The 487,587-nt window shown below is 38.4% G+C and overlaps 27 protein-coding genes and 2 long non-coding RNA genes across 43 annotated transcripts in view; 13 read left to right on the top strand and 16 right to left on the bottom strand.

The window, feature by feature from the left end:
- Positions 1–313: 313 nt before the first annotated feature.
- Positions 314–1,216, bottom strand: LOC132785905 (uncharacterized). Its single transcript, XM_060792218.1, has one exon. The coding sequence runs from the start codon at positions 1,086–1,088 to the stop codon at positions 624–626; it is 465 nt and encodes a 154-aa protein (XP_060648201.1). The 5' UTR covers positions 1,089–1,216; the 3' UTR covers positions 314–623.
- A 4,105-nt stretch (positions 1,217–5,321) lies between these two features.
- LOC132786475 (protein tipE) lies at positions 5,322–44,427 on the bottom strand. The gene is made up of 3 exons (XM_060793013.1): positions 44,041–44,427; positions 39,603–41,324; positions 5,322–8,916 (listed from the first exon to the last, which is right to left on the bottom strand). Exons 2-3 carry the CDS (start codon positions 40,370–40,372, stop codon positions 8,847–8,849), a joined length of 840 nt encoding a protein of 279 aa, XP_060648996.1. The 5' UTR covers positions 40,373–41,324; positions 44,041–44,427; the 3' UTR covers positions 5,322–8,846.
- A 1,424-nt stretch (positions 44,428–45,851) lies between these two features.
- Positions 45,852–56,187, top strand: LOC132787080 (uncharacterized). Its single transcript, XM_060793971.1, has 3 exons — positions 45,852–45,930; positions 55,235–55,699; positions 55,765–56,187. The coding sequence occupies exons 2-3, from the start codon at positions 55,241–55,243 to the stop codon at positions 55,984–55,986; spliced, it is 681 nt and encodes a 226-aa protein (XP_060649954.1). The 5' UTR covers positions 45,852–45,930; positions 55,235–55,240; the 3' UTR covers positions 55,987–56,187.
- Positions 56,188–57,847: 1,660 nt separating this feature from the next.
- On the top strand, positions 57,848–63,008 carry LOC132787079 (uncharacterized). The gene is made up of 3 exons (XM_060793970.1): positions 57,848–57,919; positions 62,160–62,624; positions 62,691–63,008. The coding sequence occupies exons 2-3, from the start codon at positions 62,166–62,168 to the stop codon at positions 62,952–62,954; spliced, it is 723 nt and encodes a 240-aa protein (XP_060649953.1). The 5' UTR covers positions 57,848–57,919; positions 62,160–62,165; the 3' UTR covers positions 62,955–63,008.
- On the bottom strand, positions 58,288–61,719 carry LOC132787082 (uncharacterized). 4 transcript variants are annotated; one of them, XR_009632502.1, is made up of 6 exons: positions 61,662–61,719; positions 60,088–60,128; positions 59,739–59,870; positions 59,545–59,679; positions 58,536–58,759; positions 58,288–58,472 (listed from the first exon to the last, which is right to left on the bottom strand). It is a non-coding gene; the product is annotated as an uncharacterized LOC132787082 (long non-coding RNA). The 4 variants fall into 4 exon arrangements; XR_009632501.1 differs by lacking the exon at positions 61,662–61,719 and adding an exon at positions 60,652–60,967; XR_009632503.1 differs by lacking the exon at positions 61,662–61,719 and adding an exon at positions 60,652–60,967 and having other exon boundaries at positions 58,288–58,467.
- Positions 63,009–71,176: 8,168 nt separating the features above from the next.
- On the top strand, positions 71,177–72,251 carry LOC132787081 (uncharacterized). Its single transcript, XM_060793972.1, has one exon. It carries the CDS (start codon positions 71,812–71,814, stop codon positions 72,100–72,102), a length of 291 nt encoding a protein of 96 aa, XP_060649955.1. The 5' UTR covers positions 71,177–71,811; the 3' UTR covers positions 72,103–72,251.
- On the top strand, positions 72,132–228,931 carry LOC132787074 (zinc finger protein 395). 4 transcript variants are annotated; one of them, XM_060793962.1, is made up of 9 exons: positions 72,137–72,991; positions 147,716–147,894; positions 164,838–164,959; positions 165,591–165,820; positions 189,086–189,148; positions 198,904–198,975; positions 219,382–219,473; positions 225,032–225,238; positions 225,304–228,931. In XM_060793962.1, exons 1-9 carry the CDS (start codon positions 72,440–72,442, stop codon positions 226,247–226,249), a joined length of 2,463 nt encoding a protein of 820 aa, XP_060649945.1. In that variant the 5' UTR covers positions 72,137–72,439; the 3' UTR covers positions 226,250–228,931. The 4 variants fall into 4 exon arrangements, with proteins under 4 accessions (XP_060649948.1, XP_060649945.1, XP_060649946.1 ...); XM_060793963.1 differs by lacking the exon at positions 189,086–189,148 and having other exon boundaries at positions 72,138–72,991; XM_060793964.1 differs by lacking the exons at positions 189,086–189,148; positions 198,904–198,975 and having other exon boundaries at positions 72,139–72,991.
- On the top strand, positions 96,679–97,474 carry LOC132786450 (uncharacterized). The gene is made up of 3 exons (XR_009632445.1): positions 96,679–96,794; positions 96,853–96,983; positions 97,050–97,474. It is a non-coding gene; the product is annotated as an uncharacterized LOC132786450 (long non-coding RNA).
- On the bottom strand, positions 221,900–224,476 carry LOC132787076 (histone-arginine methyltransferase CARMER). The gene is made up of 4 exons (XM_060793966.1): positions 223,718–224,476; positions 222,757–223,650; positions 222,279–222,692; positions 221,900–222,213 (listed from the first exon to the last, which is right to left on the bottom strand). The coding sequence occupies exons 1-4, from the start codon at positions 223,971–223,973 to the stop codon at positions 222,125–222,127; spliced, it is 1,653 nt and encodes a 550-aa protein (XP_060649949.1). The 5' UTR covers positions 223,974–224,476; the 3' UTR covers positions 221,900–222,124.
- Positions 228,932–236,324: 7,393 nt separating the features above from the next.
- LOC132786439 (NAD-dependent protein deacetylase Sirt2) lies at positions 236,325–238,043 on the top strand. Of its 2 annotated transcripts, none has more exons than XM_060792970.1 (4): positions 236,325–236,578; positions 236,665–236,718; positions 236,801–236,897; positions 236,960–238,043. In XM_060792970.1, exons 1-4 carry the CDS (start codon positions 236,333–236,335, stop codon positions 237,799–237,801), a joined length of 1,239 nt encoding a protein of 412 aa, XP_060648953.1. In that variant the 5' UTR covers positions 236,325–236,332; the 3' UTR covers positions 237,802–238,043. The 2 variants fall into 2 exon arrangements, with proteins under 2 accessions (XP_060648953.1, XP_060648952.1); XM_060792969.1 differs by having other exon boundaries at positions 236,327–236,558; positions 236,624–236,718.
- Positions 238,044–246,981: 8,938 nt separating this feature from the next.
- Positions 246,982–251,598, top strand: LOC132785175 (uncharacterized). Its single transcript, XM_060791167.1, has 10 exons — positions 246,982–247,033; positions 247,091–247,311; positions 247,361–247,514; positions 248,119–248,423; positions 250,023–250,155; positions 250,218–250,398; positions 250,455–250,682; positions 250,746–251,118; positions 251,175–251,306; positions 251,362–251,598. The coding sequence occupies exons 1-10, from the start codon at positions 246,982–246,984 to the stop codon at positions 251,596–251,598; spliced, it is 2,016 nt and encodes a 671-aa protein (XP_060647150.1).
- A 12,275-nt stretch (positions 251,599–263,873) lies between these two features.
- On the top strand, positions 263,874–269,581 carry LOC132785174 (phospholipid-transporting ATPase ABCA3-like). Its single transcript, XM_060791166.1, has 2 exons — positions 263,874–265,922; positions 265,982–269,581. The coding sequence occupies exons 1-2, from the start codon at positions 263,933–263,935 to the stop codon at positions 269,530–269,532; spliced, it is 5,541 nt and encodes a 1,846-aa protein (XP_060647149.1). The 5' UTR covers positions 263,874–263,932; the 3' UTR covers positions 269,533–269,581.
- A 1,792-nt stretch (positions 269,582–271,373) lies between these two features.
- Positions 271,374–271,719, top strand: LOC132786395 (metallothionein-3). Its single transcript, XM_060792911.1, has 2 exons — positions 271,374–271,468; positions 271,538–271,719. Exons 1-2 carry the CDS (start codon positions 271,444–271,446, stop codon positions 271,648–271,650), a joined length of 138 nt encoding a protein of 45 aa, XP_060648894.1. The 5' UTR covers positions 271,374–271,443; the 3' UTR covers positions 271,651–271,719.
- Positions 271,720–288,229: 16,510 nt separating this feature from the next.
- LOC132785173 (fibrinogen-like protein 1) lies at positions 288,230–288,986 on the bottom strand. Its single transcript, XM_060791165.1, has 2 exons — positions 288,394–288,986; positions 288,230–288,320 (listed from the first exon to the last, which is right to left on the bottom strand). The coding sequence occupies exons 1-2, from the start codon at positions 288,984–288,986 to the stop codon at positions 288,230–288,232; spliced, it is 684 nt and encodes a 227-aa protein (XP_060647148.1).
- Positions 288,987–293,219: 4,233 nt separating this feature from the next.
- On the bottom strand, positions 293,220–409,604 carry LOC132787072 (uncharacterized). Of its 7 annotated transcripts, XM_060793961.1 has the most exons (20): positions 375,380–375,674; positions 362,073–362,589; positions 332,133–332,255; positions 325,189–325,359; positions 324,958–325,105; positions 323,702–323,829; positions 321,378–322,044; positions 320,455–320,558; positions 315,460–315,810; positions 303,677–303,732; positions 303,377–303,561; positions 303,075–303,317; positions 301,077–301,282; positions 300,796–301,013; positions 299,698–300,124; positions 298,038–298,102; positions 297,054–297,276; positions 296,312–296,439; positions 296,117–296,227; positions 293,220–296,029 (listed from the first exon to the last, which is right to left on the bottom strand). In XM_060793961.1, the coding sequence occupies exons 2-20, from the start codon at positions 362,320–362,322 to the stop codon at positions 295,772–295,774; spliced, it is 4,062 nt and encodes a 1,353-aa protein (XP_060649944.1). In that variant the 5' UTR covers positions 362,323–362,589; positions 375,380–375,674; the 3' UTR covers positions 293,220–295,771. The 7 variants fall into 7 exon arrangements, with proteins under 7 accessions (XP_060649944.1, XP_060649940.1, XP_060649938.1 ...); XM_060793957.1 differs by lacking the exons at positions 315,460–315,810; positions 362,073–362,589; positions 375,380–375,674 and adding exons at positions 393,699–393,799; positions 408,664–409,604; XM_060793955.1 differs by lacking the exon at positions 315,460–315,810 and having other exon boundaries at positions 375,380–375,696.
- LOC132787077 (trimethyllysine dioxygenase, mitochondrial) lies at positions 328,017–329,341 on the bottom strand. The gene is made up of 2 exons (XM_060793967.1): positions 329,098–329,341; positions 328,017–329,031 (listed from the first exon to the last, which is right to left on the bottom strand). Exons 1-2 carry the CDS (start codon positions 329,303–329,305, stop codon positions 328,121–328,123), a joined length of 1,119 nt encoding a protein of 372 aa, XP_060649950.1. The 5' UTR covers positions 329,306–329,341; the 3' UTR covers positions 328,017–328,120.
- Positions 330,004–331,228, top strand: LOC132787078 (eukaryotic translation initiation factor 3 subunit G-2). Its single transcript, XM_060793969.1, has one exon. The coding sequence runs from the start codon at positions 330,131–330,133 to the stop codon at positions 330,911–330,913; it is 783 nt and encodes a 260-aa protein (XP_060649952.1). The 5' UTR covers positions 330,004–330,130; the 3' UTR covers positions 330,914–331,228.
- On the top strand, positions 332,326–334,053 carry LOC132785043 (serine/threonine-protein phosphatase 2A regulatory subunit B'' subunit gamma-like). Its single transcript, XM_060791006.1, has 3 exons — positions 332,326–333,377; positions 333,433–333,650; positions 333,727–334,053. The coding sequence occupies exons 1-3, from the start codon at positions 332,367–332,369 to the stop codon at positions 333,815–333,817; spliced, it is 1,320 nt and encodes a 439-aa protein (XP_060646989.1). The 5' UTR covers positions 332,326–332,366; the 3' UTR covers positions 333,818–334,053.
- A 19,631-nt stretch (positions 409,605–429,235) lies between the features above and the next one.
- On the bottom strand, positions 429,236–431,294 carry LOC132787031 (mitochondrial dicarboxylate carrier). Its single transcript, XM_060793886.1, has 2 exons — positions 430,768–431,294; positions 429,236–429,799 (listed from the first exon to the last, which is right to left on the bottom strand). Exons 1-2 carry the CDS (start codon positions 431,172–431,174, stop codon positions 429,352–429,354), a joined length of 855 nt encoding a protein of 284 aa, XP_060649869.1. The 5' UTR covers positions 431,175–431,294; the 3' UTR covers positions 429,236–429,351.
- Positions 431,295–431,610: 316 nt separating this feature from the next.
- Positions 431,611–432,222, bottom strand: LOC132785456 (uncharacterized). The gene is made up of 3 exons (XM_060791565.1): positions 432,061–432,222; positions 431,806–432,008; positions 431,611–431,736 (listed from the first exon to the last, which is right to left on the bottom strand). Exons 1-3 carry the CDS (start codon positions 432,140–432,142, stop codon positions 431,698–431,700), a joined length of 324 nt encoding a protein of 107 aa, XP_060647548.1. The 5' UTR covers positions 432,143–432,222; the 3' UTR covers positions 431,611–431,697.
- A 432-nt stretch (positions 432,223–432,654) lies between these two features.
- LOC132785457 (metallothionein-2) lies at positions 432,655–433,180 on the bottom strand. The gene is made up of 2 exons (XM_060791566.1): positions 433,056–433,180; positions 432,655–432,990 (listed from the first exon to the last, which is right to left on the bottom strand). Exons 1-2 carry the CDS (start codon positions 433,078–433,080, stop codon positions 432,881–432,883), a joined length of 135 nt encoding a protein of 44 aa, XP_060647549.1. The 5' UTR covers positions 433,081–433,180; the 3' UTR covers positions 432,655–432,880.
- A 790-nt stretch (positions 433,181–433,970) lies between these two features.
- On the bottom strand, positions 433,971–439,350 carry LOC132786221 (sialin). 2 transcript variants are annotated; one of them, XM_060792686.1, is made up of 6 exons: positions 439,113–439,350; positions 436,399–436,521; positions 435,736–436,039; positions 435,134–435,674; positions 434,789–435,065; positions 433,971–434,718 (listed from the first exon to the last, which is right to left on the bottom strand). In XM_060792686.1, exons 2-6 carry the CDS (start codon positions 436,461–436,463, stop codon positions 434,391–434,393), a joined length of 1,515 nt encoding a protein of 504 aa, XP_060648669.1. In that variant the 5' UTR covers positions 436,464–436,521; positions 439,113–439,350; the 3' UTR covers positions 433,971–434,390. The 2 variants fall into 2 exon arrangements, with proteins under 2 accessions (XP_060648669.1, XP_060648668.1); XM_060792685.1 differs by having other exon boundaries at positions 439,183–439,350.
- A 21,852-nt stretch (positions 439,351–461,202) lies between these two features.
- On the bottom strand, positions 461,203–461,567 carry LOC132787049 (metallothionein-2-like). Its single transcript, XM_060793920.1, has 2 exons — positions 461,473–461,567; positions 461,203–461,413 (listed from the first exon to the last, which is right to left on the bottom strand). The coding sequence occupies exons 1-2, from the start codon at positions 461,495–461,497 to the stop codon at positions 461,304–461,306; spliced, it is 135 nt and encodes a 44-aa protein (XP_060649903.1). The 5' UTR covers positions 461,498–461,567; the 3' UTR covers positions 461,203–461,303.
- A 914-nt stretch (positions 461,568–462,481) lies between these two features.
- Positions 462,482–463,057, bottom strand: LOC132786222 (metallothionein-2-like). The gene is made up of 2 exons (XM_060792687.1): positions 462,961–463,057; positions 462,482–462,895 (listed from the first exon to the last, which is right to left on the bottom strand). Exons 1-2 carry the CDS (start codon positions 462,983–462,985, stop codon positions 462,795–462,797), a joined length of 126 nt encoding a protein of 41 aa, XP_060648670.1. The 5' UTR covers positions 462,986–463,057; the 3' UTR covers positions 462,482–462,794.
- Positions 463,058–463,307: 250 nt separating this feature from the next.
- On the top strand, positions 463,308–463,657 carry LOC132786987 (metallothionein-4-like). The gene is made up of 2 exons (XM_060793804.1): positions 463,308–463,431; positions 463,490–463,657. The coding sequence occupies exons 1-2, from the start codon at positions 463,407–463,409 to the stop codon at positions 463,597–463,599; spliced, it is 135 nt and encodes a 44-aa protein (XP_060649787.1). The 5' UTR covers positions 463,308–463,406; the 3' UTR covers positions 463,600–463,657.
- A 627-nt stretch (positions 463,658–464,284) lies between these two features.
- LOC132784043 (metallothionein-2-like) lies at positions 464,285–464,660 on the bottom strand. The gene is made up of 2 exons (XM_060789415.1): positions 464,549–464,660; positions 464,285–464,483 (listed from the first exon to the last, which is right to left on the bottom strand). Exons 1-2 carry the CDS (start codon positions 464,571–464,573, stop codon positions 464,383–464,385), a joined length of 126 nt encoding a protein of 41 aa, XP_060645398.1. The 5' UTR covers positions 464,574–464,660; the 3' UTR covers positions 464,285–464,382.
- A 238-nt stretch (positions 464,661–464,898) lies between these two features.
- On the top strand, positions 464,899–465,300 carry LOC132784041 (metallothionein-4). The gene is made up of 2 exons (XM_060789414.1): positions 464,899–465,003; positions 465,061–465,300. The coding sequence occupies exons 1-2, from the start codon at positions 464,979–464,981 to the stop codon at positions 465,168–465,170; spliced, it is 135 nt and encodes a 44-aa protein (XP_060645397.1). The 5' UTR covers positions 464,899–464,978; the 3' UTR covers positions 465,171–465,300.
- LOC132784040 (signal transducer and transcription activator) lies at positions 465,285–482,902 on the bottom strand. The gene is given in 11 exon segments (XM_060789413.1): positions 465,285–466,451; positions 467,096–467,493; positions 468,589–468,919; positions 469,537–469,675; positions 469,806–470,006; positions 470,085–470,115; positions 470,117–470,358; positions 470,414–470,899; positions 470,974–472,007; positions 472,374–472,863; positions 482,374–482,902. Coding segments are annotated over 8 exon segments (2,541 nt in total). The 5' UTR covers positions 472,508–472,863; positions 482,374–482,902; the 3' UTR covers positions 465,285–466,451; positions 467,096–467,493; positions 468,589–468,645.
- Positions 482,903–483,950: 1,048 nt separating this feature from the next.
- Positions 483,951–487,587, bottom strand: part of LOC132784489 (mitochondrial coenzyme A transporter SLC25A42) — a 6,215-nt gene continuing 2,578 nt past the window's right edge. The window contains 6 exon segments of the mRNA XM_060790139.1: positions 483,951–484,704; positions 484,775–484,961; positions 485,399–485,453; positions 485,455–485,665; positions 485,736–486,039; positions 487,329–487,563. Of these exon segments, the coding sequence (XP_060646122.1) occupies positions 484,551–484,704; positions 484,775–484,961; positions 485,399–485,453; positions 485,455–485,665; positions 485,736–486,039; positions 487,329–487,557 (1,140 nt within the window). The 5' untranslated portion in view covers positions 487,558–487,563 and the 3' untranslated portion in view covers positions 483,951–484,550.

The raw sequence follows: 487,587 nt of genomic DNA, 5'->3' as shown, positions 1-487,587 counted from the left end.
GGATCAGCGACAATCGATCGTGTTATCGATCGGTACTATCGGTGCACAGTCGCGCCATCTATGTCTCATTTCCAAATTCTACTTTACACATTTTCGTTTCGTTTTCGTTCGTTGGCCTGACGTCAGTTGGTCAAATTGAATGTAATGGACGGGACAAAGCATTTGATTTATTAGTTTTGTCATTAAACAAATTGTCGAACAATGACATGTTCAATGTATGTAGACTCTCGCATGCATTGTATCAACTCATACCCTTTTATTGTAGCTACCAGCACTTATTTATGTAGATTGATATTTATTTGTGATAAACACAGCCATTGACGCAAGTTTGAATAAACATTTTCATTACCAAAATGTACACGAGTCCCCAAGGACATCAACAGGCTGTGCTTCAGTGCGTTGTCCGTTGTCGGTTGTTTGGTTGCAAATGCAATCACTTTGCTTCAATTGGTTTTCAACCCAGATCCTGCACCCTGTAAAATTTATTGCCATGGCTCGATATGACAACTGCAGCGACTGATTGTTTTTTTTGTATAAAACATGGCCAAATGTCAATTGGCGACAATAAATCAATCGAAATGATAGAAAAAATTGTCGAAAATTCGAAATAAATAAAACAATATTTAGTTGAAATCCGTAATATATTCGCTGTGAATGGATCGCAACCCGTCTGGCGGAATTTCAAAAAGTTTTTCGCATTTGCAGTCTTTCAGTTCCCAATAATTGTCTTCCGTTTTAAAGGGTAACCTGCAGACTGTGCGCTTATTTGTCATTATGAGTGATGTTTGAAAGTTCTCGCGCATATTCTGAAAGAGATCAACTTTCTTTTTACGTCGTCGCATCTGGTCCTCGAGAAATCGTCGAAATGTTTGATCCATATCGTCGTAGTATTTTTTCTTGTCCTGCGCCATTTCAACGAGAATCGCATTCACATTGTCCATTGTTATGTGCAAATCCTCCACGTTTCGTTGACTGGTCCAAATGGCGACGCATCGTTCGCATAGACCGAACACAAAGTTTGCAACTATTTTCGGGCACATTTCGCACTTCATTGTTGGATAAAATTTGTCACTGCCGCTTGACAACATGCTCTCTTCTCTCGTTCTCTCGTTCTCTCTGTTGAATTTTCGGCGTGATATGACAGAAAATACAGTCAACAACTTTGTCAACAGCTGTGTTTGTGTATGTGTGTGTCAATGTGTTTATGTGTGCACGTATCAATGTGATTGACAAGAGTTTCCACGTGGAAGTTTTCTGTGCGTTCAGCATCAAAACTTCAACTCTAATTCTTTGCTGAATTTCGGGTTTTCTCTAATTTGAAAAGTAAAGTAGTCAAAAACAAATTTGTTTAATTTATAGAGGATGCATAATTTTTGCTAATTGAAATTTTGTGTGAAGTTATACTTAACATACGAGCTTACTTATTTCTATTATCATTTATTATTTTATTTAATAAACACTTAAATCTGTTCAGTCACATTTGCCTTTAGAATTATTTTTATAGAACCTTAAGAAGAATATCTTTTAATTTGCTAAACGATTCCAGCACAGAGTTGTCTAGCTTAGAGTTATCGAGCTGTCAAAATCTGATAGATAATTAACTGACAAACTACTTAGTAAATGTAACGAACTTTTAAAAAATATATATAGTCAAAGTTTATAAACATATGGGCAATACAAAATAGCTTTACGTATTAACCCCTTTTTTTTAAAACCTTGACCACTTCGGCTGACAAATTAAAATGAATTTACTATTTTGTAATGAAAAGTTTTTTTTAGTTATATGCTTCGTATTTAAATGATTTAAATGCAATTAACAGCATCTAAGACATTCAACAAAAGAACTAAATATAGATAATGAAATATGAAAAAGAAAAAACTCGTTTTTATTAATTATTACAACAGAATTCAAAATAGTTATACATATGTCAGAATATCTCTAATAATAAAATGATTGAAAAGAAATAAATAAATACTAATACATTTAAATTAAAACATAATTCTATAATATTGCGTTTATCTGCTCTTGATAACTCATTTATTTCCTCAAAAAAGTGTTTATATAAAACTGAAAATAGTAATCAAATCTGTCATGCTATGTTAGAAAAACTGTCATAATAAAGTGATAGACATTAAGCTTTGGCCTGTAGCTATACGAATGAATGTAATTAAATAAACACAGAATTGAATTTCAATCATATTTCTAAAACATTTTTTTGTCTGCGCTTGCTAACTCATTTAATTCTTTTTGTTTTTTTTTTGGTTGCAACCGTTTTAATCACACACGCGCTCTACATTATGAGGTCATTAAAATAAATAGAAATCTCATATTGATTGACATTCATAATAATTAATTATGCATGTCAAAGTGTACGCAGCTGCAACAAGTAATTAACTAGCTCAAATATTTGCACTCACAACTATTTATATTATCTTTCCATTCCACAATGTGAAATGCAATGAGGTAATTTCGCATTAACATAATAATATAATTTATGCAGAATTTAATGGTAAATGAAATTTGAATTTGAATAGCATTTTTTTGGAGCAAAAAAATAGAAGAGTCTCAGTTGGCTTTAAGTATTAGCCATTTTGGTCTTGAGAATCAATTTTATTATTAAAGCCTTGGCTACTTTGGCATGCCAAACTGTGTATGTGTGTGTGTGTGTGTGTGTGTGGGGCTCTTTGCGTTTCCAACAAAATTCGTTTAATTTCTTAAATTGAAATTATGGTAATTTCCTGTAGTCATGCAAACCTTTAGCGCCGCATTTCGTGTGTCTGATCAGAGGGACGAGGCGAGGCGAGGCGAGAAAGCAGCAGCAGAAAAAACATAGAGAAGGAGCGTGTTTGTATGTATGTATTGGATGGCAGCTAACCAAGAGTCAAGTTCATAAATTTAAAGCGAAATAAGCGAGAAGTGCTGAAGAGAAGTGGCGTTCGTTGGCCACGTTTTTGGGGTATAGTTTTCTTAGCTCCTCCTTCACTCGAGTTTGACAGCCGATGAATGGTTTGTGGTGGAGACTCTTGGGTTTGGGGTTGGGGGCAACGTCATTGAAGTGCCGCCGTTTTCAAGGCTGACTCAAGCACAAAAAACTAATCGATATTAACTGGCTAACCAATTCATTTGGAGCGGGGAGCGGGGAGAAGGAAGGTGGCATCAGCTGGTGTGTCATTTTATTTACAATGGAATTATTCAACTGTTGATTTATGATTTACATGCGCAATTAAAGCGCGCACAACACCCAAAGCCGACAAAAATGACACATTATTGTGCTCAATTGACGTGTATCTCTGGCCCCCACAAATAATCGTGGGAATTGTGCCACACACATACACACACTCACACAGAGGCTGCTGTGAGAACAAACACCAAAATGCCAAACACCAAAATGCCAAACGCCGCCAATGGCAATAGCATTGGCAACTTGTTAAGCTTGTTGTTCTCTCAATTGCGCCCTTTAGTGGCGTTTCACTCGAATCAGCTCACCTTGCCTCCATCTCCATCCCTTTCTCCCTCTTCCCCTTCCCCTTCCCCAGTGCCCCTCTGGATACCCGTTTGCCATTTGCATGGCTTGGCCGGAAAAGCGTTTGGACAAGTGGGTTGGGCTTCGGTTTTTCGTATACCTGTTGAGATGTGTAGCCAGAGCCACCTTCCACCTGGGGGGCAGTTTTCGATTTGTACAAGCAGCAGGTAGCTTCGCAGTCATGTTGAGCATGATTTGCACGATTACTGGCTCTGACTCTTCCAAAACAAAAAAAGGGAACGTTGTTCTCAGTATTACTCGGCAATCAAAAAAAGAGGAAAGGCAAAACACAAAAGCTGGAACAAGAGATGAGTGTTTGCAACAGCTCAGAAATGTTTATTAAACCGCAAAATTGCAGCAACGCAAAATGCAAAAAATGCTCGGAAAATTTCAGTCCGAGTTTCAAGTTGCAGTTAAGTTAATTGTGGGCAAAACTGGAATGCCAATTACACAAGTATTGAAGAGTTATTTAAGCGTTAGATTTGAGCTTTAATTTATTAAGTATACGCATAGTAATAATGATTCAGTTTGAGCAGCAGATGTAATTTTAACAATTTAAATTTAAACTGTAATCCCCGGCGGATATTTTGCTTTATTATGAAGTGCGTTTGGTCATAAATCGGGATACTGATTTCAATCTTTGGACACACACGCTGTGAGCCTGATAAAATTAGGGTCTTTGGCTAATCGAAGTAGTTAAAATTTTGGTTCATAGTTATGGCATATTTGGGCCAAATTCCGAAAACATCCTGAGCTTCCTCAACTGCCGCACTAACCATAACCGCACTATCTACTGAAGCAAACTTGCTTTTCGATTTGAATTGGAGGGGGAAGAGACATGCCAAAGTAAACAACTTTGGCGTTTTGGGAGCACAAAAACCTCAGCTATCACTTGTACACGAAAAGGGGGGCGAGGAGTATACATGGCCCATAAACTAGTTTGGTTTGAAGGGGGCAGGTGGCAAGCTGCGTGTGTGTGCCTCGCATTGCAGCTCAACTGTAAACATCATCATTGACGCTGGCAGCCTGAATGGCGAGGAGAAGAACCGGAACTGACTGGGATGACTGCCTACTACTCGTACATACGAGTATATCTCTAGTGGATGAGGATGGGAGGTCGACTGTGTCTATTTCCATGCGTTGCCTTCTGATGGCAGCAGCAGCAACACACACACACACACACACTCACACACATCGCCGATGGATGCCTTTGATTTCATTTCACTTCATTTCATTTTGTTGTCGAGGGAGCGCAAAACCCGCGACTGTGTCGCTCCTTTGTGGCAAAACTCATATATGGGTTGCCATCCTCAACATCAGCATCTAACGGAATCAACGGCCCGGAATTGCGGATGACGATGATGTTGCTGCCGCTGTTTCTGTTGCTGGTGTGTTACTTAAGTGTACTCCATTTTGTTACATAGAAAATTCATAGGATTTCTGTAATTCACTTCGTGGTATAGCTGCTAATGCCATTGTTGTTACTACATAACACATATAACATATATCTATCTACTCACGCTTGATTTTATTTGCTTTTCGCCTGTACATAACGAATGACACTGGCTGAAAGACGACACAACACAAAGCCAATAATCCCTCCCGCCCGATATGAAATGCAGCCATCAACTGTGTTCTGCATCACAAAATTACGATTTTCTCTGGCCATAATTAATCTTCTTAGCCGCATTGTGTTTGCCCCAAAATTAGGGTCACTGAAGAGGGTTTCCTTTGGTCTACTCTGAAATATTCCCATTCAATAAAAATGAAACTCTTTCAATGCATTTTTTTTCTGTCAATAATATTTCTCGTTTATTTTTCAATATGCGCCTAGTTCTATTATTATTTTTTATGTATTTCGATTATTTCTCTCATCAATTATATATAAATAAATTTTTTATTGTTCATTGTGTTTTTTTTTTGTGTTTTTTTTCCATTGTTGTTGTTTATTCATTTCATCATCTTTGTGTTTGTTTTGTTTCTTCTTTTGTTTGTTGTTGAATTTATTTTTATACGCTTCAATGTATTCTTATTTTTTATGTATTTTTTTTTTAGTTTGTGGTCTTGCCGTATTCAAATTGCTTGTAAACTAAATTCCTATCAAATTTGTTATTAAACCATAGTCTCATCAAAGCCAATTTGGTAAAAAAAAGTGTGTGTGCAATTGTGTATCAATTTGTTACTATTATTTAGTTATTTATACTTCGATTTTTGTTGTTGCATATGTACGAGTACTAAATGTATGTATAGTATGTTTCGTATGCATCTTTATGTATTTATGTAACAACGAAATAATTAACGAGCATGTTCAACATGAAGCGTGAGTATAAAATGGATATTATGTTGTATGTATTTTCATTTCATTATTTTTGTTTTTTGTAATTCAACTGCTGCTGAGGCATAATTTTATTAACTATGCGCTGCTTTCTTAGTACACAATGTTTATTTGCTTATATTTTTTGCCTTTCCGTTTCCGCATGATTTTTGTTCGATAAGCTTAACTATCAAAAATTATATATATTCGGCTCAACTTATTTACAGTATTTTTTGTCCATTTTGCTTTTAGATTTGCTTTCAGTATTATTGTTTGTCTCTTAACTATGAACATTTTGATATTATCATTATATCATATAGCGTGTTTTTCTGCTTTCCGTTTATTATATTTATTTATATTTTTATTATTTCACCAGCTTAACATTCACATACGTATATCTACAATTAATATAAAAACTATGCAATTGCCAAATGCCAACCGTTATCCTGTTCTGCGCCAATCTAAACACTAAATGTTAACATTCAATATCCCATCATTCAATTACCATTATCGTCATTGTCCTCATCTAGTACAGGGCGCAGAAGTTCTATGAGCGGTAGTATGTGAAATGCCTATTAAAATAAAATACGAAAAAACTACAAAGCAATCGAAAATGATAATTCAAATCGTTTTGCTAAAACATATTTTGTTCTAAGTATTCTTTTATTTGCTTGTTATTTTAGTTTTTTTTTTTTTTTAGAAATTATATTGTCAAGCACATCCGTTTCTTTGAGGCAAACATTTTGCCCAGTTTTCCTGTTATATTCAAAAAATAAATCATAAAATATATAAGAAAAAATTTCAGTGTGTGCGAAGCAATTGCGAAATTGAGAATTTAAATGCTGCTTGAGTCCCAATGACATTTGCTGAAAGGGGGGATTCCAATTTGTCAACATGAATGAGAAGAGCTTTCTGAAAGCACATTGAAGCTTCAAGTAAGATTAAACGCATTATATGGATGCGACATTAATCCCATTGAATCCTTTAGAATTTGTAATTCGATAAATATCAAATAATCATCGAGAGAATAAAAACGGAATGCATAAAATTAGCTTGGTTTTTTTTTTTTTTTGTTGTTGGTTTAGATAATTTATCATTTACTCATTATAATTAATATTGAAGCGAGAGACTGTGAATTGAATTGCTTTTGGTTTGATTGATTTAATTCAAATATGTAAGTTTTAAAATTTTTGTTGTTCAACAATGCAACAATTATAATACAATTATACATAAGTATTATTAATGTGATCACAGTCAAAAACAATAATTAACTATGTCTGAAAACATTTAACTATACATACATACATATTATTATGTGTTTAAGTTTTCTGTTTTATATATACAAAAGGTTTATTTGCCGATTAAAGACTGCTTGCTTGCTTGATTGAACAAAATTGGTATGGAGCATAAACAATATATCTTAGGCTTACAATTAAAATTAATTATGCTTTTTGCCATTCATTATTTAATTTAAATAATCATTTATTTAGCAAATTCATTACATCTTCATTTTTGGGGGCACTTTGTGAGGGCTCATTAGCTCTGGACTTCGATTGAAGCTGAGACTATGGCTATTGTTAGAGTCTATATACTCAGCTAGTTGACGTCCTGAAATGTCCAAATCAAAAATTCAAAACTCCCTACTGACTGTGAGTGTGTGTGTGTGTGGGTGTGGATGCATTTTAATTGTATGCAACAGCAGAAATAAACGAAGCGTGAAAATGTAATTGGAAATCAAATGTGAAATTACGAAATGAAAAACAGTTGATTGGATTATGAGAAAATTTGGTTTGCTATTTTGTTTTTGTTTTTCCTTTTTTTTTAGTTTTTCTAAATTTAGCTAAAGGTTTGCATTCATTTTGGTTTTGTGTGTGAGTGTTTTTTCTGTTTTTGTTTTTGTTTTTTATATTACGAACGCATTACAAACTTATTCATAAACTATGCAAAATTGTACATCTAATGTTAAATTTTTTTGTTTTCTCATTATTTTTGTTATTTATTCTTTTCAGCAGTACAAAAATTATTCATTGCATTTATTATTACTCACAAATATTGTTGTTGGTTTTGGTTGTTTGTTGTTTGTTCTTTGTGTTTTTTTGTTTCGTTTTGTTGTGTTTGTCGTTTGTCATATTTGTCATTTAAATTTACATAACTAAATTTACATATTCGATACACATTGCAAACACATTTCTCTCATTATATAATATACACGTACTACATATTAAATTTGTTGCAGATACAAACACAATTCTTATGCTCTTCTCCTTCCTTCCCCAATTCATCGCGGTTATACGAAAATATGCGATGTTGCATTGCCATATATAATCATATATATTTATATATATATATATATTGAATACCCTAATACTTACAACTAGTTTCCATTTGTTTTCGGTTTTTGTTTTCTGTTTTTGTGTTGCTTTTTGTTGAAGCAATTTGGAGGCCGCCAATTTGCCGGCCAGGTTTAAAAATCATTTACGCTAAAAAGTAACTAAATGTAATCAATCTTAGGAATTATTCAGTTGGATCAATTATTATTATTATTTTTTGTTTTCTTTTTCTCTTTTCTTTCATTCATTTTGTTGCTTCACTTCCATTGTATATGTTTTGTGTAGGTGTATGTGTGTGTCTGTGTGTTTGTGTTTGTGTAGTAGTGTTAGTGTATGTGTTAATTGGTAGTTTCTGTTTAAAACTTCTCAGTGTTGCGTCCAGTGCGTAGTTATCGACGACCTTGGCCTTGGCCCTGGGATTGTTCGCTTGTTTTTTTTTTTTTTTTTTTGTTATTTTTGGGCGCCTGAGGAGTTGTTGTTTGGCCTCCATTGTAGCCAAAAGTTGTTTGGGTTTTAAGGTTTTTGTTTCAGAATTCAGTTTGCTAGACTTGATTGACACTATGATGGAAGAACAAATAGATTATCCGTAGTTAGTTCCGCAGTGGTGATTAGCTTCTGCTAGAAATCGCTACTCGTCGATGGATTCCCTAAATTGCTCTCCACAGTGTCATCTTTGTGTCAGAGCGGCGGCTTATAGACTTCAATAGCAGGCGTGAGCATGTCCACGCGCGTTGATATCGAAGTGTCACTGCAAATGAAAGACAACCAAAACGATGTACATTAATTAAACTGCAAGAGAAATGCAATAAATATGAAAAAATGCAAATAAGTGTCACAAATTAATTTTGTAGTTTTTTAATATAACAATTATTTATGCTGCATAAGTGATTGATAAAGTGTTATCAGATAATTTAAACACGGAGAAGATAAACCAATTAATATAAACATACAGCATACTTTTCAGCGCTGCATGAAGTTTCACACGTTTTTGTGTTTTACGTTTTTATGTAATATTCTTAATGATCTCTTGGGGAAGGAATATAAAGATAAGTGTCACAAATTAATCTTTTTTTCTATAAATGTAGCTATAAAAAATGATTGATAAAGTGCAATCAGACAATTTAAACTGGAGGAAGATAAACCAATCAATTAAAAAGAAAATCATAGCATACTTTTGAGCGCTACAAGAATACTTTCCACATTTTGTGTTTTATGCCATTATTTAATATGTTTTATGATCTTATGGGAATTAAATATAAACCTCACAAATTAATGTTTTTGTTTTTCTAAATATGTCAATCAAAAATGATTGATAAAGTGTAAGCAGACAATTTAAACGAAAGGAAGATAAACCAATTAATATAAAAACATAGCATACTTTTCAGCGTTGAGTGAATTTTTCCTTCTCTTTGTGTTTTATACCTGAAAGTATGCTTCACTTTCGTGAATTTTTACGAACTTGGAATTACTTTTGCTTCCTCCAATTAAAATACCTTTTGAATTGAGCAATTCAATCGAATTCAATCGAAATATTATTTTTCATCTATTTTGCATTCCATTCATACATTTTACCTACAACTCAACTCAACTCCAACAAGAAATAAAAACCAGAAAATGAAAACTGAGAGCGTTTTTTTGTTTTGTGTGTAACAGCAATTCATGGACGAACTCGGCACAAATGTTCCCGGAAATCTCATTGAGTTCGTGAATCGTGAATCGGCCACAGAGTGCTGAGCGGAAATGATTGAATTATGCTAAAAGTTTGTCGAAACAAAATTTCAATAACTTTGTTTTCAATCGCAAAGTTCGGCGGCGTGTGGAAAGTTGTGAAACACATCAAAGACTGTCGACTGTTTAATATTATGCCATTGAGTGCGGCAGCTAAAAGTGCATAAAATGGAAATGGAAAGCAGTCGAACAAGTCGAACCAAAAAAACTGGAAAAAAAACCTCAAGTTTATCGTGCCAGCTGCAGCCAAGTTGAAAGATGTGATGAAAAGAGAACAGATCTGAACAGGCATAAGGATATTGTCGGGGTCAAAGGGATTTGCGGCAGAGCATCAACTTAAATAAACTTTGACTGGCTGGAAAATCGGTGCGCTTTCCACAGACATGTGCTACAAATTCATAGCATACGAAATGGTGCAGCGCATGCTGATGATAGGAGTGGGGAGGGAGGGAGTACGGGGAGGGGCAACGAATGTTGTGAATGAGAAATGAGCAGTCCAGCAGTAGTGGTAAACCAAAGAAGCCTCGACAAATGGACAAATGTTGAGCATGCAGCGAATGCAGCAAAGCAATGTGGAACAGCCACTGGCTGTCTGTCCTCCTAACAAAAAAAAAAACAACACAAGCGACGCTGCAATGCGCCAAGCATACGAATATCAAACCCAATCGTAGCAGCAGCAGAAGCAGCAGCTCATGAGCTTCATTTCATTTCGTTTTATTCATTTTCAGTTCAATTGTTATATTTATTTATTGTATTTTCTTTCTTGCGTTCTTTGCTCTCATTGTTCGCCCCAAAACTCTCTCGCTCTGAGTCTTCTTGCCGCGGCACCCACAATGGCGGCGAAGTCCTTTTGTTTGCTTGGATTTGGTTTCGCTTTTGTAAATGAAATGGAATTAAATGAAATGTACAATTTATTGTATTTAGGGGATTTCGAATCGCAATACGCTGCTGCTGCTACACAAGAAACAAAACCAGAAGCAGCATGAGCAGCAGCAGAACCAAAAACCCAAAATCGCATTTCCGCTTCCTATTTCAATGTAATATATACTTGTGTATGTGTATGTTTATGTTTGTGTAGCAAACACACACAAAAGCTGTGGCGCGCACAAGTTGTTCGGTTTATTGGCATTTTATTTTAGTTGTATTTATATTTATTCCATTCTCTATTCACTACAGTATCTGTTCGATGGCAATTCGCTGCATTAGCAGCGCATATTGAATTAAGTAGACATCTCGTTTTATATGCCGGAAGTTATTGTCGACTCTTTTCTCTCTCTTGTCCCCTTCTTGATGTAATATAAACTTGGCTAAGTGCACTTAGCTAAGCCTATAACCCAACGTAAACTAGCAACATTATACATGCAGATTTTTTTTAAGAGAGAAGAAAAAAACGAGTAGCTCGTAATATGCGAATATTAATAGTAATTATTTAACGTCAAAGTACGCCCAACTCAGCAGGGAAGAAAAAAAAAAAACTGAAAACGAATGAGTCAAACAGCGCCGCAATTAACACTTGAATTGCTTGTACGGACGGACACGCTATCCATCCACCTGGAGTGGGTGAAAAGTGGGTGGCTTGGGTTGGTCAAGTGGCAAAAGGTGTTTTAGCTGGAAGTCATGAAAGTGGAGGTAGCACAGCCGCAGGCAAAACAGTTCAGTCGAGTGTTGAAGTGTTTGCAGTCAAGTGTAGTTAAGCTGACAGTAGGAACAGCACAAGTACAAAAAACAACACACAACGTGCTAATGAATAAAAAGCAATTCAGAAATGTGCAATTGTTGCCAATTGTGTTGTTGAAACTAAGCGCAAATTAAAAATGTTCAAAAGGTTGCACACAAACACACATACACACACAAAAAAACATCCTTTTAATGAAACATTTTTTGCTTTTAATTTGCCGCTTTACATTTTGCATCATGATATATGAGCGTGCTCTTAAATAAACTGACAATGCAACTGGCTGAATTAAAAAACAAAAACAGAAAAAAAAAACAACAACAACAAAAATTGTGCTGCATGCGCATTTTTCGTGCTTCATTTGCAAAGAATTTATCGTCAAGTATTTAACGAATTGGAAAAATGCATACAGCTAGCGAAAAGCTGCATAAAAAGCGGAGCAAAAATAATTAAAATTCAGCCACGGGCTGAAGTCCATGCTGACGTGGAGTTTTCTTCTTTTTTTTTGTTGTGCTCTGCTTTTAAATTAATTTTCAAAGGCTTTAATGAATTTTCTCGTCTAAAGTTGAGACTGACAGCCGTAAGACTAGTAATGCCGCATTCAGTATTAAATCAAAGTAAAACTTTACTTTAAGGACTTTTTGAGCATGGGAAGGCTTAAAGTTTTTAGAGTTTTTTTTGTTTATGGTCGGCAGCCTTAAAGTGTCAGTATTTGTGTTTACTATCACCAGCATGATTTGGATTAATTTTCCGAGTTGTTTTTAGGTTCGTTCGCCACCGCACGATTTGCAACACTTTGCCTGACCCTAAACGAACTAATGTTTGTTGGTATATCTCTTTGGATTCACGCGCCTGGAATTCTCGGGTCGGACAAACAGTTTGTGTGTGGTATTCGTTGCTGCAGCAGCAGCAGCAGCATTTGCTTTCAACTTTAGGGACTTTTGGTTAAATGAAAATTTAATGTGCCAGTTCCGGTGAGGCCCCGACAGCAATACAGACCGAAAAACGGACAGAAACAGGACGGGACAGACCGTCCGATGGTAACGTTGGCAGACCAAAGAACCGAGCTTTTACGGGTCTGGGCAGTTATTTTTTTTTGTGTTGAACTCGACACTCACAGCATCGTCGCGTTTTGTAATTTAATTTACACGAAACATTCAGTGGCGCAGTATAACTGTCGCATTTTCAAATTAAATACATAGAGAAGTTTTGTGCCACGCGCGCCCAGTTTCCCAGTTTCTCCCTCTCTGCATATACCTGTTTTGACCTGGTTTCATCGAGGGTCTGGGTCGAGGACGGAGCTCTGGGTGCGACATTCTGCCTATGGCAATTTCATGCTTTCAGATGACAGTTCTTGTTATTGTCATTTGTAATCAGGTTGTTGTGTCTGCGGACGGACAAGTTAAGTTCATAAACTTGCTAATTTAACAGTGAAACCATTTGCATGTTTATAAAGCAAACAGCGCAATTGGTTGGCCTATCCCAGCGATCCCGGCAATCCAAGTAACAATCCAGCAACAATTCTCGGCGCTCGATTAATGCCGCATAAAGTTCGGCAAACAAGATGCCCTTAAGATGCTTAAAACTTTCAACAGGCGAACGTGCAAAGTTTTCTTAATCATTTATTACCTTTTTCTTGGCGCAGATAAATTACGAAATTAGTTAATGAACTTTTTGCATAATACGCAAAAGCAAAGGTCGAGGTCAATGCAGCAAAAATTTAAACAGCATTCAAATATTTTGTGCAGGTATTTTTGAAAAATGTTTGTGACACATTTTTATTTTTTGATGTTATAAAAATCGAATATTTGTGTTTTTTTTTGTTAGGATGGTGGATGGTTGGGAGTCTGCCACGCCCAGGGGCAATAGCACATAACATTGTTGGCCATATGGCAGCACTTTAAATGCAAATGAAAGTTCTGCTCTCGGCGCTTAGCTCTCGGCTCCGGTGATGTAGATTGTGAATGGTGACGGTGCGTCGAGGTCGCTTACATTTTGCAAAGTGTTTTCTGTTGTCGTTCTGTGGGTGTATCTCAGTGTGAGTGTGTCTGTCGGGGGTGTATGTGTGTGTGTGTGTGCCTGGGGATCGCTGATGTTGCCTGAATTTGCATAAAGCTCTAATCTAGCATGCATATTCGGTTAGGCTTTTTGGCCGCACTTTTGTCTCATGCGACCATGCGGTTGGGCTTTTGTGTGTCAAGGCGTCGCAGCAACTGCACCAGATACTTGTTGAACACAACCTTGCAACTTGAGCAACCCTCCCGGACAGCAAGACAGCAACACAGCTGCACACAGCGCATAGCACAGCTCACAGCTTGTCGAGTTTGCCTTGAAAATTTTCAATGACAGCTGCTCAAAAAGGTCGCGTTGTGCTGACATTTCACACTGTGCATAAGAATGCGACTACTACTGTGACTGCAACAATTACGCTCACTGTAACTGTGACTGTAACTATTACATTCATTGTAATCGTGACTATGACTTTAACTGTTACTTCGTCTGCAACTGTTACTGTAGTCGTAACTGTGATTGTAGGTGTTATACTTACTCCAAACGTGACTGTTACTTTCTCACTCTAGCTCTAACTGTAACTGTTACTCTGTCTGTAACTGTTACTCCTATTGTAAATGTAACAGAAGGTGTTACACTTAGTGAAATTGTGACTTTAACTGTTACTTCGTATGTAACTGTTACTATTGTCGTAACTGTGATTGTAGGTGTTACACTTACTCAAAACGTGACTGTTATTATATCACTCTTTTTCACTCCAGCTCTAAATTTAACTGTTACTCTATCTGTAACTGTTACTTCTATTGTAAATGTAACTATAGGTGTTACACTTAGTGAAATTGTGACTTTAACTGTTACTTCGTATGTAACTGTTACTGTTGTCGTAACTGTGATTGTAGGTGTTAGTTACACTTACTCAAAACGTGACTGTTACTTTCTCACTCTAGCTCTAACATTAACTGTTACTCTGTCTGTAACTGTTACTCCTATTTTAAATGTAACTATAGGTGTTGCACTTAGTGAAATTGTGACTGTAACTGCTACTCTGTCTGTAACTGGTATAAGAATTTTGATTGCAAGCGTTAGACTTGTTGAAAACACGCCTGTCACTTTCTCACTCTAGGTGACTGTAACTGTTACTTAAATTGTGACTGTAACTGTTACTCAGCCAGTAACTGTTAACCTTTTTGTAACTGTGATTGTACGTGTTACACATACTGAAATTGTGACTGTAACTGTGACTCCGTATGTAACTGTTATTCAGTCAGTAACTGTTACTTTTATTCAACATGTTACTTGGTCAGTAACTGTTACTTTTATTGTATATGTCATATTACACTAACTAAAAACGTGACTGTTACTTTTATCGTGACTGTAATCTTTACTCTGACTGTAACTGTGATAATAATTGACGTAGTAGCTGTGAATGTGGCTCCAATCAATGGAGAAATTTAAAATTTTCAACATTCTGCTGCTGTCTAAACTAGTTGGGCGTTAACTTTGTTCTACTGCTACTGCTGTTGTTGTTGTTCTTGTTGTTGTTGTTGAGGGCGTTGCCAATCCAATTGCCAACTTGCATTCAAGTCAAACAAAGCGTTCGACCCGCCTCGGACAAGTTAACGTCAACAAAACGTCGCTCGATACTAAGTAGCACTGGCCAAACACAAACAATACCAACATCCATCTCGCTCTGACTCGTTTGTTGTGCTTTTCCTAAAGGGAATACTTTTTGTTTTTGTTTTTATTTTTTTGTATTTTTTTTATTGAAATTTTGGCAAATGTAGTGAAAAGTTCTTTGGTATTTGTTTTGGCCACTCAAGTGAGAGTTGGCCACGAGTATATGCGGGAGAGCGAGAAAGGACAAACAAATCGAAGACGCGGTTGCCTGGCGGCCATTAATCAAACCGAAGCCAAGCTACGTGATTGTTGGTCCCAATGCAACACGCCTCATAAATAACTCGATGCGCATTTTCCGTAAAAAAAATAAAATGATGGGATTTTTGTGTGCAAATAAATATGTAATATACATTTTTTATTTTCGAAATATGGCGCAAAGCATGTCGATCAAGCAAAAAGCATTGAGGAAAGATTTCAACCAAACACTCAGATATTTAGTTTCCGTTCATTAATTTCCGCTCACAACTCAATCAACACGTCTTTTTCCACCTTTTTTTTTGGTTGTGTGTCGACAATTTTGCGCATATTTCAAGCTTTATACTTTGGCTTTTCTGTTACTTTTTTTTTGCGAGTTGAAAATCAGAAGCGAAATCGAATGTCAGCTGCTAGCCGGAAGTTTTTCGGTTGTGGGGGGGAGGAGAGTCAGCTCATGTTCAATTCGATTTCCATTTTGCTGACCGTGTTTGCGGTTCATGGCAAATTTCATTTTGGCCGTGTTTGTTAAAAGGTCGCACGGTCGCATGATTTATTTGCCACTGCATTGATTTTCAGCTTGGCGCTTGGGCATTTTGAGTTTTCGGCTTTTGCAGCTACTTGTGTAATGAAATCACGCTGTGGCACTTTACTCTTTTGCCTGCCTGCCTCTGTCTCTTGTCTGCTTTAAATTGCCTGTCTTAGTTGCGTTCGTTGTGCGTGTGTGTGTGCTGGCAACGTGACGTATACGTAATGTGATTATAAATGTGTTGATTACAATCGGATTAATAATTTTAATTGGGTTTTGGCCATTGTTTGCAACAGCCCGACGCTTGCCAATAAATTTATTATTATTTTCGGAAGTTAATGCTTCGAACACCTGTGGAGCCAGCTTGTCTAAAACTAAAGTGCAAATGCAATATTTGCTCGTTTACTCATGTTTGGCTCTGGCATCGCTGCGTTTGAGCTGCAAATAAATAACAAGCATTTCACAAAATCGTTTACACTTCACGACTCGAGCTTTGGCTTTGGTTTTGGGTTAGAAAAACATATCCCCAGATTGGAGTTGAGCGACGGACTCTCGAAAGGAAGCGTTGGTTTCATTTTTCGCCGCTCCCTGGGTGCATTTTTACGAGTTGCTGCACTGCAGTTTAACAAAATAAATGGAAATAAGTGAAGCCATTGAAGCCAAGTTGCTGTTGTTGTGGTTATTTCATTTTTTTCCTCTGTTGTTCTGCTGCTGCCACGTGTTTGCCTCGGCATATAAGCCAAAAAGTTCCCTGGCTCGCACTTTTGACGAGCAAAAGCGAGAGAGAATGAACAACAACAACAACAATAATAAGAACAGCAAGTAAATGGCTTGCAATGGCAGCAGCCATAACAATGGCCAAGTTAAAAGGCTGTCAGAGAGCCAAGTCATTTTGCCTCCACTTTGCAGCTTCACTTTCCACTTTCCACTTCACAGCCTCCGGTCTCCCCTCTAATTCCCCATTTTGTGGGATTGCTTTTTTCCACGTAAATTGCATGTAATCCGCGCAACAGCAAAGACCAAAGCCACTGCGACCGCAAAGTCACTAATTGCACATTTTTATCTCAATTATTGCAGCTTACTCCTTTCCATCTTCGGCTTGGCCCTTCATTTTCTTCTTACTCCACTTGGAGATTATGTGCGTGTGTGTGTGTGTGTGTGTGTGTGTGTGTGTGTGTGTGTGTGTGTGTGTGTGTGTGTGTGTGTGTGTGCTTGTTATTACTCGAGAGAATGGGAAATATTGTGGTAAATGATTAAAATCTCTAACTGCTTTTAATTTGACTTTGATAAACACACATTGATCCACTGGCTGGATAGTGAGAGTTTAATAAGGTATTAAAGAAGCTTTGTCAATTGTCAATTTAAATGTACTTTATCATAACACAAGCATTACTTTAATCCGGCTCTCAAATTTGAAAAACATATATTTTAGTGCTGCATTTTAATAGGCATTAAATTGTCAAATATATTCCACATTTTTGTAGATCATTTATATTACAAACTTTCACTTGCATGGCAAAACTATCTTACAGCACACTTTTGCTATTATTCTCTATTTATTTTAAGCATTTAAATTGAAACAACTTAGGAACTTTTAAGCACATTGTGATTCGCTTAACTGCAACGTTTTCAAATGCTCAACTTGTACTCTTGAGTAGGCAGTTCTATTGCAAACTTATGCATTAATTAACTTTTAGTTGCACATGCAGATGCAAAGTTTGTGTTTCTAACAAAAATTCTGCAGAAATTTGTTATTCGGTTGGTTTTTTTTTATTCTAGCAGTTTGAAAATTGTTGTGCAGCCATTATCGTTAATCCTGAGAGCTTGTCTGGCATTGTCTGGCAACGCCAGAAAATGAGAGCAAACAGTGTTGGAAAAGCTTTTGCTTGCCAACGCGAAGTGCTGCCAATTATCCCAAAAAATAGAGTCAACAAACTGCGTCAGCAGATTGCTTGCGCCAAAAAGTATGCAAAGTTGAGCACGAACAAACACACACACACACACACACATACACTCAAAGTTATAGTCAGATTCATGCAGAGGCGGAACGACAGCGACGGCAGCGTCAATGTTGTCAATGAGCTGAAGTGAGTTACTTGTAATTACCACAAAATTCAATATATATATACCCCTAGTTGTGTGTGTGGCAGGCAGACAGCAGAGATTGTGTGGCAGCTGCCATTGCCACTGCCACTGCTGTAGACAAACATCATTTGGCAGACTCGTCTGTCGTTTACTTAACGACCGACAGTCGACTCTGCGTCAGAGTCTTTGGCAAAAAAGATGCAAAGACCGCACACAGACCTCACGCACAGCTGGCAACAGCAAAAGCAACAGCAAAAGCAACAGCAAACCGCTAGCTACCTATCTCTGTATACACACCCCGCACACACTCGAACACTCAAACATTCAACACTCAACACCCACACTGTCTCATCGAAATGGCAGCTGTAAAAAATCACAGCATCAGCATAAAAGTGCTTAAAAGCAGCCGCCGTGTCCTGGCATGCCTTTTTGCCATCTCTTTTACGCTTCACTTTGTTCCGAAATATATTCCTGAATCTTTCTGCTGCCATCTAAAACATGCTACGTAAATGCTGCTGCTTCTGCTGCTGTCTGATTCCTATCTTGATGCTTGGTGCTTTAAAAAGGAGCAACTTTTTGCTGCTGTTTTTAGTTTCCAGAGAAAAATGGTTTTAATCCAATTATTGAGTAGAACAAACAATTAACCACAAAACTGATACCGATTACATATTTACTCGCACTTCCACAAAATCCACAAAATCTTCAGTCTCTTCTTCGTTGTGCTCAATGCCAATTTTTAATCTGATTCTAAGGCTCTGTTACTCTCCCTGCAGCTGCGTCAAGTAAAAGTTGCCGCCAATGCGGTAACTTAATTCAATTTTGCCTTTTAATCCAATCAGCAAATTAAAGAATAATTGGAAGATGAGGCCAAATCGGAGCCAGGCAACGTTATGTGCAGATAATATAACCATTTGCATTTTAATTGGGATTTATTAATTAAAAACTTTGCAACTTTTCGAATAGAAAGAAAACAAAGTGAATTGTTTGAATGTCGGACCCTCATCAGAGCACACAAAAAAGCGTTACAGAAAGGTCCAAACTTATAAAGTATTTAAGCTGAAATAATCATATTTAATAATCTTGGACTTACACATTGACATTCAAGCGACCTTGCGTAGTATATGATATGTATATACTATAGTAATCATGATTGGTAATCGCTTGGAAAGCGTGTAGCGATTTATGAATGCATTCATGAATGCAATTTACGAGTGCGAGTGAAACTATCCACTTAATCCATTTAACAATCGAGTGTGCGTGACACAATAAAAGTAACGCGACGATATAAATCGACAATATTGCGCATAAATGTGTTTAAAATTACGCATTGCTCATACGCAGCGTATGACAATATTTCCGCTTGATGGCGTTTTATATGCATGCGAGATACAACAGCAACAGCAGAAAGAATAGAATCGAAACGAGGCGAAGCGAGGCGGAGGAGAAGCTGCTGCTGCCTTTGCTTCGAGCTCACTTAGTATTCAGCTCATAGACAGTGGAACAGTCGCGTTGGCTAATGGCGAATGGCATAGAAAAGGATACGGGACAAAGTCAATGGGCAGCATGGCAGATGGGTGATTGCTTTTGGAATGGGGGTTGGCAGGCACATTGGCCTACGCCTGGCCAAATGCAATGCTATTGATTTTTCATTTTCATTTTCAGTTTCAGTTTTATTGCCTGCCAAAGTCACAACAACAGCAACAGCAACAACAACAGCGACAGCAACAACAAAAAGCGGCAACGACCCAACTAAATGCCAAATGAAAATTAGCCAAAGCACGCATTGGACTTTTGTTTTCTCTCTCTCTCTTTCGCTCTGTTCTCGTTTTTGGCTTTATTTTTGCTGTTTTATTATTATTCGCTTTAATGCCTATTTTTGTCGATTGTCGTCGACTGTCGACTGGCCAACGCACAGTTGACTCTGACTCTGACTCTGACTTGGCCATGGCCATGCCGTGCAAACGTGAACGATGAGCCAACACACACACATACATATATATATAAACACATACACACACATACACAAAACAACGTGTCTGTGGGCCAGCTGGAATATTCAAAGGACAACGGCGACTCGCTTGCAAACATAAAATTTCAAGTCAAGCAATAAAAACGGCTGCCAGGCTTCGTTGTGTATGTGTCTGTGTGTGTGTGTCGCGACTTTTTGTGAGTGGGTTGCCAAACAAAAGCACTGGCAACAACAACAACAATAACAATGGAGAGAGCGCACAGGCAACAGCAACAGCCAAAAGTAAAAGCAAAAGCAAAGCCAAGCAAAACAAAATTAGTTTCATAAGTTTTTTATGAGTTCATCGCTTTTTTATGTGTGTGTGTGTGTAGTTGTGTATATGTATGTGTGTGTATATGAGTATGTGATTGTATTTGCGGGTGTCCTTAAACACCCACTGTCGTCCCACAGCCCTGCTGACTGACTAACCAAGGGTCGAACGTCGAGGCAGTCGCGTGGGCGACGCCTTTAGCCCCCGCTTCTCCCCTCTTTCTGTCACTCTTTGGCTCACCCACAGCTGCTGTGCTGGCACTTCCGCAGCTACAACACAAACACAAACACACACACACATACACACACTCTTATACAGTTTTGCACTATGGGCCAGGCAAATAATTCACAAATGAAATATATACAGGGCGCAGGAAGCCAAGTAAAATACATATATTGCAAGTAAATTTCTTTTGTTGCCTGGCTAGACGTTTAGTCCTGCACTGTGCGTGTATTTCTTCCTGTCTATGTGTGTGTGTGTGTGGGCAAGAGCGAGAGAGAGACAGCATCAAAGGCAACGACACAGAGTAGAGAGAGAGAGAGAGAGCGCCACCGAGTGCTGGCGACAATTTGTTAAATTGTTATTGTTATTTCTATGTTAAATGCTCCACTGCCCACACAATGAGCACCCCTTCGTCCCGCTCCGCCCCGCCCGCTCTCTCTTTGGGCTCCCCCGCTTGTGACTAGCGAACCCAACTCATACTAGAAAAGTTTCATTTTTTTGTGTTGTGTCGGTTCGCTCCTCGCCGCTGGCTGCACGAAGCGTCGATCTGCATAAATTATGTGAAATTTATAAGGACAACAAAAGGGACAAGCGGCAATAACAACGGCCACAGACGGCAGCTAGCAAAACTTATTACGAAAGGCAAATATTGTACAACAATTTTATTATAATGTCGAGCTTTTCATTTTTCTTTTTTTTTTGCTTTGCCGGTCGAAACAACTAAAGAAACATCCAAACAAAGCATTGATATTTAATTTAAAAAAATTGAAGAACTTTTATGCTAGAAATAAATATAAAAACTAATGGTGGAAAAGTGATAGAGAATAAACTTAGATTGAAGATTGCAAATGAGCAAAGCACAATGAAAAATAAAAAGTGAAAGAAACGGCGATTGCTATATCGGAGAGTGACAACTGAAATTAACAAATTGAATTGAAAATTGCAAAACAAGTTTCTTAACTAATGAAATTGAAAATGAAAAAAAATAGTTCAGAAAAAGGGGAAGAAATTTGATTGCTATCTCTAAACTTAAGTATCTATAAGGTAAATGAAATTAACAAATTTAATTTCAAAGAGAAACAGAAGTTTCTAAACTATTAAAACTAAAAAGAAACAAAAAAAAAATTGAAAAAGAAGTGAAAGAAATTTGATAGCCAAGAAAACTCGAATCTATAAGGTAACTGAAACAAAAAATTGAAATGAAAATAGTTAAGGAAGTTTCTTCTTTAATGCAATTGAAAATAAACAGCAAAAAAAAAAAAAAAATGATTAGTTATAAGAAAATTATTTGCTAGCATGGTTTCAAAGGTAAAGCAACTTAAATTAACAAATTGAAATGCAAATTGCAAAAGCAATATCGAATAATTAATGGAATTTCTAAAATTGAAAAGTGTCAACTGTCAACTGTGTCAATGCTATATACGAGTAGAAAATTTAACATTAAAAGAGAGAAAAGATGTCTTTGAATAGCAATGGAAAAGGTGCAAGTGAAGTGAGAAAGAAAATTCATTATTTTTGCCAGCAAAAGACAATTAAATAACTCAGCTGCAGGCGAAAGCAAAGCAAATAAGTTCAATACAAAACCGAAACTCAATTAATAATTGACTTTAAAGTGTTACATCAATTGTGCCTCACCAAAACAACAATAATAATAACTCAATGAATCACAGCTTTGTTTGACTAATTAAAGGTAAAAATAAAGGTGCACAAGGTGAGGCGTGTCCTGGCTTGGGGTTTGGGGCTGCCAACACACACTCACATAAAAATACACATATGAGTATATGAAAAATTCACGTCACATTCGAAGCAGGGCAGGCATATGAGGGTGTCACACGATTCAGTATGGTCCTTGCATGTGACCATAACGAATTCAGTTCAACTTCAAGTGAAAGTGGCCAGCCATGACGGTTGTGTGTTTGTTACCTGCGTCCAACGATTCATTAGGACAACAACAAAGAAGTGAGTGGAAGTGGACAGGAGGGGGCTTGGATTATAGGCCACAACAATGTGAGTAAACGAGGCAAACCAAATCGTGTGAAGCTTTACGATTTACTGGCCTAAGTAGCTAGCAAACGAAGTCAGAGCGAGCGAGAGAGTGAACAAGTGACCAAGTGACCAGACCGGACCGGACCGGGCCAAACCGAACTGGGGCCAAACAACTGCCCACATTGTTCCTGAAATTGGCGTCGAGGCTTTTGCTGTCGATGTGCCTAACAAATTGATTTTCTCACACCTCCCACTCACACTCACACACTCAGAGGGCGACAAGTTGATGTTCGATGTTTGAGCACATTTCATTCGCCTTTCAGTTGATTTCGCTTTTGGCAGTGGCTACTCAAGTACAAGTAATAATATTATCAGAAAGCAAAGTTGTATTTAGTTTTTATTTCGGTTGAAGTTCCGAATCTTTGATGCTTCAAAGCAGGTGTCAATTATATAATCTCTCTCTCTCTTTTCTCTGCTGATGCTTTGACAAGGCAAAGCAACAAATTAATCCACTAGTGATTGACAGCAAAAGGGGGGGGAGACCAAAAGTACACAAAGAAGCTTTATGCTTGATTTCACTTCAAGTTGATTTTCTCTTGGTAATTTAAGCTGAAATTCTTGAATTTACTGACGCTCCAAAAATATATACATATGTGTGTTGGCATAAAATACGCATCTTTATGATGTGCCTTCAACACTTGTGCAATGTGTCGTATGTGTAATTTAATTTACGTTCATTTTTATGTGAAAGGGTATTAAATCGATGAATGTCGAAGGGGGAGGCAGCATTATTGTTGCTAGCCAGCTCCATAAAGTGCAAAGAAACATGAATTCGACACGTCGCTTCGAGGCATTTAATTATTGATTCATATTTATAAGGACGACTGGGTTGACGAAGGATCGAAATGGGAGTGAGGGCGGCGGCGATGTCACATCACTTCGATTCGAAGCTTTTCACTGTTCATCATCTTTTTTGGGGTCGCTTGCTGTCTCTCAGTGTCCGGCCTGCTAATAAATTATGAACCATTCACCAGGGACAGAAGAACTGACCAAATGCATTGCCAAAGCTACTTAGCGGCTTAGCAAGTGGGAAAGTGGAGACTCAACAAGATAGAGAGAGAGAGAGAGCGAGAATCTGCTGACAAATGCGAATTGTGAATTCATGCGGCTTTGACACGTGTCCAGCGGATGGAGGTGACGGATTCAAGATGTGAAATTGAAAAAAGAAGAGCTGCTAAAACAATTTAGAATGGCGAAGGATGAAGTGCAGTCTGTCGTGAGATGAAATTCAGTTTGTGCCTAATTGAGATGTAATCCATTTTGTGCTGCAGTCGCTGCTGATGCTGAGTTATACTATATTTAATCACTCAGTCACTCACTACTCGACTCGATTTCATTAAGCTGTATTCACTTCAATTAATTGTCTGTATGAAGAGATTAAAAGTTCAACACATTCGCATTCCCGTTCCCCAGTTCCCAGTTTCAATTGCCTTCATTTGATTACGCTCAATTTGTATTGACTGTGTGTGTGTGTGTGTGGGTTTTTTTTATCGTCCTTGTCATGGGCAACTCGATGACGCTTCAATTATAATTCAATGAGAAGACAACATAATCGATGTGTGGTTTGCGCATTCATGAATTCATCAATTGTCAAGGCTGTAAGCTAACTGAACTGTAATCATATGGCGCTTGTCTGTTGAGTTACATCATTACTATGGATTACGTTTAATGAGATTTCAATTTACATAATTCTCAATAATTAGGTTTGCTTCTTGGATTTGGAAATCCAATTTGTTAATTTATGTTTGTTGTGTTCGAAAAGAAATTTGACTCTGTTTGAGTTCATTGCACTGCGTATACACAATATTAAGTATACGCAGACGGTCAACACTTTTATGCTAAATTATGCACAAGTTTATGCATACAAGCCATTGAAGTGTGAAACCACATACAATTTTAATTAAAATTCCCCTATTTAAATGATACTTTAATGCGCATTTAAAACAATGCGTTTTGAGTATGATTGCAATGCGTTTGGCAAACAACACAAAGCAAGGCCAAACAAAAAAAAAACATATTAGAGTTGTTAAAAATGGAATTAAAAGCAGTTACGTGACGGGGTTGAACTTTTGTGCGCCACAATTTAATAGGCAATTTGTAGTCATCGTAATCTCAAATGAGGGCAAAAGACAAGGGCAGCCACAAGAATCACGCGCGTGCACACGTCCGGCCCAAAGACAATGAAATTATTTTACACATTGACTGCGGCGCCGAGAGGCGATAAAGCGCTGTGAAAGCCAAATGCTAAATGCAACTGGGTCGAAATATTAGGAGGCAAATGCCTCGATTTAATGGCCAATAAATCGATTTGTTGCCTGCGCCACCCAGCACGCTTCTCTCTTGCCACAATTTGCTGCTTGCCGCTTGCCACTTGCCACTTGCCACTTGCCACTTTCCACTCTTTGCCACTTCTCTTCTATCAACAGGCAGTGCAGTGGTGTTAAGCCAAAGTCGGGATGTGGATGTGGGCAAGTGAAGCTGGAGTTTTGGGCTTATCGGCACGCATGCACGCCAGCTGGCGGCAATTTGGATACGCAGATAAAGCATTTATTGGCCACATAAAACGGGTGAAATTACTTTCCTTCCAAAAATATCCTCTGTTGCCCATTCAACAGCATTCGCTTTTTGTGTCGCCATGTTCCTTTGCCTGTTCTCTATAGTCTCTTGTCTCCTGTCCCTTGTCCCAACTCCCAGCTGACCGCTGTTCATCTCGGCTTTGTAATTTCCTATTGTTGTCTTTCGCTCATTGAACTCGGCACAAAATCAATTTTGTGCACAGAGGCATTTTACTCAACAAATATATATATATATGGTATATTTTCACTATTTTACCCCCAAAAATGAAATGAATGGCAACAAATTAGACAAATTGCTCAAAAACGAAAAAAAAAAACATTTGTCATAATCTTTGAAAGGATATTTCGTTGCCAAACGGCAATCTTTGTCACTAAAAGACTGTCCTACTTCCAAAAATGTTTTTCCTGTTCTCTCACAGAAAAGCTTTTACCACCGTTTTTCCATTTCCCTTTGCAAACGTACCTGAAATGAAAACAGAGAAAACAATTTAGTTAGATTTGAAGTGTATTTTTGCTTGTTTATTTGCTTCTACTTAGAGCTTGTATTTATTTTAAATGCATGTTTAAGCAGAAGATGATTCGTAAGCAACTTTAGTTCTCTTTCTCCCTCTGAAGTTGCCATTTCCATTTATTTTTTTTAGTAAATTGTTTGCTTAAATTGTACGTCAAAAATAAAACCTTTGAAATGCTTATTAATTGGCCCTAATGTTTGGCTTATACATTAAGTGCTGTAACAGAAAGGTATTGCGCAGGCTGAAAGCCTAAATATGTATTTTTATCCTAGTCCTTGTCAGTGGCCATCCATTTTGATTGTCCTTTACAATTTGTCATTTCAGTCAACTTCAAAAGCGCTCGGCGGAAACTTTTGTGTTGTAAAAAGCGAAGAAAAAAAGTTAAATTAAATAAATTACAAAATGCTTTGCCAGCGACAAAAATTCTTTGGTAGAAAGCAAAAAGAGAAAAGAAAAAAAAAACGTGGAAAAACAAAACAAAAGAGAAAAAGGTAAAAAGACCGGCGCAAAAATAAACAAAAGTTCAGGCAGCCAGCCAGACGAGAACGAGACGCGCTGCAAATGTTTAACAAGGATTCGGTGGCAAATTAAAAGCCACCAACGTTGCCTCCATAAATCATGCGGCATGCCAAGAGGCAGGTGCTGCAGATGCAAGAGGGAGGTCGGGAAAAAGGCACAAGAGCGCCAAGCATGAGCACAAGCTCGCGAGCAGAGGCACTCACAGAGCCTAGACAAAAGGCGTAATGCTGCGCCGAGCTGCGATGATATTTAAGAAATTACTAAATACCCTTTAGCAGCCATCCTCAACGAGAGAGCTTGCGCCATGAAGATGCTTTGAAAGCTATGGGCTCATTTTAAGTGAGTGTAAATTAAAGGTATAAGCTCATTTTAAATGAACCTAGATGGAAATTATAAGCTCATCTTAATCATGATTAGACTAAGCTTACTAACTGTTTATTGTATTGGTATTAAACTCATGGTTAGCTAATTAAATTAACTATTTTAAGCTTAAGTTGACTCTTTTTAGATAATAAGATATGAAGCTATTTTGTATATATTAATATGCAACGTATTTTATACAAGGCACATCTTATTCTCTCATAATTTTAAACGCATTCTTACTAAAATAAAAAACAAAAAGTATTTTTTTCTTGCTTTCTCAAAAACTAACAAAATTCTTTTTGATTTCATAAATTTTGTACTTAAGTAACTAATTAAACTAACTAATTAATTGGAATCATTTTATAAAAACTTTTACTGAAAGTGCACAACTTTTTTTTTGAGTATTTTAAGTATAGCTTAATCTGTGATTACTAAAAGAGTTAAAGTTTTTTTTTTGTATCTTTCAATAAGTTCTCTAAAGAAAAGTTAAAAGTACTTTTATATATTATTTAGGTATACTTTTTTTAACAGTATTTTTTACATTCTTATTTGTTCATTTAAATTAAGGAGTGCATACATTAATCATTAAAGCTTCACAAAATGAACATGATTTAAATTAATAACTATTTAAAATAGTTCTAAATTATCATTATTATGTTATTTTGCATTTGGATAACTTGTATAGGGTATTTGAGTAGATAGTCTCATTGGCTGACTGTTCCCTTTTTGCACAATATTTTTTTTCTTCCGCTACCGATTTTAATTTGATTCATATTTGCTAAGCTGAAAGCACAAAGAAGTGGAAGTGGAAGTTGAACTACTGGGATGAACTCGGCACGCTGACAATTTCAGGCTATTCGCAAGTTTGCTTTTTCAAGTGTGCTTCAGATGGTGTTGTTAGCTGTTGTTGTTGTTGTTGTAGTTGTTGTTGTTCTTGTTAGTGTTAGTGTTGTAGATTTTTGAGTTTCCGGCGCGTTGCACTTGAAGATGGAGAGAGTGAGATAGCGAGAGAGCAAGGGATGACCAAACCGCCGCAGACAAACAATTTAAATTGTGAGGGAGGCCAACACGGAAAAAAAGAAGAAAAAACCGGGCCATGGAATTGCGTTGAAAGGTCCCGAATGCCCCATTTGGAGTGCCGTGCGAAAAAGGCCAGCAAAACACACAAACAGCAACAACAACAACAACAACAACAACAGCACGAAGAACGACAACAAGGCCAACAACAATGGCAAATAAAAATATGTGACACAAACAGCGGCAACGACAACGACAACGACAACGCCAACAACGACAACGTTCCGGAAAACAAACGGAAATTGTGAAATATACAAATGTTGTGCCTTCTATAGGTGAACTACATGAAAAATGCCCCATCCATTTTGTTGTTATCCCCTCCTCTGCTGCTGTCCCTCTTCTCCCTGTAGAAAACAAGACAAGACAAAACAAAAGAATACGAACAACAAAAGCGGCTTATATAATTGTAGAGTTTTAATAAAAATATATAGAGCACGACTCGAAACAATCGTAACATGTCACTTGCAATAAAATGAAACAAAAAAAAAACACGTTAGAAAACTAGAGTCAAGTATACCCGACTGTAAGATACCCGCTACCCAATTCCAATAAAACCGTATCATACAAATATACTAAAAATATACCTCAAACATACTAAAATGCACGGAAGAATATATTTGGGCCCAAAATTAAGATTGCTGTCGAAAAATTAATGCTCTATCTCTTATAGTCTCTGAGATGCAGTGTTTGATATGGACAGACAGACAGACAGACAGACGGATATACATCGGATATGACTCTTTTTGCCCGTAACATACATTTCCTGTTAAGTTATAAAACCCTTCTACCCTATTTGTAGCGGGTATAAAAACAAAATCACAATAGAGAGAGAAAGAGAAAAAAATGTGTATAAAACACAATTGGAAAATGCCGAAATAATTCTCGAACCAAGCTTGTCAAAATGAAAACATATATCGTATCAATCGCATGTTGTTCAATTGAAAGTGTGAAAATCTGCCAACAATTTAGTTGAAATACCCCACTTAACCCAAAATCCAATTCAATTGGTTGATTTAATTGAAAAATTGGAAACTTATTATAGCTGGCCAAATGGGGTTAGAAGGTTGTACTTCTTTTTTGGTAATTAAATTGAAAAATCTGTTGTGGACTTGTAATTACCAGGGGCAACCGCAAGTGCTGTCAGAAATCATTGCAAAAATATTGAAAAATGGTAAAGTGCAAGACAACTTGGCAAATGGCCAAGAAAATGGTGCTGCTGCCAGCAGCAGATGTTTTGGCCAAAAAGGAATTGTAATTACGAAATTAAAACTGCGACAGCTGCATGATGGACTGTCTAAAATAAATGAATGGATGAGTATACTCATGAGGTTGTGTCTGTGTGTGTGTGTGTGTGTGTGTGTGTGTGTGTTGTGGCATAGACGAATTGACAGGCTGTAGGCTATACTGATCAGCCTTGGGCGGTGGAGAGTGGATCTACAATACGAAAGAGAGAGAGCTTGCTGCCATAATGCACTTGAGCTGGTACTGAGCTCCTGTTGGCAATATGGCTCAGTGTCTCTATGTGTGTGTGTGTGTGTGCTGTGTGGCAGTGACGGATGCGGATGCTGGCATTGGCAACAGCAAACGTGTCCTGACCGAGGCCGCACCACAGGCATCAAGCACCAAGTGGATAGGCTGTGTGGCAAGGCAAAGCAAGGCGGGGCGAGGCAAGGCGTGGCAAGGAGAAGGAGAAGGGAGGCAGCAGGTGGCTGCCTGATGGCAGATTCTTGGTCTCTTATTGAAATTTGTTGCATTATGCTTGTGGGTTGGGATGGCCATGTTCAGGATGCTTTGCAAATGTCCTTGCACGACGCTGACTGCACTTGATTGTCAACAAAATTGTTTTGCAGTAAGCTTCTCCTTCTGCTTCGTCTTGTTAGTTGTTTTATTTTTTCTTCGTTACTGTTGTTGTTGTTGTGCTTTTCCCCCCTCATTTTTTTTATTTTTTGGGTTGTGCCACTTCATTTTGAAGTGACTGCAGCTGCTGCTGTTGATGCTGCTGTTGCTGCTGCTGCTGGCAGGCAAAAGAACATGCGGCAGTAATTAAATTTGTGCAACTAGAAAAGCATCGTGTGCTCTTTCCGCTCTTAAAGATTTGAGGCAAGGCACTTGCTTGAAATTCAATTTTTCCAAATTAGACACAAGCAATGTCACATTGTGCTCCTTATATGAAGTCTCGCACACACGCACACGCACTGTTAGAGTCAGCCACACACACACACATACATGCGAAAACACTTGAAGACGGCCATAAAGATAAATGTTTTATGTACGTGAATTGCTTTGAATAAAAGCTCTGTTTGTGCCTGCTTTATATGCACAAAGAAGCAAACAAACAAACAAACAAACCCACACACACACACACACACACACACACACACTCAGAACGTTCACAGTCTCTGCTGTCGTTGCCTATCTCTCTTTTTGGCGAGAGATGGCATTTTGCGCTGGCATTGCCCGCATTACTCATACGCCCCATGGCGCACGCGTTTTGCTGTTGCGCTTCATTTAAGCAAATTCACGTGCACATTTAAGCTTAATTGTTTTTAGAATTAAGCCTCCCCCATTCCCCACCAAACAACGAAGACACACACACAAACACGAACAGGTAGAAACGAAACGTGCTTTTGGCTAAGTAAAATGCTGTTAATTTGCAACATTTGAAACAGAAATTTAAATGCAATTTATGCACATATGCGCAAAGCATAATTCTTAGCAAATTTTATACAGCATTTTCTTTCTTTCTCCACCTCTGCCCATTTCATATTCTCAGGCTCAGTTAAGTGTTCATAGTTTGGAAAATGCCTCAAAACTCTTCGTTAGTTTAAGCTCAACTGTTGAGTTCGTTTTGGTTATTCATGAGGGTTTATTAATCTTGAAAATGTTCGGGATTATATTTAACATTTTTGCTAAAGATAACTAACATCATTTCCTTTGTGTATTTTCCTTTATTTATAGCCAGTTTTCTTGTTCTCATGTTGGCTTAGATTTCAGCTTATTAGTTTCTGATAGGAAAAAACCTTTTTCGTATACCCAGCGCCTAATCCAATCTAATTTTTCTTCTCTCTCTCTCTCTTTCTCTCTCTGGTCATAATTCGCATATGCATAAGTCTGTGCTCATATGCTCTCGGTATATTCAACCAAACGTGTGACCATTAAACCGACCCCATGGTTATGCTGTTGCCTTTGGAATTACATGAATCTCTCTCTCTTGCTCTCATGTGTGTGTGTGTGTGTGTTTGTTTGTATTCCTTTAATTTATTATGGGATGCTTCCACTTGACGCTGCCACAAACCCAAAAGCGCTAAAAGTATAAACCGTCTGGCCTCGCCATAAATTTGCTTTAATAACATACTCAAATTTAGATAATATCCATGCATGCAATATATATGTATATGTAAGTTCATATATAGTACTCTCTACATACACATATTTTTCAGCATTTGTGTTATGTCTGATTACCAAGGCGAGGCACGGGCCAAAAAAACACACGGCCAAGCAAGTGAAGCACGCTCAACGTTCAACGTTCAACGCTCGAATCTCAATGGAATTGCAATGTCTGATGTCTTGGCAGCCTTTTGTTGAGTTATGTATTTTACTAAATTGTCTGGGGCGACACATTTTAGAGCCGTTTTCTTCAAATGCCACTTGCCACCTCTCAAAATATGCTGTCTAAGCATTTCTTTAAGTGTTAAGGGAATTGCCAGCAAACAAAAGATCTAGCTAACTTTATGCACGCACATTTATGCAATTGATATTTAATGTTTTTTTTATGAATTAATCGTGTAAAGCGAATTTTAAGTTCGTGACATTTTTATTAACAAAGTTTGTGAATTGAAGTTTCATTTTTTCTATGGAAATATTTATATTTTTAAATTCTTTATTGAGAATCTTATTTAATTTTTTTGACTAATTCTTTTCATATTTCAAGTTCTTTTATACTTTTATAGATTCACCAAATCAAGCGATTCGTATGACATTATATATAGTATATACTTTGTTAACAAAGTTGTTAATGAAAAAGGAATTATCTAAGCAAACATTAATTTTAAAAATTCTTATAGTTCCTCAAGTCATTTCTATCTAATTTAATTCCTTTGACCAACTCAATATATATTTAATGTTTTTTTTTTTCAATTAATCAACTAATATGACATTTTGTAGATATTGCATTAATTCAATTGTAATTTAATGTTTAATTTTGTTTATAGATATTTTTAATTTATTTAAATTTCTCATAGCAATGTTTCACATTTTTTGAACTCATTTCAATTTACCTCAATTCATTTGATTTATACTTTTATTTTTACATTATATCAATATTTCCCTTTCGACATTTTAATAGAGTTTTCGTATTGAAAACTCATTATGAATGTTGAATTATATGCAATTCATTTATCGGCTCATCTTTATTGTTTTATGAGGGTAAACAAATTCATTACGCAGCTGAAAGTTGTTTTTTACTTCCAACTTTGATGGGCATGAATCTCTGTCATAGCAATTACGATTACGATGGCCGCCTTCAGGGTCCACACAAGTACATTACTTATTGTCCTTTTCGAGTACATCTCAACTAGTGTGTGTGTCTGTGTGTGTGCGTTATTAATGTTATGTCTGGCTAAATGTGACTGCGTCTCCGACTCCGAGTGCTGAATGGCGAATAGCGAACGGCGACAGCTGACTGACTTAGCGGACTTTTTCCTGCCAACTCGAAGGATTTTGTGGGGATTTACTTGAATGAAGTCGAACGGCGTCAAGGCAAATATTCGCTTTCGCTTTCGCTTTTGCCTGCCTGACTGTCTGCCTGCTTACTTGCTTTCAACGCCAGCCTGCAGCATGATTTTTGTTTTGAATGTCGACTTACGCCAAAGTAAGATCTCTGCCTCCGCCTTTCTCTCCCCGAGGGGACGAATGGCAAATGATTTGGAATTTCTATGCCGATTGCATTTGGCGAAAAAGGAAAACGAAAATTTATTGAACGGCATTCATATGCTGCGCATTATTAATATCGATTAGGGGGCGTGACTGTGATGAGAACTAGACGCTGTCCTTCGCCGCCCACCCACGATTGAGATACGACACACATACACGCACACACACTCACACACACACGCACACATAGCAAGTAGTATCGTGTATGTGGTACATTTTTCTTCATGCTGCTGATAAAAATAACAATAGCGGGCACACATCTTATGCCAGTTTTTGCTCTGGTTTCACCAAAAAAACCCAAAAAAAAATAAAAGAGATAAAAGCGTGCCGCATTTTTTATGCTCCCATTGTTTCCGGCAAACTAACATGTTTGTATTTGTATGTGTGTGTGTGTGTGTGAGTAAACAAGAAGTACGTGAGACAAACGCAAAATGTTTCTCTATACTAAGCATAGTTTGAAATGCAGCTGTAGCTTTGGCAAACTGCACTATACTAAGTGACATTTCAGCAACGGATAATCAAGCAAAAGATTAGATTGCAAACAGTCTCTCTCTCTCATTCTCTGTCGACGTTTTGACGTGACACAAACGAGTCTTTACTCCACAACAACAAACGAAAACCCAATTATAATCCAGCATCGCTTAAGCCCACATTTTGCAGCAATTACTTAAGCCAAACAAAATTGACAATGGAAGAATAACATTGCCCAAGCGATTGCAGCTCTTTTTTGTGCTGAAAATGAATATTTACTTAGTGAAAGAGAAAGGAATTTCTGTGAGTCAATTTATTCATCCATTCTAATATGTAAAATACAATTATGGTTTTATCAAGCTTAGTTCTGTCTACTAGAATATTGATACCAGTGCGTACACTTAATTTTTATTTGTAAGGAAATTACGTATACGCATCCAAAGCAAAATAAATCCAAAAATAAAATTTGAATAAAAAATATATATTTACTAATTTTAAGATAAAATAATAATATTTCCTAACCAAATAATAAAATAAATGCCATGTTCATTTTTAGAAAATTACGTATACGTATGGAACAAATGATAAATAATCTGTATAAAGAATTCGAATGAAATTATAAAATAACATGAAAATATTTGTGAAAATATTGAAATTTAACACTTATTTTCTTCAATCACATCTAAAAATAACATATATATCGTTTTATATTGCCTAAATTTCGTATACGCGATAGTTAAAAAAAGAAATCAATCTGCAAGTATTTAAAATATATAATATCTTAAAAATTTAAACCAAATAACATTAGAATATGTTTACAATACAATTGTCTGCTTGAACTAAATTTACTACAAATATTTTGCTTATATTGAAAAAATTACGTATACGCACAAACTTAAAAATGTCAAAAATTATGTATGAAATAACCCAATAATTAAATTTAAATAAAATATAATTACATATTTTCAAATACAAAATTTCAATATCCATTTCGATTTAATTTAAAACCAATATTCTGCTTGCATTGACAATATTACGCATACGTATAAAATGAAATGTCGAATTGAGGTACATAAATGAATATATATGAAATATTGCAATAAATAAAATAAGATAACATAAAAAGTTATATCTATATTTTTAAACCATTTTACAATCAATGTGCTATCTATACTATATATTACTTATACGCATAAAAGATTCAACTGTGTTCAATTAAAGACAACATGAACATGAAATATTACTGTAAATAAAATCGAATAGCACAAAATTCAATAACTTTTTTTTAACCAAATAAATAACCAAATAATATAATAATTAATATTCTATTTAAGCTATAAAAAATTACGTATACGCTTGAAAAACAGAATTGAATTTATGACAAATAAATAAATTCAAATTCAAACAACACTAAAAATATGTGCAAATATAATGAAATACAGCACATATTTTATCCCAGCACATTTACAATCAATATGCTGTTTAAATTGTCTCAATTGAAACATAAAAAGTTACTGGTATGGATAATATTTATTAATACAATTTTGCAATAAGCACCGAGCAACGTTCGTGTCAATTTGCAAGAAATATAGACAAAGTGTTGGGAAATTTATTGAACTGGGGCCCAAAGCATAAGAAGTGCTAGAAGACGAAGAAGAAGAAGCTATTAAAAGTATGAAAGACGTGACTTCAACGCATACACGTTCACATTCACACATTGCATTTTGGATTCTTCATAAGGCAAGGCGAAAATTGATTTTTATTTTCTGTATTTTTTTTGTTTGAAGACGCGTTGCATAGCGAGAAGTGGCACACACACACGGCACGGCAAATACGCGGCAAGCAACACAGCAACCACAGCAGCAGTAGAAGCAGCAGCAGCAGTTTGGCCTGGGCTAAGTAGGCCACTTTCGCCAAGGAGCAGCTCTTCACCCATTTCTGCAACAGCTGCACTTGAAGACGCTTCTCTTGCCGCTTTGTTAAGAGTTTGAAGCAGCAGCAACAGCAATTGCAGCAACAGCAGCAACGAAGCAGAGGCCGAGAGGCTGCCTCATTGGCTGATTGACTTGACTTGACTCGAGATTCGAGACCGAGATTGAGATTGAGATGGAGATTCAGTGTGTGGCAAGCGTGTTGAAGCATGCAACGTGAAATTAGCAGGAAACGTCTAATCGATAGTTAAATGCGAATATGGCATGCTGCCAGCTCAAAGGACTGTGCACACACATGATATGCTGCAAATCCTTTTTGGGCAAAAAGTAACTCGAATTATTTTCCCTCGCTCACCTCGTTCTTTTATATTCATTTTATTTTTAAACAAAAGAAACGACTGTGCGACAAAAAGGTAAGCTGATTATGTAACGTACACTCGTCTCTGTGTCTGTGTGTGTGTTGGTGTGCGTGTGCACAGATAGCATTAACAAACGGCACAAGCTGACGCCATTTTGTTTTGCAACTTTTCAACAGCTCTTTTTCAACTGTTTTTATTAGTGATTTCCGTTGAAAACAAGCTAAATTATGCGTCCTTTTTGTGTGTGTCTGTGTGTGTTTGTGTGTTTCTCATCCTTTTTTTTTTTTTGGTTTTGTTTTCGCTCTGTGTTTGTTTGTTTTTGTTGTTGGTTTCTACACCTGACATAAAGTTTACTTTAACATTGTCATGGCGCTCATTTGCAACGCTGCTAGCTGAGAAATTTAAGAGATTACTTCAAATAGAAAACACTTCAAGCAAATTTAATAGATAATAAATTACATATATGAATTGATTTAAGATTAAACTGACTTATAAATAAATTGTGGACATTGGTCAAACAAAGTTATTTCTTTTATGATAAGTGCAATTTAAATTATGGCTTTGAGCATAATTTGTAGACATTAGTCAAACAATGCTTTATTTGCATTTGTCTTTATTTTAGTGCAATTTAAATTATGACTTTGACCATAAATTTATAGCTTAGTTAATCAGATAGCATTTAAAGAATATTCGTTAATGTTTAATTTCAATTATCTTTCTTTTAATTTGAATCCAATTTAAAGTATGACTTTGAGCATAAATTTATAGCTTAGTCAATCAATAAGCATTTAAAGTATATTTTCTTGCAAGCCTTTATTAAATATCCATAACAAATCAACCACAAAGAAGCATTGTAAGCTAAACCCAACTAGGCCATAATGCTTGGCTACATTTGAGTAACTGATTGAGTGACAGGCATTGTTCATTATTGTTGTGCATAATCGTGTTTGCCACACACACACACACTAAGGCGGCAAAATCTCCGTTTCACTTGCAGATTGCATATCACACTGAGCTGGGCCACTCGTACTAATTGCTGAGACACGTGCCTGAGTCGAGAGAGTGAGAGAGATAGAGAGAGAGAGAGAGTGAAATGCCTAAAACTGGACACACAAAAGGGAGCATTGATTGCATTCGACTCGAGACTTGGACGTGGCCCTTGTTTTTCGGGGCATGTGCAACCCCGAGTTTGGGGTGGCAGCCACGTCAGAAACAATTGAATAATGCAAATGCACGTGGCAAAAGGCAAAAAGGGCTATTCATTATATTCGATTGAGTGCTGAAGTCGCAATTGAAAATGCAAAACCAAAAAACACCAAATCAGAATGCACACACACGGCAAATAATCCACCAAAAAAAAAAAAAACAATACAAAACGAACGCAACACAGACAAAAGCCACAGTCACATCATCGGCATGTGCATACGAGGAGCACACAAAGGGACGATAATTGAGAATCAATGGCAATGCCATTGCACAGTGGATCCGTCAGAGGCCAAAAATCAAAAAATGTGATGGCATATTATTTAAACAAAATATAAATAAATTATCTCTTAAATGTCTAAACTTCTCTTTGGCATACCGGATTTTACTCAAAATCTAACGGTACTTTCTAAAAATAGCTTCGCAATCGCTAATTTTGGCAACGCAGCAGCGCTCAGGAAGTTATTTCTCTAGTTCAAATCGCCCTTTAAAGAGATCACACGTTAGCTGGAGTGCTCTGAATTGAATTATTTAACATGAATTTTAAAATTGAAGCTATTTACCTTAAATAGAGATATTATAAGTTAACTTTCCTGTCAAAGTTTTTTCGTAAAAATAATTTGATCGAGTATGCCATTTTTGTGTATTTTGTGAGAGTCTACTTTATGTTTAGTTAAACTTTTAGTTGTGTTCCAAGAAAACCCAGAACTTGGTTTGTATGTCATTGTGTTTGTATTACTTTTAAGGTGTGAAATGTTTTAAAATTAACTGCCGAAACTTGCCGATGTGTGTTTACTAGTAAAAAGATCAAAGCAGTTAAAAGTGAGTCCTTGCCTATTGTGCTGTTGCTTTGTCTTCGTCTTTCATGGTTTATGTTTTTGCAAAACTATTAATTTCTAAATTCTATTTTAATTTTGTTTATTTTTGCCTTTTGAATCATATTTGATTTTATTAGGTACTTGGGAAAAGTGTGTGTTTCCACGTCTCTATATTTTTAATATGGCGTGCGCAGGTAATGGAACCAACGCAGAAAAAATTGTTTGATAATATGTATAAATATGAAAATATCTTCCATTCTTCCTTAATATATTACTTTTATGTATAAAAAAAATAAAATCTTCATAAATTACATTAAACAAATATGATTTTTTAATTTTGTATCGATTGTTCCTATAGAAGCTATAGGATATAGCCGTTCGATATGTCCAATTTTTGTTGTTATATGTTTAGACAAATTTTCTATATATTTGTTATAAATTTCAGCACGCTATGGCCATTATTAGTATTTTTGGCCGCTCTTTCATACAAGCGGATCCACTGTGCATTGGTGGCTTTTGTAGTGCTTTTTGTTTTTTTTTCCTTTTTGCTTTGTTCCTGCATTAAGCTCACATGATAAATGTAATTGTTATTGTCTCACTTCGATGTCGGAGCGTCAAAGCCCGACGACCACACAAAATGTGACTACGAAATACGCGAGCGCACATACCAAATATCAAACTGAACCGAAAAACTCAATCGAAAGTTCGCTTGTCAACAGCTCAACAAATCAATCATACGCAACGTGGTGCGTGCTATGTACGTGCCTCGTTTGCCGGCTGGCTAATGCGTTTCGTTTTGTTGGGCGGGGTGTTAATGTATGTGTGTGTTTATGTGTGTGTGTGTGTGTGTGCACGCATGTGACACCTAGACGTATAAATAATATATACCACTTATAACTCAAAAAAGAATACTACTAATGTTACTTTGCGGCTGTCATTATTAAATTATTCGAATCTTCTATCAACACATAAAAGAAAAGACGAAAACAAATATAATGGACACTAAATTATATGGCAATCGACAAATTGTGGCAGGTGGCATGTGGCAGCTGTCCTGAGCAGCAGATATAGTAGAACAAAACAGAGAACAGAGCGCAAGTTGTTGTGAAAGTTTTCGTGAAACTTCATTAATTTAAATGAGCTTGCAATTTGAAGTCAACTGAAACTAAATCCGACGATGCATGCAAATTAACTTGGGCTCGACAAGTTCGGACATGTTTAATGCCAAGATGCTGAATTAATGCCAAAGTGGACTTGGCCAAAATAAGTTTATTGCTTAAGTGCTAATTATTATGAGCCAAGCTATAAGGAAACTAATACCAGATGTTGTTTGAAGGGGAAATCTTTGAACGATATTTTCTAGATATATTCTATTGTAGCTCAAAATTTTAGTGATATATTTTTTGAGTTTTCTTAATATGAGAAATGAATTACAATAGACAAAACAATTTTCCAATTTTAAATTTAAAATGTTTAATTATTGTTCACTTGTAAATTTTTTTATCCTAAAGTTTTATTTATATTTAGATTTGTCATTGTAAAATAAACAATAAAATATAGTGAGAGGTATTCAATGTTTACTTTTTTATATATGCACTTTTTAACTATTTATTTTATTGATCATTTTAGGGTTTTTAAGAAATATTTAAATTATAAAAAAAAGTATTATAAAGAATTATTTCTAACTTTATTTTATAAGTATTTTATAACTTTAATATTCCTAAAAAAAATCTAAAATGCAATGAAAAATGAACAATCTTCTGGGTAGTTAACTCAAGTATTTAATTCAACTGTCTGAATGCTTATTTAAAATCCAAAAAGCATTTTGAAATTTGTTCTGCATTCTTAGTGTAAAGTTCTTGTGCTAAATGTTAAATTACTTTCATTGGCATTGCTTGAGTTCTAAAATCTGAGTTACATTTAAACGGTTGTTCAGCTATGTCAGCTATTAAATAAATAGTTAAAAGGAAATTAACTGAATTGTTGGTCTTTTATTTAAAGTCCTAAATAAATTTCCAGTTTTCTGCTTTAGAATATTCTATTCCAAAGAGTTAGTTTAAGTTTGAATTTATTTATAAAGAATATAACCATATATTTTTTTTTAAGTTTCATTCATTACCCTAGTTTTCAAATTTTTTTTTTCTTTTCACATAAATGTGACTATATCATTAAGCATTGATTCATTAGGTTCTCATACTTTCAATGATAACATTTTGACAGTACAACTCACCTGAGATTTTCGATGCGCGGCCTACGGCACTGGGGACGATTGCGTCGATGGCTGCGATCCTTTTTGCAGCGGCAGTCGCAGTGCATGATGCACAGGGCGATGGATGAGATGACCGTTATCACAAATGGCACCACAAAAAAATGTATGATCATGGACACCTGATCGTCGTGATTGTAGGACGTTAGGACGACGGTCTTATTTTTACGTGAATAGAAACACGGATAGATGGCGCCCTCGACGCCATAATAGTTATTGAAATTTTTGCACGTCACTGTGGGCGGATAGCCGCAACCTTTGATGTTGACGAGCAGCGTTGCCTCATTGGATTGCTCCCAATCGGCGGTATAATTGCTATAATCGGTCATATTCTCGGGTATCGTTATGTTCTGTTCGATAAACGTCACATAGATGTGGACACAACGATATAGATCTGAGGTGCAGCCCTCGCGGCACGAGCTCCACGAACAGTTGAAGATACCGACGAGATCTTCGCGACGCGTCGTTGTGCACAGCGTGGGATGCTCGACGAAATCGTGACTCAGCGTCGAGATGGCCGGATCGACGTAGAGCGGCACCAGGAATAGCAGCGATGCGCCGGCGGTCACCGAGAAGAAGGCGAGTGTTGAGGTGCCATAGAAACGCGCACGTTCCCGCCACGAACGAAAGCGCCGATTGCCATTTTTCTTTTTTGGAGCCAGTTCTCGGATTTTACGTAACCGTAGCTCTTGTTGTTGCTGCTCGAGTAGTAATTCCGAACTGCCACTCCTCATATTATTGTCGGTGCACACAGGGCGCTGATGTTGCTGCTGATTGTTGCTGCTGCTGCTGCTGCTGTTGTCGTTGCTGCCGTTGCTGCTGCTATTGTGGTTGTTGCTGTTACTGTTCTCGTTGCTGTTGTTGTTGTTGACGTCGGCGTCGCAGCAGCAGCTGCAGCGACGTCACCACCCGCAACAGCCAAAGCCTGCGGCTCGGCCTGAGAGCTGCTGCTCCTTGGGCTAGACGCAGCCGTTGCACTCGTCAAAGCAGCACAAAAGTCTGAGAGTGTGAGTGTGAGTGAGTGCGCGAAAATGCGCGAGCAAAGGAGCGAGAGAGAGTGCGAGAGTGTGAGAGAGAGAGAGTGGGCTGGACGACGCCAACGTCAACGTCGACGTTGCGTTGCTGCCTACCGCAACATCCAAGCGCAGCACGAGGACTTTTTTTTTGTTATACTTTGTTGCTCGATGATTGAGGTTATGTACACACGCGTCGACGCAGAAGAAGACCGGACAAAAACAGCTGTTTTCGGCCAGCCAATGCTCACAGCACTCGCTGCCGTTGTTGTTGTGAGAGCCGAAGAGAGCGCGCGAGTTGAGTCGACGACGACAGGCGAACAAGCGAGCGAGTGAGTGAGCGAGAGGGGGAGTTGCATAGACTGAGAGAGTGACAGTTGTAGCGAGAGCAATAGATTGAGAGACTGACGGAGTGAGAGAGAGAGAGAGAGGGAGAGAGAGACAGCGAGAGTCAGTCAGATGGCGAGAGGAAGACGCTCGCCAGCGTCTTCATTTGTTCCTGAATGACGACGATTTCGTTTTCGGTTTTGTGTTTCTACTCAGCTTTAACTGCAACTAGAATATTATTTAATAATTGCATATCAACACTTTTACACGTTGTTTTCGTTTATTTATTTTTAATTGCTTCTCGTTGTTATTGTTGTAGTGGTTGCTGTTGCTGCTTCTTTTGTCACTAAAACGACAACAACAACAAAAACTTGAGCAATGATGATGGCAGCAATTACCAAAGTGCGGCTTGCGTGGGCGCCGCAATTTACAGCTGTTGATGTAGGTTAGTTTGACAAAAGAGGGAGCGAGAGCGAGTGCGAGTGCGAGAGAGAGAGTGCCGAAAACCGAACTGAGGCGAGCAGCGAGTAAATAAGAGCGAGCTCAGCTGACTGCGATGCCGATGCCGCTGCCAGCGTCGACTGCAACTGCGACTGCGACTTTCTTTAGTGTGTCGCCCTAGTGACTGTGTAATCTTTTTTTCTGTTTTTTTTTCTTCCTTTCTGTGGGTGGAATTATTTATGCTACACATTTTGTGCGGCATGCTCTATGCTGTTGTAGTTGTTGTTGTTGTTATTGTTGCCTGCCTTTTTGCCAAGGCATTTTATTATTTTTCAATTTATTTGCATTTTCCTAGACTCACTCAAAAAAAAAAAAAAAGAAATACAAAAAAAAACTAGCAAGATATGCATGATTTATTACAGCGACGCACTGATGCTGCGACTCCCCAAATCTGTTCAATGTCTGCCCGTCACCCGAAGCTGCTCTAGGTCACACTTTCACACTGGCCAGAGCGCGTATTTTATTTTCTTTTGTCAGAAATAACATCAAATGGCAATTAAGTTTAATACAAAAGATTGATTTTAAATTAACAATGTCTTCGAATGATTGGCATTCAATCAAATATTTAACTGTGCTACAAATTAAATATTAAATATATAAATAAACTATATATATCATCAAATAAATATATCATCAAAAATTCTTTGCATTCAATCAAATAAATAAACTGCATTACAAATTATTTATTTAAATTATATGCACGTAATAAATATATACGAGTCTAAAAAGGAAATTCTGCAAATGGTTTGTTTTAAATTTAAAAAATGGGTTTTTTTATTGTAATTATAGTTTAGAACATAATAACATACCACAAAAATATAGTTACTGTAATTTGCCTTCAGAATATTAAAAAGTATAAATAAATAAATATTACACTGCAGCCAAAGTTAAAAAAAAATATATAAAAATAATTGAACTAAATAATAATTTAAATTTACTCAAGTAAAACAAAATCCAATTATATATTTGTATAACATAATTATTGAACTAATTAAGTAATAAAGTAAAATTGAAATATTATTAATTAAAGTGAAAATTAAATAACATAATAATAATAGAATATGACTTAAATAATTAACAAATAATATATTAAATAAATAATTATTATTTAGTCACTTACAAAACTTTTTAATAATAAATTCCTAAAATAAATCTATAATATTTTTACATATATAAAATATTATATATTACAATATTTTTATTAATAACATATAAAATAATTTTCATTGTACATAAATAATATGGTAGTATTAAAAAAAATATTTTACTGAGAAAATTTGATTAAATTATAATATTATTACAATTACAATTTGTCTTATATTGAGATACAAAAATTAATTTATTACAATTTATTATTTGAAGCAAAGGAAAAATTATTTATATTGTATTTGTAAGCTTAAAAAATTCAAAAATTATATTACTGATTAAAAATTTAAATAACAAAACTTAAAAAAATTAATATTAAATTAAATTTATTAAAATTAATGAAAATTGTATTTGTTTTATTCTCTGTTATATTATTTTTCTTTAAAATCTCTTGCAAGTACTATTTAAATATATTAATGCTTTTAATAATATTAGTTTTCCCGCTGAAAAATACAGCTTTGAGTCACTGTAGCTGTATGCTAATGGGCTGCTTGCTGTTGCTACGTTTGTTGCTAGTCTTGTTGTTGTAGATGTTGTTGTTGTTAATGTTTGTTGTTGCAAGTACGCTATGTTGTAGTTGTAGGAGCAATTTTATATTTTCGCTGAGCTGCTATGCTTTCATATTCCAAGTATTCTAAGGCTGGTGCTGCTGTCCATGTCCACATGACACCCATTATTCACCTCTATATTCTATTTGAGCATTTGTTGTTGTTACTGTTGTTGCTATCGTTGTTGTTATTGTTATTGTAACTTCGCGTGACTCTAAACGCTGGTCACTTGGAACATTAGCAAGACACACACACACACACACCTGCACACTCCTGCACACCTACACAGTGTGTTTTTGTTTTTGGCATAGCGGGAGTTGAACGCAGTTCAGAATTTTTAGAACACACACACACACACACACAGTCACTGAGAGCACACCTACAAAACATGCACGTGTCTGCCTGTGTGTGTGTGAGTGTTTGTGTGTATTTGGATGATTTCATTCATATAGCATTCATTTTTGCAGTGTGCGTTTTTTGTCCCTCCCCGCCTCCCACACTGCTCTGACTGGCCACACGGCGTATGAGTAATGTCATGACAGCAACAGCAGCAGCAGCAGCAGAGTCCTTGCAAATGGCAATAATTTAATGAGCGACAGACAGTTGCAAGGAATTTGGTAAGCAACCAGCGTCTAACGCCTTCAGCAACAAATCAAGCATACGCACTGTGTACCAAAAAGTTATCTATAATTGTTTTCATTTTCATTTTTGTTTTTTTTGTGTGTTAGGTAGAAAGTCGATACATATATATGTATGTCGCTGCTCGCCGCCTACGCCACGCCTATTAAGCACTACTCCACGAAAAGGAAAAAGCCACACAACAACAAAAAGAAAAAATGAAGCACTCAGCACAAGTATCTAACTAACTTTTGACAGTTGAAATGGCACTGCCCCGCACATCGTTGCTGCCAGTTGTCAGTTGCCAGTTGTTGTTCTTGTTGTTGTTGTTGTCGTTGCTCTTAAAGTAGTTGTTGCTGTTGTTGTTGTTGTTGTTATCGCTTCAGTGTCGCACTTTCACTTCGCTTTTTTTTTTCGTTTGCACAATGTACCGCCGATTACAGCACAAATTTGCCACAGAACGGGAATCTGCTGCCTTTTGGCTTGGCTTTTTACAGGCAAAACACATACACGCGCACACAGACACGGACACCGACACGGACACGGACACTGACACTGACACAGACACAACACACACAACACACACTGGATCGAGACGAGAAGCGCGCACGCTGGGCCCTGACGTGCCTCTCGGAGTGTTTGTCCAAAACTGACATGACGACCCGACGACTCCGCCACAGGACGCGCCACCAACTTGTGCGTTGCGTGTGTGTCCCTCTGCGTGAGTATGTGTGTGTGCGTGAGTTTGTGTGTGGGGGGTGGCGTCGACTTTGCGAACGTCGACTGCAACTGCGCTGGCAACGTTGACGCCAACGTCAACAGCAAAACGTTCGCTCTGCTTTTCTTTTTTTCGAGCATTCGAAAGGATTCTCGCAGTTGCGCATTCATCGCTCTCATTGAGAGAGACGAATTCATGAACGAGTTGCTCGCTGCTTGCCATCAGTGTTGAGCACTTATGAACAGCATTAAACTATTTATAAAAACAAAACAATCAAATAAATCGAATTGAAGAAAGTCATTAACAAAAAACAAAATGAATATTTAAATGAAATTTTCAAATTTTAACATTAACTTTAACTCTTTAACTCTTAATTCAATTTAAGAAATTGTTAGAGTTGTATTAAAAATAATTAATGAAGATAAATATAATTCCAATATTTTAGGATGATTTTATAATAATAACATGCAAATAATAATTAAGTTTACTCAACTAAAGAATATATTGAAAAGAAACAAACAAAAGTCAACAAATATCAAACAATAAATTGCTACTCGCATTTGCTTTACTGTAACGACAATATTGCCAATAGTGATTATTGTTTGGGAAAAGGTTTATCAAAATAAAGTAATAAATAAATAAGCTAAGCTAAGCTTATATATGTTTAAAAAATAAAATAATTTCTACGTAAATATCTTGTGTACCGCTTTTTTAATCATCTTGAAAAACACATTAAAACAAAAATGAAATAGTAATGGGTATTTCATTTGAAATTATGAAATAATTAAGCAAAATTTATGAAGTTAAACTAACAGAGCTGTGAAATTTATCAACAAATGGTACATTAAATTAAATGGTACATTAAATTAACGTTCTAAAAAAGTTTTGCTCTACAAAAACGATTCCAAGATTCTAGGAATTTCCTATCGCAACATATAAAATAATTAATCATTAATTGTTGCATTAGAAATTAAGCTTTTAAATGAATTTAAATATTTGAATTTGAACTTAAAACGTCAAGCATTGTTTACCGCTTGCAAGCAGCACAGCAATTTAGCTTAGCGGAGACAACAACCACCAGTGTTGCTCAATGTCCAAATACTGAGTAACCGCAATTAGGGAAATAATAAAATGACCTGCACTTTGAACCACCAAATTTCATGGCACAAAGTTTAAAATTTATATTTTTAAGCTCAATTGAAAGTATAAATATTTATTATGAACTCTATTAAAAAAATAAATATTTATCGAATATGCGCATTTAACAATGTAATGGTGTAATTTAATTGATCGATATTAATTCCGTCGCTGATCGCAAAGAATCGCAAAGAATGGCATAAAATCGACAAAGCTTAGGAACTCAAGCACACACCTTAACACAACTAAAACAAATTTGTTCTGTGAAAGTCATGTTTTAGTCGGTAAGTAAAGTTCCATTTATCATTTATTTATTGTGACTCATTAAAATGTGGGCTTTATATACAATAAAACAATTTATAATTAATGTGTGAGCTATAACATTGTGTCTGTATCCGATGAAAAAAAAAAAACGTTCCAGTATATATATATATATATATATATAGAGTATATGAGTACATGTTTGCAACTATTGATTTTGGGTTCGCATAAAAAAGTTATTAGTAAAGTAAATGAGCCCAAAATTTTTGTGTTTATTCTTTGAATATTTATTAACAAAATCTTATACAAAATATAACTAAAAAAACTCAATTAGTTTTACTAATAACTTTTTTATGCAAAGTCAATAGTTGCAAACATGTACTCAGACTTGCACGCCACTGTATATACATAAGTTATATTTCGCCAATTTCTGGTTGCTGGGATGAGTTGGTTGATACTATCCTCCAGTGTCTCGCCAGATCCACGTTGCCGGGGTAAGTTGTTGGAGTCTATGAAGACTATGTTGGGAAGATTTTTCTCTTCCAATGTGCTTGCCTTCTGACAGAAATAATGATCAGACTTATAATATTTTTTGGAGCAAATGGCCGGAGAAATTATATATTTAAGACTTTGCTTGAGTATATATAATATAAAGCTAACAACTGAAAGAACTATAAACTACAAGTAAAGTTAAGCATGCAGTGGAAAATTACTGGCCACAAATCTATCAATACTCTCTCAGCAAAATGTGTCCCACACACGTGCGGTCAGCATACGACCGTTGATTGGTTGTAGATGTATGCTTCAGCCATTTTGTCAATGATGTCATTTTGTATTTATATTGTGGGCCCGAGAATTTTGTAAAAAACCATTTTTTTCCTTTGGCTAATGTTGGAAATTTTTTTTTTTTTTATTAAAATAATAACGAAATGATAACAAAGATAGGTGCACTGATACCTAACTGGGCAACTTAAACAAATCAGAAATTATGAACAGAAAATGAATTATGTCAGCAGCACATAATAAATATAAAGTAAATAAAGATTGTATACTCGTAAAATGAACCTACTGATATACGGATATACGAGAAATGTATGTATAGTATCGCTGTTAATTATTATGTCAAGACCCGAGCCAGCAGGTCTTGAGGATGATATCGTTTTAGTCTTCTCCTGACTGTAGTGCGATGACTTGGCGTTAGGCGCTTAGCCAGGCTGTTAGGGTGACCTCCAAGCCTCTCTGTATATTTTAGTGCAATTGCCTGTATTCTATCGCCAATTTTTGGTACTTTGAGGTCGCGCTCGATGTCCGCTGTTCTCATGTACCATGGAGCTCCTGAGATCCGCCTCAGCGTCTTGGCTTGAAGTATTCGTATTTTGTTGAGGTGCATTTTAGCTGTGATACCATACCCCTGTATTGCATAGAACAGGTTCGGAGCTAAAATGCACTTGAAAATTCGAACTTTGTTGTCCAGTGAAAGCTTGTTTTTAGCGGAGAGTAGCCAGGACATACGATTTAGTTTGGTTTTATAAGAGTGCAGCAGAGACTTGACATGGCTTTCGAAATTGAGTCTTCTGTCTAGAATGACTCCTAGGTATTTGTGTGATGCTGAGTGAGTTTACACTCTACCATTAAACATCACACACGGGCATTTGCGCACTCGATTTGCGAAGGTCAAGTTTCCGTATTTATCTGCATTGATGCACACGTTCCAATTCCTAGCCCATTCCTGAAATGCATCTAGATATTCTTGGAGGCCTATTTTTGCAAGGTCTATGGAGCTGTTTTTGGTGAGCACCGCGGTATCGTCAGCATAGGTTGCAATCAGTGTATCCTTTCGTGCAAGTGCTGTGATTGACGAGTGGGTTGCCATGTCAGCAGAGAATAGTGTGTACAATGTGGGGCCAAGCACACTACCTTGTGGAACACCCGCTTCTATAGACTTGTTCGACTTATATCCATCGGTTATCACATGAAAAGAGCGTCCTTCTAAGAAGCTCCTTATTAGCAAGAAAAGCTGATGTGTTAGCAATTTCTTTGCTTTGTGAAGAAGTCCGGGATGCCATACTCTGTAAAAAGCTTGCTGGATATCCAAGATAGCAGCCACCGCGTACTCTCTCTCCTCCAAGGCCTCCAGCGCAAAGTTGACAACTCTATGGAGTTGCTCTGGGGTGCCATGCTGTCTGCGAAAACCAAACTGGAACTTGGGAATCGCAAGGGTGACAACCTCGACACTCATCATTATGTTCAGAATCAGTCTTTCCATTATTTTTCCTAAAGAAGGAAGAAGACCTATAGGCCTGTAAGAATCCACATTTGATAGTTGCTTTCCTGGTTTGAGTATCATAATGATGCTCGCCGACTTCCAAGCTCTCGGAAAGTATGTATCCCAAACGCAGGATGTTGTTAAAGATGAGGACCAAGAATATCAAAGCTTGATCTGGAAGTATTCTGATGGTCCTTCACTTTTAATTTTGAAATTAAATGTTTAACTTCGTCCAGCGTGACAGGATCTGCGGGCAAGTCCATTTGAAACAGAGTTTCAAGTGACTCCGCAATCATTCGGCGATGGCTCTCTGGCGCAAAGTCATGTGGCCTAAAACGTTGCTCTAAATTGTTGGCAAACACTTCTGCTTTGCCACGGCTAGTGCGGCACCAGTCTTCAGCAGGGTCTCTAAAAGCAGACTTTGTCGTGGGCAGCGTCTTGTACCTTTTAGTTATTTTTCACAGGAAGTTAGTGGAAGCATCCGTCCCTAAGTTATCGAGCAAGTTGCCAATTTGCATTTGTTTCCTGCGAGCCAGCACTTTGCGAAGACGATTGGCCAATCTATTGTGAATCTGCTGGATTCGAGCATCACCAGTTCTGGCGTACTCTCTTCGGACTTTGCGCTTAATTTGGAGGAGTTCGATGATGGCAGGAGGAAGCTGAAGCTGCCGTTGTTCACTCGCATCTTGTAGGTTTCTAGGAGCAGCTCTTGTTGCAGCTTGTCTTAGTTGGTTCATGAAAATATTGATGGCGTTGTCAATATCCTCCTCCTCTTTCCATGTAGATGTCCAATTCCTCCTCCAAGTGCGCCTTGAACATACTCATGTCGGCACCACGAGAGAGTATTCGATCGCGTAGTGGCTTCCTTGACGGAGTAGCGTGCACTTCATCCAGTATAGGAGTGTGATCCGAAGAAAGTTCGTAGAGCGTTCTGACATGGATCCTATTGCTGTTGATGCCATTGGTAACAAAAAAAATCTATTGCTGATGGTGTAATTTGTGCGTTGTAGGAATAGTAAGTGGGCTCACCCGATGCCACAATCTGGTATTGGCTTTTCGCAACTACTTCTTGCAACAGTTCCTTTAATTCCTTTGATGACTACCCTGTACGGCTTATCCTCCTTGAGTTGATGGTACCAGTACTGACAATTAAGAGTGTTTAAATGCTTAACCGTCTTTCGGAAAGCATCAGAGTTGATAGTGTATATTCTTGACACACCGAACTTAGAGGTACGAATACTGTAGTTATCGACACCAAAGCACGAGTCCAAGGCCATTTCCAAATCTACGGGGTTGTTAACGTTAGGCACACAAATAGCAGGAGGCTTAGCGATCGTTTTCTGGGTATGTTCATACTCATTGACATCTACAGGTGTTTCTGGTTCGTCGTCCAAGCCAATTTCTGGTGAGTCCATCTGCATAACATGGCTAGCTTCTTCGTCCAGAGCTGCAAAACGGTTATTGCTTAGTGCCGCTGCCTTGGAGGTGGATGCGGAATAGTCAATTTTCTCACTTGGACTTTTCGCGACCTTCAGCTTAGCTTTAGTTATAGTTTTGGGTGGGCTTGCAGAAACTTTAAGTTTCTTGCTTATATGCTGCTCACGGGATTGAAACGAGCATTTTTTCTTCCGAGCCATTGTTGAGAAGAAGTCCCTCAACGATGTGTTAGCGGTCGATGTAGCCAAAGCCGTGGAAACATTGGGTCCCACTGTAGAAGCCACAGTATAAGTAGAAGCAGATATCGAACTGCTTTTAGATACAGATATTGTGCAGGTAACGCAGGTTGATAAACTTGCCGATTTGCTATGGTAATCAGCGTAAACTTGGTTGCGTAAAGATCGACGGCTTACGCCGTCTTGCGGAGATCTGCTTAGCGCGATTTTGTTATTCGATATCAAGATTTTTATATCCATTGGCTTTCTACCCATAACTTTGTGGCGGCAGGAAATGTATGCAACAGTCAGAAGGAGGCATCTCTGACCCCGGGGCAAAATACTTGAGCATCTTCTTGATCAGCGTCAACAGCCGAGACGATCTAACCATGTCCGTCTGTCCGTCTGAGACTATAAGAGATAGAGATATATATTTTTTTTGATAGCACTTGGTACATACAATAATAACAAAATTGATAAGCAATATGGACTTAATGGTGCCAAATGAGAGAACCTATGTCTGGCGATTTATGTATATATTGTAAAAACAAAAAAAAAGTTAAAAAAAATTGTTGTATTATTAGAGCAATACTTTTGTATTAAAAAATTTGCCTAGTTACTAGGGGTCTAGAAGGTCCTCATGGAGGGCCTAGATAACATTAAAAATACCTCCAGACTGAGGAAGCTGCTGTCCAAGCAGGCTTCCAGTCCCAGTCTGCTCAAGCCGGGCGATGGAGTGTGGACGGAGAGCTGCGCTGAAACTCTTCAAGCACTGCTCTCAGCTCATTTCCCCGGGACGTATTGCAACAGAAAACAATGACTGGCAGCTCTTTCCCAGTCTCCCAGTTATGAGACCCACTGCCGGTCTAATCACTACAAATAAAATTATTTGGTCTATCGGCGTGCCTCGGATGGTGTCATATCCTCACTTCTTGGAGGACCTCTAAAGTCATTTTCCTGCCGGCGGGCAAATGCAATCAGCCTAAGCTCTTTGCTGCTTAACACTCTGGAGAAACTACTTGATATGCACATCAGGAGCAATTCATTGCATCTGTTTGCCCCAATCCACCATGCTTATACGAAGGGCAAGTCTATCGAGACGGCTCTTCATGCTCTTGTAGCTTCCATTAAAATAGAAGACCATTTCAAAGAATATGGGGCTTTTCTTGATATTTCAGGCGTCTTCAATAATGTCACTACTGGCGCTATTATGAAGGGCCTTACCTCAGTGAACACGGCTCCAGCGATCCACAGATGGATCAACCGCCTTCTTAGCAACAGAAACTTAATTTGCGGGAAGTTAAGGCATGGGCTGTTGCAGCTTTGAATGAGAGACTGCAGGCTAATGCTAGGCATTTTAACTGGTCACTGACTGTCGGCTGTCCATGCTGTAAAGCTGGGTATCACGAACAATGATCAGTGCAGGAAATGCAACGAGTCCGAAGTTAGGAAACACTTGAGCATCTTCTCTGTAGATGCCCAGCGTTATCCTGACTGCGGCTTAAATACCTCAATTCGCCGTGCCACAACGATTTTCGTGACATTTCACGGCTACAACCTAGGATGCTGCTGGCTTTTCCCAAAAATGCAAAGATACGCTACACCGGTACAACTACGGACCTCTACTGGTCTATGCTTTGCCCCGAATAGGGGCAGACGGTCCTACCTATACCTACCTATACTAGTGGTCGTAGTAGCTTTGGCTGACAATCTGGTATATTTGGGACTCTATGGTATATTTTGAATGTAGCTCTATACCAATATACAAAATATTTCATTAAACATTTAAGAATTTTTTTTAAAAGTAATGCCACACAGTTTTGTTTTTATTCGCCATTTAACAGTATTACCAGTGATTAGCGTAGACATGAACCTTATTTGGTCTCTTTTGAACTCTATTGGTTCAAATATCCCTTACAAAAATCCTCTGTTTGGTTGGCATATAATTCAACATTTAAAAATTGTTCTTTAATTTCTGCGGCTATTAATTTTCTGTTCTGTTGGTCGTGTTCTTATTCTGCTTTGTGTGTTTGTTAATTTTTAAAATTTTTCATTATTTGTGCTTAAGTAGTCTGCAAATTGTTTAAGTTGGAAATCTGAATTCATTCCAAATAAAGTTAATTTTGTGTTAATTTAAATAGTAATTTACCAAAATGTTATGGATCTTCACACAAAATTAATGTTTCATTAATGTTTTTTTAGACAAAATACTGACAAAATAATCGGAGTTTTCGAAAGCACTGAAAGAAGGATTCTTTGGCATATTGAAGCGAATTTAATGTGAAGATTGAGTAAAATTATTTCCTCTGAAACTTCTGATAAAGTTACCTTATTTCCTCTTATAAGCCAGAATATTTTGTGTACCACAATTTTGTTAGTCCGCATACAAATTTGGTTGCTCTACTAAACACATTTTCAGACGCGTTTAATTTCAATCCAATAAGAATTGAAATCAGCTTAAATCCAACAAAATAGTCCGTTTCTACGGAACCTATAGTAGTGGAATAGATCTTATTAATTGATTTAAACTTGAAAAGAATTTATACTCACGTAGACACATTTTTAAAGTTCATCGGTGAAGTCATTTGGGAAAGGATTCTTCTTATTATGCGGATTTTAAAAAAATATTCGAACAGTCCAGGATGGTAGTACTAATATACAGCTGTTGATAACAAATAAGAAAAATGATTTTAAGAATAAAATTTGTAATTTTAGTTAATAAGTATTGTTTTGGATTTCTAAAATGTTTTTAAGCAAATATGTAGATTTTAGCACTTTAGAAAAACAATTGCTTATTAGTTGAACAACGAATTTACAGAAAACAATTTCTATAGTAATAATAGTTTTGGGATTTATTCTAAAAAATTGCAAAGTCAAAATGCGATCACTTACAGTGTAAATTTTTCATCTTGTTTTCGACAGTCCCATATTGACTGAAAGAAAATTAATATATTAATGAATGATATGCTATATAACAAGTAATAAAGCTACATAAATATTTGAAATATTTTTATAGAACTAAAATCAAATATATCACAGAGTGCAGAATATGACAGACTTCCAGCCAAAGCAGCTAAGCATCTAACTCTGATCTGCGTGCAAATTTTACAAGAGTTATAAAAAAAGTGATATTTCTATCTCTTATTGTCTTTAAGATAAAGGTATTCATATGGACAGACAGACCGACGGACTTGGCTAGATCGTCTTGGTTGTTGATGCTGACCAAGAATATATTTACTTTATTGGGTCGGAGATGCCTCCTTCTGCTTGTTAATTACATTTCCTGCCGAGTATAAAAAGTAAATGTCTGAGGAACAGTTTTTTTATGTTGAGGAAGATTGGAAAAACAGATTGTCTATCTGAATGTCGGTTTCTTGAACCATATGTCAACTTTTTACTGTGCCTGTTAAAAAGAAATTATTTGATTTATTTATTTTTATTTTTAGACGTACCTTTTTATTGCTATTATTGAAGGAGAATATAAATACCGTATGTGTTTCTGATATAAAAGTATATTTCTGCAGGAAACTGTACTCATCTCCTTTGACTCCACATCAATATATTTAGTATTTCCAAATTAGCAAATTTTATTCCCATTTAAGCTCTGTTCGCTGTGCTTTGTTGAAATTAAAATCAGCAATGACATGAATGCTATAATCTCTTATTCAAGCAATGACTAACCGCAGTTTCATAAATAATATATAAATATGTATATAAAGTACATACAGTGACCACTCGTTTAATTGGAGAATATAAATAAATTTGACAATAATTATCTTTAAAAACAAGTAAGAAATCTACAGTCGGTATTATCTTATTAATACCTAAATAAACTGACTTGACAAAGTTAGAAAATTGTGTGATCTAAATAAACGTTTTTAAATGTTTATTGATTAAAATAACAGTTTTTAAAAAATCGAAATTATAATTTTAACTTTTTATTATTATCAGTTCAACGAATGCTCACTGTAAATATGTGTTAAACTGAGCTTATAGTTATTATCAGCAACAGAGAAGAATTGCTCAGAGAATGCTGATAATATACATGCAAGTATATATTCCTTGAGAGCGCAAGTCGTGGATCTCATAGAATGTCAGAGAACCGAAAGTCGTTTATATTTTAATATATTATTATTACTGCATTAATATAGCAAAATTATCAAATGAGTAAAAACTTACTATTGAATATCAACGTTATTGCATTATTCCAAATAAAGTTAATTTTGTGTTAATTTAAATAGTAATTTACCAAAATGTTATGGATCTTCACACAAAATTAATGTTTCATTAATGTTTTTAGACAAAATACTGACAAAATAATCGGAGTTTTCGAAAGCACTGAAAGAAGGATTCTTTGGCATATTGAAGCGAATTTAATGTGAAGATTGAGTAAAATTATTTCCTCTGAAACTTCTGATAAAGTTACCTTATTTCCTCTTATAAGCCAGAATATTTTGTGTACCACAATTTTGTTAGTCCGCATACAAATTTGGTTGCTCTACTAAACACATTTTCAGACGCGTTTAATTTCAATCCAATAAGAATTGAAATCAGCTTAAATCCAACAAAATAGTCCGTTTCTACGGAACCTATAGTAGTGGAATAGATCTTATTAATTGATTTAAACTTGAAAAGAATTTATACTCACGTAGACACATTTTTAAAGTTCAACGTTATTGCATTAATATAGCAAAATTACCTAGCGAGAAAAAAATTTAGTACTAAAAACCGACATCCATTTAGAATCAACTTAGTATTGCAAACCGACATCTAATAAGGAAAAACTTAGTATTAAAAATTGACTTCCAACAAGAAGGATTACAAATATACATCTAATAAGAAACAACAAAATTGAAAATCAACATCTAAAAATTTTTTTTATTTTGCTTACCATCGTTAACTTTCCATTGCACTCGTGTGAAAAATATAGTGCAAATAATTTGTAATTATTCTCCCAATTACCCCAACATTACTTTCTGCACTGACAACCAACTGCAAATGCTTATTGATAAAAAGTGTATTGGCGTAGAATTCGTTAATAGCCTTATCAATACTTACATGACAACGGCTTATCAAAACTTAAGTGACAAATAAAATGCAATCACACTTAACAACAAGCAACCACACTCAACAATATACCAAAAATGTGTAAGTCAAGAAACTTTAAATAGACTTACTGGGTTGCTTTGGCGGACAAATATACGGTATATTTTGCGTGTTGTAATAAATTGAAATAGCAATTAACTATATATACCATACTATATTATGTTGGTATATTTTAAAAATAATAGCGCAATATTTTGCTTTTATTCAAAATGGGTAGCGGGTATCCCACATTCGAGCACACCCGACTGTAGCTTTCTTACTTGTTTCTTATAATCTTGGCATACCTTATTTAATTTTTCACAGATTAAAATGAAGCTGGTAATATTATTTTTGACATTGATCTGGCAAATCCGTATGGTTACCCAAGGCATTGAAAACTGTGGATGTCATTTGATCAGCAACCAAAATGAGCGCACAGCTGACTGCTCAAACCGCTTCGAAATAAACTATGACTGCCTCTCGCATTTTAAACCAACTGAACTGATATTACAAAATAATGGTTTAACGGAGATACCACCACAATTGTTTCAGTATAACTTCAATAATGTTCAGCAACTTGATCTTTCTTACAATGCGATTAAGAATTTGCCTGACAATTCGATCCACTTTCTTGAAGACTTAAAGACCTTTAACGTGAGCTGCAATTCTTTGAAGAATCCATTGGAATTGTTGCCGATAAGAAACGACGTCGAAATCTTTATTGCCAACAATGTGTTCAAGTGCAATTGCGAAGAGCCGAAACTATTTGAACTTAATGAACGTATAAAAGTAAGTAGAGAATATAAGTACATATTTTTGTTTTTAAGTTTAATTCATGTCAATTAATTTTGCAGAAGCAAAAGAAGCAAAAAACAACTTTGTATTGCCTTCGTGATGATCTAAATGAAACACAGAAGAGTATTCCTCTGACCGCAAAATGTAACAATCCCGAGGAGCCCCAAAAACATTGGAAGCAAAAAGCCATTCAAATGGGCATTGTAGTTATTATATGCGTTGCTATATTAATTTTTGCACAGATAATTCAAGATGTGTGGTATGCTTGTCATGAAACTTAAAAAAATCAAAAATGTCTGTCAAACTGAGCAGCTGATCGTGTGATTAGTTTACGCCTGCTCAGTGCATATTTAATCCTATAAAGTATATATCATCATTTTCATAATTATGTTTTCTCATATTTAATGAACAAAACCGAATTTGGTTAAAATCATGTTATATAAAATATATTCCAATACTTTTTCCGAAGAAATAAAAATCAAAATCTGGTCTTAAAATACCAGACGACAAAACAGAATTTTTATCAATTTTAGCAATTTTTTTTTAACATGCATATTCATGCGGTTGGCAAAACTTAGTATAGAAAACCGACATAAAAAAAAACCTAGTATAGAAAATCGACATCTAATACATTTTTTTTATTTAACTTACACAATTACCCCAACATTACATTCTGTACTGACCACCAAAAAAAATGCATTGACTTAGAATTCGTTAATAGCCTTATCAATACTTACATAAGAACGGCTTATCAAAACTTAAGCGACAAATAAAATGCAATCACACTGGCAAGTATTTCCTGTTAAGTTTCAGATAAAGTTTGTTTCCAATTTTTTGCACATCCGCCCCCAAAAATTAACATAAATCGAAAAACTATCGTAATTTTACATATAATATAAATAATAATAAAAATAGTATTTAAGATTCCTGAGAATTTGGAAGCAACCATACAAAATTGGTCGAAATTATTAAATAAATACTTTTGTATGGGAAAATTTGCCTGCTTACTATGTTTCTTTGTTGCTTTGGCTGACAGTATATATATGGTATATTTAGCATTATAGGTATATTTTGAATATATTACTATATAAATATAGCAAATGTAGCCATTGATATATACATTTTTTTTATTATTTTGTGGTATATAAATTTGGTATATTTCAAGAATAATACCGCACTGTTTTGCCTTTATTCAAAATGGTTAGCGGGTATTTCACAGTCGAGCACTCTCGACTGTAATTTTCGTTTCTTTTACTTGTTTTCTATTAAACAATAAGCTAATAAATCTTTAAATAAATATTTTAAAATCGTATTTTTAATATGTAATTTACATTTTCCTTTTTGTAATTAAGATTAAATTAGGCGCTTTATTTAGTTGTCATTTGTTTACTCAATTTTATTTTAAACAAAGCTATCTTTAAGTGGTGTTATCTTTGCTAATTCGACGATGTTATAATAATAACATGCAAATAATAATTAAGTTTACTCAACTAAAGAATATATTGAAAAGAAGCAAACAAAAGTCAACAAATATCAAACAATAAATTTCTACTCGCATTTCCTTTACTGTAACGACAATATTGCCTATAGTGATCATTGTTTGGGAAAAGGATTATCAAAATAAATGTAAAAAATGTGATGTGAAATTTATCAACAACGACAACTACAACTGGATTATGATACATTAAATTGTTTTTTTATTAACGTTCTAAAAAAGTCTTGCTCCACAAAAATGTTTCTAAGATTCTAGGAATTTCCTATCGCAACATATAAAATTAATTAATCATTAATTGTTGCATTAAAAATTAAGCTTTTAAATGAGTTTAAATAGTTGAATAAGAACATAAAACGTCGTGCGTTGTTTACCGCTTGCAAGCAGCACAGCAACTTAGCTTAGCGGGGACAACAACCAGCAGTGTTGCCTAATGTCCAAAAACTGAATCACTGCAACTAGGGAAATTTCTTGAGGTCAAGAAAGTACAATGAAATGACCTGCACTTTGAACCATCAAATTTCGTGGTACAAAGTTTAAAATTTATATTTTAATGAACTCTTTAAAAGTATGAATATATATCGAAATGCATTGCCAATAACTTTGTGTAATTTATCGATATTGATCAGTCCGTCGCTAGCAGTGGATAATGCAACTCATTTGAAGAACCGTACTTAAAAATAATTAAAACTATTTTTTCTGCGAAAGTACTGTTTTAATCGGTAGGTAATGTTCCACAATAAAAAAATTTGTGATGAATGTGCGAGCTATAACCGATAAAACTGATCAAAAAAAAGACGAGAAAATATGAAACAAGTAGGTCGGTAATGCTATGGTGCACTTACATATGTATGTAAAATTACAGAAAAACTGAACAAACGTGGTTTTTGCATGTTTTCTATTTCTATGTTCCATTTAATAAAAATAATGTGCGAGGGAGGGGTCGACTGTTCAACTGTGGACCTTGAAATTCGCATGTCTTAATACATGGACATACATACATATACATATGTATATGTATATTCTCCCCTCTACTCAATCCACCACAGAAAAAGAGAGTTTCGATTGAAGTTCATAGAATGCTATTTTTTTAAATTTGTTTTTGGGTTTACAATATTTACAAATGTGCAAATTGCTTATCAATTTAAATGGTAGCGAATTATCCACGCAAACTGCTGCCATTCATATTGTCAGTGACGTCATTTTGTATTACATTGTAGGCCCGTAACTTTTGTAACAAACCATCTTTTTTTTCGGTTAAAGTGAGGGCCTAAACTGAAAAGATATGAAGAGATTTAGTTATCCGATATAGAGATTTTTAAATCATACTACACATACACATGCATACAATAAAACCCCGCCCATCGAAACGAAACGCCTTAGCCAGCGATCGAAGCACGTACGCCATAGAGCAAAGGTATTATAACTTTGTGCCGGCAGGAAATGTATGTAACAGGTTGAAGGAGGCATCTCCGATCCTTTAAAATATATATATTCGTGATCAGCGTCGACAGCCGAGGTGATGTAGCCATGTCCGACTGTCCATCTGTCCGTATGAACACCTACAAATATAGATCATAGAGACTATAAGAGATAGAGATAGAATTGTTTTCGATAGCACTTCATATTTTGGTACACAGATCAAGTTTTTTTTTTTAAATTTTTACCACGCTCACTTCCGCCCCTGCAAATTAACAAAAATCAAATAACAACCGTAAGAGTCTCGAACTTAGGTTAATACAATAATATCTATAATATACCAATATACCAAATATATCATTAAACATTTAAGAATTTATATTAAGAATAATGCCGCACTATTTTGCTTTAAAAAAAGTGTCACAGTTGAGCACACTCGGCTGTAGCTTTCTTACTTGTGATTCCATCACTGAAACATATTCGCCATTCAACACTATTATGAGTGATTAGCGTAGACATGAACCTTTTTTTTTTTGAGCTCTATTGGATGAATTATCCCATACAAAAATTCTCTTTTTGGTTGGCATATAATTTAACATTTAAAAAGTGTTCTTTAATTTCTGTTCTATTGACCGTGTTCTAATTCTGTTAATTTTAAAAATTTTTATTATCTGTGCTTTCTTCTTCATTCACTTCATTTAAAATAAAGTTAATTTTGTATTAATTTAAATAGTAATTTACCAAAATGTTATGGATCTTCATACAAAATTAATGTTTCAATTATGTTTTTAAACAAAATACTGACAAATCAATCTGAGTTTTCAAAAGCATTGAAAAAAGGATTCTTTGGCCTATTGAAGCGAATTTAATGGTAAGATTGAGTGGAATTATTTCCTCTGACACCTCTAATAAAGCTAACGTCGCGTACCTTATTTTCTCTTATAAGACAGAATATTTTGTGTACCACAATTTTCTTAGTCCGCATTTTCAGACGCGTTTAATTTCAATCCAATAAGAATTGAAAGCAGCTCAAATCCAACAAAATAGTGCGTTTCTACGGAACCTATAGTAGTGGAATAGATCTTATTAATTGATTTAAACTTGAAAAGAATTTATACTCACGTAGATACATTTTTAAAGTTCATCGGTGAAGTCATTTGTGAAAGGATTCTTCTTAATATGCGAATTTTAAAAAATATACGAACAGTCCAGGATGGTAGAACTAAAGGTAACACATGTATGTACTATATACAGCTGTTGATAACAAATAAATGATTTTAAGAATACAATTTGTAATTTTAATTAATAAGTATTATTTTTGATTTTTAAAATGTCTTTAAGTAAATATGTAGATTTTTAGAAAAACAATTGCTTATTAGTTGAACAACGAATTTACAGAAAACAATTTCTATAGTACTAATCTTTTTGGGATTCATTCTAAAAATTGCAAAGCCAAAATGCGATCACTTACAGTGTAAATTCTTCATCTTGTTTTCGACAGTCCCATATTAACTGAAAGAAAATTAATATATTAATGATACGAGTATGCTATACAACAAGTAATAAAGCTACATAAATATTTGAAATATTTTTATAGAACTAAAATCAAAATATATCACAGAGTGCAGAATATAACAGATTTCCAGCCAAAGCAGCTAAGCAGCTAACTCTGATCTGCGTGCAAATTTTACAAGAGTTGTAAAAAAAAGTGATATTTCTATTTCTTATTGTCTTTAAGATAAAGGTATTCATACGGACAGGCAGACCGACGGACATGGCTAGATCGTCTTGGTTGTTGATGCTGACCAAGAATATATTTACTTTATTGGGTCGGAGATGCCTCCTTCTGCTTGTTAATTACATTTCCTGCCGAGTATAAAAAGTAAATGTCTGAGGAACAGTTTTTTTATGTTGAGGAAGATTGGAAAAACAGATTGTCTATCTGAATGTCGGTTTCTTGAACCATATGTCAACTTTTTACTGTGCCTGTTAAAAAGAAATTATTTGATTTATTTATTTTTATTTTTAGACGTACCTTTTTATTGCTATTATTGAAGGAGAATATAAATACCGTATGTGTTTCTGATATAAAAGTATATTTCTGCAGGAAACTGTACTCATCTCCTTCGACCCCACGACAATATATTTAGTATTTCCAAATTAGCAAATTTTATTCCCATTTAAGCTCTGTTCGCTGTGCTTTGTTGAAATTAAAATAAGCAATGACATGAATGCTATAATCTCTTATGCAAGCAATGACTAAGCGCAGTTTCATAAATAATATATAAATATGTATATAAAGTACATACAGTGACCACTCGTTTAATTGGAGAATATAAACAAATTTGACAATAAATTTCTTTAAGTCGGTATTACCTTATACATACTTAAATACATCAAAACCTATATATGATATACATATATGTACATACATACATGTATATATCGACATGCTGCAATTAAAATACGCGGTTTATATCGACGCAATTAAAAACTGACTTCACAAAGTTAGAAAATTGTGTGATCTAAATAAACGTTATTAAAAGTTTATTGATTAAAATAACAGTTTTTATTATTATCAGTTCAACGAATGCTCACTGTAAATATGTGTTAAACTGAGCTTATAGTTATTATCAGCAACAGAGAAGAATTGCTCAGAGAATGCTGATAATATATATGCAAGTATATATTCCTTGAGAGCGCAAGTCATGGATTTCATAGAATGTCAGAGAACCGAAAGTCGTTTATTTTTTAATATATTGCATTATTACTGCATTAATATAGCAAAATTATCAAATGAGTAAAAACTTACTATTGAATATCAACGTTATTGCATTAATATAGCAAAATTACCTAGCGAGAAAAAAATTTAGTACTAAAAACCGACATCCATTTAGAATCAACTTAGTATTGCAAACCGACATCTAATAAGGAAAAACTTAGTATTAAAAATTGACTTCCAACAAGAAGGATTACAAATATACATCTAATAAGAAACAACAAAATTGAAAATCAACATCTAAAAATTTTTTTTATTTTGCTTACCATCGTTAACTTTCCATTGCACTCGTGTGAAAAATATAGTGCAAATAATTTGTAATTATTCTCCCAATTACCCCAACATTACTTTCTGCACTGACAACCAACTGCAAATGCTTATTGATAAAAAGTGTATTGGCGTAGAATTCGTTAATAGCCTTATCAATACTTACATGACAACGGCTTATCAAAACTTAAGTGACAAATAAAATGCAACCACACTCAACAATATACCAAAAATGTGTAAGTCAAGAAACTTTAAATAGACTTACTGGGTTGCTTTGGCGGACAAATATACGGTATATTTTGCGTGTTGTAATAAATTGAAATAGCAATTAACTATATATACCATACTATATTATGTTGGTATATTTTAAAAATAATAGCGCAATATTTTGCTTTTATTCAAAATGGGTAGCGGGTATCCCACATTCGAGCACACCCGACTGTAGCTTTCTTACTTGTTTCTTATAATCTTGGCATACCTTATTTAATTTTTCACAGATTAAAATGAAGCTGGTAATATTATTTTTGACATTGATCTGGCAAATCCGTATGGTTACCCAAGGCATTGAAAACTGTGGATGTCATTTGATCAGCAACCAAAATGAGCGCACAGCTGACTGCTCAAACCGCTTCGAAATAAACTATGACTGCCTCTCGCATTTTAAACCAACTGAACTGACATTGAAAAATAATGGTTTAACGGAGATACCACCACAATTGTTTCAGTATAACTTCAATAATGTTCAGCAACTTGATCTTTCTTACAATGCGATTAAGAATTTGCCTGACAATTCGATCCACTTTCTTGAAGACTTAAAGACCTTTAACGTGAGCTGCAATTCTTTGAAGAATCCATTGGAATTGTTGCCGATAAGAAACGACGTCGAAATCTTTATTGCCAACAATGTGTTCAAGTGCAATTGCGAAGAGCCGAAACTATTTGAACTTAATGAACGTATAAAAGTAAGTAGAGAATATAAGTACATATTTTTGTTTTTTAAGTTTAATTCATGTCAATTAATTTTGCAGAAGCAAAAGAAGCAAAAAACAACTTTGTATTGCCTTCGTGATGATCTAAATGAAACACAGAAGAGTATTCCTCTGACCGCAAAATGTAACAATCCCGAGGAGCCCCAAAAGCATTGGAAGCAAAAAGCGATTCAAATGGGCAAAGTAGTTATTATATGCTTTGCTATATTAATTTTTGCACAGATAATTCAAGATTTGTGGTATGCATGTCGTGAAACTCAAAAAACCAAAAATGACACTCAAACTGAGCAGCTGATCGTGTGAATTGTTTACGCCCGCTCAGTGCATTTAAATTAGGGGCTGTCCATATATTACGTAATCACTTAGGGGATGGGAGGGGGTCAAGGAAATGATTATGTTTGATTACATGGGGAGGGAGGGGGTCTTGGACAATGATTACGTAATCATTTTATAAAAATTTTGTTGTTAAAAGTATTTATTCAAAAATTGGTTTAGCGCCGATTACTCTGTCGATAAGTACCGAATGTAATTATTCATATAAATGTAGCTGTGAGCTTCGATTGGAAATCAAGGAAACCCCTTCACCATGTGGCTGGACGGCGAAAGGGAGAATGCCTAGTAATTCAGTCATATGAAGGATGTGAAGACCTCGAATGGCTTGACGAGGACTATGTAGACGACGAAGTCGAAGATGATACCTGCGGATATAAAAAGATTTTGACAAGCCAACTTCCAATAATAAAAAATATTAAAGATTGGCTGGAATCTCCTTTTGAAAATACAGATTAAAAGAACAATTTTTCATATTTTTCTTTTTTTGTGATTACGTAATCATTGTTAGGGGAATGACTTTTGTTTACCAGGGGGGGGGTCAAAAATCGCAGAAAACGTGGACAGCCCCTTATAGTATTTAATAGTTTATCTGCAAAGCCAATCGACAGCTTTAATCTTATGAAGTATATACATATCTCAGCTTTCAAAATTATGTGTTCTCATATTATATTTAATGAACAAAACTGAATTAGGTGTAAAATTACATTATATAAAATATATTCTCATACTTTTTCTAAATAAATAAAACCCGAAATCTGGTCTTAAACAGAATTTTTTTTTTATGAATTTTAGGGATTTTCCTAACATACATATTCATGACAAATTTTCATAAAAATATGCATATAATTTTCAGCTCTTATTCAAATACATATAACATTAAAGCTTCAACATTTGGTATATTTCAAGAATAATATCGCACTTTTATTCAAAATGGTTAGCGGGTATCTCACAGTCGAGCACACGCAACAGTAATTTTCTTACTTGTTTTCTATTAATCAAGAAGCTAAAAATCTTTTAATAAATATTTTAAAATCGTATTTTTTAAATATAATTTACATTTTCCTTATAGTAATAAAGATTAAATTAGGCGCTTTATTTACTCAATTGTTTTATTTGTTTACTCAATTTTATTTAAATTAAAGCTGCCTTTGAAAGCTGTCTTTGGTGTTATCTTTGCTAATTCGGATCTTTTGTACACAAAACGTTTTGTTTGTTAAGTACATGTTTTATTATAATCTTGGCATAACCTATTTGATTTTCCACACATTAAAATGAGGCTGGTACAATTATTACAAATATGCATATAATTATCAGCTCCTTTAAAAATATTTGTAACAATTAAAACTTCTACATTGAATAATAGGAGAACAAGACAAAACTTTTCCTTCTTTTCTCAGCGGGTTTCAAGCTATAAGCATTAATTGAAAACATATGCAGCTTGGAGTTGTCGTAAAAAAAAGTGTTGCATACTTTTGGGCTTTCAATATAAAGCTCTTACTTGCAATATTGAGCCACCCTAATGCTGAGCCAAAGAGCTTTTTACAAATAAGCTGCGCGAAAGCGTTTTGTGTGAAAAGCGCAGCATTTTTATGCGCATCAAAGCTCTCGCCATTGCTAGGGGAGGGGCCATAAAACGCTGCCCCACTTTCAGAATATATTTATGTGGCACACACACACAGATGCACACATGCACATAAGCGTCGCAGGAAAGTGGGTCAAGTAACTCGCTGCTGCCCTTGGCACGGTGAATTTGTCCTTGATGCCTGCCACCGGATTCAGATTGAATCATTGGCATTGGCTACAGATACACACACACATACACACATATACACACACATTCCCAATTACATTTAAGCTATGTATCTGCGCTCTTTTAACGGTCCATCAATTTGATAAGCAATTTTGCATAAAATTGATAAGCAATAAACATTTTCACAGCTCAAGTTGCTCTGCAATTTTCATCAAGTTGAATTAATGTATACATATGCTACCTATGTATGTACATACATACATACATACATACATACGTATTATGTGTACATAAATTTGTGCTGAAAATGCTGAATGTAGGTCAACATATTTTTTCGTTGCTGCCTCAGGTTGCGTCGTGCCCCATTTATGTTAATATCAAAGCTGCAAGTTACCCCATTAAACGCATTTTATTTACAAATAACATGCATACTTTTATTAAGCATATAACCTATAAATAGGAATTTATAAGTCGATTTTATATACATTTTTTATTTAATTCAGGTATTAGCATAAAAGCATAAATTAAGAATTGGTTTCATTCTGCCCAAAGTTGTGCGACAATATGTTAAATCCAGCTGGTTTTTTTTTATTATTTTTAAATGACATAAAAATATAATTTTAAAAAAACAATTATTTATAAATTTATATAAAAGAAATAATAGAATATTTTTTGGTTTGTTTTATATGAGCACACATTGAATAATACATTTTCAGTATGTATGTTATCTCCTTTAAACAATCATCTAGATTTTAATACCCGCTAGTATATTGTGTATGGTATATTTGTAATGTAGTAGTATATTAGTATACAAAAGATAGCTTTCGATACATTTCAAAATCTCTAGCGGAGGATTTGGTATAATTTGGTATATTTTAAGTATAATAACAACATTTTTTCTTTCATTCAAAACGCATTATATATTTTAAGTGTTTTAGATTACCAAGATACCAAATATAGCTTTTGTTTACATTAAAAATGAGTAGAATGTATCTCAGAGTCGATCACATTAGACTGTAGTTTTCTTACTTGTTACTAGAAAATATTATTATGTAAAATCAAAATATAATTCTGACGTAAAGAATGCAATTATGGATTTAATTTATTCAAGATCATAATAATTCTTAATTCTTATCTGTTTCAACTGTTTATTTTCTCTAATTCTAGATGCCTTCTTGTTCGACTTGTTTAGGCAATTAGAGCCAGTTGAAAGTTCACAATGTCAACAATTATAATAATAACAAATTTAGTTGTCTCCCTGCTGACAGCTGGATGCAGCTCTTTTCTTTTTTTTTTCTTTCTTATCATGATTGGAGTGGGGGCAAACGGGGGTTGCTGCAGCAAACCATTTCGCTATTTGCTTGTCAAACGTTTTCAAAACAATGGAAATGTTTGTACGTCTTCTTCTTTGCTAGCTGGCTGGCTGCATTGTGTCTGCTTTCCACGAAAATTTATGACCAAATGTCAACAGTGCCACGCACAAAGAGCATGTTTCGATGTGTGGCAACTTGCAACTGGTAACTGGGAGCGGCAATTGAATTGCTGCATGCCGCATGCCGCATTCGTTGATCGGTGAAATTAGTTTGTTAGCCATGTCAAGTTTTTCTTTCAGCCAGGTGCCCATTTGACCCCCTCCCCAAGCTCACGCTTCCTAAGCGGGGAGGCAAAGAAAACCGGTTGTCAAAATGCTGGACATGACATAAATTTGTATCTGCAACGTGGCAACTTGCAGCTTGATGTCTTGTAATGCCAACGCTCATCTTTCGTCTAGAATTTATGCTTCCTGGCGCTGACATGTGCACATCAATCAGCTAGAGAGAGGGAGAGAGGGAGATAGGGGAGACCAAAAGGAAGAGAGAGAGAGCGGTAGAGACGACCCTGAGCGATTCCCCATTTGGTTAACTTGATTTTCATTATGATTTCAGTTTTGCCTCCAACACAAAACGCAAACAATGGCAAGCGCCCAGGTAAACATCACCTCAACATTCTACATTCAACATTCAACATTCTAATGAGCCAGCACGCAACTTGCAACTGTTTTCAACCTTGCCTCCCCTTCGTGTCCCCAACGTTGGAGTGACCAGCGATCCATGCGACGCTTGCCACTGACAACCTTGATGGACAACTGAGCACACAGTTGCCTGCCACAAGCCGTGTCCATGGACAACTCGACATGCGCCTCACACTGTTGCCTCTTGACCGAAAGATACATTTGTATCTTCGTATCGATAGATACATTAATCGATATATCTATATCTATATCTATATCTATATCTATATCTATATCTATATCTATATCTATATCTATATCTATATCTATATCTATATCTATATCTATATCTATATCTATATCTATATCTATATCTATATCTATATCTATATCTATATCTATATCTATATCTATATCTATATCTATATCTATATCTATATCTATATCTATATCTATATCTATATCTATATCTATATCTATATCTATATCTATATCTATATCTATATCTATATCTATATCTATATCTATATCTATATCTATATCTATATCTATATCTATATCTATATCTATATCTATATCTATATCTATATCTATATCTATATCTATATCTATATCTATATCTATATCTATATCTATATCTATATCTATATCTATATCTATATCTATATCTATATCTATATCTATATCTATATCTATATCTATATCTATATCTATATCTATATCTATATCTATATCTATATCTATATCTATATCTATATCTATATCTATATCTATATCTATATCTATATCTATATCTATATCTATATCTATATCTATATCTATATCTATATCTATATCTATATCTATATCTATATCTATATCTATATCTATATCTATATCTATATCTATATCTATATCTATATCTATATCTATATCTATATCTATATCTATATCTATATCTATATCTATATCTATATCTATATCTATATCTATATCTATATCTATATCTATATCTATATCTATATCTATATCTATATCTATATCTATATCTATATCTATATCTATATCTATATCTATATCTATATCTATATCTATATCTATATCTACATCTATTATATTATTATTGTGCTTATCAATTGACCATATTGAACAAGTCAGGCTCAATGAGCTCTTTGTTGGTAATGGCGATAATGGAAAGTTGGCAACCCGTTGTTATCCATCAGAATAAGCAGAAAGAAAAAACCAAATTGAATGGAAATGTAATGACATACCCAAGCATACACACTTGCATACATTTGTACATACTTTGTTACGTACATGTATTCATACTTATGTATTTTGAAAATCCGGTTTCGAACTGAATCGAATCAAAATCACTCACACTCACATAACGTGAATACAAAAAGCGAGAAAAAATAAAAGCAGCGCCCTACCAAACAGCAGCAGCAGCAGCAGCTACAACGAAGACAACAGCAGATAAAAATAAAATTACAACAACAGCAAACAAAATACAGTTTTACCCAAAAAGAAATCAAGAAATCCGGTTTCCATTTCATCAAAATGCAATAAAATTACAAATTTATCTGGCAAGTGTCGCAAGACGATGCCTAGTTACATACAGTAATATTACACATACGACGATATGCCACAGGACACACAGTCCACACAGTCACTGTGGCACTATTAATAATTATGTATGTGAAAAACTTTGCTAACCACCCACTGCATGGACCCACTTGGCTCATTCCAATCAGACTGTGTGTGTATTGAGGCCGCTGTTAGCTAACAGTAGTTCCCGTTCTAATTGTCAATGCTCGCTCTCTTACAATGTTAAGCTATGCTCTCACAAATGCACACACACGCACACTCGCACACGCATAGACTGTGGAACATAGAAACTCTCTTTGTTAGAGTGAGTTAGCAGCACAATGATTCGCTCTCTCAGCTGGTTGACCTATTTTCCAGTTTAGTAATATGTCAATGTGTGTATGTGAGTGTGTGTGTGTCGCTTTGTGTGCTTGGTGCGCTTGCTGTTGCTGTCTTGCTCCATCTAACGCTTTGTTTTGGTTTTGCTTTTTGTGTTTCTTTTCGTTTCGTTTTGGTTTTGTAACTCGAAGATTGCATTCGAAGGCAATGGAGCACCGGCAATCGCTGCGCTGCTGACGTCGCAGTCGCTGTCGTTGTTGTTATTGCTGCTTGGGTTTTTCGTAACTGCGTATTTGTTGTAATGCCAGCAACGCTCTGTTGAATACAATTGGTGCTTTGTTGTTAGTGTTGTTGTTGTTGTTGTTGTGCCTACATATTTTGCGCTTAGGAATTTTCACTCAAGAAAATGATTAATTGAATTTGTCAGATAACGCATCTTTGCAGTTGGTCGCCCATTTGCCACAATGATCAAAACTGTTCATAATCAGCTTGGATTAAAGAAAATAAATAAATATTAAAGCATATCTAAGAGATTCAATTACCAATACAAATAGAGATTAAAATATAATATGTGTGTGAGCATAACCTCCCCCTATGATCCCCAGAACTACTACGCAACGCATTTTGGGCGTCTATCGCAAATGGCGTTCTCAAAAATTCTGCTGGCATGAAATCCACCCCAAACACACATACACAACAACAACAACATCACAAATCTATGCGCCTTTATATATGTGGGTATGTGTATGCATGTATTTGTGTGTACCTATGCTGGCTGATGGATATCGAGAGTGCGTAAGCCCAAAAAAACAACAACAAAAAATACGCCAGTCTCATCACTTGCTTCTCCTCCTCCTCCTCCGATGCCATCCATCGTCGCTGCGCTATGCCTACAGAGGTCATTCCAAAGGCAACAACAATGCCAATAACAGCTACATACAGTCAACATAAAGCAAAACCAACAACAGCAAAGGCCCCCAAAAAATCTGAAATACATACGCACAACATAAATACCAACAACAACAACAGCGGTAGCAACAACAGCAGCAGAGGCAGCAACGTCAACAGCAACATAGAATTCATGCCGATGTAAACAAAAGCAGCTGTTATTGGTTGAGCGAGAGAGGGAGAGAGAGCGAGCGAAACCAAGAGAGTAAGATCAGACTCTCCCCCACCCAGGCACACTCAGTCACTCATACATACAGCAGAGTGCGCTCTTTAACTGTTAAATTTGTGACGTTGACAGAAAACCGGCCGGCGCTTTTACAGTAAATGCCCTGCAAGCAACAAATCAATAACATTGCTCAGTCGATTTCAGCAACCAGTGGAAAATAAGAATAAAATGTTAAGTTTTACATTTATAAATGTAGCTTATAGATACCATAATAAGCGAGGAAATTGATTGAATAAATAACTCAATTTATTTAGATTACAAAACTACAAATTGATGGCAACTTAATTTTAGTGCAACCATAGTTAGAGTATTGAAGTGTCGTTGAATGTATTGGAATTGCGACTCATTTATTATGTGGATGAAGTTCTCTGTATTGGCTCTGCGCTCAACAGCTGTTTTCGCAACATTGTTGCTGTGCTGCCAACAACAGCTGTTATTGTGTTGTTGCCAGCGTCTCGCTCTCTCTCTCTCTTTCGCTCACGGTCTGTTGTTGATATGGCACACAGATGGACGCACACAGAGGCACAGTTATGCGGCGCTCTGTTGACGTTGTGAAAAATGTTGACAAGTGTTTAACTTTTTGTTAACTGCGTAGTTTTTTTTGGGTTGGGGTTGGTAGAGCAGAGCGACGGAGACAGCGACAGCGACATCGATGTCTACGTCGACATTTGCTGTTATGCTGGCAAACAGACGATGGCGTCATAGACTCACAGTCACAAAGAGTATGAATGTGTGTGTGTGCTTTATGTACTGTATATGTGACTGTTATATTGTGATAAGCGAGACTGCGTAGCTACAAATTGGCGATAATTACGCGCTGATGCGGAGGCGGGGGTTGAGAGCAGGGAGTGTCAAATTTAATTAAGCTACATATTGTTGTATGTGAATGTATTATATACTATGTATGTGTGTTGTATATATTTATGTTTATTCACTGTTAAAAACTAACATTTTGTCTGTTAAGTTAATTTGAGGCCTACGTACATGCATACAAGCATACAAATGCATTTTGTACTGCAAAGATTTCAAGAGCATGCTGTGTTGCTCAAGTATTTTACGTATTATGCTGTGGAAAACTCACACACACAGCAGCATAGTTTTCCAACAGCAGGTACGCACAACAAGCATATCTATGCATGTTTTGGATGGGTGTGTGTGTGAGTGTGTGAAAGCATAATATAAAACAAACGCAAGCAGCACAGCAACAGCAACAGAGAGAGCGCAGTCTAAAGAGCAAGCGAACGAGCGAGCGAGAGAGCGACATGAACAGCGAGCATGAGAGAGTCTATGTGTATGTGTGAGTGTGTGTGTGTGTGTATGTTGCTCGTTGCTGCGCCGCCAATGTAACTCGTTGCCGCTCGTTTAGTCTTTGATAGCCAACTCTCGTGTACAGACCGATAAGCGCTTTATTTGCGAGTCGCCAACGTCGTCGTCGTCAACGTAGACGCCAAATAAACCAAAATACAATAAAACAAATATACATATGTATTGGAACAATCAACAAATGCAATTTCAAATGTGAAAATATCAACTGACTGTTGGTTAATAATACAACAACAGCAACACAAAGTATTGGGTAATTCCCAACAACAACAAAACAAACAACAACAAACAACAAGCAAAATAAAAAAGTTCGTGCAGCATCAAAAAAGCGGCAGCAGATTGCATCCATTTTGCTCTCTGACGCTTTGCAAGTGTATGTGAGTGTGTGTTTGTGTGTGTGTGCGTTTCTCAGAGAGAAAGAAAGAAAAACTTTGTCGAGGAAAAAGTGAAACGACCGGCAGCGAAAGCAGCGTGAAAGCAAACCAAGCAATAAATAGAATACGAAAAAAACACACAAATCAAACTACATTTCAAATTTTGTTGTTTTCGAATTGAAAAACATATCGGTTGCATGTGGCAACAACAACAGCAAAGAGACTGTTTTGGTTTTTTTGTTGTTCATTTCTTTGCGCATTGATTTCGTCGTGGCCAACAAGAGCCAGAGGAAGCAGCCACAAATTGGATTATGCTTAGGCCCAAAGGCAATAACAACACATCAACAACCACAACAACAACGGCAACAAAGCATGTGAAGCTGCCCCAAACGTTCGATGATGCTGCCACCTTGCATCATCAACATCAACATCAACATCAACTACAACAACATCGCCTTGCAACCGTCCAAGCCTTGCAACTGCGTCTCGATTACAATCAGCATTTGAATCAACGTGTCACGCTTTGTCTGGAGCTTTATCACAAGAACATTATCAAAAAACTCAGCGAGCTCAACAAAATCAATGTCTACAAATTGAGTTAAACAACAAAAAAAAAAGAAGTAGAAATCGAAAACTGTCGTCAATCAAAACCAAAACTGTGTGCAACAAGTTGTCAAAAGTGCAAGCAACAAAAATAAAAAGCTCAAAGTGCAAAATAAAATAAAAGTGTAATAAAAAGTGCAATAAAAAAGCAAATCAAATGAAAAATGAAAAGTGCTAAAAATGCTGGTGCCAAGGCAAATTAAAAAGAAAACTCTGTAGTCGAAGAACAGTGCGGAATAAAAAAACAACAATTTACCCCTAAAAAAGAAAAGCGTTCACGCAACAACAACAACAACCTTCCCCTTTTTTCCAGTAAAAAAAACAAACAACATAAAAATGTCAACCAGCCGCCGTTTGGCCAAACGCTCAATAATTGGCACCAAAGTCTGTGCTCCGGGTCCGGACGGACTTTGGTATTCGGGTGTCATACAGGACGTTAAGACGCCCACACTAATGTCCGCCGATCCGATGCCGCCGCCCACATTCTTGGCGCCCGGCGATGCGCAATTGAATGCGGATACGCGTTACATAGTTCGATTCGATTTCAAAACGCAAACGTTGCCCGCTAACGTTAATGCTTCTTCTTCCGTCGTCGTCGCCGGTTCCGAGTCGGTTATTGTCGAGACGCGTCGCGCCGCCGCCGCCGCAGCCGCTGCTGCCAGCGTTCACATCAGTCCGGCTCAGGCATTGCGTCGCAATGCAATGACAAAGGAGTTCCGTGAATCCGATCTGATTGGACCCGGTTTTCGTTCCATAATGAGCATTCAATTGCAGCCGGGACAACGCATCTTTATCACCTACAATGGACGCGAGCAGAGCGGCGATGTGGTCCAGCATGATGTCAACAAGGATGAGGTCGTTGTCAAGATCACCACAATTGGCAATGAGGTGAGTTTCGAAATATATATCTGTAGTAAATGTTGCTTGAAATATCGGTTTATTAGCTATTAGCTTTTTTGCTATTACGCCTCCTCGCTCTTACCTTTTGAGGTGGGTGATAATAATAGAGATAATCGGTGTGTCAGTTACGTCAAACATAGAAAGTATTAAGGAAATAATCCCATTTAGTAAATGTAAAATGTCATCAGCTAAGTTGTGTTAAAGTTGCAGCCTCTTAGCTCTTACCATGTGTGCTGTACGTTAATTTCATTTGCCAGTCAATTATTACAAATAACTTTATGTATAAATATATGTAAATAGGTAGAATTGGAATTTGTAAAATAAGCAGCCTCCTATATCTTACCGATCCATTATCATGTTAAAATTGCAGCCTTCTAGGTTCTACCATTTTAGTTTTAGATTGATAGCGCAGTTTTAGATTGGTAGTTTAGTCAATCAGGCTTAACAACTTTATAGATATAGATTAAAGTAGTTATTCTCTGAAGATCTGTGTTGTATATAACTTTCAGCCTTCTAGCACTTACCTTATCAGTTTAGTCTGTCAGTCAACTAATACTACTTTAAATATATATGAATTAAAACAGCTAGAGGAGGATTTTTAAATGTCATTAACTATGTGATTTAAAAACTTTGGAGCCTCCTAGCTCTTACCATTTGACCTTTAGGTCTTATCGTTTAAGTTTTGTATAATAGTTTAGTCAGTCAATCCGACTAAATAACTTGATATACAGATGGAAGATGAAAAGGAATTTAAAAATTTGTGTTTCATACAAAATTTACAGCCTCCTAGCTATTACCATTTGAACTATGCGTTCACAAATTACCGCCTAGGTCATATCGTTTGAGTTTTACATTGATATTCAATCTGAATAACTTTATATATAGAATAAAGTAGTTATAATAGTAATCTTTTTTATATTTGTTTTATAAAAACTTGCAGCCTCCTAGCTCTTACCGTTTCAGTTGACTCAATAAGCTCAAACCACTTCATATATGTAAATATGAATTTAAATAGTTGTAGAAAGAATATAAAATTGTCATTAGTTATTTTATTAAAAATATTGCAACCTCCTAGCTCTTACCTTATATAAATTTCTAGTCGTTTTAGGCATAACCCACTATTAGTCTCATTATTTGTCAGTTTTGCATGTGCTTTCAACACAAAAAGATGTATGAACAAAAAAAAAATTATAAGAGATTGCGATGCAGTGCATATAAAATAAAATCAAAGCTTTGACTTGCCCCCATTTGTGGCGGTGGGTGGGTGGTTGGCTTTTTTGGTTTCAGTTTGTGTCCACCCACGACACGACAAATGTGCAGCTGGCGGCGTTTTGCTCAAAACTGTGCCAAGGTCAGCCTCAGCCCCAGCCCCAGCCCCAATCGCAATCGCAGTCGCAGCCTCAGAGTTGTATGCTGCTGCACATAAAACTACATGCAATACATATGTAGCTATGTTATATATCTATGTGTGTGTATCTGTGTGGGGTTGAGCATACATTATGTGCATATGCTTTTTGTGCAGTGCACTGCAATTGCATTGCATTGCTTGGTCACTGGCAAAATTGCTTTTGAGGGTCGCATTTCGCGCTTTTCAGAGTCACGTAACTGGGTTAACTCGGGTGTGCTGTTTGTGTGTGTGCTGTTGGCCTTCTTCTGCTGCCGTTGCTACTTCTTGAGCTGCCAAATGCCCTGGATGGCCTAAATACAAAAAGCCAACACAATAACTATAATGCGAAGAGCAACGACGACATCTTAAGCTGCAGCCAAACATAAAATTTAATGAATTTTATGCTCACACATTTGACCTGATTTCAGTGTCCTCCATGGTCATTCGGCTGTGATTTATGCATCGAGATCAACGTTGACCGATTTGATTCAATATTTAATAATAAATGTATAATATTATAAATATTTCAAAGAAAATCATCGTCAGCTGTGGATTTATAAATAATGCAACCTCGGCTTTATGAATCATTTGCAGATCAAAATAACACCAACTTCATGACGCTTGTTCTCGAACACACAATTATTTGATTTTAGAAATAATCGTGTGTTATTTTGTGAACATTCCTGAGACTCAATTGAGTCGATCATCATCGATGAAAAGTCCAAAATAGAAATTTTGTGCTATATTTGGTGGGTTGCTAACCCACTGGTTGCATTTTTGTGGTGTGTGTGTGTGTTTTCAACTCATCATTGCTCACGTTTTTCTAGTACGTGTGTGTGTGTGTGTAATAATGCTTTTTTGTGGCGTCTCCAGGCCACAGCCCCAAAAATACAATTACGTCACTCCAAGAGCGACCCGCACGATTTCTATGCCAGAGTGAAGCATCATTCATGGGGGGGTTCAACTTTTATAAGTAGAATTGCTCGATTTCGAAGCCCCGATCTACGATGTTCCGATGCTTTGATGCTTCGATGCTTCGTTGTTGATGGCAATGACGATGCCGCGACGATGTCGTAATAGAAATGTTGTTTAGCATTAAATTCGTGCAAGAATTCGATAGACAAATAACAGAAAAAAATAAGCAATGTTCAGGGTTAAATAAACACTCAACATACGTGGAAACGTATTTGTATCTTCCTCGCTCTCGCTCTCTTTCTCCGTCTCTGTCTCTTCTCTGTCTCTCTTTTTGTAGATACACATAACAAGTTCGTACGTTCAATTTAAATTTCTCACAATTCTAATGCTTGATAGCTAATTATATAGATTATTTTGCCAGACTGGCGCTCATGAACATAGGAATTGTTTTCGCTTAATTGCGTCATAAGTCAGCCAGGAGAAACATATATAAAAATAGCTACGGCTTGTAGTTGGATGTCATTGATAGTTAGATAAGCGTACGTACGCTCGCCTGCATGCTACAGATACAAATGTATCTACAGCCGGCCCCTGACTGAGACCGGCAACAAACAGCCTCAAACTGCGTTTTCGAATTCACCTTTTGCGCTCTCTCTTTATCTGTCGCCACATCTTTCTCTCTCTCTGTCTCTCTCTCAGTTTCGTTTATCTCATTTACTTCCTACACTTGTGATGTTTTTGTTTTTCTTTTAGCTGTTATTATTGTTTTGCAGCCCGCAGCTTTGCAACTAATAATCGCTAAATACTCGTACGTTTTGCAATTGTTGCTGCACTGCACTGCACTCTGGGGCGTGTGCTAACAACGAGCTACACAAATGCATAGCGACAGCTACAGCTACAGATACAGATACATCTACAGATATAGATGTAGATGTAGCTACAGATACCCAGTCTCAATGCCAACTCAGCTGCGCGTATCTGTTCCGTGTGGCTTGTCAATATATCTCAGTTAGTGCTTACATGGGTGTGTGCCTCAACGAGTGTGTGCGTATGTGTGTGTGTGTGTGTGTTGGGACTCAATGTATCCAACAGATGCGCAACGCTCCGAGCGGACACACACTATAGTTGTTGTTTTTTTTCTATGCTGTATTTGAAAAATATATTTCTCAACTATTTGTTTGACCCTGAGTTCAGCTATTTGAAAGCATAGAACGACGCACAACAAAAACAATAAACAATCGTTACATGAATTTTACAAACTTTTGTGCAGCATAAAGTGGAAACTTTGTATCTTTAAAAAGTATTTAATAGATTTGTATTTTTACAAAGTAGAAATGCGTTTTAGTTTAATAGATTTATATTTCTTTAAGCAAGATATACTTTTAAGTTAATGCGATTGTCACTAGATCGTTTCATTTTAAACAATTTAAAATTTAGTAATGTTTTTTCTACTCTATTTTCTACAAAATGTTATACTTTTTTTTTACTTTTTTCTACTTTATTTTATACTCAGTTCACTTTGAAAACTTGCGTTAATAGTACAATCAATATGTCTTAAAATGTTGAATACTGAACACTGAACACTGAACACTGAATGCTCAATGTCAGTTTCATTTGAGCCCTTACAAGTCGCTTATGACCTCATCAAGCGCTAGTCAATAATTTACACAAAACACACCCAAAAAAAGCGGAGAAAAAAGCAGAAAAAAAAAACTGAAAACAAAACAACGAAATGTGACCTGATGTGCAGAGAGTCAAAAAGCTAAATCGAAGCTTTATGTTTATTTTGTAGCTATAGCTATATAGCGATTGCCGCTCATCGTAAGTCAATCAACAATTGGTTTCGTAATCGTAATACAAACTTCCACGATGAACTCAACGAGAGCGAGAGAGAGAGAGAGAGAAGGGGAGAATCAGCAGCAAAGAAAAGACAAAAAAAAATATATAGAAAAGCTGTATCTGTATCTGAGTAAATGTATCTGTATCTATGCTTGTCCTCGCATGTGATGCTCACGTGTGTTTTATGTTTTGTGTGTGTGTGTTTTTTTTTTGGCTGCCAGTTCGAGCCAGTTTCATATTTTATACAATGATCCATTGTTGTTTAGCTTGTTGTAAAAATGTGGAAAACGCAGTCGACAACAACAACAAAATATGTACGATATTTTGAATTTGAATTTGAATTCGACTTGAGCAACAGCCTTTTGTTTATGGCGAGTAAACACACACACAAACACACACATACACTTATACACTCCCCAACTAGTTTGGCCGGCTCTCTATGAGTGTAGTTGTGTGTGTGTGTGTGTGTGACGGAAACGTGAGGCAATTTATTCTAAGGTTATTTGTGAACGAGAAACTTGTTGCTCGCATTTTCATTTCAATTACGATGACGTATACGCCGCGTCAGCCGCCTAATTACCAGCCAATGAATCAGTTTGCCCTCAGCCCAGGAGTCGTATATAATTTGCCAGCCTAATATAATTAAAGGGCAACGCACAACAAACACAATACGAGTAGAGTATACTAAGCTCAACTGTCTGGGCAAATGTCAGGCGCCATTTATCAAGTTTTATTTTTGTATTTCTTCCTTTTTTCTTTTCCTCTTACTTTATAAGTGCGTTAACTGCGGTTACTTTAACTGGACTCCCTCGAGATTTTTGATGTTGTTTTGTTTGCTCACACTTCCGCAGTCTCGTTGTGTATTTAAAAGTACATTTATTTTAATGACATTGAAACACACGCAACTTGCTCTCTGACATAGTTTCTCATGTGTGTCTTCGTTTACCAAGAAACTGTCAATTTTTGGTATGATTCGCTTTCAATTCTTACTTTACTTTCATTCGTCATTTGTCTTACAATTAGTTTCTGTATTTCTCTCTCTCTTTCTTTCGACCCATTTTGGTCGTAAATTAAAAGTATTTAGGAGAGAATATAAAGTGCAGTCGCGCACTTTGAGCGCGTTTTAAAATTAATGGAGCAACGCATTTCATTTCATTTTGTGTATTTCTGTACGAGTATTTTTTCATCAGTCGAAAAGCATTGCACGAACAAAAAAATATATATATATAAACTGTTGACCATGTCATTGGCAATGGCACTGACAACGCTCTGACTTCACTGTCAGCTGACAGAAACGCTGCAAAAAAATAAACAGTTTATATGTTGACCCAAAAGAAAGTGAAAAATGCTTTTAACTGTAGTTTAACAAGTTCTGTGAGGTTGGTAAAGGTTGCCAGAGCTGTTTGTCAGCTGCAGGCACAGCCAACTCTCAACTCTCAAGCTCAAGGAAATTGTATTTATATTTATAAATTGCAAACCAAGTGAAAGGGCGCTCCAAGGATTTGAGTCTTTTGGAAAGTAGGAAATCCTTTCACTTTTCCCTTAAAACTTGATAATTTAATAATCGTTAAGCTACATTTGAAAATATGTTAAAAGCTTCAATTTATCAATATATGTTTGGTATTTATCTGTGTACGATTTATCAGTCATTCAATTCAAGCGGCGCTTTGACGTTGATCAAAAACCATTTCAAATTGACCCACATACCAAGGTGCCACACACACACACACTCGTACACACACACTTCTCTCTTTTGTCAGGTGTGCATTTGTGGTGTTGTTGCTTTTAAGGCCGCTATAAAGCGGCAAAAGCCAAACCATTAAAGCCCGCTACAACCAAAAATCCCCCCCCTTCAAAAAGCTGCCTGCAGTTTTTTGTTTTTTTTTACATTTTGTATTTTTTGAAAGTCGTTTAGATTTTGGTTTTTCGACTATTTCAGTTTTTTGTGTGTTGTTTTTTTTTGGGCTCACCTTCAGTTTCAGTTTTATTTTTTTTGGACTCCCTTTTGGCTTTAGAATAAAGCCACGTCTCACCTCTCCCTTAACACACACACACACACAGATTGTTAACAAAACAAGTTTGCTTTTTGAGGAAGCGACTGATGTTGTCTTTGTTTCTTTCGTTTTTTTTGCTAAAGAACAACATGAGATCCACTGTTGTACATTACAAAATGAGTCATTTGTCACTTTTGCTGGCCATAACTGGGCATTTGGGTCGACAGAAAGAAATGATATCTATACAAAACGATATTTGAACTGGCAACATTCTTCAGACTTTTCGTCACACGATGACATCTGTAAATGGAGACAAGTTCAACAAACAATTAAGCGGGCCGCAAAATGTCGTTCAACCTGAGGCAGTGATAAAGTGAAATATATTATATGTATGTATGTACATAGAAAGAAAAGGTCAAAAATTGAAAAAGAATTTCCAGTCACATCAAATAAAATAAAATGCCAAATACCATACGATACTTTCTGTTTGCATTCGCTGAGCGCAGTTTGTTCAATTATTTATGATACCAAGTACTGATACTTCACTGTCTCTAATTTATCGTTTCCAATTAGAGCACGCGGTTTTTTGTTGAGAAGGAGGAGGCAGCATTTTGCTCAAGTCGAAGTCGGAGACGCTCCTCTACCTGCTGCTGCTGGATTGGGCCACAAGGTTGATTAGTCATTAGAGTGCAGCAAAATGTGGACGACCCAAAACCCGACCCAGAGTCGACCCCGAATCGACCTGGACATAAACAAGGGTTCACTGCAGAGTTCAAGTGACCTGCCAGCCTGTCATTTTTTCTCTCGGTTTTGGTTGTTCGACAAAAAAATAACTAAAAACAAAAAAAACGAAGACGACAACGACGAGTGGAAAAAAGGCAAACAGCACGCAGGCCGAACAAAAAAATCAGCCAAAAAATGTTTGCCGCTATCATAAAACCATAGCAATGCAGCAGGCGAAACAAGCGAATCCCCGAGACCCCGAGTCAGGTCGTTAGCCAGGCCAAACAGCAGGCAGTCCAACACACACTCTACACACACACACACACACACACACAAACACACACACTCTACACACACACACACACACTTTCAGTGAGTTGTAGTTATATCCCGAGACAGGATTGCCAAACGCTTAAGCGAGGCATGGCAATGGAAATGGAAATGGGAAACTGAATCGGGAACAGCAAATGAGACGGGAACGAACACGTTTCGGGTTGCCATTTGGTATTGGTTTTTCTTTTATTTATGAAGTAGGGATCGCTGCCGAGACATTTTCACACAAAGTGCGCGGCAAATGCCTCATAAACGCGCAGATTGAATAGATTATTGGCAGCAGGCGTAACTGCTGACGAAGCATGTGGCCAACATCAGAAGAGATAATTCAAAGGTGCGTTGCATAAAATTGCAAGGAAAACAAAAATATAAAAATATATATTTCCTTTATAAGAATTCGCGAAAAAAGGACAACTTAAAAGAGTCCAAATTTAGTTTAAGTACTTCCAATTAAAATACTTAAAAACTTAAACGCAAAGCTTGGTTGAAGTACTTTTAATTAAAATACTTTATTAGAATAATTGAATCTAAAACAATACAAATTAATTTAAAGAAAAGAAATGTAAGGAATATAATAAATGATTAGAAAATAAAGTACATAAAAAATCACATTATAAATGAAAAAATTCAAAGCACTTTTTTTTAATTATTGGGTATTTCTTTTCGAAATCAATGCAAAAATGTCCAAAGGGGAAATTCTACGAATCGGGGGAATTCCCTAAAGTATTGACAACTTTTTGTGATTTAAGCTTTTTGTTTTCCCTATCAATTAAAGTCGCTGATTCAGTATTGCTTACTGTGTTTATTACCTGTATTAAAATTAATGTTGTTTACATGTTAAATTCAAACAAATTATAATGCATAATTATAAATACTTGGCAATTTAATGTTTGAATATTTATTTCCTTTTTACAAATACCTTACGGAGTGAAAATAATTATTATATACATTTTATTATATTAGTTGACATTCCTTTCCGGAAGTCTCTTTGAAAAGCATTTGCGGCTTTTTGTTGTTGTTGCTGTTGTTGTTGTGGGGGAAACAGTTAAAATACCTTAAAAACCACTTGATAAAGAGACCAACAAGTCTCAATCAAATTTAACGCTCCAACTCACGCTGTTTTGTTGTGTGCGTCTTTTTCTTTTATCATCTGCGCAGTTTTTTTTTATTTTACGCTCAAACAAAAATGTAGGTTAAATAGTTTTTTTTCTCTTCTTTTTTCTGTGTTGGCCTTTGTTCGGCTTTTTTGCGTATAAAATTATGACTTAATTTAAAAGTGAAAGCGTTGCTTGAGCTTGATGCGTAGCTAAAACGTTATTAGGTAATGCTCGAGTTTCTACGACGCAAAGCTTTAAGCGACTTCAAAAGCTTTAAGGAACTTTGCTGCGCAATATGGAGAGAGAGTGAGTGAGGGAGAAGGAGTACAAAGTACAGTGTAATCTGAAATGCAGGACAAAGTTAGTTTGCTACCCACTCTCCACCGAAAAAAAGAGACACAGTCTCTATCAAAGTAATCAAGTTGCCAAGCGAACGCACACAAACGCAAAACACACGCATACGCTCTCAGTTACAGGCGAAGAGCAAGAGATGGGGAAGGGGGGAGATGACAGTGCTGGGTCGTGTGCGTGCCACAGAACGTAAACAAAAACACGAATGTAAAGAAGAAGCGGAAAGTGCGAGATAAACAGAAAACAGCTGTACACACCATGAAAGCGAGCCCAAGCAAAGAGCGTGTGTGCGACAGAGATGCCAAATTGCCGACAGAGATGCCGTACGCAATGTGGAGGCGAGAGCAGCGCAGCTGCTGTTGTTGTTGTTGTCTCCCGCAGAAACCCGTTTGAGTAACGAAGAAGAGGACAAAAAAAATATATAAAATAAACGGAGCCACAGCGACAGTTACGCACTTTACGCACGCTCTGAGCTGATTGTCAGCTTGTTTGCTGCCTCTGTGTGTGTGCGTATGTGTGAGTGTGTCTTGATATTTTTGCCTTTGCCTTTGAAGAAAAACCGGCTCGCTCTCTTGCTCTTGCTCTCTCACTCGCTTGGTGCCTGGAGTTTGGGTTTTGTGTGGCGGAAATACGCAGCAGCGTTGACCGCCCGCTGACACACACACACACAAACACACACGGAGACACACGCACACACTTGAGTAGACGTATTTAACAAAGAAGAAGCCACGCATGAAAATTGCTTTTCATGTTGGCAGCGCACAGCGAAAAATCGTATAGAAAAAAAGAGAGAGTGAGAGAGAAGATATCAACGTCAGCAACGTCGCGACGCGGCAACGTCATCGACATTGTTATTTGTGCTTTGTTGGGGCAACCCTGGCAGCATAATCAAACACCCCCACAACTCTACTTCTCGCTGTCTCTGTCGCTGTCTCTGTCTCCCTCCACCCTTGATTTGCTGCCCCACCCTTAACTTGATTTTGCTCCACTGTTGTTTTCATCTTCTGCTGCTGCTTCTTCTTCTTCTATACAATTTTTGTGTTCTTTTTTTTGTTCATAATGTTGCGGCCATTGTCACTTTGGGGCAGCGGCGTCTGGGGCAACCAAAAATAACTGTTTCCGGTATTTGGGTCACATGAAATTTAATCAAATTAAAATGTTCGACAGCAGCAGCAGAGGCAAAAAAAAGGGGCCAAAGTTGGTGGAAAGAGGGCACAACAATTGTTTGATGTGCAGTTGTGCGTGTGTGTGTGTGTGTGTGTGTGTGTGGCAGGCAAATGCATTGCAACAGTTGCTGCTGCCCCGAGGCAACCAATTTGATTATAATTTGAAGTGGATGTGAAACTGCAACAGTTTTGCTGCTGCTGCAAGCTGCAAGCTGCTGTTGATTTCAACAGATTTGTGTGGAGCAGTTGACAGTGGCAACTTACTCCACAAGCGTTGCTGCTCCCCCAAGGGGAATCAACAACAGCAGCAGCAACAGCAGCAGCTCAAGTATCCGACACATATCAAATCGTGAAATCCCCAACGACGCAGTGCGATTGTAAATCTCGTATGCTTATCGTATATGGCTTATCACAGCTGCTGCTTCGAATTTGTTCGAGAGCGAACTCCAACTCAACTCAACTCAAAACTCAAAATCACTTGCGAGTGGAAAGCGATTTCACTGCACACACACACACACACATACTCTGCACAAATGTGCGCGATAATTGAATAAGCTGCTGCAGCGATAACTTTATGATAATGTCTTGATTATGCTCTCCACACTTCACTCTCCGCTTTGCCAGATTAGCTTCTTTCATCAACATTGTTGTTTATCAATAACTCAATTGATTGTGTTGCGCAAAAAGTCTGATTTGAGTGAAAACCGTGGCAAGGCAAAAGAAAATTCCAAAGATTAGCTTGAAAATATGCGTGGAATTAAGTGCATCTGGACTTGAAAGAAGAACCGCTTTTGAAGCTCAGCATAAGCTCCAATATATTGGTAATTTTATGGATATGTGTTAGCACCGAATGTGCGGAAAATATATTAATAAATTTATGGATTTGTAGCGGAAAGCATCTTTTTATTGCTATTCAATTTTCAGAGAAATTAAATTCAACAATAGCCACGAATTTCATTTTTATATCAAATATTATGTCAATGAAAATATCGTTTATTGAACTAAATTGCTTTTCCAAATACAATCAATATGTTTAATCTTTTTATTTGAAGTATTTAAAATAAAATAGAAAATTTCAAAGCCATAAAATTGTCGTTAAGATACATTTGTCATTCGTATGTATATAAAAACAGTTGATAAAATATATATATTATTGAAAATTAAATCTTTAAGCTTAAATCGGAATTCTTAATAAATAAAATATTCGTTTGTCTAGCAAAATTTGTAAACGTCCAAAATTAGTTCATATTACATTCTCGTATTCTTAAAAATTTGACAATTTGAACATAAAATCTACATTTTAAAATAAGTTAATCCAAATAACATTTTATTTATAGCCTTAAAATCAAATTAATAAATATGTTTTATAATCAAATTTGTTTGACACAAGAAAAATTTCATATATACTTTTTTACATTTTTTAAGATCAATAAAATATGTATGACAACAAGTAAAAATTTAGTTTTGTTTTATTTTAAATATATTTTCAACTTAATTATTTTTAAACTTCAATTAACACTTAATGTGTTTTTATAAGAGATCTGCTTTAAGAAGGAATGATAATTTTATTTTTTTGATTTTAAATATTTAAATTAGCAACCTTACAATCATGTATTCAAGACAGTTGTTGAAAATAACATGTTACTCCAATCAAAGAGTTTTTCCAAATGTTTTCCAAGTCGAACGCGAACTTTTCGATAAATTCCTTTGGCAGTTTGGAAAATGTTTGAAGATACTTTTTATCTAATGTAAACACACACACACGAATACACACTCGCACACACACTTTCTCCTGCTGTGGATGCTGCGCGCCCTAGAAATTACTATGAAAGCGTATTTCTATCAATGTGTCCATTAGTTTTGCCGGCCGGGTCGAAAGCCCTAAAAAAAAGACGACGCCGAAAGCAGAAAAGATACTTCTGCGATATCGAGATGATGGTGTGAGCGAGATACAACTAGTATTACTACTAAAAACAAAATGGCAGTCGCCCAAGCTGTTCATTGAAAATAATCAAGAAAAAGAAGCAGCGCCACAAGCAGAAATTGAGGGGGTGGAGGGCGAAAAACTACGACGCAATATGGCCGCCATTTTGTTTTGTGTGTGTGCGTATTTGTTTCATGTTGTTGTTGTTGTTGTTTCGTGCCCCGTTATGTTGAGTTTGTTCGCGCTTTTGGCGTCTATATATTTCGATTTTTGTTTTGTTTATTTCGCTTTTCTCAGCTTTTTTTTCTGAGTTTCGTATCAATTTCGAGCTTCCTTGGCGCGTTTTTTTCGCTGCCACTGTTGCTTCTTCTTCTTCTCCTTGCGTAGGCGGCGACGTCATCACGCATTTTTACGCATCGCCCTCTCTCCTTCTCTCTCTCTCTGTCTATTTTCGTTTTTATTTACATTTCGAAAGCGCTACAAAAAAAAGAACGACCAAGAAAAAAACGCTTTCAAGACTGTGTGAAACGCTTTCGATGCCAATCATGCGTAAATTACGCGATTAAATTAAGTTTTACGGCGCAGCATGCAAAAAACAAAAAAAAAGCAGCCGCTTCATCTCATTCTCAGTCTCATTCTCAGTCTCAGTCTTAGCTTTAGATTTAGCTTTGCAAGTTTTGCCACCTTCCGCAGTTTTTTTTTCTTGCGCCCTTTTTGCCATATTTCTTTGGAGGGGCTCCAGTGGGCGTGTCGGCTTTTGTGGGCGTTGGCGCTGCTTCCGTTTTAATGGCATCTGGTACGCAATCTTGTGTTGTGTTGCGTTGTGTTCTATTTTGTCGTCATCGCACGCTGCGTATACGTAATGTGAGTAAGTTGAGTTCGTCTGGCCGTTTGTCTTTCCAACTCTGTCTGTCGACGTTTTGTTTGTTTGTTTGCTTACGTAGCATTATTTCCTTTAAGGCATTCAGCATTTATCAGGCGACTCCGCTGTGTGTGTGTGTGTGTTGGCTAAGCCGCCTTTTTACACATTTACCCGGAAAGAAAAACCTTTTCAATTTTATTTGACTCATTTTCGTATTCGCTTTTCATGCCACATTTCTTGCTCTCTCAGTGTAGTCTCATATTTATGGCTTCCCACTTATTTGCTCGCTTTGCCGGCCTTCTCATCCCCTCTTCCCGCTTCCCTCTTCCCATTCCCTCTTCACACTTTAGCCTAGCTCTCGCGCCCAGCTCATTGCCAAACAGCTGTGGGTTTCATTAGCAGCCTGGCCATTATCACATTGCTCCCAAAAAGAGGCGTGGGCGTAAAACTGCCGCTGCTGGAGTATTGGGCGTGTTTTTTTCTCTCTCTCTCTCTTGTTGTTGTTGTTGTTGGCAGCAGCATGTGGGCGTCTTTGTACGACGTCATAATGTAAATATAGCATATAGCATACTACACACTCTCTTAGCGTTCATTCATTCATTCATTCCGTTGTCCTCACGCAGCTTCTTCTCTGAGTTGATGACGTAGAAAACGAAAAAGTGTTTATCCAACAAATTTTAGGGAAATCAATGCAAAAATTCTTGAAATTCCTTTGCGTACGTGTTTTCAAATTCAATTTTACTTATATATCTATGTATTTTTTTTTTGCTCTAAGTTATGTTTGTTGTCTGAGTTGAACTTTGGCAAACAATTTTTGTAGTGCGCAGCGAACGCAATGAAATTGCTTAACATTTTCATTGGCATTTTGCTTGACATTTTTGTCGATTACAATGAACGCTCGTAAAATTTTATCGCCACTAATAAAATTTAATTGAAACAGGAAACTCTCGCATAAATTTCACCAGCTCAAAGAGAGTGAGAGAGAGAAGGAGGTTGAGTGTCGCTTTGCTAGAAGATTTTCAATGCAATGAAAAGAAATCCTTGACAGGGGTTGCGACCCACAAAAAGAGGGATGAAGAGTTTAGGAGTAGTTTATGCGCATCGGAAATGCAATTGGATATGGTCAATATATCGAACTACTTACGGCGACGTTCTTAAGTTGCTAAATGCGTATTCGCATTGATTACTTAGAGGTTTAAAGACCCTCATCAGCATCATTATGTGATGTGGAGGTTGCGCCTGCGTCGTCATTCTCTAGAATAGCGTATTAATCACACCGTCGTGTCCCCTCAGGAGGGGGTTTGATCTTGTCACAACGATGCGTCACTTTTCCATATAATATTATGCAAAATAATCTTGAAATTCAACGAGAGAGAGAATAACCCAAAAAGAGAGAGAGAAACGTTGTCTCCCGGCGTTTTTTTGTGTGTGTATTTTTGTTGTTGTTGTGTGTTGTTTATACGCCCATTTGGGTTATTCAACTTTCGGGAACGAACGCGAGTCGAGTCGAGTCGAGCCGTTGATCCCGTTTGACTCTTCCAAAACTGTTTGGGTTGTATTCGGTTTTTTTTTTCTCTTCTTTTCTCTCGCTCTCCCGCTTTTTTGTTGTATACTTTTTCCTCAAGTGCGGCTGTGTGTGTGTGTTTTTTTATTTTTATTTGAACAGGGTAACAAACGCATTTAAATATTTTCGCTTTGCTTGCGGCTCAATTTCAGCAATTGCAATCCACTTGTCAATCTTTTAGCTTTTGTCCAGTTATTATGTAAGAATTTATTTTTGAGTGAATCAGTCGGGGGAGTAGGCCAATAAATACAAATAAATTTCTGCTCACTCTTGATTCGAATTGTGCTTGATCTTCGAAGCAAAGTTGTCAACAATTATTGTTCTTCTTTTGTATTTTGTTTTATTCTTTGCCGCTGTGCAACGTATAATTTAAGAAGAATTTCTGTTATTTTCGAAGCGCGTATCTCTTTTTTAATCAAAGCATGGGGTTTGCTTTGCCGGCATTTCAGTCTGTCTGTTTTTTTATGCTCTCGGCTTTGCTTCCTTCTCCCTCTCCCTTCTCTCTCTCTGTGTGTGTCTGGAGGTGTTGAAATTTCAGTGCACGGCATTGAGGGTTCATTGTCTCGCTCTCCAATAACAACATTCTTGTAGTCTCGTCTCGTCTCGCCGCAACAGCAGCAGCAACAGCAGCAGCTGGTGCAACAGGTGATCCTTTGCCTTTGCCTTTGCCCAGAGAGTTGTCTACCTTTTTTTTTGTCTTCTTCGTGTTTTTTTGCGCCGGCTGAAGGTCAACAAACTTGGTGGTGCCACACAGGGAAAGAGCAACAGAGAGGGAGAGGCAAACGAACTTTAGTCTAACTCGAAAAATTCATGTGTGTATTTGTGTGTGTATTTTATTCCTTTTGTGGCGTCGTCGTCGTGCAGCGAAGCCTGAAAAAACGGTAATTTGAATCCAATCTTTTTGGGGATTCTCTTTTGCCGTGCTGTCGATGGAGATGGAGGTGGAGGAAAATGCCGACAATCAAAACAGAAACCATACGAATACCCAAAAAAACGAAATTCACTCGAAAATTAACCATAAAATGAGACAAGATAGAATAGTTTTCTGTTTGGTTTTGTGGCCACCGACATTTAGATACTCTAAAGTTGAAGATGCAGATCTTAGACGAAGAGCTTACGTTACTAAGTTAATAAGTTATGCCTATGAAAGGTTCTAAGAACCCGTAATAAAACCTCAACTTCAATGCGTGTCAGACTTAATTTATTTATGAAAGAGCGTAGGGAGAACGCAGGTGGGGAGAGACGCGTTTGATTTCGTCATGAGTCCAAAATAAATGCCGTTGCCAGCCACTTGAGAGTCGGTCAAGTCAACCCAGCAACAACAAAAAACGAAGACGAAACAACAACGAAAAAGCCAAAAACCAAACCCAAAACAAATCCGAACCCGAGTCCAAATATGAGACAACGTTCGGGGCAAGTTTATTGACCATCGTCATGACGAAATTTATGCCAATGGTAATTACCAGTAGGCCCAAACAATTTGTTGTGTCGTGTTTGTTTTTTCGGCTGGGAAGAAGCTGAGCTCCCTCCAAAAAAAAAACCTTTTGCTAACTATCATTACCAACAATGGAACTTTGCACATTCTCCTCTCTTCTTCTTTTTCTTCTCTGTCTATTAGGTTTCTATTTATTTAGTTTTGCGTGCGCGTTTCTTTAATTGGTTACGTGACCATCGGCGTAGCTTTCACCCAAATATTGGAGCCCTTCAAATCAATTGATATGCCATCGCTTCGAGGCCTAATCAAGTCAAATTGAGCATATATTCACATACAAAATGATTATCTTTTTTCTGTTTTATTCTGAACACTTTCGCTGGCACAGACTTTAAGCAGAGGATCCAGTTGACCCATTTTGCAGTTGACTTGTCTGCTGTGTCCTGACTGTGAATCTGACTCTGAGTCTGCCAATTGCAAATGGCGTCAAATTTGCTTCCTGCTTTTGCGCTGGCAACGTGAAAATAGGTCAAACAGCATTTTTTTTTTTCGTTCACTGACTTTATTTATTTTGTTGTTGTCGTTGTTGTTGTCGTTGTGTATGCGCTGGAATCATATTTGAAACCTGCAACCGGGCAACGTTGCGCATAAGTTTGTTATGACTAAAGCTTTTGCCTCCGTGTGTGCCACAAATGCAAATGTTGAATTGAAAACAAAACAAAACAAAACCAAACAACAAGCAGACTGTAAGCATGGGAGCCAACCCATCGGAATCAACATCGAAATAACAACAACAGCAACGAATGATGACACACATTTATGTTGTAGCGCCCACCAAAAAAAAAAACTAAAAAAAAAACAGAAATACAAAAATTCAGTTGACATAGAAACCAAAAAGTCGAAGTTTTAATGCTCTAAGGGAATTTGCGAAGAAATATATTCAAGAGAGCATAAACTAAGGCTGTAAATTAGAGTAGAACATTTATTATAATTTCGATAAGGAGATAAAAGTATTAAAAATAAGTAAGAAACTATTTCAAAATATATTAATATGGCTATTGTTTATAGATAGTTTAGAGGGAGCATAAACTTAAGCTAAACATTTATTACAATTTTGTTAAGTGCATTGAAAAAAAGTATTACAAATAAGTAAGAAACAAATACAAAATATATCTAAATGAATATAGTATAAATATGCCTGCAAATTTGAGTCGATTATCATTATATTTTCTACCTATATTCTTATAAAAGATTCTAATGAAAAGTACTAAAAAAAATATGATTTAAAATTCAAATCAAAAATAAAGTCAAAGTAAAAACTTTAGTTGCGAGTTGAAGTAAAACTCTTATTGTATTTGCTGATTATATCAATTTAGGATTAAAAATAATACAGTTCACAATTGAACTCTAAACGAATTTTTGTAAAAATATTATATATTATTAAATATATGCATTGAATTTAAATGAAATATTTTTATTATATTCTTTGAATTTATTTTCAAATTAGTAACTTACAACAATAATTAGAAATTAAGCTCTGAGTGTAAATGGAATATTTTTATAACATTTTGTAGCAAATTATGAATAATATTAAACAAAATATAATTTACAATTGTATTTACTTATTTTGCAAACTTTTTTTTAGGTGTGCCACATTACTGAGTCAGGTGGTTGCAAACACATTTATTTTCATAAAAATTAGGGCATAATTGCAACAGATTACAGCCATTAATACTTATCTTATAAAGTCGACAACTTGTTGTAAATTTGTTGTGACTGCAGCAGAATAACTTTTAGTTTTAAATATGTAGATTAATTACTTCAATTAAGTTTAACACCTGATCATTAAAATAGTTGGCTCCGTCGTGTTGATAGCTTTGTTGTATGTGTGCTATTTTTTGATGCATGAATATATACATATATCTAAATATATATTCACATATAAGTTTTATATAAAAATATTTCGTAGCCGCCATGGGGGCCAAACTTTGAGTGTTGCCGGCATTTGGCGTTGCGGTTTGGCTTTTACTTCTCTTTCTGTTGTTGTTGTTGTTTTCTTTCAACTCGTAAGAGGCGCCGCTAGCTGATGTGGCTGCTGCTGCTGTTGCTGTTGGTGGTGCTGCAAAGTGTGTCACTCGCAGTGTTTTGCTCATATTTGAATGCAGCCCGAAAAAAAAGAGTATAAGATAAAATAAAATAAAGTAGCAGCAGCCACACAACAACAACAACAACGCCAAGTGTAAAATGTGTGCCAACCGCCTGCATGCCGCATGCCCCCGTCCCGCATTTACACTCTTTCCCCCCCTCAATGCTTGGGAGTCATTGAGTCTCAGTCGGCGTAAACAAATTTAGCGCGTCGCCTTGTCACAGAAATTAAATTCAAAGCAAGTCAAAGCAACAACAATAAGCATTAGCAATGCCAATTGCCTTGTTGCTGTTGTTGTTTCTGTTGGTGTTGCTTGTTAAATTTTTCATAGCAAAATTTATTTGGTGTCACTGTTACAATGTTGCGTGTCATGTTACGAAGTTTGAGCGGCAGCAGCAACAAAATACTCTAAATTATTGCACGTTAATAATTCGGGGGGCACAAAATGCGTAAACAACAAAACCAACAACAACAACAACAACGAGAGAAAAAATTATTACAAACGCCCCCATAAAAACCTTGCCCCAGACTCTCGCATTTGATATGCGATTATGGAAATTGTTTTAGTCATTTATTTCGAGCATTTGCTCGTTTAGATCATGGATAAAGTGCTAAGCACAAACAACTTTTAATCACACTTATTAATTACGCACATTTTCGATTTTAATTAACAACTTGAGCTAATCAACTTTTTTATTTTTGTAGTTGAAAAATGGAATTGAAAATATAAAATGGAAATATAAAAAATGAATACAATAATGCATTAATGTTGAGTGTTGTTTTGTAAGAATTTCTTTCTAAACACATTTTCGATTTTAGTGAACATCTTTCATTGTTAAAAATGGAATTAAAAATATAAAATATATATAAATTATTGACTTGGAAATGTTGCATTTCTATAAGCATTTTATTCTTCGTACATTTTCGATTTTAGTTAACAACTTGAGCTAATCACCTTTTTTATTTTTGGTAGTTAAAAAATGTAATTGAAAATATAAAATGAAAATATAGAAATGACCAGAAAAAGTTGTTTCTTTGATGCATTAATATCGAGTGTTGTTTTTTAAGTATTTCTTTCTAGGCACATTTTCGATTTTAGTTAAAAACGTGAGCTAATAAACTTAATTGTTTTTAAAGTTGAAAAATAGTCTTGAAAATATAAAACGTGTATAATATAAAAAAGAATAATTCAAGTTGCCGTTTTGATGCATTAATATTGAGTGTTGTTTTCTAAGTTTTTCTTTAATTTTTGTTTGTATTTATTTTCATAGTTGAAAAGTAAACTTAAAAATATAATATATATATAATAATATAATATAGAATTGTCTTGAAACAGATGTCTCTTTGATGCATTAATATTGAGTATTGTTTTCTAAGCATATTTCGATTTTAGTTTATGATCTTTTTATTTTCATAGTTAAAAATGGAATGGAAAATATTAAAGCTATATCAATTATTGACTTGGAAATGTTGCATTTCTGTAAGCATTTCATTCTACGATTTAAATTAACAAATTAAGCTCATGAACTCTTTTATTTTCATAGTTAAGCAGACTTGAAAATATAATATGTATATAATATAATGTAGAACAATATTGACTTGAAAAATGTTGCCTCTTTGATGCATTAATTTTGTGGATTGTCTGCTAAGCATTTCACTGAACATCATAAATTATTTGCAATTTAATTGCTTACATCAGACGGGATTTTTGATTGAAATTTATGGCCTGTGTGTTTTGTCCTCAGACTCAATCTTATTTTCATTTTCAACATTTTCATTTCAATTTTTCATACTCGTCGCAGTAGGCAAAAAAAAACAAATGTTGGTCAATGGCACAAAGAATTTTCATCGCTGTCGGGCCATGAGTTTAAATTTGGCATAGATAGATAGATAGCGATTGCTCTCAGGCAAAAGATTCTTTTTATAATGCTGTGTTTACATGCTCTGTTTACGCACAAGAAAACGCACCAAAAAACAAAAATTGTCATAATTAAAAATGCTTTGACAAGAGCATCATTGATTTGTGGCCGAATCAAGTAAATACCGCAGAAGAGATAGAGATTTCATCTCAAAAGTATTTGCAGTCGATCGATAGTTTTGTTTACATTTCATTTTCATTACGTATTTATAGCAGAAGAAACAACCGCAGCAGCCAAAACAATTCTGTGAGTTTTTCCTATTTATTTCGTAATGGGCAATTGATTTTCTTCCTATTTACATTTTTGTGTGTTGTAAAACTGTTGTTTGGTTCTTATCATTTGAGTAAATATTTATGCGAACGCTAATTGAAAGGCGGACAAAAGATACTTATTTGCATGCAGCAAATGCCAAAGAAAGAGAAAGAGAGAGAGAGAGAGAGAGTGAGATGCAGCACAGAGAGTTAGAGATAATGTTTTCTAGTAGCTGGCTGCATTGATAAACTTTATACGAGTTGCTGCTGTTGCTGCTGCTGCCACAAAGCACAAAGAGTGGCCTAATTAGTGTCAAGTGTTGCCCCAGCGACGACAGCAACAACAACAATAAACTTCAATGAAAATGACAACATCGCAGTTGCCATACAAAAGAGGGAAGTCAATTAGAAAGATACAAAGCGCAGAGCACAAGCTCAGCTCTTAGCTCTCAGCTGCAGTTTTCAAACTCGGGCCTAGCGTTTTTTTTTTGGGTTCAGGTTCGGAGTCTGCGCTTAAATTGCAACATGACGACGACGACGACAACAAAAATATAGTATTGCATGCACTGAACAGTAGCTAAAAAACACAAGTATCTACAAGTACACACAATAACAACGACTGGGCGCTGGCAAAAAAAGCGAAATACAAATCGAGACGACGACGCTGTTGCTTTTGTGTCGCTGCTTTTGCTGCTAGTCGAACTGAATCATGACCCAATAACCCAATTTTCCAAATGTCACCCATCTCGCTTGCGCGCACACACGCTTCGCTAGCTTGCTGCTTGCCTCGCCTGGCGACCGCAATGACAGCGGCAAACTGCAAGTGGCCCCGGCAAACGTGGGCAAAATGTAGCGCATAGATACAAAACAACAGCAGCAACAGCAACAGCAACAGCGGCAGCAAACTACACTTATGTGTATTGAGCTGGCATTGAGCTAAGGCTGAGCGGCAGCTGCCCCATTTGGTGGCACGTCGCTGACGGTGACGATGGTGACTGTGCAACAGTGAACAGTGAACAGTTGCTTTTTTCATTTATTTACTTTGTTTTTCTTCTGTTATTTTATTTTATTTGTGCTGCAAATCGCCATTTGCAATGCATTCATTTTCATCAGCTACTGATGCAACGGAAGACAAAAGCAAACTGGCAAATAAATAAGCATTATTTTTAGTTTAGATTTTCAATCTCTCTCTTTCTATTTTGTCATTGCATATACACATATATATGAGATGCATTTTCAAGTGCGTGATTGCCAAGTGTTGAGTCTTTATCTATTTATTTACATTTACATTTACATTTCGATTCTATTTCTATTGCATGCTTCCTACAATTCAAAAACCTGACAAAAGCGAGCATTATTCAATCAGTATGCGTTATCGTAAATAAATAATTAAATATTTTCGAAACGAAATAAATGAATGCAAATAACTCTGTCATTTAGTCAGCCATTCACTTACTAACTTACTTACTCACGACCTGTTTTTGTGGGTCGCAGCATATCAAATATTTATTAGTCAAGTTGCTCTCGGGCTGTTGAACTGTCACTCTGTCACAATCCGAAGTGCAATGACACCCGAAATTTGCCCCGTAAATATTTTCACACAGTTTTATGAACCCTGATTTCAATCTGTATTTGTTGTGTTCTAAATTGGGATCTAAACAAGGGACTAAAGCCAGTAAACAGCCTTTTAACTATCTCTTGAAAAGATAAGCATACTTAAGCAGTAAATAAATCAGCTGTGGAAAAACATTTATTTTTCTAACACTGCGTATACAAGATATATTAACAAACATTACGTATACGCACTGTTGGCTTTAATTATTCGATTGAATTTCGATGCGTAGTCAAATGCTGATCAGCGCTTTTACTTGTGCATTAAAGCTTTGCGCTATTATGAACTGAATTTATGACGTAGATAAAATAAAATGCTTAAAGGCACGCCTTGAATTTTAATGCATTGCCTTGGAATATTGTCTGATTTAGGCGCTACAAGTTTTGTGTATGCTGTTGTTGTTTTTTGGACAAAAGCTAAAGGTAAACGTGAAGTGCCATACACAAAACTTGTCTATAAATAAATTTCAGTAACAACAGCAGCAGCAGCAGCAACGGACACAACGAACAACGAACAACGAGCAATCACAACAACAATGTGTATTTTTAGGCGATTGCATGTTGCCATCACGTGATGGCAGTGAGCTCGAAAATTATGTTTCGTTTATGTTGATTTTATGTCTTAATAAATTGATTATTAAAGCAGTGGTAAAAGTAGTTAATTTAAGCAAAACAATGCGGCAGAAGCGTCAATTTGTTAATGGCAAACAGTTTATGGCGTTGAGAAACAAAAGGAATAAATTGTAGTTTAATGATAATCATAAAAAACAATTAAAAAGAAATCTTAACATTAATGTAACTAAATTCTTTTCTTTATTTTAGTAATCTATATAATTCTTCACCTTTAGTTTGCGTTAACGGGAGCACTAAGAATTCTTTTTTAGCCGGTTTGGGCACCAACAACAAAAAAAATATGAAAAGAAATAAAATAGTTCGTTTGGTCAGAGTGTGTGTAGGTGACTGTCTGTGCGAGTGTGTGTGTGTGAGTGTGTGTGCTGTGTAAATAAACAAATTCAAGGTTGATTACCAACAACAGAGTCTCCCCCTCTCTTACCCCCTCTCCACTCACCGCTCCTCAGTCACTATCGTCCATCAAGTCAGCTCTGAATCGCTATCACCTTCAATGTTTTGAGCGCCTCGCAAGTTTTTTTTTTCTGCTTCCATTTTTTCTAATTTCGGTGACATATGAAAAGCAACAATACGAAAAAAAAGCTGGAAACTAAAATTCTCGTGGGTTGCTGCCGTTAGCTGTAAAGGGCCGAGAACGTAGTAAAAATATTTTTAGCATACGCTCTTCATGTTGTTGTTGTTTTTTTTTTATTGTTGTTCGGTAGTTTGCTTTTATTATTTATTTGTTGGCGAGAATACACACATATTTTTTTTGTCCGTGTGTTGTGTGTGAGTGTGTGCTGTGGGTTTGTTAATTTCATAAATTAAGCTGCCACATTTGCAGCTGTATTTGTATTTCTATGTACAACTAAATTCAAATATATATACAATATGCTATGTACTAGACAATTGCGTGTAAAGTTATTGTTGTATGTTGGCAAGTATGTAATAATCAATGCTGAAAAAAAATGTTGCCCATTTTTTAGGCAGCGCACATATGTAAACAATATGCTGTATGTTGAGGCAAATTTTTCATATTTTATTTCAATTTATTTATCAAGTGCCCACCATTTCCTGCTCCCTCTCCACCACCGCCACCGCCATTTGCCCCCCTCTTCACTGCGTGCGTTTCATCTACAAACTTTTATCAGACCGCTGTAATTTCAAATTTATGCTCGTGTTCGGTATTTTTTTTTCTGTACGCTTCTTCGTCAGTTGTTGTTGTGTTTTTTTTTTTCAAGGTGAATTTGATTAAACAAGTTGGCATGCTAAGCACAATTGATCGACGCTTCAAATGCCCTGTATAGTAAAATGAATAAGCAGTTAATAGACAAAGAAAACTTGCATTGTAGATGTACAACACTCTTTATAGGGTATTATAAACATTTTCGTTTATGGTTGTAATTTATTTGAATTTGTTTATTTGTCGCTGTAAATCAGTTGCAGCAACAACGAACGAACGAGCACAAAAGAACTTGTCATTTTTTAAAAATAAATTTATTTCTCCCCTCCCCCACTCCCCTTGTCAATGAGTATTCCGGTTTGGCAATAGAACATGTAACCGAAAAAAATATAGAAAAATTTATAGAGAGGGTATTTGTTAAGCGACTTTTTGCTTCGCTTACAAACACGAATTCGGAAATTTAAATATCAAATTAACTGTACAAGGTAAACTGGATTAAAAATAAAAGTCTGAAAAAAAAAAACTGATATCTGAAAATTACAGCAAAAGTTCTTTGACGGATGACACAACCGATATTTAGCTGGCAAAGCACTTTTTAAAAGCGATTTTAATAATAAAATAAGCTGCTTAAAATTACATAAAATATTTAATGAATATTACGCGAAATTTAATAAGTCTGTTCTTTAATATTTTTACTGCAAATATTGATTGTCATATTTCCCATTTGTTTCTAATTTCAGGTAAGCAAAAAATGTTTCATAATTGACGGACATCGTGTGCAGTTTTGTGCCATTAGCAAAATCAAGAGAAGTTAACCGAGAGATAAAATGCGAAAATAAACTGCAAATTGCATATTTGCGGGCGTCGGCGAGTAAGATAGCAAAAATCTATTTGCATATTTTCCACATTTATTGAATAAAAGCCAAAAATAACTGACATTTCATTTAAACACGACAGTCGAAAAGCGACAGCTTTGTTTTGTGTCTAGCATTTTGCTGTTGGCATTTGTAAACAAACAGCAAACAGCAGGCGTTGAGATTGCATAAAAGTTGTGTTATGCCAATGCATAGAGTGCATTCTCTCGCTCTCTCTTTCTCGCTATCTCTGGAATTGCTATACTAAATAATATAATAAAAAATAATAATATAAAAAAATAGTATTAATAACACGTTAAATTAACAAGCAATGCCGGCATTTGGTTTTTATGTAACAGCTTCAAACGTAGTAGAGAAAATTGTAAACAAGACTTGCCCGATTCGAGCTGTAATATATTTTTATAAATTTATTTTTATTTTTATACCTATTTGTGGTCAAGAAAGTTGGCTGATTTAAGCTTATAGTATACTATATTTTTGTAATTATTTGCGTTGAATTGTAGAACAGAAAAAGATCAGCAAAGTTGGTTGATTTCACCCTTAATATATGCTTTATATTCTACAACTATTTATTTTGAATAACAGTAGAGAAAATGTTCAACCAATTTAACTGATTTGAGCCGGAATATGTTCTTATATTATACTTTATTTTCATTTAAAATTTTTGTTGAATTGTAGTAGAGAAAAAGATCAGCAAACTTTGTTGATTTCAGCAATAATATATTCTTCAATTTTCTATATTATTTGTGCTCAATTGTAGTACAGAATTTGTTCAGTAAACTTGGCTGATTTGAGCTATAATACAAAACAATACAATATACAAAATTTTTATTTACTATTTCTCAACAAACTTGTCTGATTTGAGCCATAATATATTCCTATATTAAACTTCATTTTCAAACGTGTTTCGCAAGGTAAACGTTGCACTTGCGGGTGTGGCTGCAACTGTAACAAATTGTCCAATTGATAACAGACAGAGTTTTTCTAATAACCCATTAAGACGACCTTGCAACAAAAGCAGACGACCGTCAGCTTGAGGCCTTCGATTGGTCGCTCAGACTGTCTCTTCGCATGTATTATGCATGCCCATATACTTACTTACAGTTATCAGTCTCGGGGCTTTTGTCAATGCAACAATGCGCCCTCATGGAATGCCAAATGCAACCTTGGCCCCAGAACACACGACAATGTACATGAAGGCGTGCCAAATGGCATAAATGGACTGGCATTGCCAATGTCGATAAAACAAACCGAAAAAAAGACTGAAACGAAAAACGAATAAAAACATTGTTTTCTTTTCTACCCCCCCAAAATAAAAATGCACAAACAGAGAGAAAGAGCGAAACTGCAAAATCAATTTTCGAGTATTTGCTTGATTATGGTATAATAATTAAAAGCCATCGACTTCAATTATCGCCCACGCAATCTTAGTGATTGGCATTGCCATTGACAACATTATTGGCCTTAGTATTTGCGTTTTTTTTTTTTTTTTGTTGTGTTCAACGCTTTTTCCGATGTCTTTGCTTTGGACGTATTTAGGCATAGCTCAAGGATCTGTCAAAGCCATTTGCCGTCCCGCATCAAACACACACACACACAGCTCAACGAGGCAACGAGTGCCGCAAGGTTTGCACTTTGGCTTTTGCTTTTTTACCCATGGCGCTAATCCGTTAGCCATTGTCAGCACAAATTCCTTTTAATGCCATTTTCACACACACACACATAGATCTACTTACTCAGAGTTTTCCTTGCCAGCTTAGAGGCTCTGACAGTGGCTCTCGACTGTGGTTTCCACTGTGGTTGTGGTTGATGGCGATGGTGGTGGTGGCATCGCTATTTGCCCCGGGGCCATCAGTCCGCCTGCCAAACGGCCGTCTAATTGTAAGTGGCATTGTCATTTCACTGCAGGCCGCGTTACACTCAACTAACTGATAGGGGCGATGAAGAGACTGAGCAATAGAGAGTGAGAGAGAGGGGGAGGCGAGGCGAGAATTGCGCGGGAGGCAGAGCGTGCACTAATCTCTGAGCTGCAAAAATTCCAGCTATTTTAAGGTATTTCCTATAGCTATGCAATTTAGTAGTTGTTGCTGCATAGTTGCGCAATCATTATTCTATATACCCTACACAAATTGCTAGCCGCAAGTGGGGTATATGCATTTGTAATAGTATTATACTATGTGATGAGCGAATTGAGAGTGTAGGAATAGAAATTTTTTTAATTCAATACTGCATACAGCATCAGCCTCCTAGCTTATACCATTTGGAATGTGAGTTGAGCCGCAGTTTGTAGAAATGCTTACTTCTTGCAATATGAAGTTATACTAGCTACAAGCTTTCATAGAAAATAATAAAAATATATATCACATTGAAATAATTAGTTAAGGAATTTGAAAAATAAACTATTTTGGTTAAAAATGTCAGCCTCCTAGCTTATACCTTCTGAACTGTTCTATTGACTAGCAACTTTGTCCGCGTTGAAGCTTAGGGAAATGTATTTTATTCCATGATAAAATTACACAAACTACAAATTTTCATGATAAGTAATAAAAATATATGAATATAATATTCCTAGTGAAAGACTTTAAAAAAAAGCCAATTTAGTGAAAAGTGTCAGCCTCTTAGCTTCTACCGTTTGAGCTGTGCGTTGATTTACAACATATCATATTTTTTACCATATTCTTTTTTTATTTTGATAATGTAGAAATTTAGAAAAATTCGTGCTTATTTCACAACCAAGTTCTACAACTGTGTAAAAAATGTCAACCTCTTAGCTATTACCTTTTAAACCTCAACAGTTCAGTCGGTAAGTCAGTCCTTCAGTCAAGTCAAAGAACTTTAAATATAAACATTAAAATTAACTATATAAAGAACACAGTCTTTTGCTATTATTGCACTCAAAGTCTTGTTAAATTGAAGAACTTATTTACAGGGTATTTTGCAGTTTATTTAACTTGCATCTCCCTTACTTTGTTATTCAGTTCCCTCAATTAGCAACTCGCAGCATTTCGTTCGTTCGACTGCCCGTTCCAATTGCAGTTCGCATTTCGGTTCCATTTGGAATTTCAGTTCCAATTCCAGTTCCAATTGTAGTTCCAATTCCAACATGCTTGCATGCCTAACCTTGCACAAATATTGCAAATTGACCTTTACATAAATAAACGCTCCCTCATCGTCATCAGCGTCACAATGTGGAAATTCATGCAGTTTCGCTCTCTCTCTCTCTTTCTGTCTCTCTTTGTTGTTATGTTCAGAGATTGTTATTGCCATTTTTATTGTTTTTTATTTATAATTTAACGCTTTTATTTTGCATACGTGCCTCTATGTTTTCGACTTAGTTCATTGTTATTTTAATGCTTATTGTCGCTTTTGCGCTTTACAACGTTTTATTTCACTATTTTGTTCTTCTTTTGTTGTGCTGTCAACTTGTTTATGCAACGTTTATTTCTATTTCGAAGCTTTTTGTAATTATTCCAATTTCGCTAAGCTTTAAAAATACAATTGACGGTGCATGTGAAGTATGTTGTGTAATTAGTGTTTTCGTATTGGGAAATCTTGTTTGTTGTTACTTCAAATGTACGATATGAATTCAAATGAGCCATCAAAAAAATGCTTTTTGAAAATCAGTAAAATAGTGCATTAGGCAATTGACAGCTCTGCAATTAAAGATATGCCAGTTTAAGTTGAGCGTGATTGACTTGAAGGTACTCTCGGCAGACAATTAAAATGCTGCATTCCATTTGTATATTAAACAAACATAAATTGAAGCAATTACATTGAAATGAATTTGATTTTCAATTACTCTTCTGGATACTTCGGCAAACACAGGGTAAAACTATAATGAAGTTCAAGAAAATCTACTTATCATGTTGCTGTAAACTCTAAAATCAGAGCAGTTAAAGGCTATTAATAAATAGTTATAAGCTTTTCAGTTTAACAATCTTTTTAAGTTAATTATCAAATTTGAACTTTCACACAAAATTGGGTGCCAAAAATAGTAGTAAAAAGTGAATCAATCTGGCAAATCATTAACTAAGCTTAACAAGTTTGGTAAATTGTTGCGCTGTTGCTGTCAACACACAACAAGCAACCTATGCAACATGCCACACACACACACACTCACACAATGTTGACAGAAATTAGTGTCAGCGTAGCCAATTTTAATGGCATTTTAATGGGTTTCGCCTGGAGCAGCGAACAATGACAGATGATGGAGAGACAGACAGACAGTCAAACGAAACCAAACCAAACCAAACCAAACCGAAGCGACTGTCCTGGCTAGAGTGAAATTCATATTGCGGCAAGCGCGATGTTAAATGCCAAATATGTAATTTGCATTTAATTTGACATATCAAATGCGACGTCGCCAGAGAGAATTCAACAATTGTGCCAATTATGGTTAATGTTGGTCAGCGACAATTTGCAGGTGGATTGCATATTGGCTCAGTTAATTGCATTCCTCAACTTCTGCTTGCGCCTTAATTAATCATTGAAACTTTCGGTTTATTTAAAAATTGGTTTCGCATTTTTCTGTCAGCTTTTTCTTTCTTGTGCTTTTCGTTATGTTATGACATGACATCAACTTTGGTGCATCCGCCTAGCTTTTGTGGCCCCTCACTTCGCGCTGCGCGCATTATGTCAGGTGCAGTTTGTGGCAGGACTGAGCGTGAGTTGCTTCCGCTTAGTGAACCGTACAAAGCCCGTTGCGCTCTCCCCAACCAGTTACCGGATACCATTTCTTTGGCCTGCTTCGTTTGAAAATGTATTAAATTTCAAAAGAGTTGCTTTTTTTTTTTGTTTGTTGCTTATCCGCCGTATACAACAAAACACTACAAAGCATGCCGCTCGCTAATCAATAGCATCAGCATAGCTGTGGCGGTCAAGAATCTATATAACCGAGAGAGAGAGATTATAAGTGTGTGTGTGTGTGTCTTGTGTGGTGCATGCAACTGCTGCCTTTTGTGTATCACTTTACTCTGTGTGTATCCATGACAAAGCGAGAGCTGTCAATGCAATGCGAGTAGCTAATTACAACCATGCCACAATGTAGAAAATATTTAGCATTTTCTCTAATTGAATTTATACAACTCGAAAGCAGTTGCAGCTGCAGTTAATTTGCATTTCTTTGTACACAAAATGTTGCCTTTAAATGCTTAATTATGATGACTTCAAAAAAAAAAGAAAAACATCGTGGTGCCGGCATTTAAAGTGTCATAATCGTAAATGACTTAAAGTGTCAAAAAAAAGCGAAACAGAAAACAAAAAAATTGCTTAACACCGAAAAGAGGGGGAAAAATGTCTTTTTAGCACGTCGTTTGGCGAACATTTCCCATTTGCATTTTCATTTTAACTGCAATCGGGTAGCATTAAAGGCATGTTGTAAGCAACAATAAAAGCACAACAACTGAATTGCGTGTAAACTTGCAACAACAACAACTACAACCACTGCGAATTGTACTTGTTTTATTGCATTTGCACAACACCAATTCTCCTTCAGTTGGCAAAATTTCTCTATGACCCGCGGGCGGGATCGACATTTTTTTTCCTCCTCTAAAAAGCACTTTGGCGTAATTATGAAACTTTTTTTTTTGTTTCGTTGAATATTTTAATTGGGATTTTTATTGATTTTACGCACGTGATGAACGGACTTTAAAGATACAATCTTGCTTAAATCGCGGTTTATTATGGATATGGCCAAAGCTAAGCTAAGGTAACGGTAACTGTCGAGTAAACGCAGCTGCCACAAAAAAAAATACAAGTAAGGAAGCTCGACTGTAAGAGACCCGCTACACATTGCGAATGCAAGAGAAACAGTGCAGTATTAATTCTAAAATTTACAAAATTAGAATATCTAGAATATATTAAAATTATACTGGATGGTATATTTGGTATATTGATATAGTATTTCTTTCATACCCACAAAACAGTGCAGTATTAATTTGAAAATGAAAAATACCAAATCAATATGCCATACAAATACTAAAAATATACCAAAGGCAATATTTGGTATATTGATATAGTACTTTATTCATACCCGCTATCTATTGTAAATATAAGCAAAACAGTGCGGTATTTATTTGATAATATACCAAATTAATGTACCTTAAAAATACTAAAAATATACCAAAAGTTATATTTGCTATATTCATATTGAACTCCATTCATATCCGCTACCTATTGTAAATAAAAGCAAAACATTGCGGTATTAATTTTAAAATATACCAAATTAATGTACCTTAAAAATACTACAAATATACTAACATTTATATTTGGTATATTCATATTGAACTCCATTCATACCCGCTATCTATTCTAAATATAAGCAAAACAGTGCGGTATTTATTTGAAAATATACCAAATTAATGTACCTTAAAATACTAAAATTATACCCAAAGCTATATTTGGTATAAACAAATTGTACTCGATTCATACCCGCTACCTGTTGTGAATAAAAGCAAAACAGTGCGCTATTAATTTCAAAATATACCAAATTAATATACCTAAAAAGAACTAAAAATATACCAATGATTATATATGGTATATTTATATAGTTCTTCATACAAAATCTCCTTCTGCCTGGAGGCACAAACTTATAATACCCTTTTACTCTATAAGTAGCGGATATAAAAAAACCGATCGCAATCCTCTATTGCGAAGCGAAGCATTTTCAAGACAATGGTCATAAGGCACACACGGAAAAACTGGCAAAATGCTAATGGGAAAACGTGATCTTCGCTATTGCTCATTATTTCAAATACAATTCGACTGCGTGTGCTCTTAAGGTTCCCCTTCAACATACATACATATAAGTTGTGCCTTATACATATCTTTCCTATGCTGTTTCTTTTTATTTTTTTTTTTTGGGTTGCGATGAAAATGTCGCTGATAAATTCCATGGCAGCTCAAGGCGCGTGATATGCATATTTGGATAACGTTCCATAGACGGAAATGCTAAACAGATGTGTGTGTGTGTGTGCCACGCCTATTTTCCCGATAGTTGTGCAACAAGTTGTACAAAGTATTTCCCAATTATCTTGGCCTTTTTTGTGTGTTTATTTATTTAATTAAATTTCAATTGACGTTTTTAATTTACTTTGATTGCAATTAATAAATTAATTTTATTTCGACTGAAGCACTTTACACGATATGTTTGTATTTGTAATTAATGGCCAATTTATACGTATTTGATTTTTATTGTACAACTCTCGTAAATATCAATAACAATTTATGTATGCGTTTATTTATTTATGACTTTCTTTCATTTCATACGCTGATTGATAGATTTGTGTACTCTGTTTTTTTTTTTCATATGTATTCTTTACAATATTAAATTAAAGTGCAATCGAGTATTATTTATTCAATTGATAAATGGCCTTCATTAATGTGTTAAATATTTATGCAATGGCCAATGAAATTGAATTACATTTCAAAATTTTAAAATGTCTGAATCATTTTTTTTTTCGCGGGGGTTTCATAAGAAGTGGCCCATTAATTTAATGCTCTTCGATAATAATAAATTTCGAGATTTATATGTGCGCGAGGCGAGTCTAACGGTAAACGTGAGTCAAAAGCCACAACCGGTTAAGGTTAAGATCTTTTTTTCGGGATGAATCGTTGAATCGATGCAGAAAGTATGCAAACAAAAAAACGAAAAAAAGGAAAAGAATGAAGGGCAACCTTCACCTCGAGCGCTTAGCGCACTTGTTGGTGACCCAAAAAGTACAATAAAAATGTCGTAATTGGCGGAGAAACTCCAGAATGCAATGGAACGTCGAAATTCGAAAGTTATTACGCTTAATTTGTGGGTCAAATGGCAACTTGGTTGTCGGGCTTTTCCCTTTCGCAGCGGAGACGCCACTCTGATTTGAAAGTAAAGATATAAGCGAGAGTCTCTCTCTTTCTGACTCACTCTTTCCGTCTCTGTCGTTATATTCTCTCTCTCGCATATGAGCAATGCAACGAACGGCCTTAATTTATATGATTAGCAGCTGTGAGCAGTGTGCAGGGTATGCAGATAAGCCCGTTGATTCATGGTCTACCCATAAACGGTATGCAACGAAATGAAATTTTTTTTTTTTGAGCAAGTGGGTCAGAGGTATGGACAACAACGTTGAACAATGCAAATTTCGATCTTTCGTATTACAATAATAACAACAACAACACCAACAACATCAACAAGCAACTCCTTTTACAGTCTTACAACTCAAACGAAGCAATGTCTAAATTTCCAAATACGCAAAAATACCAAAACAGCGCATCGTCCGGCTATTTGAATAATTGAAGCTGCCAACACGCGGCGCTGAAACATCAAGTCGAAAGAGTTGTCATGGCAAAAAGGGAAATTTTCTGTTGCAGTTGCAGTTGCAGCTGTGGCAGCAGTAACCATGACAGCCGCCAATGGACCAATTTTATCTGACAGATATCTGGCTAACAAAAGCGCAACGCAGCGCAGAGAGTCCAAAAACTAACAAACAACATTTCGTATGCGTAATGCATTGTGTGTGTACAATTTTTGAATGATGTGAATACAAAAAGCGAGAATGCATTCATTCGCATTCACATTCACATTCACATCGTGCTGGCCAGGTGTCAGGTTTGGTTAAGGTCCGAGGTTCGAGTTCCGAGGCTAATTGAGTAATTTCTGCCATTGCAATGTCCTCAAAGGCGAGTTAATTAAATGCAATAGTGAAGAATTTTTAATTAAATTGTCAGCCCTTGGGCCGAACTGTTGTTCATATGGTATATACATATATATGTATGATTGAGCTGTGCTCTCGATTATGCTCTGATTATGACACGTAAAATGCATTTAACGTGAGTATGAACTAAGCCGAAAAGTAAATGCAGAAAGTTAACTCGTTTTGACGGCTTTGATCCAATTTAAACGCCTGCTTATTTATTTAATGTGCAGAGACCTCCCGGGGGGGTTATCAAATGGCAAATGAATTGCACCCCGCAGCACAGAGGCCAGTTAACACGGCCAATTTATTTAAGAGCCATCCATTAATATACGCTTCACGTTTAGATAAGCGCAAAAATGAATGCTTTTTTCCCAATAGTCGATTGTCGATAGCTGGCCCCCCCATCATGAATCAATCGCGTTGCACATTTATCGCTGATCAGCTGCAACAAATTGCTGCTTCACTATCGCATCTTTTAGTTTAGTATAAGTGCCATAAATTTGCAGCTAGAGTGCACACGGAATTTTTCGGCTATGGCTCGCAATTGATGAAGTTGCTGCTGTTTGGCCGGCACATGACATAATTGTCAAAGCATTGCAATGACTCAGCAGATGGCTTCGGGTCTGATTTATGGAAAGAGGAGGCAACAGAAAAAAATTCCTGATTCAATTTTGTTTGCGCCTTTGTGTCCCCACACGTGCCGTTGCTGCTGCCATAGTGACTGACTCCCGCTTTCTTTGCCGCGTTCCTCGCTCCATCATCGTACGCACTATTAACAACGCGAATCTGCAGGCGGCACATAAATCAGTACGACAGCTACTGGGCTTTTCATTTTGGGGCCAAGCCCAGGCACAAACACATTTATGCAGCTGCTGCTGCAGCTGAGCAGACAGAGCTGAAAACTGGTTTGACGGCGTGCCAATTTCGTTTGCCTCAGTCCTCGGGCTGGCTGGCTGACTGGCTGGCTGCATCCTGTCGGACTCTGAACAGCACACACACACACACGCACACTTCATTTGGCCACTCAAAAAGGGCAGTCAATATATGTTATATATGTGTGTGCAACTGGTATGCGAGCCAATAAAGTGCACAAAACACACGCATCGCAATGATTCAAGATTCCTGCTTTCATTGAAAGCGAGTCCCAACAGGATACTGCTGACGACTTCTTTCGTTTCTTATTAAATAGTTTTTTCTGTTTGTTGATTTGTTTTGATGTACATTGCTCATACGCCCTGTTGCGTTCGCTCTACTTTTTCACTGCTTCATATTCGTATCACAACATGAAGCACAACATAAAAATTGAAAGTTTCGCACGTTCAAGTGTTTGACGTGCAATTACGTGACAAGATAAGCGCATCAAATCGACGTCAGCTCAGCTACAAAAAAAATAATAATAAAAATACTTCACAAATATTGGACACGTAACTAAGAAAAATATAGAATACTCAGAAAGCAAAGTGCAACTGTCAAGGCGTAAATAATATGGTAAATAAATGTCGCAGTGTGATTTCAGTGACGTTGAGCTACAAATGTCGAAAAGTGAAAATTATTGAATATAAATAATTTAGTATACAGAAAACAAGTTGTTGAAAATACAAGCCATAGATTTTGAACAATGTATTTGAGATTAAATTGTTAAATTAATCCTGTTTGAAGATTATTATTATTATTAATTCATACATTATAAATAAATTTATACAAGCTCTAGCTGCTTATGTTTTGGTTTGTTTGAGAATTAAAATGACTAAATATGTAGGAATTACTTTTGCAATATTAATAATAATAAAATGTCATATTATGTATTTCATTTATTTGATTTAATTTCCCTTTCTTTTGCGTTCGCAACTCTTTACAACGTGGAATACTTTTGCACTAATCTTTGATGCTACCAACAGCAAAATTCTTTGTATTAATGTGCTAAACTCATTATTTGCCAGAGCACAGAGAATTTCTATTCAGTAACGATCTCTTTGAGATGCACGCTCTACATTCTATTTATCAAGTCAAAAGGCTGCTAACTAACTAACGCCCCCGCCTGACATTTAAAGCAGCTAAAGTCAGTGTTGACATTTCGCTAGCCAAGTTAATAAACGTTTGCTGCGGCAATTTTGAGGTTAACGGCAAAAGTGCAAATTTAATTATGCTACTACTATCAACGAAGTGCAGCTGTTAATTGCATTGCCAGGCAAAAAAAGAGAGGAGAGGCAAAGGGGAGAGTGCGCTGAGGTAGACTAATAATAAAACCGCAAGCGATTTAAAGCCGCAGCCTTTGTTGGCGCCAGGGACAACCAAGCGACCAACCGAACCAGCCATCGAGCTGGCCAACAACTCAGTTGGTTCGCTGGGTGCAAACATAAGCTTAAACCTTGTCGGCGTCGGAGTGTTTGTAATTAATTGCCATCATAATAATGCAAGAGAAGAAAAGCAAAAAAAAATAACAAAAACGCACACATAGAGAGAACTGCGTCAATGGCCAGTTTATTTTATAGAGTGGAGGAGGAGGTAGAGGGGATTAGGGGTGGATTACCATGCGTTTTGCATTTGAGGTTTCACTTGTTGCCTTGTTGGTTTTGGTTTTCATTTAATTACTCAAACTGCTCATATGCAAATAGTTTGCACAAACTGCCAACTGCCAGACACAAACATTTTCATAATTAAAAACTTTTCGAGAACCGCGCGCTCGCGCATATTTGTTGATATTTTTTGTTTTTTTAATATATTTTTAACCAGTTGTGTGTTGCGTGCAACGCGGCTCAAATTGAAAGTATGCCCAAAGTTTTTTGCGCAAAAAAAAATTGTTTAACTTGATTGTTAGCAACATTTGTTTCATGGTCAGTTCTTTTTTTTTCGCTGCTGCTGCTGCTGCAGCATTATGATTGTGTTCTCATTTTGTTGCCGCTGTTGCTGTGGTTGCCACATTAATTTGCATAATAAACGTAGTCAGATATCTATGTAAACATAATTTACAGTTGTATAATACAGACATTACTCTCATGTTACAAACAATGCAGTGCAGTGCACGGCGCTTGGCAAACATTGTATTAATTAACTCTTTGTATTATATTCTTCTCATTCACATTCTCCTCCTCCTTCTCTTATATTTGCAGGTAAGCTGGAAAATCTAATATCCTGACGCAAATCAATTTACACACTGAAAATCTGCCCCGAAAATCCTTTAAAGTGCATTATGCATAATTTACGCAGTAAGTTGATGCATTTCCATTGTGAGTATGTGTGTGTGTGTGTGTGTGGTAACTATGCAAGTTTACATTGTTTTTCAATTTTCAACTCATATTCAGTTTCCTACAAATGTTGTTGTTTTTAATTACAAGAAGCACCAAGAGTTTTCCATTGCTCTGTGATACGGTACTTTACCGTTTTATAGTTCTAGGAAAAGTGTAATTTACAAAACAAAAATACCAAATAGAAAAAGTTAGAATGTTACAGCCGAGTCTTCTCGACTTTGGGATACCCGCCAAACATTTTCAATTAATCAAAACATTGCGATATTATTCTTAAAATATACCAAATTAACATACTACAAAAATACCAAAATATACCAAAGGCTGTATTTGGTATATTAATAGACTATTTAATTCCAAATATGTCACAGAGTGCAAAATATACAAAAGGCTTTATTTGGTATGTTGATATACTATTAAATTCTTAATATACCAAAGAGTATACAATATACCAAAGCCTATATTTTGTTTGTTGATGCATTAGTAAATTTAAAATATAGTTAAAAATATACCAAATTTGGTATATTAATATACTATTAAATTCGAAAGATACCATAGAGTACAAAATATACAAAAGTCTATATTCAGTATATTTATATATCATTCAATTCACAATATACCATAAAGTACCAAATATACCAGACTGTCTTTATTGATCTTTATTTCCACTAGGCACACAGCTATAAATACCTTTCGCCCTAAGGGCTAGCGGGTATGAAAAATGTATTGTATAGGGAAACAAAAAGTCGACACGCATAAAGTTGCATAATTTCATGCGCATAGAGCAAATAATCACAATCACAAACACAATTCGCATACGCCCTGTTGGCCAGACGCTCACGCTCTCTTTATCGCTTGACATTTCAATTTCTCACATATTTTACTACTATTAATATTATTTTTATGACGTTTCATTGTTTTTTGTGTGTGTGTATCGCTGCGCTGCACAAAATTTGCGTGACATTTCTCAATAATTTCGCTTGATATCGCACACACTCGCACACACAGAAACCACACTCAGAGCGTCTGTCTCATTACGTGTTCGAGTTCGAGTTGGGGTTTAAAAGTGTCATACATAGATTTCCGCATATTTTTTCGCTGGCGAGCATTGCATTCTTATTCGGCGTATTTTTATGGTAATTTATTTGAACTCAACTCAACTGAACAACAAGTTCTCATATATGTATGCATGCTTTTAGTGTTTTTGGTGTGTGTGTGTGTTTCCCCCTCATTTTTATCCCGGCACTTGCCACAAAATCGAAAAACGGTACTTCTCAGCGGCTGTGGCAAACTGTAACTGCAACTGCAACTGCTGCAACCACAACGACAACAAAACCACAGACTTAATGACTCTGCCCCTTTGCTGGGCAAGGGCTTGGCTTACCCTTTTTTGTTTTTGGGTTGGCAGCGGGTAACGCACTTTCCAAGCACTCATCCAGAACGAGGGAACCGAGCACCGAGAACTTGGTGGTGGTGTTTGTGTTGCCAGGAAAAACTGCAGCAGAGAAAAACCTGTAACAAAACATCATAATTCAGGTATATTTATTGTGCTTCAGACTTCCGGTTAATATGTTCTGGAATTTTTCACTAATTTACATATGAGTGCTGCCGAGTTGCACACTCTGGCATTTTGGCACCCTCATTTACAGCCTTGTTTCTCACTTTGCTAGGAAAGTAGAAAAAATTACTGCGAATGCTAAGCAAGAAAATGTTCTCTCTAAAACCAGGGAAAACAATTTAAGCTTTAACATAAATCTCCCAATTGAATTGCAGTGCATTAATCAATTTCCCCAAATTTGATTTTCATATAAAATGCATTTTAATTAACACTTATGCGAGAGTGCATCGATGTCTATAATTCGTTGAACATTCACATTTTACGACTTCCGCGATGAGGCAACGAACTTGAAACATTAAGCAAAGAAGCAGCATAATACCCCTTGAAAAATTTTATGTTGATTATGCGCCTTGATTTATTTTTGTTTCTTTTTTGTTTGACTTTCACTTGCACGAAAAAATCATAGAAATTGTTCAAATTATACTTACAAATGAGTTAGTTAGGCGCCTTGATATCGTTTTTGTGTTTTGATTGCCCTTTGGCAAGTTGTCGGCTCAAGAGCCAAGTTAAATTAAGCTAAATAAGTTGACATGAAAACAATAAAGCGGCTTAAAAGTATCAAAATGTGGAGAAGACGAAACAACAACATCAACAACAACGAAAAAATCAGCAAACCAAAAATGAAAGTCGCAAGTTCACTTTCAATTTTTTCTGCGCCTAGTTGAGTGGCTGTTGTTGCTGCTGTGGTTGATGTTGCTGTTGTTGTTGTGCAATTGCCGGCGCCACGAGGCCAACTACAAAATGTGCTGTAATCATTATTGAAAATGGAATGGCAAGCGGGGGCGGCATAGCAACTGCGGCGTTAGCGGCACATAATTCAATCAAAAAAACCGAAATAAAATTTACCGCATATTTTGCAAGCGGCGTTTTTGGTAGTAAAAGTTGAAAATGCACTTGCTGGCGCTGCGGCTTCGCTTTTCATTATACCGAGCGGCATTTTAGTTGTGCAGGAATTACTCAATATCAAACACAACATAGCGAATTGCAAGTCCATTCACTTGTGTGTGTTTGCGGTACTCATATCTCTCGTGCGAATTAAGTATACGCCGCGTTGTCATTGAGAATATTTGCGTTTTTTTTGTATTGTGGCATCGTCGTATTTTTAGCTACACACGCACAGTACGAGATACGTGTGCGAATGTAATGTGGAATTATTTTTGCATAAAGTACTTGCCACAGATATTCTGATATTGCTATTATTAATTTTCAGTTTTATTTCTCATTTTTTTTTTTGAGCCGCCCAACTGGTTTGCTGTAATTCATTTGTAACGTTTGCAACGTGTTTGGTTGGTAACCCGAAAACCAGTTCAGCAATAATTTTTTTTTTTTTTTTGTCGTTGCCATCGATGGCCCAAAGGCCTCGTTGTCTTTTAGCCGCTTAAATGCTAAGCAGATTGATTTCGTCGTTGCCGTTGTCGTTGCCGTTGCCTTTACTGTTTACTGTTTTTCTGCCATTTGCATTGCAGTTATGAAAAGCCGTATGTTAATTTTTGTTTGCGGTGCTGTGAAAATTGAATGTGTAGCCTCTATCAATTGATTCGGCCTGTTGTTCGGTTTAATTACCCCGAAGAGAGATTTGCATAAGTCCCCATTGGTTATTAGATTATAATTTAATTAGATATTCATAACAATACCATAAGTCAGCTAGCTGAATGAACCAGAATAAGCCAGCTTTACTTATCAGCCCAACACACACACATTCGGACACACACAGACACTCATGGTCATGTTAATTAATTGATTATTTTCGAAAACGTGAAAATTTTTGGGCATCAACATTAAATGCTTTTGAGGGGTTGGGGGCTGGGAGATATTTTGTCAACGAGGCCAGAGGCATGTATCTCTCTGTGTATCTCTGATTTAATCCAAGGATATTAAATGCATTCGTGCATTAATGCAACAATATTAAACTGTGACCACTCAGCACATATTTACACACAGTGTTTTCATTATTATTATTATTTTTTGCAAGCGCAAAATGAAACTCTCAGCCGTGAATTGTTTGTCCGCGATTTTTATCGCCAGTTGCATGAATTACAATTTTATTTTAATGCCAATGTTTACACTCACGCACATACGAAAAAAATGCAATATTATAGTACACACAGTTTGCATTTTCTGTTGCACACTTAGTTGATAAAAGGGGTCGCAAAAAAGACAACAAAATAAAGCTTTTCGCTGTCGTCTCTCTTTTATTCAATTTGTTGATTGAGCAGCAGATTTACAGCATCAGTTTTTTATGCAGATTCCGCGTTTAAATCAAAATAAAAAATATCATAAAAATATATATTGAATATCCTTGATAGTTATTTAATACATAAACTCGATTGATTTTAGTTGAATAAGTTTTACAGCAAATTTATTGTATGATAGTTGCAGCGTCAATGTAAATATTGCAATTATTTCATTTGAATGAATTTTCGGATATTTTCTTGCGGAAATTGATTGGCCCAGACTTCAGTCAGTCTTCGACACTGTCCGTTCGTCCTTTTAATTTCCTTTTTGGGGGTGGGATGGGGGGTGGAAAATCATGAAAATTGCATACCTTGATGTCGACGCCTTCAACACAGTTGAGCAACAGATTGTGGTCAATTTGCTGCCATAATGTGTGTTCAATGTGGCTAAAATCACAATAATTGACATGGCTCAGGATACTCTGACATGTGTGAGTGTGTGTGTGAGTGTGCAACATACAAACTGCAAGTGGCATTTAATTCAATTTTATTTAAATTGCATGGAAAATTGGCAAACGCTTCCACTCGCTCTGCTCTCTCTCTCTCTGTTTCTCTCTCGTGTTTGTTAAAATCATATTTTTGCCTCGCAATGCTCAAGCCAATGTATAAAGTGTAATTTCATTCCATAAATTTCCACTTAATTAGCGGGGTGAAGCAAGAAGGGTGTGTGTGTGTATGGAAGGCGGGCACAAAAAGTCCTTGTAATTCTCTTCCTGGTTGCTGGTCAGCAAATTACGCTTAAATTTCCGCTGCACATTTTTCAAGGCGATTGCGTACACGCTTTTCAACTTCCACTTAGTCAGTAATTTATGTTAATTTACGCAATTTTGCCGTGTGGCATATGGGCTGCAATGTTGAGCGTTGTTGCCTCGCTTGCAACATTGTTTTCATTGTTGTTGTTGTCGTTTATTTTGTGGGTGGCAACACCACACAAACACAAACCGGACGCAACACAACACAGCGGGGCAGCCAAGCTGACGTGCAACATCGCTTTTCTGACTTGAGTAATTGTTGCGACGAGGATTTTGATCGAATTATATATATGAAAGTGCAACTGGCAGCTAATCGAGGAAAATTTTTGTTTTGTATTGTGAAAAACTTATGTGGAGGCCAATGGCATCCACAAATCCAAATCCAAATTGAAATCCAAATCGCAATTCGGACAGCTCGACAAAATTTATATCACACACCTTGGACTACTTTGAGAGAGGCGAGTATGAAACGAGTTTGATCAAGCAACTGCGTTGCACACGCACTTGCCAAGTCGCGAGACGCATTTCGATGTCTCTCCCCCGCCATCGCCACCGTCACCGCCACCGCTTTTGCCACCACCACCGCCAGCGTGACGATGTCAACACGCAGCTCGTTTCGATGCCGGCCGGCCAAAAGCGAAAAATTGCATTAAAAATCGAAAAGACAACGACGAGAGAGAAAAAAACAACCTTAACTTGTTCAAAGTGGCACAAGCAACGGTACACACACACACTTGCACACACACACCGACACACACATGTGCATATGTGCAACAACATTTCTATCACTCGCACTTAATTCATTTTGATTTCTGTGCAAAGTGGAAATTTATTTGCATAAATTAAAATAAAAAAAAATAAGAAGAAAAAAAGCGTTTTTTTTATGAGTGTGTGTGTGAGTGCACATAAAACTATGCATGAGTATGTGAATAATCGTATTCGTATTCATGACAAGTTGCTTGTCGGCCGCTTTGGCCCGTTATGTTGCCACACAGCACAGAGCAGAGAAGGGGAAGAGTAGGAGGAGGAGGAGGAGAAGGCGGGAGAGAGACCCCGACTAGACTGTTGCATAAATAGGAAATTTATTTATTGATTACGCTGTCTGAATTTGTATAAATCACTTAGCAACAAATGCGTTTTATATATGCATCTATTATTATTTTTATTTTTATGGCCTCTCGAAATGTTTGTCGAAAATTTGTGTATAGAATACTTTCGGTTATTGGTCGAAATTATTTCAAATGAGAAAATGTTAAGAACGAACGCAAATAAACTATAAAATAATCAACAAAAAATATATCGCTCTAATTGAGAGAACAAGTGTAGCAAATAGAATACAAGTTACCCTACAAAAAAAGTAGAATCAAATTAATTTGTTCAAGAACTAAATTTGCATAGCTTTCAAACTTGCTCTAATTAATGAGCAATCCTTATCAAATTTGGTGCTTCTTCTATTTTTAAGTGCTTCTCATGTATCAAAGTCAACTTCTCGATTGCTACTGGTTTTTATTGTTGTTCAATTTGAAGGCTGAATCAGATGTTTAAGCAAATTAAGTATACGCAGTGGACGACAGATAGAACTTAACACTAATTGGTTGTTTGGCAAATCGTTGTTGTTGTTATTATTGTTGTTTAGATTTTCAATAATAAATGTGCTTTGGTCTTAAACCGCAATCGTAAATTAAACTCAATATGCAGCACAATGTCAGCGATTTTGAGTTATGTGGCGACTTCCTGAATGCGATACACAAACACACAAACACACAAACAACAATGCGAATGGCCTTGGCAAATAGAGGTGGAAGAAAAACACGAACACGAGGGAAGAGATCGACTTCAGCGACAATAATGCTACAACAAAACATAGAAAAAAAAAAAAACAGACACAAACACAACACAGAATATAGCGAGAAGACTAATTGTTAACACAAATAGCATTTTGCACATTGTTAGCAGGCAAAGAGGCATGCAACTAATCATTAGAAGAGCTTGTTTGCAATTTGTTGTTGTTCGCTGCGACTCAATGTCAATTTTAATTAATTATTATAGAAACACACAAAACTCCAAAGAGGAGAGAAAGAGAGAGAGAGAAATAAAGTTGCACGCAGCGAAGCGTTGCAGCATTGTAGTTTAGTGTTTTTACATTTTTTTTTTCTATATCTCACTTGAAATGAAAACTCAATTCAACCCAACCCAACCCCATTCATTGCTGCCCACTTTTGAACTTCACAGCATAGAAAATTATAATTCAGCTAACGATATCAACGCTCAATAGAGCAGCGGCAACAGCATCAACATCATCATCATCAGCAGTAGTCGCATTATTAATGATTTTCATAGAAGCAACTACAATAAGAATGCTGCAACTGCATTGATATGCAGCTAAAGTTGTTTCGGCCCACACACACATACACACAATAATACGCATATGCTTGATTTCAATTGTTAGCTGTTGCTGTTGCTGCCACGCCCCCCTTGTTGCTGTTGTTGCAGTTGTTGTTACGCTGACGTCCGGATTGTGTATCTACTTACTTCTATGCACAACATTGTGTAAATAGTTCTCCAACTGTGCGTGTGTGTGTGTGTGTGTGGAAAATGAGCATGGAAAATATGATATTAGAGTTATCAACTTGTTAGCACAGCCAACGCAACAGGAACTCAACAATGATGTCGATAATAACAGTAAACGCATAATAGGCGAATACGAAATAGAAATACTTACGAAACAAAAAATAAACACAGCAACAACTTACTTTATTTGTGAATTTAATCAAGCTCTAAATGGAATTATTTAGAGATCATGTTAAGTAGGTTGCTTTATAGAAATTTAGAGAGTGTAGACTACTTAAGTAAGTTTAAGATAAATGGAATAATTTAGACATCATATTAAATATCATATATTACTATATAAAAATTGTATATAAATTATAGATAGCAAATAAGGAGCAAGTTGAGTCGTTAGAAACTGAATACAAAGTTATTTAAACTACTTATTTATTTAATTGAAAGGGCAACAATTTATAACAGCAATATTCTATTAGAATAAATTAGAGATTGATTTGAGAATAGAAAATACATACATCAAGTGGAGGCAAGAAATTATTGCAATTATTAAAAGTCTCCGTTTTCGAGCAATAACTAAGGCAATAAGAAAGTAAAATATTACATGTAAATTTCGCCAGACTAATAAAGAGAAATGCTAAATAAGGAACATGGTTTAAAATTCAAGGATATTTACCCCATCGTATCGATAAGTCGGTAAGCTTGTAAAGGGAGTAAGCTTTGAATTTTGCTTAGAGGCATGCAAAGTGAGTACAGGTTTAGTTCTAAGCGGAATAGAAAACACAAAAGCTGCCATTGTTTTTGATTTGGAAGAAAAAAAGTGGAGCTTGCTTGCATTTTGGTTGCTGAACATTCTCATGCGGATTACACACACACACACTCACACATATATAGACAGCACATATTGTATATTCACATAGAACAGAGAGAACTTGTAGTTGTTGCTCTTATGAGCAGCATAATAATTGGTAGCTAGCTAGCTGTCTGTCCAACTGTCTGTCTGTCTGTCTGTTCAGCTGCACAATTGTAGTGTATAGTGGCAACCAGTTCAGTTCAGAGTTTGCTGCTCTGCCAACGCGGCAATAAAATGATGCACAAAAGATAACAGAAATTACTTGGTACTCATACTCGATTCTCTCGTCGCGTCTCGTCTCGTCTCGTCTCTCTCGGTACTTGTATGGTTACGTTGGCCTAAAAACCTAACCGTGAAAAACACATTTAGATTTGCTTTGCTTGTTCTTCTACCTGTAGCTAGTTACAGTCCAAGCATTGTTGTTGCTCCACCTCTTTCTTCAGTTTGCTGCACTTTGAAATCATTTTGCGAATAAAAAATAAAAAAAACCAAAGCGTTGAAAATTTCACTGGAAATTACATTAACTGTCTGTCCATGTCAGTGATGTTCGTAATTCTTTGGGAAATGCAGGCGCAATCAAACAACTCGAATCTGTTGTGAAATTCTATTTTACTCGTATCGAAGCGCATTGAAACAAATGCCAGAGAAAGTACGACAATCATTAGCAGGTACTTTGGATGGCACTAGACTTTATACGATGGCTTCACTGTAACTATTTACCAACTTTGGCTTTGGTTCTTGATGTTGTCTGCTGGCATTTTCCGCCTTGCATTGCAGACACGCCTCAACTCAACTCTGAGCCTCACCTCATCTGGTCTTGTTGTATTTGGTCAAGTCTTGCAGTTTCACTGCTTTGGCTGCTGCTGCTGCTTGCTGCTGCCTCTTCGATCAGAGGTTAAACGTTGCGTTTGCTCTCTCGCTGTTGCAGCAACAACGAAACCGCGATGATGATAATAATGATGATGTTGTTGTCCGGGCTCGATCGAGGCAGCAGGCTAACCTATATTTTAGGTCATAAGATGTTGTTGTTGTTGCTGGACAGCATTTGAATGGCGTTGTGAAAAACATTATTAACCGATTTTATTGCGTTTTTCTTGCCTTTTCGTTGCTCGACTCGCTGTGTCGTTCGGCAACATTTTAAGGCGGTTAACTAGCCATTAAGGGGCGTTTCTAATGGCACAAACTGACTGCTGGCAAAGCGAGGGGTCTGCACTCTCTGTATCTATCTGTTGTAGCTAGTAAAACTCCTTTGGGCTTCGTTGATTCGTGCCACATACTTAAAGATGATGATGAAGAAGAGAGAAGAACCATTTTACTGTCATTTTAGCTGCTGGCTAAGTACAAATTTTACTTGCTTGGCATTTTCTACTTGCCTCCTTTGGTAGTTGCTGCTGCTTTGGCTGCTTTGGCTGCTTGTGGGCAGTGCCAAGTCGTAAAATCATAAAACAAATTAATCGACTTCGACTATCTGTGTGTGTGTGTGAGTGTGCTTCTTTTGGCTTGTTTGCTGACCCGGTCAGTCAATGAGGCTGGGAAGCATTTTTATTTTTGTTTTTTTTGTGTGTGTTTGTGACTTGTCATTTGTCCTTGTCATAAAACTTTTGTTTCACAGTTTCCGCTTAGCCAATTGCCAATTGGCAATTTGACATGCATTTAAGCCTAGTTTTGAATGCAGCTCAACGATCAACAGTCGATCGTATTCATTTTTTTTTGTCGCCATTTCAAATTCTGGTTTATTTAATGACTCTTTGTGCAATTGTTTTCGTGAGCGGATTTTCAAAATTGACTTCAGTAAACGCTTTGGCTTGGCTTTTGGTTTCATTTCGTTTTGGGGCTCGAGTTTGATTTGATTTTGCTTGTTTTTTTTTTTTTTACTGTTTGGCTGTTTTGCAGCTCAAGGTTAAGCGGCTTTGCGCTGCGTATATATAAATTTGTTATTGCAAGAAATAAAAACCGAAACTGCACTCATTCCCCGTCGTCATCGTTTGTTGTATGGTACAATTTCAATGAGTGGCAAATAATTGCGGCTTGTGTTCGTAATTTGTTACTGTTGCCAGCCTGCTTTTGCTTTAGCTTTGGCTTTGGCTTTTGCTGCCTGCCTGCCTGCCTGGCTGTGGTTATTAAAGTGGCTGATTGGATATGAGTTTCAAATGTGGGTTGAGGCAAATTGCAAGGCAAGACTGACTGACTACAAAAAAAAAAGACTGAAATAAGCAAAGCGAAAATTGCATGGCGAGGCCCACAAGTCGTATGCGCAATATAAGAAGTTGTTTGCTCTATTTTTATTTTTTTTTATTTGTATTGATCGATCGATCGTTCGATAGATCGATATTGATGCAGTGCACACAGCTCGACATTGAGTGTTGAGAGAGTGTCCGAAAATTACAACAGGACAAGTTTAATTTTAGTTTTTTTCGTGTTTCATTTTTATGAAGTCAGCAGCCTCATTTAAAGTTTTAATTTGTTTTGTTTGTTTGTTGGCTCGATGTAATCTGTGTGCCGCATTTACGGCTTGAGTCATTAGAAGTCAAGTGACCTATTTTCCATTCAAGTCGTAAATTTACAGCTTTATTTTACGGAACGCGGTTGCTGTTGCTGCTGCTGCTGCTGACGTTGATAAATCGCAGTTTGACAAGCACTTTTGCGGTCACTTTGATTTCAAACAAAGTCAAGAACACACAAAGATGCTGCACTTAAGATTGGCAATTTACGCATTTTATTTGATTACTGACTGCATTTCTCTCTTTGGCCTTCGGTGACCTTTCGCTGCTGCTGTTGTTACCAAGCCATGGCGAAATTTAATGGCAATTAACTTGATTCACTTTGTTTACAACTTGTCGTCGCCGCCGCAATTTTCTTTACTTTTATCGCTCAAAGCATGAGGTAATAATTTACGAAATTGACAAGTGAATCACTGCAACTTGCCCGTCGACTAAGCACAAAATTAACGCGTAATTAGTTGCTCCTTTTAAAACAAATGCAGCGTCGTCATAAAAGAGAAGGAGAGAGAGAAAGAAGCGGAGAGTGTGTGGCAAGAGGAAGTGTCGCCACTCGACTTGTTGCTTTCTTTGTCTTGTCCAGCAGCAGGCGTTGATTAATGAGCTGCCGTTGCCGCTGCTGTTGCTGCATTTGACTTTGATATGTGTCGCTGTCGCCTGCCACACGAAAAATGCAGCTTACGTGGCGACTTTCTGATATGTATACTAAGTAGCTTACAGGTTGTTGTATTTTTATGCCAGTTACCCGATGGGTAGAAGGGTCTTAAGTGCTGACAATTTGGTATATGTATATTGTACTATATGGTATATTTTGTATTGAATGGTATTTTTTTAACTATTAGGTATATTTTAAATGTCGAAGTATAATAGCTTATACAAATGCTACACGAAATATTGCCATAGGTATATTTTAGTATTTATTTATTTTATACTCGATGGTATATTTTTAACATTATCGTATATTTTCAATGTCGTAGTTTAACGATATACCAAGTATGGTCTTACGTATATTTCAGTATTTTCCGCACATTTTTGTGGTATATTTTGAGAATAATACCAAACAAATACAGTATATTTTGTATTCTATGGTATATTTAAAACGTTAATGTATATTTTTAATAGTATAGCGATATACCAAGTATGGTTTTACGTATATTTTAGTACATTCATCGCACACTTATTTGGTATATTGTGAAAATAATACCGTATTGCTAAATATGGTATATATTGTCCTTAATGGAATACTTAAAACTTCATTGTATATTTTGAATAGTATAACGATATACCAAATATGACTTTAGGTACATAATATTATTTTCAACGCATATTTATTTGGTATATTTTGAGATTAATACTGCTATACCAAATATTGTCTTATGTGTAGTTCAGTATTTTTTTCGATATGTAGATGTGGCATATTTTAAGAATAATACCACAAAGCCAATTATGACCTTAGGTATATTTTAATATTCTTTCGGTACTTTTGGCTTTCATTTAAAATTCTTAGTGGGTATATTACAGTCAAGCACCCGCAACTGAAGCTTTCTTAGTTTTTTTTCGTGTTTTTGAGATCAACAAGTAGCTGATTAGAGAGCTGAGCTGAACTGCATGCTGGTCACCAAATATATGGGCATGCCACGCGGCACTCGAAATAATAATACGGGTTAGCCCACAAAGGTTAAACAGACATTAGAAGCTAGTCTGCTCGATGTAATTGGAACTCTGTTTTTTGGTTTTTCGGGTAGCAACTTTATAAATATTGAACAGAGTTAACCTTATTTGGCCATTAGCAATTTGAGCTCCACCTGCTTGTTGGCCCCAAATGTGGCTTTGACTGCTGCCTGCTTACTGGCTGGCTGCTTCAACTTAAATTGCTTGTGACTAATTTACACAATGAAAGGTCATTGTTTCCACTTCAATTAGCCTTTTACTCACCAGCCAATTTTGTTACTGTTGTTGTTGTCGTTGTTGTGACCAAATTGGAGTGCCGCCTGTCGTTTTGATGAACTGAACACGACTCTGTCAAAAACCACAAACGAAAAACAAAAACACTTAAAACAAAAATCTTGAGTGCAGCGACAAAATGCGATTTTTTTGTGTGTGTTGCACAAAATGCCAAATTGTCTGGCTCGAATCGCACCAAATTTGGTGTGGAGTGCAAAATGCAGTCACTGATTGTGTTTTTTGCCATCTTAATAGTTTTATGGCTAGCAGCCGGCCGGCGTTGCACAAAATTGGCAAAACCAGAGCCAGCTTGTTGCATGCAACAAAGTTGAGCGAAGCGAACAACAAACAATTGTTGCACTCGAGTTGCATAGTCGCGAAATGCGAATGCGAAATGGGGAATGACTTCAGAATGTCACAGTGTTGTGCAAATTAAACAGTTTTATTATGACAGGCAACAAACACACACACACACACACACACACACACACACACACAAGTGCAGCGCACTTTAGACAGCAGCAACAACAACAACAACAATAAAGTAAACGAAAGTCATAAAATTAAATTTAATCCGCTTGCAAGTTACTGGCCTGACTTTTACCGAGGCTGACTTGAACTCCCCTTTGTGCCACACCCACTTGGCTACCCCTCTTCCCCTCTCTCTTCCTCTCTGAGGCCCCCCAGGGCGTTGCAACGTTGGCTGTTCATCCCGTGTAAAACTTACATGTAATCCGCTTGTTGTATTGCCAACATGCATATTGCCAACTCATTTGAGCAAATGACCAGGCCAAGACACAACGTCCAGATCGCGATAAACACATACAAACACACACACACTCACATAACAGATGGCATTCAACTTTTTTAATAAATTGTTGGCAATGCGTTGCCTTTCTTCTTATTCCTGACTCTTCTGTAGCTGTTTATCGGCTTGTCGTCTGCTTAAAGTGTTAAAATATTTTTTGTGTTTCTTTTGTTTTTGTTTGCGAAAAAATATTCTTAAGCAGCTACTTGAGCAGCTTTGTTGTTGCTGCTGTTGCTGCTGCCGTGGCTTTTTATTTTCAGCGCATAATTAATTTCACATGCACGTTAATTCCGAATCGGGCGCAACTTCAAGTGCCCCGCACACCACTTGAAAATGAGTCAATTCTTTGGGCAATCATCATCATTAAATACCTTCGAATTCATCTCAAATTAAATGATACATTTTATCGTGTGAATTGTGAGCGGAGTGTGAGCTGAAGAGTTTGTGAGAGTATCGACATTGACAGTGCTTTTGAGATACATTTGAGTTGAGGCAAAGATAATTGAATGTTGTATATTTAAAGATATTTATTTCAGTTATGGCATCAAATAAATAATACGAAATGTCGTAAATAAGACAGCTTACAATTTGTATATTTAAAAGGCTTGTTTTTGTATAAACATTTGTCAAAAATTTTAGAAATAAATTTGCAATAAGAACATAATGTAAAATGCTTCTCAATTTCTTTACAATATTTGTATATTGAAAAGAAAATATCACAGTACACAAATATGTTTTAAATTGAGTTCCTGGGATTACTAAAGTGTTAACATTTGGAACATGCTTAAGATACACTTCGAATAGTTGAGTATGAAATGAATTACAAATGCTGCATACAAGAATATCTTATCATTTTTATTTGTTCAAGCATTTCTCATTTGATAGAAAAGCAAAATGTTTTTAATAAAGTTCCTTAGAGTATTTTTAAAATACATTTTTGTTGAGTAAGAAGTCTAGAATGAATTTTGTATATTTTAAAATGTTTTACCAGCATCAATCTAAGACAAAATTACTCTTGAAGGAATATTGTAATTAAAAAATATATTCTTATTATTTATTCATTACTCATTTGATAGCACAAAAAATATGGTTTAAATGTAGTTCTTAAAATGCAGTTCAAAGATGGCAAAGATAAAAATATTACATGAAATTTAATGAATTCATTTGAAAGCAAAAAAAGTTCTTATTATATTTTTATTTGAGAGGACAAAAAAATGTTTTAAATACAATTCGTAGAATGCAGTCAATATAAATTGCCATCGAAATACACATAGATTTTTTAATTAAAATCACGAAATCGAGTGCGAAAGTGCCATGAAAAGGGTCAACATCAAAAAAAAAGTTCTTCCTTTTGATATTAAATAGAAATAATATTCATAGTATACGGAGTAATATCCGAATGTTCTGTGTATGTGTGTGTTTGTGTCTGCTCGTGTAAATATAAATACATATTTATAACTTTATTACATTCATTTCGGATTTCATTATTAAAATGCAAATTCCAAGAGCTCTCGACCAGCTACGAAAAAAAAGCAGTTCATGTGTGTGTACATAATGAATACAGACAGATCACGTCTGTATATTTATGTTTTTGTTGTTGGTGTTGTTGTTGTTGTTTCTTTGAGGTGGATGAAGGGTATTACATACAAGAAAGACGGCGTGGCTGGCAGTCATTTAGTCATTCAGTCATTTCAAACAGTGCCTACCACTTGTAGGCCTTCATGGCTAATTAAGTCGCTTAAATTGACGCCGAAGAAGGTTAACGTGTGGGTGTTGGCATTTATGAGGCAACATATCACACACACACACATACACTGTTATATATGTACAACTCTGTGTTGCAGCTGCAGCTCGCCAGAAATATGTAAATTTTCGTATTTGGTTAATAGTTGTCATAAATGAAACACCCCCACACACACAAAATGCTAAATCTAGCAAGGTGTGAGTTGTGTTTGTTGCCAAGGCAAACACACACACACAAGTGGGAGTTGCCTGCATCAAATGCATTTCAATGATGTAAGAATGTTAACCTAAACTAATTTGTGTGGTCACAAAATGTCACACTCGTTGATTTTATTTAATGAGCTCATCGAAATCAAGTTGGCTAATTTTAAAAGTGTGCCGAGAAGAGATTCCCGATAAAATAACAATTTATAATAATCAATTGTAAATGTGAATGCTAACTAGCACTTGTATCTGTTTTTTTATCTACAAAATATTCCACAGTTAAAGTGATTGTTGGGTTTGGGGAGGTATACAATTTGATTCCCATGCTTGCAGTTTACGCTACAATAAAATTGACTAAATTCGAGCATAAAAAATGAAGCAATTAAGCAAATTGGAAAATTGCATGTTGCAAACAATGTTCCACAAACACACACACACACACACACGGGACTAATACAACAACAACAGCAACAAAAAAAAAAGATAGTCATCTACAAAGGCGCAAACACAATGTCGAACGTTGATGATGCGCCGCAGCTCATCGTCATCATCGTCGTTGCATAGTGTAAATTAAAATACCGTTAAAACAAATTTACGTGTGTATTAATAAAACACCAAGCGACCAGTTTTTCGTTATTGATTGGCCACTGGTTTTGCTTTGTTTTGTTTTGTTTTTCGTTTTTGAGTTAGATACACACTCCAAAAAGATACACGCAATCTTTGAGATACACTCGCTTAAATGTCACCCGGCGAAACAAAACAAAAGAGAAGAAAAGATTGTGTCATACTACGCTCCTGTTACCCATGTCAAGGCAACCCAAAAAAACGAAAATAAAGTTCAGTCAAAAATTTATGTGGCAAGCTTCAAAAAGCGGACAAAAACGGTAAACGGCCGCGCCTGCGCCTTTGCAAATTTTTGTATCTCTTTTTTTTTGGTGTTCTGAGAGTCTCAGACGCAGACTTCAACTTTGGGAGTGGCGCCCAATTTGACTTATCCGGAACCGGCCAACGGGCTTTGCTCTGGGGAGGCTAAGCGAAGCGTTTTGTAAGCAGTTTTGTTTGGTAGAATACAGTAAGGTTTTGCGTTTGGGTTTCCAGCTGACAGGCAAATGAATGACCGACTGGCTGTCTGATGAAGTTAAATGCTCGGTTGAAAAGACCTTGGACTATGATTTCCAAACGCGATTCTGTTCTCTTTATTACATAATTTAACTGTGTAAATATGTATGTGTGTGTGTGTTGGGGCCAAAGTCGAAGGCGAATAGATTGTTAATTGAATTTGGAATTGGAAAAAAACGAAACTGAAACCGTAAAAGAAGCTTTTTGCATTGCATCGAGTACGGTCTAATAAATCAATTATGTGTGCTTATTACAGCACGAAAATTATTGTAATTGAATTGTGATTTGAAAGTACTTTGTATTATTTTCAACATTTCAATAGCATAGAAGACAGACTTGGACTGAAATATATCAAGATATCTGCTGCTTTAAATGGGGATTAAGTCGATTGAATGAAAGCTAATATTCATGAAATTCAAGCTTCAACAGCTGCTGCCTTAACATGTAAAGTTGCAACAGTCTATAGCTAAATTTTTTTTTCTTTCGTTTCTTTTTCAAATACAAAAGCTGACAGCTAACAACTAGAAAATGTCTATACAAATTTTCTTTTTGGCTAGTTTTCATTTCGTTTGGCCTTTTTTGGGTGCGTGAGCTGCATAAACAGGGTCTTGTGTGTGTGTGTCTGTGTTGCTTTTGTGGTTGGTTTGGTTTGGTTTTTGGTTTGGTTTTTTTGGTATTATATTGCCCCACCTTTTGGGTTTAAGGCAGACGCTTAACGCTTCGTCAATTTGTTTTCTTCTTTTTTTTCAGTATTTCGTTGGTTGTTGTCGCCGTTTGTTGTATTGTTGCATTTTGGGTAGGCTTTTCACAATAGTGACCTCATTTTCATTTTTTTTGTTGTCCCCCAACAAATTAGTGTAGAATTTCAGTTAATTAATGTGGAGTGTGTGGAATGTGTGTGTGTGACCATCTGTGGTTAGAGGAGCAAAATTTAAATACAATTCATAAAGAAGCCGACAAGTTGGACAAGTTGTAATAAACGACAAATAAATGCGAGACATGATGAGGGAACGATGTTCTCTGTCAAGTTTTCTGTTTGTGTTTTTTTTTGCCATTGCCTGATTTCTAAACCAATTAACATGACTTACAAATGTCACGTTGGCATTTTATTTTTGTGTTGTTTTAACTTTGAAAATGCCACACACACATAAACGATGGGCGTGGCAGAAGGGGGGGTGGGGAGAAAGAAGAACTGGGGCAGTGTAAGTGGCATTTGTTAATTTGAAACATTTGCTGACCGCTGGCCAAACACTTCCTGGTTGCTTTGACATTTGTTGACCACACACACACACACACCGCCCCCTCCTCCTCCCCGTTTTGGTCTCTTACTCTTTCACGTTACGCTATCGCAGTGCAAAGATCAAATTGTAAAGCAACCGGCAACTGCTGCTGCAGAGGCGCAACTGTCAACTGGTAGACGTAATTAATTGCCAGAGCAACAGCAACTACAACACGGAGCAAAGCAAAGTTGACCATGGCCACATCTTTGACTGCTGCAACACACAGACACACACTTGCCCCAAAGAGCAGCGAATGGAGACGACGACGACGATGCGATACGATGCCCGCAGTTTCGTTGGACACTTTATGTGCCAGATGTGCTCGTAAAGATTTCCTCATTGTTGAACGTGTGCATAAAAGCATTTTTAGCATTTTACCTAGCCAAGCAGCAGCAGCGCTCTCTGCATACGCCTTTTTGCCACGCCCCGCCCCGACGCCGTAATGTAAACAATTTCGAAAATAAAATCTATGGAAATGTGTGTCACTTGTCGCTCGACAGCGACGTTGCCATAGGGAAAAATCTTTTGAAATGTGTCTGCAATAATGAAGCAAGAGAAAAAAGTCAGCTCTATAACTTTAGAGGAATGCCTTTTGCGGGTTTTGAAGCAATTAGCCAAGACTTTTTGGTGGCTTACAATGTAAGCATGTTATTTACAATTAATTACAGCTGAACAATCTATTGTTACTAACTGCGCATTTAGATGATAATGAGATGCAGTGACAATGAGCAATTAAATCGCATATAATAATAATGAGCTAATCAGCTAAAGATTGACAATGTGCTTATTATATAAATATGCATAGAAATGCTATGCGAAAATGTAAAAAAAAAAAAGAAAAGGCAAACATAAGTGCACGCAGCTGTGCGAAATACTATGAAACAAAAAAATAAAATATATATAAATTGAGATTAATGTCAAACAATTGCAACTGCAACTGCAACTCGATTCAAGCCAAAGCCAATACAAAAATGAGGACGTGACAAAGTTGTGATTGGCGTTGTGACACGTGTGTCGCTGATAGTTGAAGCGAGTGAACAATGCAAATAGAAAATCGCAATTCGCAAATGCAGATATGAGCTGGCTTCGAGTTAATCAGGCCAAAAGTAGCAAATACAGCCAACAGCCAGCAGCAACCAACGAGCAGCAACAGCAACCAGCACGTGAGCACTGATAACAAAACGGAAGTGTTTCTCTCACTTGCTGGTAGTAGTTGCATTTGTAGTTTATATATACTATATAGTATATATATATGGTTGGCTGACACTTGCCAGCACTTATGCACGTCGACGATAAGAGAGGCAACAACATTACGAAACTTTTTCCTTTTGGAATGATAAGAGGCAAAAAAAATAACAGAAACAGCTGGCTGCCAATGAGTGCAAGGTGTGCAATGTTGTTGCTGTCTGTGTTTATCTATATTCAGGTGCAAGTGATGCAATTGCCCGATTACAAAACCAATGCCAACTACAACGACAACGACGACAATGGCAAAAAGGAAATGATTAAACAACAATTCAAAGTGCAGCACAAATATTCAACGCAATACTATTGTTAACAGCTCTCTCTCTCCCTCTCTCTGTATATCTTTTTCTCCCCCCCGCTGACTCCAATTTTGTATTTTCGAATTAAAATAAAATGCACTTGGAATGCCTTAAACAGTTCTCCTCGCTCTCCCAGCTATATTTAATGCGTCCCAAGGCAAATGACCCCATTTATATTTTATCAAAAGGCAAACCTAGAACGCTGAACTCGAAGAGAATTCTGTGTAAACCGGCGTTAGTTTTGAATAAATTTGGAGTTGGAAAATGAATGACCCGGCTATCTTTCTAGCGTGTTATCCCTTCAAAACTCCACTTCATTTGCCTTTAATTAGCTGCGTTGAGGGACAGAGAGAGAGAGAGGGAGAGAAAACCGGCCTGCGTCTCTAAAATTGGGTCGCTGCTTCACGCTGCACCTGAGCGCATACAACAAAAAAAGAACTCAAACTCGGAAAGATATTAGACAAAGACAAATAAATAAAGTGCCAGAAAAATGTTTGTGTCGGCCAGAAGAAAACACAGATAGAAAAACTATTATGAGGCCACACGAGTGCCAGGTAAAAAGGTGTTGAAAATATACATTTTGTGCTAGCTAGGGCAAAGGTCAATAGCATAGGAAGAAAAATGTGAAACGAATTTAAACAAATTAAATAAATATTGCCACACAAGCAAGCTCTTTGGCTTTATTGATTGATCTTGGCCAAGACAAATACAGATAATAGTGATGAAGTTGGATAAAAAAGAAATGCACACAAAAGAAAATAATTGATCAAAATGATAACAAGACAAAAACGTGAAAGAAACAAAGAATGCAGAATTAAAAACAAAAGAAAATAATAGAAGAAGATAAAGAAGATTACAAACAACAAAAATAACAATAAATTGTCAAAGCTGCGCAATAAATTAACAGTAAAGAATGTGGCGAGAAATGCAAGGTAAAATATTTCAGAATGAAAGAGAAATTAATAGCTTAACTGAGGGAGACAATAATAAACAAAAAATGCAATAATTTAAATAAATGTAATCATGAAAGAGAAATTAATGGATGAGCAAAAGAAACTGCAAAAATTGGCAAATAAAAAATAAGGGAAATATTTTAAAGAAAACATTTTTCGGGAAGGGAATAAATAATAAAAATAAATTGAATTTTTAAAAGAAAACTGTTTATTAGAAAATAAAAAATAAACCAATTTCTTAAGAAAAAGTGTGTATTGAATACAAAAAATATATTAAATTTATTAAAAGTAAAAAATAAAGAAAATAGTTTAAGGAAAATTAATGTAATTTACCATTAAAGAAAAGCTTATCATCATTTTGAAAATTAAAAAAAATAAGATTTTATAAAAAATGGTTGTTTAGTTAGCCAATTAAAAAAATTAAAATAAACTTGAATGATCATCTTATGGAATCAACTGCAAAATATTGGCAAATAAAGAGAATGAAAAATTATTTAATATTCAAAAAAGAAATGTTTATTCAATAAAGTAAATATGTGTAGCATGAAAGAGAAGCTAATCGATTATCATTATAAACAGCAAATTGTTAGCAAATAAAAAATAATAAATAAAGAGAATATTTTATGGAAAACTGTTTATTCAATATGGTAGATAAAATAATTGTAATTTGGCATGAACGAGAAAATTTCCATAATAAATATGGGAAATACAATAATTATACTTAAAGAAAGCACTTTAAGCAAACTGTTTGCTATGCCAGCAATAAATTAAAAATCATTAACAGTGGGCTATTAAAATTGATATTTGTTTTGAATTATTTGTTGTGGCTTGTAGCACGAATTTGTTTGCTACTCGTCGTCGCATGTTAGTTAAAGCTACAGCTACAGCTTCAGCTTCAGATACATTTTTCTATTTATGCATTGAAACACTCCCTGCTTGCTGGTGGTAGACGGAAGGCCATTACCTTTGTGGTTGGTGGTTTGTTTAAGCCAAACGCTAACATCACAGGCAAATACAACATTTTACCACATTTTAAGAAGCCAGAAGAGAGAAGAGGAGAGGAAAGAGAGGCAAGACGAAGGCAGGCATTGAATTCACTTGTGGTTTCATATTTATTTTGTTTTCTCAATTTGGATACAAACATTTCCGTATTAGAGCGCCTCGCTGGCCACGTCAAATGCAAAAGCAAAAGGCAGCCTTCGTCATTATTTGCTATGTTATTGTTGCTGTTATTGTTGTTATTGTTAATCTTGTTAATGTTTTTGACAACTTTTGTTGTGGCCATTTCCTCGTCGACCACTTCATGTGGTTAAGTCAATTGTGAGCTTTTGGCGAGGTGTCTACATATGCATATCTCAATTATAAGTCGTCTGTTTTGCATTCCATTCGTTGCTGTGTGGATGCCCCACCGCGTTGCAAGTTGCAACTTGTAAGTTGCAAGTTTGTTGTTAGTTGTTTTGCCGCCGCTTGTTGATAAATGCGGAATTTGTTGCTTGCGGTTGTCGTCTGCGGCTTTTGCTTGCGATCGTTGCCATGAGATTTGGCCAAAGCCAAGCAACTGCAACATCAACAACAACAACAGTTGCAACTGCAACAGCAACAGCTACGGCAATTGCAATCAAAACAGGTGCGCTTGCGCCTGCAACACAAATAACAAGATGCAAGTTTTGTGAACTTTTAACTTTTAATTCCCCTCCTCCTTTCCCCCTCCTTCTCTGTCTATCGCTGCCAACTGGCTTTTGCAGAAAAATTTAAATTCATTCACCTGTGGAAATTTATATATATTTTCAGCCTCTGCTTTTGTTTGTTTTCCAGTTAGTGCTGTGTTGTTTTTTATTGGCTACTGTTTTGTTGTTGCGTTACTTTCACTTTTTTTCTCTCTCTCTCTCTCTCTCTCTCTCTCTCTGCTGCAGTTAAATCAAAGCAACGGTTTCTTCTATCCACTTAAGCTCTCGCTGCTGCTCCACAAGTGGCACCATTTATTCCTGCCACCGCTGTTTGCATTTGTTTAAAGTGGCAGCAACAGCGGCTTTTGCTTTATGCAACAACTTAAAACATATCAACTGTCTTTGTGTTGTCATTGCTGTTGTTGTTGTTTTGCTCTCAATGGGCTCAAAAGAAAGAAAGAAGTTGGCTACAACGATTTGTGGCTTACAGGTGTTGGCAATAACAACAAAACTTAAACAACAAAAAAAAAACTTGCTCCATCTGTTTGCTACACAAAACAACACAAAACGAACAAAAAAACAATAATAAACAAAACTGGAAAATGAGGAAAACTCGACGGTAATTTATGGCACACGCCTTGCAACAAAAACACATTACAAAAGTGCAATTGGCTTTTGCATTATTGTATTCCACTTTTTTCTTTTCGTTTCGTTTTGTTTATAAGTTAAATATAGTCACATTGTGTTATTTTAAACAATTAACTAAACGTATACAATTTATTTCTGTCTTTGCAGGTGCGTATTTTAACCATGGCTTTAAAAGTGCAAAAGAATTGTTGAACTGAGGTGAAGTACATTTTCCACATACTTTTAATTAAATATAAAATGGAAAGAAACTGCCATCGATGAAGAAGGAGAGAGAGACTTTGTCGGATCTCTGTTTGGCATTAGATAACAAAACAGTTTAACGGCGAGCTGAAAGTAAAATTGTTGAAGAGATTCCTTAATTAAAGTTAAGTTGCCAATATGCCTGCTTCAAGTTATTTCACTTCTCTTCAATCCTTCTCCTCCTCCTTCTTCGCTCCCCGCTTCTCAAACCAGGCGTATCATGGCAAAATGGGGAAATTATTTGAAAAGTTTTTGCACTGGCGGCGTCTAAGCAATTTCAGCGAGTGCAAAAATACTTTGAAATGGCGGCAGCAACAATAGCAACAACAAACAGCAACAGCAACGATAACAACAAATGCCAATCATTGTTTGCGTAGCGCATCAGCAGCTGTTTGTCAGTCAGTCAGTCAAACACAACACAACGCGCTTCACACACGCAACAATTGCCGACCGTCGCGTCGCATCCATGAGATACTTTTATTTTTTATTTTCAACTTACTGAAGCATAGCTCACACACACACCAACACACACTTTTGCTGTTGAAAGTGTGAACTGAGTGTGAAGCTGAGACTAATGCTAAGCTCGACTTCAAGTCAAGTCTCAGACTGTCTAACAAATGTCTTTGTTGTTGCTGATTCGTTTGCTTATGATTGCCGCCTTGCATGCGAAACTTGTTTGCTGCCGGAATTTGTTTATGATTTTATTTTAGTTTTTTTTTGGTTTTTAATGACTGATTTTTAACGCATACAAATGTCGCGCTCCCTTGCCAAAAGCTATGCGAACTAAATATAAACCAAGTTTTATTTTAACCTCATACAAATGTTTCGTTTTTCATTCCAAAAATAAACAAAATTTAATGCAGTTTTCATGAAGTTAAGAAGTTCAATTCAGACCTCAAATTGCGCGATTTTTACCAGATTACATTAAATTGAAATGGAGTTTGAATAGTTTAGGTTTTCTTTCCTTTTTCTTAGATTAAAAAGAAATTTAAATGCACTTTAAATAGTTTAATTTTTTCAAATGTCTTGTTCCCTTTCTCTAATTTAGTGAATTTTTACTAGATAAAATTGAACTGAAATGCAGCTTCAATAGTTTAAGTTTGCGTCTAAAAATGTATCTCTCCTTTTTTAGATTAATATGAAACTTAAATGCAGTTTTAATAGTTTAATATTTACAAATCATATATTTCTTTTCTTATTAAGATATTTTTACTAGATTAAATCAAACTGCAATGCAGCTTGAATTGTTTAGTTTTGTATCTATAAATTGTATCTTTCTCTTAGCAAAATAATCCAATTTTTACTAGACTGAAATGCAGTTTTAATGGTTGTCAAATTCGGTCATTTTTATTACATTAAAATGTATTTTAAACACAGCTTCAATAGTTTTGTTTAGCCACATAAAAATATATTGCTTGCTTCCCCAAATTGTGCCAAAATAATTTATTTTAAGTGCAATTTGAATAGTTTGTTTTAGTTTCATATCAATATCGCGTTTATTTCCTAAATAAATAAAATTCCTAAATGCAATATTAAATTTAGCCTAAATGCAGTTGCACAAAATTGTGTTTTGCTCGATTAAATTTAATTCAAATGCAGTTTAAATAGTTTATTTTAATCGCATGCAAATGTTTGGATCGCTTCCCAAAATTATCCGAATTAAATTCAACTTAAATGTAGTTTAAATAGTTTCAGTAAAAGTTTTTTTTTTTGGGTAATAAAAAATTAACCCTGAATAACTTAAAAATCACTTGAAAAGCAATTCAAATCAACGAGATCAATCAAACTTTATCCATTAAGTGCGTAGTTCAAGATGCCTCACAGTTTAGTCCAATGTTATTGTTTCATAATGGTAGACGAAAAGTTTCTTAAACGATATATATATATGGAAAGAGCGAGATAGAGAGAGAGAGAGAGAGAGAGAGAGAGATAGACTGTCTCGTTCTCGGTATCTAAGCAATAAATTTATCTATTTTGTTTTTCAGCTTCAGTTCAGTTGAACTCAGTTCAGTTGTCGTCGCTCGTTTTGAACAAGTTTACTCTATGCAACTTAACTCAAAGTTGTTCCATTGACTTTGGCTTGTGGACTTTTGGGCAACTTGTTTTCAGTTAAATATACGCACAGTATTTTTGTCGAGTTTATTTTGTTTTGCTCGGTCTTTTTTTGCTTTGCTCGTTTTACGTTTTACGCTTATTTTTTTTTTCTTTTAGTTCTTTGTGTGCGTTTTATGCTAATTTCGAGGCGTGCAAAAATTCGCACTTTCCAACTCGTTTGGTATGCGAATATATTTTGAGAAAAGGCAAAACAAACAGCAGTCAAAGAAACGACGTTGATTTTTTTATAAACCCGACGACGACGACGACGACGAATGGCGTTAAAAAGCGAATAGCCAAAAAAATATTATGAATTAGGGTCAACGTGGTGCGAGTTTTCACTTTCAGCCAGCTGCCTTGGACTCTCGATGTGGGTCAGTCAGTCAGTCAGAAAAGTCTGAACTGGACTCCGGACTCCGCTGGAATGCTGAAATGCTGAACACCAATCAGAAATCAGTGATAAATCTGAGTGACCCGCTTTTCAACCGCCTCTAATTGCTGGACAAACTGAAAACTGAAGTTAAGTTCTCACAATTGAACCTAGACCACGAAGTTTGAAGTCTCGCCACACCTGCAACAATTGGCGGTCATGAGTCAGCAATAGCAGCAGTAAAAGCAACAGCTGCCTGGGCAAGTCTTGAGTTTCCGGGTTAATGCAAATTTAGCATTATCCAATGCAACTGCAAATCGTGTCTGGCCAAATGTCAAAAGTGTAGCCACATAATTAGAATTGTATTTCATTTTTTTTTTTTTTTTTTGTCATATTCAAGTGCCAAACAAGACTCTTTTTTAGTTGTTTATCAGTGATCTGCATATAAGAGATAATAATGGACGGTTTTTTTGTTATCATTTTGATGGCTAATTCGAAAATCATTAAGTTTTATGGCTCCATTCCAATGAAAGCAACGCCCCATGCAGAGTTGGGTTTAACTTAAAAAAGAAAAACTGAAAAAAAGCAAATGAAAATTCGCGTGCGCCGCACGTCAAACGCGGAAATTATGGCCACTAATCGCGACCAAAGCTTGGCATCAAGCATTTGGCCGCAGGATAATGCGAGCTGCTGCTGTTGTTGTTGCTGTTGTTGTTGTTGTTGCCTCTGTTGGGGCTCCGACTCGCTTCTAATTTGCCGTTTCCTGTGCCTGTCGCACGTAATTATACGGCTAAACTCCACACTGTAGCTGACCGCCCAGCTCTCTCTTCGCCCCCCTTTTCGTTTTCGTTTTGCTAGTTGGCAATATGAAAATGCAGTTGGCCAATTTTGAAATGCTCTGAAACGCTGACAAGCGCATTTGGCTGACTGCCTGATTGACGGATTGACTGTCAGAGGGGGGAACTGTCGAGACTGGCTGGCTGCGTGTTGGCTGCGAATAAAACGACTGCAGTTACAGTTAACGGCATCTAATAGATACTTTGCCACCTCAGCTTTCTGTGTTGTGTTGTGTTGTGTGTGGAGGTAAAGTGAAAAAAAGTAATTCAGCTTTATATGTGCACAATATAATCTTCTTCAATTTGGATTGTACTTTTTTTTCATTTTTGTGTGGCATACGCTTATTATTTATCATAACGTTTTATTTGCGAGAACTCAATCAGCGTTTTATGGTGTCGTATAAGTTTCGTCACCCGCGGCGTATACGCAATAAAACTTAACAGCCTGCAACTTGAAAGCTCAACTGCTTGTTAGTACAAATTATTTAATTAGTTTATGTGGCTAAATTAGTGTAACGCTTAAGAAAATTTACTTAGTTTATGTGGCAGTTAATTAGTGATTTTTTTTCTTGTACTTTTCTGCCCTTTCTTGTTCGATGTACTTTCTAATGAAAACGCATTGAACTTTCGCCCGCAGAGCAAACAAAACGAATCATTAGTTGGTAACAAGCAAAAGGCGCACTTGAAATTCGGCCGAAAATTTGTTGTTAGCCATTAATTTAAATCGGCCAGGCCAATCGCTTAATTAAAATCTTTATTGCTGAGCTGAGCTGAGCTGAAGTTGAAGTTGAAGTTGAGACTGTGGCTGAGGCTAAGCAAACGGCACCTGCAGAGGACGCAACATCAGCATAGAAAGGCAACAAAGCGCACAAAATGCTTATCATAGTGTGAGTGCAACATGCTTGCAACAACACATTAAACACACACACACACATATATGTGTATGTGTGGCAGACATGTAACCCGGCCAAACTGATTTCAAAAGCGCCCCGGGCCAGTGGAGCTGCCTCCTTCTCCTCCTCCTCCTTCTCCTCCTTCGCTCTTCGCTGTGTTTTCGAGTCACATTGTGAAATCTGCCGAGGCGATGCCCCTCACTTCAGTTGAGTTCACTTCGCTTCGCTTCACGCTGAAGTCGAAGTGCGGAGAGTGAAGAGAGAGAGAGGAGAACCACCCGCAAATCTTTCGCCTGTTTTACGCCCTCCTTCTCTACCTGTGTGTGTAAAATACTTGAGCTACAAATTGAGCGCAAACGCATAATTAATTTCAGTGGCAGCAGCAGCGAAAAAAAAGAAAAGAAGGCATGAAGCAAAAACAAAAAAAACGACATGAAAAATGAGAAAAAATTAAGTTTATGTTTTGTAATCCACAAGTGCGGGAGCTCGCTGGCTGGGCAGGTGCCGCTTGTGGCACAGACGCTTCACTCGCTCACATCTAACGGTAATTATTTAAGTAGCAGCTCAGCTTGCCCCCTCCGGCAAATTGGCTACCAAAAAAAATTACTCCAAAGTCTGGCCAAGCAACAGTTGGCAACACTTGTGTGTGAGATAATTTTCAAAAGAAATTAATAAATATTCAAACGAGTCTTTGATGAGCCACCATAAAAAAAAACGCGAACCTCTTAATAATCAGTGTGTTAATTAATAATAAAAGAAAATAAAAACGTCATAAGGGCTTTTGTGGTGATTTTGAATGGTAGTGAAATTAAAAAATTAATTAATTAGTTGAAATTGCAGAAGTCAAAATAATGATTCATTTGGAATATGTATTATTTCCAAGTTTATAAAGTTTATATATAGTATATAAAATTTTGATCCATTTAAAGTTTTAATTTCCAAGAATATACAATAAGTTAATTTATTATTTATTAAAATAAGGAATTTATTATTAGCAAAAAATAAGTGAAGCTGGCATTTAAATATTAAATAAGTCAGAAAGCTACTTTCAAGTGTGCTCGACTGTGAAAAATCCGTTACCCATTGAGAATATACTCAAAATAGTGCGGCATTTGGTATAAATATACCAAATTATTATACCACAAAATACTAAAAAATAATCTTGGATATATTTGGTAAATCGTTATAGTACTACAATACATTCAAAATATACCATTGAGTGCAAAATATACCAGATTGTCAATACTAAATATTTTCAGAAGAAAAAGTTTTTAATTTTATTTTCATTATATTTTCAACATTACTCTAAAGTAAAGTATTTTCGGATTCTTTATTTCCATATGCATTCGAAATATGTCTTCAACCTTTATTGAATTTATTTTTACAATAATTATTTAATATTTTTATAATATATTCAATATTTTTTGCTTCATTTTATCTGTCTGAATTTTAAATATTTTTTCGTTTAATACTTTCTTCATTTTCACAACATAAAAGCAAATAAAGTATTTATAGTAATTGTAAAGCATCTTGAACATTTTAAATATTTTACCCAAATTTAATTTAATTTATTTCTACAACTTTTATTTCGTTGTATCTTTGGCTGCTTGCATAACCAAGCAACGCACCTTGAAAACTAAAAAAAAAATATCTGTGAGCATTTTCCATTAGGTCATTTGCATTTCTTGAGCACTTCTCACGCTTCCAAGACGAAAGTCAACTTTCCCAAAAAAAAACACACAGAAGAAGAAGAAAAAACGAATAGTATAAAGAAGAAGAAGAAAAAATGTTGTGGCGGGAAAAACAGAAACGCAAAGTTTAATTTCTAAGCGCTACGCACGTAACACAAATAACAGTTAATTTTGTTAGGTTTTGTGGGATTGTGGAGCCAACAACAACAACAGCGAGCAGCATCAGCATTAGCATCAGCAGCAGCTTTAACATTGAGATGGCTGAGCGTTAGCGTTCAGCACCAGCATAAACATAACTGTAATTGCCCGGCAGCATAATTGCGGCGTAATTGCAGCCAAAGAGTCAGAGCGCGCGGATAAAGCGGAAAATGAAAGTGCAGCAAATAGAAAAGCAACGCTATAAAAATGGTTTTTTAAAACTGAAACTCATTTCAAGAGGGAGGGAAGAGAAGAGAGAGAGAGAGAGGGGGAACCATTGTGAGCTACAACAATTAGACAGGGCTTTTGGATGGCGTCAACAATTACGAATGAACGATTGAGATTGCTGAGATTTTTGTTCGGATTTTGGATTTTTGGGGGCGCGTTACAATTTTCAAATTAAATTTGTCTTTAATTTAGAAAGCCAGACAAGGTGAGCAAAACAATGAAATTGATTTTAAGTTTTCAGTGTGTGTGCAAAGCGCGTGATCGCCAAAAAAAAAAATAAAATAAAATCTGTAAAGCCGCAGACAAACTCAAAGCAAGCGCAGCCACTGAGTGAAAGTAAAAAATAAAACCGAATGTAAAAAGTGAAATAAACCAACGACTACTTGGCTTTCATGGGTATTATGAAACGCAAGTCAGTCAACCGGCTGGACAGGCACAAGCAGCGAGGTGGGCGAATGTTGTTCGTAGCTATTGCTGTTGTTGAAGAGGGGGTGAAGCAAGCTAAAGCATTTGCTTTATACCAGTGGCAAGTCATGCAAACATTGCGCCGGCGCCGCCATCGTCATTGGCATTTGGCAAAGGGGCAAAGACAGACAGACAGACTGTAGATACAAAGACTGGGAAAGACGGACAGGTGCGCACAACTTTCAACAGCCAGCGGCAAACAAAATCTCAGCAAGTCGATGATGTTGTTCGCACATTTGCTACGCATTTACTATACGTGCCACACCGTGTGGCATAGACTGGGTCAAGCAAGCAAACAAATACTGAAGTTTCGAGTTATTTTAATCAGCGAACAACAGCTTTGATATTACAAACCACCCACATTTCGGGTTGCCTTTCTTTTTCCCTTTGCCATGTCACTGCAATCTGTTTTTATACCCGATACTCATAGAGCAGAAGGGTATTATAGTTTTGTGCCTACAGTAAGCAGACGAAATAAAGCATCACTAATTTCATAAAGTAGACTCTATAATGTCTATCGATATACCAAATGCAGCATTCGGTATACTTCAGTATTTTACTGGTATCTTAATTTCTAATATTTTAACAGTAATAGTCTATCAATATACCAAATGTAACATTCGGCATATTTAAGTATTTTTCTGGTATATCAATTTCATATTTTTTAATAATTATAAGAAATTCTGTATATGTTAGCATTTTTCGGAATATGAATTCAGTATATTTTAATAATAATAGTATATTGATATACCAAATTTGGCATTTGACATATTTCAGCGCTTTCCTGGTATATTAATCTATATTTTTTAAATAAGTATAAGAAATTAATATACCAAATGCATTCTTTGGTATATTTTAGTATTTATTCGGTATATAAATTTGTTATATTTTAATAGTTAAAATATATCGATATGCATAATGCAGTGTTCAGCATATTTTAGTATTTTTCCGAATTATTTTAATATACCACACTTAGATTTCAGTTTATTTGTAGTATTTTTTCGGTATATTATCTTGAGCACATTTCTGCAATTCGAAATATTGAGGTATTTCGAATTATTTCAATATTCCAAAAATAGATTTAGTTATACTTTTAGCATTTATTTTAAGTATAATACCGCACTCTTTTGCTCTTACTAAAAAGGGGTAACGCATAGCTCATAGTCGAGCATACTCAACTCATGCTTTCTTTCTTGTTAGCTGCCATAAAAGTTGCATCATGCCACACGTAAACAAAACTGAATTTGTCTGCAGCTTCCCACTCCAGGTCAGCAGCTGTCGTTGTAGTTGTCTTGCGTTGCGAAAGCAGAGCTAATCGCCGCACCACTGTGCAAAACATGTGCTGCAGCTCGAAGTGGAAGTCGAACGATCTTTCGTCCGCCCCATCGATCCGATCGTTCCAGTTTCTCAGTCTCCCCCCCTGGTTCTTCTTATATAATGACCCAGAAAATACAAAACACTGCGCGAATGAAAAACAGTTGCTTTAATGACTTTTTAAAACTTCATTAGGCGCATAAGTCAAACAAAAGGCGAAGCGATAAAAGCGTTCTCTCTTTGTATCATAAAAAAAAAATAAAGATCTTTGCCTTCTCCCCCGCCCTTGAGCATCAGCCGCTTGTCACGCAGCTTTTGAATGTTTCGCATTATGCTGCAAATGGGTTAAGTGGCTTTCAATTTAGATACAACAACAACAAAAAGAAGAGAAAAATGCGTAAAGCATTTAATTCCATTTCATGCAATGCGACTTGACTGAATGATGAAGTGAATCATTAGGCGACCCATCGACATCGACATGTGCCACGCCCAGCCGCAAGAAAAACACTTCCGCATAAATTGACTCACGCTTCGTTTCTTCTTCTTTGCCATACATACTTACTATACTCAAATATATAATACAAGTATTTATCCAGATAAGTGCAATACGCTTTACAAAAGCACAAAGACAATTTGTCATAAATTTGAACTCGAATTCAGAAATCGCTAACAAATCGTAAGGTGCTTGCAACGAGTCATTCCACATAGATCGCATCACAGACATGAGACATGAACGTTGTTGTGTAGATGGCAGATGGCTGACACGTGAATGAGGAAATCAGCATAAGCTGGCTGAAAGTATAACGAGAGTGAACTGTGGGATACCCTGTAAAAATGAAAGAAGTATTTGTTGAAGTATATAAAAGATTGATCCTTTATAGATATTTTTTTAGTTGAACAAAAGTAAATTCAAAGATTACAATTCTTGATTGAACTATAATTAAAAACAAAATAGGTATTAGTTCAAGTATATAAGAGATTGATTCTTTATAGATACTTTTTTAATTGAACAAAAGAAAATTCAAAGATTATAACTCTTGATTGAAAATAAAATTACTCTGTAAAAAATAATAGGTAATTAGTTCAAGTATATAAAAGATTGATTCTTTATAGACAATTTTTCAATTGAACAAAAGTAAATTCAATGATTTTAATTTTCGATTTTGTTATTTCTTTATTTTACTTCAACTTATTTTTAGTTTTACATCAAAATACATTTCAGAATATTGTTTCATATGTGCGTTTACTTATTATCAAGTAAACTTTGAGTCACAGTCTTGCTATATTTATTACAATTTATTTCCATTTTAAGACTTTGGTTTCTAATTATTTATTCTGTGATACAACTTAGTTGTTACTGATCACATGTTAAATTTATTCTGTATTCTTTATTACAACTATGTTAATTTGTTTTTATTTCTTCATAAAAACGTATTTAAATATATTCTTTCAAATGTAAATTTGTATAATACAACTTTGAATTACATTTTTGCTATATTGGTTTAAAAATTTATATCCAGTTTGTCACTTTGTTTTTATTGTTTTCTGTAATAAAACTTACTGCTCAATTTTGAGCTTTATTCTTTAAGTACTTAAATACAAATCTGTGTAGGTAAAGTTATTTCTTTATTCCAATTTAAATACTCCCAAAATTAACAATCTTTCATTTTACTTCCGCCAGTGTAACTACCCAAATGATTGACATATAGGGTATAACACAACAAACGACAAATATTACGTAAAACCCGATTATCATTTACTTAGCATTGGAGAGCAAACAATGAGCACAACAACAACAACAACAACAACAGCAAAAACAACAAAGTCGCACTTTCAGTTTTTGAAAACGCGTCAAATGACGCCTAAAAATTTATTATCGTCAACGTTGCAAAGTTCAAAGCTGACTCAGTGTGCAGCCAATTGTTGTTGCTGTTGTTGTTGTTGTGTGAAGCATAATATATTGTTGTTGAAATATATATGTAATGCACACCCTCGCCCCTCTCTGCAAACCCCTTTTGGAGCATGCGTTATCGTGACAGTTTTGTTTGGCTTAAACATGCGCCATATTTTACCAAATTGGCAGCGAGCGCGTGTCAGAATTCAAGGCGTTAAGCGGCTTGTGTGTGTTTTTTTTTTTTTTTTTTTTTTTTTTTTTTTTTGTTTTTCTTACAATGGCAGTCACAGTCATTGACTTGATCCATAGACAATTAACTTGAAATTGTTTGTTTGCCGCACGTGGGCAAAGTTTTTGGGGCACCCAAAAAAAAAAATGTGTTTTCTTGTGCGCGTATTCTTGCAACAGCTAAGCAGCAAATGCAACACGAACCAGGAGAGAGATCATTGCATAAGCAAAAAGTCATCTGGCAGCTGCCTCTTGGCCATTTGAAAGGCAACGAGAGTTGCGAAAATTTGTTGTTGTTGCTGGGCTCGGCTAGCAAATTAGGCATGCAACATGCAACATATCGAGTTGCAGCCACAAGATGCTTAACTTTAGATAGCCCTAACTCCAAAAAAAATTGATAGATTGACACACAGGCATTAGTTAATCGATTGAAATGGATCGAGAAATCAATATGCGAACAGTGTAAGAAACGAAAAATAAAATAAGAAATACTTCATGCATAATCATGTACATCTCATTTGCGCATCGAGTGTTTTTAGTATTCATCTCAGGTTTTTGTTGAACGTGGCACACGTTCGACGCATTTCGAAAAGTCGAATGGAATCGCAGTGAAGTGACACGCGTCGATGGCGATCGCAATCGCGATCATTGGGGGCATTATTATGATCAATAACATAATGAAGTTTAGCGTCAAGTGACAAGTAACAAATTTTGCGCATGCGCCAATGCAATTTATCGTCGTCGTTGGTTGCTGGTTGCTCGTTATTTACGCCACATAATTGCTGCGACTTTTTGCCTTGTAAAAATATATATATCTGTTTGTTTTTTATTTAGCTTTTTTTTTGTGGTCTATAACCATCAACATCAACGCGTTGGCCTTTTTTCGAAACGAGCCCACGGCCACAGAATGCGGTTTTTGGGCAACCTTATCGCATTCGTTGTTGTTGTTGCTGTTGTTGTGGACAACGCTTTATCAGCCAGCGGTATTCCCAGACTGCATTTGCCGCCTGCTGTTGTTGTTGTTGTTGTTGTTGGTCTGGGCGTGTACTCACACGCACACACGCATACATAAGTCAGCGTCCCTTCGTAATCGTGTGAATAGCCGCTTGGCCTGATAAGCTCGTATCTCACCGCAAAAACTTGGCTGCTTATCAGCAGCAACAACAGCAGCAACTACAACAACAACGTCTGCAGCATATCAGCAACCAGACTCAAGCAAACACTGCAAAACCTTCGACCAAAAACATAAACATTTCAATTTGAATTTGTATTTCAGAAACATGTCTAATCACTGACGAAAACCACATTTTGTCACATTTCACATGGCCCAAAGATAGCAATTATTATTTTTCTGGGTTTTTGGGGGATTATGTTTACTTAAAGTCTGCTGATTACATTTGTGGCTGGCAGCTTTTCATTTTTCTAGTTTTGTGGGCAGCTCAGCTTTAAATAATAATGATAAGCGTTAAGCTAATCTAGGTAATTGAATTTACACACAAATTGTTAAATATGTATAAATCTCATTTTCTTATAAATATTTGAGTACTTTCTAACCTTAGGATAGAAGGGTATTATGACTTGTTCGACTTTATTTTTACAACGTTTGTTACATGCATATACAATGAATAATATACTAAATATAGATTTCAGTATATTTAAGTGATGTATTATCATTTTCTTTAAAATATACCGAATTTATATACCGAACATGTATATTGTATTATTTTATTTTCCTTAAAATATATATAAATTTACATACCAAATACATTTACATATAAATATGGTATATTTTAAAGAAAATAATAATACAATTCAGTATAATTCAGTACAAATATACTTTTCAGTACAATTTTGTACTCTTTCGGCATATTAATTCAGTATATTTAAAAGAAAATACCACACTATTTTGCTTTCATACTTGTTTAATTTTGGTTAAGTTACTTTGAGCTAAATATAACTGTTTTTATGCTGTCATAATTTAACTTTAAGCCATACCTTAAACTATTCACATTAACAAATATGGTAAAACAAATCAAAGTGTTAAATTTATAGCTGTCTTTGCAGCCTCCCGTTGATTTTATGCAACACACTTTTGCAAGACATTTTCAACTTTAATGTTTACAAGTTTATTTCTTTAAAATACCTAAAAAAAATATGAGTGGGAATTTTCTGAACAAAACTCAGCCTTGTCTTATATCGTAAGCCATATTGTGTCAAAATTGCAGCCTCCCAGCTCTTACCGTTTGAGCTACGTGCTGCTATTTCTTTGAGCCAGTCAGTCAGTCAGGGCAAACAACTTTTGGCCAGGCTAAGTCCAAGTTTCGTTGGCAGTTTGGCTAATCATAAACTGGCCTTTTGGGAGCCAGTCATTAAATGTGACTGCAATGTTTGTTACATTCTAAGTCACTGTGGGGAGCAAGGCGAAGCGAACGTACTGAGGGTCTATGATTCCATCAGCTGGAATTAGCTGTGTCATAAACACATCATAAATATGCTTGGATTAAGACTTAATGCTAAAAAGTCTCCTCAGTTGGTGCTAAAAATCCCCAGCATGAGCTCAGATCAAAGGTGAGCTAAGCAAACAGCAGCCACAAAAAAAAGGAAAAAAAACAGAAACATAAACACTAAACGGATGGCATTTGTTTCGTCATCATTCCTCTAGCTCAACGTCATCATGAGCAGCAGCAGCAGCAGCAGCCGCAGCAGCGTCATAAACAACAAAAATATTTCTCTTAAGTCAAAGTTAATTGCTCTTAAATCAAAGTGAACAACAACGCGATCGGCGGTTAGCGGCCTTTTGTCTGTTCCGCTGGCCTGGCTTTTAACTCTGGCTTTAGCCGGTGCCAAACAACACCAACAACCACAACAACAACAACAACGACAAAGCGCGTTAAAGTCAGAGTCAGAGTCTTCAGACAACAGGTAAACACATTATATAAAATGAGTGAGTTGAGTGCAGCTACCTGCGTTTGGCATTTTGATGCAGCAGCAGCAGCAGCAAATACTTTTTTTTTTTTGTTTTTGACTTACGTAAAGTGGCTCGAGTGACTTTTTAGCCATAGTTGAGTTGCACTCAAAGAGCGAGAGAACTTCAGACTCGCGACGACGCAGTGAGAGTGCGAAAAAAAACAGACGAACTGGGGAATGAGAGTGCAGCTAGTACAGATACAGCGACAGCAACGACGCGCTGTCGGTATATGGATACCATAAACAAAAACAGCGGCATGCGAAAGGCGAGCACAAAGCATAGAAACAAAAACAAACGTCACAAGTAACACACGACGAACCGGAAAAATCGCACGAAAACACACGAAGAGCGCAAACGCCGCATACACAGAGAGAGTGTGAACGAGAGCGCAAGAGAGAGAGAGCCACGAAGAGAGCGCAAGCCGAACTCAATACGACGACAAAAGCCGAGTCGCGACAAACGAACAATATTTTTTTGCCGAATGCCGCAGCGCAGCGCAGACCCGGCAAACTGACACAGCGAGCCGCAACACAGAATCATTCTTGAATGCGCGCGCGAACGTTTCGCACCAGCCAAGAGCCCCCTTAAAACAAAAAAAAATAACAGACCAGCTAAGACAAAAAAAAAACAGCATAATCATATACCAACAACAGAGTAGTGAGAAGAAAAAAAAAACAGTCAACAGAGAAAACTTCAAAACACAACAACAACGAAGTGTCGCGAGCCGAGTTGCTTCCTTTAGCGAAGGCCAACTAATTATTTTTGAAAGCGTGCGAAACTTGAAACCAGCCCAAAAAAAAAAAAAAAATAAAATAAAGCAGCAAAAAAGTGCAAGTGAATTTTTCAGTGTAAGCCCCCCAAAGTGAAAAGTGTAAGCGCGCGCGAGAGTCTCGCATAGTAACCAAAAAAAAGCAACAAAAAAATAAAGAAGAAAAAAATTAACAAGCATAATACAAGAAATGAAATAAATAAATAAAGAGACGACGCAGCCGAGTGAGTTTCTCGCATATATAATTAAGAACGAGGCCTAGTAGCCCCAATTCCAAAAGCAGACGAGACATTGGCAAATAAAAATATACAAAAAATAATGTAAAAAAAAAACAAACGTAGCGCAAAACAACAAAATTCTCAAATATTTAAATAATTATAAATAAACTCACGACGACGGGCGACGACGTCAACGAATTCTTTGAGCAAAGCAAAAGCAAAAGCAAAGCAAGCGTGTGCGAGTATCTGTATCTTTATGTTACGTACGCCAGTACGCATTGAATTGTATCTGTAAGATACGCGCCCCGCTGACGCATTTGCCGCTGTTGCTGTCTCCGTCTCTGTCTCCGTTGACGTCGCCTAGCCGGCCGGCGTTTTGTGCCCAATTAACGCAACAACAAATCCGGCTAAAAAGTGCTCCGTTATTTTTTTGCGTGTGTGTGTGTTCTATTGGCATTCAAAACTCGTTGCAATATAAACAACAATTGAGGCATAGAAATTCGAAATGCAAAATTAATTAGTTACGAAAGTCAATTATATCTAATCTAACCGATAGGATTGTGCGTGAACGAGTGTATCTAATAAATATACATATATATAGATATATTCATTTTTATATTTACACTAAAAGATACGACGAAAAATAGTATAGTATATTAAAATATATATTTCTAATATTTATAGCCAACACTCCCGGTCCGTTTTTGCACTGCAGGTGCAATAGCCAAAAGGCTAAGTTTAAAAATACAAAAAAGAAAATAAAATATATATATGTATGCATATGTACACACAAAGAAAAATTAATTTGAATGAATATAAAATAGAAATAAAATTGTGCAAATAACTAAATACAGATGTTTGGCATAATAGTTGTCATAATCAATTGCTAAAGTGTTTTTGTTTGCCAACTACAACAACAGCAGAGAGAGAGAGAATTGTGTAAAAATTTCACATTTTTAGTTTTTGAAGGTTGCCGCAACAAATCAAAAAAGGTGATTACATAAATATACAATACTATATATACTATATAGTTCTATTATAATACGATGTGAAAATGTGAAAGGCACTGAAAACAAAGTACGAACACACACAGTACTCACTCACATTATGTACTTTTATTCTCGGTGTCAAAGAACACGCGCAGAAAACTTGAACGAATTTCGGTTTCGGTTTTTTTTTTTTGGGTTTTGGGCGTGCCCTGTAACCGAGTGACCCCATTAGCTCAGGCATCGTTTTTGGCCAACAAATTTCAAGGTCATCGCACAATCTGCTAACAATATGTTGAACTATTAAAACTATCCACAACTATCAACGAATATAATATATACTTTGCATGAATCAGCAAACTTGCTCGATTAATATATTAGATAAATTAACTGTGTTGTTTCACATTTCTCGGAAAATGAAATTACTACGAAACAACTAACTTTTCTAGTACATAATATATTATATTCATATTGCGAGTAGTTGTAATTATCATTTGCGTGTTTTGCCATTTTTTCTAGGAAAATACCTAGATAACTCACGAAATTGACCTACAAGAAATTTGGGATTTTTTTCTCGTGTTAATCAATTGACAAACAGCTTGTAAACAATTGAAATTGTAGTTTGAACGCCGACAATTAAAGCAAATGATTCACAATTTGCGACGAGCACAAAACAGAGATAAGCGATTTTTCTTAGTAGAGCGATAAACAATTATTGCTATGTGAATTAATGTTTTTAAATTGAATGAATTAATTAACAATTTATTTTTGTATTTTTGCTGCTTGCAGGAACCCATCGAGCTGAAGAAGCGTTTGGAGGAAGTGCGTCTGCTGGAGTCACGTCGCTCCGCTCGTTTAGCCGATCAGGATCGCGACACGGACTTTGCACGATTGGCCGACATGGGTGGCGATCGTCGCCGAACCACACACAGTATTGAGGTGCCATTGACGCTGCCGCCGTCGCACAAGTGAGTCAAATTACAACTTATTCTAACTTTATACGGACTGAAAATATATGCAACAGGCAAAGGACCCCAAAAAATATATATTTCTGATCAAAAACATTTAGATCTCAGACACTTTTGGCTCATTGAATAATAATTCATTTTATTTGGTATACAAATATACTACTTTATTAAAATATACCATATACACCAGATTGCTTAAACATTCAAGTCTCGGATACTTTTACTACACGACATACAAATTGCGACTAGATTGCGATTATAATTTTTATTTGGTATAAAAATGATACCATATACACCAGATTGCTCAGAGCTCACTCTCAGATACTATTTCTACACAACATACAAATTGCGAATTTAGTGATTAGAATTTGTATTTGGTATACAAATATACTACTTTATTGAAATATACCATGGGGTACAATATATACCAGATTGCTTAAACATTTAGAACTCAGATACTTTTGCTAAATAAAATACAAATTATGACTTTTGTGACTAAAAATTGTATTTGGTATAATAATATATTATTTCATTAAAATATACCAAAGGGTACAATATATACCAGATTATCAAAAATTATCATATTATATTTTTTTTTTGGTATATTTCAATATAATAGTATATTAATATACCAAATGTAACTTTTAATATATTTTAGTATTTTTTTGATAAATTGCATTTTAAGCATTTTTTAATATTACCGCTCTTTTTTATTGAAAACGGGCTAGCGAGTATTTCCATTTTTTTTTTGGTATATTTCAATGAAATAGTATATTGATATACCAAATGCAACTTTCGGTATATTTTAGTAATCATTTTTTAATATTACCGCATTTTTATTGAAAAAGGACTCGCGAGTATTTCAAAGCCGAGCACACTCACAAGCTTTTAGTAGTTGGCAAAGTTTAGCTTTGAAAGTAACAAGAATTATGTGTTTCATTGTGCAGGGTATGCTTTTGGCTATTCTATTTATGGTTTTTGTTTTGTTTTTGAGTTTTTTCGTCATTTGGTGAGCGCGTCGTTTGCATAAATATGCAACGATGGCGTCCATGGAGTCTAGGCTATATCAATAATTCATAAGCGGCGACAAATTAGCGGAACAAACCGACAAGTCACGGACAGATACAATATGTGTTCTCTCACTCTCTCTCACTCTCTGTGATACTTGTTTTGTCTTCTCGCTCTCGTATGTGTCGCAGTTAATTCGACGTCGGGGTTTGGTTGAAGCTTATCTATCTATGAAGCCCGCACAGCCCGGCTGACTAGACACCGCCCGGCTATTTAGCATAGACACCGAACACTGAACACTGAACAGCGACGTCGATGCAATTACTATACACACTTATATAAAATGGCTAGTGTATTAGACTTTCCCTCCTCCCGCCATTCACAGACAGACGACGTCGTCGAAAATACTCCGTCTGATTGCAAAATAATTCGTATTTTCAATTACTGACCGCTCAGACGTCGCGACGACGGCGACGACGACAAAACGCATTTGATTAGAACTTTAAATAGTCGGGCGATATCAGTGCAAGTTTAAGTTAGAACAACAAACTAAAAAATCAACACAAAAAAAAACTAAAATTGTCTGTCCATAAATTTAATTTTAGCTACACTCGAAGTGTAAATTATCTAGATTGCTTTCGGTATTAGTTGGCAGGGTATTCCCAGTTCGTTGTTAACACTCGGTTGATCGGCTTGTGGACTATATCATTTCAATTTCAATTGATAAGCTTCGCGCGCCGCATGGCAAACTATTAGTCAAGTGCGCAAAAGCAACAACAACAATAACAACAACAACAACAACGAGAATAGCGACAGCACAACAAGTGTGCCGGGCAAAAAGCAAAATACAATAATAAATACAAAAAAAAAACCAATAACAAAAACAAGGAAAACAAAATGCCGGCCACGTTCTCAATTGATAATAAAAGTAATAACAATAATAATCAAAATACAAAAAATAAAAAAGCGCAACAAAAATAAAGAAAAAGAAAGCGAGATGAAGAGAAAATGTGGCTCGTCATGCTCAGGAGGAGAGAAGAGGAAGAAGGCTACTCAATTGCGTCGTAATCGAAAAAAACTAAAAAAAAAACTAACAAAAAGAGAGCAAAATGAAAACTGTAACAACAATAAGAAGAACAATAACAATCGGCAAAAAAATAGAGAGAAAAAACAAACTGCAGCGGCATTTGGTCGTTGACAATGTTCTGTAATAAAATTCAAATAAAATTCAATTGAGTTCAACGCGAGTTCTGCGCCAGTTTAATTTAATTACTTACATACATACAGCAGCACCCAGCAAACATTGTGAGGGGAGGCAATGAAGAGGGGGGAAGGGAAAAGACAACGCTCACTTTTTGCCGGCCGCATTTATCTTATAAGCACTCGACGTCGAGTCCAGTTGATATGATTGTTCTTGTTGTTGTTGTTGCTTCATTCAATTCGAACTCGAATGCGGAAGTGTTTATTTCGCGCACAGATACGCAAATACAGCCCACTGTACATATGTGTGTATGTGTGTGTTCTATGGGTTCTATCTGTCGTCGCCATTTTGTCGTCGTCGTCGTTGTCTTCCATGGCATGCGGTGTTTTGATATGCGCAGCTCCCTCTCTCTCTCTCTCTGTGTATCTCGCTCTCTATCTTATGTGTGTACACGTGTAATGATAACAACACCTTCAAACACACACATACTCACATACATAGAAACCAGCTCACCTTGCACACACACACACATACACACAATCAAGCGAATGCCTCGCGTGTTCCAACACGTAATGCGACGTAATATTCTTCGCTCTCTTCCCTCCTCACCCCCCCTCGATCATCTGCCCGCTAATCTAAAATGTGATTTTCTCGCTTACGTATTGCCAGCTGTTATTGTTGTTATTGTTGAATGTAGTGTTTTTAAGCTTTTTATATTTTTATTAATTTACATAGTTTTGTTGTCGTAAACAAAAATGATCGTTGGAAACGAATTCGTATCGCTATTGATAATTGAATTTGTAAACAAAATCAACTGCTATTAAATAATATTTGCTTTTGATTCACTCGAGCGCACACGTGTAAGATATAAACTACGAACTATGGTACATAGATATTTGTTCAGTTGCAATCTATAAACAAAATAAAGTATGTGATATATATATATATCGTATATAGATATAGATAAACACAGCCAGTTATCAAGTCAGTATTGCGGGGGCACTTCAGCTAATCACACTTCAATTACGCGCCACACAATCCAAATGACGTCGTTACATTGAAAACATCTTTAGCACAACAACAACAACAATCTATTGCTATCCGAAGCTTAATAGACTCCTCGACATAGCTGACAGCAGCTCTCTGGCTGTTCGCTTTATTCCTTTCCCTCGCTCTTAATTCAAGGTTTTCTCACTTCCCCATTACAAAGAACAAAACGTTGCAACTGCACAACAACACAAAAAATTAAATTAAATCCCATGAATAACACAAAAAAAATTAAAAAAAAAATACGAGGCAAAAGAGAAAGAATTAAATGCGGAAAAAACTGGTAATAAATATAATAAGCGCGTAATTATCGCGTAAATGTCAATTTACGCTGCGAACGCGTTGCGTCAGTTGCTAATTTTCAACGCTAGACTGAATAGACCGGCCGGTCTCCAGATCCGAGAGACACTCCTCTCTCCCCTCTTCAACCCAGCTGTATATCGCATCACAACACATCGCGAGGCACACGGTTAGGCAGCAACTCCTGGGTCTCTGGTTGCTGGTTGCTGCTGCTGGTTGTTGGTTGCTGGTTGCTGGTTGCTTAATGAAAGCGTGTAAGCGCCAATTGGCCAGGCATGTTGTTTGTTGCTGTAATTGCCATGATTAACAATAACAACAACAACGTTGTCGACGACTTGCTTTTTGTGCAATTGTTGCTCACTCTTGTTGTTCTTTATTGCAAAAACAAACAAACAATATGGCATAAAAATTGCAGCGCACAAAAGCGAGAAAAAAATACAATTTACAAAACGAGTTTACCGTTGCAATATATAATAATAATAATAACAACAACAATGACGCATCAAAAAAAATACAAAAAACTTACATGCACTTTGACAAAAAGCTCTTTAAAGCTTCAATTTTGTGATGCGAACTTGGAAATTTTCGCGTTTTGATCAAGCGATCAATTAAAACTGGGCAAATTGCCAGGCAATGTTGATTGTAATTTTTAATTGTTAATGAGTCAAATAAGAATGTTGAAATTATTTAAATGCATCGCTGGCAAGGAAAATAATATAGTTTCTATCGTTTTATTTTCGCATTGATAAAGTCATTATTTTTAGCCTCAAAGTTTTTAAATGTTAATGAGTGAAATAGAAATGCTGTAATTTCACAAGTTTTCTAATTTAAAATTTCTTAATTTCATTTGCACATTTAAAACAATTTATTAAATGTCACTTTCAGCTAGTGTCATTTTTAACAACAACAATTTTTAATGATTAATAAGTCAAAAAGGAATATTGAAATATTTAAATGCAACGTTAGCAAGGAATAGGAATTTAATTTAATAATAATCATTTCTATATTTGTTTTCTGAAAAGCTATTTTATTAAATGGCATTTTCAGCTGGTGTCATTTTAAGCAGCAAAACTACGTTTTTTAATTGTTAATGAGTCAAATAAGAATTCTCAAGTTGTTGAAATGCAACGCTAGAAAGAAAAAGAATACAATTTTTATATTTTATTTAAATTTTTATATTTTATGTAAATCTTATTATTAAATGTCATTTTAAGCTAGTGTCATTTTCCAGTTGTTATACTAAGTTTTGCTGAGCTTTTTGGAGTGCACACTTGAGAGGCATGTGAAAAGCGCTTGTGAAAAAATACAGAAATGCATAAACAACAGCATCGTGACGTCAACTAAAACAACGACGACGACAGCAACAAAATAATAATGCAAAAAAAAAGAGTAAATAAAAAACAAAAGCAGAGACAAATTCAGACGCTGGCAGCGGCAATTAGCCGAGTCTTGAAAAATATTTGCCGTTGTTTTTGCCGCCAAGAATACGTACGAAAGTGTGTGTGTATGTGTGTGTGTGTGTGCACAAATATTATGCGGAGCGAGTGTTTGTGTTGCCCTCAAAAATAAAGAAGAAATAAGTACAACAAAAATACTTAATTTCAGTACAATAAAAAGTCAAGTCGAGCGCAGAAGTGGGTCAAAATTATTATTGAAGCAGAACAAAAACAAAGCAAGCGAGCTACAGCAACAACAACAGCAACAACAACAACAGCAACGAGCAGACAACGATAATGGCAAATGCAATGCTGAAAAAAAAAAACAAACTACAAAAAGTGGGGGGGAAAAAATATAAATTTATAATCATTTTCTAAGCAATGCTTCGGCCCCTCGACGGCAAATTATTGAAATGGATTCGCATTCGCAGCCCAGAGAGATACTCGTTAGATAGTTTCAAATGGTCTCCTACCCCCTCCTTCCCCTCTCTTTGGCATAAATACGATTGCATATTGTGCGAGAGTGCCCAATGTTCCGTTCCGATCCGTTCGTCGTTCCCTTTGCCGTACCCAACAATGAACGTAAAACGTAAACACAATTTTCCGATGTTCTGCACGAATAGTTTGTTTGATCGTAAAATTTTATTTTTGCATTCAAATCGCGGCGCAACAAATAAAAACTCGCCAAATGCCATTTGCAAGTTAAGCTCCTTCTACTTTTTCGCTTCGTCGCGGCTTTTTCGTAGTCGGCCTTTTTTTCCACCAACATTTAGCGGCGTCCACAGGGAGTCGCCTTCAATGAGTTTCGTGCTAGGTTTTCCCAAAAAAAAATACCAAAACGTTTAGCAGGGTCATATATATAGTTATACCTGTTAGCCATAGGTTAGAAGGGTATTACATGTCCATGTCGGCACCATAAAGTATACGTATTTTTTATCAGCATCAACAGCTGAGACGATATGGCCATGTTGGTATATTAATATACCATTACTTTACATTTTAGTATTTTTTATATATTTCATAAATATACCAAATGTAAAGTTCGACACATTTCAGTATTTGTTGACATAGTATATTAATATACCAAATATACATCTCGGTATATTTCAGTATTTTTTGATATATACTATTATAAATTATGTATTTCGGTATACCTCAATATTTGTTAATATATTATGTCAATATACTAATTATACATTTCGGTATATTTCAGTATTTTTTTCTATATAGTTATCAACATACCAAATATGCATTTCAGTATATATCACGATTTTATTATATCAATATACCGAATACACATTTCGGTATTTGTTTGGTATATTAATTCGGTATATTTTAATACCGCACTCTTTGAATTGTATTAAGGTATCTCATAGTCAAGCACACTCAACTGTAGCTTTCGTACTTGTTTTTTCCACATTCAGGTGCTCAATTGCAGGCAAAAGGTAACAAGCCGTGAAATGGATTTGCATAGCTGCAAAATGTGCAACGCAAAAAATAAAACGCATTAATTAAATGTCATAACATTTAGCTAATAAAAAGTGCGTTGCAATTGATTTATTACACATCAAAAGTAATTAAATTAATTTGTCAAAACAACTCAAAGGCTTTTTTGCTTTTTTTATATATACTATATTACGTATACGCATAAATTGCATTAATTGCAGTGCAATCAATCTGAAAGCTCACAATATGTACTTGCTCCATCAATCAGTTTAGAAGCTTCCCATATTTTGCAACTGTGTTGTGTGCACTTTAATACATTTTTCTACCGGACATTTCTATTAACGCTCCCCAAGGGAAGTTGGCCCGACTAAAAGCCCCCAACGTTATGTTCGTATAATAAGTGCTTTTGCAGTTCTCACTACTCGATGGCCGTCCCCTTTTGGCTATATTTAAAAGTGCATTTGGTGTAGCCAACAACTCTTGGCCGGCATTATTTATGCACGAATACCAATATGCATTAATAAGCCCGCAGCGTCTATGTCGAAATATATATGAGGAGCTGTATGTTATGTTCGATGGGAAACAAGCACAAATGTGGCGCATAAGTTTGCAGCTAGTAAAGTTTTTCCAGTGCATTTTGTCAGTTCATAGTTTTCCGACGATCGAGAGAGTTGAAATAGGCCACAATTGAGCTAAAGTTTTTCTTCGATCGTCGGCAATAAAACTTAATGTGCACACTTATGAGTTGTGGCCGCAGGGCGCAAACAGAGGAAAAAAGATCGATGGGCGTGGCAGTGGTGGCAACACGCAACACACAAACGAAAAGAACGCAAATTCTAAGAACGGAAAATGCGCAAAAATTAGATTGAATTGTATTCATGAGGCATGAGGCAGCGGGACGCATAATTGCAGTTGCAGCAAGCGACTCGAAGTCGAAGTCGGACAGTGTCTTGTCTGGACTGAATCTGGCTGGCGGACTGGCAATTTGATTGAGTCGTTTTCAATTGTAATGGCAAACGCTGCGGGTGTTGGAACTCTGACGTGCGACTGACTGACTGACTGACTGCCTAAATGAGCGACTGCCTTGGCCGAATGTCTGCCAAACAAAAGTCATTTGCCAAACGCAAAATAGAGAAAAACAGAAAAGCACAAAAACGAAGAAAAAGGAGGAAAAACCGCACGCTATAATTTGCCAGCTACAAAGTTACAGTTACACATTTCTAGCCTTTGGCCAGTGCCTAAGTAAGGGGAGGGGAAAATCCGAAGTCGAAGCTGAAGCTGAAGCTAAACAACCTACAAGTTACAAGCTAGAAAACTGATTTGGCTTATTTTGTGACTATTGCGGTCGGTTGGGAAATTGCAATGCTTTCTTTGCTTTGCTTAGCTTTCCTGTTGTGTTGTTGTTGTGTTGAGACTGTTGTCAATTAAAGTTCAAGCCTGGTCGAAAAGTTCTGTTAATGCCTTTGGGCATTGTCATTGTGCGACGACGACCTACAATAGCAACAACCAGCAACAGCAACAGCAACAACAATGGCAGCAGCAGCAGCAACAATGAGAGGCATTTACATGAAATTGTTGTATCACGTTTAATTTGGCAATTTGAATGCAAATACGTTTGCAGCTTTTGCTTCGCGTTCTTCGCCGCTCGTGTTTCAGCGAGACTCTAATGAAGGGATTTTCATCCCAGCCTTGAGCTCCAAGTGGCCAAGAAAGAAAATCTTTTGCGTTCTTCCACCATTAAATCAAAATTTGCAGCTTAACTTGATGTAATCAAAGCTATGAACTGTGTTTTAGTTGGGCCAGTGGAACAAACACACACACTAGCTGAATGCCTGGACACTCTTTCTATATAATTAAAGTGCCGAGCGCGTCGTTTTTTCCTTTTTTTTCTTGCTGTCTCTTAGTTGTTTGCTGGGCTGTTGCGATTTGTTAATTGAATTAAATGTTGGCCGCTGCAGCGGGTCATCAAAATGCAGCTGGCAACATCGCCCCTACGGGCTACGAATTCTATAGTTTCTTGTCTGTCTCTTTCTATGTCTGCCTCTCTCTGTCTCTTTGTCTGCGCAACCCATTTAGCCAAAGTGTGCGGCAGCTCTCCAGGCTTAACTGTAAAAGCAAACGCACGTACGCGACCGACTACGGGTCTCAATGCAACGCAACGCAACGCAGCTCAGCGCAACTCTTGGCCAATACTACGAGTGGGCCAAGCACATTGCAACTAAACTGAAACTGATGGCAATTCAATTGCGAGAGTTGAAAAGTTTTAAAGTCATAAATATTGAATAGAGCATTTTAGTTTTGCAGCCTACAGTTATTATGACATTATTCGAAAACAATAATAAATCACTGACTTAAATCGATTGGGAAACTAAAAGCTTACGGCACAAAATATTGAGAAATGCTTTGGGATATGCCCTTGATTCGTAAGATTTCCCTGAAATAAGATTCTTTATATATATTGCAAAGAAAAATTCCCAGCAATTTTCATTTCAAGTATCTATTATGAGGGCTTTGTAATTATTTTTTCACCACCAAAATCATATGTGGATTTCACTTAAATTAAGCTCGTTAAGTGAAAAGGACTAAACAAAAATTTTCGTTGGGTTTCTTGTAATATGAAACGCGTTTACTCATATTTTATTTTTCAATACAATAATTGATGTAATGCAAATGTTGACAGCATTATTTTGTATTATTCTTTTTGTATTATTATTTTTTTTTTTATAACTTTTTTTGTATCACAGCCATGAGAATCTTTGTGTTTGCCTAATCAGAACACCTTTAAAATTTCGGCTTTCCAAGTCCATTTAATTCTTTAGTTTATGATTCTTTGAGAATATAGCTTTATTTTCGAGCTGCAAGCCTGTGTAGTTTAATTATCAATTCAATCAATTCAATTCTGTGTAGTGTTAATTATGAATTGTATGGATTCGTCACTTAAATAAGAAGTTTCAGAAAAATAAAAAACAAATTATAACAAAAGAGAAAAACGAAATAATAAAAATAGATTGTACATTCTTATTAATTTATAGATCATTCTATTGGCAGTATGAATAGTACAATACATATATATAGCTGATGTGTTTGCTTATTATTCAATGCACTTTGTTCCACTGTGCTCAGCCAGCGTGTAATTCCCATGGTCTTGGACTTGGTCGTGGTCGTGGACTTGGGTTGCATTGGCCGACCAAGTACCGCTAAATTGTTGCAGCCAATTGCAGCAACAGCGGCAACATGAGCAACGGCAACAGCAACAACAGCAACAACAACAGCAACGCTTCCTGACGCTTGCTGCGCTGCATGCTAAGCAGCTGGAGGCGTTGGCAATGCCGCTGACACATGAGTGACAACAACAGCAACAACACCAACAAAAGCAGCAACAACAACTAGTAGAAACATATGCTGCCCACATGCGAACAGTACCTGAGGCAGGTGTGTCTGTCCGTCTGTCTGTCTGTCTGTCCGTCTGTCTATCTCTTTCTCTGTCTGTTCTAACTCGTTGTCTGGCGACAACTGCCAAGGCTTGTTACGCCCTTTTTGGCGCTGTCACACGCTTATTGGCGCTGTCAGTGATGGACTCGGTGAGTGGGCCAACAAATCCTTAGTTTTTCACGCAGATGTTAACTGATTTTTCAAATTGAATTTCTCGTGATTTATCAATTGGCCACCCAAAAAAAAAACAACACAACAGAGAGACAATAGAAAGTGGCAGCCAAAAACGAAGTCTAGGTACAGTCAACACAGGAGTCGCCTTCCTCTTTATATACATATATATATCTGCCTCTTTGTGTTGCTGCTGCTGCTGATGGCAAGGTGCAGTTGCCTCTGGGGAAAGAGCCCAACGTCGCCTGTCACTCGCAAATAGTCCGCGCATTTCTAATGGAGAGAAGACACACAGAGAGAGTCAGCAGAATGTTGCTGCCTCTGTCCAGGGCTAGGCTCAAGTTCAAGTTGTTTGCCTGCTCCTGTTCGTTGCCCTTGAGGCAAGCTCCTCCACAGAAAATAAGAATCGACTGTGCCTCAAATTAATACGATTTTTATTCATGACTGCTGGGCAGGGACTTGGGACCTGGGACCTGGGGGCGCCCATGGGTCGATTGGCAATCTGCTGTTGTTGCCACTGCCACTGCCACGGCTACTGTTGGTTGCTGCCACTGCCACCAGGTTGCGAGTGGCAATTGCAAAACATTGCCATTGGCTTCCGTTGCCGGAATGTGGTGACAATGCCTCTCGTCGTTTTTTTTTTTTCGTTTGCCGATGTCGCGATGTTGTTTTAAACAATTGCAATTCTTATGCCCATCGTTGTTGCTGTCGTCGTTTTGCTATTTTTGTTGCTGTTGCTGTTGCTGTCGCTGCCACCGATGTCTTTAGCCGCTGTCGCAATGTTAGTAATTTGTGCAAATGAGCCTCTAAATGGCATAGACGAAGCGAAAGCTCTAGACGTGAGCCACAAAAAAAAACAGCAGCAGCAGCAGCAGCGAAAAAATGGACAAAATTTAAAAGCCAAAGGAATGAAAAACAGTTAAGCGTCGTTTTTTTTTTGTGTTTCTGCAACTCAATTGCCTTAGAAAATCTATTTCTACATTTTATGTTAATTGACAATTAGCACAAGAGTGCAAAAAGTGTAAAATTTAATAGTGTAAACAAAGTTTTAAATTCATTAATATGGATTAGATATATTTTAAGGCATGTTGTTAAAAAAAATTCATTTAAAAAATAAAGGCATTAAATTATTGAATTAAATTGAGATATATTTAAAAGCAGGCTGTTAAAAATAGTATAGAAAAAATAATAATTTGAATATAAAGCACACAAATTATTATTATTAATGCAAAAGGGAACATATCACAATTTAAAAGTATAAACAAAGCAATAAAATGGATAATAAAGTTTAAATATATATGTGAAAGCAATTTAATATTGTACACAACACATTAAATTCATTAAAAAAGATAAGATCAAAAGAATATATTATTATTATTGATGAAATTGTGAGTATAGCAAAATTGTATAGTATAAACAAAGCATTAAAAGTAATGAATAAAGTTAAGTTGTATTTAAAAGCAAGCCATAGAAAATTATATATTTAAATAATAATATTGCAACTTAATACTTTACTAATATGAGGCAATAAAGTATTATTTTAGATCCACATTAATTAATACAAATCGCTACAATTTTCATATTTTTGGCGGTTTCAAGTGCTGTACGCCAAAAATGGGGCCAAATTGGGGCGAAATAGTTTTCATACGTAATCAGAACGAAAAGCACGTGCTCCACATTTTCGTTGGCTGATAATGGCGAAACGAATTTGAAGAGTGAGAACGAGGGAGAATGAGGAAGAAGGAACGAAACTACGCATCAAAAAAATACGAATGAATAGAGAAACTAGTATTTACTACTACAGTCTACTATTACTAATACAACTGTTGCTCAGCGTTTTGTTATCTATGTTTCAGACAAGCCAAAAAAAAAACGAAACTGAAAAAAATATGACAAAAATGGCAGCAGCCAAAGTTAACGCAAAAAAAAAAACCAACCAAAAACATAATAATGCAAAAGTAAACAACAAATTGTGGCGTGATAAAAAAAAGAGCGCGCGGCAGACGAGAAAAAAAAGGAAGAGAAGAATAAATAAAGCGAAAACAAAGTTAACAAAAAGTAAATATAAGCAAAAAGCACGCATGTGCCATTGAGTTAAGTTTTGCTCTTTATCTCTCCTTCGCCTTTGCCTTCGCCATCGCTTCAACTTCTTCCTTCTCCCTCTCACGCATGCACGCACTGCGAACGGAGTCACGACACACATTTTACAGTTACGCATCACACACACTCGCTCACAAATTAGCAACAACAACAAGAAGAGTTTTGTTGTTTACCCTGCCTCGTTTTCATACATGCGAAATTTCCGCCTTCTGGCCAAGTTTGTCTGCGTGGCTCACCTGCCAACGAAGGCCGCAGTCAAATTTCAATATTTGTTTACCTTTTTTTTTTTGTTTTCTTCGCCCCTTCCCCTCTCTGAGTTATTGTTGCTGTGGTCACACAGACAGTCCCTGAACTGAGAGGGGGAGCTGGAGACGGAGACGGAGCTGGACTGGCATTTATTTGCTTTATTCGATTTTATTGCTGTTTTCATTTCATATAAGAAATGTGTGTCAGCGACGCACAAAATAAAGAAAGAAACTCACAAATTAACAACAACAACACGAACAGCATGAATTCATAAAGAGGTCGCCTTTTATTTTTGTAAGAAGCGCGCCCCAAAAAAAAGCAAAACAACCAAATCAAATCAAATTCAGCCATGCGAAATTTTTTTTTGGAAATTACGCATAGGCCGAAAGATTTGAATTAGCACAAGCAACAATAACAGGTTTGCCCTGAAACAAAACAAGCGAAAATAACAAAAAAATTACTCATAAGTACTAACGCATGTTTTTGGCCCGAAACTATCGACGTCACAAACTTTTTGGCGCGTTGGCAAAAATATCAGGAAAAAAAATAGAAAACAAAATTGCTTTAGTAATTTAATCGCTTTTATTACTAAATAAAATTAGAGTTAACCAAAATTAAAAGTAGTTTATTTACGAAATTCATTCTTAGCATTAAAATCATATATACATTTATTTTATTTTATTTTATTAATTTTCACGGTCAAATGCATATATTAAGTATACGCTAGAAAAGTGCCTTGTTCATGGCTTGTTTGTGCTTCCACTTGTTGTTATTTCACAATGACTTTACTGCTTCTTATCGTACAAACTGATAAACACTTGTGCCACAAAAAGAGAAAAAGCCTCAATGAAATTCACCTGCCATTGAGGCGAACAAAATAAGAAATAACATTCGCTTTTTTTCTACACACATTATCTAGATTTTTTTGCACCTTGCACGCGGTTCGTCTAATCAAAGCGCTGACTTTGTTTTTGACACACGATAAGCTATAGTCTCTGGATACTTCAGTTCGTTTGGACTTGAAAGCTGCGCAATATTCTTTGGGGCAATGAACCCACCAAAAAAACAGTAAAAAATAAAGGAAGCCAATCAATCATTGCGCCTAACTAAATATAAAAATTAAATTTATTTCGGGAATCAAGTTTTCAGTTCGTGCAAAAAGCTCACTTTTACTTTTTTTCTCGATTTTATTGTGTAGCTTCTTGTTGCAAAAAGTTTTTTGGTGAAAGTCGCTCAAATCACAATCAAAAGTAACAACAAAATTTCGTTGTGCTATTGTTTAATGTCTGGTCTTTGGTCTCTTGTCTCTGGTCCTTGTCTCGGTCTCTCAAACACAACAATTACCCGGTCCAATTTTGCGAGCACGTGTCTAATTCAATAAACTCATTTTGCAGCGGACTTTAATTGTATTTCAGTTGTTATTTTGTTGTTGTTATTTTCTTTTGCACAAACCACAAATCAAAGCAAAACGAATGCAGCTCAATTCAAAGCAACAACTTGCAACGTGAGCTATAAATTGCAGTTGCAACTAATTTTTATGCGGCATGCAAACGAATAGAAAAAAGAGAGACCCAACAACTTCCCTCCCCTCTCATCTTTTCCCTTCCCCCTCTCCCCTCTTACCACTTGGTTAGGCATATCATATCGCATCTCTGGAGCGCGCATATTTCCGACAGCCGCCGCTGCACATTGCAATGTAATTTTGCTTTCAACACCTTTTTTTTTCTGTTGTGTTGTTGTTGTTGTTGCTCATTGTATGCCGCATGCAGCATGCAACGTTTTGGCTGCTAGCATCGCCCGCTGATTGCAACCAGCGGCGTGGGCAAATAATTGCCAACAAAACAGCGAACGTCGGGCCAAAGTTGCCAGTTGCTGCGGCTCATCGCCCAGCTAAAACAACAACAACAACAACGACAACAACAACCGTGGCTGTTGCACATTACAAACACAACCAAGTGAAAATCACTGCGCATTTCCCAGGCTCAAACTCGAGTTTTGGCCCCGAAATCGGCGCGAATATATCGCATTTCAATCACGCGCCAGAGCAGCGCCAACAATTCCCCTCTTGAGTTTTCTGTTTTCTGTGTGTGTGTTGTCCGATCTACGCCTGCCGCAATTTACGTGCGGCCACGCAGCGAGCGAAAGAGACAGAGATATACATACACTCTCTGAGACAGCGGCCACCAATTTTCCAACAGCAACAGCAACAGCAACAGCAACAGCAACTGCAACTGCAGCTTGCAGTTTATTAAAGTTGCTGCGCAATCGAGCGGAAAGCAACGAACGGCCTGTTTATTGTTGTTGTTGTTGTTGTTGCCGCTGCTGAACCTAACGGTACCGATTGTGCGCACAAAATGGCCACATCGTGATGGCTAAAATATCCCCTGTCCACAGTGAACAACATTGCTGCAGACCGGCCGGCAAAAATCAAGCGTTTGCTGACCAACAGCTCACATCTAGACAGAGAGAGAGAGAGAGAGAGAGACTAATGCAGAGATTTCAAAAGTCGATTTATGCGCAAATTTACTTTTATGCGATTAGCAACGAGCGGCGCAAATTTATCGTCAAGTTTAGTCAATTTAATTGGGGCGCAGAAAGTTAGCAAATGAAGCAGAAGGTGCCAAATGGATAAAAGCCAACATCAACAACATCAGAGAGTTGCAACAGGCAACAGCAACAGCAACAACAGCAACTGGCAACAACAACAGAAGACTGCAAATACTGTATGCCTTTGGGTCTCTATGCATTAGACAAAAGGCTGAAAACCAAACCTGGTAGCTGGGCAATAAAATTTTATGGCAGCTGTTCTCAGAAGGAGTTGCATTCACTTGAGCGAACGCTCGTTGTGCCTGGCGGCCTCTGATGTTGCACAATGGACCCAAAATGGTTGCAGAAGGGTTTCCAGCAGCAGCAGCCGGAGAAGCTGAATGCATTTTCACGTTTCTTTTGGGCTTAAATGTAGTAGAAGTGCTGATGGCAGCAGCGATAACCGAATAGCAACAAAAGACACAAATGGTCTATAAAGCAGGCAGAGACTATTGTCAAAAAATCGTTGTTGTTGTTGTTGTTGTTCGATTTGCCAAAGCTTAAATTAATTAAGAATCGAATCTTAAATAGAGCTTCAGCTTTAGCTTCGTTTCGTTTGCATTTGAAGTAGGCAATGCAACTGGTTGTGAATGGAAACTTGAAGTAGCTAAGCCGCTTAGCTGCCAATCATCAATAATTGCACACTGCAGTTGGCAATGCGTCAAACACACACAACTCAAAAAAGTCCTTCGTAGTGTGTTCCCTTTCAGATAATGCAACAACAATGGAGCTGCCATATCATTTTCAGCACACAACCAAATATTAATCCGAGCACGCAACTGGCAAAAGGCTTCTTGGCCAGGGCTATAACAAAGACGTCGTCGCGACGTCTCAATTGTTGGCTCAGTTATGTGTAAATGCCATGGCAGCAAAAAAAAAAAGGAAATAAACGAAAAGAAGTGGAGAAAAAAAGCTGAAGGAGCTTTCCACTCAACTTGATTACGAGTATTTCGAAATCAGTTTTGCCGTTTGAAAATGTTTTGAATTTATGACACGCCGCGTCAGAGTCGCGTCTTTATTATCCTGCTCCTGCTCCTCCCCTTGCTCCTGCTCCTTCTTGGCATTGCATTGCACACTGGAACTGCATTCTTTTAGCTTTTCGCCTTTGTCCAAGTTATTCGAGCGTAAAAATGATGTTCATAAAGCTAACGCCAAAGGATATATCTGAATTGGCTGAGCCATTGTTGAATGCTTCTTCGCTCTTGGATATATCTCCAAGGTTGCTGCAAGGTGAACTTAAAGCTTGAAACATTTGCCGCTTAAATAACTGTATATATATCTAATGTGTTTATAAAACAATAACAAAGCATAAATTAATTTTGCAAAAGGTCAGTAAAATTTGCAAAACAAAATTCACCATAATATATTTAGTTGTTTGATGCTATCGCGTAGCTGCCAATTAATGACGAATGAGCAGAAATCGACAACAACAATAGCAACAACAATAACAATGCAGGGGCATTCAAAATCGCTGGCCACAAAATTAGTTAAATGGAAAAATAGTTTTGTTGTTGCATTGAAATGCCTCACGGGGCGATTATCGTAAAAAGACCTCGTCACATTGTTGTTGTTGCTGTTGTTGTTGTTGTTGTGCAAATTACATCGACAACAGCAACATTGTGTGTGGCGGCGGCTGCTTTTGATGTGCTTCGGGTTTAGGCTTTTTGCGAGGGCGTCTAATTAAAGCCGAGCCTCACAACAACAACAACTGGGCCAATGCTGGAAGCTAGAATTCTTTGAATTTGAATTGCCTCAGAGAAAACAAAACAACAAATGTGGCTCTTTATCTGCGAGATGCGATGCAATAAGTAACCGACAAATTGCCAAACAAATTAGGTTCTATTTACGTATCAAAACACAGTCTACGTATGACACTGACCGACAACTTGAACAGATTAATTGAGTTTATTTGCCATCATTATGTTTTGTGCTTAACTAACGCATCGTTTTAATCTTTTTTATTCTTACAGCTCACGAAAGCGTCCGCCAAGCGACACTTACGACTGCAGCAGCGATGATTGCAAAGTGGACGTCATGAATGAATGTAATGCAGCATTAATTTTAATGAATCTACACAACTCGCCGAATACGGGTAAGTTTTGCATTGTGTTTAATAAAAAAAAACCATTCTTAAATAATAATTGAACCCAGAACAACAAATTTTGAAATCAAGATCAATGATTCAAAATAGTTTTGTTATTTAAAGAATGAAAAAATATCAACATTTTTAATCTCGAAAAGAAGATTGAGTATCGATAAGCAATTTAACGAGTTTTTCATTTTGAAATTCATAGTTCAATATCGAATCCCTTTATAAAACATTTTAGAATCGTTTTTTCGTGCTTCAAGAAATTTTCATTCCTGAGCTTTAGTTTCAAGAATTTGTTTTAAGATCGAAGAATTCTTAATCTCGAGATCAAAATTCTACAACAAGTCCAGATTTTAATTGATTGAGAGTCAAGAATGAAATTGAAGCTAAATTTTTAATCTTTTAACGATGATTGAAAATGGAAATCTCGTTTCTCAAATTTGTCAATCTAGAGATAATTGTTGAGGATCAATTATGGCATGAATTCTTTATGTATCAAGCATTTTTTTAAGAACACAAAGTTTTCAAACTTAAAAGTTTAATTCTTTTCCTTTCAACCTTCTTCACTCCGTTTTTATTTTTATTTATGTATAACATAATTAAATTTTTTTTATTAATTCTTATACATTTGCAGTGTCGGACAAATGGTTTGGCTCCAGCCCGGGCAGCAGCTCGTCGGCCTCTTGGAGCTCCGGTTCGGCATCGCCGCCATTGAGCGATGATGGCAGTGCACTGCATGGTCACATTATATTGTCGCCGCACGATGCGGCCATTGCATCGGCAAATGCACGCATACGCACAACATCGGTGTCCACATCGGATGAGGGCATTGTCACCGACTTCAAGGAGGAGCGCAAGAAGAAGGTAGGTCACATGAACATACACATACACATACGAACGATAAGATCAAAAGGAATGCGGTCAGACGACCAGGCGGACAAACAGAGCGCAACGAGCTCAACGAACAAAATGTTGCAGTCGATTTTAATTGCAACATTGTAAATAGAATTTAATTGCTATAATTATATGTATATACGGTATTTATGTAAAATGTCAGAGAAGCATAAATTTCTTGGCACAGGCGATGTGTGTACATCATGGCGTATGCATAATTTGCTTCGCCTATTGAGTCATTACTCATACGCAATGTGGACAGCAGGAAACAAGCTTCTGCTTGCCAAGAACATCAATCAAAGGGCAACTCGTTAACTACACAGACACACACACACACACACACACACTAAGCACTAAACACGCTTTGCAAAATTTCAATAAGCAAAACTTTTGCTGCCGTTTAACGTATCTTTTTCTGTGTTTGTGGGAGGAGGGGAAAAAGTTAGAAGTTGATTTTTTTGTTACCCCTTCGAACTATATACTTAAAACTGAAAAGCGCAGTAAAGAAGCTTACGCAACTTTTTCAGCTCTGCCTCTGCAATTTGTTTGCCAGCAATCTCTCTCTATATACCCAACTATTTAGATATCTTGTTTTTTTTTTGTGTGCTGTTTTTTGTTTGCCAGCTTGTGCGTCACTTTGTCAGCTCGTCTTTCAGGTTGTGTTGTGAGCTGTTGTTGCTTTTAAGGGCTCTCAGCACAACACAGCACACACTCGCACACACAAGGCCACATCAACATCGGACACGATACGTATCAAAAGTGAACAACGACAACATCGACAACAGCAGCAGCAGCATTTGTCGAGCATTTGTTAACCTTGAATATGTGATTAGATTTTATTTACATTATGGCAACACCATCGTCACCGTCATTCTTCCGCCCCCGCACTTCACTCCACTCTACTCCACGTGCTTGGCATGTTGTAAAAAAAAGGGTCGGTGTTTGAGTCGAGTCGAGAATAGAGAATGATAATGCAAAGAGGTGATAAAGTTGCTTTGACAGCAGGTTAAAGGTTTACAAATGATGAATCAGACGCGTATTAACTGATTAACAAATATTTAAGCAACGCTTAGCCAACTGACTGTCTTGCAAATTCTTTGGTAGTTACGTGTGGCAAGTTTTTGATTTCCCTATGGCTAGACTTTCACTTTGCGTTGTGTCCGGCTGATTACCTGTTGCACAACACAGCAACTGAAAGTTTTGCCCAAAATTGTCATGTTTCCGGTTTGTCTGTGGCCGATTGCATTTGAATTTCTCGACTCTCTGACTCTCTTGACAGTCAGGCACACGCCCAGCAAACAGCAACCAGCAACAGCTGGAGGCACAGACAATGCACAAGCACAAACACACTCAAATTGATTTGCGGACACCCTCTCCCCAAAAAAATAAAAATTGGGGGCTGTGGCGGTCATTTTGAAAGACATTTGCAACATTTCCGCATAATCTTGTGAATGTGGCATGTGGCAAACAAAAAACAGACAAACCGATAAGTGCTTACGCTAGACGGATGGACAGATAGATAGATTGATAGATAAATGGGAGCTGTGGCGAAAATGATCTCAGCGCTGGCATTGAGCGACGCAAAGCGTTGCAAAAGCGTTGCCTGCAATGAATGCAATTAATGTCTAATTGTGTGCAATTATTGTTATGCGCTGCTCCGTTGTGTTCTCTGTGTGTGTTTGCAGCGAGGCAAGGGAAGGCAAGCGAAGAGCGCAATAAGGAATGAGCAATTTAACAAAATGTGGACACGTGGCGCATACGTAACGCGCGCGCATTACTCATACGCACTGTTTAACGCAATGCGGCAGCAACTGCCTTTGAGCGGCCGCAAAGTGCGCGGCACAACATGGCGCATGATTAACCTTCATTACTCAACCAAGCGGCCGAGCGTTGAAAATTACTCATACGCCATGATGGCTTTTGTTTTGTGTGTTCATTTGTGGTAAAAACGATTTTAAATGCAGATTTATGTGCATTCAACGCAGCAGTGACAACTGCTGCCACACAGCAAAGCACAGCACAGTCCACAGTCACAGTCAAAGCCGTTTGCCGGAGGTGTGAAGAGAAGGGAGATGGGAGAGAAGGGAAGTCAAGAGCGTGAGCGTGAGCCACGGACTTTTGCCTTTTAATCAAGGCTGCGATTGCAAGGCTGGCGCGGCAAACCACTCAACTGCCAACTGGCAACCGCAGTGGATTGTTAAAGTGTTGCTCGTAAATTGCCCTGCTGCACACTTGTGCATTACAACGACAACGACGACGATACAAAGAGAGAGAACAGGCAAGGCAAAGGCAAAGCTACACACAACAGCATGTCGAGGGCGATTAGAAGTTTCACTGATTGAAGGCTTTGTGTGAACAAAAATTGTCTTAAAGTGTTTTTAAATTCCTCAAATTTGTAATTCATTTACAGCTTATATAGTTAGTTTGTTTACTTTAATTTAATTCATTGCTGAACACTTTTAAATTAAAGAAAGTGTCTCAAAGTATATGTAGATTATTTTTCAAATCCAAGAAATTGTTTTATGTGCTATTTGTACTTCATTTTCATGCAATCTTAATTTGTGTTTTATTTAAAGCTTATCAATTTAAATTTACATTTTTCAGTTGAAAAATTGTTTCTTTGTGTGTCTTTAATTTGCATTTCATTTAAAGCCTGTCAATAGTTGAGCATAGAGTTTTATTTGGACTCATTGCTGAGCACTTTGAAACAAAGTATGTTTCAGTTTTGTCAGTTTTGTGGATCCGGCTAATTGCATGTTCTATTGCGTTTTTCGTTTTTGTGGCAGCGCAGTTCAGTTCTCTCTGCAGCAAGCAGAGTTCTTTTATTTTAGTTTTCTAACTAATTTGTTTTATAACAGCGACAGCAGCAGCAGCAGCAGCTAGCTGAACAAAAGCAAACACAAAATTATAGTGCAAAATAAGGCAGACAGCGCGGCGTGTGCAAAGCACTGACATTGGTGCACAGCGAAATTCCGCGAGGGGTGGGCTTAGTCTAATGGCAGGGTAATGGCAGAAAAAGCAAAGCAAATGAAAGGAAAGAAAAGGGAATGCAATTGCGGTTTAGCTTTTTGCAAATGCTGACAGTTCTAAGCAAAAGCAGCAGCAGCAGCAGCAGCGCGCAACAATAACAAACATCATCAGCGATTGCGACTGCGACTGCGACGAGTAAAAAGCCAAATGCAGTCGTCGCATCGTTGCCAGCCAACATGGCGCGGCACACGTGTCGCTATAGACACTGTCTCTGTGTGCTATGTGTGTGTGTGTGCGTATGTGTCAGCTTACATTTGTGTACGTGCGTTGGCAGCTTAGCTGCAATTTTGCCTCTCTTTTATTTTCGACAAAATGCGCTGGCAAATGGCAAATGCCAGCTGCTTTTGCTTTTCTCCTTTTGCCAAAAGGTAACGAACAGAAGTTGGCTACTTATGATAGATGGAAGTAAGCAGAAATGTCAGTCAAAGGCAGACAAAAGTAACTTACAACTTATAAAAATTTATTCAATTACATTTTTTGTTGTTATTCTGTACTTCTTTGCAGGGTATTTTCGCGTGCAGCTTCAATTATTTTTGCTGCAGCTGCAGACAAACCTTTAGTTCGCTTTTGTTTGTTTGTTTTTGACAAAGTTTTTCTGTTGCATTTTCTAAATAAGCTTAAATTTATATTTATGATGTTGTTTTGTTCTGTATGTGGTGCCGCTGTGAGAGTATCTTTAACCGCCTAATGGATAGATGGATTTTGTGCAGCATGCTTCGTTGCTCATATTTGGCTTTACTGTGTGTGCATTTTATTTTTAAATCCCGTAAGAGAACTGAAAATAAGCGCAAAAATTTAATTAAAAATTGTACAATTCAATTGCGAGTGTGTGTGCAGCAACCTTGAAACAACATTCACTTGACAAACACAAACACAAACACATCGAGTACAGAGATTGGCAAACAGCTTCGCTGCGATGCCTTTGGCACTTGATTCATAAGCCAACGTCGTATTAATTTCACTCATATGGCAAACTAACCTTGAATTCTGATTAGGAAGCAATTTCAATTTATCTATCAGTCATTTATTTTGCTTTGTGCTCTGTCGGAGATATATATATATATAATGTATTTTTATTGAGTTATTCAACTTGTGGTGTTATTATTAAAAAGTTAATTGTGTGGCTAAAAAGCAATTTAGCCGCCCTTCGCCTTCGCACAGTCGCGATCTCCTGGTGCCAGGTGCAATTTTTAAAGCATTAGAGAGCGTGCGCTTGCTAGCAAAAAAAAAGTACTTGTAAAATGTTGTGGTTCAAGTGTCGTCAGCGTTGGCAACGGGGCGTATGAGTAATGATCGAGCAAACAGCTGAGCACAAATGATTATCTGACTGACAGTCAGTCAGCCAAGCTGTCTGCCTACGCGTTGTGCTGCGCTGCACTTAAATATATAAATTCTGCTATATCTGACACGATTATAATATATTTATTTTGCAAGATTTATATTTCCGTCTTGCTCTCACTCTTTTGATGTTTTGGGAAATTGAATTGAGCAACTCGGAAGCAGTAGTTCTTCTTCCTCGTTTTGTGGAGCCACACACATACACAAAGTGCAAAGTCATGCATATAAAAGTAAAGTTTAGTGGTAGTGTTTGTTTAGCTCGAAATTTATGTGTTTTAAAATTGAGCGTAAAGCTGTCAAATGCATTGAAAGCCAACGCCAAAGCCAAAGCCAAAACCAAAGTCTCAACGGAAACGCACAACAAAATACAAACGAATATGTGTGAATGCGTTGTAAAGTTAAAGGCGAAATACTTGCAGCAGCAGCAGCAAACAATTCGTCTGCGTCACAAGCAGGAGTGGCAGCCACAACACAAGCAACAGCAACAACAACAACAACAACGGCTACAAAAAGCAAAAGTCAGTGAAGCACATCCACTTGCATTGTGGGTGTAGTTGTTGTTGCTGTACGTTTGGGAGAAACGAACTCATAAATTTATCATAATTGCAAAAGGCAGAAAAATGTGACTGAAATGTGTAAGAGCAACAATGGCAACAGCAACAACAACAACAACAGCCGCAGCAACACAAAACTGCAAATGCGATGCAAATGAAAAAGTCGTAAAGCAAAAATGCAATAAAAATAATTTGCCATAACAAGACGGGCAGCGGAAAAAAACATTCCTCTGGTTTCCCAACATAACAATAAAAAAACATAAAATAAAATTGTAAAAATTGTTTAAATATTACCGTTTGCAAATTGCACAATTCTCATTTAAATGCATCATATTGACATAACTGAGAAACTGAATTGGAAAATGCGGCTAGCGCTAAAGCCAACACACAACAATTTTCTGTGCCAAGTGCAAACGGCAAACAACAAACGGCAAATGGCAAAATTTTCATGTTCAAGGTGACAAAATATTGAACAGACACTTGAGCCAAAATGAGCCAAAACGTTTTTGTGCTCGTTTCGGCATTTCTATGTTAATGTCTTCTCTAATTTGTGTAGAAGTTATTCAAGAAATAATTTTGTGTGCTGCTGCACTCGTGTCTACTATATGATATTTTTCTTTAAATCTATATTGTATATTGAACGTAGTACAATATCGATATACCAAATATATATTTTAGAATTTTTTTGATATATCTGTTGAATAGATTTCATGAATTATACCGCACTGTTTGTTTTAATTTTCAATATAGCAAAAAATCAATATACCAAATGTAGCATTCGGCATATTTCAGTATTTTTTGGTATATTTATTTGGTATATTTCAAGAATTATACCGCACTGTTTAACTTTTATTTTTAATGTAGCACAATGTCTATATATGAATATAGTCTTTGGTATATTTTAGTATTTTTTCGATATATTTACTTGGTATATTTCATGAATTATACCATACCGTTAGCTTTTAATTTCAATGTAGCAAAAAATCAACATACCAAATATAGTTTTCGGTATAATTCAGTATTTATTGGTATATTTATTTGGTACATTTAAAGAACTATACCGCACTGTTTTACTTTTATTTTTAATGTAGCACAATGTCTATATACGAATGTAGCCTTTGGTATATGTTAGTATTTTTTCGGTATTATACCGATATCTCACTGTCGAGCATACTCGACTTTAGCGTTGCTAGTTAGATGCGGTTTCAACTTGTTTGGATATATGTATAACATATTTTTGTATTTGTGCGATCTATTGCAAGCAGAGCACAATGAGTTGCTTTCCTGGTCTATTGCTTACTTATTTACCGATAACTGCAGCCAAGAAAATTTGCAATCCATTCGCTGCTGCCAGCAGCTGCCAGTCATCGTTGCCTTTGGCAATCAGCCCACCTGACACACTTTGCCTCAAAACCGAGCCGTGCCCCTTCCCCCTCCCCCCTCTCGTCACAAGTCACAATTCACAATTTTATTGTGGCTTTCTTTAATGTTTTTGATTTTATTTTTGGGCAAACAGCAGTTGCCATCGGTCCGTCCCATTTGTGCAACATGCAAATTACAAAAAGTCACTCAAATTGCAATAAATTTGAATAGACTGCGGCAGCGGCAGCAGCAGCAGCAGCCGATCTCACTCTGTCTCTCGGTCGACATTGCAGCGACTTTATACTTAGCCACAGGCCAGTCCAATGTCGTTCGCTCTGAATTGAAAAATGTTTGCGAAACATTTTATTTTATTTTCTATTTTTTGGCTGTTTGGTTGCGGCTGTTGCCAACTATGCCACGAGCCGGCTCTGACACACATTTTTGCCACAAACTTGCAAAAGTTGCAAATGTGGCAAAATGTTGCAAGCTGCATTTCGATTTCGTTTCGTTTCGCATTTGCATTTTGCATTGAAACGAAAAGTTTTCCTGCTGTTGTTAAACTTTACAATATGTCTCCCTTAGATGAAGAGTGGAGCCTCAATTTCAAAATGGTAGTAGTTGAAGTTGCAGTTACAGTTAAATCGCAAAAACACACAAAAGCGAACGCACACACAACTGTACCCGGCGAATTGGCCCAGTTTCACTTTTTCCACAAACAAAATGGCGGCCAACTGCAACTGTTGTGTCGTGGCTGTACTTTTTCGTGCCAGTGTATGCGGGCGCGCTGCCAATGCAACTGTGTCACACTTTTGTAGGTTATATAGCACACACACACACGCACACACACACACACACGCGCACACACACACAGATGAGCACACTGTTGCAGGCTTTTTAGTTGCGCCGGCCGGCCGGCAAAACGAATGTTGCGCAATGAAATGCATTTCCCCCATTCTAACACACACACACTCATACACTCGCAGTTGCACTTGAGCTCTGCTCTCTCTCTCTCTCTCGCTCGCTCAGCTCTCACTCTCTCTTTGCTGCCGCTGACGTCGCCATCTTTGCGGCCATGCGCAAAAGCTCACTTCCGTTTCAACTCGCCGCATTTAGTTTCTTTGGGTTTTATTTTTTTTCGCGAGGGGGCAGCTGCGACGTCAAAGGAATTACGGCACGTGTTTGCACACAGATGCACACACAGCGCAATCTGTGTGTGTGCAATTTGTCGCTGCCAACGTTCAACATTCAGCGTTCAGCGCTGACGTCGTCAAGGGAAAATTACAGTGTAATTTTATTGTGCGAATCACCATTTTTGTATTTGCTGTTTTTGTTGCTTTTTTTTGCTTGCATTTTGGCTGATTGTTCCACAGACATTCTCAATAATCATGCTCGTAAAGTGAATGGATGCATTGGCAATAGAATCGTATGTGCGAGCCGAAAGTGGTTTTAAAGTGGTTCTGAAACTGTTTTTGCCGGCTTTCGAGACATTTAAAAAGACTGGGGCATAAATCAAGTTTAATTAATAACAAGTTTATTAAAAGGAAAATGAATTTAACATTCGCTTGTTGATAAATCAATGCTAATAGCGACACATGTATTTTCTCGCAGCTGATTAAATTTAAAATAAAAACATGTAGACACATATGTTCTCTATATATGTTATATATATATATAGATTGCAGCAAACATTTGTGTTTGCAAAAGTTGGAAATGTTTTTGCGGTCGATTCACTTTTCATGGCTAATTAATTTTCGTATTGCGCAAAATTAATTAATACTAATGCGAATGCCATGAATATGCAAAGCAAACATTTAATCGTGTACGTGTTTCTCCCCATCTCTCTCTCTGTATGAGTATAAGTAGCTTTATGCACATCAAAATTTATTGTTGGCGTCGGCGCAGCGCGCCATAATTAAAAGCCAAACAAGCTGCGTAGACTGGCAACAGCCAGAGCCAGGTGATTTCATTAGCAACTTAGTTTCGGGCTTTTGGGGGGCTTTCGACTCTTGCCAGGCGAATGCCTGTTAATTATACGCTATGAGTTCAGTTTTATTTCCAATTAAACCGCAGAGAGTGAGAGAGAGAGTGAGAGGGCAACGGTTCGTATGCGCGATATACAATATAATGATTATGATGATGATGATAAGCGATTGCAGCGTTTCACTTTAAAACAATGAAATAGATACGCGTCACTTACATCACTCAAAATGCAATTGGGTTTGCCAAACAAATAGTTTTGTGTTTTTCGCAATTGCATCGCGGCAGATAAACAAACAGAGACAAACACACACATACACAAAATGAAGGGCGACACGTGTCATGGAAAACTTTTGTCTCTCGAAATGCGCAACAAGCGTAGGCAGCGAAACTGCAAACTGCAAGCTGCAAAATGCAAACTGCAATTGCAAACGTCGTCATCGTCGTTGACATTTGCATTTTGTAACCGTGGCTCTGAAGAGCAGTGGGTGGGTGGGCACTCGCTTGGCTTTAATTAAAGCAGAGCACATCGCATCGCATCGCATCGCATTGCACATCGGCGCATCGGCACGCCTCCAAAGCTTGACTTTGTGTCCAAAGCACGATGCCATTACTATACAGCGCTCGCTGTGTGTGGGCGAGGGAAGCAACAAAAGTGCACTACAGCTACAACAGAAAAAAAGCAAATTCAAATGCCGGCAAAGTCAAGGCATGGGGTAAGAATGAGGGCGCGCGAATGGAAATCATGGCCATAAGCTTGTTCAAGTTAATAATAAACTAATGCAAATGCAAATGCCGCTGCACAGGTGCAAGATGAATGCAAACATTTAATTGCTTTGGCCTTGATCTACTCTCCATAAAAGCAGCGCTGCTCATAAATTTTGTGCAAGCAATTAATCTCAACAGTATTACAACTAGAGAGAAAAAAAAAGGCCAAAGAGTTCCCCTTTTCCCAGATTTGCTTAAATTAATTATATATCGTTTAGGTTGGCAAACAAAGTATTTGTTCGCCGCTCGCTAAAACCAATTAATTTCCCACCTAAGCGAAAAACATGACAACGATATTTGGTGGCTAAAGAAATTATGAAATGTCAGCGGGCGTGTCAAATCAGCTTCCTTCTCCCCCGGTGTTAACAAACAGCAAAGATAAAACAAGAAACAAAAAAAACAAGTAATGAGTGTTGCACATGACGTCAGCAGCAACAAATTAAAATAAATGTTATACACATACATTATATTATATATAGTATAAGTATGATGAGCTCTCTTGGCAAGGGTCTTTGCCGGGTAGCAGCAAAAAAGCAAAACAAAGCGAATGATTAAAATCGCTGCCAAAGCAACAGCAGCAAAAAGTAAGATACACACACACACACACACACAGACACACATTAGTTGGCAGTGCATAGAGAGAAAAAACAGAAAACAACACACAGAATTTGCAGATGTATTCAAGGTCAGGCAGCAAAGTCAGCGCTAGCTTTCGACGTCGTCTCCCACACACACGTCACCGCCACGGAGCAAAAATCAATATGGCAACACTTTTAAGGGTTGCGGCGAATTTGGCACACACACACACACACATACATACAGCAACCCTTTCCCATCCAAGCATTTTCTATGCTCAGTGGTTCAGTGGGTCGCATGCAACGCTTTGTGCCACAGTAACAGGCGGCAACAACAACAACAACAACGACAACAACTGCTGCAACTTCGGTTTTCCCGCGCATTTTACTCTGCTCTGCTTTGCTCTCTGTTCTCTGCGCATGCCCCAACAATCCCTCTCACTCACTTTCGTGCTAACTCTCTCTCTCATTCCCTTCCCTAGCCTTGAGCGAGCTGCAACCAGTGCGTTTTTAAATTGAGCCTGGATTTAATTATAGCTGAACTTTGAGGCTTTTTCGCCTTTGGCTTTTGGATATGGCTTTTTCGGTTTTCGGTTTTGGTTTTTGGCTTTGTCGCTTCTTTCTGTGTGTGTGTGGACAAGCTCTTCATTAAGCCCGGCCAATTACAGACACTTGGCCACTTGGCCAAAGCTGAGGCAAAGCAACGTCAACGTCAGCAACTGCACAACATTTCTTTTGCCCTTTCCTTTTTTGCCTTTTTTTTGTGGGCGTTTCGCATTAAGAAATCGATATTACTTCAAGGTTGCGCCCCACGATGATGTTGCTGTTACCCTCCTTGAAAAAGAAAAAGTTGACAGCTGTCAATTGTGTGTTGGAAATTCGTAAATGTCGCGTTTAGCCCTCGAGACCTTTTTGGGAATTGCGTGTGCAATGCGACGTATGCGTAATATTTTTATTGCGTATACCACATGATTTATTGATTACGCTCCACGTACAATTAATACATGTTAATTAAATGCTATTAATTAATTCGTTTGCCATTCGCCAATGACATCTCATTTAAAGACCACTTTTCACTTTGTCTCTCTCTCTTTGCAGGTGAGTAAATCTCTCTCGATTCGTAATGCGTTTAATTGGCCGCAAAACGCAAGCCAATGTGAGTAGTGTGAGTGAGTATGACGCAGTTTTTATGTCATTTATCACAATTCGCAAGCATTGTGTACAAACCATTTCCGTGTGGGCTTAAAAACCTTGAAAAATCTACGATCCGACACTTAGCATACGCTTATAATGTACACACACTCATGTCTCTATGCGATATGCAAATGTGAATGCAATTGAAGTTGGAAACAAAGTGCGAAGAAATGTGGCAAGTGTCTCTGGGTTTTTTTTTTTATTTTATTTATTTATAAAGATAAAGAACATAATACAACGCACACACTTTGGCTCACCTTTCTACCTGTTTGCATTGAATTGAAAATAACAACAGCAAAAACAGAAACTCATCCGAGAAACAATATGATGATTATGTTGAGTACCAGTTTTAATTATCATAATGATACTTATATTTGTCTAGACAGCAATCATTTACATTCATTTCACTTCGCTTTGACCTTCTTTTTTTGGAGTCTCCTTTTCGTTGCTGTGGCAACCAACAAAATTTGAAGTAGAGTGAAGAGTAGAGAGAAAAATTCAAACAGTTTTTAAGCATCACTCGAAAGTTGAGCATTGATATTGTATAATTAACTGAACAAGAAAATAATGAGTTATGATCCATTTTTGTTTGGTTTGATCATGTGCAGACATTTTATTAACATTTAACTCCATCATTACTGTTTACTTTACCGCACCTTTTGCTCAAATGATTAATGGTTATCTCATGTTCAGGGGAGGAAATAGAGTAGCAACATTTCAGATAGATAGATATTTATTTTTGCTGTCGCTGCGGGATTTCAATTCATAAATTACAATTTGCCCAAAAATTTCAGTGCAATTGCATAAATCAATACGATAATATTGAAAGCCCCCCAAAAGAGAAAAGTAAAAGCAGCGAACTGATTCCGTTTCTGATTCCGGTTTACCGAATATATATTTTCTGCATTGACAGAAGCTTTTTGGCCAATTAATTGCGCAGCATAAATCACAATTTTTGTGTAGTTGCTTTGCGTTGCAAACGTTGCAAATACAAATTGTGTGGCAAAGGAAGTTGCAATAAAAATCACGTGATGTAAAAGGGCATTCTACGAGTTTTGCGCTTATCAATGAATGCGTCACCCAATCGCCACAATTTCGTCATAAAATATCATAGAGTTCCCGGAATCAGAAACAATTAGTCATATGAGAACGAAACGAAAATACAGACCGCAGCAATTTGTTGTTTGTCTGACCTGGCGGAGACGCTTAAAAAAGAAATCGCCACACAGAAAAATGTTGTTTATTTGGCTCGCAATATAATAATTTGCCAATTTTCCTGACATTTTCATTATTTTGATTCGCCAAAAAAAAAAAAATCAAATAAATTCACCGCTAATAAGTCACAGATACTTTGGCCGACCCGCACAGTCACAGCAACATTTATAGCAACGGATATAGCTACAGAAAGAGAGAGAGATACGTTTTTATAGTCGCACTCACAAACACACACCTACTACAAGCAAAAACCGCTGGCCACTTGGCCTTGGAATAGGTTGATTGCATTCTAGCGGTCAATGCCGTCGCCGGCGTCGCAGTCGCCGTCGCAGTCACCGTCGCAGTCGCAGTTGTCGTCAGCGTTTGCTGTTGACGAAGGTGGCGACGGCAGCGACTAATAACAAACGAAAATTGAAAACGATCGCACTTTCTCGCTCTCACTCGCTCGCTTCCTCTCCAATCAATCTCACTCGCTCGCAAGATGAATTTGCACTGGCGAATTCACACTCTTTTCATTCCCGAATCTTGCATTAGTTTTCGATCACCTGCGATCGGGAATGGGCATATTAAATCTACTCTCTATACTCCCTCCAACCTCCCGGTATTTTTTTTATTTATTGTTTGTTTTTGCAATGACAAAATACAACAAACAAGTTGCTGTCGCCGAGACTCATACATTTAAACAAAAAACCAAGCAGCAGCAACTATTTATAAAATGCGCTTTCAGCTACCGCGCCAAATGTATCTCTACCTCCCTGTATATGTATATGTATCTCTATCTGTAGATGTGGCTGTATCTGTATCTGTCGTCGCTCGTATTTGTTATTACCCGTGCGCGACTTGCAATGCCGGAAAGCAATAACAACAACAGCAACGAAAGCAATGAAACGTCGTCAACTCTTCTGTATAACTTGTGACGCTGGCTGCCAATGACGACAGTTCTTGTTCTACTATATATACTATAAGTATCTTTCGGATACTCGTTTCACTTGCAAATTTGCACTGCTGAAATTTGAATCGCATTTGCATAGCAAGTGTCCGGTTAAACAGCGACAACAGACAACGAACATCGACATCGACATCGGCTTTGCCACAGTTTTCCTTTCCTTCCCTTTGTGAATATCCTTTTTGGCTGGCCAACAAACCGATTGTGTATTATGCGAAGGTTTCCCTCTGCCACTGACATAAATAATTCAATATTTTTTCGTTATTTGCTTTTTTGGTTTTAGAATTTTTGCGATGTTCTGCTGTGTGTATCCAGGCGAGAGTGCATTCAACCGATCTGATCCAAAGCGAACGGTTCATTCGGTTCATTCGCATTTAAATATATGGTTTCTCAGCGTTCATTCGCTTTTGGCAATTATTTGCATTTCGAAATAATACAAATAACTACGCAAAAGTGTTCGTATTTATTTACGTTCTTTGTATTATTAACCTTCTTGCCTTTACTTATAAAAATAACTACTTATTTCTGTTTTTTTTTTTTATGGGTTTTGTATTTTTATTCCATTTTCTATTGCCGCAGTTTTTATGCTGCATTCGCTTGTGCTTGGTTTATTTGTTTAGCTTTATGCATTGTTTATATTTCCGGTTTTTTTTTGTTGTTGCCACGAGCGTCATCAGCATATTTTGAGAATCGTTTAACATATAAGCATCTAATGGATTAGCAATCCAAGTTGATAACTTGCCATTGAAACCACTTAACTGAAACCGTTTACTGTTCATCCCAAATATGAGTCAGCTACAGCTTTAACTTTAACTTATTCACATATGTTATGTATGTATCAGATAAAGCGCCTCGTCTGCTATAGATCACGTCATCGGCTTAGACAATTCTATATGAAAGTTGCCTTTTTTTGTTGCCGGCTGGTCATTAATTATGTTCAACTGCAACTCGTTGTGATTTCACTTTGATTTCTATAATAATAAAAGGCCAAAAACGAAATAATTGTGGGGAAATTTGTGTATCTAACCTTGACGCCTTCGACAATCGGTCAACATCGAAATCAAATCGCAGCGCACTTCTTTTTTTTTGCCAAATCACCTTCTGGTTCTATGGCCTTGTATAATGTGCAACCAACAATAAAAAAAATCATTCACTTGAATTGTGTTGTGTTGGCACACTTAAGTTTCGGGCACAAAATTATCGGGCACTTAGCGCAAGAGTTGGAGTCCGTGTTGGGGAGTCCAACCTGTTCTCTTTGGCCATTTCCTGCTCTGCATGTGGGCGGAACTTGTGCTGACTTTTGGCTTATTAATTTTTCGTTCACATGATGAATGACTGCAGCAGTTATAAATATAACCAACAGCACACAACACAACACAGCAATCATCATAATGAAATAAGCTGAGCATAACAAATGCGTCGAAATATTTTGCGACAGGTTGCAGCCAGCAACAAAAATATTGTTCACAAAAAAAATTATATAAAAGCACAACGCGAAAACATCGAAAAAAAACTCAAGTCAGTCAATATGCATGGCCTTGAAGATTTCACCGCAACAGCAACAGCAACAGCAAAACAATAAAAAAATATACACACAAATTCACACAATGCGCCGCCGAGTTTGAAAGCAAATCACAAACAAACAAAAAAAAATGAAGAGAGAAAAAAAAATAATAACAATAATGAAACTAATTTGCCAAAAAAAAAGTAAAAAACAAAATAGAAAAATTAGAATGCAAAAAAAATAGAAATAAAAAAAATATTGACTGCTTACGAGTATTATTATATGATTATGGCAGTTGAAATGATTAGCTGGCAATTTGCATAATGCCAAAGTCACAACAAAGTGCACAAGATAAGCGCATTGATTGTTTGCTTTGTGTGATCATAATGTATTTAATTTGTCAATATGCCGTTTGAGAACATTTTAAGCTGCACTTTCGATTGCCCAAAAATTAACTGTTGTTAACAACTTATAAATGTTGATTAATTAATTACTATTTTTTGTTCATATGCAATGTGAACAAGTTGCTAGACTTTGGCTGGTCGCAGTGAGGCCAATTGATTAATAGTTGCCAAAAGGTTAATAGGATTACATGCGGGCTAACTTGAAGTGTTGTTGTCGAGGTTGTCCAGGTGTTGTTGCTGCTGTTGCTGTGACTGTTGCTGACGTTGCTGCTGCTGCTGCTGTTGCTGGCTGCACGCTAGATGTCGTGCCAAGTTGAATTTTTTATGACATTTCATTTGTTATTCAATCTTTTTGACAACTCAGCGGCCAGCGATTGTCCATACAATACACACAGCAAACTGTTGGCTGGTCTCTTGTGGCTGCTGTTGCTGCTGCAAGTGGACGTGCAACTGACAGCTTTTGCTGCTCATTAAATACAATATTATTATTATTATTATTATGCTGCTTATGCATATTAAATTGCAGCATAATATTGTTGCAATATCTGTTTTGTTGTGTGCGTAATGCGTTCTCGTTTACCATTTTGCTAACATCATTATCTATCTCAGCAACACAGCAAATTCTACCTTTTAGCTGTTGTTACACGAGTCTCTAGCTAGCATTTTGCATCATTATCGTTGTTTTTACCTAGTCACACACTCGCTCTCACTCTCTCTCTCCCTCTTACTCTTTAGCTATCTCTGTTTAATGTCCATTTGGCTTTTGTTAAAACTTTGCACTGCATTTTGCCAACGTTTCATAAACTGCACAAATACAACGGGAATTTCCATTGCTTCGTAATTGCTATTATAGACATTGTTATACCCCGTTGGCTAGTTGACTGACTGAGTGACTGACTGACTGTTGTTTTATAACAACAACAGCAACAACAACAATAAAAGTGGCAAGCTTCATCATCATTACACGGAACTTTTTAGCGTTTGCTTTGGCGTCAAGCTGTCTGAGCCGAACGTTGAGTGGCTTTCCACTCGCATGTATCATGTTCACATTCATTTTTGCGCACTTGCATTTCGAGCAACAGCAACTACAACTACTACAAACAATAGCCAACAACTCCAACTGACACCACATTGCATGTGTTGTGTTATGTTGTGTGTTTTATGTAGATGTATATTCACAGTTGAAATGCATGTCGATTCTATACCATGTGCCATAATTACGTTAACGATTTTCGTTACTCGCTTTAACAACTTTTTTTTTTGCAAACTGAACTCATAAATTCTATGCCTATCTCGCTCGCTCAGTTTCTCCATCTCTATTTGTATGAACATTATTATTTTATGATCCGAAACCAGCTGAAGAGTTTGCCCCTTCAAAATCTATCAGAGCTCAGCTAAGCACATTTCCTTTAATTAATGCAACTTTCATGTTGCAATGTGCTCATAAATCAGTTTAATAAGCACACAAAATAATTGCCAAGTGACAGTTATGTTATGTGTTTCCATATGTGTGTGTGTGGGAGTGTCCATATGCAGCGGCAATTTGCACGTCAAAAGTGAAAATTATAAAGTAAATCATAAATGCACTTTGTGTCTAGTAGTTGAGTATGAGATATAAAAATAAATGTGGTTCAAGATTGTAAAAAAATTCAATAAAAAAGCTACAGTATAGTATGCAAGTAATATACCAACCAAATACTAAAAGATATACCAAAATAATGTACTAACTAACTACTGAACGATAAACCAAAATAATATACTGAATAAAATACTAAAAGATACTTAAAGCTACATTTTATATTTCTATATACTATTACTTTCAAAATATACCATAAGTTGACATGCGATTATGAAATTCACTTTAATTTAATAGCTAACTATTATTCACATAGTTGGCAACGTTTTTAGTTCCCACTTCAACTTAAAGAGCATTTTAAATTCGTAGTGCAATCAATTCTCTTTGCGGTTTAACTTGTTTGCTTGACACTTGCCATGCGACTTGCATATAAACGCGACTTGATAATTGCGCTTTATGTTTGATTATTGACAGAGCTGGGAAAGTTGCAGGTGAAACGACACAAAGGGATTTTTTTATAGCCTACTATATAACTAGTTGAGTGGAGTCCATCTGCCGGCTCATTAGCACTATTTCAACAGGATATCAGACATAAGTTTTATGCCCTCAACTCTAACGAACCCAATTTCCGCCAAGTACTTGACCAGCTAACTGACGTAGTAGTAGACTAAACTGTCTGAGAGGGGGAAAAACACAGCCGGCTGGTAATTTCACAGAGAAAAGAGCTGAAGAGAAAAGTACGTTGAGTTGTGTTTTTTTTGGTCGGTCGCTGCACTCGGCTTATCGCATGGCCCAAAGGCTCGAGAGCGCGTCAATTTGAAACACGAGCTGGTCGAGCTAAATTGCTGGCAGAAATCGTAATCGTCGACTTGCAAATCAAAATTGCAATAAACGAAAAAAACATAGAAGAAGAAATGATAAAAGGGAATACGAAGCCAGTAAACTCTTGACCAACATTTGAAGCTGGCAGCTGGCAGGCAGCAAAATATTTTTGTGAAATTGTGTGATCCTATTAAATAGAAATGTTTAAGGTAAGTGAGAGAGTTGAGAGAGAGCTGCAATTACGAGTGTGTATAAGTGCGTTCTTATGCTCTGAACTTGTATTAAAAAGTTTTGCTCAAAGCTAAGCAAAGTGTCGCACAAACGGAAATGGATACCCAGAGCGAAAACGATCCTTTTGAAAAAAAAGAAATAAAAAGAACTATGTGTGTACTTAATGTGAATATGGGAGTGTGCCAAGAGTGTTTACCGTGTGTGTGTGTGTGTTTGCTGACGTTGCAAAAGGGCACTAAGCTAAAAGAACAGAAAATAAAAAGGACACAGGAGAAGCACTCTCTCTCTCTTTCTCTCAGTCGACAAACGGCGTTTATTTCTATACAGACAGCTCAACAAAGTCGCTCCGCAGGCAGCTCAAATCGAGAGCCAAAGCTAAAGCTAAATCCATTGGCAAAAGAGCCTAGTGCAACGCCAAAACGCCCACCAACAGTGCCTGGGCGTTACCCAGAAAGGACATTTTTGTCAAAGCAGCCGCCAGCCGGCAGGTGCTTAAATTAGAAAGGGAGCTGGAGCAATAAAAAAAGGAGCCCACAAGGAAGCAAAAGGAAAAACCCTTGCTGCTGATGCTGCTGCTGCTGCGTGGGCGTCATGGCGAGATGGAGATAAAAATATCAAGAGGGGCAACAACAAGAGCAAAAATAAATGATGGCATTGGTAGTGAAAATCAACTGAGCAGAGCGAACGCTGAAAATAGCCAAAGAGGACACTGTGGGCGACGAACAAACCAAATGGCCTGGAAACGTGGGGAAGTTCACTTCGATGGCAGTAGAAATCGCAGTCTGAAGTCGCTTTGGAGTAGCAACTTTAGACTGAAATCTATTTGAAATATAAATCTCAGAATGAAGTCTTATTTAAATACACAGAACACTCGATCTCATTTTAGGATTAAACTTTCTTTATGTATAAGAAATCTTTATCTGCAATCTTCTTGAAGTCTCATTTCAATAGCTTACTCCAGAATTTATTTAATGCAGAAAATTCAAATAAAAGTCGCCTTGAAGTAGAGACGATAGGTAAACAATTTAAGCCTAAATTTCATTTGTGTAATAGAAAACTCCGACTATGATTTCTTTAACAACCTATGACTAAAATTTGTAGAAGAAATCTCAGTCAAAAATTTCTTTAGAGTAGAATGCTCATTAGGTCATTTCGAAGTAACAACCTATAACTAGAATGTGTAGTAGAAATCTCAGTCTAAAACTTTGCGTGAATAAAAAAAAAATTAAAAACTTCAATCCAAGTCCTAAAACTACAGCTGTGTTGCCGCCTGTGCAACTGATATTGCACTCGTCAAACAATTGTAACGAGCCCTGACATTGATGTTGCTGTTGAGCGCGGATATCGCTGCTGGAATCAGCAGCAACAGCAACAGCAGCCGATGCAGCATATCTCATTTGTTATGTGTCATGATTATGCAATATTCGTGCCACAATTATCGCTAGCATTTGCATAAATGGACGACACACAGCGACGACAGCTGAATGAGTAGCAAATTTTCCAAGCAAAAACGAAACGCGGCCGACGCCGCCGCCGCCAATAAAAAAGAAAAATGTCGAAGAAAATGCAAGAAAAATAAACAAAACGGCAAATGGCAAACGAATGATGGTCAATGGAGGAGGAAGTTGAGAGCATTTGCCAAAGGCAAAACAAACAAAAGTGGACGAGACAAACGAATGAACCGAGCGAGAGAGTTACGAGCCAACAGGAAGCTGAGCTCCAGGGTGCCCCCCATCTTTGAGAGTCTTCTCGAGTCTCGAGGCAAATGGATGGGGATGGGAATTGGAATTGGCACTGGCCAAAAACGTTGCGCATGCGCCGCAGTCGCAGTGACAGACGACGCATAAAGGGACAGCGGCTGATACTGATTTAGAGTGGACAACTGGACAACTGGAAAGCAGCAGCAGCAGCAGGAAAGAAGTCCGAGATGGGGCAGACTGTGGACCATTGAGAACCGGTCGGTTTGACGTCTGCTAGCTGCTGGCTGTTGGCTGCTCGGCTGCTGCTGCTGCTGCCGGCTGCACTGACAGCTGTTGATTGATGAATCCTACAGTAATGCCCCCGAGTGGCATCGTCGTCGTCGTCGGCTGCTGCCTGGGGAGAGACTTGCTTGGGTACGCTGTCAACTGGCATCACACAAAACAAAAAAAAAACAAAAAAGAGAAGAAAAAATAAACCATGCAATGTGGCGAAAATGTTTGTGCTGTGATCGTTAAGTAAACTCATCTCTCGACTCTCTTCTTTGATGATGACGCAAGCCGTGCTTTGGAAGTCCAGTCTTCGCCTGCTGCTGCAGCAGGTTGGCGAGTTTATGGCTGCGCTTTGGCAATAAACACTTCTAATTGTAATTAATGAGGCGATTGTTTAGTTTTTATGTGTTGATTTTTCTGATTTACGGGCCGACGGCAACCCTTGCAGACACAATCCCCAACAACTCGCTTGCTCTCTGTGTTCCACTAAGCAAATGGAGCATTGAACTGAGCCGAGAAAGAAAAAAAAAACATGTGAGGCTCCACTTTCTATTCTAAGTTTTTGCCAGCAACATGTTGTTGTCATTTGCTGTTGCAGTTGCAGTTGCTTTGGCTGCTCTGTTGCTCTTGCTGCTTTTGCTGTTCCTGGCCTATTCCTTTTTGCCGTATTTTTTTAGTTTTTGCCTTTGCCCAGCTAAAGCAGATTGAAAGGTAAGACAAAGTTTTCGAGCCACAAAACGAAATGGCCAAGAAGTCGACTCGACTCGAGTTGAGTCCAAGTCCAAGTCTGATTTCGATTGCAGTGTCGAGTCCAGTGCCGTCCTTAGGCCACGTTCTCTGTATGTGTGTTGACTTGTTGCTGTGCATTGAACTTGATTGCCATTTCTGCAGTTGCTGTTGCCCTTACTTCATGTGCCCCATGTTGCAACAACAACAACAACAACAACAGCAACAACTACGACTTGACTCTGTGTCTCAGTTTGTGTCTACTCTGCTTTACTCTCTGGTCTCTGGTCTATGCTATCGTCGCAAATTTATCTTAAATGCTGCGTTTAGTTTTCTGTTTTTTTTTTTTGCCTTTTCCACTCGCTTTTCACCCCAGCAGCTTCTCTGCTTCGCTCCTTTGCTGTGTACTTTTGCCAATTGGCAAACACTTTTCGGGCTCTACAGAAATTAATGGCTCCAGGGCGCGCCTAATGATCCAGTTGAAGTCCCAAAACGTTGACTTCAGCTTCAACTTCAAATGAAAATGTGAGGCTCTGGCGGCGTTTTATTTGCTCTAACCATGCTATAGACCAAAAAACAAGAAAAAACTCAAACTCCCAACAACAGCGCAAATAATTGCAATGCTGACACGCCAGTGTTGCTGTTGTTGCTTTTAGTGTTGCTGTTGCTGTTGCCAGTGTTGCTGTTACTGTTGACATGGCGCTTTGCATGTTTAATGCTCATGTGTTGAGCTCATAAATTGAGCGTTACAAAAAAAGGTCAAGCGTTGAACATGCTTCCAAATTGTTAACAGAAGCTTAATAATTGTGTCTAGCATTTTGTATGAAGGCAGGCACAAAACGCGCTGCATACAAAACTGCAAACTAAAACGAGACAATTTGTCTATGCAATGCAGCAAAGCAGCAACCAATATTAATTAACAATTTTCTAAAAGTAATAGTTAGGCAAAGGCAAAGTTTTTTTTAACAAATTCAATCCGAAAACAATTCAACACAGAGTATTTTTCCTTTAAAGTCACTTTGCTTAGGGCTTTTGTCAAAAATCAGTCTTTGATTGTGATCAGCATATAAAATAAACAAACAATTGCTCTGTGTCGAGTGTTTGCTGCTGCCTTCTTGTTGTCTTGACTCTTTTTTGTCAACATTAACATACGTAAGTGTCAGTGTCAGTTGCATGTTGCTACCGTGAGCAGCAGCAGCAGCAACCACAACAACAACAGCAACAACGATCGCATGTGTCTTGTGAGTCGAAAGTCGAGCTACCGTTGAGGCCAATTCGAAAGCCAGGCTGAAAGCGATTGCAACGTTTTTTTGTTTTTGTTTTTTGGGGCCAAGAGTGCAATTGATTTATCGTGACAATGGGCGCGAGTCTCTCTCTCTCTCTCTCTCTCCCTCTTTCGCTCTTTCGCTCTTTCACTCTTTGTGTCTCTGCTATCGATGTGTAAATTTAAATTTCGTGTCTCATAAACTGGACAATGGGGCACAAGGAGCAAGCGAAGCAATCGCTTGTCAGTGGCCAATTGTAAATGGAACCAAAGTTGGAACATGAAAATAATTGATTGCCCATACGACCAGCGACTGTCAGCAACATGTTGCAACCACAGCAGAAGCAGCAACAGTTAAGCAGCAGCAGCAACAGCAGCAGCATAAAGTGAATGCCCTCAGTGACGTCACGAGTGTGCCGCGAATCAAGTTTCTCGCCTCGCTGCTGCAATTATCAGCCAAGTCCAGAGAGCAAGAGAGAGAGAGAGAGAGAGAGAGAGCGTCGGGAATGGCGAGCAAAATACAAAATCCAGAAGAAATCTGAATAGCAAAACAAAATGCATGATATCAAAACAAAGCGAAGCGGGCAACAGCATAAAGCAAATGAAGAAGAAAATAACATAAACATCGCCACAAACCAACAAAACAAAAAAAAAGAGAAATACAGCAAGCAAACCCGAGTGGAACGAACTCTGCTGCACTCTGAGCAACAGCAACAACAACAGCAGCAGCAACATCAGCAATTGCAGCAGCAGCAACAACTGTGGGAAAGGCAATGTGCCGGGTGTTGAAGTGGAACGTAAAGCGAATGGGCAGCAATGATGATGATAATAATGATGTTGCTCATCATCGTCATGATGTTGGTGATGTTGATGATAGTGTGTGGTGCAGCAGCAGCAGCAGAAGGAGGACGATGACTAAATGCAACAAGCAGCAGCGACTTTGGACTTGCAATTCGCGTTCGCTCTCTTTCACTCCAGTAAATCCAGTTGATGAGCAAGTCCATGGCAAGTGGCAGCAACAGCAGCAACAGCAACAACATCATTGCTGGCATTATCAACAACAACATCACTAAATGAGTATGTGTGTATGTGTGTGTGCGTGTGGAAGTGGCACAAAAAGCAGCTGGCAAGAGGCTTGGCCATCGCCGAGTGCTTCGGCACTCGCAAAAGTTGATGTTGCTGTTGCTGTTGCTGTTGTTGCTGCTGCCGCCTATTGTTGTTGCTGGCGCACAAACATGTTGCTCACTGGCTCCGCGACATGATTCTGAGGCGCAGATATAAAACCTAAAAAACAAAATAAAAATAAAGGAGAACACAACCACGATGAGGCGACCACGACAACATGGAGACAGCGACTTCGACTGAGAATGAGAATGAAGATGAGGATGAGGATGAGCTTGGCGAAAACAAAAACAATGTTGGGCTAGGTTCTGTTTTTGGATTTACCAGAACCAGAACAACGGCTACGGCAACCATTATTATCATCTGGTTTTGGGTTTTAGTTTTGGTTTTAGTCAGAGTCAAATCTCAGCTCAACAATTTGCGGTTGCAACCGCAGCAACAACGCAACTTTGCTTAATAAATAATGTATTCAAATTATATAAGATTTTTATATGTGGTGCAAAGAATACTTTACTTCTTTCTTTGATGCAATTTCTTAATTTTATATTTAATATAAATAATATTTCCTACAGTCTTTGTTCAAATTTATATTATCTCAATTACTTTACATAATCAACTTGACTTGAGCTAATGCCTTTTATCTTCTTTTCATTGCAGGTGAGTTGTAAACAGATGTTTCTTAGCATAAAGCCAAAGTTGCGAAAAGTCGCTGGTCGGTTGGTAAGTTGGCAGCTTAGTGAATGAGAGAAAAGCATGAAAAATCCCTTACAAGGGAGCTGCTTATTATTTGCTACGATTTGTTGTTGAGCATCGCAAACAGAAAGAATTAAACTTTGCTTTTAGCAAGACAGGAAACAGTGCCAAGCTGCGCTGTGAATTTGCCAGCTGTTGTTGCAGCCACGATCAAAGCAGCAGGCGGCCGACACAGTTGCAACAACAACAACAACAGCGTAGACGATGACAACAACATGACTGTGAGTGGTGAACAAGAACAAAGGCGACTTTTAGAAACCGCGTTACGCATTTTTAATTACCAACTTCGATTGCAGGCGGCCAACAAAGAGCAGCAACAAAAGAAACAGCAGCAGCAACAGCAAAAAACCTTGCGAGGCAATTAAAAAATTAAGCAAAAATTTTGCAATGACTTCAAGTGGAAAATGTTGCTGCTGCTTGTTGTTGTTTTTGTTGTTCCTGCCTCTGTCAATGGGTGTGGCATTGGACTGGGGCGGCAAAGTCTTTGGGGTTTTTTTTGTATTTTCATTATATTTTGAGTCAATGCAAAAGCGTTTTTGCAATGTCAACGATGCGACAACGATGCGGTGGCAATGCATTTCCTGCCAACAACAATAATAGCAACAATAATGAAAAAAAGTAACAACAAAACAAAAACAAAAGCCGAGCCGAGCCCCAACGAACTGCGCTGTAATTTATGCGCCTCTTGAACGCGCTTGCCAATTTCTTGTTCTGGCTTTTTGCTTCATTCCGAGAAGCAGTCAGCCACCCTCCTCCTCCTCCACACTCTTCTCTAGCCTCTTCCTCTATTCTCCTACGCCTTGGCTGCATCATCATCATCATCGTCATCATCATAATCCATGCATCCGCATGAACGTGCACCCCCGCCGAACATTGAAGATTTCTTTATTACTTGGGCACGTTCGTTGACGTTGCTGCTGCTGTTGCTTGTTTCGCTTTGGGGTCGAGGCCGGTCATTAATATCCACGCATGAAGTTCAGCGCAACGACCCCTTGTGCACACCCCGCTCCCCGTTTGGTTCCTCGCATCAACACACCCCTTGCAAAACTACGCCCACTGTTTTTGTTGGCAATTCGAATCAGCTGTATGCATAATATTTGCTGATTCAGTTGAGGATCCGCTTCGTCACTTCGTCACTCTGGCCACTTGTCCAGGTCAGTGCTGTGGTGCTGCTCTCCTTCTCTCTCTCTTTCTTCCTCCTCTCTCACTCTCTCTCTCTCTTTCGCTTTGTCATACGTGAACTGCTTTGGCAAGCAAAACTTTGTCAGAGGCTGCAAATGCTTCTGTCGCCGCACGACTTATCGATGATAATGATGTTGTTGGTTCTGTTGCCGTTGCTGTTGCTGCTGCTCTTGTTGCTGTTTGTGCTGCGACAACAATCACGAATGCAGCGTGATAATGATGTGGCCCAAATGCTGATAATGATGTTTGTTGTTGATCACAACACAACACAATACACAATGGGCTCAGTCCACAATACGTACACATGTTGCGAGGGCAGTTATTGAAGTTTTCCACCAATATCTCGCTTAACTGCGACGCCACTAAGCGAAAGTAGTTTAAGAATAGCAACAACATTTACTTTTTATGATTTTTCTACTATTTTCCTAGTGTTACTTTTATTGGTAACTATTATTGAATAAAAATATGCAACTAAGTGCATTTAAGTAGCTACTTTAAAGTGGCCATTAAGTGCACATAACTTAAAACGCAGCTGCTGCAAAGCGAGTTGTACGTTTTTATAGTTTTATCGAAAACTTAGCTGCCACCCTCGCTTAACTTAAGTGCCTTTGTGTCGAGGCAGCTTCAATGCTCCCGCTGGAGCACAAAGCTGCCATTCTCCATGTCCAGGTCAGGTGCCCGGTGCCGTAAAGAAGCTGCTGTTATTGCAATTGCTGTTGTTATTTTGGTTGTCTTGGGGCAGGCCGGCCGGCCGGCATTATATCTCATTACAGAGATCAGCATAAACAAGCGCTGAGCATGCTGCAGCAATAACAACGACGACTACGACGACAACAACGACAACGAAGCAAGCAAACGATCAAGCGATACACACAAAGAGCTAGAAAGAGCTAGAGAGAGACAGAGAGAGAGAGAGAGCGCGTGGCATGTTGCATACTCTCGAGGCAGTTGAACTCTGTTTGAAGGTGGACATGACGAACCCAGTCCCTAGCTCGAGTTAAAGTTCCAGCACTCTCGAGCCGTGTCCAAGCGAATAAAATTGAATTAGTTGTTGTTGTTGTTGTGGCAGGTCAGTGCCGTAGCTTTGTAGCTACGATGATGCGTCATCATAATCATGTTCGTTCCACACACACACACACTCACACATTCGCATCGTGGATCGACGATGGGTTGATTCCCAACTGAACGTGAAACTGATCGATGCGCCTCGTTCAGTTGTTCAGGCGTTTTAATGATGCGTCAGAATATTGTTTACGCATCATTTTACATGTCGGCAAATGAGGACAGCACAAGGCACAAGGGAGAAAGAGACAGACAGAGAGAGAGAGAGAGCCCCCAAGCAACACACATAGAAAATCCAGTTGTATCTGTTGGATGCATGTATCTTAAGGCCACTGGCCAAAGTTGCTTTACTATGAAATTATGAAATATTCTCTGGCCATTTCCTCTTAATCGTGATGTGTACATTAAAGCACGAATTTGCCAGAGGTTACGACTCTTTAGTCTCTCTCTCTCTCTAGACTTTGTATCAGTATGTATCTCTATAGCTTTTGAGTGTGTGCAAGTTGAAGACTTTTTTGTGCATTTGATTTGCGCTTGATTCATTCAATTTGTCTAGTCGAATTTGTGCTCTTACCATATATAAATCGAGTTTATGTTTCGACCATACTTATGTGCAAAAAGCCTTTTTAAGCATTTAGCATGCCAAATTGGACTTCAATTTTTTTGTTGCTTGTATCTTTTATGTTTTAATTTATGCAGTTCGTAATGAATTCATGTCGCATATTGCCCACACACTCACACACACATTCATGTTGCTTTCGTTTCTAGTCCTGGCTTCTCCTCGCCGGTTGTATCTGCTAAAATATTTACACATGCTCACAATTTATAGTATTGGCTGTCTGCCCTGTCCCCTCAAAAAAAAGAAAAAAAAAGAATAAAAACGAAAAACAAAATTCGCCATAGTGCAACACACAGAGAGATGCAGAAATAAATTTCAATAGAGTTTTTATGCAGAAATTGTCCAACCCATCGGCACATGACACACGCCATCTAAAAAGAAAAAAACACAAATAGCTGAATATAGTAGTTGGCAGGGTTGCCATGGCGCCTGGATAAACATGAAACCTTTTGCTATTGCACTTTGTTTTTAGCTTGTTTACATTTCTTTAGTTTCGGTTCAGTTGGCTGTTTTGCTTATTCGGCTTTTATGCTTAAGCTTATGGCCAGCTCTAGCTCTAGCTCCTTTCTATTCACTCTATGCTTGGCTTCGGGGGCGATTCGCTTCGCTGTGTGTGTGTGTGTGAGTTGTCGCAAAACTTTTATGTCCTGCCCCCGTTTGCAGCTGGCTGTTGCTCCGTATTGGGGGGCAAAGTCAAGTGCAGAGCGAAGAGGTGGAAAGGTGGAAAGGCATCTGCTGCTGTTTGGGGGCGACATGCAACGGCCTTTGGTTAGGTGTATTGCTGCTATTCCTTCTGCTGCACACACCGGCTTTGAGTTCAACGACACACAGGATAAGCAACAACAATGGCAGCAGCAGCAGCAGCAGCTAGCAAGCAAGGCCTACCACAACAACAAGCGAACGAACCGGCATAAACATTGCCAGCAACAACAAAATGTAAACGTTGCAAAAAGGCGGCGAGCAAAGGCAAAAACGAAGCTCAAATCGAAAACAAAGCCATGGCTAACAACAAGAGCAACAACAGGCAACAGCAACAGCAGGCGACCAGCAGCAGGAGCAATGCAGCCAACGAAGAACGAAGGTGCGAGCAGGTGGAGCAACAGCACAACTCTAGTTGCAAGTGGAGGCAGGAGGCAGGAGACAGAGGGCAACATCTGCTAGGGGCTTACTTGTGGCAGGCAGCACGTACAACGTACAGCGTACAACGCCGCCTGCACTTCAGGTTCAAGTCAGTGCAACACAATCGACAAAACCCAAAGCTGAAACCTGCCTGCCTGCTACCTTCTGCTTGCTCCTGCATATTCTTTCCCCTTCGTTCGTTCGTTTCGTTTCGTCTCAATTTTTGTTTGATTTGGGATTAACACACAGTGCATCAAGATGAAGCCCAGCACGCACGCTCGAGCACGAGTCGTGTTTGCAACGCATCTCCGCCTCCTCCACAACAACAAAAAAAAGAGTGGAAGAAAAGGAAGAAAAAGTATCGCCATGCACGCTGCAGGCGAATTGTTGTTGCTGCTGCTGTCCTGGCATATGTTCGAGTTTTCGCATAGATTCATTTCATTTCAGTTAGATGTCGAGTGTGCTCGCTAATTGCGAGTCCTTTTTGCTGACACAACTATTTATATTAGATTTGGCATGCGGTCCTTTGACGAAACTCTCTACAAACTCTACAAATATTTTTGTTATTAAAAATGTTGCTGGCACCTAGCGACGAAATGCTTTGTGTGCAAATGCAATTTCAGGTCAGCAATTGTCAAGGAATTGTAGTAGAGAGAAAATCTAGGTATAAATAAATAATATATATTGACTCGGTCATTAGCTCGCTGTTGAAGACGTGGCATTTGCCATGTGCTTTGCATTTGCCTAACAAAACCATTACAAAAGGTTACGGAGGGAGCTTGCAACGGAGGGAGGGAGGTAGGGAGGAAGGAGGAGGCAACAGTAGAGTAGGCAGTTGGCAAGCAACAGCATAAACCGGAAATCCTTTCGAACTCGCATATGGCACGCAAAAAGCAAAGGCAAAGTTGGGTGGCTCTAGTTGGTTGCCCGTTGTTGTTGTTGTTGTTGTTTCTGGTTGCTGGTTGTTGCTGTTGTCGGTGGTGCCATGGAAAATTGCCGCTTTTAATATTAGCTTTTATTTGCAATTGTTGTTGTTGGTGGCTTTGTAATAATGCCGTGCGCATGTAATAGGAGCCAGGTGCCAGTGCGCTGAGACGCCTCCATGATATTTATATTCCCCCCCCTTTTGCTGCAATCATTTTTTTGCCCCTCTCTTATTTTTCTGCTTTTTGTTGCCTTTCCGCCCACTTTGGCGCTGTGGTTGTCATCTGCCACAATTTTGTAGGCTGTTATTAACCGACATCGCTCGATACGGCTTTTCAAATTTTAATGGCATGACATAAAGCAATGTACAGTCGATTTTCTGTTTTTTACATTTGTAAAAGCGAGTGCAAGTATTGTATTTCCCTGCAGGTCGATTGTGTGCACACTCATATTGTATATTTAATAATATAGTTGAAGGCGGCCCCTAAAAAGCAAACAAACAATATGTTGAAAGTATTTCCGCTAATGCATTTTTATTTCATTGTGCAATGCAATAACTTTTGTGAGTCAACTCTTTTTGAGTAATCAAAAACATCCTTTTTAATCACACACTGAACTTGCTTATCTGATATTGAACTCACTCTCTTTAGAATTATTGCCCTTCTGAATATATTTCACAACGATAATCTACACTTAGATATCAATCATATCGAAAGAGTGTCATAAAAACCTCAACAGACTTATTGGCAGCAAAGTTAAAGTTGGTAAACACAAAAAGAAATAACAATTCTATACTGTATTTACTTTATACAGATAGAATCGCTTAAGTATATTTTATGATGCAAATTGTATGGGGGCTACTTCGTATCTTATCACAGCGATATGGGCATAAAATAGATGTTTTTATTTTATAAAGCAAAGCGACGACGAGCACTTGACAAAACAATTTCACATACGCTACGCTTAGTGTATGCAAGTGTGTGTATCTGTGAGTGTGTGTGTGTGTGAAGAGTGTAAGTGAGTTCATTGTCATCAAGGTCGACGTGATTGTAACTGCGTCTGTGCGTTGCCAGCAAAGTGTTAAAAATATACAAAAAATACAAAAAAAAGAAACGTGAACAAATAAACTTGATTATAGATTGATATTTGGAAGTGCAGCGCTGTTGGCCTTGGGCCTAGGCCATGTGTGTGCTGACTGATAAGACAGCACAGCCACGAGTTCTATTTTTTGTTAGTTTCGATCGTGGGATCAGACAAAGTCAGACAGTCTATATATATATAGAGTACATAGAGTATATACAGTACTATATTTTATTGCTCATGAGTTTGTGTGTCAGCAAATTACACGCAATTTGCGAGTGCATTGAACTCAGTCTCTCTGTGAGAGAGCTGCTGCAGATTGCATTATAGAGTTAACATGCTAATTACATTTAGTTTAATTAAATTATAAACGCCAGAGGAAAAACAACTGAAAACGAGTTGTTATCGTTGATATCATTTTGTTTTGCCATTGTTGTTGCTGTTGTTGTCGCTAAAGTCAACGCACTAACAGCCAAGGAAATGAAATTGAAGAGCGGCTGCGAGTGCGCTACAAATTGAATTGAAACAGCAACAAGAGGCAGTCAGAATAACAATCAAACAAACAACAACAACAAAAATGTGCTGCGATCAATGTTCAGCAGTCTCCTCTCTTTCTTCTCTCTCTCTCTCTCTCTCTGTCTCTACTCCAAAAACTGATCTATGAGCAATCGCTGTACAAAGTTTCATTACAATTGTAAAATAAAACTGCAATTAAATTAAGTTTCGAGTTCTCGAGCTTAAAGTCCAAGTATCTTATTTACAACTCGCAGCGTTAGTCACGTTTTGTTTTTTATTTCGTAAATCAAATCGAATAAATGTTGTATGACAATTAGCAAGGCAAATGGAATTGAAATCAGTGGCAAAAGGAAGAATTTTCCTGTCGTTGAGGTCGAGTTCAGTTGAGAGCGAACCTCAAACCGTTAGCCCAGAATTGACCTTCAATGTCTAGACGGATTTGACAATTTTACATACCTAAATACATACATCAAACAATACACACACACTGACACACACATACACAGACACCGACACAGACAGACATAAATATCGTGAACAACTGCGAGTTTATTCAACTCTCGCTGTTGTAAAGCTGTGAACTGCAGAAGGCGGCACAGAACTCTCTGTGAGTGGGCAACTCAAACCCTTGGCCAATCGCCAGGACATTGGCACAGTCAACGCACCGATTGGCAAAATGGCGCACACACAAAAAAGAGACGGCAACAGTATTAGAAAGAGAGAGAGAGAGAGAGACGAAGCGTGAAAGCAGTAAATGAAATTTACAGGCTTAAAGTTTTGTGTTTCATTTTATGTTTAGGCAGCAATTAGTGTTGGCCAAGATAAGCGAATGGCACAAAGTTCCTTATAACCCCAAGGTGCTAAAAACGCAGTTACAGTGGGACAAAAGTGGCTTAAAATTCAGTTCGAAATAAATTAAGGTGCTTCTTAGAAGCATGAATCAATTCAAAGTCGAAAATTCAATTCAATTAGGCAACGCTTTTCATTTGAGAATCCTTGACAATCGACAGACTTTCTCTCTCTCTCTTCTAATGTTTGTCTATCTACCTATTTGCTTTTTTTTATGATTAACCATTTAACTTTTTGCTCGCTCGCTCTCTCGATGCGTGCCAACGACACAATAAAATGCCAAAAGGCAGCCGAAAAAACGAGAAAACGAAAAAGTCCAAAGCAGCAGCAAAGTATCCTTGAAACGGGGCAATCGCACGCATTGCCAAAAAGGCAGACACGACGCCACAACGCCAACGCGTAGCTCGTAGCTCGCCTGCCTCAAAGCCATAAAATCCCCACGACGATGACAACAACAACAGCGAGAATAATAAACGCAGAGCAAAAGTAAAAAACAAACAAAACGCAAAAAAAAAGCGAACAGAAACAAAAACAAAAGTTGAGGCAACTTAAAGCAGCAACATTGGAATGGGCAGCAAAGAGAAGTGCGTGAGCCTCTCGAGCAATGACTTCTTATGCTGAGATGCTGCTGTCGTTGTCGTTGCTCTCCTGGCCCAAAATGAGTATCTGTTTCAGGCCGAGAGCTAAACTGAACCGAACTGAACCAAAAGAAGAAGAAGAAGAAGAAGAAGCAAGAGCAGTGTCAATGGCATTCAAGCTGTGCGCAAAGCCGACAGCCCAAAAGGTTATTGGACCAACATCATCATCATTGCGCGTCGTGCCATATTTTTAGCCTACTTTGCGGCGCGGGATGCAAGGCTGCTCAATGGGTTTGCGACTTTTAAGCTGTGTGTATGTGTGTGTGTTTGTGCGTCGACTGTGCGCAAGTATATTTAGAGGTCAATTATCTCAGCACACGCCTCATCCATCCATCACAGTCTGACGGCATCACGCTGCTTCGCCCACAAGTATGCAATGCTTTTTTTTTGGTCGGTTGGTCGGTGTATGCGTGGGCGTAATGATGACTAATTTCACGAGCTGCAATCGATGTCAGTTTTGCGGCGCACAAACATTCTTTAATAGCAACAACAACAACAACAACTACAAAGCGAAGAAGAGAGAGCATCACTTTAATCAGTTGCCGAACGAAGACGCGCAGCCTTTGCAGTCATTCAACTTTTGATTAATTGCACGTACATGACAAATTGCCGGCTGCTGTTGTTGCTCTTGCTCTTGCTGCTGTTGTTGCTCTTGCTGTTGCTGCTGCACACGCTCGCACCTCCCCGCATAATTGTCCGGCTCTTTGTTGTTGCTGTTTTCATTTTTAATTTGTTCCAAGCGACGTTTTTGCTAATTAACCAAATTTATTGTCGACTCATGACTTTGACTTTGCAATCCTCTCTTTCTCTCCATCTCTCGGACTGCGTTTTATTCGCTCTCTTAGTCATGGATTAATATCATTAAAAACAGTCAAGTCAATTAAAGGTTTTTCCAAGAATTGTAAAACTACCGAAAAAAGGCAGCCTCGACATGCAAGCTGCAATGTCGAATAGACCCGTTTAGCGTCGGCCTTCCAGGGTGTATTTTTTCTGTAATTTTTGTTTTGTAATTGCTTACAATTAACGTGGCAATTAGACGTGAATGCAAAACAAGTCTTTGCGAAGAAATCATGTCAATGCCTGGCATTTGTTGTAAATGAGCTGCGACATGAAATGCCAAAAAGGAACCTATGCGAAAAGAAGTCGCGCACTCTGCTAGACTGCCAAGCACTTCGTAGTAATTACAGACTGCAGCCCAAAACACACAGAGCACAAAACAAATAGAATGTCGTGTAATCTTTTAGTTGAATCAGCGAGCATATGTGACCCGGTTACAGGGTATTAAAAGCGAATGAAAACAGAGCAGCAAGCGAGCGATACGAATCGTTGAATGTGCTGTGTGCTGTGTGTGTAATGCATATTTATAGGCGCAATTCGCAATTGGTTTGTGCACGTCAGCTTGTCGGCAAACTATTTGACCCCGACATGGTAAACTTGGAAATGGGCACACGAGGCTATCTCCCAGACTAGCGACGATGACATGCAAACACAAACACAAACACAGACCGCAAGTGCAGGGCTCAATTCGATTTGAATTCGGGTTTTGTGCCAGGCGCGAATAATGTCAAAGCGAACTCCCAACTCTCAATTGCCAATGCCAGTGTTCAATATATATCTCTCAGCTAATCGAATTCGATCGATCGATTGTCGTTCGCTTACAAATTTAATGTAAAGTTAAATGTTGCACACACTTAATTTTCGAAACTTTTTTTTCTCTGTCTGTGTCTTTACAGGTGAGTGCTTGCCACACCGCATTGCCACACTGCTCCACAACCACATCCCGACTTTGCCAAATGCCCAATGCTGTAAGTAAACTTATTGAAGACAACTTGCAGCAAACTCCTCAAACGCAAAGCGTTGCCTTGTCTGGAGCAGCAATTGAGTTGAAATCAAAATTGCAAATAACATTTTAAAGCCAGGCAACATTTAACGCCAAAGGCAGCACCAGCTGAAAGTCGAAAACCTTTTGCTTCAAGTGGGCGTGCCACAATCAACGCCCGCCCCCTAATAGCAGCAACACAGCAACAGCAACTTGCCATAACAAAGTTAGCCATAAAAATCCGTTGCTCGACTAACAAAAAATCACCCATTGAGCAAAAAGGCAATTTGATTTCGATGTTTTTTCCTCTTTTATTTTGTTTTGTGCTATTTTTTTGTTTTCTATTTGGGGCTTTTTGGTAGTTTTGCTCAGGTTGCTCATACGCCACGTCTGCCAGGGTCCAGGCTTTTAGAGTATGCCTGCCTGGTGATTACGAAGTTATTCAAATGAAATGTTTGCGCTGTCCATTACATCATCGGCTCTCTCGACTACTGCATTTTTCTTTGTTTTTCTTCTATCTTGTATTTGTGTTGATTGCGCACAGTAAAAAAAAATGCGGAAATTTCGTTTGCCGAAAACTGGAAAATTTATGAAAATTATTGTGGCAACGAGTCGGTTTTTTTTTGTTTGCCTTCTTTTTCCATCCACTTTCGCTTGTCGATGGCAACGATAGCTGGAATTTGCTTCAAGCAGCTGCTCCACATCCCAGTGTCTATTATTATTTTATTTTTTCTTTTTGTGCTATGATATCCTGCAGCCAAAGTTATTTGCATTTTGTCTGATTTGAAGTTTTTCAAATAACAATTGTCATTTCATCAATGCAAATGTTGTGCGCCAGCGTCACCAACTCAAATTGAATGCCATTTTAATTCGACTTCTTACCAAGTTGTCACAATTGAAAAGTGATTTCAAAGTACAGTAGATAAAAGCTTTTAGCGTAATGAAGCTTTCAATTGTGAATTCACCTTGTGAAATAATTAATCCTATTTTGGCAGCTTTAATCAGCTTTATAATTTGCTTGATTAAACGTCTTCTATGCCACTTTAAGATCCTATTAAATGTGCAGCTATAAATAATGGTTTAGCGAAACAAATAACTTCAGTTTTGGACGCCCCATAGTTACGAAATTATCGTCCCGTATCGTATTACGATTTATGATTTGGTAAGCAGCTGGAAAAACCGCAAAAGCAAAAAAAAAGGGAATTAATTAGGAAATGCTGTGTATTAAATTACAAAAGAAAGCAATAACAAGAGAGAAAAGCAAACCAGCGGGTAGCAAATTAAACAATGGAAGGCAGCTGGACTTAAGACCCCAAAGAAAAGTCCTGGCCAAGTAAATGTAAAGGATTATTAAAATGATTTAAGCTCTTACTTTGGGGTCGATGCATTCATTCATTCAGCAACAGTAGGTCTTTGGAATTGCCCTGATTCAAGAAAATCGCCAAAAATTTAGAGCATTGTTCTCTCTCTCACTCTCTTTCTGTTTCACTTGAACTCTTTTTGCGGGCCAAAGTTGTCAGTTACCCGCCCATTTAGCTGCTTGCCTTATTGTCTCGAGTCAATAATTGAGATGAGGTCTGAGGGTGGCAGCGACCAAAACAAAAAAAAAAACAAAGAAGCAAAATTCTAATTAAAAATCTTCCGGTATTTGGCATTTTATCTAAACAAGAAGATGCCGCACAGTCACTGAGTAGGACTCCAGATGGAAATGGAGATGGAGATGAAGCTGAAGCCAAGCGAAAGCAAAGTAACGACATGGGAAGGAAAAAAACAAATAATGAAAAACCAGGACCAGGAAAATGGGCGACACTTTCGCTAGAGAAGCAGCAGAGTCTTGATGTTGCCGCTTCTTCTGCTATTGCTGTGTGGCTGGCTGCTTGCATAAAAATAATGAAAAAGCTGCAAATTGGGTCAGCAAGAGTAGAAATTAAAAAGCCAAGGAGGAAAGCAAAGGAGACAACTTTAAGCATGGCCCTGTTATCATTTGCAATTAAACGCGTCGACACTTGGCCGGCAAAAAGTTTTTGTAAAAGAGCCGCCCCGAAAAAAAAAACAACAACGAAAATGTGGAACGCCAAAGAGCTGGGAAAACACAGAGCTAAAATGTGTAGAGTGAAAAGTTTAACAGGGCAGCAAGGGCAAAAAAAAACCTAATTCTATAGCAAATTGGTTGGTTTAGAAGCAGCTGTTTGAAGCTATCTAGATAGCAAAACTGTTGTAACTAAGTGAGTGAGTGAGTGTGCTACGATGCTTGGGGTCTGGCGGCTTATCGCATCAGAATTTCAAGTGCCGTGGAATTTAAGAAATTGAATATTTAAATCCCAGCGTAAATCCAAAGAAGCGCCAAATTGCAAAAAGGGTTCGGAGCCTGGAGCCACATGAAATATGCAAGCAGAGTAAACAACAAGCAGGCAAAAATAAGAAAAAACAGCAGAAATAGAAAAGCGAAATGAAAATTATCTATATATATAATGCGAACCGAAGCGAAGCTGTTGCGAAATTTGTTTTTCCAAAAATGAAATTGCTTTCAAATTTTTGCCACAATTTTTTCTCTCTCTCTCTTCTTTACTTCACTTGCGGTGTCTCTTGTTTTCTTCTTTTTTTATTTCTGTTACGTGCGTGTGGATTGGAATTGAATTTCAAATTGTATTGGTATTGCTTTCAGAGTTGAATTGCGATTGCGAGTGTGAAATTGTTGAAGTCATAACGATATGGTTTATGGTTTACTGTTTTCTTTTGCCTCTTCATATATGGATTCACTTTTTATGCAACTTGCAAGTTTCCAATTGACTTTCTAAGACTATTTGCATGCAGTTGAAATATTTACAATTCGAAAAAGTAAAGTTTGCCTAGAACTAAAGCAGAAGTCATAGAAAAGTTCACTAACTAATCGAACACTGTTATCGATGGACAGTGTTGATCTGATTAATTTGTCCTCGAATAACTTTGTATATAACTTGGCTAATACATTTCAATATGAGCCGAACAGCAGTGTTTGAAAGTTTGAAGCTCGGCCCTTTTTTTAAGCACTTTGAAAATGTCTAATTTGCTGGCCATAAGCGGCTTATAGTCGCTCCTTTGACGGCACATCAAATAGCATTTCAAATACAGCATCGACAGTGCAGTTTTAAAGCCGTAGAGTGGTTTTGCCACTGTGTCTGTGTGTGTGTGTGTGTGTGTATTGGCAGGTAGGTTCTTAGGTGCGCAATAAACCGCTTTCAACTCCACTCCGCCCTTCTCTCTTCCCTTACCTCTAGGTAATCCCCCGCCAGCATCGAGCCCTTACCAATATTTGCTGTCCAATAACGATTCCGTATGAAATGACAGAACGTAACTCGAGCGAATGTTGGCAACATTTTGTCGCACGCTCCTCTCGAAAAATGCTGCCCCAAACTTGATGCATGTTGAATGCCACGCCATGCCATTCCATTCCCCATAAAGCTCTGGGCCCACAAGTTGATTATTTTTTGACCATTTTTCTACATTTTTTTTTTTAGTTTATTTTTCGTGTACGCTGAGTTTTGGGAATTATTATGTGGCCATTTTTGGTACGTTACGTTACTTTGCGTTACGTTGTGTCGTCGTGTCAAGAAGACACGTGTCCCCAGTCCCCAAAGTCTGGGTACGCCTCGTACATCAACGTTTCTTGTCTGGCAGTTTATGCGTTTGCCTTTAGAGAGCCAAATTGAAATGTGTCCCAAGGGCTGAGTTCCAACCTCACTCCCTCCCTGGCCGTCTATGCGCTACTTTAATAGTCGAACCCCACTCAAGATGTCCTTCAAATTTGTAAAGAGTTTAAAGCATTTAAGGTTTAGGTCCCTTCCTGTATGCTATGCACAAGAGAAGAAATGTAATTTAAATTCAAAATCATTTTGCTTGTAGTCGTATTATCAATGCCCCAAAAAGTATGCTACAATAATGGCTTATCGAAAGAGTGGGAAACGTATTTTGTCAGCTGGGCTTAAATCATAAGACTCTTAGACTATGCTCTGTGTGTGTGTAAGTGTGTGTGAGTGTGTGGCACATTATGTACTTGCCACACCACTTACAGACTTACTGCACACATGCACACACATAATCGTATGCATGTGTGGGGCCCTCTCTCTATATATATAGTTGACTTGACGCTTGACCTGGTTTACTTTTGATTGTACAATGTGCGAAAAGAGGAAGCGCTCCCTACGCTGCGCTGCACTGCGCTCCCTCTCTGTCTCTCTCTCGCTCTCTCTATCTCTCTCTCTCTCTCGCTGATAAGTAAACATAACTTTCCAATGTACAGTTACTGCAATATGTATGCGCTAGGCCTTGATGCATTCACTCGCTGCTGCTGTTGCTGCTGCTGCCAGTGTTTTTGGTACAGCCTCGCCACAGTTTGTGGCAAGGTCGTCCCAGGCGCCAGAGCCTTGTGCTATATCAGCAATGTGCAACAAACGACGACACAAAAAAGAGAAGCGAACAAAATAAAATACAAAAATTGGCAAGCAGCATGCATACACTACGAGTATTTCGTCAATTGGTTAGCCAAAGTGACCTAGTTACTTTGCTGCCCCGGCTTCTTTTTTGCCTTTTTACTTTGCATTGCATTGCATTCTGGGTCAACATGCGGGTCAGGCACGAGCAACACAATAGCAACGACAACAACAACGACAAAAACGACAACAACAGCCCCTATAAAAGTAGCCCCCAGTCAGAGCTTAATTGAAATAGATGAGCTGCCATCAAGCTGTCCTCTCTCGTACACACACACAGAAATAATAATATAGCAGATAGCATTTACTTTCTGGGGGGCTGAACAGTTCTCTATAGTTCTGTCACTTAACTATAGCTGCCAAAGAAGTGTCTTCTCTCCTTCTTCTCCTTAGCCAAGGTCACAACTGTCACAATTTCATATTTGATTCTAAGCCAATTACTTTGCTAGCTGCCCAGTTGGGTCTTTAAAGCATCATCAAAACCGCAACCCAACTTTGGGCACATTGATTAACCCACGAGCACAGTGGGCATAACAACAGGACGACCCATTCAAGCTCCATTTGGCAATTACCGCAGCAATAAAAGTCAATGGCAAATGCAAAGCTACTTGGCATACATATATATTCTATATATATACTTCAGCTATACTATGATTTTATTATCGCTGCCGCCCCCGCAAAAATTTACGTGTGTCAAATAATAATTTGAGCTTGCTTATCTTGCGTTGCGGGTGGGCACACCAAAAAACCCTTTTTTAGTTGCCAAAAAGTGTTGACAAAATTTACATTTCACAATTTACGCAAATTTTTATGTCATAATTGGATTTCCAGGCATTGTGTTTTTGTTGCAAGACTCTTCGTTGTCGTTGGAGATGTGACAATGGCGTTGATAATCAGGCCTGTTTTTTTGGCCTGACTCTGACTCTGTTGTGGAGCTTGGTCCATTAACTTGCGGTGAAAAGAGGGTTGCTTTAGTACGTTGGCCAAAAGGATGCCAACGTCGTCGTTGTCGTTTGCTTGCCACGTTTGCCTGCTTGTAATTCGAGCCTTTTCACTGATAAGCCATTTTATGTGAATGAGGCAAGTGAACGAGTGTGTGTGGCAAGAAGAAGATGATGATGGGGGGTGGAGATGTTGTGGTAAATTGAGTCCTACCGGATATTGTTGTCGCTTGGCACAGTCAACGACTCGTCTGTGCTGGACAGCACACAAGAGAAAAGACACACACACACAGAAAGAAGACGGAGTGACATCGACTTTGACTGCTATAATTTGCAGTTGATCAGCAACTCCTCAGTTTTCATATGCTGTCAAGGAAATCAAGCCAATTAAGAGCTGAAATTGAAATGAAATAATACTCCTTCCTTCTTTCGCTTACTTATCAAATAATTAATCCAACGACAATGAAAATCTCTCATCGACTCTGACAGCTTAAGTTTCCTTCCCAGTGCATTTGTGAAAATAATAATGTTATTTAAATGTAATTTATTGAGTGTGCCATTTTATTGTCATGTCGCTTGTCTTGTGACTTGTCAAATTTGCGAAAATTTATATTACAGAAAATTGAAAGCATGACGCAGCTTTGGTTTATTACGTACAGAGTTTCCTTTGAGTTGCAATTTATGTGTCGGCGCACGTTGCAAAAGTGTTGCCTACTTTTAGGCAGCGTCAACAAATTCGTTATGCTTCCTCTTCTCGTTCATACACTCAGTCGCTTTCTCGCTCTGGCGGCCATAAACAATTGTGCATGCAATTTGAAGCTTTGAGCTGGCACACAATTTTCATTTCAAATGTGTTTTCGGTAACAACTTGCAGCACTCACGAACTTTTCACATAAATTTTGTATATATGAATGCGAAACTTGCCCCGCGTGTATGTGTGTGCGTGTGTGTGTGTGTGGTGTATGTTGTGCGGGCAACCCTTAAGCTGAATTTCCAGCAAATTTTTGTCATGTCAACTCAGTCAGTTTTGTGCTTTTGTCTGTCCAGTGCGCTCTTGTTGTATTCATACACATGTGAATATGTGAATATGTTTGCAAATCGACGCCATTTTCATTGTCTTGCTTTCGCATACCCAAGCGCACACACATGCACACACACACACGTACAGCTGTTACTGTTAAAATCAACAACATGAATGAACACTGTGACGAACACCACGAGGTTCTACTCGTCTAAGCCTACTCTGTCTAGCTAACTTGCCGGCTCAGTTCAGGGCTGGGGTGGGTCTTTGGCTTCGACTGGGTAGTAAGTCATCATAAATTAAAGTGTAGACAGAGTGTAATACTAGGGGAGAGGGACAGTACTCATCTCGCATTATCTCAAACGCTCGCACATTCAGTGCCCAATTAGAATTAAAAGTTTAACACATTATTGTTTTCTTCTCCATGATATACAGTAATTTAATAAACATACTTCATTTTGTTTATAAAAATTATCTCTAGTTAACAATAGTGCTTGATTTATTGAGCCTTTATTTATCGTTACGTTAGTTTGTTTTACTTAAACGGTTGTCTTCATGACTTAATAATACGAAAGATAGAGAACCAACACGGAACACACGGAATTGAGAACCTCACAATCACAACCCCAATCAACTATAATATAGACACGGCTATGCCGTACTTACGCACTTTCCATCGATGTTAGCAGGCCTGATAACTGATGAATCCGTCGTAGCATATATGCTTGTTGATGTTAGCTGTTAAAGATGATAAAGGGTTATGGTTATCAGGCTTTCAAATCCCTATGAACCCCATGTTGGCTGTACAAAAAGTCGAAAAAATGAGTTAGTCGATTTTTGACAAGTACTAATACAAATTCAATTTAATTATTCAATTTAGCAAACCATGTTGGCACTCTTAGTGCATTTTGCGAACGAAAACAATCCAATGCAGATGGTGCCGGCGTGTTTTTTTTGTGGAGCCGTAGATCTCTCGCCGGAAGATCTACGCTCCTTTGAACGTCTCTAGTATCGCCTTCGCTTAGCCGCTATCGAATACCGTTTGATAATCTGCAGCGAAGATTCGCTGCCGCAAGATTATCGCCTTATTCCCACTCTAGCCGGTTGTTTGCAGCGAGGTTCGCTGCCTTCACCAATTCTCCCTTAGGCTTGCAGGTTAGGGTGAATATCCGCGTGCGCTTCACTAGTGGCACCTGTTCAACAGGTGGGGGGGGAAGGCGAGGACCGCAATGTGCAACACCTATTACACTCTATGGAGGGTCTAGCGTGTGCAATTGCCAGCGGTATGACCAATAAGCTGCATAAAATAACATTTTACCGCAAGGTCTAATCAGATTGACACTACTTACCAATCAGTGGCAAAGAGAAAATTTAGCAATTCTAAATTCTCTAAAAGAGCCGGCCAATCCAAGTTGGGACAAAAGAAAATCTCGAATGCCCAAAAGTGTTGGCATTCCTTTCTCGGTTGCAGTATTATTTTATATTTATTTTTGCAATTTTTCTTTGCAAACTTTTGGTCTGATGTATTAATGTTCTCAGTGAAAAAAAGTGCATAAGTGAAGATGGCTGCCCTTAGTGAGTGCTCAAAGCATCTCTGTGTGGATCAATGCAATACTTACTCCCCGTTCGATAGACTCAACAGTTGAGCTATGCTAAGTGGAGTTGCCAACTTAATTAAGGCTTTGGCGCATCAGCTGATGCTTTGATTTGTGACAATCAGATGTTTATTTGCAACTTTGCAACTTTAATTTGCAACTTTAATTTAGACAACTACCTCACAACAGCAGATTTTAATCGAGAGTTCAATCGAAGACGTAAAATCTGAAAGAAGGTAGTTACTCTTTGAATTCCCACAAGTCTTTAGCATGAAATTGACCAATTTCCTTGCCCTCTAAATTTTCTAATAGGTATAAGGCCTGTCCAATTTTTCGCTTTACTCGTGCCTTAAGGCCGACTGGTGCAAGCTTAGCGTTGAAATTGTTTGCCATATTGCTCAGTGCCCAGTTACGCTTAATTACTGTCTGGCCAACTTCAAAGGTTCGTTGTTTAGTACGAAAGTTATACGATCTCTGATTCTTTTCATATGCCTTTTTCAGATATTTGTGAATATCAGCACGGATTTTAGAAAATTTGTCAGCACGATCGAATCGAGCAGTTCCTTCACTTAAGAGATTCAAATTTTTAAGTACTGTGTAGTCTTTACCATGCGTCATCATATGTTGTCCAAATACAACATAGTACGGTGACGCGCCTATCGATTGATGTATGTTATTGCGTAGAGCACAATTGATACTGCTAACATATATATCCCATTCTCGCTGGTCAGAACGAATAAATGATCTTAACGCCGCATTAATGGATCTATTGACTCTTTCAGCTGCATTACTTTGAGGGAATATGCTCCAGTGAACATGTGTTTGATACCATACGAAGACAAAAATGCAGCGAATTCTCGGCTTTTAAACTGAGTGCCGTTGTCGCTGATTATGAACTCTGGTGTGCCAAAACAGTTAAATACAGTGTTGCGCAAGTGATCAATGATTATTAAAGTCGAAAATTTCTTAACTGGTATAAGAAATGTGAATTTTGAAAGATGATCTAGGATGATAAAATTCCAATATTACCAAGTTTTGAGCGTGGAAACGGACCTATGAAATCTATGTAGAGTCTTTGAAATACTCGCTCACTAATTGTTTGAATACCCATTGGCGGCTTTAGATTTTGTGTCGGGTATTTTGAGGTTTGACATATTTTGCATTTGCTAATAAAGTCTCGCACTTCCACTACCATTCGTGGCCAATAAAAATGCCTACGAATGCGTTCTAGACACTTCGCTGTGCCGCAATGTGCTGACGTTGGGGTACAATGAGCTGAAACTATCACCGAATTTCTGAGAGATGTAGGGACGTACAGTTTCCAGCCATCGCCAATATCTTCGCTGACGTCGGAAGGCAATACTGCTCTGTAATATAAATATCCGTCTATGATTTTGAAATCCGGAAGATTGGATTTGCTCATCTTCTCTTTTAACTCGACATAATCACTTTCGAGAAATGCATCCGAGTTTAAATCTATCTCTGGTAGTATTTCGAGCTCAACAACATCTACATTTTCTTCGAATGCTCTGGAAAGAGTGTCAGCGACTACATTTTGACTGCCCTTTCGATGTTCGATCTGAAAATCCATTCCTTGTAGCTTTAACGCCCACCGAGCAAGTCTGCCATGAAGGTCTGTTTGATTCATCAACCATTTCAGACTTGCATGATCGGTTATAACTTTGAATGATTGGCCTTCTATATACATACGGAATCGCTTAATGGCTAATACAACTGCCAAGCATTCTAATTCCGTTGTAGAATAATTTCGTTGTGCTTTGTTCAACTTTTTCGACATATATGCAATGGGTAGTTCGTTGCCTTCTGCATCAAGTTGAGCTAATACGGCGCCGATGCCATATGTTGAAGCGTCACATTGCACTATGAATGGCAACTCATAGTTGGGATGACGCAAAAACGGAGCAGCACATAGTCTATGTTTTATTGCTTCGAACGCATGTTGGGCCTCTTCATTCCATTCAAATTTCTTTCCTTTTAGCAGCTCTGTTAGTTCAAAGATGACCGTTGAGTACTGGGGAATAAAACGCTGGTACCAACCAGTCATGCCCAGGAATCGTCTCAGTTGGCGTCTGGACTGTGGCACCGGAAATTCGGAAACGGCTTGCACTTTCATTGGATTTACTCGAAGTGTGCCTTCTCCTACTACATGGCCTAAGTAATCTACTTCTCGTATTCCAAACTGACTTTTGGTAACATTTATTGTTAGTCCCGCTTTTCGTAATCTATTTGCCACTTCGGTCAGATGCAGTAAGTGGTCTTCAAAGTTAGAGGACATGACCAATAGATCATCTAGGTATACGAATACGTGTTCCTTCATGTCATAGGGAATTACTTGATCCATAAGACGACACATTGTATGAGGTGAGTTACACAAGCCAAATGGCATCCGAGTAAACTGATACAAGGGTCTATTTGGTACCGTAAAAGCAGTTTTTGGTCGCGCTTCTTTGTCTAGAGAAATTTGCCAAAAGGCATCTTTTAAATCGATTTTGGAAATGCACTTAACAGATGGCAATCGACTTAGAAGACCTTCTAAGCTAGGCATGGGATATGCGTCCTTCTTCGTCACTGCATTTAGCTTTCGAGAATCAAGACATAGACGATCTTTGCCAGGTTTAACAATCAAAACCACAGGCGAGGACCATGCAGAGTTCGAAGCTTCTTCTATTACTCCTAAACGTAACATGCGGTCAATCTCGGCACAAAGTCGCTTTTCTTTAGCTGGAGATATGGGATAGTATCTTTGTTTAATGGGAGTACTATCTCCTGTGTCTATAGAATGTTCAAGAAGTGTTGTTTTTCCTAAGCCGTCCCTTTCGCATGACGGAAAAAAATCAACAACTGCTTGTAATCTGCGTTTTTGCATTACTGTAAGAGACAATTTGGGTATCGTTTCATTTTCAATTTCAGATTCAGTTACTGCATTAACATAACTAACAGAAATTCCAAATTTATTCCAAAAGTCAATTCCGCAAATAACATCTTGCGTGATGGCGCTAACAATTAGGAACTCAAACGATTGCTTTGTCGAATTATATTCGATTGGAAGATTAATGGTACCAGCGACCTTTTGAGGTTGTCCATCAGCAGTTTTAACAAATCCTTTGGATTTAAGATAGTTAATATTATTTTCAAGAATGTACTTTGCTAAGTTTCCTCCGATCACGCTTTTATTTGCTCCGCTATCGAGCAAGGCCAAACAACGCTGATCGAGAATGTTGAGGTAAGTAAAGGGTCGTATATCGTTGTCTTTATTTACGATAGCTGATATCCTATAAGAATTTAGTACACGCTTTTTCGACCAAAATGTATGCATACGATGAGCAGCACGCGATTTTGGAGATGTGTGTATTTTTCTTAATCGCAAATGATAAGGTATAAAATGTCGATGAATTTGTAAGTCAGGTAAGTTATTCGATATAGCAGGTGGTTGAGAATACTCTAGAGAATTTGGTTCTATTTTAATTGCGGATATCCGCTTTTGGTGGTAAGCGAATACCCTTCTGCGAGTTTTCCTGTTTGGTTTTACATTTTGTACAGTTTGGTTTATATGTGTCAAGTTTTCCACATCCATAACAAAATATGCGACGTGATTTCAGGCAATCCTGGTAACGATGACCAATTTCATCGCAATTCCAGCATTTGAAATTATCAGAATACTTCATAGCATTTACATCTGCTGATTCTGAGTTTTCATCTTCAGAGCCTAACTCCAGGTCTTTTTCTAAAGCAATCTCATGAATAACTCGGTTGGGGTTATTCGATCGATTTTGATGTTTAGGCAGTTGGGAGTAGAATTCTTCATGTTTGTGACATTCTCTACGAAGGATAGCTAAATTTGAAATTGGAACATGTAACAGTTCATGTCGAAGATCTGGTTTCAAATTCTGTTTAACATAAGAGACCAATTCGGTATCGGATAGACGAGAATTAAGCGTATCTGCTATGTTCAACATAGCATCCAAATATTCATCGAAAGGTTCATTAAACTTTTGTTTCCTGCGCCGTAAGCTATCTTTTATGTCTTCATCGGTTCTTTGATTTTGGTATCTTTCGCATAAACGAGAACAAAGATTATACCAATTCCTATGATGAGAGCTACGATGAAATCTCAATAGAAGGTTAACGCTGGACCTGAGAATAGTAAGTGAGCAAACTGATACAACGTATCAAAGTTTCCGCTCAAACAACGAGAGGTCAAGCAATTTATTCGATATATAAAGTCGTCGATTGGTATATCAGTTGGTGTACCACTGAACTTAAGATGCCAATTAACAATGGTACTAGAAATTCGGTCAGGCCGATCGAGACTACCAGATATATTTCCTGATTGCCCCAATCCTTCGTTATTCTGATCTGGAATTTCGTTATCCCATTCCAATTGCGGTTCCTCGGAACGAACTATTGGCGGTTGGGCGGCAATATTTAAGTTTCTGAAGGCTAATTCAACCTGATCAGCGATAGTAGCGACTAGTTCAGCTCGAAAGTTATCGAGTGAAGAAGTGATAAGTCCTTGAACTCGTTGTTCAGACACAGCTGGAACGGGTGTGGTTGTACTTCCTGTTGATGCTCGGGGTAAGCGACTTTCTCGCGCAGCATTTTGATGCTGCCTGGAAGTAGGTACATTTTGTTCTAAGCTTGCCCTGTGTTGCCAAGAAGGAGATTGTGCGGCATTTCTCATGAGATTCTCTCTCTGATTAGCTCTTGTTTTTGGTCGATCTCGTGGTTTAGTACCAGCGGCTCCCGAGGCTTCGCGTGAAACTGGGGGTGCTGCAACTGTATGAAGCATGCTTAACCCTTCAGATTGTTCTGAGCCAAAAATATCTCCTATCCTGCACGGCTTTTGCAAGTTGGACAAGTTTCGCTAGTATTGAGCCAATTGGATATACATTCGGAGTGAAAGTTATGACTACAAGGGGTTTTTACTAATTCAAATTCAGACGATTTTAAATCATTGCAAATTTTGCAAAGAATTAGTGAACTAGCTGATGCGAGGTTTTCGTCGCTGCGAGTAACCGGCATGATGAATTAAAATATGAATGTGAACTAGTACGGTATTCGATATTGACAAGGTAATTGACAAAAATAAGTTTACGATATGCGATAATATAGTGTTCAAGTTTTAAGTTTTTAAGTTTGGGACTTACCCTTCAATGCGATTTTAAGACAATGCGAAGTGTGTACTGAGAGTCTGAATCTACTTTGATTAGTAACGTATTTGATGAGTGTTTGTGATTGAAAGAGGAACAGATCGATATTAACCAATACTGAACAATTCTCGATTTCAATACCACAACACAATATTGTGTACTGGGCCTAACAATGATTCGGTAGAGAATCGAAATTCATCAATTCTACAAAAATTTCCTTAATCACATTATTGGCCAGAAAATTGCATTTAACAGGTTTAATTCATTGATAACACTATCAATTAATGAATCCGCTATGTATGTTCTTTTCGCCTGGTCTGCTTCCGACGTTCTCATCAGTAAACAGCCAATCCAGAAGGCAGAAAATTCATACATCTATGTTTTCAATAAAAAGAATGAATAGTTTGATGAGGAAATGTTTATTTTGGGGCACATTTTCCATAGGCCTCACGAGTTGGGCGCCATTTAATTATGTGACGAACACCACGAGGTTCTACTCGTCTAAGCCTACTCTGTCTAGCTAACTTGCCGGCTCAGTTCAGGGCTGGGGTGGGTCTTTGGCTTCGACTGGGTAGTAAGTCATCATAAATTAAAGTGTAGACAGAGTGTAATACTAGGGGAGAGGGACAGTACTCATCTCGCATTATCTCAAACGCTCGCACATTCAGTGCCCAATTAGAATTAAAAGTTTAACACATTATTGTTTTCTTCTCCATGATATACAGTAATTTAATAAACATACTTCATTTTGTTTATAAAAATTATCTCTAGTTAACAATAGTGCTTGATTTATTGAGCCTTTATTTATCGTTACGTTAGTTTGTTTTACTTAAACGGTTGTCTTCATGACTTAATAATACGAAAGATAGAGAACCAACACGGAACACACGGAATTGAGAACCTCACAATCACAACCCCAATCAACTATAATATAGACACGGCTATGCCGTACTTACGCACTTTCCATCGATGTTAGCAGGCCTGATAACTGATGAATCCGTCGTAGCATATATGCTTGTTGATGTTAGCTGTTAAAGATGATAAAGGGTTATGGTTATCAGGCTTTCAAATCCTATGAACCCCATGTTGGCTGTACAAAAGTCGAAAAATGAGTTAGTCGATTTTTGACAAGTACTAATACAAATTCAATTTAATTATTCAATTTAGCAAACCATGTTGGCACTCTTAGTGCATTTTGCGAACGAAAACAATCCAATGCAGATGGTGCCGGCGTGTTTTTTTTGTGGAGCCGTAGATCTCGCCGGAAGATCTACGCTCCTTTGAACGTCTCTAGTATCGCCTTCGCTTAGCCGCTATCGAATACCGTTTGATAATCTGCAGCGAAGATTCGCTGCCGCAAGATTATCGCCTTATTCCCACTCTAGCCGGTTGTTTGCAGCGAGGTTCGCTGCCTTCACCAATTCTCCCTTAGGCTTGCAGGTTAGGGTGAATATCCGCGTGCGCTTCACTAGTGGCACCTGTTCAACAGGTGGGGGGGGAAGGCGAGGACCGCAATGTGCAACACCTATTACACTCTATGGAGGGTCTAGCGTGTGCAATTGCCAGCGGTATGACCAATAAGCTGCATAAAATAACATTTTTACCGCAAGGTCTAATCAGATTGACACTACTTACCAATCAGTGGCAAAGAGAAAATTTAGCAATTCTAAATTCTCTAAAAGAGCCGGCCAATCAAGTTGGGACAAAGAAAATCTCGAATGCCCAAAAGTGTTGGCATTCCTTTCTCGGTTGCAGTATTATTTTATATTTATTTTTGCAATTTTTCTTTGCAAACTTTTGGTCTGATGTATTAATGTTCTCAGTGAAAAAAAAGTGCATAAGTGAAGATGGCTGCCCTTAGTGAGTGCTCAAAGCATCTCTGTGTGGATCAATGCAATACTTACTCCCCGTTCGATAGACTCAACAGTTGAGCTATGCTAAGTGGAGTTGCCAACTTAATTAAGGCTTTGGCGCATCAGCTGATGCTTTGATTTGTGACAATCAGATGTTTATTTGCAACTTTGCAACTTTAATTTGCAACTTTAATTTAGACAACTACCTCACAACACTCAACTCAGCTTCCATGTCGTTTTCGCGACATGCTCAATCATGTTAGCTACCCGTCTCACTCTTTCCTACATTCTTTTCCTCTCCTTCTCGCTCTTTTTCACTCCTGGCAACGCAACTTTCCTCGTTGACGTTCAGAAATGACAATTTCGCGTGCGATTGTCACATCAGTTATGTATGCATATGATATCTACATACACATATGCATGATCTCTCAACTTGTGTGTGTGTGTGTGTGTGTGTGTGCTTGTGTGTAGACACACACATTTCTGTCAGTTTGTCACTGTCGCCAGCGTCGCGTGTTTATTTATACGCAATCAAATTAAGTTTGAAGCGAATTTCCAGACGAGGGCGACAAATTGAGGTAATCATGTTTTATACTCATGTGTGAGCTCAGCTGAAAATCAAATAATCATACACACACACACACCCCTAAAGTACACACACATAGAGGGCGAACAAACTATTTAAGCAACAACATTTTGAAACCGCATTGAGGCAAAACCCAAAAGCATTTTAGCTGGCGGCAATTATGTTACCTGTAAAACCAACCAAAGGCCTCAAAGCTCCCAAAAATTGTTGTTGAAAGCGTCAACCAATTGCCTCCCCCCTTTCCCATCAATCCCTCTCTCTACTGTCAGCCCTTTATGTTGCTGCTGCTGCTGTTTGGGTCTGTTATCATTTGATGTGACCCAATTTGCTTGGTCTGGGGTTTGCCTGCTGGGGTTGCGATAACGCTTTCGCCTGCTCCCATTTTGAACCGCATGCAAATAAGCCAGGCTACCAAAAATGTGGCTCAATCAATTGCATTTTCAGTTTGAATCTAATATCTTAATATCTAGAAGCGAGCGAGAGATACGCTCTCTATTTGTATCTATATGTAAATCAAAGCTGGGGGGGAGGCGTTGCCTGGGGCATTTTTCGGTTGTCTCGGTAATGCAAATGACGAGCAAACACAACACAACACAGAACACAGAATACAGAACACAACACATAAGAAGTGTATTCCCCAGTTTTTCCCCCTGGAGTGAAGATTGCCATGAGGCGCTTAAGCAGCTTTAATGGTGCGCATAAAATTGCCAGCTGGCCCGAGGATAATAAGGACAACGATTTGCGTTGCCTACTTTTGTGCGCTGCCTTTGACTTTTATGTCGTCAGCGCGCTGTGAAATATACGAGTATAAACGTCGCCGTGAGTGCAATTCGAATGTTGCTCCCAAAAAAAAAATTAAGCCTTATTAGAGGAACAGAGTTTGCAAGAGTGTTTGTCTAAGCTTTTTACTTATTTTATTTGCGTTGTGGGGGAAGGAACGGAATTCCTCAGCGAATATGAATGCCATTGCAACCTGATGCTGAGTTGCTTTCTGCCACATTCACTTACACTCACTCACACTCACTTACTCTTGCATGAAGTGTGCTATTTATAGACTGTTATTCAGCCCGATTCTATGTAAAAGTCAATAATTTATGCTACATTCGCTTTTGGGCAAAACTTGGCAGTTAATACGCTTCCATTGACCCAATTTCAACGTCGTCGTCGTCGTCGACTGCTGCTGCTGCAAATCAAAACAAACACACTTCCAGTGAGTCTCTCTTCTTAACCTGATTTCGTTGCTCTCGTTCTCTTATAGCCTATTTACATCGCTCTTTGGCCAAATGCGCGCGCAGTTGTTCGCTTTGTCTCTCTGGCACTGTTATTAGCCCGGCCGCTCTTTTTGGCCCAGTTATTTTTGCAAAGTTAACAGCCGCCGTTAACGCTTCTGCTGCTGCTGACGCTTTTCATGTGACAGGGACAGGGACAGGGACACGGGAAACGTCCAACCCCCCAAAAGTGAAATACATAAATATATAGCATGGCTATATACAGTTGACCCAATTCCGTGTTTGTCCTTTCCACAGCTGTTCTGGTTTCTGCTTTTTCGATTCTCCTCCGCTTCTGTTTCTGTTTCTGCTTCTGCTTCTGGCATTTTGGGTTTTTCGTTGCTGTTTTTTTTTAGGGTATGGGGTTGTTTATGTTTGCGGCCCCCTTCCAAAAAAAGAAAATGGAAAGCGAAATACCGAAAGCAGAGAAAACTTGTTATTTATACAAGGCACGTAAATGCGACTACATACATATTTATATATGAGAAAGAGAAGAGGAAAAAGAGGGGGGAGGAGGCAGCGCTGTCAAGTGAAATGTTCATTGAATGTGAAGGCAATAGGAAATTATAAAAGCTGATAACGCAATTCACCGACAAGTGTATTAATTTCAAGCAAATAAATTGTAATTGTGTGCGTGAGCTTTTAAAGCTGTCAGTGCAATTCTTAAAGCTCAACTTACATGCACAGCGTGCATGTGAAAGCTCCGTTTAGAAGCATGAAAAACATATTTATGTTGGCAATTAAAGTTAGATGCAAGATTAAGTCAGTTCACGCACAACACAACAAAAGTTAAAGTTAAAGTCGAGGAGTACAGTTTGGCCTTATTTTTCGAGGGAAAATCGAACAGCGAAACTGAAACTGAAACTGAAAACATAAAGCAGGCGAAACTGAAACTGATGTAGTTTGCTGCTGGCAGCATAACGATGCCACTCAGCCCAGCGGTGATCCATAAAGCACACACACACACACAAACACACACACACACACACACACACGGCATGTGAAACAAAAAGCATTTGCTGGATACAGGCAAGCGAAGTTCGAGCCGAAGGCAAACCGGGAATGCCACGTCAATTTCCTCCACTCTCATTCTCTTTTGCCTTCTTCTTTCTCTCTCTCTCTCTCTCCCTCGCATCTCTGCTATCTCTGTTGCTCTGCTCTCTAACAAGATTTGTGTTATTCCTGCCATTTCCGCATACTCGTTTTACCTATTTATGCGCTCTGTTCAGGCTCCGTCAAATCAGGACACAGTGCGGTAGGAACAACGTTTGCTCTTTGTGTTCGATGGACAGGGGGAGGCAGGGATGAATGGTTGAGTCGATAAAAGCGGAGTGAGGGGGTTGAAATGCCCAACTTCAGTTCGGCAGAGTTTTGCTTTCTTTCATTAGTAGTCAAGCGATTGCCCCGCCCACTGTAACTCATTAGACATGGCAACATAATTAACGCACACACAGCACAGCACACAGCACAGTGTCTAATATCATTTAGTGTGCTGGATTTATGCAACTCGGCAGGTGGCATGCGGCAGGTGGCCAGCAGCTAAGCGTATTGTTAGGTTGACCAAGAAAAAAAAAACACTACGGCAATTGATAAGCTAAAACGATTTCCAACTTGCTGCTGTTGGCGCATTAATTAAAAATAATTGAAGCCAAAATGCTGCCACACACACGTTGCGTATACGCAACGTCGTCTTGATGAATTCCGAATTTAATCAAATTTTCGCTGCGCACATTTAGTTAACTGAAATGAATGCTTGGCGTTCACATCATATTAAAGTCGCAGGCGGCATTAATATGCCAAACGCAAACTGCCAACTGCCAAAAATTCCCTCAAACTTGAATGCAAACATCTGCCACAAATGGCAACAAATGTTTTATATTATAGTATATATGTACATATGTGTGTGTGTGTGTGGGGTATATATGCGAGTATTTATGAGCAGGATATGCGCCATATCCTGCGCTCTGTTCGCTGGCCACAAACGAATTATGGCGCCCACTAATTGCACTGAGTTAAAACGAAAAATGTGTAGTAGACCTGCTGGCAGGCCCCAGGCAGTTAATGTAACACACACACTCACACACACACACTCGCACACTCTCACACTCATCCACACACTCACACTTGCACACACAACCACGTGCGTTAACAATTTACGCCGCTTATGTAGACCAAGTTATTTATGTTTATGATTACGTTGCGGTTGGCAGCTTTCGCTTTCGCTTTCCTGCTTTTCCCTCTTCACACACCCCCCGCCCCACCCTCTTTTCTCCCCTCAGAACTAGAGAGCAAACATTTCTAAAATTGGCCATACGTCATTAAGTTCTTTAAGCTGAGTGCTTTTCCTTTTTGGGGGCGAAGTCTACGAAATACTCAACAAATAAAGCTAGAGAACTTGACCTGCTTTCCAGAACAAACAAGATTAGAAATAATGCGCATACGACGCGTTTGCCACACAAAATAACAATGCGGCAAGTAGTCGATTTAAATTTGCAAATTTTTTTTGGTAAACAAATCATTAATCAGTTGCCAATTAAATGACGAACTGCTGCATGCAACGCGTTGCAAGGACACAACTTGGCAAGGACGCGCAATAGTTAAACAAACAAAAAAGCGAAAAAAAGAGAGAAGAAAGACAACAAACCAGTTGCCCCAAAAACTGGGTCAACAGTGCTGTCGACGTCGACGTTGTCGCCTAACCTTCAACATAAAGCGCAGCATAATTGCAGGCGCTAAAGGCCGCTAAAAATTGCAGAGCGCTCTCCTGTCTCCCTCGCTCTTCCGCTCTCTCTCTCTCTCTCTCTCTCTCGCATCGAGAAGCGTGTCAAGGCGAAGAGCGTGGCATGTGGCATGGGTGTTGCATGCTGGTAGTTTGTGGTATTGCAAGGTGACCCAGTAAATAGGCTGGCAATACTTTTTCTTCTTCTATCGCATTTTTTTTTGTTGTTGTAGTGTGTTGCACAAAGACAAGGCAACGACGACGTCGACAGCGACGTCGGCGGCCTCTGTTATCAGTTGCAGCCGAGCTGAGTGCAGAGCCGGGAAACCGGAGCTCACTCGGCTTCGCTCGTTTTGCCACACACAACCGAATCCTGGCCAGCCAAGCATCGCAGCCAGGCAGCCAGGCATCGAGGCAGCCAGTTGCATTGTCCGCACCACCAACACAGTCGCATTTGGCACCGGCCCGGCACCGGTTCGTTCACTGGTCGCAACGAGATGCACGCAACCGCGCTCAACTATTACGTGGAACGCAGCGACTACGAGTCGTTTGGCGGCGGTGCCAGCGAAAGTGAAGCCAGCCCGGGCTGTCTATCATCCGCATCCGTATCCGCATCCTCATCACGCAGCGGCACGCCTCCTCCTGACCCACCGCCTCCTACTTTGGCACATCGCAAAGTACGCGCATTAAATCTTTGAAATCCCTTCATCATTTTCTTGGCACATTACAAAACTAATCCATTAATGATTCTTCTTCTCTTTGCTTGCAGTCGAAAAAATTCCGCTGTATCTGGAAGGGATGCGGCACCGTGGAGCTCACACAATTGAAAATTGAACGACACGTGAGGGACACACATTTGGGGTAAGTTCTGCAATAACAATACACAACAATAAAGTGATGAGAGAGTGAGGGGGAAGAGCTCTGTGTGTCCTTTAAAATGCTCTGACATCGGTCAGAGCGCAACTACAACAATGAGCAGCAAGTGGCAGGGCCTTGACTTAGTGCAACAAAGCAACAACAGTTGCTGCAACAAAACAACAGTAATACCCTCTTAATACATAGCAAGAGCACGTCACAATTGTTTCCACAGTGGGGCAAACTTATGTTTCTTTGGATAGATATAAAGTTAATAGATCCCTTGAGTGGTGTTAAAGTTGAACTTGCAAGAAATTCTCTTATTAAAGAAGCAGTTTTTTTAGTTCTTTTTAAAAACTTGGGTACAAAAAACAGTTTAGTTTAAAGTAAAAGAACTTTAAATAAAACAAGTTTAACGAATACAACATAATAAGAACCAAATTCATGATATGCTTAAGTATTTAGCATACTTCGCTTTGAAGACTTGTTGACACAAGCAAATTTAGTTTAAAGTTCAAGAACTTTCAATATTTATGACAACCAATAAAGAAAGTTCAGCAAATACAACATTTATGAGAGCATTATACTATTTACTCTGTACAAAGTGCTTAAAAGTATTTCAAATTCCGTGCTCGTTAGAAAAGTTTGTAAACTTTGCTACAAAAGTTTTGCTGGCATTACTTTGTCATTCAGCCCACTGTGCAGTCGGATTCGAGCAGTTTGAAAGTGGAACACTTGTACATAAGTCGATATGTGTGTACATAGAAACCAGGTCACACACACACTCGCACACAACCACATACAGACGCACCCTCACAGTCAGCGCAGCACACCTGCATTTTTAATACGAAGGGGCGCGAAAGGCGCTGGGGGCGTGGCAAACTCGAGCGCAACTTGTGCGCGGGCAGCGACTGCGCTGCAAGTTTTTTGATTTTGATTCTGGCTTTTTGAGGCCAAGGTCCAAACTGTGGGTCGCAGCATTAAGCATTTGACATTTGCGAATGTTGAATGTTGTTTCCTATGTGTTTGTTTTTTGCACACGATGGGGAAGGCGAAGGCGGCGGCAGGAAACGAGCGATGCGATGGGTTGATGACAGCTACAAATCCAACACAGAGAAAACTATGAGAAAAAGACAAAGTTGTTTAGTTTTTGAACTTGTTTTCAAATTGTTCATATTCATTTTTGTTTTTTTTTTTGTTGTTTTCTTTTTGCATATGTAGATGCATATGATGGGTATGTTGTAGTCGTATGTATAGAGGATTATAGTTGATACTTTGTAAATGTGTTGGTGGTGTTGTTGTTGTTGTTGATGGTGTTGTTATTGTTGTGGTTGTTGTTTGGTGTTGTTGTCGTTGGCAAAAACTATGCTAAAAAGTACAATGCACACACACTTATATATGGAAGTGTATAGATATATTTATGCTTGTATAATTATATATTACTATATATATATATATATGTATATATTATACTATATATGTGTATACGTATATTTATAGTACTTAATATGTCAACTATGCGCTTGGCAGGCTGGTAGCGACGTAGGATCTCTATTGTGGTTTCAAGATATGCCAGGACAGAAACAAAGATAAATTTAAAATTTAATTGAAATGCGGACAAATAATAAGAGAACAGAACAGTACAGAGTTGGAAAATTGCAATTTTATAATCTCTCAGCACGACTATGATGCACACATATATGTAGTAGTATATATATGCATATAAATAATTGTAAACTTATCAACTAATTTCTATGAGCAATTCGTTATAATTTCCACAAAACAAAAACTAAGCATAACCATTTGAATATTTGACTTCTACACAAAACATTTGTGTCGAGAATTGAAACTAGGTTCTACATTTTCGTTGAGGTACATGAAATAATTGAAATACAATTCATATTATTATACTTAACATAATATACATATATAGTTGTAGTTGTAGGTAGATACATGGGGGCAAATTGAATATTATTAAATTTCTCTGTGTTTGGGGTGGATGATAATTGTTGCTGGATTTGTTCAAAAGCTTTTGCAAACTGCAATTGGCATTAACTAATATGTAATAATAAACTTCCTGAAGCTGCAGTGTTTGCTCTCTACATTGATTATTATTATTATTATTATTAATATGATACTCGTATTACATAATAACATACATACGTTAAAAACACTAAATGCTATCTTGGGGGCTTGGGAAGTGGGGCTAAAATTAGCTTATCGAATATATATGCTGCTGTTCTAAACAACTACATACACATTATTAGTCTGCCTTTGTTGATTGTTGATGATCTATGCGATTTCTCATTGATTACTCTTCTTCTGCTTCTGCTTTCTTTCGACATTTACTTCTCTTCATTTATTCTCATTGCTAATGGCTAAATGGTTAATGGTTAATGGTGTTTCATCTCTTACAACATATTTCAAAGAACCTGGAACTTGGGGGAACAACTGCTTGCAAAATAAATAAATTACAATATAAATTAAACATAAAAACAAAAGCATCTAAAATTCGGAATATCAAAACAAAAATTGAGACCCCATAAAATAATAAATACAATCTGCGATCTACTAAATTAGTTTGCAATCCAGGCATTAGCTAACAAGTTGTAGAAATTGTTGTCATCATCAGCAGCTGCAGCAGTAGCAAGTTGTTCCTAGTGCGGATGCATTAGACCATGGGTGATGTCCATGCCAGCATCTCCCATTCCATTAACAGACAGACTGCCATTCAGCATGCTAGTTGCTACACAAGAAAGAGAGAAATTCACTTAGTAACAGATCATATTGAGTACCTTATAGTTTACCTACAATTACGATTGCCCTGCGTGGTGTCCATCGTAGTCCAATACTGCTCCGATGGGCTCTGAGTATTAGTCCCCGGCGGCGCTTGCACCGGCGCCCCCGTGTACCGAAAATACGGATTCTTCAAGTCCAAAGTATTGCTCGACGATATCAACGTGCCCTCGATGTGCAGATCAATGGTCACATCATACGATTGCCGACGATTGGCCTCCAACAGCACACGACCCGTCAACGTTTGGCCCTGCTTAATGAAGATGGGCATGGGCAGCAGACAACGCACTTGATACCAATGCGTCAAGGGTGCAATGGGCGAGGTGGACAACCAGACGTGTTGACTGCTGCCGCTGAACTCAACATCGAACCAGAAAGCGAGTCCATGGCAGATTCCAGTCTGCATTATGTGAAACTCAAGCGGGATATCTAATAGAAGAAATTATTTTGTTAATACAAATCATAAATCCTTTCGCTTGCTTTCTTTTCGTACCAATTACGTGCAAATCATCCTCCTTGTCGTTGAGAAAATCACACACATGTCGCACCGACTTTGCCATGCAGATGCGCATATCAAAAGTGTCCACAATGGGCTGACGGAAATACTCCTTCATGCCCTCCTTGTGCAGTGTGGTCAGATCGACGCCATGAAACGCCGATTGATACCAAAAGTTCGCCTTATTGTACTGCTCCAAGTACAGCGATTCATCCGAGAACGGTGCAATGTGCAAATCACCATGCGTTGGATACATTTTGCCATGTGGCTTCAACCATTTACGCGCATGCAAATACGTTTCGAGCATACGCTCATTGTACAGCATATAACCCATGGGCTCAGAGATGATCACATCCACCTTCTCGGGCAATTCAATCTCCTCAATCTTGCCCGGGATCACTGAGATCTTGTGCTGCACATTATTCGATTCCACCAGCTGCTGAGCATATTGCGCCATATTCGATGCCTCAATGGCATATACTTTGGCAGCGCCAGCTTGCACAGCAAAGAAGGATAAGATCCCCGAGCCGGCGCCCACATCGAGCACAACCTTATCCTGGAAATCAACCGAGTTGCCAAGTATGGCACGTTGATACGTTGAGGTGCGCACATAATCCTGCATCATGTTCTGCTGTTGACTCAGATAGCCATAGAATTGAAAGTATTGCGAGGCCGAAGACTCTTCAGTTCGTTGCGAAAACACAGACTTGGGGCGCAGGTGCTTCACATTCTCGACGACTTTGCGAAAGAGCAGCTGATCCTGATCACTGCTGAAGCGCAACACCAAATTCTCGGCATCCAGCGAAATGGCGTAACAACGTTTGCCGAGTTGTGCGGCATCCGTGTCCGCTGATATCATGTATTCCTTTAGCACACGTCCCAGATCATTATCTAAAAAGAGACAGAAAGAGAGGTAAGAGTCAGGCAGGCAGTGTGCGGAAGAGAAGGGAGATATTACCTAGCATGATGCGCAGCAAAACGCCTTGGGAATCGTAGCTGCAGCTGAGCGTACAGCTGCTCTTGTATATGTTGTTGAACTCCAGCTTCTGCTCATCGGAAATGGCGCTGATTACGACGCCCGTAAATTGGCAGTTGCTCAGCGGACAAAGCGCCGCAGCGACGCTGTTCGTGGCAGCGACAGCGACGTTGGCAGCGGCAGCACATTTATTGTTCTGCTCGGCGGCGGCAGCGACTACGGCGCTGCTTGTGGACATTTTGCTTTTTTTTTTTGCTTTTATTTATTAGTGAGTTAAGGTTATTTTATTATTTTTATTTGGAGGGGGAAGTAATCACAATATTTTCGCGTTATAATTGACAATTGTAGACCGTGAGAAATGCACGCGGACGCCACACACACACACAGACACAACACATAAACGCACGCACACACACACACGCACACAGCAAGGGAGACAACACACACAGACGCTATAGAAGCGAGACTTGCGACGCGCAAATTTTTTTTTCTCTTTCCGAAAAAATTTTCCACAGCAAATTCGTTTGGTTTTGGTTTGGCAAGCGGGCAAGAGTACAGTGCACAGCACGTCGTTATGTTATGCGTTGTTAGTTGTAATGAAATCGACGTGCGTTTTGTGTCGCTTGTTTCGCGAAAATCGATTGATTTTTGTTGATTTCGTATTGATTTGACACAGAACGTGCGTGTTTTTTTTTGCAAACGTTGCTACAACCCTGCAGCTGTGTGGTTAGCGTTGTGGCGTGAATGGCAGCTGCGGTGTTGCCGTACGACAAGCGCGAGTGGCAACGCTGACGGCGCGCACAGCTGGCAACGCCAAGCAAGCGATATATTGTGAATGCACAGTCACGATGAGTAGTGGACATAACGTATGCAATGCATCAAAGTAAAAATATATTTAATACGATTAATAATAAAGTTAATCAAATATAGAAAATTTAATATATTTTTTTTTAAATTTTTTTGGAGTGTTTATTAGATTGACTGTGAATCATTTGCACAAGTTGGTGCATTTGAAATTGCACTGCATGGACACCCTGTGCTGCACTTGGCGCGTGAAATAAACATTAAAACAAAAATATAAGCAATAAAATATAAAAAATTAAAAGCTAACAATATTTTTGGGAGTGAAACATAATTAAGTTATAAATATAAGTTAGTTGAGGGAATTACTAATACGATTGAATCACTAGAATATTTGAAAATTAAATGCATAGTCACCCTGTGCTGCAAGTGGCGCGCAAAACAAACAAAAAGAATGCAGTGAATTAATCGATGGCATTATTTTTGGGCTTGCAGCAAAAAGGCCAGACGCTCTGGCGACTCAGATTCCTGCAGTGAAAATGAGCACGAAGAGGAGTTCTACTACGACGAAGACGACGACGACGATGAGTCGACGATCAAAACGCCTAGTCCTGCGTCACCGCCCACGCTCAGCCACCGGGACATGGCGCGTCCGCCGCACGAGGATCCCGAATACCAAAGACAGATCGTTGGCAATTTCAAGTGAGTAACAAAAGTGAACACTTTATTATATTTACTATACTAACTAAATATGCTTTGTAATACAGACAAGGACGCGCTATGAATAACTATCACCACCTAACGCATCAGCAATCACAGCTACATCACAGCAACAGCGGCAGCAGCGGTGCTCATCACATCACCAGCACACAGCAGCAACAGTTGCAGAATAACAACACTAGCTGCATACCGACATCGCCGCTGGCGCATCACAATTACACTTGGTCATCGGCGGCTGCGATCACAGTGAGCGCTCCATCGGCGACATCCCACCACAGTAGCAGCAGCAGCAGCAGCAGCAGCAACAACAACAGCCACAGCCACCATAACCATCATCATCACCACAATTCGACGACACTCAATAAACACGCACGCTCATCATCGTCGCGTCCGTCCCACTCGACTGCGCCATATCCATCGCCGACATACGTCCATCACCATCACAATCACAATCACAGCTACAACAGTCACAGCAGCAACAGCAGCAGTGGCAGCGGCAACAGCAGTCCGGTCATACATAGCAATAGCAGTGCCAACAACATGTTGCAGCAATTGTCGCAACAGAATGTCACAGTGACGGCGCATCACACCAGCAATGGCCACACACAACAGCAGCAACAGCAGCAGCAGCAACACCACCTGTCTAGCGTGACAATCACGCCGAATTACCATCCGCCGCAGCAGCAGCAACAACAGCAACATCATCATCAGCAGCAGCAGCAACAACAACAGCATTTGCGCGGCCAGCAACAGACAACTGCCAGCAACAATCATGTTGCCAATTCCGGCCAACAACAGCAACAACAACACATGTCACTGCAACACGTTGCAGTGCAACAAACGGTGAGCGCTGCCAAGCACACGCCCAATTCACCAAATCGTCGCACGCGTGGCGAGAACAAGAAATGCCGCAAGGTCTATGGCATGGAGAAGCGAGAGCAATGGTGCACTCAATGCCGATGGAAGAAGGCTTGCAGTCGTTTTGGCGACTGAAAGCGACAGAAATCGTCGGCAGAGGCGGCAGCCCAAGCGTCGACGACACTGCGACAAGGCGACATCGCAAAGGCAGGAGCAACAGCAACAGCAGCAACACCATCAGCAGCAACATCAACAACAGCAGCAGCATCCACAACAGCAACAGCAACAACAGCAACATCTTCATCGACATCGACACCAGCAACAGCTGCTAAAATGACAACAACTGTGGTAAGATTGGCTGCCGAAGTGGCTGCTGGCAAACAGTTGCCAGCATCGCTGACTATCAAAACCAATCGACGCTATGGCGTCCACCACATACAACAACAACAACAGCAACAGCAACAACCACACAAGTACAACGGCAGCAATTGCAATGCCAACAGCAACAATCACACTAACAATATCAATAGATTTACGCGCATCAAAAGTGTTGCTACCTCGGTGATTGTATCGCCCATTGGAGCAGCAACCAACAGTAGCAGCAGCAACAGGCCAACGCCCACCCCCTCGCCCACCGCCAACAGCAGCAGCAGTAGCAGCAACGAAGATGGAGGAGCAGGAGGAGGAGGAGGAGGAGGTGCTAGCGACAACAGCAATGTTGCTGCAATTGCTGCCGCTGCCGCCTATGAGCAAGAACAGGTTGCTGCTGCCAAAGGGTTGCTGGCTTGGAGTCGAGCTGCAGCTGCAGGTCAGCAACAACAGCAGCAGCAACAGCAGCAACTGTTGCTGCAGTAACAACGTTTAAATATAGTGAATGTTGTTGCTGTGCAATCAGTTTGCTTCTGTTGTTATTGTCGTAAAGTGTTGTTGACAAAACAAAAAAACAAAACAAAAATGAAATGAAAATGAAAAATGGTCTCTTCTTATTTACTCTGCATTGAATTGTGCAAAAGCAAAAAAGCAAAAACAAAACAAAAACCTTAAACGTAATGGTATCTCTTTGTTGTTGTGCTGGTGTTGCCAACTGCCGTGCAAATGTTGCTAACATTTGCGCTGGGCAACATTTGCAATATACAATAATAATAATTACAAATAATAATAATTATAATTATAAACAGAAATAATTCATAATTATTATGCATAAATATACATATATATACATACAATACAATACAATACATATTTATTTTAAAACCTGACTTTGTTATTTCTTATGTTAAAACTAAACAACAAAAAACAAATTCGTGGCAAACATTTTTCAGCTGCAATTCGTTTGGCCAGCAATTTTATATACATAGAGAAAAACAACAAAAAAAAGGAAAGAAAATGAAAATGAAACGCATATAAAGATATGTTGGAAGTATAGAGATAAAAAAAAAGAAAACAAAAAACAATGAAAAAGAAAACAAAACAAATCTTAAACAAATATACATCTGATTTTTTTTAGTTTGTAAGAATCTAGTAAATTTTTTCTTAGTATTAGTGCAATTTTTGTTCTTCTTCTTGCTCTAAAAAACAACAAAACAAAAAACGAACTCAACAAAAAGCAAAAACAAATCAAAATATTCAACAAATAACCAATACGTATATATAAATATATATATTCAAAGCATATTAATCAAGCATCAACTTCAAAGATAAACAAAAAGCGAAAAAACTATTCATCTCTAAAAAAAAGAAAAGAAAAATAGTGAAATTACTTGTGTATAAATGAAAAGCAGAAAAACAGAAAAACAGTTAAACCAATTTTACATATACATGTGTATTCTTATGTATATGTGTGTGTGTAAGATCGCTAAGAATTAAGTATTAAGCAAGAGTTCATGAATACAAAAAACTGCAATACATAAACGAGTACTCATAAAAAACAAAACTTAAAATAATGATGAACACAAGGAAAATCGCTGATTAAATATTATAGATGATAAACTTAAGAGAACACCACGCCCCCCATACATACATACACACATATATACATACTACATATATATTTATATATATATTTGCCGACCATCTATAGAACAATTATCCCCCCAAAAACCCAGCCCAAAACAAAAAAACACACACAAAAGCTAATGTAATATATATACCATATAAAGCAAACCTTTAATCTTAAATGTAGTAAAATTTAAAAAACAAAACAAGAAATAAGAAACGAAATGCAATAGGCATAGGTAAAAAACACAGATAAACAGATAAAGATACAGATACAGAGACAGTCAGATACAGAAACAAAAAAAGAATACAACTGAAGACAGAATGAGAAATAAAATATTATCAAAATTGAAAATTGCAAAATCTTTGGAGCCAAGAAGAATAAATTATTTTTTGAAAGAAATGTTCAAATTTTATTTCGTTGTTAAGCTGGATTATTTGCAAACCACAAAAACAAAAAGAAACAAGTCTATTAATTAATTTGTAATGTACCTACGACTAAAAAATCTAATATTTAGGACTTTAAAAACTGTTCGCGTTGTGCGACTATTGTGAATTGTTCAAATTACGGTATCAACAATGAAGATGATGATGATGATGATGACGTCACAAACAACCCGAAACGAGGTTGAAGTGAAAAAGAGAGAGAGAGAGAAAACGAAAGAAAATGAAAGGAGAGGAAATATGAAAAGTGGAAATCGAGAAAAGAAAATACACAAGGAATTCTTAACCAAATTGGAAGTACAAACTACAATCTAGAATATGTATAAACTATAAACAAACAAAAAAAAAAAAAAAAAAAACAAAAAAAAAACTGAAAAACAAATATGATATATGAATATACATATATTTTTCGAATTAAGCGCAGAAGCCAGCCTACAGGCTCAGTTGAAGATGAAGTTGAAGATGAAGGAGAATGACAATGAGAAAAGAGAATGCGAATGCAATGAAAGAACAGACAGAACAGATGATAACTTGAGCTTAAAAGAAAGAGAGAAAGAAAGAAAGAAAGAGCAGCAGCAGCTTTAAAAACAAAATGAGAAAAATCATGATTTGAGATGAAAATGAGAATTTTTGATTGAAACCCCATACAAAAAATAATGATGATGAAGAAAGGAAAAAGTGAAAAATTGATAAATCATAATAATTGATTAACGATGATGATGATAACACGTAGGCGCGTAAATTTCTTTGAAATTGTTTGCCGTGATTTGAATGAAATTCATAATGGTGGCCATTGTTTATTTTGGAATGCGACAAAGTTTAACAATTTCTTTAAGCAAGCAACATTTTTACAATTGTATTTCGTTTTTATTAAGCTTAAGTTTAAAAGAACAACAACGTTTCTAACACACACACACACTCGACACGAACATGAATGAATTGCAAATGAAATATTGAATAAAACGCATACGACATGTTGTCCCAATTCTAATTCTCTTTGCAACTCACACACACACAGACACTCTAACACACAAACACAGACACACACACTCTCGATCTTTTTCGTTGCGTTCTGGAAATTATTTAAATATAAGTGATATTTTTAAAAACAAACAGAAAATTTTATCCATTATTGTATAACTTACTTCTAATGCATAAAAAACATACATACAAACATACATATATCATATACTACTATTTTATGTTTATGATTATGATTATGATTATATATGATTACGATGAGAACGCAAGAAATGCAAATTCTATCAAAAGGATCCTCAAAACAAAAACAAAAACAAAAACAAACAAAATATGTTGTCCAGAGCGTTGATCAAATTTGATCACCCAAAACAAATGGCACAATTGTTGTTCGACAAAAACAAAAACAAAACAAACAAACCGAAAACAAAACAAAACAAATGACAAGCAACAACAAAAACAACAACAACAACAACAAGAAAATAAATGTTAAAATGAAAAATGATTATTGTGCAAAACAAAGATGTAAAAGAGTATGTAATTTAACATTATATCGGGGGCTCGATATCATTACTTACTTAATGAACGAAAGCAAAAGCAACCTTCATGCAAAATGACCACAAAATCACAACAACAACAACAACAGTAAAAAGAAAAAAAAAACCAAAACAAGAAACAAACACCCGTTTTATTAAAAATATACAATTGTTATTTATAATTAAAAAACCAAACAACAAACGACTTTGTTTTTATTTGCGTTCTTCTTTTATATTGTTTTTATTTCAGTTCGATTTCAGTTCAAAATTTTTCCATTTCGATTTCTGTTTTCCATGTCGTAAAATTTACAACGGTTTCCTGAATGCTCTCCCGAAAACAACTCGTGAAAATATCTATCGAAGAACTTCTCTCTAAGTGACACGGTTTCCCCCTTTGGATCGTACATAGATCTAGCTATTGATCCCGATTATATATCGAAACTAATTCCTAAGTCTATAGAACAACTTTTGAGACCTTGTACAAACTCGAGTAGACATTTTTATCGTTCTCTTTATAGTTTTTCTACCTCTTTTGTTTTCACTTTTATTTCAGATGAATGAAATTGATGATGATGATAATATTGATATATGTATGTGTATATGTAATCAATCATATATAGAGTATTTGCCAATGTGTATGTGTATACTTATAAGCAAGAAAATATTACAAAAAAATAAATGAGGAAAATATTGATAGCAAAAAACCACAAGAAAATATCTAGATTGATACTTGATGATGTTTCTTCTGATATTTACTGTATTTGTCGTTATTGATGTGTTGACGTTATTAAAACTTAACATTAAATTAAGAGAACAGATCGAGATCGAGATCGTGATCGTGATCGAGTTGAAGATCAAGAAGTATTGTATGGAGTATTTACAATTAGAAATCTCTCATCTGGCAGCTGTTGATGAACTCAACAGTTGCTGGAACAGCGCGGTATGTTGCATCCACTAAAACGATAAATAAGTAATACATTTATATATGTATATCACTTATTATATATATATATAGTACATATATGTATGTGTGTATGAAGGCGATCTTAAATTGAATTGAATTGAATTGCATTGGTGTTGTTATCTTTAAGTAATAAACGCATAAGTATATACTATATACTATATACTATATATATAGTTGTCTATATACGATTCTGCGACCTGGACATATACGTATGCCTATGTATGTATGTATGTGTGTGCGGGTGGTTCAATTTTTCCAAATTGGTAAAGCGAAATTAGTTATTAAACAATATATATGAAAAAAAACAAAGAGAAAATTGCATTGAAAATAAGGCTGATTTATTTGACTTGTTCGTTTTTTTACTCGTATATAAAGATACTTATTATAGTGAGAGATGAGCACCACCCACCCACACACACCACACACACACACACACACACTCTAACACTAACACACACATTCACTTAAACACACACTTAGACACTCTCTGTCATATCAAGTATCAAGATTAATCCAGGTCCAGATCAATTTATAAAAACAAAAGCAAAAATGAAACAAAATTTAAAATTAAGTGCAAATTTTTACAAACAAAAAAATGCTCGCACATTGATTGCATTCAATTGATTAGTTGATTAGTTTAGTTAAGTTTAGTTTAGTTTTAGTTTTAGTTTAGTGTATCCAAGCGAAAAAGACTTGCGCATTATTATTATATTATAAATTGGCTGCATTCATTATCACGATCACCTTCCCAGAGAATTGTATTTATAAACGGGCAAAACAAATACGAAATACACAAAATATGGCTCAAAACTGCCAAAGAAGCATTCAATAAAAATGAAAAAGTATTGCCCATAAGATCAGAGAACAACAGCATCAAAGCTCATCCATTAGTTAAAAAGAAAAATAAAGATCTCTTCGAATCAGTAAATAAATAAGACAAAGAAAAAAGACGCGTACTTATACTATTGAAGAAGCAATAAGCTGTTTATACAATCACACACACACACACACACACATAGTATGTACTTTTGTATGTATACATCATATGTACATCATTACATACATACATTGCATCACAAGTGCTACACAGACGCACACATTCTTATAAACTGACTGAAAACTTGAAAAAAAGGAAAACAAAAATCAGACGTAACAAAAAATATTAAGAAATTCTCGAATTGAAGAAGGCCAGAGATCATTTTGAAAACAAACAAGAGAAGCCTCTCTTCGAGATTTGAGCGGGTCTTAATTATATTATAATTAAGTGAGACACGTAATGGATAATTTCAATAATAGTTTTTAAATAAGTTTTTCTACCCAAGAGTTGTTGTAACTTTTTTACGATTTAAATTTTATGCTAATTGGCAAATGCATTTTTTGTAAAACTGAAAATTGAAACTGAAACTGATACTGAAAAAAAAAAAAAAAAAAAATGAAACACAAATAACAAAGAGAGAAAAAGAAAAACTCAATTCAATGAGCGCGCAAAAAGAGTAAAATGACTTTTTTGGCATTGGCATTATCATCATTTTAATCTATAGGATATTTATAGATTGCACTAATCTAAGTTGCAAAAAAGCAAAAAACGAAAAAAAAAAAATCAACCACAAAATGTCTTCAAAATTGGCTAAAAGATAATACCTTACTTTCAAAAGACTTTTCGCTCGGGCAGTCGAATTTGGCGCTAAGAACTCCCGGCAAAAAAACCAAAATGAGAACATTTAATTATATTATTTGCACATTGCGATAAAAAATTAACAAAGAAATTAACATTGTACTGAGCGTGCGTCAAAAATCATATATACGAAGCGAATGTTTATATATTATATATAACTTGTGTATATACAAAAGAAAATATATGAATAACATTTACAATGATGATCATTTGATTAAGTTTACAAACAATACTAAAACGTGCTACTTAAAATGTTTTTTAATGGTATTAACACTTAACATTTCTCAATTTGTTATCACTTCTACTATATACTATATATATACTATATATAAATCGGAGCTTCTTATAGTAGCCCATCTATGAGCACAGATTCTTTAATCTAGAGACTATCGTACTTTCATTGGCCCGCGTCCTCAATTCAAATGCACCTGAAATTCATTCATTCGCCGCATTTATTCACACACTCACACACACACACATACACATTGTAGTAGTGCATAATACAAAATAATAATAATACTTATAAACATAATCGTTGTTGTGTCTTCATCCAAAAGTCCTTAAGGATCATAATAATTTTAAGCAGCCGATGGTGAAAAAAAAAACAAAATATGAAAATGGCAAAGAAAAACGTGAATAATTTTGTTATGTTTATGGCTCATTAAGTACATGATGTTTTTGTTTATCTTAATATTTAGTATGTTGAACAAATAATAAACGATTAACTAAGATATTATATATACGCATTCTGTTAACGAAACCAATCTGATTTCCGCTTTGATAAACTAAAAACTAACTACATAACTATCTAACTAGTTGAACTGGTTGTCATGATAAACACAAAAATAAATAGGATTGTAATTGTCAAGAAAGCAAACGAAATCGAAAACATATATCTATACATAAATAATATGAAATAACAAATAAAATGAACACCACATTACAAGGTACAAATAAGGCACACAGTGTGACCAGCCCCTCAAAAGAAAAAACAAAACTTAAGATACGATTAAGCCCGGGCTGGGGTCTGACCTTTAATAGGCCAGAGGAGCAGGTGAAAAATCAGACATAAACACACAGACACACACAAACACACACACAGTAAATTGCAAAACATACTTATAAAGTTGAATTTAGCATAAATAAGTTTTTGCATAACGAAAAATAAGAAAGTAAATTAAACCGTTTAACCCAAGCAAACTTAAATGTCGTGTAAATTCATGTTAAATAGATACAAAACAAAAAAGCATACATAATTACATGCATATATAAGAATATATATATATATGAAATATACAGTAAATATATATACATACTTTACATATATATACGTACATACAATTATGAAAACCATATACATATACATACCCTATAAAAAGACGAGAATTACGATCTTCGACACAGTGCAGCAAGAACTTAACTTAACGGCATCTCTTAATATTGATAGATATACATACTACATAACATACTAGTGATTGAATGTGACATGCTTAAATTACAGATACTAGCTAACTACACAGATACGGATACATTTACATATTCAGATACAGATACAGATACCGAGAAGAATAATATTTACATATACATGCAGTTATTTGTGAACCCCAAAAAACTACAGTAAAAACATTTGCAAATTTTAAAGAGCAGTCAAAATGTTTAGAACAAATCGTGAAATATAAGATAAAAAAAGGAAAAACATTTTACGTGAGAATCGAGTACCTACAAAGCAAGGAAACAAAATAATGTAAACATGATAAAGAAAAATAAAAAAAAACTTAAAAAAAGAGAAAATAAATGAACAAGTTAAGAAAATACAGAAGAGAAAATTATATACATTCTATATATTTTTTGCAAAGCAAACTTGTAAAAAAAAAGGAAAAACTAACTAGAGCCAGAAACAAAGAAAACGATAACGATAAATTTAAAGAGTAAATGCAAAAATTTTAATGGAACAGACTATAGCCACATTTTTTAATTGAATATCAGTATCCATCTGAGAGAAGGCAAAACTAAAATAAAACAGAAAAATAAGAGAAAAAAAGTAAGAAAACCAAAGACAAAAACTACAGAAAATAAACAAGAAATATTTGCATATAAATACGAGAAAATCTTTTTATATGTACATATACATACATACAGAAGACATAAGTATATATTTTGCGTCTTTATATACAGCAAACCACATATGTATTTATATATTTACACTCAACGCAACTCGAAATCGAAATCGAAACTCGGAACTCGAAAATCACAACACAACAAAAAACACAACTTACTCTCGTACTAAATTGTACAGGCATACAGGATACTTAATGCTTAATGCTGTAACAGAATTACCTGTCCACAAAAATCAACTTCAACTTCAACTAACAACAACAGATACAGAATAATTGTATATTGTATTGTTCTTTGGTTCGCTTTTTTGCTTCATACAACTTTGATTTGATGATAAGTTTCATACTTAAAAAAACCAAAAACGAAATATGAAAACAAAAGTAACAACCATAATTGTGTGTATTAGATTCATATTCGATGACTTTACGAATATTCATTCCATACCCTAAACTTAAATGTGCAACTTTTTGTGCTAGCTATACAAAATGTACTTACACTAAACAAACAATGTATGTACCATCTCTCTACATAAATGTATGAATGTATTCAATCCATAATCACACTAATCGAAAAAAAAAACCAAACCAAACGAAACGACAAAAAAGGATAATTCTCATTCTCACACACTTTCGCACACAATCCATGTACATGTGACTACATCCGTCAAAACTTCTCATAAATGACATGATCATCATGATAATGCATACTAAAGTATTTTAAGCAGAAGAAACCGACATACCGACGAGAATATATTATATACTTCTTCGAAATCATTTAAATGTTAAATGTATATGTTAATTTTAAACAATAAACCAAGATTACAAAAACAGAATGTGAAGAATTTGAAAAGAGATAAAAAAAAACAAAATGAAAAACTAAACAAAAAACAATGCTAATTTAAAACAACTATCAAATAAGCAAACGAAATGGAAATTCTACAATATAATAAAAATAAAACAAGAGCAGAATGATACTCTGAATATCAAAAAAATGTGTTTATTTTTCATAAAAATAAATAATTCGTTTGAATTAGTTGCATACAGCAGCAATTTGAATTTAACAGCTTTCCCTCCAGAAGCATGTGAAGCATATAGCGTGTTATAGCAGCCAGCTTTGTCCACGCAACAAGATGACGATGTGGCAACGCTAATCGCGTGCCCATTCGCTGTTTCGATATTTTCGAGCTGACTTACCAATTTTTCCTTCAGCTTCATGCATAATAAGAATGCCGTTACTCGAATTTGCACATTTCCAAACCAATACTATTCCTTTAAAAATGTCGGATTAGTGATAGAAATCCACTCGATTGCAGCGAAAATAAATGTTTTAGACCACCGACTATATATTTTGAATACCACAGGGAACGCAAACTGTTTAAAATGATGCGCACTTTTTCACTCGCGATTTGTAAATATTGTGCAGTCTTTGAAAAGTGTGACCAAGCTGCAATTTGTGAAGTTCCTGTGTGTTTTGGTATATGCCATCTCGGTGAAATTAGTATTTTTTAGTAAATGTCGCTTGTGGTCGCACTCCGTCAAATAAGACACACATTTCACAGAGAAATATCAAACAGAAAACAAAAAATAACACAACCATATACATTTTGCGTGCAAACTGTTAATAACATTTCGACAACAATGAGTGAGAAAAAGGAGAGCGATAAAAATTACAACGAAAAGAAACAGGATGAGACAACAACATCATCGAATTCTGATGACAGCGACAACAACGAAGAAGGTTTAATAAAACACATTGAAGTAAATAGTTGATCTAGTAGTCAAAAATGTTTGTTTTTTTTCTAGATAAAAGTACAATGGATGTTATTCGTCGTTTTTTTTCACAGACTTTAAACTTGGGTTCGAGCACATCACCAGACGACGAAGTTGCTGTCGATAAAGTGAGTTCAAGGAAAAGAAACCTGTTGACAGATGAATCTTGGATTTGCCAAGTTAACTAAATCTTAAATCCTTGTTTTGAAGGTAATGCCGGAGTTGACATTCGAGGGCCTAATAAGGCATTGGCGCGAGCACGGCTTCAAGAACATCGTGACCATGGTGGGTGCTGGTATATCTACCTGTAAGTTGCCCTAAAACTATATAGTATATAAATATGTATATTAATAATAAACAATTGTGCAGCTGCTGGCATCCCGGACTTTCGTTCCCCGGGCACCGGTTTGTACAACAACCTGAAGAAGTACAAGTTGCCGGATCCAACAGCTATTTTTGATGTGGACTATTTCCAGAAGAATCCGACTCCATTCTTTGCCCTGGCTAAGGAACTTTATCCGGGCTCTTTTGAGCCGACTCCGGCACATTATTTTGTGCGTCTGTTGCACGAAAAGGGCTTGTTGCAACGTCACTATACGCAAAACATCGATACATTGGATCGCCTGGCCGGTCTACCCGATGACAAGATCATCGAGGCCCATGGTAGCTTCTATACCAATCACTGCTTGAAGTGCAAGCGGGAATATGATATGGCCTGGATGAAGGATCAGATCTTCTCCGATAAATTGCCACGTTGCGAGTGTAAGGGCTTGGTCAAGCCGGACATTGTGTTCTTTGGAGAGAATTTGCCGTCCTCTTTCTACACCAGTCCCGATGAGGACTTCAAGGATTGCGATCTGCTCATCATTATGGGCACTTCACTGGAGGTGATGCCGTTTGCTTCGCTCATCCAGCGCGCCGGACCGCGCTGTGTGCGGTTGTTGATCAATCGCGATGCTGTGGGACGCTCGAGCTTTGCCCCCTGGATGGATCCTGCCGAGAAGCGATCGCTGTTGTATGGCAAGGCCAAGAATGTACGCGATGTGGCGTACTTGGGTGATTGCGATGCTGGCGTCTTGGCCTTGGCCGAAGCCTTGGGCTGGGACAAAGAGTTGCAGCAGCTCATCGATGCTGGACAGCAACTCCCGGATGATGAGGAGGATGAGGAGAAGGAGAAAGAGGCTGCTTCACCAACGAGTTCGAAGCAATAGATGACTGGGTATACTACTATAAAAGATAAGCGTGGGTTTTAACAGGGGATAGATTTAAATTAGGCAAATGTTATGCGTGCAATATGGAATGAATTTTTTGAACGATTACATGACTATTGTAGGATAATGAATGCGTGGATGAGTAAAGATATGTATATTTACTACACATATATATATTTTAATATTCATATATATATGTACATATATATAGATGTTTATAAATGTTTTATCTTGACCGTTAAGCAGCTGTTTCAATTCCACCACAAAAAAATAGATTAGTGGTTTTTTCGGGTCGCTAAAACTTTCACAGACAACAACAATCAGCTATCAACTATCTGCTATCAGTTGTGGATTGGACCACTTTACGACCTGGTTGTATCAAGTTAATGACACACAATCTGTCCGGCATGGCAACATCCACACACACTCGCATGTGTTTGTACATACTTAGATGCACGCTGTTTCCGCAATCCCGGACTCCGGTGTTGACGCCTGCGACTGCATTGAATTGGCCACATAGAAAATACGTATCCGTAACTCGTAACTGAGTTTCAAACTTAAACGAACGATGCAGCCACTCGTGTGCACTAATTAAAACCAAGCAGAGCTACAGAATAATCGAGTGAGAGCAGCCACAGATACTAAATCAGTCGGGAGTAATGGTAACATGTCAACTTTTACCTTCCTCCTCCCCCTTCCCCTTCCCGCTCATCGTGTCTTCCTTCCTGGCCAAATGGGCAAATGCATTAAGTAATCAGATGCAGGCAGCATCTCTACAGCAAATGACAACGGAAAACACATCGGAAATGTTGAGTGCAGCAATTTGTTGCAGGTTCGCAAGTTGCTGCTGCTGTTGCAAGTTGATTTTGCAGTTCGCCACATCTTAGAAATGCCAGGTAATTAAACTAATGGACTTTCTTGAACGGCTTTCGAAGTCATGCCAAACTGATTGATAAGATCAGCAGCCATTATCGATATACATATATGTCGAGTGTGACTGTTGCAACTATCTGCTTGCTACATAAGCGCGCCAATTGACCCGAATGACTTAACTTGGCCCAAAGTGCTGTGAACTTGAATAACGCCAGCTACTCAATACAATTTCGGAAACACCATTAAATGCATGCCACACACGCAAACAGTTGTTCTTGTTGTTTTGGGCCAATGCACAGTGGGACGATAACTGATTTAGTTGTGGACAAATTAGGAAGGTTGAAAAGCGATAGAAATATTTTGTATATAGGTAAATAGTCCACATAAAAAATTAGCTCATATTATATTTTTTTTTATTTTAATAGTCAACGTAAATAATTATCTTATTATATAATAATTTTTTTTATGTTCAAAAAAATTTTATGCAATTTTTGTACAATTTTATATAGAGTCATACAGAAGACAAATTAAGTATACGTTAAGAGATCACTTAATTCTCATTAATTCGAAAGAAGTAAAAACAAAATACTTTTATTTGTTTTATATATCCATTAAATTTAAAAAGAATAAATTTTTGAATGAAAAAATACAATTTAATTAAAAAAAAGTTAATAGAACATGTTAACAAATTAAATAATTTTGTTTTGGAAAAGTAATAGAATACATAAAAAGCAATTAAGTCATAAAATGTAAACTATCTAAATAAATGTTACATAATTGTAAATTTTTATATATTTTAAAAATAAGAGAGAGAGCGATTTTAAAATAAGTAAAAGTTCATCCATTGCACACATAAATACCACTTAAAATTAAAATATTTCAGTTACTACATATAATATTTCAGTTTATGATTAATTTATTTTAATAATATACTTTTGATCATAGTAAATCTTAGTTTTGAATTCTACTCGTATTCTATTGAATGTGCCCCACTTGTTCAGTGCATCAAATTTGATTGCGAATGTGTTAAATTGCTTTAGCTCAATTGCAATGGGACTTGCGGCAATTGAATTGAATATTGCCCCACTGTGCAATATTAGTTAGTGTGCGTGTGTGTGCCATAAACATGCTTCATATTTGTAATCAAACTTTGCACCCGCCTCTCGCCTTGCGCCTTGTGGCACTCATAACTACAAGTCAGTTCATCAATAAGGCACTACAAAGGGTCGCAGGGGGGAAGGAATAGGGAAGGGGGAGGTGGGAGGTGGGTGGTGATGGGCCGCTTTGTTGCTGCTTCTGCTGCTGCTCGATGTCATCAGCGACAGCTGTGCGCGCATTTTGATATTGAATTCTTGACATGATTGCGCGGCCACAGCTTGTCGTGGTGCCATTTAAATGAACATATCGTAGTTATACACTCGCCGAATCATTTTAAAATCGGTACCCTCTCCTCCCCTTTCACACACCACAAACACAATAACTCATGCATGTTAGATGAGCCAATAAACTACAATATATCCACTGATAGATTGAGAGACGAGTAACGAATGCAAAAGATTGTTGTTATTGCAAAATAGGCGGTAAAATGTTGTCATCGTTGCGTAAACGAAATCTTTATGAATATTTTATTATTGCTTTAATAAAAAAAAAACACACACACTCAAAGAAGAGAAGAAAACAACTCACAAGCGATGCAGACAGAAAGAGGGAGAGAAAATGCTGTTCTAAAAAGCAATTTGTGCCAATAAATACATATACGAGTGACTGTGTGTATGTGTGTGCGTGTGACCGTTTAGCACTGCACATGTGTTGATGTTTCATCTTGGGTGTTTGGTATTTTGGTCTTGGCCATAATATCAACAGCAGCGAGCAACAACAACATAATCGTCATAATCATTTTATGCGCATGTTTTGTAGCATACTTTTGTGGTCATAAATTTTTATTTACGTCGCCGGCAAATGCTGCGAGTCGTCTCGGTCTTGCTCTGTGCGGGGAGAGAGGGGATCTAGAGGGGGGCGGAGTGGGTTGCTCATATAGAGAAATTAAAGTGCGATAAGCTTGGTTTATTTTCATGCCTCGTGTTTTACAAGCACCTTAAAATGTCCTTGCATAACCAAGCGACAATTTTAGTGATGTGTGTTCGTCTGTCTCTCTTTTTTTTCTCTCGTTCTCAGCATTGATAATGATGGGTTGCACACACACACACACACACACAGACACACATAACGTATAAACAATAAAAGCGTGTTTGCGGGCGTGTTTGGGGCCAACAGCCACACTGCCAAATTGGCGGTTTTGTTGGCTACAAATGAGCAGTGCGGCTTATGCGGTGGCCTAAAATAAATTTTGCAGCCTGCGGCTATTTGATGAACAATTGAAAAATGTGCATTGAAATAGAGATATGAAATAAAACAATTAAAAGATCAGCAGCAACAAGGTTTTAGGCAACATTTCGCCCCTTCTACCACTTCATGCCCCTCTTTTTTCCACCCTCATTCGAAATGCAGTGAATTGTTGTTTCGATGGCGAGGGGCAAAAAACGAGCGTTAATTAACTGAGCGCTGTAGTGAAGTGTAACGAATTGGAAAACCAAATAATTCGCATTGATTTTGTTCGTTTCAATCACGTTTGACACACGCACACATACACACATACACACATAGATACCCACAGCGACCGCATGTGCATTGATTTGCTGCGGAAAATCTGTGACAGAGATGGAAAACTGCACACAACAACTGAAAGCTCAGTGAAATGGCATTGGCATCGGACTCAACGCAACGCAACGCAACTCAACTCAATTCGACTCGGCCGTCATCGATGTTGTCCATTGATTGGCAAAGCCAATCCTATATGAATAAATGAAAGCCTGTTTTGTGTGTTCCGCCAGATAAAAAGAGAGCTGTACAAATAGATGGACAACTGAGAGCTAAGCTGAGGTGAGGCAATGCTGTTTGATTCCCAGGTGGTGGCAAGGTGCCAGGTGAAAAGGGGCATGCAATTGCGTGCATTTAATTGTTGTTGCATGGAATGAACCACAGCGCATAGAACAAAAGGATTTACGCTTTTTTACGCTGCAAAAGAAAATACGCCAAATTAAAAACGGACAAATACAAATACAACAATAGTTGTTGCAAATAGTTTTGGTAATTGAAAAATATTCTAAACTCTTGATGGCAATGAAATTTAAATCTATCTCTCCCGATTCGATTAATAAAAGCAAATAAAAACCAAATAAAAATATGCGCACAAAGTGAATGAACACACAAAAAAAAATTTAAATAAATAGTTATGTGAGTTGCATATTATATTTATGAGGTGAAGCGGTCATCAACGCAAAAAAAAAAATGTGATTTGTAAAAACAATTATCAATATTTAATTCGTTGGCGGTTTTGTGAATGCAATGTAATTGTTAATAATATATAAAAATGCGGTTTAGACTGATAATACACACACACACACACATGGAAAAACCACCGCACATATGTGTGTGTGTGTGTTTGGTTTTTAAACTGCGCAAAAAGTATCTGCTGTCTAACTATTTATTCAAATGTTACATGCGTTACAACATTTCCTCGCTCCCTCCCTGCTCCCAAACCAATTTGATGTTTTAAATATTTAGTAGAGCATCGGAAATTGTTGAACTCGGTTTTTCCGTTTACTTTTTTTTTCATATTACATGTTCGATAGTTTTTAGTTTTTCGCTTGCTTTTCCGTTCTTCCGTGTTTGCTGATTTTTTGCACGTGTCACTGATAAGTCAGCAAGCGGCATTTAATGCTGCCCGTGGACAACATTAAAATTAACAGCATTTAATTAAAGAAATAATTTAGCAGCGGAAAACGAGGTGCACATAAAAATCTTGCAACAATTTGCTGCAGCATTACGTTCAGGATGTTCGCTTTGGCTTCTTTACCTTATCGCCTTCTCGACATTGGTAATTTTCGGCCAAAAAGGCAGGTAAAAGGGGGTAACAAAGGGCGGGGGGGACATTACAAATGCCTGCTGCCTCCTGTTAGCACGGAGCTTGGAGTATTTTGTATTGCATTTTCGATTTGCACTTTACACGCTTTCATTACACTTCGTTTCCGGCGCAGAACACTTGACCGCACTCCGGACTTTGGGCCGTCGAGCATTGTTACCATTGCAACTGTTTCTTTCAGTAGTTGTTGTTGTTGCTGTTGTTGTTGTTGCTGCTGTTCAGTTGAATTGCACACTTGAACGAGAGAGGCGATTATCAAGAAAATCCACAGTGCAACATTTGTTAAGTGTAAATGTCGGACGAAGACTTTCTGTGTCATAATCATCAAGAGCGAGCTGATGTTCAATTTCAACAGCATTTCTTCTTCTTCTTCTCATTTTTTTTTTGACAGTCACAAGCTGCGTTGACGCTTTAAGCTGCAATTTCGTTAAAAACAAAATTTCCAATCGATTTCGCTGGTTTATCGCCAACTTTGTTTCTGGCTAGCTGCCACATTTTGTTGCACCACTATTGTGCAGCAAGTTGCACAGTGGTTTAAATCAAAATCAAAGAAGTTTAAAAAAAAACAAGTTACAAGAATAAACTTCAATATTTTATTATAGGAAATTGTTGTATTTATTTGCCAAAACCACTGTGCTTATGTCTCTGTGTGTGTGTTTGTGGCATATGCTGTTGCAAGAACTTACGGAAATGAAATGTGTTTCTATTTTAGTTTTATTTCAGTGTGTGTGTGTGTGCATTTACACGCTCGAGTGTTTGCGCCCAACCCACAAATACTTTACGAGTGCACCGAAAAAAAACAAGCCAAGAGAAAAAGAAATAAAAGCTGAAATACAAATACTTGTACAAATACAAATATACAACAAATACAAATACAAATACCCGTAATACTCAAGTCTATTTACAAATCATGGCAAAAAATGCAATTTGCAATGCCGAAAAAAGGCAAAAGTAAATATAAAACATTCGCAGCTGCCGTTGCCATTGCTGTTGCCATTGCTGTTGCAGTTGCTGTTGCAGTTGCAGTTACAGTTTCCCCGGACAGTCAAGCAAACATGACGTTCGGCTTCAGTTAGCAAATATTTGCGCATATTACGTATACGCCCCGCTGATGCAGAGCAATTGCTTCATTTTGTTCCCACTTCCTCTTCCCTCTTCTCTCTTCTCTGTGTGTGTGTGTTCACAGCCAGCCAATCTGCATAATTGTGCGAGAAATATTACGCTCGGCCTTGCAATTTATTTTGTTACACACTCGCCTCGCAAATGCGCAGAGAAAATTCATGTTGTCCTTTCAAGGACACAAACACTACTACATACTGTGGTAAAATTTTGATGTGCCAGCTAATTAGCATGTAAATACTGTCGCATTTCTATGCATTGCTTTGTGGCAACTACTCTGCTCTTTTGCATTACGCTTTTGCTTTTCCATTCAACATCTGTCGCTTTGGATAAACCTTTCGCTGAATGTGATGGATTGCAATTGTTTTGAGTGCTTGTGAAATGAAGTGTTAGCTACACACACGCATTAATTAAATTGATACTAGAAACATATACTTACATCTACATACATCTATATATTTATTACTTGCTCGAAATGAAATTCAATCTGACACACATCAACTCCTCACTCCTCCTCTCCTCTCACTCATTCAATATAACGATATAATTCGATTCGTTGCCCGAAATGAAACCAATGCAAATTTTTGGCAACCGCATGTTTCTATTTATTATAATTTTCTATTTCATTGCAAATGGATTTGGCAGTCTCTGCGGCATTAAAGCGCATCATATTTTGGGCATTTAAAGTTTTGCTCTCTCAAGTGCAGTGTTCCGCATGAGGCAACAGTTTTCATTAACTTGCAACTGCATTTAATGTGGCACTCAAATTGGCCCCAAGACGAAGTCCAGCATCAGAGTCTGGCTTCTTTGCGGTGCTTTTGTTTGCGTGTCTGAGCTATGTAAATTGCCAAAGACACGCACAAAACTTTAGTTCTATTTGCAACAAACATATTTATGGATAAACGAGCCCCGCTCATAGCTAATTTGAGGCCAAGTTAGGAAGCTGTTGGGCAGCAAACTCGCCGAGTTTGGCACTTGACTGTTTAATTGCCTGGCCCCATGATATTTTTACTGGCAGCATAATGGTTTAGTGAAGGGACATGGAGGGGCAGGGAGTGGGGGCAGGGCTGTTGCATGCCCCATGAAATCAACGTCTGTGCTGTGCATCCACAAAATGGTGAGTGCTGCTCAACCAACTAAACTGCAGCCGTAAAGCTCTTCTTTTGTAGGTGCCTCGCATTCAATCTCTCTCTCTATCTCTCTTTCTCTCTTTATCTGTATTTTTTTTGCTGTACTCTGTGCAAATCCCTTAATCTGTCTCGGCAATACTGCCAGTTCTGTGGTTAAATACACACTCACACACATGTGCACTAACTTACACACACACACATACACACAGAGAGGGAGACATTTAGTGAGCAATTGAATTGTTTCAATTGCTACTTGGTCCGGTGTCTCAGTTACGGCTGTCGACCCACAGAATGTTCTGCTTGTTTATCCGCATTCTTAATGAAAGTCAATGCGTTAACTGGTTTTGTGCGCTATGCTGTCCTGCCGTATCCTGACTGCCTGCCGTATGCCGTGTCCTGCTCATTTGCTCTTCTCGTTGTTGTTGTCACTGTTGTTGTTGTTGTTGTTGTTGCAGCATTTGTGGTCGGATTAGGGTTGTTTGTTTGGTTAGTTAATTGGCAAAGCACACACTCGGCTCAGCTCGGCTCGGCAAGTAAATCTGTTGCATTGCAGCTTTGCAGTTTGTCCTTTTAACTGCAACTACTTAGATCAAAGTGACACATTTGTTTGATTGCCTAAGAAAATTTGCGTTTAAAGCATATGAATTCAACTCTTTTTTAATCTAGTTTCTGTCAGTAAGAGCATTTAAAGCTTTAAAGAAGTACGAGTATAAAGAATGGGCAAGCTGAAAATAAATATCAATTGCATTTCAATTGGTTTTATATAATGAAAAACAATAAAATCATTAAATGTAATCAAGTTTCTACAAGCTTTAATGCACAAGGTAAAAAGTAGCATAGTATATTTAAGAAGCTTTACAAGAGTTTGCAAGATGTTTAAAATTGAGTGGTTAAATATTTCATTAAATTTAATCAACTGTCTAGTAACAAGAGCTTTAAAAGCTTTAATGCACAATATATAAATTCGCACAGTATCCTTTAGAAGCCATATGTAGACAAGATCTTTAAGGTTTTGTTAAAAAAAATTGAATGGTTAAGATAAACGAATATGCTTTTAGATTCGTTTTTAATATAGTTTTCAAAACACAATAACTAAAATGTTACAGTATCTTTATGATGCTTTTGGCTTTAAAAAGCTTTGAAGTTGTATAAAAAAAATACATTTTAAGGCTAAAATTATATGCATCTAGGTTATATTAGTTGAAGTTGAATTGAAAAATAAATTATTCAGGCTAAATTTATATACATCGTGGTTACACTTCAATGAAACTTTAATGTTATCTTTAATCAGATTTCTGTTATCAAATAAAAAAGTAAATATGAATAATAAATCTGTAAGAAAAATGCATTTAACTTTATAAATTAGTTTAAAATTGATCAAAACTGAATTTTCATTAAATTTCAATACCAAAGGTTAACAGTAATTCATCCAAAGCTCTGCGTTTAATATGCTTTCTACACTATGCTGTGTATTGTCATTCAGTTGGTATCTTTGTTGTTAACTTAATCTAATACTCGAATGCCACACTTGGCCAATTTCTTGGGGCTATCGGGCATATTCGTCCAATTTATGTAAATATGAAACTATCAGTTATCCATTCGACCTATTTATGTAAATATGTATGCAAACTTGTATGTATTATTATTATTATTAAGCCTGCTTACATGCAGTGGACAAACAATTCAGTGTGTGTGCCATGTGTGACGAACTTCCCTTTGGCCAGCTCTTGGATAATGTTGTGTATATTATACAATGATGATGATGCGTTGACTTGATGCCCTCCTTCCTCCCTCCTTCTTGGAATCCTTTTGCGTATTTATTTGCATTGTTTTGTTGGCTTGAAGGCCTAACTAAACAATATTGATATGAGCTGCGCAATGTGTGTGTATCTTTAATTAAGCTAATGCCAATGCAAACATGGCCTAAGGTAACTAAACAGCAGCAGGAGCAGTTTAGCCCTTGTGACTCTCATTAAATTCAATTTGCCAGCCAATTTATGGTCAGCAATTTGGCAAACACATGTTCAGCTATAAAAGACTTGGTACTCTTTCGCTGTTGGCCTAAAGCAGTTCAACATGTTGCTGACGCTGCAACTAACGCATTTGAGCAAACTCGTTCACATCATAGGTAAGCGGGGATTACAATTATATTTTGAGGTATTCTGAAGGTGATAAATTGGGACAGTTGGACAATACTTTGCAACACTTTCCTCTGTGTTGATCGTGCATAATGTGAGCCAAGAAGCGTCGCCACTTCAACTGGAATATCTCGATGCATTGCAAGCCTCTTTACATAATCTTAGTCGACCACTGAAGCTGCAGTGGATCAATGTGGCCAAGTTACCCGTTGGCCAGGATACCCTTGAGGGGCAAATACTTCGCACTGTCAACGCGAGCGTTACTGAAGTGAGTTGAAGTCCATTTGAAGCTAATCCTAATCAGTTGTTGGTTGTAGGGTTTTATTACGGTCTTGCCAGAGACGCGGCAATTTCTGCACGCTCGCTATTTTGCCACACGCAATGCGAATGTGCGACTTAAGGATAAAATGTATCTGTTTCTGTGCGAGCATGAAAATCCCAAGGATTTGCTAAGCTCAGAACTATTGCAATGTGAGTACAAGTGTCTTAGTTTTAATGTGAATTTGTGGACAGTGCTTTAAAGTGTCACTAATACAAAACTATCGATTGCGATTTACTAAACCTTTTTTTTATAAAACAACATCCCTTTCAACTTTACTCTTTACTTTTCGTGTTTAGCAGTTTGAGCAATTGTTTAGCAGAGTTTCGTTCTTTATTTATGTTTTTCTGACATTAGTTGGCAATAAAATGCGGACTTGAACGTGGCTCCCTTGGGTGGTCGACTGACAGAACAAGTCAAACTCAAAAAAACTTCAAGTTTCACACTCGAAGTTGCCACACACAAACGTGGCAAAAAGAGCTGCGGGGCGCCTCAGTTGATCAGTTTTGTTTGTTGGCTTTAAAACTTCGGCCACTGCCCAATAATTTCCACGCTCGACGGCATCTTGTTCAATTGTAAAGTTTTTCTTGTTTTTTTTCTCTTCTTGTTTTTGCTGCTTTTGCTGCTGACTGTTATTGTTATTGGCTGGGACTTAATTTGGTTGCTGGTTGTCTTTTGCCATTGTCTTTTGTCTTTGCCTTGGCTGGCTGCAACAATGAACCAATTGTTGTACTTGTGTCATGCCTGCCGACTTAGTCTACCCACACCATCTGCTGGTGCGGCCACAACAACAAACCCAGACAAATAGAGACGACGTAGAGGAATCTAGAGGAGAGGCAGAAGCAGCTTTACCACACCGCGACATCAATTTCGAGCTGTGGACACAAAAGTTTGTCGGTGCCAGTGGAAATTTGGATGGCATACTCTTGGACGCATTCTTGCCGAACGAAACTTTTGCCAACCGAGTCGAACTTTATCCCAACAAGCTGCTCAATCTGGAGAGGCGCTCGCTTCGCTTGGGCTCCATTACTTATGTGCCATACACAGTTACTAATTATGTGGTAAGTAATTGCCGGTTAAGTTTATATTTATCGTTATTCCTGCCTGCTGCCTGCCTGCTTGCTGCTCGTGTTTGTTTTCCTCCTCTCTTACTGCTGCTGCTGCTGTTGTTTGTTGTTCGAGTTGTCGGCACGCCCAAAGCACACACAAATGTCGGAGATTTGCACGCTGGCATTAAGCAAAGCCAATTGGTCGTTCCCCCAGCTCACCACTCTTCCCCACACTCTCTCCATCTGCACACTGTCCCAAACACATACACACACACACACACAATGCTGTGTTCTCGTCGCATTTGAACACTGTGCCAAGTGGTCATGAATAAATGGCCAGCGGTTGCTTTTCCCCCAATTGTCTCTGCTGCTGCTTCTCGTTCTGTTCTGTCTCTGATCTGAGCGGGTGGCTCACAATTTGTGGACTGATGGTGGTCGCCCCCTTGCTGTGTGTCCAGACTTACGAGTGTTTGCTGTTATTGTTGTGGACAACGATTTGGGTAACTAAACAGCATGTAGTCCTATTTTATTCGCCTTTCGCAAGCGTGTCATAATTCAGTTAAGCATATTGTTATATGCGCTGTGTGGGGCGAAAATTCCTAATTGATGTCTATTCAATACTCTGCAAATAAAAGGTAATTCTTCTCTCTATTATTGTGCTAAATTGTTGATGTTAATAATGTATTACGAATTAATGAAAATCAATTTATGTTAATTACTTTTTTAATCTTCAGCAGCACAAAAAACAACAATATTTCTAGTAATTATATTTACAAAATATGTTATATTTGCCTTGATGGAATTTCGTTACTTTTTCTTACATTTTTTTATTAATCATATTAATTTTATTTTAATTGTTTAATGCAAAATATTTGAACAATACAAACAAATCACTTTAAACCTTTCTACTTAAACAGATTAATCAAAATTAAATAAAAGCAAAGTTACGAACACAATACAATAGTTTTTTACAGAAAAAATGTGTTTACAAAAAATCTCATCATATTGAATTCATTTAACCATTTTCCATGCTTCACTCAAAATCTAGTCCATTTACAATAGCACTTTGGACACTGTGCAGTGCACACCACATGGCCGAAAACACACACGAAACAAAAACAATTTGAACAAAAAATTCTTTGTTGTCACTTGGTGGAAGTTTTGTTCGCACTCAATTGTTTGCCTTAAGGACATTCGCACATTTGTAAACACACTTATGCCAATAACACCAACAACAATACAACACATACCAACACACTCACACACACACACATACACATTCACATAGATAGCCGCAAGCGTGTACATGTGGTTTTGTTTATGGCTCGGCTTTAGCACAACATTGATTTAAATTACGTGTTTCCATTTAATTGGCGCCGAGTGTCGACGTTGTCCAAGTGTTTGAGTGTGTTGGTGTGGTAGTGTATGTGTTGGTGGGGGCGTGGCTTATAGTGTGCCAACCATTACGAGGCCATTTAGTAAATTAGAACAGACACTCGAATGACCAACAATGGACGCCAATTAGACGCTGCCGCCCAAAACTTAATAAACTCACTCACTCGTGTGTTATGTTCTCTGCTCAACTTCTCTGCTTCTCTCTCTCTCCCTCAGGCAGCTGGCGACGGAAACGAGGATCCAATTAACTCGCATAAGGCAAATCGCTCGATTGCCTTCGACGGAGCCGAGGCGAATATTATGAAGACCTTTTGTAAGGTGCACAATTGTCACTTGCGTGTCGAGGCCTGTAAGTTTGCAGCTTACTTAATGCTGATTTAGGTACTACAAGTTACTACTACTGCTTCATAGATGGCGCTGATAACTGGGGCAGCATCTATGAGAATGAGAGTGCCGATGGCATGTTGGGCGATATTTACAAACAGCGCGTCGAATTGGCCATTGGCTGCATTTACAATTGGTACGATGGCATCACAGAGACCTCACATCCCATTGCAAGATCTGCTGTAACTATTCTAGGGCCAGCGCCAGTGTGAGTAGGAAATAGCTAACTTAATGCAAAACGATCTTTTAGAGCTCTTTCCTTAGTCCCTTGCCTGCTTGGTGCACTGATATTCTGCCTTTTAATGGCTCTAGTTGGTTGCTGCTGGTTTCTACAATCTTTGCCTGCAGCTTGGTTTTGTATGTGCTGAGATATTCAAACTATTTTTTTGGTTACAACAAAGTGCAGCAAGCTTTTATGCATGTACAGAATCTGCAAAAGTCAATACTGGATATATTTGCACTCTTCATACAACAGCCATCGGCGCCCTTGACGTTAGTTGGATTTAAGTATATTAAAGTATATAAAAACTATAATTTATTTTAATGCTTGTGCAGCTTTGATCGCTTTGCCACACGCTTCTTTTTGGCAACTTTGCTGTGTGCCACAATCACGTTGGAGAACATTTACAGTGGACAATTAAAGTCCTTGCTCACAGTGCCTTTTCATGGCGATCCTGTGGACACGATTGAAAAGTGGTCGCAAACCAAATGGAAATGGGCAGCACCCTCGATTATTTGGGTGCACACAGTGGAGCAATCGGATCTACTCATTGATCAAATACTCGCAAGTATCTTTGAAGTCAGAGATTATAGTTTCATGTATAATGCCAGCTTTTATCCGAATTATGGATTGGGTGTGGAACGCATGAGTTCAGGCAGCTTTAACTTTGGCAATTATGTAACGTTGGCAGCTCTAGAAGATCGCATTGTAAGCTAAGGAATATGGATTGAAGTTGAGTATGAAATTAGTTAATTATTTTGTAGGTGCTGCGTGATGATCTTTATTTTGATTGGACGCGAGCTGTTTCTATACGCGGCTGGACTTTGATGGAGCAGCTGAATAAACACATACGCACCTGTCAGGAAACAGGACTCTATATGCACTGGGAACTCGAGGTAATAGCACTTCTACAACAAAACCAAACAATATGCTAAAGACTTTCGTGCGCAGTTCGTGGCCAAGTATCTGGACAAAAAAATTGTGCAGATGCTGTACAATCTGGTGAATGGCTTTGTCTCGAAGAAGGCACCGAAGCCACTCGTTGTAGATGACATTTCCGGTGCACTGTTTGTGCTGGCCTTTGGCTTCAGCATTGCCGGCGTTGCACTGTTCCTCGAGCTGCTATACAACAAGCGATGGCAATGCATGCAACTACAACGAGAACGAAAACGACGAGGACGCAACTAATTTGCGGTTTACAGGTGGAAGCTGGTCACTGATTGTTTGCCTGGCGGCATAACACGTGTCGCACGTACATCAAATCGCACGCACGCCAACTCTGATGCCAATGCCAAAGCCGCACCATGTTGCAGCGGCAGCAACAGCAACAGCAGTTGGTGCTGCAATTTAGCCACGTTTTCACATCCCTCGAAGCAGGCCAAACAATTTTGATAGCCGGCTGCTGCTGTTTCTGCTGTTCCAGCTGCTGCTGCTGGTCTATTTGGTCGCTAACTGTCTGGCCAAAGAGTTTCGACCACTTCACAGATAAGTGGACAGCCAGTCATTTTCAGTGCAGTGCCATAGGGGAGCCGTAGAGTGAGGGCGGATGGGGGGACAAGGGGGAGACGATAGACGGATGCGGGTGCTCGGAAAATCCGCAGGCAAGCGTAATCGGGTTGCTTATGCTGTTTCAGTGCGCCAGTTTTGCGGATATGCAAACTGAAAATGACTTTTGACTTAGACTTAGCTACCTGGTAATTGGAAAACCGTTTAGAGAGCCAGACACGCACACACACACACCTCGTATATGTAGTTGCCACATAGCACTATGGAAAACATATTTCTTGTTGTGGAGAATTTAGGAATGAAAGTAATTAGATTTCTATTAAGCGATTTAGGAGCAAATAAGTATTATGAAAAGAATATTTTGTAAGTGTAGTAGATTTCTATTGAATTTCACATAAATATATTTATGATATTGCTTCTATTTAAAGAATATAGATGTGTTTTAGGTGTCCATTAGTTCAAAGAAATTTTCTCTTTAATAAAAAAGGAAGTAACAATATGTTTTTAATCTTACATCAATTAATTTGAAAGTTATATTATATGATTTATACTATATTATTATACATTACTGACATCATACACATGTATGTTGAAGGACTTAATAAATTGGACTTTTTGCCCACCGTACTTGGGCTTGACTTCAATTTTGTTGGATTGCAACGTTGAAGCTGCCTTACTGGCAATTAAGCACCTTTTAATGATGCACTTAATTACCGCTAGGGAAATTATTCATTATCACTAATTTGTAGCGGTTTTGGATAGCACTTACATGAAGTCAAGTCAAGCCAAGTCGAGTCAAGTCGGGGCACAGGTCTGCGGTACAACCATTTACCAGTTGCTTCGAAACATCGCTTGCAATCAAAGTGAATTTCATAAGTCTTCAACTGAAGGATGTATAAGCGTCTCATCATTTGGCGTCGCTCGTTAGCGTACAGGTCAGGTAGATGACAGCCAACAACGCTGACAACAACTGCGAAATGTTGCTAGCAAAATGAGCACAACTAAGCTTATACCCTGTAAATAGTTGCCTAAGAAAATGGCCTCTACAATTTGGTAAACTATTTAATATATGGAAATATATATTTAAAAGCTAGCCAACAAACAAAACTTGGATGTAATATGTATAACTTAATTAAATAAATATGTAGGGAAGTTTTTAATTAAAATTGTATATATTTAACTATGAACTTGCTTATAGAAATTCTGTTAGGATTTAATAATCACAATGAATTAAGTAAATATGATTTTGGTCTACCTATTAATCTCTTTTTAAATATTAATAATACATACAACATTCATTTTCGAATGTTCACATTTTAGAACTGCAGTTACAGGGTAGCATTGTAGTTACAGGGTATTTTGAGTTGGCAAACATGGCGGCTGAGTTATTTCCGCTGCTGACCCAAGCTTCTGCATATTTCCGTTTTGTGTTTCGAATTTTTAAGTGAGTAACTCAACTGCGCTTAACTTTGCAGCCGCCGTGTTTGTTGTGTTGTTTTTATTGCTCTGCTCTGGTTGTCGTTGCTCTGGTTGCTGTTGCTGCTGATTTGCGTCTGCTAATGCAGCTGTTTGTTTCCGTTTGTTAGCATTTACTTGTTTGCCATCGTTTGTTGCAAGAGTTTTGCCTGCTGTTGCTTTTGTGGCACGGCAACCGAGCAACAGCAGTTTATACCTTTAGTTTTTTTGGCCACAACTCTTGAGCAAAATGTTTGACAGTTTGACTGTTTTGCAGTTGCAGTCTATCTACCATTTTTGTTGACAACAATATGCAATTCTGTGTCGTTGCTGTTGCTGTTGCTGCTTTGGCAGTCAAAGTGCCCGTTGGAGTGTCAACGAAATTTGTGACCAGACTGCGAGATTTGTGGCCCGTCGACCGTCCATTTAGCATTGTGCATTCATGGAGGCGTAATGCTCAGATATCTTTGTGAGACGACTGCTTAATATACTCACACATCGACTAGTTCATAGTTGTCTGAGTGTTTGCAGTTAATTAAATCGCCTGGCCAGGTGCAATCAGCGAACGTTGAACGCTCTGGATTTCACGTTAATTTATGACACGGCCAACAGGCGATAATTGAAATTATATAAAGGATGGTTGCAACAGCGTTCGCAGCAAATGAAATAAATCTGTGCGCGACTTTCTTGGCGCTCCGGCAAAATTTACGCTCACCGATAATGCCGGGACAGCCGCTTGCCGCCGTTGAGTGTGACAGAGTGTGGCACGTGCAACTGCAACAGCAACGGCAGCCAGACGACAGCACCGATAAAATATGAGCACCGCTGCGAAGGTTTTCCTCCCTCCGATTGCAAGTGGATTTGCTGCCTCACTTAAGGTTTTAAATTGAATTAGCCAAACAAGCCGAGTCCGAGTCTGAGTCTGGCGTCTTCTTCTTTTTGTGCCCGCCGTCTGACAAAGTGCAAATCTTATGAATTTTTAATGGCAAGCATCTTTGAAATGATTCGTCCAGTTCCCTCTTCAGTGCTGCTTTGCATGCCATTCGCATCGATCCAATTAGATGCTGTACGTACTTTTGCCAGCATAATTGCTTCCCTCGCAGTGCCTCGTCATGCCTTCCCTTGCAATCCCTTCTTCTCCCTCTCTCAGTCTCAGTCTCGGTCTTTAAGGTTGCCTACAACAACCTTTGGCCAACACTGGGCTCATTATCAACGTCAATGCCGACGCCTTCGTCGCGACAGTGTTTCTTGTTTCGTTCGTTCGCTTTTTTTTTTTTGTAACGCTCTTGCAAATTTATTGCTCATAATTATTTTATTTTACAGTCTGCTGAAGTTCTCAGGCAACGACCTAACCGAGACGACGCGTCATTCTCATCGTCGTCACCATCGCCTTTGCTTGATGTTGTTTAAGACCAAACAACGAAGAAAGCTAATTCAAAGCAGTTTTTATTAATTTGTGACTGACTGAATAAACTATCAAGACACGACACTAATGTTAGCTACCTTATTGTAGAGTAAATTTCTCTAATGAGGGAAAGTAAAATATAGTTTAAAAAAGATTTTAAATTTTAAAGGAATATAGCTGAAAAAGCAGGGAAATAATAGATAGCATATGAACTAATTTTATTTTCAGTAACTTAAGTAAATTAATATTTAAAAAAGAAAGTCGAGTAAGCTCAAATGTGAGATACCCGTGGGTATTATTATGTATAAATAAATCAAATTAATATACCAAGAATACTGAATTGTGCGGAAAGCGATATATGGTGTATCGATATAGTATTACATTCAAAATATACTATAATAAAATACCAGATTGGTAATCAAAGCTTTCTTTTTGCTTTATGGAATTTGTTCTTCAATAACTTCTACAACTTGTATAAAAATCTTACAAAGAGTAATCACCAATTTAAAAGACAATAATAAACATCTTTTGTGTAAGTTTATATCCTAAACTATTTTACTCCTTATAAATGTCGCATTTATCCATTAGAGCAACTACGAAAGCTTATTTAAGTTCGCTTTGCAACACATGCTTATTTAAAATATGCTGCGAGTGTGTTTCGTGACAATATAAAATTGTTGCACCTACTTATTGTGCATTTAACAAGTAACTTTGATGCAGTGTAATGCTACTTAAAAAGCATAACGCAAATGCATTGCATTTGCCAAAGCCTCTGACATAGTTTTCACCCTTCAATCCCACCTAGATTGCAAGAGCATGTGTTAAAAAAAAACAAAAATATAAAAAATAGAGTCAACAATCAACTCGGAGAATATAACAACAAGGGGAGAGAGAGAGGTGTCTTTGCATTAGCATAATAAAGCAGGTGGAAAGGGGATTGCACGACTAAAGGAAAAATGCTTTAAGTTTGCACAAGACAAACAAAGTTGTCTAGACTTGATTGCAGCAAAGAGTAAACAGCGATTTTATATAACAGATTTTTTGTTCAATATTTTTACAAGTGAGATATTAAGTTGTGAACAAGGACGCCCGTTTAATCCTTGCTGTAAGAGAGAGTACAGGGTATAAAAAGCAAACGCGGAAGAGTGCTGAACTGGCCAAGTTTTTAGCAGCTTTGGCTGAATCTACAAGCTTGCCACAAACAATAACAAAGCTTCCACTGAAGCGGCAGCGGCTCAAAGCGGCAAATAGGCGAGGGAACAATTAAGCGTGTGAGTGTGTGAGGAAGGGGAGGATGAAGGGAGGGTGAGAGGATGAGTGAGGTGCATGCGTATTTGGGTAAATTGTTTTGCACTTAGCTAAAAGTTGGTCTCAAAATAAACAGAGTGCAAAAAACAGTTTTCTATGTTATCTCTCGTGTTGTTTCACTTAGTTGAGCTTCATCACGGATTTTTGGTTTTTCCGGCTGCTGCTGTTTTTTGGATTTTATGGGATTGTCAGTGCATCAAATCGAGGGCAGCCATTAATCAAAAAGCGTAGCAAACTGGTAGCTGGTATTAAACTGTCGTCAGGCAACAAATATTTATAGGCATGCCATAGACACTCTTATAATTGAGGAATTACAATTTGAATGGGCCACTGTGTGTATGTCGGAGTAGTAGTAGACTGCTTGTTGAGGCTAGGCTATAGTCTTAGGCCTTTAGACGGCAGTTCAATCGAGTCGGCTAAGCTAGTCGAGTGACAGCAGCCGCAGACAAAACTCACAACATGCAAAACACAGAGCAAAAAAAAAAGCATAGAAAACAAAAGTAAAGCAAAAAAAAATGAAGAAAATGCTAGAAAGAAACGCCTGTGGCAATAAAGCGAATGTAAATGGGCTCAGCATTGACTATCGAGGCGACTGGCAGAAGACAAATTGCGCTTTGGTTGCTACTCGCATGGCAAGACCAGAGAGAAAGCAGTAACAAAATGAAACAGATCCTTCTATATATATTTTTTTGCTTTGCTTGCTACTACAAAGAGTTGAGCTATGGCAAAAGCAACTGGGCTGAGATGAGCATAAAGTCCTGCCTTTGCATGCGACTGACATTTCACATTCAAATGCTGTGACAAAAGCAAAATCCAAAGGATAAAGAAAAACGAAAGCAAAAAAACAAATCGAGCTTATATCAAGTGCTGAATTATGTATACACTTTCATCTGCAATGTTTTCAATGCTGATGACTGTAAATTTTATGCATTTTCTTGTTAGCAAAACTAATCGAATAACTGCAGTTATACTTGTTAGTTTTGTGGCAAAACTAATCACAAGTCGTTGTGACTCTTGCTCGCTCGACTTGGCAGCAATATTGAATATGGATTGCAAGTAAAGACAAGCAGACACCACAGATGGCAACTACGACGAATCAGGCTGGAAAGTCGACTCGCATCGCCACTTCTCTGATGGCATATAAATTTTGCGGTCTGTGGCCATAAATCAGCGTTTGGCTGTCAGACACTTTGCTGCTGTAAATCGCAGTCGCAGTCGCAGTGGAAGTCGTAGTCGCAGTCGAAGTCGAAGACTCTGCTCAAGGTTGCTTTTTAACTGGTCATTAATTACAAATTATGTGCTACTGCTTGCTGCTCCTCCTATGCTCCCCCTTCAGCTGTCTTGTGAGTGTCGCCTGAACAAATTAATGTTGATGTCGACGACGACGACGACGACATGCCATCGACATCGACATCGACATCGCCATAGTAGGCCGACCCCATCATCATCTCTCTCCATCTCCATCTTTCTCTCTAGCTGGAGTGTGGCTTCATTAGGCGACGTTGGACAAGTGGCCAGGAGGCGGCTGCTTTACTTACAGCGCGCCGCGCAAAAGACGCATTAATAATTAATAAAACTGTAGAAAAATGCGCAACGAAAGTCCCAGGAGGCAAGGCTCAGGTTGTGTTAAATGACTTGCCACTTGCCAGTTGCCAGTTGCCAGTTGCAAGTTGCCAAAGGATCTGGCTATCAACTCAACCGCTTGGCTCTGACAAGTTTTGCGTATGCAAATATTTGGCCTCATCATCATCATCATCCACATCCGCATCCTCGTTCTCGTTCTCGTCCTCCACACTCTGCCGCAACGCACTTACGTATTCCGTTTCAAATTCAGAAAAGTCATTAAATAATTTTCCACACTTGCACTTAACGCTGACTGAGAGTCTGTGTGGGGCCCGACTCATAAACAGATATCATGTTTGTAAGTGTTGGAGTGTGAGGCAGCAATTTGATATATAAACAAAATGCTGTAGTGTTTTTCGCACACACACATACACACATACACAGAAGAGCAACTAAAAGACGAGTATATAAATTTCTCACACTCTCTCTCTCGTATGAAATATGTAAATTTACTCGTAACTATTTGCATCCACACTCCAGTCCAAGCGGGAAGGCAAAAGGAAACTATAAACTACAAACTACAGACGCAGGCAATGAAATGTTAAATTTGCGTGCGGCCTGCGTGGCGTATGCGTAATGCGCTAAGCTTTTAACTTCATGTTGGTTAGAACTTAATTGATTTCCAGCTCATTTCAATGGCATTTTCAATTTGTGGCTGTCGTGAAATAAGCGTGCAAGTATTTGCACAACATAGGCGTGAATAATGCGTAAATGAGTCTAATGCAAAAGCCAAGTTCGCAGCCAAGTGGACAAGACAGCCAACACACAACAGACAACAACAAGCAACTTGAGCTGGGTATCAGAATGATGAGGATTGTCTGCGGGGGCGGCGAGAGTCGACAACATTTCCGGCTGGATTGTGGCTTATTTGATTTTCATTAGGCATAACTCAATTTGAAACAAATAAAATGCGCTCAGCCGCAGATGAGCTACTTACTACAACAAACAGCAATGGCAATGAGAATACTGAGAACAGGGAGCTGAGCAGAGTTCTCAACACAGCTTACAGTCATGACGAATGAAACGAACGGAAACGGAGTTGTGGTGGAAGATGTTGAGAAGGGCAATCTCCAAGCTAAGCAAGTTACAGACCACCAAGTGCAGATGATGAAGCTAAACTACGAGGCGCACGAACAATGAAGAGTTCCGCGCGCCGAGGGCGGAAGGAGAAGAAACGGCAGCCAGCACTCGGAATTGGGAAAATCAAGTAAAAGGCAACCTTTTGATTTCATTTCCTGTTAATATTGCCCGGGCCACAGCCACAGCCAGACTTCAGCTTCGGCTTTAGCTCCAACTCGAGCCAGTCAAAACCGGAATGGCAAGCATAAGCAACTTTGGCAGGCGATTAAGGTGATGCTGAGAAATGCCGCAGGAATTTCAATGCACTGCAGTTCAGAGACGAGCCTGCTCAACCAGAAGGGGGGGGAGGGGAGGGGAGAGGGAGCAGAAGTGGAATGGAGTGGGAAGACCGTGCTGATACCCCAGGGGAGATCATTATATCGTCAGTTTGCCTATGCGTCCGTTGCTGCTATTGCCCTTTGCCTGAGGGCTGAGGGAAAAAGGTAAAACTTTGCTGCCTTGCGACTTCTTAGCCTTCTGTGGCTGATGAACTATTTATGAGCACGCATGCAGGGGCAACTCTTGCTCTATATATGTGTGTGTAAAGGTGTGTGCGTGTATGGATGAAGTGTGTTCATGCAAATCCTTATACTTAATTGAGACAGGCGACCAAATTACTTTGGTCAGCTAGGACAGTTCATGCTTTTAGAAAATATATTTAAATATACTCATTAATAATTACTTAACTCAATAAAAGTAAATATAATATAAATAAAACACCCTCACAATTCATTGGATAAAAATAAAAAAAATATTTCCCAAATTAATAAGTTGTTAACATGTATTGTATTGATATTAAGTATACGGTTAATTTTCGGAAGCTGTATAAATACTAAATAATATTAAAATTCTATTAGTTTTATTAAGACATAATTACATAAACAATTAAATGCAACATTTTATTACATTGGGAGATGTATACTAAATATTAGGTATACGCCTCAGTTAGCATAAATAATAACTGAACATAATTTATATTAATTAATATATAAATAATGAGCAATGATATGATATTGCCTATTTACAAATAATTCATTTTAAATTTAATAGATTTTAATTAACTAAATTGTTGAGTTCTTTTACTCTAATAAAAAATCCAATATTTACACACTTTTTAGGTTAGCGCTAGTTAATAGTTAATATTTAATAATCAATCATTTATATGATATTAGCTTTATTTACAAATTTTTTTAAACGCAGCTTTTAAATGTTCTTAAACACGTATACTTAATATTAAGTATACGCCCCATATATTATTTTGTTTAGTATTTAATTTTCCTTGGCCACTTTTGTCGGTTGTGCGTAACACGCACACACACATATTCAATCGCACTCACACCCGCAATGCATCCCGTCACTCTTATTAAATATATTGAGAATTGTTTATAAACTTTTGCGCTCATTGAGTCCCTGCAAATCCAATGGGAATCATAGGTCTCTGCTGTTTAGTTTTGTGAGCAGTTTTCTTCTTCTTCTTCGTTTTGCTTGCTCCTTCCTCCTTCCCTTATTACAGTTGTGGATGTATTTTTTTGTTGGTTCACGAACCGTTTCTCATTTCCTCATACCAGAAGCGAGCGCTTTGCCACAAGCCCCCAGACAACTTTTGTTTGGAATTCACTTGAGTTTTTCTTTTACCTATTCAGCCACGTTTAGTCTCGAGCTCAGAGTTCACTTCAATTCAATTCAGAGCAGAGTTCAGTTTTCAATTTCATTATATTTGCCCATGCTGGTTATGCTTATTGTTATTCCTCAGCTTTCTCCTTCAACTTTATGTTATGTGAAGGCACCTCTCATTGTTGTAGCTGAGGTTTTTGTGGCTGAGATTCGTATTCGAGTTGGAGTACAAGTACTATCTGATATTATCAGTAAATATCATTCGTTTAACATGGAATTTTGAAAGTTGTTTCATGGCTGCCAAAAAGTTTGTGTTGTCTGCGTTTTTAATTAGTAACTGCTCTGGATGAAATATCTTAAAGATACATCTGTTAAGTGCCTCAATTAAATCAAAACTAAATGCCGCCTTTCAACGTTACATGCCATTTATAAAACAAAGTACCCCAACCACACAGCTCCGCCTCACAATCATTCGCCCATGCAACCAGCTACACACACACAAACACACACACACATACACGCACGGAGAAGAAGACTTGTACCCGCAAAACCATAAAACAAAAGCTCGAACAAAAGCTAATTAAGTTTATGTCACCGGAAATTTGTTTCACCTCAAAAACCTCGAATTGTGTTGAGTTCGGAGCAGAGATAAAATGCACGTGGCCCCTCCACTTGGGTGTCACACAGACAGGGAGAGAGACAACTGAATAGTGCGAGGAGAAGGAGTAGAGGAAGAGGAAGCAGGAAAACTCTCTGAAAAACTTTTCTACTCACACTTGTACACACTCATTGGCAATTAATCTGCTTCCCCCGAAAGCAAAGACAAAAGGTAATGCGGTGCGGGTTCTGCTTCAACTTCAATGTGTGCAATTGTATATGCGAGTGTGTGGGAGTGTATGTATGTGTGTGTGTGTCTGTTGCAATTTGGCTTGCATTTGAGCAAAATTTGTTTGCCATTGTAGGCGACAATTTAATTTTCATGAGCCGCGTTGCGAATGACACTCAAAGTTGATAGAGACCGAAAGAGAGCTAAAGTTGTGACTGAAGAGATAGAGGGTGAAGAGGAGGGGCAACAAGAAGAGTGTTAATGAATTGATTGGCTTAATTTGCAGCTGCTCAAGTTCAATGGGCATAACTTATTCCGAGTGTCAACAAGAATTATTAGTTAGATGCCGTGGCGAGTTTCTCGCCGCCTGCCAGCTCGCCTGCCTTCATTGATTAACGGCACCTTGGGGCAGTTGTGGCACGGAGTAGTGGACTAGTGCTGTAAGCTTTATGGTATATTTTTATGGCCTTGCAACTTTCGGCAAAGTGCAGTGCACGCGTTCCTCGCTTATGGGCCATATAACGAATGCCAGCGAACTTTTTGTAAAGCCATCCAGCCTGCCACCTTTCATTTGCCCAATTACAGCTGTCAGCAGAGCCTCGGCACAGGTAGATGGCCCACTGAAGTGGGCGTGGCATACACAAGGGCGGCGGCGACAAGCACACACTTGTCAACGCTCTATTGACGACGGATCCGTATCCGGTGACTGCTGTCAGCTCTCAAGTGTGTACTTATGACATTTTCTTTTCTTTTTTCTCTCTCTCTCACCCGCACCCGCATCCGCATCCGCATTTCAGCTGCTTCAGTTTCATCGCCTTTTTTTTTTGGGGTCATAGTCGTTTTGTAGCAACTTTGGCAAGTTTTCTTGTGACACTCACACAGCGTGTTGGCACCTTGGCGGTTGTCGAATGCGGTGGTGGTTGTCGCCGGCTGTCAACAACTCAAAACGCTTCCGTGCAATCGCTTTTTACAGCTTCCGAACAATTTGATTTGATTCCATTAAAAAAGTTGCTCTAGTGATTTCCTGTTTGCCAGTCTCCGTGTGTTCCTGTGTGTGTGTGTGTGTGTGCGTGTGTTTGTGTGTGTGGGTATCAAATGTTAAGCTGCAGCTGCAATCTGTGCCACGCCCCCTCACATGCGCGAAGCTCCAAATAATTGTGACATTGGCAGCGTCGTCAAGTGTTGCATACTTTTATGCGCCATCGTCATTCAGCTGCGCTTCCGTCTCCGTCTCCATCTCTCCGTCTCCCTCTTTTTTCACTATGCATGTCATTTGCTGACACATTGACAAACTTTTTCGGATAAGCGTGTGTGTGTGTGTGTGGATTGCTGATGTATTAGTTGAACGCCATATTAAACGTCAGCGCGTAATGAAAACTTATAACTTTTGATGTGATGCAATTTCAATTGATGGCACTCGATGACAACACCAATTGCCGGCTTAATACAGACAAATGTGCAGCAGCAGAGAGAGAGAGTGAGAGAGAGGAAAAGCTGTTCTGACAATGGCATATAATCATGATGGGATTCGAGCGATGGCTCGATTATCATCAGTCATGAAATGTTATAAAGAAGGGCAAGTCTATGCATAAGTCGTTAAAAATGCAGACAAGTTGTTGAACTGCCAGTTGATCTGTGTCTTTCTGTCATGATTCGACCTTTAAGGAAATGTTCGCAGACACAGCTGCTGGCACTTGGCAAAACAATAGTTACTCTTGGAATGCTGCTGCTGCTGCTGCTGCGGGGTGTTCGAGAGAAGAGACATTTATGCAAATCGGACTATCGAGAAATTGAGTTAACAACAAGAATTTTTGTGGACCAGCAAGTGAAATCCTTAAGGGTTTTTTTCTGACTGTGCAATTCAAATGTGACAGCATTGCATTTAACAACAATGCTGTAAAACAATGCTTGAATGTAAACGACTAACAGTTATCATAACAAGATGCATTGACACTCGAAAGCTATTCTATATACCCTATATTCGAGTAGTAACAAGTGCAGGGCATGCAAATCTCTTGCAGCAGTTGTGTGACAATTTTTGAGAAGCATATGAAAAGTTTGCGTTTAGCTTTTGTTTGGCTCCCATGTTGCCGCATAAAATTTATGATGAATTTTCCCCTCGACGCATATTGCAGAACATTTTTGGGACCGTTACATTGCCTATGCGTGCATGTGTGTCCACATGCGAATGTGTCTGTCTGTCTCTGTGTGTGTGTGTGTGAGGGATTATGTACCTTCCTCTCACTCTCCTCTCACTTCTCTGGGATTTTGCTGGCATGAACTGCAACCACAGCTCAGCAGGGCAGCAGCTGTTTCATTGCGATGTCGCTCAACATTTTCCTATTTTTCGGTTTATGCGTGAAGTTCCCTGATGCTTGTCTTTTGTCCTTTGTCGTCGTTGTTGTTGCTGCTGTCGTTGTTATTGTCGCCTCGGTCGGTTGTTTGACCACATGACGGCCTCATTCTCAATGCCTCACTTGCAACTTGCCTCAGACCACTTCCTCTTTCTGATGAAATGTTAAATTGAAATTGTTTTGAGTGTTCGTTGAAAGCTCAGTCAATCACAATTTTTGTTTATGCCATAAATAACTTCAATTGACATTCGAAATAACTTTGTTCGTTTACCTTTTTTTTGAGTGCTAATAATTTGAAGAAATAAATATAAAATGCATTATGCTAAATGGGATCCTGAGGCCGTGTTGCGCGAACAAAATAAATCTTTTAATAGAACGCGCAAATTCGCTTTGGCCTTTTGGAAAACGTTGAACATACAAAAGTCGTATAAATTGCATTATGTCAAGATCTTTCTGATTTCGCTGGTTTTCCTTCCCATTCTCGTTTTGCTGCGTGGCTTGACTATACCGAAGGTGGAGAACAAAGTGCTGCATGATCCCGTGGACATCGATAGTCTGGAGAAAATGCACGAGACGCTGGCCCAATTGCAGCACAATTCAAGTGAGTTGTTGATCATGAAATTGTATTATACGCCCAGGTGCAAACCATGTGACAACATCATTGCCACGACTGTGGAGAAGTTGAAGTTGGATGGTTACGATCATGTTGCCGATGACAACGAAATGGAGTTGCGCATGCAGCAGACAAATTACCTGGCGGGTGTTAAATTTCTGGGAATGGAAATGAACATCACCGAGATGCCCATTGTCCTTGATTATGAGTTGCGTTTTCCCCCTGTGCTGCGAACTTCGCCGGATCCCAAGAATCCACTGCTCTGGGGCACCGATAACATATATTCACAGGCTTACAATCCTAGTGGTGAGGAGCACAGATCAAATTACACAGGCGTTCCTCCTGGCTACTTTGAAGAAGGTTTCGTGCAACTCCAGCATGCGATTGCTATGTCATTCCTCGAGCTAAAGTCGGGCCATAAAGATCTCACCAATATGGTTATACCACAAATACAAATGGTCAGCTTTCCGAGGCGAAGACATGTGCGTGACGAGTACCTCACGCATCTGAAGATACTGCTGCCCCTCACCATACTTTTCACCTACGCATTTCCCAGCATTTCCATCGTCAAGGCGATTACGGATGAGAACGAACGCGGCATAATGAAAATGATGCGCATCGAGGAGCTGAATTGGTGTGCTTGGTTCTCGATCATATTTTTATCGCAGGTGACTGCAAGTCTAATTATACTGTTAATTTTATCACCTTCCTATGGTTCTCATGCCATCTTTGAGTACAGCAATTGGGTAGCTGTGTTCTTCTTCCTCGTCTGCTATGTTTTCGCCAATTGCAGTTTTATACTCATGATCTCGGTGGTCGTTGTGCGCAAGAGCAAGAATGCGAGATATGCGCTAATGATGCGACTGATTACAATTGCTCCTTATACATTTATGTTAGTCTTTAGTCATAAGTTGCCCATGAGCTACAGCCTGTTGGCCTGTTTATCGCATGACACTGGACTCGCAATTGGTTTGAATATCATTTTAGAGTTTGAGAGTAGCGGCGAAGGATTCGCTTGGAAGAACTTTCGTAAACCGCATTTTGCTGGCGATACTTTGTGCTGTTCGCATGTCTGTGGCATGTTGCTGCTGGACTCGGTCATTTATATGTTAATCCTCGTTTATCAACACTATAAAAATCCACCGGAGTTATATGTGATGCAAGTGGACAAGCAAACTGTGGCAAAGAAATGGTATTACCCATTAAAAGCTTTATATGAACACCTCAAGAGGCAAAAGGAGAAGGGTCCGTTGCTTAGCAGATTTCTCTGGTTTCTCGTTGTGCATCTCACTGTGCATGAGGATGATCTGTATGAAAATAAAGATGCAGCCAGTGTCGAGCACATTGGCGATAAACGTAACCAAACTGTGCGTCCCAGCAATATGGTGGATGTTGGCACAATGACAACGCGACGACTTAATCCAGCTTCCACCTCGGATAAGGACCTGAAACTGAACTTTAGATCAACAGGCTCAACCAGAATTCAACGAGAAGCTGCCCATAAACGCAGAGTTGCCAATGAGCCACCGGACAGCTCATCGAGCTTTGAGAGCATTAAAGGACAGCCAGAGCGTCTGCATGCCTGGAGTTCGGTGGATGAAAGTTCATTCAGCAGCGTTGAACCTGAATCGTTGCACTCTTTTAATTTTCGGCGGCATGAAAAAACCAGACGAGAACCCGAAAGCGATTGTTAATGAGGAGTTGTTCGATAGCAACAAAGGCATTCAGGTGTTGCAGGTAACAAAAAACTGTTGGCGATACGGATTACTTAAATGACATCACGATGATCATACATCCGAATGAAATAACCGTGATACTCAATCAGAAATGCGATCACAATAATATGCTGCTCAGTCACATCATCACAGGGGATGTGAAAATGTCTTCGGGTCGCGTCATCATCGATGGCAACGACGTACAGAACTATAAGGGAACGGATACCTTGTGCACTATCTTGCGAACGGATAGCATTGTCTTCAGTCAGTTGACTACGATCGAGAATCTTTACTTCTATATGCATTTGCGTGGCATGCGCAACTATCGTCAGATTGTGCGTGAGACACGCAAATATATTTCACTGCTTAAAATGGACATTGATGAGGCGGAATGTTTGGCCGATAATATGAGTTTTGGCCAAGCGCGTTGCTTGAGTGTTTGCTGCACTTTGTGCGGCGGTAATCATGCTGTCATTATTGAGGATCCGTCGCAGGGTTTGACTAGTCAATGGAAATATCGCATGTGGGATTTACTTAAACATGCGGGACTCTCACGGGTGCTTATTGTGAATACTTCGTATTGTGATGAAGCTGAGTATCTGGGCGATCGCATTGCTGTTGTCTATTGTGGTCTCTTGCAGTGCTATGATCGTAATTTGAGTCTGCATGAAAAGTTCTGCAACAATTACAGTTTACTTGGCGATGTTTTGTCGGGCACCAAAGCACAGGATTATGAATTTATGACGTTGTTGCGGCAGTATTTTCCCAGCAATGCTGTGATCAAAAATTTACCCAGTTCGGGTAAATTGGATGTTACATTGCCCATGGGAAATGATCTTCGACTGGCCGATCTTCTCGATGACTTGCATCAAAGGAGCACTACCATGGGCTTAGGACGTTTGTGGGTGAAGGTGCAAACGTTGCGCGATGTCTTTATGAAGGACTTTTCGGATATCTCCGATCAGATTGATGTGGAGGTCATGAATGAGGAGCTGCAACGCTGCTTTCACAGTAAAGTCACCGAGGAGGATGAGTTCAAACGCACTTGTCTGCAATTTGGGGCCTTTATACACAAGAAGATTATACAATTGACACGTTTCTATTGGCTACCCATTACTATAATCGTGCTGCTTTCCGCTTGTGTCTTTTTCAACTGGCAAAGCTCGCACTTTTCGCATCTGCCGCGTGTAAATATTACGCTGACGACTTATCCAGAGACTGTGGTGCTGATGAAGCGTACGGATTTGAGCGAAGAGATGGTCACATATTCCATAACCAAAGGCTATGAGAAGCATCATCGTCGTCTCAGCGATCGTGATCAGCACGAGGATCATGTGTTCACCTATTTGGTGGGTAGGCGAGAATTGAAACCTTATTTGATCTTCTTGCAAATGATATCCATATTGCGTGTGGCCACATTTTATGTGGTTGCTGCCGACGTCAGTCCCGATTCGATATTGTGTTTCTGGAACAACAAATTGGTGCATGCGGCTCCGATTTCTTTGAATATGATGCACAATGCCTTGGCTATACATTTGATTGGACCGCGATCGGAAATACGACTGGCCAATCATCCCATCACGTTTTCCAACAAACTAATACTCGAGCAGTATAACATACACTCGGGGATGGTGTTGGGTTTGGGCAACCTGATCATCTTGGTGTTGTGTGCGAGTATTGCTTTGATGGTGGTGCCTCTGATATCGGAATTCACTACAGGAAATCGGCGTGTCATATACTTGAGTGGCAACAATATGACCATGTATTGGGTGTCGCATATGCTGGCTGATATGTTTGTCTTTACAGTCGTAATTATCTATCTCGTTGTGCTGCTAGTAGTGCACGATATCGTGGTTAATGCAGATAAGCGGAATTATGACGATGGTCTCTTTGTGTTCAACATGTTCCTGGTGCTGTTTCTCTTTGGCATGGCTGTATTGCCCTTTGTCTATCTAATTGCGGCGCTCTTTGCGCGTATCTTCTTTGGATTCATGGTAACGTTGTTTATTCTGGGTGGCAGCAGTGTGCTGATCATGCTGGTCATCCAATTGACTGAGCTGCGTGGCTCCGAGTTTATCTACACGTTCTTCTTTTGGTCATCTACGATGAATATGTATCGTGGGCTGCGCAAACTGCATGTGAATCGCGCTCTGCGAAGAGCTTGCGAACAGTTGGGCGGCTGCAAATTCGAGGCTGCGTGTTGCCATCTGGCTGGCTATGCGGACTATGAATACCCGGGCATCATGACGGAGCTGGTGTTGCTTGTGTTGCAGCTGTTTGCTTATGGCTATCTGTTGGTCGTCATTACGAAGCATCCGTTTATTGTCGAGGATTGGATTTGGCGTATACGACAGCGTTATAAGCGAACTGCGCGAAGTTTCAGGAAGACAATAAATTTATCCTTCCATGATGTTTGGGATGAGCATGAAAAAGTTGATCAATTGAATTCGTATGAGATGATGAAATTACCTTTGGTGTTCAAAGATGTCAGCAAACGTGTGGGCAATCAAAATAGACTGAATAATGTTTCCTTTATGGTCCAGCCACGTGAAGTTTTTGGCATTGTAGGCATGCGACATTCGGGAAAATCGGACATCATTTCAATGACTGTGGGTGCCGAGAGCATCACGAGTGGCGACATCTATGTGGCAGGCATCAGTGTGCGTCAGCGGCCGAAGGAGACGTATACACATCTCGGCTATTGTCCCGGTGGCAATGCTTTACTTGGTTACATGTCTGTCCGGGAAATATTACGTTTCTATTGCCTCTTGAATGGGAGGAAAGTGGAGTTGGTGCCACAGATCATTGACAATCTGTGCGATGCCTTGAATCTCAATATGTATATGCACACACGCATCGATCGTTTGGGTTTCTCCCAAAGACGAAAGCTGACTGTGGGCATCTCTGTGTTGTCCAGCACAAATACCGTGATGATGGAGGAGCCAACGCGCGGCATGGGACAGTGGAGCAAGGTGGCCACGTGGCAGCTGATACGCATTTTGAAGCACATTGGTCGCACGGTTGTTATGGCCACCGAGGACTTTGATGAGGCCATCGAACTGTGCGATACAATCGCATATCTGGCCAATGGGTCGCTGCGCAGCATTGGCACCGTGGATCAATTGACGAGCCTTCATTCGCGTGGCTGTCTCGTGGAAATGAAGGTGATCAAAGTGATTTATACGCGCCATCGTAGCGTTGATCCCTATGTCAGTCTCTTGGGTTCAAGTTACTTCGAGGAGAATAGCAGCCACAGCGAAGATGAGGCGGAACGGCGGCGACGTGGCAATTACAGCTTCTCCAGCAACGAGAATGATTCGTGGCACACTAAGGCAATGAGGCATCAGGATGCTGCCAGTTTCATGGAGGCGGAGCTGCCGATGGCCGAGTTGCGTGGCAGTTACGATCAGCATCGAGTCTACTATATTCCCTTTGAAGCCATACCATTGTCGAGCGTGTTCAGAGCCATGGCAGCGGTTCAAGTGGAGCTGGATGTGTACAGCTATCGCATCACCTGCACTTCGCTCTCCGAGATATACGAGTCGAGCTCAAGGCAACATGTGCGGCATTTTGATAGAAAGTAAACTTCTTTATACTGATTTGAATTTAATTAAAATTTATGAAATATTGCGATATTTTCAGCATCGACTCATTTTCTTTTGCCATTTAACATTTGAGTAGATAGTAGTTAGGAGATACATAAAACTAATTCGAGTTTGGATCTGCGAGTTTATGTTTTTTAGCCACCTTTCAGATTAATCAGAAAGTAAAGCCTTAAAGTGAAGAATGCTTGGTGCAATTAGGTTTTGTTATTAAGAATCATTTTATTAATAAGCCTGGAATTATTGATAGTCAATTTTAGCAATCCAAAACATCTGTTGTATACGAAAAATTTAAATCATCCCTATAAATATCAACATGTTCAATAATTTCTTCTTTATTTCTATAAAATATTATCTAAGACTTAGTAAGTTTAACTCAGTATAAAAAGAGTTACGTCGTTTTCTTTGCAAACTCAACGAATCGCTATAAAAATTACAATAGCTCAATAATCTAAAAGCATAACCCTCGCATCACTGTGAAATTAATTAATAACAAATAACAATATTGCTTTAAGTGTAGCCACTCATTAAATTAGCTAGTTGCAACTTTTAAGTACTTCAATAAATGTTCTTTAATGGCCGAGCAGTTGTCCAATATACATTTAAATTGAATTCGCAGTGCTCCCATTTTGATAAGATGCCTTTCAAAATGTTTGTTGCGCATTTCGCATTTCGCAATTAGCCGCCACGCAACGAAACAAAATGGCCAAGCAAATTGTCAAAGAGCAACTGAAATTGTTTACAAACCAATTACAAGCAAAAAGCGCCAGACAATGGCAACAGATTTGAGATTTCCAACTGGATGACCTTTACTCCTTCCACTCCCCCTCTCCACTGTATATTTGGGGCGCCCTGCAGCTGTGACGGTGGCAGCTGCGAAAGCAAAAGCAAAATTAAGCTTAGCGCCAAAAATTGCGTTATCTTAATGAGTTTAAACGTTAATCAGGCTATGGCAGGGTTAGCTCTCTGACAGCGGCGGTACATGCAGCGACTGGATCAACAACAACAACAACGAAACGGAAGTGAAGCTGCCGCAGCGGAAATGGTGCAAAGTTTGTGGGCAACTGTGTCACAGGTCGGTCGGTTGGTCGGGTCGCTAACTTTTCATACTACTACAACATTTTGAACTAGCCCCAAAAATAGCGAAATAGGAAAATGGCTAAAATGGCCGCGGCAACGAGTTGAGCACAGCTCGGCGGAAGCTCGAGTCCGAGCGGCACGGATACATATTAAATTAATAATTTGACCTCATCCAGCTGAAGAGCAGAGCGACGGGGGAGTCGCTGTGTGGTCCACACTCAAGGCATAAGCGAAATTACAAAGCATCCGCTCGGAAAGATTTTTGTTTGCTGATTGCGGCAAGGACAATGCCATAGCCTCTGACCATGTTGCACTAATGTTTCGCCATCGTCGTCGTCGTCGTCGTCTGGCGAGATAAACAATTAAAAACTTTCGCAATTTGCGGTAATTTTACTTCAACTCGTTCCTTTCCTTCTCCCTTTTTTTCGGGAGCAACTACTTACTAAGCTACGTACTGGGCGTATACGTAATATTTTTTTGGGGGGCAGCTGCAATTATGATTATGTCGTAATGAGTAGAAGTAAACTGACAAAAGTCAGTTCAATTGAGTCAACTTACTGCTTACAGCTATGTTATCTAATCAGCCATATCGCTACTGTTGACCGATTGAGTAAAGCGAACGTTGTTTGTTGATTTTGCACGCGGTTTTGCTTTTCGTACGCTTGCACTGTTCTTGATTCTTGAGTGCAAAATGCTGAGTGCAAAATGCTGCTATAAATATGTGCTGCCAACTGCAGCAAAAGTATTCGAAACAAAACCCAGCAAGTAATTCGTTCTGTGAGACACTTTAAAACTTATTAAATTCAATACAAAATGGTTTGCAAAGGTTGCGGCAGTAGTAAGTGAATATTATTTTAAATTTCTCATTTAATATGCAACTTAATGCGTTGTTATTTTCACTTTACAGCCTGCAAGTGCACGGACACCAAGTGCGGTGACAACTGCTCCTGCAGTCAGGATTGCAAGTGCGTATGCAAAACAGGCAGCAAGGATAAATGTTGCACAACCAAGGCGAAGTAAACAAAAAACAATAAAATGTTTAATTCCAACAGTGACTTAATAAAGCGTGGCGAAAAATGTGCTCTTTAATTTGGCTGTCAGCGAGTTTATGAAATTCGGTTTGATATTAGTCTAATTACATTTTCATTCAGCATTTCGCAATGACAGTCCACAACAAGCGGCATTGAAATGTGTCACATTGTTGCTCTCTGCTCTGGCTCTGGCTCTGTTTTTGTTTTTGGTGTCGTGCATTTTATGCGGTCTCATTTGGCGCATGAAAACAACATGCAACAATGCAATGTGCCACAACATAATTGTGACACTTGTAAGTGTGCGAAAATAATTTAGCAGACAAGAATCATGCACGGGTTTTTGCTTGTTTTTGTTGCTGTAGCCGCATTAAGTATACGCAGCATTGGCCACAGCATTGTCAAAGTGTGAGTGTGTGTGTAGCCATTAGAGCGTAAGTGCTTAAACAATTAATTAGCGCTGCTTCAGCTAAACATTTATGCAGGAAACAATGAGGAGAACAGTCAGCATAGCCAGACAAAAACACGCCATAACAAAATGTGAAGTGGCTGCCTGTTTAAAACTTCGCCCTCGCTGCAAGCCAAGTATAGACTCCCGGACTCATTATGAGCAGCCAAGCTCGTTTAGCCATAACAAAGAAGCATGAAAACAAAAAAAAATATAAGTATATTTATATAAATGGACAGAGAACTGTCTGTGGAGTTGGCTAGAGAGTTTCTCTTAAAATTTGGTGAAAATATTTCTAATTAAGTTGCAGTCGCAACACTCCCCTTGCTTGTGTTGTATAAGTACAAGTAGTGCACTTGTTTATAAGTAGAGTGCTTTAGTTTTAGTTCTTCACACTGTCATTAAGCTTGTAGTGTGTTTGTTGAGCTGATAACACTGTGATTCCTAATCAATTAAGACTGATGGCTTGTAGGCTTGAGACAAGTTGACTCAAGTCGAGTCGAGTTGAGTTGAGTTGTTTATCTTGTTGACCAACTCGCCGCACTGACCAAACAAAGCAGCCGCAAATATTTGCAACACTCTCTAGCCAAGTTTACCGCTCAACACTAGCAGTTAGTTCGCAACACTTTTTAGGTTCCCCCTCGCTTACACTTCACTCTTCACAGTTTAATGAGCAACGCCCTAACTTTGCTTTTGTTGTTTTTGTTGTAGTCTGGTTTATTGTTGTGGCACAGCTTTATTTTCTTACTGATGCTGTTGACTGTTCGCTCCCGCTCCCGCTCCCGCTCTCATCGTTGTTGTTGTTGTTGTTGTCTGTGGCACTCGTAACTTTGCCGCAAAATTGCTTGTTTCCGTTTCCGCATTCTCGCTTCTCGACGGCCCTCGACCGACGCCCACACTGATAGATGCCATTATGACCTACACTTGAGCAGAAGATTTTCTTGCTGCTTTGCCGGCTTGCCGGCTGCCAGAGCAAAAGTGGCCACTGCCACAGCCAACAACAATTAAAGCCAATTATGCTCAAATGTAATTGCTTTAAGCAGATTTCTTTTGCGGCCTTTTCGCCTCGGCAAACTTGGCCTCTTGACTTTTCCCTAAACTGTTTTGCCTTTGTTGTTTTTTAGGACACGCACTTTATTTAAGCGTCGAAGTATTTTATCTTTGCTCTGTTCTCGTCTGTTTTGTTTTTTTGCTTTTGGGTAACATTTAAATCAACTAAATGCGATGCTTAAACGCAATTTGCAATGAGATCGTTTAAATAAATTGTCACAGTTCAGTTTAATTAAAAAGTTGCAAGTTGACTACAAATGTTGAATGTTGTGTGGCCATTAAGGGAATTCTATAGTTACATGTTCATATGTGTGTGTGTGTGCCTTAAAAAACAATTAACGCAGCTGCATTGTAAATATATCTATATATAACATATATATGTGTATGCGACTATATATGTTTATATCTCTGTGCAGTTGGGCAAGTTCAACAATTTCATTTTGGATAAACGACAACAAAAAAAATGCTCACACAAAAGTTCCAGTTCCATTTTGCGAGTGAACAATAAAATTTATCGTTGTAGTTGCAATTGTTGTGCTTAGCATGTGTCCCTGTATATGTGTGTGTGTATATGTGTGGGTGTGCGTGTGTGTTGGTGTCTGTGTGTCACCCACAATGTCGACCAGGGCTTTTATTGTTGAGCCACATAATTAATTGTCGTAGTTTTTGGGTGTTAAATAATTAGAAAACAAGTTTGCAAGCCATTAATCACATTGAAGGGATTTCAACGCCTAACTCCCCCCACCGCCCGTCTGACCCCCTCCCTCGCACTCTTGCCACACGATGCGGAAAAAAATAAACAGACAAGGGGAGAGAAAGAAAATTTGCCGCCGCGGCCATGGCAAAAGTGGACTTTTATAAACTATTACAACTTTGCCCAGAACTGCAACAATTTCAATGCGGAGTTTTCTCTTTTGATTATGTGTTAAGCTCTCGATTGACTCCAGTAATTATAGCAACAAATATTAACTTGCAATTAATAGTATTGGTAATTATAGTGTAGGTAATTATTAATGTGTTTACATATTAACTTATAAGCAAATGTGTACATAATAATTATTAAACTATAAATATGTTTGCTAGTTTAATCCTTCTAATTTCACATAGAATTATATGATGCCGATGTTAATTACTTTTCCTTTGCATATCGTATGAAACAAAAGACACTTCGACGAAAATTATTTAATAAATTGAAGTACTTTTTTTAAATATCATATACATGTATATCTACTTTTATTCTTTAAATTATGAATAATTATTTATCTAATTAAGTATTTTTTTGTTCAGATATTATAGTTAATATAAAAATACACATAAAATACACTCTTAACATAAATTAATGTTCGGTTAGCTTTTTAATTTCTATTAAATATATTTTTCGCTATCATATTCCTTATCATTTGGAATGAAATTCAAAGGATGCTGACTATTCTTTTCAGACTGACTAAATCTTGTTTAAATTTTTCATTTACCTACATTTATTATTATTTTGTTAATTTATACTTAATATACTTTTCACTGTCTTATTCTCTGAACTAGAAATAGAGAATTTTGTTGCTGCTGATTAATTTTTGGCCCTTTTTCTTTTAATCCAAGTACACAACAGATTGCGCAGCAAACTAATGTTTTGTGGCCAGACAACACACAGCAAACAAACATATCAACACCTTCGAGTTGGCCACAAATTGACACAGTCTGTTGGCCAAATGGAATGCGTTAAGCAGACAGAAAACAGACCCCAAAACATGGCCCATGTCTAGCTGTAAGTTGTTCCAAATCACAGCATAATCTTGTAATTTACATAAAATATATACGAGGAATGAGTCCACATAGGGTCTAAGGTTGAGGGCAGGCAAAAGGTTACCCACACACACACATACACACAGAAAACAAACACACCCACACAGTCACATCCTTTTGGCTAAGTGTTGTCCCAAGCTGTGTGTTGTGTCTATTTCGTTGGCTAGTGCTGGCATAATTTGCCTCACTCAAACACCATTATGTCGTAAATTGCTCTTGAATCCTAGATCATTTATGAAATTTGTCTCACAATTTTTGCTGTTGTTGTTTGAGTTGATATGCGTTGCGTGTGTTAAGCTTAATAACAGTTTTTATGACTTCGACTTGACCAGTTGAAAAATACTCGTAAGCATCATTAGAGTTTTGCCCCTTTTTTTTAATTATGTGGACAACTTTAAAGTGAAGTGTGGGTGTGTGTGTGTGTGTGTCTCTGTGGAATTTCTGGCCCGTTATTTGCATGGTAATTCGCTTAAAAATGCTGCTAATGAAACGTCAATTATGTGCGCCTGTTAGGGGCATGGCACGTGACCGACTTGTCAACGCAAGTGGCATATCCAATTTAACCCTCAAATGACTGCCATTATGACAGGACTCGCGGCAGCAACAGCAACAGCAGCAACAGCAACATTGTTGAGGGCAGCTCTCGTCGCTTTTCGCCACTGAGTTATTAGTAAATCGTGATTGGCATAAATCAATGCAGTCCAATAGACAAAAGGGGGCAGGTAAATGGATGGATGGCTAGATGCACCTGCCCGAGACATACTTTTAGTTGACCCCCATCCCCGTCCACCTCCTGATTGCTTCTTTTGCAGTGAAATTTATGACCGACAATGTCCGTGTGGTCCATCTTCAGTTGAGCAATAGAAGCAGCTGCGTTCCTCATTTGACATTGTTAGCTTTGGAAATGGGGGAAATGCATAACTTAAGCACGCTTACATCTAGATAGATGTCGTTTATGTGGCATTTATGCTGAAAATGAAAGCATATTGATTTGCCTTCGAGCATTTACATAATTCAAACGATTTTTCGGTGGGAAAAGCCGCTTTGCCGCAATGCAGACAGAGTGAAGACACTTTGATTTACATACCATTAAGGGCAAGTGCTGCAGAATTTTGATTCGAATTTTCGATCGTTATGCTAAGCGAATGAATATAAGTAGATAAATTCCAAAAACAGGAGCTCGGAGAGGTAGGGTAATGATGATGATGATGCTCAGCTTAGCACCTGTTAATCGACTAGCTATAAAAATGGCATATCAATTGCATTGAACTTATTGTTATAGTACACGCTTGCAATTGTACTTTGGTTTCATTTTAGCACCTCACTTGATTGTATTGCACAAAGGATTTAATTAGTTTTTCTTTCATTTGCCCGGCGCGCTGTGTAATTGCTTTTCACACTTGGCAGTTTGAAAGAGCTTTTGCACATCGCAAAATAGCTCATACAAAATGGCTATGTGGAAAGTGGCAAGTTGGAAACGAGAGTGTAGTCTGTGTCCGTATCCATGTCCATGGCTGCTACTCTAATGAAATACTTGTGTCGTGCGCCTGTCCACATTATTAACAGCTTCCGAACTTTTGAATTTACGAATTAAAAGCAAGCGCACAGAAAAAAAAAACGCAAAAAAAACTGCAACGGGTTAGATACAGCAGCAACACTAAAACATACACAAAGAGCAGCAGCAAAGAAACGAAATGAAGCTGGTGAGAGTAAAAAATGTGAAAAGTGTGCTAATTTTCATTGAGCGAAACGAAAGCTGCATAGATATAGCACACACATACACACACATACACAAGGATGGCGAGGCGAGCGCATAAAACGTGTTTAATTCAAATCATGGCACAAAAGAAAATGATGTCTCTTCTGGCCATGGCCAGAAAAGTAACTGCTTTAGCGCAACGTCGAATGTATGAATACATTCGTTCACATTCAGCGTTATACTTTGTGCAGCAAACTTTGTTTATTTATTTGCATTTGCATTTGTTTTTCATTCGTTTTTTTTTGTATGTCAAAGCACAGCCCGCATCGCCTGCTGGAGTTTTTTAGAATGTTGGCATTGTTGTCCTGGTAACATGCCCGTAAAGTCAATTTACTTCTATGCGCTTTCGTTGTACGAGATTTTACTATGCACTTTTCGAGACTGCAATATTTTTTATTGACAGTACAATTTATTTCAATTCATTTGCATACGTTTGTGTACTTTGTTGAAGTTCATAATACTATGGCAAACAGGATTATGGGTAACAAAATTAGATTAGTTTGTAAATCATTGGAATTAAGCGAAAATTAAAGCTTAAATGGAATTAATCATTGGCTTCTCATGTGTAATAATAATAATAGCAGAAATTGCATTTAAGCCTAAAAGTAGACAATGAAATTACATGAATGGAGCAAAGTGTGGCGCCATCTAGCGGTAGGGTGTGCCGCTGCTCTATTGAGAATTTAGTTTAAAGCAATTTAAAGGGGTTATTTATATTTGATATTAAGAATATATATAGAAATATTTATACATTTTTCTATGTGAAAGAATTAACGAAGTTTTCTTTAAATAAAGCTCTTTAATTGAGGCTTACCGAGTGTAGCATACCTAGTGATTGCAAAAGAATAATATTCCGCAATTGAAAATGATTACTTCGCATATATGTGAAGCATTGATAGATATGAATAACAATGTAGCATAATATACCATTTCCCCGATGGCAAGTCAGACAGTTTTCTTTTGCGTTTTTTTCATGTATAGTATTTTCTTTTTGTGTGCTGCATTATACGTTTGTGTTGGCTTTTTGCTTTGTTGTGCGAAGCTTTTAAGAGTTAATAAATCCTTTTAACTTATTCCATATTTCAATGGGATTGCTGTAGTTGCAGCTGCCGGCTGCCGCCACTCGCTGCCATTCGCTTGAACTGAGAAAATAGCTGCCAACCATGTGAATATCCTGTGTGTGTGTGTGTGTGTGTGTTGGCATCGCGCATCGCAATCGCAGTCGCCCACAAAAAGGTCGAAGACGACGACGGCAACGACGACGCCGACAACGGGAAGCCAGCTGAATGAAGGCAATTCCATTTATTGAACAGCATTATTCAAATATGCTCGGCCTGTTCCTGTTTCTGTTCCTGGTCCCAGTCCCGGTCCCGGTCCCGGTCCCGAAGCGCAGCCCTTGTCTGATAAACGGAAATATTATTAAGTTGTATTGTGCATTTGATTTGTTGTGCAATGAAATTTGTTGAGCATTTGTCGGTCCGATTACGAGTTCTTTAACGACTTACAAAACATTTCAGTATCATTCATTTTAGTTAGTTTTTCAGTTTATTACGTGACTCGGCCATTAACAAATTCTATTTATTTCAATTCACATCGCTAAGTACACGTTACCTACGTCTAGTTTAGGATCATATATTAACTGGCCTTTGTCATTGTCATTTCATTTTTTTGGGGGCCTAAAATACTCGAATGCGATATTCGCTCGAACTTTAGATTTGTTTGTGGCAGTTCGCATTTATATTCGTAAGCATTTCGGCGTGTGGCCTTTTAACAATTCATTTTTTATGAAGCTCGCAGCTGACTTAGTTGAGTAAGCCCACAGTTCGCAATAAGCTGAAGACCCCAATTCCAGCTTCGTCTTCGTCTCCTTTTGTTACTTTTCCCTTCCATCCGGTGCCATGTATTTTTATTATTTATTATCCGTTTTAAATCCCAGCTAAAGATCATTATACACATCAGTGCGTCCGATTGTGAGAATCGCAGTTACTCTGATTTCTGATTTCTTGTTTTCGACGTTTGTGCCTCCCACAAACACATACACACACACACACACAGAGCTAAAGTAGAAGCTGAGTTGCCTCCCTCGCCATCTCCATCTTCATCTTCATTCTCGAAACTGGAAGCGAAGAGCACAAGGATTGTGCCAGGACGTCTGAGCAGCGGCATTTTGCCGGCATGGAAAACGATTTAACTGAAAATTGAGGTTGAACTTAATCATAAATCAATGCTAATGATGCTAAAATGCTAGAAAATTTCACAGGCATGCCATTTCGAGTGGATATCACTTTGGCGGCAGCGTCGAGGATTTGCAGTGCTGGCATTTGCCAAAAGCCAAACGCTGCCCTTTGACCCCGCCAAACACTGTCTCCTCTTCGCTTCCCACTCTTTGCTTTACTTCCAGCTGTCTGCTGTCATTTATTACAATAGCTTTGACTTTTGTTAGTATGTTGTCGTTGTTTGGCGCTCTTCCTGCCGCCGCCAAACTTGACTCAAGTTGACTATTGGATTTTTCCATGATTTTGACTGGCTTAAATCTCTGGCCATCAGTCGAAAGTAGGCGGACATTTGGTGTTGTGATAATATGCCTATTTATATAATTTTAATGCCAAAGTATTTGCTATGAAATTAAAGACTATTTGAGTAGCAACTCTTTGCTTAAGCATAAATTGTGCAATAATATTCCAATCTCGAAGCTAATGAAAATGTCTATTAAATGACCATCATATGAAACTGCTGCATAAATTGTTCTAATTAATAATATTGCACAATTGTAATCATTTTGGCCAATTAAAGTGCTGAGCTGTGTAGCACTTTAAATACGTATTTGAATTTAATATAGCTTTATCTCTTATGTTTTGTTAAAGCTTTTAAAGTGCTTTGCCATCAATGGAAGTTATTTATAAATATTTCAATGGCATTCCATGCAAATTAAGTGTACATAATCGAGGTTGAAGTTAACATTAGCCATGTCTGGGAATTGTGCGTCGATGTTGTAAAAATTGAAATAAATGTGTGAAGGGACGCAAGAGAAGAACAAGTATACGACTAGGTGTCGATGTGTATTTTTATACCCGATACTCATAGGGCAGACGGGTATTCTAACTTTGTATCTCCAGTGTAATTTAGAAGCTAGAGTCGCGATTCTTCATTCATCTGGTATATTTTAAACGAAATGGTATATTTTTAACATATGTAGAATAGTGTATCGATATACCAAATATAGTCTTCGGAATATAAAACTATTTTTTGACATATAATTTTGATATATTTCTAGATTAGTACCGCCCGGATGGGTATATTTCACATTTCAGTATTTTTGGTATATAATTTCGGCATATTTAAGTATTATTTGGTATACCAATTCGGTATATTTGTATAATAACATTGCACATTTTTGCTCTTATTGAAAATGGGTAGCGAGTATCTCAAAGTCGAGCACCTTCGACTATAGCTTTCTGTTTTGTTAGTTGTGTATGTATGTGTGTAGCTATAGCATAAGTTATGCATTGCTGCTGGGCAGCTGCTTATGAGCCTCAGCAGAGCGAAGAAGATTTAGCAATAGAAAATTGAGTTAGCCAACAACAACAGCCACAAAATAACAACAACCACAACAATGGCAGTAACAAAATCAACAACAGCCAAAGAAATGTTTAAGAATGCCAAGGTGAGAGGCGTCGAATTTGTGGAAATTGCCTTTTTACGAGCATATTAGCATGTGAGTGTGTGTGTGTAAGTGTGGGTGTGTGCTTACCGTATTTGCATTTGCACTCATGTGTGTGTGTGTGTTGGCCACAGCATTGGCGTCTGTCTTCTGGCTAATGTGTCCCCAATGAATGCTCGCGGTGCCAAGGACCAAGGTACGACCCTCGAATGGTCGTCGACGTGTGTGTTTGTGTGTTTGTGTGTGCTGCTCTGTGCCGCAGATAAATCAATTTACTTTCATTTTATTTGTGTGCATAAATTTGTGCGTGTGTGTGTGTGTGCGGGTAAATAAGTAATAAACAAAGTGACGCCGACGTCGCGACGACGCTTTCAACAAAGGCGTTTGAAATGATTTCATAAAACGCGTGCCGCCCATAACTCTCACTCTCTCTCTTTCCCTCCTTCTCTCACTCTCCGATTCGCTGACACTGTCTCGCTCACACCTACACGTTGTATTTTTTTTAAAGCTTGATGAGTCAGAGCCCAGCAGATTTCATGAAAATTTCAATTTACACTCACGCCCGCAGCAATTCTACAAATTATATACACACACCCACACAAATATATTTAAATATATATATGTGTATGCAGTATTTTTCTGGTTTTGTTTGGTAATTTGCATACGAGAAGAGTATTTGCACATAATTATTCAATTTACGAGTATTGAAACACACACAGTCACAGCTCTGGCAGCAGTTGGCTGAATGCTTTTGTTTCATTTTTACATGTCAGCCCAGATTTAGCTGACGATTTGTTGTGTTGTGTGCTGGCAGCTGCTCCCCCCTTCCCCACATGGCCCTGAAAAGTAGGCAATGCTTTTGTGCCACCTGCATGTCTGCCACTGAATAATGACAAGAGCTAACAAAACATTTTCCAATTCATTGAATTTTACAGTTGCCACCGCCGTTATCCCTGCTGTCGTTGCTGTTGCTCTTGCTGTTGATTTAGCTTTGCGTTCTGTTTTGATGCCCCGTTGCTGTTGCTGTTACTGTTGCTGCCGCTGCTCTTTGAAGCCTTGGCCTCAATTGGATAAGAATGCCAAGCGCCTCCTCACACATGGGTTCGCACAGTCACGTGCGAGTTTTTTTTTGCTGCTGCTGCTCCTCTGTGTGCCCGTCAGCAAATGTCTATACACGATTTGTCAAATTGTCAAAAAAATTGTTTGTTGCCGAATGCCAACACAGTGTTGGTGTTGGCCATATGCCGTAGACCTCGATTGCCGACTTGTTGGGGCGTAAAAATGAAATTAGATTGACATGTGATATATGCACATATATCAGAGATTTCTTGTTCGCCACTTACGACTTACTACTTTAACCGTAGTCGCAGTCTGAGCCTGAGCAGCTGCCACTTCAAATCTACGGCAGTCTGTCAGAGCGTATCACCTCGGGGATTGCTCCATTTGCGGCATCGGCATCGGCATCGGCGGCAGCCTCTCAATATCAAAATCTTGACATCTTTGCCGATTTCTAAGCAACGCAAATGTAACAAAACAGCAGCACAAAAACGTATAAATAACAAAGCACTAAAGTGATAAGTGTGCTAAAACATGAAAAACAATTTACAATCGACATGTAAATACTCGTAAGCCCAAAATAAGCAACCGTAAGAACAGGAGAAGGAGCAGCTCTTCAAGCGGCTCACATGACAACTGTTGTTGTTCAATGGAATTTCTAAAGTGCCTTAAATCAAAAAAATAAGTAACAAAAGGCCTGTAGTTAAAGTTTTGCCTCCACTAATTGAGCGTTGTCAAGACAATCAATCGTCCAGGCAACGGTCGCCGCGTAATAAGGTGCTTCAGTTTCAGCTCAGACCACAACACGTTTTCGCACTCAAAATGTTTATGCGCCTTATTTTGCAAAAGACATAAAATATTTAAACGCATCATCATGCACTTTGTCAACACTTTCGCGACACTTTCAGCCATGCAGCTTTGACATTTTTCTCGCATAAATTTGACCTTTAAACACAGTTTTTGTACACACCCTCTATTCATAGGGTAATAGGGCATTATAACATTGTGCCACTACGAATGTATGTAACAGCTAGAAGGAGTCATCCCCGACCCTATAAAGATACGATATAGCTATGTATGTCTGTCTGTCTGCTCACTACCGCCCTTGAAAATCGAATAAAATCGAATTGGAATAGAACAAGTTAGTATATTTTGTACTAAATGGTATATTTTGAATGTAATAGAACATCGATATACCGAAATTAGTATATTTATTTTGTAGAACAAGTTGGTATATTTTGCACTCTATGGTATATTTTGAATGTGATAGTACATCAATATACCAAACTTAGCCTTCGGTATATTTTAGTTTTTTTCAGTGTATTGTTCTGGTGGAACAAGTTGGCATATTTTGTACTTTATGGTATACTTTGAATGTAATAGTATAATATCTATGTACCAATATTAGCATTAGTTATATTTTATTATTTTTCAGTATATTAATTTATTAGGAAAAGTTAGCATATTTTGTAATATATGGCATATACCAAAATGAACATTCGGTATATTTCAGTATTTTTCTGTCTGTTAATTTGGTATATTTTACAAATAATACTCCACTGACTTTTTTCCATTAGCCAGTATCTCTGAATCGAGCACACTCGACTGTAGCTTTCTTACTTTGTTTTTCATTTTTTTGGTACATCAATCTCCCTCACCCCTTGAATGATGAAATTCCATCAGCAAAGTGCGGTTTGACAAGGTCAGAGAGTGTCTCTCATGCTGAGTTTGCTATTGTTTATGGACGTTCAGCTGTATTTTGGTGTCGTGATTGTTCTCTCAGCTGCTGTCGCGACTACAACTTAAACTGCAAGTTGCAACAACATGGCAAGTTCCATTTTTCTTCATTTGAACAAGGCAACAGCAACTCAGCTGACTGCCTTCCGGCCATGATATATCTCGCAGAGCCGAAAAAATGTTGCACTTGCTACCTTTTGCTGTAGCTTATAAATATTTTAAGTGCTTGCATTTTAGTGCACGTGTGCCGCATTATCATCACGAAAATTTCACGCTGCTCTGACTCTTGGCTTCCCAGATTCTTTTGGCTCTGATTTCTTTTCGTGCAGTTCACATGACAGCTATTAAAACGACAGCAGGAGGCAGGATGCACATGCAAGAAATGTTGCTGATAAACGGAGCATGCATTTTCCTTTGAGCATCGAGTGAAACATAATCGGTTGCCTAAGTTATTGAAACGCATAATTTATGGCGAAATATGAATACCATCAACTTGTACTTGAGCTTCTGTGCTTATGGCCTTAATTTGAAACCTAATTAAAATATATATTACACAACAAGAGCGCGCCGCGCAGTTAAAGCATCATCATCAAACGCAGCATATTGCTGTGCACACAAATTCACACATAAGTTTTCTTTATGGTTTAAGTAATTTAAAGGCAACAAGCACACACACTTAGACACACACACACAGACATATGCGTACTCTTTAACATAGATACGTGTGGAATATTAACTAACGCATACACGTACAAACTAAATGAAATTCATGGCATATGTGCGTGCGTACTGAGCGTATGTGTGCGTATGCTGGTCTAAGAGTGTGTGGGTGTGTGTGTGTGTGTGAGTGGTGTAAAGTGGCTTGCGTTGCATAGTGATAGTGTTTGGATGATGGTCGCCGTTACAGCCACAAGCCTTAAAATAGCCTTTTTTCATTCTTTTTCGCGCTCACTCTCGCTCGCTCGCTCACACTCTCTTCTGTTTCGCTCTCCTGTTCAAAAATTTTTGAGCCACTGCACTGTGGAGTAAAATATAAAATTTAGGATATCTTACAGATGTAGTTTCTTCAACTTCGATCGAAAAATGAAATAGATCTCTAGAGCTTTTAAAACACGAGAAAAAATATATAAAAATAATTAAATTTGAAAATATATTTTTATTGACATGGAATCTATATTAATATTAATGCAATGTATTATGTATTATTATCTTACCAGCTTATAAAATACGAATATGTTACCTTAGACTTCTGGATAATGTTTGATGTAAACAACCTCTATAAAAAATTATACATTGAATTAAAATATTGACGAAATTCGACAAGGTGTAATCAACAATTTTTAGATTCGAAATTGTCAGTTCCTTAATATAGAATATTTTTTATTATTAATGCAATTTTAATGAATTTTTTATATAATATTTATTTGATTTATAAAAAACCAAAAGCGAAACAACATTTATATTTTGTACTACAATTTATATTAATATTAAGATACAAAAAATTAAACTTAGCTTAAAGGTTATTAAACAAATTTCATAAAATGCTACAACATATCATGAGCTGAAAAAAATAGTTTGCAAAATGCTGTTCATTTTAAAGTTATACTCTTAAAAAAATGGCCATAGTGCGCTGCAGGCCAAATGAGATTTAAAGTACATGCACACACACGCACACACACACAGTACTCGTATAGTATATAGGTACTATAATTCTAGCAAAGTTTTGGTGCACTTTGTGGGCTATACTTGGCCTTATTTTTGGTTGGTGGGGAATCCGGCTCCGTCTCCGGTCTGGCTCTTTAGCATATTCCCTTAGCATATTTTTATTTGTAGCATTTATAAGTGAATAAATGCGCGCATTTAAATGCCACTTCTTTCGCACTCACATGATTCGGAAGTCATCGTCCAGCCGTGCAGCCTGTCTACACACGCACACAGTCAAACACACAGGACTCTGGCACAATGTGGAGTTTGCTTGGGCCCAGCAAACAGACCACGAGTTCTATGTGTGTGTTGGGTCTCCAGCCTCATTACGTATGCAGTGGAAATTTTTTCTGCTCAGCATTTTATGCACGTCGTGCCAATTTATAAATCATTTTTGTTTGTCTGTTTGCATTTGTTTGTGTTCAACGTGGCCGGTTTTACGTGGCGTATACGTAATGTCCTTTCGCTCTCTCGCTCGTTGCTGCTTTAGAGGCTCACATATGTCTGCCTAACTGCCTGGATGGCTGGCTGGATGGCAGGCTGGCTGGTGTTTCACTCCACTTCGTGTCTCTAGCGCGTAATATGATTTATTTTAATCATTATGCTAAATGATTTTTTTGTGCTCTCATTTTTCATTTCTCGACTCTTTTGCATCGAGTAACAAAATAATTTTGCTCTCTCCTGCATATTTAAATATGTACGACTTGATTATATCTATAGCATACGGCATCAACATTTCGACCATTTATAATATAAATTTCATAAACACATCAGCAGATTTTATGTTCACCAAAAAAAAAGAAAGAAACGAGAAACATAAAGCAGCCACAATTCATTTATCTGATAACAACTTTTGGCAATCACTCTCGTGTCGTACGTCAAATTCGGTTAGCTAAAAGCATTTGCTTGTCTCTCTTATAGATTTGCATGTACTCGATTGCAGTTGTTCAATTCGAATGTTCCATAGAGATTTTTTTTCGAAATGCCAGCCAGCACCTTAAACTTTCTGTCAGCAAATGACCCGCATATGCTGAGGCATACGGACAAAACAGACGTTAACAGCACTATTCAAGGACACACACTCACACACACAAATAACATTTGTGAGCAGATTTCAATCTTGTCTTAATATTGGCCGGCCAGATTGCCGGCTGTCTTGGTCAGTGGGTCGGATGAAAATGTTGCCAGTCGACAGTCGACAGTCGGGCAATGTACCGCAAGTGAGCTTGTTGTCCGCTTGTTGCGCCTTGAATTATTTATTAGGCATGTGTTCATGTTTCTGCACTAGGTGTCATCTTGTTGCTGTTGCTGTTGCTGTTGCTCTCCGTCCGACATGGCCACTCATTTTTCGCATTTTTCTCATTTCACTGCCCCCGCCCGCACATTCTTGTGTCATTGCTTCGCACTCTGGTTTTCGACCCGCTGGGCAAACAATGTGCGACAAAGTGCTTGCATATTTTATGAGCTCTCAAATGATGCACATAACATGCGCAAAATCATTTGAGACACATCTTTTACTCCCTCACTTCGATTCTCTCTCTCTGCTTAAAATTAACTTAAAATTATTCTTCTTGTGCACTCACTCAATTAATTGCGCCCTAGATTTACATAATATGATTGACAGCCAAACTGCTTCTTCCTTCAGTTCGATTCGACATTAATTTAATATGCCTGCACTTCTGATAGTTCGAATACTTTGTGCCTTGCTTTTGGGGCACGAGTTTTGGTGCCTTGTGCCATTTGCCATTGCATCGATATCTCGAGAAATTCCCAAAAGTTACTCGCAAAAATGTGCAAAATTTGCACTCGAGAAGATTTCATATCTCTCTGGATGTTTGGCTTCTCTCGCTCTCTGCACCTCCAAAAATCAGTGAGATGGGGGAGGTGGAGGGGGAGGAATAGTGATGCAGCTGCAGCGGCTTCTGCTTGGCACTGGAATGCAATCAATTTGCAAATTTTCGCTACTTTGCCGCGTTTGCAAATGTTCAAGTATTTGGCTCCTTAGCATTTTTCCGTTGCTGTTACCGGTTATTCGGATTCCCGTTTTCCCATCAACGAGTACGAGTATTTTGTGTTATTTCTACACTTGAGCGCATCGAACGCTGCCAGTCTGTCTCCCCCCTTCGTTCGCCCCCGTCATCCCTCCGACTATCTGTCTTTGGGTCCAGAGTACTGCCTGCCTTTGGCTTGGCTTCGCCTTGGCTTTGTTCTTCTTCGTCTTCGACTTCGTCTTCTTCTTCTGCTGGCTAGCCCCCATTGGGCTATGCAAATGATGCATGGCTGCCTCTTGGCTCCTAGCTGCTAGATCCAGCCGCTTCTCTCTCTCTCTCCTTGCTCCCCTCACCCCTCGTATTGCTTTGTTTGTTGCACTCGCCTGGGCCGACAAAGTCTTGTTTCGGCCCAAGCCCAAAAAAAAGGTGCTGAGTTTGGCAAATGGCGTTGTAATATTCGTTGCAAAATTGAATTGCACAACGCAATCGCATCGCATTGCATCGCACACTTTAAATAAGCCGGAGCCAAGTTATCAGCAATAGCCCATTGTTCATTGGCCAACAGTTGCATCTCTAATGAATAGTCGTAGGCATGCCTGCGTGTTCTCCATCGCACTCCATCTTCAGTCTGATGTTTTTTTCGTGGCCAACTATCTATCTATCTTTAAATACCCTTTTCCCAATGAAAGCTGAGGAATATTAAGTGGGGTTTAACCATAAAAACTGTTAGCAGACGTTTGTAGTATAAAGCAGAAGTTTATTGTAAAAAATTTCAACAATTCTTTTGCTAAAAATTGCTAAAAAAAAGTGGCTAAACATAAGAACGCAATTTAACTTTTACTTCCTTAAAGGATAACAAAATTCTGTATAAAATATAAGTTTTTGCAATATTTATGATCAACCATATGAAAATAGTGACATTTTTAGGCTTGCCTCTCTATGAATTCTTGTTCAGCATAATTAGCCAACTACATTTTTCAAAGTCCTATCTTCTATGTAAATGATTACAAAAAAATATGTAAAAGTATGTTTTTAACATTGTTGTTTTAATTAATTAAAAGTTTAGATACAATTCAAAAAACTGTAGAATTTATAAAACGATAGCAATTAAGTTTTCAGGATACTGAAAAATAGACTAAAATATCATTATTGCTTTCTTGATAAACCATTGATAGTTGAGTTAAAAATACACTATTGTACAATTACAGAATTTTAAAATAATTCGTTAATTGAATTCTATTTTGATATTATTGCTGCTTTAGTTAATCGTTGCTAAGTTAGTTAAAAATAATCTATTGTGATATTTGTTGAAAATCTCAAATCAAATTTCAGATTGGAATTTCGAACTTATCTTTACTTGCTGGTCTAATCTCTGGGGCGTATAAGCATCTTAGCTTCTTTAATTGGCTGACTCTTGAACCAATTCAGATCGGGTCCATATAAAGCATTTAAGTTACTGTAGAAAAAAACATAAAAGAAAATAATTAGTTATCTATATCAATATCAAAATATCAATTTACAATACATACCTATTATAACATTTGGAATACCACCAGCCACTCTTGTAGAGATCTGCACAATTGTGAGTTGAAGCATCGTTGTCGCGATCGAATGTTGAGAACTTCATTTTTTCACCGCTTCGCAACGCTTCCCAAACATTGCCACTGAATCCACCCAACTGCAAGGCGTAACCATGCTCCTCATCAGAAAGTTTAAAGTCGTCATATCGAGCATGTCTTACACCGCCTTTTACATCAACCAAATGTATAAAAAGTTCGTAGCGACGCCATTTCGTCAGAAGGTGAATTTTCTCCAAGCCAAGGAAAAAATCACTTTCGAATGAACCGAAGCCATCACGGTATGAGTTCCAATCCCTGTTGAAATTCTCATCTCCACCGACTCGCTGTTGAATAACTATCCAACCAGATCCGGCAAACTGACTATCGCACAAAACATCAAAGGCATCCATGCCAGAAACCTTTATTTGATGAACTCCAGAATACTCGGCAAATGGAATACAACTAGCGGGAATATTATCGTTCGACTTCGCCTTTAGTGCTTCAAGTTCTGCTTCACATGATTGTTGATGTATTTCCGCTTGTGCTAACTTAACTTCACTCATTTTTAGATTCAACTCATTTCCTTGTTGATATTTTATAATATTTTGCAGCTTCTCTGTGTATTCTAGAATCTTTTCATCGCTATCAACACAACTTGAATTGAGTTGATTTACTTGAAATTGACAAATTTCTAAATTACTCGATTTATCGGCCAATTCATCTTTACATTTATCATAATTTTCTAAAAGTTTGAAATTTTCAATTAATCTTTCAATAGTTTGCTTGTGAAAATCAATTTGTGACTGCGACTTCAAATTTTCAGCTAATCTGCTTTCAGTTTGGAAATTAATCTGCGCTTGCAATTGCTTTATCAATGCCTCATTCATTTCCTGCTTTTCGCGCAAGTCTTTTATGATTGAGTCTCTATCATCACTTTGTTGTATTTCTTCTATCTCTTGCGGGAGCGTTTGAAGAGTCTAGTAATGATAAAGAATATTCACTTTTAGCACTCACTTTACATCACTTGAAATGCTGACTCTTACCTCGAGGTAAGTTGTGAAATTTGCATGTACTACAAGTATGAAAAGTTGTATTATTATTATTTGCCTCATTTTGATTTTAGCAACTGCTAAGAATCGAGTACAAAACAGAACTAAATGGCCAGCTTGAATTGATGCTCTCTTTAATAGGCGCGTATTACAAATACATTGAAACCCATGAGTGATAAGGCACTATGACTTCATCCATAGAGTCCCAATCTCGGAATTTTTGGCATTTGTGAGATTTCATTCAATTAAATACGCACGCTAATCGCTTGTGACGCAATTAAAATGATTAAAATTGTATTAATGTTTTGGATTTTACTAAAATTATAGACAGAATATAAGACTATGACTTAACCGCAATTCCGACTTACTTTATATAGTCAATGACATCTGTGCTCTAATTTATTGTTTGATTTTTGTTTGATTTAACAATAAAGAAAGACACGTGAATTATTCAGGCTTATGACTGATAAGAAGAATTAAGAATTAAGAATTAAGAATTAAGAATTAAGAATTAAGAATTAAGAATTAAGAATTAAGAATTAAGAATTAAGAATTAAGAATTAAGAATTAAGAATTAAGAATTAAGAATTAAGAATTAAGAATTACCCGACTCATGGCAAAGTAGATTTCATGGTATAAAGTACAGTGCGATGTAAAATGATGGACTACATTTGAGTTAAATGAATATTACTATTTCTGATAATGCAGACCATAGCTGAAATTTTTCTCATCTGTCGCTTTACTTTATCAGTTAAATAAGTTATAAATTTGTGATTTACTCTTCTTTATGAAATATGTAAATAAGTTACGAACGAGGTGCTTTTAAGTCGTACACTTTTAACTACAGATTTTTTGCTTTTCCTTGGCGTCCCGTATTTTTTCATTTTTGGTTTTTATCGGCTTTGCCTTCGTTTTTTTTTTTCGCTACCATGTGTAAAATCGACAAATAATGGATGCCGATGTCTTGGCGTGTTCGCAATGCGCATTTGAATATCAATTGAATTGAATTCTTTGTGCTGCAGCGCATATTCTGCAGTGTGCCAATGTGGTTGCAAGGCAATATAGATTCCCTCAGTGTTATGCAAAGGAATTCGTAATGGCTAAGAATCCCCTTCGCACTTCTTTTCTCTCTCTAATGTTGCCAATGTCATGTGCTGGCAACATTCGAACATAGTGTAAAAAAAAGCGTTGCATACTTTTAGGTGCTGGCAATTAATACGAAGAAATTCCGCAACTTCTATTCTGTATTTGAGAGGGTAATAGTTGAATGAATGAAGCTGATTCAAATACCTGGCACGAATATTGCCAATTATTGCCTTAACTCAGCACACACTCTTCTCCCCTCCTCTTCGTGAAGTATGTGTGTGTATGTTTAAGTGGCTGGCATTTTATTTTGTATATTTGAAATAAATTATTCTGCTCACTCATCAGCATTTTGCGCTGTTATAAACACGTTTTTAATTAAAATTGCAAAAACAGGCAAAACGTAGACCCGATAATAAAAGGAAAAACACAAGCCGACTGCCGCTCTTCACATATATATCTGAGTGTGTGTGTGGTGGAGGGGGTAGAAAAAAAAGAAAAATGTGATGGCAGCAACTTCAATTAACAGAAAATAAAAGGCAATTCCAAGCAGAACAAAGCACTGAGCAGCAGCAGCAGCAGAGAGAACAGAAACCAAACAAAGCAAGCAGAGAGACAGACAAAGTTGCCATTGCCGTTGCCTTGGAACAAGAGCAGAGGGGAGTTGGGAAGTATTCGGGGGCAATAAGCACATGCAGAGAAGCGCAACAGTTTTAGTGATAAAATGGCAAACACGTAATCATGGCAGACAGAGAAATGTGCGTGCGACAACACACACACACACGGCCTTGTCGAGCTGCGACCTAAGCATCATCATACGAGCAAATAACAGTCACAGCAGCCACAGCAACCAAGCACACATACACACGCACACACACACACTGACAATGTTGCGAGTGGCATAAAGCGAACATCGAGGCAATAATAAACTGATAGCAAAAATAAAATACGAATGCGAATGCGAATACGGCTCGCATTCATTGCGATTCATTAATTTGACATTCACGTACCGCATGGGGCAACATGAAGCGCGTGGCGCACTCACACACACACACACTCGTACATATACGCACAATAGGCATGACAAATGCTTTGCCACTTAGTGGCAGCTTGTTGCCAAAAAACGTTCACCTCAAAAATTTGTTTACAATTTTAACAGCATTTGTTTGTCAATCGAATAATTTGCTCATCACAACAGACACAATGCTCGAATTTTCAACATCAAATGAAAACACACATACACACATACACACATACACACAAAGCAGCATATATCATTATGTGTGTGTGTGAGAGACTTTTGTTCATATGTGTTGGTAACACTTTAGCCCCTCACGTGCCAAATGAATTGGCTGCTTGTCAAGTTCTCGCTCGCTCGCTCGCTGTGCTTTTGCTTGTGCTTTCTGCCATCGGAATTGTCCTCACGTCTAGACATAATTTCTTCAATCATTTATTACCTAATTAAGTGGAAGTATAAATGCCAAGCTCAGCCACCCAGTGTTCGGATGGGCGTGGCTCGCAGGCGCTATTCAGGGTCGCTACTCTGGCTACTGTTCTTCTTCTGGGCCATCGCCTTTTGTGTATGTGAATTAACTGGCAGCATTCCAATGATTGACCTTCCCTTCAAGCCCTGGCCCACATCAGAGTCGAAGTGTGCAAGTATTTGTGGTTTTACGTACGTATGTGTGTGTGTGTGTTGTTTTCTGTGGCTCCTCGAGTGGAAGCCACTTGAATTTAAGGCTTGCCTTGAGCCATAGCAACTCGCACTCGCCTTTGTCTTCGCTTCATCTTTTGTTCGTCGTCGTCTTCGCTTCGTCGACATCTTCTGCGGGGCATTGTGTGCATTTTTTTTTTGTTCACTTCTTTCTCTTTGCCATTTGTTTGCGGCATCTGCCGCATCTTTTTGCTTTTCCGTGCACAAAGTGATGCTCCACTACATACATATAGTATATATTTTCTGTTCTTTTTGCTATTTTCGTTGTGTTTTTCGGCAACGCTTCCCTTTGTTGGGCCATTGTTGTGCGGCTCAATTGTGTCACACGGCTTTGATCGCTGCGCTGCTCTCTGAGGGTCAATAATGAAGTACACACAGCGAACTAATAGTGGCAGCAGATGCTCCACTTTAAGCTATCCATCTATATAGAGAGGGCGAAGTTTATCTCTCCTTATTGACATTCAAATTAAAATAGTTTTTCATACTTACGTTTTCTTCAAGTTGGAATTAATAGTCAGCATTTTATTTTATGTTTCATAGTTTTTATTATTTTTCTGTTTGTATTTATTTTTGTTGCAGTTGTTGTTGCTTTTACAATGTTTCATTATAAATATGCCACGCGATTCACTTCTCTTCATGGACTAACGTAAAGCCCTTGACATAGTCATGTACATACAAACAAACTATTCGTATTTGTATTTGTTTCTATTCCTTACTTAAGTATCATATTTCTGTTTTTTTTTTATGTTTTTCATCATTTGTATTCTATACGCTATATTCTGCTCCTTTTTTCTATTAGTTAGCCGACTTGAATTCCTCAACTTAACATACTGCAAACTTACGGGTTTAATTATTCCTCATGCATATTTTAACTTTTCATTTCTCATTTTTCATTAACATAGATTTGTGCTACATTTTCTCTTAATGCAGCTAACTTTTCTTGGTTTTCATTTTCACTTAACAGTATTGATCTAGTTGTTGTTTTTTGTTTTTGGTTTTTTCTTTCATTTAAACGGTACTTTACATTGTAGCTACGCCTCGTGTGCTGTGCTAACCTGAGAGCACAATGACAAAGTAAACGGGATGTAAACAATAATGATATTATTATTATTAATCGTATTATATATATATATATTTGTAATATTAAAGCTGATAGATATACATACAGATATCAGATATGCTAATCCGATTAGTTATTGACATAGTTGTGTAAGTGGAAAGTGTAGCCTGTAACCTCTTTTGAATTAATTGTGTTCTTGCTGGTTGTCAAGAAGAGATTGCAGCTACTCACTTATGCGATTCTGTCTGACAACGGCTTTAATTTGCTTTTAAATTCGTCTAATATTAAGTAGCTACAAGCTGGCATAAGCTGGTTCTCATGGGGAACTATTTTTTCTTATTTTCATTTTTTCTTTCGAGTGCATTGCCGAATGCTTGAACATATTTACGAGTAAGTAATTCGATTTAAGTATATATTTTATTTTTGTATATTTGGTTTAGGGTATATTTATATATTTAATTTTATATATTTTGTTTGCGCTGTGTTTGTTTTTTGTATTCGCTACAAATAGTGTCAACAGTGGTATAATGTTTGCAAGAGAATCGAATCCAATTTCTTTGCATATTAATTTTCGACTAAGTTGTATTCTCTAACTGAAGCATAGGCTAGGGTGCACCAATAGCATTATGTAACATATGTATATATATATATATAGGTATATAGGTATACGAGTATATATATATATGTTGTTTAGGTATATCAAGTTAGCATGTATAAATATGAATATATAACACATATCGTCAATGTATATGCATTAAGGAAGACATTTTTTCATGATTGTGACCATTTTGTTTTATTCAGCGCATTTTACACATTTCTCTCTCTCTTTCTCTTTCATGTTCTCTCGATTTTTCAATTTTGGAATGCACGAGTTCGTGTTGCCTTTTGTCAAATGGTCAAGCTTAGGCTTAGTGTGTGTTAGTGTGTGTGTATGTATGTTTTTTGGGAGTGACTGTGTCTAAAACACTCAATTTATATTCATTGATTTTTGCATTTGACCTAGAATTATGTACATAATCTAATTGTTTTTCTTTTCTGGTTTTTACATACTTTTGCTTTACTTTAGTTTAAGGCGCAACTCAAGTTGGGTTCAATGTACAATAACTATTTGTTTGTTTTGTTGTTGTTGCTGTTTGGGTAATTTAATATTTGTATTCATAGTTCATCATCGTAGATTTCTTGTGTGTGTATATCGTTGTTGTGTATATATATTTAAATTGCATGTACATATGTATATAGAGGTATGTACAAAGGGTCAGTTTATACGATTCTCTGTGTATATTTAGGTGTTCATTTTGATATGTACTGTTAGTATCTTATTAAATCAACCATTTACTCAATTTATTTACAGCTTGAAAACGTAATTGCAACTCAATTTGCGTGATTTGTGAAACCTTCTCAAAGAAACACAAATTGAACTTAGGAAAATAAAATTCAATATAGAACTGTTAATGAAACCTTAATTCTCTTGGCGCCTCATAAAACAATAAAAAGCGTGTGATGGATTTACAATTCAATTAAAAAGAGAATAAATAAATAATTTGATAGCAATAAATAAAAAGAGAAGTTAGTAAATATGTTCTAGTATTTTTCTTTTGTATACTTTTATCGTATAAAACACTAGCTACGTGTATGCTTCTTCTCCATATACATATGTCAGAATATATGTATGTAGATGTAAACCTTAAATTGATACCAAGTCTCGCTCTATGTACACACATCTCTTTCAATTATTATCAATATAAATATAGTTACTTTTATCGCTAGTTCTCTATCGTTAAGTTTCCGTTTAACATTATATATTATATGTAGATATTTTCATTCAATTATTATTAAGATAATTATTATTTAGACAGCAGTTTTTTAAGTTTTGGTTTGGATTTCGTTTTCGTTTTCGGTTTCGGTTTGACTATGTAAAGTTTTATTCGTAATTGTGGTGTGTACATCAATTACACGATGTGTCTATCCAAAAACATAAGAGCACATTCTTCAAGTTAACAACAAAGCGCCCGAATGTTTTCTTTTCGTTTTTTGCTAACACGAAGCTAGCCCCTAAAAGTATACAACATATTTTGCTAATTATGTATGTAGATTCCTAACACTAGAAACTCACATTTAATGCTGCTGAATAGGTTTTAGTTTTCGTTTTCGTTTTGGTTTTTCTCTTTTTTGTTTTGTAGCTACATACACATCTAGATATCGCACATACACACACATCATTCGCCTCTTAAGTATACGTATAATTAAGTAAGTGTATCGTTATCGTATTGAGTGAGAGCACCGCCGAAATGAAAATTCCCACCCAGTTGACCCTCCCCTAAGGATGTTTGCCCCGTTCCCCGCCCCTTGCTGCTTGCTTACAAATTACATACTACATACATACTCATACTTTCAGTTAGTAAATTGGATAGAGTTGCCTTAGCTTCGGCTGCTGCTGCTGTGTCATGTTGCGAGCACATTGCTCATACGCAGCGTGCCCCGGACGGTGACTGCCAGCGAGAGCAGCAGGAGGGAGAGCAACCGACTGGCTGCCGTCTGTTGGCCATGGCCATGACCACTGCGAGCTGCGCTCGTGCTTTCCGGCCACACGACATCGACTTCAGACATTTTGAAAATGCTCAGCAGTCGGTGGGATTGCAGCTCATTGTGCTCGTGGTTGATCTGCTGACTGATGGTCCTCAGTATCGCGGTGCATTCGTCCTGCACACGATACAGGAAATAATAACAATAATATTGAGCTCTTGCTGTGTGCTCTCAGTGATGAACTTAATAAAACTAAATACAAACCTTTTCGCGACGCAGCAGCTCAATGTCCTTTAGCTTGCCATCGTGTGGCAGACGGGCGGCAATGATGATATTCTCCTCCGTCATGTTGAATAGCGTCAATGTGCATTGTGTCTGTGAAATGGGCAATTGACAGCGTATTGCAATTAATATTTGAGTAAGACAGAGCTCTGCGTCTCTGGATTCCACGCTTCTCACCTGATTATTGATGTAGGTTGTCACGTATTGTTGCAAGGCGCGAACCGCATCCTGTACCCCAAGGTTGGTGTGTGGACGCAGCAGGGCCTCATCGGCAGCGCTGTAACCGAGCAGCAGGAACACGCCACCTGCCAAAGCACAAGCACAAATAGTATGCCATAAATCTCAGAAATATACATACTATATATATGATTTACACTCGACCCAACTGAGACTGCAAAATGAAACGCAACGCAACGTGGGACGTAGACAAAAAGAAGGCACGTAAGAGCAGCTTTTGTGAATCTGACTCAAAGAAGCGACAAAGTGCAACTGGAATGTGAGTGTGGGGGGGGGGAGCATACATAAGAATAACATCATCAGCTGCTGCTGCTCTCGATGAAAAGCTCTTTAAAATACTGTCAGCTACATGCAAAATAATATTGTATATGTGTGTAGCTGGCGAGTAGCCTCACTTGATGGCTGAGCTGTAACTGCAAAATGGAGCAAGCTTGCCAGGCAACGCTTCGTCATTGCCTGTCGCCGGCGATAATCGTAAAGTGCTCAACAGAAAACAGACTTCACAGACTTCAGACTGTGAAGTACAATGCACAGAAAGAGAGAGAGAGAGAGCAATGAAATTTATACATAAGTATAATGGAAGTGACGACGCATCAAACGGATGGAAAAACTGCATTTGGATGAGCTGGGACCGAGACATAGAGAGAGAGAGAGAGAGAGGAGGGGAGAGCAAGCAACTAACCTGGCAGAATGTATTCCCCGGGCGGTGGCTTCATGCAGATGAAACGTCCCGAATAGCAAAGGCAGCGGCCGCGGAACGCTTGATAAGCTGGCGAGGCGTGACTGTAGAAGGCGAGGGCGGTGCGACACGGCGCAAAGGGGACGCAGAGGGCGTGACAGGTGAGTGTTAGCGAGTCGCCGCAGCTGCACAGTTCGCTGCACTCGGCATCGTCCAAGGAGTAGATCTGAAAGTATGCGAAGGTTGAAGATGTTGTTGTTTCTGTTGTTGTTGATGATGCCTTTTAGCTTAATTTTTGTGGGCATTATGTTACGCATACGCCCTGTTGGTAGCGCTTACAATTCACAGCGCTAATTGCATTGCACTTGCTGCAAATTATTGCTGGCAGCACGTAGCACGTAGCAAGCAGCAAGCAGCAACAAGCTGCAAGTGAAAAGAAAAGTGGCCAAAGTGCATTGTTGCTGCTGCTGCTTTCTGTTTTTCGCTTATGTTTTTCATTTTATATTTATTTTTTGGTTTTATATTCCATGTTGTTCGCGTAGTGTTTCGCTTGCCATTTTCATAGTGCTGTTGTTAAATGTGGTAATATCTTTTCGTTTGGGCACGTGCCGACACGTAAGCCAAGCACAAACACACAAACACACACACACACATACACACTGTTGCACTCACACACACACACACACATACACGTTCTCGTTCTCGTGATTTTGCAACTTAAAGTTGTCCGTTTGTTTTGCCTGCATTCGCTCGCTGTGCGCACTTTTAGTTATGTAAATGTGTTTTAATAGCACTTTTTGAACTTCGCTCGTGAACAACAACAACAAAATACAAAACAAATTTTAAATAAATCTCGCTCGCGGGCAAAACTTGTGACCCCCTTTTTGCCAAGCAAATGAAAGCATTTTAATTGCCACAAAACTGTTGACGATTTGCAACCATTACATAAATGTTAATATAAAAAAGAGAAATCATAGTTTAACTTACCCGCTTGCTGCTGCCCTCGCGTATTAGTTGATCACTTTGATGGGGACGTTGAACGACGCAATTTCCTAGAAGAGGGAGAAAAAAAGGAGTATCTATTAGCACATAATTTAATTCCTCATTTATACAAGGCTGACACAGATGTTAAATACGCCAAAAGCCGTCTAATAACTAAGGCTTTTTTGTGCTGACAGCAAAAAGAATGTGTGACAATTTATAAACATTTCACATGCCAGCAAAAATACCCCACACATTAGTCCCCAGTTTGTCCTTTTTTCCCAGCACGTGTGTTGACGAGTTGGCTTAAGTGTATTTGGCTCTAAAGTGTGTTAATTGTTGGCCCGTAAGGCACATGCTTGGAGTGCTGGCCAAAAACAATAGAGCTCTAACGAACCAAAGTCTTTTAACTATCGCCTAGGGGCATAAATATGTCTATGTTGGCAAATGAATTACGAAAAACTTTGCCAATAAATCACGTTCACACATCTTTTGCAAATCTTATTTACATTTTTAATTAATAAACAAAGTTTTTGGCTTCAACGGGTCACTTGTTTGCATTAAATAAATAAATAATTGAACACAACTCGTGTTGTTGTGTGTGTGTTTTAGGCAAAAACCAAATCATTTATATTGCAAAATACTTAAACGAAGGCACCCCCCAAAAACACACACACACACATGAGTAAATCAATAATAGATGAGACATGCAAACTGCTAAACTCGACTCGTTCGCTTTATAACTATAACAACAAACAACAGTTCAGACCGCACGCGACTGTCCCAATGGTCCAAAATAATTACAGCTTAAATTTGTATATACATATATGCTATACAAATATATATATATATATACTATACTATATATGAGCATGTGGCAATGTTTGTTCAAGTCCATTGACAGACGACGTGTGGCAAACAAACAAACTCATTTGCATTTTTAATGATATTTCAAAATAGTTTTGCTCTCTGTGAAATGCACAATAATCGTTTTGTCGGAAGTATTTAATGAATGAGAAAAATATGAAAATATTTATTATTTTAAAGTCAGTTGCCCAAAAAGATGCCCTGAGTGCTGAGTGAGTTGACTGAGTGGGCTGAACGAAGGCTCTCCACAACGATTAATTGCCACATCAGCCAAAAAACAAACTCATTTCCGGTTGATGGTCACTTACACACACACACCTACGCAGGTCATGCATACGGAATGCTGCATTTTAAATGTGGAGGAATGAGGCACAAATATGTACAATGCATGTGACGTTGAGTTGTTGTTTCAATTAGCCGCAGAACCACATCAACCACATCAATTATGTTGAAAATTTTGCAAAACGGAAACGAGCTGACAGCCTTCTGATATATCCTTAGTCCCTTGACAGAAACACTCATTCATTCACTTACTCACTCACTCACTCACTCACACATCAGCTAATTGTGATAAAATGGAAAAGTTTTCGAATGACAAGCGCATTAAGCTAATCATCGGAAAAGTGACCCACAACGTGAAAAGGTTTCCCGAACTCAAAAATGTAACCGGAATGTTGACCGGAAGTGCGGGCAAGCTTCAGGCCTGTTATCGCAATCACAGCCACTCAGCGGCCACTCAGAACCATTTCCCGTTCTCGTTCCCGTTCCCATTCTTTTCCGAACAGATGCATTTACTTACTTGGCGGCTGCGTTGTTGTTGTGGTTGCCATTGTTGTGGTCGTTGTGGTTGTCGGCTCTGTGATGCTGATGCGGTGCACAAATTCTGTTGTTTCCATTTGGTCAACAAAAATTACGGGATCATCGAAATCGACGCCCTGCCGTCCAAGGCCAGCATTTTGTCCATTTCCATTTCCATTGCCATTTTTCTTGCCCTGCCGCTGCCGATGGTCACCTTTGCCATTGCCATTTCCATTTCCACTTCCATTGCCAATCCCATTTCCCCCCTTGCCACTTGTGCCATGTATATTGTCGTGTTCATTGCCGCCGCCACGATAATCGTCATTTCCGCCATTTCCGCTTGCATCGTTTCCGCTGTGTAACGGCACCGAATCGGGCGGATCGAGATAATTGTGTTCCACCGATGCTGGCTCTGATTTCTCCTTTGCCTGTTTCGGTTATCATGAGTTTCGTTTCGTTCGTGTTCCGATTGTTTGGTTGCGTTGCGTGGTTTTTTCAATTTTATACAGCAGTTATTCATTTTTATTTATTTATTTGCAGAGTGTGTTTTTTTTTTTGTTGTTGGTTGTTGTTGGTTGTTGTTTTTGCGGTTTTTGCGGTGCATTGTTGCAGGGATGTGGCAATGATTGTTGTTAGTAATGGTTGATACATGAAAAGAAGATGTTAAAGGTATTTTTTTTCCTTTTTATCAATACGTATGCACGGAATATTTCTCTCTGTATTGTATTTAATCTTGCTGGTGCAACAAAAAGCGCAGCAACTGTAGCCACAGCAGAGGAGCACAAATAAGGAAAAAAAAACAAGCACGAATTGATTGCTTTGTCGGTTTGAATTCATAGTCGGACATTGGGTCATATTGTGCGCTTGGCTTTTCAACTCTCTGCTCAGCCACTGATTGAGTGCTGATTGGAAAACAGACAGATTGAAGGATAAATGGATGGATGTGTGTGTGCTCGCTCGTAACAGCAGCAGCAGCAGCAGCAGATGCTGGCGGGGGTAACATTCAAAGCAATGTTTACTGCAACAGCAACTGCAACTGCTGCCCAATCGGATTCACAATTAGTTTGGCCTAATGGTCAGGCTCTGCTCTGCTACTTACCTTGAAGATATGCGTTGCTGGTTTCCTTGGCGTTTGCTTTGGCTGCAAACTGGTTGTGGTCGTTGTTGTTGTTGGCGGCGGTGGCGGTGGTGGTGGCGGTGCCCGAGTCGTAGTTGTTGTTGTCGTAGTTGTGGTCGTCGTCGTCGTTGTCGTTGTTGTTGTTGTGAGGAAACCCAACTCGGCCAAACGCTTCATATGAAAGTCCTTTTGCGCTTCAACTACAAGAGAGGCATTTATTTGCAATTATGTGTGACGATGCAGTTCGTCTACAACCAACTCACCAACGCAGGGATTCATCCAGAGCAGGCGACGCCAGCCAACACATTGATAGGCGTGCTGGGGATCTGTGCCCTGGCAGGCGCAGGTGGTGCGCAGCATGGTCCCCAGTATGCCAATCATTGCGGTGCGACAACCGCTGGGACGGCCGGCACACTTCTTCGTCACACTGTCCACGGCACAGGCTTGCTCGTAGTACTCCAGCTTCAGTCTGTGAGAAAAAAAGAGAGCAGAACGAACACATACATATATAAAGTAAGAGCATGAAGAAATGTGTGTTAACATGTGTTGCTCCCCTTCCCTCCAGAGTTGCTTGTCAGTTAGTTGCAGTTATCGTCATTGTTGTAGTCTGTGAATAAACGTCTCGTTACCTGCAGTCAGAGTCTGAGTCTGAGATTGATGCCATGCAATTTGTGCTGGAATTACTCGAGCTACTGCCTGATATTCTACTGCATTTTATGGTACTGCAGATGCTTTCTTCTACCGCAAAGCGGCAACAAAATTTACGGCATCAGGTTTACGACTCTCTCTCACTGTGGAAAGTGCGTGTGTCTGTTGTGTAAAGTCTACGCTGCGTATACGTAATATGCAGTTGTCTTCAATGTATGACAAATATGTGTTATGTTAACTTCTGTAATTAGGCTGCTGTGTTGTTAAGTGAAGTTCTGAATTTAGTATTTTGCGGTTGCTGCATAATTTCGGCTTAACTATATAACTATAATGCGAAAGCAGTCAATAATTGCATAATTTGTCGCAAGCCTTTGGCTAATTATATAGTATATAGTTTAATGATACAGCAATCTTATATAAAACGATGCTTGGACAATGAAGCTGTCTTGGACCACAAATGCCCCTCGAATGTTATGCAAATTGCGTTGCAGTTGCAGTTGCAGTTGAAGTGTTTCGTGACGTGGCACGTGGCCGTGGTGAAGGAAGCCAAACTAAGCCAAAGCCAAGTAATAAAACAATTTCTACCCCAACTGCTGTGCTGCAACAATGCAACGTTACACGTGCTCGCATGTAATACACGTCGTATGCGTAATAAGTCAACATAAGCACTCTAAGAAGGCTGCAGTTGACTTCTCTCCCTGTCTTTCGCTCTCCCTGGCATAGAAAATGAGCGTCATTAGTGCAATTTAGTTGTTTACTAAGGCAAGTGAGATTCACTTAAAAGGCAATTAATTTTGCCAGCCACAGGCAGAGCTCCACCACGTACTCTGCGGTTGTTCAGCCGTAACATGACAACAAACACAACAAACCTCCCTCCCTCCACACACACCCCTCTTTTAACCACCCTCACATACTTGCAAAGCCTTGCGTTGCATCGTATTTATCACTTAACTTTGTGTTTGACACATTCGCGGCCTGGCTTCAAGTTTGGCTACCCAACTGAAGTGCCGAAAGTGCAGTTTCATCCTTGCCAGGAAGCCAGAAAGCCAGGATGCCAGCATGCTGTGGCATGTGTCGTCGTCATCGTCATCGTTGTTGTTGTCGTGTCGTATTTAATGAAGAGCCTGGCACAAGCACAAAGTGGTAATTTAACGCCCTGTTTGACGCTAACGCGGATTTTGGTCTGATAACCAAAAACGAAAAATGCCGAAAACAACTTGAGACATGAAGCACAGTGTCTGTAGTCTGTGGTCGGTGAAGGCATCATCAACACGCTGCTTAATGAGTTTGTCGACAAAATCAGTGCAGAGCCATCAAAAGTTGCGGCTGCTGTGACTAAATGCAGGTAATTCAATCTACTACATACGAGTACAAGAAATTCAATTTTATTTAATTGAATTGTAGCCACCAGCCAAAAATCACTTCACATGGACTCGCAGATTAAAGCGAACTGCGGATTTACATGCGTTTCGCATATTTCCGTTTCCGTTTAGCGAGCATTTGAATTATGGACACGAGACCGTGAACGAACGAGATTCGTGCAACATGGAGGAGTTGCAACTATAACAATTTGACCCTAGCACACACACGCATACACTTGCACACACACTCACCTGCACTCGCGATCCTCTTTGCAGTTGTCGGCAACCACATGGCACGCCGGTGGCGGATGGTAGTAAATGCCATTCGAGCTGGCTGGATTATTGTTATCGGGCGGTCGCTGTGCGCACACGGGATGCAGTTTTTCCTGTGCAATCATGCACATGTCGTGCCGATTGCCGTTCTGTTGCTGTTGGCTCGGACTGTTGTTGTAGTTGTTGTAGCTGTTGTTATTGCCATTGCTGTTTGTGGTTTTTCTGCCGAACAATGAACAATAAGATTATAGAGAAAGGGAAGGGGAACTTCTGCCACTTACTTGCATAGACAAAAGGCAATGTCCAGGCTCAAGTCCTCGTGCGGTCCTTTGTAGAAGGACTGCAATGATGTCATGCACGCATTGCGATTGCAACGATGCAGCTCGCAATGCATCAGCATTGGCTGCAGCGACGATGAGCAGGCTGGATCCTCTCGGCAGGTATCCAACGCTGTATGGCAGGTACTCTGCGCAGTGTTTGAATGAATTTGCATTGCATTGTGTTGTGTTGTAGTGTGTTGTACAATTGGGATAACAAAAAGTAGAAATATTCACAGCATTCACAGCTGAGCCACAACTTACCTGAAAGTGTTGCTTGATTATTTCCGTTGAGAGGTCAACTTCCACATCCTGACCACCTGCAGCATCAGACGTGCCCAAGTGAGCATTCAAGTTAAAGTTGCAATTTTTGGCCAAAGTATTCGCCAGAGACACACGCACACACACACAATTTGTAGCCGCAAAATGTTGATTGTACGAAAAAACGTTTAAAGACTTCCATTAGTTATCAATTTATGGCAAACTGAATACTTTGTTTAAATACAATAATTTATTTTACCAAAATGCACTTCAAATCAAATGCTACTCAAACTGCTGCCACCAACATGAATGAATTCTCTTTAGTTTTTTTTTTTTGCATTTTGAATTATTGCAAACTAATTAAAATGTTTTATTCATTTGTTTGCCAATTGCTTGGAAAACATTGGCATTTATTTGGCGGTATGTTATTAATTAATATTTTTGCTTTTTGTCGCATTCTGTTTGAATGTTGAATGACATATTATTATTATTCATTATTGCATTAATTACTAACTAATTAAGATATTAACGTGCATATTTGATGCGATTACTTTTCATATCAAGTGTGTGTGTGTGTTTATCACAACATTTATGATTCGCTGGCCGTTATTTAGAGCTCATTTAATTCGCTGGCTAGATGGTAAATAATCCTAATTACAAATGATTATCGACAGCAGCATAGAGAGTGAAAAGGAAGTGTGTTTCGCATCATGTTGGGTGGCAGAGCAGCTGGTGCCATTTTATCGATTGCATTTTAATTAACCAACTTGTCGTTGGCTCTTCTACTCATTTTCATTTAAAGACCCAAACCCACCAAAGAGCGACCCTCGAGCTCAAAATTTGGAGCGGTGTCCCACACAAAACCCGACGCAGATCCGCCCATAAATTATCGAAAGAATCGAATAATGTGAACCGAAATAAATAAATAACGAAATTAAAAGCAAATACATCTATATATATATTATGTATATACGTATATATTTTCCAAATTCGTTGCCAACAAACTTGATGGGGGCTTTCAAATGGGGTAATCAATTTGTACTTTCAACTTTCAAATGGAGAGAGAGAGGGGAAAAAAGATGGAGGAAGGAGAGCGCAGACTGTTTTATATATATTTATAATATTTTTACGATTATTAAGTGAGCAGCAGGGGGCTGACTACTGGTGCAGCGGGGGGCTGCGGAGCGGGGAGTTTCTGATCAAACACAACTAATTACTAGAGTTATACGCATTATTCATTAATATTTTCAATAGTTTTGTCGGCCTTCAAGACTACGACCTACGACGTTAGATGATGATTATTATTATTATAAAAATATTATTACTTATTATTTTTGTTGTTAAGGGGAGGCGATTACTAGCGAATCGAGTAATTGTTTTCAGTGTGAGTGTGTGTGTTTGTGAAATGTTTCTGTTTGCCTGAGGTAGAAATGGAGTCAATGGAAATGTTGTTTCATTTGAATGAGCTCTGACTGTATTTGTTGTTGTTTATTCTGGCTACTAAATACAATTAACTGTTTTGTCTTTCGTGTACTTTCGTGTGGAATCGAAATAAACACAAACCGAAAACTGTCAATGCACGCAAAGCCAAAGAGGACGAAAAGGAAACGAAAATAAAAATCGAAGAAGCACAAATCAAATCTGAGCAGCTGCGTTGCAAAAAAAAATATGAAAACCAAATGAAAAATCAATTTTGATTTTTGTTTCGATTCGAATTTCTGATTCCAAAATATCCAAAAAAGAAATGAGTATACGAGTTTTGGTTTTTGGGTTATTGATTGGCAAATTGTTTGCTTGTCTTATTGAAGATGAAATTGTTGAAATCTTTCTGTATTGAGATATTTAATTGATTTGCATGAATTTATGAATTTATGTTTTTCTTTGTTCGTCGTGTTGTATTTGTTTGTTATTTTAGTTGAACACGCAAACGAATGGTTGTAAAAAATTTGCATTTGTAACAAAATTGATTGTTGAGTTTGAAAAAAGAAATGTTTGTAACGCATGTTGTTGTTGTACTTAGTAGTTGAATTAGTTGTGATTGTAACTGTAACTGTTATTGTAATTGTAATTGTAATTGTTATTGTTATTGTTCTGGTTTCAAAAAACGGGTGCATCGAAAAATTTTTTATAAAAAATGTGCATGAATTAAATGTAACAAAAATTATTTTGTCAGCTTTAAGTTTTTTTTTATGTATATTTTAATGAATTTTGTTTTAAGTTTGATTTCAGTTGATCTCATTTAAGTCAAGAAAATGTACAATGTATTTATATTAACAATTTATACACCTCTTTAGATATATTTAGTTTATTTTTGTTATTTTATAAGCAAAAAGACAAAACAAAATTCATTGTAAGAAATTCTCTTAACGAAGTTTGAAGCAATCGTATTAAATTTGATTTGGTTTTTGATTTTGTTGAATAATTTTTAGAAAATTTCCAAAACATTTTCGTAAAAAAAAACAAGTGGCAAGCTACGTACGGAAAAAATTGAACTAAAAATGTATGTAAACTTGTAATTGATTTTGATAATATTGAAATATATATATTGTGACGAACACCACGAGGTTCTACTCGTCTAAGCCTACTCTGTCTAGCTAACTTGCCGGCTCAGTTCAGGGCTGGGGTGGGTCTTTGGCTTCGACTGGGTAGTAAGTCATCATAAATTAAAGTGTAGACAGAGTGTAATACTAGGGGAGAGGGACAGTACTCATCTCGCATTATCTCAGACGCTCGCACATTCAGTGCCCAATCAAAATTAAAAGTTTAACGCCTCATTGTTTTCTTCTCCATAATATTCAGTATTTTAATACACATACTTCATTTTGTTTATAAAAATTATCTCTAATTAACAATAGTGCTTGATTTATCGAGCTATTATTTATCGTTACGTTAATCTGTTTTGTTTAAATATTTGTCTTCATGACTTAATAATACGAAAAATATACCAACACGGAACACACGGAATTGAAAGCCTCACAATCACAACCCCAATCAACTATAAATACAGTCACGGCTATGCCGTACTTACGCACTTTCCATCGAAGTTAGCAGGCCTGATAACCGATGAATCCGTCGTAGCATATATGATTGTTGATGATAGCTGTTAAAGATGATAAAAGGTTATGGTTATCAGGCTATCAATCCCTATGTACCCATGTTGGCTGTGTGAAAAGTCGAAAAAATGAGTTAGTTGATCTGACAAGTACTATTTACAAATTCAATTTAATTTTTCAAGTATTCAAACCATGTTGGCACTTTTAGTGCATTTTACGAACGAAAACAATCCAATGCAGATGGTGCTGGCGGGTTTTGTGTGGAGCCGTAGATCTCTCGCCGGAAGATCTACGCTCCTTTGAACGTCTCTAGTATCGCCTTCGCTTAGCCGCTATCGAATACCGTTTGATAATCTGCAGCGAAGATTCGCTGCCGCAAGATTATCGCCTTATTCCCACTCTAGCCGGTTGTTTGCAGCGAGGTTCGCCGCCTTCACCCAAAACTCCCTTAGGCTTGCAGGTTAGGGTGAATATCCGCGTGCGCTTCACTAGTTGCACTTGTTCAACAAAAGGGGGGGGAGACGAGGATCGCAATGTGCAACACCTATTCCACTCTAAGGAGGGTCTAGCGGGTGCAATTGCCAGAGGTATGGCCAATAAGCTGCATAAAATAGCATTTTACTGCAAGGTCTAATCAGATGGACACTACTTACCAATCAGTGGCAAAGAGAAAATTTAGCAATTCTAAATTCTCTATTAGAGCCGGCCAATCCAAGTTGGCGACAAAAGAAAACCTTGGATGCCAAAATTGTTGGCTTTCCTTTCTTGGTTGCAGTATTATTTTAAATTTATTTTTGCAATTTTTCTTTGCAAATTTTTGGTCTGATGTAATAATGCTCTCAGTGAAAAAAGTGCATAAGTGAAGATGGCTGCCCTTAGTGAGTACTCAAAGCATCTCTGTGTGGATCAAGGCGATACTTACTACCCGTTCGATAAACTCAACAGTTGAACTATGCTAAGTGGAGTTGCCAACTTAATTAAGGCTTTGGCGCATCAGCTGATGCTTTGATTTGTGACAATCAGATGTTTATTTTTTTTTTTTTTTGCAACTTTAATTTAGACAACTACCTCACAACAGCAGATTTTAATCGAGAGTTCAATCGAAGACGTAAAATCTGAAAGAAGGTAGTTACTCTTTGAATTCCACAAGTCTTTAGCATGAAATTGACCAATTTCCTTGCCCTCTAAATTTTCTAATAGGTATAAGGCCTGTCCAATTTTTCGCTTTACTCGTGCCTTAAGGCCGACTGGTGCAAGCTTAGCGTTGAAATTGTTTGCCATATTGCTCAGTGCCCAGTTACGCTTAATTACTGTCTGGCCAACTTCAAAGGTTCGTTCTTTAGTACGAAAGTTATACGATCTCTGATTCTTTTCATATGCCTTTTTCAGATATTTGTGAATATCAGCACGGATTTTAGAAAATTTGTCAGCACGATCGAGTCGAGCAGTTCCTTCACTTAAGAGATTCAAATTTTTAAGTACTGTGTAGTCTTTACCATGCGTCATCATATGTTGTCCAAATACAACATAGTACGGTGACGCGCCTATCGATTGATGTATGTTATTGCGTAGAGCACAATTGATACTGCTAACATATATATCCCATTCTCGCTGGTCTGATCGAATAAATGATCTTAACGCCGCATTAATGGATCTATTGACTCTTTCAGCTGCATTACTTTGAGGGGAATATGCTCCAGTGAACATGTGTTTGATACCATACGAAGACAAAAATGCAGCGAATTCTCGGCTTTTAAACTGAGTGCCGTTGTCGCTGATTATGAACTCTGGTGTGCCAAAACAGTTAAATACAGTGTTGCGCAAGTGATCAATGATTATTAAAGTCGAAAATTTCTTAACTGGTATAAGAAATGTGAATTTTGAAAGATGATCCAGGATGATAAAAATTCCAATATTACCAAGTTTTGAGCGTGGAAACGGACCTATGAAATCTATGTAGAGTCTTTGAAATACTCGCTCACTAATTGTTTGAATACCCATTGGCGGCTTTAGATTTTGTGTCGGGTATTTTGAGGTTTGACATATTTCGCATTTGCTAATAAAGTCTCGCACTTCCACTACCATTCGTGGCCAATAAAAATGCCTACGAATGCGTTCTAGACACTTCGCTGTGCCGCAATGTGCTGACGTTGGGGTACAATGAGCTGAAACTATCACCGAATTTCTGAGAGATGTAGGGACGTACAGTTTCCAGCCATCGCCAATATCTTCGCTGACGTCGGAAGGCAATACTGCTCTGTAATATAAATATCCGTCTATGATTTTGAAATCCGGAAGATTGGATTTGCTCATCTTCTCTTTTAACTCGACATAATCACTTTCGAGAAATGCATCCGAGTTTAAATCTATCTCTGGTAGTATTTCGAGCTCAACAACATCTACATTTTCTTCGAATGCTCTGGAAAGAGTGTCAGCGACTACATTTTGACTGCCCTTTCGATGTTCGATCTGAAAATCCATTCCTTGTAGCTTTAACGCCCACCGAGCAAGTCTGCCATGAAGGTCTGTTTGATTCATCAACCATTTCAGACTTGCATGATCGGTTATAACTTTGAATGATTGGCCTTCTATATACATACGGAATCGCTTAATGGCTAATACAACTGCCAAGCATTCTAATTCCGTTGTAGAATAATTTCGTTGTGCTTTGTTCAACTTTTTCGACATATATGCAATGGGTAGTTCGTTGCCTTCTGCATCAAGTTGAGCTAATACGGCGCCGATGCCATATGTTGAAGCGTCACATTGCACTATGAATGGCAACTCATAGTTGGGATGACGCAAAAACGGAGCAGCACATAGTCTATGTTTTATTGCTTCGAACGCATGTTGGGCCTCTTCATTCCATTCAAATTTCTTTCCTTTTAGCAGCTCTGTTAGTTCAAAGATGACCGTTGAGTACTGGGGAATAAAACGCTGGTACCAACCAGTCATGCCCAGGAATCGTCTCAGTTGGCGTCTGGACTGTGGCACCGGAAATTCGGAAACGGCTTGCACTTTCATTGGATTTACTCGAAGTGTGCCTTCTCCTACTACATGGCCTAAGTAATCTACTTCTCGTATTCCAAACTGACTTTTGGTAACATTTATTGTTAGTCCCGCTTTTCGTAATCTATTTGCCACTTCGGTCAGATGCAGTAAGTGGTCTTCAAAGTTAGAGGACATGACCAATAGATCATCTAGGTAAACGAATACGTGTTCCTTCATGTCATAGGGAATTACTTGATCCATAAGACGACACATTGTATGAGGTGAGTTACACAAGCCAAATGGCATCCGAGTAAACTGATACAAGGGTCTATTTGGTACCGTAAAAGCAGTTTTGGTCGCGCTTCTTTGTCTAGAGAAATTTGCCAAAAGGCATCTTTTAAATCGATTTTGGAAATGCACTTAACAGATGGCAATCGACTTAGAAGACCTTCTAAGCTAGGCATGGGATATGCGTCCTTCTTCGTCACTGCATTTAGCTTTCGAGAATCAAGACATAGACGATCTTTGCCAGGTTTAACAATCAAAACCACAGGCGAGGACCATGCAGAGTTCGAAGCTTCTTCTATTACTCCTAAACGTAACATGCGGTCAATCTCGGCACAAAGTCGCTTTTCTTTAGCTGGAGATATGGGATAGTATCTTTGTTTAATGGGAGTACTATCTCCTGTGTCTATAGAATGTTCAAGAAGTGTTGTTTTTCCTAAGCCGTCCCTTTCGCATGACGGAAAAAATCAACAACTGCTTGTAATCTGCGTTTTGCATTACTGTAAGAGACAATTTGGGTATCGTTTCATTTTCAATTTCAGATTCAGTTACTGCATTAACATAACTAACAGAAATTCCAAATTTATTCCAAAAGTCAATTCCGCAAATAACATCTTGCGTGATGGCGCTAACAATTAGGAACTCAAACGATTGCTTTGTCGAATTATATTCGATTGGAAGATTAATGGTACCAGCGACCTTTTGAGGTTGTCCATCAGCAGTTTTAACAAATCCTTTGGATTTAAGATAGTTAATATTATTTTCAAGAATGTACTTTGCTAAGTTTCCTCCGATCACGCTTTTATTTGCTCCGCTATCGAGCAAGGCCAAACAACGCTGATCGAGAATGTTGAGGTAAGTAAAGGGTCGTATATCGTTGTCTTTATTTACGATAGCTGATATCCTATAAGAATTTAGTACACGCTTTTTCGACCAAAATGTATGCATACGATGAGCAGCACGCGATTTCGGAGATGTGTGTATTTTTCTTAATCGCAAATGATAAGGTATAAAATGTCGATGAATTTGTAAGTCAGGTAAGTTATTCGATATAGCAGGTGGTTGAGAATACTCTAGAGAATTTGGTTCTATTTTTAATTGCGGATATCCGCTTTTGGTGGTAAGCGAATACCCTTCTGCGAGTTTTCCTGTTTGGTTTTACATTTTGTACAATTTGGTTTATATGTGTCAAGTTTTCCACAGCCATAACAAAATATACGACGTGATTTCAGGCAATCCTGGTAACGATGACCAATTTCATCGCAATTCCAGCATTTGAAATTATCAGAGTACTTCATAGCATTTACATCTGCTGATTCTGAGTCTTCATCTTCCGAGCCTGACTCAGGTCTTTTTCTAAAGCAATCTCATGAATAACTCGGTTGGGGTTATTCGATCGATTTTGATGTTTAGGCAGTTGTGAGTAGAATTCTTCATGTTTGTGACATTCTCTACGAAGGATAGCTAAATTTGAAATTGGGACATGTAATAGTTCATGTCGAAGATCTGGTTTCAAATTATGTTTAACATAAGAGACCAATTCGGTATCGGATAGACGAGAATTAAGCGTATCTGCTATGTTTAACATCGCATCCAGATATTCATCAAAAGGTTCATTAAACTTTTGTTTCCTGCGTCTTAAGCTATCTTTTATGTCTTCATCGGTTCTTTGATTTTGGTATCTTTCGCATAAACGAGAACAAAGATTATACCAATTCCTATGATGAGAGCTACGATGAAACCTCCAATAGAATGTTAACGCTGGACCTGAGAATAGTAAGTGCGCAAACTGATACAACGTATTAAAGTTTCCGCTCAAACAACGAGAGGTCAAGCAATTTATTCGATATATAAAGTCATCGATTGGTATATCAGTTGGTGTACCACTGAACTTAAGATGCCAATTAACAATGGTACTGGAAATTCGGTCAGGCCGATCGAGACTACCAGATATATTTCCTGATTGCCCCAATCCTTCGTTATTCTGATCTGGAATTTCGTTATCCCATTCCAATTGCGGTTCCTCGGAACGAACTATTGGCGGTTGGGCGGCAATATTTAAGTTTCTGAAGGCTAATTCAACCTGATCAGCGATAGTAGCGACTAGTTCAGCTCGAAAGTTATCGAGTGAAGAAGTGATAAGTCCTTGAACTCGTTGTTCAGACACAGCTGGAACGGGTGTGGTTGTACTTCCTGTTGATGCTCGGGGTAAGCGACTTTCTCGCGCAGCATTTTGATGCTGCCTGGAAGTAGGTACATTTTGTTCTAAGCTTGCCCTGTGTTGCCAAGAAGGAGATTGTGCGGCATTTCTCATGAGATTCTCTCTCTGATTAGCTCTTGTTTTGGTCGATCTCGTGGTTTAGTACCAGCGGCTCCCGAGGCTTCGCGTGAAACTGGGGGTGCTGCAACTGTATGAAGCATGCTTAACCCTTCAGATTGTTCTGAGCCAAAAATATCTCCTATCCTGCACGGCTTTTTGCAAGTTGGACAAGTTTCGCTAGTATTGAGCCAATTGGATATACATTCGGAGTGAAAGTTATGACTACAAGGGGTTTTTACTAATTCAAATTCAGACGATTTTAAATCATTGCAAATTTTGCAAAGAATTAGTGAACTAGCTGATGCGAGGTTTTCGTCGCTGCGAGTAACCGGCATAATGAATTAAAATATGAATGTGAACTAGTACGGTATTCGATATTGACAAGGTAATTGACAAAAATAAGTTTACGATATGCGATAATATAGTGTTCAAGTTTTAAGTTTTAAGTTTGGGACTTACCCTTCAATGCGATTTTAAGACAATGCGAAGTGTGTACTGAGAGTCTGAATCTACTTTGATTAGTAACGTATTTGATGAGTGTTTGTGATTGAAAGAGGAACAGATCGATATTAACCAATACTGAACAATTCTCGATTTCAATACCACAACACAATATTGTGTACTGGGCCTAACAATGATTCGGTAGAGAATCGAAATTCATCCAATTCTACAAAAAAATTTCCTTAATCACATTATTGGCCAGAAAATTGCATTTAACAGGTTTAATTCATTGATAACACTATCAATTAATGAATCCGCTATGTATGTTCTTTTCGCCTGGTCTGCTTCCGACGTTCTCATCAGTAAACAGCCAATCCAGAAGGCAGAAAATTCATACATCTATGTTTTCAATAAAAAGAATGAATAGTTTGATGAGGAAATGTTTATTTTGGGGCACATTTTCCATAGGCCTCACGAGTTGGGCGCCATTTAATTATGTGACGAACACCACGAGGTTCTACTCGTCTAAGCCTACTCTGTCTAGCTAACTTGCCGGCTCAGTTCAGGGCTGGGGTGGGTCTTTGGCTTCGACTGGGTAGTAAGTCATCATAAATTAAAGTGTAGACAGAGTGTAATACTAGGGGAGAGGGACAGTACTCATCTCGCATTATCTCAGACGCTCGCACATTCAGTGCCCAATCAAAATTAAAAGTTTAACGCCTCATTGTTTTCTTCTCCATAATATTCAGTATTTTAATACACATACTTCATTTTGTTTATAAAAATTATCTCTAATTAACAATAGTGCTTGATTTATCGAGCTATTATTTATCGTTACGTTAATCTGTTTTGTTTAAATATTTGTCTTCATGACTTAATAATACGAAAAATATACCAACACGGAACACACGGAATTGAAAGCCTCACAATCACAACCCCAATCAACTATAAATACAGTCACGGCTATGCCGTACTTACGCACTTTCCATCGAAGTTAGCAGGCCTGATAACCGATGAATCCGTCGTAGCATATATGATTGTTGATGATAGCTGTTAAAGATGATAAAAGGTTATGGTTATCAGGCTATCAATCCCTATGTACCCATGTTGGCTGTGTGAAAAGTCGAAAAAATGAGTTAGTTGATCTGACAAGTACTATTTACAAATTCAATTTAATTTTTCAAGTATTCAAACCATGTTGGCACTTTTAGTGCATTTTACGAACGAAAACAATCCAATGCAGATGGTGCTGGCGGGTTTTGTGTGGAGCCGTAGATCTCGCCGGAAGATCTACGCTCCTTTGAACGTCTCTAGTATCGCCTTCGCTTAGCCGCTATCGAATACCGTTTGATAATCTGCAGCGAAGATTCGCTGCCGCAAGATTATCGCCTTATTCCCACTCTAGCCGGTTGTTTGCAGCGAGGTTCGCCGCCTTCACCCAAAACTCCCTTAGGCTTGCAGGTTAGGGTGAATATCCGCGTGCGCTTCACTAGTTGCACTTGTTCAACAAAAGGGGGGGGAGACGAGGATCGCAATGTGCAACACCTATTCCACTCTAAGGAGGGTCTAGCGGGTGCAATTGCCAGAGGTATGGCCAATAAGCTGCATAAAATAGCATTTTTACTGCAAGGTCTAATCAGATGGACACTACTTACCAATCAGTGGCAAAGAGAAAATTTAGCAATTCTAAATTCTCTATTAGAGCCGGCCAATCCAAGTTGGCGACAAAAGAAAACCTTGGATGCCAAAATTGTTGGCTTTCCTTTCTTGGTTGCAGTATTATTTTAAATTTATTTTTGCAATTTTTCTTTGCAAATTTTTGGTCTGATGTAATAATGCTCTCAGTGAAAAAAAAGTGCATAAGTGAAGATGGCTGCCCTTAGTGAGTACTCAAAGCATCTCTGTGTGGATCAAGGCGATACTTACTACCCGTTCGATAAACTCAACAGTTGAACTATGCTAAGTGGAGTTGCCAACTTAATTAAGGCTTTGGCGCATCAGCTGATGCTTTGATTTGTGACAATCAGATGTTTATTTTTTTTTTTTTTTTGCAACTTTAATTTAGACAACTACCTCACAATATATATAAGTATATAAAAGTTTTGTATGTATATATATACGAGTATATAGGCAGTTTTCTTGTTACTGTTTGTTGATATTTATATAAAAGTTGAGCAAATGCCAAAAATTATGCACAAAGCCAAGACGAGCTCCGAGCACGTCAGTTTCATTATTTTTGTTTTTGTTGTTTGGGTTTTTGTTTTGAATAACAAAAAAAGATTGAGAACAGTAAAAATTTGTTACTTAAAAGATTACCTGCAACGGGGTGTGTTAGTTACAGGGGACGACACAACACGCGTAAAAAACGTCAAAAAATATATATATGAATAATTAAAAGAAATCAAATTTCGCTTATTAAGAGTAATTACAATATTCTTCTACCTGTCGGATGACAAACACAAAAAAAGAACGAACGAACGAACGAACGTATGCAATACAACAAACCGTTATTTTGGCCTATGAATTATTGTGTTTTGTTTCTTTTTTTGTTTGTGGGAATTATCATTGACTGCTGCTTCTGGTATTTTGATCATTATTGTTTTCTGTTTTAGGTTTATGCCTAGATTTTTGTTTGTTGGTTGGTTGGTGGTCATTTTATTTATTGATTACGTTCATGCTAATACATGTACACATACTTTGGTAGTAAACACCGGCATTTCCGTTTCCGTTGCCATTGCCATTGCCATTGACGTTTCCATTGCCATTGCCATTGCCGTTGGCGTAGCCGTAGCCCGTATCAACGATATCGAATGGCGACTCATTTCCGGCGCCCCCGGCTGCCGCCGCCGCTGCCGCCATGTGGCGCTGATGGAAGCCGCTTATATTGAACGGGTAGCTGAGCACACCGTGCAGCGAGTTGGACACCGAGCCCGGATAATTATAGCTGTTCGCCCCGCCGCCCGTTGCTATCAATGGCGTATCAATAAGCGCCAAATTATCATCGAAGATTCTCTGATGCAATTTCTCGTCCATGCCCAATATTCTTACTGCAATTTGTAATAAGTATAGCAAGAAGAGGAGAGAGATGGTAGAAGTGTTGTTGTAGTTGTAGTACAATTGGCTTTTACTTTTTACGAGTAGTTGTTCATATTTTGTTGTAGTAGTAGTAGTAGTAGTTATTGTTGTTGTTGTTGTAGTAGTAGTTGTAGTTTTTTTTAGTTGTTGTAGAAGCTACACAGCAGTGAATTGGAACACAGCAACGTTTTTTTTTTTTGGGCATCCAATCGAATTAGCATAATTTTCAATATAACATAGATATGTATTTTTTTTTTGCTTTTTTTTGTAAATTTTCTTGGCGTTTCTTTTCTTTATTAAATTAAAAAAAAATATATAGTTATAGTTATATGTGTGTTTTTGTCCATTTAATTGCATGGACTTGATAAACAACTGAAATAAGTTTTGATTTAAACAAAGTGTTGAGAAGAAAATGAAATAAAAGTAGTTGAAATTTTTACATGGACAGTTGAGGAAAATTGTGTGTGCGACGAGAAGAACATTTTCTGTGCGTTTATCTAGTAGAAAAGTGTGTGAAGCAAACATTCATTTACATAGTTACATATATACACAACGAAATTATATAATTGTGAAGCGCAAAGCAATGCTTAAATTTTATTTAATACTTAAATGCGAGTGTTTGAAGCCAGTGTCATTGGGGTATTAATGGCATTGGCTTAGAGACGATTTGCAGCTCGATATTGCCAATTGCTTATTGTGCTTCTGTGTGTGTGTTTGTGTGTCTGTGGCTCGTCACGGATCAATTGGCATTGCGGGGAAGCTGTTTCCGTCGCTATCAATGTCATTGACAGGGCCACAACACTCACCCAGCCAGCCAGCCAGCCACACGCCCCAGAGAATGTGCGTAGGTAAATGTGTGTGTGTGTGAGTGTGTAACTGTGTGTGTGCGCCTTTCAAATGTCATGCGCTGTTAGAGCGTTCAAATGCTAAACGTTTCAATGGAGACGTTTTGCAACCACAGCAGCATTTGCTTATCTCGCAGGGCGCACGCCAAAAGCGCGCTTCATTTGAGTCCTGCTGCCTTTGCCTTTTGCCTGGCTTCCGGGGGAATGCTCAAAGGATGCCAGGACCCCAATGTGCTTAAGCTATTGTGGAGGGGGCGGTCAATGTGGGACGTTAAATGGCAAGGACTTGAGCCAAGAAGAAGGCAACGATGAAGACTTGTGCTTAGCACTGTCAGTGTCTTTGCGATTCGTATTTATGTTTGTCGCTTATTTTGTCGAGCGCAAATATTTGCGCAACAAACTGCTTTCGAGGAAAAAAGGGAATCAGCTGGAAATGAGATTAGCGCAGTTTGTTAAGTGTTATCGCCCATGTAAGCAGTTGTCGTCAAGTAGATGTGGCTGCATTACGTATACGCAGCGTATGTCCGTCCCTGTTTGCATTGCAAATATATATATTTAAAGCATAGCATAAATTGACATTCATGTGATTATTTCATTGGGCGACACATTCAAGGCGATTTACGAGCATGTCTATGATTGCAAACCGAAATGAACAAAAACGACGCGTTGTTGTTGAAAGTCATAAACAAGTGAAATAAATTTCAGAATGTGCTGTAATTTCAAATGCCACTACCTCATTGCGTGCCTACCGAATGAGTGTGTCTGTGTCTGTGTCTATGGCCGTGGAACATCTGCTGGACAAGTGAGCCTCGATGGGAATCAGTGGTTTCCATGCCCTAATTTGTATCACACACACACACACACACACATGCTTTTGAGGATAAACATCGAGGCAGGGTTGGGTGGGCGGAATGTGGGTGTGTCAAGCTCGGCAACAATGTGAATTGTGCAGCATTATGAAAATATTTATTCCACGCAAACATTCACCATGCCAAATAGGTGTTCACATACTTCATGACGCTACCAAAGTGGGCGGGGGGTCGGAGGCGGAGGGGGGGGATGAGCGTGTCTGTCTCTCTAGTGTTTGTTGTTATGCTTGTTATTGTTTTTGTCGCAATTGCCGGACAAATCGCTTTAATTGTTTTCACTTGTGCATAATTAAATTTTCAAATTGTGCGCTTAGCATTATGCAATTTACTTTGTTTGTGTTTTTGGTTGCAGATTTACAAAAATATAATAACAAATGCAGCTCTCTATTGACTAAAATTGAATGAGCAAACATAATAATTAAATCTAAAATGCTTCATTTCATCAATTCGCTTTTTTTTTTTGTTAGATAGTTTCCATTTTAATTTTAGCTCTCATTAATTACCAGAATCAGTTAGTTGTCTGTGTGTTTGTGTGTGTGATTACAATTTGTTATTGCTAGTTTGTTGTTCTCATGTGAATAAACGCAAATAGTAGTAGTTGAGTGCATATAAATTTCTATGAGGCGCTCTCTGCACATTGCATGTGACATGCATAAATATTTGCCAATATTTGCATTCATTCACAATAGTTTGTGTGTGTCCCACATGGCACAAATGAAGAGCAAGCACAATATGCCAGCAAGCAGCACTAAATTTATAACCCTTGTCAGCCAGATGGTCAACGCAAGTGCCGCATTGCATGCAAAAACAAAAGGGTCAGCTAGCCATCGATGATAATCTCAATGACGATGATGATGATGATGCAGACGATGATGATGGATGCAATTTGTGGCAATAAATACGAGTGAAATGCACAAAATGCGTAACAATCAAAATGCCAAACACTGCGATGCGATGCGTATTAAACATTATGCGACATGCGAGAAAGACTTCGATAGAGATAAATGCACATCAATGCATTCATTCTCTCTTTGTGTGTGTGAGAATTGTGTTGTGTTTGAGCGTGTGTGTGTGTGTGTGTATTGTAAATAAGCAGCAACTGAATATAATGCACATAATATGGTAGATGCCAATAGCAAACGCAAAAGCAGAGAGAGTGCAGAGTTCATATCGGATGTGGTACTTAGTTAACTTTTTAAGAGTGGCGAGAGGGTAAGAGACGATTCGGTTGTTCTTTTGGCGCTGGGGCAAAACACCAAAACACACACATACAAACAAAATGCTTATTTATGGCACTTGTGTGTATTGCTGAGTGCAGATATGTGAGTGTGCATTACTTTAACTGCAAGTGATTGTAGTGGCAGATAGCCATAACTATGCTCCAATAGCTATTGCAAGTGCCAACTACAAGACAGCGAGCGGTAAACAAACGGCGTGGCAAGCAGCAAGCAGTAAGCGGCATGCAGCGTGTGGCAAGTGGCAAGCAGCGTTACTTGCTTCCCCCGGGATCAGGATACTGGCCGCCATTTGCCGCTTCGCTCGTTGTTCGTTCGTTGCTTGCCTGCAGCTTGTTTGTCTAAATGGTGCCATGAAAGGATACAAGTAAGTGTGTGCAAGTATGTGTATGTGTGTGTGTGTGTGTGTGCATAGAGCGAGAAGCTCAGTGTTGTGCTCGGTGTGCTCCATGATACAGTGAGTGAGTGAGTGCCTCTGGTGCAGTGCTCCAATGTGCAATGTGCTCAAATTGTCTAATGTGCAACCCCCTTCTCTCCCCTTGCTTCACAGATTCCCCCTCTTGGCCCTCAGTTTCATAGAAATCAGAGTGGCGCAAACCCTCTTCGCCCCGAAAACTTGTGCTGTTTTGCTATTTATTACCTTCAGTGTCAGTTATGGTGAATTATATCGAGTACACATGTTCCATTTAACTGACAGACCATTCGCATTGTTATCAAGGCTTAATTAAAGTAGTTGAAAGTCCCAAATAGTTTCAATTGAATGCTCTCATTGTGATAATTTTACCCATAACTAAATGAAGTTCAAAATTATGCCAAATTAAATTCGAGTTCACATTGAAATAAATTGAAATACTCTACAATTTGAAATAAACTGTTGTTAATTAAATCATAATATTTAGTTAGGTTGCAATAAAATCTTCAACAACACAAATAAATTATTCAACACTTAATGTTTTTACATAAATTCACTTGCTTTCATTTTTAACAGTCGAACAATGAAAACTCTCCTAACTCGGGGTATCAATTTTAAACTATTTTTGTTCTTTTAAGTATATTATATTTAATTTGAACTGATTTGTAACTTAACTATAAATCCAAGAATATAACCATATAAATACCATGTTTATTTAGTTTAATTATTCAATAATTAAAGTTGATCTCCCACTTTTTATGTTTGAACTATCTAAAACACAACTACATAAATAAAACAAGAATAAAATATTTGTTCCATTTCTTGTATAATTCTTTTTGTAATTACTAATTGGATATTGAATGTATCCCTAACATTTCGGACTAAAAAGTATATGAAGATTTTTGTACTCCATTTATTTAATTCTATTTATTAAAATTCATATTCTATCATTCAATTGAATGATAGAAATTTCTTAAAATAAATTTGTAACTGCAATTTTTTACAAACGTAATTATAAGTTAACTATGCCCATTTGTTTTATCGTGAACATTTTTCCATTAGGTATCCATTTAAATTAAAATTTTGCCCCTTGTATTTCAGACCACAAAAAGAAACTAAAAATGTATATACCCCTCTTATTGCATTTATAAATATTATTAAATAGATATATTCCCCTCTTTGATTTGTGACTTAAGAAAAGTGCATTTAGGTGCATAAGATAGTCTATTTAAGATAAGGAAAATGTTGCACTTACCTCTCTCCTCCATGGTGGTAGCAGAGTAATTGCGGTGGGTAATATCGCTGCCGGCAACTAAATCGACAGGAAGTGCGTTTATTTTGTGCGTGCTGGTGCCAGTGCTAGAGATTGTGATTTGTCATTTGGGAAATTGCAAAATTACTTAAGTGCAATGAATACAATGAAAGCAAGTTTTGGTGGTGACAAAGGTGAAAGGCATGGAAAGAAGACTTAATACTTAAAGCTAGGGGGCAAGTGCAGGTGCATTAATAGTGGCTGCTGTTTATGCAGATATACATACGAGAAAATACATATATAAAATTAATGCTTGGTTGGCAAATCGGCTTAAAGTATTACCAACGTTTAAGCGAATGCCAACTGCTGTTTTGAAGTTGATGAACCGTCGAGAATTAGTTGGCTGCTGGTTGACTGCCGTTGACTTTTCACTTCCGATGCGAAATGACAATGACAATGCTGCAGGCATTATTAATTAATTGCACCAACCACACACAAGGGGCAGCTGCAGAAGCAACAGCAGAAGCAGTTGTTGCATGCAGTAATTTGGAGTAGGACAACAGGAAGACTTAGAAGGATGACCATGAAAAGCGCTTAGCTGTGTTCGTATTGTGTGGACTGGACTTCATTTGAATATTTATTAAGATGGAATGCATTAGGCACAGATTAAGTATTTAAATGCTCGACAAGTGCTCGGGGAGCAAAGACCACGAGGATTTGTTATCTGTTGTTGTTTGTGCCTATTCATTAGTTGGCTGTTAACCGGAAATTGTGGTATGCCCAAGTGAGTCAATTATTTTAAAAGCTTTTCTGCATGAACTTCCCGAGCAGCTGCCCAGCTGTGGTTTAAATAGTTTTCGGTTTGCTACGAGTTAATGAATGCCTCTGTGTGGAAACTTTTTGGCCGGCTTAAAGACGCCTCATACTTAGTTAGACTGAAGTTGTTGCTGTTGGTGGCCATTGTCGGTGATCCCAGCGTGCTTGTCGCTTCCGTGCCGTGTGCGTAGTAGTTGTGTGTGCGACTGTGCGTGTGTGTGTTGTGCGGCGACCCAGCATCCACAACCACGACAACATCGTCGACAACACTGCGCTCCAGCTCATCCATGTGCGTCTGCAGCTGTTGCTGCTGCTTCTTGTGGCCATGCCGCGTTGTTGTCGTGGGCACCTCGACGACCACATCATCGTCCTCCGAGGTGTGCGGACTGTGGGACGCGAGCACCAGCGGGTTGTTGATGCCCCACGATGGTGGATGCAGATAATGCGGATAGTTGGAATAAATTTCAGCCCTTATGCGATCATCATAGTCATCATCATCCGAATCCTCATCGTCGTCCTCGCCATCCGCTTCATCCTCATCGACATCATCAGCGTTGTTGTTGTTGTTGTGTCGGTTTGTTGGCTCATTGTTGGGCTCATCGTGATACTGGTATTCAATGTTGTTGGACAACAGTTCGGTGCCATTGTGGACGCGGCTAATGCGTTGGCCGATGTGCTTCTGTTTCGGTTTGCTGCGATGCGTTGACGTTGACTTTGGCTTCGTTTTCGGTTTTGGCTTCAGTTTGGGCAAACCGTTGGGGAAAAATATTAGTCTATCTGCAAAGAGTGCCAGCATGCGAGGTGTGCGAAAAAGTCAAGTTAAGAGTGAGAGAGGTGCAAATATACATACATATCGGGTGTGTGTGTGTGCAAAGTGTGCTTAAGTGTGCGTTGGTGTGCGTTTATTTAATTAGTGCTATTTATGCCTAGGGTGCATTTAAGTGAGACTCTTTTGCTGTGATGCTCTTGCCCAACAGCGCCAACTGAATGTGTGTCGAAATTCAACCTAAACTAAGCTTGATTAACGCGCTTGGGGTTGAGGTTGAGGTTTGAGGGGGTGGGTGAAATGTTAAGAATGCGAAATGATAAACATTTTCTAAAGTTTTTCTTGTTTGGCGTGAAAAAGCATTTAAGACTGCGCAAAGACTACAAAAGTACAGAGAGAGCGAGAGAGTGGCACCTACGAACGTTTCCCTTCTAAGCCTGCCCCTAGGTGGTGAAATAAACAGTTACAGTTTTTTTTTTGAAAAGTAAGATAGATAGAGATAGAGATAGATAGAGTTACGAGAGTTAGTACAGCAACAGTTACGTTTTGGTTAAAAACTAGGTTACGGTTAGCAGCATTAGACAGCATTAGTTTTGATAGTTCTAGAGGTGTTCATGGTTTTAGATTTTGTTTTTTGTTTTTTTTATTTTGTGTGCATTCAATTCAATGTCTTTAATATTCAATATCAATATCAATACGAGTATCAATCTATTTAAAGCACAATAACAGAATCAGTTTAGCGAGTGACATATCAAGTTCAATGGGCTGGCAAAGTTTTTTGGTGAGGGTTTCGGGTAACGCTTACTGCTATTTATAGTATTATATATTTATATATAGTATATATGATAATTCGATACTTTTACTTGGATAGTGATAGATAGATTTATGTATATATATAGAGAGAGAGAGTTAGAGAGAGAGAGATAGAGTTAGAGAGAGAGAGCGGTGACAGTAAACACGGCAGCTTGGATTTACATAGAAGTATGTTACGTATACGTGATATTTACGATATTACTGAGCATTGCTAATACGAGTACTTATATCCATATATTGATGTACTGATATAGGCATAGATTATTTGCTAATATGTATTTTACTGATCGCATATCACGCAAATGTGAGGTTCATTTTTCTCTAATAGTTTGGTATTTTTTTTTTAATTTTTTACTTTTTTTTGTTTTGATGCAAAAGCGTGCGATTTTAGTTTCAGGTTTTGGTTTTTTTGGTTTTTTGGTTTTGGGTTACTTTAAATGTTAGGCTAGTTTCAGTTTTGAGCGGTTCACAAAAGTACCAAAAAGAAAGAAATCTAAGTCGAACGTGAAAGTAAAAGATAAAGTAGACAGAACTGAAGGGAAAACTCACTTGTGATTGAGAAAAACAAAAAGAAAAAGTAAACTCAAAATCATATAATTAGATAGGTACTCAGAATACTTATTTGCTGTTCATATTTTGTTGTTGTTTTCAACGTTTACCATTAGAGTACATAAGAAGAAAATCAAAAATGAAAACATTTACTTTTGTTTGTTTTTTTTTTCGACGAATTTTTCAAACGCGCTTGTTTCATTTTTTTCTTTTTTCATTGTGTTGTTGTTATTGTTGTTGGAGTTTGTTGCAGTTGTAGTTTTTTTTTTTGTTTCTTTCAGTTGCAGTTGCTGGCTGAAAACTTACCCACACACGGATTGTGATTAACAATATTAAATATACGATCACAGCGCTTTTTCATATGATTATTTGGACAGATGCATCCGAACATGGGCGACAAACGCAGATTAGTCCACGAATCATGACAGGCGTCCCTGTAAATGATAGAGAGAAAAGTTTGTACATTAAATGGAGAACCGCAAGAGTTAACCTCGATACCGCAGCGTAGTTAATTGAATTCATATTTAGCTAAAACTCGCAACTAAAAACTGCCATATCCTCGAAAAGCAAAAAAATGAAACCGAACTTCCGCTTCGACGCAAAAGCAAAACTTTAAAATTGGCAATTGCATCAAAAATGCATACATACGGCAGTGCAATTAATATTTTATCGCACATAGGTGCCCCGGCTGCCACAATATCAGCAATGCCAGAAAAGAGAGAGAGAGAGAGAGAGAGAGAGAGAGAGAGAGGGGGTTGCGTCAACCCTTTTCCGGTTTTTGCCTTTCTGGCTGCCATGTTGTGTGCGCTGTGCGCTGTGCGTGCTGAAAACTTTAGACGGCGAGGCGAGTGAAAACTTTAAGCCAGCGCAAAGACTGTTCAGAGCAGAGGCCGCCGCCGCAAAAAGTCATTTCGAGTTATTAAAACATTCAGAACGTTTGTATCCAAGGGTATTGGAAGCCAGACGGTGTCGAGCTGGGTGCCAAGACGCTTCAATAAGGATATGTGAAGGCTGCCAGGAAGCAGTCGTTGAAGAAGTCAACCCGCAGGAAATTTCATTTCACTGCTCAAGTTTTGCCACCAACTCGAAAGTCTCTAAAGTCGAGTGTTTTTCCAATGAAATCGAATATCGAAATTAAATGTTACTTCTGCTGTTTGCCGCACAGTCGATTCTAGTTGGAAGTATACTTTAGTCTAACTACAGTGGCATCGCCTGCAAACCAAATCAATTTTCTCATTAAGCCAAACTGTTTAATTGAATGTTGGCTTACTACTTCCTCTCTCTCTTCCTACGTTGTTATAATTAGCGTAGTCAGAGAGAAAGAGAGAGAGAATGGGAGTGGCAGAGAAGTTTGCCTAAAAAGTATACGAAGCGAGGATGATGTTCATTATGCGAACTGAATTATAAATGATTACAAGTTGAGCTCTAAAGAGCAAAAGTTGAAGAAAGGGAATTAAAAGCAGAAGCTGCTGCAGTGTATTGACCGCAGTTAAGTCTTTAGTTTTTACTCCTCCTCCTCTCCCTTGCTTAATATAAAATTGTTATCACTATTTTCCACTCACCTGTTCTCCATTTTGCATTTATTGTCGCGCACTTTGCAGTGCGTTTTGAAATCCTCGAAGAGCTTCAGGCATTTGCGTTCCTGCTGGCAAACGGACAGCGCATGATTGCACGTGGGCAAAGCATCAATCGGATATGGATCCTTTTCAGCTGCAAAGTCAAATAATCAATTAAAAAAGTTTGTGTTGGAATTGTCTCTGCGTTGGCAGAGATAAGGCGAAAGTTGTGCTTACCTTTCTTGAGCACAAATCCGCACGGATGATCGAAGAGGAAATCCCGAAAATGATTGCAATCGGGATCCATGCCGGGCTCCTTGCACAGGCAGGTGGGCCGAAAGAATTGAAATGCTTGCAGCGTGCGCAATGCTGCCTGGCATTTTGTCACAGTCACTGTGCTACAGGACACTGCAAGGACAAAAGATGAAAATTGTTGGCGAGTGAGCGAGTGAGCGAAGCAGATATATTTAATGATCTATAAATGGCAGCAACGCTTAAACTTTGACATTTTTGTGGGCATCGCTTCCACCATTCGCGTTGTTTTCTGTTTGCTACTCACATCGATTACCAAGTTGTTTGCCAGTTGACAGTTGTTATAAATGGGCAGACAAGCGAGGCACACAAGCGAACCGAACTGAACCGAACTGAACAGGACAACTACAAACCAAAAACATGTCATAATAACACCAACAACAGCAACTATAGCGACAGCAGTAGCAACAACAACAACAAGAACTATATGAATAATTGAGTCTGGGAGCAAAATGGTCGATTTAAGCGGCCAATGAAGCGTGGAGCGTAGAGCGTGGAGGCAATGTGGCCATTTGTGCCCGTTATGAGAGATCCGATAATATTTTATAACATAATAAATTATGTTTCATATATGACAGCTTATTCGAGCATATGACAACTACTGCTATACACACACACATACACTTATTCATATACTCATTCACACACTCACTCACTGAATGTGCGAATGAATAGGGGCGAGACAAACAAAAGGCAAACAAACATCTGCTGGCCATCCATTGTCCTTTTGGCCATAAAACATAAGCCCTACTAATAAACTCGACTACGGCAACACTTTAGCACACACAAACACACACACACAGAGTGTTTACACACACACACACAGACAGAGAGTGGACAGACAGACAGACTGTGTGTGTGTGTGGCTCGTCATAAGCCGTAAAATCGCCAAAAAGCAAAGCTAGCAAAACGAACAATGGTCAATGGGTCAGCTCTTGGCCACGGCCCATGGCCCATTGCTCTTGTCACTCATACGCCCCGTTGGCCTGCGCTGCTCTACGCTGCTCTGCTCTGACATCAGGACATGATTATTTGCTACTCGAACATAAAGTTGAGCGCCTCCCTTCGAACTACGCAACAAGTGACATTATTACTTTTTTTTTTGCTCGTTTTGCTTGTTTTTGCGAGGCATTCATCATATTTACGACATGGCCGACACTTGAATCCACTTGGGCGACATTTTTGTTGTTGTTTTCGTTTAAGTTGTTGTTATTATTGCTGTTGCAGCTCTCAGGTTCGTGGCCTCAATTAGAAGCCATTGGCACTTAAGCAGCTGGAAGTTGATGCTGATGATGTGGAGTCTGCACACCTTTTCCTGACTGCACTTTTTTCCCCCTTCTTCTTCTCGCTGTTGTTGCTCTCGTTGTGGCCAGTTCGATTTGGCCATCGCATGCTGTGTGGTCATAAAAGAAGGCAAGTGGTTTTTATGCTTCGTCGCCATCATCAACTGACGCCATTTGCAGTAACTGTTCAACTGTTGGACTCGTGCCATTGTTTTTTGCCCTTGCTTTTGCCTTTGCCTTTGGTTTTGCTTTAGCATTGGCTTTGGCTATTACTGTTACTGTTAAGTCCTCAATTCGTTTTTATTCGAAACGCGTTTCCGGTTGTTGAGTTGGTCGCTGAATTGGTTCAATGATTTCTTTGTTGCTGCCACAAACACAAACGTGAGTGTATGTTTTTGACTCTTATTTTATTTGATTTTAGTTATTTGTTTTGAGCATTTTATTGCCTTCTGTTATTGCCATAAATTTTGTGCAATAGCTGAAATTTATATGGCATTTATTTAGTTTGCCATCCAGAAACAAGTTTTCATCATTCTTTTTGGGTGGGAAATATTATTGCTTTTATTTGCACAGCTTCAGCATGCAATTAATTAAATTAAGTAAACTTTTGTCTTCTTTACGCCTTTGTGTATGAAATATTTTACAACTTTGGCCGATAAAAACCAAAAAAAAAACACATGTCCTTTTGTCGCATAAAAGAGGCGCTGTGCCTTGAGTGGGTGGAGGGTCAGCTGAATGTGTGTAAGTGTGTGTGGTTGTTTGCCATGTGCACAGCTGGGTGTGCGTGTTGATTCCATTGAACCATCGGCAAATGCACAAAGCGAACAGGAAAAATGCAAAGGGCAGGGCAGGACAGGGCAAGGAGGCAAACCAGCTGCTGTTGCTAGGAGAAATATGCCAAAAAGTATGCAATGCAAGAGCACGACTGCAGAAGCGTCGCATCGTGTCGCCCTGGACTGCTATTCAAAATATTTATGGCAGACTGAGGGAAAGAGGGCAGAGAGAGAGGCAATGCTTTTAAAGGATTCAACGCGGGCATGTCCTCGCATAAAGGCGACGACGACGCTGAGAGTAAGAGAGAGAGAGAGAGTGAGAGAAAAGCCAACAGAAACGCAGCATAAAATGCAATTATCATAAATATTCAGGCCGCCTTTAAGTTTTCCTTTTGCTCACACACACACACTCCCGCTCTCTCCTGCTGTCTCGGCACGTGTGTGTTTTATAATTTGAGGACATCTAAAGGACAATATGAGAGCCATTAAACTGTGCTCTACCTCTCTCCACTGGGCTTGGCTTTGGCAACAACCAAAAAAGTAATTTCAGTTTTTAAATGAAAAAGTTCAAAGTGCGTTTTACGTTTGTTTTTCGAGGACATCAGCCACCATTTTGTTTACACACACAAATACTCACACAAACAAACGACACTCGCATGCGACGTTTGCCATAAAAACAAATGCCAAATGATATTTGTTTGTTTGGTTTTTGTTTTTGTTTCTTCTGATACGAATTAGATGTTGTCCATTGATTGTAATCGTAATTTTTTATTGCCAGTCTTTCGCAATTGCCAATTGCGTTTATTCAATGATGCCCAGCGTGCGAGCCTTGCTCTGAAAGTCCGTGCGTTGCACATAAGCCCCCGACATGGTGCGACGACCCGTATAAGCATGTCGTCCATGCAACACACGCCAATTGTCGAAGAGCACAATGCTGCCAGGCGACAGCTTCAGTTGCCACTGTTGTTCTTCTTCTCTTACCAGCTGCAACAGCAAACGCAAGCTGGCATAGAAGTCTTCCATTTCACTCTGAGGCAAAGTATCAAACACAGCTCGATCGTAGATATTAAGACGCAGTTGCACAAGTTCTCCAGTAAGCGGATCTATGCGAATGAGCGGCGCTGTGTGACGATGATGTTCGCCTGGCTCAATGTACTCTGCAGGCACTTGCACACGAGTCAACAGCTCATAGGCAGCCGGGTATTGACGTTTCAGCTCGTGCACCACATGCAGCCCATCGACAAAGAAATTCTCACCACCAGCTACGTCTCCGGAATGTTCAATACAATGCAGCGCCTGCAATCCGGCTGCATCGCAGAAATAAGTGTTGTCAGTGTGAGAGCCAAGGTAGAGCTGAGTGTAGGCGGTGTCAGCGTGATCCTTTTTGTCACTGAATGTCCACATCTCGCCAAAGAAGGTTTTCATCAGCGGAAAGATGCGTCGCAGCGCCAACTCGGTCATTGTGGGCGTCGGCGACACGTCATCGATAAAGATAATGCCATAACGCACCAGCGAGGCAACCAGTGACTTGACCTGCTCATCGCTGGCCATCAGCTGGGGCAGCGAGAAGCGCAAGTGGCGCTCATTCTGTAGCACAATGCTGCGATTCCATGGTGTCAGCGATGTGGACTTTGTTCGTCGGCTTATCAGTTGCTCCAGCTGTGCGTCGAAGATGAAATTGGCAGCGTAGCTCGAACGATGTCCATCGCTCCCTTGTTGCGAATTGAGATGAGGGAAAATAAACTTTGAAGTCAAACCAAATTAGCTGTCCAACTTACATAGCACTAGAAGCTGCGGCTCGTCATTGCCATCACTTGGCTGCCAATTGTGCTGAGAAGCTTTCACATCAGCTGGCAACTCGAGTAGATCGTAGCGACGTTGATTCGTCTCCGTGTTGAGGCATTCGCCACAGCGACAATGATCCCGCAGCCAAAACTCATTTACTTCCAAACTCTGATGAGTTTTGGGATGCTTCAATTGCAGCATTTCTAAATTATTTGTGTGTTTTATGGTTGAGCTCAAACTCACGACTAATTCAAGGTATCAAATGAGCTGACGAGCCAAGAGCGATTAAAATTCATTGTAGATTTTAAATAAACAATCTCAATTTCTTATCAGCATGAAGAGCTCGAGCTACACTTGCAGCAAAAGACAACAAATTTTTCCATTAGCAATGCTAATCAGTATTTATTTTAGACTCTCATTGATTTCGAGTTTTGTTTGTTCATTTTATAAACATTAAAATACTTTTATTAGGTTATTTTTAAATATCAAAATATTTGTTTATTATAATTGCGGTTAAGAATTAAGTAAAGTACATTAATGAAGTCAGAACAGTTAAGTTTTAGAATTTAAAGCAACCGATTTTATTGTTGCTTTTATATATTTAATATGCAATGATTTATTCTTTTATTATATAGTATAACCCTTCTTTTCTTTTTATTTGCATATTTTTTAGTTTCTATTTTGGAATTAATTAATTGTTTTCTTCATTTTTGTCCAAATGTCCGTAAATGTTATCTACTTTTATTAATTTCTCCGTCTTAAAGTGAATATAACATTTTACTTTAAATAAATACAATTTCTATACAACTTAGCTAGAGTATTCAATAATATCTATCAAAAATTGCTTCCATTTTATTCTATTTATACACAGCTCTCACAGTAGCTGTTGAGTGAAACGTTTTCATATTGAACCAAATCTCAAAACAACATTAGAGCATAAATTGAGTTGAGCACAAATTCAAGCAATAAATTAATATTCACAAGTAGAGTTATTTATAATTTTAGCAAATTCAACCTTTGTCAGAAATGAAGGCAGCAACTACTTCTTGGGCTGATGAACTGGAAGCAGACTATGTCGATGGACTCCCGCCATCCAAAGAGACTGTGGACGGTGACTACAAGCATGTGACCGAGTACAAATACAATGAGGAAGGCAAGAAGATCAAAGTGGTGCGCAGCTTTAAGATCGAGAAGAAGATTGTTTCGCGAGCCGTGGCCAAGCGTCGCAATTGGGTGAAGTTCGGTGACTCGAAGGACGACAAACCAGGACCAAATTCATACACAACAAAAGCAGCCGATGAGATACTAATGAACTTCATTGGCTCTAAAGACTTTGAGCCAACACAAGATTCACTTTTAGATGCTGGCAAACCGATGGCAAAGTGTCGCATTTGCAATGGTGAACACTGGTCTGTTAAATGTCCCTACAAAGGCACCTCTTTGGATATGGAAAGTAAACCCATAACGGTGGCCAGCACATCCACTGGAGAATCGTCGAAGCCAGGACGTTATGTGCCGCCTTACCTCAAGGAGAGCGGCAAGGGACGTGAACGAGATGATTCTTCTGCGGTGCGTATTTCAAACTTATCCGAATCGATGACCGAAGATGATCTCGAGGAGTTGGTTAAGAAGATTGGCCCATACACCAAAATGTATTTGGCTCGAGAAAAGAACTCTGGCTTATGCAAGGGATTTGCCTATGTGCACTTTAAGTATCGCAAAGACGCAGCGGAAGCGATTGAAATACTCAATGGACATGGCTATGATCATCTAATACTAAGTGTGGAGTGGTCAAAGCCGCAGAACTAAAGACGAAAAAGTTGCAAAAACAAGTGGAAGCAAAGCCGTTAATGCTTTGTTTTAAATGTGTGAGCTCTTCACATGTGACAACATCAAGAAAAATTCTCACAAACAGACGAAAGCTAAGGAAAAGCTGCTGAAACACCAGCAGACATTGGCTGACTTGAACATTAATAATTAAATTGAGGAAAAGAAAAGTCCTGCCACACACACACTCCAACTTCAGTTTTTACACACTTTTGCAAAGACTCTCATGATGTGGCCAATGGAATAGTGCGCGCTGTGAGAAACTGAACTTAAATACACATTTGAATTCCTCAACGTTTGGCTTTTGCTTTAGCTTTGTGTGGGGCCGGGGAAGTCGGATCAAAGCGTAGCATACATAAGAAATTTATACCTGCAGCTACTCGCTTTGTTTGTGCTCGTTGTTGGTGGGTGGCTGAGGTGAGGTGGCGACGAAAGCAAAGTCTAAAACAAATTACTGAATAATTTATAAATTAACTTTTTCTTCGTTCGCCTTTGTGCGCGACGACAATGGCCAAGGTGGAGGTGGAGTTTGGGTGACCTGCTTACAATTTTTTTTTCGTTCTCTTTTTTTTTAACAACCACCCGCTTTAGGTAAACTATGTGAACGTATATAATTGTATATGGATGTGCGAGTAAAGCAAAAGCATAGCGCATATACAACGAGAGTGGTTCGAGTGGCACGCACATGGACAGACGGAGAGACGGACAAACGTTGCCACAATAGCATTTGGCCAGTCGGTAGTCCGTAGTCCGTAGTCCGAGTGGGTCAGTTCTCAGGGGCATTTGAATATTCAAATGGCATTTCGTGGTCGTTGTTTGTTGCGCTTTAAGCATATGAACGTTATTTACTGTTTTATTGCACGCAGGCGCATACACAAAAAATTGCTAAAATAATTACACAGTTGTGGCAACACACACACACACACACACCCGCACACACACACACTCAGCAAGACGCAACAAAACAACCGCCAAAAGCAGCAGCGGCAGCTAAACAAAATTAATCCTCGAATGGCCTCAAACCGAGAACACGTGGAGCAAGCGTTCCCCAAGCGCAGCACCTGGGCAACCACAGTTCATACACTTCTACTAACTATGGCAACTGCTTTTTTTTTGCCTTTGCTCTTTGCCCTGCAGGGCATTAAATTAGCTAAAATATAGAAAAATGAATTGCTAACGCATTGATTCATTCGCGCCTTACCTGGAATGGGACCGCAGACGCGTGGTATTATCTCCAGTATGGCTGAGCAGGAGGGATCCTCAAAGCATAATTGACGGGCCAAAATGCAATTGAGAATTGCAACCACGCCTTTAATGGTTGAACCTGTAAATAGACAACATAAATATAAATTCATTATTTTTCCTCGTTTTAAATTTCAAATATATTAACTGGAAATAATCACAAGTATATTAAAAAGACATTTAAAAAAACATTATGGAACTAGACCCAGAGTTTGTAGAAGAGTTCGCTAATCTTAAGGTGTCCACACGTCCCATTTCCGCTGAAGAGCTTGCACAGTTTGATGAGCACCAACCGCTGCAGGAACGCGCTCAGCCAAAGCATTCTTCTTATGCCCACATACCACAATTCTTTTGGGTGCCGCCGCCGCCAGACGATCGATTGAGAAATTTACTACGCAAAGAGACGCACTCGGTTTTTCTACAACGCCAAGCGGACGAACAACTCGATGACGAAGAGCTGCAGAAACTTTGGCAACACTTAAAGCAACATATTACAGAGATCACAGCCAGAAAACTTGAGTTGATCAACTACAATGATTACCGTAAATTGCAAACGGTGGTTGGGGAAAAGTGTCGCAACTATTTAACAACTCGTCTCTTTGCTTATTTGCTTAGTGAATCTCCTTATTTAGGCTTCGTGGAAATCGTCACAATTTACAATTATACAGTGTGGAAAGTGTGGACGACAAAGTGTCGCATTGGACTCTCCTTCTATGATGAAGTTGGTCAGGGTTATTTGCGGGAGTTCGATTTGGAGAACTATTTGTTGGATCTCATACCCACATTGCCGCAAATATGCGACTCCATGCAGCCAGCGTTTCAAAAGTTCTATGTTTGCACCGTCATCAAAAGATTTTTCTTTTTTCTCGATCGCTTGCGAACGGGGCGTATACGTATTCGCGATATGTTAACCTCGGGAATGATTAATGAACTGATGGAGCTACGCAAGGTGATTAAGGAGGGAGAGGAGGGAAGCACAACTAATCATTTTTCTATGCCCTCTGTGCTGGGCATTTATGACACTTATCTCAACTTAGACTCCGATCGCAATGGTTTGCTGAGCAAACAGGAATTGGCTAGCTATGGCTCTGGTACGCTTAGCACTGCGTTTTTGGATCGCGTATTCGAAGAATCCCATACTTATGATGGCGAAATGGACTATAAATCTTTTATAGACTTTATGTTGGCACTCGAAAATAGACAGGTGAGAAGGAACATTAATTTAGTATAATAAATTCCTTGCTAATTTCTCAGCTTAGACTCCTCAAGGTTTGCACTATTTATTTCGCATGCTGGACGTGCAGAACACTGGCTTTTTAACAGCTCAAACATTGTGCCATTTCTTCAAGGGGATACAGGAACAGCTTGCGGCTTACAGTGATGAAGCTGTTAATTTCGAGGATATTAAGAACGAGATTTTCGACATGGTCAAGCCGAAGGAGTCAACGAAAATAACTCTGCAGGATTTGCACAATTGGTTTGTGTGTTTGCTGCATTTTCAATTGTCATTTTAAAAGCATTTCTCTTTCCGTTTTTGCTGTTCTACTGTGCAGCGGACAGGGCGAGACTGTGGTGTCCATATTAATTGAATTTCATAAATTCTGGGCTTACGAGAACCACAACAACGATCCGCAGAATGTTTAATGGGTGCATGCCACAGCAACATCAGCAGAAGCATCAGCAGCCAGCCAGTAAATGCCACGACACCATTAAGCGAAATTTAATTAAAATCGCCGCGAAGCGACGACGACAAACAACATCACATAGATTACTTACATCACTTGGTTATGCATGTGTGAGTTTTCAATGCGGATATATTCAACTAATAATAACTACACCCCAAAAATTTGTTTGTTTTCTGTGCATTAAATTTGTTCATAATTATGCATGTTGCAATCTTATTTTTGTCATTTATGATTTGCATGAAATCTGCATAGTTCTATGCTTAAGTGAAGTTACAAGTAATGCTGTGGTTGCTGCTGCTGCCCACAACGGAGATTATAATCATTTTATGAGTCTGCCAGTTTTGTGGGGACTCTTCTCTAACTCGGCAGCGGTTTATAAAACATTCATTTCAATTTCATTTCATTACGTACAAATAAACCAAGTCATTCACTCTGCCAACCAAAATAGACAGACAGTCAGACAGATAGTCAGATAGACTCTGCTTTTTGGGGTGGCAGCAACTCGCTTGGCTGGCTGCTGTATTCCTCTCTCCCTCTCTCTCTCCTTTCCCCAATTTTCGGTGGCAGACTCTTGCACTTGCCACTGTCCATCCGCCGGATGCCGAGCAAAAGTTGTAGCTGCTTGCTGCTTGCTGCAGCTGTGTTCTTGCTCCCTCCCCGCGCTCATTAACGAAATGACCGTTTGCATATTGCAAGCCGGAGAGTGGCAAACAGGAAGAGCAGCAGCGAGTGGCATGGGGGCGAGGTCACTAAGGAAAGCAAAAGAAATGCCTTCAAAAATGCACGAATGCATGCAGCTCGAGCAAAAGTTACCCTACTCGTATTTTGCAGGAAGTGGCCTACTGCCAGCGGTAACAACTGTGTGGCAACAACAATAGCAGCACACTGACTGTGTGGCACATTCCGGACAGTCAAAAGTTTTGTGGCAGCCACGGCACTCGAATCGTTTGCGGAAATACAAATAAATAAAATGCCTCACGAAAATTGCAGTTGCAAGTTGCGAGTGTTGCAAGTTGCGACTGTTGCCTGCCCCTTTGGTATCCCGAAAGTGTTATATGGTTATTGGACGCTTAGTAGGAGTTAGCGTAGTTGTAAGTTGCAGTTGGCAGTTGAGAGTTGCGAGTTGTTGTTGTACATGCGTCTCTGGCTCTGATGACAGGCCAGAAATTATCAACGGCAGCTGGCCGGACACACACACACACACACACACACACCGAAATAGTCGTCGACGGCCCGATTATTCGGGCCCCATGCGACCCATTCGAAATCACTTAAAAACACAAATCAAGCAAAAGTTGCAAAACACAATAACAATTGTTTCGGGACACACCATAAATTTGCATGCCAAGCAGCCTGAAGAAGTGAGGAGGCGGTAGGTGGTGGGCGGGGCAACGAGACACTCGAATGGTTACATAGAAAACAAAATACAAGAATACAACAAGAACAACAAAAAAATAGGCACATAAATATGCGCAAGCCCCTCCAAAAAACCAAAAAAAAAACTGCGACCTGACCAAACAGTAGGAAGAAGTATTGAAAAAGGAGGGGAGGGGCAGCGGGGGCGTGGCAAGTGGTAACGGCGACAACCAGAACAATTCGTTTGTGTCACAATCAGATTCGGATTGGGCACAAAAATTTCGCCGTTTCGCCGCTTTCTCGTTCGCGTTTTCGCGTTCGCATGTTGCCGCCATGTTTCATGAATTATTTTCCAGCCAAAAAGTTTTCCGTGTCGGCGGCCAAACTTTGACTGCCACAAAAAACCAAAAAAAAAAAGGAAGAGGAGAGCGAGAGCCAGAGCAGCACAGAGCAAAGCAAAGCAAGCAAAAGGAGTCGGAGCCAAGAAAGCAAAGCAAAGCAGCAAAGGCATTTACTCCTAGTTGCTGCTGTTGCTCCAGAAATTGCTGCTGCTGCTCCTTCAGCAACTATTGCTCCTTTGCCTTTTTCTTCTGCTCCTTTCTGTGCCCAGCGCTGTGGGCTCTTTGCTGCGCTTCTTCAGCGCATTTTTCGATTACCATTTTGCCGATCGAACTGAAGGAACTGTGGCTGCTGCTGCTGCTGCTGCGGACCAGAGTCAATGTTTCGCATTTTCTGCAACTTAGCCATGCCTTGGCTGCTGCTGCTACTGCTTCTCCCTCTCCCTCTCCCCAATTCCACCTCGTCAGCAGTTGCTGCTTAAATTTCAATTGTGTGCCGGGGGCGGCCGCTCGACTGGAGAGCACTCTGGTGCAGGCTTTAATAAATTATGGCCACATGGGCCATGGAGATGATGAAGAGCAGGAGAGTGAGAGTTGAGGGTGAGGAAAAGTAGAAAAAGCGAGGTAGGATTGCGTTGCAATGGCCGTTGCTGCCATTCACGTCACTTGGAAAAAAGTTAATACAACAAATGCGCTTGCTCAACAACAACAATAACACTCAACGAGGCCAATAACAAGAATAACAGCAACAGCAGCAGCAGAAGCAACAACAATGCTGTAAAACGACCGCATTACGAGCTCGCGAATTGTTGGCGCTTCACCATTGCCCGTAAGCCAAAAAGAGTCGGACCCGGACCCGGACCCACCACAACAGTAACAACAATAACAACAATCAGCAGTAGCGACAACAGTAGCAATAACTACAACAACGACAGCAAAAACATGGCCGAGAAATGGCAGCTTTACAACTTCCGCCAAGAGACTGTGGCTAGGAGACGACGCAGAGAATGAGGAGAATGAGGAGAATGAGGAGGACTTGGGACTCGAGGAGGCGAAGTAACTGTGAAATGTTTGCTATGTTCCGGCTTGGCTTTTGTTCGTGTGGAGAGTGTGGCGGAGAGTCATCTTATGTCATTTGGGATTATTTTGTGGGTTAAAAACTAATTTTCGGTCATGAAGTGGATTTGGTTGTTTCGTACGCGCGCCCTTCTCGCTGTTGCCTGCTTGCCTGCTGCCTGCTGTTGACATTGCCCCGGTCCATAAATATGCAGAGTGTGGCCAACAAAACTGGCAACAGTAACGGCCATGGCAACGGCAATGGCAACAGCAACAGCAACAGCAATGGCCACTAACTAGCTCCGCCTCATGTTTTTGGCCAGGCGCAGACCATTGGCCACATTCCCATGCACTTCATTAGCATACCAAAGCTTCGGACTCTCTACTCTCTCTCTCTCTCTACATACACTCTCAAATTCAAACCCAAACTCATACTCTTATTCCTATTCGTATTTATTTAACGGCTTGCCATGGCAACGTCATATTCTGGTTCAAGTTCAGGTCGTAACAACCATGAGAATTGCTTTTGCAATTTACAATAACTTTGATATGAATAGGGAACATTTTTAGAAATATGGGTCAATTACCAATTACTAATACACAGATAGAGAGAGAAAGATGAAAAGAACAATCATATAAAGTTTTATTCTTGCTAAACATGAATAAAGCAGCAGACATTAAAATTCACTTAGACACATCAAAATAATCTACAATTTTATAGTCAAATGGTCAACTATTTTAAGCCAAGTGAATCGATTATTTATTTGATAATGTACTTTGCATCAAATTGTTTCTTGCCTTGCAGCCAAAATCTGATATTTGAGCCAACAATATTTTGCGACCAGAAATTATTTCATTTGATTTAATTTATAGGTCAGCACATTGTGACAGCATTGTCGCTGTCGGCATTTAAATTTAAATACTTGTACATAAAATACGAACTTCACTTCGCACCGAGGCCTTGGACGAAACTCCCAAGAGTTCGCAGCAATGACAACAACAATTTCAACAACAATTCCGAACAACAACAACAACAACATTTAACGACAAGAATGACACCAACAACAACAACAACAAAAATAACAACGACAACAACATTGTAAAATATCGCCAAGGGCTTTTTAATGGCCGATCCAATACATTGGCTGCTGAAGCTGAAGGCTGTTGGCAAAAATCTGTTTATTCGTTACTCGATGGCATGGCGAAGGATATTTCACTCGCTAGGTCCTTTCTGCGTATTATGGTCAATTAAGTGAAAATGCCATTATTATTATTATTATTGTCATCACAAGTGTCCAAGTTGTCTCTCTCGCTCAGCTTCTTTTTTATTGTTTTCAATAAATTTTGAAATAAATCCACACAAATTTTTCTTTGCCTTTTACATTTCTTGTTGATTATTGGGCTAATGTAAATAAGCTGCTTTAAGATCTGGACACAGATTTTTATCTGACTTTGTAGTAATTGTGAAACATTTGCTCTTTGCTTGGCACTTTTTTATGATTTCTTGGCGAATGCATAAAATGAATACAAATTGTGTAATAAAAAGTTGGAAAGTGGATATAAAAGAAACAGACTTAAAAACAGCATTTGTAATCTTGATAAAAATGAGATAAATTTGGAATGATAAGAATTTATATAAGAAATAAGTATAAGTTAATTTCGAGTATCTAAAATGTATATTTAATTACTAAATAAGAAATTGTAAATCTTCCTTCATGAACAGTCTTAAATCCCAAATGTAATTGATCTACTTGTATTAGCATTCGCTCTGTTATTGTTCTTGTCAATTTCAATTATCGAAATCAAAATGAAGAATAAACACATTAATAAACAGAGTTGATAAACATTCGATTACATTATTACAAAACAATTTGCATTCGATAAAAGCCAAAAACAGCAGCAGACAAAGTCATAAAAGTCGCGCAATGAAAATTGAGCGAGTTTTCCGTCTCCCCTGTCTCCCCCTTTATCTTCGTTTGACTCCCTCACAGACTGCCAAGTTGACTTGCTCTGACTTGACTTGATGGGCCATTTTTGCTGGCTTTGAATGAAGCACAAAGAAAATATGCAAAATGCGCATAAATCTCACAGCTCGATGGGCCGAAGGCGGAAAACTGGAGCCGGAAATCACAGAGACCCCATTCGTCGAGACTCTTTGCTGTTGCTCCTGCTGCTGAAATCGAAACGCGTTAGGGAGGAAACAATTTTCCACGAGGAGGTGCCGGAGGGGCGGAGAGGGAGAGGGAGGTTGAACGCTGTCAGGGACGAAAACTGCGTATGCAGAATAAATGATTTTCTATTTGTTAAGTCAAAGTGAAATTCTCAACGCAAGCGTGTGTGAATGAATGAGCGTATGTGAGTGTGTGTGTGTGTGTGTGTGTGTGTGAGTGTGCGTGTAGGCTTTACGTGTTGACATTCCTTTGAGCCGCCATCACTCACTGTAAACACAAACGAATACGCTTGTATTCAGAGCCAAAGACAACAAACAGTTGAGCATTTACATTTCCTCAGTCGTCTGCCAAATGTTTTGGGTCTGGCGTCGTCTCCTCATTTACGAGCCGCTCATATCATAGGCGTGTCACTCCCTCCCTCACTCCCCCCGCACTTCCCACTTCCGTCTCATACTTGTCGCACTTGCCACGAAAGAGGTCAAAAGCCGGCACATATGTCAAGTGTCGGCAAAAAGAAAGAAGAAAAAAATCCGAAAAAAAAGAGGACAACATTTTTGCGACCAGAGCGAGCGACCCTGTGACATGTTCCATTCCCACTGTACCGCCCGCTCTCTAATGTTCCAGTTACTCGTTCCCCGCGCCCTAACATCTGTGTTTAGAAAATATAAATTTTTATTCTTATCTTTTTGCATTCTTCGCTCTCACTTTTGTTCTGTGTTCGCTGTGTACGTTCTTTTTTTTTATGCGACTCTCTGCCTTATGCTTTATCCCTTTTTTTTGTGTAACGTGTGCTTCGTTCATTGTTGTAAATTATTTATGCCTGCGTAAAATATTCAAAGCTCGGCGTCAGCTTCGAAAAAGCGAAAGAGAGAGAAAGAAAGTAGAGAACGAAACGCACTACAGCAGTTCAGGCAGAAACAAAAAGCAGTCACAAGTTATTATTCATAACACAGCAGCATTAAAGTGTAAGGGAGTATGCGACAATTCCCACAGCCATTTGTCCAGCCTACAGCCTATCAGTGTTGCCGGGAAGTCGGACTGCCATACTGCCAGCCTGGGCTGCCAACTTGGCATAAATCATTTACGGCAAAAGGAAAACAACAACCAGCACAGGGTAAAGCAAAAAAAAGGGAAAGATGAAAATAAAAAGTGAAATTTAACAATAATACTTGGTAACAAAACGAACGAACAAACGAATCATCTAATTCCGGACTTTTGTTTGCCGTTTCGATTTCCAGCGTCGTCCTCGTCCTTGAAAAGGATTCATATCGTTTGCCATTGCGACCATTTTGTCATTTACTTTGTAAACTTTTATTTTTTTTTATACCCGCTACCCATAGGGTAGAAGGGTATTATAACTTTGTGCCGGCAGGAAATGTATGTAACAGGTAGAAGGAGGCATCTCCGACCCTATAAAGTATATATATTCTTGATCAGCGTCAACAGCCGAGACGATATAGCCATGTCCGTCTGTCCGTCTGTGTGTCTGTCCGTCTGTCCGTCTGTCCGTATGAAACACTGGATCTCAGAGACTATAAGAGATAGAGCTATAATTTTTTTTCGACAGCATTTGTTATGTTTGCACGCAGATCAAGTTTGTTTCAAATTTTTGCCGCCCCCGCAAATCAAAAAAATCGAATAACAGCCGTAATTTTAAAGCTAGAGTTCCGAATTTTGGTATATACAATAATAACTATAGTAGTTATGATTTCTGAAAATTTGGTTGCAATCAGATAAAAATTGTCGAAGTTATTAAAGAAATACTTTTGTATGGGCAAAAGCGCCTACTTACTAGGGGTCTGAGTTGCTTTGGCTGACAATCTGGTATATTGTGCCGTCTATGGTATATTTTGAATACGGTACTATGTCTATATACCAAATATACCATTCGGTATATTTTTTTAGTATTTTTGCAGTATATTTGGTATATTTTGAGAAAATACCGCAAAATATATTTCTTTTATTCCAAATGGGTAGCGGGTATCTCACAGTCGAGTACACTCGACTGTAGCTTTCTTACTTGTTTTAATTAATTAAAGTGCTTTTCTCGGCTTATTTTTGAGGCACACTTTGCACACCTTACAATTAGCGTTGCGTCAGCGAATATTGAATTTATGCTCGACTATCAGACGTTATCAGCTCGCTGACAGTCACTGACACTGACCTTTGCCATTTCAATTTACCATTTTCCAATTTCAATTTGGCATTTAAAGTTCGCACAAGTTTTCAACAACTTACTTTGTGCTTTGGAATTGAGGCGTTGTTCGACTCGACTCTAATGTTGTCTTAATGTCACACGAAAGAGGTCATTAGATCATGCTACCGAAGTCCTCGGCAAAAACTAACATTACAAATTGAAAAATTCTACACGTTTGGCAAGAAAAGCAAGCAAAAAAATAAGAAAAAGAAAAATCCTATTGCAATGGCAATGGCAACTGTTGAAAGTTAAAAGTCGACACCAAAGTCAGGTCTTTGTATTAACTTAACATTTTGACACCTTGCGAGCGCCACACACACACACACACACAAACACACATACTCCTACTGAAACTTGAACTCATACTCGACAAGGAAAGAGGGAAGGGGAGAGAGAAGGGAGAGGCACAGACACACACTCGTGTGGCCCCAAGTGGTGCATGGTTCAAGAGTGTGGCCATAAGGTTTTAAGTGGCAATCGGTTTCGGCTTGGGTTATCAAGCCAACCTCCAAAGAGGCAAAAACAGCGACACGACGAGCTTGCTACTTGCTACATGCAACATCCACAAGGAGGCGAGGGCGACAGAGAGAGGGAGGGGGTAGCTGAGCAGTGCGTTGCTTGTAGCATTTCCCGTTTTTGTTCTACAACAAAGGCGTTCGCTTTTCTTTCACTGCTGCCAAAGGTGCTCACGTTGAATCCGACACTGAGGCAGCTTCCCCCGCAAAACCAGCACTGAGTCGACAGTCGGCATCATTATACTCATTAGCTACACAGGGTAGCGAGGGTATTTTGGCTTGGGAAAGACCTTACAACTGGGTACGTTTATAATGTAATATGAAAAAAGTGAAGCAAAGGTTGCAGCTCAAATCCAATTAATGTTTTAAATAACTATGCACAATTTAAATATGTTTGATAGATAGAAATTTGTGGAAAACACGCTGCAAATAATGCATTTATTTTTAAATATTTTAAAATTTATTTTAGATAAAAATGACGAAGCAATTATTGATATTATATTTTAATTATAAGTTTACATATTCCAATATTATAAAATCGCAAAAAATACAGCTTAGGTTTAATTCTCTATCTTGCATTTAATATTAACTTAGTCTTTAGTCGAAATACTAAATATTGAATATACATATATTATATATTTTCCATTGCTTATTTTATATATTTAATATTTTGAAATATGTGTTATTGACATTCAAATTATAATTGCAATTCAAATGTCATTTCTGTATTTAACAATTTCCAGCTCTTCGCAAATATTTGTATGCCAAAATTATGCTAAAGGTTTTACATGAAATTGTGTTCTAAATTTATATAATTTTATTGTCTCTTATTTCTAAATTTATAACTTTAATTTTACAATGTTGATAGCAGGATATCTTGACGCTTGGCAAACACTCCACTCAAGTTTGGGAGCATTGGCTGTGCCTTGAGATCTTGTGGCTGCCACTGCTGCTGATGCTGCTGCTGCGTAAAGTGAAGTGAAGTGAAGTGGCAGTGGCAAGTGGCAGCAAAAATATTGTCGCGCATTTGTTCGCAGCTTACGAAAACATTTTTCTTAACACGCTCAGCCATTTTTTGCACGCTTCATTCTATAGTTTTTTTGTTGTTGTTGTTCGCAACTTTTGTTTGCCGCTCGCTTAAAGCGACCGCGTTTTTCTTGCTCAACTTCAATTTTGGCTTTGTGGGTAGCGACCCGACGAAGCGAGTGTTGCGATTTAAAGCATTTACGAGCGCAATTTGTCTGGCGTTTGCTGCAAAAGTCGCAGACCGCAGACGCAGTCAACTCAAGTTGCAGCACATCTATAAAGCGTATACACTACATATAGTATTTTTTTTTATACTATATATATTTTTGTAGTTACAGGATGCAGGTTGCAAGTTGCAGGTAGCAAGTTTCAGATTCGCCTTGTTCGCCTTGTTGACTGCCCGCAGCTGCTTGGCTGGCTGGCTGGCTGGCTGGCTGGCTGACTGTCGTGTTGCCTGGCATTTTTCTTCTTGGCGTAAATCTGGCAGCAGGAACTTTAGCTGCTTTTTGCAGCTCATTGAATTTTCGTCTGCTTTTGTCTGGCATTGCCATAAAAGGTTTGCCTCTCCCCTTCGCCTCACAACTTTAGGCAACTTTCAAGCAACTAAGTGCCAAACAGATCCTATTCTATTTTTTTGTTTCCTCCCTCACTCGCTGCATGCTGCGGGCTTTATCTCCAACTGGAGTGCCATGCATATGCTTGACTCTATTCAGAAAACAGTGAGAAACACTTTGAATACGTCTCTCCCCTTTCCCCCTCTGGCACTCCACTCAAACCGCATGCAGCTTGCTGGCATTTATTGTCAATTCGAAAGTTTTATACTTACATTTACGAAACTTTTTTTTGTGTGTGTGTGTATGCCAACAGTCAGCTGCAGCTGCACACGTGTCGAGTATTTGAGTTTACAAAACGTTTAAGTTGCAATGGCTTTCGATATTTTGCCACGCCCCCAAGCGGTCGGTGCTCACTCAACTTCACTCAACTCAATCGACTCCCATGACTATAGCGTGTAATTTATGGGCCGTTACCACAACGCTTTGTATGCAGCGATAATCGCGGGTCAATTTCATAAACAAATAACACAACTGCTATCTCACTGCTGACCCAGTGGCCAACACAGAGTCGAGTAATGGGCATAATGAAGCCGTGTGCCACCAGTCGAGCTGGGGCTTATCTTAATTATAGATCGATACACAGAGGTATACACTGCGACATGAGTAGTGCTACTTCAGGAGGTGTCTGGCCCTTGTCTCTGGCCTGCTGCGTGTCAAAACTAATTCATGGAGAGTTTGGGGAATGGGGATCAAAAGAGTGACGGGTCAGCTTGGGTCCAGCTGGCTAGCAGTTGCCTCCACTGTCATGAGTTGACATAATAATTTATACCGATTGCTTCCACTCAAAAGCCCTACTCATTGACTGACTACTTGCCTGTCTGCTGTCTACTCTCTCTGCTTGTCTGTCTGGCTTGTCAGTGCACAAAGTATGACTCAATTGAAGCACGGCAAAGCATTAGGCAAAATGTCAATGTCAGCAAGTGTGTGTAAGTCTCTCCACTCTCTCTTCTCTGTTTGTGTTTAGATATGTATCCACTTTGAGCTCTGCCAGCTGTCCTTCTGTGAAATGCCAGAGATTTTTTACCTCTCACTAATTGAGTGTAATTCCATGTTATTCAGTCAAAATATTGAAATTGAATGCCAAGCACTTTACATTTTATTAACGCTCTAATTAAACTTCGACACCAAAACTTTGTACTACATGACACCAGGCTGAATCCCTGAAATTGTGTGCAACAACAAGCGGCAAACCGAGTGGAACACATGCAACACAAATGGCAACAAGCGGCAAAGCGGCGGCAGCCAAACAACAGTAAACAACAGTTTTATGGCTACTGACAACGCAAACGGGCTGCGACTGCGACACAAGGCTACACTGAGCAAAAGTTGATTAAACGCAGTCATAGGGGAAAAAGTCACAGCTAGAAATGGAAGCAACATTGCGAATGCTGTTTCTCGCAGTGCAAGATTAAGTGACTCGAATTGCCTAGAAACAAAACAAGCGCTAAAGCCTTAATTCCCATGCGTGTGTGCCGTGACTATCTCTCTTTCTGCCTGTGTGTGTTGTGTGGCATTCTTTGCCAAACCAAAAGCCGCAAAAAAACAATGATGTTGTGATGCAAAAAGTTCATGTTACGCAGACACTGCGCTCGCTCTTGCTTTTGCTTTCCCTTTCCAACACTTTCACTTAGGCAGCGCCGCTTTTGTATTTATGATGAGTTGGCCTATTGACCAAAGGTCGTCGCAGTCGTCATCACCCCAGCTGGACGTGACACATATACACAATGACATTGCTCCCCTCGTTTTTCGTTTTTCGTTGTTTTTAGAGTTTACAAACACGCACCGCACTTGCATGGTGACCTTGTGTTTGTTTTACAGTAATTACTGCAAACGTGTGAAGATATGTTTAGCTTAAAGTACAACAGAAAAAAAAGGGACAACTTAATTGTTAGTGATATATATATATAGACACACACACAGCTAGCCATGCAGTCAATCAACAGACAATAAATCATAATTCTACACGAGGGGCAAAACTCTTACCGCTAGGCAAACAATTACCACAAAATAAACAATTAAATTAATGATAGGTAAAGGGAAAGAGGATAGGACAGTGGGCACTCAGCGATATCTTCAAAGGGCTCTCAATATTCTACGCTTCGTAAGCAGTTTTAACAGGCGTGCGCCCAGAAGTAGGCAATGAATTCTTTTCCTTTCGATGTTTGTTTTTTTTGTTCGTACTCAATAAACGAACGACGACGTCGAAGCTAAAATGCCAATAAAAACGGCAATTGATAAGCGTCGAGCCTGGCCAAAATAAGCAAACAATCAAGTGAACTGCGAAGCGGCAGAAAGCAAACCAAAAAAACCCGAAACCGAAACCGATACCGAAGACCAGCAAAAACCGTGAGCAGCAAGCGAGTGAAGGATGAAGGGTCAGATGAGAGAAGGGGAAAGGAAAGAGGCAAACAAGCAAACTGGCAAACAAACAATCAAACGATAAACGGATGCCAAGTGGCAAGGGAAGGCCGAAAGCATTTCAACCTCAATTTGGCAAATTCTATTACGATAATAAGAGAGAGAGAACAACGCGGGCCGCCACAGGGGGGAAGACACTGAAATCGCCACCAATTGACCGGATGGGGAGCGGAGAGAGAGTGCGGAGCGGAGTGGAGTGGAGCTTGTGGCAAGCAGGGAGGGAGGCAGCAAATAGCCGGAAAATGTTTTATGTGCTGGCTGGCAAGAAAAGGCAGTTAAAAGCAAAACAATGCAACGCTCTCGCCACTCGAAGTGTATACAAAAATGAGTGAGATCCAATTTCAGTTCGATTGTTATCCAATTTCGAGCAAATAAGTGAAAATGTTTTCATACTCATGCCTCGCAGGCATAACACACGACAATGAATCTATTGTCCTGTTCTCTCTGTGTGAGTGTTAAGCGTGTCAATAATTTGTCTTCGGCAACGAATGTCGTCAGACTGTTCGACATTGAGTTGTGTGTAAATAACACAACAGCAAAACGAAAAGGGATAGAGAAATAAAGCAAATAACACAAAATCAAATAATCAGATTGCAACGGAACGAACGAACATCAGTTCAAAGGATTCTAATACACAGTTTGAAAGCAGAGCCCATAGTCGTTTAGCTAAGCGGCTTACAAGCTAAACCACAAGCCTTAAACAACAACTCGCAATTTAATCTCCATCTTCATCTCTCTCTCTCTCTCAGCTATCCATCTATGAGATAATTGATGAAATCTAGTCGAGAGGAGCATTTTGGTTTGCCAGTGTTAAGCATCTTTTGATTCTAAGCCCGATTAGTAGCATTAAAGCAGCGCTTATCCAAGCAGAAAAGGCAGCACAAGGAGCAACGGCAACAGCAACGGCAACGGCAACAATAAACAGCAAACAGTTGGGGCTATAAAAGTGGCAGCGCCTGATTTTCCTTCAGCCAAGAGGAAAACATAAAATGCAAATCTGCGATTTGGTTTGTTAAACATTTGCTTAACCACAAAAATGAAAGCGCAAAAAAGACAAGAGGAAAAAATGTGAAGAAAAATAAACCAAAATGTTGCTTAGCACTGGAAGTTTCTCTCGCTTGGTTGTTGTCACACAAGGGGAGTGACACAGTCACGACAGCCACGACAGCCACGACAACAATAACAACAACAACAATGAGAGGAACAGCAACAGCCACAGCGACAGCAAGAAAAACAAAAGCGGAAAAGCACATGGCACAAGAATATGGCAGATTATGAGACAAGAGCAACATATGCCAAACAGCAAGTAAGTATCTCTAGAGGAAGTCATGGAAGCTGCTGCCCAGTCAACAAGAGAGGAAGAGGGTGCAGCAAGTGACGTAGAAGGTGGCGCAAATGAAGGCAAATTACGTTAAATAGAAAAGAAAACTTTTCCACTTTTTAACTTTGGCATACGACTCCAGAGTTGGGCAACTGGCGAAACCAGCGAGCGGCAACGTTGCGCGGTTGTTGAACATTTTACAAACAATTTAAGCGTCGCATTAAATTATTGTTACGCTTGCAGCTTAAACTTTAAGGCAGCTGCCAGTGCCAGAGACTCCGACTCAGACTCAGACTCACACAAATGGAGAAACAGAAACAGAATCAGGTCCAACTGCTTTCCATTTGCCGCGGCTGCCATGACTTTAATGGCCGCCCACCAATCGCCAAGGCGTTCCCTTTACTCCCCTCTTCAACTCTCTGTGTTTTTCTCTTTCTCTGTGCTGGTCGTGCCACACGCACTCTATCTGAGTTTGCTGCACGAAAAGCGGGGCGCGATAAGAGTGAAAAATGGTAAATAAAGCTAAAGAAAAGCGGCTGCGTCTTAAAAATAAAACCAAAGTCTTTGTTATTGTTGTTGTTGTTGTTGTTGTTGTTCTTGTCCGTGGCGTGCGTCAGACTAAATTAGAGCAAAAACTTAATTTGCCTTTTGGCTGCGCCCAAAAGTCGGCAACGGCAACGAACGAACGCGAATGCCGAATCAAAAGGGAAAATGGTGCAAAATAACAATTATGTTTTAAGGCAATTGTATTGCTTTGTTTTCCTCTTGTTTTACCAACTTATTTTCCCCGCTGCTGCTGTTGTTGTTTTCCCTTTTTGGATGTTCTTTGGTTTGTTTGTAGGTTGTTTCTTGTTGTTTTTTTTCTTTGCACTTGTAATTGAGAATGAAATAAGGTTAATTAGAGTAATGGCCACTTTGCCGCTCTCGTCTTTGGCTTTGCCTTTAACTTTTGGTCTGTCAGTGAAGACATTTCAATTGGTAAAAGCTGTTGGAATGTTTGGATGGTCAAGGCTGCCTTTGTCATAGTTTATGCAAAAGTGCCAAGCGGAGCAGAAGGTGACTTTTCAATTGGCAGCTGATTGTTCTTGCCACAAGCACGCTAAGTAGTCCAAGCCAAACTTTTCTTTTTATACTCGCTACCCGTTGAGTAGAAGGGCACTATAACTTTGTGCCTCCGGCAAATGAGTGTAACTTGCACATTATTTTGGTATATTTTGAACGTAATAGTATATCAATATACCAAATATAGTCTTCGGTATATTTTAGTATTTTATAAAGTTGTGTCTTCAGACAATATGTGTAAGAGGCAAATTATTTTGGTATATTTTGAACGTAATAGTATATCAATATATCAAATATAGTCTTTGGTATATTTTTGTATTTTATAACTTTGTGTCTTCAGACAATACATATAAGAGGCAGATTATATTGGTACATTTTCTACGTATCGATATATCATATATAGCCTTTGGTATATTTTTAGTACCATTCAGTATATTATTTTGGTATATTGTTAAAAATTGGTATCGATTATCTTATATCGTAACGTTGAACGTAATAGTATATCGACATACCAAATGAAGTCTTTGGTATATTTTAGTATTTTCATAGTATCTGGGTATCTGGTATCTTCCAGCCGAGCATAATTGACTGTAGCTTTCTTTATTTTCTTTTTTTTTGGGGCCAACTCATTTAGTGAGTCTGTCAGCAAACTAACCACAAAACAACAACACGTTTCACTCACTTTTGAACTGCGGCAACACTTGAACCCATTTTGACCAGGCCAGAAAGAGAAATAAGTTCACTCTCAACACGTGCTGATGCAAAAGCCTGATGTTAAATGAGTTTTAATTGGTGTTAGTGCACGATATCGTCACAGTATTTACAGATCTCGTGTTCTTGTTGTTCTTGTTGTCATCAACGTGTAAGTTTAGTTGCCAAATAGTTTGCATGAAAATTTACCAACCAACAACTTTTGTGTGCCATAAGTTTTTTTGTTTTTCGTATTACATATGTAACCACAACACATACACGTATGTATAGCCAAGAGTTGACTCTTCTCTTTTTATGACCAAAAGCTAGACTAGGGCTAACTTTTCATACAATAATAATCACTTTGTAAAAGTTTTTGCGTAAGCCGTCATGGCAACCGATTCAGTGACACCGAAACTTCTGGGTCTGAGGTTCGAATTACAAACACCCAATCTAGTAAAAGGCGAAACTTTTAACGGACTATCATCATTGCTCTCTCTCTCTCTCTCTTAGATAGTTAACGCCCCTGGCACACCAATTAATGCCATGTGTCGTAAAGTTAACTGAGATTTTCGACATGTCAAAGGTTTCACTTTATTATGTCATTGAATGGCATGCGATTGTCACACCGCATAAATGGCCATATGAATGATTAAACTATACAATTTTTATATGCTTGCTTTTTAAATAAATAACAAGTTCTTTTCTCTTCTCATTTTTTTTTTGTTCACTCCCAATGAATGCTGCTCGTAATGCATGCGATTTTTTCTCCCTCTCTCTCTCTCTCTCTGTCACTCCTTTTTTCGATTTGTGCATGTTTAAAAATTTATGTTAAAATTTGATGTACAAATTTAAATTAAATTTTTGCTCTGTGTTTGTACACAAGCACACACTCTTATATTTATATACGTTCTGCATGACTTTGCGACAATTGAAAGGCACAAACACAAATACAAAATATACATAGTATAGTACATATATACAGAGAGGGAGAGAGAGTGAAGAGCGCCGAGTTAAAGCCATGCATGGGTTCATATGGAATAAAAAACAAAGCTACATATTTCATGGCAGACGGAAGCTCAAAATGAAAGCAACAAATTCAGTCCGAAAGGGTTGCCAACTACTGCGTACAACCCAAAACATTCAAATGATGTGTGGACCTACACATAATATGGATTACATTCGAGGGATTCAAATACCCTGTAGTTTATTAAAATCAAAGTAGAAATTAATGAAAAAAATATGTATCCTTTTTCTTCCTTTGAATAAACAGAGGAAAATAAGAGAAACGGATAAAAATAGTTATTTTTATTTAAGTTTTACTTACGAAAATCAATAGATTAAGTTAGAATAAGTTAAACTATAGTGATATAAAATAAAACACGTATTTTTTAAATGTATGTGAGACTACGTAAAATAAATGTGTATTAAAAGTGTACTACGAACTCAAGTATCAAATATGTTGGATCAATATACGTTATTCAACATTAATCTAAATTAAAATGGCTTTTATTTCAGACTAAACTGGCTCCGTCCTTGATTTTTATTTCACTTTAAACAAATTCCTTTATCAACTTTTCGCTGAATAACAAATTTGCATAAAATATTGAAGTTTCTTATTTGTGCCAATCTTTTTTCTAATTAACTCTTTTATAGTACCGCATATGCTGAAAATATTCATCTTTTACAGGGTATTGCTCAACCAAAAAGGATATAAAAAACAGCAACACGCAATTTGTTGTTAGTGTTGTTGTTTTAGTTGTTTATGACATTTTAATTTCATACGCAGATGTTTGTGAATGCGAGTGTGTGTGTGAGTTTTATTTTTTGCCAGTTTTGTGCGTAAGCACACATGCGATTCCGCTCATTACCAACATAGACACACACTAACAATACTACTACTACTACTACTGCAATGCGCACTCAATCATAAAAAACCAAACTCACACACACACACACATGTCAATAGCTGGACGAGTGGCATGTGACCAACCGTTGAACATTTTCACAAAAGGAAGTTGTTATTTCGGCTTCCGGTTTAGCTGAATTGTTATTAAACTCACACGAATCACGCACATCTGTGTGTGTGTGAGTGTGTGTAAGTGTGTGTATCAACCATTATATACAACCAGTTCATTTCAAGACGATTTCCTGTCAAACGTGTAAACCTTTAAAGCCAAACCGATTGATTTTCAATTTCATTTTCAGTTTTCTCACGAACTTCACTTGCATCATAATTATTTAATGATTGTATTTTAACACAGTTAATTAATGGCCTTAAATTTATTTAAATGTCATTAAACATTGTATTCAAAGTTCATAAATGAAGTTAACTTATTAATTTAAAATACAGTGCAGAGCATTAAGATTGCTTTACTTTCAGTTTAGTCTTTGCTAATGTCTTATTAAATATTAAGTGCATTTTCTCTAATGCAAATGCAGCTGAATCATTAAACAATTTGCACTCGAAGTCATGTCATTGCCCTTTTGGCCAGCTGCCCAATTGACCGAAATTGACCGCATGCTAAATGCAAAACCAGTTAAAATGTTTTGTTGTCTGCGTTTTGCTGTCAGTATTGAAACTGTCAGTTGCTGTTGCAATTGCAATTGAAGTTGCCGTTTGCAATCTGTTGACATTTATTAGCTTGTAAACATTATGCGGCTTAACGGGCAGGCAAAAGAGATTTTCCAGTCTTACAGTTGCTTAATTGCACAAAATAGTCCGATTGCCATTCGATTTTCACTCTCTATCTCTGTCTGGCATTCCAAATATTTATTTATCAATTTGGCAATTAAATTGCGCTACATTTTAATTGCTTAACTGGCATTCGCTTATTTTTGCATATTTTTTTCTGTTATTTGCATTTCATGTCGAAGCATTGAGTTGTGATATAAGGTGAGAGCTTTTTTGTTGGAATTTTAATGAATTAATTTAAATATAATTTGTCAATAATTACACAGTGAATTTCCAAGTGCGCTTCAATTAACAGACGGCTTAACACTGACCACAACAAAATACACACACTCACTATACACAAAATTATGCATTTTAAATCGTTAATTGTTGTTGTCGTTTCCTCATCATGATTAATTATTCTTTTATATTATATTTCATCAGCTGTGAGTTCTTCTTAGAACGCTGTGCAGTTTTTTAGAATTGGGTTTTGCAATCTCGAGCTTGAGAATATAGATAGATTATTTCGATGTGTCAACACAAAGAGCATGCATGCAAAATGGCAAAATATCAAGCGGAAAACGGTCCAGAAAGACGACAATGACGGCGAAAAATGACTGAAAAAAAAAAATAGAAAATAGAAGAGAGGCAACGAAGAAGTAGAATATACAAAATAACATTGCAAAATGCTTTTCAATCTGCAGAGACACGCGACTGGAGTAAAAATATGCAAAGCAGCTGCGCTGATTGCGCCACACGAAGTGGCAAGAGGAAAAGAGGCAAAGAGGCAAGGAGGCATGCAGCAAGCGGAAGGCGGATGCTGCGCCAACAAGATGTCAACAAAAAATCATCGACTGGCATAGCGCGGAAATGAAGCTGGAAACGAGCTGCATCAACAACAGCAACAACAACAACAACAGCAATGGCAACAACAAACAAGCGTTGTGCAAAATAGCACAAAAATAAAGCAATGGAAAACTATCAGCTAACTCTGCAGATTTGCCATTAAAGGGCAATGCGAGCCGCGCTAAACTCGCTCCGCCAGCAAAAGTGCTTGCCACCTGGGTGCACAGTGGGTGAGAAAGGTAATATAGTGGTGAAGATTTCTATATTTTCACTATTTTTTAATGTTTGGCATTTATGCTTTAAATAGAGTAAAGTATCAAAAATTTAATCATTATATGAGTTTGCGTTTTTAAATTATTGTCTATAGTCAGAAATGTATCATTAACTATTAAATTGTATTAAAGAGTGATTTCCAAGATTATTTGGGTTTTATTCTATGAATAGTATATCATCTGATTGTTCATATGTAAAGAAAAGAAAGAGAAGAAGACTATCAAAAGCTTTTAAACCATTATACATAGTTTAAACTTTAAAGCTGTCTGTTCAGAAAGTTTTATTTTTATGGTCACAAAAGTATTAACAACTTTTAAAGAATTTTATGAGCTACTTTTAAGTTTGATAAGAAAAATATCAACTAATCACTATATGAGTTACTTTAATGTCTGTGCTTGCTGATTTAAAAAAGTATAATAACCAATATGACAAACTAAATTATTTTTGCTTGATTGTCACCATAGAAACTATATAATTTGTATGGTCTTAAAAGTGTCAGTGCTATTAAATCTTTATGGCATAATTTTGAAATCTGTATGTACAGAATGTATAATATTTATGGCCTTTAAAGAATTGTATTAGATAATTTTAAATCTGGTGAGAAAACTACGAAAAACTATTTCCAAACTATGTGAGTGGGTAAATTCAATAAAATCACTTTTCTCTTGCTCATCATAAATAAAATAATAAATTGAAAATGAAATGTTTATTGAACTTTTATGGCCAGTAAATGATTGATTAAATTGACTTATTTATTGATTTGTTATTGATTGAATTATTTTAATATTTAATGTCTGTCAAAATTGACAGGTACAATTAGTATATCAGTAGCTTATTGAATTTTCATACTCAAAAGAGTATTGCTAGAGGAGATTGTAAATTGAATAAAATAAACTATTATTTGCATTAAAGAATCCATAAGTCCCGATAATTGAAATAACTTTTGTTCTTTAGTGTAAATTAAGCTAATCATTGTTATATTTTAAATTTTGGATTTTCGTCTTAGGGAGATCATTAGTTTAAATTGCCACAAGTTTAGCTTTGAGAATTAAGTCATACACTAAATGCAAATTCTGGCCAATGTAAGTGGCTGATGATCCACTGTGGAGTTGCTTATGCACGGTTCGTTAGTGGCTCAGGCAATAAAAATGTGCTCAAGTGTCGCCTGCTTAAACGAATTGTGCTTCGCTTGGTTGCTGATATTGTAGCTGCTGATGTTGTTGTTGTTGTATGGTTTGTTGCTGCTTTGTCATTACAAGAAACCTTGCAATATTCAGCAACGAGAATGCAACACACAGCAGAGCAACAACAACAACAGCAATAACAAGAACAACTTATGTATATAAAGTTGCGCGCACGAAACACTTCCGCAGGCGAAGAGCTTTCCGCTTCCGTTTTGAGTGTGCCACAGCATGGTGTAGCTGCTGTTGCTGTTGCTGCTTCTGCTTCCTCTTCCTCTGCTGCTGCTGCCACACAGCCTGCAACTTTAAATATTAACAGCTAAGTGGCGTGTGTCGTGACTCACGACTGACGGTGTATAAATGTGTTGTGTGTGTGACTGTATCGTAGGTGTATGAGTGTGTGTGTGAGTGTGTTTTGGCTGCGCTGCTTCGATTTTTCTTGCGCTTATCGCTGCCAGGCATCGACTGCGTGCAACCAGAAGAGAACAACCCGAAACCGAGCTGCCAGGTAACGTCCTGGCCTCCTTCTTCTTTGCCCTTCTCTGGCGCTTCCCCTGCTGCCGTGCTCCTGTCAAAGTGTCATTTAGATCGTAATGGTTTGATAAGAGCACGCGCAAACACATTAAAACTCTTGTGCTACAACAGCAGCAGCAACAGCAACAACAACAACGAAAACAGCTCGAACTCTGCTAGAGTATCGATGTTCGGCATCGGTTCACATAAGCCACTCATAAGCTGATTGCGAGCCATTTGTCCTTTGCCTCTAATTCACTTACATCCGCATTGTTGTGCCACTTGCCACTTACCAGTTACCAGCTAACCGTTGGCAGTTGGACAGTTGCGCGGTGTGTGGAGTGTGGAGTGTGAGCCGCAAATCGTTGGCAATTAATTGAAATCAATAAAAGGCTCATTGAAATCAGGTTACGTATACGCCATGTACCCGGTGATTCAGAAATTAAATAACAAATTACTGCATATACAAACCCACCCCGCAGGGAACTGAATGCGATTGGAATTGGCCAACAAAAAAATGCGGTCGCTTACCTGTAAAAGAAAGAACAAAAGACGAACAAAATTTAGATAATTAATTGGATTAGGAATTTTTGTTTTTTTATTTATTGTCGTCTGCATTTCTCTTCTCGTTGTTGCTGTTGATACACAATTTTATTTATATCATCAGACACAGCTCATCAAAAAAACAAGAGTGAGAGAGAGAGGGAGGGAAAAAAATGGCATGCCAAGAGTTGGCAGCGCAACAATTTTTTAATTTTATGCCCAACGATTTTGCAGCTTCAGGGAATGGGGCAAAGCGCATGAAACGGCAACCAAAGTGACTTTCTAATTAGTTTGGTTTGTCAAGCGAAGGACGCACGGCGAGCACACGACGCACTTGACTCAATTTACGCGAATTACCCATACAGATAGTCCCACACACACACACACGTACACATACACACACTCAAATACATACACATTATATTATATGGTATCAAAACTCATATTTTCTTTTGCTTTTGAATTCCAAGAATGTTTTTGGCCAACCGCCGCATGCAAAGGAGAAAGTGAGAGGGAAGTGCGAGAGTTAGAAAGCGAGATGGAGAGCTGCTCCTTAGAGAGAGAGAGAGAGAGAAAGACACACGAAAACGTATAAAAGCAGAAAAATGTGAGGCCATAAAAATATGTTACAATGCTTCGTTGCCTTATGAAAGAAATTATAAAGAAAAATTCGCCCTCAATGACTGTCTGACTGTCTCAGTCGTTGCTCCCCGTTCCCTCTTCTCTCTTCCCCTCACCACACTCCCGCTCTCAATATCTCAAAGCGTGTGTGTGTGTGTGTGTGTGTGTGTAGGCAACGCGATGCCGCAATTTCCGCAATTAAATAAAAACGCAAACTTAAGCCGCGGGCGGGCGAGCGGTGAAGCGATGGCGACATGAATGTCGAGTGTGTCGCGCTGCGGCGAAATATTTGCATATGCTGTAGCTGACTGCGGTTGCTGCTTGATGGCAACACACACACTCTCGCACACACACACTCACTCAGATAGCTGAACACACCCTCGCAACGGCACGCAACGCGTTAATGTTTTTTTGATTTGAACCTCAGCACCTGCCGTCAATGTTGCCTAGCACTGAGTCCGTCTGTGTGTGTGTGTGAGTTAGTTCATTTAAATAGCACACACATACACACATAATATACTCACACACACACACACTCACTCTCTTTGCCATAGGCCAAAGGACACACGCATGTTAATAGCTATCAACACCGTTGGCCTCTCTTTGCATTTTGTTTATTTCACAAACATTTTTCGCCTGGCATTTGAAGTGAACTTTTTGCGCCAGCTAAGAAAATGGATACTTTTGACAGTCGCCTGGCCTGCGGGGAACTCGCACACACAAAAATCAAATACGAAAAAAAGACAAAAAACTTTGCTCATTTGTTTGCCAGATATGAGCAGCACGCACTCATTTCAGCCTTTGTGTATCTTTGTAGCTTTTGAAGCCAGTTAAAAGAAGTACAAATTACAAATATCAACAGCATCGCATGCTCAAATATAAACTTCTTGTCAGTCTCTCCCAAAATATGCTTTTAATTTTATATGCATAACAAATTTATGCAAAGTGCGCGATGCGATCGCCAGGTGTCCTGTCTGTGTCTCTCTCTGTGTGTGTGGGAGTGTGTTGACAGCCTCATGAAATTATATAAAGATGCTTTAGTAGGTTGTTGATATGCTTCAGTGTCGGCCTATGCTTAGCTTGCCATTATATTAAAATTGCGACTACGTGCGGGTTAAAAAATGTATGCCAAACATACAGACAGGACTACGAGGACACTCAGACAGGACAACTGGGTAACAACCTGACGTCGGTCTATGAAAAGTGAATTTTGACAGATGATGCGATTTTTTTAACGCGTGTGCTCTTTAAAATGTTGTTGCTGCCGGTGAAATTCGTGATTTATTTAGTGTAAAATAATTTCTCTAAAATACAAAATTGTTGCCCTTTCTTTTTTTATTTTAATTAAACGAAATGTGTGTGTGCAACGAGTTGAAGTTTTGCGGCAGCTAACGAAATGCCTAGGAAAGCGGAAAGCGTGCTGATTGTAGATGTTGCCACAAAATGATGCCACACACACACACACACATGCCCAATGTTGCGCTGGTGTTTTGGTGGCCAAATAAAAACCATAAATCCCTCAAAAATTGATGCTAAGCTCGGGACTTAAAACATGAGCTGTACGACACACACACACACATGCCGAGAGAGAGAGAGAGAAAGATAGAGAAAGAGAAACACAGACAGACAGCGGCTCCGACACGTACGCATAAAGCACTTTTAAACCCGCTTAATGTGACGCACAGCAGACGAAAATCTGTGGCAAGCTTCTTTATGCCCTTGTATGTGTTTAACCCAAAAAATATAACAAAAATAAAGAATGAGGCAGCATGCGTATGGATACGAAGCAAAGAAAAAAGGCACTTAATTAGCAACCTTGACTTTAAGCGTTGACACGTCGACACCGAGTTAAATTTAAAGGCAAAACCCAAACTCAAACCCAAAGCATTCAGCCATTTGAATGTCAGTTGACTTTAAAGCACTTTCAAGGAGAGGCGACTGCCACCTGCTGTGTGGCAGCAGCTTTTCCTTTTTGCTTATTTTTGTTGTTTTTTTGTTGCCTTCGACTCGTGCTTTTTGTGCTGGAATTTTGTGCAAATAAACACACACAATTTTAATTTACTTTTTGCGCGCTTCGCTTTGCGCATTTTTTCTCATTTGAAGTGAAATCGAGACAGCTAGAGACCCATAAGCAGCGGTTGCCCCACAATTCACGTGGTGCTCTGGCACTGAGCTCTGAGTCTGACTCTGAGCTCTGACTGTGTGTGTGTGTGTGTGTGTGTGTGTGTGTGTGTGTGGCTAAGGCAATGGCTGCTCTTGGCAGTCATTGCCACCATCCCAGCAGCTTTTTGTCTTGTGCTGAATTTTTAATTTGCACGGCAAACATTGCAAGAAAGCAGCAGCGGCTGCCGTTACGAGTTACGCTTGGGTTACAAGTCGTCCTCCCTCTCTGTCTCTCTCTCTCTCTCTTTCTTTTTCTATGCCTCAAACCTGCCTCAAACCTTTTTGATGAAGGTCATGCCCATGTGATTCGCCTCAGCATCAACCAGCAGTCGAAGGTTAAGTGCATAGCGCTTCTACTTGGATGCCTTCTTCTAGTATGTGGCTCGAGTGTGTGTGCTACAAATTGAAATATTACGGTTGAGCTTGATGCGGCACTTGCAGCAAACCACTTGCATCTGTGTATTTCCTCGTTTTTATTCTCAGATAAATGTGGCAGGCATTTGCATTACTTGTGTGAATTGCGTATTGAATTTAATTACAATTTTAACAGCTATAAATGCACAAGCAGAGAGACACGATTCTGGATTTAATGCGTGGGCAACGTCACGTATACGCAATAACATGAAACAGCGCCATACGCTGGGGCGCACACAGCACAAAAATATGGCAACAGTCGAATGATGCAGTTGCCAGTTGCCAGTGCAGTGCACAAGAAACGTTGACCCAGTTTGACTTTGGCTTCATAACTAATTCACGCACACACATAGATGTGCACACACACACACACATTCACTCACACACACACAGTACGCGAACGGACCATAGGGCAGTACATAAAACATCGTTGTTACACGGACCTTCTGGCACCTGTGCGCGTTGTGTACACAGCAGCAGCAGCAGCAGGCAGAAGGCTGCAGGAGGCAGAAGGCAGCAGGCCAGAACTGGAAACGCATCGGTCGAGTGGTGGCAAGTCGTGGGGTCGTGTCCGGATCGGGTGTTGCAATATAATTAAGGTGGAATAACTTAAGAGCATTGTGTGTTCGCCAAGAGTGTGTGCGTGTGTGTGCTTGTGTGTGTGTGTGTGCTACGTGCAACGTCTGTTAAGTTTAAAATTGATGCAATTTAAACGTTGGCATTGCCCATGCAATGATTGTAAAGCACTTGAGTGAATAAAATTGATAATGCCCAGATAAATAGCAAAACGGATGGCATAAAAATGAGGAATAAGAAGAAAAAACCCAAATTAAACATAACTTGATCGCATCCTTTTTTGGCCTGACCAACGAACACAGTTTACATAACGTAAAATGAAAATTTTATTCTGATTAAAATCATACAAAAAACTCGATGAACATATGTAAGGCAGGGGCGGAGTACTTTCCTTTTTGGCTTGGCCACTAAAAGAAAATTCCAATTCAAATGCGAAGTCGAAGTCGAAGTCGATGGCGAAGTCGAATACGAAAGCGAATTCAAGCAGCTTGTGTGTGTGAAGGATGTGTGCAAACTCAATCTAAATGCTATAAACTGCAAGACGTACTCAACATCGTCGTCGTCGTCTACGTCGTCTACGTTGCTGTGTGACAGGAGCAAGGCAAGGACTTGGCCGGACTTTGTTGTTGTTGTACTATGTCGTAGACTTTGCCGTCGATGTCGATGAAAAGGCATACGGAAATTTTTATGTCCCTCAACGTCAACCTCATTGCAAATTGTTATGTATGTCCTCCACTATGTATGTGTGTGTGTGTGAGTATAATGTAATTGGAGTAGTGGTCGACTTTTTATGTGTGTGTGTGTGTGCGTGTGTTTGTTCTTTTACGATTTTTCAGTTTTTTTTTCTATTTTTTTTTGCCGATCGATTTTGTAGTGCAATTGGCAAACAGTCTTAGCCACATTCTCAGCTCGATGCTTTAGTGCCATTTAATGACTAATTTGAGCAGCCAACTTAATTGTCTGTCTGTCTGTGTCTATGTCTCTGTGTCTCTATGTATGCCGCTGACCCAATCAATCAATCAGCCAGTCAATCAATCACATTTACTTGTAGCATACTTGTCAGAACAAGTTTCAAGCATTTTGCATTTCTGATGTACAATTGGCCATTTTTTATAGTGAAGTCACTTTGCTCTCTCTCTCTCTTACATCGCATCGCAACGAAACCAAAACGAATCCAATCGAATCGAATTGAATCGATATTTATGATTATTTAATAAACTCAATTATAGGGGCCAGCTACTGCGATTGCGTACGTATGTGTGTGTTTATGTACGTGTGTGTGTGCGGGGTTGTTGCTCCCGCATTTTCTTTTGTATCGAGCATTTCAACGATTGGCAGAAGAAGGAGCTAATTCAATTTACATTTTGGCATATTTAATTTGTTGCTAATTTGACATTTAAAATTTGTACGAAAATTCTATGAAAGCCCCATTAATAGCGACCACTCAACTCATTTGCCAAAGTTTTGCAGCACTCACTGGCAGCAAAACTTTTTCACAGTTTGAATGGATAAAGTAGTTTCGTTTTTTTGCATACTTTTTTGTGGGCTGGATGTAAAGGGTAAATATTAATTTAATTGCAATGCCAAACAAGTGGAAGGGAAAGAGTTGGTTATGGGCAGTTATTATCGGTTATTTTTAATGTGAACTTTTGAACGCAGTGAGCGAGTCAGGAGTCAGTAGTCAGTTTGGACACGAAAAGCTCGTTAACTGCTTCTTCAAATGCATGATGGAAAGCAACAAACCATTTTCAATTGCAGAGTAAACTCACACACACATTTAACAACAAACTCAATGGAGTGGCATGTTTATTTACCTTGTTCCCGTGGCCAATTGGAAAAATGTTGTCTTGTCTCTATTCTTCAGACTACAGACTGCAATTGCAATAGCTATTCCTGTTTACGGCACGTAGCAACGCTCAGCAAACATTTAAAACAAGTCGAGTTGCCGAGCAGGATAACAAACTTATTCCAAACACACACCTTGCTCTGCTCTGTGCTCTCTGCTTTCTTTCTGCTGTGTCTGTTGCCACACAATAAAATACGAAACAAAACCTCAATTCAAAGTGAATATAAATTGTTTTACAGCTGACGTTTGCTTTGCATTTCAAATAGTTCAGCGTCTCCATTGCAGACAGACATGCAGACAGGGGCTTAGAGGTCAGCGGTGGAGTGCAGCGGGGAGAGATGTGCCACGTACAGAACTGGCTGTCACTTTCCCGCTCAATCCCAGTTGAGGAGTTGAAACAGGTCGATGGGTTCACCAGAAAACCCAAACACCAACACCAACACCACAATCAGCTAATCCGCGTCGTCGATGGCTTGAAAGGTCATCGTGTTAATTGGAGCATAAGTGATGGCAGCTGCCGCTATCTTCCTTCTTCCAGCTGATACATAAGTATGCTACACTATAGTATATACATATAAGTATACTAGTTGCCACATGTGGGGCGAGAGTATTTGTGTAGCCAGCGAAGCGTTAAATATTGTTTGCCAATAATGTGTCGACTTCATTTAGCAGCTGCGCTATATTTAGAGCCCAGCGCACAAATAGTGAAATGGCAATAGTTAAAAGTGTTTGCGGTTGCTTTAAGTGAATTAATCTAGTTTAAAGGTCACAGGTCTTCATCCATTTTATGCTAACATTATCGATGTTGTTGTGGTAATTGTAAATAAAAATATATTGCTAAATTGGCCTTGCATAATTAAATAAGAAATTCATACAATAGGGTAAAAGTATATTTCTATACCAAGTAGAAGTATATTGTTATACCAAATTTAATTCTTATATAATATTGATATACTAAATTGAGCTCGTGGTATATTTTTAGTATATTCGGTAAATTATGTTAGTATATTTGAACTTTAATACTTTTTATGCCATGTAAAGATTATGGTATATTTTAAGTATTTCATATATAAAATTCTATCTTTGGTATATCTTGGATATTAAAGTATATCGTTAATCCAAATATAACATAACCCATGGTATACTTTTAGCATTTCTTGGTGTATGTCACTCCTTGGTATATCTTGAATTTATAAGTATATCGTTATACCAAATATAACTTTTGGTATAATTTAAGTATTTCTCGACATACCAAATTTAGCTCGTGGTTTATATTTTATTACATTGTGCTAGTATATTTGAACTATATGGCTTGTTATACTATGCAAAGCTTATGGTATATTTTTAGTATTTTATATATAAAATTCTATCTTTGGTATATCTTGAATATTAAAGTATATCGTTAATCCAAATATAACCCATGGTATACTTTTAGCATTTCTTGGTGTATTTCACCCGTTGGTATATCTTGAATTTATAAGTATATCGTTATACCAAATATAACTTTTGATATACTTTTAGTATTTTTGGTATATTTCTCCCTTGACTGTAAAAGTATATCGTCATACTAAATACAACTTGAAGTATATTTTGTAGTATATCTTGGTATAAATGTTCGGTATATTTTAACTATAATAATATGATGAAATAATGGGTAGCAGGTATCTTACAGTCGACTGTGGCTGTCAGACTTGTAAATAATACGAACTATACTGAGTTTGCTCATATTTAATATTTTACGGATTGTTAATATTCTTGAGTACATTTCAACTTTATTGCAATAGCTCTTCGCTTACTTACCCGATCGTCCAATGGTTAAATTTAGATCTGTCTCCAAGGCCGTTGTCGCTGACGATAATGATTTATCGGTGGGCAGAGCCGGAGGCGGCAGGGGCAAGGGACCAACCGTTGAGGTGGTGGTCAAGTCGCAGCATTCGCGCTCGGGAAATTCACTGCAGCGGGCCAAATGGAGGGCAGAGCCAAAGAGCGTGACCCAAACGCTGAGGCAACAGGAGAGGATTTTTAAATTTTTGATACGAAATCGGGTCATGTTCGCTGTGTTGGGATGCGCTTTGTTCTTCGCCTGGACGGTGGTGCTGCTGGTGGTGGAGCGATGGTCAGCGATGGTGTTGTGCTCCTCGTCGTCGTCAGGTTGATGATTTTAATAATTCTACAAACTGCTGTCAACACGCTTTCGCTTTGCTTTTGCTTTGTATACTTTTAATTTTGTTGCCTTGTGAAACAACAACCCTTTCACACTTTATAGTTGAGTGCATTTAATGCTCTGTTTCTGCTATCAGCGTCGCCATTGTTGCTGCTATTATTATTATTATTACTATTATGTGCAAGTTTTTGTTTTTTTGTTGTTGCTGCCGCTGCTTACAAAGTTGACTTAATCTAAATCCGAGCTGCATTCATTTTCTCTATGCTGTAGTTTTTAATTCTTACACTGTCTTACATAAAAAACACTTTGTATTACGTGTGCCTCACTTGTCTGCATTTTTACCTTGTTGATCGAAAAATGCATAACAAGTGCACATAAAAAAGTTGGAAATAGATCAAAATCATGAATATTTCATGGTAGTTCTTTTGTCGTTGCCTTAAAGTTGACTTTCAGGATTGACTAATTTGTAGAAAATGAAAAGCACAATCCACAAAAATTGACAGCAAGATAGACAGACAGCTAGGCAGAAAGGCAGGAAGGCAGTCAGTGGAACTAGGAACAGTATTTACAATTACTTTCGACAAAACTTATATAGACAACAATAGACATAATGCAGCAATAACGACAACAACACCACACATAGAAAAGTGAAAGAGAGAGAGAGAGAGAGACAGGAAATGACGAAAGAGCCGCCCACAGCAAACACTGAATAACATAAAAAAGGTTTTTTCATTTACAATTTGTTCAGTGAGTCTATGGCGATGCAGCCAACAACAACAAGAACAACAATGACTAACAAGAAAATGTTGAAAAGTTTTAGTGAATGCGAAAAGTTGTTGACTTTGTTGTTGTTGTTGCTGTTGTTGATGTTGCTATTGCTGTTTGTTGATGTTGTAGTTGCTGCTGTCGCGACTTTCTGCGGTTTTTGCGTTGTGCCAAGCTTTTTAAATTGTTGCTCTCCCTTTCATTTCGTTTCCTCTATCGGCTGGGCAATCCCAACTGAGAAGTGACAACAACAACGGCGCTGGTAACTAGCAGGAACTGGGCAACGTGGCGTATGCGCAATATGCAACTCAGTCAAATTAATTCACTTTGCTGCGCTTTCATCGAGCAAATCGCGCGCGCAAATGTTGACAGAATCAATAAAAATATAATTTGCTGTGATTTGGCTCAAAGGGAAATGCAAAACTCCTCCTCCTCCTCCTTGGCCTCGCCTCTAGACTCTTGAGCGCTAATGCACTCGCAAAGCAGGCGGATTGAGGCAAAAGGAGCTGGGGAGAAGTAAACACTTCTGTGCACAATCATGTAAACAAACAGGCGACAGACAACGGGCAAACGCCGCATGCGTTTGCCAGAGCGTTAAAAAAAATTATTGCCAAACAACAACAACAATAAGTAGAAGCAACAACAAGGAGGAGAAGAAGCAGAGGAGAGCGAGTGGAAGACAGACATGTTGCAGTCAATCACAAGCGGGTGCGAGTGCACAGGCGACGAAAGTTGCTAGTCAACGAAGCGAAATGTAGGCAAACACACTGACACACACACACATTCGCACTGATGGAGAGAGGGAGACGTGGGAGGAGGAAGGAAACTGCAAGGCGCGAAGGCGTTTTGTGCATTTCCCTTGTTGTTTCTGCTTGAAATGATTTTTTCGCCGAGGCTGCTGCCTCTCTCTCTCTCTCTCTCAGTGTCTATGTGTTGCCTTATGGAACATAACGAGCCGCACACGACGCAATAACATTTTCTTTTTTTTTGTAGTTTTTTCTTCATTTTCTTTAGCATTTTTTTGTTTTTTTTGTAGCTGTGTGGCGCGTCGGCCGTTTGAGGCGTGCACGTTGTCAGCGTCGTTTGCTTTTGAGCCAAAGTGTTGCCATAACGAGCGTAAAATGGCGGCAAAAGGACGTTGAGGACGACGTAGCTGCCAAAGACAACACAAGCACACAGAGCGCGTTCTAAAACAAACACACAGCCTCCTCACTTTCCTCCTCTCTCTCTCTCTCTGTCTATTTGTATGTTTGTACATACATGAAAAAATAACGAAGTAAAAATTGAAACTAAAATAAAGCCATATTTGCCTCACAAATTGTTACGTGCAGCAAGCAGAGTCTCAGTGGCAAACCTGAGCTCTGTCTGTGTGCAAATTTATTTATTTAAAGTTGAAAGTTGTTGCATAAGTTAACGTTACGTTTTTGTGCAGCAGCAGCAACTGGGCCGAAAGTCATTGCCAGAACAGCTGCCGCCATGCGTGACCAACAGCCAGCCCCCTTTGCCATGTGGTAAAATTTTCCAAATTTAACATATTAAAATACTATACTATATGAGATGAGGAGGGAAGGTTCGGTTGAGCAGTGAACTCAGCAGATGTGCAAATATCTATGTCAATGGTCAGAGACTTTAAGCCTGGTCAGCTTAACAGGCCAACAATTCAGCATGCAGCTGTGCTTGCTTTCAATATATATTATATACGATGTGTGTGTGCGAGTGTGTGTGTGGCCAAACAAGCCAATAAATATACCACAAATTGTATGCAGGCAGTGTCAGTCGGAGAATTAGCACTGCATTGACGTTGTATTGACTTGGTCAAGTTTCTGGTGCAGAGACTAAATGCCAAACCGCATGCCTTTCACATGCCGGCCCAAATTCGATTTAAATTGGAATTCTTTGGCCAACAAAGTCCGACACCAAGAAAGCAGCAAGCAGCAGACAGCAAGCAGCAAAAGCAAACTCTTGAATGCCACACACACACACACACTCGCACATCTTGCATGTCAGCTATGCCACATGCCACATAGCGTACGCAAGCTAAATGCATTTGTGAGATAATTTCGAGTAGTCGAAATCTCAAGTAAGTCAGCTATAATAGACTCTGCTGCCACCTGCTGTGTGTCTCTGTGGGTGTTTGACTATATAGTATATATAAATATATAGTATGTAGATCTAATTAGGCGCCTGTCAGCGTCTCATAAAAGTTGCAGCCGCGTTGAGTGACGGCCCCACAAATTACGCGCACAACAAACTTTAACTGCTGAAGCTTCAGCCTCTGTCTCAGTCTCAGCCTCAGCCTCTTGCACTGACATTGATGTAATTAAATGTGGTCTACATACAAAAAGATATCATCAGACGGCATTTGCATCGTCATGAATCCAACTCCTGTTCCTTCTTCTGCTCTCTGTGGGAGACTCAAGTGACAGTTGTCTCGTCTCTGCATGACAAATGCAATTTAAGTTTGCTTAACTGACATTAATACTATGCACTTAAAAGCATAAGAAGTGCAGCAATAAACTAATTAACTGCTAATTAATATATGTTGATCGCTTCAGAAATTTCTCTTAATGACATTCTGCTTATAAAATGTAAATAATTGATTAGGATTGTTCTGCGTATTGAACAATTCTATAAAAATAATACAAATCAACTTATAGTAAGGAAATTCATTATAAAAAACTTACTAGAAATGCATTTTGAATATTTTTTTATTCATTATTATGCATTATTCTAAAAGATCTTCAATCGCGTTCAAAGATCTTATAGAATTAAACTGCATTCAGTATATCTCAGTTTACGATAATACTCACATGCAGTCTTGACTTAAGAAACACTTTTCATATTTGGAAATTTTACATTATAAAATCATTTTACTATGTCTTGATCTCAAGTCTAATTCAGCAATTAATCTTGCATTTAACTAGACAGAATTTAACTTTGACTGCAGAATTTTTATTCTTTTTTGTGTAAGTTTTATTGGAGTTTAATGCAAAGCCGTTTTATGTGGAAAGTTTGAACGGCATCTGGAAATTGTGCGTTTGTCTCTCTCATAATCTGGGCGACTGTTTACCTGGTTTCTGTTTGTTGACTTTGGACTAGTTAAGGGAACAAACACACACACAGACAAACACTTTGCAAAGCGCATAATTACATTTGCAAAACTCTAATGAATTTGTAATAATCTCGCAGTTGGAAAAACAAACCATGGGAAGCAGCTGACAATGGTGCACGGTAATGAGTTGAAGTCGCTGCTGCCAACGACGTCTGTCAGTCAGTCAGTCAGTGAGGAAGTCAGTCAGTCAGTCAGTCAGCCAGACAGTCGCCGCTTAAATTGCACACAATTCTGCTTACTTTTGACAACAATAACAACAACGGCAACAATAAAAACAACAGCAACAGCAAAAAAGTATAAGCGGAAAATCAGTAACTGGCACACAATTTTCTGGCTGTCTGTCAAGGGGTCGGCAAAGCCCTGTCTCATATATTATGAAACAGGAGTTTTATTGTTTCTGAAATTTGGAATGAGCCAGCTCATTTGATCGACGTAGCCGTAACTGTTGTTGCTTTTACTTTTCGCTGTTGCTGCTGTTGCTGTTGCTTCTGCTGCTTCTGCTGTCTGCTGTCTTTCTGGCCATGGCCGTGGCCGACTGCTGTCAAACTCTGCCATACACATGCCAGTCTCTCAGCTCAGTTGAGTTCAGTTCCGTTCAGCTTCTCAGCAGTTGAGCTGCTGCTTATTGCTGCAGCCAAAATGGAAATGAAAAATACTCGTGTAAGCGTATGACAATTATAAAGCCAGCCAGACTCTGATACAAATAACCACAGAACAGATGTCGCATCATTGTGTCGCATCTCGACTCGTCTCCACTTGTCGTATACGTAATGTGTGGCACTCACTTAAACATTTTGCGGCATAAATCAATTGTCTGCTGCTGCGGAGCGTATACTAAATCTTTAAGCTGTCGCTTCAGCAGTTAATGCAATGAAAAGCGCGACGCTTTCTTTGAATTATTATGCGAGACACAGAAAGTTTTTCTTTTTTAAGGGGGCCCACGCACAGGTGATACTTAAAAACTCTTGAGCTATTTTTAAAGTGTGTGTGTGTGTGTGTGTGTGTTGCCATTTTATGGCCCCGATTTATGAGTATCGATTGCCGAGAGAGAGACAGGCCGCAGTCTCATTCCATATGCGTATGTGAATAGCTGCAGCTGACTGAACCTCCTCGGAGTATATGACGTACAACATCATCGATCGATTCTTGAACTAAATAAACATTTTTAATTGCGTGGAGCGGGGGAGAGAAGCACTCGATGGTAACGATATACAGATAACCTTTTGGCATTACAAGCAGTTTGAACTTTTCATTATTGATCCGAAGTAAATGCCAAAGAGGCATTGTGGCCAATTAATATGATTTCCAAGTTGCGATTACGCAAATCGTATTTGTTTCGTTTCTCTGTGTGTTTTTTTTTTGGGCTCTTGCCTGCCCCTGAAAGTATGCAACGAGTTTCGGTCGGTCGCATCATTAATAAATGTCGCAGCAGGGCAAACAGAGAACAGGTCGCAACAGCCAAGCGCACACAGGTCAGGACAATCTCGAGCATAATCCAATCGACCAGCCACACACACACACTCATGCTCACTCTCTGGAGACCCAAGAGATGGGAGAGACGAGAGAGAAGGGGATTGTACTGTCCATGCACATGGTCGGCATTAGGATAATGGATGATTACTGGGAAACGTGTGGCATGGCGGCGTGGCGCCCATTTACATGCAGCAGCAACGTTACTCAAAGTCATGTTTCGTTTTAGGGTTGCAGAGTGAAGCGAGCTACAAACATACACACACACACATACACATCGTATAGTATATATGCTGAGAAAGTCAATTTCGTGTACAATTTTATTTGTACACAAGCACAATGCACACTCACACACATACAGTTGCAATCGCAGTCAGACGGCACTTAGACACACATTTGGCTCGTCTTATTGCATGCCTTGCAATTTATTTGTCTGCCCCGAAAAAAGAAAAATCGTTGCAAACATTTCAGTATAAATTTTATGCATTGACATTCATACGCCCCGTTGGCCGGGGCAGAATGGCAGACGTCAGGAGTTTGCTGCGACAACGACATGTCAAATTGACCCAGTTATGCATTTTGCTACCCATTTGCAAAAACCATTTCCACACCATGTCACTCCCCAAAAACCGACAATTGTCTGCTCTTGTACTCATTTTTGCGGTATGTCTGCATGCAAAATTTGGTCAATAATTTGTAGTCCTGCGCCATGAGCACGACTCACTGTGCAACACCCCTCCAAAACCATTGTCCATCAATCATATTTTTCAGTTATTGTTGCACTCTCTCTCTCTCTCTCTCACTCTATCTTTCTGTCTCTATTCGCTCGTTGTTGTTTAATAGTATTTGCAACTGCATTGATTTTACATTTTATTTTTTGTTGCCATTCATTATTTGTGTTTACAATTGGTTAACACACAGTTATTGTTTGTTAGTCGCGCCACTCGTTCAATAATTGCACATTAAACACGAATGTGCTTTAATTTTTTGATTGTACGCATAAAAGTAATTTGATTTAATGCAAGTATAAACTGAACTGAATCCTTAACCTTCCCATTCCCCCAACCAATTAGCATTGATATCTCTATTTCGGTTAACAAACACAAGCTCGTGTACAAACACACACATGTTGATGGCCATAAATCGATGATTATGTGCTCTCTGTCTCACTGGCAGCACATTTTGGGTAGGTGGTGACGTTGGTCCGAAGGGTTGATAGGCTCGTAAATAACCACAACTTCGACTCCAACTCCAACTTCAGTTCTCCATCTAACTACGATTCCATTTCAACACTGACCCAACATTAATAATGCAAATTGTGCACTGATATGTGTGAGTAGATAGTCCTGTTTCAGCTGCAGCAGTTTTGCCTGTTAGACAGTGGACAGTTCAGGTGTTTAAGGCTTTGGCCATTTGTCAGCTAATTGGGTCAACAAACTGCAGCAGTTTGCTAGACAATCACTTCGTTTATAATTTAAACAGCACACAATGGCCATCACTGATGGCTGATGGCTTCTGGCAGGCAGACAGCGCTTAAAATTATTAATAAAAAAAAAAAGGAAAACGGAAAAATTCTCTGACCAGACTGACCGCATCAAAGCGACGGTGCGTATGAGCGATATGCGAGGCACATTTCTTTTCATTTTATTTGTTGTTGTGCAATTTCGTCTTGACACGAGTTGCTCGCATACATACATACATACATACATACATACATATATATGTAGTATAGTAAGTACATGTGCATATGGAGGTATGTATAAAGTAATTCGGTGTTGTTCCAATAAAGTGCTTCATAAATATTTATTGGATTATCGAACGTATTGGACGCACGCTCACACAATACAAAAGCAACAGCATTCGAGGAGCAGTTGCTCCTGTTCTTTCTCCTACTTCCGTTCGTGCGCTGTCCGAACGCAACGAGTGCCATTGCCATAATGAATATAAACCAATGAACATTGCAATAAGCGCACGTATGAATAAATGAGTGCACTATTGAATGGAGCTGCCCCCAAGAAGCATGACTCGACCAGCAAGATGGATGGCTGAATGCGAGCAGACGAGTACAGGAATTTATGCTCATGTCTAAACGATAGACTCTCCTGCTAACAGACTGAATAAATGAATGAGTGAGTGAATGAGTGTATGTGTACGTGTATGTTTGTGTTCGAATAATTAAAGCACACTTGAATGCTGAATTGGTGCTCAACAACTTGATGCGACAAAAATTGCATTGATCAATTAATTAAGTGACTAACAGGCAGATCCACTATTAATTGGGCTATCAATTAACACGCTAGAGCCCCCCAATTATGCACAAACATATATCCGAGAGCACACTTGTCGATGGTATTATGGAAATGCACTGGGCTTTGTTCTCATTATGTGCGCGCATTAAATGGATATTCAATTACATTAAGGCCATATTAAAACACATCAAATAATACAGTACAGTAAGTACAACTTTTGGCAGACAGCCAGGCTAATGCGAAATTGTATTTATTATTTATTTTGACATTTACATCAACAATCAGAGCAGTCTGAGCAAGAGCAAACAAGGCGTAGTTGAAGCTGAAGTGTGTGGCTTCAGCTTGTATTTTGGGAGTGTCCACATACATATTTTATGGCCTGTCATTGTTTATATGCATTGTTCATGTGGGTCTCTAGTCTGCATGTGTGTGTGTGTGTGTGGTTGTGTGTGTGTGAAGGGGAGTTTCTTATTGTGAGTTCATTTACACATTTTACAAAAACATTGAAGCGTGTAATACGAAACGGGGGGAGAAAGCTTCAGCTTCAGCAACTGCTGCTGCTGCGGCATAAATCAAATAAAACTGATGGTGCAGCTCTCTACCAGAAGCACACACTCACACTCACACACACACCCATACACACACACTCGACTGAGGTGTATCTAATGTATTCATAGAAAATGACAACTGACAAGAGAGTCACACAAATGGAAAATCTGACTTGCTGAGCTTTGAATTTTTGTTTTGATTTCCTTTATTTGGTTTCTGCTTCACTTTTATTTTATTTGGTTTTGTTTCTGTGTTCTGTTTGTTCCATTCGGTTTCGTTTCGTTTTTCGTTTTGTTGCAGGCAACACAAGACAAGTTAGACAGTTCATGGTGGCAAAACACTAATCACATGAAAATCGAATAAATGACATTGAGTGCAACTGTCAAAATGGCGAATAATACGAGCACAAACACTAAATGTCAAGCAAATATTATACTGTTAACTGGCATTTATTTAACGCTAAGCAGGGTAACTTTATGTATGTAGAGTATGATTATATAAAAATAAATTCTTTTCAGGGTAATGCAAATAAATTTATTTTTTACTTCATCAAGAGTTTTCTAATTAATCAATATTTTTTTTTTTAACCTTTTTGCATAACTTAATAATTTTTTTGATTATTAATTGAACTTCAAAATTATTTTCCATTTATGCTCTATTTAATTAAAACAGATTGTATTTTGTTCTACCCTTTCTAACCATTCCATAACTAATTTTTCAATCAGCTTAACCAGCAACTAATAAATGCATTCTATTAAAAACTTCAAGTTTATTTTTAAGCTTGTCCATCTTTGTTAAATTTTTTAAATAACACTTAAAAGTTACTAGCTAACAAAAATCATTTAAAATTTTTATGGCTTCACTAAGTGAAATTCGATTTTAAAAATTAATCCTATTTGAGTTCTAGTTAATTAACATTTATCTTACCCCCTTCGAAATATGCTTCCACTTACTTTCTGCCTCTATCCAATAGATTTTCCAATCAGCTTAATCAGCAACTAATAAATTCGCATTAAGAAAAACTTATGAAGGACTTAAGTTTATATTAAAAGTTGTCCAACTTTATGAAGAATTTGTACCTACAACTTAAAACCATCAGTAACCATCGTCTTGGAACCTTTAACAATAACTAATCTTATTATACATTTGGTTAGCATGGATTTTTGCCCCTTGTAAATATGCTTCTCTCCCATTCTAAAACATTTTCCATTAGCTTCATTATCAACTAATAAATTCACAAACCAATAAACTTCCCAAGCTTATAAACTACTTAACTCACAAGCATTTCAGCACATTTTAAATGTTATTTACTTTTCGTGGTTTACTTTAAGTACGCTAAATAAATGCAAATCAAGCAATAACTCTTTTGATTACCTCAAGCAACAACTAAGTGCCACTTTTAATATTTTTCTACCCATTTCGTAATTATTAATGACTCGGACTTAGTCCATATGGAGCACAAGATGCAAGCGCTTACAAATCGAACTATAAAACTCATTGTCTGCAGCTCATAAAATATTCAAAGGCAAGGCAAACCAAGCAGCGTTCAGCGTTCAGTGCTCAGCTTTCAGCTTTCAGCATGATGCAGAGTCACCGAGTTTTCAGCAACTTTGCAGTGTGCAAACAGTTAGCTGCCTGCCTTTGGCCTCCTGCTGATGCAAGCAGCGATAAAAAAAAACAGAACAGAACAGAACAGAAAAGGCAACGAGTATCCAACACAATGTGCTTAGTGGCGCCAATATGGCCGCACAATTCATACATTGTAATATCGATTACGAAGCACTCGAACTCGAAACACATTGCACACACACACACACATACGTGTACACCTTGAACACACAAACAAACACACATAAGCTGAGAGTTGTTGCGAACGAATACGGGTAGCTAAAACCTCAACCACTTGAGCCCCAAATGCCGTGTGGCATGTACAAGTTGTTCTTGCTGGTGTTGTTGGCCCCACGCTGCGTATACGTATTAATAAAGTGCCGGGTTAGGGGGGCCATCGTCGTCGTCGACGTCGTACATAATTGCAGTCATGAAACGCATTATAATACATACACCACACACTCAAACTCTCACACAGCATTGGTGTGTGGCTTTATGAGGACATCGTGTCGAGACTTATTGAGCTCATTCGGCAAACCACAGTCTGGCCAGGCGCATTGATTGATTATATCATTGCCGATTGATCGCTTGAGTAATTGTTGTTGATTTAATAATTTATTGTGGTCGCAATTATTTAAACTGCTTAACACACAAAGCTTCCACAGTTAAATTTCAAAGTTGGTTTCAATGACATCACTCGGCTTTAAAATAGCCATCGATCGGTTGAAGAGAAATACAGAGAGAAGGAGAGCGCCAGCCAAGGGCCAAATGGAATTCATTGCTAAGGCAAATCAGCTTAGTAGCACCCGTAAAAAACAAGCAGACGAAGCAAAGCGAGTCACAAAGCTGCATTAAACCAAACCAAACACACACACACACACACTAGCTGGAGTAGGTGCAGCTGAAATGATTCATGATTTCAATGCAATGTAAAATGCAAAGCGAAAGGACCCTAGGACCGAGGTCCTAGAACCTTTTGTGCACTCCCGCACACACACACACACACACACACAGGTTGCAGAGTTGAGAGTGCGGGTGCCCGAGCAGAAAAACAAATATTGTTCGAGTTGTTGTAAATGTTATAAAGCAACAGCGTAAGAGAAACAGAGAGCGAGCGAGGACGACGGCGAGAAAATAAGCAAAAAAACACAACACCTGGCAATGCTATAAGAAGCACACACAAAATAAAAAAAAAACGCGCAGGTAACTAAGCAAAAAACTGTAACAATAACAAGGACAACAACAACCAACAACAAGAACCAGCAACAACAGCAGCAAAAAAGTTAAAGAACAGCAGTAGAAGAGGCAAAAAAAATGTCAAGGTAAAACTAACAAACTGGCGGCTGGCGAGGCGTAGCGCCGGAAACGGAAATGGCAATGCGAGCGAACGTTTAAAACGAGCAAAGCGAGTGACTTCATTCGAAACGCGCGCGCTGGCAAATGCAATAGTTTTCATTGATAAGCAACTTCAACGGGAGATGGAAAATAAGAAAGAGGATTTCAAATAAAAAACAGGTCGACAATAAATTGGTTTGTAATTAGAGTGTATGCGAGTAAAAGGGAAGGAAAATAAGACGAGCGAAAGAGGCAAAGCGACAGGCGCAAAGTTCGAATTGTCGTTCAAAAGTAATTAAAAAGTTCACGGCAAAGCGAAAAGAATGAGGCGACATTTTGCGATTAAACGGAATGAAGAAAAAAACACACACAAAAAGCACACCAACTTTTGTTTCAGATTTCTTAACAGAGTTTAGAGCAAAAGAGTTGAATGCATTTAAATCGCTATTCAATTTATTAGAGCAAAGCCAATTCAGTTTGGCGAACAAGTAAATGCGAAGTTGTTTTCGACTAAATGCAATACTTTGTGTATTGAAGTAGTTGTTTAGTAGTAGTTTATGCTTAAATTCCGCAAATAGCAACACAGCAAATGACAACAAAAACAAAACAAAACTACCTAAGCGGCTCACAAACGAGACCAGAACAGCAAAAGTTGACAGCAAAGGCAAAGCAGACGCGAGAGTATGCAATGGAACGCAATATTTAGTGCTGCTATTTACCCAAAAAACTGCCAGAGCCTACAGACACATGTGTAGTATGTTAGTGAGTGTTGCCTTATTTTCCACCCAGAAAAAGTCATTCCACTCGTCGTCGGTGGCGTCTTTTTCGGGGCTTGTGTGCCAGGTAATCACGTCATTATCACGTGAAATTTCGGCATTAACGTAAATTTACGATTTGCACATGAGCACAACGTCGACGAGCCTCGAAAAAGTCGGAGCGAGCGAGCGAGTCGAGCAGAGAATGAAAATAAAAAAAAATATATATAGTATATACTATATACGTATAAAACTACTAACGTGTAGTCTCACGGTCTTGCTACCTGCGACGCACATAAACTCACATTAAATGCGATTGCCAATTTATTTACTAAGTGAACGGCAACGAGCCAGTCGAAAGGTGGCCAAAAGACACACACACACACAGAGGCGAGAAGAGACACAAGCGAGCAAGCGGTAAAGCGAAACGCAGCTGGCTCAAAAACTTGGCTCAAATTTTAGAGCGGAAATAGTGCTATTGTTGCGGGGCTGTTAGTAATTGAAGCAGCCACCGAAAAAGTTGTTGCAAAGGCTGTGCCACCAACACACACACACACAGTCACACTCAGTTGAGCTAACAGCGATTGTTTGCAAGTTTTTTGCATACAATTAACGAGAGTGGCGCGCCTAGGTAAATAACAAGATATACTATGTAAATGCGATAGTTCTCAGCGAGAGAATGAGAGCGAGAATGTAAGCTGAAGCGCTAGCGCTGAACCGCATTAACCCATTAGCATTTAACTGAATCGAAGCGAAGGACGAAGCGAGGTAAGTGTGTGAAGTGTGTGAAGCCTTCACAGCCGCTTGACTGACTGCCTCTGACTCCTGGGCCTTGAGTCCTGAGTCCTGATTCTTTGTCTCAGTGAATGCCTTGCGCTTTTCGCTTTGCTGTACAATTTTCCAACACATTTGCCAAATTAAATTATATGGCATATGCAGCAGCAGCAACAACACAAATCTCTGGCAGTGTTTGTCCTTTTTTTTTGTGGGTTTTTGTTTCTGGCTTAAATCATATGAAAATCACACTTGACTGACTCTGCTGACACTCAGTGATTTACGCACTTTTAGCTGTTGTTTCTTTATTTTTTTTAACACTGTACCACGATCGCGTTGACGTTGATGTTCCTTCTGGGAGGGGGGACGAGAGCACACGCACACGTATTCAGCTCTTGAATGACGTCGTCGTTGGTCACGCACGATTGAAGCGCGCACTCACACACAACAACTACACACACTGTCACTAATCAGTGGTGTTGTCCAAGCCGGTTGTACATAATTCATTTGCATTCAAACATTTTCTGCTCTAAGGACACTCTCATACACACATGGTGAACGAGTCCGATTCGTAATTCGATTCGCACGGTGGCACGCTACACAAATGCCCGTTTGCTATTGGCCGCGTGTCCGTTCCTCACGAGTCTTAGTCGCAAACTGTTTGTGTCCCTTTGGCCATTGCCAACAACTGCTTCATCGCTTCGTGTCCTCGGCAGTGTGTCGCTCGCGTGTCGTTCGCTTCGCTTCGGCAAGGAACACACACTTCGTGTTCGTGCGAAACGAGAGCGATAGCGAGAGAGCGTACGTTCGTTTGGCGCCAAATTTTTGTGTTGTGTGTAGACTTCTGTGAGCAGTGCTTGTCAAACTGTAGAAGCCGCAAAGAGGACATGGCAAAGTGGAATTACGGCATGAGTATTTCACGCAATTATTGCAATTCCTATTTCTATTTGCACATTGCACATTGGAATTTCTAGTTGCATTGGCATTTGGTCCACAGTTGTTATGCATCTCCATCTCTGTGGCATTAGTTAATGGCATTCTTCTATACTATTTTCTATATTTGCAGTGCGATTGGCAATCCAGTTGTCAGTTTGCTTCAAATGCAATCAATTAGGAGCATCTCGTGAAACTGGCAGAGCCAAATGGAATGAGCAGCAAGTGCGCTAATTTGCTTTGCTGATGAATCAATTACAATTACGAGTCGCTGGCTCTCGAATGTGTGTCAAGTGGCGCAATCAGCGAATCCCCAGTCTGCCGCTATCATGGAACACATAGTACAGCAGGTAAGTCTCCCCTCTATGCTCCAACCCTCTTCAGGTAGCCACGAGTGGAGAGTATGCAGCAGCAGCAAGAGAGAGAACAAAGTCAAAGCAGAGAGCCCGTAGAGAGCGGCACTGCAATTATCCGTTTTGTTTTGATAGCGTATTCGCAGCGTGGGCCGCAACGTTGTGTGCGCTGTGTGTGCGAAGCTTTTCATGTTGGCCTAGGACTTTGTACGAGCAAAGCTCACGTTATCCACGAAGACGTAGACGAAGACGAAGACGGTGGCGACGCGTGGCAATGTCCAATAAAAATTACGTATACGTTGCGAGTGCCCGAAGCGTCGACTTAGTGCCACGAGCCTTGCGGTAATTGGCAAAGCAAAAAAAGCAAAAAAGAAAGAAGAAAATACAGTAAGAGTATTGTAGGTTTGCCAGCAGCGACTTGACTGCCATCTGCAACCTGCAACCTACACCCGCAACATGCCCAGCGGCCAACAGCTCTTGAAGTTTTCGTCGAGCACTAGCGACCCATAAAACAATGAGCACGAAATTTGCCAAGGGGAGGGCAGCCAGAAATTGGCGCCGGCCTAGACTTGAGTCGAAGTTGGACAAAGACTTGGACTTGTGTACTGTGTGGCATATCAACGTGTCGCCAACGCAATAAATCCATAAAGCCGGGCCCGCCAAACGCACGAGTGAATAGCCAAAGCTATATAGCTATAGCTATAGCTATGATCCACACACACACACACATACACAACTAGCAACCACTTCGTCCACCCACTCAACATTGATGATGACGCATAGCTGCACGTACATAGCTGGCGAATTTGCGTTTCGGGTGGCGCATGAGAGCACGTTATAATTATCGCACGAAATCAAAGCATTGCCATGCCGACCCCTCTAAATGATGTACCCCCCGCACCCCTTGGTAATGGGAGCCCTACCAAAGGCTGTAAAGGGCAAAGTGGACTCCTTGTATATTTACGAGATTTGCGCCAACAATAAATGTCGACTATAATTACTTTAATACAATTAAGCTATAAGTAGCTAGCCAAAGAAATACTTACACTATGCAATAAGAATATCGACAGACTTACCTGCAAATAAAGTAAAAGAAACATACATTAGTTATGGTTAAGGATATAAGTAGGCAATCGCATTATGTAAATACAATTGAGTCATTTAATAATTTGAAAACAGTTTTGAATACCCAAAACTAACTTTAATTGCAAACTGTAACGAAAATTGATTTGGAATTTAAATGGAAGCGTGCTTCCGTTTCCTTTTCTAGTGGAAGCATAAACAAGTGAGAGCACTTTTATTTGGCGGCCAACATCAAAGCAAAACGCTAACAAAATAAGAATTACAAAACACCCACTTGCAATCACACACTCTCACACACACGCTCTTGAATTTAAAAGCCCAGTAGCTATAACAGCGGGGCAAAAAAAAAAATCAACGAAATAAAGCGAACTAAACTTCAATCGATTGCGAGCGAAAATAAAACAAATTTTTGGTAATAAACAAAGTGAATGTAAAGACACAGTGCAAAACAGAACACGAAGACAACAGCGAATCGCAGCATGCGGACGCACACACACAACACACACAAATACACAGCACAAGACACACACAACAACGCACAGCAAACAACACACGGAGAACAACAGAGAACTAAAGAGAGTAGAGTGCAAATTTTGCTGGGCTTTGAAGTACAAAGCGTTTTTCTTAGTTGCACGGTGGCAGGTGGCAAACAGTCGCCCGTTGGCGAAACAACAATAACAACAACAAGAACGGAGCCACAAAAACCATGAAGTTGGAATTGAATTTACAGCGAACGCAGTTGTTGGGCATGAAACACGAATGCGCTGAGCTTAAACACCGCAAGACGCCGCATGCCGAGAGATGAATACGTGAGAATTGCTTATTTCGCGAAAATTAAAAAAACATCACAAGCAAACATTCACACACTCACACTCACACTTTTGCACTCATCCGCACTCACAGAGAACACTGAGACAGACACGCACAAGTATATATATGTTTATATTTCTTGCTGCTGCTTCACAACGCAACTGTGACAGTTGCAGCCACTTGAGTGTCCTCTTTCCCTTTCTTTTTGTTGTTTCTGTTGCCTGGTTTGTTGCCCTGCAGAAGGCGCATAATTAGAAGCAGAGGCAAAGCACTTGGCCTGGCAGCAAACCAACCACAAGCAGCGAAGGTAGCGATGAAAACCAGGAAGCTGTAACAACAATGCGTAAACATGTCAGCGTCAGTCAGAACAATTGCATTCAGTCACTCAGTCACTTAGTCAAGTGAAGTAAAACTTAAAGTTTTATCATCCGGTTTGCAGCTAATTGACGTGTTTCCAACCCCAAAAAATCTCCCAACCCCAACTCCATCTCCAAGTTCAACCCAAGTCTTTGTCCAGCTACGAGTAATGCATCAATTGTGTGTACCTTACTGTGTGTGTGTGGGTGAAAATGTTAATTTCCAGCCATAACACACATTGGGATAGGCTTAAGGGGGGGAGGCACGCACATGAGAAAAGGACATACAAAGCAAATTGTGTGCATTAGGCTCAGTCTATTGGCCCAACTACAAGTCGAGTGACTCAAATGAACACTTTTCAATAAAGGCAACTCAACACGAACACCGGCTCTAACACTAACACTAACGTCTCGGCCAGGGCCCAAGTCAAAGTCAGAGTCAACCAGCTGAAAGGTAACATTTGGCAATTTCTTTTTTCTTTTCTTTTTGGGGGAAACGGTTACGGTCGTAGGATACGTATAATAGATTCCACTCAAAAAAGGACACACTATACTGGAAGAGTTAACAGCATGGCCAAAAGTCTTTTGCCTTTACCTGGAGCACGATGCGTATACGCAATATCCGAGCTTGTTGCCGGAAGCAGTTTTGAGCATGAGCAGAAAATTCATTTAAATAAAATTTTAATCGCATTGTTCGTCGACGAACCCAAGTTAAGTTGTTGCGACGACGATGGAAAAAGGGTTCAATTCAGCGTGCCAAAAAGGGGGCTATTGAATAATTTCGAGCATCCTAATGAGGTGCCGTGCCATTCAAGTGTAAACACACGTTCGCAATTAGCCAGGTGAAGGTGTGTACCCGTTTATGTTACTAGTCTGATGGCATTTGGCTCTGATTTGGCCATTAAATATGCGATTAAGTGAGCAAAGTGCTGACATTGCTGGCGACTCGCTTAAAAGCACATTAAAGCTAATTTGAGTGCATGAACTTGACGTGATTGTCCTGACAATAGTATTGTCAATTGAAAGTAAAAGTTGGTGTTTTGAAGTTGAGTTAAATTAAGACAAATTAATTTAATTCTTAATAAGCTTCAAATTGACTTAAAATATAATTATGTTGAAATTTACATATTAAAGCGCATTAAAGCTTGTTTTAAAAATGCATATCTACATTTGCTTTGTATGCTGACAGATCTATGAGCTTTTTAAGCCACCTATGTATGTGCTTTATGAAGTTCATTGTTTTTAGCTTTAAGCTCTTAATTTCAATTATAGCTCTACATATTAGGTGAAAGTTGTTAATGCTGAAATTCTCTTAAACTTCATGAATATTTGCTTATAGGTAGCTCTCAGATCTTTGAGCTTCAAACGCCAAGTTTCTGCTTTATTAAGTACATTAAATTTAGGTTTGTCAATTTATGTGTTTAAAACAATTTAATTGAGTTAAAGCTCTACAGCTTGCGTAGTTGCTTTCAATGCTTAAAGTTGAAGAAAGTTCAGCTAGATCAGCTTTAAACGCCAACTATATACTTTAAAAAGCACATAAGCGATTGTTTTAAAAACATCTGTACTCCAAACTTTTACTTTCAATTAAAATTCTGCTGTTAAGCAAATAGGTTACAATGGTTAAAGTCGATTAAAGTTCAGCTTGTTAACAGCTTGTATTTTGCTGTCAGATCTATGTGCTTTACAAGCCAACGTCATTGGTTTTGTCATCATTTGCTGAGCCCAACAACAAACTAGCGGCCATGGCACTCAGAATGCAACAGCAAAAGTTGATGGCAACCGGTAGAATAACATTCATTTTGTACCTTTACACCACTTCACACACACTCATCCGGGCAACAAGAGAAGGTGAGAGAGTGAGATAGAGTGAGAGGCGAGGCATCAGCCACTTGGGCTGGTTTGACTGTGTGTGGATCGCGCTTGGGGTAAATTACTTGACAGAACGCATGAATTTCAAGCATTTTGCAACAGCAAAAGCCGTCATTCTCAGGCCCAAGCACAAGCCCAAACTCAGGCCATGACAGAGCAAAACTCTACACACACACACACACACACACACATCGACTAAACACACAGATAGTGTGGCAGCAAGTGTTAGGTGTTTGTACTGTCTGGTCGCATTGTCTGTGACTGTGACTGTGACGAAGTGTTGCCTATGTCTGTGTTAGAGTGTGTATAGGTGTGTCTGTATGTGTATGTGTGTCTGCTTCCGTTCATAACTTGACTCGACTCGGGCTCGTCTCGACTCGACTCGACTCGACTCGACTCGACTCTTGTCGCCTCAAGTTGACTTGACGGACGTGGCTTATTGTTTCATTTTGGGTGCTGCCTGCCGCCTGCGCTTATGACTGAAAACGCATACAATAGCAATTTATCATGACTTAATTGTCTGTGTGTGTGCGATTGACTGTCTGCTCTGATGTCTGTGTGTGTGTGTGTGTGTGTGTGTTTGTGTAGTGTACTTGTCAGTGGCGTGTCAAGACAACTTAGCTGTACTTAGTCTGCCCCAGGTTTAATTTTGGCCTCTTTACCTTATCCCTTTCGCTTTTCCCCATTTCGACTGCTTTAAGCCCATCACTGGAAATGTTCTCCCCTCTCTCTATCTCTCTCTCTCTCACTCTTCTGTCATTGTCGCCACACTTGAGAAAAAACTTTTGGATTGACACTTTCCATATTCCCGGCGGCTCTATTTGCCATTTTCGCGGCATATTTCATGCACGCGGATAAAAAGCTATTAGAGCTCACAGAAAAAGACAGCGCCAGCAAACGACAGCTGTCTTCAACTGCAGCCCCAGTGCATAAATCTTGCCTCATGCCTCAAATGTCAGCCAAACGCCAGAGGACTCGCTCTCTCTCTGGTCACACAAAAAAAAAATATAGCAAAAAAACCATCACAAACTCGCGTTGTGATAAAATGTCGCGGCGTGCAGCTTTTATGTGTGCGGCAACTGTAACTGCGACTTGCAACTTGCAACTGTAACTGTGACTACTACGTATAACTGTGACTCTGCAAGCCCGCGTCTGGCATTTCTTAAGCCCGCAGATTAACTCGAGCTTGTCCCGGGGTATAAAAGGGTGACACACTTGGATGGGTTGGCGGTTTTTGGCCTCGTCGTTGTCGTCGTCAAGTCAAATTGCAAATTGCATATTCAAATGCGCGCGGCTTTTTCTCTAGTCTGCGGCTGTCTCTTGTACAAATAGCAAAAGATTTGCGCATACAGCGCAAAAATAAATGCAAATGGAAAATGCTTGACAGGCGCAGCGCAAATGTTTTGCTCCTAAATTGAAATTAAATTCGCCTGTCCCTCTTCCTCTTCATCTTCTTCTACCCAGGCACACAATCATATGGGAAGATATTGCATATAGGACAAGTACAAGTACAACTACGAATCTCATATCTCAGATCTGACCCCAAAAATACAAAATGCATGCAAATGTCTCTACGCTGTTCTCTCTTCCTTTCTCATCCTGTTAGAGGCTAAGAAAGCAGCCAAAAAAAAAACTAGTAGTAGAATCTATTCTATGGCATATATAGAGAGAGAGCGACAGCCCAACTTTGCCGAGAGCGTCCAACAGACAGCAGACACTAATGCTGATATGACTTCATCTTCAAAAGACGACATGCCAGCAGCAATAGCAGCAAAATGCAGCAACGGGAACGGCAACGGCAGCGATTGCGCAATATGTGGGCGCAATTTGTTGGGCTGCTGCTGAGAGTGAGTCGTTGTACGCTAATGATTCTACTCATTTTGTTGGCCCCAGTCAATTTAATATTCTCAGCGCAGCCACGGCAACAAGGCAACAAGGACAACAACAGGAATACAGGATAAAAAGCCAAAGCAAAGCTAGTCCAAAAAGGTACTGACAGCGCGCAGTTTGAGTTCCAGTTTTCCTTATTTTTTGTGGATGCAATGCAGCTAACAGTCAACTGAACTCAACTCAAGTCGAGTCGAGACGAGTCGAGTCGAGAGTCGAGCTGAGAGTGGAGTCTAGTCGAGTCTAGTTGGCCTGCTTTGGTCTCTTTGGCCTGCCAACCACTGATGACAACTTAAGAATGTCATTAAATTCTCATACAGAACACACACAAAAGCTGCATGTGCTTCATGGCGAAAGAATTGCCACGAGGATTTTAGGGACAATTTAAGTAGCACGGATTTAGAGACAGCATCGCAGCAGCTACTACCACGACAACGCTGACAACATGAAGAAACATGAAGACGGGGCCCACTAACATCTACTACAATGGCGACAACAACGACAAACATCTAAGAGAACAAGCGCAAACCGCAGGGACAGGATGCAGTCTGCTGCATGTGGAATAGCAAGCAGTTGTCTTGCCTCAGCTCCTCCTTCCTCTACACCTTTTAGTTACCACTCCCGCCACTTGATTCGTGTTTCGGCCCGAAAGGAAAAAACTAACTTGCAACTGCAAAACTAAAAAAAAAAAAAAAAAAAAATTAGAGAAGAAAATAAAAAAATAAGAAATTGCTTACAAGAAAAAAGATTCCCCTATTGCTAGCTGGATTCTCGTTTCTTTTTCTTTTCTTTACATCGTGTTTTCTTTTTTTTTTTTGTGTGTTTGTGTGTGCTCTTCATTCTGCTTTCGGGTTGTGGCGCAACTTTTTTTTGTAAGCGTATTCCTTACGACATGTGCAACGCATTCGCATTCAAAAAGTCTATTTCCCGTGCAATTGCAACAATGCTGTGCGGCTGTAATTGCGTGTGTTAGTCTGTGTGTGTGTAAGTGTGTAAGTGTGGGTGTAACAGAACATGTCGCTGCAAACGTCATGTGCTTCTTCGCCACATACTGTGGCACGCCTTTGGGCGCGAAAAGAAAACAAATGAGTGGCGGCTGAAGACTGCAAATTGTAGAATGGATGAGGTGACTGCGGAGAGCTGAGGGCTTATTTAGTATGCAAGTTTGTAAGCGACATCAACTAACCGAAATTACACACACACACACATACACACTGGCAAACATATGCTTAAAACACCTCGAAAGTGACAGATCTTTAAATATGAGCCTTGACAAGCTTAAAGTCGAGTCTTTTGTATCAAGTTGGATATAAAAAGAAATAAATAATATCATAAAAGCAATATAATACAAATATTCGCAAAAAACTCTTAAAATAATTAAAGATTTGTACTTTGACATGTAAATAATGATGAAAAGTAGCAACTGATTATATATTTATGATTGAATTATATTTTTTTATAGCACATTAAGAATATTTTTTAATTTCCCACCACTTAAGGACAATTCAAGTAAATATTTTATTTAACAAATATAAAAATTTCATTGTTAAAAAATTTCTTAGAAAAATAGTCAAATATTTATTTATAATTCTAAATAAAATTGGATTTAAAATATAGCTTCATAACAATATTAATTTAGTGTGGTATTCAGTAAAATCATTTAAAACAGAGTCTAAATAAATATGATTATATTTTTAAAACTTATCAAAAATCACAGTCAAATAATTTGTGTAGAAATATGTTATTAAATTTTGGTTTTTAATCAAATTTTGCTAGGCCAACATAACTGTATTTCTTTCGAGTAATTAAACAGATTTAGAGACAAATGGCATTTCACACTCATAAATCTAGAAAATCAAGAGCTTTCAAATTCTATTTAGCTCTTCATCAAATACACAATATCAATTGAAGCAGCGTAGATCAAAAAGTCAGCAGCAAAAACCAGAATTGAATTGCAATAGAGTTAAAAGAAAATGAATAAAAAAAACATAAATAACTAAGAAAATTAAAACGCATTCGAAGAGAAAAATATTTATGTACATAGAATAGTAGAAAAGAAGTCTAGTTTATGTGAAGCGTGGTCAGGATTGTTTATTTCTATTATGCGCATCAGGAGAATTGTAAAATTCATAAGGATAAGGTAAATGCTGACAGCAACTTGCGGAATAAACAAACACATTGTATGTGTGTGTTTGTGTGTAATGGGAAATGGTCAGGATGGATCAAAGGATGTGTGTGGCAACAGTTGCCCACAGTTTGCTGTTGCTGGTTGCTTGTTGCTGGTTGCATTGCTGCTGCAGAGCGACATTGCTATTTGCTTATGCGATAAGCATAAGTCGGCAATTGCAATCGCCCAACGCATGTCAAACGCAATGCAAGCGAAAGCGAGAAAGGTCCTGTCACAGGACAGGGAGTGCCACACATATTGAACGCTTATTGACGACAGCCAAGAAAGTAAATGCGAGACAGCGGGCATTTATATTAGACATTAAAAGGAAACGCATTCGGCATTCGAAATGTGCCCAACATGTCGCACAGCAGCAGCCACAGTCGGATCAAAAGCAAGAGCGGAAGTTGCAGATGGAAACCGAGTTGGAGCTAAAGCTGTGGATGGAGCTGCAAAGGATACCAAGCTATGGCTGTGGCATTGTTGATTGCGCATAAGCATATTTATAAAATGCAGATTGCAAATATTACCATGCTAAGGCAGAAGTTCTGTCTCCTCAGGCTTTAGGTATTTGTAAACGATTATTTATTCATTCATATTGATTAGTTGTGGCCCATAGTTGGAATGGACAAGCATTGGACACATTGTGGATTGTTGTTAACCACGCCCACGGGCCAACGACACTTTCCGGTGTTGTTACCACAGCAATTGCCAATGTAATTGAAAGCACACACATACACACAGAGAAAGAAACATCGAGACAAACACTTGAAGATAAATGCCTATGGATGCCCTCAGGCAAACGGTAATGGTCGTGTTTTTGTTTCTTGTTTCTTTCGAGCTGCTCGCACCGCGATTTTCATTTTATTTCGCATGGAATTCAGTGTTTTCACATTTTTTCCATTTCACACATGATTTCTGATTGCCAGCCTAATGCGCCAGACAACAACGAAGACGCCGAAGACGACGACGACGATGACGACGAGCTGCCGGAGATGAGGCTCAATGAAAGCGAAATGCTCAAGAAATGCCAGCAACCAGATAAACGAAAGTGAAACGAAGAAAAAAAAAAATGAAAAAATTGCATGTAATGAATAAATTTCGAGTCAAGCAGTTTGAGGTTGTTGTGGGGGGAGAGGAAAAACATGGTGAAAATGAGCCAGGAAAAACGTGTAATGGAATTGCTGTTGCGTTGAATTTTTCAATTTCATTCAATTTACAGTCAACGACGCTGATGCCACAGCACACGTTGCATACATACATTTATATATACATATATATATATTTCTTAAAGTGGTTGTGGTCTAAGAGAGAGGGCGGAGGAGGAGGCGTGGCACCTCAAAGTTTTAGCGGAAATGTAGCAATTTGTATGCTGCGCCTAAACGAATTTTAACGATATGTGAAATGATATTCGACTTGGGCACTGATCAAAAATGTGTGTGTGTACGCATTGTGGCAAAGATGCCCCCTTCCCTTCCCTTCCCCCCCCACTTTCTACACACCTCACACATATGTGTAAATGTGTGTGTGTGCGTGTGTCTGTGGTTCTTTACGTAATTTCACCTTTCGGCAAATTGCCGCCAGAAAGCTCATTAAAAAGTCAACGTATGACGCCGAGGCTCTTAAACTTGTAATGCCATAAAGGTAGATGAGTGTAAGGGCAGCAAAGGCGATACGGGGAAGGGAGGTTAGGGGAAACGTGACAGCAAATATGCATTGCTGCTGCTGCTTCGGCTGCTCTGAATATGGCCGGCCAATTCACACAACACACACACACTGTGGCAACGCTGCGTGACAGCCACAAACAAGCTGGCAGCTCAAATGGGCTTAAGACGAGAGAGCACAAGCACAAGCACAAGGACAAGCACAAGCCTCAGCTGCGGGACGAATGTTGCGGCATGTTGCCCATGGTCACAGCAACACCAAATATACTCGAAGGCGGTGGCGGTGACGGGGGCGGAGAAGCGAAGGCGGTGTCAACTTTGTTTTTTGCTTTGAGTTCTCGCCACAAACTGCAAAGTGTCAACAACTTGTAATCACCCGAACAGGCAGCTGAAGGGAGCAGTGAGTGCAACATGGGCCAGAAGGGGGCGTGTCTCTAGCAGCAGCAGCCTACACTTGGTCACATTTTAACACCTGCTCGTTATCAACTTTTGCTGGTTGTGCAAAAGCAACAACCAGCTGCATAGCAAAGCAAAAAAAAACCACCCGAGTCAAAGCACCCAAAAAACTTTCCGCTCTTCCTACAGACATTTATATATATAGCAGATTTCTCTCTATATATATATTATACATTTTTTGTACTAGTTGGCTTTGGCCCAAGCCTGTCAGTCGAGTCCAGAATTATGTCAAAGTTGTGGCAGCTTGGAGGCAGGCAGATGAATGGAACGAAGGCCGACCAGGTAAGGCGAAAAACTGCATAAAAACAAATGCCATAAACTAGCAACTTGCAACATTCAGAGGCGTGGCAGGGCCTCCCTTATGGAGTTGCAACATTGGGTGGCGTCTCATTAGTGTTGTCAGCTTTTTTTGTGGAGTGGGAGTATAAAAGGGAGATCAGGTTGTTGTTGGTTGTTGGAAAGCCAAACGTTGCAACTCTGTCATCGGCCGTGTGGTTGCAACCTCAATGCATGTTGTTGACGCTTTTGGCCAACAAAACTTCAGCATTTGCTGCAAATGAGCAGCCCGAACCGGCTGTCAATGCTCACAGCTAATCCAATCAGCGCAAATTAAATGCCCTGCCTAGGTATGACTGGTTATGGGTTTATGTTTTGATAAATAAGGGGAAACAGTAACAAGAAACATATATATTTTTGGTAATTCTATAAAGTTTTTGAATTGGATTGAAGTCATCGAAAATAGTCTTTGATATTACAAATAAGTTTGCATTTAATAGTATACCAAAAGCTTAAGAAATATTTTAATATTTTCGTACAATTTTTAAAAAGTTTGAAATATTTCTGAACAGTTTAAATATTTCTTGGAATTAAAGATTAATTTGCATTCATAGTAATCTAAAACTATTAGAAATATTAAAATATTTTGGAGCAGTCTTCATATCAACTTCAATTGTTATTGGCATAACAGATTAGTTCGTTTAGCAATAAAAAAATATTTTTTTTTTAAATTCTCTAAAACTTTAAAAAGCTTGTTAGAAATAACTCTGGACAACCAACTTAAAATATTATCAAAACAAATTGGAAATTCTGTAAAAACAGCGGAATGTATTTGTGTATTGGGCCTCACACAGAGTGGCAGAGATAAATTAAGCAAGCAGGCTTCCCCCATCTAAACTGAAAACTGAATGCGGAAAATGAAAAGCGAAAACGCAAAACGAAAACGAAATCGAATCGAATTTTATCTGTTTAGCATATTTGGCGGTGGCAACAGAAGCAGCAGGAGCAGCAACAAAGGCGCAAACGACTGCCAAGGGGATGCCCAAGCAGAAAGGCATAAAACAATTTAGATTCAATGCAAAGGATATGCGTTTCGATAGGAGGATGTGGCAAAGGATATAGTACAATACACTCAATACGATATGCATGCATACGAGTACGATAATCGGCAATACAAAAATGGAGGCCGGGCCAGCGATAAATGTGCAAATTTCCTCAAGGCTCGGCTGATTAAATGCCACTGAAAACATAAATTGCCACTGAAAACAACATTAGCTGAGGGACATGGGAGAAGCGAACCACGAACGAGAAACCACCCAACGAACTCCACTCTGCCCCGCAACAAACAAAGGCCGCCTTTGACCTTAATTTGAATAAATACTCTAACATACACGCAGAGAGAGAAAGAAAGAGAGAGCGAGCGAAAGATTAGGCAACTGCCAAAGTCGTGAATCGTGAATGCTGAATAAACTTAGAGAAGAGAAGGGAATGAGGCAAAGGGAGTTGACAGGAAGCTACTTCAAATCAAATATTATTACCATATTTCTCGTTTTATTTTGTTGTTGCCCTTGCCACTTGCCACCAATTACTTGGCACACAAAACGCAAACGTCGAACACAATAACAACAATATGTTACGCATACGCCGAGTGTGCTGCAGCAAATCGACACGACACGAAATGTCTTCATAATGTAGTAAACCAAAATAGAAAATGCAAACGGAATTGACGAAAAAAAAAAATACCGAAACACGCCCAGTTTGGCCAACATTTGCTTCTCCCAACGATTGGCGTCTCTGTTGTCTGCTTTGATTAATGGGCAACCGCAACTCAGGATATAGCCCAAAGGTCAGGTGCTGAGTGGACAGACGTCAAACGTCGCAGCAGCTGATGAGCGAGTCGAGAGTCGAGAGCCGAAAGGCGAGAGAGAACAGAAACTGTCGAAAAGTGAGCAATCACTGCGAATGGGGAAAGCACGCAATTTACTTATTACCCATTAATGGCCAGGCGACAACAGTAATAACATAAAATACTCCTACAACAAGCACGACAACGTGTTGGATAATCGATCAAAGGCAACCGATGAGCCTCCTGAAAACCAAATCGGTCGCTTCGTTAAACGCGTCTGAGGATGACAAATCATGTCGTTGACAATTCAGTCAACACTCAACCGTCGAGTGCCAACAGTCGACCGACGACAACAGTCAACAATGACGCAAGGACATTGAAATAAAGTGATACCAATGGTCACAGTTACTTGTCTTACTTGTCTAACTGACTGCCTGCTGACTGCCTGACGAGGGAGCCACGCTGAAACACAGTTAATAACTTTTTAAATGCGTCACTCGAGTGCGCAACGTCAAGACGAATTTCCAGTCGCAATCTCATGCATAACAAAGTCCAAGCAGCAATGTCACAAGCTCACGCAAATATAATTAAACTCTGGCCAAACGCACGACAAATAAAAATGTACGAAAATAGGAATAGATGCCACGATACCCTGCAGAAAAGTGCGAGAGAAAAGATAATGAAATTTCGGAATATTTAAAAAAATGTATGAATATTACCCTCATATAGACTTCATTCTTATATTAAAATATTTTCTAAAGAAGAAAACGCAGCTTAGAAAATTTGTATCTTTTTCGTTATATCAACAACATTATTATAAATCAGTCAACTCCTTTTCATCAACAATAATTTCAACAGGGCATATTAAAACACATCACGCTAACTCTTTCTACATTGCTGGCAGTCCACTTCCGGCGACCACAGACGACAAAGGCACATTTTTATTACTCAAGTGTAATGATATTAGTTGGAAATATTAAATTAAGTGTCTGGCAAGAAAGGTTGGAAGTCAACTTTTAAAAATTATTGAAAGTCTAATACAATTTTTACAATTTAAATTAATTTAAGAACAACACATTTGTAACTTATTTTATTTTTGTAAGCCAGTGTCATTGCTTGCCTTTGTTGCGACTGTTTGCGTGGTCTTTATGTGTTTCTCAAGTGTCGCCCTAAGTGAGCCAGCACTTTTTGAGCCTAAGTGCATTTTCAAATACTTTTCTGATTTGACTGCAACTGCCAGCAATCGAAGGCACCTCGGAGTATGCAATTAAAAATTTTCTGCGCCTGTTGAAATGATGTCATAAATATCCATGGGTAAACATAACTAGAGCAAAGGCATTTGCTGCTTTGGCTGCTTTGCTGCTATTATAATAAAAACTTAGTGGCACGAAACTGGCGAAATCAACCACCTGCTGAGAGTGGCTTAAAAGAAATTCATATTAAAATAAGGCGACATTGTGCACACACACGATACAACGATAGAAGGTAAGAGTCCTAAGTTGGAGGACTAAGAAAGTTGACGTTTGGAGTGCATTGAACTGCAGCGTTGAAAGTTTAAAGTGTGGCAAAACCTTAATCATTGGCCACGAGAGGAAAACAAATGCTGCTTATCATTATATTTTATGAACTTTTGCTGGCGCAATGTGTTTGAAATGGCCATGAGAAACCATTCGAGCAAATAGCAAAAGGCACAAAAACCAAAAAAAAAAAGAGTCCGCCAAATTGTGGCGCGTTTTTCATTGCGTAGGCTTTAAAAAGGCAAAAGATACTCTCGAACCATAACAACGGAAGAAGAAGAAGAAAAAAACAGAACACAAGAACCGAAAAAGACACAAACTTCAAGTTGGGGCTGTGGCAGGCACACGAGTTTAAGCAAATTGCCATAATGAACCCTTTTTTTTTGTGTGTTGGTCTCCTCTCGCTCAGAGACAGGCTGGCTGACTGGCTTGACGCCTTGCCAATTTGATGTAGGCATGCCAGCTATGTGCGCTTGCCAAGGAAACGTAACCAGAACGAACACAAACATAAAGTGATGGGCGTGGCATCGAAGCGAAGGGAGGGAGGGAGTGAAGCAGAGCGTTTCTTCAGCCTTGATGCGTTTGCCTTTTCGGCGTTAAAATGAAATCTATAAAAATAAGTGTGGCATGTTCTACGCCACTTTTTTTCACTTGCTCTTCGTTGGTTTTTTTTCCAAGCTGTTGTGGGTCGGAATGTTTGTCGGTATGAATGGTGGTATCTATGTGGGGAGGATTGAATGTTTTTTAGGGCCAGCACAGGCTGGCAGGATGGCAGCCTCGGCATTTAACCAGCTCACTTTTGGGTTATTAAATGATGAAGCAGTTTGCCGTTAATGACTGCCAAAATGGCAACGCCAGAGCCTTTGTGTCGGGGGTGATGGGCTGACTTGAGACAAGCTCCGTCTATGGGTCGTCCATCGCAATTTCTGTGGGAATAGGGGGGGGAGGAAAGTCGAGTTTGGGTTCGAGTTTATTGAGCCTCTAAAATGTTAGCAAGCTTCGACAGTAAAGCGACGTTGTGCTTTTGAGTTTGTGTCCTCGTATCCACATCCACTTGGCCACAGCGACAGAGTCGAAAGACAGCAACAACGACAGCGACAGCTACAGGGACAGGGACGTCGGTCTTCGGTCGCTGGTCTGTGTGCCTCAACTTTGGTTGCCTGCTTGCTTGCTTGGCTGCCATGTCAGTTTGTTTAATGAGGGTAAAATTAGCGCTGTCTCAAGCTTATTAGCCCCACTTGAGACTTTGGTTAATGCTAGTCACTTTATGGCTTGGCTCCGCTTTTGACTCTCTCTCGCTCTCTCTCCGCCCTCCAATTTAAAGCGACTTAATTGTTTTGATTTATCACAGCCATTGGACCAGCAGATGCCTCAACTATCGACTCAGCTCGCATAATGCCAAGAAATTGATTTTGATTCTGCTGCTGCTGCCTTTTGATTAGCATAAATGAAATGGATCAAGAGCTGCCTCCAGGGATTTATGGGACAACTCTCAGTGTACTATAAGAGTTTTCAAGTGAACATTATTTGCATTCGATAAGCGTTGGCAATCAATTTGTCTCTGCCCGTGTTTCTAATGGCAACTCGAACAACAAAAGGGATTAGAAATATGTACAAGTATGCCGCCTTGAGCAGTGTTTCGAGACTCGAGTTACAGGTCGCAGCAAATCAAGGTAATGACGTGCACTTTTATTTGCGTGTGTCATAAGGGTCAAATATATTTGCTTTGCATTGCGCATACGCCCCGAGCACAGCACAGCAACCGCAGCACGCAAATTGCGAATGTGCTTAATTTCTTAGCATACTTTTTCGGGCACTCGTATGCCACAAAGAAATCAAAAGCAAAGGCCTCCAACTCCCTCCCGGCCATGTGGCAATTGAGTTTTTGGTGCCACCACACGCTTTATATGCAAATAAACCTCGATGATGAAGGCGCCACTTGACCATTCGTTGGCACACCGCGCGTGCTGTGATTCCTCACGCGACTCTTACTTCGTCTGCGATTGCGACTTCGTCTCCATCGCTCCGAAGGTGAGTCTGAAAATGGCTGAATAGCTGAGTGGGAGCTGGGATGGTTGAGTTGGTTGGGTTGTTGTTGAGTGGGTGAATGTTGAGTCCGATCCAAAGCAGAAAGGGGAACTTCGCATGTAATAATAATTCCGTAAGGGCTTCTCATATACATGGTGGATGATTGTTGTGGCAGGTGACTTTGTGACTTTGTTGCCTTTTGCCGCTTAATAAGAAACTTACGTCACGCAATATAATTAAGATAAACATAATTATAGTTTGCTGTTCGCTGTTGGTTTTTTCCACCTTGTGCGACTTTCTTTTCTAATTTTTAATGGAAGCGTTATAAAAGTTATGTTGGTCACAATAATAACGTATTCCGAGGGAGTCGCTGCCCACATTGAGGGGACTCCTTTTAATGGCAAATAATAAATACATATAAATTTATGGCAGGTCCTAAATGTTATGCCTTTTAAGATTTTTAACGCTTGTATAAAGGTATTAAAATGCTTTAAGGTTGGTCATACAAATAATCTAACAATGAGTAAGTCCCATTACACATACATATATAAAAATTTCACTTCGAATCAAGCGCTTATCAATATATTACTGTCATTTGAATAGATAACATAGAACAGAAATTTGAGCAGAGCGCCAACAGAAGCTTTTAAGTTTATATTTATCGTCTAGGACGTTATATTGAGTGGAGAATATATCGATAGTTACAGAGATAAAAGCTTACTCAAATGAAAAGCTTTGGAAATGTCCTTAGTCAAATAAACTTTGGAAATATCCTTAGCAAAGAAAGTTTCTTTCGTTGAATGTTAATGGTGAAGCTAACTCAACTAGGATTTTGTGTTATACATCGGTAAGCAGGAGCTATAACCAAAAGCTATGGAAAAACCAAAAGTTCGTAAAATATAAAGCTCAAAAGTATGCCAGGCAATGCGAGTTTTGTTATAAGCTCAAGATAAAAGCTTCAATCTTAAAAGCTTCGTATTTGCGGACACCATTTTAAGCTTTGGTTGAAATATTTCCTAAAACTTTCGTTGTTGTCGTTGCTGTTGTTGAATTGCTGTTAAGCTGCTCAGTGCTCTCAAAACTGTAACAGTTAATTGCGTTTAACAGTACATTTGGCAACAACTGTTGAATAAGAATTTTCAAAATAAATTGTCACATCCGCGAATACAATCAAAAATCCATTTATCATATGTGTCATGCTGTTTAATTAGCACACAAAAAAAATGTCTGTGCACAAATCGTTTAACGGCAAATGTGATTAATTAATTGGTCTCTCGGCTTTGGAAATTTCGCATGCCGAATTTCAATTAAAGAAACGTCATTAATAATGCGCATGGGACTGTTAAACGAATACACAATCGCACACACAAACCAAACAAAAAAAAAATACAACTCACCTAAATAAAAAATTCCAATAATCACGGTGAATGGTTTCAGCATGTTGTCATCAGTTGTTGAACAAACAAAACTCAGAAAACTTCCAGCGCGCACCCTTCAGCTGAAAAAAAGAAAACATAAGTGAAGAGAAAAATCGTGAATTTCATTAAGTAAATTGACATTGAAATAACGCAAGCGGCGGTGGCTGTGCACTTGTTGAAAGGAAATTAAATATAAATAGTATGAATATGGATACAATGAATATTTATTATATTACTTCATTAATTTCAGGTTGTGTATATTGCGTATACGTAATATATCATTCAGTATGGAAATTTCAAATACTCTTTTAAACTGGCCAAATAAAAAAGCAACTAACTCTCATAATCGTTCATAAATTCATTGAAAATAATTATGCACTTTTAGCTGGCAAACAAGTGCGACTCATAAAATAAATTATATAAATATTTAACACATCAATTAATACCATTTAAAATAGCAAAATAAATATAATTTATGAATTTAAAATTCAGATTATATTGAAATAAATTCGCGTTGGCTTAGCGAATGTTGTGAATTGTAAATTTGTCAATTAAAATAACATGCGATAACTCTGCCTAAGGGAACTAGCTGTCCGTTATTGCGTATTTTTCACTGTATATTTTTAATATCGCAAATTGGCGGATAAAATGAGTGAAACCTTTTATTAACTGTTTGTGTGTGCACAATAATTAAAGCGTTATTTTTCGGTATCCGCTTTTGAATTATACAATAATAAACGTGAATAATTTATTCATAGATTTCTATATTCTCAGTGGGAATTTATGAGCATTGTTTTTGCAATAATTAATGGGCTGCTTAATTGATATAAAATCTTTAAATCCCGCTAACCATGCAAATATTATTAACGAATGCAAAAGAGATGCGAAAAGGATAGGGAAAGGGAAAGGGCTAGAGAAACTGAAATCCAAATTGCCGATAACATGACAGCTAACGAAATGTGCAGCGAACACATCCATTATGGCTATGATTAATGCACATTTACAATTTCCGCCCTAATTGCAATTATCGTAATATTTTTTCCATTTCGCAGGTGAGGTGAATTTCATTAGTGAGCTGTTTATACCCTTTAAAGAGCGAAAGCTTACCAAATTTAAAGAGTATTAAATGATGATTCGATTCTTGGTGCCTTAAGTATTTACCACTTTGTCAGTTACTTTTAATGCTCAGCTACTTTTCGGAGTGTGTGTGTGTGTGTGTGTGTGTGTGTGAGAGTAATTCCACACAGCTTCATTAATTTTGCAGAGTTTTGGCCTGGTTGAGCATACCTCACTCGACTGCATAGCCAATGAGGTTGGTTATAATAACAAGCCATTTATCTTGCCTTTTAGCACATTTACAACCGGCTCAACTCTAAACAACTTAACGCTCAAAACTCTTTTTCCCCAAACTCTTTATTGTTGGTTAGACTCGCACAATAGGCAACCATACGCATAATATATATAGTATATAAACTTGAGCAACACAAGTGATTAAGCGGGTAGCATTGGTGTCTCATAAATTTGCATTTAAAACTCGTTGCTGCTGCGTTGCTGCAGGCTAACAACCAACAACACAAACAAACTGTGTGGCCAAATGGTAAAAAATGCTGACCAGAACTTTAATAAGCAGCTTGTTTTGTTGCTGTATTCTTATGGGCTGCCACAGACAGTAATAAATAAGTTTTACATAAATCAACAATAACAAGGACAGAAGACAACAAGTATACGCACTGTTGCCACATGCCACAAGTGGACGAAAAGTCAAGCAGCTCGGCCAGCCGAAGAAAGAAAGAAAGAAGGAAAGAAAAAAACAAAAGCCAGAAGGACACACAGCTGGATCAGAGACAGTACAATAGAGGGACAAGTTTTGGGCTGTGCGTGTGCAGACAAGCGAGACAATTGAATTGGCCTGCAGGTAACAAGAAAATCTTTAACACAGAGTCTGCAAATCACAGAGGCCAAAGCACAGTGACCACCAGAAATGTTAACTACAAAATGCATTAATCAAATTATGAATGCAAATCGGATAGAGGCTAAGGTAAATACTAAATTAGTAAATCAAATAATATAAATTTGCGAGTAAAGTGCATTAAATGTTAAATGTGTTGCGATTTATTAATCAAATTACGAATGCAAGTTAGAAAAAGATAGTAGTAAATAGTAAATTAGTAAATAAAATAATATATATTTTGCGAGTAATATAAATTAAATATTTAATGTGTTGCGTGTCACTGTGCGACAATCAAAAGTGGCTGTGTCTAAGTGGCCCAAAAGGCATAAATTGCTACTTAAACATACAAAGCAAGCAGCCTGTTCAATTGCCATATACATATATATTCTGCTATATATAGACATACACACATACAGATAAAAATATACATGGTGTTAGACACAGTTACACACATATTACACACTGTTCTGTGCTGTGTGCTGTGCGCTCGACCTCATTGAATTATCACGCTCGGTTTGCATTTCGGTTTTTGGCCCAAAATTCAAATGAGCGCAAATTGATTTGAAATTGTCCTTGCATGAATGCATTTCCAAATATATACATATATTCGTGTGTGTGTGTTTGTTTATGCGTGTGTGTAACTGTTCAATCAGTGCGAAATGCATTTAGGAACGCTGCGCTGCAAATGAAATTAGTCATAAACGCCAGCTAATGCATAAACTATGTTAACTGGCGCTTAAAATAATTCGCTGCCAGCAGTTACACAAACGTTTAGTTGTTGTGTCAGCATCCCTGATTGATAGTAACGCGCGGCAGCGTTTCCAACTATCTGACTGACTGACCATCCAGCCAGGGCAGCCACACGATGAGCAGTTAACTATTTCGGTTCAATTTGCGGTTCTATTACCAAAACCCATTGGCACATGCTCAACCTCCTTCGACCTTCTCCCGCTTCCAACTTTGCCACAAGTTGAGCTGTCAGCGTCATCAACGACAGCCAAACCAGAGAAGCTGAAGTCACGCATTGACCACATACCGAACGTACACTTATGTGTCCACAGTGACCAGCAGGCATCAGTGGCTCACTCACGTTGCCAATGCCATTCTCGCCTCGCCTCCACCCTTCTTTCTTCGCATGGCAATTTGGGTACTGCGGGGTAAACTGTATATGTGTGTGGGTGCGAGTGTGAGATAAACTCGAAACAGAGAACGCATTACGTCCAATGTCACACAGCCGCTACGTGCAGCGTCCACGCCCAATGGCAATGCAAAAAGAAAAACGAAAACTATTCATGGCTTGACAAAAAAAAAACAAGTAAGAAAGAGTGTACTTGACTGGGAGATACCCGCTACCCAAAATACATTTTAAAATATAAGAAATTATTATACCGTAAACATATACCAGAGGCTATATTTTATACATTTATATAGTAGGACACTCAAAATATAATATAGCAAAGTTTATATATGGTATATTAATATAGTAGTTCATTCACAATATAATAATGGTTATATTTGATATATTGATATAGTAATTCATTAAAAATATACCATATTGTCAGTCACAGCAAGTAAGTAGGCGTTTTTGTCCATACAAAAGTATTTCTTAAATAGAATACCTTTTACAATTTGGACCTGATGACAAATTCTTAGGAATCATAAAGACTGTAGATATTGTTGAATATACAACAATCGCGACGTTATAAATACGCTTGTTATTGGATTTTTGTCGATTCTCGTAGTCGGAAGTGGGCGTACCAAAAATTTTAAACTAACTTTATGTGCGTGCAAACACAATAAGTGCTGTTATAACTCTATCTCTTATAGTCCCGGAGATCTAGGTGTTCATATCAGACAGACTGATGGATATGACTATATCATCTAATATATGACGCTAAACAAGAATATAATACTTAAGGATTCGGAGATGCTTTCTTTTGCCTGTTACATACACTTCCTGGAGGCATAGAGTTATAATACCCTTCTACTCTTTGGCTAACGGGTATAAAAACGGAAACTATTCATGGCGTTGCAAAAAAAAAAAGAAACAGTTTCCATTTTCCCCACAGTGTTGGCGCTGACTCCAAGTAATTTGTGTGTGTGTGTGTGTTGCTGAGAACGTGCAACACACAGCTCAGCTCAACTCGTTGACTGTCTGGTTGGGTCTGCGTCTGGTTGGGTTTGGTTTGGTTTGGTTGGCGCCTTCTGATGCTACCAAATCATCTCAAGCATTTAAATTCAACATTAATTGGATTAAGTCTGCAGCTTGTGTTTGCTTTGGCGGTGGCGAACGTCAAAGAACGAAGCACTCTCGTCTGCTCGCATTTATTCGGTTTACATAATTGCATAGTTGCCTATTAAATTATGAAATAAATGCAGATCTCAAGTGAAATTTGATTTACTCTCGCAACTCTTGCAGCTCGTATGTATCTTCAGTTCTGCACTCTCGACTTTTGATTCATTAAAATTCCAGCTCGAATGCCAAACACACTCATAAATTGCGAGTGCTCAACAGTGTGCAACAAATTTTTCACCCATACTATACATTGTGTCTATACATTTAGGTCTGGGATTAATAATACCAATTGTCGAAATGGAAATGGATTTCATTTCATTTATTTTTTCTTCTTTCGGATTTGTTGTGCTCGTTTTTCGACTGGGCAAATCGAATGCGTGCAATTTTCATTTACCCAAAAGCATTTTCATTTTTTGCATTTGGCATTTTGGCTTGCAAAAGGTTCGGCTTTGGCTTTGGCTTCAGTTTCAGCCTCGACATCATCATCATCAGCATACACTCGTAAGAAGAATCAGAACGAAAATTAGCCTGCTACCACAGCACAGCTCAGTCTGTTATATGTGTGTCTCATGTGTGTATATGTGCTGTGTGTGTGTGTGTGTGTGGTATGTGGTGTATGTATTGTTCAAATAGCATCACGTAAACAACAGGGCGTATGATGAGCTGGCTTCGTCCTTGGTCGCTTTGCTCTTCGAACAACTGTCAGAAAGTTTACAACTTCTTTGCTTGTTTATTTTTTTTGTTGGCTTCCTTTCCTTTCCTTTTTCTGTTTTTGTAGTTGTTGTTTTTCGACACGCTTCTTTGCTGGGTTGATTCGATTAAAACGTCAACAGTGGCATTGGCAAGAGCAGCACCAACAGCAGTAGCAACAGCAACAGTAGGAGGAAAAACAATTCACAGACGCCCCCAATTCGAGTTTATTATCACAGAATGAATATGACTTTGTGTCTGTGCCTGTGTTCGTTACGCTGTTGGCCTTGTCATATCCATCTCGATGCCTCGTGCAAAGTTGTCACACCACATTTTATTTTACTTGTATTTTGCCATCATTTGCTGCATGTTGTTTTCGTTGTCGTTCTGTCTGTTTTTCAACGCACTGTTAGGCAGCTGCTCTCCGCCTCCCCCCAATCCACTTCCCACTCAACTCCCTTCAAACACACATCCCATTGACTTTTGGCTGGTTATGTATATGACAGCCTTTTTGACATTTTGTCAGGAGGCCGCTCGAGGCATCAACAAAGGTTGTGGCAGGGCAGGGCATGGCAGGGCAGGACATTGTCCTACGCCCTGTCATGTCGTTTGATCTTTTATTGCGTTTGTTTTACGAGCCGCAGTAAATCCCCTTTAAATTGCAAATTCTTTATGTTCGAATTTTCGGCTTCCTCTCTATCACACCTCATTCCATTTCATTTATGTGTGCGTGTGTGCGTGTGTGTGCCACACACATTCTTCCTTGACTTTGCCCTTCGTCTGCTTCTGTTTCGGTATCTGTATTTATTTGTGCATTTCTCTTGAATTTTTTATTACATTTCTGTTTTTGTTTTGCCATGTACAACGCACGGCGAAAGTGAAAGTATTTTACTTTTCAGCATTTTTCTCACTCCATCATCAGTGGGATATTTTACACCGAACACGACCTTATGGGCATGCGTTCGTTGTCATTTGAAGAGTTTGTCACACACTGACGGATGCGTGATAAAAATTTATTGAATCGAAAACAATAAATATTTGATTTGATTCATTTCTCTTCTCTTCTCCCCTCATCAGTCTTGTGTGTGTGTGTGTGTTTTTGCTGCTCATCATTGATTTCAATTGATTTCGTGTCGTTGTCCACTGAGGTAAGTGAAACACACACTCACACACTCACACACACACATAGTACAGACATTTTCATGAGCAATTTGTGAGGAAACAACAAAAAATAATAAAATAATTTAAGAAAATATTTATTAATTAAAGCGAAAACCTTGGGAACAAAAGAGAAATGCCACTCACATAAATTATTAAATATATAAGTACAACAAGAGTTTGTATAAAAAAAGAAAAATATTGCCCACTTTTTCGGGTGCCTCTTTTGTAAATTAATCCTTGTCGTTAGCTCCATTTACAGTTCATAAACGAACGGGCCACGAGGAAGAAAAGGATGTGACGACGATGGTGAAATCCCTGACATTTTGACGCCCATTACAACTGCAAATGAACCCGTAAACCCATTTAAGCAATGCCCGAAAACACGAAAACTTCTGCGACAACTCCAAAGAGGGCAACCGTCCAGCCTTTCTGATTATTGCTCAACACTTGAAAACTTTTTTCGCCCTCCCCGACTGGGAGATAGGGTAAAGAGAGGGAGGGGAGGGGGGAAGTGAGTTTAATTTGCCACGGCTTACTTACTACTTACTTTCCACATGGCAAAGGATACAGAGCGAAAGAAACGACGCGGCCTAGCAACCGCCCAAAGGGCAAGACACGGGCCTCCAAATGAAAGGAAACAAGCCAGAGGGGGGAGGAGGAGGGATAGGAAGGGAATGGAGTCTTGGGTGGGGGCGTAACTTTGAATAACAGATAAAAATGTTACGTGCTTGTGCTGACTCGCTGTTGTTTCGCTTTCAGTGCCAAGTTGAATGAAGAAATATTTCTGTTATCGCAGTAAAAAAGATGTTTCGTGCTCTGCGTGTTTACCTTGCCCCATTGTTGTAGTTATTTTCCGTTGTTGTTGCTGTTGCACGCTGACAGGCGATGTCAAAATAGCGATAGGCGAAGCAAAACTCTTAAACAAAGCTCAGAGAAACAACCTTGGCAAATGCACAAAACTCAACTTGCTTTAAAAGCAAGCAAAACGCAACACAACACAGCAAAAAAAAAAGTGCTGTGAAATTCCTTTGTGCAGGACACTGGCTGAAAGCTAAATGAAAAGCGTATGCTGCCTCAAAAGGAAACTGGATAATGCCGTGGATAGTAGTTGTAGCAGTATAAGTACGCACAGAGAGAAAACTGTTAAACTTGTGTCCGGCCATCGCCCACTCAAGCTACAAAACAAAGGCGAAAGATGCGAGCAACCTTCGCTCACTCTATCTCTTTTTCCTATACATTGTGTGTGTGGGTTGAAGGGGGTGTGGCGTAAAGGACGATGGCTGATTTCCATGCGCATACCTTTTGTACGGTGTGCGGCCTTTGTCTGGCTGCTGCTTGGCCCCATGCTGAAACCTTTGTGCCAACATCATCAACAAATCGTCAATAACACTTGACACTGCTTTTGGGTTCTGTTCGGTTTGGTTTTGCTTCGGTTTCTCCCTCTTTTTCTCTCTCTCTCTCTCTCTCTCACTCTCTGTTGTGAACTTTTTAAGAAATTACTTTTTCGGCCGCAGATAAACGCCAGGAAGTCCGTCTGTCACGTCTGCCTGCGGTCCTGTTGCTGCTGTTGTTGCTCTGGCTGCTGCTGCTGCTGTATTTGCAATTTTGTTTTCGCCTGCTCTTCTGCCACTTTGTTGCGCTCCTGTCAACTTGCCACACGCATTGAGCGCAACCAAGCGGGGCCATCAAGGTGGCAGCCATGGTTATGCCAAAATGCGAAACGAAACCTGACCTAAGAGCCAAGCCAGCATGACGAGCCCCAAAGTAGTGTCAACGTTATTGGCCTTGATCAAATTTTAGGTCATGCCCTTTAAAATTGATAAGTTTGAGACATTTTCTTCTTTCTTTTTTCTTGTGGCTTGAAATCGAACATGAAATCTAAATCAAAAATGATGCTTAAGGAAACAAAAAAGAAAAGTTTTCATTTCTTATCTTTCACCTTTTTTTTTCTTGCTTTTGTATTCTCTATGTTTTCACCTTAATTATTTGTTGCCATGTTGAGCTTTTCTTGTGCTGTTTCTTTAGCTTGTCATGGTTTTGTTTGCTTTCCTGATTTTCCCCTTGTCCTGCTGCTGTCGTCAACAGAGCATTTCCATTCACTGATTGTCAGGATACTTGTCGCACAAGCATGTTTTGAAATTCTCCAAGCGTTTTTCATGCATTTTTCACTTTTATTGTAGTGTTCGAGCGAGAGTGAGTGTGTGTGTGTGTGTTTTGATGGTGGCTAAAATGAATGAGTTGCTTGACTGGTTTTTGTATTTGTTTTTGAAGTAGTATGTGTGTGTTTGTGTGTGTGTGGATTGGGCACTTATTATCCTGCCAGCGGCAATGTTACGCCACGTATGTGTATGTTAATTTGCAAGCAACTCCCTCATTTCCTCCTCCTTCTCTATGTCTTCGGCGTTTCTCTCTCTCGCTCTCGATAGTGACACTCATAGCGAGTGCAAATGCAAATGTATGCGTGCCTCTTGAACATTATGAATAATTCCGGTAAAGATTCCGTTTCTGCCATTTGCCATTTATTTCCATTCCCATTCTCATTCACATTCGCATTCTCATTTCCATTGTCTGCTCTGCTTTTCACCTGTGAATAAGCAGTTGTTGCTTTTGCGCTTGTTAAGCGACTTGTTTTTGTTCTTCTCAGCTCCTTCTGCACACTTTCATTGCCATTGTTGTAGTTGTAGTTGTAGTTGTGTAGTCGACACCAACTCATTCCCTTTCTTCTTCATGTTGTAGTCGTTGTCGTTGTCGTTGCTTTTGCTGAGCTGAGCGACATTTATTATGCAAAACGTGAAATAACAGAATCAGAACAGAATGCAGAACAAACAACTCTCTGACACAACCAACACACAACTATGCATTGACAAAGGCAACAACCCACTTTCACCTACATAGTTGACTCCTCTACGGCACTTGTGATTAAACCGAACTAAGCTCATGCATTTTTCCATCATTTCCGCGAATTACCGAGTTTTGAATGCTGATGAACAGATGCTGATAAAAGCTATTTATGCACTTCATCGAGCACCCCTCATACCAAGTTGACCCAGTTGAGGGCTTTGTGACTCATACTTCAGTGCGTTAAATTAATGGAGAGTCATTAAATCACACACACACACACACACACACATGGAACACACACAAAATTCCAAAGACAAAAACCAATAGCGTGACGAATGCTCAATCAGCCACTTGCCAAGGCTGTCGCAACAACAGACACTGATGACATATGTACGAGCTTGTCCTCTATCCCTACTCTAGCTCCTGATTCGTAGTCGATCTCCATCTACTGCCAACAGCATGATGATGACATGTGATTGACCAAACAGGTACAACACCAGACAACACAGCTTTTTCGAGGGCAGCCACTTGTGAATAACTAATGAATAACATTGAATACAACTATTGCTATACTTTTGTTTTTTAATCCCACTAACAAGTTGGATAAGTTCTATAAATAAAATTAACCTTTAAGTGAAGTAGACACAACAATATTCTTACTCATTATTTAGTTAATTTAATGACCAAGTTGTAGCCATAATTAAATGTTCATTAATTGCGCATGCTAACAACTATTTATTATTAACAAAATATTACTCAAAAGCAAAAACTAGAAATTGATTGAAAAATGATTTTGGTTGAGCAGTGTATTGTGTAAAAATGGAAAGCAGCATTCTAACAAGACATGAAAAATTGAAGTCTGAATAGGAAAGAGAACGAAAACGAGACTGATGAATATACGTTTGATTAATTTATCAGCATCATTACTATCATCAAAAAACAGTTTGCTTTAGTCGACGGACAAATGGATTGTGAATTATTTTCCATCAAATAACACTCAATTATACTAAGTGACGCCAGGGCGACGATGATGAAGTTGATGGCCAACTGTGGACTACAATTAATAATACGCCCCATTGTACACGCTGCATGTGTATGTGTGTGTGTGTGTGAGTGTGTGTCGCAAATGTCGCATGGATAATTGAAAATTAATTATGTTGACATATTTGGAAAGTGATTGTTAAGATGGCGGAGTCGTTGACGATGACCTCCCCAAGCATACATACTACATATAATTTCGCAGTCAATCCCAATAGAGAGCGAGACGCAAACCCTGACCAGGCCCAAAAAAAAAAAAAACATAGAAATAGAAACGTGCTCGAGCACAGCAGAATGGCAAATTGCCCTGGCTCAGTGGCACTTTAATAGACGCCTGTCATGTGCCCATTTGTTGAAAGGAGTCACGAGTCCTTCGCCACTTCGATGTTGTCAACCTGTGGGACCAAATTTTTATGTAGCGAGCACACGATAGAAAACATTTTGCTTTAATTAACTGACGTCGCAGCACATTAAAGACTTGTTTTTGATCTAAAGTTTATATAGTATAATGTGTGTGTGTGTTTGTATGCTGATTGTAAGTTGATGGACAAAGGTTCGGTTGAGTTAATATTAACTTGAGCATTCCAGTTCAGCAATTTAACACAAAGGATGCAGCTTGCAAATGCTAAATTGCACAACAACAGCGACAACAACAAGAACAACACAAAACGGAAGGATGCTAACCAAATGCTCCGACCGCTTATTATGCCTCCTTTCTGAGTGTGTGTGTGCGTGTGCGAGTGAACAAACATAAAGTCGGAAATGTAAACGCACCAACTGGCAACTGGCAACTGCAAGAGTTGCAAACATCACCAACAGCCAACAAAAACAACAATCAACAGCAGCACCAACAGCAACAACCAGAGGCAAATACATTAAGACAAATGGCAGCCGAGTTGCAACAAAAAAAAAAGAAAACACAGAAATACAGGCAAGAAGCATAGCATAGGCAAATGCAAAAGGCAAAATAATAATTTCTAAAGAGAAAGAGAGCGAGCTGAAGTAACGTTTGCATAAATAACGCCAGTTCTCCCGCTTTGTTCCCATTTTGTTGCTCGTCGTCGTTTTGTGTGCATGCTAAATGCATTTTTTCGCTTTTTAAGACAAAACGCATTAAAGTCAAACCGCATAAAGCCACTCTGAAATGGGGCAAACAGCCATAGAAAAGGCTAAAGCATTAAACAGAAAAAGCACAAACTCGGTTTGCTAATGTCAAATGAAGAAAATGTGTGTAAGTGTGTTGCCTACTTTTTAGGGCAGTCAACAAAGTGTGCACTTAAAAATTAAACAAAATTATTTAAATTGTACAAATTGCTGTGCAAAAAGTCTCTATTTATTATTACAACCCAAACATGACCTGCACTCCACTCCACTCCACACAAAAAAAAAAAACAGAGAGACAAACAACTAATCAAGCGTGCCGCAAACATCAAATGGAAGGCGAACGACAGCAAAAACAAGTCTTAATAACCCGTTTTCATTTGTCCTGGACTCTTAAAGCAGCGCATTTCAGACACAAAATGTGCAAATGTCACGCAAAGTTTTTTTTTGTTTGTGTTTCAGTGTGGAATTAAAGCCACATAGGCATAGATAAGCTACACACTCACGTACTCATAGTTAAACATACACACAGACACTGACACGATATCCACTCGATCCGGATACGGATCCATGATGGTGACGCTATCAGGCGGAAGTGGCACATGTCACGCTCTGAAGTCTGCCTGCCCATTGAATTGCGAACATATTTGTGAATACGAAAAAAAGTCAAACTAAACTAAAAAGAATTCACATCCGTTGGGGCATAACGCGGCAATTATACTTGAATAGTTTTCAGTTTCAGACTCACTCGATGCCGTATTTGTGTGTGTGTAAAATGTAAGTGCAATTAACTTTTATGATTACACTACCGACACTTTCTATAAATATTTAACAATAATTTACGGGGCTCAGCCCAAGACCGTCGCAATTATCGACTTGCAACTTTACGCATTATTTTCTGGGTGCGTTGGCACAGTAATAATTATGTGGGTTAAACGGTTCCCCAATGGCAAAAGGCGTGATGTGTGCGCCACCTTACACACACACACACACACACATACTCTCATGGCTCCCATGCTAGTGCTCTTCATGTTTTTAAAGCGTAATTCCATTTGAGGCGGGCGCCAGCCTTTGGCCCCCTTTGTAGGCGCTGGCTGTCAGTCAACGAGTCAGTGACTATCTGGCCATCTGACGTCATCGGGTAGATTGCGTGTAAAAGGGTTAAGTGTCTGCTGTCGCTTCTTCTATTTTATGTTCACTTTTCATTAGTAAAATAAAAATCAATAAGCAACCGACACAATACAAAATTCAAGAAACAAAAAAAAAAACTGAACCACTTAGGCAAAAAGTTACTTGACAGCATTTTCATTTGAAATAATAAAGAAACAGCGGACATCCCATTCACTTATGAATTAAATGAAATAAATAAATATACATATTTTATAACTGAGCAAAGCGAGGCTTCTCGCTTGATTGGCTTGAGTTCATTAGTCACAAATACCTAAATACTTTGTTGCTGTTGCTAATGCCTTTGGCTCATGGCTCATGGCCGTCTTGTTGATTGGTTTTGTGTGTGCCTGAGATTATTATCCTCAGACCAGCGTCGTTGACGCTGTAGTGTGTTTACATTGTCGTTCGTTTGCCCCGAGCAAATTAATTTGTAAAAACATTTCGAATCGACACACACACTACTCACTGATGAATTTTGTAATTTGAAATTTAATTTGCTACCTGACTACACGGCGTATGCATAATATCATATGGCAAAAGGCAAAACAAACATTTACATTTACTAGTGACAAACAGTTGGCAACTGCTTCGTCGCTGTATTGGCTGGCAAATAGTTGCATTTGCAAATGTACAAAAAACATTAATTAATTATGGTTTTCAGCTGGCGCCAACGTTGCGTATACGTAACGTAGCACACAAAAACTAGTTTCGTGCAGTTTATTAACTTGTGCAAGGGCAATGCCAGAAACTTTTCACAACTACTCAGCGCGAGAGTCCAGCATAGAGGCCGCGTTGCCACGCCCACTAGGGGACGCCTTCTAAGTAGAGTGCAAACATTGCGCATTTCTTTTGCGGCTGCGTTTTTTTTTTTTTGCCCACTCCAACCAACTACGAAGCGAGCAGTGTCTGCCTTTTGGGTATTGCTTCAAGCCGGGAATTTCAGCGCGCATAATATGCCGCAATGCGGTTTTTCCCAAACACCGCCAGAAGTCGTCTCACTGAAGACGAAGCCACGCCGCAGGACAACACACAGACAGACAGACAGACACCGCTGAGTAAGAGATATATTTGGCTCAAGTGAAGTTTCTACTTTGTCTGTGTGTGTGAGTGTGTATGTGTGTGTGCGCGAGTTACACACACACACATAGATGCAAGGCGGCGCATGTTGAGCTGAATTTTGAGCATAAACGGCATAAAATATGTGCGCAATAAAACACACGATTGAAATGCTCAAGTCAAAAACTTTGCGAAATGCCTTTAAGCGCCATTGGCAGCGGCTTCTATGTGTGTGTGTGTGGTGTATGTGTGTGTTTGTGGTGTGTGGTTGGGCCTCCTTGGGCTTGATTTATGCCACATATATTCGCATATGCTGCTGCCTTACTTAGTGTGTGTATTTAAGCCGCTCAATGGCTGCCAACGCCATTGAATCAACCTGACGTCGTTTCATGCTTACGCTTACTATGTGCCTATGCCTATGTCTATGAATTGAGCTTGCTTTTTTTTGTATTTTTTGTATTTTTTGCAAGCTTAGCCCGGCTCTCATCACATAGTCGCTAGCTAGGCTTGCTTTCACATTTATTTCACTGACTTTTCAAAGGCAGTAGCAGGCAGCAGGCAGTCAAGCTCCGTTTTGTGTGTGTGCATATTTCTGGTTTAAGCAAAAGTGTGTGAATTGAGAGAGAATTAGATGACTTTCACAGGCTGTCTTGCATAGATTTTCCTTTCAAGTTATTTGTTTTGGCTGTCCAATTTTTGGTAAACAACTTGACAGGCCTCAAACACGTCGGTTGCCCTCATACAAGCGCATACAAAAGTGGGCGAGCATAAAATGTAGACCTTGGCATCTTCTTTCTCTTGTCTTTTGCCTCTTTTGCTTCAACTCACATCTTAGAAATTTATTTTATATTTTGTATTTTGTTTTTGCTATTCTTGGCACAAGCAATGAAAAATAAAAGCAGAAAGCTATAAAAAAGTAGATGTATATATATATATATATATAATGCTCGCTTATCGTTCACAAAGATTCAAACCTAAATATACAGTCGCTTTGCCTTGAGGGATATTATTCCAATTCAATTGCAAATTAAATTAGATGCCTATATATATGCATAAGATGTAGATAATTTTGCATAAAATTGATCGATTAAGCAGCTTTTGTAGATTGTCTGCTCAATTTTAAATGCAATTGGAAAATATCAGCTTATAATGTTCAACAAATTTTACCCTCGCTTAACATAGTTAAAAATTAAGTAATTGAGTAACTACATAAAAATAAAGTTATCTCAATTTAAATTGCACTTTGCACAAGCTCACTTTAATATTTGGAATTATGAAAAATGTTTGACCCAACTTTTAGTGCGCTGCAGCTCTGCTATTAATCTTAAGAAGTGCTAAAAGCTTGACTAACTTGGAAAAATTGGTTCATTAAAAGACTTTTAATGCTGTGACATTTATCCACAAAAAAGAAACAGAAATTGAAATCTTAAATATTCTCTTTAATACAAATATTTTCAAGTGCTGTGTACAACTGATTAATTCGTTGGGAGAGAAACGTGAATATTGTATTAAACGGAGTTCAGCTGAATTAACACGAGAATCAGACGACGTATAAATCACAACGTAAGCAAAAATGAGAAACGCAGAAAACATGGACATAAAAAGTGGCATAAAAAGGAGAAGAAGGCTCATCAACTTACTTGAAATTAATCAGCAACATTGGACACAACAGAGCTGCATGGATTTTTCATAGGAGTTTTTATGCACGTTCTCACCAGAGTATCTGTATCCGTATCTGTAGCTGTCGCTGTCGCAGTATCTGAAGCTGTCGCTGTCGCTGTCGCTGTCGTTGTTGATGTAACTGTATCTGTATCTGTGTTTGGGTGAGCGGCTCTTAAGTGTGCGTACATCGTTAACAGCTTAATTGCTTGGCCGTTTCCAACAGCGGCGTTGACGTCATGACAGGTGCCAGAGCGTGCACGGGGCTAAGTTTCAGTAAGGAGGCTGCCCCTGTGTCTTACTTTCTTTTTTTTTTGTTCTTGTGTGTTCACTTTCTTTTATTTTGGTTCACCTTCAGCTTTTTGTTCTTCGGCGTGTGGAATGTTTTATATGCGAATGTACGTTATTCTTTTTTTTTTTTTTTTTTTTTGTGTTTTATTTTTTTTATGTTTGAACTAATCCGTTTGCGTGTACGCGGCTAAACTTCTCCGGCTTCTATATCGCCTCGTTTCAACGCGTGTGTGTGTGTGCTTCCTTTATGCATATAAATCCATTGGAGGCTTTTGCTTAGCGTTTAAGCACTTGATCCGTTCTGCGACATAAAGACATTACATGACAAAGCGATTTGCCGCTAAGTAACGGTAACTCACACATACACATAGACGTACACACACACTCTTGCACATAGACGTGGAGCACTCGCGACACTCGTAAAATGTTGCACAAACTTTTCGCGTGTTTTCGTTTTACCTTCAAATTGAATTAGATTCTATTAAGAAATTTCTTGTTTAATTCCGCAAGTAAAAGGTTAACTTTCTATTCGGTTGAAAAATGCATATAAAGTGTAAGATTTAATTTGAATAAAAGCACACACAGAATATTTCTTGATATGATTATTGATATATTTTTTGCTTATTGCATTTAACTTTTTGTTTAATATATTTATATATTTGTTGTAAAACAAAATCAGACTAATATTGATATGTATCGTTATAAGTTATGCTTAAATGATTAAATTTTGTTTATATTTCACTTTTGTTTATTACTGTTGTTGCTTTTGTTATGCATCATCGAGTATGTTTGTTTATACGCTCAAGAATTTATTTATTGTTCGGCTGTAAATAAACGAATAAAAGTGGATGGCATAAATTAATTAATTTATATTTATGAGTGTATAACTAAGAACATATATATTTTATTTCACTGTTACTGTTACTGCTGCTGCTGAAATGTCAACTGTCGCCGGTGGCAAGTTGCAAGTTGTAAGTTTGTTTGTGCACAGAGCTGCCATTATCTGGCGGCGTCTGCAAACTTTTTACCTGCCGCTCAGACGCACAACTTAAATTAAAGCCTTTGGTTGTCGCCCCTCCGCCCCCAACCCCTTCGGCACTCAAAGCTGAGTTGTAATTACATCAGCGCCGAGATTTTTATTGCCACACACACACACACCCCACTCACACATAAAAACACATGCACACACCCCGTACACCTTTACGTATACTCAACGGCTGGGTGGAAGCAAGAGAAAGAGAGAGAAGGGGCATATAATTAGAGCATAATTACGGCTCGACTAATACTCGAGTACGAGTATCAAGGAAAAGTAGCAGAAAAAGAATTAGCTGCCAGAAGGGAGCTTCAGTCGGTCATCTATTAACTATAATCAACGCCAGGGCAAGCGGAAATAGACAGATTTCCGGCTATTAAACACTCAGCAGCGCGGCAAAAGCCGACAGGAGGGATCCCCGGTGTCGAGTACACTTTAAGAAAAAACCTCCAAAGTCAATCCCTCAATGTCAAAATACAACTCAATTGATTTCTCTCAGTGTAAGTTTCACACACAAAAAATGCTGTGCTACAAATTGAAAAAAAAAATGTTAATTAGCCGTAATTTGCCTGCAGCGCATAGATGAGAAGTAGGATGTATGCGAAGGCCTCTCATGACATTGACATACACCCACACACACACTTACACACTTACATATACACACACCTGTACTGTACACACTCAAGCGTATAGTCGCAGCAGGTGTTGCCAGTATGCTTAATGAAGTAATGAGGACATTCCCCTCAATTGGCACACATCTCTCACTCTCTTTTCCCCCCGTCGCGTTGCGATGTTGGCCATCTGACAGTGAACTCATATATTAGCATAAACAGTTCATTTATATCAAAGTGAATATCGTGGCATGGCTTAGGCGTGGCACAACACATGAAAGTGCGTGGGGAAGGAAAGACAAAAGTTCGATTAGCAGAAGGTACACAATACATGCCTAATGGAGCAATGGGAGCAATGGGCGCATTGGTGGCGCCTATCAAATATGGTAATAGCGCAAAATAAACAATGCTCTCTCCCTCCCTCTCTATGCTCTCATGGAAAAAACTAAGCTCTTAGCCAGAAAGTATCGCACAAAAAGCTATCAAGTTTCTTGTTAGCAACAATTTACACATTTCGAGCGCTGCCCAAAAACTGCCTCTAGAAAATATGAAAGAACAATAGATTGTTCGATACAGCATACTAACTACTACTCCACTTGCACACAATTTCTCTGTTATTGTTGTATCGTTCATTTGGAATATTTGGCGCGCTTGAGCACGCGATATGGCAATTGATAAAACGCCGGGTATTCGATACTTCCCGTTGTTCCCCACATTCCCCTTCCCACAGGCGAATACCAAAGGCAGCACCAACTTTGACTCCCATTCCGATTCCGATTCCAGCTGTGGCACTGGCACCGACACGAGCCATAAGCATTGTTCACCACCACCAGCTTTAACAGCAGCAGGTTGAGTGCGAAGCGTAGACATAGTTAAAAAAAAGGCGCTTGTTTTTGCCATGTACCTTGGTTTATTATGTGTACCAACAACGTGTGTTTGTATGCGTATTATGAATGTGCTTGGGTTTATATTTGTGTGTTTGGTAAAATCATTAGCAACAACATGTTATTTGCATTTTGCTAATTTAGAGCAACAGCAAAAAGAAACATTGATTTATTACGAGCAGCGTAAAACCGAATGTAATGACTGCCATTCACTTCTTTATTATGCCTAAAAGTATGCTATAGAAAGTGAATAAACTGAAAGGGGTTAAGTTTGTCAACGCTATCTCTGCTCCTCACTAATATCCAAGCGCGCTTAAAAGTATGCAACGAAATTTTAATTTAGTTAAAAAGGTGCACGTTTGCTTTGCTAATGAATTCCTCATCATTTTTTTCTTCATCAGTGATGTCACGATTTGAAAAAATAAATAAATTAAAGAGGTTTGCTTTGCTCTGTGCCCGCAATTGCATGTCATTTGATTTAATATAATATGTTATTTATTATTTATATAAACATTATGGATTCCCACTGTTGAAATTTCGTGTGATTTACGGCTTGACCTTTAAATTTCGAAACTTAAATAATGTGATATATGTATGTGCAGTTATTGAGTATTTCGTTTCAGCAAACAACATCCTTGAGGGGAAGCAGAGAACCCGTAAAATACCTTCAACTGGAACAATAACAGCATATACATTCATACATATATCGGTGACTGGTGTGTTAGTGAGCAAATATGATGCATGGCTCCACATACATAAATCATGTTGCCTTTTGTACGTTCTAATGGATCCTGACTTAGTTTTTGCCAATTTTTCAAACGAGAAAAACCGAGAAAACGGCCCGCGGCACATTTCGACATTCGATGGCTAGGCCAACGTATATTGTAGAGCTTTGTTATTATTGAACAGGAGAGCAAAAAAACGAAGCGAGCAGAAATATTATCGAGACGGGTCGCATGATGGAAAACGACATAGAGTAGAGTAGTGGACAGAGTAGAAGCAAAGGATAGAGAGAGAAAGTAAGAGCATCGGCAGCTGCAGCCTGGCAACTGTGTCGTAAATTTTGATAAAATATCTGAAATTTAATTAAGGTTGGTCTGCCCTGTGACCGCTGCAGCTGAGCTTCAATTGGCCACGACATGAAGTCAAATCCCCGGCCATGCTGCAGCCCGTGCAACGAAAGGACATTGCGCAGCGCGTTGCTCGCAGCTCGCAGTTCGCTGCTCGATGCTGTCCGCATAGCCAGGTAATTTATATTGTGGGCAGGCAAGAGATACCAACGATATACTGACGGTTGAATATGTATGCATAGACGAGGAGCAGGAGGCGGAGTACGAGTAAAGTGCGTTCCATGGCCAGGCAACGTCATGGCCAGAGATTTCAGCAGCCGCAAATGCAGCAACAAACTAAAAAAATCTATATAAATGTACATGCTATATGCTGTATGTATATATGTGTATCGCACACGGATATCACTTACACGGCCTGCAATGGCGACTGGTGGCTGCATTTTGGTTAGCGACACGTACCGCACGACGACGAAACACACACGAAAACGAGACGGAGACGGTGGTGGAGGCGGACGAAGAGGGGGGGGGCAGCCCAGAGAACGCATTCATATATACGTGGTGTACGCACAGATAATGGCGCAACTAAACCGACATTTTTGGGTAGCTGGTTGCCAACGAAACGCGGACGCGAACGCGGAGTAAAGCGGAGTGGAGGACAACGTATGCTTATAACATATATATGTATATGTGTGGAGGTGTCAGAATTTTATTTGCGGCTGCTGTGGCACGTTGCAAGTGGCACGTTGTGAATTCTGCAGCTGGACGTTTGGACGTTAGGATATGTTGTCAGACCTTTTGGATGTCCAGTTTGGATTTGCGGTTTTGACACCCCAGCTTCAGCTTCACAATTTCAACGTTGTCATCGCGATGTTGTTGCTGCTGCTGTTGCTGTGCAACAATGCTGAATTGCCGCTGTGGCTAATACAACGCCTGACAGCGGCCAAAATTGGGCTTGTCATTGTTTTGAAGTCGGTCGGTTATGAAATGTAACAATTAAAAATTACGCAAACACACAGTCACGCACGTAATTAAAATATATAATCCGCAAAATGATTCACAAGAAATTTCTTTTAAAAAACACTCGTCGCACTTTGGCGGCAACTCGCTGACTGGCGTTGCTTTGGTTTTGTTGAGCCAGGCTCAGTGCGATTGGTAAATAACGATATTGTTGTTATCCTTTAATATCCGCGTGCTGCGCGTTCATTGCTTGACTGCGGCAAACTGACAACGACTGTGAAAAGTGCCATTTGCGTTTGCCCAGCTCGTGTTGCTGAGGCACGAACTGTGAACGGATAAAAGTGCCAGCCAAAGAGAAAGCAACTTAAGAGAGTTCAGTTCAACATGAGAGAGAGAGCGAACTGACTGCTGAGTTATTGAGTGCGGATATGAAGAGCAAACACTCGATGTGTGTGTGGTTGTGCTCTTTATTTGAGTTAGGCTTTGGCAACAAGATTAAATCCTTCTAGGACTTTGGAGTTTGGCAAGCGATTTTAAGCCCTCTGCTGTGGGTGAGCCATGGCCTTGTATTCTATTTGCAGTGTGCTTAAGATTCAATTTAGCAAACTGGGCAGCCCTCGCAAAACCACACCCATTGGGGCCCACAGTTCGTTGCATTTGCCCACTCGAAATCAACTCGGCGTATGCAAAACTTTTGCTGACCAGCAATTGGGTCAATTGGTCAGCGCTGTCAAGGTCCTGAAACTGCTATGGTATTTATGGCATGTCATGTATTTGCCATTTTTTTGCTGTTTTTGTACATTTTTTTATAATTTGTTTTGAAAAAAAATACTGAATATTCCACTCGACATTCCACAAATATTGCGAGAGCCCGAAGCTGGCCAGCTGCGTGTGTTGCATGTGCCGGCAATTTCCGCCAGAGTCGCGTGTTTCCGTTTACAAGCCGCACACACGCAGAGGCCTCACTCTCTCTTCCTCTTCCCCTCTGGCGCCTGTGGCGTGCAACACTTAAGTATCTGTTGCCAATGCTAGTGACACCCTGCAGATAATATCCGCTATTTGAATGGCAGCCCACGGCACTCATTATAACCAACTCAATTCCAACTGGGCGCCACAGCAGCTACAGTTTGGCCCAGCAGCATATGGAGATACAATGGTTTAATAATAGTTCATTTTAATGGTAGTTTATTTATGCTTAAACAATACACAATATGTCGAGGAATATGTGGCAAATTAAAGGCAACACAAAGTTCAAAATGCATTTTGCTGACAACTTGCCAACATAAATAACATATCAATTATTTATTAGTGTTTTCTTTACTCTTTTATATATTTTTCTATTTATTTAAAAGATTTAGAATTATGAAAAAAACCATTATATTTATTTATTCATTTAAAAGATAAGATAGGAATTAAAAATGTGTTAAATTAAAATCCCAGTTGAAACATTGAAACTTCACTTTCAATTCATTCAACTGCATGCAATGCATTTCATCAGCTTTAAATCTTTTGTTTGATATAATAACAAAGAAACTGAGAAATCAAATTCACAAACAGTAATTGCTTATTTCACTTTTACTCATACTTTTCTCTCTTGTTGCAACTTTTGCAATATGCATCACTTGGCCGCTTCTTTATTATTTAAGCTCTTTCGACTTCTCTGATAATTGACTGAATGATGTGTGTGTTGCCTTAAGTGTTCATACAAAACTATATCTCATTATTGTGTGCAGTCTTCAACTTAAGCGAACGCAAGTTAAACTATTAACTGCACACTTTAACAATTAAATCAATTACTACGCAACTCTGTAAAAAATCTTTTGAAACTTTTTACCAAACAGTAAAAGAAATGAAAAAACCAAATAAAGTTAAGAAAAGACTGATGTGGAAATTCTTATTCTTCTTTATTCCTTGCTTATGTTGAGCTCAGCTTTAAGTTCAAGTATAAGACAGAGAGCTCAGCTCCGCTCAGTTCATAATCTCAATAAACATCAAGTGAACTTGTAGTTTAATACAAAACGTATGAAAAATTTGAAGCAAGTTCAACTTTAGCCAACTCATCGCTCCTTTTACTCGCACATTGAGTTTATAGTCGTAATCAATCTGGCAGCAGTAATTTTTTATGGAAACTACTATTATTATTCGATCATGCAAAAAGTAAGCAAACAACCAAAGCCAACTTTATGATGCATGAACAAAAAAAAGGAAAACGACGAATAAACGAACCAAAAATGTTGCCACATATTGCGCTTGGATCATAAATCCAGCTTAAAGTTGGCTATAGATAAGAGAGAGACCGAGAGAGAAGCGAAACGATGGGATGAACAATTAGGATGCGTCTCTGCTGTGTTGTGCTAAATGTTATTTATTATTTAACTTTTAGCAGCCACAACTTTTTTCTGCCATCGTTGTTGTTGTTGTTGTTGCTGTTGCTGTTCAGCTGTCAATAAAGCGACCAACTCGCTTTATTCACTTTTATTGTTGCTGTTGTTGTTGTTGGCGTTGTGTTGTTGTTGTTGTTGATGTGGGGGTCCATAAATGGCTGACAGTAAATTAATTTACGTGCGTCACAAGTGCGCTTAATGGCGCAATGTGGGCGTAAGAGGCGTGGCCACACACTATTCACTCCTCGACTTTCGACTCTCGCAAACAGTTTACAAATCTAACTCTCTGTCAAACGCCGCGTATGTTACCCGGAATGAATGAGTGTGTACGGGCTTTTGGCCATCCTTTTGGCATGTGAAATGCGTATTTGCCATGCTGCCCTGACAACCCGAATCCTTCGAACCGTCCACAGCTTTAGCTTTTGGCCTTTTTTCTGCGTATGTGTGTGTGGTGTGTGTTGTGTGTGCTCCGTCCGCTTCCGAGAGTCACGCTGACATTTTAATTGCATTCGTACAGAACGCAGTTGCAGCTGCAGTTGTAACTACGCGAAGAGCGAGCAGAGACTAGGCAAAAGGACAAAGGACGAATGACAGACGGCAGCCAAATAGTCGAGCCAAAAAGGATGCCAATATGCTAGCAGCGAAACCCCAGCCGAGGGCCACTTGCTTAATCCGGAACGCAGCTGGAAAGAGAGAGAGAGAGAGAATTAGAGATAGTGAATGGGAGATCTATTAAATATTTCAATGACTAGCGAATCTAGCAAATGGCTCAAGCCTGTTTCCAATCCCGAGTTCCAAGCATTGGCCATTAGGCGCACAATATTCCTTTTTGATGTTGCCCTTTTTAAGCCATATTTTTTTGGGAGCTGCACTCAGTGCAACATCTAAGCGATGGCTCCACCCATCCATGACCTCGTTGAACCCAAAAGCAGCAGCAGCAACAGCAGCACAGACAATGCAGTTAATCTTTAATAAGCCCAAGTGCAGCCCAACGTTGCTGCTGCCAAAGTGAAAAGCCAAGCTAGGCTAAGAAAAAGCCCAACAAAATGAGCACAACTCCGAATCGAAAGACAACATTTGAGCATATAAATAAATAAGGCGATGCACACTCACACACACACTCACACAATGAAAGGCAACGAAATTGAAAAACAATGGAGCTGGGGCGTCGTCAACCTCATAAGGAACTAACCAGACGTTATGTGTCTACAAAAATAGGACGAAAAAAACAAAAATATGTGACAAGCCAGAGCAAAGGAAAACCTCATATTTACTTCAGGAGAATTTCTTAATAATTCAACGTGAGCAACGGAGTTCATTGCACTACGAAATATGTGTTTTCAGTTCTCGAGACTGAAAATTTTCTATTAATTTCAAATGCATTCGAATGAAAACCTTTTTTGGCTTCTCTGTATTTGCTTTGGCAAAACAGCTGCAGTATGTCGTATTCTCCTAAGCAAATATCTGTTTATTAAAGGTTCAATATTGGTTTGTTATAGACTGTGTACGATTGCTCTCGATGTCATAAATAATAGAAAACGGATGCCGAAGTTGAATGAACTGTCCACAGGTCAATTACCGACACACACACACACACACATCCACATGTGTGCTATATCCTGTTCCTTGTGCCTGAAAACATCTGCTGCTACACAGACGTGAAGCAGTTGAGTTTGCCACCAAAATTTTGTCACGTATTTGGTTTCGTCACATATCAAAAAAGGACGTTGTCCAGCTGAAAGTTTATAACTGCTGGTGGTTCAAAAGGGAGGCTCGGGTTTCTAATTTAATTGTATTGCTCAAGTCCGAGTGAAACTTCTTGTGTGTGTTTTTTTTTCTGACATTCGAGTTGATGTCACACCTTCAACTTTACAAGCAGTCGAAAAGTGGCAAAACCACTGCAAAAATAAGTACAGACCTGTGCTCAATTTTCGTTTCGGTTTGACCTTTTAATTTGGTCTCCTTAAAATTATAATCGCCCATGCATGGCCACCACATCGATTTCGCCTCTTGTACATATATTTTTAGCTCATTACCAAGTTTAACGAAATTAAGCTGAGTCAGTGAGCCACAAGGACACACACAAGTGACTCAGATGTCGGATGTAGGATGTAGGATGCATGCACATGTAGCACACGTAGCCACAGAATAGAATAACATCGAGTGTGAGATCTCTACACGAGATTAGTTACTATTTATAAAAGGGCAACAAATAAAATTAGATTTGACCTACAATTTGGTAATTGGACATGTGAACAGAGTCAAGTGGGTAGTCGAAAAGGGTTTTATTGGTTTTATTTATAAGCATATATCTGTCAGTTAGTTGTTTCACCTTAGAAATTACAGTATTTATCACTTAATAATAATGCAGGCCATAAAAGAAAAAGGTAGACAGTCGAATGCAAACAAAAAATATACGAAAATAGAATGCGAACAAAAATACAATTTAATTACTTACTTTGAAAGCTCTTGGGAGTTTGTAAAAGTTTGTTAAAGGTTCTGAATATATATTGAACTTGAAAGCCATGTTATTAAGGAGCTGCTATTAAATTGAACTTATCCTGAACTTAAAGTATATACAAAACTATATTCAATGAAACTTAAATTGGTAGTAGCTTAAATTGTTTTTTTTTTACAATTCTCTTCATTCTTGATTTTAATTAATAGTAAAATCTTTGTAAAAATTAAATAGAATTCATTTTTGCATGCATTTATTTATTTTTAGTTTCCACTATAAACTTTAATTCTATGAAATACAATTGTTTTCCCTTATTTATTGGCAGTTAACTCATATTAATGATAAGAAAGCAACTACTGTGATTTCCATTCTATTTGTAGTTACATATTTTGAATTTAATTGAATGTGTACTAACATATAATTAACCTAAACTAATGTATTTATAACTGTGAAAGCATGTTCTTTTGTTTACTCCTGTGAACACAGTCTACTCGATATATTGTTCAGCATTATATTCTATATATCTTAATAGAACTTAATTCTACTTATTATCGCTAGCCTTGGCATACTATTATGTCAGCCATTTATATTATTGTGCTTAATTTTAGTTAAAGTTCTATTGACTTGAATTACTTGTAGTTGACTGTTTAACTTTTTTTTAAACTGCTTCAACAGTCTTTAAATGTAATTTAATAAATAAAATTATTGATTGCTTAGACTCCTTCAATAAATTGTAAATTTCAGCCTCATACTTCCCCTTTAGCAAATTTAAAGCATCTAAAGCATTTGCCTTTAAGTGCGCTTAATAGAGATATACTTACCTTTGCGGCCATTGTTTCGCCACAGCATTCATTTGCCGCCGATGAAATCCAAATTAGTATACAATGAGTTGCACTTAATGGAGTGGGCTAATGGCTGTTGGATGTTCGTTGTTGGCTGTTAGTCGTTGGCTGTTGGCTGTTGGCTGTCACTGTTTGCTGGACGCCCCCGCAACTGGTCCCCAAAGTAAGGAATGCGCTTGGATATTGTGGCGGATTCATGACGGAATATCATCTGCCTCCTCATCCTCCTCCTACTGCTGATGGTGTCTCAATTGACGTTTTAATTACTAGTTTTCTGTCCCTTCGCATCAAGAACAATTCCCCTGGAATGCGTCGTTGTTGGCTGTCGCTGGTTTGACTCTGTTGATGGCCAAACATAATTGTGAAACCAGAAACTTAATTTCAATGTTGGGGTCATCGATTACCAGGCATCGAGGCGACGATGAGGTTAAGCACATTGCCAAAGCAATCTCGTTAACCCCCAGTAGACAGGCGAAGAGCAAAAATAATATTTACCTTGGCAATTTGCTCAATTAGTAAGGCAACTTTTGGCATAAATTATCTACTGCAAGGCCCCGTTTTTGCAGAAGGCATTGAGCTGCATTAATGAGGCGTCTCTATCAGGCTGCTTATGCAGAGTAACGTACACGCAAGACACCCAAGTGTGTGTGTGTGTATGTGTGCAAGGATTAAGCCCACAAGTTAAAGGTAATTGGGGTAGAGACCTCAACTACATGCGTACTTATTATCATTTTGTTGGCAATCATTGTATGAGTAAAGCTTATGCTGATGATGGCATCGTTATCATCAGATTTAAGCAGGTTCATTTTGCTGGTAAATGGAGCGTATACGCAATGTACGGCCGCAGCGAATCAACACATCAATAACAAATTAAACACCTGTACCCAAAAGCTTTGAAGTAATCGTTTAATTGCCAGCCTGAAAGTTGAATGCCCAAGGCTTTCCGATAATATTGGCAACGTGCCAGGGGACCCCAAAAAAACACCCCCAACAAAAAAACCAAATGCCGCCCCCCACAACAAATTGGCTCAAGCTTCAGCTGCAGTTTGAGTGGCACTTTAAGCGCCAGCTCTGCATAACTGGCAACGAAATCAGCGTGCTACCTTTCGGTTCACCCTCTCTCGCTCTTGTTGCTGTCTCGTTTTGTCTTGCTGTCTAACTGTTTTTGCCTTATATTTTTGTGTTTTGCTTTTGCAATTTAAATAGGCGCTCACTCCTCCCCGCTCTCTCTCTCGCTCACTTCGCAACCAGTTGATGGCACCGTGGCACCAACGGAATATGAAATTTGAATACTAGCCCGCCAACTAGCGTTGCTATCTCCTGTGGGAGGCTCGTGCTGTGTTGAGCAGTGTGTTTGTCCAGCGATTTCAGTTCGCATTTTGAGGCAAAGTGAATGCGCGTAAAAACTTTAATTAAAATGGAAACCTTACAATTGCATTGTGGCCATGACGACGTCGGCTGACGCGACTTTTTAATTAAATTAAAACTGGCCACGGCCATGGCTCTAAAGACGCTTCATCAGCCAGTCAGCCACTGGTAACTTTAAGCCCTGTCTTCCCACTTTTACTTTGTGTCTGTCTTTGTCTCTGTTTCTGTTTCGAAATTATCTTTTTCCAATTGCGCAGAACTTTTAAAGCGCATCGCAGTCGAATGTAATCGGAGACACTAATGAAAATCAATAATTCAGACACACACCAAAATAAGGAGACATTCTGCTTTGTGTCGTGGAGGGTGCTTAAAGTCACTTTCATGACAGCAACAGCAACAGCAACAGGAACGACGACAATAACTAAGTCTGTGCTTGGCCATAAATAAAGCAAAGTATGAGGCAATGAGCCATGGTACCTTCTGTTGCTTAAGCTGCACCCCAGCCTGTTGTTGCCATTCTACCAAACACAATGGCCAGCAGATAGAGCAGCAGATACTGTGAGGTGGCAACAGAGGCTAATAAATGGGCACAAAACATTAAATACATAAAGCGACTGCAGTCGACGGCGTGTCTTTAGCAGACAAAAAACACACACATACACACACACAGATCCCCAGTTCAAAGACTATGCCAATGCCAGCCAGCCAAGCATTTTAATTGGTGGGCCTGTCTTACCCGCTTCTGTTGTTGCTGCTGCTTCTGCTGTTGCTGCTGTTGGTGATGCTCTTTTTTTGTGCTGCTTTAAGCCGAGCGAAGTCAAGGCAAGCCAAGTCGAGTGCTGAAGTTTGGTTGGGTAACTCGTCTGGTGTATTAAATAATTGAACATATGAAAATGTAGTTGAGTTGAGTATTCCTTGGTGCCTTAGCGCAAACAACAACACACACATTCAAACATGAACCCGCATGCAAGTGAAGCGAAGCAGAAGCCGGAGCTGAGCTAGCAGAATTTGTAGCATACTTTTAAGCGCGTTGCTTGAACTTTTCAGCAAGTTATAAACAACATTAAATGTTTGATAAACAAAATAAATCAGACCCAAAAAACATACACACAACACAACAGTAGAGGCAGCAGCAGTGCCCACAGCAGTGCATTAAAATTGCTCAAGCAACAACAACAACAACGTTGGCCATAATAACTGACAACACTTTGCAGCTACTCGTTGCATCGTCCTGTGCATATAATTTAACTTAACCCCCACATTGTTTCACACCTTCACACAACACAAAAAAAACGCCAAATGGGAAAAAAGAAGCAAAACGTTGGCGTTAAAATGAAGCAGCTCGAATGACATGCAAACTTTTTGGCCCAAAACACACAATTTACCCGGACACTTTACCCATCCGCACAACCACAGAGAACGCGCACACATACATGGGTTACACAAGTGTGCAAGTGTGAGTGAGTGTGAGTATGAGTGTTGGCCATTAGCATTTGTCAAGTTGCCAATAAAATGCCTTTGAATGGAGTAAATTGACTTTGGCATGACAAACAATTCTATGAGCGTTGTCCTCCTCTTCCTCCTGCTTTTAGCTTCAAGTCTTGAGTCAGGTATTAAAAACCTTTCGCTCGCATGACTGGCACTATCATATGTATGCTATCAGTTGATATGCACACGCGTGTGTGTGCATGAGTGTGCGTGTCTGGCAGTCTCTCTCTGTATGTGTGTATGTGTGTGTTTGTTGTCAGTGAGTTACTTACTTATGGGCAATTTATGAGGAGCTTGGCAATTCGTAACGCTGCTACGGGAGCGGCTTGTTACCATATCTACACTTTGACGTGGGGTATCTTTAGTTTAACACAATATTTGTGTTCCAAGTTGAGACAAGAGCAAACGCAAATATACATTGGAATATGTAGTACATGATAATAATTTAGAATTTATAAAGAGAATTGTAAAATACACAATAAAATTGCAAATACATTTCACATTTCAAAAAATCTTAAATGTTTCATATAGTTTCCTATAAATATATGTAAAAAATGTCAAAGAAATGAAATATAGATTTAATAATGAAGAAATTTAAATATTTTCTAGAGCTTGGGAAATGTGACAAATGTGTTTATGATAAATTAAACAATTTAACGTAGAGTTGCTAATTTGATTATCCGCTAATCTCTATACATAATTCAACACTTAAGCTAAATAATCAACACTTAAATTGAGTAATCATTAAATCACATATAATCATTATGTACTGCACAATACAACAAATTGATCAAAGTGAAAAAATCTGGAAATCGATAACAAACAGTTGTGTGCGATCGACGTTAGAAATAGAGCAAACTAATGACATTTTTAATTAATAAATATAATGAAAGAAAATAAATGAAATAAATAATAAAATTATTAACAAATTTACCAAATATTACCCACTAAATAAAACAATTTTATACTTCTTTAAGTGCACTCTCAAGTCGTTGTTTGGAACTGCCAAATTTGTCTTCTTTCTCGCTAAGCTTATGTTCATTATTTCAGTTAGTTCATCGATTTGTAGAGTCATACCACAAAAAAAAGAGCAACCACAAAAAAAGGCATTACTTATTTACTCTTGTGTAAATGAACTTTATATATATGTACATATATACTTATGAGCGATAACCATGGCGTATACGTGTTGTTAGCCATGTTTAATGACAGCAACAAATGTGAAGTGCACAGATCAACTTGAACGTAATTTCGAAATTGTACAAATGTTTATAAGTGGCATTATCGTTATTGTTTACACGAACATCGACAATAAATCCATACAGAAATCCAATTAAATGTGCTCGCTCCAACTCCAATCGCTTCCCTTTCTTTCTCTTAGCAGCGTGTGGCACAGTTGTCTGTGATTAATGGTGGGCCATATTTTTACAGTGCCAACAATTAGTACAAACGAAATCAAATTTAAGCAGCACTCGCTCACTCGCTCCATCTGGAGTAAGTTCCAGCAAATCATTGTGTAATTCACTCGAAATAAACGACAGCTTGTGTCTTAAACCAAGTTGAAGGAATACATAATAATGTTGTTGTTGCTGCCGACGCCGCCGCTTGAAGGCAAAAGCCGGACCCTTACATAGTTGCCATTTTATTTATGACACTTGCACGTAACGCCTACCAGCCAAAGATAATAACATACTGCCAAACACTCGCAAGCACACACACAGAGAGAAAGAGCGTGGCCAGCACACGCAAAAATTACACTCGCACAACAACTAGTCTCCAGGGCACAACTTGCCAACAAGGCGCAAGGAGCATAAAGCGCTGAGACATGAAAGTGAAAGCGAAGGCGAAAATGTAAATGGAAATGGGAATGGAAATGACTGTGGCAACGGCCACTTCAGAGAGTAGATGTCTGTGTGTGTGCTTCTTGCCAGGCCAAATAATTATCTTGGCGCATAATCTCGATCTCTCTCGATGTTTTGGCAACCAACCAAGCAACCAAGGAACCAAGCAAGCAATTGGTCTAGGCTCAGATCTTGCCTTGGACATGCTGGCTTTTGTCTTTATATTCCGACCTCGGCATGAAATCTCAGCGTGTCTATTCACGCCAAATCTCTGCCTGCCGCTCAGAGTGTGCGGCTCTGTGGCCTACTTGTGTGTGTGTGTGTGTATGTAGCAGTAAATGGAGCTTGTGGTTGTGTGGCTGCCTGGCTGCCAGGCTGCATATTTACTTTGCCTTTACTTCTATTTACATGAAAATTATACTGATTATGAGATTGGCCTTTGACTCAGCCAAGCCACGCCCACTGGGCGTACTCACAGCCTAAAACTAAACACACACAAAATGTCGCTTGTTCGCTAACTTGGCGTGTGTTTGCGAAAGTGTCAAGGCAACTACTGCTCTACAACTTGTAAGTAACTAACAAGCAGTAGCTAGATGGTATGTGTTATGCTTAATGCCCTTAATAGATTAATTAAAAGCGTACATTCGGCCACATAAGAGTCGCATTGAGCGACCCACTAAGCCGCATAAATGACACACCAATGACTAATTCAAAGTGCCACTGCACTCGTTCACTCTTTTTCTCCCTCCCACTCTCTCTCTCTCGCGGTCTGAGCTTAACAGAGTGCGATGCACTCGTATGAAGACCACTTTTGAGGTGCTAAATTAGCGAACGCATTAAAAGCGCATTACTCATACGTAGCGTGTTGCCTGCCCACTTGAATGCATAAAATGCAGACTGCTCGTAATGAAAAGGCTTAAACGAAGAAAAAGGCATCAATAAAATGGGGTGGAGAAGAGCCGGCGGGAAAAGTATTTTGTGTGGCTAAAATCATACACAAATGCCCATAAATCCAAAACGTAAACTACATAAATTAGAAATTTGTATTTATATGAACGTTTTTCGCATATGAAATGCGGGTCACGTGCCCGGCTTTATAACCGCAACTAGGCGAACCTTTTGCTGATTACGACGTGACCAGCAAGCGACTCGACCAAGATACTACTTCAAGTCTAACTCGGAAAAATTCCCCTCTTTATATGTGTGTGTGTGTTTGTGTGTGTTGTGGTGTGTTTTGTGTGCACATGAAATTATTTTAAATTATTTTTGATAATTGAATAAAATACACGAGCATGAGAAAATGATTTACAGCCGTGTTTCATATTTTCAAAAAGTAGCAACCAGGATAACGGATTGTTGACACGCTCTTTCACTCGCATTATCCGCGCATGCGTTGAAGAGAGAGAGAGAGAGAGGGCGAGAGTGAGTCTATGTGTGGCAGCGGCATGCGGCATGTGGCATGTGACGTACGTAGAGAGTGGGAGAAAGGCCAATTGACACGTGCCTTTGTTTACACAAAGTAATGAAATTTCAACAGTAAATAGCATCAAAATTTGTTGCCACACTAGCCGAATGTGTGTAGGTAGGTGAGATTGTGGCAGAAGGGGGAAAGGGCGGTGAGGTGGCCGGAAATTGCGCATAAATGCGACTAATTTCATTAGGCAACAATGCGTCCAATAAACATTTCGAAAGCATCAACTTTTGCCACGACGCAACGACAAAACATTGCAAATTCAATGCATATTAATGAGTTTCATCTCTCGCACTCACGCTTCAACTCTGCGTTGCGTTGATCAATTTATCTGAAAGCACAGATAATTGCCTGGCAAAATTTAAATCATAATTTGGTTCCGCTTCCTCTTGCTCTTGCTCTCTTCCTCTAACTATGTGTGTGTGAGTTCAGGGCCAGCAGCTGTCATCTTTATGCGATTCACTTATCTAAATCTTATGGCCTTGGCCATTTGCATACCTTAACTCTGAATATATTTTGGCCGCTTTTCACGAGCTTTCAGTTTATTTTCGGTACGTGGCAGCATAAATAATAGTTGCCCCAGTATCATACACACATTTTTTGCCTGCTTGTTTTATTTTTGTTTCTGTTTTTGCCCCTGGCCAGCCAGCCTTGAATATGCTAAAATGCAAAATATATATTCCAGCTGAAGATGCAACTAAACCACAGTAGGGAAGAGAGGAGAAAACGTAGCTGGAAGCAGGGAAAAACTGTTGCCATTTTAGAGCAGGGCAAGGTCAACGAGAGCAGAAGAAGAAGAAGAGCAGAAGGCCAACAGAAAAGCAATTTAAAGCAGTTGCAACTTAAGCTTTAAACTAATTAAATGGCAATTTGAAAGCACCGCTCGCCATCGCTTTTTTGCCCCTACAGCAAACTAACTGCAAAAGTTTTGTCAGTTAGATAGATATTCGCTCACTCTCTCCCTCTCTCTCTCCCTCTCTCTCAGCTCAGCTCAGCGTATACAAAATACTTTTAATCCCAATTTACATAAATATTTATGCTGATGGTGCTGAAATTTGCCCCCCGGCCCCACACCATTGGCGTTAATGTGCCTTAATCTTTAATGAGCCAAGTTTCGGCAGTCGCGGCCAAGTTTCGGCTCAGCTCTGGTTACGGTTTCGGTTTCGGTTTTTGGTAGTGTACGTGCAGCTATTTGGCTAGATATTTGTGCCTTTGGCACAGTCATTGTAAACTAGCAGTTGGCAAAAAACAGCAACATAGCTATCAACGCGATACAGTTCTCAAAGATCCAATTATAAAGATACACGGTTATCGCCGGTGTCGCTGCCTCGGTGAGTGTGTGTGCGGCATTTAAATGAAGCAACACACAAAAAAAAAAATGGGGAAATATATTGCCAACAGATGCTGTGAAATGATATTGAAAACTACTTGCATTAAATAAGGAAAGCGAGTGCAAAGCAAATGCCTAATGAAGCTGACAACTAAATAAAATCATTCTCAACATAAAACAAGTAAGAAAGTTCGAGTACGCTCGACTGTGAACCACCCGCTACCCATTTTAAATAAAAGCAAAACAGTGCAGTATACCAAATTCACATATCGCAAAAATACTAAACATATACCAAATACTGTATTTGGTATATTTTTATACTACTACATTCAATATATACTATAGAACACAAAATATACCAGATTTCAACATAGAACAAGTAAGAAAGTTACAGTCGAGTGTGCTGGACTGTGAAATACCCGCTACCCATTTTAAATAAAAGCAAAACAGTGCAGTATTATTCTAAAAATATACCAAATCCACATACCGCAAAAATACTAAACATATACCGAATACTGTATTGGTATATTTTTATATTTCTACATTCAATATATACCATAGAACACAAAATATACCAGATTGACAACCAAAGCAGCTAAGACTCATAAAAAGTATTTATTAAATAACTACTACAATTTTTATCTGATCGCAAATTTTCAGGAATAATACTGTAGTTAGTAATCTGTACCAAAAAACGGTTATAATACCATTCTACCAATAGGGGGTATAAAAATGCTAGCTCTTCACGTAATTCCATTTCGCTCAGCAGCGATTTTTTTTGTACAACTTTGAAAAAGCTAAAGTTTTTTATATGACGAGCAAACATCTACATTAAAATGTCGTCTTCTGATGTCTTAATTTTCATTAGAAAAGTTTTAGCTTTAAGCCAATGTCATTGCCAACTGCACTATCGACACTTAAGCACTGAGTTTGCAGTTTATTTCTGCACTTCTGCGTGTCTGCATATTTTCCTCTCCATCTTCAACTCTGGCATTTTCTTCTTCATTTTCATTAGAGACTTGAGCGTTGAATGCACTTTGCCGACAGTCGAGAGTCCGTGAGTCCGTGAGGAGATAAGACTTTACCCACCCACTTCCATTTGATATGTTCGCTACTTATTTTAATTGCTCAACATTTTTCACAACTTTTGTTTCGACTACGCGACTCTGCGTGCATGTGTCTGTCTCTCTCTCTTTCTCTCTCTCTCTCTCTTTCTAGTTGTGCGTGTATTTGTAGCATGCTTTTAGGGGCATTCATTCGCATTGTTCGCAACTCAACTCTCAACTCGCAGCTTAATCGACTGATTTAGAAGTTTATTGCATTTCCCCCACCGAAATGCTTTGTGCGGCGGGACAGAAAAAGGGAAATGGCACCGGACACGAAGGTATTTAAACGCTCTGTGAGTTTCCGAGTTGCAATTTCTCCACTCAGCCACTTTATTGTCTCACTTCCCCCACTCGCAATTCTCCCAGTCCCAGTCCCAGTCCCAGTCGGGACTCCCAATATAAATGGACTTCCGTGCATAAAGCGGATAATGTCGGCTTGCAAAATGAGCGCGCCAAGACATAAAAGCACCAGTTAAAAATGTGCTTCAATTTATTGGGTCTGCATTTAAATTGCCAGCAATTGCAAATATTTCGCTGTTGCCACGTTTTGTCGCGTTAAAAGCTCAATTTTAACATAAATATTGAAATGATTCTTAAAGCACACACACTTTCAATATTATGCTATTATTGTTGTTGTTGATGTTGTTGTTGGACGCACATTGTCCTTGACCGTTTTGCGTGAATTACATTGCGTCGGTCCTTTTGTCCTTTGTCCTTTGCCACATTGCCAACGGCCATGCAGCGTTACAATGCGTTACAATTAAGTTAACCACAAACCAGATCCTACGATTTATGCAGCAAACAGTCTCGTTCTGCATTTTAATGTCTACTTATTGCATAATGCATAAGTTTATGAACTGCATCGAATCAATCGCATATTTCCTTATACACATTTTGCGCATCCTAATGACTGTTGAAATAATCATTTTATTGACGTTTCGTGTGCATCGACTGTAAGCACATTTCAATGAAAATTTAATTTAAATCATCCACCAATGGCAATATAAAATATGCCTTCAATCAAACTGCGGCCATAATAATAATAAATTATTGATATAATCGTCAGAGATGGTAATCAAATCAGATTTTTGACATAAATCGCATTTGCGGCATTAACAAGTTTAATCAAATTAGTGCAAAATATCGAATAAACAATAATTTGATAAAGATCAAAAACTAACTAATGGCCAAGCTTCAATTTAATCAAATTAATATTTATTTGGAAACACACACACAACAATAATTGGCAACGTAAACAACAAAGCAAAACAAAAATACTAAGAAACTACCTTGCCAGAACACCTGTAAATCACCGTCAGCTACCATAACAACAACATTAACATTCGATTGTTTTGCAACGTCAATAAAATAAACTCTGGCATTCCGAGATTCAGACTCAAATAAATAAACATATGGAAATACATATTCAAGAATTTATTTTTACATTTCGTACCAAGAAGAGAAGAATACAAGCTCTAAACATTTGACTAATTTTCCAATTGACATTTCTGTTGATAAATATAAATTGACAAGCGTTATTTGGACTCTGGTAGCTTGCCAAAATTCGTACGAAGAAACTCGAGTGAGAGGAAAAGTAATACCGTGTGTGGACCCAGTCGTGTCATGGCTGGAATGGAGCCCTTAAAGAACGCTGAAGGTCCCTCCACAGCTGTCTTGAGAATGACATCAGTCAAGCCTTTGTATTCGCCCGCCTTCGAGTTCATTTGTCGCGTCTTAATCACATCGATGGGTTGGGTCAACGCTGTCGCAGCAATAGCGGAAATTATCGAAGCAATAATGTATGTGTCCATGCGTTGGGCAAAGCCACTCGCAATGAGTACGTCCTTGCTCTGCTCGTAGAATGCAATTTGGCCCACCGTCATAAAGGCGCCACGTATTGCGCACATCGAGGCACCGTTGAACAGACTTGGCCAGCCCTCTTCCTTCACCACGCGCACCAAGCCGTCAATGGCATGGGCATAACTGCAAATAAGAGGAAAATGAGTGTGATCGACTGTGAAAATACTGGCTACACATTTTTCAATATTTATAAAATATTCTATGAGGGAAATTTGTTAATAAAGAACATATTTGAATCTAAAAATGCCAACGCATTAATAGTATACAATTTATTTTAGCCTAAACAAAATTTTAAATAGTAAGGAAAAATTCTTTTTTAACCAAAAGTTGGGAGTATTTATAAATATACCAATAATATTATTATAAAGTTTAAATTATAAATTAATTTCTAGCCTAACGTAGATTTACTAGAGCTGGTTGCTTTGGCCTTTGGCTAGGAAATATACAAATATATTTTAGTAAGTGACATGGAAAATTATAAATAATATTCCACAATTAGGTCAAAGCTTTCTCTCATAATCTCTACACAGTTTTAAATAAATACACAAAATACTCAATGAAAACGAACATAATTTGTATTTATGCATAAGCACATCCATGCACTTAAATGTCATGGAAATATAAATAGATGATACCCATAGACCATGTTACCAAAGTTTATTTGTCCGGCCCTTATATTCTCTACAATCGATGATAACGTAAATTTGGGATATATAACCATAACAATACATTTAAATTTCATGAAAATAGTTATAGACAAAATGGTAGTAATGGTCCATATTCAGACTTTATGGTATCTAAGCACACAACGAGACACACAGACAGCCAATGTCTAGACTATTCATTAAATATGTTGCTTTTTAATGTTAAGGATACCTTCAGCTGCCTCTTTAAGTGCTCTAGCACTTTGCTACCTTGCATAATCAATAGTATAACTAACAAAATTAATAAGATCACAAGAGTATACTTAGAAGGTGGTGTAGGTAGAAGGAGTCAAAGGAGAGGTGTTCCTGCTACATAGTTTTTATGCTATCTAACAACCTTCAATAACTTAAAGAAAATGATTACAAAGATGGCAAAGTCATATTTACTTTCTTCTCTGGTCCAACGGCAACTTTACATCATTCTGCAATCGCACATTGACCAAATCAGCAGGAGCACCAATTAAACCGCCCACATAGCCACTCATGCCTGCCAACAATACCTTCGTAGACATTGGCTTCGTATCCACGAGACCAGCACCCACAGTATAAAATCCAAAACGAGCCAAAGTATATGTATATTGTCGTAAAATGGAAGCTGAAATGCCGTTGTAAAGCGCCAAGACTCCTTGTTCCTTGACTATCTTGCGAGTGGTGTCCATAATCGACATTTTCTCTGTGTTCGTCTGTATCAGCACCTTCATCAAATCGAGCGGATGAGTGACCATCGCTGCCATTGAACTCGCCACGCCACCAAAGTACCAACGGGATATACGCTGCTGATTCGAAATATCCATATCTGAACAACTTGATAACTTTCACTTAATAATTTTTGCCAATAAACCAATCAATCAATACTACGCGCAATACGATGAAAAAAAAAAACAATCATGAATTACGAGTGTAAATTAAAACAAATAATACTAATACTAATAATAACGAAAGCAGGCGACAGACACGGGAATTTGTATGTAAATGACGCAAATCGAAAAGCAACTTGACGTCATCGAAATTTGCAGCATTTGATGTGGCATGAGTGCTCGCATTTCATTGCGTGACTTCTGGCTACTTGGAATGCGGACCGAGACGGTAAAGGAATTCATTTGAGATACCCTAAAGTGCTTAGAAATAAACGCTTAGACTAACTCTCAAGTCGAGCATGCCCATTGAGTATTAGCAAATTATTTCACAGCCATGCAACATGCACTTCAATTATGACGCACAAAGCGAAAATTCGTAATAATTAATTGAATCAATTTATTTTATTTATTAATTGCATAATTTATTGAAACCAAAACATGAAGCCAACGTCTGCTTGACCTAAATGTAGTAAAAGTTTGGATTGTTCTTAGAAAAGTCCTGTGATTAGATAAATTTATAATAATATTGATAATTATGCAGCATGGCGTTTAAGTGGCATCTACATACTCCAAGCTTGATTAAAGTAATGCATAACAAAAGAGCGCCAACGCTGCAGAAGACGGTGTTGACATTATTACGTTGATCCTCAGGCAAAGTGTTGATGTAAAAGTGCAAAAGATAAACGAAAGCGACCAAACAAAGGTTAAACAGCACTAAAATCACAATGCCACGCAGTAAAGCAGCCTTCGACACGCATAGTTGATGCCTATCTGCAATGACAAAACACGAGTAAAAATGGAAAGAGATTCGACTTGGACTTACGCAAAGGTTGACCACGAAAATCAGTGGGAGGAATGTTTCCCAGTTCGCAATTTTCAAGCGAATTCACATACAATTTATTCATATTTTAGCATTAATTTTATTTTGAAACATTAATTGAAAGTTGACACTCGAGGCTATGTTGTAGGATATTTGATATTGAATTCAAAGGCAAAGGCATGCAATAATTCGATTAGCTTGCGCACAATTCAGTCAAATCATTTACACCTGATTTAGTCAAAAAAAAAAAAAGCTTAAAGCCCAAAAAAAACAAAACGATAGCAAAATACTTGAGACACGCAACTGAAGCAAACGCAAAACACGCACATTTTGATTATGCTAATGATTCATTTTTCATGTTGGTCACTGAGCAAGTGGAAGCGGAAGCGGATGTGCGAGAGGAAAGCATGACATGTCCTTCAATCGCCGCAGGTGTCCTTGTTTTGATTTCTCGTTTAGTTTTTATTTTCGGAAGCTTAACAAATTATTATTCAAAAGAATGTTGGGGTAAACAACACGTCCATTTTGATAGGCAATCAAAAAACTATTGCAAACTGGCTATAAAATTGTATTTTTCCGGCATAAAACATTTTGCTTTGCTCTGGACTACATCAATGTGAAATGTGGCAATTTTTAGCATAAATACGAAATGGAGAAGTCAACTTTACTTGATGTCCAAGCTAAAAATTTTGGTTGCTTTTTGAATTTATTTATCAATTTCTCTCGACGTCAAATGCAAATATTTAATTCATATTTCATTCTCTTTTTTCCACAACGATTTCTGCTTGATCCATTCATGCTGTCAGAGTCCAGAAATTGCTGATTATTTGCTACTGCTGCAACATTGCTCCTTGGGTCCATTTTTGCACACACACTTGCAGTCTGTGTTGCAGGTACAATTGTTGCCGCACTTTTGTGCCGAGCACTGACAGTCTGCAACGAGCATTTTTCCCCATTTATTATTTGTTAATTTATTCAAATTTATGAATTGAACTCACTAGTTCCGCATCCTTTGCAGGCCATTATGTACCGAGTGCTCTATTGAAACTGTTGGAAGGCAAAACTGAAAATGTTTAATTATTTTGCAAAACGTTGCACTTGCCCGCCGCAATCAACTATTCTTGCTGACTGCACACCCTCTGTTATATCACTGTATTTATTTTGAGATTCCACACGGAACGACGAGTGCAAAAACCAAACAACAAAACGCAAAAGCAAATAGTAAAGCCAAGCGCTTGGGGAAGGGATCGGCTTATCAGCGAATTCGTGCGCAAAATGCGTAACTGCGAATGCCTATCGACTTTCAGCATTTGGCAAACAAATTTTGCGCCCAGCATGTTTGCTGTGGTATTAAAGTCCGATTTTAGTTTTGGTCTATCCAGCGTTGCACACGGCGTTCTTATCAGCTTATCAGTTGTATGTTGTATGCGTTGCGTATACAACACGTTTGGCGCGAAAGACACGTCTGCTAAGCTGTTGGATGGCTCAAATATGTACATACATAATCATGAATGTGGAAATAGCTAGTTCCGCTTAACGGATGTGCAGATGTGAGGCAAATCGATTGAAATGGCCAGGCAAATAAAGCTGCAATCACTTTAATGCGCTCGATGCATTCATAGCCGCTATATAGTTGGCCAGTTTGAAGTCAATTTGCCAAATGGCCCCCGGACTGAAGATGGTTTCATTTTTATTGAATTAAGTTTACACAACTTGGCTAATAAAATGATTTTTCTCGGCGCTGAAAAATTAAGTATACGACTTTCAGTATCTGTAGCATACTTTCGGGCTGGAGCTTAAAACGCATTTTGTTAAAATATTATTGCATACTTTACGGCGGGCGATGTTAAACTTTGAATTTTGATGCGAATGGGAATGAGAATGAGAATGAATGAAAATCCATGGGCTGCAAGTGCAGTTTGAATAAAAAACTTTGTTTATTCGGAACAGCACTCGAATGCACTGCGAGCGCACAAGCAAAAAATACTCTAAAAATAGTCAATGGGGCTAACATGAATAAAATCCACTTGCTAACATCACATAACAAGGAAGAAATTCTAAGGCGCAACTTTGCAGCAGCTGACAAAAGATATGTGTGGGTGTGTACTATATATGTTAAATGTATACGAGTATAAACTAAACTAAAATGTGTCTCTGGTATTTGTTTGTTACTGATGCGCTTGCAAACTGCAGTTTGCAGCAGTTCACAGATTACAGTTTTACAGTTATTGCTGTAAAGTTACTGCAGCTTGTATTGAACACTTTTCAATTGTCCTGTATATTGTGTTGTGTCTATGTATGTGTGTGTGTGTGTCTGTACACGAGTGTATCCTTTAGTCCTTTAGGTCGGCAGCCGTATTTACGAATCCGGCTCTTTGTGTCAGCTGCAATTGCTTTTGCTCGGCCTCCAAAGCCTTTTGTTCCGGCGTCTTGGCCCACTCCTGCAGCTCGCCCGATGCATAGAACCAGTAAATGACGCAACCAACAAGATAAATGCCCGCCGATATGAAGAATACCAATCGCCATTCGTCGCGGTCTCCGCTATCGCCCACAATGTAACCCGTCAGCAGGGGACTGACAATGCCTGGTATTGTGGCAAAAGTGTTGCCAATGCCCATCAGCACACTGGCGTGCTGTGGCGCAATATCCAAGTGATTGACACTGCAACAGTTGTAACACAAAGTTAGCAGACACACTCACACACATACATACCTGTTGCGGAAAGACTTACGCGAATCCAGACCAAGCGAATGCACCGAGACCCACAGCAATTGTGATGAAAATAACCGACCAAGTGGGATCCATAATGTACGCGGTGAGCATCATGAAGACCGTTTGAGCCAAGAAGGCGCCACAGTTGAAGTTACGACGCACTTGCGTTGTTGTCCAGATGCCCTTCACTTGCAGCCAATCGGCCAAGTAACCAGAGACCGCCAACAAAATGCCCATTGCCAAATACGGCACCGCCGATATGAAACCCGTCTTGCCCAGATCAAAGTTGAGTGTATCTGCAAACAACAACAAGAACGAATTCCAATTTCTGTTCATAGTGACCGTAAGATAACTTTAAACTTACCCTTAAGGAAACTGGGCAGTTGAGTAAGCAGAGTGTAGAAGCCCCAGTTCTCGGAGAAATGTGATGCAATAATCGCATAGAAAGCCATTGAGGTGAAGAACGATTTCCAAGGATGCTTGATTTTTCTAGTGCCCGTATAACCAATCGTCTTTTGTATGTACTCGCATTCCTCCTTCGAGCAGAAGCGATCCAGCTCGGGCCCGGCACGCACAAATAGCAGCCAAAGTATGAGCCATAAAACGCCAATTGCGCCAAATACATAAAAGACACTCGCCCAGCCATAACGTGATGCGAGCAAACCAGACGATGGCATCGCTATCACAGTGCCAGCATAATTGCCGGCGAACGCAATCGATGCCATGCGAGAGCGTTCCAATGGCGGCGACCATCTGGCCCAGACGGCATGAATGCCCGGGAAGGTGACGCCCTCAAAGACGCCCTCAATGATGCGCACGGCCAAGAACATTTCGAGACTATGATTGGCAGCCAAAGGCGTTAACAGTGTTAATATTGCTGTGGTGCCAATACCCAAGCCAAATACCTGAGAAAAATCCAATTATTAATATGAATATTTAACGCATTTCATTTCTAGTTAAACTCACATAATTGCCGCCAACTTTGGTGCCAATGTAACCACCAAGGAACTGCGTCAGAATGTAGCCATAGAAGAAGGAACTCAGAATCAAACCCTTCTGCTTGGAGTCCCAGGGAAAGTCCTGTTCATAGGACACATTACCGTCGGCATCGGTGACAGTGCGATTCTCCGTCATGGCCACAATGGCCACCGACAAATTCACACGCAGCGAGTAAACATTGAAGAAGCCAAAGAAGGCCAAAAGCACAACAATGTAACGCTGTTTGCGCCAGAAACGCCAAGTTAGCGGTTCACTCTCGGTCAGCTCATTGCTGTGGGTGAAAATGCAAAAAATGAAAAAAAAAAGTTGTATAAATATTACGACAAGGCCATTGGCAGCAAATGGCGAGGGGGAAGCATTTGCCACTTTCGCTAGTTGATTAATTGACTTGAATTCAACTTTAGCTTTTTTTTTTTTATTTTCTGCAATGGGCCAGAACCTGTTTTCACCAGCGACTGGTTTGGCTTAGGCCATTAGACGCTCCAGACATTTGAGTTTGTTTTGCTTTGCATACAGAGGAGTGAATATATTTTCAAGTACTTCTTGAACAGCTGCGACCAAGCCTCTAAATTAATTGACACGCGTATCTGATCAATGCGGAACCATAATTAGCCAGCCCGGCTCACTTACTTGTTATGATGCGGCTGATGGCCATTGTGTTTATCCAATTTCGATGACTCCAGGTCAGTGGTCATTTTGTTTGCTTATATTTTGTCGTGGCGGTGTAAGAGCAACAATCTATTCAAGCAATACCTGCAAGAAAAAAAGAAAATCCAATAATAAAATGCTGATCAATGTGCGTGCTGGCATTTCATTAAAATCAAATTAAATTCAACAACTCCCACAAAATACTATAGGGAAATTGCACACACAATGCGCGAAGCGTGTTTTTGTTTGTTGCAAATTGTGTTGCTGCTTTTGTTCGCGCCCTCTGCTAGTATTTTTAAATAAATCTACAGCAATTTATTGTGTCTCCGCGTTGTTGCGTGCTGCGGTTTTGCAATTGGCTTTGACATAGAACTCTACGTAGGTCAGTCAGGCCACGGGGCACAATTATTTGGCCAAGCATCTTAATCCGGATACACAAAACAAGTACACAAGTTTCTCGTTCAAACAATTGTCTCGCCTTATCGACACAGCTCCTTGGCGCTCCATGACAAACGCCTCTTAACTCAATTATCCATTTAACTTATTAAGCAAATAGTATTGCAAATTGTTCCATTTGAAGCACGCGAAATTCGAGTACACACCGCGTACAGAACATACAAATATATCTCTGTATGTATGTTTGTGTGTGTACTCATAATCAAATACGTAATTGTACCGTAAGTGAGCCAAGCACTTGAGCGACCGGTTTGGATATGCTTTGGCTTTAGCTTCGGGTTGAGTTTTGCTTTGGATTTGAATTTCGGTTTCAAATTTTCGGGGGGGACTTTCACTTGATTTGCTTAGCACGAAAATCAACTATTTGCAACAGCTCCCTCTACACCATTTATCGCTCTTTCTCTGCGTCTCTCCGTCTCTCAATTTGAGAGATACGTGCGTTTGCTTTGCTCACTTATTTGCACGTGTGGATGGCATTTGAACAGTTCAACAGACAGACAGCGAGCAAATGTATATTTAGACACTCTATTAGATAATAGCAATATGATAACCGAGCAGTAGTCTTCACTAATTTGATGCCCTCTAACATGCCACTTAATTAATAAAAGAGCATGGCAATAAGAAAGCAGAAATTTTACTACATTAACTTTGATTTGCATGCGAGAACTTAAATGTCTTTCATTAGAATATGCTAAAAACGAGATTTGTGCAGTATTTTTAAAGGGAATTATGCTGAAACTGGAATTTTACTTTAAGCATTTCGTTAGAGAACAAGATTTTCTAATTGATTGAGCAACTAACAGTTACCTGTTCTAGTAATCCAATCCAGTTAATGTAAGTAAACAACTAGCGTTAAGTATCAACATCAATTAAAATTACAAAGTATTTAATTTGCATATGAAGTAAATAATGAAAAAACTTCCCCTAACTACTTATATAAATTCTAAATAGACTGAGCGTCTACTTCTAAGCCCAACGCAATGCGTGACTAAATTATTATACCCCCGGCAAGGTTATGCAAATCATATTTAATTTACAAATAAAAACTTTTTTGTTGATAACACAAAATATAAAACCATCACTCAGCATGCTGACAATGCAAAGAACAAGCGTCTCGTCGGCATCACAAATTACCCATCCTCAAAATGTGAGTGAAACATATCATAAGTTAAATATCTAGTACTCAGATTAGATTGGGAATTTTTTTGGAACTACCAAACATGCCGTAAAATAACACCAGTTTATAGCAGATGGTTTAATCTATATGACTAGCAATTATGGTATTTATTTTATCGTCTTTTAACTGCTCAATTTCATGTACAGATTTATCGCTTATCGACTTATCAGTAGCATTGCGAGTGATTGCAATACAAAGAATTGCCAACGAAAATAAGAAAACACCCTTGATAAGTAACCTGTTTGAGTGATTAAATTTCAATTAGCAAATGTTTATCTTAATTGCAGTCAAATGAATTTAGTGCTACGCTACGATTAGCAAGCGATCGTAAAAACAACAAATAATACGAGTGAAAATAACAACAAATGGATGGACAGATTAAGCATCCGAGCGTGTGACAAATTATTATGAATTGTTCAATTCTCGAATTGTTGTTGTTGTTGTTACGAAAACTTTTCGCTTGCAGCTTATGTAAAACATTTGTCAAATGTCAGATTTGTTGACAAGTAAAACAGAAAACCTGTCGATACATGTTTTAGAGCTGCTGTCAAGTTCAATGGCATTTTACCCTTTTTTTTTTGGTTGAGGAGACGTAACATTTATGAGACAAGTCGGAAATAAATTCAAACATATTGTTAACTCAATTGTTTACAACTCAAACCTTGTGGCAAGTTAAGTAAAATATATATGCAATATATATTGATTGATTGTTACAGCAACAGTCGAAAGTCAAAAGCAAATGCGAATGCAAATTCAAATTGTGACAAAACAAATTTACTGAAGCATTTGCAAACAGCTGCCACGGTTTACACTTAATTTAAATGTAATGGCAAAACGGCAATTGCATTCGCAATGGATGACTGTCGGCTGCATTCTTGGCATGCAAAATAACAATCTCTTTAATCAAAAACATCAAAGTGACAGCAGTTGTGCAAACAGACAGGCCACATACACAGCTTAACAAAAGGCAAACAAAAGCCGCACTCAACTTCTACGAGAGAGAACTTTCAAAATAGTTAAATTTAACAAACACAGACACACACTTGCACACTCACTCACTTACACTTGCACATTCACACCCACTGACACTTATGTATTTGAAGTGAGTGAGAACCACAAAAACTTAAACGCACCAAGTTTGGCGAAAAGGGTCTTCAGCAACAGAGCTCCTTGAGAGTGACGTCTTTGGCTTCAGCTTCAGCTTTGTATCTTTCTCTCGATTTGATTTATCGATTTGCGTGTTGCTTGGCCCAAGGTGTGAGGCCGCCGGTTGCTCGCAGCGCACTGAAACTGCAACTTGCTGCCGGCATCCAGCTGAACGCGACCGCTACGCTACACACGAATTTTTTTTTTAGTCAACCGGCTTACGACGCTTACGTTGTCGAGTGGCTAAGCGGTTGAGCGGCTGAGCTGCTCAGCTGATCAGTTAACTTCAATTAAGGCAAATCGCAAACGCAGCTGGGCAGCTGATGGGACACAAGCGTAGCGCCACTGGATTTAAACCTTGACTAAAGACATACGATCGTAATGTGCCCAAGCGAAATTGCTCTTTGCCTGAGGTAATCGACATAAAGCTTATCATTTGATTAGGCACAAAATGTGGTTAGCTCATAAAGATACACACGTCTATTTCAGTATTTGAAATTCTTGAGATCTTTTAATCAAATTTCCTTTTAAGAGAGAGCTCTCAAATGCTTAAGATGTCTAAAAATATCACTTGATCTTTTTTATGCATATTTAAACACGACGAACAGTTGTTATATAAGTGCCGCAATATAATAATTATGGCTTATCGGTCATTCGGCAATGAAAAAACCCAATATTACTTGTTGATACTTAAATCATTTTAGTGGGCTATAAAACAAACAATTTATGGTGTCCGAGTTAATCTGTAAAATACCTATAATTTGAGTAAATTGTTGTAGGTGGATCCCTAGATTTTAGTTAGATTTATAACACCCATGAAATAAGCTATAGCTTTTTTTTTCGTTATGAGCAAGACTTTGTAAAGTGTCTAAAATACGGCACAGCGGCAATCTTTTAAGTCCGGTAGCAAAAACATTGAATGATAGCCCATTAAAGTCTAGAATTTCTCGACGTATTTCGTCAGTGAAGTAAATTCTTTTTAACCTACCAAAGGTCAAGTTTATTGAGCAAATCCGTTCTAGGCCGTACCACCGCGGGACTAAGTGGCGGATGCGTGATGTACAGATTTTCATTGTGGTTGAAACATTCAATGCACCGCATAACAAAAAACAAACAAGCCCCAAAAAAAGTCAAAACAGTTAAAAACACGCACGAAGGCAAAACCACCAAAATAAAGATTTTGGACTAATTCGCATTGGCAAAGTGCGAATTGATTGATTGATAAGACAAACAAACAAGCGAAACTGGATCGAAGTGGATTCGAATATCACATCTTCTATGCGATTTATTATTATAAGTTATGAGTTAATTATTCCAAAATGAAATCTTAATTTAGACAGCCCGATATTAGTTTAACTGGTTAACATTGATATGTTAACACTCGGAGTTTGACACTCTAACAGTAGCAAGCAGTTAACTTTAACAAGCAGTAGTTAACAAAGCAGTTCACACGTAGATAACGCATACGCGACGATGGCTCCAATAAATACTCTGCAATTGAAGCATAACAACGAATTTGTAATTAAAATTATGAATGCAAAAAATAGTGAGAAACGAACACGTTTGGAATTGAATTTTTTGCGTCACTTCGCTTTTGCGAATTGTCGCAGTCGCAGTTGCACGTGCTGGCAAACAAATAAACAAAGTGTTGCGCATACGTTTGGGGCACACACAAAACATAAGGCAACTCAATTTGCATTGGCAGCTGCAGCACGTGAGAAAACAGCATTCGCAATACAAATGAAAACAAATTGACCAACACAGACACACACACACTCGCATTTCTCATTCTCGCTCTCACTTCGTGCAACAAAACAGCAACGAAAACAATAACAGAAATACTGCGCGGGTGTGTGTGAAGGTAAAAAAAAGAAATTGATTGATAAAATGCCGTTGTCAGCAAATTGTTTGCAAATTGCAAACGAGCCTCCAGGTAAATGTGCAAACTGCTGCAGTTAATTGTTTTCCGCTGCAACATGTGACAATTCTGCTGCCATATGCTAACTAGATGTCTAACATGCGTCGCTCTTTTTTCAGACAGACAGTTAACACCTTTAGCAGCAGCGAAAAAATTGCCAATGATAGTCAGCTATTATCATGAGTTTCTAATTAACCCACGCTTAGAAAATACGCAAACAATTTTCGCCAATTTCGAATGTCAGTTCAATCGAGCAGCGAGCGCAAATAGCATTTAAAGGTTGCTGCCAAATTGCAATTGCCTGTGATAATGTTTGCTTCCTCGCCCGCTCTTTGTTCGCTCTCACTCTCTAGGTGTTGGCATTTCTTTTTGTTTTTCGTGTGCCACTAAATGCTTTTACCAGTTTATTACTCGCGTTTCTTGTCGTTGTGCCCATTGTTTTTTTGCTCTGTGGCCTTAGTTTCCAAAAGGCTGGGCACTCTCGACCGCGCGCTTTTGTTTTTTGCCATTGCTTTGGCAAATGCGATGAGGTCCTTGGCATTATTCTCGACAAATTGCATTTTAATTGCGCACCGTTTGCTGCGGCTCAAAGCGAGCGCAGCTGAGTGCAAATAATTTCACCTGAATGCACAACAAACAAACAAAAAACCAAAAAAAAAAAAAAAATGGAAGAAAATAAAGAAAAGTTCTCTTAAAGCAGATATTTTCGACTTCGACTCCTTTTTCAACTTCAACTTATTCTAGTGTTCTTATTTGTTGTTGTGTTTTCTTTTCCCCATTGTAATTGTATACAATTTTGAATGCAATGCGAATTTGTCGTTTGACTTTGACTACGTGAGCCTTTAATGGTATTTTATGCGCAACTTCAAGCTAAACTTGCACCGACTGCAGCTCCTTTGATTTCAACTTGACAAAAGTTGCTCGCCCAAAGTCGTCGTCCGGACAAAAGCTTCAAGACGAAAGTTTCGCTCAGTGTGTACGCGCGCAGTTTTTGTTGGCCAACTACTTGAGATGCAGCTCCGCCTTTGCTGGACATTTGCATTGCATTTGGACACACGTAAATCCCTCGAGGCAGCAGAGAGAGAGCAGAACAGAACAGAGCAGAGTTCAACTCGTCTTCCTGCTTAAATATTTAAGCTGCTCAAATGCACAAAAAGTGCGCAGTGGCAATGGGCAAACGACGACGACGACGTCGACGATGATGTTGGCCATGACGCTGACGATAACGATGACTGCGATGTGGCCATCAAAAGTTTGCCTAATCGCAACGCTCATAAGTATGCTAAGCGAAAAGTTGAGAGCTTTTAGTTTTTTGGGCCAAATCGAAACTGGTCGTATTCCTAGACGATTTGAAGAGCATTTTAATTAAGTAATTAGTGCTATTAAAAACGACGACTGTCACACGCGCGTCACGCTCCTGGGAATTGTGAAAAGTGAAAGCAAAAGTACGAAAAAAACGTTAATACAATTAGCGGTAAAAGCCTTTTGATGTACCAGAAATGACAGAACATACATATGCATAGATACATAACATCATTTTTGTGGGTCAAGGCCGTGTGACTGTGACTGGTCTTGCGGATCAGTTGAGTTTCGAGAGCTCCTTGCATCTTCATTAAGCGCAAAACACACAACAACCGCAGCAGCAGCATCAGCAGAAGCAACGATGCTGACGACGCCGTCGACTTCTGCATGGTTAGTCATACGACGCGTTGCCGCAGCTCCACCAATGTGAAAGTCTCACCCCGAAAAAGCCTTTCAGCGCTAACAAGCAAAGCTACAAGCTAGCAGCTACCAGCTACAAGACACGAAACAATGGCAAATATTGTGACAAAAGCGTTGCACAACCACACACACACACACACACACACACACGCACACACATACACACACAACGCATAGACAACGCTGGCAAAGACGAACAAAGAAAAGGACGAAGTACTCGCAGTGTAAATATACAATTTTATAATAACAAAGCACGTCGCAGGTGCAATTAGTGTGCAAATAAGCGTTTATTTGCTTTCAGCAAACAAAGAGTGAGAGAGCTAGAAGGAGAGAGAAAGACAGAGAGAGAGTAAAAGAGAGAGGGAAACATACAGCAGGCAACCAACTGACAACGATATCTGACCTCGTTTATGTCAAGGTGTTTCAACTTTGTCTATACTCCCATCTCTCTTACGTTCCCCCGCTTGCCGTCAAAATTAAATTTCAATTTAGTCTTACATCAATTTTGGCTAATACCAATGGGATCACATGTGGTTGCAGCTATTGTATTGCCCACAGCCCATCAATCAGTTTTATGTCTGCCCTGTGTAGCAATTGCTGTATGCCTGATAACATTGATAAAGATGCTGATCGTTGCCGGCACTTAGGCAAATCACATTCAACATGCGACTGCTTTTCCTTCTCCTGCTGCACATTGCTGCACATCACATGGCTCAAGTGCTCAGTCATTGAAATACTAGAGCACAGCATGTGTAAAGCAACACCGACAAAACAAACTCCAAAGGCACCGCTGGGGACTGCTATTTGCTTACATGTAAAGTACACTGACATCGCCTGCAGCAACTACAGCAACAGCAACAACAACATCTCAAATAAAGCAAATCCTAAAGCAACGACAACTGTCACAGCTCAAACTCAACTGCAGAACTCAATTGACTAGCAAGTAAGGAAGGAAGCAAGCTGGCTGCAGCCACTCGGAGACGTCGTCTCACACATCGCATCCCAAAACATTCCCCCACACAGTTGCCAAGGGGCACAACCTGCTTCACATCTTCTGTGTCCAGCATAACCCCGTAAAATCTCCACTTCATCGTCTCCCCCCTCTTTGATTTGTTTGGCAAACTGGCTATCCCCACTGTCCACTGTGACAGTTGGCAGCTGCCTAAAAATGTACCCGGCAAATTGCAAAACAGCACTGGGATTTAGATTGCAATCGCAGCAATTTTATACAGCCAGCCAGACACATTGTGCTAAATGAAAATTAAAATCTATTTCTATACACTACACACATATATATACATAGAGTATTAGCCATTCGATTTGGAAATTGATTGTGCTGGAATGTAAATTTGTTTGCAGTTCTTATCAGCTGGCATTGCGGTTCATCATCATTTGCATTTCGCCTCTAGGATAGTTAAAAGTTTTTTGGTTGTCCGTAAACTGTACTAAAACGTTATTAGCGCTTAATTAGAACACAACTTTTACTTTTGCTTTTGCTGTTGCTTTTGTTGTTGCGACCAACCTCAACGCCAGACCAAAACTAGAACCGCGCCCTAACCACAAAGGGAAAAAGGTGCGCCCTGAAGAACTTTTGCTGCAGCTTTGTGGTAAAGTTTTAATAATGTTCAGCTAAAATGAAATAATGCGTTTTGCCGGCAGACTGCAGAAAACTCAACACTCAACCGACTGAGTATGAGAGGGGGGAGGGAAAGGAAAGTTGTACTCCATAGTGAAGTTTTTGCTTTAAATGGGCATCAACGAAAGAGAGCACATGGAATTGAAGCGGTCAGAAGTCGCCATGAGAGCAGTTGGCAACTTAAAAGTTGCACTGAACCAATTCATTAAACATTCACCGAGTTGTCTCTGGCGTCAAAATGGGCCACACTCATACACTCACACACAATGCAACGTGCCGCAGTAAAAGAAGAGGCCAGGAGATTCGAGACTCCAACTCAGACTGAGGCTAGAATGAGAGAAATGTGAAAGGCTTTTACACAATTGTCATATGTCTCTTCTTTCGGTCTCCGTCTCCGTCTCGGTCTGTGTCTGTGTCTGTGTCCCTCTGTGTGCCTTTTGTTGCCTCTGTGATAGGGTCAACAAACTGTCGACCATTTCAAATGGCCCATGCATGCTGGGACAGACGAGGACATTTTCGGTGCTAAAATGTTTTCGTGGCCAGCTGCAACAGCAGCTGAAGCTGAAGCTGAAAATGTCACTCAATACATTTAACAAGCTTTCTGCCCTTTTGCTCCGATTGGCAGCAGGAAACTAATGAATACGGGAGCAGAAACACATGGTTTCTTTGGGTGCTTGAAAGAGTTTGTTTTTTTTTGCGTTGTGAGTGGCGAACATATTTCACATGGCGCCAATCTGAGAGCGCACATAATCAAGTATCAATCATACGCACAGTTGCCGCTGGCATGCGCTAAATTAATATTAATACGTAGGCATCAGCTTTGGCAGCACACTTCAACACAGACATTATTAATAATATAATATTGTGTGGGGGTTAAACCAGCTCGTAAATGTTGAATGACAGCATCCGAATATTAAATGTGAGTCCTTGGTCAAATTGAGTGTGCATTTAAATACCCTGCCAAAAATGATATAAAAATGTGCAGCATTTAAATTATAATAAAGAAAAATGCTAGTTTATTTTGAAGTTTCATTTTATTTTCTTAATTAAAACACATATTTAGGTAAAGTATTTAACTGTCGCATATTGCGTTCACTTGCTATCTTTCTGCTACTCGTCGAGCTAATTAAATTGCCGAAATATAAAGTGACGTATATCAAATATGTACCTTTGAACATAAGTATACATATGCTGTAACAGCCCGCACATGCGATGGGCTATCAAAAATTTAATAGACTGTCAGCACAAATAATAACAACAACAACAACAGCAGCAAAAGCAGCAGCAACACGAGCAATTGGGTGCACGATGCATGAGCCGCATTTGATGGGCATTTACGAGGCACTTTACAAGGGCTGCAAGCCAAATAAATATATCAAATGTCAGCTCACTGTCATGCCAGCCATAAAGTTCAACAAAATAATGCCATTTTACTATGCCCATTGCGACGATCCATTAAATAATACGCTTACGCTCTGGGATTTGCAATCAATGCCTAATTAAATTGCCTTATTTGGTCACAAAAATTGAAAATTCCATCACAAAAATGCAAAAAATAAAATGTCCACAACATAGTGAAATACGATTTATATATATATTGCGTAATACTCTCGCAATTTGATTATACTATTTGTGTTAATACACAGGCATTGAATTTGCTTATTTATTGCACTCCACGAGGCAGTTGAATACACTCGCTCAACACTCGAGTCAATTACTGATTTAGAAGCTGCTGCTGCCCCAACAATGTTGCCATGCAGAGGCAAGCTATAAATGGCAGCAGCTTCTGGCGTGTGTCCCGCTATGTATGTATATGTGTGTGTGCGGCGGAAGTGGGCGGCATATGCAAACACACACACAGACGGAAAACCGTTGAGAGTGTGGCGCGTGTGGTGTATAAAATTAATATGAGTATCTCGTCTGCCATTACACTTCAATAAGTTTTCAATGAACACTTTGAAACTATTTTTATACACCGTTTACACCTATGTTAAACACAACACTTTTTGTGTTGTCTGTGTGTGTGTGTCTGAGTATCTCTCTCTCTCTTTTGTGTGTGTGAATGCTTTGAATGACAGCAATTTATCTTTTAACCACACCATGATTTATTGATGTCGATTGGTTAAAGGTATAAAAACAGCATTTTATGCTGCATTGAAATGTACATAAATCAACAGCGAACATTATATATTCTCATTTTTTGGTGAACTCTTTTATCGCCATGCGAGAGAATTTCTTTAAACGAGTTTACTAATTCAATTTATGTATGCTCTCATACGCTTTTTCAAGGCTTTTGTTTGTTTTTGCATTTATGCTATACGCTATGAGTGATCAGCATACTTTCTAGTACTACACTTGGCATTAATGAAGACAGCCCCAAAAGTATGCAACAATATTTATTCAAGCGGGCTTAACTAAAGAGCGACAGCTGAGCACATTGCGTATACGACGCGTTGCGCTCTCTTTGTGTTTTATCTTTATCCGTTGGCTCTTTTTTGAATGAGTTTCTCTTTCATCCGCAACTGCGCAACGAATTTTGGCGCTACGGCAAGCGGCTACGGATAAGATTGTGGAACACACGTGTTTTTGTTTACCTTCGTCGTTGTTGTTTTTAGCATCAGGCAACGGAAGCAGCAGCCTCCGTGTAACCCAGTTCAGTGCGTGGCACACTGCACCAATCAGCCACGAATTGTGCGTGTGTGTGCTACAGCTGCTGCTGCTACTGCTGTTGTTAGTGCCACACAGCTACTGCCACTGCTGAAGTGCCTTGTTCGTTTCGTTTGCTGTTATTTTGGATGCTTGCGGTGGGCCTGAAGTGGAACTCTCATCTTACCTCTGCAGGCAGCACTGACGACTGTGACTGCGACTGTGACTGTGAAGTTCCTTTTTGCACATTTGTGCTGAGTGGGCACTCGAGATGTGCCAACTACCGGGCGAGGCGAGTCGAGTCGAGTCGAGCTCACAAGTGACAAAACAGTCAAAAAGGACACACGCTGCCACGCTACGTCACTTGTCACTTGAGTGAATAATGTGCAACTGCAACTGCCGCATAACAGCATGCAAAAGAGCTGTGTGAAGTTTTATTTAACTTCTTAATGCGACTTTGATTACTCTCAAACACACAATGCACTATTCGGAATTATGATCGACTTCATGGCTTATTTCATTCTGACAGACAACTCAACAAAAATGTACCACTTCAATTTGGCCATTGCTGTGGCCTGTTAACTTTTTAAAGCGAACTTACTCGTTTATTTGCGTTTTTCATTTAACTCGTCGCAGAAGAGTCTTACAGCAAACCTCAAACTTAATTACGAGTGCTCGTCTCTACAAAGGGGCCACAAATGTTTTTTACTGACTGCTGCGTTGCAGCTGCTGCTGTTCTTTTTGCTTCATTTTTTCTTTTCATTTGTTCTTGGATTTTTGCAGCACTTTTTGTATGCTTTTTTTCGTTTTGTTTTACAGAAAACGTAAAATTTATTGGCTGTAAAAATGTTGTGAAAATTTTCGCAAAGCTACGGAAAATTATTACAAGTTTGCATGCATTATGGTTAGCTGTCTTGCTCAAGTGGAACAGCTGCAGCTTGAATTACAGTGCTTGAAACTCTCTCGTTGAGTATGTGTTTGTGTGTGTTGTGTGTGTGTTTCTGGCAGTACGACAGCAGCAAGCCTCTGGCTTCTGCTTCAACAAACATGTGAGTTTGCACATATACATAATCTGCACCTGCTGGTAACTGCCACAAACACAAAATCCTATATCCTAGCATACACATACACTAATTTAGCTATATAATTTCGTTGGTATTTGTTGACACAAATTTGGTAGAAAGTATGCAAAACGAATTCTTTATTTTATTTTCGAATTGAACTAACTGACCGAAGACGAAACAAAAGAGCAGCAGCGGCATCGGCAGCCTTTGGAGGCCTTTGAATTTATATTTAACTTGGCGCTGTGCAAATTTAATGAACGCTGCTGCTTAATTATTCCATTTCAGGCAAGTTTATTTTCTACACGCGCGTTTTTATGCCGCAATTGAAATTTTTAATTGGCAAATGCGTGGGCGCGTCCACAATCCACTCGCAGTCTGTCGCGGGACTACAAACGGGAGAGAGAGAGCGAGAAGGAGTAGAGAGACTGGGAGTGAGAGAACTCTATGCTGTGGTCCCTGAGCGTCGCATCGCATCGCATCGCGTCTGGCGGCGCTTTGTGGCATTTTAATTACAAGCCCCAAACGCAAACGCAAGCGCAAAAGCGAACGCGAACGCGGACCGTTAATGAAATTAAAAAGCGTCCTCCACAAATGGAATTATAATAAAATAGAGTTCGTCGACGTTCGCATCAAACAAAACACAAAAACGCCAAAGATTAAACGTGGCCATCACTTTTGCGACTCTAATGCCATTCTTATCGCTTCCTCCCGCACACCCTCGCTCTAATCCTCAACCACCTTGAACTTTGTCAATTCGCATACGTGAATGAACGGGCCACTGTGTTCATTTTGGGAGTCGCACGTGCCTGCCAATCGTGACTAATTAATTGGATTTTGCGGTTTGGCTTTAACGCAATTAGTTAGCCGCAATTATAATTAGTGTTATTTCACACTTGTCTATTTGATTGCGGTTTCTATCACTGGCAATTGATTAACTAGCCATTAACATGCATTCGACCATGACAGCATCGAAAGACTTTCACCTAAAAACGTTGAAAGCCTCTACAACAAAATTGCGTATACGTAATATTATTAGTTGTACTCAAATTTGAATGCCAAAACATTTTGAAATTGCTAACGAATTTTACATCAATTTATGGCCAGTCATTCATATACATTTATGTATATGTAGAATGGGTCGTGCACCTATGAAAATGTCCAAGCATTTGAATTTATCACTTTTTTGTCAAATCCGCAGTAATAGAGCGAGGGTTGTTTGTGGTGAAGAACAGACACGAAACATATAAATCATCAATACTAAATAGAGAAGCAATTAACTTATAACATTAGAATTATCAAATATTTGAGGCTTGGTTGAGAACAAACATGAAAATTATGAATCAGATAATAACAATTAACTTTAAAATAATCAAATACTTCAGGATTGGTGTGGCTTTGGTGAAAAGCACACAAGAAATGTATAAATCAATAATAATAATTAATAATAATCACTAATGTATAATAAAGTTCATGAGAATTGATGAAGAACATTGAGGAATAATATAAATCAAAAATTAAAATAACCATAAACCTAAGTATAATCAAATACTAGAAGATTTATAGAACAAAAATAATAAATTGCAATAGGAAATAACCAAAGTATACAAAATTCTCGAAGAGTACTCTGTTTATGATGAAGAAGATACAAAACATTTGCTATAAAAATCGAAAATAATAAATAGATAATAATAATACCCACACTTACACTAAAGTGTCATCAAATTTTTGAGGATTGGTAAGTAACATTTTTCAATCTGAAGTAATAAATATAAAATAAATATAACCAATAACTTAAGCAGGCATCAAATAATTGAAGATTGTGGGAAAGAATAGTAAAAAATGCATATCTGAGAAGTAATAAATTGAAAAAGTTAATAAACAATACCTAAAGTATAATAAAATACTTGAGGATTGCCCTGCTTATGGTGATGACATTTATTACATAAATCCAAAATAATAAATACAAAGTGAAAATAATAAATACTCCGGCTTACGTTGCTTAACTTTTAAGTTAACCCTCTCAGATTTGACCAAGCAGCTAACGTTGGCCATTTTATAAAATATGCATACATTTTAGATTTATTTTGTGTACGGCGATTATAATGCAAATACAAAACACTTTTGACAGCAGTCCAAACATGTTTTGGCCGAATGAAACACAGTTACGGAAAAGCACAGAAATATTTATATGTTAAATCTTTTTGCTATTAGAACGCACAACGCAATCACACACACACACACACACACACGGCCATAAATAATAAAATCACAACTGACGAGCCGACTTTAGGCAACGCTTTGGGGGGTTCAAGCGTTTCTTTTTTGTTCTTTTTTGTGTGTATTTGAACGACATCGACAGCGAAATCGAAATCGACATAGACGCTGTCTCCCTGGACGCTTACCTAAATCATAACCCGACCAAAGTGCGCAATAAACTCAAACAAATTGACACTCTCGATGCTTGGGGAAATCAATGTGTGTGTGTGTGTTGTGATAGCCGACAAAGTGAAATGGCCAAATATGCCAAATAACATAGATATGGATATTTTTATAGCAGAGGATTTCAGATTTTTTTGGGAGACTTTTTAGCGAAGAACGCAGAAGCCAGAAGCTGAGCAAGCAAATTGTGCAAAGCAATCGCAAACCAATTAGCACAAAAGTCAGTGCTAAAGGCCGTAAACTGCCAGAAAATATTTGACGTTCGTCTAATCAAATTTTGTCCGTGCCGCGCGCAAAAGTTGAAACTCGCAACTCGCAAGTTGTGAAATGAAATTGCGTCCAAAAATTGTGCCACCGCGTGTGTAATTTGCTGCCAACTGTGTGTGAGTGTGTGTGTGTGAGGGAACAGTAAAATCGATGCTTGAATTTTGGGTGAAAGTTTTGCACTTCAACGATGCGAAATGCACCTGCTGTTGCTATAGGCACATTACGTATACGTAATGTTACACTGAGCCAGCGGCGCCTTGCAATCTGTACACTTCATTAGCGACTGGCATAATAACCAGCTCTCTCTTTTCCCTGTCCCTGCTCATCTAGATGTTAAGCATTAATAATTCATGCATCCAAATGAAACCAAAGAGTTCACCGACTGAGAAAACTATGAAATTTAAATTGAAGCCAAACCACCTTTTCAGCAAGTGACCATCTAAATGTAAATACTCGATTAGAGAACGCTTCATTGTTAATCTCTGCAGCAATACTGTAAAATTTGCCATATTTCTTAGCACTTTATATTGCGATACTGAGTTTGTTTCGAAGACATTTATTTTATTGCAAGCAAAAGCGGAAAAAAAAGATATTGAAAATAAAGTGGAAAAAGAAAGTTGCAGAAACTGCACTGAGCATCATTTATTTGCCATCCAATTGTTTTGTGTCAGAGTTAAACTGCTTTGTGGTGGCAGTTGCTGTGTTTTGGTATTGGTTCTTAGCCACCCAGCAAGCCACCCAGCCAGCCAGTGGGTCAGTGGTGCAATGTGGATCATAAAGTTGCCAATGCAAGGCAAACAAATTGAAAATTGCCCGATGCCAATTGCCAGTTGCCAGTTGCAATTATAAACGCGGCCATTTGCCAACAGATACTACTACCTCGTTCTTGCCCCATGTTGCATATTGTTGTTCTTCTTGTTGTTGTTGTTGTTGTTGCGTTAAAGTTTTTGCTTTCGCTTTGCTTTGGGTTAAGCTTGGGGGCGAACTGCTCCTAAAGCAAAGCATACAAAACTTTCCTAATAGCAGCTACCTCAACCAAGTGTGTGTGTGTGTGTATCTGAATGTATGTGTGTGTTGCCACAGTCAACTGAATGAAGCCAAAACAAATATAGGAAAAAGTTTTCCAATTTTCGATTGCCAATTGTGCAAAAATTTTCGTGCAACTTGCTAGGGGAATACGAGAATATACGAGAAACTTTTATGCCATTTCAATGTATGCTCTCTCGCGACCCTAGCCACGCCCCCCTCTCCACCTCTCTGCACACGCTCGTCCGCCCCTCGTTGCTATTTTGTATCTTTCCCGGACAGCATGTCAGTCAATGTTGCATAGAGCAAAATAAAAATTAAAACTAATTATTGTTGAATTATTTCAATTGCCAACAGGCAGGCAAAATGAAGCGAAAATTCGCCAAAGCATTTAGCCGCAACTTAGCCGAGCAAGGAACCTTAATTCAGACAAATAAATATATATCTAATTTTTTATTATTTTTATTTTCTGCTGTTGCATTGTTGCTTTTGCTGGTGGCATTAACTTTCGCTTTGACGGCAAACTTTTGCTTTTCATGGTACAACTATCAGGCGAAAACTTTTGCGCAGCAAAGTTTTAGCACTTCAAGTGCAAGCGCGAAGAGGTGGCAACTTAAAGATGGTGGGCGTGGTGAGTGCTCCCACATACATTCACACACACACACACTTACTATACTTGTGGAAAGTTAAGGCAAGTTTTCACTTGGTGCACATTTGACTTACTTGCTGTCCATTTTATTTTTGTGACTGATTCCGCAATTATATAGCAATATATGTACATACGTTGGCAGTTCGTAGTTTCAACTTGCAGTTGCAAGTTGCCAGCTGGCAGTTGCAACTTTTGCCAAGTGCTGCTACTCGCATTGCCAGATGAAGCAAGTGAAACAAGTAGTTATACTTATGTTCACAAATATACTATATAGAGAGAGAGAGAGAGTAGCATTTGTGTCTGGCACTTTAAAGTTGAATACATAAGTGTAAGTGTTTGTAATGCGCTCGTTACATTTATTATTGAGTGGGCTGCTCTCTCTCCCCTCCCCTCCCCCATCCCCCCTCCCTAACTGCTGCCAATGAAACAATGGAGTTGAAGTTTCGCCCTGCACATTTTCATTTTCAACTGTCTGGCTGGCAAATAAGTATATACATATAAGTCTCACAGTTTTTGGCCAAGAACCTTACCATTTGAATGCGGGGCGCGCATGACATTCGACACAATTCCCCGACGCTGAGCACGTTGCCCGTAGCATACTTATCCGGGCAACAGCAGCAGCAGCAACGGCAACAGCAGCAGCCGGCAACTATCAGTAACTGGAGGCGGGTTGCAGTAAATGCATATTTTATATTTTCATTTCATTGAAACCGACACGTAGCCACATTTCCAGAGTGCACACATAAGTATATATATGTATGTGTGTTCGTTGAGGTTGTTGCCCCGCCCACAGTTGGCCAAATAGACAGAGCGAGTAAAGTGTAAATTCGTATTGAAGTTTGCCGCCAGGCTAATAAGATCCCAATACATGAGTGTACCTGTCAGTGCTTTGATTGCCACTCGCAGCATATGCAACTCTCCTCTCCCACTCCCTCTCATGTCTTTTCAATTTTAATTAACTCAATGCCTCAACTCTTTTGTGTGTGATTGCAAAAGGATTTAAGCAGCATGCGACAGTGATTTCAATTTGATTTCGTGTACCACAAACCAAAAGTTATTATTTGCTCCATTTAAAAACTTTTTAAAAGCACTTTCATGTCGTAAGTTTTTGCCACAACTCAACTTAACTCGCCTCACATACGTAGTATTTCAAATAAATCGTGTGTTTTTTCGTTTCCTTCTTTTTATTTTGATATGCTATTTTTTGTTTGCTGAATTATTTAGGGTCATGCATATGTATTTTCGTATTTTCGTATTTTGTTTATTTTTTACTATGCCCTCACGCGGTTTGTTTGCTTTATTTCGGCTGTTGCCATAAAAACTGTCCAAGTTGTAGCTTATCAAAACGAGTGGTAACGACTGCGCTCTCGCCTTGCCTTGCCTTGCCATGCCTTATGTTGCCCCTGAGAAGCCGAACGAGAATGCCGGCAACCAAAGTGTATATTTACGCTTCGGTGGCTGTCACTGAAAATACTGCACTCTATGTTTCATCGGGGGACATCTAAAGCAGCCCTCTTAACTATCGAATTTTTTTTTTGGGTTGTAAGCAGGTCATATAAAAGCCAGTTGCATTTTTTTGTATGCTTAAATTTTTTAAGCTAAATTCCTTTCGTTCTGTTAGATAAATAAATCTAAAGTCTAATTAGCAAAATGTCGAGGCAAAAGAGACGCTTCACAGACTGCTCACACACACAGTCGAAAGTAGAGTGTAGAAATGTGCCACAATACCCGAAAAACCAGGCCAAGCGTTATTTACCAGAAAGTAGGCTTCCTTCGCTCTGCTTCGGCCCCCTTTTATCATCCTTACTCTCATTTCGCATGGGGAACGCGTTTGTCTGTTTGGCTACAGACCGCAGAAATAACTCGACTCCGGGTTTGATTTCAGCACGTTGAGTTTCGTTTCGTTCCGTTTCGTTTTTTTTTTTTTTTGTTCTCCTGTTTTACTGCTGATTTGCTTTATTTTCTCATGGACTGACTTCGACGAGTATTTTGGTTGTATTTTGGCTTTTTGTTTAGACGACAAATTGCAAGGGTTTGGCATTCTTTCACTGCATCGCTGCATCCGATGTACGTGCCACGTGCGCGTCCAAAAAGTGCCTGATTAAACGCTAAAAGCCACTGCTGCTCCAACGTTGACGTTCGATAGAACAAAAAAAAAACAAGTATTCAATTTCGATATCCAATTCGACATGCAAATGGCTAAATCGCTCCAGTCAGTTGAGTTGATTCAGTTAGTTGGCTGAACGTGAGTTCCCTTTGTCTAGCAATTAAAGACGTTTGGTATTTGACTTTTTACTAGAACATTTAATTGCCGTATTTATCAAACATAAATCCTGCTAATAAATCATTGCAATTTCAGTAAAGCTTGCATTAATTTTCTCGCTCAATTTAAATGGACAAATTTGATGCGAAAATATTTGCCACAAGCCTCGGCCACTTGGCATTCAATTTAATCAACAGCTGGTTGCACATTTATTTGAGTAACTTGGGCAACCCAGTCACGTTATTTGTTGCCCAAGCAAATTAGTGGACGAGCCACTAAATCAATTTTCACAATTACCAATCCCATCGACCATATGTTGCTCTCTCTCATCCGGAAGACAAGGTTAAATTATGGAAGTTCGTCCCTTCAAGTAGCCCAAAAATAATAATGTGAATGTTTCTAAGTAATTAATCAGCTAAAAATGCTGAGATAAAAGACTGCAGCGTAGAGAGTGAAACTTTTTGGTGCGTAATTTGCATAAAATTTGTTGAATGTTTTCAGTTAGTTAAGTGCAAAACATATCCGAGTATGTGCGAATATTCGTTGCTGTAAATGTCAAGCCACATGCGATGCACAAAACAGTTGCCGCATTTGCGCTGCATTAAAAACCCATTTTCATCTCCTTCGCCAGCATGTTTAATAGTCTGTGCAACAATGTGCGATGCACTTCCATCTCTATGCGCATGTGTATGTGAATGTGTTTGTTTCCAGGAGCGAACTTCAAGACAAAGATTTGCTTAGAAAATAAAGTATGTAATGAAAACTAAATTAAATAAAGTTGAAAAATGCCAACGAAGTAATAAAGTTTTATTTTAAGGAATTTTTAATAGAAATGGAAGTGGATTTATCTCTTTCTTACCTTTTTCTATAATAAGTTTATTTAGTTAAAAAACAACAATGTAAGGAACATATTTGAATAGGTTTTTTACGGAAGAAAGACACAAACCTATGCTACCCATTTTAAGTTAAAGCAAAACAGTGGGGTATTAATTTCAAAATATACCAAATAAATATGCCGCAAAAATACCGCAAAAATACCAAAGACTATATTTGTTATATTGAATGCAAAATATACCAGCTTATTAGTAAGTAGGCGTTACAAAAGTATTTCTTTAATAACTTCTACAATTTTTATCTGAATGCAACTAAATTGTCAGAAATCATAAAGACTATAGCTATTATTGTTTTTATTTTTTATTTTAATATTTTTGTTTAACAAGTTTTTTGTTACCTTTGAAGCAACTCAATCTAGTTTTTTATTCAGGGGAAAACAACGTATTAGGTCACAAGGACGTTTAAGTGATTACTTACAATTATTGAAATCATGTTCTATGTACATTTACATATTATATACATTATATATTAAACGAAGGCTGCTATTTAAGTATCTGATATCGATAAACGATTAATCAAAAACATCAAGGAAAAAATGCGTGGTGGTCGATTTTCAATGTCAGAAGATGCTGTTGAAGCATTCAAAAACTGTGTTTTGGAGGTGCCTCAATCAGAGTGGAAAAAGTGCTTCGACAATTGGTTTGAGCTCATTCAAAAGTGTATAAATCTTGCTGGAGAATACTGGGAAAAACAACAAATCCATTTTTTTTTATAAATATTCGCATTTTTATTAACATATTAGGCCAGAAATATAAATAGCAACCCTCGTATACATTATATATTATAAGCTATTATTGTATGTACCAAAAAATTGTTTCAAAATTATTATTTTTATTATTAGATTTATATCGATCAAAATCTTCACTTCCTTACCCGTTTCGACACTGAACCGCTCCTGTGATCGTGTATGTATAAGCGTAATGCTGATGGAGCTCGTTTGCTCTGTGTATATGCGCTGGCAAGTGAGAGACCATATAATTTGAGCATCATGTTGATGCACTTATCAGTGCGCTTGGCAAGCACTGGCAATAGATAAACATCAGCCAAGGAAACTGCATTATACTTAGTTGAAAATGTGTAAGTATGTGTTTACTATGGGTGTATGTGTGCATGTGACATCTCGCTGGCAATGCATTCAATATGGCACTTGCATACTTACGATGGCATCATCTCATCCGGCGCGTCATTGCTTATTAAAACATGCAGTCGTCTACTTTTGTGGACTTTGCGTGTGTGCACTCGCATAAGTATGTGATTTTTGTTGCCGTAAAGCCATTCGCTTTGATTGCTTTTGGACAACGCGTCGTATGATTGTTTTTGCGTTGCACTTGTTGCCTTGGGAATAAAAAGGGGGAGCTTCCGCTGTTGCTACTTCTGCTACTGCTGCTGCTGCTACTGCATCTGCTCTGTGTGCACTCGTGAAGCACTCAAGTGAAGAGCGTGTGACTCGAGCTGGACGTGGCAAAATTGATTTGTGCACGTGTGCTGTTAGCTAATGAGCCGTACCGGCCATTGCCCCAAGGAATAGGACACTAACACACACTAACACACACATATAAACACAACGCACACGCACACTAATACTTACATGAGTGCACAGAGAATGCGTCGGATGACAGAGCACAATTGTCAGTGACATTTTGCAGCGCATTGCAGCTGACAGCTGAGCGCAAAACTGCCAACTGCCAACCAACTGGCAACTGGCAACTGGTCGCAGTTGTGTTCGTCCTCTGTTCGCTTAATTAACAACATTACAACATTAACACATATATAGTATGGGAACTATATAATATAGTTCTATGCGAGTACACTGACAAAAAAAGATGTGAAATCGAAATTTTGCTCTTAGTACTGAGAATTTTGGTTGCTCAAGAACATGAAAAGTTTTAAGTTGGAAAATACATTTTGATTTCAAGAACAAGTTATTAAAAATTAGAGGATAAATTCTTATAGTTTGAAGACCCGAAACTTTATTAAATAAAAAGATTATTTCGACGTTATATTTATTTTATTGTTTTTTTTATTTTACAATTTAATTATCTCCTCAGTTGTATTTACTTACGAAATACTAATCATCGATTCCGTACTGTGTTTGATCACAGAACATCCTCTCTTAGACTGCAATGAATGAATGGTTCGCAGACAGCTCGACTAAATGAGCAATAAAAGAAAACACTTGATGCTAAATAAAAACTTTCAAGGAATTTCAATGGCTTAAAGAATCTTCATAAATCTAGTATTTGTTTTCTGATTTTCAGATTAATATTAAAACTAATTAGGAATTTGTTTTGTAAGTGGTCTTATTGTAAGAACAAAATTTGTAATACAACTGTTCTTGATTTTATAAACTGATATTTTTCAGTGTAGTTTGCCAAAGGGCGAGAAATCGTGGTCATGTCATGGACATTAAAGTTGCACAATTAATTTAATGGCTAACCGAGCAACAAATCTCTGCACTCCCAAGTATGTTCGCAATTTATAGTGAGACATTTTAATTATGTCTGCAATAAACTTTAAGCCAACTATAATTATAATGTTTTCTTTTTAAAACTGGCAAACTGTGACTTGTGCGCTTGTTACTCAGCTGCTAAGCCATTGTCATTAGGGCTTAGACATTGTGTTTGTTTTTGTGTTTGTGTTTGTGTTTGAGTGCAGTCGTGCATCCCAAATTGCTGTCAACAGAGTTCCAGACCGGTTTAAGGCCAGTCAATACTTGGGGCTGGGCCATGACATGGCCAGGACATCCGGCCACCAGCTGTAACACGCCCCGGATGTGGCGCTTAATGTGTTTGCTAAACCCAAAGACATTCACGCAGTTGGCAGTCGGTGCCTGCAATCATCGCGTCATGTGTATTTGTCTCCTCCACTATTCTCTATCTTCTGTGTGATGGCTTCAAAGTGTTTTGGGAAATCAGCGACAAAATCGAAAAACGAAATGAGTTTTTGTTAAATACATATACAGATAGACACTTCGCCCAACTCTTGATTACTCATTTGGGAGCCTTGAATCATCGATAATAGTAGTTGCAATAACAATAAAAAAAAAACACACACACACAGATATACTTTAAACCATTTGCAATCAACAGACTTGCTATTAACTCGCTGTGAATTCGCATCAAGTGAATTTCAAATTAAATATAAATATTTAATATGAATTGTGTGAAGAAGTTTACAGGTCACGTTGCCAGCACATGCAAAATGCCATTTTGGTGGAGAAGAATTCAGTAAGGGATACCGAATAAAGATTTACAAATTGCCAAAATAGCCAAGATTTATGGTGGTTGGGCCACAAAATGTTTTTGCGAAGGTTGCGGATTGAGAGTTGAGGGTTGAGGTCAACCCCAAGCGTTTAGAGTGCGTGCTGGGTGTTGAAAGTTTTTGTTGGCGCATTTCGCATTTTTGGCCATTTGAAACAGTCGAAAATTAGCAGCTGTTGTGGCAGACAAAAAGCAACTAGACACATTCCTAGTTTTTGGCCACCTGCCCTAAAAAGTTGCCGAATTACTTTGTTGTTGTTCGTTGAACTAATCTGTTAATTTATGTTGAAAAGTTCAGCAAGTTTTTGAGGAGCTTAACAAACAAAATGCAATAAATTATTAAGAATATTTTGCAGACACCTTGGATCCCCCACCCAAAGGAAGAAATTACGATTAAAGTTGTGTGTGTTTTTTTTTTGTGCATTTCATTAATAAATATGTATTGTATATGTGTGCGTGAGTGTGAGTGTGTGTCCTGCAAGTTCAGGGGACGACAGCAGTGATTTGATTTCAACGAAGTTGAGTGCAACAATGGAAAAGTTTTCAAAGCCAGCCAAAAGGCAAAAGTCACACGCAAAAGATAAACAAACTCAGCAGTCTCCACACACCATCTAACGTCTAAAAAACATCTCAGCGCATCTCCCTTGACACGACTGAGCTCCGCCTCTCAACAGTGGAACGTGCCCAAGTCTAAAGTGGCTAACGGAAAGTTAAAATGTTCTTATGCATAAGTGATGCGACGTCACATTCTTTCCATAGACTCTTCGACTTGAGCTCTCTTTTTTTTGTAACTCAACTCTGCGTTGCGGCATTTGATGGTGTTGTTGCTGCTGTAGCTGTTGCTGTTGCTGCTGCTGGCGGCAAAGTGTTCACGAAGTGCCCGCATTGCAGTTGTTTCGCTTTTGCTGTTTTTTGCGTCCTTTGACTGCGACATGAAAACTTAATGCCGTAATTAACTGTTTGCGTTTGCGCTTAAAGGCCGCGACAGCGCAAATTAAATGGCGCGCATATCGCGTATACGCAGCGTGCGACTTAAGCCGCAACTTGCACGACTTCACGACCTCAGCCAACGATGCCAGCGAAGCCAAGCCAAGCCAGCAATCCAGTCGCGTGACCCACTTGCGGCTGCATCTCGCTCTCACTCTTTTTGCCCGCTGGCCTCTCAGCTTGTCATTTTAAGGTTTCGAGCTGCGAGGCAAAGTTGTTGCCTCTGTAGAATGTCATTTCTTTTCACGTTTTCTTTTTTTAACTTTATCAACACAAATCTCAAAATGCCGTGACACTCAGTTCCGTTTCTTTCCAGTGCAAAAGGTTAAACAATTCAGTCGAGCAATGTGCACATAAACTCGACCTAAAGATACCCACTATTGAAGCCACTATTAAGCCAGCATATAGTATAAACAATAGTTTATTTCCATGCGAGGCGAGCCTTTTCACCCTACCAAAAAAAAAAAGCGGATATGAGCCATAACGAGGCAGGCAAATCGAGCGCCAGTGGCATTTTGGAACTAGCTACAGCGTTCAGGAAATGGCTGTAAAAACATTTGAACTCGAATTTCCCTCATACAAATTAACTTTGATGACTTGGCGCAAAAAGCAGTTTCATGAGGCGCGATTCCATTTCCGCCGCTTAACGCCATTAAAAACGCTCAAATTGAAATTTTTGGACTAACGCGAACAGTTTTTCGGGCTCAAGGTTGTCTTTCTGGCTCTCTGGCGCTTTTGGTTCATCGTGACGCCGTCCTGAAATGTAATTGTCAACTGCAATTAGCGCGACTAATGCACTTTTTGGATACCAATTTACAGCCATTTCGTGTCTCTGTTTTCACATGTCTGTCAAACTGACAGTCACTCTCTCAGCTTGTGCTGTTCCCCCAAGTGGAATTTCTACACTACACTACACTACACTGTGTGTGTGTGTACACTAACCTACATAGGAGTGTGTACAAGTCTCGAAACACGCACAAGCCACAAATCGCCCAGGTCGACTCACTTTTAGGCCACTCAGAGACCGAGACCTGGTGGCGCACTCGTTGCATTTAAAGACTGCGGCAGACTCAAGTGTCCTTTGCCTCCTCCGAATGATGACCCTTCAAGTTTCGCAATGTATAAACATATTGCACTCGTGTTGTGCACTCAAGTGCCCTCTGCTTGGCTGTGCAAATCAAATCAAATTAAAAGTCTTCAAAATTTGCGACTAATTTAAAGAGCTTGTAAGCTAAGTATGTTAAATTTGTGTTTTAATTTAAATGGTAAATGTTTTGCAACTTTTGTTCGTTATGATCAGTCAGAGATTTCATTGCATGGAAATCTATAGTGTTTTCTCAGCAGCATTTGTTCTGACAGCATTTCGTGGTGGCTGGTTTGCTGGCGCATTGACATTGCTGATTTCCGGCGCAGTTACCGCCACATTTGCCTGAGGTGCACTGGCAATCTGTCATAGAAAACTTAATTTGTTAATTTGCGTTCTTAATTGGCATTCACTTCACTTACTATTTCCACATCCTTTGCAAGGCATTTTTAAAATGTTTAATTATAACTTTTCAAACACGTTAATATGAATAGTTGACGCGAACTTCGCTTTTTGGTTTTGATTCCAACACTCAGCAGCTACCGCTTTATATACCCTTCAAACAAACTGATAAGATAAGAAAGCCGTGTGCAGTTGCGTTCAGTCTACGAAAGAGAGAGAGAGAGCGAGAGTGAGAGCGAATGTATTAAACGATTCTCTGATAACGCGGCGGCTACGCAATATTTTGCACACGCTTTATTTATTGTTTGTGGCTTATGCTAAATATTGTATAATTGATGACTGGTTTCCCAGATTCCCACATGTGGAGTGCAAAACTGCATACTTTCGATATCTATGAAATGCGAGAGAAGCTGACTCAGACACAAAGTCAACAAAATAACTTCGTGTTAAACAGTTGTTAATTATCGTTAATTCACACATTTTTCTAAAAACTAAAACGTAAAAATGGGGCCATATAGACTGTCAATGCTCGACCACCAAATGCGGCGACAACTGCGATTGCAGTCAACAATGCAACTGCGTCTGCAAAAATGGACCCAAGGACAAATGCTGTTCCAACATAAATTAGGCAGCAAACATCAATCTAGATTCTATCCTCTTTATATTGTACGCAAATTTAACGAAAAACAATACATAAATAAATAAACAATATATAAAAATTTCTTTTAATCCTAGTTAAATATATTCTGAGGAAAAAAGGAGAAAATGATTAAAGTTTCCTAAGAAGATTTTTATGAATAATAGACATAATTATTAAATGGTTTTATTTAAATCGAACTCGATGTTAAATTATTGCCAAACTATATAGATATCCAATGAATATATTTGCTTACACTCTCATTTTAAGCATTCCCAATAAATTCTGAAATCTAAGCCATACAAATAAACAATAAATAAAATATGAAAAATAAAGTTTTTATTTAAATTGAAATCTTATCATTTTGAAACAAAAACAAATCTACTGGAAAATCTGTATTATACAAATGAATAATGTTTCCAATCAGCTAACTTAAGTAAGTTTAGTACGCTTTCAATTTAATAATCGTATTCGCATACTGCTTTGATGAATTCCAATATACAATACATGCATCTGCTTTAGTTGCCCATTTCACGCTCACAATTCGAATGAATAATTTAAATATAATCTCTTTTACACCACGCCAAGTAGCGTCGCCAATTTGAAAAACCAACAAAGATTAAGTTTAAAATATATATCTAAAATGTATTCAAGTATTAAATTTAAATAGTCAGTCAGGTATATAATAAATGGGTTGATTAGCATCTATTTATTCTGACAGCACTTGGAGGCTGGTTTGCTGGCACATTGACATTGCTGGTTTCCGGCACAGTTACCTCCACATTGGCCGGCAGTGCACTGGCAGTCTATAAAGGAATTATAAATAGTTTATAAGTTTATCTCCTTTAAAATCAGGATATATTTCACTTACTGTTTCCGCATCCTTTGCAAGGCATCTTGATGATGTTTTTATTACAACTTTGTAATTCGTTTATATGAATTATTGACGCGAGCTTCGCTTTTTGCTTTTTGATACTACTGCTGAACAGTCGTTGCTTTTTATACTTTTGAAATTAGCTGATAAGATAAGAAAGCCGTGTGCAGTTGCGCTCTGGCGGGAAACAACGCTACGAAACTACACGAACAAATCTCAGATAACGCGGCGGCTACGCAATTTTGCGCACGTTTTGAATTCACATAGTAAATGTTCCATAATAAATTGATGAATGATTTTTCCAGATTCCCCCCAATGGTGTGCAAAATTTCTTAGGATATCTATAAAACCCGAACGAAGCTGAAGTATATACAAAGTCGCATAGAAGACACCCTGCTATAAAGTTGTTTATCACAATATTAAATAAAAACATCAAATTCAAAATGGGTTGCAAAGAATGCGGAACTAGTAAGTTAAATAATCTATCTGTACTTTATAAACTTTTTAACCCTTATTCTATTTATAGACTGCCAGTGCTCAGCCACCAAATGCGGCGACAACTGCGCCTGCAATCAGGAATGCAACTGCGTCTGCAAAAATGGACCCAAGGATAAATGCTGCTCAAACAAAAATTGATAATATGTTTTATCCTTGAATTGCAAAATATGATTTCAATAAATTGAATAAATAGATAAACTGAACGTTTTTATTTTTTTAATATTCTAGTAGTATATGACTACGAATAGATCACATTCAGATGAAACCTGCTTGACAATAGACAACATCGCCAACGGCTGAAGAAGCACCACCCCCTTGATCTCCCCTTTAGGCCATCCAAAGAGCGGTAGTTAACACAATTTCTTGTAAATATCCCCTACCCCTATCATTGAATTTACTTATTATATTTAGATAGATAGATTGTAAAAAAATAATGAAATGAAAATGAAATAATGAAAAAAATGGAGATGAAATGATTGAATTTAAAAATATTATAAAAATTATTTCCTCTCTATTTTACGACTTTTGGTTAAAGAAGATTTATCATTAAATATAAAATAATTCAAACTCCCCCACAACTATTTTGTGATGTGAATTTCCATTACTAGATTTAAAACCCGTAAGTTCTAAGCAATTAATATGATTCAATAAATAGAGTTGTAGGGGTCTAATATTTGACCTAAAAATTTACCTAAAAATAGGTATAGAAATTCACAATGTTTGAAAATCCCATTAACAAGTAAGTCTCAAGTTCATCATTAAATCATACCAAATTTACCCCAAACCACCCGTCATCCATTTAAATAATGAAACGATCATATAATTAAATTATAAATTAAATATTATATTTATTACGCTTCAGTTATTAACAATCAGTCAGAGATTTTTGTATAGAACTCTTTAACATTCTCAGATTATCCTCTATTTATTCTGGCAGCACTTGGAGGCTGGTTTGCTGGCGCATTGACATTGCTGGTTTCCGGCACAGTTACCTCCACATTGGCCGGCAGTGCACTGGCAGTCTATTAAATAATTTAGAAGAGTTTATAAGTTAACAATCTTTTACATTTGAATTCCTTTGACTTACTGTTTCCGCATCCTTTGCAAGGCATCTTGATTGTTGTTTGTTAATAAGGTTTTTAGCACGTTAATGTGAACTGTGGACGCGAGTTTTGCGTATTGTTTTTTGATATTATTGCCAAACAATCGCTGCTTTATATACCGTCCAAACCAGCTGATAAGAAAGCCGTGTGCAGTTGCGCTCCGACAAGAAACAAGCACAAATCGCAGATAACGCGTCGGCTACGCAATTTTGCGCACGCTTTGATAAGCCACAACTTCTATGCTAAATATTGAACATTCTCGTTTAATCTCGTTTATGGAACTTTGAGCAAATGGTGTGCAAAACTGCATACATTCGATATCTATAAAACGCGAGCGCAACTTTTAGCAGACAACAAGTCATCAAGAAGATTCACTGCAAACAGTAGTATACTTTACTAAACATCAAGAACAAAATGGGTTGCAAAGGTTGCGGAAATAGTAAGTACAAATGAACAAAATTATTTAAACTTTTCTTAACTCGCTTTATGTCTATAGACTGCCAGTGCTCGGCCACCAAATGCGGCGACAACTGCGCCTGCAGTCAGCAATGCAACTGCGTCTGTAAAAATGGACCCAAGGACAAATGCTGCTCCAACAAAAATTAAGTGGCTTTGCTTAAACAACACCTTCCACTGGCAATGAATTTTAACAATTATCGAACATTCTGCAAATTAAAATTGTAATCTTAATATATTAGATGAATAAAAAAGTCCATGGTAAATGTTTAAAATCAAATCTTTATTGGCCATTTTGACAAGAATAGTTCATTATTTAGTTCTTTCAATTCGTAATATTGCTTACATTAAAAAAACTCCATTTAAATCATTTAATGTGCACATTTTCAAATATTTTCCCAATTATCAGTTTGGTTTACTACTTTGTAATCGTTGGGAATGTGTGCATTAGGTTTATACATTGAAACATTTAAAAATAGAAAACTTTACGTTCAACACGAACACACATAATGAATTTGTTTGTCGTTGATCAAATTGAATTTGCTTTGACAGCTGCACAAAAAATGTGTAATTAACTTTATTATATATTTGTGTATATATGTATATAGTATTTATTGATTAATTTTGGGTACTTAAGTGTTATAAAATTCTTACATTTCACGTTCAAAGCTTAGGAATATACACAAAAAAAATAGTAAAATTTACGACTCATCTCTTTATTAACATTCTTTTTGTATATATTGTGTTTTCTCTTCTCTTTATTGTGCTTTTGCATCCTGGCAGATAACAAACCCAACACTTTTATTTATTTACTTTTGACGCATTTGTAATGCAATGCACACGTTGTCCTCGTTCAAACAAAAATTAAATATAGTACAATCATGAATATTTTTCTGCATTTTCAGCATGGAAGCCAGTGAAACGGTTTTTACATAAAGCAAATATAGATATACAAATATGTAGCATTATTAATACGTACACTCGAAAAGTATAACTAATTTTGTAGCGCACCGCGTTTGTGTGTGTTTGCGACTACGCATCTAAAAATAATCTAAACGTAAAATAATTCTTTAAAATTAAGATAAAACTCACAATTTTAGATTCAACAAATTTAGGCTTTAAACTAACTAAAATCCACGCATATCTCTTAATCCTTTAAATGTTTTTTCGTATAAGTAGTATTATCTTGATACACAGAAGAAGAAATATTACAAACGTGCAGAGACATGCTAATTTTCCATACAATTTAAAATAATAAAAAAATAATAATAATTAATTTGTAGACTTGGGAAACATAACATCATGTTCTGGGTATGTCTGTTGTGTGTAGCTGTAGCTGTTCTTGGTGTTTTATTGTGTGGGTGTTGAAGTGCAGCAGTTTGCATGCATTGCTCTTGTCGTTTAGTTGGTTCTTTTCGCGTTTCACAAATGCTGCAAGAATAAATAAAACACACTTTTAGTAATGAACACAAAAAACATCTGCACAAGTTTGTAGATAATAGGTAAAGCACATTGAGACATTAATATCGTATTTCATATACATATATCATATATCTAGATAAACATACATATAAATATAGCTGACTCTCTATTTGTGTAAATTCGTATACATATTTCATTTCTTCAGTTCAAACACATTTTATTCGTTTTCTTCCTTCCGTCGTTGTGGACATTGAAACCAGCTCTTTTTTTACTCCAATCTGCATCGTCTTACCATATATATAGTATATAATATACATTCAAACGTTTAAAATCGATTTAACAATAAATTCGTTAATATTATTAACATTCAATAAACTGTCTGAGAAAATTTCACAATAGTTGTACATACATAATTATTAGTGTCTTGTATCTTTTATTTGTAATAATAACAATAAATAGTTTTACAACAATGCGTGTATAATTAGTTAGCATAGACAAAAAAAACTAATTGGCTACTACTTGAAGATCACAACCAGATATAAGTTCAATAGACGTTCGATAATATCTGCAAGCTACCTCACAAAATTGCATCTTATACTAGATTATACTAGATTAATTGTAAACAAAAGCGGAAAAATCAACTGAATACGTACCAAAAATTAAAACGCATGCCACAACGATGTAAATTCCAAATATATGTGAAAATAACTTTTCAAAGCATTCATTTGTATTGTTTAAATGTTGTTTTTTGTTTTCTTATTATTTTGTTTTTGGTTTTAGTCGGTATAGCGTTCGATACAATGTCGAAGGTCCCGATCGGTGTAAATTGAAGGGTGTGTGTATAGAGTAAACATCTAATGGACGTCGATAATAGCGGCAATTCTTGCAAATATTTATAGGATTTCGTTTATATAACATTTGACGTGATTTAATTATACATCTCTATATATATTTCTAATATATAAATATATATATGTATGTTTATATTATTCTATTATATACATCAAAGTTCTGCATCGTATCAAAGTCCGCCATTGCAAAATCACTACCACTAAAAAGGAGGATGAAATGTAAAAGAAAAAATAACAATAGGTTACTTCAATTGAAATCATATTAAGAAAAATCAAAATAAATATTATTACACATATGGAATGAGTTATAATGTGGTTAGTAAGAAGGCATATGATAACCTAAACGAATGATTCGACTGAAACTTGTGAACAGCAAGGATAAGTGTTGCCTAACAAAATGAAAATTTTAAATGTTTTTAATGTAATCTATATATATTATTATAGTATTTCCCTGTATATATTGAATGTATTGAAGTGTTCAATAAAACTACAACAATTGTAACATCACATTGACAATCAAAATCCTGATAATGACAACAATTAAGAACAAACATCAATAAGAATATTTTGAGAAAAAAAAGCACATGCAATTATTTTGGATATTTATTTGAATTAAATCCGAATAAAGCCCCAATATTTGCCCATTTCATTGTTGTGATGTTCTTTTGGCATATATCGTTATGTATATATATATATATTTTTGTTTGTTTACAGATGCATGATGGTGCTATTCTGCAAGCTGCGATCAAAAGTTAGAATAAAATACATTGTTATTAGCTAGATATATAATCGTTGTATATAAAATTGCATATGATTTGCAGTCGCTGAAAAGCTTAAAAAGATGGCAATACTTTGAAGTCAAAAATAAAAAGATTACAAACAAAAAGGAAAAAAAAAAATACGAATAGAAAATTTTTAATCTGCAGCTGAGCTGAGCGATCGACCTGGGTGTGTTAGTAAAGTAGATGGCAACAGTGGGTGTCTAATGCAATGTGAACGAGTGACGTGTGAGGCAAGTGACGCGAGTGTTGTGGCAAATGACATGTGGATGTAATGCTTTTAGACTCAACAAGGGCAGTGCAATGATATTTGGCCATAATATATATTGAAATGTTAGAACCCCGGCTCTATAACAAACAAATTAACGTAATTTTATCGATTTTGTAATTGAGAATCCAACGAATTATCTTAACATTTGTTTGTTTTATTTGGCTGGGTGAATTTGATGCGAAGGCGATAGCGATATTGGTACATAAATACTATTTTTATAGATAGAATAGATATGAGGGTTATACCTTGCGGTAAGTAGCACAACCTAAGCGCTTGTGCCCACAAATGAACTTGTGTTGTGTTTAATAGGGGACCATTTGATTAAAGTTTGATGGCACTGAATAATTTTGTCTATTGGGCGTCGTCCACGTTGCCGTCTGCCCATTGTCGTACCCATTGTATTTGACAATATCGGATATCTGAGCCACAACTGGATCATCGGGCGTTGTACTGTTCACATAACTCTCAAGCGCACGCGCCACAATGCTATCATCGGAATCAGAATCGTCCATATTATAGAATGTGGTAGCGACGCTTGGTACATTATCAACCATGATGCCACTACGTGGTGAATAACTGAACGGCACCAAGACACCAAGAGAGATTGCACAACAAATTAAATAATAGAGAAAATGAAAATAAAACATAGAGTAGTGTAAGTTAGAGAGTTTATACAACTGCTTTTATAGATACGGTTTCCTATTGTTTGTTATCAGTTTTTATTATTAGTATTACTAATGTTATTTTTGAATCATTTTTTGCAAGTATCTATGAATAATACCAAAAAAAAAAAAAAAGATAGGTACAGCAGAAAGAAAAATAATACACATTCAAAACAAGAACAGGAAAAAGTTTGTGTTTTTTTTATTATTAGGACTCGAAAAACGTTTCTGGTCTCGCAGTGGTTTCCGACGCATCTTTCGATTTCAAAGTATTGCAATCAATTAAACTTTTAAAAAGCGGTTATAAATCAAATTATGCCAAATAAATAAAAAACAATTTTAATACAGTTTACAGCGAGCAACTTGACTCGCAGAGTTGCAACTTGTTTTGGTTAAGGGTTTTTAACAACAAAAACAAAAACAAAAAAAAGAGCTTCCCAATGGGGAGCCGAAAATTAAAAACAAATAACGGAAATTTGCCGCTTTAGGATACCAATAGCAGCTTGCCAAGGTCGACCATGTAAAACTTACTTTCCCATCGACATGCTATCCTGGGGCGGTGACTGCATTGGATGATGAGGTGTGCCACTGATGGAGCATGTATCCCCACTGGTACGCACCTGCACGCGTATCGTGCTGGGCACATAGCCATCACCGCGGGGCGTTGGTTCTGTCAAAAAAAAAGGAAAACATTTGTTAAAGAGTTGTTTACTTTCAATGCAATTACTCATTCAAAAAGATCACAATATTCTGTGAACGTTTTGAAGATAGTAATTGTGAGTTATATATAAAATTTGTACCAGGACGCTGCGTATAAAAGTCGCCAAAGGCGAGATCACGATCCAATGGCTGGACATTGACGTCAGTTGGATGCAGGCAGCGCAGCATTTCCAGATCACGAATACGATCAGCCAGATTGAGTATTTGGAAATCACGTGCGGTCCATGGCGACAGCATCGTAACCAAACCACTCTCGTTCACATATGCAATGGTGACGCCACCTAAATAAGATTAATGATTTGCCAATCAATTAAATCAATCATCGATTTGGGGAGGCTTAACACTAACGGATTACGTACCCAACTCACTGTCGGAGAAGCGCAGCAAAAAAAGTGCCAATGCCAGTTGTGGCACGCATGAGATCATCCTGTGCCTTAACCTTGTTGATGAAGCCTGTAATACGTCCCGCCTTCCACATGGAGAGTAGGTGATCTTTGGTCAGTTTCATGATGGCAAAGAACCATTCCCAGAAGGTGAAAGTACGCTCTGGCAGGGGTTCCTTGCAGAACTGATTCCACGATATATACTCATTGCGCTCACCGGCAATGCTGCTATCACGCTGTAGCTTCTCATCTGCATGAAATAATGATTAGCAAAGTCGTTTACAACTCACAACAATTCAACTCACATAAGAACTCCAAATTCTCCGCGGTTAGAGCGCGCTGTGTGCAGGAGCCGAATTTGGTGTTGAGTGCCACGGATAATTGACACCAGGTAACGCGATCGGTGACAACAAACGGATCACGCACAATATCGGCAAACGCATTATCCCAAGTAATTGTGGCCCAAGATTGTGGCTCCTGATTGCCATGCACAATGACAACCACGGGCAGCGACAATGTCCAGACGCGTATCTGGTAATTATTCACTGTGGCTGTGGCATAAAATAACAATGCGAATTTCTCGTCCATGACGCTTTCGGTGCCCTTCTTTTCGGCACGCTTGATTTTCTTAAGCTGCATATTTCTAAAGCTGGCGGAGAACACTTGATTGCTCTGCTGATACTCCATGGTGCTGGAGCAATTCTGTATTTCACCCGATGACTGTCCTGCCAGGCTGCCGGTTGTGACATCCGCGTGTGTACCTCGGCTTACAAAACGTTGCGATTGCAATTCTATAAAACAAAAGACAAAATAATCCAAATTAATATCGATTAAGTTGACAATAATTTGCAAAAGAAATGCTTACCTGACATTATGATGCACTCGACTGTCGGCGCATTTATGTGTATGCCCAGCTGAGAGCCGAGTAGCCAACGCACTGAGGCCGCAAAGCGTGTGTTTGTCTTCATCACCTGTGGCGGCTGTTTGTCCACAATAAAGGCGGAGCACACCAGATTCTTTTGGGAGATCTGAATCTGTTCCCGCAGCCCCGTCAAGTCGGAATCATCTTTCATTATTTGCAGGCTAAGTGCTTCGAGCACAGCGGCCAGCAGATGGGTGACAAAGGTTTCGAGCATCTCAAAGCAACGCTGGATATCATCGAGCATATTCTCGCTGAATTGTGCTCCATTGCCGGCCAATGCCTGTTGGCGACGCCAGTTCTTCAGCTCCATCAGGACCAAATCGTGCAGTCCCTCATAATACAAATAGCTGCGACGCAGTCGTAACACAACGTTTGCCTTCTCCTCGATTAAACGCTTGTACATTGCCTCAGCATCGGGAGCATTATTCGCATTGTAAATATATGTAAAGCTGCGCTTCAGCCCCTGCAGTTGCTCGGAGCAGGCGGAGAAATCATTGAAACCCTGCACAATGCGATGGTGGACATCATAAAGCTCCACCTTTGCCGGCACCATGCCCATTAAAGCGGGCGTTGCATTGCCTGGAGCATTATGCATAACGTTCGTGGACATGCCGACATTGACGGGCGAGGTGCCGGGGACAGGGACACCGAACATATCGCCGGTGTCCATGTAGCTGCCATTCATACCGACAGGATTATTCATATTGTAATGATTCTGCGGCATCGATTGGCCCGCGGCGGCAACGGCAACGCTCTTCTCGGTGGCTAGCTGCAACTCCTTTTGCAGGCCGCTGCGCAGATGCGTGTAGAGCTCGAGGGCGGGCGTGCGTTGTATCAACGCACAGAGTTCAACCAGTCGATATTTAAGCGCCTGATCGCTGGCACGTGTCGATAGCAGTTTCTGTTGCAGATCCTCGTTAAATCGGCGCGCCACTTGCTCCAATTGATCTGTTGAATTGGGTGTAATCTGCTCAGACCTGTTCCGAGCAAATTGTTTGTTGTTTTGGGGGAAGAGACGGAGAGAAAGAGTGGAAGAGAAAGCGTTGAGATTAGTAATCAATTTGATGCCGAGCCGAGCCGCTTATACAACCGGTTTTTTAGTCGCTTATTCTAAACTTGTTTACGCCCCCTAAAATACGCTAAAACACGCTTTTGCACAAAATCGTATAATTTTCTCGCCCATCTCGAAAAAAAACGGCCAAAAAATGTTAATTATTTTACTACTTCGCAACGTTGTTGACATGCCCAAAAAAAAAACTGAATCATTGAGAGAGAAAGATAGAGAGAAAAGGAGAAAGAGAGAGAGGAGCCCGACCCCGCACGTTCCTGGTTCGACTACTCACATTATTCGGTCTTCGATCCAAGGCGCCAAACAGAGGCGCAGGTCGTAGAGACCCTTCTTATTGTAGTAAGCAGCCATGCGCTGCTCACAGTCGGCATGGCTCGAGATGCGCTTCCACAGACTCATGCTGCTCATGTGATTTGCTTTTTGCTTTTGCTTTTGGTTTTTGTCTTTGTTTTTGGATGAATATGTATGTGGGATGTGAGCGATGCGTGTTGCATTTGCTGTGTGCAACAACAGGATGCAAATATATGTGACAAGGATTCAGTTTTCAAGTTTCGCTTGTTTCTTGTATGTTTTGTGTTATTGGTTTGATTTGGTTCTTAGGTGTTAGGCTCGTTATTAGCTGCTTGATGGTGGCGTCGGCGTTGACCTGGCCCCAAGGTCCAGCTGCTGACTTCCACAAGCGAATCGCAAGTTTGATTCGTCCATAAAATGCCAACGCACAAACGGAATGTGTTAGGTATGAATTGTTTTGATTGATAAGAAAACTATAAATAAAACAGTACATATATATACATAAGCATTTAAGTGGCAAGGATAACAGATGAGTGTGTATGTAAATGTAAATGTGTAAATGGGTGTGTGCTATGTGAAATGTGAATAGATATCGTGAATGCCAATGAGTTACAACAAACATTGTCAGTGCCAAGAGCGGATCAACTTTAAGTATGCTACTAAAAAATAATGAATGCCATTTGCGCATTTCATTTATTGGCGTCGCTCTCTCATTGAATCGTAATGTATCGATTAAGACATTTATATTTAATTAGTTAAGAACTGCTAGATTTGGTAATGAATGGAACAAATTCCATATGTAGTTTAATTTCACAATCCAACTTTCAAATAGGAAGCCCCCAGCATCCCAACTGTAGTTCCGTTGAATACGTGAGTCGAATGTTTTCATTTGATCTTTAAGTGAAATTCCAGGAAAACCAAGAAATTAATGTTATCATAAATTATTTTAATACCTCTAAAAAAACGAACTGCACTAATTTCAATGTATACATTGTGAGTACTTTGTTTACAGCTCGCCATCAAAATCAAACAAAAATATATATCTATAACCAATAGCTGTCAAAATATTGAAGCTTCAATTGATGCCCATAATTGAATGGCATTCATTGACCGACCATGCAACTGGGATCGCTTCGTTCCTTATCTATTGATAGTGGGGCGACAGTAGTTACCCATAGATAAACATTTTCCATGTCCAAAAATAACAGAACTTGCCACAAGAGGCGCCATTGTGTGTATATATTGTCTGAGTGTTGTGTTGTGTATTGGGGATACGCTTTTTGGTCCCCAGGTCCGATAGAGCGTGTGCTAACAAAACAAAACTTTAATTACCATAACAAAAATAATGGCGAATGGCAAACAACGTCAACGACAACGACAACGACAACAACTCGCACAGCAGTGAGAAAATAAACAGAACACAACACCGCACAACGAAAACAAGTCGCTCCCTGGACGACGACAGGTGTGAAAAATAATTGCACAGTCAAACTGCTTAACTAGTGGACTCTTTAAAGTGAGAGTACTAATGGCTGATATCCAGGCTCTGTTCGTTCCTGGGCGGTCAAAACGTGATCGCAGCAAAGGAAACACAAACATCGGGGCAAAAAAAAAAACAGCAGGCCAAACAACAAGTAGAACAACACAAACGAAAAGAACTCGAACTAAAAACGTTAAGGTAAACGTTAAACGTAAACGCGAACTCGAACTCAAACTCGAAGAGTCAAGCCCCGAAAACCCCGACAACAACAACAACAACAAGAAAAACAAAAGGCGACCCATGGCCAGACATTTGTTTGCTTTTGCGGTCGATACGCTAATTTTCGTAGTTCCCGAGAAAAAGGGACAACAAGAACGTAGCGCACACGTAGCAAATATGAATGGTCGAGAAATGTTTAAACAAGCCAAACCAGTCAGACCAGACCCAAAAAAAAAACGAAAAAATACAAAATAAAAGAGACCAGCAGCAGCAACGACGACGAAAATTAGATAAAAATCGTTAAACAAACATACTCCACGGACTCGGAATAAGAGAGTAGAGCAGAGTAGAGATGTTTCCTCAGAGTGTCGTCGTGTCACGATGTAACAATCTAAGATTAGACAAATCGAATATGCGTGCAATTAATTTTGAATCTGACATGACATTTTTTTGACCAAATTTACAACAAATGATTTATACAATAATAAATAGATGGCCATACTTGAACGAACATTTAAATATTATTGGGAATTTAATCGATCGTATTACCAACTCAGAGAGACTCGCGCTCATCTCTAACCAAAAAAAGGGACAACAGCAAAACAGGTCAAACTCGTGGACTGTCTGTAGATCTTTGTTACCTGCCAGCAGCAGCCAAGAAGAAAAAATAAGAAAAAAACGATCCCAATTCAATCGGATGTGCGGCTCACTAACGACCACGAAAGATCTCACGTAGGTAGCCAGAGACAAAAACGTTTATTCTTTTTTTACTCGACTGCAGGTTTCTTCTACGATTCATAACTTTTTTTTTATTTATTTCCTTGGTTCAAGACTTGTTCTTCCTCTAACAAAAAAGTAAGTAGTTCAAGGCTGCTGTGCCACAATATAAAAGAAGCAAACGTCAGTAGAAAATTATGCATTTGCTTTTGCTTTTGCTTTCATCGTTACCGATTACAATGCAAAAAAGAGTTGTTTGCTTTTTGTGCGCTTTTCCGACCTTGGACAAAGCATTCGCCAGGTGGGACGGAAATCCAAGTAAATGAGACAATTCGTCTCATTAGTTTGTTTATTTTATCAATGAGTATTCAATTATTATTTCTTTTTTTCTGATATCTACGTCAGCTGAGATAAGCTTCGCCCATGTGCACAACAACGAAAAAAATAAACAATCGAAATGCCAGACTTTGACTTTCTATTGAGATCTGTTCTGTTGAATGACTGTGCGATATTGTGACAACAAAATGTTTGTTTACCTGTTCGATTGTCTCAATTTCCAAAATGTGTTTAACAATGGAAAGCTGCTGCTAGTTTTGTAAGCAAAATGTGAAACGCGACTAAGCTGCGTAAGTAAGTAAATCGTTTATTTTATACGCTTTTCACCTGTTGATAAGAACGTTGTCCCCATTGTCCCCGTCCACAATTTTGGGCAAGAGGAATTCACGCAAATTTCGAGTTTTAAATAGAAACCAAGTTTTTACTGTGAATTTGCAAATTAGTTGGAATCGACATGATAATACGTTCGATTTTCGATTTTCCATTTCTGCCAATGCTCTTTTACTATATATTGATGAATCAATTGCCATGAAAGATTAAATCGTTCTGATAAGCGCAAGCAAGTTAACAGCTGACTGGCTAACTGACTGTAGAATGAAATAAAAAGAACGTGAACTTATCAAGAAATGATTTAGATAAGTTAACAATACGTTTGGAAACCACACAGCAAAATCTTTGGCAACGTTAAACGCCAAGTACTTCCTTGTCAGCGTTTTCCATGAATACGGTTTAAATGTGAAAATTATGTAAATTTAGAATTAACTGAAATTGTGTTAATCCAAACAGAAGGTTACGCAAGAAAATACAAAAAAATATAGGACACTTGGCTTATTATTAACGCTGCACAAATTATAATTAAATGTGCATATTAATATTGTATTTACATTGTTTGGCATCCTTGACAAAGCTGCTTTTAGCATTCCATCCAAAACACAAATGCGCAAAACCCAAATGAAAACTAAGCCAAGCGTGAGACTCTCCAAAAAGCAACACCCAAAAAATACAACAAAAAATAAAAAAAAAAAGAGAATTTCGGCGCTTTTTGTTGTTTGCCTGCCATAAAAAATAAAAACTCACCGCACAAAGAAACAATGTTGCCAGAGGTGTGTGGGGGGCGGAGTTAACGGGGGAACACGATGTGGTTCCTAAGCGGTAAAGCGTATTCGCCGATAAAAAATAAAAATGAAACTAAGCCAATAACAAAAGGCAATAAACGAAAATCTGATTGAGAACCCATCGAATTCAATATACTCTTATCAATGTCAAGTTTCATTTGGCGTCCAACATTTGTCGCGTCACTCTTAATGCTAATAACAAGATAATTGTATTCAAACAAGTATCACTTTAGCGATTTAAGAGAAAAACAAATTCATTATTGAAAAGAATTGAATCTAAGAAATAGCAAACATAAAAAAGAAGGGAAACATTTTCAAAGTCAATCATAAATCAATGCTATTTTTAAAATCAACATATGGATTCGAATAAACCGCAGCAGTTATGTGATAAAGTCCATTCAACTATTGGATCCAAATTCCGCGCTCGATAAAAATACGATTTTGCTCCACTTTTGTCCATATTCCAATCAATTCCCCTGGGAAAGTGCTCCACGATAATCGACCGTGTTAAGGCGATCAGCCAGCATCTACATGTATATCAAATATTTCTCAAGTAATGCAGACCACAGAGAACCTATTATAAAGCAATAGAAAAATAAATCCCCATCAACAAATTGCTGTCGTCAATGGGTTAAATACGTGTCTACACACACAATGTTTTTCATGATGCAAAGCCACACCGTATAGATCGTATTTATAAATTTAAATCAATTTCTTGAAACTGTGAAACTTGAATCTCGCAGATGCCTTGACGTCTGCATTGAACCGTTTTCAGCGAATTACAATTCTCTCTTTTATGCAAATCAAACAGCTTCCACAATGAGATATAACTAAGCTATTCGACAGCAGTTTACTGCTTAAGTAAATGTTGTTTAATTCCAAAAGCGCCACGCTTAGTAACAACGCTGTCTATCAGCTTCAAGTTAGACGACTGAGATACACTCTATTTGTTAAGTCGTGTCAATTTTTTAATCATCGGGTGTTCAACACCAACACACGCGGCATTTTTGTTGCTATAAATTTTATAGCACTTTTCAGTGAAATTGATAAGGTTATAGCCCACAATATATATATCAAGTTATTTGCACTTGGCACAAAGATCTCTCCAAAATACGTAGTTAATTGGTATCTTCCTAGAAGCAAAGCCAAGCGCACGAGTAAAAACTTTTTTCTTTTTATTTTCATTCCACTTTTTTGTTGTCACGTTGCGATAAATTCTGACCGGAATTGTCGCACTATATGTGCGATAAGGAATGTGACGTTTTTTACCATAGAAAACAAAAACAACGAAAATCTCGCGTGTATGAATAAATTACCCAAAATTTGGGGCAAAATCCCAGCAATATTATGACGTTGTGCTTTACCAGCACCTTAAAGCAGCAATTAAAATGGAAATCTACTCAACAGCTGTTACAGTATCACGTTATCAAAATTTATGCTACCTGTTGTGTATAACAAAGTTTTAGCTATTCCTATTCGTATTTTCGTATCTCTGACAAGCGACCTTGAAATGTTGATTTTGCAGCAGAGAAAAACTAGTGCAAGATTTAGCCTTGAAGTACATGCCAAAGAAAGTAGTTGTTGTTGTTGTTGTTGTTGTTGTTGCTATGGTTGCAGTGAAAACAGAAAACAAAAACTGGTTTAGCAACATTTTGCTCTTTCATGTTTGTAAGTCAATTGACGTAGTTACGATCTACGGAAATCCCAACGAGCAATTTGAATAGCATTCAATTTGAATTGCTAACCGCATCGTAAATTTGTTGCTGTGTGTATCTATATCTATGTATCAATCGTATTTCAATGTCTATATGAATGTAGTACAACAGTATTTGTATCTATATCTTCTTCTTTTACGTAGGCAGCACGCAAACAAAAACAACAGCTGCATTCACTCGATGTCGATGTGACTGAAAAAACAAATCGCTGAACAGCGAACAAACACAAAAAGTGACTCGACCTAAGCAAAAAAGAAAAAAAAACAAACAAATGTGAATATGTGTTGAATTGCATTTTTAGATTATGAATAATGCGAAGCGAAAAAGCGTCTGTGAGGTAGCTGCTGATAAGGATTTATTTAAGCTGGGGTAAAGGAAATAGAGTCAGTCTTGGGATCAAATCGAAATATATGCAGAGCAACAAATTGCATTATGAATTTTATATATATATATATACATATATAACTTGCTGATAATGCTGGCTTTTTACTACTAAGTTATGTACATACGTGACATTTTGTTGAGACACAAATGCCAGAGAGCATTGTAAATACATAAAGATTGGGAATTCCAGGAATCGGCGCACAAGACAACAAAATTTAATCAATTTTAAACATTTGTGGCATTACTATCATATAATATTTATATATGTACATATTTGAAGATAGTCAAAAAACACAACAAAACAAACAGAAATGAAATAATTGTTACGATTTCCTTTTCCAGTTTTAAATTATAATAATTTCATTCTCCGTTTTCTTTCTTTATAAACTACAAGTGTTAAAAAAAGAATTACTTTTAACCTATATAATCTTATCTCATAAATGAAATCTTGTCACGTTCGCAATGTGAACAGTTATATTTAAAAATCTGTATCTATAATTATAAAGCTGCATTATTATAATATAATTCGAAGCGGAATTTTTTTATCAAAATACATCTCTCAAAAGTTTTTTGTTTATAAAGATTAAGATAACATACAATTTTAGCAAAATTTTCTTATTTATAAAGATTAAGATAACATAGAATTTCAGCAGTTCCGATTCTAAACCGATTCCATTTCCTTTAATTTACTCATTATTTTGCCAACTTAATCCCCAATTGTAAAAGTACCGCAAAATTCAGCTTAGATAAACAAACTGTAAAACGGCAATTCCAGTATACTATGCTTACCATATAGTATACACACATCATACAATTCCAGATGTGGATTTAGCTAAGCAAACAGATTCGTTTGCTAAACAAATATGGCCAGCGATATGGCGACGACGCCATAAACCATACGATAAACAAATTGTGAAGATAGAACAATATCTCTATATGCATACTTGCATATATGTATACATATAGAAATATATATAAAGAACGCTCCCCACAAAGATTTTTCTTGCTTTTTCGTCGTTTTTTTTTTTTGTTTTAAGGAAATAGAGACTAGCAAATTAGTGCTAATTTTTATCTGAAATATATTGTTATGGCTGTGCGAACAAAAGCAAAAAAAAAAGAATATATAAGGCAATATATAAATTGGCAATTATTGTCAACCAGTTGATCGCCAAATAAGAATCGTACAATGCATACAAATGTTTGTATGCTTGCTAATCGAGTGTTATAACAGGCATCAATAAACGAGCGGCACAAAAACAAAACATACTCAAGAAATACTTATTGTTCTTTTTGCCCTTTTGCTTTTATTCTTATTTAATTTTTTTTTTTGCTGCTTCGACATTTGTATTTCGCTTTCCTGTCTGCCTGCAAATTGCTTTGTGTTTCAATCTACCCACTCCGTAAATCGGCATTATAGAATTGTTGCGCCACTTGTAATACAAGTTCAAAGTGGAGCATTTTAGAGCAAACACGGAAAGATGATAACATAACAGAAAAATGTTATTAGCAGCGCTGTTAACTAACATATGCACAGCTTAATTACCATAATAAAAAATGAGTCATTCTGCTTGGCTGGCGCACAAGCATCAATTAACAAATTGCAAGCAGTGTATTTAGAACTTTGTGTTGGCCAACGTTACGTTTTTAATTTTTTATAAGCAATACAAACTCAGACACACGCTCACACACACACACACACAGACAGCCAGTCGTTGTTGTGCTATTTGTTATTGTGCCTCATACAAGTTTAATAAGCACTTGTGCGCTGGTGTAAGTGATTGACAGTGTGGGAGTGAGTGTGCGTGTGTGTATCTGTATGTACGTTTGTGTGTATGTATGAGTGTGTATGCAGACTGGGCTCTTCCTTGTGTGAAGCCGAAGCCTCGCAACATCAAATGTCAAACCTTCTCGAAAGAATTCCTCCCTGGCCCCCCACTGCAAGCAGTGTTGCCACCTTGGCCACGTTGTGGCTGGATTCAGTCAACTTTAGAATTATATAATATATTCTTGTTTATTGTAGTTTCATACATAATACTTAATATACATATATATGAATAGAAAGTGCCTTGCAATTAAATGCTATTAGTCACAACTTTATTTAAACACATTTCTAGCTATTTTTTTTTCTCCAAATCTAGCGACTTTCTTCTTTACTTTCAATATTTCCTACATCACTGACGCTTTAAAATGTACATACATATATTAAGTAATCAATCAATGTTGCTCTTTCTGACTGTTTGTTTTATGGAGCCCATCGAAAATAACAGAAGAAATAAAAGCAATGCAACTGAAAGTATCGATACTTGTTTTGTGCGCAAACATAAAATATTAATTGCCAAAGTGTGCGTGTTGAATATAGATGTGTGTGTTTGGTACTCAAAGTTTTTACTTTTTTGACTTTATCAAGCAGTCAGACCACACGCACACACACACACATGCATTCTTAGGCAGCCACACACACATACACACATGCAATTTTAAGCACCCACATACACCCACACACACAGCCGCACAGCAGTCAAGCATCTGGCAACTGTTTTTTTTTTCAAGTGTTTTTATTTTCTGCACTGATTGATTAAAGTTCACACCGACAATACAGTCGCTACGTCTGTATGTGTGTTTGGGTGTGTGTGTGTGTGTGTTTGTACCTGTGTAAATAAACAATCAATACTTTTGCGTCTTATAAACTTGATAAGCTCACACTTTTCGCACTTAATAGACAAACTAATTGTAGTGTAAATTGCGTTGCATTTACTACAAAGGTGTAAAAATTCATACGAATATAGTAAGTAGTGGGATAGAGGGAGAAAGAAAGGAAGAGCGACGACTAAAGCAAGCAACGTTATCGAAGCTTATCTTGAGTAGCGTTTCGATAGACGACGGCGATTAAAATGCGACAACAGCCGAGTCTGGCCGGACAAAACAGTTGGTCACAAATGGAGAATGGGACGTCATTGACACTACAACGACGGCGACAACGATGAGAAATGTAATTTGTCCAAAATGGTAAAAAGGCAACCACAGCAACAGCAACAACAACAACGACGAACGACCAGTGAGAAGAACGTGTGCGCAACACATTGAAAAGGAAAGAACGAAGCAAGCAACAACAACCCAAGACAAGAAGATAAAGTGTTGAGCGGGCAGAATGCGCGACGACGACAGCGACGCTTGCTGCGCCGCCGCGCGTTTCCCTGTTGCTGCTGCTGCTGCTGCTCAGCAAGAAAGCAAGAGTAGCAAATACGTGAGTGTGAGTATTTGTGTGCTTGTAAAGGATTGAAAGAGACAGCTAGTGCTAGTAGAGTTAGTGGGCGAGAGTGGTAAAGAAAGATGTGGGGAGCTAATATATTCGCTGTTGTTGTTGTTGTTGTTCTTTTTGTTATTGCTGCTGTTGCTGCACTCGAAAATTCTTTTGCTTTTGTTTTTATGATTTTTCCAGGAAATTAACAACGAAAGAAACGACGATGGCCACAAAAGCGACTGCAACTGCAACTGCGACGGCGGCGACATGCGCAGCCATCAAGTAAAAAAAAAACAACAATAAGAAACAGGAGCGCAACAACAAGAACAACAAGAAATGTACTCTCTCTTTCTGGCTGTAGGGAACACATGATTTTGCATGGTCAGAAACACACACACTGTACACACGTGTGTCAATACACACAATACACACACAGAAAATAAATAAATACATACAATATATTTTCAATATGTGCGCCAAATGTGAAAATTGAATGTTATTTATAATTTAAAAGTATAGCAAAAATTAAATCGATGTTACAAATTCAGCGAGTTTCTCAGAATTTGCCACAACAAATCAAAAAGTCAGCTAGGGAAAAATTAGAGGGAGGTGGGGGAGAGAATAAAGTGCAGTGGCGTCGCAGTCGACGTCGATGTCCCGCCCACGCATAGAAACCGCCGGGAAACCACCTTCCCCACCCCCACAATATATTTTGCCTCTGAGAACGTGCCCGTGTTTTGCTCTTTTTTTTTTTTGTTCTTGTATATTCTATTTACCTTTTAATACACAAACAGCTCAAAAGGTGTAAACACGCATGGAACGTATGTGTTCATATGTTGTTGGTATTGGTATCGCTTGCGATGGCCGCACAACACACACACATATGCACAAAAAGACACACACACACGAAAACACAAACACAGACAGAGACGCGCACAAGTGCTCAGCACACACGCGAGCAGAGCAGAGACCTTTTTTCTTTTCGTCTGTTTCTTTGCGTTTAATATTTTGATATGTATTTGCCGTTTTATTTTTAAATCATACACACACAGGCACACGCGCGCCGCCACACACAAATACTAACATACGCTATCGCTCAAAAACTTCACTTTATAGTTCTCTTGTGAGTTCACTTCAATGGGTGGTTTAGCCAAAAAAATGCAAATAGCAATAAGGAGAGCTTAAAATTTGAATTTTTCAACTTTTATCAAAACCGCTGCGATATTGAAATTTTTACTTTTTATTTTTTGTAAGAAATTTGCACAAGCCGCGAAGGCAACACCACCAACGCGATTGGACGCACGAACATAAATGTTTCGCTGAGCGCTGTTAGGACGACGCAACAGCCGTTTTACTCAAAATGGCACTGTTAAGGCTAATTGAACAGACTGTCGGAATGCGCCACTAACAGTTCAGTTGGTAAATGTGTTACCAGTTGATTCATTTCAAATCTAGTCATTGATAGATCAGATAATTATCTATTTATACATGAAATAAAAATCGAATTCTCTATAGTTTCTACATACAATATGTTTATAGTCTTGTGGCTTTAATAACAAAAGGAAAGATTTTTTCATCTAGTGGAATCTTCCGAAAGGGTTAAATAGCAGGGTGGCAACTCTGTTCACCTGTTGTATGCCAGCAACAGCGCCAACCGCCCGCCCACAAAGGGAGCGGCCATGGCTACAGCTAATCAATAGTCTCCTTAATTTGCATAATAGAGGATTTGGCTTATATTCATTTCACCATTTAACCCACACTCACCTGTAGCTTTTTATAGTTGTTGCAGACTTTAATATATGTATCTATGTGTATAAGTACATATGTTGTTTGTTCTTTGATATGCTTCAGTAAATGATATTAACTAATACCGGTAATGCAAATAAATGTTCACAGCATTTGAAAACACGGCACAGTCACAACTGGAAATTGTTATTATTGATTGACTAGTGTTTGCACAAACAATATAATATATATATATAAGCACTTTGTTGTTTTTTGCGCACTATTTTCGCACAACGAACGCGACTAGCAGTGTGACCGCACCGACTGTTGTGCAAAATACCATTCAATTTATCAACAAATATGGAAGTACGACATAAAAAATACTTTTTTATCTCAAAATGTTTAAAAACAATAAACAATAACAATAAATACAGTTTAAATTTATTTTAATGCAATCTTACTTGTATAATTGAACTATTTTATACAAAATTTAAATAGCAATATGTGGTCACACACAACATATAGTTAGGGGCTGCCATATTCAAAGGATGCAGTATGAATTGGCGCACCATTTAAAAAATACACTTGAATTTTAAACAACATTGTAAATTTATTTTCACTAATAAAAAACACATTCATATATTTATAATAATTACGCTGCTGAACATAAGTAAATTCATGGCATTCATGTTTTTATACAGTATCCTCTCACAGGTGCTTTTGTCACAGCGAGCCCAAAAATTCAACATACGTTGGATATTAATTCTGACAAAAAGCTATGAAAAATTACACAATAATTTTAGTAACTATAGAGTTTTATACATATAAAATATAGTAGTAGTTATTGTCAAAGTAGTGGTGTCATTGAGTACAAATTAAGCACCGAATTAAGCAGATAGCTGTTTACAATTTTGCGATTTTATGTAGACAATTTTATTGTTGTGTTATACTTTTCGCTTAGAGAGGAAACAATCAAATCATTTACATCGAATAACAAACGTAAGCTCTACTTTTCCACAATATTAACAACTAAAAATATCAATGTAACAATGCCTGCGACAGCATGCACTATATATATCCTTACAATTCTTTTTGCGCTCTCCAAAAAAACATTCAACTTAAGAAAGCAGTGCGTTTTCTTTTCTCTTTTTTTGGTGTGGGTTTGGGGGTAAGTGTGTGTGGTGTGTGGGCCTGTATATGAGTATGTATGAATGCTGGGGGCCAGTTGCTAGTTGTCGACCCGACCACGCTTCAAATGGGACAACTCTCTTAGCCAAGCCTTGATCAGATCGTATGTGGAGAAGCTAATGCCCACAGCAATGGGACCCTTAATCCAGTTCATGCTCAGACCCTTGTAGAAACCATTCTTGACGCCCTCCTCACTGTGCAAAAGATAGAAGATTTGTTATAAATTGTCTGACTAAATGTTTAGGATATCTCTTTTATATTTACCGATATATTTTGACGAGTGTTTCAAGAATTGTAGGACAGCGATCTGTTGCCGCAGGATTAATTCGCATGGTCTGCATACGTCGACGCACAATATCCAAAGGATAACTCGCTGTTTGTCCTGCTGCGCCAGCCGCAGCACCGAATCCCAGCGAGACTAAAGCGTTTGGTTTGTTATTGCCAACAATTTCTGAAAGTATTTTAAAGCAATTAGTAAGTATAAACATAAATAAATGTCGATAGTTTCGCGTGCAAGATAGTTCTAAAGGTGTATTTGATTGCTGTATAATTTTAATTTAAGTGCATTGCATTTAAGAGCATATTTCAGATTATGGCAGCATCTAATATGAAAAATGTTTGACCAACTTTACAAGAGTTTTGAAATATCGTTACTTTTACAAAGATTGTTATACTTTTGTATACAAAACTTATTAATTATGAAACGTTTCTGCTGTTAAGTTAAACTATTTAACAGCTTAGTAAAAAAAGTGTAATACAAGCATTATAATGTTGATAATTGCATCTACATTTAAGTGCATATCACAGATAATTGCATTAATTGCACTTAAATTCAACAATTGCAGTTAAGTGCATTTATCGACATTCTACTGTAGTTTGTATAACTACCGTGATATTCGCGCTTGAGCGTTTCGTAGGTGAAGAACGAGGTGCCCGCATAGGGGAATGACACCCAATACTGTGGCCCAATAGCCACGAAAGAGCGTTCGAGGTCCCTCCTCCACCCAGATTTTGGCAAACACCTGTCGCAGCGTGCGATAACCCGTGTATCTATCCGTCACAGCCATCCGAGCACGCGCCAAATCCAACGGATACGTCAGCGACTGTGACGTAATGCCCGCCAACGAACCCGCCACAAATCGCCGTCCCTTTGTGCTGCACAAAATGAGAGTGACATAATATTAATATTGCGATTTGATGTTGGCATGCAATCTCGTGTACTCACTTGGTGCCATTTTGATCCACTTGGAGGATGCGTCGCCATTGCTCGTGCGAGGTAAACTGAATGGCCGCATAGGGAACAATGCGTGCCATGGTCGCTGAGTTGCCACGCCACAGAGCGAGAACACCTTCATTGACGTAGGTCTGACGCAGATAGAGCAGCGATGCCCGAAATGAAAATGGCACATCTTTGCGTATTTGAAAATTGATTTTCGTTCGATCCAGCGGTGCAATTGTCGTCTTGGCCAACGCGCCAGCCGCTGCGCCAGATATCAGACTGATGATCACCTCGTCGAATTTGTTGTGCACTGTCAAATAGATGAGGAACACATTTGAGTCATGCAAGCTGGCATTGTGCAGAGCACCCTCCATATTAAATCACAATAATTAATTATTTCTTTTATTAACATTTCTATGTTTGACATTTAAGGTTAGCTATCTAGTTCTCTATTACTTTTGCACCTGGCGTTTTTTTTTTTTGGGAAATTGCTTTCTCATTGTCCAATTTAATCTCAACAACAATGTTGTGTAAAAAATTTCAGCCCCCTAGCTCTTACCGTTTAAGCGGTAGGCTCATAATTTAATGAGTCAGTCGGTCAGACAGGCCAAATTGTTTTATTTTCGTAGAGATAAAGTTTATTGGGGTCTTTTACTTGCCTTTTCGCATTGCCAATTTATAATACAGCTAAATTTGGTTAATTATTATAAACAACTACGGATTTTATCAACACACTAAGCTATTTCACATCTAGGGGAATCTTTTTCATCAACAAAACATTAACTAAATCATTGACAAGAATATTATAGCTATAGCTACAGTGGCTAAATTTGAGCACAGTTTTTGCATCATTTATTTTTTTTTTAATATATTTAATAATTTATAAAATATCGAAACTATATATTAACTGAATCATTGACAAGCATATAAAAGCTATAGTGTCTAAATTTGAGCACAGTTTGTGCATCATTTATATTTTATAACAAAATATAGTTAATACTCTATAAAATATGGAAACTATTTTGGTGAAACTTTGTCAATGGAATATTTAAATTTTCAAGAAAGGTGAAAAGGTTTTAATATTATTATATTAAATTAAGTATTATAACATTGTACCTCCAGGAAATGTATGTAACAGGCAGAAGGAGGAACCTCCGAGCCTTTAAAGTATCATATATTCTTGATCAGCGTCAAAAGCGGAGGTGATATAGCCTTGTCCGTCTGTCTGTCCGTCCGTCCGTCCGTATAAACCCCTCGATCTCAGAGACCACTCTATAGTATTTTTTGAATATAGTACTATATAAATATACCAAAAATATAGCCTTCGGTATATTTGTTTTGTTTTGTTTTTATTTCACAGTCGAGCACACTCGGCTGTAGCTGTCTTTTTATATAGTGCGCTTGAAGTTTTATATATCTTTATCAATATCTTTATCTACCAATTATTCTACGCAAACACATAAAATATTTACTTAATTTGCGATCGCACTTTAAAAGTGTTTCTTATATCTTTATCTATCATACATTCAATTTCAAATATATAAAATATTTACTTAATTTGCGATCGCTCCCCAAAAGTATTTCTTGAATCTTGCTTACTTTTTGCGGGCTTTGCGCTTTGATTGTGACTGCCATCGGTGGCTGCGGTGGCATTTGCTGTGGTCTTCATCCTGCTGTGGCCATCCTCGTCCTCTGGAGCTGTGTCTTCTGTGGTTGCCACATTGTTGGCTGAGCCAGCGGCAGTTGAGCTGGATAATTGACTACCTGAAGTTGATGTTGATGTTGTAATGGACATGGCAATGTTGGGCTTCTCTATAAGGCGGCTCATGGCAGACTAAACAAATAATAAAAGTACATA

This window comes from Drosophila nasuta, chromosome 2R, assembly GCF_023558535.2.
Source record: "Drosophila nasuta strain 15112-1781.00 chromosome 2R, ASM2355853v1, whole genome shotgun sequence".
NCBI lineage: Eukaryota > Metazoa > Arthropoda > Insecta > Diptera > Drosophilidae > Drosophila > Drosophila nasuta.
Note: the sequence above shows the minus strand (reverse complement) of the source record. Positions and strands in the feature narration are given on the sequence as shown.

Coding starts and splice junctions, on each gene's coding strand:
- LOC132785905 (XM_060792218.1), bottom strand. CDS start 1,088: ATGTTGTCAAGCGGCAGTGACAAATTTTATCCAACAATGAAGTGCGAA.
- LOC132786475 (XM_060793013.1), bottom strand. CDS start 40,372: ATGAGGAGTGGCAGTTCGGAATTACTACTCGAGCAGCAACAACAAGAG. Junction 8,917..39,602: donor CCGCGCATCGAAAATCTCAG/GTGAGTTGTACT, acceptor TTTCATTTGCAG/TGACACTTCGATATCAACGC.
- LOC132787080 (XM_060793971.1), top strand. CDS start 55,241: ATGAAGCTGGTAATATTATTTTTGACATTGATCTGGCAAATCCGTATG. Junction 55,700..55,764: donor AACTTAATGAACGTATAAAA/GTAAGTAGAGAA, acceptor TTAATTTTGCAG/AAGCAAAAGAAGCAAAAAAC.
- LOC132787079 (XM_060793970.1), top strand. CDS start 62,166: ATGAAGCTGGTAATATTATTTTTGACATTGATCTGGCAAATCCGTATG. Junction 62,625..62,690: donor AACTTAATGAACGTATAAAA/GTAAGTAGAGAA, acceptor TTAATTTTGCAG/AAGCAAAAGAAGCAAAAAAC.
- LOC132787081 (XM_060793972.1), top strand. CDS start 71,812: ATGCTTAGGCCCAAAGGCAATAACAACACATCAACAACCACAACAACA.
- LOC132787074 (XM_060793962.1), top strand. CDS start 72,440: ATGTCAACCAGCCGCCGTTTGGCCAAACGCTCAATAATTGGCACCAAA. Junction 219,474..225,031: donor GTGAGGGACACACATTTGGG/GTAAGTTCTGCA, acceptor TTGGGCTTGCAG/CAAAAAGGCCAGACGCTCTG. Junction 225,239..225,303: donor CAGATCGTTGGCAATTTCAA/GTGAGTAACAAA, acceptor TTTGTAATACAG/ACAAGGACGCGCTATGAATA.
- LOC132787076 (XM_060793966.1), bottom strand. CDS start 223,973: ATGTCCACAAGCAGCGCCGTAGTCGCTGCCGCCGCCGAGCAGAACAAT. Junction 223,651..223,717: donor TTTGCTGCGCATCATGCTAG/GTAATATCTCCC, acceptor GTCTCTTTTTAG/ATAATGATCTGGGACGTGTG. Junction 222,693..222,756: donor GGATGATTTGCACGTAATTG/GTACGAAAAGAA, acceptor TTCTTCTATTAG/ATATCCCGCTTGAGTTTCAC.
- LOC132786439 (XM_060792969.1), top strand. CDS start 236,333: ATGTCGCTTGTGGTCGCACTCCGTCAAATAAGACACACATTTCACAGA. Junction 236,719..236,800: donor ACGAAGTTGCTGTCGATAAA/GTGAGTTCAAGG, acceptor CTTGTTTTGAAG/GTAATGCCGGAGTTGACATT. Junction 236,898..236,959: donor GGGTGCTGGTATATCTACCT/GTAAGTTGCCCT, acceptor ACAATTGTGCAG/CTGCTGGCATCCCGGACTTT.
- LOC132785175 (XM_060791167.1), top strand. CDS start 246,982: ATGTTGCTGACGCTGCAACTAACGCATTTGAGCAAACTCGTTCACATC. Junction 247,515..248,118: donor AAGCTCAGAACTATTGCAAT/GTGAGTACAAGT, acceptor CTGCCGACTTAG/TCTACCCACACCATCTGCTG. Junction 250,399..250,454: donor ATTCTAGGGCCAGCGCCAGT/GTGAGTAGGAAA, acceptor CTCTTTCCTTAG/TCCCTTGCCTGCTTGGTGCA.
- LOC132785174 (XM_060791166.1), top strand. CDS start 263,933: ATGCATTATGCTAAATGGGATCCTGAGGCCGTGTTGCGCGAACAAAAT. Junction 265,923..265,981: donor ACGAGAACCCGAAAGCGATT/GTTAATGAGGAG, acceptor GGTAACAAAAAA/CTGTTGGCGATACGGATTAC.
- LOC132786395 (XM_060792911.1), top strand. CDS start 271,444: ATGGTTTGCAAAGGTTGCGGCAGTA. Junction 271,469..271,537: donor TTGCAAAGGTTGCGGCAGTA/GTAAGTGAATAT, acceptor TTCACTTTACAG/CCTGCAAGTGCACGGACACC.
- LOC132785173 (XM_060791165.1), bottom strand. CDS start 288,986: ATGAGTGAAGTTAAGTTAGCACAAGCGGAAATACATCAACAATCATGT. Junction 288,321..288,393: donor TATTCCAAATGTTATAATAG/GTATGTATTGTA, acceptor TTTTTTCTACAG/TAACTTAAATGCTTTATATG.
- LOC132787077 (XM_060793967.1), bottom strand. CDS start 329,305: ATGCTGCAATTGAAGCATCCCAAAACTCATCAGAGTTTGGAAGTAAAT. Junction 329,032..329,097: donor GCCGCAGCTTCTAGTGCTAT/GTAAGTTGGACA, acceptor ATTCGCAACAAG/GGAGCGATGGACATCGTTCG.
- LOC132787078 (XM_060793969.1), top strand. CDS start 330,131: ATGAAGGCAGCAACTACTTCTTGGGCTGATGAACTGGAAGCAGACTAT.
- LOC132785043 (XM_060791006.1), top strand. CDS start 332,367: ATGGAACTAGACCCAGAGTTTGTAGAAGAGTTCGCTAATCTTAAGGTG. Junction 333,378..333,432: donor TGGCACTCGAAAATAGACAG/GTGAGAAGGAAC, acceptor TTCTCAGCTTAG/ACTCCTCAAGGTTTGCACTA. Junction 333,651..333,726: donor CTGCAGGATTTGCACAATTG/GTTTGTGTGTTT, acceptor TCTACTGTGCAG/CGGACAGGGCGAGACTGTGG.
- LOC132787072 (XM_060793961.1), bottom strand. CDS start 362,322: ATGACCCGATTTCGTATCAAAAATTTAAAAATCCTCTCCTGTTGCCTC. Junction 298,103..299,697: donor AACAACAACGCAGCCGCCAA/GTAAGTAAATGC, acceptor TCCCTCTTCTAG/GAAATTGCGTCGTTCAACGT. Junction 296,030..296,116: donor AGCTGCTGCGTCGCGAAAAG/GTTTGTATTTAG, acceptor TATCGTGTGCAG/GACGAATGCACCGCGATACT.
- LOC132787031 (XM_060793886.1), bottom strand. CDS start 431,174: ATGGATATTTCGAATCAGCAGCGTATATCCCGTTGGTACTTTGGTGGC. Junction 429,800..430,767: donor CCGTTGGACCAGAGAAGAAA/GTAAATATGACT, acceptor TCTTATTTGCAG/TTATGCCCATGCCATTGACG.
- LOC132785456 (XM_060791565.1), bottom strand. CDS start 432,142: ATGAATAAATTGTATGTGAATTCGCTTGAAAATTGCGAACTGGGAAAC. Junction 432,009..432,060: donor TTTTCGTGGTCAACCTTTGC/GTAAGTCCAAGT, acceptor TTGTCATTGCAG/ATAGGCATCAACTATGCGTG. Junction 431,737..431,805: donor TTACTTTAATCAAGCTTGGA/GTATGTAGATGC, acceptor ATCTAATCACAG/GACTTTTCTAAGAACAATCC.
- LOC132785457 (XM_060791566.1), bottom strand. CDS start 433,080: ATGGCCTGCAAAGGATGCGGAACTA. Junction 432,991..433,055: donor CTGCAAAGGATGCGGAACTA/GTGAGTTCAATT, acceptor TGCTCGTTGCAG/ACTGTCAGTGCTCGGCACAA.
- LOC132786221 (XM_060792686.1), bottom strand. CDS start 436,463: ATGACCACTGACCTGGAGTCATCGAAATTGGATAAACACAATGGCCAT. Junction 436,040..436,398: donor CATCAGCCGCATCATAACAA/GTAAGTGAGCCG, acceptor TTTCACCCACAG/CAATGAGCTGACCGAGAGTG. Junction 434,719..434,788: donor TTCGCTTGGTCTGGATTCGC/GTAAGTCTTTCC, acceptor CAACTGTTGCAG/TGTCAATCACTTGGATATTG.
- LOC132787049 (XM_060793920.1), bottom strand. CDS start 461,497: ATGCCTTGCAAAGGATGTGGAAATA. Junction 461,414..461,472: donor TTGCAAAGGATGTGGAAATA/GTAAGTGAAGTG, acceptor TTTCTATGACAG/ATTGCCAGTGCACCTCAGGC.
- LOC132786222 (XM_060792687.1), bottom strand. CDS start 462,985: ATGCCTTGCAAAGGATGCGGAAACA. Junction 462,896..462,960: donor TTGCAAAGGATGCGGAAACA/GTAAGTGAAATA, acceptor ATTCCTTTATAG/ACTGCCAGTGCACTGCCGGC.
- LOC132786987 (XM_060793804.1), top strand. CDS start 463,407: ATGGGTTGCAAAGAATGCGGAACTA. Junction 463,432..463,489: donor TTGCAAAGAATGCGGAACTA/GTAAGTTAAATA, acceptor TTCTATTTATAG/ACTGCCAGTGCTCAGCCACC.
- LOC132784043 (XM_060789415.1), bottom strand. CDS start 464,573: ATGCCTTGCAAAGGATGCGGAAACA. Junction 464,484..464,548: donor TTGCAAAGGATGCGGAAACA/GTAAGTCAAAGG, acceptor ATTATTTAATAG/ACTGCCAGTGCACTGCCGGC.
- LOC132784041 (XM_060789414.1), top strand. CDS start 464,979: ATGGGTTGCAAAGGTTGCGGAAATA. Junction 465,004..465,060: donor TTGCAAAGGTTGCGGAAATA/GTAAGTACAAAT, acceptor TTATGTCTATAG/ACTGCCAGTGCTCGGCCACC.